The 576,716-nt window shown below is 36.7% G+C and overlaps 2 protein-coding genes, 1 long non-coding RNA gene and 1 pseudogene across 12 annotated transcripts; 1 reads left to right on the forward strand and 3 right to left on the reverse strand.

Moving 5' to 3' along the window:
- Positions 1–24,780: 24,780 nt before the first annotated feature.
- FMN2 (formin 2) lies at positions 24,781–395,381 on the forward strand. 8 transcript variants are annotated; one of them, XM_049112360.1, is made up of 19 exons: positions 24,826–26,655; positions 65,605–65,771; positions 84,472–84,516; positions 123,832–123,979; positions 132,016–132,071; positions 148,533–150,172; positions 151,803–151,947; positions 194,278–194,365; positions 223,969–224,030; positions 258,497–258,588; positions 258,744–258,873; positions 259,916–260,062; positions 263,306–263,365; positions 263,518–263,638; positions 295,928–296,020; positions 318,844–318,895; positions 364,182–364,331; positions 391,980–392,061; positions 393,835–395,381. In XM_049112360.1, exons 1-19 carry the CDS (start codon positions 25,056–25,058, stop codon positions 393,859–393,861), a joined length of 4,905 nt encoding a protein of 1,634 aa, XP_048968317.1. In that variant the 5' UTR covers positions 24,826–25,055; the 3' UTR covers positions 393,862–395,381. The 8 variants fall into 8 exon arrangements, 6 of the variants coding, with proteins under 6 accessions (XP_048968319.1, XP_048968320.1, XP_048968318.1 ...); XM_049112364.1 differs by having other exon boundaries at positions 24,827–26,655; positions 148,533–148,726; XM_025430503.3 differs by lacking the exon at positions 84,472–84,516 and having other exon boundaries at positions 24,827–26,655.
- Positions 295,992–313,920, reverse strand: LOC125755422 (uncharacterized). Its single transcript, XR_007411943.1, has 4 exons — positions 313,769–313,920; positions 302,030–302,134; positions 301,622–301,766; positions 295,992–301,455 (listed from the first exon to the last, which is right to left on the reverse strand). It is a non-coding gene; the product is annotated as an uncharacterized LOC125755422 (long non-coding RNA).
- A 20,997-nt stretch (positions 395,382–416,378) lies between the features above and the next one.
- On the reverse strand, positions 416,379–529,010 carry GREM2 (gremlin 2, DAN family BMP antagonist). Of its 3 annotated transcripts, XM_025430508.3 has the most exons (3): positions 528,321–528,459; positions 527,741–527,909; positions 416,379–419,304 (listed from the first exon to the last, which is right to left on the reverse strand). In XM_025430508.3, the coding sequence occupies exons 2-3, from the start codon at positions 527,746–527,748 to the stop codon at positions 418,797–418,799; spliced, it is 516 nt and encodes a 171-aa protein (XP_025286293.1). In that variant the 5' UTR covers positions 527,749–527,909; positions 528,321–528,459; the 3' UTR covers positions 416,379–418,796. The 3 variants fall into 3 exon arrangements, with proteins under 3 accessions (XP_025286293.1, XP_035575282.1, XP_025286294.1); XM_035719389.2 differs by lacking the exons at positions 527,741–527,909; positions 528,321–528,459 and adding an exon at positions 528,797–529,010; XM_025430509.3 differs by lacking the exon at positions 527,741–527,909.
- Positions 529,011–573,681: 44,671 nt separating this feature from the next.
- On the reverse strand, positions 573,682–573,812 carry LOC112649010 (U4 spliceosomal RNA; annotated as a pseudogene).
- Between the last annotated feature and the right edge of the window lie 2,904 nt (positions 573,813–576,716).

Genomic DNA, 576,716 nt, shown 5'->3' on the forward strand with positions numbered 1-576,716 from the left:
CCTGTGTGACTATCATAAATAAATTAAAAAAAAAAAAATTAAAAAAAAAGTTTAAAAAGGAAAAAATAAATAAATAAATAAAACCACTGTTTTCTTGTTGAGTTTCAGTTTGGATGATCTTCAATGTATGTGAGTGTTAAATCTCTCTACTATTATCGTATAGTATTAGCATCTATTAGTTCCTACACAGTTATTAATTGTGTTATGTATTTGGATGCTTCCATGTTGGGGGCATAAATATTTACAAACGTTATATATTCCTGTTGGATAGTCCCCTTTATTATTATATAGGTTCCTTCTTTGTCTCTTGTTATAGTGTTTGTTTTAAAGTCTATTTTTTTCCAAAATAAGTATACCCTTTCTTTTGACATCCATATGCATAACAGATGTCTCTCCATTCACTGACCTTTAGTCTGTAGATGTCTTAAGGTCTAAAATGAGTCTCTCATAGGCAGCATATACATGGGTCTTATTTTTTTAATCTGTTCTGTCACCTATAGATTTGGATTTGAGTATTTAGTCCATTTACATTCAAACTAATTATTGATAGATATGTATTTATTGCCATTTTATTACTTGTTTTGTTATTGTTCCTGAAGCTTTTCTCAGATTCTTCCTTGTCTTTCTCTTTTTCATGTTTTGCTGATTTTCCTTAGTAACATATTTAGCTGACTTTCTCTTTATTTTTTGCATGTTAATTATTGCTTAGTAACATATTTAGCTTACTTTCTCTTTATTCTTTGCATGTTATACCATTAGGATTGTATATACCCTCTTCTACATATAGCAGTATTTTATTTTATTTTTTTATTTTTATTTTTTTAGCAGTATTTTATTAAGTTGATAATCTTTTGAGTTTGATTCCATTCTTTTCTCCTCTTCTCTCCATGTTTTAGGTATATGTATATGTATCCTTTTGTGTGTGTGTGAATTCCTTCACCGATGTTTAGAGAAATACTCTCCCCCCAACCCCTGTTTTTGCGTTTTTTGTGTGTCTTATCTTCATACTTTCACATTTGGTCTCTCTTTTCCACTCAAAAAAGTCCCCTTTAATATTTCTTGCAGGGTAGGTTTAGTGATCATGAACTCCTTTAGTTTTTGTTGGAATGGAAAACTCTTAATGTCTCCTTCTATTTTGAATGATAGCCTTGCTGGATAGAGTTCTTGGCTTCAAATGTTTCCCATTCAGCAGTTTGAATATATCATGCCACTCCCTTCTGATCTGCCAAGTTTCTTTTAAAAAGTATCCTACTAGCCTGGTAGGTTTTCCCTTCTAAGTTAAGGGCTTCTTTTGTCTTGGAGATTTTAACAAGATCTTTAAAAAAACTAGTCAACAACCTGACATATAATAGTGAAACTATAAAATTTCAGAGATAAAGAGAAAATCCTAAATAGCTCGAGACAAGAGATTCCTAACTTATATGTGGAGACATATCAGATTAACAGCAGACCTATCAACAGAGAACTGGCAGGCCAGAAAAGGCTGGCATGATATATTCAGAGTACTAAACAAGAAAACATGCAGCCAAGAATACTTTATCCAGAAAGGCTGTCATTCAGAATAAAAGTGGAGATAAAGAGTTTCCAGGATAGAAAGAAACTGAAAGAATATGTGACCACCAAACCAACTCTGCAGGAAATATTTGGGGGAACCCTATAAGTGAAGAGGAGGCCCCAAAAAAATCTGCAGAAATGGAGACTGTATAGGTAACACTATGAGACTAAATTCATATCTTTCAATAGTTACTCTGAATGTGAATGGGCTAAATGATCCAGTCAAAAGACACAGGGTATCAGACTGGATAAAAAAGCAAGACCCATCTATATGCAGTCTACAAGAGACTCATTTTAGAAATAAGGACACCTTCAGACTGAAAATGAGGGGTATGGAGAACCATTTACCATGCAAATAGGCCTCAAAAGAAAGCTGGGGTAGCAATCCTCATATCAGATAAATTAGATTTTATTATTATTATTTAAAGATTTTATTTATTTATTCATTTGAGGCACACACACAGAGAGAGAGACATAGACAGAGGGAGAAGCAGGGTCCATGCAGGGAGTCTGGTGTGGGACTCAATCCCAGGACTCCAGGATCATGCCCTGAACCAAAGGCAGACACTTAACGGCTGAGCCACCAAGGCATCCCTAAATTAGATTTTAAACCAAACACTGTGATAAGAGATGAAGAGGGACGCTATATCATACTTAAAGGGTCTTTCCAACAAAAAGGCATAACAATTGTGAATATTTATACCCCTAATGTGGGAGCAGGCAATTTTCTCAACCAATTAATAACCAAAGTAAACAGCTACATAGATAATAGTACATTAAAAGTGGGAGACTTCAACACTCCACTCTCAACAAGAGACATATATTCTAAGCAGAAGATCACCAAAGAAGCAAGGGCTTTGTGGGATGTCTGGGTGGCTCAGCCGTTAAGCGTCTGCCTTTGGTTCAGGGCATGATCCTAGGTCTGGGATCAAGTCCCACGACAGACTCCTGCATTGAGCCTGCTTCTCCCTCTGCCTATATCTCTGCCTCTCTCTCTCTCTCTCTCTCTCATGAATAAATAAGTGAAATCTTAAAAAAAAAAAAAGAAACAAAGGCTTCGAATGACACACTGAACCAAATGGATTTCACAGATATATACAGAACATTCCATACTAATGCAACAGAATACACATTCTTCTCAAGTGCATATGCAACTCTCTCCAGAATAGACCACATACTGGGTCGCAAATCAGGTCTCAACCAATACCAAAACATTGGGATTATTCCCTGCATATTTTCAGACCACAGTGCTTTGAAACTAGAATTCAATCACAAGAAGAAATTTGGATGGAACTCAAACACTTGGAGGTTAAAGAGCATCCTACTAAAGATCAATGGGTCAATCAGGAAATTAGAGAAGGATTAAAAAGATTCATAGAAACTAAAGAAAATGAACGCACAACTGTTCAAAATCTTTGGGGGATCCCTGGGTGGCGCAGCAGGGATCCCTGGGTGGCGCAGCAGTTTAGAGCCTGCCTTTGGCCCAGGGTGCGATCCTGGAGACCGGGGATCGAATCCCACATCGGGCTCCCGGTGCATGGAGCCTGCTTCTCCCTCTGTCTGTGTCTCTGCCCCTCTCTCTCTCTCACTGTGTGCCTATCATTAATAAGTAAAGTAAAATAAAAAAAATTAAAAAAAATATCTTTGGGATACAGCAAAGGTGGACCAAGAGGGAAACACATCTCAATACAAGCCTCTCTTGAAAAATTGCAAAAAAATCTCAAATATACAAGCTAACTTTACACATAAAGGAGCTGGAGAAAAAACAGTAAGTAAAGCCTAAACCAAGCAGGAGAAGAGAAATAATGAAGATTAGAGCAGGGGTGCCTGGGTGGCTAGGTGGTTGAGCATCTGCCTTCCACTCAGGGCATGATCCTGGAGTTCTGGGATTGAGTACCACATTGGGCTCCCACAGGGAGCCTTCTTCTCCTCTGCCTGTGTCTCTGCCTCTCTCTGTGTGTCTCTCATGAATAAGTAAATAAATAAATATTAAAAAAAAAGATTAGAGCAGAACTCAATGAAATAGAGACCAGAAGTACTGTAGAACAGATCAGTAAAATCAGAAGCTACTTCTGTGAAAGAATTAATGAGATAGATAAACCACTAGCCAAACATGTTAAAGAAAAGAGACAAGATTCAAATTAATAAAATCATGAATGAAAGAGGAGAGATCACAACCAGTACCAAGGAAATACAAACAATTTTAAGAATGTATTATGAGCAACCATACGGCAAAAAATTAGGCAATCTGGAAGAAATGGATGCATTCCTTGAAGCCTACAAACTACCAAAACTGAAACAGGAATACATAGAAAACCTGAACAGACCATAACCAGTGAGGAAATTGAAGTAGTCATAAAAACCTCCTAAGAAACAAAAGTCCAGGGCCAGATGGCTTCCCAGTGGAATTCTACCAAACATTTAAAGAAGAAACAATACCATTTATACTAAAGATATTTCAAAGAATAGAAATGGAAGGAATACTTCTAAACTCATTCTATGAGGTCAGCATTGCAGTGGTCCCAAAACCAGACAAAGACTCCACTAAAAAGGAAAATTACAGACCAATATCTCTGATGAACACAGATGCAAAAATTTTCACCAGATCCTAGCCAATAAAATCCAACAATACATTAAGAGGATTATTCATCACAACCAAGTGGGATTTATCCCTGGGATGCAAGGGTGGTTCAACATTTGTAAAACAATCAACGTGATAGATCACATCAATAAAAGAAGAGACAGGAACCATATGATCTTCTCAATAGATGCAGAGAAAGCATTGACAAAATACAGCATCCATTCTTGATTAAAAATCTTCTAAGTGTGGGGATAGAAGGAACATTCTACATATCTTAAAAGCCATTTATGAAAAGCCCACAGTGAATATGATTCTCAATGGGGAAAAATGGAGAGCCTTTCCCCTAAGATCAGGAACATGACAGGTGTCTACTCTCACCACTGTTATTCAACATAGTAATAGAATAGGCCTAGCCTCAGCAATCAGACAACAAAAGAAATAAAGGCATTCGAATTGGCAAAGAAGAAGTCAAACTCTCTCTCTTCTCAGATGACATGATACTGTATATACAAGACCCAGAAGAGGGGGACCTGGGTGGTACACTGGTTGAGTGTTTGCCTTTGGCTCATGTCATGATCCTGGGTTCCAGGGATTGAGTCCTGCATCGGGCTCCCCAGAGGGAGCCTGCTTCTCCCTCTGCCTATGTTTCTCATGAATGAATAAACAAAATCTTGAAAAAAAAGGAAGAAGAAGAAGACCCAAAAGAATCCACTCCCAAATTGCTAGAACTCATACAGGAATTTAACAACATGGCAGGATACGGAATCAATGCAAAAAAATTTGTATTTCTATACACTAACAATGAGATTGAAGAAAGAGAAATTAAGGAATCAATGCCATTTACAATTATGCCCAAAACCATAAGATACCGAGGAATAATCCTAACCAAGGAGGTAAAGGATCTATACTCTAAAAACTACAGAACACTTATGAAAGACATTGTGGAAGACATAAAAAGATGGAAAAACATTCCACACACATGGATTGGAAGAATAAATATTGTGAAAATGTCTACGCTACCCAGGGCAATCTACACATTCAATACAATGCCTATCAAAATACCATCAACGTTTTTCACAGAACTGGAACAAATAATCCTAAGATTTGTATGGAACCAGAAAAGATCCCAAATAGCCAGAAGAATGTGGAAAAAGAAAACCAAAGCTGGGGGGATCACAATGCCTGACTTCAAGCTACACTATAAAGCTGTGATTATCAAGACAGTATGGTACTGTCACAAAAACAGACACATAGATCATTGGCACAGAATAGAGAATCCAGAAATGGACCCTCAACTCTATGGTCAACCCATCTTTGACAAAGCAGGAAAGAATCTCCAGTGAAAACTGACAGTCTCTTCAATAAATGGTGTCAGGAAAATTGAACAGCCACACGCAGATAACTGAAATTGGACCATTTTCTTACCATACACAAAGATAAATTCAAAACGGTTGAAAGTTCTAAATGTGAGACAAGAATCCATCAAAATCCTAGAGGAGAACACAGGCAACAACCTTTTTGATCCTGTCCACAGCTACTTCTTGCAAGACACATCTATGAGGGTAAGGGAAACAAAAGCAAAAATGAACTATTGGGACTTCATCAAGATAAAAAGCTTCTGCACACCAAAGGAAACAGTCAACAAAACTAAAAGACAACCGACAGAATGGGAGAAGATATTTGCAAATGATATACCATCACATAAAGGGCTAGTATCCAAGATGTATAAAGAACTTATCAAACTCAACACCCAAGAAACAAACAATCCAGTCATGAAATAGGCAGAAGACATGAATGGATATTTCTCCAAAGAAAAGATACACATGGCCTACAGGCACACGAAAAAATGCTCCTTGTCACTTGCCATCAGGAAAATACAAATCAAAACCACCATGAGATACCACCTTACAACAGTGAGAATGGCTAAAATTAACAACACAGGAAACAACAAATGTGGGAGAGGATGTGGAGAAAGGGGAACCCTCTGGCACTGTTGGTGGGAATGCAAGCTGGTACAGCCACTCTGGAAAACAGTGTGGAGGTTCCTCAAGACGTTAAAAATAGAGCTACCTATGACCCAGCAATTGCACTCCCGGGTATTTACCCCAAAGATACAGATGTAGTGAAATGATGGGACACTTGCACCCCAATGTTTATAGCAGCAATGTCCACAATAGCCAAACTGTGGAAGGAGCCATGATGTCTTTCAATAGATGAATGGAGAAAGAAGATGTGGTATATATACACAATGGAATAGTATTCAGCTATCAGAAAGGATTTATACTTACCATTTCCATCGATGTGGATGGAACTGGAGGTTATTATGGTGAGTGAAATAAGATAGTTATCATACGGTTTTAGGTATATGTGGAGTATAAGAAATAGTGAAAGTGCCCATCAGAGAAAGGAGGGAAACTGAGTGGGGAACAATTAGAGGGGAAGACAAACCATGAGAGACTCCTAACTCTGGGAAACAAAGGGTTGTAGAAGGGGAGGTGGGTGGGGTAATGGGGTAACTGGGTGATAGGATTAAGGAGGGCACATGATGTAATGAGCACTGGGTGTTGTACCATACGTTGGAAAATTGAATTTAAATAAATTATAAAAAAAGATTTTGTGTTTATCACTAAAATTTGCAAGTTTCATTACAGTCTGTCTTGGTGTGGCTCTCCTCTTGTTGATTTTGATGGGAGTTCTTTGTGTCTTTGGGATTTGGAGATCTATTTCCTTCCCTAGATCTGAAAATTTTTTTTTAAAGATTTTATTTACTTATTCATGAGAGACACACAGAGAGAGACAGAGCTATAGGCAGAGGAAGAAGCAGGCTCCCTGCAGGGAGCAGGATTCAGGACTCAAACCTAGGACCTGGGGATAATGACCTGAGCCAAAGGCAGATGCTTAACCACTGAGCCACCCAGGTGCCCCCTTTCCTATCATTTTTTATGTAGCCTCCTCTGGATATTTAACTGTGGACAGTTTGTTCTGTTAGTCTTTGGGTCATTTTCTGGGTTAGTTGCACTGATGTCAGTGTTATCTAGGTGTATATGGGATGAGATGAACCTATGATCCTCCTAGTCCACTATCTTCTCCAGAAGTCTCTCTTTACAGGTTTAAGTTCTATGTATACATTTTTTTTGTTTTTTGTTTTGTTTTGTTTTGCATCCAAAAGTCCAATTGTTCCAGTAGCGTTTGTTGAAAAGATTCTCTTTTCTCCATTGAATTACCTTTGTTTGTTGTCAAAGATCGATTGCCTGTATTTATGTGGATCTATTTCTGGGGTCTCTTTTCTTTCTTTCTTTCTTTCTTTCTTTCTTTCTTTCTTTCTTTCTTTCTTTCTTCTTTCTTTCTTTTTTAAAGATTTTATTTATTTATTCATTAGAGAAAGAGAGAAAGAGAGAGAGAGGCACAGAAACAGGCAGAGGGAGAAAGCAGGCTCCATGCAGGGAGCCTGATGTGGGACTCGATCCCGGGTCTCTAGGATCACACCCCAGGCCGAAGGTGGTGCTAAACTGCTAAGCCACCCGGGCTGTCCTGGGCTCTCTTTTCTGTTGTATTTTTCTATCTGTCTATTTTTTTTCCTTAAGTTTTTATTTATTTATTCATGAGAGACACAGAAAGAGACGCAGAGACACACGCAGAGGAGCAGGCTCCATGCAAGGAGCTTGATGTGGGACTTGATCTGAATCCCGGGAATCGGGGATCACTTCCTGAGTCAAAGGCAGATGTCCAATCACTGAGCCACCCAGGCTTCCCTATTCTTTTAGCAATACCACATTGTCTTTTTTTTTTTTTTTTTTAAGATGTATTCATTTATTTATTCATGAGAGACATAGAGAGAGAGAAGCAGAGATACAGGTAGAGGGAAACGTAGGCTCCCTGCAGAAGCCTGATGCCGGACTTCATCCTGGAACTCCAGGATCAGATCCTGAGCCAAAGGCGTCTGCATGTAAGGAGCACCTGGGTGGCTGAATGGTTGAGCGTCTGCCTTTGGCTGAGCCACCCAGGCGTCCCAATACCACACTGTCTTAATTACTGTGATTTATTTTTTATTTTTTAAAAGATTTTATTTATTTATTCATGATAGACATAGGGAGAGAGAGAGAGGCAGAGACACAGGCAGGGGGAGAAGCAGGCTCCATGCAGAAGCCCGACGCAGGACTCAATCCCGGGACTCCAGGATCGCGCCCTGGGCCAAAGGCAGGCGCTAAACCGCTGAGCCACCCAGGGATTCCCAATTACTGTGATTTATAATACATTTTTTGCCTTTCATACAAACTTTAGAGTTAATTTGTCAATATCCACAAAATACATTGCTGGGATTTTGATTAGGACTGCTGAATCTATAGATCTGATTAGGAAGAATTGACACCTTAATAATATTGGGTCTTTCAATTAATGAAAAGAGTACCTACTTATATAAATCTCAATTTAAATACATTAAATAATGAAATGAGTTTATTTACTCACATAACTGAAAATTTCCAAAATAATATAGCCTTCAGGAATAATTTCATGCAATGCTCATGTTATTACCCTAGGACACACACTTGCCCTGCAGAGGCTATATTGTCCTTAGTGGGCTTTCCTCATGGTGCTAAATTGACCTCTAGTATTCCAGGCCGTTTATCCATCTACCACCCTACCCAGAGCCTTTGTGCATGAAATTCTATATCCATGATTTGAACTACCAGAGGTTATATGCACATTATTTTTTTAATATTTTATTTATTCATTCATGAGAGACACAGAGAGAGGGGCAGAGGGGGAAGCAGGTTCCTGTGAGGAACCTGATGCAGGAATTGATCCTAGGACTCCAGGATCACGACTTGAGCCAAAAGCAGACGCTCAACCATTCAGCCACCCAGGTGCTCCTTATACGCACATTTTTAAAAAAAAAAGATTTCACTTATTTATTGAGACACAGAGAGAGAGAGAGAGAGAGAGAGGCAGAGGGAGAAGCAGGCTCCATGCAGGAAACCCGACGTGGGACTTGATCCCAAGTCTCCAGGATCACACCGCAGGTTGCAGGAGGCACTAAACCGCTGCGCCATCAGGGCTGCCCTACACGCACAGTCTTGAAATAGTATTTCTGTATTAAGTCACACATACTAGCTATGGGGTAAGGGTGGGTGGCATCAGCTTCCCACCCATGGATTTCTAAATGGAAACTGGGTACTCTTCTATGATGCTAGAGAAGCAATCATATATACAGCTATAGAATGAAACTGAAGTGGTAGTGATCAGATCGTTTCGTGTAACGTAAAGTAATGGATGGATTTTACACAAGAATGTAAAGTGATTAGATTTATATGTTAGAATTTTTTCTGTGGTCCACTTGGAATGAATTGAAGTTTATATGCCTTGAGGTAGATTACTTAGGAAGCTGTGACAGTGGTCCTGAGAGAGAAGCTAAAGTTTTTGAGATTGTGTGGCTGTGGCAAGGAGGAGAGCAGATTTGAATACATACAATTTTAAGAACACTCCAGAAAAAGCACTTAGAATCACTTTCTGATTTCTCTGACAACCTCATTGATGAGGGAAAAAGTAATATTAGGGCATGTGGGTCAGGGTGGGGTAAGTTGGTGAATTATTTGGGAATGTTGGATGTGGAATATCTTTGAGTCAACCTAAGGAAATATGAAATAGGGAGTTGGGGATGTATTATAGTTAGACTGAGGGCAGAGAAAAACTGGTTATCACCATATATGGGGAGATTAAAACCAAAGACAGCAGGATTCAAGCAGACTACATTTTTAATAAAGAATTGGAAGCAAGCAAGGGAAACAAGCAAAAATGAACTATTGAGACTTCCTCAAAATAGAAAGCTTGTGCACAGTGAAGGAAATAATCAATGAAACTAAAAAGTAACTGACAGGGATCCCTGGGTGGCGCAGCAGTTTGGCGCCTGCCTTTGGCCCAGGGCGTGATCCTGGAGACCCGGGATCGAATCCCACATCGGGCTCCCGGTGCATGGAGCCTGCTTCTCCCTCTGACTATGTCTCTGCCTCTCTCTCTTTCTCTCTCTGTGACTATCATAAATAAATAAAAATTTAAAAAAAAAAAAAAAAAAAAAGTAACTGACAGAATGAGAGAAGATATTTGCAAATGACATATCCAATAAGGGTTAGTATACAAAAGCTATAAAGAACTTACCAATCTTAACACCCCCAAAACAAATAATCCAGTTAAGAAATGACAGAAGTGAAATAAGTCAATCAAGAGAAAGAAAAATATCATATGATTTCATTCATATGTGGAATTTAATAAAATAGATAGACATAGAGGAAAAGAAGGAAAAAGGAAATAAGATAAAAACAGATAGGGAGGCAGGGATGCGTGGGTGGCTCAGCGGTTAAGCATCTGGCTTCGGCTCAGGGCATGATCCTGGAGTCCCGGGATCAAGTCCCACATCAGGCTCCCAGCATGGAGCCTGCTTCTCCCTCTGTCTATGGCTCTGCCTCTCTCTCTCTGTGTCTCTCATGAATAAATAAATAAAATCTTAAAAAAAAAAAAAGATAGGGAGGCAAACCATAACAGACTCTTAACTATAGGACAAATCTGAGGGTTGCTGGAAGGGGGAAGGGTGAGAGGATGGGATAATTGGGTGACAGGCATTAAGGAGGGCACTTGATGTAATGAACACTGGGTGTTATATGCAACTGATGAATCACTAAACCCCACCCCTGAAATGAATAATACATTATATGTTAAATAAGTTTAATATAAGTAAATAAATAAGAAATGAGCAGAAGACATGAATAGACACTTTTCCAGAAAAGACATCCAGATGGCTAACAGATACATGAAAATATGCTCAACATCATGCATCATCAGGGAAATACAAATCAAAACCACAATGAGATACCACCTCGCATCTGTCACAATGGCTAAAGTTAACAACTCAGGAAACAGCAGATGTTGGCAATGATGTGGAGAAAGGGGAACCATTTTACAGTGTTTATGGGAATGCAAACTGGTGCTGTCACTCTGGAGACCTGTATGGAGGTTCCTCAAAAAGATAAAAATAGAACTACCCTAGAACCCAGCAATTGCACTTCTAGGTATTTACCCGAAGGATACAAACATAGTGATTCAAAAGGGTGCATGCATCCTAATGTTGATAGCAGCAATATCCACAATAGCCAACACCTGGAAAGATCCCAGATGTCCATTGACAGATGAATGGATGAAGAAGAGATGGGATATATACACAATGGAATATTAGTCATCAAAAATGAAATCTTTCCATTTGCAATGATGTGGGTGAAACTAGAAGACATTATGCTAAGTGAAATAAGTCAGTCAAAGACAAATACCATATGATTTCACTCACATGTGGAATTTAAGAAGCAAAACAGATGAACATAGGGGAGGGGAAAGAAAAATAACGTAAGATAACAGATAACAGAGAGAAGCAAACCATAAGAGATCTTAAATGTAGAGGACAAATTGAGGCTGGCTGGAGAGTAGGTAGGTGGTGGGATGGGCTAAATGGTGATGGGCATTAAGAAGGCTCATTTGGGATGAGCACTGGGTGTTACGTGTGATGAATCATCAAATTCTACTCCTGAAACCACTACTATACTATATGTTAACTAACATATCTATCTATCTATCTATCTATCTATCTATCTATCTATCTATCTATCTATCTATTTATTTTTAAGATTTAAAAAGAATTTATTTATTCATGAGAGACACAGAAGGAGAAGCAGGCTCCCCGCAAGGAGCCCGATGTGGGACTCAATCCCAGATCCCGGGATCACGCCCTGAGCTGAAGGCAGATGCTCATCCACTGAGCCACCCAGGTGTCCCAACTAACATATTTAAATTAAAAAATAGAAAGCAACAAGGACAAAATTCGAAGCTAACTTTAAAGCCTATGTATTATTTATTCTTTAAGTTAATTGTTAAATAAACTAGTTATGGCTCTTATTTAGTGTGGCTAATGTAGTATCAATCAATCTTTATAATAATTTTAATGTTCTAAATTGAAGAACCATTTTATGTGTGATTCTATACAGATGTCTGAAGCAGCTGTGCTCCAAATTAATAGTTGCAATCCAGATTCTGCTACCCAGCACAGGAAGACTAGATGAGTAACACCTTTTCCTAATAGTCTATTAATAAGGCTTGTCTCTGTATTTATAAAAGTAAAATTTTCTAATGAGTAAGGCCTGAAGGCTTACTTTTAAATTCTCCTGAGAGTAATCCATGAAACATGGAGATTCACTTTTTTAAACACCGCATTAGTTTTCTAATGCTGCTATAACAAATTACCACAAATCTTAGTGGCCTAAAATAATGGCAATGTATTAACATATAATACTGGAAGTCGGCAGTTCTAAAATCAATGTGTCAGCAGGAATGTTCCTTCTGGAGGCTCTAGGAAAGAATTCGTGTCCTTGCCTTTGCCAGCTTCTAGAGGCCATTTGCATTCCTTGGCGTGGGCCCTTTCCTCATATGACTTTGGCTGATGCTTCTGTCTTCATATCTCTTCCCCTGATGCTGACTCTCCTGTTCCCCTCTTTCCTTATATAAACACTTGTGATTGCATTGGGCCCTCCAGGATAATCCAGGATAATCTGCTCATCTCAAGGACATCTATCAGTTTTTTTTTTTTCATCTATCAGTTTAATTCCTTTTACAGCCATAATTCCTCCTCTCCATGCAACATATTTACACATTCTGGGAATTATAATGTACATCTTTGGGGGCCATCATGCTGCCTACCATAGTGAGTCTATGTAACCATGACAGACCTTGTGACTCTTCTTTCCTGGCCTGAGTGGGTTGGATCAGGATAGATGCTCCTCATTGGTGGAACAGACTTTAGTTGTGATGAGTCAAACATTGCTTAGTACTTGAACTGTAGGATTATATGGATCCTGGCCTTGCTCAGTCATTTTAGGTCACATACATGCTGTATAGTAAACAGAAAAGACAGGAAATTGTAGATACATGGAGAGCAATAGAGGCAAGAAAGTCCAGGAAGACAGATAAAGTAGCTGTGTGATGACTTTTAAGTCTCTGTATATGGTTCAGTGTTCTTCGTTTCAAGTTCTTTGAAGTCCATGCAAATGCCTATCATGTCCTTGAAAGAAAATCTTCTTACCTGGACTGTGAGTGAATATTGTTTCCTTGCAGCTAAGCTACAAGTTCCCTAATTGAAGTTGTTTATACCTATATGAAGCAATAATAATTAATCATTATTGAATATTAATTTGAGGATTGGAAAAAAAACTTGGGCTTGAATTTAGTGTTCCATACTCCTATTCTTTCCCTTCTATGATTAACATCTCAAATCAATGAAGAAAGGAGTTAAAAGATTGATTCAAAAGAGTTTCCTTGCTGGAGATCCAGGTATTTGATGGTCTCTGTCACTCCCACTAGTGACTAATAGATTTTCAGCCCATCTTGCAGTATAGCACTTTAAAATATGTTTTATTCTCTTTTGCTCTTTTATCACTAAAAGGAAACATTACAGTATTTGGGGATTGGCAATATCAAATTCATAATGTGTATGCCAGCTGACCTGTTACTATCAATAATACATGACAAACCAAACTAGAGTTCTCTTCTTTACTAAGCTTATCTAGTGAGAGCCATTCCTTAGCAGCCCCAACCCTTATGATTTGGAACATTCATCTCTGGAACTCACTTGTAATTCCTTTTGGATCTGAGACGTGAGTCAAATTTGGGCACTCAGGCCAACACTGCAGAGCAATAGAACCTAAGCCATTTCTTGTCAGGAAATCATTGCCTCTAAGCTGAGGCCCAAAGTGAAAACCATTCACTTTTTATTTTTTAATTTATTCTTACTTTTTAAAATATTTTATTTATTTATTCATGAGAGACACAAAGCGAAAGGCAGAAACACAGGCAGAGAGAGAAGCAGGCTCCTTATGGGGAACCTGATGCGGGCCTTGATCTTAGGGCCTCTGAGCCAAAGGCAGATGCTCAACCATTGAACCACCCAGATGCTCCCATTACTTTTTTTTTTCATCATTCACTTTTTAAATTAGTTTTTTATTAATGGTTTTGTGGAGGTATAATTTACATATGATAAATTCACCTGTTTTAATTCCATGACATCTTAGTGTATTTACAGAAATGTATAACTATCACCATGATATATTTTGAGTGTTTCTACCCTATCCTCAAATGAAACCCATGCCCATTTATAATCAGTACCCATTCCTGCATCAGCTCCAGGCAACCACTTGTGTATTATCTTTCTCTATAGAATTGCCTTTTCTGGACATTTCTTATAAAAGATGTGGCCATTTTTCTCTCTGGCTTTTTCACTTAGTGTAACATATTCATCCCTTGTGTAATGCTTTTGAGGTTCATCCATATGCTAACATGATCAGTACTTCCTAACTTATTATTGCTAAACAGTATTCCATTGTTATGAATATACCACATTTTGTTTATCTGTTTTCTAAAATATTAATTTTTACTCTTAGATCATGAAAATGTATTCTAGCTCAGAAAATGTACTCACAAATCTGCCAGATGTAGTCAGATCTAGGGTACCAGGGCAGATTCATATCTTTCATTATAGTTGGGAATTCTTGAGTCAATGTTCTTTCCCTTGAAGAGGACTCAAAGTTCAGCTCAGTCTGAATCTTCTGGTTGGGAGGCCTGAGTAACTGGCTCCAGGTTCATTTTCTATGGACTACATCTCCACAGCTGTGGTAGATAAAATCTAGCATTTAGAGGCAGGAAAGCTCTAGACCAACAGAAAAACACTCACCCCTTGGCACACATCTGAGAGTAGCATAAGTATAGGATCTTTGTTGGCAGGAAAGCAATAGTTCAGAACACCTAATAGAATTTGAGAACATCCAGCTCCTCATGCCTGGCAGGCTTTCTCATCCTTGGTGAATTAAAAATTTTGCCTTTTTGTATTTCTAGGATTTCTCAGCTGTAAGAGGTCTGGAAATTTGGGGATTACATAACTGGCTCTTATTTCCTTTGTTCAACATTTATTGAGCACCTATTATGTGCTTGGCCATTTGTATACATGGTCAATTAAATCCTTGTAATAATCTTATAAAGTAGCTACTCTTATATTTATTTTATAATTAGAGAAATCAAACCTCAGAGAGATTATTTGCCCCAAATACCCAGGCCAAATGGTAATCAAGATTTGAACCCACTTGATCTAAGGCCAATTCTTCCTATACAATAACAAGCTGCTTTAACCAGGGAGCTTTAAAAAAAGGAGGTGGAATTTAATTTATTGTGGTCAAATGGCGATAAAGTAGGAGATAGTTAAAACAGGTCTTTCCCAGTGATTTTAAGGAGAGAAAAATGACATAGGCTTGATAACTATCAGAATCATGGAGGGAAGGTGGGATCAGGGGAGGAGATGCTCACCTGTTCAGTTTGAAAGTGCTCCTAAGGTGATTCTATTAATCATGGTTCCCCCAGTCCATATCATTGCTTGGTTCATACTCTAGTTACATAAATAATTGTAAGGATCAGATAGTTCTTAAAAGATAGATAATTAATACTTCATTCTGTTATGATGAAAATAGGTGATAAGCAGAAATACAAAATATTAAGAGACTTCCCAGGAACTTAGATGCTGTGAAAGTAAGGTCATAGATTCTGAGGCATAGAACTAAACTACTTGTTTGTTTTTTTAAAGATTTTAATTTATTCATTAAAGACACACAGAGAGAGGCAGAGATATAGGCAGGGGGAGAAGCAGGCTCCCTGTGGGGACCCCGATGTGGAACTTGATCCCTGGACTCTGGGGTCACGACCTGAGCCAAAAGCAGATGCTCAACCGCTGAGCCACCCAGGCGTCCCAATTACTTGGTTTTTAAACCTTGATTCACACTTTTTCCTCTGCCCAAATACTTTTCTTACACATTTTGCTTGTTTGAAACCTTCTCAACCTCTATTTCTCATCATGAATGCCAGCCCTTGCAGAAGACTTCCCTAAGGTGAAGTATAAATAAACCCACTTTAAAGTAGGTTAGTCTCATTCTTAGAGCACCTGTTTTTAATGTCTTTGTAATGATCATAGTTTGTAATTACATAGTATGTTGACTTGTTTAAGGTTTGTCTTACTTCATCCTTTATGCTGTAAATTCCTGGAGGATAGGGAACAAGACTGTTTTAATCACCACTACAGAACCATCTGCTAGTGTAGTGCTTGAAGGATCTCAGTGAAAAAAACTTGTGACTATATGAGGCAATGGATGTTACCTAAACTTATTGTGGTAATCAATTTGCAATATATGTTGTATACAAACTTTTATGTATTGTATGTCAATTATACCTCAAGAAAACTGGGATTAATTTAATATAAGTTAATAAAAATAAATTAACAATATAATCAATATATATGTAAAATAATTAATATATTTACATTATAACTTTTTAACATAATTTTAATAGTAAAATTAATAATGTAAATTAATATAAAAAGTAATTTATATTAATTAAAACAAAACACTATCAGTAATAAACAAGTCAGGCTTCAAAAATGCTTTTGAAGCCTACTTTCAAGCTCCTTAAATATGTTTTTTTAAAATATTTTACTTGGGCAGCTCCAGTGGCTCAGCGGTTTACTGCTGCCTTCAGCCCAGTGTGTGATCCTGGAGACCCGGGACTGAGTCCCATGTCAGGCTCCCTGCATGGAGCCTGCTTCTGTCTCTGCCTCTCTCTCTCTCTCTCTCTGTATCTCTCATGAATAAATAAATAAAAATCTTTTTAAAAACTTTATTTATTTATTTATTTGAGAGAGAATGTGAGTAGGTGGGGAGAGGGAGAGAGAATCTGAAGCAGACTCCACACTGATGGTGGAACCGGACATGGGGCTCTATCCCATGACCAAGCTGAAACCAAGAGTCCAGAGCTCAACTGACAGAACCATTCAGGTGCCCCAAGCTCCTTCAATATTAAAGGGAATCGACACTGTGGGAGTTAACCTTTCTTGTAGACCAGAAGGCTGCTGGGTACACATACTTCCAGTTGCACTCAGCCCACTTCAATCTGGCAGCTGAAATTGATCCACCTGGAAGCTTTCTAAAGTCATCATTGCCTGAGGCCCATAGAACTATTGTCTTGATGGAGACAAGTTAGCAAGCTTTGCACCTTTCTCTCTAGGCACAGTAGATCTGACAACTCAAGAAAATCCAGAGAGGACCTTCTAAATTTTAAAATAGGGATGCCTGGGTAGCTCAGCAGTTGAGCGTCTGCCTTCAGCTCAGGGCATGATCCCAGAATCCAGGATCAAGCCCCACATTGGGCTCCCTGTGAGGAGCCTGCTTCTCCCTCTGCCTATGTCTCTGCCTCTCTCTGTATCTCTCATGAAGAAATAAATAAATAAAAATTTAGAAATAAACTTCTCAACTGCTTAACAGCTGTTTTAATTTTTGTTGTCATTTTTTAGATTTTGCATGTGCATATATCTTAAATGAAGTCCCAGTAGCTTTAGTAAGGGCAGAGGAAGAAATGCCTAGAAAATATTTTCCTAAAAAAAAAAAAAAAAAAAAGAAAATATTTTCCTTGGGTAGAAAGCATCTGGAAGACTAGATGAGCACTAAAGTGCCAAATAGCTCTAGCAGTCTTAAATACAATGCCACAAGCAAGGAAAGGCAGACTTCAAAACAGTTTTCTTTTCTTGCCAATCTCTGAGGAAGTATTTATTTATTTTTTAAAGATTTTATTTATTTATTCATGAGAGACACGGAGAGAGAGGCAGGCTCCATGCAGGGAACCTGATGCAGGACTTGATCCCAGGACTCCAGGATCACACCCTGGGCCAAAGGCAGGCACTCAACTGCTGAGCCACCCAGGTGTCCCTCTGAGGGAGTATTTAAAGTGTAGTAGTAGAGAGGTACCTGGGTGGCTCAGCTGATTGAGCGTCAGACTCTTGACTTCAGCTCAGGTCACGACCTCAAGGCCTGGGATTAAGCCCCCTCTTGGGGTCTGCACTATGTGGGGAGTCTGAGGATTCTTCTCCCAGTGCCCCTCTCCCCACCCCTGCTCCTCCGCACACTCTCTAAAATAAATAAATCTTAAAAAAGTGTAGTAGTAGACACTATTAAATTAATTCCCAGTAAGTATTACAATCATTTTGTCCTGAAATTCTGATGATAGCCATTTCTAATCTGTTACCAGAACCTAGTTATATTTTTGATAGTAAAATTTTCCTATTTCCCAGCGAACACCTTGAAATCACATTTGTACAGCTGAAGCACCAACACAGGTGAGTGAAATAAAATCTCCCACCAGCCTTTTCCTGCTTTTCTGAGGAAAATTAATCTGAAGCAAAGCTCCACACTGAAACCACTGTGTTGTGTGGCAAAACAAAACAAAAACCAGCAACCAGCTGTTTTCTAGTGAGGTATAAATTATTTGTGGGTAATTCTCAGGAAAGATCTTCAGTGAGAGATGTGAGTTTCAAACTTCTTTTGGATTATTTGTGATCAGAACAAGTTTCTCTTAATTTCTGTGTGAAAATGCAAAGGTTTAAGGTATTTGTTTCATAAAGAGCAGGCAAGCCATGCCCCTAAACTGAAACATTTATTTTCTTAAAAAAAAATTATTTATTTGAGAGAGAGAGAGCTATCAAGAGAGAGCACATAGTTGGAGGGAGGAGCAGAGGAAGAGGGAGAAGCAGACCCCCTGCTGAGCAGGAAGGAGTGTGGGACTCAATCTTGGGTTCATGACCTGAGCTGAAGGTAGTAGTTTAACCAACTGAGCCACCTGGGTATTTATTTTCTCCTCTTCACCTTTTTTGTCTTTTTCCATTGTTAAAAAGAAAACCACAGGCTCAAAATGGAATCATTTATGTTAAGGCTCCATGTTAGCGAAACAAGACTTAATACTGAACTTAACTGAGGCTTCAGCTTCCTCCAAAATGTGACCTTTAACCAGGTGAGCTGAAATTTCCTGATTAGCACTTGGAGGTAATTCATTGATAGACCGCTTTCTTTTTCTTTAGGAGGGTGACCTTGACTAAAACACCACATTCTTTGCTAAAAATTTCTTTTTTTTCTGTTCCTTTTCTTCCATTGCCAAGTTTTCCTTTTCTGCAGCTTGATGGAGTTCCTTTCTATTTGCTTCATGAGTTGCTATCCAATTCATGAATTGCTGAATAAAGCCAATTTAATCTTTAAATTTAATTCAAAGAATTTCATTTAATATCATATTGTGGTGATTAGGTTGGCTCTTAAATTTGAAGAGAAAATGCTGACACTTAGAATTCAATGTGAAAGCACCTTTAAAAAATATAAATTGTGAATATCTTAGGGAGCAGTATTGTTTAAACCAATGTTAAGATCATCTTCTGGGATATGCATAGACAAACTAATGTCTCTTAGGACAAACACATATGTATGCATGCTTTTTGTGGTGTTTTGGTTTAATGAAAATCCATGTTTAGCCTAATTTTTGTGGACAGCCCTTATTTTAGTAGTAAAGGCAGAGAAAAGATTAGCAAAACCAGAGTGCTCTGTGGAATATAGTTTTCTCTCTTCTGTGTATATACCAGAATCTCTCTTTTAAATTTTTTTAAAGTAAGGCTCGAGGCTCAGTGTGGTGCTCGAACTTACAACCCTGAGATCAAGAGTCATATATGCTCTACTGACTGAGTCAGCTAGAATCTCTTCCCATGCCTGTTTCATGGATTTTTTTTATTGTAATGGTAGCAAGCTCTGTCAAGAGCGAGGACTTAGCCCAATTACATTTCTATTAAAATGAATGGTTGATAAAAGGTTTATAATTTTTCCCCAAAATACGTTAAATAAGAAATGTTATGCTTACATATGAGAACATACAATGTTCTACTACCTACATGTCATTTTAAGTCTATCAAAATACATAATACTATTTTAAAAATCAATAGCACAGTTTGGATTAGTGTTTGCAGATTCTAAAAGTTGCTCAAAAAGCTCTGAAAAATCTAAGGCTAAGGCTGCACTGTCCAAAAAGAATGACCTTTTGCCATAGATGGCTATTAATCAATTAAAATGTGACTAGTCTGAATTGAGATGTTGCCATTAATAAAATTCACACTGGATCTCAAAGACTTAGTGTGGAAAAAAGAATGTAATGTATCTCCCTAATAATTTTCATTGATTTCTTATAGAAATATTTGGGATATTCTGGGTTAAATAAAATGTATTCTTCAAATTATTTTATTTCGTTTAGGCTTTTTAATATGGCTACTAGAATATTTATGTTCCCAACGAGCTTACATTACATTTTTATTGGAGAGCAGTGTTCTCCAGGCCAAGGATTAGCTGTTTCAATCTTAATTTCATATTGGATCTGTCTTTAGAATGCTTTTTGTTGCTTCTTGCTACTGAACATGGTACATTATGGCGTTACAGTAGGCTTTCTATAGGTAATTCTGAATAGTTGCTGATTACTCACTTGAGAGTCCCCGGATGGTCCCTTTCAGGTAGAAAGGCCAACTTCACTTACAAAGGGTACATCTGGAGAATCAATATCAGGACTCTTTAGCTTTGTAGGAGATTCCTTGTGACATAAGAACAAAATAATGTTTTTCTTCCTTCCTTTGTTTCTCAGTTACAAATAATCCAAAATCTTTTTGTCTAATCTATGTTGAAAGCTAAAGTGTACTCACCTATCTAGGAGGGAAGTTTATGTTTCGCTTGTAGCAGTGAGAAATGTGATTTATAATTCATTACCTTTAACTCTTTTCTAAAATAGAAAGAAATTTGTAGTGTATTCTGTATTGCTTAGGGAAAGTAACGTTTTGACTTTTTCTCAGTTTTGTAAGCACTTAATTTCCAAGAACTGCATGGGTGATAACATGAAAGAGGATGGTAAAAATGGAAAGCTACCTAATTCTTATGTGTAATCCACATAATAATTTCTGTAAAAGAGCTCTCAGGATTCTGTACTGAAATTATCTGGTAAGATTAAGAGCTTTTTATAATGTTAGCAGGTACGTGAACAATTGGAATATTTATACAGATATTTCATAGAATATGAATGTTTCAGAGAAGAATTAATTCTCCATTTAAGATATAGGTACTATAGACACAGTGGTTAAAATCTTATTTGTCCTGTTAGGTTCTGCTTTCAAGTTTCTTATTTGGCTTGATTAGCTGAGAAATAATTTTCAAAAAATTTTCATTCCTTTTCTCATTCATTAAACATTTATTGACTCAGCTCTGGTAAGGGGCTTCATGATAAAGCAGGTGCTCAATCGCAGCATTATTGACATTTTGGGCTGGATCATTCTTGGTTGAAGGGAGGGGGCTGTCCTGTGCATTGTGTTTAGCAGCATCATTTCTGCCAGCAGCATCCATTATGACAACCCAGAATATCTCCAGAGAAGGCCAAATATTCCCTGGGGGAGCAAAACATCTCCCCAGTTGAGAATCATTGATGAAATCAAGAAAGAACAGATGGGATTTGGAGTGGAGGTAGGAGAAAGATGAGGGAAATGACATTTGGGATCGAAGAGATGAGTGGATTTAAGAGATAGAAGGAAGAAGAATAGAGATGTCTCTGTGATTGGTAAATTGTGTGGAATTAAGGAAAGGCAGGAGTTAGCAACAAGTTGGATTTGTGCAACTGGAAAAATTGTGGTGCATTTCCCGAACAAAAAAATAAAGGAGGATGAAATATGCAAGAAAGAGGAGTCCCATTTCAGATATGGTGGGTTTGAGTGGGGGCATGACAATGGAACTATTGTCTAGGAAGTGGGTCCAGGAGTCTGTATATAGGAGTAAAGTCAGGACTGAGAGGTGGATTGAGGAGGCCAAGTCTCAGTAGGTAATACCTGGACAGAGTTATCTTTCAAGATAAGGTCATTTACCTGCTGGAGAGAAGGGCAAGTTGGATATTATCATCCAATCTGATTGTTTTGATAGAGATTCTCAAACATTCCACCAAGATGAAGTGGAGAGAAAACTAAAAACACATGTATGAAAACATTTTAGTATTGAGAGATACTGAATTGAGAGAGTGATGGAGGAGTGGGAGAGCTGAATGAAGAGAGAAAAATGACATATAATTCAGACAGATAGGTAAAAGTGAAGAAAGGAGAGTTTGCTTATTCATTTGTTGTTTATTGAGTGCTATTAACCATTATATGAGGGGGGATCCCTGGGTGGCGCAGCAGTTTGGCGCCTGCCTTTGGCCCAGCGTGCCATTCTGGAGACCCGGGATCGAGTCCCACATCAGGCTCCTGGTGCATGGAGCCTGCTTGTGTCTCTGCCTCTCTCTCTCTCTCTCTCTCTCTCTCTCTGTGACTATCATAAATAAATAAATTTAAAAAAATACTTAAAAAAACAAAACAAAACAAAAAAAAAACCATTATATGATTTTATGGGACACCTAGGTAGCTCAGCCGTTGAGCATCTGCCTTAGGCTCAAGGCGTGATCCTGCCATCCCAGGATCGATTCCCACATTGGGCTCCCTGCAGGGAGCCTGCTTCTCCCTCTGCCTCTGTCTCTGCCTCTCTCTCTCAGTCTCTCTGTCTCCCATAAATAAATAAATTATTTAAAAAACCCATTATATGATTTTAATTTAAGAGAAGCTGGGAAATTCACACATTCTTACAACCCACTTTCTTATACCACATTTTAGTGTAAAAAATTTCAAACATACAGGGGATCCCTGGGTGGCTCAGCAGTTTAGCGCCCTTTGACCCAGGACCTGACCCTGGAGACCCGGGATGGAGTCCCACGTCGGGCTCCCGGTGCATGGAGCCTGCTTCTCCCTCTACCTGTGTCTCTGCCTCTCTCTCTCTGTGTAACTATCATAAATAAATAAATAAATAAATAAATAAATAAATAAATAAATAAATAAATAAACAAACAAACAAACAAATAAAGGATGTGAAAGCATCAGCAGTCTTCACTCTCCTTTTCTTCTCTCCTGTCCTCCCTCCTCCTTACCTTCTTCTCTCCCCCCACCCCCTTTTTAAATCTCTGGAACTTAAATATATCACAGAAGTAAACAGTAAACAAAAAAACAAAACCCCCCAAAGACCTCCAAATAGTTCAGAGTCAAAGATCTATTATTAAAGAAAAAGCAAAAATAAAAATCCATACTACCTCAGTGTTCAAAGAGGCAGAAAATTATAATGGTCTTAGGCAAATTGTTCCCTCTGAGGAGCCTACATTCTAGAAGAGAGCAGTCTTGTGAAAGAGGGGAAACAAAGGCTTTTCAAACACTCCAGAACTGTTAAGAGACAGGGTTGTTACTCTGCTAGAGTTATTAAAGTTGACTTCTCCAAACCATTTACTCAAAAAAGACACCTAAAATGACTGGCTGGCTGACTTTAAATTATCTATATTTAAGAACATAATTTGAAAAAGGCTGGTAATTATTGTTGCATAATACTTTTACATTGGAAGGTTTGTAGGACTTTTTTTTTTAAAGATAAAAATACTTTAGGAGAGAGGTTTAAAGTGCAGTGCACAACATGCAAAAGAACATTTGCTTGCTGCATTTAAATTGCATCATATAATATGTAGTGTCTTTTCCTCCTTTGGGCTTATTTAAAAATACATGTTGGATAGCTACTCCAATATATTTTCAAAGTGTTTAACAATGAATTTGCAACTCAAATACTTGTAACATCATTGATTAATGCTGCTTTAATCTCTTGGAACTTCTTTATTTACCAGTGATGTTTAAACTTTTTTTTTTTTAATATGGGTAACTAAATTTACTAAGTAACAGTGACAAGATTTACAATGAAGGATATTTTCCTATTAATACAGGAGCCAGAATGTTAAGAAACTCTGTTATAGTAAACTGTTATACACTTTTATAATAAGGCAAGGACAAAATTTGCCTTGAAGGGTTTGCTTGGGAAGCAGTGATTTACACCATAACATCTGATTTCATGTGTTTGTGCCAAGGGTGTTTCCTTTTTTGTCTTTTTCCTTTTTATATGCAACAACAATAGAAGCATGTTTAATATTGATGAGTTTGACCTCCTGGGTATTATAGTATATGTACCCTTTTGGAATACAAATGCTATTTGATTTATATGGTAAATACGTAGAATTTTGGAGATTAGCATTTTAATCAACTCTAATCTCTTAGGATTTTTTTTTTTTATTCCCTCACCTTGCCATTTTGTCAAGAAAAGTTTGAAAAATGAACTTTTGATATGGCTAATGTTCTCTCACGCAGATAGATGCTAGGTCTGCATCAAACATAAAGTAGCACTGTATGTAGTAATCTTTCCTAAACCATATGCACAAGCAGATTGAGTGTTGAAGATCAGTTATTAAAGAAAAGAATAATCCATTCATTCAACAAATATTTCTTGAAGGGCCACGCTTCTGCACGCACGTTGAGGGGAGGGTGGGTAGTGCATGTGGCCGCGATATCACAGCACCTCTAAAACTGGAATGTAGCTTGTTTTTCCCCCATTTAAAATTCTCTTTTTTTGTGTGTAACTTTCTTCACTGCAGCTCCCAGAGCTTTGGAGTTCCTCGTGCATCTTCCAGCTGACGAACTTTTTCCACGGGGACAATGCATTCGATTAGCACGGTGGAGATGAAAGTCCCCGAGCTGGAGCAAACATTTTTCGCGCCCCGCTTGGGTGAGGAGCCCAGCGAGGGCGGAGGGGCTGGCGGCGGCCATTGGGGGGCCAGGCCCGGGCCGTGTTCTGCGCAGCCATTGGCTGGCTCTGAGCACCGCACTGAGCATGTTCGAGCCCCACTAGCTCCCGGCGGCAGCGGCAGCCACGGCAGGCGCGGGGGCAGGCGCGCATTGTGCGAAGAGGCGGCAGATGCGAGCAGGGCCGGCCCCGCGCGCGTTGGCCTCCTCGCGCCGCGGCTCGCCTGGCCGCCTCGCTGGCCCCAGTGCCTCCACCTCTGCGGGCTGGGGGCCAAGCAGCGCTGGCATGGCCTGAGTGCTGGAGGCGCCTCGGCTCAGCGGTGGGATTACAACATGGGGAACCAGGATGGCAAGCTGAAGAGGAGCGCAGGTGATGCCTTGCACGAAGGCGGAAGCAGCGCAGAGGATGCTGTTGGGCCCAGAGACCTGGAAGCCACAAAGAAGGGGAGCGGGGGCAAGAAGGCGCTGGGCAAGCACGGCAAGGGGGGAGGGGGCGGCGGCGGCGGGGAGTCAGGCAAGAAGAAGGGCAAGTCGGAATCCAGAGCCTCCGTGTTTTCCAACCTGCGGATCAGAAAGAACCTATCCAAGGGGAAAGGCACTGGAGGCTCCCGCGAGGATGTGCTGGACTCCCAGGCCCTGCAGACTGGGGAGCTGGACAGCGCTCATTCCCTGGTCACCAAGACCCCAGACCTCAGCCTCTCCGCGGACGAGACGGGCCTGTCGGACACCGAGTGTGCTGATCCTTTCGAGGTAACCCGCCCAAGTGGCCATGGACCCACTGATGCTGGGGTTGGGGGCAGGGTGGTCTTGGAGGATTTGGAAACAGCCGTGGGGGTGCAGGATGGACAAAGGACCAGTTCAGGCTCGGACACAGACATCTATAGCTTTCATTCGGCCACGGAGCAAGAGGATTTGCTCTCAGACATCCAGCAGGCGATCCGCCAGCAGCAGCAGCAGCAGCAGCAGCAGCAGCAGCAGCAGCAGCAGCAGCTGCTGCTCCAGGGCCCCGAGGAGCCTGCAGCACCTCCCACAACCGCCTCCCCCCAGCCCGGGGCCTTCTTGGGCCTGGACCAGTACCTGCTGGGGTCCAGCCGCGCAGCCGGGGAGGCCCCTTGCAGTCCTGACACGGAGCAGGCTCCGTCTGCGCTCTCTGACCTGCCTGGTAGCCTAGTCACGGAGCCCCAGGTGCCCGAGCAGCCGCCGCCCCCCGGCAGTCCCGGAGCCGTGGCGGTGCCTGGCCTGCCGGTGGGCCAGCCCGGAGCCGCAGACTCGCCCTCCTCCACCGCCTTCCAGTTCCCGGAGTCCTCAGCAGGGGAGCAATCGGCCGGAGCCCCGGGCCCAGGGGCTGGGGACACCGACGAGGAAGGCGAGGAGGATGCGTTTGAGGATGCCCCTCGAGGCTCGCCAGGGGAGGCCTGGGGCCTGGCGGTGGGAGAGGATCCCCCGAGGCTGGGGGCAGAGCCCGAGGGGGAGCGCAGCGGGCCTAGCGCCCTGGCGGCTGCCTCCCTCCCCAGCAGCCCCGCGCCCAGCGCCCGCTGCTTCAAGCCCTACCCGCTCATCACTCCCTGCTACATCAAGACCACCACCCGGCAGCTCAGCTCGCCCAACCACTCCCCCTCGCAGTCCCCCAGTCAGAGCCCCAGGATCAAGAGGCGGCTGGAGTCCTCCCTGAGCCGCGGGCCCAGAGCTGCCCTGGTGTCGGCCGCCGCTCCAGCCAAGAAGCACCGGGCTGACGGCGGCCTCGCCTGTGGCCTCAGCCGCTCCGCGGACTGGACCGAGGAGCTGGGCAGCCGCGCGCCCCCGGCGGGGGGCTCCGCGCACCTGCTGGAAAGCGGGGCGGCCTCGGAGGGAGGCGGTGCGGCGCCCCCCGTGCAGGCAGCCAAGGTGTCTGGGGCACAGGCGGCAGCGGATGGCTTCCAGAACGTGTTCACAGGTGAGTGTGCCCTGCGCTGGGTCGCCTGCCAATCAGAGCCTTCCCCTGTCACCTGCTGTCCTCACTCTGAGAAGCCTGGGCCAGCTGGTTGCATGTCCTGCCTTCTTAGGGCAATCCTAAAGTCCTGCACGCCAGTTCAGTAAAATTCATTTCTTTTTCTTTTCTCTACTTTTTTTTTCTATCTTTTCTTTTACACAATCTTCAAGAGAACAACTTTGTTGTGTCTCTTAAGTCATCTCAAGAAAGGGCTCCTCTGTCCGTTTCTCCAAAACATGTGGTGTTCTCTATGTCCAGGGTGTCACCAAGTAGATTAACTTCTTTTTTTTTTTTTGGCATAGTTAGCTAAACCATCATCCTCTGTCCGTCCTTATCCCCACAGCACTAAAAAGCACAAAATTGTTAATGATTCTTTGACAAGAGTCAGTATTGGAGAAATAAATAATTTATTCCAGTACTGTCCTCAGCAATGAGGCGATCTCTCATTGCTCTAATATATATGTGTATGTGTATGTATGTAATATGCAGTTTCTATTTTGCAGCAATCGCTGAGACTACTCAGTGAAGTGAAGGGGGCACTCCTGTTTGCTGATGCAACCAAATCTGATACATGCTATTAGAAAGTTAATACATAATGAAATAGAATATTAGGGATAATTTTCATTTGGTTTTATGTCCAATCAAAACAAGATATAGGTGGGAGATAGTAACGGTGAGAAAACCAAAGGAACATGTAATCCAACTAGTACCTCTTTTTAGCTTTTGTTATAGATTCTGATGGGCACCATAAAAGCCTAGCTAAGGAATCCCTACTTACTGTGGTAAATAGCAAGTAGTATAATGAGTTTCTCCATTTTTATAGGCTTAAATGTCCCAAGGCCTTACCTGAAGTACCCACTGGTAGAGTGACAGTTTGTTTCATGTTCTCTTCTACTCTTAATTATTATTATTATTATTAAAAATTTTATTTATTTATTTATGAGAGACACAGAAAGAGAGAGACAGAGGCAGAGACATAGGCAGAGGGATAAGCAGGCTCCTTGCAGGGAGCCCGAAGCCGGGACTCGATCCCGAATCCCGGGATCAGGACCTGAGCCATCCAAGCATCCCTCTACTCTTAATTATTTTTTTTTTTTTTTTTTTTTTTTTTAAATTTTTTTTTAATTTTTATTTATTTATGATAGTCACAGAGAGAGAGAGACAGAGACACAGGCAGAGGGAGAAGCAGGCTCCATGCACCGGGAGCCCGATGTGGGATTCGATCCCGGGTCCCCAGGATCACGCCCTGGGCCAAAGGCAGGCGCCAAACCGCTGCGCCACCCAGGGATCCCTACTCTTAATTATTAAAGGAAATATTCACTATAAGAATTTAAGGAGTAGGAAACAGTGAAAGTTTATGCAATTACTGGTAGGTTTGTGATAAGTATTTGAATGATTAAACATTTCAAATGTAATTTGAAAAGCTTAACAGCTTCTGTTACTTTAATAAATGGGTTATCTATAAAACATTCTTCTTTTTTAAAAGATTTTATTTATTTATTCATGAGAGAGACACAGGGAGAGAGAGAAGCAGGTTCTCCACAGAGATCTGGATGCGGGACTCTATCCCAGGACCCTGGGATCACAACCTGAGCTGAAGGCAGGCACTCAACCAGTGAGCCAGCCAGGCGTCCCCACATTTTAATTTTCACCTATGGGTTACCTTTTACTTTACATTTATAGATTCTTATACTTAAGAGTAACCTTCTTTCATTCATTTATTTATTGCTCCTTTTCACTCTCTCTCTCTCTTTTTTTTTTTTTTTTTTACTTATCTCTTCCCTTTATTGTATAGGTTAAATGAAAAGTAATGTTTACTGTCTAATTAATACCTTTTACATAAATTGTAAAAAAAATAAAAAAAACCCTCCAAATCTCTAGAAGACCATTTTTGAAGGATGAAGATAGGAAAGTTCTTGAGTTAATTTTGTGAATTTAATGTTGGTGAGAAATCATGTGTTTCCTCTTTAGTTAAGTAATCATTCATTTACAAATATATATATGTATATATATATTTTAAAGATTTATTCATTTGACGGAGAGAGAGTGCAGGAGGGGTTTCAGGTAGGGACAGAGGGGGAGAACCTCATGTAGACTCCCTGCTGAGTGCAGAGCTGGACTTGGAGCTGGATCCCAGGACTCTGAGATCATGACCTGACTGAAACCAAGAGTCAGACACTCAACCCATTGAGACACCTGGGCGCTGCTATAAATATATATATATTTTAAAGATTTTCTTTATTTATTCATTTATGAGAGACAGAGAGAGAGAGAGAGACAGAGAGGCAGAGACACAGGAAGAGGGAGAAGCAGGCTCCATGCAGGGAGCCCGATGTGGGACTCGATCCCAGGTCTCCAGGATCATGCCTTGGGCCAAAGGCAGTGCTAAACCACTGAGCCACCCGGGCTGCCCTAAATACATGTTTTTAAATGAAAATATCACCATGATTTAGATGATTATTTCTTAATATTAATGGTTGCTCTTCCTAATAGCATTAGAGTTTGGATATATATTCATTTATTTAATTTAACAAATATATATATGTATATACATAGATATACCCACATACATTCTGGATAATATGTTAGTGGCAGGACATATAAAGTTCATTAAATCATGGTTCTGCCTCTCCAGGGCTTTCTGAGTACACTAGAGCAATAGAGACATGCCGCGCAGTCTTCTGGGACATCAAGGGTAAAGGGACTGATTTCCTTTGCAGGGGTCAGGGAAGAGGACTTCATAAGAAGATTGATCAGAGTCCTGAAGATCATAGGCCGTATTTAGGTTGAACATTTGTTTTCCTTTAGAGAAAAACAAAACTCTCGCTACTTGGATTGTATTTTAATTTGCTGAGTATTTCCTAATTTGAAATTTTAGACTCTTAAAGGAGTCCTGTTCAGTAAGTATCTGTGTTCTGTTGCCCTCTCCAGGGAGATTTTTACTGTGCTGGGCAAAAGTGCAGAGTTAGTTCTTTTAATATGGACCTCACCGATTTTGTTTTCGATGGTTGAATATAGCTGCTCAGTGATCCATAGATATTTGTGTAGCTATTTCCATATATTTATCTCAGCCACTTACTTTCTTAAAAAAAAAAATTGACAAGTTTAACCCAGTCTTGAAACTGGTGGGGAAATGCAGGTAGGTAAAGAGATGAAATAACTTTCTCAAGGTCACACTGTGATTCATTCTGAGGCAGAGCCAGAAATAGAAGCTGAGTCTACTGATTTAAGTCTGAATGTCCTTGCTTATTACTCATTTTTGAATGTTGGGTACTGTAAGACAACATAAAGTAAAAACTGTTTACAAAAAATATAGAATTTAAATCTTGACTACAAGATTTTCTAGTTTGTCTGTTTTTAATAAGGTCAATCCCTTTAATTGCCGAACATCTGGGCTTCCTTGGGCTGAAAGTAGAGTGATTGTTGGTCAGACTGAACCAGATTCTCTCCAAGCAGCTCTCAGGGAAACTGTTCTTGTGGTGGTAGAGTGAATCCAGATTGACACATGCTGCCTGTTTTCTTGTCATCTGGCATCACATTTGCTTCTTTACCATCCTCTACAATTTAATGGGTGTCTTGGATATTACTGAAGGCCTGGGAAACAGTGGCATTCTCCTTAGGGAAATTGGGGTTTTTTGGCCTTTTTTTTTTTTTTTTTTTTTTGCACGTCTTTGGATCTATTAATTGCCAGCTGCCTTTGAAGCAGGTGATCATTATATCTATAAGATTCCATAAACGTCTTTTATTTTTAAACCATAGAATGAGGGTTGTCAACTCTACAGAAAGGAACAGATGTTTTTCTCTTTTTACTGTCTTCCAAACGTAGGGAGAAAATTCAGGCAGATAGAGATCTTCGTGGCACATGTTTTTATTTGTTTGGTAGATATAACAACATTTAATGATGACAGAGACCAAAACTTTATCTTGTTTTGTTGATGATGTTTTAGGGCATTGCATTGAAATATTTCCAAAGTTAATTTGTTTGACATACATCTTTTTCAGTGTTGAGTAGAAAAAAGGCTTCTGAAATTTGAGAGGTTCCTTTGCACAGTAAATCTAGCAGAAGCTTGTTAATAGATTTTTGCAGTTAAAGTTTAGACATGTAAAATGTTAAATTTGTGATGCTAAATCACTTTTGATGGGAATCTTTCCAAAATCAGTTATGTGCTTATCTGTCTTTTTAAACACATGGAATCAAAGTTTAATCTGTTTTAAATGGCTTAATGTCCTCTTCAGACAGGTCATTGTTACATGCTGTGAAAACATTGGGGATGCCCTCCACCGCTGTTGAGGTATGCAGGGTGCTGGCTCCAGTCTGCTGTTTCCTGACTTTGTTTCTTGACTCTTTGCACCTTTGTTTGCACCTTTGTTTCTTGACTCTTTCCTTTCTGTCAGCTATTCATTCATAGAGCTGTCTTTGTCTCTTCTCCACCCCCCATAATTCTAATTTGATTTTTCTGATCAATTTGTTATTGGTTGGCAAATCCTTTCATTATGATGTAAGGTTATATTTATTGCACTTCTACTAAATGCCACTGTGTGGTGCATTATATAATTATCTGTAATCCTTAGAACAGTCTTGAAGTATAGCTATTTATTTCCATTTTCCCAGTGAGCTAAACAAGGTTCTGACAAGTGAAGTAACTTGCCTAAGGACTTTAAGCCAGTAAAAACCTCCTCTAGGATATGTACTTAGATAAGCAAATCTGTTGTTCATGTGTATAAAATAAAATCGAGGTTATCATTGAGCTTTTAAATGACTAGCTAATTAGTAAATGGGTTGCACATTAGCATTTGGATTGTATGACTCTCATTTTGGCTTTTCTAAAGGTTATCTTGATTTTTATATCCATAGAGAGGGGCCCACTATAGGAGTACAGTACAGGTTTTCTTATATAGCTTGTTAAATTATTAAACTTCTGAATTTGTTAAGGCCAGTTGCTGTCTTATTTCTAGCATCTGACAGAGTATCGATGTCCTTCATGTCCAATACATGAAGTCAGAATCATGTCTGATGTGTATATATAATGCATCTGTCTTACTATATAACAGGAGAGGGGATTGATTATATGAATACTGTCCTTTTTCCTTTATCTTGATTTACTGGGTTCCACATATCAGAATAGATTTTGGTAACAAAAGCTGGGACTGGAAGCACTGTTCTTAAATCATTTTAGTTTGGTCTGAAATATCCTTTCCTCATGATGTTTTTTTAAGACTGTGGTTTGGATTGAAGTCAAGCACCCCAGTGGTGAATTTTCATGACTACTTTATGAGCTGAGGACTGGCCTACTTTTAAGTGCATTTAAGTATGTGGATGTAAGCCATGTGTATTTGAAATTCGACAGGTGCTTTTAGAGCTGTGTTTCCTTCTGATTCTATTAAAAAGGCTCTGAATATATATACAGTCAGGTGATGGTACAGCAATTATTCAACTATTATTCTAGATTAGTTTGTATCTTAGCTTTTTTAAGTGACTCTCAAGTAATTTTTTCTTACATATATGAAGGTAGAGGAGTAATTTCAAAATGATAATGTTAAGATTAAATGAAATAGTATATATGAAGCCACCACAACTCTTCCTGGTATGTAGGAGGCCCACAATTGATGCTATTTGCTTTCCTCTCTTAGTTTATTGTATTAATAAACTTCATTGCTCAAAATGGTCCAAAACCAAATTGGTTAAAACAAAACAAAACAACTCTGGAATTGTATACAGAAGTTTGATTAATATACCTAATCACTATTTTCCCCCCAATCATTTATGCATCATTTTTTTTTCTTTTAGCATTTTCTATGATTGTTGGTTTCCTTCAGGGTTTGGATAAGGAAAGCATATGATGGAGGTGTGGCTGTGTGATTAGGTGCAGGTGCTAATTTTTAAAGGAGGGTTGGGGAAGAGGAGGTAGCAGGCAGACATCCTCAGTATTTATGTTCTGCATAGCATCTGGCTGCAATGCCTGACTTTGCAGCCTTAACCTCCCACAGTTTCCTTCGTAAGCACTCAGCTTTAGACAAGTTAATCTGCTTACCCTCCTATGAATGTGCATTACATTTTCCTGACTTGGGCCTTTATCTTGAAGTTTTTACCCTCTTGGACCATACTATTTTCTCTCTTGATTTAGCATCTGAAAGGGCTAATTAAATTTCCATTTTCATTTTTTAATGTCTTTACCGATGACCTCTAACTGGTGTCATTTACTTCAGTATCTCTACACTTACTGTCTGCATCATATTATGTATACTTCTTGGGTTTAGGGATTCCTTGTCTTTTTTCTTACCTGTTTCTGCTCTTCCTTCCTCCTCGTATACTCATCTGATTCTGTCCATCATTTAATCTTCTATCAATACATCCACCAATATCTTTTTTGTGCTGCTGTGTGCCAGTGAATGTGATGGACACTTAGCATAAATGGACTCCATTTATACTGTGGGATAAAGAGGTCTTCATGTGGGGCCGCCCCGGTGGCTCAGCGGTTTAGCGCCACCTTCAGCCCAGGGCCTGATCCTGGAGACCCGGGACCGAGTCCCATGTCGGACTCTCGGTATGGAGCCTGCTTCTCCCTCCGCCTGTGTCTCTGCCTCTCTGTGTATTTCATGAATTAATAAATATCTTTTTTTTAAAAGACTTATTTATTTATGATAGACATAGAGAGAGAGAGGCAGAGACACAGGCGGAGGGAGAAGCAGGCTCCACACCGGGAGCCCGACGTGGGACTCGATCCCGAGACTCCAGGATCGCGCCCTGGGCCGAAGGCAGTCGCCAAACTGCTGAGCCACCCAGGGGTCCCCTGAATTAATAAAAATCTTAAAGAAAAAGAGGTCTTCATGAATAATTCTTTGCCACTTTAATGAAAATTTTTACTTATTTTTTAAACACTTTATTTATTTATAGTGAGCGCGAGTAGGGGGAGGAACAGAGGGAGAGGGAATCTCAAATGTATTCTCCCCTGAACGTGAAGCCAGATGCAGGCCTTCATTTCATGACCTGAGCTGAAATCGAGTCTGATGCTCAGCCAACTGAGCCACCCAGGCAGTCCTGCCATTTTTTAAAAAACAGGCAAGTTGGGTATCTAGGCTTCTTATTGGTAACTTCCTATTGAATTCAGGCTGGAAAATTATTAACATTTTTGATTAGTTGAAATTAATTATTTTCATTGAGTTGTGATTGAATCTGATGAAAGTAGAATGATATTTTGATAGAACTTGTTTTGAGAGAACATCTATTCCCAAATTTGTTGGTTGATTTTAAAATAGCAATGGTAATGCAGTAATTGAGCTTCCAATTATAAATTTTATTGGTAATGAAAGAAGGAAATAGAGAAACTTTTATTACTGTATTTATTCCTGCTTATGCATTATAAGTAATAACCTGATGTTAATGAAATTTAGCATTAAGGGACCATTAGGAAGAAACAAATAAGTACTGCCTGTAGCTTGATAGTTATTGGATAGAATTTAGTTACTGAAAACTTTCCCAGGCTTTTTTATATTAGAAATATAAATATATGACAAATATGACTTCTAATCAATTTGAAATGCTATTTAGTAAAGCAAGGTGTTATCACATCGGTGTTATATGAGCAAATAATGACAGTTATTGGATGCTGTAAGAGGACTCTAACCTTGCTGGAGAATTGTTACTCTTTGACACCTGTTCCTCTGCGGATGAGAGAGAGGGAAACATGTATGTCTTCCTCTTTTCCAAGAATGTCTTGGGAGATGTTGATTGGATAGGAAAATAGCTATGACTCTTCTGTGATCTGGTCAGTTCCTGCATATCCTGGACCCACTTGAAGCTGTATTTTCTGTTATACCAGAGCCATCATGGCCTGAATATTGTCCTTTGATTTTCAGGGGGAAGGGGATGATTTTTTGAAAAAAATTAACCCTATATTGATGTTTTTTTTACATATTTAATTTATTTATTCATGAAAGGCACAGAGAGAAAAAGGCAAAGACATAGGTAGAGGGAGAAGCAGGCTCCCCTTGGGGAGCCCCATGGGGGACTTGATCCCTGGACACCGAAGGTAGATGCTTAACCACTGAGCTACCCAGTGTCCCCTGTATTGGTGTTTTAAAATGGTGCTTAAACACTACTCAGTTACATCTCTTTTTTATACTTCAAGCAGAAGAGTTCTTTGTTGTAATATAGTGTAATATATGTATGGAAATCAATTTTGTGTCATTTAATTTGTTGCTTTGCATACACAGGAAGGGAAAATGATGTTTATCAGTAAGTTCCTAGCACTGCTAATGGCAGTAGTGCGGGCTGAGAAGTCTTTCAATCTGCCTCCCTTTTAAAGTATCTCAATGATTTCCTGGAAGACCTGAGGCAATAATTTCTTACCTCTTCTTGGTACCCTGGTTTCCTAGGTACAAAAATGAAAGATTCTTCGTCCAGTCCTCCAACTTTGAGTTCTATAGATGTGACAGTTCAGCAATTACCTTTTCTCTTAATGGCGATACTCTGCATGTTTAATTTTTCTTTATTGTTAGAGCTGAAGAAAATCCCTGTGCTGAGGGATCCATTTATACTGTGGGATAAAGATACTTTGGATATTGGTAGTAAGTGATGGTGAGAGCAATGATGTTTTGATCTTGCTAGTTATGACCAATTGTTGATTGATACTACAGGAGATTTGGATTGGTTGGACTGCCATTACCTAATGCATATTGAGGATCTGGTGTTTTTGGACACTCCTGGTAGTGACTATGTGTGGTGAGTGGTTGACATGTTTTATGAAAAGGAAAATTGTGTTGTACAATGTATGATGCCAGTAGTATAATGAGTAGAAGTATATGGAATCTTTCTAATATTGACACCAAACATATTGAGAAAGTCCTTTTTGTACTTATTGTCTACAATATAAGTCATCTCCTATTTTTGGATGGATAATTGGCTTTGCATTTTTCTTTTAGTTTAAACTGCTCAAGAAAAATAGTACTATTAATTCTCTTATTTCATTGTACTTTCACATTCATTTGACCCCTGAACAACACAGGGATTAGGGGTGCCAACCCCCACCCCTGCAGTCAAAAATCCATGTATAATTTTTGACTCCCCCAGAACCTAAATACTAATAGCCTACTGTTGACCATATGACTTACCAATAACAGTCTACTAAAACATATTTTGTATGTTATATGTATTATTTACTACATTTCTTATAATATGGTAAGCTAGGAAAAAGAAAATGTTATTAAAAAAAATGATAAGGAAGTTGAGGCACCTGAGTGGCTCAGTGTGTTGAGCATTTGCCTTAAACTCAGGTCATGATCTTGGTGTCCTGGGATTGAGCCCCATATTGGCTCCCTGCTTCTCCTTCCCTCCTTCTCTCCTTCTGCCCCTCCCCACCCTGCTCCTGTGTGCATGCTCTCTCAAATAAATAAATAAAATCTTAAAAAAAATAAGGAAATTAAAATACATTTACAGTACTGTATTCTATTTGTATATAAAAAAATCCACCCATGCAGTTCAAACGATTGCTGCTCAAGATTCAACTACATTGGTTTTTGTATGTTTTCAAGTTTCCCTTCTGTCCTATATGCTTACTCAAAATTTTTGTTAATCCATGATGTTCCATGTAGAATTTTTCATTGACTTAAACTTTCTTAGAGACTGAGGCTAAAAGGTATTGAGAACTCCTAGGATTTTTACTTTTGTTTTGTTTGTTTGGTTTTATTGTCCTTAAAAAAGTACAGCTTGTTTAAGCCCATTAAGAAGCAAATAGACTAGAAGAGAACTATTTCAGCATCACAAATGAATTCATTTGAATACTCTGTGGAAAGTTATGTAAACAATGATTCTCTTCATTATTAACATATAAGTCTTATCTTTCAAAAGATGAATGAAAACAATGGGATAACTATAGAGATAATCTTTTGGAGATCACTGGCCCTTCCTCTTTCACTCCACCCTCTTTTATTTTTTATTTATTTATTTATTTATTTATTTCCCACCCTCTTTTAAATCTGTAGACTAATACTTTCCCTTTGGAGACATAAGGTATGTAAATTCTTTATGGGAGGTGTTATGTTTTGCAGCTACCCAAGATGTTCTGCAAGACAATTATATCTTACTGTCCTTATAGTGCTATTTTGGTTAAATGGCTTTAAGAGTGTTAAATGTTTGGATAGTATCCTGGTAGTTTATTTCAGGATATAGGGTTTGATCTGTCTCTTCTAATTTTAGAAAAATCCAACATTGTGTTGACGCTGTTGGATCTAGCATATAAGGTTGTATAAGAACTGCAGTGATTTCTGTAGCGAGACAGTTGTCTGGGCCAAACATGTGATATAAGTGAAAAAGTCATCCTTTAACAGATGACTTTTATCTCTGATTTGGATTATTTCTGTAAGGAGGCTTATTTGATTCTAACTTCACAGATCATTTTCAGTACCATCTGCCTTGTAAAAGCTGGGCATGTAGATTTAGGTAGCTTTAGCCCAACCCCAAGGTTGAGCTACCAGTTTCCTTTGTATGTACCTTCTTGGTTTTATTACCAACCAAAGTTACCAGTCTGTAGCTCCTATCTCTCTCCTGGGTATCAGGCACATCCCACTTAGTATCATGGCTCTGGCTCTTTGATTATTTTCTATAAGGCGGGATGCCTGGGTGGCTCAGTGGTGAGCATCTGCCTTTGGCTCAGGGTGTGATCCTGGGGTCCTGGGATGAGTCCCGCATCAGACTTCTTTTAGGGAGCCTGCTTCTCCCTCTGCCTCTTTCTTATGTCTCTCATGAATAAATAAATAAAAATCTTTAGGAAAAAAATCTCTACAAGGCAAGAGAGTAAACTAATAACAAATATAAAGATGAGCTAAGATGAGGTGGTGATTGCAGTTTAGAAACTTTTCAATGATTCCCTACTGCCCTGAGGCTAAAGTTTAAAATCTTTACTGTATATGTCTTAATATTCTAATGCTCTGTGGTTTTATCCCCTTCTTGTTGCGCAGTGTCTGTCTGTCTCATCCTGTCTTGAATACTTCAGTTCTTCAGATATCTCATGTTCTCTCTAGTAGTTTTAAGTATTAATGACACTGTTTCTGATCTGCAGGATAAAATACATTTATTCGTATCCCTCAGTATATGGCATACCCCATCATTAGTCCATGCAACAAGACTCTTCATTTTGTCTGTTATTTATTCCCTGTATGGAGTTTCCTTCATGATCCAAAAGTACAGCATTCCTATGAAAACTTTTGTAAGCTGAAATGGTATAAAACAAAGAAATAATTACCATTAACTTATATGGGAAAAATTTTGAAGGGTCCCAGACTCAAGAAAAAAAAAAAAACCCTCTCTGAGACTTTTTCTGATATCTTAGGATGCATCTTGCTATTGGCTACACAAAATAAATCAAGGTACAGAACAGATGCCCACAGACACTGGTCAAAGCTCTGGTGGCATGATGCTGACATGCTAAGTGTAGTTCCTGGGGAAGGCACTGGGGTGGGGGGTACCACTCTTGTGTGGGGTGTAAAGATGGCTTGAAAACAAATGCTGAATGCTATTTTTGCTTTTTGCCTTTTTTCAAGAAAGCGAAAGTCCTTTTTGGATTTCTTTTGGTTACTGTAAACAAGTACTAACATGGATCTTTTGCAAAAACAAACTGGTGTTTTGCTACTTTTCAAAAAGCAGGGAATAGCTGTATGTTCATTTCCTCTTCTGTTCTTTCAATGGGCATAGGGAACTGCTTTTGATGTTTGACTGATATCCTTGGAATTGTATGTATTTTTGTAAAGTATGTAATATTTCTGTATATCTTTAGTTTATACAAACACTCTGATTTGGACTTCTTTCTCTTCTTTATTTTTTATTTTTAAAGATTTACTTATTTACTTGAGAGAGAGATTAGGAAGGGGCAGAGGGAGAGAGAGTGTTGACTCCTGGGTGAGCAAGGAGACCCATTACCAGGCTTGACCTCAACTTGAGTCAAAACTAAGAGTCCCTCATTTAACCCACTGCACCACTCAGGTGCCCCTTTGTGTGCTGGGGGAGCCCAGTTATGGGGCTGACAGCAGATGTAACATCCAGCCATGGGATTTCATAATTCTAGCAGTCAGTGGGAGTGTGCTGTAGAACCCAGGACTTTAGATCAGAGAAGAGACAGCCACTTTCTTGGTGGCCTGGTTTTAAATTGTGTCTTGGTGAGTGATGGAGGAACAGGGCTAGCTGAGGACAAAGCACAGCTGATATCTCACAAACAACCCGACTTAGAGTGGGATACGTGTGGCATTCCTCAGGAAGCTTCTAGTCCTCTTAATTTTTTTTTTTTTTAAGATTTTATTTATTCATGAGAGAGAGAGAGAGAGGCAGGCAGAGACACAGGCAGAGGGAGAAGAAGGCTCCATGCAGGGAGCCTGATATGGGACTGGATCCCGGGTCTCCAGGATCAGGCCCTGGGCTGAAGGTGGCCTGAACCACTGAGCCACCGGGGCTGCCCTAGTCCTCTTAATGTTAATGCTTTGCTAGAGGGAAAAACAGTCTTTAACTTGACAATGGCAATGCCTCCAATATCTTGTAGGTTCTCCTTAGCATTTGAAAATCCTTTTGAAATCTTCCTTTTCCTTACTTCCCCCAACTCCCAGGTATATAATCAGCTACTTCTCACAAACTCTAGGCAACAGCACTTCCTGCCCACATGTCCTGTTTTTGTGCTTTATTTATTTATTTTTAAAAGATTTTATTTATTTATTCATGAGAGTTGGAGAGAGAGGCAGAGACACAGGCAGAGGGAGAAGCAGGCTCCATACAGGGAGCCTGGTGTGGAAATCGATCCTGGGTCTCCAGGATCACGTCCTGAGCCAAAGGCAGACACTCAGCTGCTGAGCCACCCAAGTGTCCCCTGTCTCTGTGCTTTAATAAAATCGCCATTTTGCATCAAAGACGTCTCAAGAATTCTTTCTTGGTCAATGGCTCTGGACCTTACCTATATTCCAAAACTTCATCAGTGAGTAGTTCTAAAAAGATTGTAGAATCTTTTCCTTCAACCCTTTCAAGATTCTGTACAGTAAGAAATTCTTCTTACTATTTAAACTATTTGGAGTGGATTCAGTTGTATGTAATCATTGGAATCTTAGCATATACAATCAGTTTTACGTATTATATATATTTATTATATATATTTATATATTTAGGTATTATATATTTCACCCTTTACATTTAAGCTTTCAATTTATCTAGTATCCAGTGTATGATGTGATTAATGTAGGGATTCAGTTTTATTCTTCTCAACATCATCCCCTGTATAGTTTTTACTCAGTGATTTTTCATACTACCTTCATGTGATTCTCGTATATAGGTAAGTTTGTTTCTGAGGTCTATTCCTTTTATGTTTGATTTTCTATCTTCATTCAGTACTATACAGTTCTTTTCTTTTCTTTTTTTTTTTAGATTTTTTTTTTATTTTTTATTTATTTATGATAGTCACACAGAGAGAGAGAGAGAGAGTCAGAGACACAGGCAGAGGGAGAAGCAGGCTCCATGCACCGGGAGCCCGACGTGGGATTCGATCCCGGGTCTCCAGGATCACGCCCTGGGCCAAAGGCAGGCGCTAAACTGCTGCGCCACCCAGGGATCCCTTTTTTTTAGATTTTATTTGTTTATTCATGCAAAGCACAGAAAGAGAGAGACAGAGTGAGAGAGAGAGAGAGAGCCAGAGACATAGGCAGAAGGAGAAGCAGGCTCCATGCAGGGAGCCTGATGTAGGACTCTATCTTAGGACTCCAGGATCACATCCTGAGCTGAAGGCAGATGCTCAACTGCTGAGCCACCCAGGCATCCTTGGTACTATATAGTTCTTAAAGTGTGGCTTTGCAATGTGTATAATTCCTGGAAGTGTCCTCCTTTTTCAAAGTTGATGGACCTGTTGTCTTCCATAAGTGTGGAGTTTCTTAAAAAGTCCTAATGGTGTTTGATTGATATTTTATTAAGTTTATAGTTTAAATTAAGGATTATTGTTGCTTCTGTAATATCACCCATGACTGAAAGGCATCTTCATTTATTTAGATTATTTATGTTCTTTTACTAGAGTTTGGACCTTTTCTCTACAGAGGATTTGTGTTTTCTTTGATGAGCTAGTTTCTGAATGCTTCATATGTTTTATTGTTAAGGGTCGTGGTATCTTACTTTTGTATTATTTCTAGTTTCTATTGGGGATAAAGACATCTTTTCACTGTCTTTCAGTTGTATGGTATGATTTCCCTTATACATATTTTTTAAAATTAAAGGTTAGTAATATCTAAGGTTTAGAGTTAAGATTATTATTATTATTATTTTTAAAGATCTTATTCATTTATTTGTGAGAGACACAAGAGAGGCAGAGACATGGGCAAAGGGAGAAGCAGGCTCTATGCAGGGAGCCCCATGTGGGACTGGATCCCGGGACTCTGGGATCACGCCCTGAGCCAAAGGCAGATGCTCAACCACTGAGCCACCCAGGAGTCCCTATAGTTAAGATTCTTTTTTTTTTTTTTTTAAAGATTTTATTTATTTATTCATGAGAGAGAGAGAAAGAGAGAGAGAGAGGCAGAGACACAGGCAGAAGGAGGAGAAGCAGGCTCCATGTAGGGATCCTGAAGCGGGACTCGATCCTGGGTCTCCAGGATCAGGCCCTGGGCTGAAGGTGGCGCTAAACCGCTGAGCCACCCGGGCCGCCCTATAGTTAAGATTCTTATCCAACTCTGATGTGTGGGTTTTTCCCTCCACAGCACTAAGCAGTTCTTTATGACTCCAGCTAGGTGTTTTATAATTCAACTTAATTTTGACATTATCTACCTGGAGATAGTGTACTACCAGATTGCCCCCTCATCACTTGCCAACCAAAATTCCAGACCTGGGCTTCTGACTGACCAGTTATATGTTCCAACAGCTCTCTCCTTGAGTTCAATTAGTTTGCTAGAGCATCTTACAGAACTCAGAGAAACATTTTACTTACTAGATTACCATAAAAGGATATAACTTTAATATAAAAGTTTATTATAAAAGAATATGACTCAGGAACAGCCAGATGAAAGAGATACATAGGGCAAGGTATGGGGAAGCTGTGGAACTCTCATTTTCTCTTAGCATGCCTTTCTCCCCAAATCTCTATGTGTTCACCAACCAGGAAGTGCTTCTAACACAGTCCTTGAGTTTTTAGGAGGTTTTTAAGGAGGCTTCATTATATAGGTTTGATTGATTAAATCATTGCCTTTGGTGATTGAACTTGGTCTCCAGCTACTCTTCCCTCCTGGAGGTCAAGAATAGAACTAAAAGTTCCAGCCCTCTAATCACAAGGTTTTCCCCCTGGCTAACTGTCCTCATCCTTAGGTGCTTTCCAAATGTCATGTCATTAACATAAATGCAGCTGTGGTTGAAAGGGGTTTGTTGTGAATACCAAGATGCCTTTAGTGCTCTATCACTTAGGAAATTCCAAGAGACTTAGGGGCCAGAAACTGTGTGAAAAACAAATACATATTTCTGTTTATAAATCATAATATCATGAGGCACCTGGGGTGACTGGCTCTTGGTTTTAGCTCAGGTCATGATCTTGATCAAGTTTTGGAATACAAGTGAGGTCCGGAGCCAACGACCAAGAAAGATTCTTGAGATGTCTTTGGTGCAAAATGATGGTTTTATTAAAGCATGGGGACAGGACCCGGGGGCAGGAAGAGCTGCTGCCCCTGGCCCGTGAGGGGTGGCTGATTATATACCTGGGCATTGGGAGAGGTTTGAGGATAGCTGTACTCTAAGGAATTTTGGAAGAAAGGTTTCCAGGACCTTGAGGGGGCTAGCCATTGGTGGGAAAAGGTGCACTTATTACTGTCTAATAAAACCTGAGTCATGAGACCCTTCAGATGTGTATCGGTGGGCCATGTCCTTGGCAGATGATTGCCATCATGCATCTTGGGGGTTTAGAGATAAAGGAAATTTTTTTTAAAAGAATTTTATTTATTTATTCATGAGAGATACAGAGAGAGAGAGGCAGAGACACAGGCAGAGGGAAAAGCAGGCTCCAAGCAGGGAGCCCGATGTGGGACCCGATCCTGGGTCTCTAGGATCACGCCCTGAGCTGAAGACAGGCACCAAACTGCTGAGCCACTCAGGCATCCCAAAGGAAATTTCTAAAGGAATTTTTATATGTTAAAGTAGGCTTACAGGCTCTTGGGGGTTGGGCTAAGATTGCCTTCTGCCCTTAGCAAAGCATTAACATCCAGGCAGTTGAGTCTGTAGAAGGTCGCACTCCCTATTTCAAGAACTTGTCAATGTGCTTTGTCCTCAGCTAGTCCTCTGTACCCTCATCAATCTCAGGGTTATAAGATCTATCCCCACATCAGTCTCCGTACTGGGTGTGGAGCCTGTTTGGGATTCTCTCTCTCCTTTCCCCTCTGCCACTCCTTCACTCCAATTCACACTGGGTCTCTCTCTCAAAAAACAAAAAATCATAGTAGCATAATAGTCATATGGGTTTTAAAAAGCAATATTTTTTTACAGCAAAATGATTGAAATATAATCTTATGTCATGATATGAATTATATATATTCTTTTGAAAATACTGTGGTTGTTATGGCTTTCCTTTTGTCATTGTATGTGATCAGTTTTTGTGTCTGTGCCTCTCTTTGGGGAGTCATAATCCTAAAATCCAGAAACATTACTAACATTTTAATTTAGAAGGTTGTGTTTTACACTCAACATTAATAAAAATCTCTAGTATTTAAAGTGCTTCAAAGGCACCATTTAAACAATTATATAATATTTTACCAATCAGAAAAACACCCACCCGTCAGTGTTCATTACATACTCTTCCTTGGTTTGCCCACTATATATTGGGCTAACTTTTCACACCTTCATTTGGTCTTTGTCCACCTTAATTTAACATCCACCCTTGCGTATCCTTTTCATGCATATCTCAAATTTCTGTTTTAGTTCAATAATGAATTCCAGGCATAAATTTCCTATTGCCTTGAAAGTATGATTGTAAGGATATGGGAGTATATCCAAACTCAACTTCTCTTTCCTCTAAACCCCAAATGCTCCCTTATTTATTGCCTGTCCTGGTACATGGTTAACAGTTCTGGCACAGCTCTTTACCCAGTTTCTTAAGCCAAAATCTGGGAGTTATGCAAATTAGCCAAGTTCCTCACACTTACTCTTTCTTAAATCCAGTCAGTCACTAAATCCTGTTAAAATACATTTCAGAACATCTCTCTTAAAATACTCATCCTATTCTTTGCAGGGGAATGATTAATGCTCTTCTCACAATTATTCAATGGCTCTGCATTGGCTTCAGGGAGAAATTTTAAACTTTCGGTATATATTCAAGCAGAAAGTTGAATGCGTTAAAGGACAGTGAACTAGATTTGCTAGCAGTTGTCCGATTTAACTCAACATAAAGAAGGCTGTCTCTTACAGATTGTCCAGCCTTGGAATGGATGATCTTGAAAGGAGTCATTTCACTGGTCAAGTGAACACTGGAGATGTTCAAGTAGAGACTAAATGGGGATCTATTGGGCTACTCATAACTCTGGAGAGTCTGAACTTGGTAACCACTGATACTCCTCTCCAGAAAAGAGAATGCTGTTTGACTTCTAAAGTAAGAGCAGCAGCTGTGGTCTGTCTTATTCCTTTGATTTGACACTGCTTTAAAAAGATAAAAAACTCTTCAACTAGAGGTAATTTAGAAGTTGCCATTTATTAGGTTCACTTTTATGGATTTAACTTAATAGATTAAAATTAAGTTTTTTTCTTTTAAAGCATTTCTCTCTCACAAGTTTAAATTTTCCCTTTGAGCTTTGATTTGCTTCAGGTACTTTATTTATTTATTTATTTATTTATTTATTTATTTATTTATTTATTTTAAAGGTTTTATTTATTTATGAGAAACACACAGAGAGAGGCAGAGACATAGGCAGAGGGAGAAGCAGGCTTCCCACAGAGAACCTGATGTGGGAATGGATCCTGGGACTCTGGGATCACACCCTGAGCCAAAGGCAGACACTCAACCGCCAAGCTACCCAGGCGTGCCTGCTTTAAAATGTTCCCAGATAAATCCATACTCTAACATAGGTCCTAAAAATGTTTGGTAGTCATTGTTATTTATGTTCTATGATATTCTTTGGCCATTTTTTAAATTAATTTTATGAGATTAAATTTCTTGATCTGTTTTTGTCCAATTTCATCTCTTGATTTTTTTTTTTAATTTTTATTTATTTATGATAGTCATACAGAGAGAGAGAGAGAGAGGCAGAGACACAGGCAGAGGGAGAAGCAGGCTCCATGCACCGGGAGCCCGATGTGGGATTCGATCCTGGGTCTCCAGGATCGCGCCCTGGGACAAAGGCAGGCGCTAAACCGCTGCGCCACCCAGGGATCCCTCATCTCTTGATTAATCAAAGTTGCATAACTCCTTTTTTTTCTTTCTCAGAGAAAAGCCTTGATGGAAGCCAAATATGAACTTCATATACATTTTTAATAGGCTGTTTTGTGACTCTAGTCAGAGGTCTGTAAAAAATTACCAAAGTAATTTCTTTACCTTATTTATTTATTTATTTATTTACTTATTTGTATGTAGTTGACACATAATGTTGCATTAGTCTGAGGTGTAGAACTTAGTCATTTGACAAGTTTATATAAATATTATGCTGTGTTTACAAGTGTAACTAACATCTGTCAATGTACAATGCTGTTATATCATTGATTGCATTTTTCATGCTGTGCCTTTTAGTCCTGTGACTCATTCATTCCATAACTGGAAGCCTGTACCTCCCTCTCCATTCACCCATGTTGGTCAACGTCCTCAGTCCCTCTCTTCTCGCAAACATCACTTTGTGTTCTGAATTTATAGGTCTTATTCCACTTTTTGTTTGTTTATTCCTTTTTTTCTTTTGAGATTTCACTTATCAGTAGAATCATATATTTGTCTTTCTTAATCTGACTTACTTCACTTAGCATAATACCCTTTATGTCCATCGGTATTGTCACAAAATGGCATGATGCCAACCTTTTTATGGCTGTGTAATATTCCTGTGTGTGTGTGTGTATGTTGTGTACACCATATTTTCCCATTTCATTTTTTTTTAAACTTTTATTTATTTATGATAGGCACACAGTGAGAGAGAGAGAGAGGCAGAGACACAGGCAGAGGGAGAAGCAGGCTCCATGCACCGGGAGCCCGACGTGGGATTCGATCCCGGGTCTCCAGGACCGCGCCCTGGGCCAAAGGCAGGCGCCAAACCGCTGCGCCACCCAGGGATCCCATCCCATTTCATTTATTAATGGGTACTTAGGTTGCTTCCATATCTTAGCTAATGTAAATAATATTGCAATAAACATAGAAGTGCATATATCTTTTCAAATTAGTGTTTTCAGTTTGAGTAAATACTTAATAGTGGAATTATTGGATCCTATGTTATTTCTATTTTAACTTTTTGAGGAACCTCCATACTGTTTTTCACAGTGGCTGCCCCAATTTACATTTCCACTGACCATGCAGGAAGACTCTTTTTTCTCCACATCCTTGCCAGCATTCGTTATTTCTTGTCGTGTTGATTTTAGCCATTCTTACTGGTGTGAAGTGATATCTCATTGTAGTTTTTTTTTTAATTTTTATTTATTTATGATAGTCACACACACACACACAGAGAGAGAGAGAGAGGCAGAGACATAGGCAGAGGGAGAAGCAGGCTCCATGCACCGGGAACCCGATGTGGGATTCGATCCCGGGTCTCCAGGATCACGCCCTGGGCCAAAGGCAGGCGCCAAACCGCTGCACCACTCAGGGATCCCCTCATTGTAGTTTTGAGTTGCATTTCCCTGATGATGAGTGATGTTGAGCATATTTCATGTGTCTGTTGGCCATCTGTATGCCTTTAGAAAAATATCTATTCAAGTCCTCTATTTTTAAATCAGATTGTATCTTTTGGCGTTGAGTTGTATAACTTCTTTATATATTTTGGATATTAACCCCTTATTGCATATGTCATTTGCAATATCTTCTCCCATTCTGTAGGTTGTCTCTTACTTTTTTTGGTGGTTTCCTTTGCTATCAAAAAGTTTTTTTTTTTTTTTTTTTTTTAAATTTTGAGGTAATCCCAATAATTTATTTTTGCTTTTGTTTCCCTTGCCCTAGGAAATGTATCTAGAAAAATGTTGCTATGGCTAATGTTTTCTTCTAGGATTTTTATGGATTCAGGTCTCACATTCAGGTCTTTAATCCATCTTGAGTTTATTTTTGTGTATGCTGTTAGAAAGTAGTCTGGTTTCTGGTTTCATTCTTTTAAGTGTAGCTGTCCAGTGTTTGTAGCACCATTTATTGAAAAGACTTTCTCTTCTCTGTTTTGTATTCTTACGTCCTTTATCATAGATTAATTGACCATATAATCATGGGTTTATTTCTGGGGTCTCTATTCTGTTCCATTGATTTCTATGTCTGTTTTTGTGCAGTCCCATACTGTTTTGATTACTACAGCTTTGTTTGTGGTATATCTTGAAATCTGGGACTGTGATAACCCCAGCTTTGTTTTTCTTTCCTGGATTGCCTTGGCAGTTTGAGGTCTTTTGTGGTTCCATAAAAATTTTAGGATTATTTGTTCCTAGTTTTGTGAAAAGTGCTGCTAGTATTTTGTTAAGGATTGCATTAAATCTGTAGATTTCAGGGATGCCTGGGTGGCTCAGTGGTTAAGCATCTGCCTTTGGCTCAGGGTTGATCATGGAGTCCCACATTGGGCTCCCTGCATGGGGCCTGCTTCTCTCTCTGTGTCTCTCATTAATCAATAAATAAAATATATTTTTTTTAATAAATAAAATATTTAAACAAAAATAAATCTGTAGATTGCTTTGTTTAGTAGGAACTCTTTAACAATAATTTTTCAAGCCCACGAGTGTGGGATATCTTTCCATTTGTTTGTGTCATCTTCAAGTTGTTTCATTAGTGTTTTATAGTTTTCAGAGAACAAGTTGTTCACTTTTTTAATTAAGTTGATTCTTAGTTATTTCATTCTTTTTGGTACAATTGTAAATGGGATTGTTTACTTAATTTCTCTTTCTGCTACCTTGTTATTAGTGTATAGAAATAGTATCAATTTCTGGGTATTAATTTTATATCTTGCCACTTTACTGAACTAATTTATTATTTCTAGTAGCTTTTTGATGGAGTCTTTATTTTTTAAGCTTTTAAAAAAGATTTTATTTATTTAAGAAAAAGAGAGAGAGAGAGAGAGAGAATGAGTGGTGGGAGGGGTTGAAGGAGAGGGAGAAAGAGTATCTCCAACAGACTCCATGATAAGCACTGAGCAAATGCAGGGCTTGATCTCATGACTTGAGATCATGACTTGAGCTGAAATCAGGAGCTGGATGCTTAACCAATGAGCCACCGAGGTGCTCCTTAATGGAATCTTTAGAAATTTCTGTGTATAGTATCATATCATTTGCAAATAGTGACAGTTTAAGTTTATCTCTTATTTCTTTTCGTTGTTTGATTGTTGTGGTTAGGACTTGCAGTACTATGTTGAAAAAAAGTGATGAGAGGGGATATCCTTGTCTTGTCCCTGCCTTAGAGGGAAAACTCTCAGTTTTTCACCCTTGAGTATAATGTTAGTTATGGGTTTTTCATAAATGGCCTTTATTATTTTGAGGTATGTTCCTTCCTCTTTTTGTTGAGTTTTTTTTTTTTTTTTTAATCATGAATGGATGTTGTACTTTGTCAGATGCTTTTTCTGCATCAACTGAGGTGATCATATGATTTTTATTTTTTGTTTTGTTGATGTGGTGTATGACATTGATTCCAAAGTCACTTTTTCTTTTTTAAAAGTAGGCACCATGCCTAGTGTGGAGCCTAATGCGGGACTTGAGTTCATGATCCTGAGATCTTAGACATTTAACCAACTGAGCCACCCAGGCACCACCTAAATCTTTTTTTTTTTCCCCAAAGATTTTATTTATTTATTCATGAGAGACAGAGACACAGACATAGGCAGCAGGAGAAGCAGGCTTCTCACAGGGAGCCCGATGTGGGACTTGATCCTGGATCACACCCTGAGCTAAAGGCAGATGCTCAATTGCTGAGCCACCCAGGCATCCCTAAATCTTTTTTTTTAAATTTTTTTATTTATTTTTATTTTTATTTATGATAGTCACACACAGAGAGAGAGAGAGAGGCAGAGACACAGGCAGAGGGAGAAGCAGGCTCCATGCACCGGGGCCGATGTGGGATTCGATCCCGGGTCTCCAGGATTGCGCCCTGGGCCAAAGGCAGGTGCCAAACCGCTGCGCCACCCAGGGATTCCCCTAAGTCTTTTTTTTTGTTTGTTTGTTTATTTATGATAGAGAGAGAGAGAGAGAGAGAGGCAGAGACACAGGCATATGGAGAAGCAGGCTCCATGCACTGGGAGCCCGACGTGGGGTTCAATCCTGGGTCTCCAGGATCGCGCCCTGGGCCAAAGGCAGGCGCCAAACCGCTGCGCCACCCAGGGATCCCCCCCTAAATCTTTTTAATGCTCTGTTGTAGTGTGGCATTTTATTGTAATGATGTCAGATACATTTATTACTACTCTTTTCCATATTGTCAGTGTTAGGTAACAAAATGCAGCAAACGTGAGTCCCCTTTCACCACACAGAGCAGTCAACTTCTTAAAAAAAAAAAAAATGATAAAGGTACATAGAATTGAGGACTCAGAAAACCAGCACATCTGCAGGCCAGTCTGCAAGTGTTTTATAAAGTTTAAATATCAAAATATTTCTTCCTTATCTGGAATTTTGAGCTTGATGATGTGCTCAGAGGAGGGAGTTTCCTGCAAGAGTGGCTAGTCTGTGCTGTCCACAGTTGCAGGGGGTTCTGTTCAGAGGGAGCAGAGAGCTTCATCCTCATCTGTTCACATCCCTTCATGAGCTGAGGTCATCTTCTCTGCAGGTAGGGACTGAAGGGTAGTTATCTTCATGTGTCCTATGATTTATTTTTCCTATGACATGTCCAGCAGTTTGACTACACATATGTCTTCTTGCCTCAAGACAACCCTAGATATTTATACCGAGGAGGGTCTTCTTCTTATTGTAAAAGTTGAAGCATTGGTGTCTGAAACTAGACATGGTAGTTTCTATTTGATCATAATTGGCCTCTCATACCTGTTTTTTTCTTATTTCTCCAGCACAGATCATCAGTACATGGTAATACACAATATGTGATATCTCTGTATTCACCAACATCCTAAACTCAGTTATGTCTAACTAGATTTGCTGTCAACAACAAATTTCCTTTGTCATTTCTATTGATGGTTACTATGGGCTTTCAGGGGAAGTTTATCAGATAAGTCTCAGCTAGAAGATCAGGAAAAAGCTTAGCATAATAAGACTTCTGTTTAATTCTCATTTTGCATAAGATATAGAACCTGGAAGAAACAGAAACTTATACTGACCCCTTTCAAAATATAGCAGTTATATTTTGTTCATAATTATAAATGAGTGATGTTATGGGCCATAAAACAGCATCAGACTCACACTCAGCCCTTTCCCATGTATGGCCCGGGATATATTAGTCAAAGATTTGAGTACACTGTCATAACATATTATTATTATTATTTGTAAGGGACAGGGAGCATGTTTTCATCATGATTATATCTTCTGGTGGACCTAGGACATTCTTTGCAAATGATAGACTCTTCAGTGTTTGGTTATATCTTGTCTTTGCTACTTTCTCTTTTTACTATTTCTGCAAAGGATGTTTAATTAAGATACTGTATTCTAAATAGACTGCATTTAAAGCATTCCTTCATGAGCTTTGGTCATTATAACTGTCTTGTCAACCCCAGCAGGGTGCAGATCATGTGGTCTATTTCTTTTATATTGTAATAGAGAATGTTGGTCAGAAGCTTTTCCCAGAGTTGCTGGCTTACTCAGAAGTAGAAGATCCCTGGAATAAAAATTAGGAGAGCAGAGCATGCATCCAGTTTTGGCACCGTTACCCTCCAGTCTGTAGCCTGATTCTACAACCTTTTCATCCTTTGGTTAGTTGCTTTGAAATCGTGATGGTAAATCCTTGCTTTGCTTCACAAGCTGACAATAGATGTGGAAGTGCCCTTTATATTATATCATTCTGTCTGAACACAGGTTTTCTACTTTTTATAGCATCACTGCTCACTGCCCAAAAGAACTCCAGTGCCAGGGACTCATGATTTTACTTTTTCCTTGTGTTGGAGGATGACTGCATTTGGCCTTGTTTCCATGTTTGTCCAGCTCTGTGAGTTTTGCTTAGCAATGCAAGAAGAGTATTTGAGGATAGTGTGTTATTACAAAGCTGATACCACATGCTAAAGTGAATATCTTTACTAACTAGGGTGGGTAAGTGTATGCAAGAGGAAGTAGACGGGATTAGTGTAGAAATAATTGGAGAACATTAGTGATTAATAGGTTTTCTCTCACTGGGTGAATATTATTTTTAACATTAATTTAACAAATATAGTGAAACAAATAATGCAAGTTAAAAAAACATAAGTTAGGAATTCTAGAAAGCAGAGTCTTAAATATTACCTATGGTGTCATTAAGAGCTACTGAATGTAAGAGAAAAAACAAAAACGGAAATGAAAACTTGATTTTAATCTGTGATCATCCTGCTTATTATCATTCGTTCTAATGCCTTTAGGTTAGAGGTATATTCTTTTTTTTTTTTTTTTTTAATTTTTATTTATTTATGATAGTCACACACAGAGAGAGAGAGAGGCAGAGACACAGGCAGAGGGAGAAGCAGGCTCCATGCCGGGAGCCCGACGTGGGATTCGATCCCGGGTCTCCAGGATCACGCCCTGGGCCAAAGGCAGGCGCCAAACCGCTGCGCCACCCAGGGATCCCTGGAGGTATATTCTTAGGATTACATTGATTAGTTATGATTTCCTTTCTCTAGGTTAATCAAATTTTTATTTATTCTATTTAAGAGTACAGAACCTTTGAAATGAATCTTGATAAAAATAATGATAGGGTCATATTTACTGGACACTGTTAAACTTGTTACAAAAATTATTTCAACTTAGTTCTTTTTTTTTTTTATAAAGATTTTATTTATTTATTCATGAAAGACACACAGAGAGAGGCAGAGATATAGGCAGAGGGAGAAGCAGGCTCCCTGCAGGAAGCACGATGCAGGACCTGATCCCAGGATCCTGGGATCACTACCTGAGCCAAAGGCAGATGCTCAACCACTGAGCCCACCCAGGCGTCCCTCAACTTAGTTCTTATAACAATCCTAAGTGGTAATGAAGAGGATTATTTCTGATTATAGATAAGGAAGCTGAGGCTTCAGAGAAATTAAGTAGCTTGTCTGAGGCCATAGCTTGAATAATGATACCATCACGAAGGGCACCAAGGCAGTTGGTTTCTATAGCTTAAGGTCATGGCTGCTGAACCATACTTCTTTCTCTGGGTCATTTTATGAAGCCTAGAGATAGATTCCATGTATTTGAAGTGGAAAAGAATGGGCAGAAAATAAGAAATGTTCTCTATTCTATATAAAATAAAAGAATTAACCATGGGTGTACTCTTCTAGATTTCTTCGGGTTATATGTTAGATGTGTAATTTGTGTGATGAGTGAGATAAGCTTTTCTTGGATCAAAATAGTGTGACCTTGGGCAAAATATCTAATATCCCTGGTCATGCATTTCTTAATTGATGAAATGACAGGTAAAGGCTGGATTTGAAAGATAGAAAGATTGCTCTTCCCATTGGGTCTTTTATTTGGGTCCAGGGAAGTAGGGGAGAGGAAGAGAGAGCCTGAGAAAATTTGCCTGTCTCCTGCCCATGCACTTAGAGTCATAAATCCACCAGAAATGACTTTTTATGTACCAATGGAGTTTATAGCAATCTGTGCTGTAGAGAATGATTTTATTGGCTTTTAAGAATTTTCTCAAGTTGTAGTGTTACTGCAGCTACAAGGGGGATATTGCCTTGGCTGTGGTCAAACCTAGCTCTTCCTTTACCTGTGGTACCTTTTCGCATTTCCTTGATATAAGTAGCCCAGGACTGCATGTACTCTGAGGGGCCTTCCTGGCTGACCCTGTGGCCTTAGCCATGGGGCTGACCTCCTAGCAGGCAGCACCCCATCAGCCCCTGTCATGCTCACCGCAGTTTTTCATGACTTGTTGATTCAGCAAATAGGTTTTTGGCTAATTGACTTAGAGCTACTCTGCACCTAGAAAGAGCTTGGGAGATATTGTTGATTAAATAATGAATGAAAATCTGAAGTGAAATGAACACTTAGGAAAGTTATGCTTATGCATATTCTAGGACCAATTATTTTCAGTTTTTGGTGTAGCCAACTTGTCTCAGTCTAGTATAGGTGCTTTGACCAAGGAATGATGTAAGGTGACTAGGAGTGATGGGACACCTTTGTGTGGTAGGGTTTAGAAGAGGGTACCAGAGCGAACCTGGGGCCTCCGTGTCCATGTCCTAGCCAGCCAGTTTGTACAATTAAGAAGTAAGGTTAAATTCATAAGGTTTTATGTTGGCTCAGTCTCTCCCTAGTTTGGATTCAAGGCATTCCTGTAGTAGGTGAGTGTGTCCCAGTTAAATCCCCATTTATCAGCTGTGAGAAGAAAAACAGAAGTTCATGTCTCTGTTCCTTCCATCCTGGTCAAATTACATTCATAGTCAGAAAGGGAGCTCAGTACTGTCCAGCTAGAGTGCAGGTCCTAGAAGTAAAAACTTATGATGTTCCTTTCCTACCACAATCATTTGACCCTTTAATAAATTGAATTCATGTCTCTTGTTTTTGTAGAATAAGGGGGACACCTTGTTTAGCTTTGCAATCTTAAGAGTCTCATGTTCTGACTGAGCCAGTCAGGTGCTATCTATCTATCTATCTATCTATCTATCTATCTATCTATCTATCTAGCCTTGCAATCATTAATGTTTTTAATGGCATGATTTAAGGTATTTGTTGTGAAAATTTGATTGTACATACACGTAGAGGTATGATGAGCCCCATGTACTCATCACCCAGCTTCAATAATTATCAACGCTGTAATAGTTTTATCTGCCTCTCCCAAATACACAGTTTCTTATGGAATTATGAGAGGATCATGAGGATCATGTTAACTTCAAGTACTTCAGTATGCATCTCAAAAAAGGACTTTTTAATATGCTGCAATGCCATTATTATATTGAATGCAAATCAAATTTATTGTTCAATATTATCTGGTAACTAGTCCATTTTCGGAGACCTCTGATACCTTAGATTAGAAGTTAGGTCCAATCTGACGTACGATTCAATCTTCTTCTCTTTTTCTCCCAGGGATTAGGGATAGCACATGTGCTAGATGTACAGTGCTATATGCTTTCTAAACCCATATCCAGGAGTCTTACTGTATCTGCCTATGTCAGTTGTATTGAAGCTGTGAATGATTTGTGGGTCTGTTGGTGGCAGCCTGATTCCTTCTTTGCATATTTTTCAGTTGGCTTCTTCTCTAATGGGTTTCCTATCCATTGGCTATTCATTAAGTGAATCATTAAGGATTGCAAAAGGGCGATTTTTAATTTTGTCACTTTTTTTGTTCCTTTTGGCTAGAACTTTTCTGTGTTGAAACTTTTCTTTATTCACTAGGTGTATTACCCTGAAATCAGTTTATACTGGAAATGTTTCTGGTATTTCCCATTAATTCTCTATTATCAGTGATGTTTGTGACCTAGTATTCTCCAGTGATACCTATTTTTTATTTTTCTTCTTCCTTTTCAATATGTTTAAATTAATTGAGTTACTATATTTTCTATAATAGCATGATTTTTTTTAAAGATTTTATTTATTTGATAGAGAGTGAAAAAGAATGAGCAGGGAAAGTGGGAGAGAAAAAAGGAGATGCAGACTCCCCACTGAGCAGGGAGCCAGATGTGGGGCTCTGTCCCAGGTTGCTGGGATCATGACCTGAGCCAAAGGCAGACACTTAACTGGCTGAGCTATCCAGGTACCCCTAATTGTGTGATTTCAATGGCTACATGTATAGCCATTTATATAAAGCCATCTTTATTACCCGATATTTTGTTGTTACACATTCTAATTTCTTTTAATTTTTTACTATTAATAATTTATTATTGCAGCAGGAACTGTGCTGAGCACTTGATTTGTAGTATGTCATTTAATCTTTGCGGTACCCCTGTGACACATCACTCTTTGGATATATCTGAATATTTATGTAGGATTGATTTTACAAAGTTGAATTTGTGGGTCAAGGGTTGAGATTTTTCAGATCATGGACACATCACAAAATTGCCCCTTAAAGTCTTCCTGTTAATTCTGTTGGTCCCTTCTGGATTTCAGCTTACCTTGAATCCAGGTAGGAGAAAAAAGAAATGACAAACTCATTGCCCATTTGGTGGTCCTTAGAATTCTAATTTTTTTCTCCCAGTCCTCCTACTATTACCATATAGTTCAGGATCTCACTTAGCTTCCCTGTGCATACTGTCCATGTATGATGTCACTCTGCCACACTCAGTTGATGCAGTGAGAAATCTTCCTGGTTTCATGTGGAAGATAGACTGGGCGAGATTATATGAAATAATAAACGAAGACTAGAGAATAAGCATAGAATGATCTAGGAAGCACTCACTCATACATTGACATGTTGAGTTGAGAAAGCAGTAAAGGGGACTTGAGAGACAGTGGCCAGTGAGTTAGAGAAAATACAGTGTGATATCAGAGGTGATAGGAGAGTATTCTAAGGAGTACGAGTGAATCAACAATGGAAATTTTTTTTTTAAAGTTTTATTTTATTTTATTTTTTTAAATTTTTATTTATTTATGATAGTCACAGAGAGAGAGAGAGAGGCAGAGACACAGGCAGAGGGAGAAGCAGGCTCCATGCACCGGGAGCCTGACATGGGATTCGATCCCGGGTCTCCAGGATCACGCCCTGGGCCAAAGGCAGGCGCCAAACTGCTGCGCCACCCAGGGATCCCAACAATGGAAATTTTTGAGAGATTAAGAAATTGAGTAAGATGAAGACAGATGTCATTGGTACAGTGTTGATTATCAGTTTCTATTGCATTGCAAATTAGACTGACAAATTAGACTGCTCAATGTGAGAGGCTAGAAGTAACAAGCGTAGGTAATTCTGGTCAGTAGTTTTTTTTTTTTTTTTTCTTTAAAGATTTTATTTATTCATGGGAGACACACACACAGAGAGAGAGAGAGAGAGAGAGAGAGAGAGAGAGATAGAGACACAGGCAGAGGGAGAAGCAGGCTCCATGCAGGAAGCCTGATGTGGGATCCAGGTCATGCCCTGGGCTGAAGGCAGGTGCTAAATCGCTGAGCCACCCAGGAATCCCTGGTCAGTAGTTTTGATGCAAAAGAAAATCAAGAAATGGGACAGTATTTGGGAGTAAAGAGTGATGTGGACTAAGGGAGAGTTTTTTTTTTTTTTTTTTTTTTAATTAAGCATGTTTGTGTGATTCTAGAAATGCCTAGTAAAGAAGGAAATGTTCCTGATTCAGGAAAGAGAAAGAGTAAAGAAGTGAAGTCCTGACCATGCCACAAAGAATTCAACTAGGACAATGAAGGGGAAGATCTTGCTTTTGTTTGGAGCAGGGTCTGCTTCCTCTTTAAGGAAAAAGGGAGAGAAGGCATATTTGCAGTTTGTCTTGCTTTTTTCCATTTTCTCCATACATTATTTGAGAAGATCAGTATATCTCATCATTGAAAAGACTGGATTAAGGGGGAAGAAAATGTATAAAATTGTTTTGGAGACTATATGCTTAGATGAGAATACAGAGCAGTGTTGGGCCTAATTCAGGCTTATAGTCACATGATCTTAAAGTGAAAATAGGCTATGAGTGAGTGTCTTTCCTTCATAGTGTTCAGTTGCTTTGGTGTAGGCAAAGAAAAGGTAGATGTCTAGACTGGAATGAATTGGAGTTTTGGGGTTTTCCCATCCTACAATGGTGGGAGGGAGGGGCAGAGGAGCTGGAGTGTTTGAAGGATGTGATTGCAGTGATCAACATGGAATTTAGGCAGGTGAGGAAGGGAGTGATGGATTGTGTGATGGTGCCAAGGATGACTGACTCAGGATCGCTGTGGATAATGGAACTTCAGAGGGGGTTCTAGAATATAAGCTGAGATGATAGAAGGTAGTGGTCAGGGATTAGATGTTTCTTCCAAATATTTGTTTATAGGTTGATTCATTTATGATCAGAACATTAATTGATCAACTACACTGTGTCAGGTTTTTCTTGAGGTACTGGGTAAAAGATGGTGACCAAACAATGGAGTCTGCTAACATGGAGTTTACCTTCCATGAGGAGGAGACAGACCACAGTCTCACATAAATTTAAAGGCTGAGATCTCTGTAGAATAAAGAGGAATAATGGAAAAAAGAGTGACTAGCACGCTATTGAGTGACTAGTCAGGAAGTTCTCTCAGTGTTGAGACAATTAGGCAGAGGTCTGAATGAGATGAAAAAGTGGGTCATTTAACTATCTTGGGAAGAGTGTTCTAGTACAAAAGACTGAGGTTAGAGTGAACCTGTGTGTTGAGGAGGAGGCCAGTAAGTAATCACCTTCAGGGAGAGCAGGAAGAGGTGACAGGTACGGGGTGGGGGAGGGTGCTCTTTAGTTGTGGTGAGGAGTTGGGTTTTGCTTTAAGGGTGATGTGAAACCATGGAGGGCTGGAGTATAGTTTGAAATTGGTCTTCTGAATGGATTGCTTGTGTGGGGTTGAAACACTGACTGGAGGTGAGGATTCAGGGTCTCAGCTGAGTTATTTCTCTAGGTGTTGGTTTGATCTCCATGGGGATGTCAGAATCACTGATAGAAATAGGGGTGGAAAACATAGTGATTGGTCAGGAAGTGAGGTATTCAGTGAATGGTGGAGAGGCAGTAGGGAATGACAAGGAGTTACTGTATGGCAAAAAGGTGAAGGATGGCAGGTGGTTTAGTCAATGGCAGGAGTTAAAAAGATGCTGATGGTTTCAAAGAAGAATAAATCATTTGACAGTGCTCAGGGGATCAAGGAAGTCACTCACACACTTCCTAACCCTACTAAATGTGGGATTTGACACAAAATGTCTCCATGTGATAGGACTGCTGGAGGAGAACTGACTGAATGACAGCAGGTTACTGTCTGTGTGAGCAGGTGCAGTTTCCTTCAGAGAGGCTGAGGCAGGGATTCTCAAGCTAGGGGACATTTGGCAATGTCTGGAGACACTTTGGTTTTTAAAACTGGAAGTGCAGTGGTTATGCTGTTCGCATCTAGTAACTAATGGCTAGTGATGCTGATAACATCCTATAGTACACAAGACACATGGGATTTTCTGTCCCAAGGTGTCAGTGGAGTTATGGTTGGGAAACCCTGGTTGAAGGATTGAGGGGTATTTGTTCATCGTGGAGCTGAAGTTCCAGGGAGCTATATGTCCCTCTCTTCCCCATTATTCCATAACCCTTTCTGATAATTTTTGGTTTGATATACACATACACATTTACTTGCACACACTCAAATATTCCTATATAGGGGAGCTCCTATCTATCTTATACAATTTCTGTCATACACAGTTTCTAAGCAAGCTACTTAGTTTCCTGGCTGTTTTCAGTCATAAGATGTGTAAGATGGGTATACTGCAACAATAATTAATCATTTGAGAACCGAGGGATGTGGTTTCCTTGTTTTTGGTGCCAGCTAGATACAGGGAAACAAGTTCTATAGAAGAAAAATCCTTTATTTCCTTTCAGAAAATATCATGGGAGACCAAAGAATGTTCTCTAGTGACCTAAAGGAAAGAAGAAAATAAAAAGGCCTCTTTTGCCTTGCTTTGTTATTCTACATATCAGAGGAAGATTTTTAAATGAGTTTTGGTAGATAGACTTTTACAAAATGGTGAAGGAGTAGGAGACCATAATTTTGTCTGGTCTCAGGAATTCAGCTAGATAGTTATCAAATCATTTTGAACACCCATTAACTCAACCAGAGATCTAAGAAAAGAATTGCTGCAATTCTGCAGATAGAAAGCAACCACTTTCTGCAAGAAAGACAAATGGAAAAATTCACTTCAAAAAAGAGAATAAGAGGCAGTATTGACTGCCAGGGACCAAATGAGATGGATATAAGTAAGATGTTGGAACTAGAGTTCAGAATAATGATTGTAAAGATGCCATGGGCTTGAAAAAAACATAGAAGACACTAGAGAATCCCTTTTTAGGTGAAATAAAAGAACTAAAATCTAATTAAGTCAAAATAAAAAAGGCTATTAATGAGATGCAGTAAAAAATGGAGTCTCTAACTGCTAGGGCAGAAGAATTAGTGATCTAGAAGACAAATGATGGAGAATAAAGAAGCTGAGAAAAAGAGAAACAACTACAGGATCACAAAGAGAGAATTTGAGATAAGTGATACCATAAAGTGAAACAATATTAAAATAATTCAGATAGAAGGAGAAGGAAGAATAGAGACTGAAGATATATTAGAGAAAATTACAGCCGAGAACTTCCCTAATCGGGAGAAGGAAACAGGGATTCAAGTCCAAGAAGCACAGAGAACCCCCCTCAAAATCAATAAAAATAGGTCAACACCTCGACATACAATACTGAAGCTTGCAAATCTCAGAGACAAAGAGAAAATCCTGAAAGCAGCTCTGGGACAAGAGGTCTGTAACCTACAAAGGTAGAAATATTAGGCTGGCAGCAGACCTATCCACAGAAACTTGGCAGGCTAGAAAGGACTGGCATGATATATTCAGAATGCTAAATGAGAAAAATATGCAGCCGAGAATACTTTATCCAGAAAGGCTGTCATTCAAAATAGAAGGGGAGATAAAAAGCTTACAGGACAAACAAATTAAAACAATTAGTGAGGGACACCTGGGTGGCTCAGCAGTTGGGTGTCTGCCTTTGGCCCAGGGTGTGATCCCAGGATACTGGATTGAGTCCCACATCAGGCTCCTTGTGGGGAGCCTGCTTCTCCATCTGCCTGTGTCTCTGCCTCTCTCTCTGTGTCTCTCATGAATAAATAAATAAAATCTTAAAAAAAAAAACAATTTGTGATCACTAAAACTGCCCCTGTAAGATATATCAAAATGGATCCTTTAAACAAAGAGAAATCCCCAAAATAATATAGACCAGAAATGATCAGAGGCAATATACAGAAACAGTGACTTTACAGGTAATACAATGGCACTAAATTCATATCTTTCAGTAGTTACTCTGAATGTAAATGGGTTAAATGCCCATTCAAAAGACACAGGGTATCAGATTGGATAAAAAAGCAGGACTGTTGATATGCTCTCTGCAAGAGACTCACTTTAGACCCAAAGACACTTCCAGATAGAAAGTGAGGGGGTGTAAAACCATTTATCATGCTAAATGACATCAAAAGAAAGCTGCAGTTGCACTCCTTATATCAGACAAATTAGATTTAAAACCAAAGACTGTAATAAGAGACAAGAAAGGTCACTATATCATAATTAAAGGATCTATCCAACAAGAAGATCCAACAATTGTAAATATTTATGCCCCTAACATGGGAACAGCCAATTATTTAAACCAATTAATAAAAAATTAAAGTACCACTTTGATAACAATACAATAATAACAGGGGACTTTAACACCCCACCCACTGCAATGGACAGATCATCTAAGCAGAAGATCAACAGGGAAATAAGGGCTTTGAATGACACAGATATATTCAGAACATTCTATCCTAAAGCAACAGAATACACATTCTTCTCGAGTGCACATGGAACATTCTCCTGAATAGACCACATACTGGGTCACAAAGCAGATCCCAACTGGTACCAAATGATTGGGATCATTCCTTGCATATTTTCAGACCACAGTGATTTGAAGCTTGAACTCATTACAAGAGGAAATTTGGAAAGAACTCAAATACATGGAGGTCAAAAAGTATCCTACTAAAGAACGAATGGGTCAGCCAGAAAATCAAAGAAAAATTTAAAAAATTCATGGAAGCAAATGAAAATGAGAACATTGTTCAAAATCATTGGGGTGAAGCAAAGGCAGTCCTAAGAGGGAAGTATATTGAGCAATACTCAAATGCACAATCTAACCTGACACTTAAAGGAGCTAGAGAAAGAAAGAATGGCAAATAAAGCCTAAACATGGCAAGAAAGAGAATGAATAAAGATTAGAGCAGAAATCAATGAAATAGAAATCAAAAGAACAGATCAATGAAAATAGGAGCTTGTTCTTGAAAGAATTAATAAGATTGATAAGCCCCTAACCAGACTTACCAAAAAGAAAAGAGGAAGGACCCAAATAAATAAAATTATGAATGAAAGAGGAGAGATCACAACCAATATGAAGGAAATACAAAAAATTATAAAAACATGTTATAAACAAGTATATGACAACAAATTAGGCAATCTGGAAGAAATGGGTGCATTGCTAGAAACATATAAGCTACCAAAACTGAAACAGAAAGAAATAGAAAACCTGAACAGACCTATAACCAGCAAGAATATTGAAACAGTAATCAAGAATCTCTCAACAAGAGTCCAGGGCCAGATGGCTTCCCAGGGGAATTCCACCAAACATTTAAAGAAGAATTAATGCATATTCTTCTGAAGCTTTTTTCAAAAAATGGAAATGGAAGGGAAACTTCAAACTTGTTCTGTGAGACCAACATTACCTTGATCCTAAAACCAGACGAAGACTCCAGCAGACAGGAGAATTACAGACCAATATCCCTGATGAACATGGATGCAGACATTCTCAATAAGATACTAGCCAATAGGATCCAACAGTACATTGAAAGGATTATTTACCACAACCAAGTGGGATTTATTCCTGGGCCACAAGAGTGCTTCAGCATTCACAGATCAATCAATGTGATACACTACCTTAATAAAAGAAGGGACAAGAACCATATGATCCTCTCAATAGATGCAGAGAATGCATTTGACAAAGTACAGCATTTGTTCTTGATTAAAAGTCTTCACAGTGTAAGGATAGAGGGAACATACCTCAGCATCATAAAAGCCATCTATGAAAAGCCTGCAGTGATATATTCTCAATGGGGAAAAACTGAGAGAGGAAGGTCAGGAACATGACAGGGATGTCCACTCTCACCGTTCAACATAGTATTAGAAGTCCTAGCCTCAGCAGTCAGACAACAAAATGAAATAAAAGGCATCTGAATTGGCAAAGAAAAATCAAACTCTCAGTCTTTGCAGATGACATGATATTCCATGTGGAAAACCCAAAAGACTACCTCCAAATTGGTAGAACTCATACAGGTATTCAGCAGTGGCAGGATATAAAAGTCAAGGCAGGGATGCCCAGGTGGTTCAGCGGTTGAGCGTCATCTGCCTCTGGCCCCGGGCGTGATCCTGGGATCCCGGATCGAGTCCTGCATTGGGCTCCTTGCAGGGAGCCTACTTCTCCCTCGGCCTGTGTCTCTGCCTTTCTGTCTTCTCTGTGTTTCTCATGAATAAATAAAATAAAAAAAAAGTCAATGCACAGAAATCAGTTGCATTTCTACACACTAACCATGAGACTGAAGAAAGGGAAATTAAGAAATCGATTCCATTTACAATTGCATCAAAATCTATATGATACCTAGGAATAAATATAAGCAGAGAGGCAAAAGATCTGTACTCAGAAAACTATAAGACGCTCATGAAAAAAATTGAGGAATTCCTAAAGAAATGGGAAAACATTCCCACACTCACAGATTGGAAGAAAAATATTTTAAAAATATCTATGCTGCCTAGAGCAATTTGCATTCAGTGCAATCCCTATCAAAATGCCATCAACATTTTTCACACAGCTGGAACAAATAATCCTAAAATATGTATGGAACCAGGAAAGACCTCAAATAGTCAAAGGAATGTTGAAAGAGAAAACCAAAGCTGGCGGCATCACAATGCTGGACTTCAAGCTCTATTACAAAGCTAATCATCAAGACAGTATGGTACTGGCACAAAAACTGGCACATAGATCATTGGAACAGAATAGAGAACCCAGAAATGGACCCTCAACTCTATGGTCTACTAATCTTGGACAAAGCAGGAAAGAATGTCTAAGGGGGAAAAAAAGTCTCTTCAACAAATGTTGGGAAAATTGGACAGCCGTATGTGGAAGAATGATACGGGACCATTCTTTACCCCATACACAAAGATAAACTCAAAATGGTTGAAAGACCTAAATGTGAGACAGAAATTCATCAAAATCCTAGAGGAAAACATAGGTAACAACCTCTTTGACCTCGACTATAGCAACTTCTTGCTAGAAAGGTCTCCAAAGGCAAGGGAAACAAAAGCAAAAATGAACTATTGGGACTTTATCAAGATAAAAAGTACAGCAAAGGAAACAGTTGTCAAAGCCAAAAGACAACTGACAGAATGGTAGAAGATATTTGCAAATGTCTTCTCAGATAAAGGGCTAATATCCAAAATCTATAAAGAAGTTATCAAATCCATCATCTAAATAACAAATAATCCAATCAAGAATCAGGCTGAAGACATAAACAGACATTTCTCCAAAGAAGACATACCAATGGCCAGTACACATATGAAAAAGTGCTCAACATCACTTAGCATCAGGGAAATACAAATCAAAACCACAATGAGATACAACCTCACACCAGTGAGAATGGCTAAAATTAACAAGTCAGGAATCAACATGTTGGCGAGGTTTGGGAGAAAGGGCAACCTCTTAAGACTGCTGGTGGGAGTGCAAGATGTTGCGGCCACTCTGGAAAACAGTAGGGAAATTACTCAAAAAGTTGAAAATAGAGTTACCCTATGATCCAGCAATTGCACTACTAGGTGTTTATCCCAGAAATGCAAATGTAGTGATCCAAAATGGCACCTGCAATCCATGTTTACAGCAGCAGTGTCCACAATAGCCAAACTATGGAAAGAGCCCAGATATCCATCAACACATGAATAGATAAAGAAGATGTATACATGCACACACACACACACACACACAAAATGTAATACTGCTCAGCATAAAAAAAAAAGAAATACTGCTATTTGCAATGATTTGGATGGAACTAGCGGGTATTTGCTAGCAAAATAAGTCAATCAGAGAAAGACAATTTTATATTCTCACTCATGTAGAATTTAAGAAACAAAACAATCATAGAGGAAGGGAGGGAAAAATAAAACAAGACAAAATCAGAGAGGGAGTCAAACCATATAATAGACTCTTAGTCATAGGAAATAAACTGAGGGTCACTGGATGAAAGGAGGGTTGGGGGAGATGGGGTCCCTGGGTGATGAACATTAAGGAGGGCATGTGATACAGTGAGCACTGGGTGTTAGTATGAGACTGATGACTCACTGAATTCCTCCTCTGAAACTAATAATATACTATATGTTAATTAATTAATTTAAAGAATAAAATGAAGCGCCAGGAAAATTGTATGACTAGTATCCTGATAGATATTTATACATTTGAAATTTAGTTGTTCTAACTGAAATACAGACTTGGACCTCATTTTGCACAATCACAAGCTTAACATGCTTTTTACATTTTGAAAACTATTCAGAACAAAAATCAAGAAGAATGTGCAACATAGACCTTCCATTACCTTCCAATCCTAAAATATTTACTGTTTGACCCTTTATGGAATGAAAAAGTTTGTTGATCTCTGGTATAGATGTATTTTCTATCTAGTTTTGACCATGATAAGAGTATTTGTCACAGAGTCATAGCATTGTATTTATTTAGAAATCCTAAAACTATTTATTGATACTCCTTATGTGCAAGTGGCTACATTTGCAGGATATATGCTGGTTGTCAGAGAGTTTATTTTAGTACGAGGTGTAGGTTTTTATTTTTTTTAAGCATTTATTTGAGAGAAAGAGAGAGAGCCAGGAGTGAGGGAGGGGCAGAGGACAAGGGAGAAGCAGGCTCCCTGCTGAGCAGAGAGCCTGAGGTGGGGCTGGATCCCTGGATCCTGGGATCATGACCTGAGCTGAAGGCAGATGCTTAACTGACTAAGCCACCCAGGCACCTGCATCATTACAGAAAGTACTAAGAAGGGTTTCAAAAAAGTATGGGAGGGGGTCATTGAAGGATTTTTTGGATAAGTGATTTTAATCTAACTTTGAAGAGTGAATCCACCAATTGGAAGGATGGGCAGGAGCTGGGCAAGAACTGAGAGGCACTTGTGGCCCTGAAACGGATCCTTTCTTATACCAATGACTAATGGAGAATCAGCTAAATCAATTTCTAAAGGATAATAAATTAGAGAGAGAGTAGTATCAGATATGGATTAGGAACTTGCAGTTGTTGTGTTGTCCCAGATGAATCTAAGGTATAGCTAGGTTTGAGAACCATGGCACTAGGTTGATGCAGGCCCTTTGGGGTCCTCTGCCAGTGACCTCTTCTCATGCATCTTTTTTGTCTCTTTGATGGAAATAAAAACTAAAGTTTGCACCTAGTGTAGAGCTATGGTTCTGGGGAGCATGTGAGAAAATTTTGAGTCTGTACGTCTTTCTTCAGGGTGATGTGTTGGCTGGCTAACTCTTTCCTCAGGGGTAAGGGCCTTTGTCTGCCTACTGTCCCCTCATTCCCTGTCCCTCCCCATGGCCATGCCAGAGACTGTGAATGTCAGTTATTGATATTTCTTAGCTCACTTGGTGGTTGCTAACTGCTCCCTCAGAGAGCCATCAGCAGTGTAAACAAAGAGGAAGGAGGGTTACCAATGAAATCCAAAAAGTTGGGCACTCTTCAGGTGGAAAATGTGCAGCCAATCATGTGGCCTCTTTTGGGGCAGGAGATGTTTTGGGAGATGGGAGAGCAAACCAGATGTGACTTTTTCCAAGTGGAATCCCAGGCCTCAGACTGCAGTTCTCTGTGATTGGGAAGCTGCTGTCGGTGCATGTGAGTAGCCTTGGCAACAGTGATGCTCACTTGTGTTTTCTAGGCCTCACTCCTCTGGGATGGTTCTGAGCTAGGTGACCTGCCAGTGTTCCTTCCTAATGACTGTTTCATCTGCAGGGCGAACTCTGTTGGAGAAGTTGTTCAGCCAGCAGGAGAACGGGCCTCCAGAAGAAGCAGAGAAGTTTTGCTCCCGGATTATTGCTATGGGCCTTCTACTTCCTTTCAGTGACTGCTTCAGGGAACCCTGTGATCGAAATGCCCAATCAAGTTCAGCTCCGTTTGATGTAAGTAGGAACATTTACTTCTCTGTCTGTGAGGCAGATTGCAGTAAAAAAAGCAACTGTGAAGTGTGTGCCCAATCACTCTATAATTTAAAAACCAACATGTGATGCAAGCCATTCTCTCCACTCAGCACTAAGCATGTCGGTGTCTACGCTTTCCTTGAATAATCTTAAGTATATTGGCCAAACCTCCTTTTCTTAACAGATGGCCACACTCTTGACAGTTTTCCAGCCTGTTTTAATCAGTGATGATTTTAAAGTGTCTATAATTCAGGACTGCTGACTTTGCTGGTTGTGGACATTACTTCAGAAGCAGTACCATAGGGCTACAGCTTTGTTCCCTGTAGGCCTCTGGTTTCCATGGACACCTAGAACACTATTTCAGTGCGATCATAGCTCATCTGTTATTAACTATTGGTATGAAGCAGCGCTGTCTGCTTCTTCCCTAGCTCCCATTCACCAAGAGAATAGTGATTATTGCAGAGCAGTAATCCAAAAGGCATATAATTCCTAATGAATATCAGCACAGCTGGATTATCATTTTCAAGACAGGTTATTGCTAATCTTTCTCAGGTATGTGGTACATGTGTGATATTGGTAGTTGTGTTGAGTCTGCATCTAAAACCCAGATATAGGGGATCCCTGGGTGGCTCAGCAGTTTAGTGCCTGCCTTCGGCCCAGGGCCTGATCCTGGAGTCCTGGGATTGAGTCCCACGTTGAGCTCCCTGCATGGAGCCTGCTTCTCCCTCTGCCTCTGTCTCTGCCATTCTCTCTCTCTCTCTCTCTCTCTGTATATGCCTCTCATGAATAAGTAAATAAAATCTTAAAAAGAAAATAAAACCCAGATATATAAGAATTCTTCTGTATGATTTTCTCAATAAAAATTGAAGGTCTAGTTGGCTCACTTGTGTGGAGCCCAGTATTTATAAGGCAGAGTAATGGGTTCTCAACCATATGGGTTAGTTGCAGTTGTTCTTTGCTTCTGACTATACCCTTCTTCTGTGCCTTCAGTATATGTACTGTTGACCAATGAATGAGACACTGGTGAATTTTGAAAGACGATGAGTCCCAACTGAGATTAAGGTATAATAGTAAATAATAATATGTCTATGTGTCCTGTATTTCTTCCTCCTCTTCTTCATACATTATGACCTATGTTCTTCCTTGATCTCCCTTCAGTATTAGAATTAATCATAGAAAATATTGTGAGATCTTCTTGATACTTCTTCCTATGTGAAAGAAGTTTCCTCAGTGACTTGTGAAAGTTGCTTAAGATCTTTTTATTTATTTAAGTATTTTAAAATGACATAGCTAATTACTGCTAGGTAGATCTTTCTCTTCTGTGGGAAGAACTGGACAATTTAAATTTTTTCCTTTTTTGTTTTTCCTTGTGTGTGTGTGTGTGTGTGTGTGTGTGTGAGAGAGAGAGATGTATGTGTTATTATAGACACAAGACCTGGGGACTGTGTTGCGCTAAAAGTGTTGTAGAGCTATATTCTAGAAAATATATCAATTTGCAATTTGGAATTAAAATCAATGTGGTATAGACAAAGGAAGACCCTAGGCATGTCTAAAGCTTGCCTTTTTTTTTTTTTTTTAAAGCTTGCCTTTTGATTGAAACTATTCCCAAGTTGATTGCATTTTCTTCTCTTAAAGTTTAGAGGTAAACAGTTTTATCATTCAAAAAATGTGAAATTGAAATAAATGAAAAGAATAGAGTAATTGTATACCTTCTTTTTTTAAAAAATCACTGAACTGGCTGCTTCTTATCTCCCACCTCTTGTGTTAGAGTAGTAACTCCTTCCATCGTTTACTATTTGGAAGACGGGTGTGGCATGAAGAGGGAAAAGCAAACAACAAATAAAATTCCTTAATATGGTAGGAAATAATTTCATCAGAATGAGAAATTTGTTTCCTCCAACTTTATAGGTTTGCATTTTCTCCTTTCTTTACTGGCTCTGTAGTATATCTTTACTCCCTCTGCCAAACTAAACACAAAACAAATATGAAATTAAAGGCCCTGTAGTAAGAAATGTTACTCCATATACTTAAGCAGCAGTTCAGTCACAGAACTGTGCATTTGCTGTACGCGTAGTTAAGGATTTTCTTCAAAACTCAGAAGTAGCATTACAAGGAGTTATGTAGACTGAAGTATTGGTGGAATGGGGAGGAATGCATTTATTTGTATGGAGATAAGTTTCTGATAATTAGTCTCTCTGCTGCTTTCCAGAAAATTGCTGTTGGGAGGATTTCTAACCAGAAATTCTCTTGAGGACAGTTGCCTTTGAGACAGAGCACCATATGGGACTAAACTCATAACTGGCATTCTTCCCACCCCCAACTTTGTTCCCTTCTCAGAGAGCATTTGATCCACTCCCCCTTCTCCTCTCTCCATTTATACACATAACTAAAGTAGCAAAGGGTTTTGATTTAGGGGTCTTACTGATCCAGTTTATCGCTTAGCCTTCTTCATTCAACGCTTTTGATTTTAGTTCCATGTTAGGTCATTCATTTTTGGGGCCTAACATTTTGCTTTAGAAATGCTATAGAAAATATGGAAGGACTTGACATTTTCTCTTCATCTTTTAACTTGGTTGAAGTTTCAAGAACCCTAAAAGGCAAAGAGCTGTGAGTGATAATGTTAATTCATTCACAAATACTAACTACATTCTGTAGGCAGTGTTGCATTAGTGAGGAAGAGAAATGAGATTTTTTTTTTTTTTTTTTGAGAAATAGTTTTCTGTTCTCCTGAGATTTATATCCTTATCACAGTGGGGAGAGACACATAAAAACCAAAAACCAAAACATCAATAACAAATAAGAGCATAGATCATGAATTTCCATCAGATTGTAATAAATGCTATAAAGGAAATAAACCCTAGTAATATGATAGGGTGAATGTAGAGGAGGCCTCACTAAGGATCCATGATGGGAGGTCTGAAGGAAGGTCATTCTATGAAGTTACTTGGCAAATACAAAGGGCCTGGGGAGAGCATAGGCATGACCTAATCAAGGCACAGCTTGAGTGCCTATGTAGCTGAAGTTTCACAGGAGGAGGGCAGAAAGGACCTGGGGCTGGAATATGTAGTCTTGAAAGCCATGGAAAGAAATTTTTTTTTTTTTAAGTAGGAGATTTTGGAAGGTTTTGTGCAGGGAAAGAACATACTTTACATGGATGACTCAGTCTGGTCTTTGGGTAATGGAATAGAAGGGTGGAAGTAGAAGCAGGAACACCAGGTGTGCGATTGTAGTAGTGGAGTGAGGGACAGTGGCAGTAGCTTGAGGTGGGATGCTGATGAGAGTTAGAGAAGAGTTCTTAGGTGTGGGACAGATTCTGGAGGCAGAACTGATGGGACTTCTAGTGAGTTGGGAAGTCAACTACAACCTCTTGGTTTTTGATTTTAAATAGTGGTGTGGCTGGTTGTGACATTTATTGAAATGGAAAGGACAAGTCCATTTTAGGAGGAAAATATTGTAAGGATATACTTTTCTTGAGTAAAATTCTGTTAATTTAGAAAACTAATACTGAGCATATAAGCTGACAAACATAAACTTTTGATTTTTGCTTGTGGAATGATGTTGACTTTATTAGCCAATCAAAATTAGGGCCATGATACTCAAAGACATTTCAGCCATCAGAAGGGTTGGTCGCCCTTTCTTTGCATTGCCATGTCTTCATAACAGAAAGAAAGATTGGACTCCTTTAAGGGCATAATAACATTGTCCATTATCTTTTTCCATTTCCATTACTAATCTGGGGACCCAAAAGCTATCACCTTACTTCGTATTCTCTGGTAGTATGCTCACATTTGCCTCTTGCTTTGTTTGTTTCTTTTCGTTTTATATCTCAGAATTCTAAGCTAGATCATATCTTTTTCTTTTTTTTTTAAAGCTAGATAATTTCTAATAAGAGAAAACACACGCTTAATAAAACTGCTTAGTAGATTGTATTGTTTAGTTGTAACTCAAGGTATTTCTTGTGATGAGGAAAGACTTTTTTCTTTTTGAAGTCTGTTCTAGTCATTTCTCAAGTGTGAGGAAAAATATCTCTCCTGAAAATGTTTACTATAAATCCTAAGAAATAGCAAAACCTTTGTTATTATGACACACAGTTGACCCTTGAACAACATGAAGTTTAGGGTCGCCAACCCCCTACACAGTAAAAAATCCACATATAACTTTTGACTTCTCCCAGATTTAACTACTAATGACCTACTGTTGATTGGAAGCCTTACCAATAGCACCAACAGTCGATTAACACATTTTATATATGTATTGCATATTGTATTCTTACAACAAAGTAAGGTAGAGAAAAGAAAATGTTAAGAAAATCATAAGGAAGGAAAATACATTTACTATACTATAAAAAATCCACATATAAGTGAACCCACATAGTCCAAACCTGAGTTATTCAAGACTCAACTTTAATTTGCATTTTTGGGTCACTGCCCTGCTACCTGTGAATAAGATATGCTAGTCCTCACCCTGTGGCTGACCACAGGCCCATGCTCATTGTCTGTTAGGTGTGAGATGGAGATTATTTTGCAAGAGTAGGTCCAGTTTATGGTCCCTTAAGATTCATTTTCTCTTGAATACTTTTTTTTTTTTAAAGACTTTTATTTACTTATTTGAGAGAGAGAGAGGTAGAGCATGGGTGGGAGGAGGGGCAGAGAGAGAGGGACAAGCAGACTCTCCAATGATCCAGGATCCCGATCTGTGCTCAATCCCAGGACCCTGAGATCATGATCTGAACCGAAGTTGGACACTTAACTGACTGAGCTACACAAGCACCCCTTCTTTTGAATACTTTTATTCATATTGGTTTTTCTGGGTCATATTCATCAGTGGCTGTTGTCCAGCAAATTACAGTTATTTCACATAATTGTTGATTATCCATTAACAAGCTCTTCTAGGGTTTCTTCAGTCATCACTGTGTTAGATATCACAATATCTCTTTATAACATGAAAAATCAAGCCCAAAGATTTTGGCTGGAGTAGATGATTATACCTACTTAATCCTTTAGAACTGATTCATTCTATCTATCTATCTATCTATCTATCTATCTATCTATCTATCTATCTAGATTTATTTCCTGAGAGAGTGAGAAAGGGAGAGCATGGGGGAGGGGAAAGGGGAGAGACAGTCTCAAGCAGACTCTGTGCTGAGTGTAGAGCCACTCGGGGCACTATTATTATTATTTTTTTTGTTTGTTTTTTTCGGGGCACTATTATAACCCCGAGATCACAACCTGTGCAGAGACTCAGGGTGGCCTGCTCAACTGACTGAGCCACCCGGGCACCCCTAGAACTGATTTTAAATGTCTTTCTAGTAGAACATTTTTGGATGCTGGGCTTTTTTGGGGTTGGCAGATTTGCTAATTTTACTAAATATGCAGTGGTCCCTATGCTTACCAGATGGATGGGAGTTTCTTGCTATATATATAAATAGACATAAGTTTAGATGAGTATATTAGCAGGGCCAGAATTAACGAGAAGAAGACATAAAAGTCTAGGCTAAAAGGAATAAAGGAAACCTGATCCTGAACCTGTTGGAAAACTAATTCATTAATCAAAACCAATAGTGGTCTTGACCAGAAAACTAATGGAATGTACTCTGCTCACTGTCACCAGTAGCCAGAATGAAGACTTAAGTGAATAGAAATGAGCATTTGTATTTGAATCCAACTTTTTTCCAGAGTAGGAAGAACACTTGGACGCTATGTAGTGAAGCCCACACGCATCCTTTACTGAGAATCAAAAAGAGCCATGACACATCTTTCAGCTCTAAGAGCACATACACACACACACTCACACGATCATATGATCATACAACACATGTATATATCACTGTTCTACTTTTATTCTTGAAACATTGTTTTTTTTTTTTTTTTAAATTTTATTTATTTATTCATGAGAGACAGAGAAAGAGGCAGAGGCACAGGCAGAGGAAGAAGTAGGCTCCATGCAGGAGCCCGACGTAGGACTAGATCCCGGGTCTCCAGGATCAGGCCCCGGGCTGAAGGTGGTGCTAAACTGCTGAGCTACTCGGGCTATCCCTACTCTTGAAACATTGTGTAGAGTATTAACTCTCAGGAAGTTTTTACCTGTGATATTAAAATTGTACTTAATTTTCCAACCAGCTTTTTAAATTATTTTAGCTGAACATTTCTTTTCCTTGCAGACTTATCTAATCTTAACATAGGAGTCAGTAGTAAATAGATTTCATTTACTGATTCATTTTGTAGGCACATTTTACATCTATTCCATACTCAGGTAATCATTGCCTAAACTCATGAGAAGTGGGGTGACAACAATAGGTTGGAAACTATAATCCTTTCTCTCAGTTTTATTCTAGTTTTTGTTTGTTTAATTTTAAGGACTTAAGGGATGTCTAAGATACTACATTTGCCTCTTAAAAAGCAACTCTGCTCCTCACCTGGCCCCTCCACTCCAGTCCTATCCCAGCCTGGTTCTCCTTATTCTTGTTTTTCTGGTTTTGACTTTGATATTTTTAAGTTTGCTGATTCATTTTGGTTAGCAACATTGCTATTGCCTTTGGGCTGTCACAGATTAGGATTTAGGTATTTCTCAACACTTCCCCTCCCCATTCCTTCAGTATAGTTAATACTCTTCTAACTTCCCTATAATAATTCTCCCTTTAACCTTAACTAATATGCTTCAGGTTATTTTGCTGTTGTCTCATCAATTCAGATAATGTCTGCTGCAGTCCCACCCACCTCATACAATTAGACTGTTGCCTTCCCTTCTACCTAGTTTAAACCTCAACTGTTCTAGCTTAAACCAAGAGCACATTGATCCTAAAGTATATTTTTAAGGTTAAGTTTTAATTTAATTTATTTTTATTTTTAAAAAAGATTTTATTTGTTCATGAAGGAGAGGCAGAGACAAAGGCAGAGGGAGAAGCAGGCTCTTCACAGGGAGCCTAGAGTGGGACTCGATCCCCAGACCCTGGATCACACCCTGAACCAAAGGCAGATGCTCAACCATTGAGCCACCCAGGAGTCCCTTAATTTTTAATTTTAGTTTAAGAGTTGAAAACCTATGGGCACATTACGACTATTGCCCTGCGGAGCCAATATTGTGCTCTAATTTCATTTGTTTCTTAATACCTCAATATCACAGCCCCCAGATCCCTCAAACAGGGATGTTCCTGGGGTTAAGTTCCAATGGATTCTGTTATTTTAAGAAACAATCACTTGCTTAAAAGTGATATTTAGTTCAGTGTAGTTCAGTTTACATTGGATTTATCCCTTTTTTATACAGGGAGCCCTCATCTAGTACAACAAAGTTTTTGATTGCCTTTTATTTTATTTTGGGAGAAGAAACCTATACCTTTCTTTCTTTTTTCCTCTATATTCTCAAATCTTTGAGTTTGTACCTCATTCTTACCATTTAGTGGAGTTCTGTCAATTTTTCTTGAAGACTACTGCTGTTGTCTGAAATATTTGTGTCCAAAATTCATAGATTGGAATCCTTAGGTCCAAAGTGATGTTGTTTGAAGGTGAGGACTTTGGGAGGTTGACTGGATCATGAGGGTGGAGTCCTCATGAATGGGGGATTCCATACAGCTGTCTCTCCTACCATGTCAGGGTATGGTGAGAAGGTACCAGCAATGAACTGACAAGAAGGCTCTCACCAGATAAAGAGATCATGTTGGTTCCTTGATCTTGCACTTCCAAGCTCCAGAACTGTGAGAAATAAATTCTGCTAATAAATTCTGTTTATAAGCCACCCAAACTGTGATATTTTGTTATAGCAGCCTGAATGGACTAAGATACCTACTAGCTTCCTCTTCTAATTTAGATCAGGTTCTTGATATGTAATTATGATTTCTATTTGTTTTTTTTCAGCTCCTCTCTTTTCTCTTGCCCTGCCCCTACTGGGGACAGATAAATGAAAAAAAAAAAAAAAAAAAAGAAAAAAAGAAAAAAAGAAAAAAAGAAAGAAAAGCTTTTATTCTCAACTGATTTATAGCCACTTTAGAAAAATAATATATGCAAAGAAATTATTAGACTATAGTGATTGAAGAGGGTTCTGTAGTCAGACTGTCCTGGATTTGAGTGCTGGATTTCCCACTTACTGTGTTAACTTAGGTAAATGGCTTAGTGTCTCAAAGTTTGTTTCTTCCGTAAAATGAGCAGTGATGTAGTAAATTTCTAAATAAGAAGAAGGTATGAATACAAGTAAAGCATTTTGCACTTTATGGGGCATGCAGTTAGTGTTCAATGTATGTTAACTGTTACCACAAATCATAATCAAATTTGGAGTTTAGTGGAGAAATGTATAGCGGGGGGAGCAAAGGAGAGGATTAATGTGTCTCTTTGGTACCTCAGGAGATAACTTTTGGGATGAGACTCAAGAGTACTTGGAATTGGCTGCGGGGATCAGCCAGATACGGAGAAGTCTATGTGTGAGGTATACAGATGTAGGTGACTACAGTTTGTAATTATTCTGGAGTATAAATTGGGAGAATGATAGGTGGGAGGAGGACAAACATAAAAACAAGGATATTTATGTCACTTTGGAGATATTTTTAGTATATGTGCTGCTGAAGCAAGCGCTCCTTGGGGATATTTGTAAATAATTTTTTAGTAGTTAAGCTATATAAACAGATTGGCATTTATAAAAAAATCATTCTGATGGCAGAGTGGAGAATGAAGAAATGTAAAATTTAGTGTCTGGGTGATCAGTAAAAATGCCTAAACTCAAACAGGCAGTGCAGATGGAAGGATACAGCTATGGAGAATATTTAGAATTTAGAATTGACAGGGCTTGTCATTTGATTAGGTATTGGGAAGTAAAGGAGTAGATGATTTCTTTGGTTTCTGATTGGCACCTCTGGATGGATGATGATACTCCACAAAGAGGCGGAATATTAATAAAGGAATAAGTTTTAGGGAAGATAATAATTCGTGGACATCTAGAATGTGTGGTTATTTGGGACATGATGGTTGGCAATTCCCAGAGGGTGAAGGAGCTGATGTTACTAGCATCAACATTGTTGCTTAAAAGATAAGCAGATGTAGTAAATTAAGACAGAGTGTAATTAAGATTAAAATTCTTAAGGACAGTGAAGAATAGGTGTGTACTGGGAGGGGATTCATGAGAGGCCAGAAGATACTGGGATTTAAGAATTCAGAGGTGAAGCTGTTCTATTGATTCCAAAGTCTAGTCTGTGGAAGGCAATGTGCATTGTCATTGGAATTGAGGCTATGATGGTATTGGTTTGGATTCAGTGTCTCACCGAATTGTGGAGGAGTAGGTATTGAGGTGCAATCACAGGACCAGGCCGTATAGTCCTCCAGGAGTAGAAGTCCCTGTGGAGTTTAGTCAGTTTTTGCATTAAGAGCGAATGATGACACTACTGCTTGATATGGATTTCAAAGATGCAGAGGATTTTGCACAGAATGAACAAGGAATATTCTCTAGATGATTATGGAGGGCTATATTACAAGGCCATGTTTCACTGAACTTTTAGTTCAGTTCTTACTTGCTTGATTTATCACATCAACCTTTTTAATTATCTTCTTGGATCTGCCCATTACTGGTCTCCAGTCTGGTCTCCTTATGCTTTCCTAGGAATTCATTGTTGGAGCCATGTTCCTTTCCAGATGTATATGGCAATGTCTGAAGACATTTATGGTTGCCACAGTGGGGGAGGGCTGCAGCTGGCATCTTCCCTCCTCAACGAGGGATTTCCCAGTACAAAATGCCAATAGTTGAGAAACACTGCAATGTATATCCTGCATAAAGCCCTTAGTGGTTTCTCTATCAGAATGAAGTGCCAGTTCCTTGGACTTCCGTGATTTGCCTCTAGCCTTCACCTCTTCCATGTTTTTCTAGCTCACGACGCACTTCCTTTCTGTTCCTCCAAATTTTGTCTTTTATGATGCTGAAGTGCTATCAGTTTCACAATTGTCTATATGTTCTCTCACCTCTGGAGCTCTGTGAGTACTACTGCTTCTCTTCCCCAACTATTATTATCCAGTTAAGTTCTACTTTTTATTTTTTTAAATAGAATGATGTTCAGAGATCCCTCTGAGATACCTTCTTTAACCATCTAAGTCTGAATTTTCTCTCTTAATAGATGTGTTATAATTTGATGTAATGCCCCAATGCAACTTATTTTATGTAAAGGTGTCCCTTTGATCAGGGCAATGCTTTGTCTCTATGTCTATAGATCTATAGTAAACATAGGCATCAGGTTTCCCCAGAGTGGTTAAGAGCAGGCCCTAGTCCTAGATTGGATTACATCTACTCCACTTAAGAGGTTAGGATATTTACTGAAGGTCGTAGATTATTGTTATTTTTTAAGATTTTATTTATTTATTCAGAGAGAGAGAAAGAGAGAGAGAGAGGGAGAGAGGCAGAGACACAGGCAGAGGGAGAAGCAGGCTCCATGCAAGGAGCCTGATGCAGGACTCAATCCCGGGTCTCTGGGATCACGCCCTGGACTGAAGGCAGCGCTCAACCGCTGAGCCACCCAGGCTGCCCTGACGGTTGTAGATTCAAGTTTTTCATGTGCAATAATGGTGCCTACCTTTGGAGTTACTTTGAATATTAAATAAGATTGATAAAGCATAGCACAATTCCTGGCACATAATCAGTACCCAGTAAATATTACCAATTTTTATTTTTAATCATTCTCTTTCAAGTTCCTATCATAGAACCTGGTATAGCCCTTCAATAAAAATACCTTGATTTCATGAAGAGGGCTGTAAGAAAAGCCTTATGCTTTAATGAATTATCTTGAATGGACAAAAGTTATATATGTATAATAATCCTTTTTTATATATTTTATTTAAATTCAGTTGCCAACATATAACACCCAGTGCTGATCTCACCATGTGCCCTCCTTAATGCTCATCACCCGGTTACCCCACCCCCTACCCGCCTCCACCTCTGCAATCCTTTGTTTGTTTCCTAGAGTTAGGAGTCTCATGGTTTGTCTTCCTCTCTAATTGTTCCCCACTCAGTTTCCCCCCTTTCTCTGATGGACACTTTGACTATTTCTTATATTCCACATATGACTGAAACCATGTGATAACTGCCTTATTTCACTCACCATAATAACCTCCAGTTCCATCCACATCGATGGAAATGGTAAGTATAAATCCTTTCTGATGGCTGAATACTATTCCATTGTGTATATATACCACATCTTCTTTCTCCATTCATCTATTGAAAGACATCATGGCTCCTTCCACAGTTTGGCTATTGTGGACATTGCTGCTATGAACATTGGGGTGCAAGTGTCCCATCATTTCACTACATCTGTATCTTTGGGGTAAATACCCGGGAGTGCAATTGCTGGGTCATAGGTAGCTCTATTTTTAACGTCTTGAGGAACCTCCACACTGTTTTCCAGAGTGGCTGTACCAGCTTGCATTCCCACCAACAGTGCCAGAGGGTTCCCCTTTCTCCACATCCTCTCCCACATTTGTTGTTTCCTGTGTTGTTAATTTTAGCCATTCTCACTGGTGTAAGGTGGTATCTCATGGTGGTTTTGATTTGTATTTTCCTGATGGCAAGTGACAAGGAGCATTTTTCCATGTGCCTGTAGGCCATGTGTATCTTTTCTTTGGAGAAATATCCATTCATGTCTTCTGCCTATTTCATGACTGGATTGTTTGTTTCTTGGGTGTTGAGTTTGATAAGTTCTTTATACATCTTGGATACTAGCCCTTTATGTGATGGTATATCATTTGCAAATATCTTCTCCCATTCTGTCGGTTGTCTTTTAGTTTTGTTGACTGTTTCCTTTGGTGTGCAGAAGCTTTTTATCTTGATGAAGTCCCAATAGTTCATTTTTGCTTTTGTTTCCCTTACCCTCATAGATGTGTCTTGCAAGAAGTAGCTGTGGACAGGATCAAAAAGGTTGTTGCCTGTGTTCTCCTCTAGGATTTTGATGGATTCTTGTCTCACATTTAGAACTTTCAACCGTTTTGAATTTATCTTTGTGTATGGTAAGAAAATGGTCCAATTTCAGTTATCTGCGTGTGGCTGTTCAATTTTCCTGACACCATTTATTGAAGAGACTGTCAGTTTTCACTGGAGATTCTTTCCTGCTTTGTCAAAGATGGGTTGACCATAGAGTTGAGGGTCCATTTCTGGATTCTCTATTCTGTGCCAATGATCTATGTGTCTGTTTTTGTGACAGTACCATACTGTCTTGATAATCACAGCTTTATAGTGTAGCTTGAAGTCAGGCATTGTGATCCCCCCAGCTTTGGTTTTCTTTTTCCACATTCTTCTGGCTATTTGGGATCTTTTCTGGTTCCATACAAATCTTAGGATTATTTGTTCCAGTTCTGTGAAAAACGTTGATGGTATTTTGATAGGGATTGAATGTGTAGATTGCCTTGGGTAGCATAGACATTTTCACAATATTTATTCTTCCAATCCATGTGCGTGGAATGTTTTTTCCATCTTTTTGTGTCTTCCACAATGTCTTTCATAAGTGTTCTGTAGTTTTTAGAGTATAGATCCTTTACCTCCTAGGTATCTTATGGTTTTGGGCATAATTGTAAATGGCATTGATTCCTTAATTTCTCTTTCTTCGGGATCCCTGGGTGGCGCAGCGGTTTAGCGCCTGCCTTTGGCCCAGGGTGTGATCCTGGAGACCCAGAATCGAGTCCCACGTCGGGCTCCCGGTGCGTGGAGCCTGCTTCTCCCTCTCCCTGTGTCTCTGCCTCTCTCTCTCTCTCTGTGACTATCATTAATTTAAAAAAAAAATTTCTCTTTCTTCAATCTCATTGTTAGTGTATAGAAATACAAATTTCTTTGCATTGATTCTGTATCCTACCATGTTGTTAAATTCCTGTATGAGTTCTAGCAATTTGGGGGTGGAGTCTTTTGGGTCTTCTTCTTTTTCCTTTTTTTTTTTTTTTCTTCAAGATTTTGTTTATTCATTCATGAGAGACACAGAGAGAGGAAGAAACATAGGCAGAGGGAGAAGCAGGCTTTCTGTGGGGAGCCCGATTCAGGACTCAATCCCTGGAACCCAGGATCATGACGTGAGCCAAACGCAAACACTCAGCCAGTGAGCCACCCAGGTCCCCTTCTTTTGGGTCTTCTATATACAGTATCATGTCATCTGAGAAGAGGAAGAGTTTGACTTCTTCTTTGCCAATTCGAATGCCTTTTATTTCTTTTGTTGTCTGATTGCTGAGGCTAGGCCTATTCTAGTACTATGTTGAATAACAGTGGTGAGAGTAGACACCTGTCATGTTCCTGATCTTAGGGGAAAGGCTCTCCATTTTTCCCCATTGAAAATCATATTCATTGTCGGGTTTCCATAAATGGCTTTTAAGATATGTAGAATGTTCCTCCTATCCCTACACTTAGAAGGGTTTTAATGAAGAATGGATGCTGTATTTTGTCAAATGCTTTCTCTGTATCTTTGAGAGGATAATATGGTTCTTGTCTCTTCTTTTATTGATGTGATCTATCACGTTGATTGTTTTACAAATGTTGAACCACCCTTGCATCCCAGGGATAAATCCCACTTGGTTGTGATGAATAATCCTCTTAATGTATTTTTGGATATTATTCACTAGTATCTGGTGAGAATGTTTGCATCCATGTTCACAGGGATATTGGTCTATACTTTTCCTTTTTAGTGGTGTCTGTCTGGTTTTGGGATCAAGGTATGCTGACCTCATAGAATGAGTTTGGAACTATTCCTTCCATTTCTATCCTTTGAAGCAGCTTTAGTAGAATAGGTATTGTTTCTTCTTTAAATGTTTGGTAGAATTCTGCTGGGAAGCCATCTGGCCCTGGACTTTTGTTTCTTGGGAGGTTTTTGATGACTGCTTCGTTTTCCTCACTGGTTATGGGTCTGTTCAGATTTTCTATGTCTTCCTGTTTCATTTTTGGTAATTTGTAGATTTCAAGGAATGCATCCATTTCTTCCAGATTGCCTAATTTTTTGGGATATGGTTGCTCATAATACATTTTAAAAATTGTTTTTATATCCTTGGTACTGGTTGTGATCTTTCCTCTTTCATTCATGATTTCATTAATTTGAGTTTTGTCTCTTTTCTTTTTAATAAGTTTGGCTAGGGGTTTATCTATCTTATTAATTTTTTCATAGAACCAATTCCTGGTTTTATTGATGTGTTCTACAGTTCTTCTGGTCTCCATTTCATTGAGTTCTGCTGTAATCTTTATTATTTCTCTTCTCTTGCTTGGTTTAGGCTTTAGTGTTCTTTCTCCATCTCCTTTATGTGTAAATTTAGCTTGTATATTTGAGATATTTGCTTTTTTTTTTTTGAGGGAGGCTTGTATTGAGATGTGTTTCCCTTTTAGGACAACATTTGCTGTAGCCTAAAGATTTTGAACAGCTGTGTCTTCATTTTCTTTAGTTTCCATGAATCTTTTTAATCCTTCTCTAATTTCTTTGTTGACCCGTTCATCTTTAGTAGTATGTTTTTTAACCTTCAAGTATTTGAGTTTCATCCAAATTACTTCTTGTGATTGAATTCTTGTTTCAAAGCAGTGTGGTCTGAAAATATGCAGGGAATAATGCCAATCTTTTGGTATTGGTTGAGACCTGATTTGTGACCCAGTATGTGGTCTCTTCTGGAGGAAGTTCCATGTACACTTGAGAAGAGTGTGTATTCTGTTGCATTAGGATGGGAAGTTCTGTATATATCTGTGAAATCCATTTGGTTCAGTGTGTTATTCAAAGTCCTTGTTTTTTGGTGATCTTCTTAGAAAATCTGTCTATTGCTGAGAGTGGAGTGTTGAAGTCTCCTACTATTAATATATTATTATCTGTATTTGTTTACTTTGGTTATTAATTGATTGAAATAATTGGCTGCTCCCACATTAGGGGCATAAATATTCATAATTGTTAAGTATTCTTGCTGGGTGGACCTTTTGAGTATGATATGGTGTCCCTCTTCATCTCTTATTATAGTGTTTTGCTTAACATCTAATTTTTCTGATATGAGCATTGCTACCCCAGCTTTCCTTTGAAGCCCTTTTTCATGCTAATGTTTCTCCACACCACTCATTTTACATCTGAAGGTTTATTTAGGTCTTAAATGAGTCTCTTGTAGATTGCATATAGATGGGTCTTGCTTTTTTATCCAGTCTGATATCCTATGGTTTTTGAGTGGACCATTTAGCCTATTCATGTTCAGAGTAACTATTCGAAGATATGAATTTATTGTCATACTGTTACCTATACAGCCTGTTTCTGCAGATTTTCTTTGGGCCCCCTCTTCATTTACAGGGTCTCCCTTAGTATTTCTTGCAGAGTTGATTTGGTGGTCACATATTCTTTCAGTTTCTTTCTATCCTGGAAGCTCTTTATCTCTCCTTCTATTCTGAATGACAGCCTTGCTGGATAAAGTATATTTTTTAAAATAAATTTTTAAAAATTTATTTATTCATGATAGAGAGACAGAGACATAGGAGGAGGGAGAAGCAGGCTCCATGCTGAGAGCCCGATGTGGGACTTGATCCCGGGACTCCAGGATTGTGCCCTGGGCCAAAGGCAGGCGTCAAACCGTTGAGCCACCCAGGGATCCCCTGGATAAATATCTTTGCTGCATATTTTTCTTGTTGAGTACCCTTAATATATCATGCCAGTCCTTTCTGGCCTGCCAGGTCTCTGTCGAAAGGTCTGCTGTTAATCTGATATCTCTCCCCATATAAGTTAGCAATCTCTTGTTTTGGGCTGCTTTTAGGATTTTCCTTTTATCTCTGAAATTTGCAAAATTCACTATTATATTTCGAGGTGTTGTTTTTTTTTTCTTTATGTTAGGGAGGTCTTCTCTGTCTCTTGGATATGTATGCCTATTGCCTTTCCAGATTAGGTAAATTCTCAGCTATGATTAGTTTAATCATACTTTCTGGTCTTTCCTCTGTCTGCATGTCCTCTGGAATCCCAATAAGATGAATATTATTCTTTTTCAAACTATCTCTTACTGCCCAAAGTCTCTCTTCATGGGCTTTTAGTCGTTTTTCTCTTCCTCAGCTTTCTTCCTTTCCATCAACTTGTCTTCTATGTCACTCACTCCTTATTCTGCCTCATTAACCCTAGCTGTTAGAACATCCAGTTTAGACTGTATCTTAATTAAAGTATTTGTATTTTGCTCTGATTAGATCTGCATTCTGCAGAAAGAGACTCTCCAGAGTCTTCTATGCTTTTTTCAAGAGCCACCAGTAATTTTTAAATTTTAATCCTGAATTGTATCTCTGACATCTTACTTAAAGCCATATCCATTAGATCTGTGGCAGAGAGTATTACTTCTGGATATTTCTTTTGTCGAGATTCTTCCTTCTAGTTATTTTGTCCTCATAGCTGTATGAGTCAGCAGTGTCAAAAATATCAAGCACAACCGAAGTAAAATACATTCTAGACAATACCAAAGTGTTCAGGGGCCAGAAATAAAAGGGGGAAAAACAGACAATGATAGTGAAAAAGAAAAAATGGAGGGGAGGCAGAGGTGGTGGAGAGAGAATATAGTCTCAGAGGTTGGACCAAGATGGTGATCATCTGGTTCTCAGTGTATTTTGGTGTGTACGTTAGAAGGCTTGTAAATTCTATATTTATGTTAAGAACCAAAACTTACATAGAGAGATGACAACAACAACAACAACACAAAGAAAAACATGAAGAAAAAAGAGGGGGCAGATTGGATAGGAAGATAGAATATAATCTCACAGAGTGGACCAGCATGGTGCACCACTTGGTTCTGAATCTATTTTGGTATATAGTTTAGAAGGTACTAAATTCCAGAAATGTGAAACAAATCAAAACAGAAAATCCAAAATACCCCCAAAACTTAAATGTATCTACAAAAATTAAATTGAATACATTGAAAGGAAGCCAAAAATGAAGAATTTATCTATGACATGTAATTATAAAAAATATGAAAGTCAAAAAGGAAAAACTTAAAAATGAAGTTTTGATAGAATATTGCAGTTAAGACATGAAAACGATAGAATATGGGAAATTTTTACCCTGAAAAATAAATCTTAAGGAAAAAAGTCTCGATTTCTATATACTATTTCCCCTCAGTCCTGGAGGTTTCCAGTACTATTTGATCAGTAGACTTGCTGTTTGCTTGTTTTTCCAGCTGGTCTTCTGGGGGATGGGCCTGTTGCACTGATTTTCAGTTGTCTCGGCCAGGGTGGAGATGCCCTGTCCCTTGCCTGGTGGTCAGGCTCCGTGTAAGCTCTTTGCCCTGTAAGGTCTTTGTTCCTTGGAGGCTGAGCTTCTGCAGGTTGAAAGGAGAAAAAAAAATGGTGGCAGCCAGATCTCCAGCCTCCAAGCCAAGACCTTCCAGCCTGTAGCTACCTGTGGTTTCTTTGTCTGCACTGCCTCAGATCCCTCTGGGGTCAGTCATGGGGGCAAGGACTCATACAATTTGAAAGGTAACAGGTGGTGTGAGAGGTTTCCCAGTCTTTTTTTTTTTTTTTTAAAGATTTTATTTATTCACGAGAGACACACACACACACAGAGAGGCAGAGACACAGGCGAGGGAAAAGCAGGCTCCACGCAGGGAGCCCAATGCGGGACTCGATCCCGGGACTCCAGGATCACACCCTGGGCCAAAGGCAGGTGCTAAACCGCTGAGCCACCCAGGCGTCCCAGGTTTCCTAGTCTTATGTAGTTACGAGCTCTACCTCTCCTGGAGGAAGTGCAGCATAGCTTGCTTCTATCTGCTGCTGGGTGGTGGGTTGGAGAATGTTCACCTGCTCTAGTGCTACCCAGTCTGCCTCTCTTGGAAGATTGCTGCATTCCAGTCCTTTATTGGGACCGGGATGGATGGTGTTTTGCGGTTTATGGCACAGGTTGAGCTTTCCCCTGGGTGCCCCTGTTCTTTCTGTGCCACTGGGAATACTGAGACCTCACTGCCCCTCCTGTGATTCTGCCCTCTTTCTCCACTAAGCATTTTTCAGACAGGGAATACTGTCTCATGAGCAGATTTCTAAAGGACCTGATAGTGCACCTGATAGTGCACCCTAAAGCTGTATTAGTTTCCTGCAGCAGGCTTGCAAAGGCTCCCTCCCCCAGCCATATATCTTCTGATATATCCCCTCCCTTTCTCTTCTCTGGACTCCTACTTTGTAAAAAGCATTCACTTTTCTCCCTGTAGCACCCAGTGATTCTTTCTTTATATCTTAGGTTGAATTCATAGATTTTTCACAATGGTTTGAAATTTATCTGGCTAAATTTGGGAGACCAGATGAAAGGAGGACCCCTGCTCTTCCTCCATCTTGCCTAAAATCTGTATTTAATAATTTTTTTTTTTAGATTCTACTTATTTATTTGAGAGAGAGAGAGAAGCAGAGGGGGAGAAAAAGAGAGAGAGAGAGAGATCATGAACTGGGGGGAGTGGCCCCCAACTGAGCAAGGAGGCCAATGGTGGGATCAATCCCAGCTCCTTGGGGTTATAACCTGAGCTGAAGGCAGACACCCAACCCACTGAACCACACTGGTGCTCCCCTGTTTAATAATCTTTAAACACCTGGAGGGAGAGCAGATAGAGAATGGGATGGAATATGGATTTGCTCAGAAATTAGTTGGCTTGAGAATTGACTCTGTTGGATATCTGCTTCTGGGCTTATTGTCATTCTTCTTTCTTAATCCATTTGCTACTCATGATTTTACTGCTCTAATTACCATATTTTCCCCCCAACCTGCCCTCTCCACTCTTTTTAGATGAAGTCAAATGGAGATGGAGAGAGTAGGAGAACCTATGGAGAGGTAACTACAAACTGTGAAGGGAAGCCAGCATGCCCACTTGGTCCTGTGTTCATGACCACTTCATATTGACTACATGCTGTCTTTTGTTCTGAGAAGTATTATACTCATATCTTGGCAGACAACTTACATATTTGCTGCTTTAGCTCTCAGTGTTTGTGTGTGTGAATGTCTGGCATACTTTACAGATAATGTGGCATGAATGAATGGCTTTCTGTAACACCTCCCCAAAGAATAAGGACCTCTGTTTCACTCCGCATTCCTAAGATAGAGAAGCCAAAAAGGCAGAGATTTGTTTGCTAAACAACATTTCTCCTCTTTCAAAGAACTCTACCACATGGAATAAGTCTGATTTTGATTGGATAATTCAATAAAAAATTGAAGGGACCAGTCAATAAATATAAACAAGGAAAAAATGTGCTTATTATTATTTGTTTTCTCCAAAAGACATTTTTTAAATTTAAATTTATTTTTAGTTATAAAATAGATTTATTTCACAAAGAATATAATAAGCGGGTTTGTATCAAGAAGTTCCTACTTGATTTCTTTCTTTGCAAGCTGTACATTTGTATGGTTTTAAAAAAAATTGCCACACTAACCTTTCTTTACCACGAGATTGATTATGTGTTGTGTTAAATTATGTCTGCCATGTTTGTAGTCATACAATTCAGTGTGAATTAGAGGACTTTACTATATATTTTAAACACTGTTATTTCTCTGGACTCCATTATTTTAAAATGTGTTCTGTTACATTCTTTTTATCCTGACAATGTATAGTGATCTGTCCCTGGTTACTATTCAGTGAATGGTTCTATGACTGGATCCTGTGGTAATCAGTGTCCAAGTTTTACACAGTTGAGTTTAAGCATGTATATTTTAAGATTATTTGAATTTTTTGATCTGATATGTGATTTTAGTAAATTTCTAACACATGTGCTTTTGTTTATTTTGTTTAAGAAGGTAAAACAAGGTTATTTAAGAATAAAAGGGGGTATGAGTTCAAGCCCCACAGTGGGAGTAGAGGTTACTTAAAAAAGTAAAGAGAAATTAAAACAACAACAACAAATACCACGGATTTGGTGGCTTAAACAACAAAAATTGGGGTTCCTGGCTGGTTCAGGCGGTAAAGAGTGGGGCTCTTGATCTCAGGTTTGTGAGTTACAGCTCCACATTGGGTATAAAGAGTACTTTTAAGAAAAAGAAGATAAAACAGGTGAATCCCCCACCCCACCTCCAATTAGGCTGAATTCAAGAGTGTTGTTATAAAAGTGGTAAGGGTAACTAATTGTTTATTCCTTCTCCATAGAATTTTCTGAGTTTAGAGGAAGTACCACCAGTACATTGTAGATTTTAAAGTAGTCTCCAACCATAAAGTTAATTGAAGTTTAGAAAAATCAGTTTCTAAAAATACATTATTGGCAGTCATACTTTCTAAGGCAGTGTCATACTTTCTTCATGATTTGTTTTTTTCTCAGTTGAGAGTATTAAGCTATTAGAGATATCTATTTCGGCTTTTACAACTGGTACTTTTTATCATCTACTTGGCAAACTGTGCTGAGTGACTCAGAATTCATTTTGAATTTGTATGATGGACTTTTATTAAAATGGGCGACCTAGCCCAACTTTTCTGTCATGATTTCTTTTTGTATTCTTTTCCTGGATATGCACTGAATATTAATAAGTTCTGTTGGTTATTAAGTTTGTTTCATGTGATCTTTCTTTTTTTTTTTTTTAAAGATTTTATTTATTTATTCATGAGACACAGAGAGAGAGAGAGAGATAGAGAGAGAGAGAGAGAGAGGCAGAGACACAGGCAGAGGGAGAAGCAGGCTCCCTGTAGGGAGCCCGATATGGGACTCTATCCTGGGACTCCAGGACCACGCCCTGGGCAGAAGGCAGGTGCTAAACTACTGAGCCACCCAGGGATCCTGTGGTGGCTTCTGTGACCTTTCTTATATCAAGAGCCAGGAGAAGTAGAGAATTATGAATCTGTGGCACAATGAAGGTGACGTGTATTGAGAAAACATCACCCACACAGATAGTTAGAGGGTTATTTTTTTTGTTTTTTGGGGTACCTGAAAGAAGAGTTATTCCAAGGCGACCAGATAGAACATATTTTAGGCTTCAGCAAATATTTACAGTCTTTGTCACAACTGCTGTTATATGAAAGCAGCCACAGACAATGTGTAATGAATAATGGCTGTGTTTCCTAATGAAACTATTTTCAAAAATGGGCAATTGGCCAGATTTGGCCTGTAGACAGACTGTGGTTTGCTGACCCCTGGTCTATACTCAGGTAAGATTTTAAAAGTGAATCTGTTGTGTGAATTGATTTTTCTGTCTTTATGTGTGGTTACTGGCCAATTACACAATATTTATTGAATTTTTTCCATGAAAAATGCAGATAGTCTCTTGTATTTATTTGCTTACTGTCAAAAGAATGGAAAGACGTAGCAGCATACTGTTTAATAGGAGGGTGATGGTAGAAGAGTTTTGAGCTTTGAGTGGTCAGTATGACCAGAGCAGAGTCACACCAGGAGACAGGGACGGAGGAGACAACATTAGATGTTGGATGGTATCCAGAGCCATTTATGAAGGCTTCTGAAGGAATGTTTAGAAATTGGAACTCAGGGCGTGGCTCAACGGTTTAGTACTGCCTTCAGCCCAGGGTGTGGTCCTGGAGACCTGGAATCGAGTCCTGCATGGAATGGAGCCTGCTTCTCCCTCTACCTCTGCCTGTGTCTTTGCCTCTCTCTGTCTCTCTCTCTGTCTCTCATGAATAAAAAAAAAGAAAAAAAAAAAGAAATTGGAACTCAATCCTGAAAGCATTGAGGGTTTTAGGTGGAGGAATGTGATATAATCAGATCCATGTTTTAGAAAGAACATTCTGGGTGTTTGTGGAGTATCAACTGAGAGGTGTTAGATGGGTATGGTTTGTAGGCTGGAAGATTCTGAGAAGATGTTGCAATAATCCAGGAGAGGGGAGATAATTGCCTTTGACTATATAAGTAGTAGTGAGGATGAACAAAGGGGAATTCTTTTTTCTTTTAAAGTTTTATTCATTTATCTGAGAGAGAGCATGCACAGGCAGGAGGAAGGTCAGAGGGAGAGGGACAAGCAGACTCCCCACTAAGCTGGGAGCCTGACATGGGGCTCCATCACTGGGCCTTGACATCATGATCTGAGCTGAAGTCAGATGCTTAACCAATTGAGCCACCCAGGCACCCCAATAAAAGTCTGTTCTGATGGTTCTTAGTTTTGAAACTCTAGTAGGCATTTGGAATCACCTGGACGATTTGTTGAAACACTAATTGCTGGGCTCCACCTCTAGAGTTTCTGATTCCATGAGTCTGAGGATGGGGTTGGAGAATCTGCATTTCTAACAAGTTCCCAGTTGATGCTGATATTGCTGGTCTGGGGACCGCACTTTGAGAAGCAAGGGCTGAAATGCTTTAGAAGGTCGAGTAGACAAGCCTTGAGAATTCGGTTGATTGTGTAAAGGGGAGGGAGAGGCAGAAACAAGAAGGATGTGCCCAGATTTCTGGCTTGAGTGAGAGGGAAGAGGGTGATGCTATTTACTAACTATAAAACACAGAGGAAGTGGGTTGGGAGGACAATTTGGGTCTTACTGAATTTGAGGATATCTACTAAAACATGTGCAAAAATAATTAGTTGTTTGTATTTAGGGGTCAGGAGAGGTGAGCCTATGGGGAGAGAGATTGAGGAATCTTTAGTGTGTAGATGATACTCAAAGCCATTATTCATTGAAAAGTGCCTGCAGGTTGAAAAGGGATAGGGGCCTGCTATATATGGATGAACATTTATGCAATGGGCAGTGTTAAAAAGGATGCTGCAGGAAGATAGAGAAGGATCAGTCATAGAGGTAGGACAGAAAAAAAGATTTTGTAATATTAAGTGGTACCAAATGTTGCCAAGAGGTCAAAGTAAGATTAAGACTGAAAAGTAGTTACTGAAGGTACCAAAAGTTAATAACCTTGTAGAGAGGAATTTGAGTTGGATGCTGTGCGTACAATTCAGATTTCAGGAAGCTTAGGTTTGAATAGATCTTGTGTGTAGATCAGAAATGTGTTAGAGTTTCCTGAGATCTTTGAAGTTGGGAGAGAGCTCTCCTTGAGGATGAATCGGCATCCTCCTTTTTTTCTAGGGCTAAGATTCTCAAGGTTCCAGTTAGACTCTATGGAAGATCCTATTGACCATATCAGAAGCATGAAAATAGGGTATCCTTAGAAAGAAAGGATCTGGTGCAAAGCCAAAATATAAATTAGAGACTAGCATTAATAGAACTTTATTGAATCTGAAATTGGCCTCATGTAGTAGTAAATTGACTGTATATCATATCTATATTTACTGTAAGTGGATGAGGAAAAGGACTTCTGAGCAAGCAGAGAACAACAATGCCCCTACGATCACAAGACATAGTGGAGAAAAGTATTTATTTTTAATATTATACTTAGAATACAGCCAATATTTACTACAATGTGAGGTGATTTTCAAAATCAAGATAAATGACAGCAGTAGCTAAGGCAAGGTCTGAGACAAATCTTGTTATTTACCATAGAATGCTATAGCTCTTGACCAAGTACCCTGCAAAAAGGGGGTGCTCATTAGATAGATAATGAGATCAAGCAAGAACTATTAAAGGTCTTTGAGGTGCCATCTCTTGGTGCTTATAATCACTCTTCTTACTATGTGTGAATTATGAAGTTGAAAGACAATGGTCTAAGTATGGTGTTTTCAAAGTAATTTGAAGAAAATGTATATATTAAGGAATTTAATGTCTAGTTTGCTATTCAATAAGAAAAAAAATTTACTCTTAATGTAAATTATAGTAATAGATATTTAAGAGCTTGCCCCTGAATTAGCAGACATCAATCTTGATATTAGTATTGTGCCATTACTGTTGACAACTGCTATAGAGTGCGTCCTTTAAGATGATATCTTGACAAAGTGGTAATTCAGACTCATTTTGGATATAGGCAATGAAGACCTAATGGTGGGTGATGTTTTCTTCTATGTAAGTAAGAAAATGGGAAAGGGAGTGATTATATCCTATGGTGAATGCAAATTAGTGAATCCACATGTCTGTTTGGTTTCCCTAGGCCAAGTGGGGAATAGAGAAGACAGAAGACAGTCAGAAACTGGTGCAAGCCACCTTTGTCTTGTGTCCGGACCACAAAAGTAGCTCCTAATTAGTCTACCTGGTTTCATTCTTGGTACCTCCAGTTCCTTCTCTGCAAAAGAATGATCCTGGTACACTTGCTAGAGATGCTTTACCTTTAGGATAACACCAGAGCTCTTATTCATGGCCTCCAAGGCCCTCCCTTACTTACGTCCTGGCTAGGTCTGCAGCTTCATCTCCACATGTCTGTGCTTCCCAGGGAGCTTCCTAAAATGGTAACTTTGTGGTTCCACTTAGGGAATGTCCAGTCAACTAGGTATGAAGATGGACTCTGGATATAAGGGATTTTGGTCAGCCAGCTTTGGGAGAGCTTTGCTCTAGAAAATGTGTTCCTTCAATGTTAGTTATAGCTTAGATGTGGAAGCTGCTCTTGGCTTTTTGTAAACTCCAAGAAGGGCCTACCTTGAAATCTCCAGGGTTTTAGCTCAGCTGATGAGAGCTGCTGTGCTAGAACTAAGCTTAATGAGGGAACATTTTCCCCAACTGCTTGTTAAGGCTTTGCTTCCCTTTCTGTAATTGAGAAGCTGCTTAGGTGAGAGACAGAGAGAGAGAGACCAAGTTGGTGTCTTAAGTGGTTTATAGGATCTTCAGTAGAACTAATGCCACTTTTGGGATCCCTGGGTGGCGCAGCGGTTTGGCGCCTGCCTTTGGCCCAGGGCGCGATCCTGGAGACCCGGGATCGAATCCCACATCAGGCTCCCGGTGCATGGAGCCTGCTTCTCCCTCTGCCTGTGTCTCTGCCTCTCTCTCTCTCTCTCTCTGTGACTATCATAAATAAATAAATAAAAATTAAAAAAAAAAAAAAAAAGAACTAATGCCACTTTTAATTTCTTACAGGAATGTCCTCTGTTTAACTTTCATTCCTCTTATTAAAAAATACAAAAACAAAAAACACCTTGAGATGTAAAATGCAGATATTCAGACCAGGAAATATAACTCTGAATAAATCCTTATCTTTAACGAATAATATATCAAATTTAATCTTATTCAATATTTACGTGGCCCCAGGCCTAACCCTGGGATTTTTCTTCCTTTTGATTCTTCCTTTATAGATTTATAAGTGTGTTCTTTTGGTTTTTACCTTTGAAGTATTAGAGGTTGTGTAACATTGAGGTTACAGAACATTAAGAATAAACTAATTGCTTATAAATTTATCAAAGTTTCAAATCTGAAAGAAAAATTTTAAAACCTCTTCAACAATTTTGTCTATAGAGTGTGTATTTTAGATTAAGGAACTGTTATGGAATGCATATACAGATACAAATTACATTTATAGATTAATTTATATACATATTTTTATCTCTACCCTTAGCACATATACCATGTATTTCTGATTTGATTTGTAAGCTATTTAATTGTACCACATGTATGGCATAAAATGAACAAGGTACTATTAACGTTACATTATTTCATTTGTTTATTCTGTTAATTTCAAGCATTTCTACTATGGTTATTTATTCTGTTGCAGTGTTGATTTTATTTCCCCATTTGTACTAAAGAGAATTTTATTAGGTTGACATTTCTTCTTGACATGTCTCCAAATTCAGCAAATATAGCAACTGAGGTGTTAAATTTCAGTGAAAAATAGAACTTGTCAGCCTCTTTTTGGAAATTTTTTCTCATTCATGCTCAGGATTCCAGGTATCAAATGTTTAGTTTTGCCCTCTGCTGGTCATTTCAAATTATGGAGAGGGAATTGGAATTCTCAGAATGGTCTTAATTTCCTTCCAAGTTTACAGAGTGGCCAGAAGACATTTTAAAATTCAGCACTGCAAGGTCTATTCACTAGAAAATTAATTATAATAGTCTTGATTTTTAAAATTTAAAAATTTGTTCATTTAGTAACTTTAAAATTGGAGAGAAGTTTCTACTTTTTATATTGCTCAAGAAAATAGCATTTGTGGTTTTCTTCAAGTAAGATGAAAACAAAAATACATGTAGTTAAGGTTACAGTAACATTAGAGAATGTCCAATATTTTAAATGCTGTGAGGCCGCCTCCTGCCCAGCCTTCAGCCCTCCCCCCCCCCTTTTTTTGACCCTTCAAGAAATTTACTTTTTAAAAATAGCCACCTGAGTGGTGATGGTGCAGGGAAACAGTGGTGACAAAGACTATGGTCTCAGGGCCCATGCAGAGGGAGCTCTGCGGGAACCCATTCCCTGCTGGAGGGATACCTAATGTTACAGCAGCCACACAGGGTCAATAGGAGGCTCAGATGGAGGCTCAGGGAAGGAAGAAGTGGAAGGGAAGCTGAGCTGCCCTCTGAAGGGTTGCTGTCACCAGGACCAGAGCCCCCAAGAGAGCTGGGTCACCTCAGGCAAGCAGTGGCTCATCCTCCGCTTCAACCACCCAGACCCCCGGCTCAGCCAGTGGCAACAGAAGCACATCATCCTCATCCTCTGGGGACAGGACCATTGTGTGGAGTTCGGGTGGCGTCCGAGTTGGTCCTCACAATATTTTAAATGCTGATGTTGATAAAGTTAAAGGATTTTTTTTTTTTTTTTTGTACTCTACTGACACAGCACTTACTCATTTAAAGCTCTTGATAAGTCTCTTAAGTTTAGGTTAAAACAGTATACCTTCTTTTTTAGATAGAACAGATTTTTCATTAAGTTCAATTTGCTAAGTGATTATCTCCTTTAGCTAAAGGATTAATTATTGAAATATTCCTTCATTTTTAGGATTTGCACAGAACTTTGTAAAGGAGCTTATATCAAGATTTAAAGGTAATGGGAGTTTATATGTAGGATGAGCTGGAATTCCAAATTTGAGGTCAGCCATCCATCAGGTATAGTCAACACCTAGAATTGATGGAAATCAGTTAGTCTCTTCTGTACTGAACAATAAAGTGAGTATTGATTAAACAGGACTTCATTCGATCCTATGTTCTCTTTAGCTATGACAGAGAAGCTGTATCTGTAAGCATGAAGAAAGTTTCCACGGGGTAAGATTAAACACTACACAATTAAGGCATATATTGCTCAGAACCTTGTTGGATCATGCCTTTAATTAAGGTCACACTGACATTGAATGATTTGAGACTAAAATCCTGCTGAAGAGTACTGAGCTGGTGATGAGAATTGCTTTTGTTTTTAAGTTACTACCAATTCTGTGACCTCACTGGTAAAATGCAGCATAGTTCAGTGACCCCTAATGGCCTTTTAAATAATAATAGTTACCATTTTTTTGTGTGTGTGACCTTACTTTGCTAAGGATTTTCCACAGATCATTTGATCCTTATAACACCCCTGGGAGCTATTATTATGTCCATTTTAGAGAGAAGGAGACTGGACATAGTAATTAGCAGAGATATGGTTCCCATCTACTAGATGATGTTCTGTTGAACTTTAACTGGCTGCTCTTAACTCTCATGCCTATTATGCAGGTCTGTGAGTCTATTTTAGAATAATCATTATAGGCTGTGAATACAAATGTGTTAGCATTTCACAAGTCTGTTTAGAAGCAAAGGAGCAAGTTCTAACAGGAGCCTCTCTTTCACCATAGTTTCAGAAAATAAGTAATAGGTGGTAGAAACAAGAGTAAGGTAATAAGCTCTCTTCCCAATGGAACTGTACATGGATATATTGATAAATTTGCTGCTTCCTAAGCGTCAACTGTTACATCAGTTTAAGGACTTGTTTTTTAAGACATGGTTTGCTCAAAGTCTATTTTGTGTAGTCCTATTTAAGCTCTATAGATCAAGGCATTGCATTTGAAGGTAGCCCTTGTTTTTAAATGGTGATGAGCATTGCTCTAGCCATAATGGCAGTGCATTCTACCAATTATTGAATCATTTTCCCTTTTAAGCATCCTGTAGGTGTTCTTGTCTGTAAGTAGCAGAGCTTATTGCAGATCTTTATCTCACTTCGAGGTTGTTTTCTCTGCTATACATGGTTGGTGACAACTTTTAAGGCTGAGACTTTATTTTAGCTTTTCTTTCTGTGAATAGAGGCTCAACATGCCGCTTTAATACATGTGCTAATTCAGCTTGATATGTGTTTTCCTGGAGCTAATTGTCAAAACTCACCTTCAGCTAACACCTTTTTTTTTTTTTTTTAAGATTTTATTTAGTTATTCATGATAGACAAAGAGAGAGGCGGAAACACAGGCCAAGGGAGGAGAAGCAGGCTCCAAGGAGCCTGATGTGGAACTTGATCCTGGGACTCAGGGATCGCACCCTGAACTGAAGGCAGATGCTCAACCACTGAGCCACCCAGGCATCCCTTCAGCTAACACCTTTTGGAAAGTGTTAGCTCTGCTGTGTGAAGCCTGGATTCTGAGGGAGGGGAGTCCTACAAAATCAGGAATGTTAGTTTTCTACAATACTTCCTTATGGTTAAGAAAGTTCCAGTATTGGCGCCCAGATATTCTCCCTCTCAATTTGAGATTTGTTGCTATTTAATTATAAGACTGGATTGCTACTGAGCGTGAATCTACCTCTCACTGAGCAGAGCTGCATAGTACAAGCAGAGGGACTGATGGGCTTGTGAATAAATGGTTAGCCCCTGCCCTCAGGAGTCTTCCTTTTCCCTCATTGGTGGTTACTACCATGAGCTGTGATACAGTTTACGCATCATCTAATTGAGCTCTGACGCTGTGTCTCCTCCAGGCCCAATCTGAATCTAAGTGTCCTTCTCTGGGCCCTTTTGACACTCTGAGCTCATTTAAAAAAATAAGCTTTTTCCCCCCTCAACAAATTCTTTTTACTTCTTTAACTCAACATTGGTTTTCATTTATCAAACCATAGTTTTTTGAAATCCACTTCTTTTTGGAACTTCTAATCTCATAGTGTCAGGAGGTAGGGTGCACATTTGTGTTTGGTCTAGCTATAGCTTCCTACCATGCTGTCCTCTTTTTGGGGCCTGTTTTCATGTCATTGGGAACCTCAGCACACTGCCTGTGCCTACTTCTGGTGTGAGCTGGAGGGTGAGGCACACATGGAAACTAAAGTTATGCTGGAATACCAATTGAGGAAATTCTGCTTTTGGAACCCTTGATGCTTTACTAAACAGATCTGTGCAGAGAAAAGCTTGCTACTGAGAATTTCACAGATTTTTGATCTTCTGGAGTTTTTACCTTGCTACCCACCACCTGCTCTCTTGTGCAGAGCTGACAGCCAATTACTGGAAAAAGCCACAAAACGGTGGCCATAAAGTCCACCATGTCTTCCAGAAGCCCAATCTGAGCTGCCTGAGGACTCTTGACTGCTCGGCTGACATTTCATTCCCATTTGAAACATGCCTTCTCTTCTCAACAACCATATAGCCCACTGACTCTGAACTGGGACCCTCTAATTTTACTGGGAAGTTTACACTTTTATGTGATCTTTCTCTTCCTCTTATAGGCACTGGCATCTTAGATTCAACATATCTGCTTCCTGAGAGTGGCATTATTCTCACTTTTTCTCCTAGGTGCAAAGCCTTGACTGCCTGTCTGCACTGATGGCACTGTGGCCTCTTGCCTGTGTCCAGTCAAGCTGTGGGAGGGTCTGCCTCTTGAGCCTCAGGGTACTACCACCGCTCTGCTCCAGGCTTCTTGCTAGGATCAGTCCCCCTAACTCTGGTGCCTCTACTCATTCCAACTCATTTTTACAGTGACTGAGTCTGATTTATTTTACTTTAATTTGCAAACATCACTTTGAGCTCCCCAGTCCTACCTAATGTAGACATACCCTGACTACATTCAAGGCCCTCTTCATGCCTTCTCTTGTACTTTCCTTCTCCCCTTGTTGAGCTGGACTTGCTGCCCCTGGCACGCCTCATGATTCTGATTTGCTAACAGCCCCCTTATCCTGAATGCTCTTCAGCCATTATTTTTGGTTTTTAATTTAATTTTAAAATGCTTTTTTAAACCTTTTGGAAAGGTTTTCCTGGTAGCCTCACTGAGAAGGAATCTTACATTATTTTGATTACCATAACACAGGTGTTTTTCCTATGGTACATATTGTTTTTTCTCTGTTTTTTTTTAATTTTTATTTATTTATGAGAGAGAGAGAGAGAGAGAGAGAGAGAGAGGCAGAGACACAGGCAGAGGGAGAAGCAGGTTCCATGCACTGGGAGCCCGACGTGGGATTCGATCCCGGGTCTCCAGGATCGCGCCCTGGGCTAAAGGCAGGCGCCAAACCGCTGCGCCACTCAGGGATCCCTTTTCTCTGTTTTATAGTTTTTTTTGTACTTTTTATAATAGTCTAGCATTTTGGCTGAAGCACTTTGAGTTTAGACACAGTTGGGTTTGAATCCTAGCTTGTTTACTCTGTAGCTGTATCATTTGGGGGCAAGTTATTTACTTGAGCCTCAGTTTCTTCATCTGTAAAATGGGGAAAGTAGAAGGGATTTTGGGGAGCATCAAATTAAATATTGGTCACTTAGGGAAAGTGAAATAGCTTTATAGAACTTATGATTGAATCCCCAGTTGTTTGATTCTTGGCTTTGCCTCATACTTAACCATGTGGCATTGGTCAGCTCACTTGTCCTCTCTGGGCCTCTGTTCCTAGATAATAAATGGGGAGGCTAGTGGCCATATCAGTTGTAATGGTGATAATGCAATGCACGGCACAGAATGAGTGCTCAGTAGGTATCAGAGCCATTTTATATATTGTTGTGTTCATGCCAAGACTTTTTCAGGCAATGTTCATATATCATTTCATTTTATTTTCGTTTTCAAAAAGATCCCTCTCTCCCTGTGAGCTGGTTGTACTACCAATTTATAGGCAGGGTAGAAGCCAGGATTCCATGGCTGTTTCTAGAAAAAGATGGGACTATGATCTATGATTTAAATCCGGAAGTTGCCTGGCTTAAACTTCATGGACTTTTTGTTAGATCATGATAAACTAATATGTAGTCGGTGATTCAGTAAATGCTAATATCCATATCCACTTAAGAACAATACATAGTCCACGTCTTAGGAAATCTTATCGTCTAGTTGGGGGTGGGGAGCAGACAGACAACATGAGAGAGAAAGAGAAGGCAACTTAGAGAAAACACTGCTACGGAATCTACAAAGAGTTGTGGGAATATGGAAGATGATGCCATTAACTCATACCTGGGAAAGGACAGAGGAAGAAGATCCCTACCTTAGAGAGATGATATTTGAATGTCACTTGAAGGTTAAGCAGAAGTTTGCTAGGTGGAAAAGCTGAGTTGTCTTTTGGGAGAAGAACTGAATTCTGTTTGAGGGGCATGGGGCTCTGAAAGATCCTGGCACATTCAGGAAATGGTGAGCATTCTCCAGTGGCAGAAACAAAGGGTGATGGAAAAGGATGGGAGCAGAGAGGAATGGGCCATTGGCCATTCATAGGATGGCTTCACATGCCAGAGCAGCAGCCTGAATTCTATCTCAGAATCATTGGAGATCTGAATGGTTTTAGCAGCAAGAAATGAGCATGTTCATCTTTGCTTTTGATGAAGACTTACTGCATAGTGGGAGGTGAGGTGCGGGGGTGTGGTGGCTGCATATGAGAATTTTGAAATCTTTTAAACTGGGTCTGAGTGGCTGGGATATGGAGAGGCTAATTCTAGAGACACATGTGAGATGGAGTTAATTGGTTTTGCTAACTTACTGGATTTAGGAGGTGCAGGGTTGTCAAAGATCAAGGTTTTTAATTTAGGAGACTTGTAATTTGTCCACATGTGGACTCTTTAGCTATATCATTAAAGAAAAAAAAAGACTGACCATCTGTATACTGGCACAGCAAACCTAATGCCGTCGTCGTTGTCGTCGTCGTCGTCTTCTTCTTCTTTCTTTTTTTCTTCTTTCTCCTTCCTTCCTTCCTTCCTTCCTTCCTTCCTTCCTTCCTTCCTTCCTTCCTTCCTTCCTTCCTCGTCGTCCTCTTCCTGCTGCTGCTGCTGCTGCTGCTTCTTCTTCTTCTTCTTCTTCTTCTTCTTCTTCTTCTTCTTCTTCTTCTTCTTCAAGTGGCTAACACTTGGGATTTTTAAAAAATGTGTATCACTGAAAAGAGTCCCAAGCAGAGGACAACATTCAGCTGGGTTTGAGGCAGATCAAAACCATTTGTCTAAATTCCAAACCAGTGGCTGCTTGTGAAATTTTATTTTAGTATACTTAAATTTTATTGATTACCTGTTCAAAAGCTTTAAATCTCTGCAGAGGGCTTTCTTTTTAATTCATCCATGTTGCTCATGCTGCATTTTCAAAGGAAATGCTAGGGAGAGAATGCTGAGTCAGGAAACTGGTTCCAGTAATGGTGTGGGAAGTAGTAAGAGCAGGTTTGAGTCTGAAATAGAGACACTGAACTTGCTTCAAAGGAGGGATATTTTTTCTCTTTAAAAACACTTCCAACAGCTAGAGTAGAGCACACTAGAGTTGGCAGTCTGGAGATCCTGGTTGGCCCTGGGATCCTAAGAGAAATAATCCACTTTTGTTGTGGGAAGGCTTCATGCAAAATAGAAAACATGTGTCATGACCTATGTCCCAAAAAGATAAAGCAAAATGTTCTGACCAAAATGATGGAATTTAAACATCTTATGAAATAGTATATGTGTCAGATTAATAGATATAATTGTTCTTCATTTGAGTCATAATATATAGGAAAGACATGCAGAAAGAAGAAAAATATAGTCTAGAAACATACAAAAGATTTATTTTGCCACTTGAGAAGGCTTTTTAAAAGTTTTAGGAAGAGTGGCACAGCAGAATTACACAATTTTAAGTTCATTTACTCTTTATCATACTTGCTGAAATCTATAAAATGAAATTAAAAAAAATTCTTTTTGATGATAGCAGGTGTGTAACTACCAACTTTATAAAATGTAGATTTGCCTAACAGCTTACATTGTTTACTGTGACAAATTATTGTTTCCCCTACAGTGCTTTGCTATTAGCAGATGCTTTATAGGATGACCATCTTCTGAAGCTGTAGAAATGTAATTGACATTATAGTATTTTCCAGTGTATCTGGAATAAAGTAGTTGCTCACCATTGATTACTCCTGAGAACTGAAGTATGTGTGTCATAGTGAGAAATGTGTGGGAGTGTGTGGCTTCATTAAAAATGGTACTTTTCCAGTCATCGTTATATTAGTTCAATGCTTTCTTTGAAATCTCAGTTAGAGAAATAATTGCTTTTGTGATGGCTGTGCTCTGCTATGTACTATATGATTTATTTCTACTTTTTCCAGAAGTATTGTAATAAAACAATCTCCTTCATGGCTGCATTATATGAAGGTAAAAGTAGTAAATGATTATAATATTAACTATTATTACTAATTATATTTGGTACTATTTATTGAATATTTACCAGAGATTGAAGCACTGTGATTTGCAAAAATTATAATTTTCTCATTCTACAGAGGGAGTATTGAGGTTCAGGGGGATTAAGTAATTTATTCAAAATTAAGAGTAGAATCCAAGGTTTAAATTAATTTTTTAAAACTCTGAAACTATCCTCCTAATTGCCTACCTCTTCCACTTGTTTTTTATTTCTGTCAGCTGGATAATGCTAGAAGCTGTGTTAAATATTGAATCCAACCATATGCCAAGTTATATTCAGCTTGGATTAAAAATAATATATATATATACATTCTTCTTCAAGGTCTCAGAATAATAAGCTCTGTGTATTCTAGGAAAATTTATATATTTAGCTGGATGTAGGAAAATCTTGCTTTCTTTTTCTGGATTGGCTATGACCTTGGGTAAGTTGACTGACCTTCTTGGGTGATATTCAGAGCATTATTGATGTTAAATAATATATTCTTATCAATGCTACAAGCAAGATTGATTTGACATGTTTCCTTCCTAATGTTTGATGAGGAAAGAGAATTTTAGACTAAGGTAATTTTTTTTTTCTCCCACCCTCATGGTCAACCAACATTTTAGATATGTCAAGTCGAACAGAAATTATTTAAATATAGGTAAAATACTTTTTAATAAAAATCACATAACTGTGTCTCCTTTCCCATGCCCAAATTTGATTCACCTACTAAAAAGATCTCCGCAGGTCCTGCCCAGCTCCTCCTGTCAGTACATTACTGAGCAGGGCACCCATCCCATATCTGTGCCTGATTACTTATTAAGGAACTTTCTTCTGAGCCCCTAATGTATCCTCTGTTGTGACCACATTCTGTTAAAGTCTCTAGTGGAGAAAATGATAGGCTGAATATTGCTAATTTCAATATTTTAATTCAGATGTAATAACTTAAGAATTGAGCTAATTAATAACATGTTTATATGTTTAATATTATTCATTCTTACTCTTGTCCTCATGTGAATACTCCTTATTTCCCACTGTTTTAGTGGTATCTGGTAAAGAAAACTCATGTGATATTTCCTTTCAACTGATATCTTAAGTATTTGGATTAACAGTAGTTATAGTATGACCAATCACATCCTCTATAAAGATAATCAGAAACAGGAGTTACAGTATTTCCAGTTCCTATCTTTAGTTGCTGTGGGAGTAGTTCAAGTGCTGCATAATATTTATACACACTCTTTTATCTGGAGCTAACAAAAAGATTTGAGAAAAGTCATTATAAAAACTGTTTCCCTCTAACTTGACAGCTTTGTTCTGTTTCTTTTAATTCTGTGCTTATATATTATTTGCTTTGTGTTGCTGATGGTAGAATAATCTTGCGTTACAAATTAAGAGACTCATAAGAAACTGAGTTGGCCTATTCAACCAATACAGAGTTATAAAGATTACCTTTTTATGTGGTTTTCTAAATATACCTTATGAAAAATTTTTAAATTTGTCTTCCATCTGATACCCCGGAGCTTAAAGTAAGTTGCAGTTGCTTATTAGAAATGAAAGATATTGTATTAGTGTCTTCTAAATAGCCTCTAGTCGTTTGGAAGATATTCTCCTTTATTCCAGGCTCAGTATTATTTTTCTCTGTTCTTGTTTTAACACCTTTGTCTTCTTTATTGGACAATAACAGCTTCACTTTCAAACCTCAACCAACAATCTCTACTTTTGGTATAGAGTTCAAAATACTACTCCTTACTCTTCTAACAGGCAGATGTTACTTTGTTCTGACTGTGGGAAGTGGAAAACTAGTGAAATAAATTAATAGTATCTTCAAGGTGAAACACACTTTATTCCAAACTCATAGCAAGTCAGAAAGCCCCTGTGCAACATCATTATGGGGTCAGAACAGAGAGTGGGAAGAGAGCCCAGTCCATTGATGGACAACTCTGACTGCCATTTATTTTGGTTCTAGTTAGAAATAATGCATGTTCACTGACAGGGTTTGAAAAATTTTGAAAGCTCAAGAGAAAGTAAAAACATCCATACTTCCAAGATCTTGGGCTTTTACAAATTTTCAAACTTTTATTGAACAATAATTATTTGTATTATGTGTATGTATACCTATGCACAGTTCACATTTAGTATTAAGTTTGCACACACCCCTACCTTTTAAAATAATTTTGTCATTAATAAAACAAGCTTGTTAACAGAACAAAAAAAAACCTGGGGTTGAGGTGGCTTTATTGGTGAATTTCACCAAACCTTAAAAGAAGAAATAATATCAGTCCTACATAAGCACTGTCCAAAAATAGAGACAGGGACACTGTCCTTTTTATTTTGAGGCTAAACTTTCCCCAATACTGGAACTACACAGAGTCATTAGAAAAATGCAGAGAAGTATCCCTGATCAAAACATAACTAGGGCATTCCCTAACAAAATATTTGCACATTTAATCCAATATATATATATATAAAGGAATGTGAGGTTGACTTAACATTTGAAACTCAACAAAGTATAAAGGAGAAAATTACATAATCTCAGTAGATGCAGAGAAAGCATTTTAACAGAATTCAAGCCCATTCATAATAAAAAATCTGGGCAAACTAGGAAGAGAAAGGAAGGGCCTCACCCTGGTAAATAGTATCCTATGAAAAACCTAGAGCTGACAACGAGTTTAATGGTGAAAGACAATATTTTCTCCCAAACAATGGGAACAAGTCAAGGATGCCCACTTTTACCATATCTGTTCAACATTATACTGCAGATTCTAGCCATTGAACTAAGGCAAAAAAGGGAATAGAAGACATAAAGATTAGAGAGGAATAAAACTTTTTTGAAGTGCAGATTACATGATTGTTTATGTAGAAAGTTCTGGTGACAGTACTTTTTCCTTTTTTTTTTGTTTCAAGTTTTTATTTAAATTCCATTTGGTTAATATATAGTGTAATATTAATTTCAGGAGTAGAATTTAGTGATTCATCACTTACCTATAACACTCAATGTTTATCACAAGTGCCCTTCTTTTTTTTTTTTAATTTTATTTATTCATTCATGAAAGACATAGAGAGAGAGGCAGAGACATAGGCAGAGGGAGAAGCAGGCTCCCCGCAGAAGCCCGATGTGAGACTCGATCCTGGTATTCTGGGATCACACCCTGAGCCAAAGGCAGATGCTCAACCGCTTAGCCATGCAGGCGTTCCACAAGTGCCCTTCTTAATACCCATCACCCATTTAGCCCACCCCCCTGCCCATATTCCCTCCAGCAACCCTCAGTTTGTTCTCTATAGTTCAGAGTCTGTTTTATGTCTTCTCTCTCTCCTTTCCCCCCATGTTCATCTGTTTCATTTTTTAAATTCCACATATGTGTGAAGTCATATGGTATTACCTTTCTCTGAATGGCTTATTTCATTTAGCCTAATACACTCTAGCTCCATCTATGTTGTTGCAAATGGCAAAATATTATTTTTTATGGCTGAGTAGTATTCCATTGTATATACCATATCTTTTTATCCCTTCATCAGTTCTGATGACAATACTAAACAACCATTACAACTAATATATGAATTTAAGAAGTTTATTAAGCAAAGACAAACATATGAAAATCAGTCATAGTTCCACGTCTAGCAAAGAACATTTGGACTATAAAGTTGAAGAAATAATACCATTTAAAATTGCGTGATAACTGGAACTTAGATAAAAACTAGGAGGAAGAAAAAAATACCATGAAAAACATAAAATATTTAGAGATAAATTTGATAAAATTTAGGCCAAATCTATATTCTGAAAACTACCTAACATTGCTAAGGTTACTTAAAGAACTAAGTTAAATGGGAGATTTCTCACCATGAATTGGAAGATGCAATATTAAAATCTCACTTTACTCCCAGATTGATCCAGAGATTCAGTATAATCCCAATAAACATTCCAGCAGGCATTTTGTAGACATTGACAATGGATTTTAAAACATATGGTGAGGTGCAAAGGAATTAGAAAAATAAAAAGTTTCAGAAAAGATAAAGTTGGCAGACTGACAAATACTTTCCACATATATGCCAAGGCACTCAATCTTTTTTTTCCTTTTGAGAGAGACAGAGCGCACGTCCATACACACGCGCATGCGCGTACACACATATGAACGCACGTCCATGGTCAAGGATGGACAGAGAAGGAGAGAGAGAATCTTAAGTCGGCTCCACACCCAGTGCAGAGCTGCACACGAGGCTTGATCTTACAATCCTGAGATCATGACCTGAGCTGAAATCAACAGTTGGATGCTTAATTGACAGAAACACCCAGGCACCCCAAGGCAGTTCATTTTTTAAAAAAACTTTTATATTGGGCAATACAGCTTACATATAGAAAAGTACACGAGTGTAGCTCAGTGATTTATCACAAATATATCACCCATCTTACTGTTGCCCAGGTCAAGAAATAAAACATTGATAGCATCTCAGAAAATTCCTCTCATTCCTGTACCTTGCTGCCAAAAGTGATTAATGCTCTGACTTAAATGGTAATCACAACCTACTCTTCGTTATGATTTTACTACACTAGTTTCTTTCTTTCTTTCTTTTTTAAAAGATTTTATTTATTCATAAGAGAGACAGAGAGAGAGTCCGAGACATAAGCAGAGGGAGAAGCAGGCTCCCTGCAGGGAGCTTGATACAGGACTTGATCCCAGGACCCTGGGATCACACCCTGAGCAAGAGGCAGACGCTCAACCACTGATCCACCCAGGTGCCCCACTATACTAGTTTCAGTCCTAAAATACTGTAGTTTAATTTTATATGCTTCTAGGACTTTGAATAAATAGCCAAAAGTATGTGTTTTTCTGTGTCTACTTATTTTGCTCACATTACATTTGCAGTTTGTGCAGAGTTGTAGTTTATTTTCTTTTGCTCCATTGTATGAAGATTTCATATTTTACCTAGCTGTCCTGCTGTTTATGAGCATATCTGTTTTCTATTTTGAGTGATGACAATACTGTTATGGATATTCTTGTACATTTCTGTGGATGAACAGGTACACATTTCTGTTGGGTTATAGGATATGCATATATATTCAGTTTTATGAGATGTGGCTAAATACTTTTCCAAAAATCATTTTACCAATTTACAATCTCAGCAGCAGCATATGAGAATTCCCATACTTTACATTCATGGCAATTTTGGTATTGTCACCCTTTTATTATTGTTTTTGCTACTATTTTGATGACTTTAACCACTTTGATGGATGTGTAATGTTATGGCACTCTGATTTTAATTTACCTTCCTCTGATCATTAATGTGGGTGATAATTTTTTCATACATTTATATGTATATTCTTTGAAGTTTCTTATTCATTTTTTCTATGGGTTGATTATAATTTCTTGGTGACTGTAGCAACTCTTTTCTTATGGATTCAAATCCTTTGTTTTCCTTTATGGTGTCTTTTGGTGATTACTTTAAATGTAGTCCAAATTATTAGCCTTTTCTTTGACAGCTAGTATATCAGATATTCTGTTTAATAAAAGTCTTTGCTTACCGTACAAGCTACAAGATATCCTCCGATATTATCTTTGCAAAATTTTGTTGGTTTTGGCTATTTGGATCTACAATCACCTTAGAATGACATTTTAGGTGTGTAAGGTAAAGACCCTATTTTATTATCTGTCTGTATGGGTGAGAGACTGGTATGTGAATCTCTATTCTGTTCCATTGTGTGTTAAGTCTTGATGTCTAGAATAACAAATCTTTCCACTTTGAGTTTTTTAAAGACTGTTTTAGGTCCCTTTAATATACAATTTAGAAACAGTTTGTCATATCCACCAAAATACACATGTGTACTTGAGATGTTGATTAGAATTGCATTTAACTATCAGTTTAGAGAAAAATGAGATAACCGAGACCTAAATACACAAATGTTATAAATCCATTCATATATATTTAAGTCATTTTTATTTCTTCTCATTGCAGTTTGATAAGTTTCTTCCTAGAGGCCAGGCACATTTATATTCAGTGGCTCCTTAGGGATTTGAGTTTTTAAATGCTACTTTAAAGTACTTTTTTTGGTTAGTTTGTATTTGATGTACAACACTGTGTAAATTTAATGTGTATGGGTTGATTTGATACTTTTGTATTGCAATAAGGTTGCCATGGTAGCATTAGTACCTCTATTTTGTGACGTAGTTATCATTTCTTCTAGTATTGGGGACAATTAAAGTCTAGCCTCTTAGCAATATTTACAATATGGTTTTGTTGTCTGTAATTACTGTACTCTATTAAGTCTCCAGGACTTAATTTTCTGTTTGGAAGTATGTGCCCCTAAACAACATCTTTCTCATTCCCCCCACCCCAACCTCTGATAACCTCCATTTTACTCTCTGCTTTTAAAATTACAATTTTGATCAAATAATTTTCATATATAAGAGGTACCATTTCTCTGTCTGACCTATCTCAGCATAATGATCTCAAGGCCCATCTGTGTTATCGCAAATGGAGTGTCCTTTTTTTTCTCATGGCCAAATAGTATTTCATTATATATTTATACCACATCATCTTTGTCCATTCATTTGTTGGTGGACACTTAGGTTGTTTCCATATCTTGGTTATTGTGAAAAATGCTGCAGTAAACATGGGAGTGGAGATAATCTCTTCAATACCATATTTTTATTTCCTTTGGACATATATCTAGAAGTGGAATTGGTGGATCATATGGCAGTTGTAATTTTCTTTTTTAATTTAAATTTTAGTTAACATACAGTGTAGTATTTGTTTCTGGAGTAGAATTCAGTGATTCATCACTTACATACAACACCTAGTGGTCCTCACAAGTGTCCTCTTCAGTACCCATCACCCATCTAGCCCAACCCCTACCCACCTCCTCCATCAGTCCTCAGTTTGTCTCTATCCTTAAGAGTCTCTTATGGCTTGTTTCACTCCTTCCTTTTTTTCTTTACCTGCTTTCTATATGTTCATCTCTTTTCTTTCTTAAATTCTACGTGAGTGAGATCATATAGTGTTGCCTTTCTCTGACTGACTTATTTCAATTACCATAATGCACTCTAGCTCCATCCATGTCATTACAAATGGCAAGATTTCTTTCTTTTTCATGGTTGAGTAACATTTATCCATTCATCAGTTGATGTATATTTGGGCTCTTTCTATACTTTGGATATTATTGATAATGCTGCTATAAACATTGAGGTGTATGTATCTCCTTGAATTATATTTTTTGTATTCTTTGGGTAGATACCTAGTAGTGTGATCACTGGGTCATTGGGTAGTTCTATTTTTAACTTTCTGAGGAACCTCCAAACTGTTCTCCAGAGTGGCTACACCAGTTTGCATTCCCACCAACAGTGAGAGAGTTCCCTTTTCTCCACATACTTACCAACACCTGTTGGTTCTTGTGTTATTAATTTTAGCCATTCTGATGTGTGTGAGGTGGTATCTCATCATGATTTTGATTTATATTTCCTTAATGATGAGTCATGTTGAACATCTTTTCATGTGTCTATTAGCCATCTGGATGTCTTTGGAAAAATGTCTATTCATGTCTTTTGCCCATTTCTTAACTGTATTATTTATTTTTGGGTGTTGAGTTTGGTAAGTTCTTTATAGATTTTGCATACTAGCCCTTTATCAAATACGTCATTGACAAATCTTCTACCATTTTGTAGGCTGCCTTTTAGTTTTGTTTAGTTCACTGTGAAGAAGCTCCTATCTTGATGAAGTCCCAATAGTTCATTTTTGCTTTTGTTTCCCTTGCCTCCAGGGATGTGTCTAATAAGAAGTTGTTATGGCCAAGGTCAAAGAGGTTGCTGCCTGTGTTCGCCTCTTAGGATTTTGATGGTTTCTTTTCTCATATTTAGGTCTTTCATTGATTTTGAATTTGCTTTTATCTGTGATATAAGAAAGTGGTCAAGTTTCATTCTTCTGCATGTTGTTGTCCAGTTTTCTCAACACCATTTGTTGAAGAGACTTTTTTCCATTGGATATTCTTTCCTGCTTTGTTGCAGATTAGTTGACCATATAGTTGTGGGTCCATTTCTGGGTTCTCTGTTCTGTTTCATTGATCTATATGTCTGTTTTGGGTGCCAGAACCATACTGTCTTGAAGATCACAGGTTTGTAATACAGCTTGAAATCCAGAATCATGATGCCTCCATTTTTGTTTTTCTTTTTCAGAATTGCTTTGACTACTTGGGATCTTTTCTGGTTCCATACAAATTTTAGGATGTTTTAGCTCTGTGAAAAATGATGGCATTATTTTGATAGGGATTGCATTAAATGTGTAGATTGCTTTGGGTAGGATAGACATTTTTAAAATGTTTGTTCATCTAGTCCATGAGATTGGAATGTTTTCCATTTCTTTGTGTCCTCTTCAATTTCTTTCATAAGTGTTCTATAGTTTTCAGAGTACAGATATTCAACCTTATTAGTTAGGTTTATTCCTAGGTATCTTACTGTTTTTGATGCAATTGCAAATGGGATTGATTACTTGATTTCTCTTTCTGCTACTTTGTTTTTGGATATAGACATGCAACCAAATTCTACCAGTTGATTTTATATCCTGCAACTGTGATGAATTCCTGTATTGTCCTAGCAGTTTGTTGGTGAAGTCTTTAGGTTTTCTAGATAGAGTATCATATTGTCTTCAAATAGTGAAAGTTTGATGTCTTCCTTACTGAGTTGGATGCCCTTTACTTATTTTTGTTGTCTGATTGCTGAGGCTAAGACTTTCAGTACCATGTTAAATAGTAATGGTAAGAGTGGCCATCCTGTCTTATTCCTGACCATAAAGGGAAAAGCTTTCAATTTTTCTCATTGAAGAGGAGATTAGCTGTGGGTCTTTGTATATGGCCTTTATGATGTTGAAATGTGTTCCATCTATCCCTATTTTGTTGAAGATTTTTATCAAAGTAGCCTGCTATATTTTGTCAAATATTTTTTCTGCATCTATTGACAGGATCATATCATTCTTATCCTTTCTTTTGTTAATGTGGTATCACACCGATTGATTTGCTAATATTGAACAAACCCTGCTGACTAGGAGTAAATCCCACCTGAATGTAGTGGTAATTCTTTTAATGTACTGTTGAATTTGATATTTTATTGATAATTTTTGCATCCATCTTCATCAGAGATATTGACCTATAATTCTTCTTTTTAGTGGGGTCTTTGTCTTATTTTGGAATCAAGGTAATGCTGGTTTCATAGAATGGGTTTGGGAGTTTCCTTCCATTTCTATTTTTTGGAACAGTTTGATAAGAATATGTATTAATTCTTTAAATGTTTGGTGAATTCTCATGGTAAGCCACCTGGCCCAGGACTTTTGTTTGTTGGGAGAGTTTTGATTACTTATTCAACTTCTTTGCTGATTATGAGTTCAAGTTTTCTATTTCTTTCAGTTTCAGTTTTGGTAGCTTGTAGGTTTCTAGGAATTCATGCATTTATTTCTTCAAGATTGCCCTGTTCATTGGCATATAATTTTTCACAGTATTCTCTTATAATTGTTCATATTTTTGTGGTATTGATTGTGATCTCTCCTCTCATTCATGATTTTACTTATTTGTATTTTTTCTGTTTTCTTTTTGTTAAGTCTGGCTAGGGGTTTATCAGTTTTATTAATTTTTTTCAAGAGCTACCACTTAATTTCATTAATCCATTCTATTGTTTTTGTTTGGTTTCTATATCATTTCTTTCTGTCCTAAGCTTTATTTTTATCCTTCTTTTGGTGGCTTTAAGCTTTACTTACTGTTCCTTTTCTAGCTCCTTTAGGTGTAAGTTTAAGTTGTGTACTTGAGACTTTTCTTACTTCTTGAGGTAGGCCTATATTGTAATATACTTCCCTTTTAGGACTGCCTTTGCTGCATCCCAAAGCTTTTGGACTGTCATGTTTTCATTTTCTTTTTTTTTTTTTTTTAAGATTTTTTTTTTTATTTTTTTTTTTTATTTTTTTATTTTTTATTTATGATAGTCACAGAGAGAGAGAGAGAGGCAGAGACATAGGCAGAGGGAGAAGCAGGCTTCACGCACCGGGAGCCCGACGTGGGATTCGATCCCGGGCCTCCAGGATCGCGCCCCGGGCCAAAGGCAGGCGCTAAACCACTGCGCCACCCAGGGATCCCTTTTTTTAAGATTTTTTAAAAAAATTATTTATTCATGGAAGACAGAGAGAGAGAGAGAGAGGGAGAGAGAGGCAGAGGGAGAAGCAGGCTCCTTGCAAGGAGCCCAACGTGGGACTCGATCCTGGCTCCCCAGGATCATATTCTGGGCTGAAGGCGGTGCTAAACCGCTGAGCCACCCAGGCTGCCCATGTTTTCATTTTCATTTACTTCCATTAAAAGAAAAATTTAAGTTTCTTCTTTAATTACCTGGTTAATCCATTCTTTTCTTAGTAGGATGTTCTTTAACCTCCATATGTTTGTGGTCATTCCATGTTTTTTCTTGTGATTGACTTCAAGTTTCATAGTGTTGTGGTCTGAAAATATGCATGATATGATCTTGATGTTTTTGTACTTGTTGAGGGCTGATTTGTGACCCTGTTCTGTAAAGTGTTCTATCTGCACTCAAAAAGAATGTGTATTCTGCTGCTTTAGGATGAAATGTTCTGAATATATCCGTTAACTCCATCTGGTCCAGTGTGTCATTCAAAGCCCTCATTTCCTTGTTGTTTTTCTGCTTAGATGATCTGTCCATTGCTGTACGGAGGGGGTTAATGGTCCTTACTATTATTGTATTAATATTAATGAGTTTCTTATGCTTGTTATTAATTGATTTATGTATCTGGGTGCTCCCAAGTTGGGGGTATAAATATTTACAATTGTTAGATCTTCTTGATGGATAGACCCCTTAATTAGGATATAATGCCCTCCTTTTTTTTTATGCCCTTCTTCATCTATCATTACAGTCTTTGGTTTGAAACTTAGTTTGTCTGATACAAGTATGGCTACTCTGGCTTTCTTTTTTTAAATTTAATTTTATTTTAAATTTTATTTATTTATTCATTAAAGACACACACACACATACAGAGAGGCAGAGACATAGGCAGAGGGAGAAGCAGGCTCCATGCAGGAAGCCCAATGTGGGACTCGATCCCAGGACCCCGGAATCATGCCCCAAGCCAAAGGCAGATGCTCAACCGCTGAGCCACCCAGGTGTCCCTACTCTGCCTTTCTTTCGACATCCATTAGGATAGATGGTTCTCCATCCCCTCACTTTCAATCTGCAGGTATTTTCTGTCTGAAATGAGTCTCTTATAGGTAGTATATAGTTGGATTTTGTTTTTAAATCCATTCTGATATCTTATGTATTTTTTAGAAAAAAAATTATTCATTCATTCATGAGAGACACACAGAGAGAGGCAGAGACATAGGCAGAGGGAGAAGCAGGCTCCCTCCCTGAGGGGAGCCTGATGCGGGACTCGATCCCAGGGCCTCAGAATCGATCTGAAGCCACCCAGATACCCATACCCTATGTATTTTGATTGGAGCACTTAGTCTATTTATATTCAGAGTGATTATTTAAATATATGAGTTTAGTGTCATTGTGATACCTGTAGAGTTGGTGTTTCTGGTGATGTTCTTTGGTCATTTCTAGTCTTTCTTGCTTTTGGTCTTTTTCCCCACTCAAAGAGTCCCCCTTAAAATTTCTTGCAAGACTGCTTTAGTGATTATGAACTCCTTTAATTTTTGTTTGGGAACCTCTTTATCTCTTCTATTCTGAGCGACAACCTTGTTGATAAAGTATTCTTGACTACATATTTTTCCCTTTCAGTACTTGAATATTTCTTGCCATTCCTTTCTGGCCTGCCAATATCCTGTGGGAATCCTTTTCTGTCTTCCCTTGTTGGTTAAGGAATTTATTTTTTCCATGCTGCTTTCAGCATTATTGCCTTGCCTGTGTATTTCCTGAAGTTGACTATGATATACTTTGGTTTTTATTGAATTTATTGGGTGTTTTCTCTTCTTGGATTTGAATGTCAGTGCTCTTGTCCACATTAGGACAGTTTTCATCTATAATTGCTTGAATAAACCTTTTGTCCCTTTTTCTCTCTCTTCATCTTAAGGGCTCCTATGATATGAATGTTACTACATTTTAATAAGTCGTTGAGTTCCTTATATGTAACTTTGTGGCCTATTACCATTTTTTCCCTCTTCTTTTCAGCTTCGTTATTTTCTATAATTTTATCTTCTATATCACTTATTCATTCCTCTACTTTGTGCATCCTTGTTTTGATGTCCCCCCTTTGGTCTGCATCTTGGTTATGGCATTTTTAATTTCAGCCTGTCTAGATTTTAGTTCTTTTATCTCTTTAGTAAGGGTTTCTCTAACTTCTTTTTTGCTTTTTTCAAGCCCAGGTAGTAGCCATATAATTGTTGTTTTTAATTTTGGTTCCAACATCTTACTTATATCTGCATTGATTAAATACCTGGCTCTGAGTTCTATCTCCTGTTCTTTCTTTGATGAATTCTTCCATCTCATTATTTTGTTCAGAAAAGAAAAGAAGATAGAAAGAAAAAACCCAAACAAAAAGCAAAGGAAAAACAAACAAACAAAGAAACAAAAAACTAGATCCTGAGTGTGTTTTGGTCTGCGTGTTAAAAGAATCTCCATCCCAATATAAATAAAAAATAAGTGAAGGTTAACTATATATAGGTAAACTATATGTATTTTACATATATAAAGATAAAAGTCTAAAAAAATTAATAATGAAAAATAAATTGAAAAAAATTAGAAACTAAATGAAAATAAAATAAAAAAAAGATTAAAAATATAAAGGAAGCTGGATCCTACTTCCCGTAGATCTGAAGCTTTGCAGCACTCTGATTAGTAGACTTGGTGTGAAGGAGTTCTTTGGGCTGGTTTTCTGGCACCGGGGCCTCTTGTGCTGATTCTCAGGTGGACCTGCCCAGGTGGAAATGGGCCTCTAGGATGCCCGGGGGGCGGGGCTTAGCGTAGGGTGCTCTGACCTCCGCTAGGCGGCTCGCTTGCTCCCAGAAGGCTTTCAGCGCTGATGGGGGGGGGGTGGGGATGGCTGCACCTGCTCCCTAACCCTGGCGCTGAAAGCTCATGCCCCTGCCCCTACAGTGAGCCCTCACAGATGAGCAGTCAATCACTTTTGCTGCGGGATTTCTGTCAGAACCCTGCGTTCACTCTGCCTGTGCCCAAGATTTTTATCTCAGATGCAACTGAGTTTCAAAACTCCAAATTTTAGGGACTCCCACAGCATGGAGTTGCACTGTTCCTCTGGGGGAGGGGAGGGTCTCCCCACACTTTTGCAATTTGCTGGCGCGTTCCAGGAAAACGATCTTATTACTGCAGAGCAGTTCACAGTTTCTTGCAACATGGAGCAGAAACATGGCACTAAGACCCGCAGCTTTCAGCTGGCTTCCTTGCTAGTGTGCCTGGGAACAGTGCAGAGTTTGGCGTCCCCCATTCTTGCGACCCAGGGGATCCTCAAGCCACGCTGTTACACCTGGGATTCCACCTGGGCTCACCATCTGAGCACCTTTAAGCTATGCACATTTCCCACGGTAGCAGACTTCTAAAAGTTCAGATTTTGTGGTAGCCTCTGGAAGCAGGCCCCCTCTCCTCCACCATATTCAGTCATCTCTCTCCTGTGTGTGCTCTCTGCACCTCCTACCTTCCAAAAGGTGATTGCTTTTCTCCTTGTAGACTTGCAGTTTTTGTCCTCTCACACCTCTGGTTGGTTTCTTGGTTGTTTGGAATGATTTGCTAACTATCTAGCTGTGTTTGAGGGAGGAGACAAACCTAGGGTCCCCCTACTCCTCCACCATCTTACTCCTCTGGCAGTTGTATTTTCAATATTTAGGGAACCTCTATAGTGAACTCCACAGTGGCTGAACTGGTTTACCAGCAGTGCACTGTGTTTCTCTATATCCTCACCAGCACTTGAGCTTGTCTTCTTGATGGTTACTACTCTTACAGGTGTGAAGTGATACCCCATTGTGGTTTTGATTTGTATTTCCCTGAAGGTTAGTGATATATAGCACCTTGGGATGTACCTATTGGCAATATAGATGTCTTCTTTGGAAAAATGTCTGTTTAGTTCTTCTGCCCATTTTTCAAAATCAGTTTTTTTTTTCTTTTTTGTTACTGAGTTGTATGCATTCTCTATAAACTTTGAGTATTAATGCCTTATCTGATACATAGTTTGCAGATTTTTTCCTCTCATTCTGTAGGTTGCATTTTCATTTTGTTTCTTTTGCTGTGCAGAAGCTTTCTTTCTTTCTTTTTTTTTTTTAAAGATTTTATTTATTTATTCATGAGAGATACACACAGAGAGAGAAGCAGAGACAGAGGCAAAGGGAGAAGCAGGCTCCATGCAGGGAGCCCGATATGGGACTTGATCCCTGGTCTCCAGGATCAAGCCCTGGGCTGAAGGCGACGCTAGACTGCTGAGCCACCAGGCTGCCCTGTGCAGAAGCTTTTAAGTTTGATGTAGTCCCACTTGCTGATTTTTTTTCTTCCGGTGCTTGTGCTTTTAGTGCCATATCCACAAAATCATTGTTAAGACAGATGTTGAGGAGCATCTTCCCCATGTTTTATTCTAAGAGTTTTATGGTTTCAGTTCTTATGTTTACATCTTTGATCCATTTTGAGTTAATTAGTGTTAGAGGTGTAAAATAGGAGTCTAGTTTCATTTTTCTGCATGTGGTTATCCTGTTTCCTCAACACTATTTGTTGAACACTGCCCTTTTCACACTGGGTGTTTCTGCTCCTTTGTCAAATATTAGTTGACTATACATGCAGGGGCTTAATTCTTGGCTCTGTATTCTGTTTCCTTGGTTTGGGCGTCCTTTTTTTTTTTTTTTTTTTAAGATTTATTTCTTTATTTGAGAGAGAGAGAGAGTGTGCGTGGAAGGAGGAAGGAGGGACCAAGGAAGAGAATCTTCAGGCAGACTCCCTACTGAGTCTAGAGCTTGACTCAGGGCTCCATCCCATGACCCATGACAGCATGACCTGAGTTGAAACCAAGAGTTGGGTGCTCAAAGAGCTACCCAGGTGCTCCGGGAATCTATTTTTTATATCAGATTATAAAAGTATGATGTTTAAGCATTTTTAAAAGTTTATTTTATGTTTGTTCATGGAGAAATACAATTGATTTTTTATATTGAGCTTGTATTCAGAACCATGTGATATTTATTTATAATAGTTTATCTGTAATTTATTTGAAATTTTTATACAATCATGTCCTCATAAATAATGGCATTTTTAATTTCTTCTCCAATCTCTTGTCTGTCTTGTTTAACAACTTCTAGACTGAATAGGGATAATTTTGAAATAGAATACAGAGTGATGATAGTGGCATTGTTTTTTCTTTCCCAGATTTAGAAGGAGAAACCTACAAAATTTCAGCATTTAATTACATAACCAAGTTTCTTCTATTCCAGAGAGTTTCTATCAAGGATGGATTTTATCAAATGCTTTTCTGATACTTCTATTGAGAATACCTTTTTCTTTGTTCTGTTCATATGGAATATTACATGAATTTAATTATAAAATACAAGCTTACTTTATTTTCCTGGAATCAACCAACTTACTTGTGATATATCATTCTTTTAATGTTCTGCTGAATTTGGATTGCTAATATTGCGTTTTAGATTTTTTTCATCCATGTTCAGGAACGTATTTGGCCTGTAATTATCCTTTTTTTTAATGTCCTTTTTATATTTCGGTAACTCTGTTATGTTGGTCTAATAAAATAAGTGTATTTTATTAGTGTTCTCTCTTTTTCTAATCTTTGGTGGAATTTGTGTAAGATTAGTGTTGCTTTTTCCCTAAGGGTTTGGGTAGAATTTGTTCATCTAGCAACATGAATGTGCCTAATGAGACATTTAAAAAATTTTAGTTTAGTTTGAGTTATGGGGGACACCCAAGTGGCTCAGTTAGTTAAGCATCTGCCTTGGCTCAGGTCATGATCCTGGGATTGAGCCCCATGTTGGGCTCCCTACTCAGCAGGGAGCTTGCTTCTCTCTCACCCTCTGCTGCTCCCCCTGCTTGTGTTCTCTTGCTCTCTCTTTGTCAAATAAATAAGTAAAAAATCTTTTAAAAAATTTGAGTTCTGGGATTACTCACATTTTCCCATTTCATTTGTCAGTTTGGATAAATTCCTTTTTAAAAGGAGAGATGATTTAATAATTTTATCTAATGTTAAAAAATGTTTAAAGTTATTTTAAATTCTATTTTTTAAATGTCTGTAGGATCCGTATAATGTTTCCATTTTTATTTCTGACATTGCTTAATTGTATCTTTACTTGATTATATTTGTCAGAGGTTTTGAATTTTATTCACTCTTTTAGGGGACTTCCTTTTTTTTTGTTGTGAGTTTTTATTTAAATTCCAGTTAGTTAACATACAGTATAATAAATTGGTTTCAGGTGTACAATTTAGTGATTCAACACTTCCATGCAGTGCTAGTACTCATCACAAGTTCCCTCCTTAATTCTTATCACCTATGTAACCTAATCACTGCATTTCCTCCCCTCTGGTAACCATCAGTTTGTTCTCTATAGTTCCTTGGTTTGCATCTCTCTCTCTCTCTCTCTCTGTCTCTCTCTCTCTCCCTCCCTCTCCCCTCCATCCTCTCATTTTCTCTACCCCATCACTTTATTCATTATTTTGTTTCTTAAATTCACATATGAGTGAAATCCTATGGATTTGTCATTCTCTGACAGATGTATTTCACTTTGCATAACATTCTCTAACTCCATGCATGTCATTGCAAATGGCAAGATTTTATTCTTTTTTATGGCTGAGTAATGTTCCATTGTGTGTGTGTGTGTGTGTGTGTGTGTGTATGTGTATTCTTTATCCATTCATCAGTTGCTGGACACTTGGGCTGTTCCATAGTTTGGCTATTGTAGATAATGCTATTATAAACATTGAGGTGCATGTATCTCTTTGAATTAGTATTTTTGCATTTTTTGGGTAATTATCTATAGTGCCATTGCTGGATCTGTAAGATATTTCTATTTTTAACTTTTTGAGAAACCTCTGTACTGTTTTCCGCAGTGGCCGTACCAGTTTGCATTTCTACCAACAGTGAAAAGGTGTCTTTTTTCTCCACATCCTTGCCAACACCTGTTGTTTCTTGTGTTTCTAGCCACTCAGACAGGTGTGATATAATATCTCACCTGTGGTTTTGATTTGTATTTTTCCTGAGGATCAGTAATGTTGAATATCTTTCCATATGGCCACCAGTATGGCTTTTTTTGAAAAATGTTTATTCATGTCTTTTGCCCATTTTTTCATTGGATTGTTTATTTTCTGGGTGTTGACTTTTATAAGATTTTTCTATATTTTGGATACTAACCCTTTATTAGTATATGTCATTTGCAGATATCTTCTCCTATTCTGTAGGTTGCCCTTTTTTTGGGCTGCTTTCTTCAATGTGCAGAAGCTTTTTATTTTGATGATGTCCCAATAGTTTTTATTTTTGCATTTGTTTTCCTTGTCTCAGGACACATATATAAAAGGAAATTGCTACAGCGGATGTCAAAGAGGTACTGGATGTGTTCTCCTCTGGGATTTTTATGCTTTCTGCTGTCACATCCACTTTGAATTTATTTTTGTGTTTGTGGTAAGAAAGTGGTCCAGTGGGGAACCCCTGGGTGGCTCAGCAGTTTGGCGCCTGCCTTTGGCCCAGAGCGTGATCCTGGAATCCCGGGATGAGTCCCGCATTGGGCTCCCGGCATGGAGCCTGCTTCTCCCTCTGCCTGTCTCTCTCTCTCTCTCTCTCTGTCTATCATAAATAAATAAATAAATCTTAAAAAAAAGAAAGAGGTCAGTTTCATTCTTTTGCATGTTGCTGTACAATATTCCCAAGAAGAGACTGTCTTTTTTCCTGTGGGATATTCTCTCCTGTTTTGTTAAAGATTAATTGAACATATAATTAGGGATTCACTTCTGGATTTTCTGTTCCATTTTTCTAGGTTTCTATTTTTGTGCCAGTGCTATACTGTTTTGATCACTACTGCTGTGTCATATATCTTGATGTCTGAATTTGTGACACCTCTAGCCTTGCTTTTCTTTTTCAAGATTGCTTTGGTTATTCAGGGTCTTTTGTGGTTCCATAGAAATTTTAGGGTTCTAGCTCTGTGAAAAATGCTGGCAGTATTTTGGTTGGGATCGCATTGTGTAGATTGCTTTGGGTAGTACAGACATTTTAACAATATTTGTTCTTCCAGTTGATCACCATGAAATATTTTTCCATAGCTAAGAAAATACCCCCTTTTTATATTACACTGAAACATTTTCAAAGACCTCTGCTCTCCTATAGATTTAGTCTTTATGATGTTACTCTTATTATTCTTTTGTGTATGTTATTTTTATATACCCTTCCAGGTTTATAACTTCTTTTTTATTTTTATTTTTTTAAAGATTTTATTTCTTTATTCATGAGAGGCAGAGACACAGGCAGAGGGAGAAGCAGGTTCCCCACAGGGAGCCTGATGTGGGACTCGCTTCTAGAACCCCAGGATCACACCCTGAGCCAAAGACAGACGCTCAACCGCTGAGCCACCTAGGCATCACTATAACTTCTTTTTTAAATGCCGACCAGGGATGCTTTGAGCAGTCACATTCATATGTTCTCTTTAGAGTTGATTGAGTATACTGTAATGCTAATTGTGTCAAGACTATTGCAGAAATATAATTTGTAAGCATGACTATGATGCAGTGATTTAAAAAAAATCTGTAGTATGTTATTTATTAGAAAGCATGTACACCATGATTACAGCTACATAAATAATTCAGTATAGACAATAGACAATAATATATTCAGTGCATGCTGTCACATGTGGTACTGGTTAGATATTGTTTTTCTTATTCCCCTTACCCCAAAGCAATTCTATAGAGTTGTGCTATTGGTTTTTTTACAATTAAATTGTCAATACAAACCAAAATATTGTGAGTACAATTTTGTCTACTATCATGGATGTACTTTTTATCCAGTCAGATATTTTACAAAAAGTTCAAATGAGCTAAAATAGGCATATGAATGGATCTTTCTTCATTTCTCTAATACAAATTATGTGTTTATTGCTAGCTTATTTCAAAAACTACTTAGAATGATTAGTAAGAAAAGTAAGACATCATAAAATAAAAAAATTAGCTATCAGTATAAAGAAAAAAACAACAACAAAGAATAAAATGGAGCCAGAAATGGGGCTGATAAAAATCATGTATTCTGTTAACTCCAAAACATGAGGCAAATGGGACATATGCTTATTTTAAGTTTTTCAATAGCCAAAACAATAAACAAATTTGGTTAACACAGTGGTCCATAAGATGAAAAAAGTACAAATAAACTCAAGATACCATCCAACTATTGAATATTTAGGTTAGGCTATGAAATTCTAGTTTAGAAATAGTTATCTTCAGAACTCTCTCATAGAAAATATTGTGTGATGGGATGAATATTTTCAGCTGTCTTCTTTTAGTGAACCTAGCAGTCTTTTTTTCTTAGAGGTCACACCCAAGCGCAGTTTAGCTGAAGTAATTCTTGAGGAAAAAGAGTCCTTGGGTGGCTTGAGATAGGTTTTATCTATGCACTCTGTGGGTGAATGGAATATATGTAAAGAAATGGATGAACTGTATACTTTTTTGAATTTTTTTAGTTTTCTCCCGCAAACATAAACATATTATTTATGCAGAATTAGACATCCAATGTTATATTAGTTTTGGGTGCACAGCATAGTGGGGTTAACTAGTAGCCAACTTGTGATTTCAACCATGATTTCAGGGTCCTTGAATTGAGCCCCACATCGGGCTCCATGCTCAGTGGAGAGTCTGCTTGTGGATTCTTTCTCTTTTGCTCTTATTTTGCCCCTCCCCCTACTTTCTTTCTCTTTTTCTCCCCCTTTGAAATAAATAAATAATCTTTGAAACAATTCTATACATTTTACACAATAACTATAATTCCCATCTGTCACTATATGCTATTATAATATTTTTGAATATAATTCCCTTTCCTGTATTTTTTATCTTCCTTTATCTATTTTATAACTGGAAATTTGTACCTCTTGAATCCTCTTCACCTATTTCTCCCATATCTTCTGGTAACTACCAGTTCTCTGTATTTATGAGTCTGTCTTTTTTGTTTTTTCATTTGTTTTTCTTGTTAGATTCCACATATAACTGAAATCATTTAGAATTTGTTTTTCTCTGTTTTATTTCACTTAGGATAATGCCTTTTAATTTGGTCTAGGTCACAAATGACAAGCTCTTGTTCTTTTTCATGCCTGAGTAATAATCCATTGTGTGTGTGTGTGCGTGTGTGTACCCCACACCTTTTCCCATTCGTCTATTGATGGACACTTCAGTTGCTTCTGTATCTTGGCTATTATAAATAATGCTGCAATGAACATGGGGACAGAGGACCTGAATACACATTTTCCCAGAGACATGCAGATGGCCAACAGATATAAGAAATGATTCTCAACATCACTCATCATCCAGGAAATGCAAATCAAAACCACAATGAGATAATACCTCACACCAGTCAGAATGGCTAGTATCGAAAAGACAAGAAATAACAAGTGTTGGTGAGCGTGTGTTGATAAGATTATCCCTGTACACTGTGGTAGGAATGTAAATTGGTGCAACCACTGTTGAAAACAGTATGGAGTTTCCTTAAAAAAGTAAAAATAGTATTACCATATGATCTGGGAATTCCATAATGGGTATTTACCCATTTAAAGTACTGCCATGGGAACATATTCTTGTTTTAATCCAGATAGAAAATTATGATTTGATTTGTCACAAAACAATTTTTATTGCTCTTGACCCTTGTAGTTCATGTGTACATAATAATATCCTGGGTGAAAAGCGGGATATAGAAAAAAAACTCAAACACTAATTTTATTTTATTTTATTATTTTTTCAAACACTAATTTTAAAATATGTATTCACCCTCAGTCAGACTTCTCATTTTTGATAGGGGATTGTACTTCTTAGAATATCTGAGGTACAGTTCTATAACTTGCCACCCAAATATAGATCTATCAGCCTTGATAGACACTTGAGTAGGGGCAGCACTGAGGAGTTTCTGAGGAAGTGAGGAACTCCAGACTAAGACTTATTCCCATATGTGTGGACATCCCATCCCCACTCACTGATGAGTCATAGGAATACCAATGGGATGGCAGTACTTCTCAGAGAGTAGTTTATCTTATTTTATTATTTTATTATATTTATTTTTAAAGATTTTACTTTATGAGAGAGAGAGAGAGAGACAGAGAGGGTGGGGGGCAGAGCACAGAGGGAGAAACAGGCTCCATGCAGGGAGCCCAATGTGGGACACAATCCCGGGACTCCAGGATCATGCCCTGAGCTTAAGGCAGATGCTTAACTGCTGAGCCACCCTGGCATCCCTCAGAGAGTAGTTTAGATTGTGCTTTAACATACAGACTAATGGACCATGAAATTTTCTTGCATAAAGCACTATCAGAAAAATGTTAACATGAGATATTTTAAACTGATAAACAAACCTTACTTTGGGTTGAAAAATCTCAATGAAATACTCTTAGAATGCTTAACTTTGAGTATTATATTTTCCAGTGGGTTCTCTAAAATAAACTATTTATGCGTTATAGCTCTGAGTTATTTTGGGGTTATTATTAAATATCTGCTATAAGTAGCTATTCTTTCTTTTTTGAAGTAGTAAGCTTATGGTCTATTTATGTCATTTTTGGTACGTGATTTTAAATCTTCTGATCTGCCTATGGTAGAAAGCTTATATTTGTTTTCTTTAATAAGAAGAAATGATCCAACTCAACAAAAGTTAAAAGAGACTTCAAGAATTTAAAGCATTGCCATGGGAACATATTCTTGTTTTAACCCAGATAGAAAATTATGATTTGATTTGTCAAAAAACAATTTTTATTGCTCTTGACCCTTGTAGTTCATGTGTATAGAATAATATCCTGTGGGAAAAGTGGGATATAGAATATGGTAGTTGGAGCAAGGGGCTTATAACCCTCCTTGGGAAAATAACAAATATATTTCTGGAATGTTAGAAAGAAATACAACAAAGAAAAAGAAATTCATGGATGGTTGAGGAAAGATCACAGGGCAATCATTACTTGAATTAAGAAGTTAGGAACAATCAGTGCAATTGCCAAGAGAGCTCTGGAGACCAAAGTGTGCTGAACTAGCTTCCTACCATAAAGCAAAGATTTAGTGTTGGTTTTATATCTTGATGTGTACATATGATGACAATTTTGAATTCCTCTGAAAAGGATATTTTATTTTATTTTATTTTTTTTGAAAAGGATTTTTTAAATACAAGAAATGATCTAATCAAAAATAGATTAAAAAATCAAAACAAGTAGTACTCATGATGTATTATTATTATTTTTAAAGATTTTATTTATTTATTTATGAGAGACACACACAGAGAGAGAGAGAGGCAGAGGGAGAAGCAGGCTCCATGCAGGGAGCCCGATGTGGGACTTGATCCTGGGTCTCCAGGATCACACCCTGGGCTGAAGATGGCGCTAAATGGCTGAGCCACCCAGGCTGCATGATGTGTTATTTTTGAATAACAGCATGTCATTATCATAGCTCTTTCCACATAATATTTGCTCCTACTTCATGCTACCCATATAAAAAAAGCCGTATAAAAAAACGGGCAGGTGTTTTTCCTGATTTACTGATAAGAACATCAAGACCTTGTAAAGTTAAGAGGTTTGTCTATGATGCAGCACTGATAATGTCCTAGGAGTTTTGTCTACTCCGTATTTTTCTTTATATTGTATATTTGCCAATAGAATTAGGTAGAACAGATTATTTAATAGCTTTGTTTTACATGTGATGTCCACAAAGTACCTTTTCAGTACCTTGTTAAGTAAATGAAGAAAAATGGGATTACCAGCTACTGTCACTGCTCATATTGATAAGCCATCTCTTCTATTTCTTTTGTATCTGATAATTCTGTTAATTCAGTAGACAGTTAAATGGCTTTTATGTAGTCATCATCACATTATCAAGTGCTAGAGGAGATTTATAGGACCTGTGTACATACTTCACATGCTGAAGGAGTTTTCAGTCAATTTGGGGAAAGATCAGATGTACTCAGAAAAATGTTAAGCCACCATCCTGGATGGCATACCATTACTTCTCAAAATGAAGGATGGCAGGGTGCTGTATTGATGTTCTGATGGAGGAGTGGTCCAGGTGAGGTGGGACTTCAGCTAGACTTTTACTGATAGATTAGATTCTATGAGTGGAGAGAACTGGAAAGGCATTGTAGTAGAGTGAAGCTTGATTTAGGGAACATGGAGAGATAAATTGGGGTGGGGGTGGATGGAATTTAGAAAAATTTAAATGATAGGTTGAAGAGTTGACATCTGTATGTTTTAAAAAGCCACAAAAGAAATTTGTGTTTTGCTTCTTTTCTGCTAGTGGAGCCATGCTATGAAGGAGCAATTTTGAGATTACCATCATAGCATTGTGATACATTACAATCCTGGGGTGTGGCTTCAAAAACTGGAGGACTGACTAAAATTTATTGTTGTTGTTTGTTTATATGAGGCTTATAAAGTGCTTTTAGCATACTTTGTATTTTGGTGAATTGTGAAATCCTAAGCGAAACTGTTTATCCTTTTTTTTTTTTTCTTTTTCTGTTTATCCTCTTGACTATTGTTGCCTTTTTTTATATGGTGCCAAGTCTGAGGCGGAGTGGGTCTGTTATTAAGATGATGAAGCTCTCTAGGCAAGAGTTCCTTTGTCAGGGAATGTACAGCTTGCCACCCGGCTAGGTGCTTGACTACACTTTCCATGAAAGGTTCATGTGTTGCAGACACGAAGGAAGCAGAATTCTGTGTTTAATGGTTGGCAGCAGAAAAGGAGACATTTTTCTAAAGCAGTGACTGGATGCTGCACTGCAGCAGGCCTTGACATTGTCTCTCACCCAAGTCTTACTCTGTTCTCGTAGGGATGAGGATATTCTCTGATTACGGTATATGTTTTGTTTGTTTGTTTTTAATTTGCTCTTCACCTCTATCATACTGTTATTCTCTTTACTTTACTTATGTTGATCAAAAGCTATGGGGAAATATACCTATAAGTAAGGAAAATGTCACAAAGAAACCTAGGGCATACGTCTATTGAGCACATGCATCCTAAAATGGTTAAACATGTTATTCTGAAATCCTAATGAGCAATTTTCCAAGGTGTTTATGGGCCTCAAAGTGACTTCCTTTGTGAGATTTCCACTTTGCTCTCTGGCACTAGGTATAGTTATGAGCCTTCTCTTTCTGTCCAGATTCTGTTGGTCGGCAGCTGGGAAGCACTTTCTTTGCCAGAAGATCCCTGTCCAATTCTTTTATTCTTGGCAGGTTCATTTACTTTTTCATGGTTTCAGTTCCAAACAGTTCCCAGCCTGGACCCAAGATAAGTCGGTTTCCTAGGCTTTTTGTTGTTGAAGGCAAGGAAGCTATTATTGTCCAGTGGTGCCCAAGTACAGCCTGTCCTTTGACTTTGCTACGAGTGTTTAAACAGATTTTAAAGGGACATCACATTCAAATGTCTTAAAGATGCTAGTTCAGGGAGTCCCCTGATTGAATGTCTGGATTTTCTGATAATTCCTTGCAGACCCCTATGGCATCTGTACCACTGAAGAAAGACCGAGTTTTGCTATAGAAAAGCAGTTGAGACAAGTATAGTCATGAAAATGAAATGACTATGTGAAAGGATGTTTATGTTATGAGTCTACATTGGATAGTATGCAGTGTTGTTTTATATGTGTATATACACCCCCAAAATGAATGTATATATATGTGTGTGTGTGTGTATATATATATATGATAGAAATGAAGTTGTAGTGATCAAAGATTTCATTTTTTTCATGATTGATTAAAATAGCTTTACATTGTATTTATTTATTTTTATTTTTTATTTTTAAATATAGCAAGATCAACTTTATACCTGGGCTGCAGTCAGCCAACCCACTCACTCACTGGATTACACAGAAGGACAGTTTCCCAGGCGAGTCCCATCTGTTTGGCCACCATCTAAACCTCGTGATGAAGAACACAGGCCCAAGGATGCTGAAACAGGTGGGACCCCAGGAACAGTGCATGTTCTGAAAGTGCATAACATAAAGTACCTGTGCAGTGCTTACTGGCTAGTGAGTCTGCATTTCTTTTCTAAGTATTTCTTCGATTACAGTCTGCAGCTAACTCAAGTAAAATCACTGGGAGTCTTGTTAAATTGAAAATTTTTATGTTCCACCTTCAAGACTGCTGAGTCAGAATTTTAGGGAATGGGATACTGGAATTACACAGTTATTATTGTGTATACAAAAGTTTGCGAACTACTGCTACAAGTGACCATCTATAGCCACTACCTGAGCTTGAAGCTCTGTATTGTGTGGACTGAGAACTCCAAAGGGAAATTTCTGTCTCTTGCCTTCAAGGATGGTGACTACCTTACTTCTCTACTCTGACTGTCTTCCTTTACTGCTTTCCTTATGCTTTTCTTGATCTTTTTCTTTACCTTCAGAGTGATAGAGATAAAAATTTCATTAAACCTAAATTTTAAATGATCTTTTCAAAACTACAATGTTCAGATGTATTTATTCTTCTTTAAAATTTTTCTTTTTGGTTGTTTTGTATCTTTTGTTAAAGTCTTTTGTGTTATTGGCTGGGAAGATAGCATGAGATTAATATCAGCTTTATATGGAGTCTGAAAGTGGGAAAACACTTTGTGTTTGTTTTAGGAATTAAGAATCATATTTGTGTAAGAATATTTTATGAAATTTGGTTGTTTAATTCCTTTTTTTACATTCTTCAATTTGGAATAATAAAATCCGGATTTCTCAGTGGACTGACTCATAAGTGGAAACTACATGGGAGGGCACCATTACTCTTTAGAAATCTACCCTCACCAAATTTTCCTAAATAGTAGCATGAATGTTAGAATTAAGAATTTTGATTTTTTTTTTAAAGGTTCCTGGATGGCTCGTTTAAGCATCTGACTTGTGATTTTGGCTTAGGTCATGATATCAGGGTCATGAGATTGAGCCCCAAGTTGAGCTCTGAGCTCAGCAGGGAGTGCGCTTGAGATTCTCTCTCTCCCTCTGATCCTGCCCCTGCTCATAGAAAGAAAGTCATTAATCTGGACTTGTAATAAAAGAGTATAACATAAGAGCATGGAGGTTTGTTACCTTGGGCAAATTTCTTAATCCTTGTACTCAATTCCCTTACCTGTAAAATGTCAATAAGAATAGCATCTACTACGTAGCGCTGTTTTGAGGATTATATGAGTTAATGCATGTTAAAGCACAGTTAGCATTTAGGGTGCAATGCCAGGCTTGGTTTAAGTGTTTGCTACTGTTATCATTATTAGCACTATTTGATATCTTTATTAGTTTTCCATGAGTTCCCTTTAAAACCAACAATGGCCCACAGTGTCAAGGATTTTATTCTAGGCCCCTTTCCAAAGTGAATATGGTGTTTACAATCCAGTCTCGGGAGAGATGCATTTATTTACCTTTCTTTCTATTAAAGATCACATGTCCAGCTAAGTCAGAGTTCTTTCTATGGGACTCCACACTCAACCGTGCATGTCCCCTTTTTAATGTCTAATTAAATGCTTTTGAAACCCTGCTTAATGCTCACTCTGTGGACTGTACTCCCAGAAATGAACAACAAATGAGAAAGAGAAAGTAGGAAACATTATTAGTGTTGGGCTCTGAGTTTCTTTTAACACAGAACAGTTGATCAAGGGCCAAGGTATAGAGTTCCTTAATGCCTATGCTTTCCAAGATGAAGGGGTTCTAACATGATAGCACCTGAAAATAAAGCAGTCACATAAAAGCATATTTAGTTTTAAAAAGTTTTAAAATATTGTTCGCGTTAAGTACACTATGTTATTCATGTTAAAAATTACTTCAGCTTCTTGACAGGAAATAGCCAGGTGTAGGTATAGTAGAATTGATTAGTTTCATTGAGAGCTTTCTTTCCTGCTCTCCATGTCTTGTGTTTTACATCATGATTAGTGTGGTATTTTCATTTTTTTCTTCCCTGGTATATCTTTACCCACTTTTTGGAAACATTTATATTCTCCTCTAAAATTTTAAGGCACTTTAAAAAAGTTTGAAATATTTTATATTACTGATTTTGTATGCTGGAGGAGGAGTAAATCGAAAGCTAGTGATAATCTAAATTTTGGTTTGGTAAAAAGTGATAATTGGAATTGATACCAGGAACTTAATAATGTAGTTTTCTTTGTTATTTGATGTAGCTTGCAAAATGCCAGATCAAGTAATTTTTAATATAGTAACTTGTATCCTTTTAAAATATGCATTCTTGAAGAGGATGATGGAGGTAAGTAGAAAATAATATTGTGTAGTGATTTTTTTTCTCCAGTTGATCTGTTGTAAACCTCAACAACTGTATAGCATTCTTTTGTCCAAATGATCTAATGGCACTTTTTAAACCTTTCCTGCTGTGACTTCATAGGGCATTCTCCTTCTGAGGACCATACTACCTTCTCCCTCCTAGTCAGTCAATTGTAAGAGTGAGAATATCAGTAGTATAGCAAAAACCTTGCATAGAATCTACTGCTTTAAAATATATATATATATATGGAGCAAACTTGATAACATAAATATTAGTAGTAATAAACTCTTTGTAGTACACTTAATGACTGATTGCTATACATTGTTGTGTAATGGCACCATGGTTAAAACCAGTATAAAACCAACATGTAGCCCCTTTCAATTTTAGATCAAAGTAAAACAGTTCAGTGACTTTTTTCTTTTTGAAGAAAAAGACTTTCAGTTACATCTTAGAAAAATGAAAACTTGTTAATTTTGGTCTTGCAGCTCTTTTTCATATTGATTACTAATTCACATGTCCAGCTAAGTCAGATTTCTCTTGCATCTGACTTAAATATTTTTATAATTCCTTCTGTAAGAGAGGTTTTTCTCCACCTTTCATATAATGATAAAAAAAAAAAAATCCCAAACGTCCTTTATATGGATTTGAAGTGCAGAGGTCAAGGTGAAGCCTTGGTATCTCTCCCTACCAGTAAGCTGGACAAAAGCTTCAAATTCTTGGGAATCTTTTGCAGTTGGCATTGTTACCACAGAAGAGCCCAAGGTGTGAAAATTGACCTTTTGAAGTCTATAAAATGTCTCCTGGAAGGATAAGTCTAGCTGGACAGGAAATTAGGAAGCAACGTTTTACAAAGTTTGGTGGTAGAAGCATTGATAAGAAGAAAACCTTTCCATTTAGGTTGTTTTCTCTTTATCTTCTCTCCCTTCATTTTCCTTTACTTATACTATGCAACACCCTCCTCAGCTTCTCTGGTTGTTCTTTTTTCTGGAGTCCCATGGCATTTTATTCATATCTGTATCATTCAAATTACATATGCATTATAATTTATCTGTACATATCTGTCTTCCTTGGAGACTCCCAACATTTCAAGGCTTTTGGGCACATAGTATATGTTTATATATTTAAGCCAATAAATTAAGATCTTTTTTGGAAGAAGATCAAAAATAAATATCTACTTAGCACATTAATGCAAGTATTTGAGAGAATTTTGTGTGTGTGCCCATGGATCATTTTCCAGACTCAATACCAAGTTTCAAAAATTATTCACTAGATTCACAGAGATGAAAGAGATAATAACTTTAGTTTATGGAGAATAGGGGCAGGATGTCTAGATGTGTGTAGGGACTTGATCATTCTTTGTTGTCTCTTTGAAACTTCAAGCCTTTTATCTTTCTCTGAAAATGTAAATGGCTGGAGAAGTAATATTTAGGAAAGCAATTTTGGGGCAGAAAATCCTGGAGGAAAATACGTGGAAGGAGAGGTGGTAGAAACATGGCAGAGACTATTTATATTGAAATTCTAAAACTCATGTTTAAATGTTGGCTGAAAGCAGTGTAACCCACCTTTGCTCTAGAAGAGATTTGAGCAGCATATAAATATCTAAGATATACAAAAGGATTACAAAGGAAAATAAATCAAGCTGAAAGGAATTTAGGATAAACAGTAAAATGAAACTGAGGTAAGGTAGCACACAGATGTATTTCAGAAGCACTTGGAATTTTCAAAGGTAGTTGGAAATTTTTCCTCAGATTTTTTTTTTTTTAATTTTCCTCAGATTTAAAGCAGAAAGGGAAATGGGGACAATTCTCTCATCATCCCCTATGTCTATGAGATTAAAAGCAACAGTGTCTCAGAGAAGCACTTTTCTGGGCTTCTATATAAAAAAGAAGTGTTCCTAATAAGAGAGATTCTGTGTGATGTAAGGCAAACAGTATCATCAACTCATTTCCAGGTGTAGTCTGAATGCTTTAACATATATACATTCCATTGAGGTAATACAGAAATTCTATAAGGAACCCAGGAAGAATCTGATAGTGTTCTATTTCTCAGCTTGCCACTTGATTAAGGGATAAAATGTGCTAGAAAATATTGAAAGATTGACCATGTCTCCTATAGGTAATTCTTTCTTTTCTTTTTCTTTCTTTTTTTTTTTCTTTTGTAATTTTGGCCTGCATTTCTTTCTTATATATGCAAGCTAAAGCTTGTGTGTTACAATGACAATGAGGGGTATATCCATACTGTGAGGTAATCAAATAAGCAGAACATAGAGTTGAACTCTTTTAGGAAAATTGCATGTTTAATTCTATCTTCATTTATGGAAGGACATGATATACCAGAATTAAAAACATCTCCCATTCATTAGGTAGCTAACCATAAGTCATACTATTTAAATAACATTTAATAAGTTCTCCCTCAGTTAAATTGACTAGACTTGAATCAAATTGGTGTATGCATCATTAAAGAAACTGTATTTTAATAATTTTATGTAAGTGCGTTTTTACTTAAAATGTAAAACTGGAGACTGCTTAATTCATTTTTAGAAGGCATACTTTATAAGCTTTAAAAAGGTGATTTAGTTTATTTTCCATTCATTGCACAGAGGAATATCCTCATTTTCTTTCTTTCTACAAATATAAAACTCATCCAAGTTTGTTTTGTTTTACAAGTTATAGGCTTATTTTGTGATGATGAAGAGTTCATTTCTGAAACATATTTGGAATTGTGGGGAGCCCAGAATTTTAGATTATCGATTTATTTAGAACACGTAAAGTTTTGTCAGGAACGTTCTTTCTCCTACTGTGCTTCACAGTGATTTTTGTTTTTGTTTTTGTTTTCAAAAACAGTCTAGTTTCTGAATTCTTAAGAAGGGTCAGTGAAGGAGTTGGCAGTTTTAAATGTACCCTTGAGAGAGCTCTCACTGGGTTACTCTTTAATAACAACTATCCTGGGTGATGAATATGTAATGGGGACTGGACTGTCAGTTCCAGAGCTGAGTGGAAAGCAATTCTTGAATGCTTCTGGATGCTGGGAGAGGAAAGGGTTGGTAATAAGTGTCATGGGCATTTGTACCAGAGGTAATTATTCTAAGAATGTTAGAACTAAGTGGATTTCTCAAATTCCCTGGCCCATTGACCCTAGCTTTTAGCAGCTACTCAGAAACCAGTTTACTTATCATTTGCTGCAAACATGCCATTTTCTCTCTACTCACACTACTTTGTGCTGTATCTCATGCTTCTTTTTATTTTCTCCTTCCTATGCCTTGTTTGTTTTTTCTTTAGTTGTCTTCTCCTTAACTTTTTTTTTTCTCTGAGTTCTCTTTCATTTTACCTTTGTTTTGCAGTGCAGTTACTCTGTACATCTTTTTCATCTTAAAATCTTGACACTCTCGATAGAACTCCTATGCTTCAGTTTATGATTTTGAAGAAAGCATTTTCCATAAATTTCTCTTAGATGTTGTAATACACTGATTCAAAGAAATAAGAAGTATAATGGGAGAGAGGGAGTGGGGGAATGAATTAAATTCTGGCACCACTGAATTTTTTGACAGAGGGGAACTGAAAGTTTGGGAGGAGGAGGATTCAGAAAAATGACTGTCTTTCTAGTTCATTATTCTAGTAAACTGTATGCATTCTTTTTTAACATCAGAGCCCAGAAGTTTGCTTTTTTGGGGCGGGTCACCAAGTCTATGGCTATAGGGAAAAAAAAGAAAAAAAGCTAAGAAACACTGTATATATTTCTAATACAAAGAACTGTTGGTGTTCCACCAGGAGATCCTTTGGGTTCTCCCTGAACAATCAAAATAAAAAACAAAAGAAGAAAAGTGTTTTCCATCAATACAAAGCCCCAGGACCTTATGTAGAATCTATTGTGTTTGGGGATTTGGAGGTAACTAGAAACAAAAGTGTTCAAGAGTTCAGATTTGCTCTAATATGAATTGCTGCTTGACTTTGATGTTAGGATCCTTATTCAAAATGAGCTAACTCTGGTGTTAAGTTCAGAGCAGACGTAAAAAAGGAGACTCCCTTTTTAATTACCTCAACGAAATCGAATACTTGTCTGGGAAAATGCTTATGTTTTAATATAAGGCCACTTGTTAATATTTTATGGCCACAGTGACCTCTGTTGGTAAGTGACTACTTCATGCTCTTTTCAAGGATTTTTCTTTTGAAAAATGAACTCTTAGCTGAGGTGCAGGAAGTAGCTAAAGGCAAAGTGGTATCTATATTGCCCCCTTTAAAATCCTTACTCCCATTCTCCCTCCCCCGGAATACCCCTTTCATGATTTGATTATTCTCTTGATCACCCCTTCCATTCACTCCTACAATTACTCAGCAAGTATTTTAAGCACCTACTTTGTGCCAGGCACTATTCTAGATGTCAGAGATATCATGGGGAAAAAAGGACAAAAATCCCTGCCTTACGTTATGGTAGAGTAAGAGAGATAAACATTGGAGGCGATCACATGTAAAATAGGCATCACATATAACATGTGAGGCTCCATGTTACAAAGAAAGTAAGAGACAGGGGATGAGGGGTGATAGCAGTGTGTGGGATTGCCATTTTATTCAAAAGAGTGCAGGAAGTCTGAAACAAAGCCCTAGGGAAGGGGCAAGGCAAGGGGACATGCCAAAAGATATTCCACCTCAGCAGAGACCTTGTGGAGGGAATATGATTGCACGTTTAAGGGTAGTGAGAAGGTCAGGGTAGGGGGAAAGGCAGAGATGGTCAGAGAGGTCAGGGACTATGGACAGATGGAAGAAGGTCAGTGGGCCTGTACAGAGACTGTGCTTTAATCTCTGTGAAATGCACTTTCAATGTAGTTTAACAATGTTACAAAGTTTAAATAGTAGGCATATTTTATTTTTCTATGGCATTGTAACATGTATCAACTAAAATCCTGCTAAATTAGGGATGTCTAAATTATCCTCAAGAGTGACTGCTATTTTTTGTCAGGTGTCTGGTCTGCATGCTAGTTGTGGGTGGGGAGCCATGTGACTGGAGACAAACTCTCATCTCAACTTCCCACCAATTGCTTATATTATAGCCTCTGATTTCTCAGCTATAAATTTGGACAGAGGACACAATGAGTTGGTTTCAGATTATGCTCCATGGAGCACTGGGGATTTCTGAAGGCCCTTTTGTTTTTATTTTTTGTTTTTAAATTTTCATGCAAGTTTCACTTAGAAGAAATTGCTCCTTCACCTAAAAAGTAATCCTGGAATTGGTTATCCCTTAGGTTTTCCAGCATGAATTTGCAGACTCATAGAGTCTCAAAGGCAAATAAAGGAACAAAATCCCTTCAGAACCCCTTATTACTCAATGCCTCTTGGTGGTAGTGAAATTAGAAGGTAATTTGTCAATAGATAAGACAATTAAATTCTGTCTTTAAGATTGATGAGTTGGCTTCTGTCATTGTACAGACTTTGGCTAAGTGAATAATATAGTAAGTGAATGTTTCAGTAGAAACACTCAATTGAAAGTGGCAACTGAGAACAGTAATTATGATTGATGTGTCAAGGGCCTGAGGCTATTCTAATTTTAAAAATAATGACGTGTTAGTCATTAAATGTGTTCTATATACTGAAGAGTAGTTATGTCCTCCTCATAATACAGAAGTATAATTGGAAGATAAATTGGATGTTTTTGGTAGTTCGGGGTAAAGATATATTTTAGTTCATTTTGTTTTCTGTTGAGGAAATGGGAAAATTTCTTCTCTAAGATACTGACTACCTTCTTCTTTTCCAAACCAGAATCTCAGTCTGCTGTTTTGGAAACTCCAAAAAAATGTTCAGATGCTGTTCAGCGGGTAAGAAGATCTTATTAGGATGTTGAATCCTACTCTTTCTTTCTTACTTTCTCTCTTGCTTGTCTTAAAATTGTGACAGATTCTGATTTATTTTTTCATCTGCCAACTAGCTTAGGCCACCCTTATTTCTCTTAAGCCTTTAGGGGAATCTAGTCATGTGGAAGGGAATGTTTTCTTCCATTTAGGCTTTGCAAAGAAAATCAACCTTGAAGTGGAACTGACTACAAGCTTTTTAGAAGCTGCATCATTCTATATCTGGCCAAAGAGTTGGGCCTGACAGCAGCTGACTCCAGGAAACGGTGGCCATTCCAGATGTCACATGGAGATGTGCCTGGCTGAAATAATAGTCACATGGATACGAGTTTTAAAAAAAATTCCAGAGCTTTCCTAAAATCAAATCATTTTCCTAAGTTGCTTTAGTGGATGAAACATTAGTTAGTGTCTGTTTAATTTCCACAGAAATATTTTTTTTCTGTTACTAAAAAAGCCAAATTTTATGTGTTTTTTTTTTTCTTATATCAAAATACTATTAAAGGAAAAAAGACTTGAAGAAAGGAAATGCTTATATGGAATAGTAATTGTGGATAGCAGTTTTTCTTTTGGATACAAAACCATTTTTTAAGAATGTATTTATACTTTCCCCCAACTAATCTTTTGAAAATAACTTAGTATTACAAATTATCAGTAAGAAGAGTCTGTCCTCCAGAGTGGTCTAGTAGGTGACAAGACTTTCTTGTTAGTGTATAACAACATACGAGGCAATTTGGGACATAGTGTTTTTCTCAGTATAACTAACGAATTTGATGGTTTTTTGAGAGCTTTTCCAAGTTAAAAAATGACTTCCCTTTTGAAAAGGAGCAGTCTTGCACCAGACATGAAAAGTTGTGCTCCTCCTAAGGAGAAGTGAGGATGTAACACTGGTCAAGAATTTTATTTTAAAAGTTACTCATGCTTTAAAACAAATATAGCTATAAAGTTATTACAATATTATAAACACCCATGCTATATTTTCATCCCTATGACTGGTTTCTTTTATTACTGGAAGTTTGTACCTCTTAAATCCCCTTCACTTATTTTACCCATCTGAAACTAATATGTCAATTGTACTTCAGTTAAAAAAATAATAATTGGAGTGTCTGGGTGACCCAGTCAGTTAAGCATTTGACTCTTGATTTTAGCTCAGGTCATGATCTCAGGGTGGTAAAATTGAGCCCCACCTCAGGCTCTGTACTGGGTATGGAGCCTGCTTAAGATTCTCTCTCTCCTTCTGTGCCTTCCCACCCCCATGTGCACTCTCTCTCTCTAAATTAAAATAATAATAATAATAGTAATAGCAATCAAAAAATGTAGCCACATTGCCCATTATTGTAAGGTTAAGGACACTCTTAAGGATAGTGTCATAAAACATGTTCTTTTAGCTTTTTGTCAGAGCAGAGAACTATGTGAGGCCAGGGCACTTGGAGAGGGATGGTGTTCTCAGTTAATTAACTGTGTAATGATTAGCCAGTAGTGATTGAGATGAAGAAAGATAAAAAGAGGTAAAGAGAAATAAGTTCAGGAATAATTAAGAAAAATAGTGCCCTCAAAATATCCCCTCATTTTTATAGCCTTTTTTTTTGAGGCATGACTAAGTATATCTAATGTAATATACTAGATTTACATGTTCCTAAATTTACATGTTACTTAATTTTGTGATACATGATAATGCCAAAGAAAGCCTCAACAAAATATAGTCTATACTATCAAAAATGATAAACATGTGCAACTTTGCTCTATGTACCAAGATTCAAGGTATCTATTCATGTATATAAAATTAGAGTGATTTTTCAGGGAGGCTGGGTGGCTCAGTTGGTTGAGCCTCCGGTCATGATCCCAGGATCCTGGATTGACCCCGCATTGGGCTCCCTGCTCAGTGGAGAGCCTGCTTCTTCCTCTCCCTCTGCTACTCCCTCTGCTTGTGCTCTCTCTCTGTCAAATAAATAAATAAAATCTTAAAAAAATTATAGTGATTTTTCTATTTTTCTTGAGCTGTGAACCGTGGTAAAATATATTGTAATAAGCAGAAAACCTGATGGCACTGGGTGATTTACAAATGCTTGATGTTCTAGTTTTGGAACCTCAGCGATGAAATAGATGGATTTAAATTTCACATCTTTCCTTGTTGCCAGTGAACTCTCTAGAAGCCGAAAGTAATTGAGAGGAAAAAATAATTTGGAAGCAATTAAGGTTAAATCCTCAACAATGACATTGCTTACTTTCTTTGTCATCAGTTTACTTATAGATTGGTTCCTTCCTTTGATATGTGTATGTTTCATAAGTGCTGAAACTAAGTGGCCATCAAAGGGATACAGGAAAATTGAATTAATTACCAATCTACTGTGCACATACTCTTTCACTGTATTATTTTATGCAGTTCTTATAATAGTTCTTTAAAATAGCTATTATAATTAATGTTTAACTAATACAGAAAAAGATGTTTATAGTAGTTAACTTATTTACAATCAGAGAATTGAGAAAGGGTTAAGAGCCAGGACTCAAATATAGGTCTGTTTGATTTTATACATGTTTGCTATAGTATGATACAAATTATACTTAAACATGAGCAATTGCCTTATGAATAGTTGCCAAAATCATTAGATTGATAGATGAAAAGTTTATTTTAAAAGTTGTCCCATTATATTTAAACTATATCATTTGTAAGAGGCAGAGGTCAAGATATGTTTCAGAGGCACATAGACTCATTAGTTTACCTATACATTTTTAAGTTTTAGCATGACTTTGGTGTGCTACATCATGCCAATTTTGCTAACCTCAGTGTTTCATGACTCAAAAAACTTACAATTTAGTTTTCATGTGAAGTACCCTGCTTTTTTCTTCTTAGTCACTAGATGGCAGTTCAGTATCTCTCTAAATTACCACTGCTGAAGGCTATGCGAGATTTTAAGCCAGTTTACTCTGTACAAATGATGAATAGAAGAGTTTTTCTGGTCCATCCCAGGCTGCCTGCATTATTCTGTGGTTGTAATGCGAGATCTCTAGGACTGCTTAGTCAGAGGCATGGAGCAGGGTTGGAAAGCACCCTCTTAAGTTTTTCTTCAGATGTGAGTTCAGGCACCTGTTCTCTCAATCTGAGCACACTGGAATTTATTTGAATGAGTTTTGACTTTTACTCTTTCCGTGTAGTTAATAATTCTGAGAGCTCCATATCCCTAGAAAAAACACATGACTCATAAAATCTTTTCTCAACTAAAAGAAGGTAAAGGCTGTGGTATTGTCAGAGAGTCTGATGCTTAAAGCAAATAGAGCTGGCACTTATGCAAGGAGAAAGAACTATAGCTTTCTCCCTGAGGGTTTTATTGATGGCTTTATAGAATTAGAAAGTTTTCAGATAAAACTACATTATTTAGGACCTCATTTATTGATTATTTTCAAGTGCTACACTCTGAAAATCTGCTATGCCTAAAGGATTATTTCAAAAAACAAATAGGACTGTCTTTCAATTCTGTTTTAAAATTTTTCATAATTTGAAATACTATTTAAACAGTAAACTCTTAAATTCTACAACATATAATTATAATGTCTAAAAATGTTTGCCTCTATATTAAAGATTAATATACAATAGCAAAACTGGTTACTACAATTTAAACTTTTTTTTTTTTTTTGCATTTGAAATTATAGTTGACTCTTGAACAACCTGGGTTTGAACTGTGCAAGTTCATTTATATGTGGATTTTGTTCCCATAAATACAGTACTATAAATGTATTTTCCTTATGATTTTCCTAATCCTATTTTCTTTTTTCTAGCTTACTTTATTGTAAGAATGCAGTATATAATGCATATGACATATGAAATATGTGTCAATCAACTGTTTATGTTATCACTAAGTCTTTTAGTCTACAGGTAGTTAAGTTTTGGGGCAGTCAAAAGTAATACAGACATTTTTGGATGTGTGGGTGGTTGGTGCCTCTAACTGTGCTATTCAAGAGTCAACTATACCTATAAAATGAAGCATTTTCCTAAAACTCCTTATACCTTTCTAATGCAAATGGACCAGTTGAAAGGTAAATAGAATAAAACTTGATGTTTAAAAATTCAAGCTTTGGGTAAGAATTGATAATATCAGACAGTTGAAAGTTAAGGCTCTCTACACATTATGGTTTTTATGAATTGTGTATAGCCATGTCTATTACAAGTCTTGGATAATGAAAAGAAATTAAACAATATCAGCACTCTCTTACCCCATATGTTGGATAGTTCATCTGCAAATAAATTCTCAAAGTTCAGCAAAATGCTTATGACTTGAGATAACTGGCAAAATCCTATATCAGTCCAATTTTAACTTTCTTTGAAATTGGCTTAAAAACTCTTCTCAGGGAACACCTGGTTAGCTCAGCGGTTGAGCATCTGCCTTTGGCTCAGGTTGTGATCCCAGGATCCTGGGATGGAGTCCCACATTGGGCTCCCCACAAGGAACCTGCTTCTCCCTCTTCCTATGTCTTTGCCTCTCTCTGTATCTCTTATGAATAAATTAAAAAAAATCTTCAAAACAAAACTCTCTCTTAGGATCCTGCTCTGATCAGTGCTCCTGGATCTCCTCAATGCCTAATTTATCACAAACTCATTTGAGGAATTAAATATTTTTTCCATTGGTTCTCTGTAAAAGTGTTTATTATAGTGCTCTTCATATACAAAACCCACCCAGTACAATTTATTATTAGTTTCAGAAACATCTTTATTTGGGAACAAATCAAGGAAATAGATGTGAGTAATATGAGGTAGCCTAGTTGATGGTGCTTGAGAGTTACTCACATGTGTCTTGGGATAGAAAAATTTAGAGAGTAAAAGAAGTATGGGTCAGATCAAAAGAAATGTGTGGGGTGAATATAATTCTGAAAGGATAATGATGACTTATAAAAATAAGAAGCCACTTGAATTTTGTTGGAATGTATTACACATATCAAAGGGTTGGAAAAAATTGTTTAAGTTCCTTCAAAACTCTAATGATGAATTTCCATGGTTATTATAAACCTACAAAGTGATGATTTATAAGACAAGTAAACAACCAAAATATAAACCATGTTAAGGAAAATAGAGGTTAAAGGAGAGAGGCAGAGAGATGGTTGAAGGGAGAAAACATGAGTCAGTCTAGCCATCCTTGATGTTACCTCAGGCTGAACATTCTTAGGCGTTTGACAAACACATTGACCCAGTGAGTCTGGAGAGGGGCAGGGTAAGAGGTGGTTGGGAAGGGTAGAGATGCAGGACACAGTGGTGGAGGCACTCACATTGAAAATGGGTAATATTTGGGCAAGGTATTTACCATAATATGTTAAGAGGAAGAAAGGATTTTTCTGGAAAATATATTTTCATTTTGTGGAAACCCTCTACTAGCTCAGAGAAAAATTAAGACATTTTAACTACAGAAATAAAGAGAAAAGAGAAAGTGTTCTTAATTTTAAGAATGAAAAGCCATTAGCATCTGAAAAACAGTTAAAATTTGAGATGAGAATGTGAAGAAAGAATTAGATCTTACACTGTTTTCTCTTTACTCTAGGGCAGTAGGGCTGGGAGGTGAAATGACGTTATATCTTTGTTCTGTTGAATGTTAGATGGTATAAACCTCATTTGTGCCAGACAACATTGTTGATGTCCTACAGAGAATGACAAATAGTTCAAGCAACTGACCTGAAAGAATAGCCGAGCCAATAGAAGTTCTTAGCTTGGTTGCTTAACCTTTATTGGACATCTGTTGAAATACTATGCACAAGGTATTTGTGGTAGGTATTGAAGGAAATTCACACAATTGTAAGGTCCCAGGCTCTTTCATATACAGGAAATGATTTGCAAGATATAATGTGATCCTGCTGAGATGTTTAGTATAATAATGTATTGCAGAACTTAAAAAAAAAAGGGGAAATATTATTGAGAAAATGTAATTAAGGACAACTTAGGGAGGCTGAAATTTAGATCAAGTCTTCAAAGTGATCAGTTTTGGACAGATGGAGGGAAGGAGAGTGAATTTCAGGTGAGAAAAGAGAATAAAGGCACAAAGGTGAACGTGAATGTCGCATTTTGGCAAGGGGGCTTGAGGGAGGACACAATAGAATAGTTCGGGTGACCAGGTGACATTAAGAGGTGGCTCAATTTATTCCTCTAGCAACCCAGCTTTGCTTTCCACCTCCTGGGCCTCTGCCTGGGGCCCAGTCTTATCTGGATTGCAGGGATAGTCCCCAACAGGACTCTATACTTCCTCTCTTAATCCCCTCTAATCTTTCCTCCACAATGCCTTGAGTCATCTTTCTAAACTCCAGATTTACTTATGTCTGATATCTGCTAGGACTCATTCAATGACTGCTCCTAGTATTTGAGGGAAAAAAAAAAAAAAAAATCAGGCCCCTGAGCTTGACATACAGGCTTTTCCTTGCCATCCTCCATCTGCAGCCTTACCACCCACTATTTCCTATGTTTGGTTTGTTCTAGCATTAAAAAATACCCTAGTTTTCTGAAAAATAGCCTAGTTTTGAGATCCTTCATATCTGTCTTTTTATATGTTTTTGTGCTAATTCCTGTTTCTTAATCTAAACTCATGTTAAACTTTACTTCCACTTAGAGAAAATCCCTGAGACTTCAGTCTGGAGAGTTCTTTTGGCATCCCTACTCTGGGACTGTCCTTATTTTCTCTGTGCCTCCCGTATCTAACATAGCACTTGACATTTTTTTAGGAGCTCAGAAAATATTGATGAAGGGCTAATTAGTAGGAGACCACACTGACTAGAGCAGAAGGTGCTTATTGGGAGTGATAGAAAATTCGCCTCTATTCATACATGGTAGTTGAGGATGTGGGCTTTGGACCAGTTTCCCTGGGCATAAATACCACTATTCTTTTAGCTGGCAAACCTAAGCATACTATTTTACTCCCTGTGCCTTAGTTTCCTCATCTATAAACTTTTATCTCATACGGGTTTTGTGAGATTTAAATGAATTAATTTAAGTGTATTCATTTAAAAGCATTAATTTAAGTGCTCCTGACAGATAGTAGGCACTCTATGTTAGCTGTTATTTTTGTTATTATCGTTGTTATATCTGATTTTGAAAGTTGTTTTCATAATTTAGTTGATCCTCATTATTCATAGATTCTGTATATGCAGAATACGTTCTGCAATGTTTGTATCCCTAAAATCAATACTCACAGGCTTTCATGTTCATTTGTAGACATACACAAAGCGGTGAACAATTTGAGTTGCCCTACATGCACTTTCCCAGCTGAGGTGGACCAAGGTGATACTCTACCTTCTTGTTTCAGCTTATACTGTAAACAAGTATCCTTTTTGCAATATATTTAGTGCCATATTTTTTGCCTCTGTGCTTTTTGTTCTCACTGTTTATAATGACCCCCTGGGCATTGTGCTTCAGTGATGTCTAGTGTTCCCATGTTTGGGAAGATGTGACGTGCCTCAGGGAGACAATGCATATATTAGATCCGCTTCATTCACACAGGAGTTAATAGTGCTATTGTGTGAGTAAAATGGCTATAAATCCACAATATATATTACACAAGGTGACTTTAAATAGAAACGAAGAGAAAACAAGGTTATGTATTGATCAGTTGATGAAAATGTTGTTGCCAAAGGCTTGTAGGAACCTAACTCTGTATTTTCCCTAGGATCTATGGTTGAGTATTCACTAATTAATTATCCACTTTATAGAGTATAACAACTGTGAATAATGATAACTGACTGTATCTGTGTAATCCTCACAATACCCCATTGCAGTAGGCAGGGTATGTAATAGGGTATCTACTTTTTACAAGCTGTGAAAGACCTTGTGAGCCAAGTAGAGAATTTAAAATGTCTTATGCATAACATATGAGCATAAGAGCCATAAGTTTTTGAGCAAGAAAGTACATGAATTAATGCTTAAGATACAATTATCTGGCAAGAGAATGGAGAATTAATAGGGAAATAGGAGGGAAAATAGAGCCAGAAAAGAGGACCACTTATTAAACTCTCCTTATGTCCCCATAGTCAGGTAAGGAGAATCTGAACTAAGGTGCTGATCTGATAAAAGAGAAGGTAGCAGCCAAAGGTTGAAATAATGGATTTGGCAACCACGTCTAGGGTATACTTTGGTTGTAGTTCTTAAAGTGTGGTCCCTGGACCAGCAGCATTAGCATTTGGGACCTGATTAGAAATGCAAATTCCCAGGCCCTTCTCCAGAACTACCAAATTGGAAACTCTGAGGGTGGGAACTAGGAATTTGTGTTTTAACAAGTCCTCCATGTGATTCTGGTACACAGCATGGGCTAGTGAATTAGAAAAAATAATTGAAAGATATTACTATTCCTAGATAAACTATAAGGCATGGAGTTGATATTTCTTTGGAAATAAATGCATTTTAAATTCAAGGAAAATACAGAGTAATCAAAATGCAATGATAGCTAAATGATCACAATATGGAAAAGAAAGTGAGGAAAACAAGGAAATAATCATATAGAGATGAAGACTAAAGACGTAAAAATTGATGTTCTCGCAGCATTCATGGAAAAGATAGTGGGCTAAAGGACAAAGTCTTGGGAGTTACTGTAGGTTTGGTACCCTGCTCCCCCCAAAAAATAAAAAGGGAACAGAGAAAAAGAAATGGGAAGGAGAGAGCATAAAATTACAGACAAAAGAAGAACAGGAGGGATTATGGGGACAGTAATGTAAGAGGATAGCAAGGTGCAAAGCAGCTCTACCACTCTGGCTAACATATCTAATCCATTGATTTCCTCCAAACTTTGCTTTTTATGAAGTCTTTGATGTTGGGGATTAGTTGGATGTTAAGGAAGGTGGTAAGGAGGTGGAAAACTGAGGTGTACCTTATATCCATAGATCATTAATGAAAATAAAACTATAATAAAATAGTATTTTTTTTTCCTTGCACTATTTGGGACTATATTGCTTTAGAACATGGTTCAGAATGTTGCCACAACTCTAGCTCAAATAACTAGAGAGAAAATTCAGAAGATGTAGGGATACCAAAAAGGCAGGTTCTCTTTGCCATTTCTTTCTCTTTTTTCCTGACCCCCTTTCCTTATCATGTTTATTACTTCTACTTTGGTTATGCACTAGGGATGTTGACTTTCCATTGATCAAATTGTTATCAACTATTGCAATAAGGAGATGTTAAAAGGAATACGGCCAATTATGAGTTCTAACTAATCCCTCCCCCTCACATTTCTCATCTATGCAATGAAGGGATTGGAAGAGATTTGTCATATCCATTCCAGTTTGATGATATTATAATTTCACTAGTTCATCTGTTTCATTGTAAGGATTCCAGAGATACCATTTTAGCTCTCTGTGTGAAGCTCTTTTTTTCCCGTAATATGTTCTGTTTAAAGAAGACCTAGGTAAGTTATTTTCTACTTATCATGTATTCTGATATTCTCTCCTTTCCTGAGATTTCCTTTTCAAACTTGAAATTGATGGTACTTTATTTTTGTCCATAATCTTATCTATTTAAAATCTGGATTTCTTTTCCTGCCTATAATCATGTATAGCATCTGTTGGCTTATTGTAAATCTGGAATGCCATTGGTTTGTTCAAAAACCTTAGAATGTTGTTTAGAATTTAGATCATGACAGAGAATTTATATGCTTCTCTGAAGAGTAGGATTTATATTTTACAGATGTCTAGAGGTATCTTAACTTGCCAGTAACATGGCCTTAGAATTCAGCAGAACTTGAAAATCTGAATATGATAGAAAATAAATTACATATCTCATATTAACATTTACAAAATAAATTATCACAGTGTTAACTTACCAATAGCTGTTTTTGTATTCCAGGCTCTGAAAGTATCTTGCTTACATTATAAACATCATAAAGTTTCAAAGACGAGCAAATTAACTTTTCACCAAAAGCTTTACTTGAGTGTATCTTGGCTTCCTTTTTGACAGTTTTAGCCTTAATGTTACATTAATGTTTCTTTTTCTGGGAATCAGATAATCTTGTAATTGGAAAAAAATTTTGGTGAACATTTTATTTTTTAATGGAAACTTGTATTTTGTGATATGCAAGTGTTCAAACAATTTATAAGAACTAACCATCACCACCCACATATAAGATTATACAGGAATAGAAGAATTTTGGCTGACGTATTGTATATAATTGTTCAGCCAAAGTGGATGGCAGACTTTACTACTTATAGTGATTTAGGGGATTGAAGTAATATTTTAAAATACAAACAATCTCAACATTAGTAATATATAAGGTGTATTATATACTGTTTTTTTTTTTTACATACTGTTTTGAATAACTAAAGTCAACTTGTTATCTTTTCCCCATTTATAGGATGTACCCATTATTTGGATTCTGTGCAAAATTATAGATTACTTATTTTCTATTCTCCTTTTAAAAAATTTGTTTATTTTAATTTTTAATAGTGAGAACCATTAGTGTTGGGTAAACCGTCACATAATTATTGGAAATGCTGTCTTTTTGAAAAGTTTAGAAGTCTAAAGGTAATAGAAAGTAGTGTTTTACCATTGTTAAGTCCTTTGAGGATCTGATAGGCCTCTATCTAGGTATATATCCTAAAGAGATAGAAGATTAAGTACCAGGCACAGGACACAAGGAACAGGCTCTCCACTTGAGGGCCTTCCATGGACCACTGAGTGCCTGGCAGGCTCTCAGAGATTAAATCTGAGCTTTGTGGGTGGGCCCTAAGAGGACTTTTGTTTAAATGGCCAGAGAATAGGCAGTCTTTTTTTTCTTGATAGGAATTATTATTTACCATGTAAATTTCTTTATAAATCTTTGAAAAAAAATGAAAAATATAACCCAAATAGAAGCCAACTCTTACTGATGATAGGCAAAACAGCCTTCACTAAATAGCTGTATAGGAATGTCTCAGCTGATGAAATTGGTACTCTCTGAGAGCCAGCCAGCCCTCCATTGATAACTCTGGATAAGGAAGGTCAGATAAGATTCTTTGAAGACTTCCCGCTGAATTCAAAACCAAAAATCTTACATACATTTGGCTACTCTGTAAGAATAGATGGCTGGCTGGCCTTATTTTATGGGTTAATCAGTTAAAGTTTGAGATGAGCTTAATTGTTTTTTCCTGGAATAGAAAAGGAGGATTGTAACATTGAGTAGGGCTGGGATGTTGAATGTAAAGATAGGGTCATAGAGGGGGAATCTAAATTTTAGCAAATTGGTTTTTTGTTCTCTCTACACTGGAATTAATGTAAGAAGCAGATAGTCTCTCACTCCAACCTTTTTCCATGTCCTCTGTAATAATTATCTCTACAAAGCAATCCTCTATGCAAATATCAGCCTTTTGTCTTTGTGGTCTGTTTATTCTCTATGAATTCTTTGACTTCACCACCTTCCTGGCACCACAAGTTTAGCATCACTATATTTACTGCAAAGTCAGTTTTTGAGTTTCGTTGTCTATTTCCCCTGCCATTTCCTCCTCATTCTAGTTCTTATTGTATCTTACATTTGAAAACCTATAAAGTTTATGGAATGTGTCATTCCCTTATTTTCTCATCTTTTTCTTATCTGAGTGCCCTCAATTATCACTTTTTAAAGAACGTAAGTAAAATAAGTAACAGAACAATATACTCTAATAAATTGACCACTTATAAAATTAGGTCCAACCCCAATTCTATCCCTACTTAACTTAGACCATCTGTTATTATCTACCATGCTTTAGTTTGGGCAGTGTCATTTTATCAATGTTTTTCGATGTTTTAAGCCACATGATACAAATACAATGTAAGGTTAAATTGTTAGTCTTGCAGTAGGTGTAGAATTTCCTGAAGTCAGGGGATGGTGATGGAGAACCTGAATCACATGCAAAGTGATTGATTAATGAGTACCTGACAGAATTAATTTGGTAAGGATAGTAATTAACATATATGTATGAAAATATTATTTTGCTTATCAGAGGATTGTCAGAGGCCACTGGGAAAAAAGGATGAATTTCTCTAATGTTATAATTGATATTATAAAAAAATGACCGTCTTTTCATAAAAATTGTATATCATGGCATTATATACTTTTGCTGGAAAGTTTGTGCTGTAGAAAATTAAACTTGGGTCATTTTAATTCTAACAATTTGTTCATGCTTACCATTAGGAGAAAAAATTGTTTAAGAAATAAGAATATAGTTGTTTTATTTTTTTCATTTTTTAAGGAAGAATCTTTTTTCCACAATTAAAAAAACCACTTTTATATGCATTTATTTTATGCTGAATGGATTTTTAGGCTTTAAGTTTTCGTTTCTTAATTTTCTTCTGGAATCTCTCTCTCTCTCTCTCTCTCTCTCTCTCTCTCTCCTTTTTCCTATGTAATCTCCTCTTCTAGTTTAGAAACTACATTTTTAGTAAGGATCATCTCATTCTGGCAATGGGAGATCATGTATGGGTTAATCTGACTGTGAGCTATATAAATCTGGCAGTATGTGTTCGGGAGCTTTTGTTTACATGGATATGCTCCATGACCAGATAATCATTATCTAAACCCTTAAGTTCAGCATTATTTTCTGCATTTTAGTCACATAAATAAAAATTCAGCAGTCTTTTTGGGCCACTGACCCTGTGTCCAGCCTTAGTGTTTGGCCTGGATATGCTTACCAATAGCACCATTGTGTCTATGGAATGGCGCTTGTTGCTTCTGTAAAGTGACATCTTTCAGATACTTAGTGGCTTTTCCCATATGCGTGCCCTGGGTGATGTTCTTAAAGTGAACATGAAGATTTGAACCTCTTGATTTGCATGATGTTTTTGGATTTTCTGGGTCAAGTGAAAGTGAATCATTTTTAGAGATCACCTTGGGCTGCTTACAGGAAGATCCTTTTTTCCCTTCATATTTTAATCTGAAGTATTAGTAACTAGTTATTATCAATCAGGCTTTATTGACGAACAAGAAACCATACTAAATATATTAAACAGAAGGGTTTACTATATAAAGTTAACTTTTTCAGGAAAGGTTAAAAAATTTGAAAGATCTGTGTCTAGCCTGAAACTTTTCAAAGGGATCATATACAACTGGTATACCAGGGAAGCTAAAATCTTTGAGGCTACTGTTGGAAACTGGAGAGTGGACAGTAGAACACTGTTCTAGAGCAGCTTCCAGTTAGCAGATCTTGATTGCTAAGAACAGTTAAGGACACTGGAGTATGGCTCCTGTCTTATTCCACTTGCTAAATCTCTGGGCAACTGCATCTAATTGGATGAACCTAATTGCAAGGGAGCTATAAATGTACTTTTTCTTCCCACTTCTGCATATAGAAGGAGAAGGAGCTGGAGGTTGGGAGAGTCAATCCACAATAACTGCAAAATTGTCTTGATTCCATTTAAGAAGTCTTTTTCTGGTATAGCATATGTAATGGAATACTCTTCTACCTTTTTCTTGCTGGCTGTATAAGTAATCAGAAAAGCTTAAAAATCTCCGGAATCTTTCTAGTCGCTGGTACTATGACCTTCTATGCTCATGGTCTTTGAGTGCTGTGTTGGACTAGTTGGCTTGTAAATGTGGGAGCATAAATTCATGTAGAAAGAAGTGTAATAGTTGCTATTACAATAGTTGCTAAGCTGTCATGATTTAGGATTAATTCCTCCTCTTACTTGTTGTCCTCCTTCTTGTCTTTTACTTTTATATGCTTTCATTATATTCTTTCCCTAGATGCAGAAAGTTTTCAGCTATGATTTCCTCAAATAAATTTTCTGCCCCCTTTTATCTCTCTTCCTCTAAGACTCCTATAATGTGAATGTTATTATATTTAATGGAGTCACTGAGTTCCCGAAGTCTATTTTTGTGTTCCATAATTATTCTTTCTCTCTTTTGTTCAGCTTCATTATTTTCCATCATTTTATTTTCTATATCACTTATTTATTCCTTTGCCTCTTCTATCCTTGTTTTCATTACATCTAGTCTGTTTGTAATCTTGGTCATTTCACTTTTCATTTATGACTGTTTTTTAACTCTTCTATCTCTGTGGTAAGGGCCTCCTTGAAGTCTTCCATGCTTTTCTCAAGTCCAGTGAGTGAGTATCCTTATGATTGTTGTTTAAAGTCTCCATCAGGCATATTACTTATATGTGTTTCAATTAGATCTCTGGCCATGACCTTATCTTGTTGTTTCGTTTGGGATGAATTCCTTCATCTTGGCATTTTGTTTAAGTCTCTGTCTTCTTCTCTGTGTTAGGAAAGCCTGTTATGTTTCCTGCTCCTGAGAGTAATGGCTTTATGAAGAAGAGGTCATATAGTGCTTTCATTATATTCAAATCTACAATGAAAAAGAGCTGGTCTCGGTAATAACATTTAAGAAATGAGTGCTCAAAAAGGGTATTCTTTATTATAGTTTTTTTTTTTTTTTTTACCATGAACTATTTAGAAAATGACATGATTTCTCAAACTATGCATTGTAATACTTTTGTAGACACCAATGTAGACATCGGTGAAAAGTAGCAACAAAGTACCTATATATATGTATGTATATATATATATATATATATAAAATCTATATTTACAAATAAATAGTCCCTCAAATTTTGCCTGTTTAAAGTAAATTACATTCCTTTATTAGTTGAAAAGTAAATTAGTTTCCTTTTTAGTTTTCTTCCATAGTAAGGGCTATGTGGCATTACATGACAAAGCACTTTGTGGAAAGGCCATGCCTTTGAGGTTACAAGCTCTCTTTAGTTCTCAACAGGCATCATAACTGATCTAAAGGAAGTTAAATGTTGTAATAAAAGATAGAGTTTCCAGGGAAGAAGTTACAGGGATTAGTATTAAGACTACTAAATTAAGGGATGCCTGGGTGGCTCAGTGATTGAGCGTCTGTATTCAGCTCAGGGCATGATCCTGCTCTGGGGCTCGAGTCCCGTATTAGGCTTCTTGTAAGGAGCCTGCTTCTCCCTCTGTCTATCTCTCTGCCTCACTCTCTGTGCCTCTCATGAATGAATGAATGAATGAATGAATGAATAAATAAATAAATAAATAAATAAAAAATAAATAAATAAAATCTTAAAAAACCAAAAGACTACCAAGTTTATACCTTCTTTACTTCCCATGGGAGGGATAGGGAACTAGCTCTGAGGACTTTTTTTTTTTTTTTTAAGAACTATACACATAGCACCAAAAATTCTTCATTTATAGTAAATATTGTACATACATTTATAGAAAGAACATTTCTGTCTTGTCCATCTACAAATTTTCCATTGCAGATGGGTTATTTGTTTTGGATTTAATAAAAGGGAAATAAAAAGCTTATTTTTTATTTTGTGGAGAGTTTTCTTGTATCCAGAGTTTAATCTTGGGCAAGCAGAATATGAGTTTAGTTTTATACTTAACATAATCTTGATATTACCTCTTAATTATTCTTGCATTATTTGTAAAGAGCAGGTCTGAAGTGGCAGGTTCAGGCTCCCATATGGGGAAGGTAATAGATGTGTATGTCTGTGGACTATGGCTCTTTATGGAGACCCCTGTTGGGATCATCTGCGGAAAGCCCTGGGACACTCTGTAGAAACAGCTCTTACTTTGAGAACTCTCCCACATTCTCTTTGCCTTGTATGCGAGCCTTGAATGAGCAAATCCATGTCTGCCTGAGCAGTTGTCCAATGTTGCAGCTTCACATAGCTGGGGTTTGTCTCTTATCTCTTCTACCTTCTCCTATTCCTTTTTTCCTCCTTTTTCTTTACCCCTACCTTATTCTTCTAAATGCATTTTGCTCATCTGTTATTTTTATTTAATTTACCCATAAGGCTTTTCCCCTCCATTGACCCCCAAAGCATTTTCTTTTTCTTAAAGTATTTCTGGTTGATTCTATGCCTTGGGAAAGAAAGACACTGTTTAGAGGTGAGGGTGATCCATACATTGGCACAGTTGTTATCAGGAGTCTTCATAAATTGTGCAGAGTCATAGACATCACGTTCTGAAATGTCTTCGGTAAAAAATTAAAGTTTTAGTAAACATGATGTAAGTGAAATGGTAACATGTGCATATGGATGTCAGAGCTGTTTCAAATAATCTTATTGGAGACTCTTTCAATGACTACCTTTAAAAGGTAGTGATAATTTTTAAAACAGGATTTAAAATGTCTTTAGGGAACATAGTAGTAGCAAGTGTTACTGGGCAGGTATGAGAGGAGGCTGTCTTGGAAATAAATTCGTTTATTACTCAGAATTTTTTCTCCCTGTTGTCAGTGATCCGCTTGTCTTTAGTAATATCATTTAAAGATTGAACAAACAAGAGCCTTTGGACTTTATGGCAGTGTGTGTAAACCACTTTGAAGTCTAAGGGTGAGAAAGAAGGGATACATACAAACACTAATAGTATCTTTCTGTGGAGGGATATTTCTGGAAGTATTACAACAAACAAATATAATTTGCAAGTTTTAAAATTATTATTTTAATATTTTTGATCACATTTTATATTTAACTATATTTAACTTTGTTGCCCCTCAGGAAGATTTTGAGATGAAGTCTGAAGGACAGGCAACTGTAATTCAGCAGCTGGAACAGACCATTGAGGATCTGAGGACCAAAATAGCTGAGCTGGAAAAGCAATATCCTGCCTTGGATATGGAGGTGGCCAGCGGCCGTCATGGGGCTCAGAATGGAATGGCACCCTTAGAAGGTGTCTGTCTTGAAGCTCTCAGGTTAGGAGAAAAGGATGTACGCCATCAAAGGATTTTAGAGGCAAAGTCAATCCAGACGTCCCCGACAGAAGAGGGTGGGATACCAACATTGCCTTCTGTTAATGCACTGCCAGAGTGTCCTCCCCACCCACCTGGGGCCGAAAGTGGAGACTCAGCTGTGCCCTCCTCACCTTCTGGACCTCAGACAAAATTCTGTTCAGAGATTTCTTTGATTGTGTCTCCAAGGCGAATATCAGTACAGCTTGACACACATCAGCCCAGTTTGCCTCCACCACCTCCATCCCTTCCTTGGTCTGACGGTCAAAGACAGGCTGGGTTACAACCTTCCCATCCTTCTCTTCATACTGAATTTGAAACCAGCCATGAACAGTCTGTTTTCTCTTCCTTTGAAAACAGCCATAGCATCCAACCCTCACCACCTCTGCCTTGCACAGAGTCTTCCAGCTCCATGCCTGGAGTGGACATAGTGGCTCCCTCACCTCCCCCTTTCCCTGCTCTGCCCAGTACAGCCATCCCCACACCTCCTCCTCTGCCTGGTAGAGAAATGCTACCACCCCCTCCTCCACCTTTGCCTGGTGAGGGAATACCTCCTCCCCCTCCTCTTCCTGTAGTGGGGATACCTCCTCCCCCTCCTCTGCCAGGTGAAGGAATACCTCCTCCCCCTCCTCTGCCAGGTGAAGGAATACCTCCTCCCCCTCCTTTGCCAGGTGAAGGAATACCTCCTCCCCCTCCTTTGCCAGGTGAAGGAATACCTCCTCCCCCTCCGCTTCCCAGTATGGGAATACCTCCTCCTCCTCCTCTTCCTGTAGTGGGGATACCTCCTCCGCCTCCTCTGCCAGGTGAAGGAATACCTCCTCCCCCTCCGCTTCCCAGTATGGGTATACCTCCTCCTCCACCTCTTCCTGGAGTGGGGATACCTCCTCCCCCCCCTCTTCCTGGAGTGGGGATACCTCCGCCTCCTCCTCTTCCCGGTATGGGAATACCTCCTCCCCCTCCTCTTCCCCATGTGGGAATACCTCCTCCCCCTCCACTTCCCAGTATGGGAATACCTCCTCCCCCACCTCTTCCTGGAGTGGGGATACCTCCTCCCCCTCCCCTTCCTGGAATGGGAATACCTCCTCCTCCTCCTCTTCCCCATGTGGGAATACCTCCTCCCCCTCCTTTGCCAGGTATGGGGATTACACCCCTTCCAGCTCCCCCTCCCACTTCTGGAGCAGGCATTCCCCCACCCCCTCTGCTTCCTGGATCAGGCCCTCCACTCCCCCCTCAAGTTGGAAGTAGCACTTTATCAGCACCAGAAGTATGTGGCTTTCTTCCTCCTCCATTGCCAGCTGGCTTGTTTGGATTAGGGCTGAACCAAGACAGAGGGAGTAGGAAGCAGCCAGTAGAGCCTTGTCGGCCCATGAAGCCTCTGTATTGGACGAGAATTCAACTGCATAGTAAAAGGTAACATGAATTGAAGCTCATCTTTGCACAGTTTGTCAATATGAGGGAACATTTGTCTTTACAACTCTTGGGGAAATTATATTTTAATGACTTTTTTAGTACTGTTCTGAAACTTTTCAGTAGATTTTTACATTAATGTTTAGTGAAGCATCTGTTATTTAGATTTTTAGACTTTTCTCCAGAATTATCAGAGATATAAAACAAATGACATACATGTATCAAAAGGTGTACAGCTATCCATCTGTATATCTGTCTGATCAACCCTGTAAAGATGAAGGGATATATTTTTCTTAGCATACATGCTCTATTGAATAGTTTTAGAACCTCACTCTGACAAATAGCTTATAAATCATAAATCAAATTCTTAAGACAGACTGAGCCTCGAGAATATTTTTTGCAACCTTTTGAAGGCACAGCCTTGTCTTACTATTCCAGTTTTACTTGCAATAGTCTTTATCTTCAAAGATGTGCTATACAAAAATACACAAATCCATATGCCATGTGTGAAATAATTTAGTTTTGAGAATTTCCTGGCATTTCTATAGATAATTGGTGACACAGTGTTAAGTTATAAAATCATACTTGGGAATGATATTTATAAAAGAATATTTCCCAGAAGGTAAGCTTAAGTATGGTATACTTATCCATGCATAGTCTATAGTTGGTTTCCCTGATTCCTAGGACAGTGCTGTGATACTTGGTTGAGGAATGTGCCAGTGGGGGACAAAACATACTCTTTAAACTTCACTGGACTTCCTTGTTACACCTTTTCATGATTCCTTGAATTTTTTTTTTTGTATGATATGGCATGCATTTAGAATAGGATATTTACCAGGCCTCCTCATATGTTATACTAATTTTCTCTTCACTGAATCAGACTAGGGGAGAAGAATCTATATAGTTTGACTACTTCTAACTTCACAGCTTATTTTCTGTATAATTGCCATGTCACTTATATACACTGATGCTTCATTTCAAATCATGCTCCAAACTCGTTTTATCCAGATACATTATATGAAGTTATTTTATTTTGTTGTTCCTTTGCTCTAAAAAATAGACCTACCCTTTTTAGGTGGTATGACATGAATCTGCAGTCACTGTAGAGTGAAGGGAAGTGGTAGGGAGATGGAGGATGCTACCTTGGATCATAAAATAATTTCTTTTTTTTTTAATAATTTCTTTTTTAAACATATGCATAGTCCACAAAGCTGATGAGTCAAGTTGGAATTGTGAGATAGTAAGCATTCCTGCGTTTATAGCTTATACTGAGAGGGGTTTTTCTTCTACATTTTTATACAGGACTTGATAACTAAGAATTCTTAGAAATTATTTTTTTTAGGCAAAGATTTCATTCTGTATTGATGGTATTTTAACTTTATCATCAAGTTGATAAAACAAATGGCAGTGTTAAAAAGAGTATTCTTTTCCTCCTTATTGCTTTCCTCTTGTCCTCCCTTCTCCCTGCCCCCTCCTATTCCCTTCCTTCCATACTTCTTTTCTTCCTACCTCTCATCTTTTTTTCTCTCTTGCCCTTCTTTCCTTCTGTTCTTCATTTTTGTTTATTATACTCACAATGATATCTTATAGTTCAATTTGATAGCTATTTCATTGGTTTTTTGCTTAACTTTAGAGACTCCAGTGCTTCACTTATTTGGGAGAAAATTGAAGAGCCATCCATAGATTGTCATGAATTTGAAGAATTATTTTCTAAAACTGCTGTGAAGGAGAGGAAGAAACCTATTTCTGACACCATTACAAAGACCAAGGCTAAACAAGTGAGTACTTTTGTGCGCTTCCTGATATTGGAAACTGTTTTGGGCATAAATGTGAACTTTGATTAGAATAAAAAAATGAAATTGTTTTCTGAGCTGTGTAACCTCCATACTCCTTATAGATAGTAGAAGTTAGAATTTTGGGACATGTGGATAAATAAGACTGTCCCAAATAGAACAATAAATCATTGTCTCTGCCAAGCGATAATGTCCTGATGATTTTATTTGTAACCTCGTGATACATATTCCCAAAATTTCAGCTATTGCTTGTTTCTAGAATTAGTTGTCTAGAAAGAAACTGTCAGTTGATTGAAATTCATCTGAGAACTAGTATGGATAGAAAGAAAGGTTAAAAGTAGGCAAAGAAATACAAGTAAGTAAGAAGTTCAGGCCTTAGTAATCTATAATGTGTTTGGTATTTTGTGGAATTGGACATTCTTTAGAGTCCAGCTAAACAATCACACTGTACTTGACATATGAAAGAAAGTCTTTTTTTTTTTTTTTGAAAGAAAGTCTTATATCTAGTACCAACATCTCTATTCTGTGATAGATCCTTTGATCTATCTTGTGACACCTGAGTTAGAAAAAGAAAGAATAGTGCATTTGGAGTAAAACATTTCCAAGCAACATTTCCCAACTGATCCACCCAGTGGACTTAATCATGAAATGATATTGTAAATTTCTCAAGGGTGTCATTTTCAGGAAAGTATAGCAACACTCCACTATAATGAGCCCCAGATAGGAGTTACTGCTATTGGTATCCATCGTTTACCCTAAAATGGGGTGTGGCTACATTTCTTAACTTTACTGGGTGAGTGAAAAAGTGTATGGAAGTAAGAGAATGGTGCATGGTCTTAGGGGGCAGTAAGAGAGAGAGAAATGAGACCCAAAGTTCCCATTGTTCTCCTGGACTGTTATCTCCAGATGAGTGGTAGCCAATGGAATTTTTGCCTCTGACCTGAAAGCTGTAGCTAGTAGTGTGACCCAGTTTTTTCCGTTGATACTTATTTCAGAGCAGACAACTCCCAGCATATGGATACTGCCAAATCTAGCCAGGGAAGGATGGATTTGAATGGCACAACTAGACCGCTTGAATGTCTAGTTAAGTGGATTGGCAGGCTCACCCCAGGCATTTCTATTAATCTGAAAATGACGCAAATCTAAACATTACGCAGTTGAATTTTGAGAGTCATTTATTGTAGTAAAGTTGGCCTCTGGTGACCATAGTTCAGGAACTATGATGAAGTATACAGCACCTGGCATATTGTAGGCACTGAATAAAATTTTGTTTAAAAATAAACCAACTAACTGAGGGAGGAGGACCTTATAAATATCAATGACTATGCCTAGTAATTATTAAAAAAACAGAAAATCATTCATCTCATAATAATTAGTATGGTCAAGGTGGCAGTGCTAAGGGGAATAAAGGTAAATGGAAGTCACATTTTCTCTGGCAGAGATAAATATTAAAAAAATATTTTTCACAGTACATTTGCATATAGCACACTTAGTCTGAATCATACTTCTTTTCATGGACTGTCAGAGATGGGAAAATTAGGCAAGGAATCTTGTCAGAGTGACTGTATCAAGGCCAGTGAGGCAGTTAGGATTGTCATTTAATGAGGTGCCTGTGCTGGGCAGATGTGACACAGAATGTCTCTTGTCTAGGGATGAAATGCTCAGAAAGGCAAATGATACCTCCCTCACCTTCCATCATCACTTTTTTCTATTGAGTGAACACAGATAAGGAAGATGCTTCATATGTTGCCAGCAACTATCGGATTTCATGACTTATTTGATATAATATTCAGTTTTAGCTTACTGAAATACAATGTTAAAATCATCAAAACTTGAAATTCAACTAGTTGGCATGAGATGGCCTCTTTGCACATGAACAGTTCATCTGTACTGAACATCATCTGGACACAATCACCTTACTCTGTTATTAGGACATTTCATAAACTGTGGGTAAGAGACTTCACCAATGTCATAGTTAGCACTTATTGACGGTGATGCTACTGTTGACCTTCAACTTCAAACAGGGTTAATGGAATAGTCTCTATCATGACTCCTGATAAGCTTGCTCTGCGTCTCTTTGGCCTGGCTCTTGGTACTGAGCCCTCCACTTCAGATCTGATTTTGGAGGGATAAGGGATAAGATTTGTTTTCTTCTTTCTTTCTTTCTTTCTTTCTTTCTTTCTTTCTTTCTTTCTTTTTTTCTTTCTTTCTTTCTTTCTTTCTTTCTTTCTTTCTTTCTTTCTTTCTTTCTTTGTTGGAGAGAGAAAAATCTGTGAAGTGATATATTGCTGAAGAAACCTAGTTTTATTTAACTTTGTTGTATTTGGAAGAAAAATCTATTCATTCCATCTACTTGAGACATTTAAAATTTTGTTTAAGGAAAATATATTTTCAAGATGCATGCAAATAGTTCCCCTTTTTATGGGAAATGTATACTGATTGTATGTGCAGACATTTTGGTACCTCATGATTCATGTCCGGTGAAATGAATAGCCTTTAATGCTCTGGCATATGTTTATGGAGGTATTTCAAGCAATTCTTCTTATATACAATGGAAGCTAGAAGTTCTGTTTTTCTTTAAATATTTAAAAATAGCCAAATAATTTTTTCTGTGATCTGTCTTCTTGAAAGTAAGACTGTGGTCAAATGCACTGGTATTTAATGAGGTGCCTGTGCTGTTTTTACTCTTTCAGAAGAGACATTTTCAGCTTGATAATAGAAGATTCTTTAGCTGGGCACGTTGCCGTTTGGCATGAGGAGAAAGAAGGTTACTCTTTGGGTATCTAGTAGTAATGATGGATATCTTGTATTTCCAGACCCCTTTTCCTCAAGGAACCTAAAACAAAGCATTTCTTATTGTTTTCATATAGCATATATATTTCTGTGATGACTTCTTAGTTTATTCTTTATTTTAAAGTATTTAAAACATTAGAGGATTAGCTGAGAAGGTATATGTGAGTTTATCAGACTTTGATTTGACATAGTTCTTAACCAAATGAGTGTGATACTTATACATCACAATTAAATGTCAATCTACTAATTTAATAACAATAACTCCATTTCATAAAGAATCAGGAGGAAAATAGGAAAAATAGTTTTTTATGAGGCCTGTTTTAAATGCTGATAGGCATACATACTTGACCATTATTAGGGAATGCTCTAGAACTAATAAACACTTAGCCCAATCTCCTCTCTATTGCTGGGGTAATACAGAAATATTAATGACAATAATGATCTTAAGTTACTTCAGGATCTTCTGTGTTTCACTAAAGGTTAAGTTTAACCTGAGCAGAAAAGTAAAGTAAGAGCTGCCTCACAAAGAAGTTTCTAGTTAATCCTGTGTCAAACGAGGTCATAAACAAGTATATTTTAGTAAACATGGCAGCAGTTGTAGTAGTAGCAACAACAATACTAATAATAGCACGAATTATGACAAGAAACCAGCAAGGCATACTATACTTTACTATGTACCAGTCATTGCTGTTAGCATTCTGCTTATATTGATTGACTCATTTAATCCTCCTTGTCATATGAGGTAGACAGCATTATCACCAGTATAGAGTACAGAAAACTAAGGTGTAAAGGGATTAATGCTTCCAGGCTAGTTTAAACTCTAACCATCTGGCTCCAGAGACTGTGCTCTTGATCATTAAGTAATATGTATGAATGTGAAGTATTTTATGTAACTATGAATATACTATTTTATTTATCTGGAAACCAGAATAGATACTTTTAGAAAATAATTTGAATTTGTTTTGGTTTTTATATATGCTCAATATTTAAATGACTAGTTACACTAACAAAATTGTATATGAAGATACTTTTAAAGCATTTTCCATATTCTAACAGATTTTGACAAATACATAAACTATGATGCCACCAAGCATGACATTTGCCCAGTTAAGTAAAAGTTTATCTGAGAGATGTGAACTTGAGACACAAAAATTTCTGCAAACAGTAAGAATGAGCGTCATTTGCTTGTTTGGCAAGTAAGTACTGGTTGGAGGTCACAGCCACAGTGGTTAAACCTCACCAAATGCCAAATGATGATACCTTTGATTCATTCCATGACACAGAAAGGAGCCATCTCTATAAATATGTCTTAAGTAAATAAAATCTAATCATACTTTAAAAGTCTGTAAAAGAACATGCTACGCACAATGGAAATTTACACACAGAAGTTAACAAGAGTGAATAAGAAGAATCTGTGTTATTTTTAAAGTAAACTGACATTTGTATAGTCATTTAATGTAACACAAATGAATCTCTTTCTGGACTTCTTCTATTTATCAGATTAAAATGCTCTGCCCAGAGAATGGCAGAGCAAAACAAGTCATGATAGTTAAGTATTTGTTGGGATTTAGCCTCTGGAAATATGATTAGAAAAATAGTTAAATCTGCTACTTATTTTAAGGAGAGGTAATAACAGAATTTGTTAGAATTCCCATTTAATACAAATATAAATGTTAAGGAATTAGACATTTGGTATCTTGTTCTATTTTCTTTTTTTTTTTTCTTGTTCTATTTTCCATTGTGTTTGCGAACCTAACCTCTAAAAAGGCTGTTTTTGTGTGTATTATAAAAACCCATTAGCACAATGGAAAAAGAAGTGTTCATTATTCAGATGTTCCTATATAGGGGTGTATAATGTAATGCTTTCAAATGTTCTTACATGAAATAGTAATTGCCATTTTAAGGCTGCTTTCTACCATGTGGAGGCATTGGGAAATTGTATGTACTATACTTCAAATATTGTCTGCTGCTGTAGTATTGGCCTGCATGAAAAGGAAAAAGGGGTATGTATTTTACTCATAAATCTCTATTTATTGCAAATGTTTTACCATCCTCACGGGATATTTTAGTGTAGGCTGGGTGATAATCTGAGTAGTAGAAATCTAGTTTTTTTTAAACTGATGTTAATTTTTCCTATTGTAGCTGACAAGGGTGTGTTTTGGTTGATTTGGATAGTTATATTGGTGATCTAGACTGAAGACCTAAAATAATGTCTGAAACACAAAATATCTTACAATAAGACAATTTAGATTTGTTTTGGGGATACATAATAAACATTTGGTACTTTGTAACTTTTAGCATAACATCTGTTTTTAATAGAATACATTCCTATTGCAAGCCTTAAAATGTATTTACATAGAAAACCACATCAAAATACAAAGCTATAATTAGACAAACATAGGTTTTGTGGAATCTGGATTTGTTTTAGATGTTGAAAGATTTATTATTTTTTGAAGATGCTATTCCCATAACTATTTGTAGAGCATACCCAATCAATTCAAAGAATGCAAAAATAATAATGTCTATTTTTAAGTTTTCTTTCAGCCAAAAAATTGTTTTTATACTTCTAAGTAAATGGCAAAAAAAAAAAAACCACCCCAAAACTACTGGCATAATGAAAAGGAAAAATAATTAGGCTAAAGTTCCTTGACCTTGCTATATTACATATTAGGAAAATTATGTTTGATTAATTATGCATTGAAATCGCACAAAACCTAATCATGATCCTGAAAGTTAATTGTTTTGGACCTTATATTCATATATTATAATGATACTAAGATTCTTTTTTTTTTTTTTTTTGGATACTAAGATTCTTTTGTACTAGATGTATAGGAAAGAGTTGTTGGCATTTAATGACTGAGATGTTCTGTTTATCACAATCCATAGGTATTGAAGAAATGGTTGTTTGGAAAATTCATGTACAATTCATTACCTTATTATCATTATTTATGAACACTGAATGTCATCCTTGCAAAAGTAAGGAAAGATTTTTCATCATTCACAGAGTCTAAATTGTATAATTTGGAGCAGGTGATGGGAGGGTATTTTCTCAGTACTACTAATATTGTGTGGGACAAATACTACAGACAGCCCTGAAAAACCAAAGAAAGGGAGCACCCCGAGGAGAGTAGGGTTTATTCAGTTCAGCAAGGAATACAGTAAAGAAGAGAAGGCTGCCAGGCCAGAGAAGTTTTCTGGAGGGTTGATTTACTACTGTCTCCATGAGACATGGTATGAAGTAATTCAGGTTTAGTGACTTGAATTACTCTTCAACTTTCACACTATATACTAAAATAATAAGTGTTGTGGGTGGTCAGGAGGAGTTTAACAGAGCACACTGGCTGGACTTAGTGTGAGGCTGTGTAGAAGAGACGAGGCTTGAAGTAGGCCTTGAATTTATTGTTTAGATATGTAGAGAGGATTAAGGATGAATTTTGAAAATAGCACCATGTGCAAAAATTTCCTTGAACCTTATTTAAAACCATAGTAAATCAGTCAGTTTTTTTTCTCTTTCTTTTTCTTTTTTTCTTTTACTTTTCCTTTTTCTTTTCTCTTTCTCTTTCTTTTCTTTTTCTTTTTCTTTCTCTTTCTCTTTTTTCTTTTTTCTTTCTCTTTTTCTTTCCTTTTTTTTAGTACTCCTGTGTGTGTGGAAAGCTCCTGTTTGATGGTTTCAGGACTGCAGATAATTTGTTTCCTTAGCTGAGTATGTTTCCTTCTCATCCCAAAGACTGGAAAAAGTCTTTAGACTTGTCTTAGACATAAGAGTGGAATGGAATTTCATAAATTAGACCTGAAGTTGATTTCTGATGTCTTGATATTACATAGTGGAAGGTATGTTTCTTTACCATGGACAGCAACTGTGTGTTAAATTATCCTAGAGTGGAGAATTTATCTGATTTGATTCACATAGTTACAATTATTATAGCTCCTACCTTTTCCCTGTGGAAAGTGATGCAGATGACAATAGTTGGATAGTTCACACTATACTTTACTGTAAGGTAAGCTGAAAAATGATTCCAATTATTTGAGGATACAAGTTTCAGACTTAGAAGAAAATGATGAAGTTTTATCATGTCTCTATATTTTTATTTAAAACTTTTTTGTGGTTTCAACTAAAATGTAGATTTGTTTCTTTTTTCAAAACCCTGTTTATAATGAAGATTTCCATCATTTCTGCTTTTATTTTGTTAAATGTTAATATAAGAATTTTTAAAATTACTTAATTATAATTAGAAACTATCTGAAATATTTAAAAAAATATTTTATTTATTTGAGAGAGAGAGCATGCACAAGCAAGGGCAGGAGCAAAGGGAGAGTGAGAAGCAGGCTCCCTGCTGAACAGGAAGCCCACCTTGGGGTTCAATCCCAGGACCCTGAGATTGTGACCTGGGCTGAAGGCAGATGCTTCATCAACTGAGTCACCCAGGCACTCAAAACTATCTGAAGTATTATTTTACAAAAGAGGTGGGCCTTCTAGATCAGCAGAACAAGGAATTTGGTGGGTTCTTTTATCAGCAAAACTGCAATTAACTGTGAAAAATATAACAAAAATATTCATTTAAGGTCTCTGACAGTTGGCCTAAGGGTATCAAGGAAATAGAGAAATAGTCATTCAAGAAAATCTACCAAGACACAGTGAGAATAATGAATGTCTGAGGTATTTGAGTTCTGACCCACTCTAATACGAGCTACCTTAACTCTGTGTTAGGAGATTTCTATCCCTGGTGTGTATAGCTGAGAACACATAACCTCAGGTTATGGTTACTTTAGGAGAGAAAAGCATTCTTAATTCCCCAGTCCTCTGTTGCAGAAACTCTATTCCAGGCAACCAGGCAACCATGGAAACTAAGGAAAGGGCCCTCCAGGGATCAGACATCTCTGGAATCAGGAAGACTGTGCACTTGTGCTAGGCGGTATACTCTCAGGAGCAGTCAGAGCAAGATATGAGATACCATGAAAGCATTCCTCAAACCTTATACAGATTCATCAGAACTGAGTGCAAAAAGCTTCACCAGCACAAGTTTTAATCACACCTTTGTTGAAACATTGACTGAACATAAGCTACTTTGACCCAAACGCAACTGCTAAGCCAGAGTTAAAAATAAAATTGGTCATTCCTGAAAGTCTGGAAGCTATGTATATGCCCAGGGCTATACTTTGCCTGAAGCAATTAGAGAAAATCCAAGTTGCTATCTTCTTCATGGCTGAATGTGGGGAAAAATTTCATAAACTTGAAACTGTGATAGTCGCCTCCAATGCACGCATCCTACCCCACCCCCCAACATACACACAATGGTTAAGGGTAAACTCTTAAGGAGTGAGAGGAACTTTAGTATAATATTTGGCTCAATAAATGGTACCTAGGTAGTCAGGCTAAAAGATAAAATGATAGAGGAAGAATGTGTGTAGGAACATCAGATCATACACTGTAGTAGATAGATTTCACAGAACTAGTCAGGCCAAAATAAACAAGTAAAAAATAAGTAAGCGGACAACAACAACAACTCCTGGGGCAAGGAAGGAGAAATCAGTATCCAGAGTTGCTAGAGTATATTATCTGAATGTCCAGTTTTCAACAATATGAGAACTACAAAAAATAATAAAGTGTCACCCATATACTGGAGAAAAAAATAGGCAAACAGGTACTAGAAACATTATACAAAGAGGCCCAGATAGGATATTTAACAGACATAGACTTTAAAGCACTCATGCTAAATATCTCCAAAGAATTAAAGGAATCTATTTCTAAGAAGTAAAGGAAGGTATGATGACAATATTTCATGAAATTGAGAATACCATAAAGAGACATTATTAAAAAAATTTTGGAGTTGAGAAGTATAACCAAAATGAAAAAAAAAAAACCCACAACTATGTAATTTAACAAGTGATTTGTGGTAGCAGAAAAAAAGCTAGCCACATTTAAGATAAATCAATAGAGGCTATGAAATCAGAAGTACAGAGTAAAACAAAAGAAAAAAAAAAGACAGAACCTTAGAAAAATGTGAAACACCATCAAGTGACAAATATCAATGAAATGTGAGTATCAGGAAGAGAGGAGAGAGAAAGGTGCAGAAAAAAATTGAAGATGTGTCCAGAAATTTGATGAAAAACATTAATAAATATACCCAAGTTCAGTGAACATCAAGTAGTAAACTCCAAGAGATCAACACCTTGATATCCCTTAGTCAAAATGTTGAAAGCCAAAGACATAGAAAATAATTCCTGAAAGCAGTAAGAGAAAAACAACTCATCACATACAAGGAAACCTCAAAAATAACAGCAGACATATCAGAATGAATGGCATTCCGAAGGATGACTTACAGTGTTGAAAGTGAAAGTGATCAACCCAAAATCTCATGTCTAGCAAGACAATTTTTCCTAAATGAAGGTGAAATAAAGACATTCTCACATAAGCAAATGCAGAGAATTTTTTACTAACAGATTTGCCTTTCAATAAATGCTCAAGGGAGTTCTTCTGATTCAAAGTAAATGACATCAGACAGTAATTTGCAATCATATACACACACACAAAAGCACTAGTATACATAATTTTTATCTACACAAATGATATTATAATTGTATATTTCTTCTCCTTTATTCCCTTGTCTGACTTTAAAAACATCTTCTTAAAACAATATGTATATTGTTGAACCTATGACATACAGAAATGTAATGTGACAGAATAATAACACAAAAGACCAGTGGAAACAAAGCTGTATTGGAGTAAGGAGATGATACAAGGTAAAGTCAAAGCTATAGAATGAAATGAACAATGAAGGGTAAATAAAATTGTTAATATAACAACTGTATGAATATTCCTCTCCTCTCAACTTCTTTAAAAATTGTAAGATTGTATAAACTAGTGATTATAACAACTTGTATCATATATTAAACAAATGCACAGAGAGTATATCTAACAGCAATAGTATAAAAGTGAATGGAGCTATAGACGAATAAAGTTTCTATGTTTTTGGAATTAGATCAGTAAAAATTTGAGGTAGATTCTGATAAATTAAAGATATATTGCAAGCCCTAGAGCAACCACTAAGAAAACTGAAGTATAAGAAAAATCACTAATCTTTTTAATAAAAAAGAAGGTAATGAAGAATGGGGAAATAAAAAAGATGAGGTATATTAAAAACTTAAAAATATACAGATGTAAATCCAACCATATTGATAACATTAAATGTAAATGTATTCCATAATCCATTCAAAAGGTAGATGTCAGATTGCATAAAAAATCAAGTATATTTGTTTTTGTATTACTAGAGCAACATTTCAGATTCAAAGATATAAATAAGTTGAAAGTAAAAAGATAGAACAACTATAAGCAAACGTAAAAAAAGGTGGAGTAGCTATACTGATAGCAGATAAAATAGACTTTAAAAAAATTACTAGAAAAAAAATTACTAGAGATAAAGAAGGGTGTTCCCTTGTAATAAAAGCTAAATCTATGAGGAAGATACAGCAGTTATAAACATATATGCATCTCACAGTACTGTCTCAAAATACATAAAGAACAAACTGACAGAATTAATGGGAGAAATTAGTAACATTTGGAGACTTCAATAGTCTGCTTTTAATGATGGATAGATGGTAAGCAGATCAGCATGCAAGGAGGACAAGACTTGAACAATAGTATACACAAACTAGATCTGACATCTCTAGAAGATACCACCCAGTAGCAGCAGAAAAATGTATTTCTCAAGCATACGTAGAACAGTCTCTGGGACAAACCATATGCAAAGTCCACAGAACAAGCCTTAATAAATTTGAGGAGATTAAAGACTTAATAAATTTTAAACTATAGAAAATGTAGTTTTCTGATCCCAGTGGAATTAGATTAGAAATCAGTAACAAAGAAACTTGAGGGTATTTGCAGATATGTGTAGGTTAAACCTCATGCTCCCAAATAATGTTTCAAAGAAGTCAAGGAAAAATTAGAGAATACTTTGAAATGCACATAAATGAAATCATAACATACTAAAATTTATGGTTTGCAAGTAAAGCAGTGCTCAGAAAAATTTATAGCTGAAAATACCCATCTTAAAAAATCTGATATCAATAATCTAAACTTACATCTTAAGAAACTGAAAAAAGAATAAACCAAATCCAGCAGATAGAAAGAAGGTAGTGATAAACACTAGAGTGGAAATAATGAAATAGAGAATATAAAAACAATAGAGAAAATCAACAAAGTCAGAAGTTGGTTCTGTCAGATTAAGAGTACTGAAAAGCCTTTAGCTAGATTGACCAAAAAAGAAGACAAGATGTGCCTTCTCATCACTTCTGTTTAGCAGTATCAGCACTTCTTTAGTTAAGAAAAAGAAGCAAATGGCATTCAGATTGTGATGAAAGAAATAAAAACTACAGGTGACATCTCTAATATAAAGTATCCAAAGGAATCCACTAAAACCAATGATAGGACAGGAATTCAGTGTGATTACATAAGATACAGAATTAATGAATAAAAACCAATTATGTTTCTAGACATTAGCAATTAACATCGTGAAATGTAGTTAGGAAAACAATTCCCTTTATTTACTCAAAAAAGTAAAATATTTAGTATAAATTTAACAAAAAATATGTAAGACGTATGAAATGAAAACTAGAAAACACTGTTGAAGGAAGATAAGGAAGATCACAATAAATGTACAGCATGCCATGCCCATAGATCTGAAGACTCAACATTGACCTATAGATTCAACAGAATGTCTAGCAATATCCCAAGTTTTCTGTTTTTGTTGTTGTGTCTTTTTTTGCAGGAATTAACAAGCTGATATTGAAAATTTATATGCAAACACAAGGGGCCCAAGGTAATCAAAATAATCTGGAAAAATGACAAAGTTGGAGGACACACACTTTCTGATGTGGAAGTTATTACAAAGATAGCAATTAAAGTGTGGTACTCTCACATGGATAGACATACTGGTCAATGGAATAGAATTAAGAGTCCAGAAATAAATCTTTAGGATTTGATTTTTGACAGTGCTACAAACATTTCAAGGGCAAAGGAAGTATTTTCAACAAATGGTGCTGAGACAACTGAATATTCATACCAAAAAAAAATGAAGTTGAACCTTTATTTCATACCATGAACAAAAATTAATCAAAAAGTATCATAGACTAAATGTAAGAGCTAAAACAAAGAAAAATCAGAAGAAAACATAGGAGTAAGTCCCATAACATTGGGCTAGATAATGGTTTTTTTAGATATGACTCCTAAAGCACATGACAAAAGAAAAAAAATAAATTATACAATGGGATGATGAACAATATTTGTGCTACAAACAGTACTATCAAAATGAACAAGATGACTCACAAATTAGGAGAAAATATTTGAAAACTATATACTTGATGAGTTAATATTCTGGATGTATAATGAACTCTTCCAACTCAACAACAAGAAAACAGACTGGTTAAAAAATGGTCAAAGGATGTGAATAGACATTTCTGCAATTGTACCAGTGGCCAATACATGTATGAAAGGCTACTCAATGTCAATGACATTAGGGAAATGAAAAAATCACAATGTAACACTACTTCATATGTATTAGGATGGCTAAAAGCAAAGAGAAAGACAATAATTGGAATGATAAGGATGTGGGGAAATTAGAACTCATACACTGATGGCAGAAAAATAAAAATAGCGCAACCATTTGGATTTCAGTAAGAATTCAAGTCTTAATCCACTAATTCATATATTTACCATAAAATTCTATTTTTCATAAGAGAAATATTTTTTCTGACAGCTCTAATTACCCATCAAATAGTTATAATATCAGATTATAATTTGGGGAGATAAATTTTCAAGCTCAGAAAACTTGTAAGATGAAACTTTTTCCCCTAAAATATATTGTCAAAAGTGTAAGCTATTTTTAACTTGAAGCACATATAATTTTATTAGGCAAAAAATCCATTAACATCTGACAGAGAAATCGATATATTTTCTCTTTGCTTTTGATGAAGAGGCTAGACACATATGGACTATGATTTTCTCCTTAAGTGTGTAAATCCTGGGAATATAATTAAACCCCTTTAGAAACCCACTGGCCTTTAGTGAATGCTTTGGGACAGAGTCACCAGACTCCCCCAGAGGATAGATTTGCTGTGTTATAAAAGTGACATCTGCTGTTAGCTTAGTATTGACTGTAAACTGGCTTATTGCTTATTTTCATTAGAGCTTTGAATAATTTTTCTTCCTTCAAGTCTTCATATCTGAAATAGAACTAAAAACAGAATTTCAAGACTTCTGTGCTTTTTAACTTATATATGCTGCAGAGGAGTTTTCCATTATTGAAGATGAATTTATGTGAGTAAATTAAAATTAGCCCATACTGCCACTCTTCAGCTCATTCTCTCTCTATTACTCTCTCAGTTTCCCTCTCTCTCTCTCTAATATGCGGTGGTATGTGATGTTTGATGCTGTCCTGTGATCTGGCATCTCTTACCCTTTACACAAATGTAGAGAGCAAAAACCAAAAACTGTTGATTTCCTGATGACATAGTTAATGATGCCTCCACAGAACATGTAGCACTTATTTTGCTGCTGATTATGGTACCATTGTAATATTTGTTTATGTTTAGGCACAAAGCAAAAAATGACTATTTTGGTATTTGTATTGAATTGTTTTATATGAAATTGGGCCAGGATTAAAAGTGAATGAAATGCCTATCCTTTCATAATTGGCAAATTATAACGAGGGTAGGGAATGTGACTTAGAAATATCAAGTTATAGAAACAAACTCTAGACTAAATCATGCTATCTAAAACTAATTGGAAGATAAAATGGAAGTAGTATAAAGAAACTTGAGAGCAAGGAAAAAAAAAAATGAGAGCAAGAAAGAAAAACAAGAAAGACCCGAAGTCAGCTAGGGCTTTGCAGAGCATTAAGGTATTTTTTTCCTCATTTTTTGTTATAGTCATAAAAATTATTGTTTTGAGATGAATGTTAAGCAGGAATGTAGGCAAGGTTTTTCTTTAATTGATCCATATGGCAACCTTTATGTATGGTTTTGTGTATTTCTCCATATGGATTTTAATGTCATTAAAACTTTTTCACAAAACATAAACAGGTCATTCTTTATAGTTCGTAGCTCTAAGTATAGTACGAAATCGTTTTTTTTTTCCTTAAATTTTAGAACTTTTCTATGTAATGTTGATGTTTTTACTAGTGGTCCCTTTACTAAGTTTTGTATACTTTAATCAATTACTGTTACAAGTAAAGCTTTTCGTAATTAGGATGGAATTTCTCCCGCTTTTTTCTAGTGCCAAAAAAATAAAACTAGCATGTTCTTCAAGCATCACTGGAAGCTAGAATTTGAGTTGATATCCACTTGAAATTGCGGGCTTTTAAAATTATCAGCCTTTCTTTTATGGCCTATGTTGGCACAGGGCCTCATAAAAGTTGGCTTTGAGCATGTCCCCATCCTTTGAACTGGCAAGGAAAGACAAAATCACATTTTTAAATGTTGTTTTTATTTTAATTTCATAGTAGTCAACATAAAGTGTTATATTGGTTTCAGGTATACAATATAGTGAATCAGCAATTCCATACATCACTCAGTGCTCATCACAAGTGTATCCCTTAACCTCATCATTTATTTCTCCTCCCCCCACCCCTGTAACCATCAGTTTGTTCTCTATAGGTAAGAGTCTATTTCTCGGTTTTGTCTTTCTCTCTCTATCTTTCCTTTGCTCATTTGTTTCTTGAATCCTACATATGAGTGAAATGATATGGTATTTGTCTTTCTTTGACTTATTTCACTTAGCATTATACTGTCTAGCTCCACCCATGTTGTTGCAAATGGCAAGGATTCATTCTTTTTTATGCCCAACTAATACTTTATTGTATCTTCTATATCCATTTATTCGTTGATGGACACTGGAGCTGCTTTCATACTTTGGCTATTGTAAATAAAGCTGCAACAAACATAGATATGGATGTATCCCTTTGAATTAGCATTCTTATAATTTTTGGGTAAATAGTAGTACAATTACAGGATCCTATTGTAGTTCTATTTTTAATTTTTTGAGGAACTTCCATACTGTTTTCCCCACAGTGGCTATACCAGCTTGCATTCCCACCAACAGTGCAGGAAGGTTCCTTTTCTCCACATCCTCAGCAACACCTGTTGTTTCTTGTGTTTTTTATTTTAACCATTCTGAGAAGTGTGAGGTGATACCTCATTGTACTTTTGATATACATTTCCCTGATTGAAAGTGATATTGAACATCTTTTCATGTATCTGTTGGCCAAGTGGATATTGTCTTTGGAGAAATGTCTGTTCGTGTCTTCAGCCTATTTTTTAAAAAAAGATTTTATTTATTTATGAGAGGGAGAGGGAGAGAGAAAGAGAAAGAGAAAAAACACTAGCAGGGGGAGAGGGACAAGCAGACTCCCTGCTGAGCAGGGAGCCCCATGCAGGGCTAGATCCCAGGACCTCAGGATCATGACCTGAGCTGAAGGTAGATATTTAACTGACTGAGGTGCCCCTCTTCTGCCCATTTTTAAATTGGATTATTTGCTTTTGGGGGGTTGAGTTGTATAAGTTCTTTATATATTTTGGATACTAGCCCTTTATCAAATATGTCATTTACAAATATCTTTTCCCATTCAGTAGATTGCCTTTTCATTTTGTTGATTGTTTACTTCACTCTGCAGAATCCTTTTATTTTGATAGAGTCAGAGTTTTGTTTTTGTTTCCTTTGCCTCAGGAGACATATCTAGAAAAATGTTGCTATAGCAAATGTCAGAAAAATTACTGCTTGTGCTCTCTTCTAGGATTTTTATAGTTCCAGGTCTTTCACCCATTTTGAATTTGTGTATGGTGTAAGAAAGTGGTCCAATTTCATTCTGTTTATGTCTGTCCAGTTTTCCTAACACCATTTCTTGAAGAGACCATCTTTTTTTCCCATTGGATATTCTTTTCAGCTTTGTCAAAGATTAGTTGACTATTGAGTTGAGGGTCCATTTCCGTGTTCTCTATTCTGTTCCATTGATCTATGTGCCTGTTTTTGTGCTAGTACCATACTGTCTTGATAGATTTAATCTCTTGAATTCTGATACTTCCAGTTTTGTTTTTCTTTTTCAAGATTGCTCTATTTTGGGTCTTTCATGGTTCCATATAAATTTCAGGATGGTTTGTTCTAGTTCTGTGAAAAATGCTATTGGTATTGTGATGGGATTTACAAGAACTCTGTAGATTGCTTTGGGTGTCTAGATATTGTAGCATTTTTTTTTTTTTTGGAATCCACAAGCAAGGAATGTCTTTCCATTTCTTTGCATCCTTTTCAATTCTTTCTTCAGTGTTTTATAGTTTTCAGAGTACAGGTCTTTCACCTATTTGGTTAAGTTTATTCCTAGGTATCTTATTACTTTGGATGCAATTGTAAACGGGACTGTTTTCTTGTTTTCTCTTTCTGCTACTGCATTATTACTGTATAGGAATGCAATCAATATTTACTTATTGATTTTGTATTCTGCAACTTAACTGAATTCATTTTATTGGTTCTGGTAGTTTTTTGGTGAGGTCTTTAGAGTTTTCTATATGTAGTGTAATGTCACCTGCAAGCAGTGAAAATTTTACTTCTTCCTTATCAATTGGGATACCTTTTATTTCTTCTTGTTGCCTGATTGCTGTGGCTAGGACTTTTAGTACTATATTGAATAAAAGTGATGAATGGACATCCTTGTCTTGTTCCTGTCCTTAGAGGAAAAGCTCTCAGTTTCTCTGATCAGGTATGATGTTTTCTATGTGCTTGTCATTGATGATCTTTATTATTTTGAGCTATGCTCCCTCTGAACCAATTTTGTTGAGGATTTTTATCATGAATGGATATTTTATTTTGCCAAATGTTTTTCCTGTATGTATTGACATGATCATATGGTTTTAATTCTTTCTCTTATTGATGTGATGTATCACATTGATGTGCAAATATTCAACCACCTGTATATCTGGGAAATAAATCTTACTATTTGTGGTGATTCATTTGTTTAATGTATTGTTGGATTTGGTTTGCTTGTATTTTGTTGAGGATTTTTTGTGCTTATGTTCATTAGTGATATTGGCCTGTAGTTCTCTGTTTTTGTGGTCTCTTTATCTGGTTTTGTGATGAGGGTGGTACTGGTATCATAGAATGAATTTGGAAGTTTTCTTTCCTCTTCTAATTTTTGGAATAGTTTGAGAAGAATAGATATTAATTCTTCTTTAGATATTTCATAAAATCACCTTTAAATTTGTCTAGTCCTGGACTTTGGTTTGTTGGGAGTGTTTTGATTGGTTATTCAATCTCCTTGCTGGTAATCTGTCCAATTTTTTTTTTCTTCCTGCTTCAGTTTTATGTTTCTAGGAATTTATCCATATCTTCCAGGTTATCCAGTTTGTTGGCATATAGTTTTTCCTAATATTCTCTTATAATTGTGTTTCTCTTTTTTTTAAAGATTTTATTTATTTTTTCATGAGAGACAGGAAGGAGGGAGAGAGAGAGCGAGCGAGAGAAAGGCAGAGACATAGGCAGAGGGAGAAGCAGGCTTCATGCAGGGAGCCCTATGTGGGACTGGATCCTGGGACTCCGGGGTCATGCCCTGAGCCAAAGGCAGATGCTCAACTGCTGAGCCACCCAGTGTCTCTATAATTGTGTTTCTTTAGTGTTGGTTGTTATTTATCCTCTCTCATTTGTGATTTCCTTATTTAGATCCTTTCTCTTTTCTTTTTGATAAGCCTGCTAGGAGTTTATCAGTTTCATTTTATATTTTTCAAAGATCCAGGTCCTGGTTTCATTAACCAGTTCTATTATTATTATTATTATTATTATTATTATTAATTTTTAGTTTATATATCATTTATTTTTTCTCTAATCTTTACCATCTTCTTCCTTCTTTTGGTTTTGGGTTTTATTCATTCTTTTTCTAACTCCTTTAAGTATAAGGTTAGGTTGTTTATTTGAGATTTTTCTTCTTGAGGTAAGCCTGTATTACTATAAACTTCACTCCTAGATCTATTTTTACTGCATCCCAAAAGTTTTTGGTCTGTTGTGTTTTCATTTCTTTCCAAATCAAAATCCACTTTTTGATTTATTCTTTGATTTCTTGGTTCACCCATTCATTGTTTCATTGTAGCATGTTATATAACCCCCATGTATTTGTGGTTTTCTAGATTTTGTGTTATGGTTGATTTTTAGTTTCATAGTGTTGTAGTCAGAAAATATTCATGGTATGCCTTCAGTCTTTTTGAATTTGTTGAGACTTGTTTTGTGACATAATATGTGATCTATTCTGGATAATGTTCTGAAAATATCTGATAGTTTCATCTGCCAAATGTGTCATTCAAAGCCACTGTTTCCTTGTTTATTTTCTGTTTGGATCATCTGTCCATTGATATATGTGAGATATTAAAGTCCTCTGCTATAATTGTATTAGTACCTTTTTAAAAGATTTTATTTATTTATTCATGAGAGAGAGAGAGAGAGAGAGAGGCAGAGACATAGGCAGAGGGAGAAGCAGGCTCCCTGCAGGGAGCTCAATAGGACTCATCCCCGGATCCCAGGATCACACCCTGAACTGAAGGCAGATGCTTACCCGCTGAGCCACTCATGTGCCCTTAATTGTATACTATTGATCAGTTCCTTTACATTTCTTATTAACTGTGTATTTCAGTGCCCTATGTTGGATGCATCAGTATTTACAATTGTTATATCTTCTTGTTGGATTGTTCCCTTTGTTATTTTAATGTGTCTTTCTTTGTTTCTTTTTACAGTCTTTGTTTTAAAGTCAATTTTATCCCAATATAAGTATTGCTACTCTAGCTTTCTTTTGACAACTAGTTCCATGATAAATATTTCTCCATCCCCTCACTTTCAATCTGCAGGTGGCTTTAAGTTTGAAATGAGTCTCTTGTAGGCAGCCTACGGATGAGTCCTGTTTTTTTTTTTTTTTTAATCATTCTTATGCCCCATATCTTTTGATTTGTGTATTTAGTCCATTTCAATTTAAAGTAATTATTGATAGGGATGCCTGGGTGGCTCAGCGGCTGAGCATCTGCCTTCAGCTCAGGATGTGATCCTGGAGTCCCAGGATTGAGTCCCACATCGGGCTCCCTGCATAGAGCCTGCTTCTCCCTCTGTCTGTGTCTCTGCCTCTCTCTCTCTCTCTTTGTGTCTCTTAGGAATAAATAAATAAAATCTTTAAAAAAAACAAAGTAATTATTGATATATATATATATTTATTGCTATTTTGTTACTTGTTTTTTGGTTGTTTAGGTAGTTTCTCTCTGATCCTTTCTTCTCTTGCTGTCTTTCGTGGTTTGCTGATTTTCTTTTGTGATACACTTGGGTTCTTACTCTACATTCTTTGCATACCTGTTAGTGGTTTTTGATTGGTGGTTACTATTAGATTTGTATATATAGCCTCTTCTGCATTTAGCATTCTATATGAAGGTGATGGTTGCTTAATATCAACCCATTATTTACTCTTCTCCCACTCAGGTTTTAGGTTTATGGTGTCATGTTTAATATCCTTTTATTTTGTGAATCTCTTGATGATTTTTTAATAGAAATAGTTATTTTTATTGTTTTTGTGTTTCTTCTTTTTACACTTTCATATATGATCTTTTTTTCCACTCAGAGAGTTCCAGTCCCCTTTAATATTTCTTGTGGGACTGGTTTAGTGGTCATGAACTCCTTTGATTTTTATTTGTCTGAGAAACTCTCTTTTTCTATTCTATATGACAACCTTTCTGGGTAAAGTATTCTTGTTTGTGGATTTTTTCCTTTTCAGCAACAAAGTAACATTTTTTTTAAAAGTTAGATTGCAATATTCTGCAGCCAATATCAGACAGACTGCTGGTTTTTTGTAAGCAGAAACTTTCATATTACTGTAATGCTTAGCCTCCTTTTGAATATTGCCACACAAGAAGCAGTTAGAGGACTCATATTCTGATGACAACAATAAAACTCTCATTAGACTCTCTTTTTGCATTCTATATTGTTTCCCCAAAACCGAACAATGCAAAGCAGCCAAGTATAAGACCAAAACAAATTTCCCATTCTATAAAGATTAGAAATATTTCCTCCTTTTTATGCTGAGTATGGGTAAAGCTTGGTGTTATTTCAAAATCTGACCATTACACAGTACACAGGAAGAAAATAACCAAATGACAAAGTGGATTCAGTTTATTCTGTATGTTTTGGTGATATAAAAAATTAAACAGGAAGATAATTAATTTAATTTAAGATATATAGATGGTAGTTACACTAGGGAGCAGAGCATAACATATAAAGGTGTCAAATCACTGTTGTACACCTGAGGCTAATGTAACCTTGTCAACTGTACTTCAATTAAAAAATGCAAATTATGCTATTGGCTAAATTAGAATAGTACATATAACTTGGAGGAAAAACACAGCTTCTGAAGGCATAGACATTTGAGACCTTGAGATGTTGAATCCAAAGTGGTATCCCAGGGGCTTGGAGTAGTTACAGGTAGGACTTGAAATGATTTGATGGTTTGCATTTTTAAACTCACGAAATAGCTAATTGAGAGATTTTCTACTTAAACACTATAAAGTCCCTTATGAGGTGATCCTCGTTGGTTTCATGTTATTCAACAGATGTCTTCAGGAACCAGAAATAATGGTTAGGAATAAGTCTTCTTGTCAAATTTATCAGGTCTTTAGTATCCTTCTGAGTTTCTCCCCTTTAAAATGTCCCCCTGTTCTCCAAAGCATTTCTAGGCACTTCTTACACTCATTTATCTTCATTGGGTGGTTTTCTTCCGGGTAACATGTTTCATGTGTTTCCTCCACTTTTCCAGGAAGTATTACTTATATTCTGTATTAACCGTGAGTATCCTAACATTTATATTACCGAATCTCTTCCATTTGATCATTCTTTTTTTTTTTAAGATTTTATTTATTTATTCATGATAGTCACACAGAGAGAGAGAGAGAGAGAGAGAGAGAGAGAGAGAGAGGGCAGGCAGAGACACAGGCAGAGGGAGAAGCAGGCTCCATGCACGGGAGCCCGACGTGGCATTCGATCCTGGGTCTCCAGGATCACGCCCTGGGCCAAAGGCAGGCGCCAAACCACTGTGCCACCCAGGGATCCCCATTTGATCATTCTTTTACCTAATTTGAATTCATGCAACATGATGGAATTCAAAACCTACTTTAAGAATCTTTTTAAAAATATATTTATAACCTTATTTTTAGCCAGGCCACATCAGCAACTAATGTTTCCAAGAATGAGAATGGATATCTTAATTATACTTAAAATTTCACATGATTATAAGAATCTGTCCTCTTGTATATTTCCTGTTGTGGTAGTATTACTGTTTCATTTATTGCAATCAATAGTGCATGCAAAATTGTAGAAAGGAATTTAACACATGATTCATACCTAATTTGTTGTTTGCTCTCTCTCTCTTTTTTTAAAATCCCACTTAGTAAGTTATGCTTGCCATTCTTGATGTTGCTAATAAGATTTCATGGATTTCATTGCTCTGTGTTAATACCTATACCATTCCTCCTTCATAATAGTCTCCTATACCTTTTTCCCCCCACTAGGCCACCCAGGACTACATTGAGTCTCTCATTGTCATCATTGTCTTTCTTACTCATCTTACTGTGGTCTTGCCCTTTGCTCATATATTTATTTAATCTTATATGTGTTTTCATTTACACCAATATTGTATTTTTAAAATGTAATCTGGTGTAAATTTTTAGTAGTTTATGTATTGTCTATCCGTTTTTTTTTGATTAAACTTTCACAGGCATTTCATAATCTCAAGTTTTTAGAAAAGTACAGTTTTTTGTTTTTTGTTTTTTTTTGTTTTTTGCTTTTGTTGCACTTGCCTGGGGAGACAGATCCAAGAAAATATTGCTCAGACCAATGTCCAAGAGTTTACTGCCAATGTTTTCTTCTAGGAGTTTTTTGGTTTTAGGTCTTACATTTAGGTCTTTAAAACCTTTTGAATTTATTTTTGAATTTGATATAAGAAAGTCATTCAGTTTCATTATTTTGTGTACAATTGTCCAGTTTTCCCAACACCATTTATTGAAGAGACTATTTTTTCCCCATTGTATATTCTTACCTTTTGTATCATAGATTAATTGATCAAATAAATGTGGTTTTATTTCTGGAGTCTTCATTCTATTCCATTGATCTGTGTGTTTTTGTGTCAATACTGCACCATTCTTAACTAGATTTGTAGTGTAGTTTAAAATTAGGGAGTGTTATAACTCTAGTTTTCTTTTTCATTCTTAAGATTGTTTTGGCTATTTAGGGTCTTTGTGGTTCCATACAAATTTTAGGATTATTTGTTCTAGTCCTGTGAAAAATGACATTGGTATTTTGACAGAGATTGCATTGAATTTGTAGATTGCTTTGGGTAGTATGGATGTTTTAACAATATTATTTTTTTCTGTCCATGAGTACAGTATATTTTTCCATTTATTTGTGTTGTCTTTAATTTCTTTCACCAGTTCTTATGGTTTTCAGAGTATAGGTCTTTCTTTCTTTTGATTAAATTTATTCCTAGATATTTATTCTTTTGGATGCAATTATAAATGGGAGTGTTTTCTTAATTTCTTTTTATGAAAATTTATTGTTAGTATATGAAAGTGCAACAGATTTATATACATTAATTTTGCAACAGTAAAGTTTCAGTAAAGATTCTCTAAAGATTCAGTAAAGATTCATTTTTTAGTTTAGATTTTTTTGGAGTCCCTAGAGTTTTCTATATTTAGTATCATGTCATCTGTAAATAGCAACAGTTTTACTTTTTCAATTTGAATACTTTTATTTTTCTTTTTTCTCAGTTGGCTGTGGCTTGGACTTCAAATACTATACTGAAAAATAGTGATAAGAGTTCGTCTGTGTTCTCTTTACGTTCCTTTCTCAAAGCATGTGAAACTCTTTTGCTAGGATTACTTTATTGATTTTTTTTTAACTACACAGGTCATTTTTAGAGAATAACATAATATCTTTATGAAGACTCATGCTAAGGTTCAGAGAAGTTGACATTTGAAAAGATATTACTTATTCTGAAAAACTCAATACAATTATCTTAGAGGGAATAGAACCTAGTTTCCCTTACTAATTCGGGATAAAATGAAAATGTTAAATTCCTCCTTTTTCTATGTTTTTAAACAAAGAATCAGAAGCAAGAGAATGATCTCAAACATTACACATTGATCTCCCTACCTTGACAAGTAAAGTGGGCCATTCCAATTATTTGGGAACTTTGGAAATGGGTTCCTGAGAACTATTGCGATACCTGCTGGTAACAATGTGTGTATTTCATAGTTTCTTTAAAGGGGGGGGGGCGGTGTATGTGAGTCAACCTTTCAGATGGATGAAAGAGATGTGGGTACAATAGAATTGCTACAGTGCATGAATTCACTTTTTCCCTGGATCCTCTTAATTGAAAAGATATTTTTTAATTGCTTGATGGCTGTGATAATTGGTTCCTTTTCATCCATTCCGGTTAGCCTGTCCTTTAGCCCACAGTGTCAGCTGGTTTTCTGTGGGGACAAAGCAAAAAAAATAAAAAAAAAATAAAAAAAATAAAAAAGGGAGAGAGAAAGAAAGAAAGAAAGGCAGAAAAAATTCGAAGAAATTATTGAATTTTTTTTGCATTAACAACCTCCTCAGGTGACACTCATCCCCCCTACCCTCGCCATGATTCTTACCCTGAAAAGAGGAGGAAAAGGTGAGGAGGGCCAAAGAAATTTTACACACTGGGCAGAACTTCTGTCGGAGAAGATATCAAGGGTATAGAGAACTTCCAGAAAAGGGAAAACCCATTGTAGAAGAAAGGGAAAGAGGCCTTGGAAGGGTGAGTGCACTTGAGCATTATATGTGAAGATGCCAATTTGTGTCTCTTTAAGCCCAAATCCAGTCTGGGTTTGCATGTCTGTTTCTTTTCTATCACAGAGACATATGTCACACTTGTCATAATTGTATGTTGCAGAATAATCATATAACTTCTGTTGTTACCAAAAAGGTACATATGTACCAGTCTCTCCACAGATTAGATGTAATTAGAAAATCATGTTGAATCGGATGAGAATAATTCCTGTATTTCCTGTGATCCTGAGAAAACACAAGAGGTTATTTTGCTCTTTACTGGCTAGCTTTCTGACCTTATGTTTTATCATATCAGGCATGTTTTATCGGACCAACTGTAGAAACTTGAATCCTTCTCTTTCCTGCCTTTACTTTAGCTACTATGTTTTTTACTTCAGTTCAAAAATTGAAATGGGAGAAAAAGAAGCCTGAGATATTGTAGTAAATAGAATGATTCTTTAATGTCCTAGGGTGTCTCCATAGCAGTTGAGAAAAAAAGCCTGGATATCATTCTTGCATAATTAAATAGAGGGACTTCTAGGTCAACTTCTCAATCTGAGATGAAATTAAAGAATATTTGTAAAATTGTTGTGATACTTTTTTTTTGTGATACTTCTTTCTTTTTTTAAAGATTTTATTTGTTTATTTGAGAGAGAAAAGAGAGAGAGACAAAGAGAGAGAAAGCACAAGCAAGGGAGAGGGGGCAGAGGAAAAGGGAGAATTGGGGAGTTTGATGCTCCCAGGACCCTGGGATCATGAGCCGAGTGGAAGGCAGATGCTTAACTAAGCTATCCAGACATCCCTTTATTTGCTTTTCTTTTAAGAGATCTTTTTATTTCGATCAGTTACTGATTTGTTAAATATGTAATCTTGCATCAGTGAATCTGAAGATTTTCTTGTGTTCAGGTGGTAGAAGTCACCTGATAACCTCTGAGAATAAGGGTCCACCTCTGTTCTCATCCCTCTCCTCCAATATCCAATTTGGAATGGCAGATAGAATTCCACTCAGAAAGTTTAGTAACTTACTCATTAGTTACTCATGATTACTCATATATCCTTAAAAAAAAAGTGTGATGATATTTTAATACTCTAGGATATTTGTGTCTATTTTTTTAATATTTTTTCTTTATTTATTTATGATAGTCACACAGAGAGAGAGAGAGAGAGAGAGAGAGGCAGAGACATAGGCAGATGGAGAAGCAGGCTCCATGCACCGGGAGCCCGACGTGGGATTCGATCCCGGGTCTCCAGGATCGCGCCCTGGGCCAAAGGCAGGCGCCAAACCTCTGTGTCACCCAGGGATCCCTGTGTCTATTATGTTACATGTGAGGGCTCTCTGTTTCCCCCTTAAGAAACTGTTTTTGGTATAGAATTAACTTGTGTTTATAGTGGGATGGACATAAAAGTGTGGGTTGATGATTCTGTTCAAGCAAATTTAGTTAATGAGTGACCTGTGAAAGTTAGGTGAGGTTCTCTTGAGAGTCACAGCTTCTTTTGCATGGCTTCTGTTCTTTGCATTCACTTAGTTCTGTTGGTAGAAGAACAGTTTCCTTTTAGAGGATTACCTACAAATGGATTTTTCTTCCTCCTCTCTAGCAACATCTATTTTCTTTACACCGGAAGGTTTTAGTTTTGGGGAATTTAGCCTGGCCCTTAACTGTATACTTCAGGCCCCTAACACTGTAAGATAGCTCATGGAATGGGTCCATTACCAGTCTTATAGATGATGTGTTTCCTAATCATTAGACTTTTTGACAAAAGGCCATATGTAAATTAAATTGTTCTTGGAGTTTCAGGAGTTTCATTTTCCTGTTGTTTGCCATCTTGGGCTTAGCCTTTTATGGAAGTGCCTTAGGAAATTCAAAGACATGAAAGAAAGTCTTTACCATGTCTTCTGCAAATTTGGTATTGCCTTTACTAAGAATAGCTATGTATAGGATGCAGGTGATCTTTTAGACAAATTGGACCAATTATGGAAGAGGCTTGCATTTGGAACTTGGGTTCTCAGGTTATATTTCCACCTCTTGCCCTATAAAACAAAACAAAACAAAACAGTAATCTGAAGACTGGGGTAACAATTTTGTTTTCATAAGAGATAATCCATTTATTTGACTACTGATGGTCTCTGTGATGATTCTTGAGCAGATATAGGTATAGTCAGATGAGTTGCGGCCAACTTGGGAAATGTTTGGGGATTTTTATAAGGGTCCCACTGACTGTAGTTTAGGTCAGTCTTGGCTCAGCTAGTGCATTACCTGCTGGTGGCCCTAGCTCATCCCTTTGTACATACTGTGTTATTTGATGATGCATCTGGATCTTTCCCATTATCAGTTTCCTTGCCCAGGGGCATTTTTGTTATATATTTGTTTATTGCTCTGCATTTTCAGTATCTTTCCCTTCTTTGTATTTTTAGAAATAGACTAAAGATTAGTAAAGCCCCTTTTTATCTTGGGATGGAATCACTTCCAGACTGGGATACAGATTAAGTCATTGTGTAGTGACAAAAGGGAATTTCATAAGGGCAGTTAGATAACTAGAGATTCCAGTGACATTAATTCACTCCATGCTTATTTAGTCAATACCAACAGCTCCAAGCACTGATCTTAGCACTTAAGCTTTGCAGGAGGACAAGGAGGTTGCAGATTAAGACTGGGCTTTGAAAGGTCAGAGTTGAGTTATACATTTAGAATTCTGTATACATAGAGAATTCTTTCTATAGAATTCTACAGAATTCTATTCCGTGTATATACTTGAGTCTTTTTGCCTTCTTGCTGCCCTAGACTCAAGAAAACAATGCTGAACTGAGAGAAACAAGCTTGTAATCCCAAATAACATCTGATTCTGATATTGCTTTTATTTGACTTTTGAATGAATCCTTTTAAGAAAAATAATTTGTTTCCTTATTATTTTGATTTGACTTAGTTTGTAGTTTTGATTAATTTAATCTGACTTGTCTTTTCTGAACATATTACACACAGATTCTAGGAGGGAACGATTAGACTGTTGTTCTATGAGAGTGTGACAATTATTTAGTACAGTAAAAGTTTCTTTAAGTGGAATTGTTGAGGGGTACCCTTGTGGCTTGGCAGTTAAGATTCAACTCTTGGTTTCTGTTCAGGTCATGATTTCAGGGTCCTGAGATCTAAGGCCTGCATTGGGCTCTGTGGGGAGTGTGCTTAAGTTTTTATCTCCTTCTGCCCCTCCCGCCTCCACTCCTACCCTCTCTCTAAAATAAATCAATAAATCTTTTTAAATAAATAAATAAATAAATAAATAAATAAATAAATAAATAAAGTAAGGAAGTAAGTAAGTAAGTAAATGGAATGTTTGAAGAAAGGGAATATGTTAACACACAATCCCTCAAAATGGTGCCATCAGAAAGAAGACTATTGGTATGTAAAGGCTTAAAATCACATATTGAAACTTTTATTTTCTAAAAATGAACATCATAAATTAGCTCACTGACAAGTCCATGTTTATCACTCTTTTACTTCCAAACTCTAGGAGGTCTTTGGAAAATCAGCCATTGCTTAGTCAGTATGTCATTTCCAAAAATAAAGATTGTACAATTGCAAGAAAGCTGGACATGTGTTCTTCAACAGGGTAGGATCAAATGCAATTTCACTCTTATATATCTTCACACTGCTAAAAGCACCATAATCATAGATAGAGCCAGAAATCAAGTTTTGTCTCTCTCTGAGGGCAGAAAATAATGTCATTGCCAATGGCAGAAGAATAGGAAGAAAAGCAGCCTGAGTAGGCCACAAACTGAAAAACATTCACCGAAAAATTAAAAGTTTGTTATGTGATTCTACTCAATAAGCTTAAGTTAGGTGGTCATTCATATCCTGAATATTTAACTTCTTCAATATAATACTTTTAATCTAGGGGTCCCTGAGTGGCTTAGTTGGCTAAGTGTCTGCCTTTGGCTTAGGCCATGAACCCAGTGGGACTGAGGCCTGCATACAGCTCCCTGCTCAGCCGGGAGTCTGCTTCTTCCTCTGTCCCTCTTCCTGCTTGTGTTCTTTCAAATCTCTCTTTCTCTCAAATAAATAAATAAAGTCTTTAAAAAAAATAACACTTTTAATTTGAATTTATCTCTGACATGTTGTTGTTACACTACAAAGGAAGGGAACTATTTCAGCTTTTGTTTTTAATATTTTGCCTGAAATTGAGTAATACAGAAAACAGAATATCCAGACAGGGGTTTTGGTTTAAGGTTTGCATTTTAGCTAACAATTTGAAAAATAAATTTATTCCCATGTGTTTTATCTGTCCTTCATTTTATATAATAACACAGGATACTGAGGAAGTTGTGGGAAAAGTGAGGCATGGTGTGTGAAGTGCTTTGTCAGAAAGTGTGCTCTCCGTATAGAAGGTTCCAGGTGGTGCAGAGAGTGGCTCAGAGGGCAGGACCACATCCTGCTCTGTCACTACCTGGGTGTGTGATGAGCTGTAAAACATGGACAGTAGTAGTCACTGCTTCATTAGGTTTTTTCAGCAATTCCAAGAATCAACGGCATAAAGTACTTTATTATTATATGCCAAGTAGTATTGTCTCAATGTAGTTGCCATAAGATAATAATAAATGTGAAAATGGTTTCAATAAGAATTGTTTATTCATTTGGGTTTGTCATTATTTTACCTACATCATATCTTTTATTTGTGATGATTAGCATCACTCATTGATAATAATAAAATATGAAATGAGATGTTGATGTCCATATTCTGTAGAACCATTTGATCCAAATATTTTTAGTAATATTATGCAATATTTAGATGTACTGATGATGTTTTTTTGATGCTTTAATTCTAATCCTAACCTGTAAGAGTTCCCACTGAATTTTAAATGCTAAAAACATAAAGTTAACATTTAAATATCTAAAACCAGATTTTTAGAAGGAATTTTGAAGAGAAAAATGCAATTTAATAGACTTGCATGTTATCAGATAGATGCAACATTGTTTTCTGATCACCAAGATATTTGAAATGAAGGACCAAGTTATATCTTTCATGTATCTATATGACAAAACTGGCTACACTGGCAAAAGGCTATGTCCAAAGAACACAAGAGAAGTTTGTGTATGTGTGGTTTGTTTTTTTGTTTTTAATTCAAGGAGCTTAAACATCTCTGTATGTTTTCTCTGTGTTTAAGAAGTAGAGAGAGATGGGGATTTATGGTAGTTGGTTTTAATTAGAAAAATACTATAAGATCATAGTATTATTTATTTCAATGTTTTATTCCCTGTTACTATATTTATTAAAAGAAATATGAAATTTGGAAATGTAACAAGCATTTTATTAAAATCTAACTTAATATCCTTTTTTCTCATTAATTTAAGTATCATTTTAGATTCTTTTTTTAAAATTATTTTTTATTGGTTTTGTTCTGTTAGCCAAGATCATTCTAAAGACTTCACTGTAATATAAGAAAGGGGAAGTTGAGATAATAAAAATGGAATTCTTTCTTTGTTCTCTCTCTCTCTCTTTTTTTTAAAGAGGTAGTGAAAGGAGTGGAGAGGGGGGAAGGGGCAGAGGGAAAGGGAGTGAATGAGAGAGATTGAGAGAAAGAGAGAGAGAGAGAGAGAGATTGTTAAGGAGGCTCCATGCCCAGCATGTAGCTGGACACTGACATCATGACTTGAGCTGAAATCAAGAATCAGATGCTTAACTGACTGAGCCACCCAGGGGACCCAGGAATTGAATTTCTAATTCTTTTAAATTTTTCCCTTTAACGAAATATCTCATAAAGCCCAAGATTTCCCCTTGTTTTATTGTTAGTGGATTCTCATACAGTGTTTGGTACTCTATGTCAAGGGTGCTGCAAGGGATGTGTGTGTGTGTGTGTGTGTGCGCGCATGCACACATGTGTGCATGTGAGTGGCTGAAGGGGCCTAGAGTAGGGGCAACAAGTGAACTTTGGAGTCAGGCAGAGCTCAGTGGAAATTCCAGCCTATTCCATGTTGTTGTAGATCTTTTGCCAATTTTACATTCTGAACGTTGCTTTCTTCTTTTGTGAATCAATACATAATCGTTATTTTTTTGGCACACGTGATTTGAATATGCTGTCTATGGACCGAACTTTTTAGGATACTTAATTACTTCATTCAGTTTGAATTTATTGAGCACAGGCCTGTGGCTCTGCTCCTCTTCTTTACCTGCCTGCATCTTAGGGTGCAGAAGAGAGGAATCAAACCACTGAGTGGATAAATAAGAGCGATCTTGTAGTCCAGATAGATATGGCTCTCTATTTGAGAGCACCATTCCTGAAACAAGGAATGACACATATTTCTTAGAGTTTATCAAATGAGCTTTATGTAACATACATTTGCTGTATCTAATTATGAGTTTTGTGTCTGACTTGATTTCTGATATAATGATTTATAATGGTCCATGAGTGTACAAAAGATAGCAGAGGAAGATATTGTTATTGAAAAACAATGGAGATCCAGGTGGATAGTAGTTTTTATTTGGTGAGATGGCCCATAGACTTATTGCACTTACTTGAAGTTCACGCTTTCAATTATTTGGGACAACCTGGGATACAGGAGCAGGACACTGGTCTCAGGATCGTGGACTAAATGAGAATAAGAGCAGGAACCAAAAAGATGGTGCCAGAACAGGTTGAAACAGTTAACTCATTTAGTCAAGGAACAGCACCCAGATTATAATAGAACCAGGAAACACAGCTTTTTAAACTGACATCTAAAAATTATATTAACACAACCAAGTGAGGGATGTTGACAGGCAGGGAGAACACACATAGGCTCTTACTGATGACCTTACCAAACTCTACAGCTCTGTCTCCTCCTGAGGTTGACTCAGACTCACAGGCAGCTCTGGAAGAGCAAGTAGCTCCCATCGAAGCTGTAGCTTGACACCTAAGCCAAGATACTCATCCAGGACTAAGTTAAGAAGCAGGTAGTTTTTATCAGAATAGAATGTGATTTTCAAGGTTGACTTCTAGATTCTTAGTCAGTGAAGGATTCAGATATCTCACCAATTAGCAGTCTGTACCTGTTTTGTTTCCCAGATTGTGCTGAAGCTGCCCAAGTACACAGGGTTGTCTGGTGCCAACCAGATAGTCTGGAGATATCACTCCTGGGCATGGTCAGTGTCAATGCCTCCTCTGGTCTGTAGTGCCTTGGAATGCTGTTGGATGCCTGTGAGGCCGACCACCCTGCCCTGAGGCTTAACAGTAATCGGAATAGGAGAAGGTGGTAGTGTAAATAAGACTGCAGTCCTCCTTGCCTGTGTATGTGGACTAAAAAATCCCTGATAACCTCTTGCTCTGCAAAATCCCATACAAACATTCTTTACTTTTGAGTGCAGACTATTTAAGATCTAAGATGTTTGCTTTTTTCTTGAAATAGTATCAGACAGTACAGAGAAGTCTCTTGGTTCCTGATACTCATTGGATCAAATATCTAAAGATGACCATATCTTTCCAAAGTAAAAAAACTGAGTCCATATCAAGGTTATGAGATGACCAACAGTATAAAGAGTTCTTAGAAAAACAGCACTTTGCAAATTTGTGAGGGGGTGGGGATTAGCTAATGTGTGAGTTGTTCTCTCAGTTCTAGAGTTAGCCAAACTTTCTTTAGTTTAGTCCATATAACTTTCTATTATTGCTTGTTTTTTCTTTTGTTGGAATAAGCTCAAGTGGTTTTACAACATTATAAAATATAACTGCTACTTACTGGATTGTTAAATTAATACCAACACCTTGTATTTGCTAGATGTTTTATACTTTAAAACTATTTCATGTTGCATATTTGATTGTCTTAAATTATTGGCATATTGCATGTGGATTATTAACTATATTCCACAGATAGGGAAGTTGAGATCCACTGGATAAAGAACTCGTTCACAGTTACATAGCTGCTAATTTAAGCAAAGACATGAAATGAAATACAGATTTCTTACCTCTACACAATTCAAATTGTTGGGAATTCTGAGACTGGCAATTATGATCTCTCAGCATTTCCTCCTATCCTTAAGCTTTTTAGTTTTTACTGTTTCATATTTCTCATATTCTCTTGTTACTTTCTCATTAGAGTATTCTTGGATGCTTTTTGCATCTGTTGCTCCTTGAGTGCATTGCATACCATTTGATATACTGCCTTGTGCTCTAATATCTGTGTGAGAAACAGCAATTTTTACATTCTATAATTCTGCTTTGGAATTTACCTCTACCTAATCTCTGTAGTTGACTCTTCTTATCTTACCCTACTCAGAAAGGATTTGCCTTATTGGATCTGGCCATTTATCCCTCTAATCTAATATCAGTTTCCAGCAAGGCCCTGCCAAACCATTTCAGAAGAAAGCAGTGCACTCTCCCTGACTGGGAATTAGGAAACAAAACCCTTGCTGTGACTGCATTTAGGCTATGAGCAAGTTATTTGGTTTCTTTCTTTAGTGTGTGATTTCAATAGATTGTAGTAAGAAACTGCAACTTCAAGTTATATGTTTGTTGGATACTTAATGTGTAAGCCTTTGATGCATCAGCTTAATTATGTATGTCGCATGGAATACTAGATAAAATACATACTTTACTAAAAGTTCTGAATTAACAACAAACACCATTGTGGACTGATTAATCATTTAAACATGATTTTAGTTACATAATAAATATAGTTCATATTGGCTTTCTACTATGTCTTAACATGACTGTCAAATTACATAAGTTCTTATTTTTCAGTTCTTTTTTTTAGCTTTCAGTTCTCGACTTGAGTTTAGTTGTGGAATCACACATAAATTAGCAAATATTTGAATACTTTCTTAACTGCATCACCATTAGCTGTGGAGTGTTTAAGAAAATGTATATTCCAGAGCTTTATCCTAGAGAAAAATGACTTTTCAAAGCAGAGAGTAGGATCTTTTGTTTAAGAAGCTACTTAGATCATTCTGATCTATAGCTAAGGGTGAAAACTATTTTTTGAAGGTTATGGGGGTGGAAATGCTTCTGGGGTAAGCTGAGTAGTTTAGACAAAGGTCACTTATTCAGCAGACATGTACTGAATATATGCCTGTGGTATATTCATCTTTGTTGGAGGAACTGAAGCACATGGTAGGATAGCTTCTATCTGGAGGTGCTGGTATTATAGTGAGAATTACCCCAACAAGTACTTTATGGTGTGTATATTATAGAGGAGAATGTACAGTTTGATGACATTAAAGAAGAAGGTCTTAAGTCAGCCCAGATAAGACTTGCATGAGAAATGGGAGGAGGTTCAGAAAAAATCTCTTAGAGGAATGATACTTGAACATCCTTTCTGGAGAGTTGTCTGAGTTTGTCCTTTTGATAGTAGAAAATAGAACAGAAAAATAAGAGGCCACTACATGTCTGTTAAGAGGAGTGGCATGGTGAAAGCAGCCTTTTGTGAGAGCAGGACTGTGGTTCTAGAGGCAGGAAGTTCCCATGCTATGTGAGTAGGGGGAAAGAATTGGTAACAAGGTGGTGGTAGTTGAAGAGAGGAAGGTAAGAAAAGGAAACATCAGTGGATTTTGATGTGTGACTTGTTATGGAAACGAAGAGAAATGGGTCAAAGTTCTCCACCTCGATGTCAGGCTGGTGGTGCTCCTGGGTGAAATACAGGGGTTGTGGAATAGAGATAGGTGAACAGAGGAAGATGAATTCCTCCATCTTTTTGGTCTTATGTGCATTTGCCCCTGTGTCTAATAGAATGCCTATACTTAGTGGATGCCTTAGTTAAAATATTCATTTGGCTGCATCTACTGGAACCTATAAAGGATGGAAAGTTAATCTCCCTCTTTATGGAAATGTCTGGGCAGGTAAGTGTCCAGGGAGGTAGAGTGGCTCAATTCCACCAGGTTGTCCAGGGATTGATTTCTAAGCTCTCTTGTTGCTTCACTGCCCCTAGGATATATTATGGCGGAAGATAGCTTATTTCCATAATTCTGCCTTTAAGCAGGATTCAAGAAGGAAAGAGGAAATAGAAAGCAAAGAGATTCCTTTTTGAGGCTGTGTTGTATTGCTTTCTATATTCTGTTGTCTCTCTTGGTCACATGGCTATATCTAGGTATCAAGTAGGCTGTGAAAAATGTTGTGTTAGCTGGCCAGCCATATAACCACTAAAACTCAGAAGTTCTATTGCTAAATAACCAAGAGGACTTTGTGGTATAAGTTCTTAAACATGGGACCTGCTGCAAAGGTCATTAGTTTTGTTGACTAAGTATGTTAGTATTTGGCCAATTCTGAGTTGAAGGAGAGAGGGCCTACAAGTGGAAGTGCCCAGGAGGAAATTGAAGACATAGACTTGTAGTCAGAACTGTGAGTAATCCATACAGTATAAATATGTGAGGCCTTTCTAAAGACTATAGATGTGCTTGTTAGACTAGAGAGAAAAGCAGTTTAAAAAAAGGCAGCAGAAGGGTCTTGAGGTTCTTGTAGTTTAGGTGGTTGGAAGTGGAGAGAGAATCCAAGGAAATAATTGGAGAAGTAACCCTCTAAAGACACTGCAAAATATTGTTTCCTGAGACAGGAAGAAAAACAAGATGAAATGATATTGTGGAAGGGGTAACAAAATTGAGAAGGACAAAAATAAAAGATGTAGGGGCCAAGGCAAATGTATGAGGGGAGAGAGCTGACTACTGAACAGAACAGAATATTCAGCTAAGATTTCTAGCTTGCCAGCATTAGACTCCATTCAGAGTCTCAGATCAGATGGCCCAGTCTACAGAAGGAATCTGTTCTGTCACAGAAAGACATTGTTTAAAAGATATATAATAAAGTAAAGGTTCTATTGAAAGTATGGAAATATGTCTATGAAACTGTTAGTATGGTTGTGTGTGAGAGCTGATACTATGCTGGATAATTATTTCCTACTATTTCAATGCTGAAATTGACACTTAAAGATTGATTATAATTTCTGTAAACAGTAAAAAAAACACATTATTTTAATTTCTATAAGTAGCTTCATTTAGGTTAGTTGATTATAATCAACAAGTAGTGTGAACCACATTTGATTAATTGGAAAGTTCAAATCCAGTCTAAAATGATTTTCAATATATGATGTTTCAGTTCTCTGTAGTATTGTGTGGTGGAGAGAAGTATCTTCCTAACTAACTCAGGGGCCTCATATTCTGGCATTTGTGTCATGTCATTCCCTCGAAGTATACTTTTGACTTGTTTTGCTTATACTATCTAATAGGGAACAAATCTGACATGTTTTTTTTGTTTGTTTCTCTTTTTGTTTTAACTGACCTGGAAGTGAGACCTGTTTAACAGCCAAGAAAACTTTGACACATGCCATCATTAGCTTCCTTTATTTTTGAACTTAATAGAAAGGAAATCTAGGTACAAGCTAAATGGTTTAGTGATTTGTCTGAATTTGTTAGATCTTATTGATCAGTGCTGCCCAGTAGAAATATAATGCAAGCCACATATACAATTTTCCATTTTTTAGTAGCCACATTAAAAAAATGCATGAAGAAACAGGCAAAATAATTAAAAAAAAAAAACCCAACTCTTTTAAGTCTGCTTATTTCAAGTGCCTTACTAGCTGTATGAACTAGTTCAGTATTGGACAGCACTGCTCTAGAGAATTCATCAGTCATCTTTTGAGAGTCCTACTGCTATCTTTATTTACCCTGAGGTTGTAGGGAAAGGTACGGGGAATTATGAGTAGATTTTGGGTCAGTGTCATCCTTATCATTCTGGCCTTCCTTCCCCAGGCTTAGTCCATTCAAGCTGCTATAACAGAATGTCATAGACTTGGTGGCTAATGAACAACAGATTTATTTTTCACAGTTCTAGAGGTTGAGAAGTCCAAAATGAAGGCACTGGCAGATTCACCATCTGGATTAGAGCCTTCTTCCTAATAGCCATCTTTTTGTTATACCTTCACACGGGAGAAGGGATGAAGGGTCTCTTTGGGGCCTCTTGTTTAGGGCATTAATCCCATTTTTAAGAGTTCCACTCTTAATTACCATCCTGAGGCTCCACATCCTAATACCATCATGTTGGACACAAGGCTTCAACATAGATTTTTGGAAACACAAATATTCAGTCTGTGGCACATCAGTCCTGTCCTTTGCCCAGGTGCTCCCATCTCAAGCTGTCGTAGTGGAGGAGCAGTTTTTAAATCCCTAATCCATTATGTTCTGAAACTTTTGTAAACTACAATATAAATGAATTACCACACAAATGAAATTAGAAAAACCCAAAGAAAGATATACAAATCCAAATTCAACAGATAAAACATCACCCCATCATATTGCTGTAAAATTTCTAGTTCTTGCTCTCAATTTCGTACTGGACAGGTAACACAGAGGACTTGACAGCAGCCTATGATCTACATTTTGAGTAGGCAGCACTTCTTTACATCTGCAGTAATCCTCATATTAACCTGCATATAAAGTATGCCCTCTCTTTTTCAGATCAGGGCACAACTATCAAAGTGACTTAGTAAGATGCCCAAGGATGTGACAGTGATGGAGCTGGAATTTTAAACCAGAGTTGCAGCTAACTCACAAGGAGTCTTGTTAGAATTATGGAAAGGTATCCCTTCCCCTGGGCTGGCTGGCTCCCTGCCCTCACTCTACGTGCATTGTGGAGCATAGCCTGAACAATGTAGGATACGGTCCTGTCAGACTTACTCATGCTCTCCCTGTCTAGCTTTGCCAGGATAGAAGGGTAAGTGAGTGAGCAGTGAGAAGAAGAGGTAAAGGGCAGACTATGTATTGTCTCTGTCATTCTACTGTACATTTTTTAAAGAGTATTTATTTATTTATTTATTCATGAGAGACACAGAAAGAGGCAGAGACATAGGCAGAGGGAGAAGCAGTCTCCCTGCAGGGAACCTAATGTAAGACTGGATCCCTGGACCCTGGGATCATGAGCTGAGCCAAAGGCAGATGCTCAACTGCTGAGCCACCCAGGCGTCCCTCCACTGTACATTTTCATAGAAAGGTGGTTAAAGTTGAGATAAAACAAAACTTTATTTAGTGAAAATGAGTAGTTTTCAGAATTCTAGTTTCAAGTTGTGTTCAACCTTAAGCTTTTGGTGTACCTATTTAATTACTGTATGCTGTCCTGCAACTCCAATTATTAGAAATTTCCATACAGTCAGCCAAGTTATGGGGGTTCAAGGTAACACAGAAACTGTTTAGCAATCTACAGAAATATGTGTGAACACATCCTTGTTATCTTTGTTGCTCTTACCATCATACATCTACTCTTAATTTTCCAGTACTGGCTTAGTTTATAATTTAATGAAGAAATTTTTTAATAGTACAGACAGTGGAAATAGACCAAGGATATATCTCCTTGATATGATAATCATTCATGATACACACTAGTTAATGTTAATTTGAAACACATTTCTAGTTATGCAGTCTAATTATATTAACTATATTAGGGTTGTAAAAGTTTGACTGAGGCCATGTGTATGCTTTTGTTCTCTTTCTATGGCCTAAAATTGCACCTGGTCACAGCCATTGGTCATGTACAATGCCAGGAAGAGAATTAAGGGAGAAGTCATTTGCACATTTCCACCACTGGAAAACTATTTTGAAGTAATAAAAGTCTGGATTTCTTAGGAAATTATCTGGAGGAAGAAGAGATTATTAATTAATTTATTAATTCTCTCATAGACTTAAACTGAGTAATGACAAGTTGGCAGATATTTTATTTTTGAGAAGCCATTTAAAATGCTTCCCTAATTATTTAAACTTTGTATAGCTATTACTGTCCAAGTGAGTACACTTTTTGCTAAGTGTATTCCCAAGACTGTCAAGTGCATTATGCTGAATATTCACTACAGTTTTTTGAAATCAATGGTGCTGTTATTTTTTAAGATGAGGAAACTGAGACTTTAGGATGTTGCTGTAGCTTTTCTAGAAAGCTGTATCCAGACCTAGGAATCAGAATCAGCATTTAAAAAAAGATCCCAAATAATTCATGTGCATAATAAAGTTTGAGAAATAACGCTTTATTTTCCAGAGTCCATGTTCATAATCTCTACATAGTCCTGCCTCCTTGGATAATCTTAAGATAAAAATTTTAGTAAGAACATTAGCTGAATCTAATATGTGAATTTAGATAACTTCAAAATAATCCTTTTTTTTGTTATATGTTCTAATTTTGTAGATCTCAAATTTGTTAATTCTGCATTTTCCATTTTTCAGCTAAGTTTTCTGAGATCATCTTCTAAGAGTCAACTCTCTCCTCTCCATCGCACCTGTGGTCACTGGGATTCTAAGAATGTTCTAGTTTGATAGCTTCAGGTTCTTGTTATCCAAGGTGTTTTTTTAAAGGATAAATAGTGACTATGGTAGTGTTAATCTACAGAATTACAGAGTTGATATTTTTAGACATCTATCCTCTCTTGTGTACGTGCCTTCTAGAATATGATGATAGCTTATTATTTCTACCTTTAATCTTAGGCATTTAAATGTAAAATACAGTTTATAATAAGTTCATTTGAATTATAACAGAAAAAGCAAGTGAACAGTCTATGAGACATTTAAACATTTTTTTTAAATTGAAGTATAGTTGACACATAGTGTTACATTAATTTCAGGTGTACAACATAATGATTCAACATTTTTATATGCTATGCTATGTTGCCGCAATTATAACCACCATCTCTCCTCATACATCACTATTATAGTATCATTGGCTATATTCTCTATGCTATACTTTTAATCCCATGATTTTATTCATTTTCTAATGGGAAGTCTATCTCTCCCACTCTTCCCCCATTTTGCCCATCCTCCTACCTTCTTCCCCTCTGACAACTAATAGTTTGTTCTCTGTGTTTATGTGTCTATTTCTGTTTTTTTTTCGTTGTTGCTATCTGTTTGTTCATGTGTTTTCTTTTTTAGATTCCACATATATATGTGAGATTATATGCCATTTGTCTTGTCTTGTCTGACTTCTTTCACTTAAAATAATAACCTATAGGTCCAATTATGTTGTCAATGGCAATATTTCATTCTTTTTTTATTGCTGAGTAATATTCCAGTGTATTTGGCTTTCTTCCATATCTTGGCTATTGTAAATAATGCTGCAGTAAACATTGGGGTGCATATGTCTTTTCAAATTGGTGTTTACATTTCCTTTGGGTAAATACCCAGTAAAGGAATTACTAGATCATATAGTATTTCTATTTTTAATTTTTTGAGGAACCTCAGTACTGTTTTCCACAGTGGTTGCACCAATTTTCATTCCTACCAATAGTGCACAAGTGTTCCTTTTTCTTCATATCCTCACTTGTTATTTCTTGTATTTTTGATACTAGCTACTCTGACTGATGTGAGATCATATCTCATTATGGTTTTGATTTGCATTTCTTTAATGGTTAGTAATGTTGAGCATCTTTTCATAGGTCTCGGGCATCTGTTATGTCTTCTTTGGAAATATGTCTATTCAAGTTCTCTGCTCATTTCCTAATTGGATTATTGTTATAAATAATAATAGTTATTATTTTTATTAGTGTTGAGTTATATAAGTTCTTTATATATTGTTGGATAGATCTTTTGCCAATATCTTCTTCCATTCAGTAGGTTACCTTTTTTTTTGATATACAAAAGGTACATTTTTACATTTAATGTAATGTTACATTTTGTTGATATACAAAAGCGTTTTATTTTGGTGTAGTTCCAATGATTTATTTTTGCTTTTGTTTCTTTTGCCTGAGGAGACATATCTAGAAAAATGTTACTAAGGCCCATGTCAAAGAGATTACTGCCTATGTTGTTGTTCTAGGAGTTTTATGGTTTCAGATCTCACGTGTAGGTCTTTAATCTACTTTGAGTTTGTTTTTGTGTATAGAATAAGAAAATTGTCTAGTTTCATTCTTTTTCATGTAGCTGTCCACTTTTCCCAGCACCATTTATTAAAAAGCCTGTCCTTTTTCATTGTATATCCTGTCTCCTTTGTTGTATGCTAATTAACCTATATAATTGTGGGTTTATTTCTGGGTTTTCTGTTCTGTTACATTGATCTATATGTCTGTTTTTTTGTGCTATACTTTTTTGATTATTACAACTTTGTAGTATGTCTTGAAATCTGGGATTGTGATACCTCCAGTTTTATTCTTCTTTTTTCAAGATTGCTTTGACTACTCAGTTTCTTTTGTAATTCCATACTAATTTTAGGATTATTTGTTGTAGTTCTGTGAAAAATTCTATTGGTGTTTGATAGAGATTGCATTGAATCTGTAGATTTCTTTGAGTAGTATGGACATTTTAACAATATTAATTCTTCCAATCTATACTCTGAAAACTATAAAAAATTGATGAAAGAAATTGGAGATGACACCAACAAATGGAAAGATATTCTATGCTCATGGACTGGAGGTCTGTATGACCTTTTAAAAGACTTAACATGTAAACATGAGCCACTCAGGTTTAAAGAACAAGGAAGGATATGCAAATATCAGAACTCTTAGATATGGTACTTGGAAATCAGTTTGGAAAGTGGACAGGAAGCAATGAGAATCATCAGTGATCCTAGAGTCACTTAAAAGGCCTTTTGAAGTGCAGATTGAGGAAAATCTAAAGCCCATATTTTCTGGCTAGTCGGTTTGTGATAGGGCCCATTATTTTGCATTTTTAATTAAGTTCCTAGGTGATGATCATGCCTGCTGATCCAGGGAGCACACTTTGAGAGCTACTGCACTAAATTTGGGAGGCTTGTTAGAAATTTTTTATATTGATCTATGTAAGATAAAACATATAAATAGATGCTGATAATAGAATTGAAGAGGAAGAGTGGGTTCTAAAAATATAGAGGAATTATAATTGACAAGACTAATTAACAGGGCAGAATATACAGCTGAAGTAGAGGTAAGAATCTAGATTGATTTCTAGATTTCTAAGTTTAGTAGGTGGATGGAAAATGGTGGTGCCATTATCTCAACATATGGAATAAAAAGAGAAGATGGATAGGTTTTGGAGTGGACCTGATGATGAGTTTGGTTTTAGACATGTCAAATGGAGTTGTGCAGATGCCTGTTAGGAAAGTAGGATACTATAGAGTTGAAGATACAGTTACAAGAATGAATTTATAAGTGCTGGCATGTATATCTATAGAGGAGAAATGATAGGTCATAAAGTGAACAGAATAAGGTGCTGAGAATAGAACTCTGAAGATTGCCAATATTTAAGGTGAAGTCAGAATAATTCACCTTGAAAGGCTTGAGAAAGGCTGCCAGGAGCTGTGAAATAAAGAGTTTCTATAAAGATGTGATTAGCTTGTCACCACTGCAGAAAGGTTAATTGATATATGGATTCAAATACATTTAGTTTTGTCAGTATCATAGATGGGACCCAGATTGTATTTATCTGAATTTAGAAAGTGTTTTTTTTTAGGACAGGATACATGCCTTTTGTTTTTCTGGTATTAAATTTCTATTCACTTCTGAAGAAGATAACACTGTTGATAAAAATACTTGGTGTATGACTGGATTCATATTCAAGTTCTAAGCTAATATTTTATCTGAAATTTAATAAAATGTTTAAAGAGCAAATGAAGAATCATAATTTATATACATATGTGTGTATATATACATATATATTCTTTTGAAGAAGCACTGTCTCTTGTGGGGTATTACTCCTTTCTACAAGAAGCTTGCATAAATGAGTGTGGAGGTTTTTGTGGTTGGTCCTTCTGAAAGTGTTTCGTTTTTTTCTCCACCCTCATCCCTTCTGGGGAACCAGGAATGCTGTTATTTCTATTAAGAATATTGTTTTACTCTGTGACTTTGTGACAGCTGGGCATGATTATTTTATTAGTTTACTGATTGGTCCAAGTTAAACGGAAAAGAAAGACAAGGTCATCAAATGTGATAACTGTTAGGGCAGCTGTCACTTCTGGTAATCTGACCATAACCTTTTTTTCCTTTTCCTCTAGTGTTTTTTTCTAAGCAGACTTATAACAAAACCATGAGAGTAAAATAGAAATTGCTGCCCTTCAAGACCTGGGATAATGGTTTCATAAGCAGGATTTATCAGTGGTGTGTTAGTATCTGGAGAAGATAGTTTAAATGTGTATGTCCAATAGCAGCACGCCTACCTCTGTTTTAGGAAAACTTCTTGTGGGGTATGTGGATTGACTGACTCGTTAGGACTCTCTGGAAAGCCAGATTTGAGATTGAGCAGACATAGCCGTTTGGATTTGCTGCTTGTATTCCTCTATTAATTAGTTGGAAAGTTCCCCACAAAACATGGCCAAATGCAGAATGAGAGGGACTGCCAGTAAAAGAGTGAGTTTTCTGAAGGACCAGAATCAAAGCACGTTTTCTGTTTTGTGCTCAAACAGATCTGATCTAACAGATTCTCTGTGTATAGACTTTACTATTCACTTGTTGAATACTTTTAAAAATTCAGGCTGCAAATTATCGAATGTGTGTTTATTGTTTCACAGAGACCAAACTAATATCCTAAACTATTAGAAATTTTACTCAATGACAGATCAGTCTCTTAAAAGACTGGTAAAGGGCATGCCATTGAGGCTGATGGAGTGAAGATGGTAGATTTTGAAGATGTAAGACATAAAACACAAAAGTTCTTTTTAGATCAGTTTTGAATACGTTAAGTAAAGACCTTAAGTTGTATGTTCTCCATTTAGAATTAAAAAGAACATGTTATCAAGCATATCATTGGAGTTCAAATTGACATTTCCCCCTTTTCCTTTCTTTGAGCAGGTGGTCAAGTTATTAAGCAACAAAAGATCACAAGCAGTTGGAATATTAATGTCTAGCCTTCATTTAGATATGAAAGATATACAACATGGTAAGTATAAAAATAAAAATTCAGGTTTTGAATACCCAAATTTGGGCTGAAGGATGTGCTGTTTGGTGGTAAAGTTATTTTAGAGCTTTTGAGGTTAGTATGTTTCCTATAAGTGTTACCAAACTTTCTATCATGATTGTTTCTGGAGGGGTTACTAGTAATGTGTCTTTTATGTTGTTTCTGTATTTTGCTAAAAGCCTAATTCCCAGTTGACATAGTCTACATTAATAAATACTTAATTTTTAATTCATCAGAAATACTAGTCCCACTGTGCTTTGTAGCTAATTAGATAATATCTGAGGATATTTACATCTGGATGTCCTGCTCAGAGTGACTGATAACAGGAATGATAGTGGAGTATGTCTCAGCCATTGAAAATACCTGAAGATAGTGTACTGGAGAGATAAATATGTTGAGATTTCAATCTCAAGTGTTTGATGAGCTAACATAAATGTTCTAACAGATTGGCTTCAACCAATGTAGGAGTTACATGGATGCTTGTTTTGATTGTTATTATTTTAAGAATGTTTTTATGATTAGAGATGTTGACTAGTAGACTGGATTGCTATGTATAGTAATTAAATGAAAACTCAGAAGTGCTTAAGAGGCTGAATGATCATTTGTTGCAGATGTCTATAAGCATTGGACAAGTAAGGAGGCATTTTCTCTTAGTCTTCCTTTTCCGAGATACGATGAGATGCTGAAAGAATCACAAAAACAAATTTATCGTGTATAGCTTTTTAGGGTAGAAAACTGTTCCTCTTCTTTCAGTTATTTGTTGTGACTATATGTAAACTCCTGGGCTTTTCTATGCATGGAGGGATTGAATTATTTTTTTTTAATAAGCATCAAAGATAGTTTCAAATGATTCTTGCCCACTGATATTGTTGGTGATCCAGACATATGGAAGCAGTAATATCATGGCCTTTGTTATTTCTTTCATGTTGTTGTTTTAATTTATATTTTTAACCAGGCTTATAAAATATTCTCCTATGTTTAGAGCTAGGGTGACTTTAACATTTTCTAAGTGGCTTTAATGTCAATATTTTAAATACTTGAAATCCATCCTCTCATTAACAGGCATTCCTATACTGTATCTTCCTATCACATTTGTGCTGAGAGATATTGTCCAAAGGTGAATAGAGGAATTAAATTTATATTCAGATTGTCCCATAAGCTGCCCCCATAGCCTTAGAATAGATTTAAAGCAGATTGAATTATCCAATGGAATGCCAGTTTACCTATTAAAGAAATGTGGTTTCAAGTATAACACAGACTTTATAAATCATGAAAACATTTAACTGGCTTTCTAGCTTACCCCTGTATGAATGTGGATTCTGTTTGTTAGCCTTAAAATATTGTGTGGAATAATTCATAAATAGCACAAGCCTGGGATGCTTTGTCAATTGATGAGTAACTCTTAATCATAATTTAAGTTTTTATTAAACTGTTTTGATGGTGAGGAGACTTCCTCAAACTGAAGCATTGGGGGTAGTAGTCATAGAACAGGACGCCAAGGCTGGCGCCAAGAAGTACTTGGCGTTTCTAAAGCTGGCAGATGTAGTCCAGTTAAGTCATAGAATGAAATCTGAAAATAATGATATGGTCCTTTCCTTCAGTCAAATATTCAACCCGGGTTGAGTTAATAATGAGAACCTTATGAACAAAGGAGTCCGCCTAACATCTGTGTCTGTGGTAAAGCCAGTGAGAGTTCATTGAAAATTTGCTAGCTTAACATGCAACGCTAACAATAACATGGCATGAACGTCAGTAGTTGAAGGGTCACACAGAATTATGCATAAACTTTATCCTATTAGGATATGAAGTGATTGCTTGAGTCACTTTGAAACCCTGTACACGGTTTTCTAAAAAACAGCCGTCTTAAAATTAAAGTCTGAAGAAGTAAGTAGTGTGCCTTTCAGTGAACAAAGTCCTGTTCTGTCTCAGTATGTTGTCTGGAACCATGATTTACATGTGTGAATCACTTGTGGCCTCTAGAATAAACTTGACTTCTATCAGGATATGCCTCCACTGAGAAATCCACAGAAGCATAAACATCATTGATTTTGGTTGTAGAAGCAGCCACAGAATTTATCTAGACCTCAGTGTCATCTTGTAGAAGAGCAAACAAGACCTTTTTGGTCATCAGGTTTCTTTTTCAAGGTCACAAAGCAGGTTAGTGGAACAGACTAAACTTGGGCTCAGCCCACTTCACTCTCTGGTCCTGTTCTTTTCATTCATATCAGCTGCTCCTTCAAGATTATGCTTTTTCTACAAGCAGCATCAGTATCTTGAAACAAAATCTATGTAACCTTGTATAACAAGAATAGTTTTTTTTTCCTCTTTTTCTCTTTTCCCTTACCAAAACTCTGGAAAAGTTTAGAGTTGAGTTTACTTTGTAATGTTTCTATTTTTAAAGTGCCACATTAGAGTCATCAGTGTAGAAGGTTTGGATGAGAGGTGCCAAAAGTCTAATCGTGGTCTTCCCACCATATCCAGTGAACACCACACCCTGCTCCGGACTCAAAGGTATTTTCTACAATAGCACATGTAGAGTCCTCAGTGTCACACAGAGTCAAAGGGCAGAGAGGGGAGAAAGGATCAGTTTCTTACCTAAGTTTACTAACAATACAAGTGAAGCAGTCCCAAATAATTAACTGTGTGCATGTGCGTGTGCCCATGTGTGCATGTGAAGGTTATGGTGAAGACCTGAGCTGCTCTAATACAGTGTAAATGTGTCTGGTACCTTCTAAACTATCCTGTAAATTATAGCGGTTTTCCAATGGGAATGGTGAGATGGTGGTGTGCCACCTCTAGAAAACAAAACACTCCAATCCTTTATAATAATTTGGAGTCTAGGATGAAGGTGCTTTTCAGAAATGACTTACCTAGTGTGCTAGAGTGTAGGGTCATTGTGGCTTTAGGATCCCCTTAAATTGAGCTCTAAGGATCCCCTGGAGTAATGCCTGAGTTTTTTTTCCCTGGTTTGAGTTCCAGTTTATTGTCACATATGTAGGTCTAGAATCTGTACTTTGGGTGGGCCCTGTGTTTTAATATTTGGCCTTTGGCTGCATCTGGCTGTCAATAGTAAGTTCAGATTTGTTGGGATAGGGCTAAAGCAGTTTCTGAACTGGCTTGTTTTTCTGCATTCTCTCTTGATTAGCATGGTAATTCCTATCTTGCCTGCTTTTTGATGCTTTTAAGGTAATTGATAAACATTTCTTATCCATGATTTTAAATTGCTCTCAATGGGAGGATTAATTCAAATCATCTAGCCTATTATTGTCACTATGAGAGTATCCTGTAGCTCTCTAATCGAGTTGTGTGGAAAGAGAGGAAAGTTTCTGTACAGCATTCCATCCGTATTTCAGAAGTCAGTGTGGTAGTCACAGCTTCAGGCTCATTCTGGTAGAAAATAGTAGCTGCAGAGCAGTTTGAAATTTCATGAGGCTCAGTTTTATGTCCCACAGTCTCAGTACTAGGTAGAATATTGAACTGTGATAATTTTGAGAGTGGAGGGGGTTGCTATGACTAATATAACCTGGGCAGTCAGTGCAAAGTGGAAATTTTGCAGGCACATCAGGAGTAGGGTAACTCTCTCCTATCAGATCAAATGGAGATAAATTTCTGACATGATTCTCCATTATATATTTATGTATTTATAGCTTCCTTTATATCTCATTTATAAAACAACTATTTATTGGCCAGGGAACTAAACAGTTTGAAAAGCCTGCTTTGTAAACCTGAGGTTGTCTAGTGCTCTGTCCTTTTGGTACTTGTGTCCAAAAGGATTGTTCCAGATTGATGCAAACACATCACAGAGGCAGGAAGCTGTTACCCTTACAGTCTGCAGCTGGCAACTAGAAATCTAACTTAGCCAGTAGCTGGACCCAGGACCAGTTAGGGACCAAACCTCCAACAGCATCCTTAAAGATCCAGGCGATAGAACTCCACTAAATTTTCCTGCTCTGTCTGTGAAAATGGGTGGAGCATCCCTAAGAGATTTAGCTAGCCTGTGTGTCTTGTATCTTTTTAGTGTCACCATTAAATACCTACTTGAGCTGTTAGAATTATTAGTTAGCAAGCCTCAGTTACTGATCTAGACTTGAAATAACTATCTCTGAAGTATGGCTTTTCTTACAGAGTGCTGGCCCACCATCTCTGAGGTAGGGATGACTGCCTCTAAGTTGAAGCTTTAACTGGCTCATATACACTATTACATTCCCTCAGTATGCATGTTTTATAATAGATTAAAGATACTGTAGCAAAGGAAACCTAAGATGTATTTAATGATCTCACCCATAGAAATAAGTTTTTTTAACCTTCTAGAATTGTCCAGCCCAAAGTATTAATGGTTCTTGTTCCTTTTTTCCTTTCTTCCTTTTAATGTCTGCCCTATCTAAAGCCACCTGGTATCGTGAGCCCATGGGCAACAAATACTAATATATGTCCTTGTTGAAATTTCTATCCTTTTTCATCATGATTTGTCGAGATCATGTATCTTGACATCAAATATGATAATTTTGTTAACTCCCTGGTCAATAAAATCATGGATATTTTTCTTCTTTGGTCTCTAAGCCTATTAACTGCTTTTTTCAAACACTTTAAATAAAAAAATGCAGGTAGGATACCTTACAAGGACAATGACATTCTTTTAGGTTTAAATCAGAAATTCCAGGGGCACCTGTGTGGTACAATTGGTTAAGTATCTGACTCTTGGTTTCAGCTTAGGTCTTTTTTTTTTTTTTATAGGATTTTATTTATTTATTCATGAAAGACACACACACACACACACACACACACACAGAGGCACAGACACAGACAGAGAGAGAAGCAGGCCCCATACACCCTGGAGTCTGAAGTGGGACTCAATCCCGGGTCTCCAGGATCACACCCTGGGCTGAAGGCAGCGCTAAACCACTGACCTAGCCAGGCTACCCTCAGCTCAGGTCTTGATGTCAGGGTCGTGAGATCAAGCCCTGTATTGCACTCTGCACCCACACAGAATCAACTTGAGATTTTCTCTCCCTGCCCCTCTGCCCTTCCTGCGCTCTCTCTCTCTCTCTCTCAAATAAATAAATAAATCCTTAAATAAAAAATCAGAAATTCCAGTGAAGTCTGTGTGCTAATTTCTGATTCCTTACTGGATCCTGTATCATGTTGATGTTTTTTTGATCTTCTGTCACTGACCTCCCTCAATAGGGCTCAGAGTTATTAGAAGCCTTATCCCAATAACTGTGTAGGAAGATATCTAGTTTTGCAGGTATTTAAAAAGAGAATTACTTTTGACAAACAGGACACATACTCTTTCATAATCAGATCTTTTTATTAGTATCTGTAGAGGTGAAATTAAACATTGTCTTGAGTTTTTACCTCTCCACCCCTTTCTATCATTTGCCAATATAGGCATATCTCAGATATATTGTGGGTTTGGTTCCAGAACAGCAGTAAAGGGAATATCAAAATAAGCTGAGTCAAATGAATGTTTTGGTTTCCAGCGCAAATAAAATCTGTTTACACTACACTATAGTCTATTAAGCACACAGTAGCATTTATTTAAAAAAATCATATATGTACCTTCATTAAAAAATACTTTATGGCTAAAAAATACTAACCATCATCTCAGTTTTCAGTGAGTTTTGATAATTGAGCACAGATCACTGTAATAAGTATAATACTAATGAAAATTGAAGTATTGCAAGAATCACCAAAATATGACACAGTGACATGAAGTGAGCAAATGCTGTTGGAAAAATGGTGGTCATAGACTTGCCTGAAGCCAGTTGCCACAAACATTCAATATGTAAAAAATAACAGCCAAGTCAGTAAAATGAAGGGCAAGAAAATGAGGTAAGCCTGTAGCTGTATAAAGTGGTCCAGAAGGGAGTTAATTTTCATTATACAATGGAGGGAATGAAGGCTTATAGATTAAGCCTGCCTGGGGCTTCACCTTAATAGGACCAGAATTGGTGTCCAGTTCCTTTGGATCCCACTTTGTTGCCCTCCATAGCATTTTAGCTTTTTTTCAGAATGAGGACCTGTGTTTCCTAATAAAATGAGAATATGCAACATATGCAAAAAGAGAACTGGCAAAAAGGCACAATACTTCTGGCCAGCAGTTTTTTTTTTTTTTTTTTTGAGTTACTAAAGCACTAGAAAATATATTTAGCAAATTTCCTTTATTCCTTTGTCATTTCATACAAATTCCCCAGTTTGCATATTGACTCTGTTCCTTAGAGAATGAAATGGATTTTTTTCACAGCTACGAATTAGGGGGAAAAATATTTTAAAGGGAATTATTAATAAAGTTGCTTATTCTTGACTGAACCAAGAAAAGATAAACACATTTATTAGAGAGAAAGCAAGCTGGGCTGAGCTTATCAATGAGCAAAAGCAGGTTGTGATTACTTGTAGAAAGCTTGTGATACATAGGGCATGGGACTTTCCCTGCCTTTTTTTTTTTTTCCAAATTACTGATGGTCAGAGAGTTTAGAGGGAAATATATCCTCGTTAAATCCTTGGGGATGCTTGCTTTCATTTTGTACTCATGCTCTAAGCATAATTCTTTATTCCTTTTGTCTATAGTCCCTGGGTTTCCCCTTTATTTTCAAGTGCAGACTAACGTTGATTAAGAGCCTGATTCCAGAGCCACACTGCTCAGATTTTGTTTTGGACAGAACATTTGTCTCCCCTCAAACACTAATTCATATGTTGAAAGCCCTAATCCCCAGTGTGATTGTGCTGACCACAGGGCCTGTGGGAGATAATCAGGTTTAGATGAGCTCATGAAGGTGGCTCCCATGATAGGATTAACATCCTGTAAGAAAAGGAACAGAGGCCACAGGTTCTGCACACTAGGAAGAGGGTCCTTACCAGTTCCAGCCTCCAGAACTATGAGCACTAAATTCCTGTTTAAACCACCCAGTCTGGGAGATTTGTTAGTGGCACCAGCTGACTAAAACAGACTGGAATCCCAGTTCTGCCTCGGGTTAGCTGAGTAACAACCTGGGCAATTCTCTTCATATCTCTATGGTTCCATTTCCTCATTAGTAGAAAAGACTGTTAAATGAGTTATTTCCTGTAAACACACACATACATTAGTCAATATTCATTCTGTCTTTGCCTTTCTGCATTTCTTAGGAAATGAGTTGTGTTAATAGGCTTTGGAGGTGCTTGAAACTCAGAAGTTGGCTAACCCTAGTGAGGAGAAGAGAACATAAAGGTTATTTATTCCCCCTTCTGTTGTGAAGAGGTCTGCTACAAGCCTTTACCGTGAGGAAACAGGTGGTGGAATGCAGAAGCTGCTCCTGATGGCATTTAAGAGCCAGATGAGAGGAAAGAAGTGGGAGTCTAAGTTCAAGGGGCACATAACTGGGGCAGATTCAATTGTTCTGGAGCTTGGGTTTTCTGTCAATATTACTGAAATAATGAGTTAGTACTGGGCTGTGTCCATCTCTGTTTTCTGGATGGAGATAAATATGAGGATTATTTATATGAGCAGCCCTTTAACATTGAGCCCTGGCACACCTTTGGACTGTACTTTATCTGCAAGGAGAGCAATTTGCTTTTGAAATTTGAAAGGTGGGGGGATCTCCCCTAACTGTGTGGTTTCTTAATCATTGTTGCTGGGCACTGTGAGCTCACCATATTCCACATGTTCTGCTGTTGGCTCTGGGTGGCTTTTGAGGGTAGCTGGGGAAGGGAGTTTAGCATTGTTACTACAATGAATCTTGGTAAGGAGCAAGAGTAGAAGTGGAGGCATGGACAGATGCTTCTGTTTCTTGATTTGAGATATTATTAAACTGACAGTTAAACTGGTTTCTAGGTCTGAGTGTAAAGTATAAAAACACTTGTTTAAAAATCTGGAAATTCCCTTTTGAACTACAGGAACTTATGGTAAGTCTTCCCATGAATTTTGATAGCCTACACACGTAGCAATTTTTTTTACCCTGTTGGGCTGCCACTGAATAGTGTTTTTCTTATGAAATTTTCTACCAAACAAGTTGTAGATTACAAACTCCTGGTCTTTTTCCTGGAGTTTCTGGTTTCATTCTTGGAGACACCAGCTTTTTCACTTGCCTATTAATTACCATAAGAAAGTTTATCCATAATCATTTGTTTATTTTTGTAATATTTTCAAAAATTGGTTTTAGTGTGGGCAATGTTTTTCCCAGTAGGTTTTCCAGTGTCTGGTTTCTTTATGAAACTCACGTTTACAAGGCTCACTTAGAAATTGCTTCATGCCCTTTTTTTTACCTTTATTTTAAGTGTTTTCCTCACATGGGATATGGAGTTTTAAGACCTGTTTATTATATTTATTGAGACATTAAAATCTAGTAAATGCTGTTGGGAGGTTTAGTGAATGGTTTTCATTGAAATGTAAAGTCACTTAGAATTAGAAATTTGAGAAGAAAGTGGGCTCCATCCAGTGAGCTGTGTAACCTTTTCATCAATTGTAGCCTTGTCATGGAGAAAAGTGCATGTGCAATAGGTCCACTTTCATTAAAACCTACTTTTAGAAATTTAATATCAGAATATGTTTTAATTTAAAATATAAATTCATTACCTAGAATTTCTTATAAAAAGAAAGACCTCCTAAATCATTTTAAGTCACACATAGATTATTAAATCAAGGGAAAATGAATTATTAGAAGTCTTTCATTACAGGTTCAGAAAAAAACCTGGGTTGAACTTAGCTTATATTTTTTTTATGACATTATTCCACAGTTGGGCTTTTTGATTATGCTTTTATGGGAAGGAGAAACACAATACTTAAGGCTGTTCTGAAACTGTGAGCTTTGGATATGAATATTCTTTTCCTTCATTGCCCTTAGTATCTGATTGTGTATCAAGTGTTTGGGTGTTTATTTTTGCTGGCCTCCCCCACCTCTCACCCTCTCTCCCCTGTTAGCTCTTTGAGGCCCCAAGACAGCCCACTGCAGCTCAGCTCAGTATATTTTTGCCCCTATAATGCTTTACCTGTTCTTCACAATTATCAAGTGATTGTTAAAGGACTTGTCTAGGACCAAATGGGGCATGTGTAAAAGGTGGAGCTCAAATCTGAGCTCAGAAACTTAGTATCCCGAGTACAAAATTAATCACACCAACTTTGACTCTTGACTCACTGTGTGTTAAAGGTGCACTTATTGCAAAAATATTCCTTTTGCATAATCCTTGAGAGGGGTGGGGATTCAGACTGTTATTTTTTGCAGGGGAGCCTTTTTGATAACTAGAGTCCCGTGTGTATTTTAAAACTGACTTCTTAAAATTCTGTGTGTTTTGACAAGTGCTTTTTCAGCACCCAAAGTGGCCACCCTCAAGATGCTTTCTGGTTTTCTTTATCCTTTGAGATGAAGTAAGAATCTGAGAGTACTAGAGATGAGGAGAGAAAGGAGTGATTGTTACTTTCCACATTTCCCTTAGAAGCCACCTGTGTCCTATTCCTACTAGGTACATTCTAGAAATATCAGAAATATAATCAGCCCTGCGTGCTAAGACATCAGATAAAATGGCTAAAAATGTTACATAATGGCATGTTATCTTTGAGCATGACTACAGTAATGATATTTCATGCTGATGACTATCTTTCCTCTTTCCTCATGGTCAAACATGAATACAATAAGATCTCTACTTCCCCAGTAGCAATTTTCAGCCAAATACCTTTGAATTTGTTGTAAAATTTATTAAACAGTTTCAGTCAATTGTTATTTACATGTAATTAGGAATCCAATAGTACAGAAGGGCTTGCAATGAAAAACCCCAGTTCCCAGTTCTCCATATGGGCTTCGTCACTTCCATGATGGATTGTAAAGGCATATTTTCCCCTTATTTGGGCCACTGTGGAATAATCGCAGCCTCTTTCAAGGAAATGGTGGAATTTAAGAGGAGGATTCTCTATCGTCAATGACAGTATGAAGTCCTTATGAATTAAATTGTTGTGAAGCGAATTCTAAATTGAACGTGATGTTTAAATGTATTTTCTGCAAGTTTTTTTTTTAATTCTAAGATTTGTGATTCTAAGTTTATGATTTCACAATTGCTGATGATCATAATATTAATAGCCAGCATGTAAAGTCATTGCTGTAGGGTTTGCAATAACTCAATGAGGTAGGTAAGTTATTATTTCTATTTTAGGGATGAGAAATTGAGACAAAGAGGCAAAAGAAAGTTAAACAGCAGGTGGTGGGCTGTGATTTAATCACCGGTGGTCTGGTTGCAGAGTCTGCTTTGAAGCCCTGTGCTGTACTTTCTAAGAACTCTCAAATGGTAGTAATTGTATCAGTAACTTAAGCTGGAGAAAATAGTGCATGATTTTTTATCCTCCATGGTTCATAACTACCAAATCAGCAAAGAGGTTACTTAATGGATAGTGGAAGGTTTGTTTTAAAATTCCTTTTATTATCACGTCTTGTCCTGTCTTTTGTCAGTTCTGTGACTTAGGTGATGCTCAGATATGCTTTGCCAGAGAAAGTTGCAGAGTAGAGGTTGTCTCTATGCCCAACTTCTGTGCCAATTAAAGGGATAAGGAGGAAAATGTATTCAAAGGCTATGACCACTTTAGCAACATATTTTCATATAAGTATCAGAGTGTATTAGGGTGACTAATTATATTGTTATAACCATTAGCCCCTATTATAAAGATGTCAGAATTGATATTTAACTTATAGTAGGAAGATCTTGATTCATTCATTTCTATTCTACTATCTTCTTTCCTTTTTTCTTTTTTTCTTCCCATAGTTAATTATTCACTTACTCAGATATTTACTGAGTACTTACTTTGTGCCCAGCTCCATTCCTGGCACTAGGACATTAAAATGAGAACAAAAAAGACTAAACAACAACAATAGCAGCACACGGCTGTGTGGAACTTACATTCCAGAAGGGAAGAAGACTTTTTTAAAGTTTCTAACTCAAATTCACTCCTCCTAGATGGAGGAGAATGGAAATCAAGTATTGAGTTGATCATTGTCCTCAGTTTCCAGAAATAATGTGAGTTTTCACAACACCTTCAGGATTATAGCCTATTTGAATCTACTGTGATGTTGCTTAGAGTATTCTAGATGGGTTAGGAATTAGATGAAGTGGAAAATGAAGAGCAATGAGAGATATATTTATATTGAACATATTCTATATTTTTAGTGGTTCTATCTGGAAAGAGGACATTATATAAGCTTTCTTTATTTTTCCTCATTTGTGCATCAAACTTGATTCACTAAGAAAAAGGATAATTGGAAATTGTTTAAAATCAGATTGTGTTTTTATATTATTTCCACTAAGCAGTTGGTTCTATTAATGATTTCTTTCATAAAGAGGAACATAAACAGGAACAGCTTTCTTGATTTGCTAACACTCATGTGAATATAAATTTGAAATATTTATCTTTAGAGAAAGTATTAGTAGCTAAAATACAAGCAGAAAATTTGATTCTATTTAGTAAACTGTGCGATAACATTGCGAATTTGTCATAATAGCCATTTGGAAGAGAATACAAATTGAATAATTTATGTTATACACATTGATAGTATTTCCTTTGGGAACAAATTTCTTTTAATTCTTACCATTTTTTCTTTTGAAATTCAAAATTTTATTATCAATCTGTTTTAGACCTATTGGCATATATGCTCTTGAACTGCTATATATCAATGTAGTTCAATTATGTCTTTCTTCCTTTAAAAAGTTTTAATTAATCGAGAATGGAAGTGTGTTTCATAAAGGTTATGCCTCAACCAAAAATGTCTTACTTTTTTTTTTAAGATTTTATTTATTTATTCATGAGAGACACAGAGAGAGAGAGAGGCAGAGACACAGACACAAGGAGAAGTAGGTTCTTGCAGCGAGACTGATGTGGGACTAGATCCCTGAACTCCATGATCACACCCTGAGCTGAAAGCAGAACTTAACCACTGAGCCATCCAGGCGTCCCTGTTTTACATTTTTGAAAATCTCTTATAGTCCAGTTTAATAGATAGCCAGAGTCTCATATCTGCTTCTGCTTTTATTCTTTTGTTATATGTTGTTTTGGTTGAAATGTATGAAGAAAATCTGTGTTCACACAGATATGTAGTTGAAAAGAGTGAAGTTATTAGTCTTTCATACTACACCATAACTTAATAAGTAATAATTTCCTAATGGTTAGTTGCAATGTGGAATTTGAAAGCCACATAAATAACTTATAATACATTAAAAAAAAAGATTATGTCTCATTCAACATTAAATACCTGGATCTGCTAACATTACTTTATATAACTGAGTTAAGGCATTTAAATTATTTAGATATTTGGCAGAAAACATAAATTTAAGAATATTGAGTTCATTTAAATGAAACCCAGATATTCATTTAAATCTGAACAGGCTCTGCTATGTTTTGAAGTGTTGGAGATGTTTAGAATAGTTCTAAAACAGCATACTTTGCCTTTTTGAGATAAATTGTATATTTATTTTTAACTAAAATTCACTCATTGGCAGTTTTCTGGGTCCTAATGCCAGTTACAATATGTGTATGTTAATGTTGGTTGCTCAGTGCCCTATTTTAAGTTTAACTTGGAACTGTGCAAACAGACATTTGGGCCTTCTGGCTTCGCTGCCGAACAGTGTAAACTAGCAAGCAGAGCGTCAGTCATCCTTATCTCAGTCATAATCTCTGGAATGAAAGATTCCCATCATCTGTTGCACGTAGCAAAAGGTCTGGGTGTCACAAGGAAATGACATCAGTTTTCTAGCATCTGTGATACCCTCGAGTAGTAATTTCAGAATACTTAGCAAAAGGCTTACATTGTTGAAATATGATGTAGTCTGGGGAGTTAACTTTTAGTCTCAATCTCTAACTCTTTTATTCTGTGCCAGAAAGGAATTTTGCAAGACAGGATGAGTTTTCCTTTATGGTAGCCTGGCTAGTGGGGATGAATACACCTACTCTCCTCTTTACTCAGAAGAGAGGAGAATGGAAGGAGATGTGATATTCGCTGGGAAATCTAAGAATAGGAAATTGCTTCTTCTTGAACAGTGAGGTTCATGATATCAGCTGAGTGTATTTTTAGTGCTTTGGCAAAGTATGTTAGCCAACCAGCAACCATTTCGCCTACACAGATACACTCAGATGGACTTTGTCCACCTTGAAAGTAAGGAACAGACACAAAAACATACAAAAGAATATGTATGGGAATTGTGAAATTTGAAGTCTGTGTTCTGTTTTGTTTTGTTTGAATGGTTGACTTTTTCATGGGATTATATATGTACGGAATAGCTAAGGAAAAGACATTAGCGAATTATTGTGATGGTGGAAAATGGTTCTCCTGGTCAGTTGAAGCAATAGGTATGGGAATGTGGAGAAAGTTTCTAAATATTGATTCAGTTCTTTGGGTGGAATCTTGAAGAAACATATATTATTCATAGAGCACTCTCATTTCTTTTAAAGATTTTATTTATTCATGAGAAACACACAGAGAGAGGCAGAGAAAGAAGCAGGCTCCCTGAGAGGACTCAATCCCAGGACCCTGGGGTCATGCCCTTGAACCAAAGGCAGACGCTCAACCACTGAGCCACCTATGTGCCTCTAGAGTACTCTCATTTTGAACTGTAATTCTTAACTAGTTGTGGGGAAGAGACTGGTAACTTGTATTTTACGATGGAGGAGAACTGTGGTGAACATTCAGGATGCCCAGGGTAGGTTAAACCTCTTCTCCCACCAATGTCTTCCATCTAAAGCTTTTCTAAATGGTGATACCCACCCTCTGTTTTGCACATATTGCTAGTCATCCAAGGAATGTCAGGAAGCTCTGGCCATGATAAAAGTTTTCTTTAGTTAAAAAATTTCTTACAAGCCACGAGAAGAAAAGAATAGATGCATCTTGCTCAATTAAATGAAACATTTTGAGGCATTGTAGTTGCAGAAATGCTGAAGTCACTGAATATTGAAAGTAATGAAGGAAGAAGGGGGAGGAGGAGAAGCAAAACTAATAGTCTCTTTTGTTCAGGCACGATTCTGAGCAGTGGGTGGTCATTACTGAACTCTAGAGAATGGGCGCAGTGGTGACCGAATAGCAGATACAAGGAGGAAAATTGCCCCAAGGGTGGCCTTACCATTCACCAGACAGCCCCTAAAGCTTAATTAAGGCACAAAAGTCTGAGTGGATGAATTAGAACAGAGGCAATTCCATTTTACATTTAAAGAGTTTCTGTTTTCTTAGAAGCGACTTTTATTCATTAAAAGCATATCAGAGAAATCAGAATATTTGGAACTCCTCCCATATTTATCTGATCTCTCATTCTTGGCAATGAAACATTGCACTAATTCTTACACACAAATATATACATCATAAAAGAAGAAAGAGAGACCTTCATTAACTGAACGATGACAAAATAGACTTACACACATAGACTAGTGCATCACATTTTTGTACGTATTAACTACATGTTAAGCTAAGCAAACCACAAAATTATTCTTAGGGGAACAAAAGAATTGTGTGTAGTCTTTAGATTTTTCATATTTTTAAGTTTTTTTTGGCAAACTAGTCACGAGACAGAAGTTGTTAGTCAAAGTCATGTCTGTGGTGCAATGAAAGGAATTACCTTACCATGTCACATCTTGGTATGCAAGCTCGTCATATTCTCAGTCATATATTGTAAGGTCAAAACTATAAGTTCTCTTTGGTTTTTGGTGAATTTTTAATTTTCAGTGACTAAGCTTCTTGGTTCCTTTCCCTATCTCAACATGTCTGCCAGTATATAAATGCTATTATATAATATACTGAGGAAGCTATGTAAGTGCATGTTTGAGTAAATTCTTTTAAAAATTATTTTTCTAAACCACAAATATAATCTTTGTGTTTGTAAATTTGAACTTTCTCTTTAGGGTTTCTTTTGAAGTCAGACATGTTTGTGAAGAATCACACTGAAAAAGTATAAGTATTATCTGTGTGGATGTTATTTTAGCATCAGACATTTTAAATTTCTGATAGATTGTGTATTCCTGGAGCAGTGTATATGCATGCATTCAAAATAAAAATTAATAGTGTTCCCCTTTTACAGCATGTGTTAGAAAACAGTGGCAAAATGTGATCAGAGTTAGGGTCCTATTTTCAGGGAGACTCACTAAGCTCTATTTTACAAGGGCATAAATGTTTACCTAAGCAAGAAGGTGAAGTCCGTTATGCCCAATAAAGGACATTTTGGAGTGCTGGTTTACGGAAAACATTTAACAGACAGTGGATCTTTTACACAAAGTACAGTGCGTTGTTTGAAACTATTTGCTCATCTATACACTATGCTTAAAATAAACACTGTCTGGGAATATGCCAGTCTTTTTTTTTTTTCCCCTACCTTTTAATTCCACACCCTAGATTTTGTCACCTGCCAAAGTCAAATAAATCTTATCTAAACAGTTGAGATAAGCTTTGAGTTGTACCCAGTATGGTCAAATCAACAAACCTCTTCAAAAACAGAAATGAAATACAATAACGCTAGATTAAACAGTCTACAATGGCAATTGTGTTTGCATTTAAAGATTTTATTCCAAAAGGATTACAGTCTTGGTATCCATTTTTCTCCCCGCTGCCTAGACAAGAAGGAGACATACTGAGTTAAACAAAATGCATTTGTTCTCTAACAATTTAACTTGTACGGCTCTTATAAACAAGGCCCATAGGTGTATGAAGCCTACTGACTTAATCACTAACTTATGTCATTATCCTTGTATAAGCAAGTATGCTTGAGAGGTACCAGTGGTGGATTGAGTATCAGATTTATTTTTTCCAGCAGGAAAGTCTTTCTTTATATAGCCTAAGTACAAAATCTATAGAATTCTGGCATTTTATTGTCTGTACCCTAGAACAAATCCCCACCAGATTAAACTTCCTGAAAAGAGAAGATAGTATAAATGGATATGATTTCTAAATTAATAGTCTATTATAAAAATGCAAGTTTCTTCCCTTTTAGGGCATACATCATTTTAATTGCTAATAAAATGTATACTCTTACGAGGGCAGGAAGTATGTCTGTCAGGTTTACCATCATATCCCCAGGGCAGAGAAGACTACCTGGCCTGGAGTTTGAACTCTATGAGTATTTATTCAGTGAAGGAGTAAATGATGTTTTCAAGAAGAGGCTGTTTACTTTGCAAATAAATACAAACATTTCATAATTATTTAATCAGTTGTTGATATTTAAAAGTAAGTTTCTGAAGTGAATACATTTTATCATGGAGTTAAATGGTTCCCTTTCAATGTTACACTATTTAATTGGCAGTTTATTTATGTGTAATCAGTAGTAAACAGATGTTATTATTTCAGTCATTGTCAGATAGTATTGACTTCTGTGCATTTCTTGACCATAGCGTAATTTATACACTGCTTGGTGATTTTTCACTGATCTTTAAGTACATCTTCACCTACTTGAATTTAACCTTTAGCACATCTGAGAATTAGCCCAGCTGGGTATAGAATTGGGATGCTGATGTGCTGCCTTTATTTTTAAGGCCCAAACAATGATATAAAATATATATTTTCATTTTATGAACATGATACATAACATAATTTATGTTGTTTTGTAAGAGCAATTATATCTACAAATGTGTGTATGATATTGAGACATTTAGAGACAACTAAGAACTTTCCATTTTTGAGTGCCTGCTATGACAAGTACTGTGTGCTACACAGTACAGGAATTACTTCTAATCCTGATAATAACCATTTGAGGGAGATATTAACACCATTATTTACCCATTTCACATGTGAATAAACTAAGTCTCCGAGAGCTTACCATGTCTCTCCCAAGAGACATGCACTAGTCTGTGTGAATCTAAAGCATTGAGGTCTAAGGTTTCAAGTAATTTTGGAAAAAAATCCAGGCTTGTGAGTTATTATTTGAGTATATTAAAACTTTTCAACTCAATAAATATGTTAATGCGTAAACCAGGGATTTGAATGGAAGGAGCAATAATAAAACTTAGAAGTCTTATAAATAAAAGGAATGGAGTACCGGTATTTTAATTTGGAATCTTTAAAAGAAAGCTATTGGCATATTTGCCATTAAGTTTATATGGTCTTAAAAAAAAAAGTTTATATGGTCTTTAGATAATCCAGAATTACTTGAAATATTATTGAAGAACTTGTGTGTTTTCCATGTATGTTAAAAATGTGTAGCAACATGTCTTCTGGCAAGTTTCCCACGGTATGCACATGCTGGGTGTATGTTTGACAAGCATGTTTGGTAGTAGGATGTGTAAACACTGCAAATGTAGTGTTTCCTCTTATTATCAAGGGTGAAATTTAGATGAATATGGTACCGAGTATTTTCCTTTCTGAGAAATGTTAGTTTTTTAACTTGTTGGGTATGTTTGGTTAACTAAACCAAGCAAAATCAAACAAAATCTTTAAAATTGCTTCACTGCATCATTAGGAATTTTTTGTTAAATAATATATTTCAACAGTTTTTAAAGTAACTCCCCAGGTGTGTGGATTCTCAGTTGGGGATTAACACATCAGTATTTCCTTATAAAGGATTCTTGATTCCATTGTCGTCAGATTGCACAGTGACATACACTTACCAAAGGTTTCTATGCTTTACTAACACTCAAAAAAAAAAAAAGGAAAGTAATTCTAGGCATTTCTACCTAAATTGTTTTTCCCTCTTTTGTTTTCCTTTTTATATCTTCCTGGCAGGACAAATAAAGCACTTCTAGAAATTCCTGAATCCATAAAAACTGACCATTCGCATCCACCACATTTTGTAGATATGAAGAAGGAAGAGGAGGCTTCTTCCTCTGGAAATATCTTTTACTCTGTATGCCTCAATTTCTTCCTTCATTGTCGTGTGGATGGTTATGCTTATAGTATTATTTGCAGCAGTTATCACTGCCCATGCCAATATTTGGTTTTAGCTTTCTCAGGTGTTGCTGTCTTCATGGATTGATGGGACCAATAACACAGATAGGTGATTGGTAGTGTCTCTTTGTTAAGGTCAAAGATTATGGCTTCTCTCCGAAGATTCAGTAATGACTTTATTTTTCACATTTTAAGCTCTTTTAGTTTTTCACTTTATGTAGAACACTGGCATGCGCTGATGATATCTAAAGCGGGATCCCTGCTATTAGGCTATTTAAAATCTCCTTGGAGGGACAAAGCACCTAAATTCTGTATGAAAGAAGTACTTGAAATTATCAGGTGATTTGTATTTATGTTAAAGGGTTCAAAGAAGAGGTCAGGATGTCATCATGAGCCATGGCTCTTAGGGAATATTTCAGAGATTACTTAGGCTGGGGCCTGAAGTTGCTATTTGTCAAAGATGGTGGTTTGTCACATTGCCCACACTTTTCAGCTTACCCTCCATTTTAGGTAACCACTGGAAACTGTTCTGACCAGTGAGACATAAGTAGAAATTCACTAAGAATTCTTATTTATTTATTTATTTATTTATTTATTTATTTATTTATTTATGATAGTCACAGAGAGAGAAAGAGAGGCAGAGACATAGGCAGAGGGAGAAGCAGGCTCCATGCACCGGGCGCCCAATGTGGGATTCGATCCCGGGTCTCCAGGATCACGCCCTAGGCCAAAGGCAGGCGCCAAACCGCTGTGCCACCCAGGGATCCCAAGAATTCATATTTAATAAGCATTGCATATGTTTTCTTATTGCTTTCCTTTTCCCTCAATTTTTCCTGGAATGTGAAAGTGATGGATGGAGCTATGGCAGCTATTTTTCCACATGAGGAATAAGTAAAAAAGACCATAAAAACTTTTTTGTCCCTAACCTTTTTTTTTTTTACTTTCTGAATCAATGCCAACCTATCTCATTTTTAAGTCATTATTTACTCAGGTGTTCTTTGTATAGCTAAAGACAATTTTTAGTCAGTGCAAATATATTTAGTACTTTTGCCATATTATCAGGTAGCTAATTGTCAAGAATTTATTCATATTTCACATGTCTTTTTACTCTACTATAACTAAATGGTTGACATCACTCCCTACAATAGTCTAAAATGAGCCAAACTATTAAGTTGGGTGGAGGGGGGTGGAGGGAGGGAGGACTAAGTTATAAACAAACATGAAGAATGACATTTTTTTTTCCCTCCACCTAGTCCGCATGTCTTTCATTTTACTTCCTAATACATCAAAGGTTTTGGAATTCAGCTCTTATTTCTCCTTACTCCACCAGGATCTAGATACTCTTTTTTAAAAATCTCCTTCCCTTCCTCAACTGTCCTCAGTTTGCATTAATCACCCTTGCACTTGGAGGAAGCTCCACCTATGTAAGTATTTCTTTTCTTTTTTTTTTTTTTTAAGATTTATTTATTTATTCTTTCATGAGAGACTGAGAGAGAGGCAGAGACACAGGCAGAGGGAGAAGCAGGCTCCATGCAGGGAGCCTGACATGGGACTCGATCCCAGGTCTCCAGGATCACGCCCTGGGCTGAAGGTGGCACTAAATCGCTGAGCCACCTGGGCTGCCCTATGTAAGTTTTTCTCAACATATTATTACTTTTGCAAAAACTAGAGACAACCACAAATTGAGTTGGGTAAGAAGAGGGCAATATTTCTATTAATAAGGAAAGGCTTATAAGAGAAAATAAGGTGATCAAAGTTTCTAGCCTATGGTCTCTCTTCTAGCTTCAGAGTTCCTAAAGTTTTAAGAGCACTTTTGGTGGAGTAGGCAATATCATGAATGAATTTTGTGAATACCGAGATCACTGGGGGTAGGGCTTCTTGCTGTGCTAGAGTATGAGTCAGGTGCTGTATATCTAGCAGAATATGATCAGAAGAGAGTGTGTGGGATCTCTGTGAGGAACTGGCCAAAATTATTTTTTTTCTCCTAAAACTCCTTTATTATTGGGATGTTGGCTTTCTTGAATTGGTTCAATGTTCTTAATGTTTTCTTTTTGATGTACTTTGGGCAATGCTCTCACATTTATTTCCCATTCTTTCTATTGAATTTTTCTACTTATATTACCATGTTTTTATGTGTGAAGAACCATTTTCTTTTTCCAATTTGGAGGGTATTGCAGCAATTCAGGCGATAGTTAAGAGTGTCTGGGAACAGGTTGGTAGCAATGACAGTGATGAAATGAAGTCATATTCTACATGTATTTGGAATGTAGAACCAGGAGGATTCATAATGTATTGGATGTGGAATGTGAGCAAAAGAAAGTAATTAAAGATAGTCCGTCTGCCTATGGAGTCTCCATCATGTAAGACGGGATTGTATGGGCAGTGTGTGTCTACCCCTAGAGTTCCAGGTGAGCTAGCTGAGAAGGCTGTTGGTTCTACAAGCTGGTGGTTCAGGAAGGAGGTTGGAGGCTAGAGAGGAAAATGTTTCAAATCTGCCATGAGACTAGAGGGACATCACGAAGGTTGGAGAGTAGATGGACGTGAAAAGAGGTAAAAGGATCAAGCCCTAGGATCCTTCAATAATAAGAGGTTGGGGAGAGAAGGAGCCAGTTTAAGAGAATGAAGAGTGGGAAGCATTAGGAACAGGAGGAAGAGGAAGAGAGTGGCATCCTGGAAGCCAAATTAAGCATGTGTATCTGGAGGAAGGAATTAGTCACTGCATCAAATGCTGCTGAGGATGGAGTAATGTGCATTTGGATTTCACAGGACTGAAATTACTGGTGATTTAGTAATTCGAGCAAAAGCCTCATGGAGTGGGATTAAGAAGATAAGGGCAGAGAAGAATGTGGGGACAATGGGTATTGGCATACCTTAGGAAACTATGGAGAGTAGTGTTCCTCCCCTGTTTTCTGGTCTCAGTATCTGTGTTAGAGGCATTCTGTAGATGATTTGATCTTTGGCTCTCCTGGCTGAAAAGTGGCAGAGGTAAAAGCTAATGAGAAGCTGTGAACCCTCTTCCACAGCCTTTGACTCTCACTCAGTTCAATGTGTTATTATCTGGCTATGTTATTTGTTGGGCAACCACCCAAGTCTTTTTGTTCTTTCCTCTTGGAGTGGTGAGATGCTCCAGAGACTTCCAGTTTCTAGCCTGAGAGAATAAAGGTCTGTTTGGTAGTTTTCTGGGCCCCATGATTGGGAAGAGAGTTGGCTAGAGGTAGCGGGGGATGCAGGATGGGGAAGAGGTTCTGTCTTCAATAATGCAGTACTGCATGTTGTCCTCATGTTTTCCGTGTAGTCCTCTGGTCTAAAATTGTGCTTGTCGTCCCTCTGCCCAGAGATTTTGTTTTAATTTCTCAAGAAAATGAACCTGACATACTTGGGGAGGACATTTTCAGAATGGAGATATAACCAATGGACAGATGCCACTCACCCAGAGCTCCTTGTTTCTGGCACTCCCCACTTTTACTCTTAGCTGGACAGCTATCTGGTGCTGCCAGTTGCTTGGCCTTCTGAGTTAGTTCTCAATGTTTCCCCGGACAGCTGTAGATTCGCCATTTGCAGGTCTGCTAAATTAGGTACAACTAGTTCCATATTTTACTGCTGTCACCACCTCATCTTTCAATCCTTATGAATTTATATTTAAAAAAAAATCTCTCTACTATGGAATAGAGAGTGGAACTTTAGGGGAGAGCAGAACTGAATACACGTTTTCCCTCTGCCATCCAAGGCAAAGATGCTTCCGTCAGTGTATCTGTATCACCAAATAAAATGAAGCAATTTAAATGCTATTAGGATTTATACCGTCTATTTTTTAAAAAGATTTTATTTATTTATTCATGAGAGACACAGAGAGAGGCAGAGGGAGCAGCAGGCTCTATGCAGGGAGCCCGATGTGGGACTCGATCCCCAAACTGGGATCATGCCCTGGGCCAAAGGCAGGCGCTTAACCACTGAGCCACCCAGGCGTCCCTATACCGTCTATTATTCATTCACTTTCAGAATATTCTTTGAGGATCTTTTCCACTTGATGATTGCATTATTTGTCTCCCCTTCGCACAAGTTCTGCTGTGCACTTACATTGCCATATAATTGTATGCTAATGTCTTTCCATTTCACCAAACTGTGAGCTCCTCTAGACAGAGGAGCTTACATCTCCAGATCTGCAAAATGGTTTACCATGCATTTACAGAAGAGATAATAAATATTTTCAGAGAAAGTGAATAGCAACTATATCCCCCCTCAAAAGGGGAAATTTTTAATTGAAATGTACAGTGAGTTAGAAATTATCTTCACATATGTCCTTTTCCCTGACTTGAAAGTATAATGACAAGTTGTTTGCAATTCCTTAAAGAGATCTTTTAGAAGATTTTGGTTCTCAGTGGCTAGGAGATGATGACAAGCTTGGAACCATTTTTAACCAAGAGATGCTTCTGATCTTTGCTACTTAAGATGAGCTTCTACTTGAACAAAGGTCTTTGCTTTGCTTCTAAGCAATTTGCAGAGCTGACTTCGTCTTAATTTTTCCTGTGGCTTCTGAATTCCAAATTCAGAAGTTAAGATGGTTTCTCTAAGCCCTTACACTCTTTCTTACTATGTCAGTGAGAAGAGGGCATGAACTGTAAATACAGGCTGATTTGCCCATTTTTTCTGTTTAAGCTTCTGCTGACTCTGCTCCCTTCTCATATACCTTATCCAAAATTAGTGTTGATGGTTTCCCTGTGGGTGAGACATGTTTAGTCTCCCATATTACTATGGTACAAGTAAAAATCATTTTTCTTTTTGCTGGGAGTGTTTTCAACCTAGTTTGTCTAAAATCTCTCAATCAAAATACTGATTTGGAGAGATAACAGTATGATATTTTTCATATACGAATGTTAAAGCGGCCATAATAACAAACACAATCAACATTTTCTGAGTATTTGCTACAGGAATGGCAGTGCTTCTGGGTGTTTTACTTGAATAATCTCCTGCAAGAATCCTATAGGGTGGATGCTTTTATTCCATCCATTTTTGTAGATTACAAGCAAATTGAGACATCCTATGTTACACAGATAATAATAATTGGTGGGGCCAGTTTGACTTCAGAGCCCTGTGTGTTCTACTGCCTTCCATCGGTACTTGTCAAATGATATGACGTTACATATTATCTTTGCGTTTTATGTTTTTGCACCAAAAAGTCATCTAGAATGAAGTTAATTGTTTATGAAAGGGCAATCGGGGCAAGCGCATAGAATATTTAGTTTGTCTAGTCAAGTTAAAGGTACTGTTAATTTCCAGGAATTACTAACCTCCCAGCCTATTTCAGCCTGTCAACATCCAGCAAAGATTTTTTCCAAGCCTCCTTTTATGTACTTGTTTTTCTATTATATATATATGGTGAAGTACATAACAATAAATTAGGCATGATCATGTAATTGTATAGGGAAGGATCTGTTAATATTATCTCATGTCTCTGTATGTCTGTATATCATGCCTCAGATAAACTCAATCCCATTGAGACTAGGAGGCTCAGCTGATTTGATAGGCTATGCCTGTATGAGAAGTCAGCTTTCCTGACTAGTGCGTTTCTTCTGTCTGTTAAATCATGATGCCTCTCCCATTTATTCTGTGCCCTTAGAGTCTAATAGAAAAACAAAAACATTGATGAAATTAATACATGGTAGAGAATAATAGAGAGCCACAAGTTGAGATTTGAAATCTAAGGAACAAAGAGCCAGAATTAGCAACCTGGCATGGTGGGCAGCCTCTTAGATGGCCTCCAAAGATCTCTTATTCATGCTCTTGTATGTGGGCTGAGTCTAGAGACTCATAATCAATAGAATATAATGGAGATGATGGAATGTCACTTCTAAGATTAGGTTACAATGAGAAAGTGCTTATCTTTCGTGCCCTGTCTCACTCCCTCTGAAGGAAGCCAGCTGTCTTATTGTGAGCTTTGCTACGGAGAAACATATCAGGCAAGAAACTGAGGCTCAGTTTAAGCCAATAGGCAGTGAGGAGCTGAAGCCTTAACTCTGAGGAACTGAATCCTGCAAACAACCACATGAGCTTGGGAATGGATCTCCCCATAGAGGCTTCATAGAAGATCTCAGCCCCAGCCAATACCATGACTGAAGTCTTATGAGAAACCTTGAGGCAGAGGCACCCAGCTAAGCTGCACCTGGATTTCTGACCCACAGATAATACACTGATAATATGTTTTAAGCCTCTAAGCTTTAGTGTAATTTGCTATGCAGAGATGGATAACTAATATTCTCAGTAATAAACACCATGAGGTTTTCTACTTTTGGGGGTCTCTACCTTCAGTTTAGCAGGTCATGTGGGAGGGAGGGATTAAGGCAGGAAATCATAGCAATTGGAGTCAGTGTTCAGGGCTGATGGAGGGAAGAGGCCATCAAAAGCAGCCTCAGGGCTGTCCTATCCCACTGGGGAGACCCCAGCTTAAGAAAACCCAAATAAACAAGAGTGGAGTCGTCAAACACTAACAGTGTTCCATTGCTTAAAATACTGCATTCAGTGAGAGTGTATCATACTGAATTACACCAATAAAGTGAACTACTTCATCTGGCTACTCAAAATATATGAAACATTTACAATTTGGCTAATAATTAATGTTTTGGGAACTTTTGTGTGAGTTTCTTTTAACATAACCTCTTTTATGCACTTTTTTGATCAGAAGCAGAGGCTGGATTCTCATTATCATGCAGTAATTCAGACAGATATGTTATGTCACACTCTAGTCTGTGAGTGATTTAACATTGTAGTAAGTTAGAATAAGCAACATGTCCCACGTTTCTGGTGTTGAAGAAGGTAGCTATGTGTAAATAGCAAAGACTGAGTATCCAGGGAATGTAATACAGGCTTATGACTATCACCTGTTTGTGTCATTGTGTGTACAATGTCACGTGTCCAACACACCATCATTTCCCATGTTGGATCTAGAATTCTTTTTGTGTAATGTGATATCTTAAAATTAGAAGGAAATAGATTTTTTCTTCTGTTAGCATAGTTCATTTTGATACATTTTTATTATCTTAGGTTAAATTGACTTTTTATATTCTAAAATAGGCTATTTTACTCTTCATTTTCTAACAGCATGGTCTAATGAGAAGGCGTTGGATGTCAGCAAGTGTGTACCAGTGGAGTTCATGAACTAAAGGACTGGTCTTAACTTTTGATTATTGAAAACAAATGTTCAATCCCAAACCTAATTTTAATCTAACACATTCCCAGCCTGTCTCTAGTTCTAACCAATGTGTTCACAGATAATACACATTTTAAAATTAATTACACAAATTATTTCAAGGCTTCTTGAATTATCCTTCTTACTATAAAATTGCTTATTTTCTCCACATGATAAACATATGCTACAGACAAAAGTTATTATCCCACTTGATAAAATCTCAGAGAAGATTAGTGTCTTGATCAACAATACACAGCCTGTTGGTAGAAAAGCCAGAAAGAGTACCATGTTCTACTTATCACATCCTTGGCATTTTATAAAAGTTTAAACTTAAAAATAAAGATGCTATCTACTTTGGTCTGGAGTGACTATTAACACATGATCATTTATAGGTTGTTTAAAGAGAATGGTTAAAACCTCCATATGTTCTAATCCTGGAAAGTCCATGTCCTTTACAAATAAATTAATAATCTTTTATCATGCAAAAAATTTCCTCATGCTAGAATTTCCTCTCAACACTTAGTCTTGCACTCTTCTGCATAAAAACAGGTGCTTCTTGGATAAATTCCGAGTAACAAATTTATATATATTTATGGGAAAGCAATTAAAACTGCTCGGTAGACCCACAGAATGTTGAGGTGGGAAGTGTGATGAGTCCCAGTCAATGATGGCTGCTCCTGAAAGTCCTAGAGCAAAGTGTAGGAAATGAGTATGAAATATTTGCATAATCTGAAGCATAATCACATAAACACCTAGTGGACTGTTAGAGAATAAAGTAATCTGAATTCAAGATTTATCACTAAATATCCTTCCTAATTTGGGATTTGTGTTTTGAAATCTAAGTCTTATGCCTAACAGTTTAAAGGCCAAGTAAAAAGAGTTATGATGAATGGATTACAGTAGCTGTAATGTAAGCCAGACTGTCATTTAGTTGTGGTAGTTCATTGTTCAGGTGAACCCCTTAATATTAATACAGGTGGAGTTTTTCTTTTTGGTTTATGAGGGCACAAAACAGAAGGAGGAGAAGAAAGGAACTTGTTTAACCTGAAGTTAGATAATAAAGTTTATTAGAGCCAGAACAGTTGAACTTTTGTGAAAACTTGAAGAGAGAAATATAACTAACCAACCACGTGCTAGATTATTTTTTTTAAGATTTTATTTATTTATTTATTTATTTATTTATTTATTTATTTATTTATTTGAGATACACAGAAAGAGGCAGAGACACAGGCAGAGGGAAAAGCAGACTCCTCGCAGGGACTCCGGTGTGGCACTTGATCCCAGGACTAGGATCATGCCCTGAGCCACAGGCCGATGCTCAACTTCTGAGCCACCCAGGAGCCCCCCATGCTAGATTTTTTTTTTTAAATTTTTTTTTTATTTATTTATGATAGTCACAGAGAGAGAGAGAGAGGCGCAGAGACACAGGCAGAGGGAGAAGCAGGCTCCATGCACCGGGAGCCCGATGTGGGATTCGATCCCGGGTCTCCAGGATCGCGCCCTGGGCCAAAGGCAGGCGCCAAACCGCTGCGCCACCCAGGGATCCCGCTAGATTTTTTTTTTACTTATTCCTGCCTTTGGTCCCCAAGAAACCCAAAATCATCCTAATATTTTCTACTATTTCCTTTTCCCCTCACCCCTGTCCCCCTTAAAGACACTAAAGATTGTCAAATTAACTGACAATTGAAGTAATGCAGCACTAAAGAAAAATTTAAACCCAGTAAGTTCATTTCTATGTCCTGGGTTCTTTCTACATCAGTAAACCATCCTATAAAGATAGAATTCCTTTTTGGGGGAAAAGATGAACTATCACCTTGTTATAATCTCAAAAAAAGATGTTTTCCTCTCAAAGAAGGCTGAAATTTTGTACATGGAATCAGGGAATTTGTGAGGTGCTTTTTCTTTGAATCTTTTGCCACCTTAAAAAATGTATGTGTATTTCTATTTACAAAAATTCCTTAGCATTGCCATACCTGGAAATCCTAATTGGAGTGGTCTCTGAACATCTGGTTGTCTGCAGCCTTTTGAGGCTGAGAAATTGAGAACATCCACATCAAATAGCTCCAGTTTCAGGTCATTGTTTCTCAAGTAACAATTAACCTGTGTAGTACGTTGCCCGAATGATAAGAACACTTTACATATTATTGAGTACATGAGTGAGTGCATTGTTTTATTTCCTTGATTTTAGAATTTTATCAGTTAAAAATATACAGATTTTAAGGAAGGGAGCACTAGAAGGCACCACTAAATAGTAAGATATGAATTTTAGTCTGAGTTTTGATTTCTGAAATGTTAAAATGTGCTTTTTAAATTGAATGAATATAGCACTTCAGTAACCTTAACCTTTCCCCCATTACTTCTTTTGCCTTTATTGCCCATCTTAACGTCCTGTCATTCCATTCATTCATCTGCCTGTATCTAATCATCTCTAATTTTCAGCTACTGAAACATGACTATATTGTTCTCTCAAAATTGCAATTCCCATCAAATTGCGTTAGCATCTTTCAAGTGTAAAGCTAACTAGGAGAAAATTGTGAGGAAAAATAGTAACAGTATTTCTTTCCATGGTGATTTCCTTGTGGATGACTAAAAGTGAACTTTTATGGATTAGGAACTTTGGAGGACTTAAAGCCATACACCTATGGTTAGGACCACATTCCATTTATTAAGATATTCTTCAGGATCTGACATCGTGTGAGATAAATAGGTGAGAAACCTCAGTATATATGTAAAAAAAGCTTCATGTGTGGGAGCTTGTAGGAATAGCATGTTTTAAGAGGATGGTTAAAGTCGGAGGACCATTGTAACTTTTATAAAGAATTTTGACATAAGTATGAATGATTTTATTGTGTCATTTTACCTTGTTCCAAGAATGAAATCTTACACTAAGTTGACTACTGGCATTTCCTTCATTGTTTTCCCATCAACCTTTTGCTGTATCATCAGAGGAATGTAGAAATACTGGATTATTATCTAATGAATTCCAAAGTCAGAGATCTTTGGATTTAGTGTAAGATTTTCTTTAAGGGCTAGCTCGACAATGCACAAATCCAAAGGGATAATTCCACACATGAATTTGCTGTCTTTTGAGTTTAATTCATTTTGTTACATTATAGCCATATTACCACCAGTGAAAATTTTTTATTAGTCCCTTTTAATTAATTTCTGAAATATAATCAAAGTTAGTTTGGTCATGTTTTTACTACTTTGAGTTATTAAATAGATTGTGATATGTTTACCTTATGTGGTCTAAGGAATGAGTAGATTTGTCTGAAAATCTTAATCAAATTCTTAGATTGATATTTGAGACATAATTTTTTGGAAATGGAGATAGTGGAATATTATTAGGGTGGAAGTATCATATTCTACTTACTACGATCTTTGTCGGTGAATCTGGGCTCTGTTCCCAGCTCCAAATAGAAATGCTAAATTATCTTGGTTAGATTTCTGATCCATCATATGCTTCAATTTCCCACTTGTCTTTTTAAATTCTTTCTTGGTATTTTGCCAGAGTCAACTAGAAAATGTCTCATGTACTTTAGGTTTTAAGAGAGAAGACGGTATAAAACGCCTCAATTATCAGAATAAATCTAACTAATTTGTGATGATCCACTTTGTGATTTTTCTCCCAGAAATCTTTAATCCCATAGGAGCTTCATTGGCTACTTGGCACATATCTGATCAGGGCAAATTCATGTCATTTCCAGCAAATATATATGTAGGTAATGCAGAATGCTTTTGATTAATCTGTGCCCAAACTGCATTATAAAGCATACTGACTCCAAAATCCAACATGCTCTCAGGCCAAAAGAAATGTATTTAAGAACATATTCCCAGTTTTTAAAAAATTTTTTTTTAATTTTTTATATTTCCCAGTTTTTGATTATCTAGTCCTCTTCTTATATAAATGTGGGTAGTTTGTACTTTAAGAATTGATTTTGGGGGTGCCTGGGTGGCTCAGTCAGTTGAACGTCCAACTCTTGATCTCGACTCAGGTCTTGATCTCACAGTCATGATTGGAGCCCCACATTGAGTTCCACGCTGGGCATGTAGCCTACTTAAAAAAAAGTGAGCTTTTAAGGTTGTATCTGTGTTAATCTCAATATCATAATCAATGAATTCTCCCTTGATTATAACAATTTAAAAAATTATAACAAAATGCATCTTTCGTTTTTATATGAAGTCCTTCAGTTTAGTGATTAATTTCACCTTTGTCATAAGTCTAAGAATTGGAGATGTGAGTGCTTACCTCACAAAATCGGGTATTGCAGTAACAGGACTGATTTGCCTGTTTCTCTAGTATTAAGCAAATTTTTCAAATTCATGCATTTGGGCCTTGAAAGACAGACTCACAGTTTATCTTTGACTTTAGACTGGGTCATATTCATGAGATTTTGCATTTAAGGAATAAGTGAAAGTTTTAAGACCCCTGCACCCATTGAAATTCTCTGGGCACAGTATTGGTAGTGGGGTAAGTGTGTAAATTTAAGTTAGAACATTATTCTGGAGATGGTCACTGTTATTCAAGATGGTCAAACATCTTTTCACAGCTGGCTTATGGCAATTTATATTCTTTTGTGTTTTTTCCTTTTTTTCTACAGCTGTTGTGAACTTGGACAATTCTGTGGTTGATCTGGAGACCCTTCAAGCTCTCTATGAGAATGTGAGTAATAGAAGGAATTTTATGTGTGAGTATATAATACATACACAATACTTGCCAATATGCACATCTAGACTCATTGCCTTAATGTCCTTTAAGAAAAATTGATCTGGGTGTACTGAATTTACTTAAGTCTAAGTTTATTAAGATATGGTCTAGGCAACCTACTGGACAAATGTGCAGTCTCATAATTTCAAAGATTGTGGTTCAAAGCTTGCAGCATATGAAGTCATTCACATTCCCTCTTTTGAAATATAATAGTCAATGCTTAATGTAGGGGTTAATTTGAGCTAAGCATTGTTCTGTGCACTAACTCCACATCAAAACTCTAGGTAGGATTTACTATTATCTCCATTTTCCAAACTTTAGGAATTTTGTGGAAGTTTAGGCATAGCAAGGTCAGATGACTTGCTCAAAATCATACAGCAAATGTAGCATAGCTGGGGTTTAATTCATTCTGGCTCCATTGTTCTAAACTGCATAGTTTGCTTCACCAAGTGGCTGAACATTCAAGCTTTCTTCTTGTAGCACTTTTTCTTAAGTTAGGCAGGAAAATGTATAAGTAACGGAGAAGTATGACTGTAGCATGATGTAGTCTGTGCCTTTGGAAAGTGCGATCTGTGTGGTGATATATAAAATGGTTTTAGATGACACATAGCATTAAATAACATTGATTCACTTAGTAAAAAAGTGATTATCTTATTGGGGCTGTAAAGATGCTTCTGGATTATATTTAGGAGAAAGTCTCATCGTGGCTATATTTTGTACTTGGTATCTTTGGGCTCTCTCTCTCTTTTTTCATTTTGTTTCTGCTCTTGACGCTAATGCACCTGGTCTGTAAGCCTCTGTTCTCTTTAGGGGCATGGCCTTAGTTGGTCCTTGACTTTTCAGCCCCAAGTTAAAGACTTCCTGGCTCTGGAAGACACACATGGTCAATAAGGATGCAGACTTTCTTCCCTGACTACTCCCTTGGGAACAGTGTATTGCAACGGCTTGTCCACTCTTGAGCTTGGTACTTTTTAAACTTATGCATATGTGGTCTCCCCTGTGAAATTTAGACCTCTGTAGGAGAAAATATTTCTAATGGTATATCACATAGAATCTCTTGGTCAAGTGTAGAGTTGGTACCTGGTCAGCACAGCGAACGTAGCAGTTAGATGGAGTCATTCAGAAACCTTGAGAGGGCAGATTTGAATAGTTGATTATAGAGTTGCCACTACATGATGGAAAGCTGTAAAAAATAGATCATGTTTTTAGTATATTAGTATCCTAGTGAAGTGGGTATTTAAAACATATCTATTCAGAGGTATAGAGAGTTTTCATTTCTCTTGAATCTTTGATACTAACCCTCCCCCAACCAGGAGAGCCATATGGAAGAAATGAGGAAATACCAGGGAAAGGAATTTCTTCAACAAATCATAATGATATATGATGTTGGTATATGTGTAACTGCTTCTTATACATACATTACATATACATATATACAAGTGGTTAGTTATATACATAATTTATGTGTGTGTATATGCATGTGTTGTGTATATTATATGAGGATAGATGAATGTCTTAACTTGGTATATCCATGTGCACAAGTATACATAGAAAGAATACATAAATTGGGCACAAGTATATTTATGAGGGAAGTTTAATTTGCAGTGATTCAAAGTATTTTATTTGGAAGTTTTTAGCCTTTAAGAGCAAGTTAATTTCATGAAATATAAATTTCTGATTGAACAAACTACATAGCTCCCCAGAATTTGTGTGTCTAATTTCTCATCATCATACTTTGTGAAAGTCCATTGAGTGTTAGCTGGAACTGGTTGAATTTGTGGCTTTCTTTTTATTGTTGTTGTCAAACAGTGGTTCAGGCTTTCGTTGTGTCAAGGAAACAATAGTGAGGATGGTTCACAGTAATATTAGTTCAGGTAGGAATAGTCTAGATTTCTTTGATAGCTATCTATGGTAGAAGAACTTAAAGAATCCATTATGAATAATAGATAATTGTATATAACATATACAAATAGAACTCATTTTAGTGCCTGGTTAACTTCCATTAAAGTACAAGCCCAAAGAGGGAGAAATATTTGTTTTATCCATTGACAATATCTCCAGCATCTAGAGGTAAGGAATATTGGGCACATAGGAAGTATTTAGTAAATGTTAAATAAATATTTATATGAGTTAATGAGTGAAATCTACTGATAGGGTTTATTTCAAAACCTCTTTTGGGCTATCATGTAGTTTTAAGATCCAGTTTGTCTGTTCAAACTGTTTGATACCCACTAGAAATAAGGATCTATATTGAATATCTATTTGTGCTATTTTTATTTCTTTAGTAACTTAAGAGGATTTAGTGTCCAAAATAATTAATGATTCTTTTCTAGGGATAAATGCTGAGAAAAAAATTTGTGCATTTTTGAGTAATATGCAACAGTTGTCGATAAAGTCTTCCTCATTTAGCAAATGAATATGCCTATAACAAAGCAAGGATCTCTTAAATTAAATAATCGAAATACATATTCCCAGCTCCAGCAAAGATGCATTTATTCAAATTCCTTCTTTTCAGTTGCTTAGTTAAGTCCCTTATATGTATGAATTAATTTAATCCTCTAAGTGGCCTTGCCTATGATTTCTGAAGAAGAAATACTATTGTTATCTAACCCTTTTAGGAAAAATGAGACAGAGAGAAGTTCTCACAATTCCAAGCTGGATTGACACCTGGTCACTTCCCCTCAGGAATGTGCTCTAAGCACAGAATTTCCTGGCTCATGGTGATAACTGAATAGAGCCTTCAGGGGGCCTGAGATAGCACTTTGTGGTGAAAATGAACACGAGATAAAAAGTCATAAGAACTCTGTTCAGGTCCTAGCACCACAATTAAATAGATATATACCATTGTTTTTTTTTTAATTTTTATTTATTTATGATAGTCACACACAGAGAGAGAGAGAGGCAGAGACAAAGGCAGAGGGAGAAGCAGGCTCCATGCACCGGGAGCCCGAAGTGGGATTCGATCCCGGGTCTCCAGGATCGCGCCCTGGGCCAAAGGCAGGCGCTAAACTGCTGCGCCACCCAGGGATCCCGATATATGCCATTATTTTCAGTTTCCAGATTCTCATTTCTAAATGGGGTTCCTAATAATTCATAATAATATCACCTTTTTCATCACTATCAAATAGATGTAGAAAGACTTTTCTAGATTACTCAATACTTTTATACTTTAATTTTTTTAATAAAAATAGGTGTGGGTATAGAACTATGTCAAATTGCAGATGATTTCATCTAGGATTGGCAAGATTGAGGGTAACAAAGTTTGTGTGCCACGTAAATTAATGCAAAATTGGACCTTTCCCTCAAGGGTCTCAAGATTTTGCCAAGTGAAGCAGATTAACACTACATGTTTACAAGCAACATGAGTTAATAGAGAATACTTTTTAAGTTATAAAACTCACAATGATACTACTTTACTCACAATCCTTTTATAATTTGCTTTACCTTTTGAAACAATCTCAAAGATAAAATAAAGTTGCAGGTGTGGCACAAAGATAGATATATCATAGCTATAAATTATATATATATAGTGCCATTTGCAAATAAATTGCCAACATTAGGCTCTATTTTCTCTGAATACTTGGGTGCATACTATCTACAAATAACAAACCTTTAACCATAATGCAACCATCAACATTAGGAAATTAACGTTGATATATTACTATCATGTAATCTTCGGAACCCAGTCAAATTTTGCCAGTTGTTCCAATCGTGTCCTTTATATTTTGGACATCTTTCAAATACTGTTGTGCTTCCTGTTGTCCTTTCTTTGGGAACTTGCCTCTTTTGTGCTTTATATTAATTATCATTATGTGTGTATATATCATATCTTTCAGCTGAACTATAAATTCCTTATTAGGAGGATTTGTATATTTCACATTTAACATAATGGTTGGCATATAATATAATAATTACTAATTAATTAAGGAATGACCTGTTTTTGTTCTCGATATAGTTTTATAATGGAGGTGCATACTGTTTATATCACTATATTTCAAATGCTGTATTTTTTTGAAAGATCAGTATAAATGTGATGATCTCAGAAATATATTTTCAAAGATTCAGAGTTACTGTGTAAATAAAGTTAACCATTACTATACCAGAAATTTCATTATATTATGTGTGGTTTTCCAAAAAGCAGTTTGAATTAAAATAGCAACATTCTTTTGTAGGGTAAACAGCATGTTTGTTTCATTTATGTTCTAATTTTGGAGATTATTGCCTCAAGAGTCCCTTGTTGCTAGCAAAATCTTGCCTTTTCTTAGATTACCTTGAACCTTTTGAGTGTCCAGGGGATTGTCAGGCAGCTTGGGCTTTCTTTTTCAATTGACACTAAATAACACATACTTCAGTGAACCCAGATGAACCCAAGACCATAGAACCAGTTATAGTTTATTTTTTGTGCACAGTGCAAATAATTTTTTCCATGTTTTTTAGTTGCTGTCTGTATATTTACACGTGACTGATAAAAATAAGGTAGCATGCTGTATGAATGCACATTTCTGGCGTACCTTAGTGGGAGTCCTACTTCCCACTTCCCAAACTTTACAGCAGTATCATAGCTAGATTAAAATACACCATAGTTTCATTTAGTGTGACGATATGAACATACTTTTAGTACTCTTTCCCTCCTCTACTCCAAATCACACAAACGCATACCCAGAAGAAGTTATAATTCTAGCTACATGAAACTATCCTAAGGTGACAGATTCTTCCTATTTTTATCTACAGTGTATCAGATAGGGCAGCAACCTATGTAACTATAATAGAAGTTTTATATCTTCTCTATGCTATTTACTGGTGTGGAATGAATGAGTGAATGAGCTCTTTGAAACAGCAGCTCAGCATAGTAAAATTTTCAAGCTATTTATCACTGCAATTCCTTTCCCTTTCACACTTCTAATTCCTTTCCCTTTCACACTTCCAGCTTCCTAACTCACATATATATGGAGATTAAGCCATCTCATTCATATACACCAGTTTTTCTTCATTGGCCATTACCATTTTCTCTTTTTCTAAAACAAATTCTATAAATACCTTTGTGTCTTCTTATGTTCCAACCAGTGAGATGTTCTCATTCTGTACTCATTTCTTCTCCCAGCTCTCCTTTGTCAAAGCATGCTCAGATGTCACTCAAATTTAAAAGGAAAATAAAGAAGTAGCTTACTCTCTTTGCTTAATTATTTATCTCATTAAAAATATTTACAGAATGCTAACTAAATGTCAGACACTATGCTACAACCAATGCTCAGTAGTAGTAGCTTCTGAGGTTTGTCTCCTCCAGATTTCATAAATGATGCCTTCCTCTGGTTCATGTACACACACACTCAGAAAGAGAGAGAAGGAGAGTTAGAGGAGTCCAACTACAAATGGGCTCTGAACACATGTAATCGGTAGGGAAAGCATCTCTGAGGAAGGGATGTTGAGAGTGAAAATAGGAGTCACCCAAGAAGGAAATGAAAATGTTCTAAGCAGAGAGCACAGTGTGTGCCAAGATTAGGAAGCATGAAAGGAGTTAGCACACTGGGGAGAAGAAAGTATGTTTGAGTAAATAGCTCTGGAAGGAACGGGCAGAAAGATGTGGAAGCAGACAGTGGCTAGGTTTAGCTAGGGATTTTAGGGCATTTTAAGAGAATTGTGAAATTTAAAAATTTTCCCTTTAATTCTGTCAATTTTTACATCCTATATTTGGAGGCTTTCTGATTAGACCCATACACATTTAGATGTATTTTTGGGTTAAATGTCGCATTTATCATTATGAAATTATTTCCTCTGGTAATACCTACCTGGTTTTGAAATTTATTTTAACTAGTACTTAAATAGCCATTCTACCATTCTTATACTTACTGTTTACATGGATTTTCTTGTTCTATCCATGTACTTCCAACTTACCTGTGTCTTTTTTAAAAAAGATTGTTTATTTATTTATGAGATCCAGGATAGCCCTACAATTTTGCATTCCAACTAACAGTATACGATGAATGTTCCAATTTCTCCACATACTCATCAACACTTATTGTTCTTGTGTTTTTTGGTTGTTTGTTTTTGTTTTTTGATAATAGCCATCCTAACAGGGGTGAGATAATATCTGATTGTAGTTTTGATTTGCATTCTTCTGAAGACTGGATATTGTACATCTTTTAATATACCTCTTGGCTGTTTGTATGTCTCATTGGGAAAAATGTCTGTTAAAGCCTTTAGCCTACCTTTTTTTTTTTTTTTTTTTTTAAAGAGAGAGAGAGAGATAGAGTCAGAGAGAGAGTCAGAGTGCAAGCAGGGGGAGAGGGAGAATCTTAAGCAGAGATCATATGTGAGCCAGAATCAAGAGTCAGACACTTAACCAACTGAGCCACATAGGTGTCCCTAACCTATTTTTTAATCATGTTATTAGGAGTTTTTTTTTTTTTTGCTATGGAGTTATTGGAGTTTCTTATATATGTTGAAAATTAATCCTATAAAATTTATATGATTTGCAAATATTGTAATCCCACTTGTCTGTTTTTGCTTTTGTTGTCTGTGCTTTTGGTGTCATATCCACAATATCCTTGCTAAGACCAATGTGATGAATCTTTTCCCTATGTGGTCTAGGAGTTTTATAGTTTCCAGTTAAGTCTGTGGTTCATTTTGAGTGATTTTTGTGTATGGTATAAGAGTCCAGTTCCATTCTTTTGCTTGCGGATATCCTATTTTCCAACACTACTTGCTGAAAAGGCTGTTTTTCTCTGTTATGTATTCTTGGCACCCTGGTTGAAGATTATATTGAATTGATTGTATATCTATAAATTTATTTCTGTGCTCTCTGTCCTGTTCTATTGCTCAATATATCTGTCTTTTTGCCTGTATCATACTGTTTTAATTACTGTAGTTTTGTAATATAATTTAAAATTAGGAAGTTTGATGCCTCTAGATTGGTTCATCTTATTCAAGATTGTTTTATCTGTTGGGGGCTTTTTGTTGTTACAAATGAATTTTAGATTTATTTTTCCTACTTTTGTTCAAAACAAAACAATCCAGTTGAGATTTTGCACTGAATTTGTAAATGGCTTTGGGCAGTTTTAACATCTCAATAATATTTAGTCTTCTAACTCATGAGCATAAAATATCTATTTATTTGTGTCCTAATTACTTTCTTTCATCAATGTTTTGCAGTTTTCAGTGTACAAGTCTTTCACTTCCTTAATTAAATTTATGGTTAAATATTTTATTCTTTTTAATGTTTTTACAGATAGGATTGTTTTCTTAATTTCCTTTTCAGATAGTTCATCATTAGTTTATAAAAACACAACTGATGTTTTTCCATGTTGATTTTGTGTCCTTTAAATGTTTGGTTGATGGGGTACCTGGGTGGCTCAGTCTGTTAAGCATCCCAGTCTTGATTTCAACTGAGATCATGATCTCAGGGTTGTGAGATTGAGCCTTATGTTGGGCTTTTATTTGTTGAGAGTTTTTTGATTACTGATTCATTCTCCTTAGTTATTATGTTCAGGCTTTCTTTTTCTTTTTGATTCAGTCATAGTAGGTTGTATATTCCTAGAAACTTACTCACTTCCACTTTGTTGGCTTACAATTTTCATTGTTGTCTCATGACCCTTTTTATTTTTGTGGTATCAGTTGTGTTTTTGTTTACATTTCTGGCTGTATTTATTTGAGTCTTCCCTTTTTTTCTTGGCTACTCTAGCTAAAGGTTTGTTAATTTGGTTATCTTTTAAAAATATCTCTTAGTTTCACTGATTTTTTTTTCTATTTCTGTATTCTATTTTATTTCTGCTCTATTTTTATTATTTCTTTTTTTTTAAATTTTTATTTATTTATGATAGTCACAGAGAGAGAGAGAGAGAGGCAGAGACACAGGCAGAGGGAGAAGCAGGCTCCATGCACTGGGAGCCCGATGTGGGATTCAATCCCGGGTCTCCAGGATTACGCCCTGGGCCAAAGGCAGGCGCCAAACCGCTGTGCCACCCAGGGATCCCTTCTTTTTTTCTTCTAATTCTGGATATAGTTTATTCTTTTGTAGTTAGTTCTTTGAAATGCAAAATTATGTTGTTTATTTCTTCTTTTTAAATATGGGTGTTTATTGCTATAAACTTTCCCCTCAGTACTATTTTTGCTGCATTCCATAAGTTTTGATATGATGTATTTTCATTTTCATTTGTCTCAAGATATTTCCTGACTTCTCTTTTGATTTCTTATTTGAACCATTGGTTGTTTAAATATGTCTTGTTTAATTTGCACCTATTTGTGAATTTTATAGTTTTCTTTCTGATACTGATTTCTACTTTCATTCCACTGTGATCAGAAAAGATACTTGGTATTAATTCAGTATTCCTAGATTTCTAAACATTTGTTTTATGAACTCTAACATGTTTTCTGTCCTTGAGAATGTTCAATGTGTGCTAGAGATGCATGTATATTCCATTTTGTTGGATTAAAATTTTTGTACATGTTTGTTTGGTCCATTTGGTCTATGGTGTTAACATATCCAGTGTTCCTTTGTTGATTTTCTGTCTGCTTATCTATTCACCATTGAAAGTGGGATGTTGAAGTTCCCTACTAATAATTGTTTGCTGTTTATTGCTCTCTTCAGATCTGTCAGTATTTGCTTTATATTTTTATATGTGTAGATGCTGGGTCTGTATATATTTATAATGTTGTATCTTCATAACTGGCCCTTTTTTCTATATAATGACCTTTGTTGGCTCTTATAAATAGTTTTTTACTTAAAGTCTATTTTTTTTCTGATGTAAGTATAACCTCTTTTGCTGATTACTATTTGCATGGAATATCTTTTTCCATCACTTAACATTCAGCCTATGTGTCCTAAATCTAAAGGTAAGTCTTGTAGATAGCATATAGTTGCATCTTATTTTTTAAACCATTCAGCTACTCTCTTTGATTGATGAGTTTAATCTATTTACATTTGAGGTGATTATAAGTAGCAAAGTATTTGTTACCATTTTGGCAATTGTTTTCTGTTTGTCTTTTAGATCTTTCACCCATCTTTGCTCTTTCTGTCTTCTTTTGTGTTTTGTTGTTGTTTTTTGTTTTTCTGTTTCTTATTCACATGCTATGATTCCTTTGTCTTTGTGGTTACATGGGGTTATATAAAATATCTTATAATTAATTTATTTGATTTTATACTGATAATAATTTACCTCTACTTGCATGGAAAACCTAACTTCTATTACTCTGCCTCCCACATTTTGTTATTGATTTCACAATGTACGTATATTCCTATTGTGTATTTATTAATTTATTAATTTTTTAATACATTTGTCTTTCAACTTTTATACCTAGATTGAGTGATTTTTTCACCTCCAGTTTAGTAATACAGATTATCTACATGTTTACCTTTAGTAATGAATTTTATACTTTCATATGTGATATGTTGTTATTTAGTGTCTTTTCATTTGCAGTTAAAGAACTCTCTTTAGCATTTCTTGTAAGATATTTTTACTGATGCTAAACTCCCTTAGTTTTTGTTTTTCTGGGGATGTTTTAATATCTTTTATTTTTGAAAGGCAGTTTTGTTGAGTACAGTAATTTTTTTTTCTCTTAGTGCTTTGGCAATTTTTTTTCTCTTAGTGCTTTGAATATATATCATCTCAGTGCCTCTTCTTTTACCATGTGTCTGCTCAAAAATCTACTGATTGCCTTATGGGGATCTTCTTGTTTGTGACAAGTCACGTTTTTCTCACAGTTTTCAAAATTCTCTTTGATTTTTGAGACTTTGATTATAATGTGTCTTGAAATAAGCCCCTTTGTATTGATCTTGTGGAAGATCCTTTGAGCCTCATGAAACTGGCTGTCAATATCTGTTCTAAGATTTTGGAAATTTTCAGTCATTTCTTTATTTTTTTTAAAGATTTATTTATTTATTTATGATAGACATAGAGAGAGAGAGAGAGAGAGAGAGAGAGGCAAAGACATAGGAGGAGGGAGAGGCAGGCTCCATGCCGAAAGCCTGACGCGGGACTCGATCCGAGGACTCCAGGGATTGCGCCCTGGGCCAAAGGCAGGTGCTAAACTGCTGAGCCACCCAGGGATCCCCAGTCATTTCTTTAAATCAGCTTTCCACCCTTTCTTTTCCTTGTCTAACTACTGGCACTACCATAATGTATATATCAATCTGCTTAAAGTGTCTCATAAGTACCTCAAATTATCCTCATTCTTTTTCATTCTTTTTTTTTCCCTTTTTGCTTCTTTCTCCTAGTGGATTAATTCCAATGTTTTTGAGTTTACTGATACTTTCTTCTACTTGGTCTAGTATGATTGAATCCCATTTTTTAATTTTTCAGTTCAGTTATTGGATTCTTCGGCTCTATGATTTGTATTTGTCCTTTTAATTACTTTCTGTCTCTGTTGAAATTCTCACTTTGTTCATATATTGCTCTCCTGACCTCAATGATCATCTTTAAGATAGTCATTTTCAATTCTTTATTAGGTAAATCCTCTATAACTATTTCATTAGAGTTATTTTCTTGACGTTTATTTTGTTCTTTTATCTAGAACTTATTTCTCTATTTATTCACTTTCCTTGACTCCCTGAGTTGATGTTTGTGCATTAGACAAAACAGCCTGGCTTTGTACAGAAGACCCTTACCAGTCACCTATTCAAAGATTCTGAGTACCTCTTAAACCTTTATGCTAGTCCAAATTACTATCTTTGTTTGTAGAGGCCTCTAGGTATCTAGAATATGCTACAACCCATTAGTTCTCTGAGACAGGTTAGATGGAGGCTGGTGTTTTGAGAAGCTGCTAAAAATTTGGGATGCTATATGTATGGTCCAACTCCTTTACTCCTTAGAAAATACTGGGAGGTAGAATTTATTGCCTGTTTATTCTGTGCTGAACCAGGGGAAGTAGCTGTGGCAAGGGCCTGCATGCTTTTCAAACTGCTATTTGTTTTGTAAACTCCCCATGAGACTAGTGAATGCTGCTGTCAGAGACAGATGAATTAGGAGTCAATCTCTTTGGTAATAACCAGAAAAGTTGTAATTCTAGATGACTAGTCCAACTCCCTTACTTCTTAGAGAGAAGCTGGGAGCTGGAGTTTGCTGCCCATTCATTGTGCAGTAGGCCTAAAGGAAGGTCTATGGCAAGTGACCTATGAAACTGTTGCTCTGTTCTCTATCTCTGTCTCTGTCTCTGTCTCTGTTTCTCTCACTCTCACACAGGTAACAGTGATTGCTGGGGTCTGTCAGTTCTCAGGGACAAATGAGTTAGAAGCTAGACCCATGGGTAGTAACCAGAAATATGGATTACTTTCTGTATATCCCAAAATACTTACTCTTGGAGAAGGTGAATGATGGAGGTTGTCTCCCAACTGTATGACACTGTGCCAGTGGTGCAGATTACGACAAGAGTGCATCTCAGCTTTTCCTATTAGTTTCACTATGGCTAGCTTCATACTTGCCCAGAGTGCAGGAGCCTCTCATCTAGCTTCTATATTTCTCACAAAGTGAAATGATAAATGTGTTGTGTTGAATCTGTGTGTTATGTGGGAAAAAAGAGTTCACAGCCTCTCATTCCAGCATCTTGCTACCATTATTTCTTCTTCCTTTGTTCTTGAAGATCAGATTTCCCTCCAATATAATTTCCTTTCAGTCTGAAGAAGTGTGTTTAATATTCTTTAAGTACAGATCTTTCCATAGTGAGTTCTCCTTATTTTACTTTATCTTAGAATGTCTTTATTTACTTAATTTCTGGATGACATTTTCATTGGATATAGAAATATGAGTTGACAATTTCTTTCTTTGTGCATATTAAGCATATTCTGTTTACCTCTGGACTTCACTGTTTCTTGTGGTAACATTAAGATATATTTGGGCATTGTTTTCTTTGTTTATATTGTGATTGAGTTTGATGAACATCTATTTGTTTTTTATCACATTTGAAAAATATTCAACCTTCCATCATTCAACTCTCAAATACTCTGTATTGCATCTCGCAATCCTCTCCTTTTGAGTTTCCAGTGACATATATTTTAGACCTTTTGATATTTTCATAATGGTCCCTACAGCTGTGTTCATTTGTTTTCCTCTGTCATCTTTATTTCATACAATAACAAAGTTTCATTTTCAATATTGTAATTTTCTTCTTTAAAATTTTCATTTGGCTACTTTTTTAATAAATAAAGTTCTATTTTTGTGATTATTTTTGACAGTCCTTTTTGTGCATTTTTAATATATATTTTTTTAACATCATGGAGCATAGTTATAACAGTTGATTTAAAATCTTTGTCTGGGGGCACCTGGGTGGCTTGGTGGTTCAGTGATTGAGTGTCTTCCTTTAGCTCAGGGTGTGATTCTGGGGTCCTGGGATTGAGTCCCGCATCGGGTTCCCCACAGGGAATCTGCTTCTCTCTCTGCCTATGTCTCTGCCTCTCTCTGTGTCTCTAATGAATAAATAAATAAAATCTTAAAAAAAACTAAAAATAAATAAAATCTTTGTCTGATCATTTGAACATATGAGTCATTGGTGTTGACATCTGCAGGTTTTGTTTTGTTTTTTTACTTTTTTCAGGTGGTCACATTTTCCTAAGTTTTCATACATAGGATAATTTTGTATTGTATCTTGAACAACATAGTGTACTTTTTATATGTATAATCATACTCAATTCTTTCTGAACAAAGCATTTAAGTGAATTTAGTACTATACAGTTTGAGTTTTTTGAAAAAGAAACATTCAGTTTTGGAAGCGTGTATTCCCCAGTATTGTGTTTTTTAAAATAAATTCAGTGAAACACTCTTCTTCTTCTAGGTTGTAATGAAAAATGTGTTGCATAATCAAATAAGTTGAGGGAACTGTTAACTTAAAGTTAAAAATAAAATTGTCCAGTCATAATATATGCTTAATTAAATGATAATCTTCAGATGGGGAGGCATTTTTAATTGAATCCTTCATTCAATCAAATTTGTTTTGTTTTGTTTCGTTTTTCTTTCAAGACCTTCAACCAAATTATTAACATAGTGAGAACAATTTAACATTTTGTAGTTTGGGAAATGTTACCATAACACAGTTGAAGTAAACTCAGACCTTCAGAATTATGTCTATTATGTAATTCCAAAGAAGTATCTATTATATAATTATAACTTAATATTATTACTATCCTACTTACTAAAAATCATTGAATATGTAGCCCTTTTATGTGTTTTTTCCATTTACAGTTCTTACTGTAAGAATCATTGCATGAAAATGTCATTTTAGAATTTTAGGATGTTTATAATAATTGGATATAAATAGTAATTATAAAAAGTCAGTATAATTATTTTAAAGACCTCAAATGTAGGGTTTTTTTAGAATAGATGCATGTATAAAGTTTAAACTTTTTTTGTGTTATGGAGAAAAAAAAATCAATTTGAGGAAAATGGAAATTGCTCAGGCTGGTAGGTACAATTTAAAATATTATTTAAAGATGACATTTTAAATAGGAATTGCAGGAGATGAGGAAGAAAAGCTGTGTGGATGTCCTGGAGATGGTATCCACTTAAGGTGTTAGCAAGTCTGATTTATTCAAAGAACAGCAGGAAGGCCCAAGTGAAATGGTGCCAGGGAGGGAAGTATAGTCAGAGATAATCAAAGATGTATTGAGGGGGACCAGCTTCTCTAGGGCCATATAGGCCTTTGTAACATTTTGACTTTTACTCTATGCAAAATAGGAATTTAATACACAGAGAGTTTTAATCAGAGGATTGCATTTTAGAAGGAAACTTTTGACTACTGAAGAATAGATTATGGGGAGCCAAGATAAAATGTCAGAGACTGTTAGTGTTAGGAGATAAGAGATGATAATGACCTGGACCATAGTAGAAGTAGTGGAACTGGTGAGGAGTGGTCAGATTCTAGAAATAGTTTGAAGAATAAGTCAATAGAATTTGCTGATGATTTAGATACAGACTATGAGAAAGAAGAATTGAGGGTGATCTCAAGAACTTTGGCCCAGGCAGTAGAAACAATAGAGTGCAATTAACTGTTATGTGGAAGCTCTTTGGTTAAGGATAGGGAAATAAGAATTTTGTATTGATCCTGTTAGGTTTGAGTTGTCAATTAATTCATACAAATACATTATGTCGATTGGATATCATGTCTAGTAGTCTCAAGCCAGAAAATAGATGTGGGATGGTCTATTAGTCTGGGTCCAGTCAAGGAACAGAAACCATGGCATAATATATATGGAAATTTAATATAATGAATGATTAGCCTGTGATAGGAGAGCACAAGGATGTAAAGGTAACTCTAAGTGGTACCCTAGGATTGAGGGAATGTACCCAAGGAAGGATAGACTTGAAAGGGGAGCTTTCTCACTAAGGCTGGGCTGCAGATTTCCCTGGAGAAGGTATGGTTGTAGCCCACTGGTTTGTCTGGGTCATAGCTGGTTCCCAGTCTCTGAGTGAGCAGGAAACAAACTTCTGGGTGGCAGGTAAGCCACAGCTGGTGAGCAGACATGCAGGAGAAGTCAGTATGCTGCACAGGGCATGAAGCCCAGAGTGTATATTACCTGTGTTGAGAGAGCCCAGGAGAGAAATTTCAGTTCATAGGTAAGTCATGGCTGGTACCAGTGCATAGTGTGCATGGTGTTCACATCAGGCACAAAGAGGTCACCAGGCTTAGGCTGCATGATGTTCTGTATGTTGTGCTGCTGCAATTTGGGCAGAGGCCCCTTAGGGGTCCTTAGACACTCATACTGCTGATTACCTGTGCAGCAGGAGGAAGAAAAGGCAAACACCTATATACTAGAATCAGAAAGAGGAACTCCCTTCCTCCTGCAGTGTCTCTCCAGAGCTTCCTACCAGTAAAGGTTAACATGTGTTCACCGTAAAGGAGGAAATTCTAAGAGCTCCATCCATTATCTCAGAGTGGGTTCTCTGTGGTAAATTGAAGGCTCAGAGGCAATAACTGGCAAGGATGGTAAAGAGGGTTGAGACATGGGGAGGTTTGCTTTTATTTGGTGACTCGTCACTGCATATACATGAGCCTTGCTCATATGAAGGTATCTCCAGAAGGAAAAAGTGATATGTTCATGCTAATACTTGGCTTGAGTTCTCCTTGGAAATCTTTCAGAGTTTATTGTGTTAATAACTTCAATTATTCGTTTCAGATCCAAAAGAGTATCTGAAAGTTATCCTGGTAGAGTTTTAATTTTGCTTTAACAGTTTCATAGTGGTATTTGAGGGGACATTTAAATTTTATGTATAAAAAATAAATTAATGTTTAAACTCATTTTTGTTGTTAAATATGAGCAATAATCATACTTACCATTCCACTACTTATTCTTAAGGATAAAAAACATAGCTAACCTGAATCCTTTCCCATAAATACATGCTTTCTTTTTGCCAGATGCTTAAATGTCATCGGACTGTTTTAAAGTAGTTCTATTTGATCTCTGTGAAACAGATGGAAGTATTTGTTATACAAACCTTATTTAGAATGTAATCTTTTTTTCTCCCCTCATTGCATATGTTTGGCAGTCAGCTTTCTCTTCTAGATGTGAATGAATTTTGGGCAGTCTCCAAATCTAAACACACCCTAATTTCAAAAACCACAATCCTCAGGGCCCAATTCCTGTTTACTGAGGAATTAAAACCTAGTAAAACCACATAGTTACTAAATACAGTACATCCTACTAGGATTTTTAAAACAAAAATCTATACAGTTTATTTAGGGTTAGTGACTATCATTGAATTCAGAGAGTAAAGTCCCTTCATAAATAGCATATAATAATTATAGTTGGCTAAAAATACCTATCGTTCCCAATTCTTAATATGTGCCCAAGTGAGTTTGTGAGTAGGTGGGAAGTGATGGACTGTGGAAAGGGAATGGAGGAATAGTTGAAGTGGAGCCTTATTTTTTCTTTAGGGTTTTGAGTGATTAACATGAAGCCAAAAATGTGTCTGTAAAAATGTCCATGTGTAACTATCAATTGAATTTTTTCAGATAATGGTTCATTTTTTCCTTTATTTCATGTTCAAGAAATGAAACTGTTAAATATTCAAACCAAACCAAACCCTGAAGTGAATCCTATTAGAAGTTCAGCTGAAAAAAATATATAAAAAATATAGGAAGAGAAAAATATCCCATACCCCTTTGTAATTAAACAGCTCTAATCCAATTAGAAGGAGAAAAAAAAAAGCAAGTAGGGTAGAAAGAATTAGAGGTTTAACTTTACACTTCTCAGGATTGGATTTCACAGGCAGGCTTTATAGTTTAGTAATCTTTACTTAGGGTAGTAGTTGACATACCATAAACTTTAATCTGAAAGAAGAATATAGCACATGTCACATGATATAGCATCCTCAAAAGTGTATACCGTATTACATTAATGAAAATGAATTGGATTAACCATCTGTGTTCCCATAACTTCCTAGAGGTATTTAACTGATTCATGTTTTAAGAAACATTTAATCATTAGTTTCTTCAAACACGTGAGAAGAGTATTGGCTTTCTTCACATAGCTTTTTTAAAACTATACTCATATTTCATTGTTTTATTGAGTTGGTTCATGGAATTCCTGCAAGTATGCTCATTTTCAACTAAAAATGTGCTTACGGTGAATTTCAGAATTAAAAAAGAAAAGCTTTAGATCTTGAATCACTTACAGATTGACTTTGTAGACTTAATAAAAACCAGAAAATACATTTCTTTTTTGTTCATCTAAGATGTGATAATGTCTGCCAAATCATAATGTTATTGACTAACTTTATGATAGCTCTGCCCCTTTTGAACAAATAACTATCTCCAGTGAATTTGTTGGAAAATGAGAGTTAACATGATTAACACTACTGCATTGGAAAAAAAACAGCATGAGATTGTTCATATACATTTTCACTTTAATATGAGATTTTAATTTGATTGATTATTTTAATATATTGACTTACTGGAGAACACTTAATATTTTCATGTTCACTATTGGCTTGTAGAGTTTATGGATATTTATTATTTGCAGGTAAGTTCTCTGAGACATCTCTTCTACTACACCTTCTTACACAAATACCCAGCTATCTGGCCTATCCGTTTTTCACATCCTCCTGGACCCTCTACTAGAACAGAATGGACAAAACAATTCTCTCAGATAGCAAATTTCTACTACCATCTCACCCTACTGAACGTTTTTGAATCTTCAAGTCTTAGTCCTTCCTTCCTTAAGCATTCTTCCCTGTCACAAATCCTCCTCTTATAGTTTTGTAGCAACATATACCTCCTCTGTAGAGCACATGGCCTAGATATTCCACACCCATATATTGATTATCCTTACTCTCATGTTCTCTAATTTCATGAAATATCTATGTCTGTTTTCCCCCCTAGTATTTTGTATTGCTTTGGCACCCAGTAAGTGCTACAAAAAAATTATTTTTTTATAAATAAATGCAAATGCAAACTATAATACTAGCCTTGATAAGTTTTCTTATTTAGACTATAGTTGAATAACATGGGTTTAATTGCATGGTCCACTTCTGCATATAGTTTTTTTCAATAAATACATTGGAAAATGTTTTGGAGACTTGCAACAATTTGAAAAACCTTGCAGCTGAACTGTGTTGCGTAGAAATTCTGAAAAAATTAAGAAAAAGTGAGATAAAAAATACAGAATACACAGTACATATAACATATAAAATATGCACAAATTAACTTTATGTTGGGGGTAAGGCTTCCAGTCAACAGTAGGCTATTAGTAATTAGTTTTGGGGGAGTTAAAGGTGAATTTTTGACTTAATAGGATGTTAGCCCCCAAGGCCCTTGTTGTTCAAGGGTCAATTCTATCTTTAAAAATATTAATATTTTGATCATTAATGATGTCATGTATATCAAGGAATAAACAGTAACTATGATCAGATATTCCACAATGTTAATTCGAGGATGAGTTTTAACTTTTACATAGGAAACACTTCTGCTTTTTTGTCAGTTGTGACAGATAGCCAAATATCTAATGGTGTGTTACAGAATCTGCTACCCCAAGTAAGATATAGTTGTTGAGTGCCTCACACATTTCCCTAGTGCTAAACTATTTTCGCATCAAGATTATTGTCTTTCTTGTATGCCAATGAGGGAGAAGTGAGAATTTTAGCACTTCTTCCTGTTTCTGACCTCCTTTATTCCCCCCCCACATACCCACTCATCTTGTTTTTAATTATTAGACTCACTGCAGAAACTAGTCCCTTGAAATTTACCATGTTACTTAATGTGCAGCATTTGCCTTCCAAATTAACAGTATTAGCAATTACACTTTCCCTTTTGAATCTCTTTCCTAGGGGAGCTGCCTATAGAAGGATGAGTCCTCCTGAATGCACAACTGCTAGACTATGCCATTAATTCTCCATCCTACCCATCCACTGCTTCCTTATTCTAACAAATATTTATAATGTTTCTTTTACCAACCTGAAAATAAATTGATGGATAATACAATCTATCTACATATATAACAAATCATCTCATGTATGCCCTATAATATAAAATAGAAGTAACAAAGTAATCCACAGTATTATATGATCCATTTAATTAGGTAAGTGCTTGAAAATGATTGAACCAAAAGATATTATGAAGTAAAAAGATATTTGTCCTTTTATTTATAATAGTTTAATTATAGCAACTAAAAATAGCTTTATTACAACTTACAGGATTTTATAAAATGGTAGATACTTGGTAAAGTTGAAGTGTGTTTTTTTCTGAGATATGCCTGGTTGCTGCCTTTTTGGAAAATTCCATATATAATAATGTGTACATTATGGTCTTGAATATTTAAATATTTAAAATATTATATATAAAATAATATTTATTAATACCTCGAAAAATATTTCATGCTTACATGTTTTGTTTTCCAATTTATGCTTTTGTATATGATCTAGAAAATACACTTACCTATTACCTGCCTAATACCTATTACCTGCCTCTGCAAGAAGAGCATCGTTTTGGGGGGAGATAAAATATGCATAAAAACATGGCTATCATATAAGAATTCAAGTGCTATCATATGTGATGAAATAATAGTTTAACATAAAATGTAATATGCTTTAAGTCTCTACCCCTAAAAAGGGGGCAGACCATAAAGGCTGTGCTATCTTGTGGAAAGGAGATGTGGCCCCCAAATGTAGCTAAGAGCACAAACAAAGCTTAAGTGGAAAAAATGAAGGATTGTTGTATTACGTATGCCATATTTCATACTTCCCTGAAAAGTTCTGAGTCAGCTACTGACCTATTACAAATCACAAGCCTGTCTTCAATAGGTACTAACCTTAAACTACAGGATATTCCAGTTTTCTACTACTTGCAAAGAGAAGAAGAGAGAAGAAAAAGGTTATGCTATTACTGCTGTCCTAAATTCCTTATAAAAGTAGATAGAGAGAGGCACCTAGGTGGTTCAGTCAATTGAGCGTCTGCTTTTGGCTCATGGTCCTGGGATCAAGCCCTGCATTGGGCTCTCTGCTCAGCAGAAAGCCTGCTTCTCACCCTTTCTCCCCTGCTTGTGCATGCACTCTCTCTCATGCAAATAAATAAAAAAATATTTTTTTAAAAAAGTAGATGGAGAATAAATCCTTAATAAATTTTAAAAAATGGAAGAATGGCTTGTATGTTGGCTTAACACTAGCTTTAATTCCTGCTATGTTTTCTTGTGTTTTAGTTCTAAGTGTAAATCTTGTTTGATAATAGAAGCACTTGTTTGCTTCTCCTTTTATCCCAACTTCTTTTGATCCCTCAGGAGGTCTCCCCTCAGAACATGAATTGTATATCCTTATGTGTGGTGTCAAATTGTTTATAAGCACCCTGTCTATCCACCAGCTTTTTATATGAATCCTATTCTACTGTGATCTTTCTCTTGTTTCTCTCCTTGAGAACATTAACAACCCTCTTAGCTTGGAAGGGCAGAGAAAGTATTTTTTGCAGATCCACCCAGTCTCTTCTGACACACATATACTAAACATTTCCCAGTATTTTTTTCATGATGGCTAGCAGGCATTAGAAAGATGGTGGAGGCACTTGGATGACTCAGTGGTTGTGCATCTGCCTTTGGCTCAGGTCATGATCCTGGGGTCCTGGAATCAAGTTCCACATTAGGCTCCCTGCAGGGAGCTTGCTTTTCCCTCTGCCTGTCTCTGCCTCTCTCTGTGTGTCTCATGAATAAATAAGTAAAATCTTAAAAAGAAAAATAAAAATGGCGCAGTTGGCTAGCAGCATGATATACTTTTCCAACCTAATGCCATAAATGTTCACTATACCTTCTTAAATCCCTGTATTCTACTAATATTACAGGAATGTACTTATGAGTAGGAATCTTACTTACAGTTTATGTAGAAGACTTTTTAGTTTGGCTTGTGTATGGTCATATAAAATAGAAAGCTTTCAGTGGTGGCAAAAAATTTATTGTTTTAAGTACCTGCTAAGAACCATGGTTAATACTAAAGTTGGGTCGTGACTTGAAATTATATGACAGGTATAATATTTGATGGCTTTGACATATCAGCTTGAGAGCATCATTAGCCTTCCCTCCTTGTTGCCCATGATTGCAACAACTAAAATTTAAGTGGGCAATAAATTTATTAAGGGAGTAAGTAGTTAACTCTTTTAATAAAACTCTTATCATATTTCCCTTCAATAAACTTATTTAGGAAGTTGAATGATTCCAGATGGCATTTCTTGTGTATTTGGCTCAGAATTTCTTGTTTACTAGCATATTTGCCAATATATGGTTAAGTGTTCAAGGTTTCCAGGTCTCTGAAGAGCTGTTCAGCCCTTAGACATACAACTTTAGTTTGCTATGTGTATATGGCAACCATTTTGCAAATTGCCCTCAGCCCTTGGTATTTAAAGATATCCCAGTTGTTTATTGTACCTAAGGAAGAAAGATCTGTGGGACTATAATTCGTGTCTGTTGACTATAGAAAGTATATCTCTTAAAAAGCTAGTGTTCATGATTAGAGGAAGTATGAGCCAACAAATAAGTATACAGACCACCCATAAACTCTTGAGTATGTAATGTGCAAAAGTATATTTTAAGTGGTCATTTAATAATGCAGAAGCATTTCCCCTTACAATTCCTGAGAAGTCCTCAGTCTGTTCCATAATGTCCATAACATACAGATTTTTAAAACTGAAATAAAATGAGAAAACCTAACCATCAGGTGGAGGATTGTCAGATCAGATGGTTGAATGCTATAGCCTCTAACAATTATTAGAGGCTAATATGGTAAGTGGTGGACTACAATACTATAGAAAGAGCAGGGTAGTTGATAAATAGGTAACAATTATTTACTGTCAAGGGAGCTAGAATAATCGTCATAGTGAGGCTATAGTGTTCTGGGTTGTTCTTAAATGTTGGATGATAATATACTCAAGAGAAGAGATGAGAGATGTTCTCAGCAGATGGGGCAATTTGATCAAAGGCTTACATGTGGAAAAGTATAATGTATTTGGGGTAAGGAATGTGTTGCTGGAAAGTTGTACAATAGGGGAATTAGAGTTGGAGTTGGGGCAGGTGTTGAAACTGACAGGTGTGGATGTGGTCAGATGGCTCTGGGGTGGGAGTGAGATTGGGGAGGGAGAAAATTATTTCTGAGTCTTCAGGGCTGAACTAAATAGGAAGTGTTGCCTAACTGGGTGTGGGAGGGGAAGGATTGGAACTAGGCTTTCTTCTTGGGTGTTTGGAGAGGATGGTCATAAGCAAGATTAGGGTCCTAAAAAGATGAACAGATTTGGGAACATAAAGGAACAGTTCCTCAGTGGGTCATGTTGAGTTTTTAACTTTTCATTTTGAAATAATAATCAGGGATCCCTGGGTGGCTCAGCGGTTTAGCATCTGCCTTCGGCCCAGGGCATGATCCTAGAGACCTGGGATTGAGTCTCACATCAGTCTCCCTGCATGGGGCCTGCTTCTCTCTCTACCTGTGTCTCTGCCTCTCTCTCTCTCTCTCTCTCTCTCTCTCTCTGTGTGTCTCTCATGAGTAAATAAATAAAGATCTTTTTTAAAAAAAGAAATAATAATAATTTCAAAGGACATAGCGAAAAATACATACAAGCCCCATTAGCTTTCACCTAGTTTTCCCCAATATACCATCTTAAAATCATAGTATAGTGTTAAAAACTGGAAATTAATTTTGATATGGTCCATAGACATTTCTTTAGATTTCACTAGTTTCATATGCACTTCTATATGTGTGTGTGCACGTGTGCGCACACATGTATGTGGACATACTCCTATGCAGTCTTATCACATGTTGATTCATGTAACCATCACTATAATTAGGATGTAGAATTGTTCCACTTCTACAAAGTTTCTTGATGCTATCCCTTTATAATTATGCTATCTAACTTCCCTTTTCCCATTCCTAACCTTTAGCAGTCATTAATCTTTTTTCCATTTCTTCAGTTTTGTCATTTTGTGAATGCTATATAAGTGGAATCATATGGTACATAACCTTTTCAAATTAGCTTTTTTCACTCATTATAATTCCCTTAGATCTGTCCACGTCTTGAGTGTATCAAAAGCTCATTTCTTTCCATTGTTGAGTAGTATTCCATGGTATGGACATACCAATATGTTTCCTTCATTGAAGGCCATTGAGATTGTTTTAAGTTTTTATCTATTACAGATAAAAGTGTTGTGAACATTCATATAGATTAAATTCTTTTGTGTGGAGATTTAAGTTTCTTTTCTTTGCAATAAATGCCCAGGAATGCAATACAGTTTTGCATGTTAAGTGTATGTTTAGTTTTTATAAAACTATTAAACTATTTTACAGAATGGCTATTCTGTTTTATATTCTCAGCAGCAATATATCAAAGATCAGTTTTGCTGCACCCTCTCCTGGTATAGTCACTATTTGTTCATTCTAGCTGTTCTCATAGATGTATAGTGGCATTTCATTGCAGTTTTAATTTGTATTTTCCTAATGGAAAACAATGTTGAACATCTTTCATGTGCTTATTTTTCTTCTAGGTATTTTCTTTGGTGAAATATCCGTTTATGTCTTTGACCCATTTTCTAGTTAGATTGTGAGGCTCACTAACACTACCAATAACCACTTAATTCTACCTTATTCCTGTTGGGTCAGGGGTGGAAGTTCAGCTGGCAGCTAGGCCCCCTGGACACCAGGATAGGAGGACATTGGGGGAAGCAGATTGCTGAATAGCATTGCCTCCTACCAAGTAGCTTTACCTCATTGCTGACACATTGGGTGGAAGGGCAGTTCTGTACTTTGCCACACTGATTCAATGAAGGGTCAGTTTTTCCATTTGATTTTTGGCTAGAGTAGGGCTGTATTAAGAGAAAAGTATTCTGTTTTGCTAGATAATGTTTCCTAGAAATAGGTTTTCCTAAAACCTATTTTTTAACCTGTGTCTGCTGGTAGTTCCAGGTTCTGACTTCTTCAATATCCTATCTGAGCTGAATGGTTGGGGAAGAAAACCTAGGGAGCTCACACCATTCTTTGATTTGTGAGGGGGCTGCCCACCCAAACTGCCCTATATTTTTGAAAGCCTTCCTCTGTTTGTGGAATTAGGATTTTTAGTTGCAGAAGGACTTTTAGTGTAATTACTTTATCTTGGCCTTCATGTTGATTTTTTTTTTTTAAAGGATCTAGGATCCTTCAGTAGGTAGCTTGGGGCTCAGTAGAGTTTTCTGAAGAAATGTAGGTCAATAGATGTTAGATGAGCCACTCTTTGTTTGGATCTTGGCTCCTGTATTTACTAGTTAAGACTTTAAAAAAGACTCCACTTTCTCATCATAAAAATGAGGATGATGTTGCTTACCTATTAGGGCACTGTAAGGATTATATTAGATTATGCATGTAAAACAGTTGCAGGATTTGCCTGACAAATACTGAGTACTCAATAATATCAGCTCTTGTTTTATCTGCAGAGAAATCTGGCTTTGAGAAGATCGTTGTTGAGTTTAGTGAGAGTGATTTGAATGAGAATTAAAGCTAGATTTCCAGGATTCAAAAAGCAAACAAAATATGAGGACAGAAGTCCGTATGCCTTCAGGATACTGTGTTGGAAAAGTAGAGGAGGCAGTAGAGGGTTGTGGAGGGATTCAGGAATGTGGTTGGTTAAGGGAGAAGTAAGTTTGAGATTTAGATAGAAAAAAAGAGAGGATTATTTCAAATAAATTTGAACATGAACAAAAGACTGAGGGGAAGGGGTTAGTAAACTGAGGGAGAAACGAACATGTAAATTATAGAAATGGTAAGGATGCTGATGATGCTGGACTAACCGCACAGGTATAAAGAAAAGACAAATTTATTCCTTGGAAATTGAGCTCACTCTTCCCTCCAACATCATCCAATATAGACCAGTTTCCTGGGTGTTATCATTGATGTCACCAAATATCTTGACCTCTACTTCTCCAAAAATAGTCATTGGAAGTGTGACCTCCCCATTTCAGTTCCTAGTAGTCTTTGTTTTTATTGCAGAAAGGAAAGACACAGAAGAAAAACTGAGACTGAATGAGGAGATAGGATAATAGGAAGAAATGAGGGAATTTGGAAGAATTTATATATTTAAGAACTCCATTCATTTATTATTATTTCATCAGATAATTATAAAGTGTCTACTGCAGGCGTGTGCCGTCTTATGGTGATAAACAAAAAATAGATATTATCTTTGTGTTTATGGAGCTTTCTTTCTAATATGGAGTTAGACTCAAATATTCATTTACAATTGTCATAAGTGTTATGAAGGAAATTGCATTTCTACAGTGAGAATGAGGTAATGGGAAGATTCATTGTTGATGGGGAGCTTAAGAAAGGCCTCCCCAAAGAAGAGAGTTCAGAACTGAAACAAGGAGAAGGTGGATATTGTGGAAGATGAGAAGCATGGGGAATGTATTTGGCACAGGGAGAAGCTAGTATGAAAGAGGAATTGTGATCTGTTTGAGGAATGAAGGGAAGCCATGGAGAATAGAATGTATGTAGCATGTGGATATATGGCATGAGATGGAATGCAGAGGGAGGTGGGGTGGGGGGGTAATGAACCATGTGGGCTCTGTAGGCACCTTAAAGTCTGTGGTATTATTCTAAGAATAACAGCCATTAAAGAGTTTAAAGTAGACTATACATATTCTACTTAACAACTTTAAAAAAATTGGGTGCTGTGTAGGACATCTGTTAGAGCCAGGGATGATTATGGAGAGACCAGGCATGGTATCAAAGTGGGTGTTGAAAGGTGGCAGCAGTCTAGACAAAGGTGATAACATTGGAAATGAAGACAGGTCTTGGTGATTCATAGGACGTAGAAGTAAATTACAGACATCCAGCATGATGCCCAGCTTTCTGATTGGTGACTAGTTTTCCAGTTTACTGGAATCAGAATGACTGAGTGTTTGGGGAAAGTATACATGAGTTTATTTTTAGACTTTTTTTTTGTCCGTGATGTTTCTTAAGTATCCAGGTTAAAATGCGGACAAAGTAATTGCATGTCTGGATATAAAGGGAAAACATGGGCTAAATACAGTTGTTATATAGTATTCAGATAGTGGATGCAATTCTGGCAGTGGAGACTGACAAGGTCCTGCAGAGTGGTAGGAGGATATCTAGGAAAAGATGTAATGTAATCAAAGGGAACAATATTGGAGGTAAAAATCACCTAGTAAACATCAGGGATGATGATGTTAAAGAAAAAGATAAAGATTTAAAGATTGACTTTAGCTTTATTGTGAATATTGAAAGAAACTGGACAAAGGAACTGCTAAAATTTGGCTAGGGACAATGTTTCCATGTTCTATCCCTAGAACACTGCTTCTTTGGGAGTGTTACTGTCATTTTCTCCTCTGTCTGGCTGTCTCTGGCATGCATGCATTTTTGGTATCAGTTAAGTATGAGGATTGCTCTTGAAATAGTCTTTTCAGTAATATAACTTCTACGAGTATTTAGCATGTGAGTCTTAAAAATGGATATATAATTCCTAATGAATTTCAGGAATCTAAGTTTGTATTCTTTGGAACACTGTTTGAGAAACATTTGCTTAGCACCATTAATAAACTAATGCAGTGGAAATGCTTACCGTGGAAATGTATACCAACTGATTTCAGTGTTCTTCCCTCCCTCTCTACCCCTTGCTCCCCATTCCCTTCCTCTCTAGAAGTAATGCTTCTTCCCAGGAGTTGGAATAGCAGGATTCAGTTTAAGGGGGTGTATGGGCCAAGGGTAGTGGAAGTCAAAATAAATGGTGAAATCAGTGTTGACAGCCTGGAATCTGGGTCCATTTTGGCCAGCGGTTAGATAAAGAGTTCTACAGGGTTTTAAATGTGATGGATCTTTGGTAACTGTTGAAAACATCCAGTTTAGTAGCAACTGAGGTCCACTTCATTCATAGGCAAACACACTGAATCCTGGTACAAATCTGCAGGTGATTGGGGAAGGTGCAGGAAGGGCTAACATTAAAGAAAGAGACTGAAATGATTTAATCATTGAAGTGAGTGGGACAGGGAAAAGGAAAGTTTGTAATTTGAATATATGGAGCTTAGAAATTCCTTTATTTTATTAATTGATGTTTAAGTTTGTGATGTTGTTGCCCAGGTCTTTGACCATAACGAAAAATGAACTTGGGATACCTAGGTGGCTCAGTGGTTGAGTGTCTGCCTTGGGCTCAGCTTGTAATCCCAGGGTCCTGGGATCAAGTCTTGCATCAGGCTCCCTGCAGGGAGCTTGCCTCTCCCTCTGCCTATGTCTCTGCCTTTCTCTCTGTGTCTCTCGTGAATAAATAAATAAAATCTTAAAAAAAGAAGAAGAAAAATGAACTTATTTCAACAAATCACTGTTGGTGTGGTAGTGAGAACATTAGCATCCTCTTCATATATGGGGAGTCATATATAGTTTTAAAAAGCAGTGGAAGATCACTATAGAAGGGTTAAACAAGTAAGAGTGATATTATGAGCTACTTGGTACGTTATGTTTTAGCATTTTGCTTGAATCTGAAGGCTAAGATATATATCTTTTTATCCCCAGTACCTGGTGTAATGCTGGTAAATGCTGGGCCTTTAAATGAATGGATGAATGAATCCCTAAAAGTCATTTGTTTTAAAGTTTGATCTTGATGATTACCTACTAGTGGACCAGAGAACACTTGATACTAAATTTACTGTGAAGGCCAAACAGAGCCAAAAGTATCCAGATGACCTCTGGTTCTAGTACCAATTTATAACCACTAGCTTGACATAAATTGTGTGGTAGCTATTAAGAACAATAATATGGGGGCATTAGCAGATAAAAAATAACTGACTTTTGCTTGATCTCTCATGCTTTGCAAGGAGCAAGCCAAGATGATGGGCAAGAAACACTGATCATGGTATATTAATGAATAGCAGAATCTTGCTGAATTGGTTAACATTGCTTAAACCTATTATGATTTAGTCCTGCTTATTGTACCTTTAGACACATAAGTATTTTTGCATAAGATGAGTGATGGGGCACGAGAGTTGTGTTGAATGTATAGATGAGTGAATTCATATGTACTTCTGCTGGGCATAGCTTTCTTATTACTTTTATTTACTTATGTTGTACTAGCATTTGAAATGACTCACTCTGTCTCACACATTCACATTATCAATTTTGGAGTTCAAATGACCTCATAGCTGCCCTCATTATACTCTTAGGATGATGATAAGCAGTTGGAATTATCTGCATATCATTATGTCCTCAATACTTCTTAGATTGTTCTGTCATTATGCCTCCTCTTTTTCCTGTCTGCTCTCCATGACTTGGAGGCCTTTTTCTGTCATATTCAATTACTGATACAATTTTTCAGTGTTTAAAAAAATATCACTGACTGCTTACCACATACCATAAGCTCTACTGGTTACTAGGACAATAAAGATACGTGAGATGTGATCTTTCTTAAGGAGCTCCAATCAATAGAAGGTGTAGACATATATTTATATCACCATTAAGATGCTGTGATAAGCATAGCATAAAACAAACCAACTATTGGTTCTCTGTTATCATTTTGGAAAGAAAATAATTATAGTGGAGATCAAGGTGGTTGAGGCAGGCTTTCCAGAGGAGGTCATTCATAAACCAAGCCAAGAGCAGCAAGCCAAAGTGAATGCTACATATTCAGGTAGAAGATCTGGTGTGATAGAGTCATCAGGTCCTGTGTCTTCAGCGGTGACTGCGAATACAAGAAGCAGAGAAATTTTAGAGGCAAATCAATGAGATTAGTTCTCCATCTATTTAGGGTCAACATATTCTTCAAACTCAGGTCTTACCTCTTTTTTCTGAAGCTCTACCCTAGCCACGCTTACCCTAGCCCGAAGTATTTGCTCCATAGTATTACAAATTTATGATCTCAAGCTATAAAATCTTAGAATAGTTGATTATATGTAGAAAAAATAACAAGTGTGTTGTTGTGCTTGAGTCCAAGATAATCAATTTCATAAGTACAGAATAGGAGAGGCAGAATAGAGTCTATAAACATGAAAAATAATGCAAAGGTTTTAGACCACTGATAACTTAAAGAATATGGGGCTTCTCCAAATATTGTCCTTAATTTTAGGCTACACTAACAGCAGCAGTATTTCTGGAATGATGTAGTTGAGAAGCAGACTGTACGATGGGAGAGTTATATGACACTGTTGTGTGTGCCTCATTTGTAAGCCATCAGAAAACTACTCAAACAGCAACTGTAATTATAATAGGCTCACATTCATACCATAGGAAATGTAAAGAACCAAAATACTTAGAAGACAAAAGAGGAAAAATTTAGCTTTCCCAAATATTTGAAAGGAATTTTCAGTTGTTTAGAGTGAGAATGAGTTTTTGTCACTGGAGGTGTTTGAGTATGGTGAATGTTGAAGATAATATAATCATCATTTGGATAAGAAGATTTTACCAGATGTCAGTTTCCAAACTCTGCTCTGTGGGTGCCCAGGGACTCTACTTTTTTTCCCAAAGGGGTCTGCAAGATAAGAATGATTTTCGTAATAACACTAAGATATTACTTGCTTTTCTGGTAGTGTAAGTGTTTGTACTGATGGCTCAAAGGCAGTGAAAGGTAAACATTCTGGCACCTCTGCCAGTATCAAGGCAGTAGAACCACACATTTACACGTCATTATAATTCTTCATTGCCATGCAATTGGCAGGGGCGTAAAAAGATGACTTAGTTTAAGAGTGTCCTTAATGAACAGCGAAAATTATTATATTTATTAAAATTCAACTCTTGAGTATGTCTTTTTAATGCTCTGTGTGATAAAATGGGAAGTACACACAAAGTGTTTCTGTTACATGCTACAGTACAACAGATAGTTTGATAAAAACCACTTGTGATTTAAGGTAGCCCCTTGTCACTGGACACCATTTCTATTTGAAAATCTGATTGGCAAACTGGGATTATTAGTAAGTTGGGGTTTGGTAGATATTTTCTTCAAAATGTACAAAGTAAGTGGTCACTTCAAGGAAAACAATTGATGATTGTTGCCAACCATAAAATTCAAGATCTGAAGTAAACAATAGAATTTTGGAAATTTTATGTTTGCTACCATAAGCTTGATAGCTTCATTATATTTAAAGACTTTTTAAAAATAAGATGAATACTGATTTTTTAAAAATTGATTTAATTTTTTTATTTTTAAAGATTTATTTTTTATTAGAGAGAGAAAAAAAATGAGTGGGGGAGGAGCAGAGGGAGAGGGAAAGAGAATCCTCAAGCAGACTCCCTGCTGAGTGTGAAGTGGGACTTGGGACTCCATCCTAGAACTCTGAGATTATGATCTGAGCTGAAATCAAGAGTTGTTTACTTAACCTACTGAGCCACCCAGGCGCCCCCAAAATTGATTTTATTTTTAATGCCATAAAGTTACATATGCCAGTATTTGGAAGAAGAATGCAGTTTATGGGTCATGGATATGAGACAAAGCAAGCACCAGATTCCAGTTCCCTCAGCCCTGACTGTGAAATTCAGTGTTTCTTGGCTGCCTCCATAAGGGAGGCTGAGGGAAGCTAAAACTCAATGCCTCTTGAGTAGCACATCTTGCAGGAATTTGGAAAGAGGATGCTTACCACAGATTGGTGAAGACTGGACCAAACCAGTCTGTGCCAAGATGCACCCCAGCACTGACCTTTCCCCAACTTTTCTCTTCAATATAATACTAAAAATTATGCCCAGGGATGGAGATCTTACATGTTTATTAGATATGTGATGCAGTGAAGAAGTATAATCTTTAAGTGCACAGGAGCTAATAAGTCCCTGCCTCTACATGCTTAGATGTCACCCTTTTGCCACCTAACTTTTTTTTAAGTTCTTTTTTTTCCATTTTTTTTTGAAGTTTAATTTGCCAACATATAGTATAACACCCAATGCTCATCCCATCAAGTGCCCTCCTCAGTGCCTGTTACCCAGTTACTCCAACCTCCTGCCCACCTTCCCTTCCGCAACCCTTTGTTCATTTCCCAGAGTTAGGAGTCTCTCATGGTTTGTCTCCCTCTCTATTTTTTCCCACTCAGTTCCCCTCCTTTCCCTTATGATCCCTTTCACTATTTCTTATATTCCCCGTATGAGTGAAACCACATGATGATTGTCCTTCTCCAATTGACTTACTTCATTCAGCATAATACCCTCCAGTTCCATCCACATGGAAGCAAATGGTGGGTATTCATCCTTTCTGCTTGCTGAGTAATATATGCACCATGTCGTCTTTATCCATTCATCTGTCAAAGAACATCATGGCTCCTTACTCAGTTTGGCTATTGTAGACATTGCTGCTGTGAACATTAGGGTGCAGGTGTCCCAGAGTTTCACTATATCTGTATCTTGGGGTAAATACTCAGTATTGCAATAGCTGGGTCGTAGGGTAGCTCTATTTTTAACTTTTTGAGGAACCTCCATACTGTTTTCCAGAGTGACTGTACCAGTTTGCATTCCCACCAACAGTGCAAGAGGGTTCCCCTTTCTCTACATCCTCTCCAACATTTGCTGTTTCCTGTCTTGTTAATTTTCACCATTCTAACCGGTGTGAGGTGGTATCTCATTGTGGTTTTGATTTGGATTTCTCTGATGGCAAATGATGCAGAGTATTTTCTCATGTACTTGTTGGCCATGTCTTTGTCTTCTTTGGTGAAATTTCTCTTCATGTCTTCTGCCCATTTCATGATTGGATTTTTTGTTTCTTGGTGTTGAGTTTAAAAAGTTCTTTATAGATCTTGGATACTAGCCCTTTATCTGATATGTCATTTGCAAATATCTTCTCCCATTCTGTAGGTTGTCTTTTAGTTTTGTTGACTGTTTCTGTTGCTGTGCAGAAGCTTTTTATCCTGATTAAGTCCCAATAGTTCATTTTTACTTTTGTTTCCTTTGCCTTTATTGATGTGTATCTTGCAAGAAGTTACTGTGCCACCTAACTCTTAAAAAAAAAAAAAAAAAAAAAAAAACCACCTCTCCCTGACCTCTCCTCCAGAAGTCAGCTTGTGGACATTCTTCTTTTGTGCTCTCTCCTTTGTGCTCCAGCATGAGCCCCAATAAAGCCTTGCCTGAAACTCTGGTTTGGCCTCTTATCAATTCTATTGTTTAGAGAGTCCAGGGACCCAATGTGGTATGGCATAGAGTGGCATTTAGTTCCCTTTATCATCCATAAAGCAGCACTGTCAACCCAGGGTAGCTTGCTTTCTAGAGTCATCAGAAATGGCTTAGTAGAGCATAAGTATAAAGGACTTTGCAATTAGTAATTTATGTGTACTAAATAATTTAGAGAATAACTCTATAGTATTGCCAGAAAGTCACTATGTTCTCAAGACATTGGGGAGCTTTTTCCTTCTCTTGTGTATTTAATTATTATTAAGATTTACTTAGCCATCTTCATTTGTCTTGTTGCTGTCTCTTGAGGTGTGTGTGTGTGTGTGTGTGTGTGTGTGTGTGTGTGTGTGTATCTAAGCCCTAGGGAAATTTACTGAGTCGGTGGAGTCAGCTTCTAGTCCTTGACCTTCTTGTACCAGCACTCAACTAGGTTGAGTCTATGTCAAAGTATCTAAAGTTCAAAAAACAAAAATAAAGCCAACAAATTTGATTACTTTATCAGATTGTAAGAAGGTGGATTTCCAATCCACCCCCCACCCTAACCCCGCCCCTGATGTTTGAGTATTGAATGTGCTTGGGCTTGAAGATAGCAGACTAATTTTCTGCTTTGGTAGAACTTATTTCTTTTAAAAGAATGAGAGAAAAAAAAAAAGAATGAGAGATTATAGGGACTAGAAGCCTTTATAAGGTATAATTTGGTGTGGACCTATAGTTCTTAAAACAACCCTTGCTTTATCTTTATTTTTAATTTAATATTCTTTTAGGATATCACTCTGTTCACTCATTTGCCAAAAGATGAGCATGGTCATTATTCTTTTTTTTTTTTTTTTTTTTAAGATTTTACTTATTTATTCATGAGAGACACAGAGAGGTAGAGACACAGGCAGAGGGAGAAGCAAGCTCCATGCAGGGAGCCCAATGTGGGACTGGATCCCAGGACTCCAAGATCACACTCTGAGCTGAAGGCAGATGCTCAACCACTGAGCCACCCAGGCATCCTCAAGCATGGTTATTATTAAAGGTCATCTTGTTACTTGTTTTCAAGTGGTATAATGATAGTATCCGTCGAGCTGACTTCTGGATGGTAACTATGATAAATAAATGAGGTGGTATTTACCCCCCTAAAATTCTGGGGCAAGGCCATAATAAACTGAAGGAAAAAAGTAAGATTATTATGCAATTTAAATTCTAGGAACAGGTTCTAAAACTTTCAAGTAGCTTGGGATATTTGCATTAAACATATTCCTTTTATACCTTTGGATCTTTTGTTGTATTATTTCAGATAGAAAATTTATTTTCAAATTCAAATCCTCAGAAGATTTCCTGATCTGCTATCTAATCCCCTGTCAAAAGAAGCTTCATTTGGGGTACCTAGCTGATTCTGTTGGTAAATGTGTTACTATTGATCTTGGGATCATGAGTTTGAGCCCCACATTGGACATAGAGCTTACTTAAAAGCAAATAAATAAAATTTAAAAATGAGCAGCTTTCGGGTCATCTGAGGCCTCTATTAGTTAACTGTCTGCCTTTGCCTTGGATCACCATCTCAGGTGATCCTGATCAGGGTCCTGGGATCTAGCCCTGCATGGGGAATCCCTGCTCAGCCAGGAGTCTACTTCTCCCTCTCCTCTACTCTCCACTTGTGCTCTCTCTCTGGCTCTATGTCTCAAATAAATAAAGTCTTTAAAAAAAATGAGCAGTTTTTTTTAAAGCTTCTTGTGAGAAACTAGTCTTTGCCAGTTAATCCTATTACCTGAAAACTTGTATTTCAAAACAATAAGAAACAGAACATAGCTGTTTTTCAGATAAAATCTTTAGTTTCTATAAATCTATCACATTCTATTCTATACAGTAGTCCTTGGCTAAACTGCTTAATATTTAAACAAAAAAATAATGTGAAGGGAATTTAAGTTCTCATGATTAGACTCAAATTCAAAGTATGGTAGTCTGGGGCGCCTGGGTGGCTCAGTGGTTGAGCGTCCGCCTTTGGCGTGATCCTAGAGTCCTGGGATTGAGTCCTGTATCGGGCTTGCTGCAGGCAGCCTGCTTCTCCCTCTGCCTGTGTCTCTGCCTCTTTCTCTGTATGTCTCATGAATAAATGAATAAAATCTTTAAAAAAAGAAAAAAGTATGGTAGTCTACTGACATTTCTTAATGCATAGGAATATTCTATTTAGCTATTTTGGAACATCTCCATGAGTTCTAAACTAAAGACAAGACTACAAATAAAAAGCATCCAAGTTTTTCATAAAGAAGAATAGATTTGTGTTTTTCAATGTCTATAAACTCTTCTATCGTATATTGAAAATTCAGGAAAAACTCCCTACAAAGAAATTTAGTAGGAAGGATAAAAGGAGATACTTTGGGAGAAGAGAAGCCTGAAGCCATTTTTGTGTCAAAAAGAAAACTCAGCAGAAGAATAAAACCCTTTTATTTTTGTCCCAGCACTTAATAATTCTATTGTATTTTTCCCTTAAAAAAAGCCATAAACAATGATTGTAATAGTAAATAAGTACTTTTTTTCCCTTTAAATTTCTTATAACATTAGGTTCACATTACTTCCAAATTTAACTTGGTTGATTTCTGAATAAGACATACCACTTTAAAATGAAGTTCTTGTATTCTAGAGAGTATTACAAACAGCCAAGAAACAAGAGAGGAAAACTGTATTGTTTTAAAGCATACTTGAATAAATAAATGCTTTGCAGATCACTAATAGCCAATAACATTATTTGGAAGGTTTAGAGGTGATCTGGTTTGCATTTAAACATATTTACACTTTAAAATGCCTTCATGAATTAAGTCAAGCTTTACGGCAAACAGATGCTAAGAAATATGAAAATATATAGAAGTTTTCTATATTAAAATTACCATAATCTAAGAGATTAATTTCACCAGATTTTGAATCACTGCTTGGCATTATTTTTTCCAGAGAGCACAGTCAGATGAACTTGAAAAAATCGAGAAGCATGGCCGGTCCTCCAAAGACAAGGAAAATGCCAAGTCTCTGGACAAACCTGAACAGTAAGCACACCTTGAAAGCTTGTGAGGGTGGCCAGGCTATGGACAGCCTGTTTCCATATGGAAAATATAGTGTCTTCATAATTGTTCTGATAGGAGAATAGACATCTGTTTATATGAATTATATTTTTCCTCTTAACTTGGCTTTATTTCCTTAGGTTCCTTTATGAACTGTCACTAATCCCCAACTTTTCAGAGCGAGTCTTTTGTATCCTGTTCCAGTCCACATTTTCAGAAAGTATTTGCTCAATTCGTCGTAAACTGGAATTGCTACAGAAATTGTGTGAGGTGGGTTCTGGTCTGTAGAATGCTGACAGTTGAGTTCTGATGTTGAATTGTGTTCAGTCGTGTTCATATTTTAAAAACTTTTTTTATTGTATTCTCTAAGTATGCATAAATTTTCAGGAGAGCAGTTCCACAGAAGAGAAGGTACCACAATGGCTTCCAGATCAAAGCAAATGATGATTGGTGCACACTGTCACAGGGTGCTATCGCTGGAGTATGCTGGTTGGGCTCCTACCTCCAGGGATTTCTGTTCCCTCTGCTTTTGCCAAAATGGTCTGATCCTGTCCTACCTCAGACTCCAGATTCGATGTGATTTGAAGGCATTTCATTTACTTTCCTTCAGTTTTGGAAGGGGCCTTCAACAAACTGTTAATGATTCTATCCAAATAGTTTAGGAACAGCTGTATGACTCAACAGCAGATAAATATTCTTCCAAAAATAAAGAATAAATGCTTGGCAGAAATTACCAATATTACCATTTAAAACAATTTGTCAAAAATCAATTGTACCATTCGTTCTCGTTGTGGTAAATCATTTTGAAAACTAGTAAGATGTTATTAAAGACACATTTTCAGAGGAAAGAAGACATGCAAATTGCAGCTGAGCTTTGTGTTTTGGAAGAAGTGAGTGTGAACTTTTCAGGGATAAATCTAAATTTGGAATTAATCTTTATAGCCGTGTTTTGGTTTCCCACAGCTTGTGCCAAAAGTTTCTATTGCTCCAGAGTTAGGTACAATTAGGGTGATGGCAATGACATTATTTTGTAGTAGTTCTCCTATTACAACCTTATTTGTTTTCTGTGCAATTATATCATAGAAATAGCCTAGAATGGTATCTCTCAGTTTACAAATGTATATCTGAATGTTGTAGGTGGCAACTTCTTAAAATTAACTTTGGAAACACTGCTCTTAAAATACCCTAAAAATAAGCACTGATACATTTTGATTGTCACCCAAAATTATTAGTGTAATATCTGCCACTGATTTAAGATAATTCAGAGAAAACTTTGTCTGAGAGAGAAAATGCTCTTTATGCTGTTTTGCAGACATTAAAAAATGGTCCAGGGGTTATGCAGATTCTGGGTTTGGTTCTTGCTTTTGGCAACTACATGAATGGTGGAAACAAGACTCGAGGACAGGCGGATGGCTTTGGATTAGACATTCTTCCGAAGCTGAAAGATGTCAAAAGCAGTGTAAGTATTTTGTATGAATGAATGTAGGCAATTTGAGGATTAGATGTTTTGTTTAGTAATAAGTTTGACTCTAAACCTGTTGCAATAAATGTTTCTTTATGTTCCGAATTCTTTATCTTCTGAGTCAGATAAAAGTATATGGCCATCAAAAGTTTATGGTTTTGTGAATAATAATACTTTCTAAAATGAGTAATTGTGAATCCTATGACTAATGAATAATTGAGTAGAGAACTTTTAAATAGAATGAAAAATAATGATTTTTATCATTACCATGTCTGCTAATATTTATCGCTTTGGACTCTGAGGACTACTTTTCATAAATTAGACATTCTTCTTCTCTTCTATGTTAAATAATGGAGGCGAACAGGCTTGTGCTTTTAAAACAAAGCAAAGATGGGTGAAAATAGATTGTAAATAAAATGTAAAAGATGATCCTGCTTTTCTACATATCATTCTCCCCTTTATACTGATATGTGTGAGAATGTCTAAGCCTTTTTGCAGGACTAATTAATTTTTGATCTGCTTCTATACTTGTATTTGTTTAAAATTAACATCTCAGATTATGAGAGTGTCAGTAAAAATAGAAGATTAAGGAAACAACTATGATGTTTAGAGTTAATGTCTGAGACTGTAAACTTAGAAAATAGTAGAATTCTGTTTCTCTGATAGAAGAATCTCCACACAGAACTGTTTGATAAAGGAAATTAGGGTCATGTTTTTAAAATAGTAAATTTAAGTAAACAACTGACTCATAGAAATGGAAATACTAGAATTGTTTTTCCTAGATAATGAATATAGTTCACCCTTGAATGATGCAGAGGCACTGACCTCCTGCTCAGTTGAAGATCCACACATAACTTTTGACTCTCCCAAAGCTTAACTACCAATAGCCTACTGTTGTTGATGAGAAGTCTTACGATAACGTTACTTGACACCTATTTCTTGTTACATGTAATGTATACAGTATTCTTACAATAGAGTAAGCTAGGGAAAAGAAAATGTTATTAACAAGATCAAAAGGAAGAGAAAATATATTCCCAGTACTGTACTGTATTTGTTGAAAAAACCTATGTGTAAGAGGACTCACACAATTCAAACTCATGTTATTCAAGGGTCAACTATAATCTCTCACATAAGAAAGACATACTTCTTTTTGTTTTTTTCTATTGGCCCACAAATAATTTGCTCATTCATTCATACTTCTACTCATACATCCATTTACCATTCTTTCATTGAGTTCTGTGATATGCAACACACTGCTCTTCCAAAATTCAATAAAGCTATCATCCTGTTTTGCAACACCAGCAGCATATAATTTTCGTGATTTTTAAAATTCAGATCCTATCATATTTGTATGTCACAAGTTTTCACAGGAACCTCCAATTTGTCAACCTAATAAATCATATTTATCCAAAAGCAAAAGCTCTCTTTGAAGCACTTGAATGTGGCTCATAGTTCTTCTTCTTCAAAGCACTATGAATGTGGTTCATAGTAAGAATGATGGCTGGTTTGAAACAAGTAACATTTGCAAATAACACTGGAATATAAATATCATCAACACAATATTTAACTTACAAAAGTGGATCTGAAATAGATTCTGTAATCATAATTATATATGAATAACGGATTATTTGTTTTTTATTGTTTGATATATCTTATTCAATCCCCCAATAAGTTAAATTTTATTAATTTAAATAACTAAGGAGAAATCTAGATAAAATTACATAAAAAATCAAGAAGCAAGATTTTATTTTATAATTTCACTTGCAGTCTCACAATATATAAAGTCTTCCTGATTTGGTTCTTTCTCTATAAAACAAATATAACTATATCTACTTCTTAGTAGTATTTGTAGGCCTACATGGACAGAGCTGTTATTTAGATGACTTAGAATTTTCACTCAGCATGCGTATCAGCACACATTTAATAAATGCTTTGTTAATTGATTCATATACTGTTAACCATTGCATTGATATATGTTAGGAAAGAGAAAGGTAAGTTGCTTAAATTATTTACAAGCAAAGTCTCTTTCTAATAAATACACTGCTTTTATTATTATAATATATTACTGCATAATATATTATTATTATAAATTACTATGAGGGAAGTCTCTAAAAGGTGAATTCATATCAAATTAAATTATAAAAGGATATTGCTTTTTATAAATAGAGGGAAAATGATGTTTAGGCTGAACACTTTAGGAGATGTAGTTTGTGTCATAAGGTTTTTAAAAATATATATATATATATATATATATTTGTCTTCCCACATTCAAATTATCTAGCAGTAATTTCAAGTGATGCAAAAAAGAGAAATAATTAAAACTTAATACCTCTAAGTATGCCAGAAAAAGAGTGAAAAACTATTCCTTGAAAACTATTAGAATAGAAACAATTCTACATGTTTTTCTATAGTAGTAAATACATTGCATTATTTATAGTAGTGAGGATATTAATTTCTCAATCTCAGTTGCTGACTAGCAATTTATAATACGCATATTTGCATTTTTAAAACTCCTGCTTAGGGGCACCTGGGTGGCTTAGTGATTGAGTGTCTATGTCTGGCTCAAGTCGTGATCCTGGGGTCCTGGGATCGAATTCCACATCAGGCTCCCTGCGGGAAGCTTGCTTCTCCCTCTGCTTATGTCTCTACCTCCCTCTGTGTGTCTCTTATGAATAAGTAAATTTTTAAAATTTTAGAAAAAGTAAAGTTCCTGCTTTTTAAAAAATTTTTAAAAAAATTTTTATTATTATTTTTTTTAAGTTCCTGCTTACTTAAAATAATACTTAACTTTATTTTCCTAATCTATATACTAATAAGCCTTTGTCAAACTTACTGTTGGAGTGATACCTGCTGGTCCAGAAATGGTATAGAAATGCTGGCAATATTTAGTCATTTCAGCTAAAATAATAGTTATACCTTTTAATAATAAAACATGACAGTTAATGAACTAATTTTCTGACTGAGGAGGGTAAAAACAGGAAAGTATTCACAGCTGAGACTCCACCCTTGAACAGCTGTGCTTCCACTTGGAGCTTAGATTAGAACATTGGGAAAAACAAGATCTTCTGTGCCATTAAACTCCTTAGATGCAGTGGCTGAAGTACTTTGAAACATGGACTTTCCCATTTTATTCTAAATGTTTCCATTTATATATTGATTTACTGGTATTTATTTTATTTGACATTGTATATTTAATATTTCAAAAAATATATTTTTACTTACTTTGGTCTTTCTGCCTAGGACAATAGCAGAAGCCTTTTATCATATATTGTTTCCTATTATCTTCGAAATTTTGATGAGGTAAGACATTTTTTACATATAGTTGATTTTGTTATTCTTTGTTGTTGAGTGATTGGCAGTGTTTGTTGTTGTTTCACCATTAGCATTGTTGTGTTATTCTTATTTATATTGATGCTGATTTGTTTTAAAATTATGTGTTTCTTGCTAATTAGGATGCTGGAAAAGAACAGTGTGTTTTTCCACTGCCAGAACCCCAGGACCTTTTTCAGGCCTCACAGATGAAGTTTGAAGATTTTCAAAAAGATCTCAGAAAACTCAAGAAGGACTTGAAAGGTAACTCATAATCTTAAAGAATCATGTTTTGTACTACTTATGTTTTTTTAATGAGAAAAACACAGACTTTTCAGTATTTTTCAAGAACGTAAATCTTTAATAGCTTTGTAAAACTACAGTTTTTTTTAGTGTGGCAAAAGAAAAATGACCTCATTCATTTGTTGTTTAAAAGTTATATGTATTAGACATTTAGCTATTGAGTAGTATATTGGTTATTTGAATAGCAATCCTTTTCATCAGAAGCAAATTTGATCATCTTGTTTTCACTTTAAGCCAAGCATTTGTACATTTATCATGTTATTGTTAAAAGAGAAATAGTTCCTCCTATACTCCCTTGGTATTCTTTGCACAAGATGTTGTGGCTTATGAACTTTCCTGGGAACAAAAAAATATTCTTCTTTCACATATTTGGTAACATTTTATTTTTAGTAGAGAAACCTTGTATCAAATCATTTTGAACTGAGTCTGGAATTTTTCAGGTTTCTAAATTAAAAGTAAATTTAAAGGGCACCTGGGTAACTCAGTCGGTTAAGAGTCCAACTCTTGACTTCATCTCAGATCATAATCTCAAGGTTGTGAGATCAAGTCCCAGGTCAGGCTCTGCACTCAGCAGGGAGCCTGCTTGAGATTCTCTCTCTGCCTCTGCCCCTTTACCTATCTCTTTCCCTTTCTCTCTCTCTTAAAAAAAAAGTAACATTTAAAGTAAAAGCTCTCCAAATTGGAAAGGAAGAAGAAAAACTCACTATTTGCAAAGGATAATATTTTGTATATAGAAAACCTTAGGAAAAAAGAAAAAAGAAAAGAAAACTTTAGAGACTGCACCAGAAACTATTAGAACCAATAAGTTAAGTTTCAGGGTACAAAATCAATAAACAAAAATCTATTGCATTTTTATACACCAACAACAGACTGTTCAAAAGAGAAATTAAGGATTTGATCTCATTTACAATTTCATCAAAAAAAAAAATACCTAGGAATAAATTTAACCAAGGAAAGACAAGATGTGTACAGTAGAACCTATAAGACATTGGTGAAAGAAATTGAAAAATGTACAGATAAATGGAAAGCTATTCCATACTTATTGTTTGGAAGACTTAATTTTGTTAAAAATGTCTGTATTACCCAAAGCAATCTACAGATTCCATGCAGTGCCTTTTGAAATTTAAATGCCATTTTTCACAGAATTAGAACAAATCCTAAATTTTGTATAGGAACCACAAAAGATCCCAAATAGCCAAAGGAATTTTGAGAAAGATGAATAAAACTGGAGATATTACACTCCCTGACTTCAAGCTATATTACAAAGCTATAGTAATTAGAAGAGTATAATATTGGCATAAAAACAGACACATTGGTCAACTGAATAGAATAGAAAGCCCAGAAATAAGCCCATACATATACAGTCCATTTAGGACAAAAGAGGCAAGAATATACACTGAGGAAAGTATGGTCTCTTCAATAAATGGAGTTTGGGAGAACTGGACATCTAAATGCAAAAAAATGAAACTGGACAGTATCTTATATCATATTCAAAAATTCACTCAAAATAGGCTAAAGACCTGAATGTAAGACCAGAAACCATAAAACTTGTAGAAGAAAATATCAAGCTCCTTGGTATCAGTCTTCGTGATATTTTTTTGGATCTAACTCCAAAGGCAGTGGCAACAGAAGCCAAATAAACAAATGGGACTATATCAAACTAAAAAGCTTCTGCACAGCAAAGGAAACTGTTAACAATAGGACAAATCAACTTACTGAATGGGAGAGAAGATATTTGCAAATGATAAATCCAATAAGGGGTTAGCCACGAAAATATATAAAGAACTCCTACAACTTAAAAACAAAAACACAAACATTCCAATTAAAAAATGGGCAGAGGATCTGAATAGACATTTTTCCAAAGAAGACATACCAATGGCCAAGAGGCACATGAAAAGATACTCAGCATCACTAATTATCAGGGAAATGCCAATTAAAACTATAATGAGCTATCATTTCACACCTATTGGAATGGCTATTATCAAAAGGACAAGAAACCGCAAATGTTGGCAAGGATGTAGAGAAACAGGAATCTGCTCACTCCGTTGGTGGGATTATGAATTGGTGCAGCTACTGTGAAAAACAGTATGGAGGTTTCCAAAAATTAAAAAATAGAACTGTCATCAAATCCAGCAGTGTTACTTCTGGATATTTATCTGAAGAAAATGAAAACACTAATTTGCAAAGCTATATGCAGCCCTCTTGTTCATTGCAGCATTATTTACTATGGCCAAGATATGGAAGCAACAGAAGAGTCCATCAAGAAATGTATTGATAAAGATGTTTTATTTATGTGTGTATGTATATAGTGTGTGTACATGCACACAGGAGTATTACTCAGCCATAAAGAAGGATGAAATCTTATTTGCAACAACATGAATGGACCTTGAGTGTGTTTTGTTCAGTGAAATAAGTCTCACAGAAAAAGACAAATACTATATGATTTAACTTATGTGTAGAATCTAAAAAACAAAGTAGGAAAACAAAACAAAGCTCATAGATACAAAAAACAAATTGGTAGTTGCTAGAGGGGAGGGGTTTGGATGGTGGGCAAAATGAGTGAAGGGGATCATGAGGTACAAATTTCCAATTATGACATAAATATGTCATGGGGGTGTAACATAAAGTATAGTGAATTTAGTTAGTAATACTGTATTACAAATTTGAAAAATGGTTAGAAAGGAAATCTTACGAATTCCTATCCCAGTTAGGGTGCCTGGGTGGCACAGTGGGTTAAGTGCTTGGCTCTTAGTTTTGACTCAGGTTGGAATTTCAGAGTCATGAGATCAAGCTCTGTGTTAGCCTCTGGACTCTGTGTGGAGTCTGTTTAGGATCTATCTTCCTCTGCCCTTCCCCGCCTCTCTCTCTCTCTCTCTCTCTCTCTCTCTCCCTCTCCCTCTCTCTGTCTCTATCTAATAAATAAATCTTGAAAGAACTCACATCACAATGAAAAAAATTAACTATATGTGGGACTGATGTTAACTAGACTTATTGTGGTGTTCATTTCACAATGTACAGAAATGTTGAGTCATTATATTGTACACCTAAAACTAAAATAATCTTGTATGTCAATTATACTTTAGTGATAATTTTTAAGATAAAGAGAGTTATAGTGAAAAAAGGTAACATTTCCAGGGAGTCAAATAGTTTATAATTTTTTTTAGTTTTATATGTAAAATCTCTTTATTCCCTTTATGATCATGAGGGTTCTTGTTGCAGAATTGAGAGTGCCTCTGCTGTTTGTTTCAGCTCACTCTTGCTAAGTGTGTTAAGCACAGACAGGGAATAAATAGATTTATGTGAGATTTTCTTTTCTTTTTTTTTTTTTTAAATGTGAGATTTTCATTTGAGGTTGTATTACTAGATGAGAAGTGACTTGGTTACCTCTTTCCATAAATCAAATATGATATCACTTTTTAAGAGATTGAATCCTAGTTTTGAAATAGTCATCCAAAGATTTTGATCTGTAAGGAAATTTATGAAGTTGTTAAATTCTTATCACAGATGCTTATATAAACTTAAATCAACAGAGCAACATTATATAGTTTGCTTATATTTTCTAAACACTCTACAACATTTATTTATAGCCCTGATGCATGTTAGGCATTTGCTTGTGCTACGCATAAGAAAAGTTATAATCATCACTGCCAAGGAGGGGTGAAATTCTGTCCTGTAGATGTTCTCACTTAGAACCTCAAATATGGGTGCTCATTAACTGAGCCCAAGAATGACTGCCTTGTAAACAACCCAACATTTCATGTATAGTATTGTATTATACTTCAAAATTTGCCAGGTATCTTGGTTTCCTTAAGAAATTCTGTATTCTCTCTCTCTCTCCTCTCTCTCTGTCTCTTTAATGTGATGCTACGGGGAATTTCTGGAATATCTGCAAAATACTTTTCACTTTGATTAACAATTTGGTCTTGCAGAGAATTCTGTAGTTTGCAGGTGATTTAACAAATGATAGGAATGGTAATCTTATTACCAGGGGATTCCTGTTTGCTTTGGATTCCTGTACATCACTTTGGAATGTTACCACATTTGTTTTTTATCTACATAGTTTTTTACTATAGTTATTAAATATACATATAGCCCTGAAAATGCCACGTTCTCACAAGTCTCTTTGAGCTAAAACAAAGAAATTAGCATATACCAGATAGTGGTTTTGAAAAGGACAAATTACCAGTGCCACTGAGTACTGTTTCCTCTTGCACATCTGTCTTGTGATAAACTACACAGATTAAGCATTGAGGGGACATCTTGGCAATTTTTAGTACCTCAGAGGGGTGAGAAGGTGATGATTTTAAGCCCTACCATTTATACTTTTTGTTGGGATATGACTAATTTCTCTAAAAAGCCTCTTCCCTAAACTAGGACCGATAGCATTTGCTCACCCAGTATATTTCCTCATTTGTGTGTGATTGTTAAAATTTGCTGCTCTAGAAATGGAACATTTCATGACCAAATGAAGATAAGAACTGCTGGGATAAGATAAATTTAAAGGTAATTCACAGTCTTCTCTGAAAGAAGGGTTGGCAAGCAGTTCTCTAATTTATTTGACCACAGAGTACATTTTTCAGAGTATCTGGTAGTTTCTCTAGTTGGTGGAACACATTTTAAGAAATGCAAGCCTGGTACCATGTTAGTAACAGAAGCATGGCATTTGCCTCAGAGGAGCTCACAGTGAAAGTGGGGAAATGAAACTATAGTTTAAGAACTAATGTAATTATGTATTACTATTCTTGTAAAATGATATTAGCTTGAAGAACTCTTTACAAGGCTGTCAGACTCTGAGGCATCCATTAAATACTGACAAAAATCATAATTTAATCATACCTATTATGTTTTGCTTTTCTAGAATTTGAGTTTTTCCATTTAAAAAAACATTTCGTGATACAAAGAAGGAAATCTTATGAGCTGAAATTTAAATTCAATTTCTAGGAAAGTTTTAGCATATGAATACAGCATTTTATATCAACAAAGCATAAAACAAAATTGCCTTGTGTCCCTTTTGGAATGCGATGGGTATAAATAGATATATACATTAATTTTACTGAATAGGAGTCAAATGGGAGAATATTGGGTTGTATTATTTTTGATATAATTTAAAGTAATGTCTACTTTGATAAATAGCCTATTAAAAATGACTCCTCCTAAGTGATCAAATTAGATAATTCATTTAGGAAGAGTCAAATAGCCTGTTCAGTTTTTTTTTTTTTTTTTTTTGCAGAAGCAAGTTGTTTCAAGATGGTTTAGAAAATGAGAGATGATGTGTATAGGGAATTTATCCCACTACTTCCCACATTGTAAATGTCCAATAAATATTGGCTACTCATAATAAAGAAAAAATAAATGGTGTGATTAGTTTGATAAAAAATAAACTATAACCATTAAATTACTTGTCTTCTGCCTCTATCACTTCTTTTTTTTCTGCTTACAGATGTCATTTTTATTTCTAAGGAAATACTGGGAATGATGTGTTATGGCTTAGGCATTTTAATAAAACAACTGAATCTCGTCTTAGCATTTGATAAGAACATCCACTAAGTTTAGTTTCTATACTTGTTTCCCAAGATTTCCACAGCTCCTCAGGGTGCTCCCCTGGCTTTCTTAGCTCAGTGACATGTAGTTTGTTAAGCAACCTGATCTGCTTTTGATCCTTCTGGCTGTCAGCAGCTTTTCTTGATGCAGTCCTGCCAAATGACGACTTCTATTCCAGTGCCTTTCTCAGCTAGAAATTGTAGCACTTGCCACATGACTTAAATCAACTCAACATGTACGGGGCATTGGGTAATTAAATTACCGGAACTGGGCAAGAATGTTCTCATGCAAATTATTTCTGTATCCTCCACTCCTACCCCTGCCTTCAATAATCAACTTGAAAATGTTTGAAATTCATAAACTATATCTTCAAATTGAAGTCATGTCTGTGCTCAGAGATATACAGGAAAATTCAGCCTTCAAAATTGCTAACATAGACATATTTGTGCATAGCAATTTTATTTACAGTTGTAAATTTCTAATGATTTTTGTTTGACAGATAAATGATATAAACTCCATTCAAATGTAACCAATAGCTTTTTAAGAAGCAACATTTTATTATGATTATAAATATCAGTTCAGCATAGGAACATCAAACAACACTGAGAAATGTAGAGAAAATATGTTTATCTGTGATTCTACAGTGCAGTGATAAATAATATTAGTATTTGATATATTTTTATCTAGTATGAGTGTTTATTTCACACGTAAGCACAAATTATACCATTGGAGCCATGACACATATAAATTTTGTCTATTGTACTTTCTGCTTTATAGTTGGGTAAATTAACATTTACATTCTGTTTTTCTGGTTTTCTTCTGTGTTCACAAATTTTTCAGTATTCTCTCTCTGATTCCTCTAATGCATTTTGGAAGCTATAGATAATTTCTATTAATTTGTGGGCTGATCATAAATGTTTAACATATTTTCTTTATATAATGTCTAATATGCTATAAATTTATTTAGTGTATCTTCCCAAATAAGATGGAAGTTTTAGAACATTCTAACTAATAAAGTCTCATCTTTCTTCTAGGATTTTTTTCAGGCTTCTAATCCCAACATTTTTCTTCTGAAAATTACTAGTGTTTTATAATCATTACTTAATAACATTTATCGGTATTAAATCTATGCTGCCATTATTGCATTCCATTTTTCTCCTTCTCATTTGATTGTTCTCTCATTGAAGGTTGGTACATTTGAAATTTAGTCCAAAAGATGATTGAAAAGAAATCCTTATTTTTAGTTATTATTTTGTTGGATAGATAATTCTAGATTGACTTGTTTTTATCAGTATTTTGAAGATATCTTTTTTCTTCTGTCATCTGATAAGACTGTATTAAATGTAATTGTCATTCTATTATAGATAATCTATCCTCTCTTTGGATGACTTTTATAATTTTCTTTTTTTTAATAATAAATTTATTTTTTATTGGTGTTCAATTTGCCAACATACAGAATAACAGAATAACACCCAGTGCTCATCCCATCAAGTGCCCCCCTCAGTGCCCGTCACCCATTCACCCCTCCCCTTCCACCACCCCTAGTTCGTTTCCCAGAGTTAGGAGTCTCTCATGTTCTGTCTCCCTTTCTGATATTTCCCACTCATCTTCTCTCCTTTCCCCTTTATTCCCTTTCACTATTTTTTATATTCCCCAAATGAATGAGACCATATAATGTTTGTCCTTCTCTGATTGACTTATTTCACTCAGCATAATACCCTCCAGTTCCATCCACGTTGAAGCAAATGGTGGGTATTTGTCATTTCTAATGGCTGAGTAATATTCCATTGTATACATGAACCACATCTTCTTTATTCATTCATCTTTCGATGGACACCGAGGCTCCTTCCACAGTTTGGCTATTGTGGCCATTGCTGCTAGAAACATCGGGGTGCAGGTGTCCTGGCGTTTCATTGCATTTGTATCTTTGGGGTAAATCCCCAACAGTGCAATTGCTGGGTCATAGGGCAGGTCTATTTTTAACTCTTTGAGGAACCTCCACACAGTTTTCCAGAGTGGCTGCACCAGTTCACATTCCCACCAACAGTGTAAGAGGGTTCCCTTTTCTCCGCATCCTCTCCAACATTTGTGGTTTCCTGCCTTGTTAATTTTCCCCATTCTCACTGGTGTGAGGTGGTATCTCATTGTGGTTTTGATTTGTATTTCCCTGATAATTTTCTTATTATCCCTATTCATCTTTGGCTTTGCTTTAAGTGCACAATATTCATTCATTCATTCATTCATTCATTCATTCATTGTCTTGCTCTGTACTTAGTGAGAACTTTCAGCTTAAAGACTGATATTTTCCTTAATGTCTTCAGAATTCTCAATGGTTATCTGTTAGTGTTCATCACTTTTCTCTCTTTACCTGATGCTGTTTTTAGATGTACATTGGAGATACTTAGCTTACCTCTCTGTCTCCTAACTTCTCTTTCATCTTTTAAAAATCCACCCCCACCTTTTTTGCTATAATCCTCAATGTTGTCTTCTAGCTCTTTGTCTCTCTTTGACTTTGTCCAATTTGATGTTTGTGTTAACAATGCAACTAATCATGATAATATTTTTGTTTGCAATATTTCTTTTTTTAAAGAAAAAAATGTTAAATATATTTTTTAAAGAAAAATATTTTTTCTTTTTATTTATTTATTCATGAGAGACACAGAGAGAAAGGCAGAGTCACAGGCAGAGGGAGAACCAGGCTCCATGCAGGGAGCCTGATGTGGGACTCGATCCCGGGACTCTAGGATCATGCCCTTAGCCAAAGGCAGGCGCTAAACCACTGAACCACCCAGGCATCCCTGTTTGCAATATTTCTAATGTGATTTTTATCACATCCCTTTTTAAATTTAAAGTAATTTCTTGTTCTTATTTTAGATATTATCTTTCCTTTATCTCTTTGATATTTATAAAACCATATTGAAGACCTTTTTGGATTTTCTTTTGTTTCACCTGAAACGAATTAATATTTCATTTATTAATAGTTACAAGCTATCTTTCTATTCATTAGTTTCATTTTGGTGTTGCAATGTTGATTTAAATCAAGTGTCAGAAATTCACAGCCTATCTGTTAATTGAGCCCTCTTTCTGTAAATAAAGTTCAGTTGGTACATAGGCATAGGCACACAGTTATGTCTGTATTGTTTAGGATTGCCTTTGTATTGCAAGTTGTGGATTTGACAGAAACTGTCAGTCTGCCTGTCTTTTGTTCTTTCCCTTCTCCTGACCCCCGCAATCCTTAACTGTCTCATTTTTTTTTTCAATTGCTTTGACACGGCCTGTTTTTGGCCTGTAGGCCAGAACCAAAGCCTCTATTAGTATGCCCACGTATATGTATGTATACTTGCATATTAGGCTTATTACAGATTCAGTATCAAGATAGTGAATGACTTAGCTGAGGTCTTACCTGAAGGCTGTGTCTGCCTGTGCATCCTGCTCCAGTCACACAGCTGCATGTAGTCAATAGCTGTTTTCATCCTCCTTTCATGATTTGGAGAGCTCAGTCACAGCTCTGTTTTCTAGTAGTGAGACTGGTTCCATTTCTGGCTATGTGAACTCTTCCTTCACTAGTCTCTTTGTAAGCCAAGATCTTTACCTTCTCTACATGCATACTACAGTGACCTCTCACTTTAGGTCTGTTTATTAACTTGGGCTACTCTAATATTTCTGGTCTAAGGAGATATTACAGTTTTTAAAGCATACTGTGTTGTTTGGTTTTCTCTTTTTATGTTTTCATTTATTGCTATGTGTTTTCAGCAGAAGGAAGGCTCAGCCTATGAATTCATCATTCCATTTGACTGGACATCTGTATTCACTTTTATAACTTACATGTTTTTTCCCACTAAAAATTATAACATGAGCATTTTCCCATGCCATTTAATACAATTCAAAAACCATTTCAGATGATTTCATAATAATCCTTCTTATGATTGTGCCATAATTTAGTGAGTAATTTGATTCTTGTAAGAAAGAAATTAGACTTTTCCCAGTTTTCCCTACTCTTAAGAAATATGTTGAACATCTTTATTCATAATGTTTTTACTATATCTCTGATTATTTCCTTAATAGACTCTTAGAGGGGATCCCTGAGTGGCTCAACAGTTTGGCACTTGCCTTTGGCCCAGGGTGTCACCCTTGGAGTTCCGGGATTGGGTCCCACATCAGGCTTCCTGCGTGGAGCCTGCTTCACCCTCTGCCTGTGTCTCTACCTCTCTCTCTGTATCTCTCATGAATAAATAAATAAAATCTTTAAAAAAAATAGACTCTTATAATTACGAGATCAGAAGCAATGAACTTTTTTTTTTCAGATTCTTGATAATTTATTAGGTTTAGATTGTTAGGAATCTTAGAGATATTATAGTCCAACACCTTAATTATCATTCAACACATGTTTATTAAATTATTAGAATGTACAAATAAAAAATAGACCTTTCCTTCATAGTTCATCAATTAATAAGAGGCCAATGATTATATGGATAACTACTTTGTAGTATAACAAATATTTTTTAGTTATATAAATAAGATACTATAGAAACACAGAAAAGGTAATGATTAAATATAATTGAGAAATTATATTTAAATCAGACTTTGAATCAGTAAAATTTTCTCCAGGAGAAAGAAAAAATTTCAACAATGGCAAAGAGCATGAGCAAGTCACTGGTCTTGCAACTATTTTGGCTTTGATTATCTATTGACCCATGAGGCCAGAGTTTTCTTAATTTATATCAGGTTTACATCTGATGGATAAAAATATTCATACCTGAGTTGGCTCATTGAAGAAGAATTCATAAGTAGTGTCAGAATTGTGCATATATATGGTTTGATAAGGCTGCTCAGCCAGTAATTTTGAGTTGCTTTTCGAGGTAGATTGCTTGCCTACTCAGTGTCCGTGTTTTACATGCATTAACTCCATTTAATTCCTATGATGTTGATATTATCATTAATCCTCTCCTCAGTGATAAGGTAGCTACAAATTAGAGATGTTAAATACCCTACAAAGGAGGCTCTATTTGAACCAGGGGAACCCAATCCAGAGCTTTATGTCAACACTAGTATAGCTCCCTGTTATTGGAATTGAACCCTTCAGTGAGGATTTGACATTGACTGTGCTTAGCTTTTAGCAGATGCCTGACTTGATCTGGACTCAGTAAGTAAGTGAGTGAACCAATAAAGGAAAGAAATGGATGGTAAAATCTGATAAAACTAGAGTATAGAGTGCTCAGGAATGTGCAATTAGAGGATGTCAAGGCATCCTTGGGAAGGATCTTGAGGACTGACTGAGGAGTTTGGACTTGATTCTGCAATTGTTGCTTAGACATGGAAATGTTTTGAGGCAAGGATGCAACAAACATATTTAGACATGCATCTTTGAAAGCCCATCATGAGGATTGTGTGAATGATGGTTTACAGGGGAGATTGGAAGCAGAAGACGTAACTAGTCATAGATGTTGAGGGCATAATATAAATTCCTTGTGGGGCAGCCCGGGTGGCTCAGCGGTTTAGCACCACCTTTGGCCCAGGGTATGATCCTGGAGACCCGGGATGGAGTCCCACGTTGGGCTCCCTGCATGGAGCCTGCATCTCCCTCTGCTTGTGTCTCAGTCTCTCTCTCTCTCTCTCTCTCTGTCTCTCTCTCTCTTTGTGTCTCTCATGAATAAATAAAATCTTAAAAAAAAAAAAGAAAAGATAAGTTCCTTGTGGTAAGAATGAAGAGGAGAAAAGGTTATAGGAGTTTTCCAAGATACACTGGAATAAGATTCTGTAATTGTACTGATCTATACAAGGTAAAGAAAAGAGAGGTACACGATTTTTTAAATTTTAGCTTGTATACCTGGATTGATAAAAAACTATTACAGAAGGGAAGACAGGAGGAGTAAATAGAGATGGAAAGTAGTCTCTGACTTATTTTAGACATGTTAAAGTTCTTCAGAACTTGAGGAAATTATGTCAAGAATGAAGTAAAAAAAAATACACAAGGAGCATGAAAAGCCCACAATCCTGCTGTGACTTGGCTAAGATAAGAGCTCCAAGCTGAGTCAGGATCAAAGACCCCCACACACACATTTTGGTTCAACACACCTTACCCACTTATAGTGAGTTCTATAGCCCATTTCCTATTACATCTAGAATTGTTATTCTACTAAAAGTCAAGAGCACCCTTATTATAAGGATGATATGATTTTAAAATGAGTCTATTAAGGTATTCTAATTTTAATTAGAAATAGGTGAGAACTTGAATCTTTGAAATTATAGTGTACTTTAGCATGGCATATGAAAGAGTTGAAGGGATACTAATAGAATTACACAGTAGTTATTGAGCTCTGCTTTCTTTTTTTTCATTTTTAAAAATTTTAAGTTCAGTTTGCCAACATATAGTTTAACACCCAGTGCTCATCTCATCATGTGTTCTCCTTAGTGCCATCACCCAGTTACCCCATTCCCCCCAACCTCTCCTTCTGCAACCCTTTGTTTGTTTCCCAGAGTTAGGAGTCTCTCATGTTTTGTGTTCCTCTCTAATTTTTCCCTTCATAGTTTTCCCCCTTCCCTTATGGTCTGTTTTCTCTTTTTATATAGCATTTCTATATGACCTTGTCTTCTGTTATGTGTGTCTCATGTAATGTGAAATTTTTACAACTAATCTATCATTTTCATTATTCTTATATTCTCATCTGAAATATTAGAGCTGTATTTTTACTGTATGTAATTTTATTGTTGGAATTTAGTATGTATCAAGCATGTCTATAAAGTACTGAGCTTGGTCTTTTTAAGTCAACAAAGTTTATCCAAATAGGTGTTCTCAGCTGTACTCAGAACTGGCATTTTTTGAGCACCTTTTAATGAAGATGCTTTGTTCCATTCCTAGAGTGAAAAGATGAATATGAAATTGGTTGTTATACTTTAAGAATGTATTATGTAATCAAGAAGCCTAACACTGGCATGTAATTATACCGTCGTATCATAATCATGTTAACAAATTGGTATAGAGAGCAGAGTGGAAGGTAAGCCTGGTGCTACCTAATTGGTTAGGGTAGGCTTGAGTTAGCAATTGCTGTTAAATGGAATCATGACAATAATTTACAGGTGAAAAATTTATGGAGGGAGATTTGAGGCAAATCACTGAGTTCCATTGCATAAGATGAGTATGTTCTTGGAATTGTGAACAATCCTTTGTGACTCAAATACAGGCTTAGTGCAAGGAAGGAGAAAGTGATAAAACCACAGAGATATGCAGCAACTAGATCACAAAAGCCAACACAGGCATACTGGGCAGGAGGACTGGAAATGGATAAGGAGCATGTATGTACCTGGAATAGATGGGAAGGAGAATGAAGAAGAGCAGAGAAGCATTTTGGGCAGTGGAAAAGTCTAAAAGCCTCTGTATTCTGAGAACGCAGTGAGCATGACGTGAGAAAGTTTTCTGATCATATAGAGTATACAAGTTTATGTGTTTTATAAGTTTACATTTTATCCCAAATGCAATATCCAGCCCCTTAAAGATTCTACTTACGGAATTAGAGTGATATGACTTATGTCATGAAAACATTGCTCTGAAAGGCATAGAACTGGGGAGACCAGTTAAAAGGGGCTCAAATGATGATAGTGGTTTTTACCCAATTTTGTATAGAGAAGATGGAGAGAACCTAACAGATCTTTCTAATTGTTAGGGGCAGTGAGGATGGTGTAAAGTATTACTCTATAATCTTCTAGTCAACACTATGCAGGTTACCATAATGTTTTGCTGTTTGAGATGTTTACATTCCTTTACGAAAGTTTTGTTTTCATTTTTTTCTTTACAAAAGTTTTGAAAGAAACTTTTCATTTTTGATATTTTTTTCCAAAGTTAGTAAGCTTCAAATATCTTTCTCTTCTCACCCTGTCTTTTCTCCCCCATATTCATACCCATATGCACTCAATTCAGATAAACATTTTTCAAGATCCTTGGACTTTTCATACTGTAAATCTCTTGAATCTCCATTACTTTCTGTGGTAATTCTGCTAGTGGAAGGGAGAGTTGATGAAAAGAAAATCAGGTCATCAGTCATTCAATTTGAAGATTTGATGCCATTTATCCATATTAGAAGAAACTAGTAAAATTATACTTCCTCATTTTCACTAATCACTTGCTTTTCTAACCTGGCTGTGGTTCTTGAGAAAAACACAGATAATTAAAGGTGATTAGTTCTCTGACACTTTGAGTTAAGATATATTTAATTTTATAAATTACCCATGATTGTGTTACAAAATGTACTCTACAAAAATGTTTTTCTTTTTGTACAACAGCCAACTTAGATTAATTCAAAGACGTAAAATGCATGTTTGCACAGGGACCCCATAAAAGCAAATCATCACTTGATAATTTGGAAGCAAAGTCTTCCCATATGTAGTATGTGGTCACTATTGGATTAAAGTCATTTATAACAGTCTGCATGCGAATGTTACATCCTCTATGACTGAGGTTCTCCAGTTATTTCTTTTTTCATTAACATTAGCAAACTCCTATTCCTCCTTCTGTACTCAGCTATAATGATTTCTCTTCAGGAAGCTGTCTGGTTGGACTTGCCCTATAGGAGAACATTGATAAAGGTATACTGGTAGATGGAGATTTGCAGGTGCATGACAGCTTGTTAAACATGAAAGTGTAAGTGTCATGAACTTTTTAAATCACACCTAGCATTTCATTTCACGATATAGATTAGTATCCTTTTCAAAAATATAAAAAGTCAGAGAATGTGAAATTGGCAAAGATATGGATAGATTAGTGAGAAGTCTTATTACACTGATAATGGCAATAGAAATTGATGTCCTTTGTTTTGAAAACTTGAAGGTAATGATTGGCTGTGGGCCCCAGGGTGGGATGTAGGGAGCACATGGGACTTTTCCAAAGTATTGAGTAAGCTTTATTTCTTTTTTAAATTGTTTATTTAAATTCAGTTTAGTTAACATACGGTGTATTATTAGTTTTAGTGGTAGAATTTGGTGATTCATCAGTTACAAGTTCTGTTAAGTTGGAAACTGGATAAATGTTAAGTACATGCTAAATATGCTCCTCTATAGTATGACATTTTTAATAATTTTATTTAAGAGGAAATAAAAATAGGCAACCACCCAGGAATAGACTTTTAGAGTTGAAATTCAGTCATCTGGGCCCCACTAATTTAAAATGTCTGATTACTCAGCTTTTTTTTATTCTTTATGAAGAAATTATATAGCCTAGCAAATTCAAAAGTAAACATAATAAGAACATATGAAATTTAATTAAAAGTACAAGCTATGTTGTTGTTTTTTTTTTTAAAGAATTTATTATGAGACACAGAGAGAGAGGCATAGACACAGGCAGAGGGAGAAGCAGGCCCCATGCAGGGAGCCCGATGTGGGACTCGATCCTAGGACTTGAGGATCACGCCCTGGGCCCAAGGCAGGTGCTCAACCGCTGAGCCACCCAGGCATCCCCACAAGCTATGTTTTAAATGACTTTAAATATATGTTTGTAGGTGAATGGTACTAATAATATATAACATTTTGGGTAGAATATTAATCTGAAAAACTGGTGCATCTTCTGGTGAACATTTCAAAAAAACATTATGTACAAGCAAGTAATAAAAATTAGATTAAATACTAGTGCCAGCCAGAAAGCTGCTAAATACTTAGAAAAAGATAGCTCATTCATTTTGATTTACTGTTGTACTAGTTCTGAGTGATGTCAGAAAAGCAGAACCACACTTATTATTTTAATAGAATTAATATAGAGAATTAGGTTAGCACATGTTAGGACAGAAAAATCAAAAAGGGAATGCTCAGATAAGTAGTGGAGCAGCTCTCATTCCTATGGCAAGGGGAACCAAGTGAAGAAAGAACTAAGTTATCAAAGAACCTAGAAATTCTAGGCAAGTGCTCTGTGGGGCTGGACCCTAGACCTCTGTGGAGAGAGTACAGCCTGGGCAAAGAGTACCTGAGCAGGTTGGATGGGGACTCTGCAGAGCTGAATTGAAGAAGACAGGATATGAAAGATCCTTCAGAAGAGAAATCAGGGAGTGGTTCTAGCAGAGCTGGGACAAAGGAGTTTGGAGAGAAGGGGCTCCACACAGCTGGATTTGGGGAACCTAGAGGAAGAGTTTCTGCCTGGCTGACTGGTACTTTCAAGGGGTGCAATGGTGCTGGATTGAGGCCAAGGAAACAAGCCAGGACCTGGAACTGATATTGGCGGCGGAGGAGGGTCTGGGGGCTGTGCTGAAGGGAGCAGCAAATCCCCATCAGCTGCACTCCTCTCACTCTCTTTCCCCTTGGGGAAACCTGTGAGAAAGCCTGCTAGCAGAGGAGAGAGGTAGTTTGCTGAGACCCAGTGTCCCAGACCTCAGTATGGATGTGTAGTTTGGGAGCTAAGAGACTGTTTACTTATTTTATTATTTAATTTATCTATTTAAATTATTCTAAGGTGGCCTTACATGTTTCTGCTATGGCTCTGAAAGCTAAAAATAAGTCAAAGAGGTTTATAGTTTTTGGAAATGCTTAAACCATCCTGTTTTCTTCTCTAGTCAACATTTCTTTTGCTGTCTTCCCTCTTTATTTAGTTCTTTCTTTGCTGCATTGTAGACAATCTCACAGGTGATTATATCCATTTCCAAAACTCAGAGAAGAAAAAATCAGAATAGAAGATGGATAGATAATTCTAACCAATGTCTAGTACAATAGAAAAATGGTATGCCTATTCGAGTAACACATTACAGTTAATGGTACCCTATGTGTACCAAAAGAGTTTGGTTCTGGCAGTTTTGACTTGTTAACTGAGTTATCCCCATGATTTGTGTGTCATTTTTCACAGATCTCTGCCACCTTTCTGGGCTATGTGTGTTCTTTACTTCTGCATCACAAGGTGTCTTCTTTATATGTGTGTCTTTTGAAACTCATGGCTTCTGATAAACCCTATAATTTATCAACAATGCCTAAAGTTCTTGTGCTGTATTTGAAGAGTTGAAACTTCATAGAAGTTTCTAATTAATTTTCTAATTAATGGAAGTAAAAACAGAATAATAGATTAACATGTACTGAAGCTCTCCCACAGGTGCTGTGCACCTCATATACATTAACCCTTGCATTAAATTGCTGGAGGTGAAGGTTGCCAGCTCCATGTTGCAAATGAGATAACTGAGGTGAACTAGATTCAGGAACTTGTCTGAGGTCTCAGATAATGAATAGTGAAAAAACAATTTGAATCTAGTTCCCAATCTTGGGTGAATATCCTGGTGTGCTACTTCTCTAGTTTATAAAAGTGCTTCCCATTTCTTCATCTACATTAATAGAATATTAAAGGATATCTAGAGATACTGGTCATAAATCCAGAAGATTGGATCCTAAGTGTAATTTCCAAAAAAATTCTCTCTTAACCACTGGGGAATGTTAGAGATGATCACAACTGCATTGATAAATTTCTTTGAATTCTTACAGTAGTTTCAAATACTTGAGTCAGAGTTACTACCCTCTCTCTGTTTTGTTTTGGAGATATGTTTAGTAGACTTTACTACTTTCCCAAACTTAAAACCTACAAATCCCCTAATCTTTAACTTCATCCTATTTCTTTCTAACACTTACTGTTCCTTTGAATGAGAGACTAGCTGGTGCATCATTAAGTATTTTGATAACTCACTCTACATTTCAAATGCTTCATAATTTTCTCAGCATTTCTTATTGTTCTCTCCTCCTGCATATATATTTCTCTTCTATGGTTCTTTCCATACCTCCTCCTCCTTTCATTCTATGATTTTAGGAAACTCAAAGGAACAAGACAAGACATTTAAGCCCCAAGACTTTGCTTTAAATATCTTTTGCTAACTTTAGGGATCCCTGGGTGGCGCAGCGGTTTAGCGCCTGCCTTTGGCCCAGGGCGCGATCCTGGGGACTCGGGATCGAATCCCACGTCGGGCTCCCGGTGCATGGAGCCTGCTTCTCCCTCTGCCTGTGTCTCTGCCTCTCTCTCTCTCTGTGTACCTATCATAAATAAATAAAATAAAATTTAAAAAAAAAGATGGCTTTTAAAAAAAAATATATCTTTTGCTAACTTTATGTTTGTAGGTCCAAACTAGAAAGCATTTCCATTTGGAGGTGGTCTGTCTTGAATTTTGATTTCTTAGGCACTGGACAAAATTTTGGTTTATATCTTGAAAACACGCCAGTTAAGAGTTTTACTCGTTGGGTACAATATGCTTCATCTTTAATTATTTTTAAAATTATAAACTACTGTTATACCTCAATGGAGCCCACTAACAAGACACCATTCCAGTAACAAATAACAGCCCTAATTGGGATCTGTTTGAGTTGATGGATGCCACCCGCTGCAGCTTGACTGCATGGGACATTTACTAAACTCTTCTATCTCATTGAACACCTGCCATGTCAGTTACTCCAATTCCAGCACCAGTGCACATCAGAACTGGAAAATATTGGCAACCATAGTGACAGTACTACTCCAGAACTCTCAAGGAGACTGAGATTTCTAGGCCAGTCATAGATGCCTGCAGTTATACCTCAAGTCATCATCTAATAACGAGTATGGTGGGGCAGTCAATATGCAACCACGTACCTGGCCAGTATTATCAAGATATTGTTATTTCCTTCTGTGAAAGTCATTTATACCCTCAATAAACATTATCACCTAGTCCTATGGTTTTACTGTATCTTTAGAAAATGTCAGAGGCTTTGCATTAAGCTCACATATGCAGAATATTAGGTACATTGTATAATACTTCAGTTTTGTGTAAATCACTTTTATACTCAAGACATTGTAATGTTTATAGTATTGTTTAATGTTAAAGAATTCATTTGCAGGGCATCTGGTGGTTCAGTGTGGTGGGTGTCTGCCTTCAGCTCTGGTCATGATCTCAGGGTCCTGAGATCAAGTCTCTGAGTCATTTGGTCTGGCTCTCTGTTCAACAGGGAACCTGCTCCTCCTTCTCCCTTTTCCCACCCCCTGGCTCATGTTCACATGCTCTCTCTCTCTCAAATAAATACATTTTTTTAAAGCAAAAAATTTAGAAAAAAGAACTAATTTGACAGATCCTAAATATTTGAGCAACTTGCTAATTCTTGAAAATATTATGGTTAAGGATATACATATTTGAAGAATTCTAGAACCATATGTCAAATATTATAAGCAGGTTAGTTTGTGGTAAGGGTACTCTTATTATTTTATTGTAAGATGCTACATCTGTCATCTTAAATATGGTTTAAAACTATGAAGTAATAACCTTTTACAACCATCTTAGGGAAGTTGAATATCTTTACTTATTTGGAAGAGTAGAGTTTGTAGTCATCTTTAAAAATCTGCCTGGTAACCATTACCAGTGTGTTTGCTGTCACCCTGAAGTGCCAGTCAAACCATCAGCTAAAGAGACACTTGTATCTGCAGCTGTAGATCCTTTAACACTCTTAAATCGAAGCCAGATGTAAAAGAAAACCAAGCTTCACACTATTTTTGAGGCATACCTTAACTGTTCTTAACATTCTAAAGAAGTTCTATGGAAGCCCCCTAACACCAGGTCCTTTGGAGTCTCAAAAGTCTAAGTTAGACAAATTGGGGCATGTTGTCATTCTTTGTTGTTTGTTTACAACTTTTTATTTGATATAAGTCAAATGTATAGAAAACATGCAACCTAGTACATGGAATTCTCGTCTATTCTTTCCCTAGACTATCAGTTGTTTATTTTTTGTCCCACTTGCTCTATCATTCCTGTCCTCCTGTCCCCCATATATAGACATGGATGTATGCATGCTTATGAAGACAGATGTGGGTGTACATAATTTTATTTTTCTGAATCATACATCAGCAAGTCAGAGATATAATGCTTCTTTACCCCTGAAGACTTTAGTGTATATATGCTAAGTATTTGGGCATCCTTTTATGTATGCACAGTATAATGACAAATTCAGTAAATTTAACACTGATAAATACTATTATGATAATAATCCAAAGACCATATTCAGAAGTATTCTTTATAGCTATTTTGCCAATCCCTAGATCACACATTGCGTTTAATTTTTATATCTCCATAGGCTTATTTAATTTAGAGCAGTTTCTTAGTCTTTATCTTTCTTGACCCTACCATATTTAAAAAACTACTTATTTTGTAGGCATCTCCTCCATTGGATTTGTCTGCAGAAGTGGTATGTGTTCCTTATGCAGGTCCATGATACCAGCTTGTCTCATTACTGCTAATGCTGATGCATCATTTTGGCCACTCTTGTCACTTTGCTTAGGTGGTATCTGCCAGTCCTCCACTATGAAGTTATATAGGATTTTTTGTTTGTTTTTAATAATTAGTAAGTAATTCGTGAGGTGACTCTTTGAGAGTATGTAAATATTTTATTTCTCAGCACCTTTTACCCAGGAATTCTAGTGTCTATTAGGGTTTCTAGCCCATTATTCCATCTTTAAAAGCTTGCCATTCTTTTGAATGCATTTCTTTCAACAGATTTTGGCATTTTTTGATTCCATTTTACGTTAATTTAATCTTTAAAATTTGTGAGAGATTAGTCAGTATGAACTGAGGAGATGTTAAAGGAAAACTTGGTATGCTTGTTCCCATGAAGTCTCAGTGTTATCTTCAGAATTCCTGCAAATTTCTATAGTTTGCTTCATGTTCTGTGAAACATTCTGAGCTAGTACTAATGTTCATTCTCAGAAATCAAAAATTGCCCCTATGAAATATGATATAATGTGGAAAAGGAGAGATGCTAGAAATAGTCAAGTTTATTTTTTTAGTAGAAAATAGTCTTTAGTAATGTCATTATGTCATCATTTATCATATTGTTGTATTCCAAAAGACATTTGATTTTAAAAGATTAAGTTTGATTTATGTATGGTTTTATGGAAATTTATCACTGAATATAAAAATTCCCTAAGACCTTTCCTTTGGCTGGTTTGTGGATGGTTCAGAAATTTAGAAGAGATACAATGATCTGGAAATAAACAGATCATTCTTTACTACATAAATGCCTTCTTTTCACTTTTTTTTCATACTATAAGTGATGCATGATCTATTCTAATGGAAGAAATATGTATCTTATGTATTTAACCTCTAAAGGAAATACTGTGGCAAATGTATTGTTTTAAAAGGGAACATCATGTTTCCTTCTGAAGTTAAATAAGAGCAGATCTCCACCTTTAGGAAGTGTTGTGATTCATCATGTTGATACCTTTTTCTGTTTGCATTGTTGACCTTGTTAAAAAAATAAATATTCAGGCAATGGGATAATATATATATTTATATTTATATGTATAAATACATATATTTTTCAAGATTTTTTTTATTCATGAGAGACTCAGAGAGAGACAGAGACATAGGCAGAGGGAGGAGCAAGCCCCCCGTGGGGATCCTGATGTGGGACTTGATCCTAGGACCCTGGGGATCATGACCTGAGCCAACCTGATGCCCAACCCCTGAGCCACCCAGGTGTCCTGGGAAAGTATATTTTAGAACATCAAACCTCATCCAAATAAATATAAAAACAATAGTCATTTTGGAAAAATCACAACAGAAATATTGCATCATTTCTTTTAGTCCTTAGAGAGTGAAGTGGGTCTGTGTTTTATGTAGGATATTGTTATAATATCCTTTTTAAAATTATGTGTGCACATGCATACATTAGCATTGGGTAGATGCAAGACTGCTAAAAGATCTATCACTATAGGTCATCGCTATTCTATAGTCTTGAGAGTCGTTTCATCAGTATTTGCAATATTACATACATCTGTTATCACTCCTCACCCAAACAGACTCTGAATGTCTTAGTGGAGACCAGTTATTTTAGCATTCTTAACCAATCTTTTTTTTTTTTCCTTCCAGACTGTGGAGAGTAAAGTAGATGGAGTGATATTTTAAAGTTGAAATGAAAGTAGACAGAATTGTTTTCAAATATATGAAAGGCTATCTTAGTTACTTCCTTTGATCCTGTGACAAACATCTATTTAACGGTGTCTTTTCTGTTGAGTTACACATAGACTCTTCAAAATCCTTTTGAAAAACATGCTTCAAGTGCCCCCTATTATACAACCAGAATTGATATTTGAAATAAAACTTGCTATCCTAAAATTATACTCATTCTGTGTTGTACCAGTGGACAAGACCTAAGGTCAATATGTGAAGCTAAAGGCAGAGAATTCAGTTCTATATAAAGGAATGTCTCCAGATAGGAACTGAAACAGTGGAAGGGCTACCATTAAAAGTAGTGAGCCCCGCGTCACTAGAAATATTTACGTACAGGCTCAGAATAACTGTATGGTCTATAATTGTCATGACTTTATTGCTTGCAAATGTTAAGACACTTCTGTTTCATTCAGTACATGGAAGGTTGAGTCAACACCAGTGTCTCCCCCCAAAGCGTATGGAGTACAAACTTGTGGAAAGTCTTGTTTTATAAAATGATGTTATTTTCACAGATACCAAATATATCAATTGATTTTGAATTATTTCAATTTGACTTTGAATCCCCTTATTAACAGAGTGAATCCATTTAAATGATCTAAATGACCACTGTGTTATTGCTTATGATAATAAAGCATTAAGTTTTCTTGTTTCCCAAGGCCAAATGTGAAAAGCAAATGTATTGCCAACGATGTACACTCACAATTTGTCATGTGTTTATATGTGTATAAATATATATACAACTCATTTTCAGTTGTCCCTATGGAAATATCATACTCATATTCTGAAGCATGGCCTTCTCTGCTTCTTTAGATTTAGAAATAGAAATAATGGTCCAATTCCTTGTTGTGTATTAGTAATTGTGGTGTATGGTGGTGGTAATAGTGTCACAGGAATTATAGCAAACATATTACTCTTACAAAGCATGAAGCAGATATTATCTCTCATATTACAGATGAAGAACTGAGGAACAGAAAAGACTACTTTTTTGAAAATCATAGCTATTATGTCTTACTGTTTTGTAACCTGTAGATTATATTTGTCCATGGAAGTATATCATATTTGAAAACAGTGACTTGTATATGTGAATTGACAAAAAAAAAAAGATAATTCCTCTTATAGGAATGATTATTTAAGGAGCAAAACTATATGTATTGTGCTTTCATCATTTCAATTTAAAACAGTGTTCACTTCCAAAACCCCTCAGTTTGAAGAGGACACCTGTGAAACACCTGTTAAAAAGTATACTTACACAATCGTTCAGTTCAGTTTAGCTTTGTTTTGAGGTATAAACTGACGAGCTCAGCATGACCTTAATATATTGCACTGGCAATACTGCTAAGTCTACCATGTCCAAACTAAGGTACTGTGGGATTTGTGTGTGTGTGGTGTCTCTGTCCTCTTTCATTATATTTACATGCTAAAGGACTACTTTGACATTAATTTGCAGACATTTAATTCTTAGGGATCAGATTCTTCTGAAATCCATCTTTAGGACAGATACACAAATTTTATACTTAACACACAGCTGAATCTATGGATGCATTGTTGGCAAGACTAGGATATTTTGAATATTATTCAGAAGTTTTAAAGGATTTGTGTTCATTTATTCATCATTCTTCCCATTGCCCACAGCACACCTCTGCTGGGCAGGTTTTCTGGGACTTTTCTGCTCATAGGCCAAGATGTTAACTTTCCTGGTCTATTTCTGGGTTCTTTGATTCACTACTTCCCATTCCTTCCTCAGTTTGCTACAGTGTGTCTTTTTCTCTAGCACTACCGAAACTGTTGTCACAGTTTGCCAACTTGCATTTGACTTGCTATCACTAGCCTGTTGGCTTCATTAGTCCTACTTACTGTTGATTCTCCTTATAGTATCTGACAATTCCTTCTACATTTTGTTTCTGCAGGGCCTTCTCTTTCTCTGCTTCTTCATAAAAGTTGATATACCTCAGGTATGCTGCTTTGGCTCAGTCTTCTCACTGAAGCCTTTCCCAAGTGATCTTATTCAGTGTTTCTATTGTCACTCTGATCTGCAGAGTTATACACCCAAGCACTTGGTGGAAAACTACTCATGGATGTTCCACTGGCATCTTAAAATGCAGCAAGTTCAAGACGAATTCATTTTCTTTCCTTCTACAAGCTATTTTTCCTCTTGCATTCTCTCTCCACAAAGCACCTGCACTGCAAACCCAGATGACATCCTTCATTCCTCCCCTCAGTCTTACTTCACACTTCTGTGTGCATTAGAATCATTGTATGGACTTTTTCTGAGCCTTATCCTGGAGTTTACTTTTCTCCAAGTATCTCCCAGGAGATGGGAGCATTGGCAGGCAGATTCTGAAAAGGCCCTCCAGTTGACTTTCAGGTTTGTCTCTTCAAGAAGGGATGGCTTATGTACAAACTAGTCAGTTACCAAGCTTTGCTGTTTTCCCCTAAATATTCCTTCTGTGTCTGCATATGATTTTGCTTTTGTCATTGCACATACTCTTGAGATATAGTGAAGCCAGATAGTGTCTTTTTGCTGCTTCTATTTTTATTTTGTGGTTTGGATTTTGTTTTATTTTTTGTTTGTCACTTTTTGTTTTGCATGTTTGGTTTTTTGGGGGGTTTCTAGGCTTTCAAGTAATGACATGGAGAGGTTGGATTTTACTGAAGCAGTATGACTGTCCACCGCCGTCACCAGCTCCCTGAGTGTTGAGACACATTTTTTTGATGGTGCATATTTAGCAGGTGAGATTTGAGTCTAAAACCACAGTTGAGACTGTGGTATCCACTATACAGCTTAGATACTGAGTGGCTCACCTAGGGCCACTTCTGCAGTTTTGTTCTGGGAGCTGTTCCTGAAGACCAAATGCAGAGCCAATTTCTCTGTTCTTGCAAATATTTATAAGTATCATTGGCTGCATTGATCTGCTTTAGGTAGCTAAAATGACTTCTGTTTCCAGAAATTGAATCCAAAATAATAATCTGAACCAGGTGTACATGGGAAACAATTTGGTGTTAGAAGAAAATATGTCTGATTACTCAAGTTTGTTTCTTTTCTTATGTGTCTGTTATGTGGCTTCATTCAAAGTTGCTGAAGCAGGTTTATAAATTCCAATGACCTACTGGAACTCATAGAAGAGCAATGACTCTAAACTGATTAACATTGATTGAACTTGGAGACTTGTAAAAGTTATAGCTGGAATATTTCACTTCCCTAAAAAAGTAACTAAACTGCTCATGAACATGATTCATTTTAGAGAGTGATATGTAATGTTCTTGTTTTAAAATGAAAGTGATAAGATGGTGTTTGCCGAGACCCCAAACATGCCAGTCTGTGGATGGCATTGATGTTTTAGAACCCATATTGCAGTGAAAATGTCTAAGACATTTTTGTTCTTCCAGTCCCCTAGCTAGATTTTTTCTTTGCATTTGGAAACCTAATTTATGCTTTCCAGTATTAGCTCTTTAACCCAATACAAAATCATTTGGGATTAGGAACTTCTTTAAATCAAACAAAAAGCCAGCTGATTGGAATTATTGAGTTATACCAACATCCCTTAACAATTGTTTTAAAATTTAGATTTGACTATAATACAGATTTTCCAGGAACACTGTCATTGTTATGTTTTTAGTAATGTTTCTAAATGACCAAGTTTGTAAGATTATAGCAGTTGGCATTTTTTTTTTTTTAGGTTTACATAGTCACCTACCAATTTTGAAGATGATAAGTGATAGCTAGGATGATACGTTATGTACCTTGATGCACTACAGTTAAGAGAGGAATGGGGTTCAGTCTTACAAACAAATTTCCTTATTCCTGGGACCCCTGGGTGGCCCAGTTGGTTAAGTGACCAACTCTTGATTTTGGCTCAGGTCATGATTTCAGGGTCATGGAATTGAGCCCTGTGTTGAGCTCTATTCTCAATGTGGAGAGCTTGAGATTGTCTCCCTCTCCCTCTGTCTCTCTCCCCCATTCCATCTCTTTCTCTCTCTCTCAAATAAATATATAAATCTTAAAAGAAGAAATTTCCTTATTCCATAGCACATTAAATATATTCATATGTATTATTGAATATATTAGATGTATAAAAGATTTATGTCTATATAGGAGTATATATAAACTCTACAGCTTGATATTTTATTTTTATACTTCTCCAACAGCCTCTTCCTTCTTAATACAGTGAATAAGTAAAACAACAACCATGTACAAATAATTGTATAGGTTGTGTATCACATTGAAGAACTTTGGAAATTTGGATTGGGTTTTTGTACATTTTGCATAAGACTTATGTGAAGTTACAAATGATCCACAACTGAAGGCTTAATATCCAGATTAAGGAAAGTCATAATTATTGACATAGTTGAATGTGAGAAAAGCACAATGTGCTTTTTTCCTTTAGCTTTTCCTTATATTGCAGACACTAGGCACAAAGAAGTAAATAGACAATTCTTGACTTCAGGAATGAAAAATAAAAGTAAGTCAAGGACAAAGATGCATAAACAAATAAATGCAATGAGATAATATCATTAACAGCAATATGGTTTTTTGGGAGTTTTCAATGGCTCAATGCTTTAGCACTGAAGTGCCACATCTTCATCATCCCAATTTTTAGTTTAGGCTCAGATAACTTAAGGAACCACCTCAAGATCACATAGCTACTAGTAGAACTAGGCTTGGGTCCACATCTCTTATTCTAAGATTTGCTTTTATCTTATATCATTTACGCATGTTGTACAGAGCAGAGAGATAGAACGTTCAGGGGGAGATTGACTCTCTTGGCTTGGGGTGAAAATTGAAACTTGGGATGGATAAGTAGAAGTACATTGGTTCTGAGGGGTAAGAGTATATCAGATGAGTGAATAGTATACATAAGGTGTGAAGAAATTTGAATAGGCATGACATTTTGAAAATTAAGAAAAAGTTCATTGTGCCAGGAGGGTCTAGTTCATTTATCCATTCATTCCACAGATAATTGTTGGATGCCTATTGCCTACCAAGGAATGTTAATGAGTAAATGAAGAATGGTAGGAGATCAAGGTCTTCATCTGTCTTTAAAGAGGGTAGAATTTGTCTGTAACTCACTAAAGACCTGAACTATCTATGGTGGACTTTATTTTTTTTTTTTTTTACCGATTTTTAAAATTACATAAATAATTATATGAATATATCTGGAGCATTTTATTACTATTGTTTTTTCGAGAGGGTGTAGCGGGATAAGGGAGAGAGGGACTCTCAAGCTGACTCCACATCCAGCACAGAGCTCCACATGGGGCTCAGTCTCACGACCCTGAGGTCATGACCCGAGCCTAAATCAAGAGTCAAATACTTAACTGTCAGAGCCACTCAGGTGCCCTATATCCAGAGTATTGTATGTATGTATGTATCTATGTATTTATTTATTTATTTATTTATTTATTTATAAAAGACTTTATTTATTCATTCATGAGAGATACAAAGAGAAAGGCAGAGACTTAGGCAGAAGGAGAAGCAGACTTCCTGAGGGTAGCTGATGGGGGACTTGATTCCAGCACCGCCTGATCATGACCTAAGCCAAAAGCAGATGTTCAACCACTGAGCCACTGAGGCACTCTTTCTGGAGTATTTATTTATTTATTTATTTATTTTCCTGTAGTATTTCAAAGCAAACTCCAGATATATCATTCCATAGGAGAATGTATCATAAAGAGAGATTTCTGCTTAATATGTAGTTGAAAATTCCAGTAATTAAAACAACTCAGTAAGGAAGAAGCTGCCTGGTAGGGAAATGAATGGACATCACTGAGATATATTACAAGCATTTTTTGTTGCCTTCTAGAAAGAAGACTGAAAATGAGATGAGGTTGTTAGTAAATGACCCAAAAGAACTTCTAAAACTAAAATTCTACCTTGTTCTTACTGTGTACATGAAAATCTATAAGTGAGGTAAAAAGAAGAAATAGAAAAAATAGTTTTTGTTTAATTTATGTTAAAAATATTAAGTTTGTATGAATGGGCCAAGGACAGTTGTGAAAATAAGAGAAAATTAAAATAGAACTTTCCCTTAGTTTTTTTTACATTTTAAGTATTTATTATAAATTCTGTTGTTTCAAAGTTACTGAGTACAAATGAATACTTAGAGAAATTTTGGCACATTTTAGAAGACTTTCCTATGGACTGTCTTTGATCTAACTCTGCTTTCCTAAGTAGTGAAATCCTTTGTAAGTCACCAGATCCATCAGATGAACTTCTGCAAGTTCCTAGTGTTAGGGTTTTACAGCTCACTATGCTTCTAGACATAGTGTAGTATCATGAAAACAAAGCCAGTTACTACTTTCATTTTCTAGTAAAAAGTAGCAGATGAAACAATTGCAACTAATTGTCAAAACATTAATCTTTCTTGCCTAAAGCTTTTAAGTTTTGAAACTTAGACCAAGTGGAAAACTAGATCCTTTTTTGTTTTTATTTTTTATGTTGGCCTAATCTATTAGATACTAGGCTATTAGTTTTTACTTTTCTTGTTGGAATTGGAAAACAGTTCATTAAAGACTGTGTATTTTCAAAAAAGGCAAGCCCTCTGAGGACAAGGATTTTTGTCATGGCAGCTTTGTCCCAGGTTGCATCATGTGAGAGTAGGTTGGTTAGCAATTACAAGCTACTGAAGACCATTCAGAACAGCTCTTCATGTGATTTTTCCAAAAATGATTCATTGCATGATGGGAAGGGCTGATAAATTTCTACCTCATTCCTTTTAAATAATGTACACTGTTACTTTTAGAAGATACCTAAAGTACGACACTAAATATGTCTTTTGTATCCATGTAGAGATATTACAGAACATGGAATTTCTGTTACATGGGGCTGTCATAAGTGAACATTACAGAGGAAGCTGAATGCATGTCTTCTCCTCAGACTCATCCTCTTTACCACATTTCTGACAAGTAGCCCACTATTTTCTGAAGAGTACCAGTGATGAAATGCTCATCTCCTCATATGGCTGGTTACTTCACTGTGGGATTGTCCTAAACATTAGCCATGTTTTTACTTAGAACCAAAATCTTTCTGTTCTCTAATTTTTGCTTGTTTAACTCCTTCCTTCCTTGGCATCAACATGAAAATTTACACACTTTTGTCCCTGAGACCACATTTTAAGAGCAGCTATGATATTTCTTCTCAGACTTCTCCAAGCTAAAGCTCATTCAGTGCATGCTGAACTAGAATATAAACCCTCTATCTCCATCTACTAGTTTCCAATATCTAGAATGTTCTTTCTTCAGCAGGAGCTATTTATCCAGCCATTAACCCATCCAACAACAATTTGTTGCTTGTATCAGGTACTAGGAATACAGATGAGAATTAGATTTCCTCTATGTAGCTCTGTCTTGTGGAATAGAATAGATACAATCACAAATAAGATTAAAACAGTGTGGTAGCTGATGTCCTTTGACAGATGAATGGATAAAGATCTGATATATATATGTGTGTATATATATATATATATATATATATATATATATATATACACACATACACACACACACACACACACAATGGAATAATAGCTAGCAGAAAGGACAAATACTTACCAATTGCTTTGACATGGATGGAACTGGAGAGTGTTATGCTGAGTGAAATAAGTCAATCAGAGAAGGACAATCATCAGATGGTTTCACTCATCTGTGGAATATAAGAAATAGTGAAAGGGATTATAAGGGAAAGGAGGGAAATTGAGTGGGGAAAAATTAGAGAGGAAGACAAACCTTGAAAGACTCCTAACTCTGGAAAACAAACAAAGGGTTGTGGAAAGGGAGGTGGGTGGGGAGATGGGGTTACTGGGTGATGGGCACTAAGGAAGGTGCTTGATGGGATGAGCACTGGGTGTTATACTATATGTTGGCAAATTGAATTTAAATAAAATTTTTTTTTTAAAAAGTGTGGTAGCTGATACAGAGTCCCACCTTCTCAACTTATGAACTGTGTAAACTTGGATAGTCTCTGTATTTTATTTTTCTCTGACATAAAGCAAGCATATTACTAATCTATTTCAAAGGGTTTTTTGATAATGAAGAACATATGCAAAGTGTGTAGCAGTCCTTGACATATAGAAAGTACCCAACAAAGACTTTAATTCTGTATGCACAAGATGCTGTGGGGTCACAGAGGAAAGACACCCAGTCCTAGCTGAAGACAGGAGATAAGAAATGGAGGAAAGCAGGGGTTGTAGGAAACTGAGGAAATACGTTTTAGGGGCAACTACATTGAGGTTAAGTCATGAAGTAATATTGAGAATGGGTGAGATGAAGGAGAGAAGATAAAGGAGGTAAAGTAGCGAAGCATTCCAAGTAGAGGAACCAAGGTTATGGAGACTCAATATGTATTGAGTCTGCAAAAAACATCAGGAGTAGAGGTGGATAAGTAGAAAGTTGGGCAAGGCCTAGACTTTGAAAAGTGCTCTACTTTGTATTATAGCATTTTATTTTTTTAAAAGATTTTATGTATTTGAGAGAGAGCATGCGCCTGCGTGTGCGCATGAGTAGGGGTGAGCGGGAGAGGGAGAAGCCGACTCCCTGCTGAGCAGGGAGCATTATATGGGTGCTCCATCCCAGGAACTAAGGATCATGATCTGAGCCGAAGGTAGATGTTTAACAACTGAGCCACCCAGGTGCCCCATATACTGTAGGGTTTTAAGTCATCCCTTTACTCTGGGTATGGTTGTGAGGATTGAGGTCATTGAACAGTTTTAGGGAATTGGTCAGGTTTCTTATGGATGACTTTTATTATTTAATTTAATTTAATTTAATTTAATTTAATTTTTGTTTATTGCTGAAGTATAATTGACAAACAGTAAGTGTTACATTAGTTTCAGGTGTACAGTATAATGGTTCAACAATTCTATACATTACTCAGTGTTCATTATTATATGTGTAATTACTGTCTGTCACCACACAAAGTTATTACAATATTATTGACTATATTCCCTATGCTGTATGCTATATCCCCGTGTCTTATTTATTTTATAACTGGAAGATTATATCTCTTAATCCCCTTCACCTATTTCACCTATCACCCCACCCACCTTTCCTTTGGCAACCATCACTTTGTATTTAAGAGTCTGTTTTTGTTCATTTGTTCATTTGTTTTTTTAATTCCACATATAAGTAAATTCATATGGCATTTATCTTTCTCTATATTATTTCACTTAACATAATACCATCTAGACCCATCCATGTTGTCACAAATGGCAAGATTTCATTCTTTGTATGGCTGAGTAATATTCCAATATTCCACACACACCACATCTTCTTTATGCATTCTTCTTCTGCTAGGAGGAGAGTTGATCTATGTAGGACTGGTGGTGGAATTAAGTTATGAGGCTTTCCTAGTAGCCCAGTGAAGAATGATGAAAGCATTTGAACCAGCATAAGGCAGTAATGGAGAGAATAGGTAGATTTCAGAAGCATTTAGGAGGTAAACAAACAGGATATTAGGATAAGGAGAGGAAGTCCAGGGTAACCCTCCTGCTTTGGTGTGAGTTACTTAGGTCAGATCATGGTGCCACCAATAGAAGAATAAATAAGGAAGTAGCAAGTCTAGAGAAGGCTGTGATGAATTCTAAATGAAAATATTGATATGTGAGAAAGTTTAATGTATGAGTCTGAAGATACAGGTATTGGACTGAATGTGGATTGGCTAGTCACAACTTGTGAGAGCCTGTTCTGGCAGAGTGAGGAGTGCTGGGGAATGTGGGCAGAGAGAACCCTGCATATGTCTAACTGGTCTTAAGTCTTACTAGGCCTACTTGTTCTTCACATTTGATGGGAATAATGAGTGCTAACAGTACAGTTCCCCTATATTCTCCTGCTTAGACAAGCTAATAACCTGGAAGGAAAAGAAAACTATATTTAATAAGAGAAAAACATATTTTAAAGAGTGGAATTTCAAAGTTGCCTTGAGGAATTAATTGACAACCTCACCTTAAGAATTGTAGTGAGAAGTATGTTTTCCTGATTCAGACATTTATCTGCCCTAAGTTTTGTCTTTCACGTATGTGCTTTTTAAATTTTGATTTCTTTTTGCCAGTATCACCATAATGGCAGGAGTTTCCTCAGAAATTTTCTTAGAAGTACTTCCTAATTAACCCTTGTGGGATCTGCAGCCCACTAAGGCATTTATGATGGCATGGACATAGAAAATAAGCTCTCGAGTCAGGCCAGGATTTCATTTATGGGTCTGGTACTTATTATCTGTGGATGCATCAGCAAATAAGTACCCTCTGAGCCATTATTTCCTCACCAATAGAATGGAATAATGTCCACTCTTACTAACTTCTTCTTAAGGTTAGGTTAAAAGTATCTGCCATCCAATAGATGTTCTGTAATTATTGATTTCTATACTAACATTAGCAGTTATCATTTGTTGTTATTTGTGGGAAATACTGACGTATTGCTTTACTGTCTGCCAAGTACTACTTGAACACTTTGTATCTATTAACTGATATGATCCTCGTGACAGTCCTGAGAAGTAAACATTAGTGATGTACTCATTCTACAGATGAGACTGAAGCTTAGAACTTAAGGGACTTTCTAAATTTGCACAGTTTGGTAGTGACCAAACTTGGATTATAGATTCTTAAGAACTTTTTATAGTCCCCCAAAGTGAAGACTTGATCATAGACTTCTTATGTCAGTATTTGGATGTTTCCAAAATATGTAGAACATATATCAATTAATGTGGTTAACAGGGATTTTTAACAGTAGCTAATATGTTTTAAAAATTGTTTTAATACTCCATTAATACTGTGACATTTTAAACAATGTCTTTCTCTGATTTCAGCCTGTGAAGTTGAGGCGGGGAAAGTATACCAGGTATCCTCAAAAGAACACATCCAGCCTTTCAAAGAAAACATGGAACAGTTTATTATTCAAGGTAAATTCTAAAGAGACATGTTGCATTTCCCTTTTTTTCCCCCCGCAGAATGGTAGGTAGAAAGCATTTTTAAAAATATGCATTGGTTTAAAGCAGATTATTTTGACATCACAGAAAAACAAATTATGTTTAATCAAGAGTCATACAGGTGTGAGTAGCAATTTGGTAAACATTCTACTATGGATAATTATCATTATTGTTTTTTAATGACAGTAAATGTACTAGGTTAAAATAGCACCTTTTTATAAAGATATTAAAATTTTTATGCTTTTTGTGATAGAAAATTAGACATTCTTCTGAATTTTAACTATGTTTATGACTTCAGTTCAACTTTGTATTTATTTAGTTTGTCCAAACATTGAGCCAAAAAACAAAGTATATTTATGTTTTCCAGATCTTAAAACATTACATTCTATTTTTTGTAGGATGTATAAATACCTCTAGATATTTAACACCTTTTTTCTAGAAAACTTAAATACTTAATAAATATCTTATTGACTCTTCCTGTTACATAAGCAAGGATGAATAATTTCAGAAAATATATTTAAAAATTGTAGGACAGAATATCTATTAAAAAAGTCTTGTTTGGGATGCCTGGGTGGCTCAGTGGTTGAGCATCTGCCCTCGGCTCAGTTCCTGATCCTGGAGTCCTGGGATCAAGTCCCACATCAGGCTCCCATAGGGAGCCTGCTTCTCCCTCTGCCTATGTCTCTGCCTCTCTGTGTGTGTCTCTCATGAATAAATAAAATCTTCAAAAAAATAAAAATAAAAACATCTTGCCATTTTAAACATACAATTACATCAAAGCATTTATTACTCAAAACATTTCTGCTTTGGAATGTTACATCTCCTCTGAAGATCAGATTTGTGTCATGCCATGCTCTCAAAAGTTCTTGTTGTCAGGAATTTTCCTAGAGGCAGACATGGCTTCAGACTGAGGCCAAGTAATACTCTGAAGATTGGCTCCATCCTGTGTTTATTAGGTTATGGTTTTTATAGGTTGTTCAAGTGTCATTAATGATAATTTACAATGAATGAGTCGTATTGGAATTTGATTAAACATTAAACACACAAAAAACCATTAAACAGCTTATTTTAAAGATGGGAAAATGCTATTTAATCACAAGACAATCATGAAGATTGAAACAAAACTTTGGTCAGATTCATAAATCAAAGGAATTGTTATTTCTAAATTATCAGGTCCTCATGACTTAGAGTGGAAAATCTACTTAGTAATTCCTAAATAGTCCTTGGGATAAAATCAGAGTCCTGTAGTTGGTTATATATTAGAGGACACTATAAGCTCACTACAGTCTTAATGGTGAATAAAAATGAGTTTTGCTCTCTTCATTCAGTGAGGTTTTAGGATCAAGAACATGCAGTTTTAGAGGACTATATAGGTAAAGGAAGAGATAATCTTTTTGCTTATGTGATAAAGGAGTCCTTAATTCATTAACTCAGTAAAGAAAGAATGAATCTTTCTTCATAGTTCTTCTTCCAGTACTTTCTGTGACCTTTTTATGTTTGTCCGATTCAAGTGTTCTATGATTACATGTTCATTGAAGAAAAATTTGAATACCTCCTATGTGCTTAGCCATTCTTTTGGCTCCTGAGTTATAGCAATGAATAAGAAAATATACATTATCCAGAAGACAGACAATGACAATAGCACATTCTTTGGAACATTTTATGTAGATCAAATATGTCAAAATGTAGAAGAAAAGAGTCCAGCTTTAAACATGAGTACTTACGAGCCTATATTCAATGATTTCAATCTATAAACAATAGATTTCAAAATGTTTCTCTTAAGATAAAGATATTAGAATATATCCAATTTATTTTTTGGTCCCATGTGCCCTCTAGTTATCAGTACATATTCTGCAATTAGGTTTATACTCTGAAAAATGAATTCCACCTTAGTACAAATAATATATGCCAAATCTTTGCTTAATATTAGGCTTTCCTCAATAATAAATAGTATTCTTACATTAACCTCTGTGTTCAGATTACCTTACATAGGTAATATTAATGTTTTATATATCCCATCAAAGTCTTTTTAAATGTGCCACATTTCAAAATCTAAAATCTCTCTTCAGCAATTAGGAGACTATGCCCAATACTGGCCAAACATTTTTATTGCATTAGCTGCCACAACATTATAGAAACATCTCTTATCCTCATAATTCAGTTATTGTGTGACCTATGGACACAGAGTAACAGTCTTTGGATTTCATCTAGCCCTACGATCCAGTGATTCATCCAATTTTTTACTCCCTGCCTTCCCAGTTTTCCTCAAGCCAAGATTTTTATGGTCTCTGCTTAAATATTTCTTCCTTGGGAATGTCCTCACCCCTGTTCTAAAAGAGGCAGATTTAGAGAATTGAGTCCTGCCTCTACAAGGCATGTATTGTTTGTAATGGTGCCAGCTATGTATGATCTTTGGGAGAATTGATATCAATCATATCAATTAATGATATTAACACTAATAAATAAGTGTTTGAATTATTTATTGAATTATGTCCTGAACTCCACCCAGCATCATTTCTCCATAACACTTAATGTTTTCTACAGTTGTATTATTTATTTGCCTCTCAACAATGTAAGCTCCATTAAGAAAGCATCCTTGTTTTGCTCCCAGTTATGCTTATACCTAGAACAGTGCCTGGCATGTTGTACACCCTGTCCTGCTCACCTGACAAAACCCAACAGCCCTCATTAAACCCATCTCTTTGCACCAGGGTAGCTCAACGTTTTTTTGTTTTTGTTTTTGTTTTTGTTTAATGTGGGAGTGGTCTGAACACCAACTGGTATCATGTAGAAGTCATGACCACAGACCTACTGTTAGAACTCATATCTTTTTTTTTTAATTTATTTTTTATTGGTGTTCAATTTACTAACATACAGAATAACCCCCAGTGCCCGTCACCCATTCACTCCCACCCCCCCGCCTTCCTCCCCTTCTACCACCCCTAGTTCGTTTCCCAGAGTTAGCAGTCTTTACGTTCTGTCTCCCTTTCTGATATTTCCCACACATTTCTTCTCCCTTCCCTTATATTCCCTTTCACTATTATTTAAATTCCCCAAATGAATGAGACCATATAATGTTTGTCCTTCTCCGACTGACTTACTTCACTCAGCATAATACCCTCCAGTTCCATCCACGTTGAAGCAAATGGTGGGTATTTGTCGTTTCTAATGGCTGAGTAATATTCCATTGTATACATAAACCACATCTTCTTTATCCACTCATCTTTCGTTGGACACCGAGGCTCCTTCCACAGTTTGGCTATCGTGGCCATTGCTGCTATAAACATTGGGGTGCAGGTGTCCCGGCGTTTCATTGCATTTGTATCTTTGGGGTAAATCCCCAATAGTGCAATTCCTGGGTCGTAGGGCAGGTCTATTTTTAACTCTTTGAGGAACCTCCACACAGTTTTCCAGAGTGGCTGCACCAGTTCACATTTCTATTCAGCACTTCTATAAGATTGTCCTTGCAAATTTGATTTTCTCAATTTCTGAGATTTGTTCTTCTATTTTCCTCTCAAACCTCCACAGGCTTTCTCTTCTGCTTCCTCATGACTCTAATGATAACCTCATTTTATCCTGGGATGAGAAAACAGATGCTGTTATACAGAAGCTCCCACACCTCCCCACCACACGTTTACAAATTTGGCTGAGGGATTTGGGCTTCATCCTGAATCCTTGGGGACCAGACGTTTAAAGGCTTAGAAAGTTTACACTGGCAGCAAGTAGGATGGACTCAATGGAGATAGATCAGACTTGGAGGCAGGAGTTGTAAAATTGGTATGAAACATTGTTAGAGAAATGAGGTGGCCTTGTTCTAAGGACATAGTGTTAGTACTGAGGAGAGGACATATTTAAGAAGTAATAATAACATAGAAGAAAAAGTACTTGGTGACCGAAGAAACTTAGAGGTGATGTATAGGTGTCTAGATTTCGGGTTTCTGTGGCTGGGGATTGGTGGTGTTAATCACTAGGATAGAGAATGTAAATATAGGAAAAGATCTGAATAGATAGCATGACCATAAGTGGATAACATGACCATAGAGCAGGTGGATATATGCCTTAGACATGGCAAAGAGTACAAATGGAGGACTGGGCATTGTAAGCCAGGTGATTGTTGAGAAAAGAAAAATAGACTCAGGGATAGAATTCTTAAGGAGGATACATTTATAGGATGAACAGAGGAAGCCATGACAGGTGTTAGTGGTGAGTTTAGGTAGAAAGAAAAATAAGAGGCTGTTGTGATGGAAGCCAGAATTAGGAAGAGTTTCAGAAAGGAGGGAGTGATAATAGTAGTTACTGGATGGAACATTTTTCTTGGATCGATAGAGACAGAAACCAGTTTTCTGAGCATTTAACATTTAAGAGAAGTGAGGATATAGAAGGGCACAATTCTGCAACAATTTTAAAAGTTACTGTAGGATATTATAATGTGCATAACTGTTAGACAACTGTTGTTACTATAATTTAGCTTATTTCTGATTTATGCCAACATATGTGATGATTTTATTTTTTTGGATGTATTATGATGAAAACTAATTAGTAATCACCTGACTCTTATTGAGCCTTTATCTACCATTTTTGTTAAATTTTCTTTTGTGCTTCTTCTTTTTTAAATAGAAAACGAGAGAAGAAGTAAATGAGACAACTAGGGAATCTCATGCTAAGCTAATATTTCTTTCAGAACTCAGCACTCTCCTTCATTTTAATTTTTCCTCTTTCTATTTGAATCCAAGTTGTATTATGGACAAAGTATGCACATGAAAACCATACTTCGGAGCTAAAAGTAACTTAGATCTAGTGGATTGTCTTTATAGGTGTCTGAGTATGGTAAGATTGCCAGTAAAGAAATACCATCCTAATTCTATGCTGTTAGCCTCCACAGCCTTTTTACTCCTATGATATATTTTGATAAGTGTATATTTTAAAACTCAGCCCAACTGTGTTTTTAAGTGAATGGCAAATTTTGTAAAAAGGTAGTCCCCCGCTATTAAATGAAGTCAAGTCCTTATTGTGATTTTATAAATCAGAAATGGCTAATGATATTTTTATTAGCCTAGTTCTCTATATCCCCACCCCCTCCCTTCCCAAACATTTTTTCCTTAAATGAAGCAAAGTAAATTATAGCTGAACTAGAGGAATAGAACCAAAGTGAAGATGCATATATCTGTAATCACATGCTTATCATTACAAGGGTATTGAAACCTCAACTTTCAATATACAATCTTTAGTATTGGCAATTCTACGATTGAGAATGAAGGGATTGGGAAGGCAGTAGCGCTAATCATGCCAAAGACTTAGATGAGAAGTCTGACAGAAGTATCTTCAACTGGAAACAGTGCCCATGGCATCCAATAAGCAGTACTCCATATTCAGCATGAGCATGTTTGGTCGTGTTTTAATTTCTTTTTCTGAAAATATAATGAGAACACTTTTTAGTGATGACAAAAAAGGTGTATCTAATTTTTGAAAGTCTTTCATTGACCATTTAAAATAAAAAAAGAAATAATTGTCATTTAAGCACTCATCTTTTTAACTTATTATTCATATAACAACAATAGTATTGAGCATTCATACCAATTTGTTGTAGTAAAGAATTAACTGAAGTCGTTTTGTATTCCACATGATTTTAATTTCATAATTCTTCAGAACAGTCTTAAGTAGCCACTGTTATCCTCATTTTCCAATAAGAAAATGAATGCTCAGAGGGCTCGATACTTGACTAAAATCGTGAAAAGAGATGGCAAAGTCATGTTAGAACTGAGACTTTCCATAAGAAGCTTTAGCTATATTTTATTTTAATTTAAACACTATCATTCAGGACTCCAGGAGGTAGTGGATAAGTCAGTTGTGTAATATCAGGTGGTAGAAACCATAATGCAGAAAAAAATCACATGTAATTAATAATTAATTAAACCCATAAGTCATAATCAGAAAGTGCAGACACTTCTATATTCATGCAATATGCATGCTGACACTTTGTACCAGATAGACAAAGCTCTTTCCCCTGGTATATTGATAAATGATGATTCCATTGTACTGCTCTTGTCACTCTTAACACAGAAGAAGCATAAATTTGAAGTGATTCTTCTGAAAAGAAGAGTAGTCTATATTACTACTTCTCTCTGAGGGTTAGATTTCCACCAGCCGCAGTCATTCATTCTGTGTCGTGGATGAGAAATGATCAAAGAGCCTCTGAGGAGTGGTGGGAATTGATTCCATATGCGATTTGCTAACAACTACCTCCTGCATATTTCTACTTAGATGCTCCCACTGATGCCTCATACTAAACATCTCCATAATATGTTCCATGCTGTATCCTCTGCATTCAGTATATAACAGATTCCAAATAAATGTTTATTTCATAGATAAATGAATGAAGGGATGACTTTATCAATTCAGTCAAGCCTCTCAGGTCCTCTGCCCTTCCTGTATTCCTTGTTGTTGTGATAGAACCCCCATCTGGTTGTCCATAACAGGGACTTTGGCCTCATTGTCCTTTTTTTAGTGGATGATTACAAGAAATAATTTTTAATAATGCATGAGTTTATTATAAAATTCAGGTATATAATGAAATGTAAATCATCTTACTATTACTTTCCTCTATTTGGACAATGTTGTGTTTCAGTTCTATCCTTCCAGAGGTAATTTGTGCATATACATATACATATACATATACATATACATATACATTTGTATTTATATATATTTTACCAGTGGTTAAATCCTACTTGTTGTTTTTGTCCCTTGGTTTTTCATTTTTATTACAAAATATTTTATCTTTATGTGTATTTTATATTTATATATAATAGACATAGCATAAATATACATGGATGCATGCAAGTTATAATTTTGTATGTTTTATGTTCATTTTTTATATAACACAAAACAACTATATCTTATTATTCATTATTTGCTATTAAGTATGTTTTATAAAGTTGCCACAATACTGAATTAATTAACACTGAACCATTACTCATAGGAGCAAATACAAGGTTCAGTTTCTTTCAGGATCTGGTTACATTGGTCTCATTTTCATCAATCAGTCAACATACAATATTGTTTTTTATGTGTGTTCATGTTTTTTTATTAAATAGGGTTTATTTTTCTCAAGTTTATGTGTGCTTATGTTTGAAGACACCTCGTTTAATATACATTGTTGATTCATAGTACCTTGCCAACAACCAGCAGCATCATAATTGTACCGGAACCAAGCATATCTAACACATGTACTTTCTCTGTAAGACACGTCACAGACTTTTGTGTGCTTAGGAGCGAGCACTAGACAGCACTATAGCACTGTATTGATGGCCATTTTGAAAAGATAAATTACCAAAAAAAAAAAAGAAAAAAGACACCAAAATGCAAGAAAAGTCACAATATAGACTAAGAAAAAGACATTAGTTTGTTTCCCAGAGTTAGGAGTCTCTTATGTTCTGTCTCCCTTTCTGATATTTCCCACAAACTAGGGGTGGCTAGAAAGGGAGGTGGGCGGGCAGGTGGGGGTGACTGGGTGATTGGCACTGAGAGGGGCACTTGATGGGATGAGCACTGGGTATTATTCTATATGTTGGCAAATTGAACACCAATAAAAAATAAATTAAAAAAAAAGAAAAAAAGACATTAGGGTATTTGAATCATCGGGCTCCTAGACAAAGCTTAAAAAAAGTTTTAAATGTTTTAAAAAGTGATTAGTTCCGATCTACACTTGTATCAGCTGAGTTCTAGTTGTATCAAATACTTGTCAGCATGTGGGCCTTAGATACAACAAGTCTATTATTTAAAATGATATTCAACAGAGGTTTTAATTTGCATTTGATTTTTTTATGAGAGGTTAGTATATTTTCATGTCTTTATAGTTGCTTTGTCTTCTATGAACTACCTTTTGAGTCTTTTGACTGTTTTTCTGTAAATTATTTCTCTGTCTTTTTCTTATTGAATTATTAGGAACTCTTTATGTATTTAGGATATTAAAATGTTGCAAGTATGCATATCTCCCACTTTGGAGATTCCCTTTCCACTCTTCTTGTGCTGACAATTGATGAACAGAAGTTCTTCATTTCTGTATAGTGATATTTATCAACCTCCCTCTTGATGAGATACAATTTTTATCTTATTTAAGAAATCTTTCCATGTTACAGGGTCATAAAGATATTGTCCTATATTATCCTGTAAAAATATCATAGTTTTACTTTCAAACTTAATCCTTAACCTATCTGATTTTTATGTATGTGTATAATTGATTTTAATGCATGGTCTATAAAAGTCAAATTGATTTATTTTACATAGATAATGTTTTAGTCATTGAGTACCATGTAATGAATAAGCCATTCCTTCTCTTCTAAAATGCAGTGCTATTGTGTCATGTACAAATTTTATGTATATGTGTATGTTGTTTTTCTGGGTTTTCTCTGTATGATTGCATTGGCCTATTTCCAGTATTGATCTACATAATGTAACCTATTACTATCTTTTTTTCTGTAGCCTTCTAAGAATACTTGAAATTTGATTAGATTTCCATTTTCTTTAAGAGCGTTATGCCTCTTATTGTTAACTTATTCCATGTAATTTTAGAATCAAGTTGTCAAGTTCCACCAAAAATAAAATTCTGTTAGGATTTTGAAACCATTAGGCTATACATCAGCTTGGAGAGAACTGACATCTTATGAATTGAAACTATGAATATGAGGAAGACTAGCATCCATTTATGCCTCCTTTAAAGTTGGTATAAAAAGTTGTACAATTTTCCTTAAAGGCCTTTACATCACTTTTTTATAGTATATTCCTAAAGATCTTATTTTTTACTATAATACATTTTGTGAATTGCATGTCCTATTAGTCTCTGAAGATATTTAAAATTCAAATAACTATTGTATAAAGCTGTTACATCCTAGAAACTTGGTGAACTCTGTTATTAATATAGTAATTTGTGAACTTTAAAAAGTTTTCTCATAGAGATCACTATAAATATTGTCCATTTTATTTCTTAGTTTCTTTTTTTCTGGCTGTGTTGTACTGGCTGGTACCTTCAGTATAATATGGACAGGAAGCATGGAAATGTCCTATTGCAAAGAGGTATGGTTAGAGGAATGGAACTTTGTAAATACATTACCACTGATTGATGGTTTTCTTCTCACTCAACATTTCTCCTCCACTATGTTGCAGATTATATTCTGTACCTTTATTCTTTTAATGCATACCTTTGATATTTCAATAGGATTCTTTAACAAAATCTAAGGTTTAGGGATCCCTGGGTGGCGCAGCGGTTTGGCGCCTGCCTTTGGCCCAGGGCGCCATCCTGGAGATCCAGGATCGAATCCCACATCAGGCTCCCGGTGCATGGAGCCTGCTTCTCCCTCTGCCTATGTCTCTGCCTCTCTCTCTCTCTCTCTCTGTGACTATCATAAATAAAAAAAAAATAAAAAAAAAATTAAAAAAAATCTAAGGTTTAAAATATTAAAAGTCCCTAGAATGCTTCAACTATAACCTCATCCATTTATCTTAAATGCCATTCTTTTCCAATGTTTCAGTATCATCTTCTGTTTTGTATAAATAATACTTTTTTGCTCACCATACCCTCATACTATGCCTTCCTTCACAACACTGTCTTTTTTGCTCACCTTACCCTCATACTGTGCCTTCCTTCTAAGATGATTTTTCTTCTCTTTGAAGAACATTCTTTAAAAGTTAGTTTGGTTTGAGATTCTGGATTGTAGACTCCTTTTTTTGTCTGTCTTGAAATATACATCACGTTATTTTTGAGAGATAGGTCTGCTAATTATAAAATTCTGGGAGGAAAATAGTTCCTTTCAGGTCTGGGTGCCTTAGACTCTTCTATCATTGGGTTAGCAACTCTGCTTTGTCCAATTTTTGTGAATTTGTTTCTAATCTAAGTTTTCTCTCAGGCTCTTTCATATTTTCGATTTCTCTTTATGTTTGTTTTGGCTAATCATCAGGGGGCACTACCAACTGAGAACTATTTTAAAATACATTCTTCCCTTGCATTTTAGGATCACATATTGTGGATTGAGGCCCAATGCAGAGTGATTGCCCATTTGGGATTATGGCTTCTCATGTGGGAGGTTTTCCCCTCCCACAGATCCACGGGGAAATGGACACATTTTCTCAGTGTGTACTTTACTGAGGTATAATGATTTTCAGTTTCCTCTTCACTGAGGGAGGGAGTGTCTCTTTGGACACTTTTGAGAATTCTAGTCCTATGCAAAGTGTCCCTCCATGGCCTTTCAAACTACAGCTCTAAGTTGCTGGATTTAGTGATGTCCCTAAGTCAGTGCCCTTTTACACCCCTTTGGAGTCTTGCTTCTGTTTGTTTTTATGGCCTCAGAGAATTTTCCTTATTTTCCAGCCAACTCAGCCATGCATTCAAGTGTTTTTTTTTTTTTTTTTCCTCATGCATTCAAGTTTATTTTCATCCAGTATCTTTGTGGGCTTTGTTATAAAACTTTGATATCTGGTCCTTAGTATGGTTGAAAATAGAGGTCTATCTTGGATTTTTTTCAATTAAAATATCTTTGAGATGATTTTGTATCAGTACATGCTTCTTAATGACTTTATGGTATTTCATTATAAAAATGCATCATTTACTTCCTCATTTTTTTTTTTTACTTACAAATCTTCTTTCCTACAGCATTGATTTCAAAAGAGAAAAATTATAGAGGATAAACATGCACATTTCTCATATTGTATATGTGTACAGGATATTCCTAAATATTAAAAGCAATTTTGGCCTTATTCCCTATGCCTCTGTTTCCTATTGTTCTTCCCAAACTTGCTTCTCTTGTCTGCACATGACTGAATCCTGTATATTTTCTCAAACATATCAGCTTCTCTCAAGCCCCATTGCATTCACCATATCCTAGCTCAAAATATTTCTTGTTTCTATAATGCTAGCCCCCTCCTAAAAGGTCACATTTTTCCTTGTTATCTTCATTCTGTTGTAGCACAATCACCAATGAACCTCGTAATAACATATTCTCTTCTGGAAAAGATTGAATTATGTTCAGTACCATGATTATTAATATATATAAATGATCATTATAATTTAGATCTATTTAAATTATATCTAATATATTTTAAAATATGTCAAATATCTTACCCATATTTAAAATATATTCCTTATTTGCCCTCCATATTACATAATAAACTATTAACTGCATATTTTTTTATAATTTAACCTCAACTTTCTTTCCATAGGTCCTGGGTGCTTGGAAAGGATCCACTATGAGAATCCTGACCAGATTGTTATGTTCTTATAGCAGAAACCCAAGTACATTCCTTAACGGATGATATGGCACTTTCTAGATTTTTTGAAGAAAACTCAGCTAGAAATGGAACTGATGACTATTACTTTTAAAATCATAAACATTTTTTGTTAAAGCATTTCTGGTGTAGTAAAACCAAAGAATCCTTTTCTGTAATTACTTAGGAAATAGCAACATGTTGATGCAGAGGGAAATACTCATAAATTTAACCATTTCGAATTATAAAGATTTTTCACTAATATTTAAAAATCTGTCAGTCTATTAGTTTTCTGCTTGACAGGTTTTTTTGGAGGTTACTTGGGCAACAGGACTATTAGCGACATTAGAATTAAGGAAGTATGTCCATATAGGATGTCTCTGATTATCTGTGTCTACTCTGAAGATGTCTACACTTATGAGGCATAGATCCATGGCACATAGGAGTGCTCAGGTATGATGACCCCTCTCTCCACTGTAAAGGAATAAAATTTTTGTGAGATACTCATAAAGCATATTAATCTAAGAGAGAAGTCATCTGACCCAGATGGCAAATGATATCCTCTCATGTGCCACATCTAATAAGTTGATGAATGGCTTCTTGGAGTCTTGTTTGGAGGATAATTCTTAGGTTTTTAACTGGATTCTTGAATTTTAAAGAGTAGCTTGAGTAATTAGCTTTGTTCTGATTAGTGCTTGTGTAATGCACCTTTATCTATTTTTTAATTTTAACCTAAGTGTATATTAATATTTTAAGTGGGATTCATTGAGATTGTATATAGTTAAAATTTTTCTAGCCAATTTGAAAATCCTTGCTTTTGAATCAAATATTTGAATCACATACATTTACTATAACAGTCAAAATAGTTGCTTCATTCACTCTCTCTTAAATTTGTCTTTTGTCTGTCACACTATTTTCCTTTTTTTTTTTTTTAAAGATTTTATTCATTTATTCATGAGAGACACAGGGAGAGAGAGGTAGGCATACAGGCAGAGGGAGAAGCAGGCTCCATGGAAGGAGCCCGATGTGGGACTCGATCCCGGGGTTCCAGGATCACGCCCTGAGTGGAAGGCAGGTGCTCAACCCCTGAGCCACCCAGGCATCCCTATTTTCCTTTTTATCTCTTTTCCTGCCTTCTTATGGATTAGTTGAGTATTTTATTTGTATACTTGGCTTATTAGCTTCATCTTTTTGTTTTCTCTTTTTAGGGGTTTTTCTAGGATTTACATTGTACTTCTTTAATTTATCACAGTCTACCTTCAAATAATTTTATTCAATTTCAAATATAATCTAAGAGCTTTATGACAGTATATTCCCATTCTCCCTCCTATTGTGTTGTTGCCACATTTTTACTTTCATATGAATCATAACTAAAGTAATATATTGTTTGTACTTTTGCTTTTAACAATCACTTGTCTTTTAAAGAAATGTATAAATGAGAAAATGTCTTTTATATGCTTCCACATATTTAGCACTTCTAGTTCATTTCTTATGTAGGTCTGCCATTGCCAAACCTTTTAGCATTCGATTGCTTACAATGTTTTATATATTTGTTTTTTTCTTCATTTTTGGTAGGTCTTTTCACTGGATGTAGAATTGTCAATTGACAGATTTGTTGTTTTGTTATGTTTTTTCTTATCACACATCAGGATATTTTTCTCTTGTGTTCTGTTTGTATAATTTCTGATGAGAAATATGTATTAGTTTCCTATTATTGCTATTTTAAAAATTACCACAACTTTGTTCACTTAAAACAACACAGATTTATTATCTTACAGCTCTGGAGATCAGAAATCCAAATGGATATTGTTGAGCTAAAATTATGATGTCAGCAGGGCTTTGTTCCTTCTGGAGACTCTAAGGCAGAATCCATTTCCTTGACTTTTTCAGATTCTAGAGGTTCCCGCATTCCTTGACTCTGGGTTTTCTTGCATCTTCAAAGTCAGCAATGGCTGATAAAATTTTACTTATGCTGTATCACTTTGACACTGACTTTCTTGCCTTTTTCTTTCACTTTTATAAGGACTTTGTGTTTACTTTGGGCCAATCTAGATAATACAAAATGACTTTTCATTTCAACATCAGCTGATTAGCAACATTAATCCCATCTGCAACCTCAGTTCCCCTTTGACATGTTACATAACATTCACAGATTCTGGGGATTAAGACATAAACATTTTTGGAAAGCCATTATTCTGCCTCCCACAAAGTCTTTGGCAATTTTTATTTTTTGTTCCTTGATATGAAGTATTTCCTCCCACTTGTGGCTATTTTAAAATCTTGTGTTTATTGCTGATTTTTTTAAGATTTGGATTATAATGTGCATTTTTGTGTATATTTATATATATTTTTTATTGTTTGGAATTAATTGACCCGTGGGATCTGACAGTTTTTATCAGATTTGAAAAATCTTTGACCAATGTTCTTTTATCTACTTTTCTGCCCTGGCTCTCTCCTTTTCTTTCACTATTCCAATTTCGTCTATGCTGGACTGTCAACTATTGTCCCAAGGTCTTCAAGTCTTGCTTAGTATTTTCAGTCTTTTCTTCTGTATGCTTCAGGTGGAATAGATCCTATTGTTATGTCTTGAAGTTAATTCTTCTTTGCTTCTGAAATATCTAGCTTTATGTTATTTTCATTTTTAAGTGAATTTCATCTTTTAAAAATATTTTATTTATTTATTCTTGAGAGAGAGACAGAGACCAAGAGAGGCAGAGACACAGGCAGAGGGAGAAGCAGGCTCCATGTAGGGAGCCTGATGTGGGACTCAATCCCGGGACTCCAGGATTACGCCCTGGGCTGAAGGCAGGTGCTAAACCACTGAGCTACCCGGGCTGCCCATGAATTTCATTTTTAATTCAAGTCAGTTTTTCATTTCAGATACTGTCTTTGTTTCATCTCTATAAGTTCCAATTGGTTCTTTCTTTTGTATCACCCATTGTTATATGCTGCACATTTGTGTCACCCAGAGTTCATATGTTGAAACCTCACCGTGTTGGTATTAGGAGGTGAGGTTTTGAGAGGTGCTTAGGTTATGAGGATGGAGTCCTCATAGATGGGACTAATGCCCTTGTAGGAAAAGACATGAGAGAGCATGCCTCTCTGTTCTGTGGTATGTGAGAATGCAACAAGAAGTTGCCTGTCTCAAACCAATAAGAAAACTCTCACTGGAACCCTATTGTACAGGCACTCTGATCTCAGACTTTGGGCCTCCAGAACTTTGACAAATGAATGTTGTTTAAGCTAGCAAGTCTGGTATTTTGTTACAGCAGTCTGAACAGTCTGAGACATCCATATTTCTGCTATGTTTATGTTTTTCTTTAATATTTGAGCATAGTTATAATGACTGCTTGAATTTTAATGCTTTTATTTGTTACTTCATCTCTTGTTATTCCTGGTTCTTTTTCTATTGATTTGTTTATCTTCTGATTGTTGATTACATTTCCTGATATTTGATTGGTCTAGTAATTTTTTTATTAAATCTAAGGCAGTGTTATTGTTGACTGTGTGGATTTTGTGTATTACTCTAAAGAATATTTGGATTTACTTGTGTAGATAATTTAAATTACTTATTTCTCAGTTTTGATTCTTTAAGTCAGGTTTATGAACTTTTCTGCAGCTAGTTTATTTTTTGCAGCAGTGATAATTCAGTCCTAATAAGGTGCCTCCACAATCCCCACCCCACATCCCCTGCTGGGGTCTCCAGTAGCTATCCTGTCTCAGGTGGTCAACAACAGCTGTCCATTCCCAATTTGAAACATCTCTTGGCTCCCTGTATGAGCTCTGAGAAATATTCAGCTTATAGCTCCTTGATTCTTTGCTTTGACTAACCAAGTCTTTGCTTTACTCTATATATGTGCCACCTAATACTCCGCAAAAATTCAAAGAGACCTCAGTACAAATTTCTGGCCTTCTTTTCTGCAAGGCCCTTTCTTCTCTGGCTTTCTGCCCCATAACTTTCAGCTACTTGACTCCCCCAAATCCTATCTGTATTTCCTCAACTCAGCAAGACTGACTGGCTTATTTGGGTTCCCTTTCCAGCCCCACAGTCTGGAAATTGCCTTTAGACAGAAATCCAGGAAGATTTTAGGACTCAACTAGTTGGTTTATTACCTTCTTCCAGAAAGGAGAGCCTTATGCTGCCAGTTGTCTAGTATATGAGAACTGTTGTTTCATATATTTTATACAGTTTTCTGGTTAATTACAGAAATAGGTAAGTTTAGTTTTTGTTAATAAAATCCAGAAGTGAAAATCTCTTTCCATTGGTTTAAAGTGAACAAAGTTCAGTCTCCTTTGCCTCATTTGTTATGCTATCACACCATAAGAGGCAGAATCTGTCTCTGTTCCACAGCTTTTTGGCCAACTATTTTCCATTATGTTTCCTGTCTTGTCTACATTATATCCTTTCTTCTTGAAATCCTGTACTCTGTAGCACTTATGTCTGTTCATTTTTTCCTGCTGTTTGTTGTTTAAATGTCCTCTGTAATCTCTACTTTTTTCGTTTGACTGATGCTTGTCCACCATTATAGTCCTGGCTCAACATTTTGCCTTTCTCTTTTCCTTATTAACATCTCTCCCAATAGGTAAATGTTTCACTTAATTGTTCTTATGACTGACTTGGCAGTATGGCTCTGGGGTCAGACTGTGTGAGTTTGAATCCTATATCTTTCTCTTAATATTTCTGGATTTCTGATATGTTGGGCAAGTAGTTTATTTTTATTTATTTTTATTTTTTATTTTTTTGGGGGGGCAAGTAATTTAACAGCTAATTTTCTTCTTGTAAAATGGGAATGATTATAGTGCCTTTCTTATAGGTTTTATTATTGTGGATTATTATATATAAAGAATTAGAATGGTAATGCCATCAGCTGTATCTGTATTCTCATTGAGCTTCCTCTGTAATGCTTATTTGCATGATGATTTGTCCCTCTCCTCAAACATTTTCTTGAAAAGAAAGATGCTGTAATAGTTATCCACACATTAGCCCCTAACAAAGTATCCAAAACATACTGGATGCTCAAAGTTTGGTTGAAATATTGTAACATTAAATCATGTGGCTTTTGTTTCTAAGATTGCAGCACCCTAACCTTTCTACTGTAATTGTTGCATTGTGTGGGTGAGTAAAGTTGAGAGGAAGAGAAAATACATCAGGAAAGATTTTCAGATTTTTAGTTTAAGCAGTTTTGCATTTTGATATTTTGAATTTACAAATTAGAATTAATTAATACTGCATTTAATATGGAAAGCTCAGTCTTAAAGCATGCATTTACATAGTTTTGGTTAAAGACTCAGAAATTTTTGTGTTATTTGAAGGGTGCTAATTTAAGTTAAGGTTAGAATTAGTAAGAGGGTGTTCTTAATTCATCTTCAGTGAGGTAGCTGTTACTTGATAAAAAAAGAACAGGATTTGCTACAGATCTTTTGCTTATGCTAAGATTAGTGAAAGTTTATGAGAGATTTACTTAGAATATAGGTAGAATAATATGTAGACTTTGTGATTTTATTTTAAAAATTATGTGGTGTAAACAATATTTCATTTAGAAATCAATAGCTATTTTATAATGTATTGTTCACAGAATGTGAAACTCATGCATGCACATTACGTTTTCCCATGTCGTTTTCACTTTAGGTTTAAAATAAAGATTTAGAAAGGAATTTCACTGAGGACCACTTCAATAACTACATCAGCCTGGGTGATAATAGCACATAGCTTTCTTGTATTTTAGGTTTGGCCAGAAGCCACATATATCAAACTTTTAAAGTATGCATCATTTACTATAGTATGTACGTTTCTTGAATTTTTATAGCAAGTACCTATTCATTATGTTTACAGATACCTATATTCCTAGGGACACAAATCGTATATATTTTTATGCACAAAATAGGAGTAACCCTCAATATTGACTCAAAGTTGGCTGTGGACTATTGCAAAGGCCAAGTTGTAATTTTATACTCTAGATATTGTTTTTCTTCCTCCCAGGAATATCCTACAACATTTGTTTTATTGTCCTAAGAACATTTGCAGCATCAAGGAAGGAATGCATTGAGAGTTAGGTATTTCTTTTGCTGTCTAAGGAAAGAAATTCTGATATTCATTTACTCTCTGACATATATAAACTGCCTAAATTTACTTGACTTTCAGTTCATTGTCTGAACTGACAGTGTCTCAAACTGTCCAGAAGCAGTGTCTCAAAAATCTCAAAACCAAAGCAATATATCTGCAATTAAATGACAACTTTAAATGACTCAGAAGAAAGGCACTGCATGTCTAAAAAATAACCCATACTGGCTGCACTTAAAAGCAACTGAAATGCACATTCATAGCTAATTATAAACAAAAACTAGTTAACACTTTAAATAAAAGGAAAAATAGCAAAAAAGATTTAGAGCCTAGACAAGCAGATGAAAGGGTTCTAAGTTGCCTTCCATCTGATATTACTCAAATGCAACTCTGTCTCCAATTACCTGGGAATATGTGGTATTCCCTCATGAAAGCTCCAGATCAGAAAGGGCGTCCATTCCGTGCCTCTGCTTACTCACAGTCATTTGGAACCAGTTCAGCAGAAATATTTAACATTGCAAAAGAGTCTGGAGCCAGACAAGCGACTACAGACGCTAATCACTGGGTCAAAATAGTAACTTAGTAGGACAACAACTGCCAGAAAATATTTGTGGAAGCAGAGATTTTAGGGAGGAAGTATTTGTGCTGTTGGAGAAGCTATCACTGAATGCCAAAGTGCTGAAACAGAGTCATTAAAACACTTTTTAACCACTTGCAGGTTTGGGGACATAGCAATGTCCATGCCAATGGCCTCTTTGCTAGATTTGGATTTGAAGGGTAATCTTATGCCCTAGCCCTAAAATAAATAAAGAGGGGAGGGGAAACTAACCAAATAAATAAATAAAGGCTGCCTGCTAGAAAGTTCAGTGTTTATTTTATTATATGATTTTAACCACAAGCTTCCTCTGCCTCAAATTGCCACTTACTAGTTTTTGAGATTTGGGGAGCAGAGGGAAACCAGCACTATAACAATTAGAATATTTTCATTAATATCTAAGACCCTATTTGCCCCTGAAGTGCACCATTTGTTTGATCCACTTCTGTAAGGTCCATTTATTTCTACACTTTTAGATTTTAGGTCTGTTAATGTGAATTATGAATATTCTCTGGCGATTATTTCTCAGTAGAAACCACCAATTATTTGCACTACATTGCACTTTTCTTCCCTCCAGTACCAGTATAGGATTAATTGCTTTATTCCAACATTTCATTTCTCTTCTCCGTACTTCAGACTCTGTTTTCAGGATATCGAGTCTCAGAACATTTTCTTGGCAGTGGAACTTAGATGAGGATGGTTGCCCATAGTATGTATATGGAGTAAAAAAAAAAATGTTTGCTTTAGAGGAACACTACAGCCTTTGAAAATATCATCTTATCTTTTGAATTTATGTAGTTTCTCCCTAAATTTACAAAAGGTATTGTCTTATTCCATACAGCAATTTCATTTACTGCTGTTCTTCAAAAAAGGTACTGAGAAACTGTTAGCCTCTGCTTGCACTATAAGGATATAAGGATTGGGAGTTCTCCATTATAGGCCTATGACAACCCCAACACACACCAAATTAAGTAGAAGTAAAAAACAAAGATATTAAATACAGAGTTACTCCTTGATTTTTGTAAAAGTTTTTGAGTCTCCTGTGATACTTCTTGGTCCATAACTTCTTTATATTGTTATAAGGAGGCACGCTTATCTTAACAATATATGTCTCATTCTGAATCTGGGTTCTATCTGTAGAAGCATAAGAAGAAGATATTTGGTGCTCCTACAATGGAGAAGTATTTGCATATCCCAATCCTTTTTTATAGTCAAGGTAATGTGGAGAGGAAAAGAAAGAAAAATTATTACCTATGGAGCAGGTGATTTATACATTATTTAATTAGGCAACTCAATGTAAAAGAAATTGTTACCCAGTTTTAATGATAAAGAAAAGTTATTAAATCAAACGTGATTACTAAGGTTATTAAAGTCTCACATAATTTAGTGGCTGATCTAGAACTCATGTATTGGTCTGTCTGACTCTGAATATCATGCTCTAATTCCAAACAGAGCCCGATGGGATCTGAAAACAAGAGTTTGAGTGGTGAGAACCTTGTCAAGGAAGTGTGGCTTTTTCATAAATGATACAAGAGAGGTAGTTCCCAGAGATTGAGACCAAGGAGGCCCTTGGTGTCGGTTAGGGGTCACAGCAATTCCAGTTTCCTGCGCAGCTGGGTGCAGGGAGCCTTGGGTGATTGGATAACATGACCATCACTCCAAACCAAGCTTCAGACATGTTGGTCTATTTTAAATGCTTTTAAAAATGTTTCTATAGTTATCATTATCATGAACAACCTAGAAGGCCACCATCCTCATTTGATAGGTCAAAAAAGAAATGAGTTATATGCTTTAAAGAATGGGAAAATTAATCTTACTTTAAATAGAAAAGTGGAACCATTTCAATCTCTCATCTATCAAATTTACATATTTTGTTATAAAAGTTTATTGACAGTAGGTTATAAATATATAGGAAAGGGCTACTAAAAGTAAATTGGCATTCAGAACTAGTCACAAAGCCCTCTGTGTCATTAGAAATGACCTGAAAACAATATTTATATTTTTGAAAAAGTAGGTCAGGAATAAAAGAATTAGAAATAAAATATTAACCTGGTTTATAGAAAATAATCTTATTGCTATGTCACCTTTAGCTTTTACTTAAAAAGATGTATATATAACACAGATGGCCACAACCTCTCAGAAGCTTTTACTCAGACTTAAAAACACAGTCTAAGATTTTGTCACTGCATGTGACTAGCTTGAGTACTCCCTAAATGAATGGCTGTGTTATTCTTATTTTGTTTCTAAAATATACCTTAATTTTCACTAACTTAATTACATTTTATTTTACTTTGGTAGATTTCATCCTCATTAACTAAAGAAACTGAATCCTGCATTTGTCACTAAGTTAACATAAGTGTTTAAAAGAATCATGACAACAAAATATTGATGGAGTGTTTATACAAGCAGCATGTTTGAAAGTGGTATCTCAGTGTTCCTAAAAACGGAATTGCACCCCAACTTTTCCAAAAATTTTTGTTTCTAAGATTGCCATACAAAGGAAAATCTAATTCATTGAATTGTTGACTCTATATCAACAGTTGAAATGTGTACTCTGATGTACTTTCTTTGATCTCTCATTTGACTGTTTATCAAAGCTGATTAAACTCTGGATACACAAATCCTCTTAGTTTCAAAATCATGTAAAAATAATGGATAATAGAGCATTTTAAAGTATTCTCTGCTATTCCAATTTGGTTTTATGATTGTAATATGGCTATTAGGTTGGGGAAGAGAGTCTGTTTTTATGTTTAGTTCCCTTGGTAAGATCCAGTCTTTTGCCACATTGGGTTAGAGTGTTTTTTTCAGCCAAACTTGCTCATGCAGTGAGGCAAGAGCTGTTTTAGTACACATCAAAAGGAATCATTACGAACATATGAAACTCAGTTCATTCCACTCACCACAATTTAGGGGCTTACACTTTTTGAAAAGCTGTGTGTGCTTTCTTTATCTGTATATAAGTTGAGACATAATAGAATAGCAGTTGATGTATTCAATTATAGATAGTTACATATTATATCACTTCATGAATTTCAAGAGCTTAACGTCCAACATTTTCAAAGAACATATATTTAGTCCCTGCTTATTATTGGAGGCACTATGCTAAATATTTTATATATGTTAACAGATTAATCTATTTGCCTAAGATTACATAGCTAATGTTAGTGGAAGAATCAGGAATAGAACATAGATCTCTAGTATCTTATTCTAACACGTTTTAAATTTCATAAATCATTTATTTGATTCTTCTAACATAATCCAGAAATTTTTCTTCCAATCTCAGTCTTAATCTCTGTATTTAAAAAAAAGGGGATAAATATACACATGAGGGTGATTAGAAGAATGTCCTTCCTGAAAATGACATGCATTATGGTGCTATGTTGTTTCCCCTTATACACTTTATATGGCTCTAGAATTGCTTCTTGAAGTAAACCATTATTAAGCTAGGCAGCCCAGAGCAGATTTTATAAGATGATATGCTCATGTTAGAACCTTTTCAAAGTAAAATCATGGAACACTTATTCTGTTTTTTAATATGGTTAACAACTGACTTGTAAGTTCACGTAAACAACTAAAGTACAAAAATGAAAAGAGGGAAACAATGCTCTCTGCTGCCAGCTCAGATGATCCCTAGTTAAATTCGACAATCCTGGCCAAGAGTGGCAGTGTGACCCTCGATTATGGCTTTGCAGATACTGTACAGACCTTTGAACAAACATTATTTTGAGGTTATAAAACATTAACCGGCCCAAGGGGGACTATTGTGTTTTAAGTAGTGATAGAGACACTTTGACAATTCTCAAATGACCATGGGTTTGATTTCATGCAGTTCTGATTTTTATAATCAACTTTCCCTATTCCACTTTCTCTTCATTTCTCCAAATGGTCACAAGTGTGACCCAAAAGAGAGTGATTATAAACAGGCAACTTCTTCTAGCAGTTCTAGGTTTTCTTTGAGTTTTTTTAACGTTTTGTTCTGTCGCTCAGTGATTTTCAGAGTGTGTGACAAACTATTAGTGAAGCATGAAATCAATTTAGTGGGTCACAACTACACTTTGAAATCTAATAGAATGGACTAAAAATATTTGAGAGTATTGCATGAACTAAGTGCATTTGTGGAACTTTTGTGTCAGGTGTGTGTGCATGTTAGAGTGATACATAAATTCCTAGAATGCTTGCTGGTCAAAAAAAGTAAAAGTCACTGCCACACCTATTTTGTGTGATGGAGTTCCTATGTTATTTTAAATAACTTCAAATAGTTATATAATTGCTTTCTCAAATGTGATCTATTGGTTTATGTCAGGCTACCATTTATTTTTAGACAAAAATGATAGCAAATAAATGAGGATACTACTGCCTCCCTACTTTCAATTAGTAGAAAATGTTAGTATCTTGTACCTCTGTAGAAATAGTCTTTGGATCTGTTCACTTGTGATCTGGTGCAGAGAACACTGGTCAAGGTCACATACCATTTCTATTTAGTTTCTTGACTTAGTTGCTGTACCTTTGCTTGGGAGAATTATTTTTAACTAATTATTAGCATTTATATCCTTGACAAACACATTTAATGTGGATATGAATTTAACTACTGTTTTGTTTTCTCAAGGTAATACGACTGACTTAAAGAAATTAGAGAAAAAGGAATTAGAATTTTAAATTTGTAATTCATTATATATCTTATGTGTGTTAATACATATTTTTAACATAATGAAAATTAAATATAATCTATTTAACCATATTTATGTATATATTTAAAACAAACCCTGGAATCCATTAGAATTAATTAATGAATAAAAGTATATTTCATATTATTTGGATCATATTTTGCTTAAGATAGTATAATTATTATGTATCTCATTTCTTTTTCTTTTCTTGCATTTTCAGCTAAAATCGATCAAGAGGCAGAGGAAAACTCACTGACAGAAACTCATAAATGGTGAGAAATTACTTTAATATAAAAATTTATTCTCAGAAGAGGTTTATAAAGTACTTATTAGTATGTTGTATCTGAAAGAACCAATTATTAGCTCAGTTTTTATTTTCAAGCATAAAAGAAAAAGAAAATAATAGTTTACTTTAATATTATATTGAATTTCTGAATCTTATTTTTATGACTCTGAATGATGTATACATCTGTTAAGTACCAAATTATTGTGAATGCTTTAGTACCATCTCTTTTGGATGAGATTTAGGACTGTGGAAGTACAAGAGAAGGGAAGATAGCAGAAACCCATTTCAAGAAAGAAGGGTGAAGAGTTTGGTTATGGAAAACTATTGAGTTTCCACATTTAAGAGTGGAGTTTAAGTTGGAAGCCTGGCGCTTCCCTTGCATAGACTTTTACTTTCAGAATGGAGATTTGGCAATCATGAGTGAGTGTGCATAGAAAAGTATCTCACAAATCTCTTGGCTTCTCTGCCTCAATTTTCTCCTTTTCTCCTTTCTTTCTATATTAGTCAGTATTCTCCAGAAAACAGAACCAGTAGGGTGTGTGTGTGTGTGCGTGTGTGTGTGTGTGTGTGTGTGTGTTTACAGAGAGACTGAGAGAGATTAAGTAATTGGCCCCATAGCAGGTTGGAAATTCCTGAAAGGAGTTAATATTACAGTCTCGAGTCTGAGAGTATTCTGGAGACAGGATTCCAGAATTTTTTCCTATTAAGATAACCATGGTCTTTTTTTCCCTAAGACCCTCAGCTGATTGGATGAGGCCCATCCACTTTGAGGGTAACCTGCTTTTCTAAAAGTCTACTGATTTAAATATTAATCACATCTTAAAAATATTTTCACAACATATAGATTGGTTTTTGACCCAAAACTGGTTACCATACTTAGCCAAGTTGACACATAACAAATTAACCATCATATTCTATAAAGAAATCTGACAACTCCTGAAGGAAAATTTTGATTAAAGAAGTTCTTTACCATTACTTTATTAGGCAAGATCCTGTATATTCTGTGAACAGATATCACATTTTTAATTGTTGTTTATTTAATATGACATATTGTGCTAGACAAATTAATGAAGAGAATTCAACAGTTTCCTTTTTTTAAAAAAATTCTTTTTACTTAAATTCAATTAGCCAACACATAATGCATCAATTATTTCAGATGTAGAGGTCAGTAATTCAGTTGCATATAACACCCAGTGCTCATCACATCATTGTGCCCTCCTTAATGCTCATCACCCAGTTACCCCATCTCCCCACCTCCCTCCTCTCTAGCAACCCTCAGTTTCTTTCCCACAGTTAAGGGTCTCTCATGGTTTGTCTCCTTCTGATTTCTTCCCATTCCATTTTCCCTCTCTTCCCCTATGATCCTCTGTATTGCCTCTCATATTCCTCCTATACGTGAAACCGTATGATAATTGTCCTTCTCTGATTGACTTATTTCACTTAGCATAATACCATCCAGTTCCATCCATGTTGATGTAAATGGTAAAATTTCTTCTTTCTTATGGTTGAGTAATGTTCCATTGTGTATCACATCTTCTGTATTCAATTATCTGTCGATGAACATCTAAGCTCTTTCCATAGTTTGGCTATTGTGGACACTGCTGCTATAAACATTGGGGTGCAGGTACCCTTTTGGATTACTACATTTGTATTTTTGGGGTAAATACCTAGTAGTGCCATTGCTGGGTCAAAGGGTAGCTCTATTTTTAATTTCTTGAGGAACTCCATACTGTTTCCCAGAGTGGCTGCACCAGCTTGCATTTCTACTAACAGTGTATGAGGATTCCCATTTCTCCACATCCTTGCCAACATTCGTTGTTTCCTGCCTTGTTAATTTTAGCCATTCTGACTGATGTGAGGTTGTATCTCATTGTGGTTTTGATTTGCATTTCCCTGATGGCAAGTGATGTGGAGCATTTTTTCAGGTGTCTGTTGGGGAATTGGCCAATTTCAATGAAAAGCAAAAACAGGTGAAAACAACAACAGCTTCCAGGGAAGATGGCAGAGTAGGATGCCCTATGCTCACCTGGTCCTATGGATACAACAATATAGTAGCCACCTCAGTGTAAATAGCCTAGAAAATTATCCAAAGACAGAACAGAATCTCTATAGATAAATGTAGAGAAGAGGCCACATTGAAGAGAATAGGAAGGGTGGAAACACAGTTGGGAGCTAGAGGGACCTATAGGACGATCCACAGGAGGGAGGGACACTGCCGGCACCAACATGGAAAGAGAAGAGAAACAGAGTCTCACACCAAAGATCCCACACAGGAAAGATGAATCCCTGTAAGATTTGGCTTTGAAAACCAGAGGGGTCAAATTTTGAGACATCTTAAAATCTGCAGGGCTTAAAACCTGGAACATTAAGAGTCAGCAGGGCAAACAGAGAGGAAACTGAATCTTCCATCCTTAAAGAGATAGCAAAACATCCCTATTGAGGTACAGCATAGAGGCAGCAGTTTAGAAAACACCTGCGGTATATAGGAGGGAGATTTGTTTACCAATATCAGAGCATATGCTGGAGGGGCAGAGATCTTTGGGAGATTTCTTTAGGAACAAAGTACCTGACAGGCACCATTTCACTCTTCCACCCCATAGCCTCAACACATGGCACTTCTGGGAGCCAGCATTCCATGATGCTCACTATCTAATGTGATAAGAGCATGCCCAGCCCAGGCATTCTCCTGTGGACATGCTGGGTCAGCTCCAGGTGTCCTTCCACAGTAGACCCATGCAAATCCTGATAACACTGAGCATCCTGCTCCCACCTACTTTTGTGGATACCCCCCTTCCAACCCTGCGTGCTTCAGTCCCCAGGAGCTGCAGGTCACCTCCCACCTAGGTGGACCTTTCTGGCACCACACACCCTGCTTTCACTGTGTCCTAAAGTTCAGTGCACTGAAAATCTGACAGACACCTGGTAAGACTGAAGCCCAAAGTGGCTCCAGATATTAGCACTACGGGGGCCAAAAAGTAAAGCAGCCAATAACAAACATAAAGGAAGTAATTGATGGTAGTACAATAGTAGTAGGGGACATTACATCCACTTACAGCAATGGACAAATCAAACAGAAAATCAGTGAGGAAACAGTAGTAGCTTTGAATGACAAACTGGACCAGATGGGTCTAACGGATATATTCAGAACATTCCATTCTAAAACAGCAGAATCCACATTCTTTTCAAGTGTACATGGAACATTCTCCAGAATAGATCACATATTAGCCCACAAAACAAGTCTCGACAAATTCAAAAACATCGAGGTCATACCATACATATTTTCTGACCACAGTGCTATGAAAGTAGAAATCAACCACAAGAAAAATTCTGGAAAAACCACAAATACATGGAGGTTAAATAATATGTTACTAAACAATGAATGCGTCAATCAGGAAATAAAAGAAGAAATAAAAAAAGTACATGATAACAAATGAAAATGAAAATACAGCAATCCAATACCTTTGGGATGTAGCAAAAGCTTTTCAAAGGGGGAAGTTTACAGCAACACAGTGCTACCTGAGAAAGCAAGAAAAATCTCAGACTTTTAGTCAGACTCATCATCAAAAGAGAGAGGTAGGAAAAAGATTCAAAACAACAAAATAAGAAATGAAAGGGAAGTAATCATTGACACTACAGAAATACAAAGGGTTATAAGAGAATATTAAGAAAAATTATATCCCAATGAATTGGACAACCTAGAAGAAATGGATAAATGCCTAGAAATATAGAACATACCAAAACTGAACCAGGAAGAAATAGAAAATTTGAACAGACTGATTACCAGCTGTAAAATTGAGTCAGGAATCAAATAATTCCCAACCAACAAAAGTCCAGGACCACATGGCTTCACAGGCAAATTCTGTTGAACATTTAAAGAAGTGTTAATACCTATTCTTCTCAAATTATTCCAAAAATTGAAAAGGAAGGAAAGTTTCCAAATTTACTCTTTGAGGCCAGCATTACCCTGATAGCAGAATCACATAAAGACATTATAGAAAAAGAGAACTATAGGCCCATATCTCTGATGAACATAGGTGCAAAAATCCTCAACAAAATTTCAACAAACTGCATCCAATATGTTTAAAAATCACTCACAATCAAGTTGGATTTATTGCTGGGGTACAAGAGTCATTCAATGTTCACAAATCAATCAAAATGATACATTGTATCAACAAGAGAAAGCATATGATCTTTTTAATAGGCCCAGATATAACATTTGACAAAGTAAAATATCCATTTATAATAAAACTTCAAGAAAGTAGTTTTAGAGGGAACATACTTCAACATAGTAAAGGCCATTAATGAAAGACCCACAGGAAACATCATACTCAATGGTGAAAACTGAGGGCTTTCCCCCTAAGAACAAGAATGAGAACAAGACAAGGATGCCCACTCTTACTCAACATAGTACTGGAAGTTCTAGCCACAGAAATAAGTCAAGAAAAATTAATAAAAGTGATCTAAATCAATAAGGAAAAAGTAAGGCATTCACTATTTGCGGTGACTGTTACTGTATGTGGAAACCTGCAACACTCCACCAAAAAACTACTAAAACTGATAAATAAGGGCAACTCCGGTGGCTCAGCGGTTTAGCACCGCCCTCAGCCCAGGGTGTGATCCTGGGGACCGGGGATCAAGTCCCACATCAGGCTTCCTGCATGGAGCCTGCTCCCTCTGCCTCTCTCTTCTCTCTCTCTCTCTCTCTCTCTATTAAATAAATAGAATATTTTTTAAAAATAATAATAAAACTGATAAATAAGTTCCATAAACTTACAGGACACAAACCAATGTACAGAAATCCATCTCATTTCTATACACTAATAATGAAGCAGCAGAAAGAGAAATTAACAGTCCCTTTTACAATTGCACCAAAAGTGATAAAATAACTAGGAATAAACTTAACCAAGGAGGTGAAATTCTATTCTCTGAAAATTATGAAGCATTGATGAAAGAAATTGCAGACAAGAGAAACAAATGGAAAGATATTCCATGCTCATGGATTGGAAGAACAAATATTGTTAAAATATCTGTACTCCTCAGAGCAATCTACAGATTTACTGAAATGCCTATCAAAATACCAACAGAATTTTTCATAGAATGAAAACAAATAATAATAAAATTTGTATGGAATACCAAAAGTCCCTAAATAGCCAAAGCAGTCTTGAAAAAGAACACAACTGGAGATATCACAGTCCCAGATTTCAAAATACACTAAAAGAATGTAGTAATCATAGTAGTATGGTGCTGGCACAAAAATAGACACATAGATCAATGGAACAGAAAAGAGAGCCCAGAAATAAAACCCACAATTATATGGTTAATTAATCTTTGACAAAGTTGAGATTGTATAATGAGAAAAAGTCAATCTCTTCAGCAAATAGGTGCTTGGAAACCTGGAAAGCTACATGGAAGAGAATGGAACTGGAGCACTTTCTTACACCATACACAAAAATAAGCTCAAAATGGATTGTGAACCTCAGTATGAGACCTGAAAGCATAAAAATCCTAGAAGAGAACACAAGCAGTAATTTTTCTGACATTAGCCGAAGCAACATTTTTCCAGATAAGTCTCCTGAGGCGAGGGAATCAAAAGCAAAAATGGACTGTTGAGAATAAACCAAATTATTTTAAGATTTGTGTGGAATCAGAAAAGACCCCAAATAGCCAGGGGAATTTTAAAAAAGAAAACCATATCCGGGGGCATCACAATGCCAGATTTCAGGTTGTTCTACAAAGCTGTGGTAATCAAGACAGTGTGGTACTGGCACAGAAACAGACACATAGATCAATGGAACAGAATAGAGAACCCAGAAGTGGACCCTGAACTTTATGGTCAACTAATATTCGATAAAGGAGGAAAGACTATCCATTGGAAGAAAGACAGTCTCTTCAATAAATGGTGCTGGGAAAATTGGACATCCACATGCAGAAGAATGAAACTAGACCACTCTCTTGCACCATACACAAAGATAAACTCAAAATGGATGAAAGATCTAAATGTGAGACAAGATTCCATCAAAATCCTAGAGGAGAACACAGGCAACACCCTTTTTGAACTCGGCCACAGTAACATCTTGCAAGATACATCCACGAAGGCAAAAGAAACAAAAGCAAAAATGAACTATTGGGACTTCATCAAGATAAGAAGCTTTTGCACAGCAAAGGATACAGTCAACAAAACTCAAAGACAACCTACAGAATGGGAGAAGATATTTGCAAATGACATATCAGATAAAGGGCTAGTTTCCAAGATCTATAAAGCACTTATTAAACTCAACAGCAAAGAAACCAACAATCCAATCATGAAATGGGCAAAAGACATGAACAGAAATCTCACAGAGGAAGACACAGACATGGCCAACAAGCACATGAGAAAATGCTCTGCATCACTTGCCATCAGGGAAATACAAATCAAAACCACAATGAGATACCACCTCACGCCAGTGAGAATGGGGCAAATTAACAAGGCAGGAAACCACAAATGTTGGAGAGGATGCGGAGAAAAGGGAACCCTCTTACACTGTTGGTGGGAATGTGAACTGGTGCAGCCACTCTGGAAAACTGTGTGGAGGTTCCTCAAAGAGTTAAAAATATACCCGCCCTATGACCCAGCAATTGCACTGTTGGGATTTACCCCAAAGATACAGATGCAATGAAATGCTGGGACACCTGCACCCCGATGTTTCTAGCAGCAATGGCCACAATAGCCAAACTGTGGAAGGAGCCTCGGTGTCCATCGAAAGATGAGTGGATAAAGAAGATGTGGTTTATGTATACAATGGAATATTACTCAGCCATTAGAAATGACAAATACCCACCATTTGCTTCAATGTGGATGGAACTGGAGGGTATTATGCTGAATGAAATGAGTCAATCAGAGAAGGAAAAACATTATATGGTCTCATTCATTTGAGGAATATAAATAATAGTGAAAGGGAATATAAGGGAAGGGAGAAGAAATGTGTGGGAAATATCAGAAAGGGAGACAGAACGTAAAGACTGCTAACTCTGGGAAACGAATTAGGGGTGGTAGAAGGGGAGGAGGGCGGGGGGTGGGAGTGAATGGGTGACGGGCACTGGGGGTTATTCTGTATGTTGGTAAATTGAACACCAATAAAAAATAAATTAAAAAAAAAGAATAAACCAAAATAAAAACTTTTACACAGTAAAGATTCAATAAGACTGAAAGCCAGCCTAATGAATGGGAGAAGATATTTGCAAATGACCTATCCAATAAAGAGTGTCAAAATATATAAAGAATTGATACAACTCAACACACACACACACACACACACCTAATTAAAAAGCAGAAGACCTCAACATGCATTTCTCCAATTAAATATCCAGATGACCAATAGACAAGTGAAAAGATGCTCAACATCGCTCATCATCAAGGAAATGCAAATCCAAACCAGCATGATATATCACTTTATAATTGTCACAGTGGCCAAAATAAAAAACAAATAAAAATACTGGAATAAGAAGCGTTGGTGGAGACACTGAGAAAAAGGAACCCTCATGCACTGTTGGTAGGATGCTACTAGTGTAACTTTTATAGAGGTTAATCAAAAAAATAAAAATGGAATTATCATATGATCGAATAATTCCACTACTGTGCAATTACCAGAGAATATGAAAATACTAATTTGTAAAGATATATGTACCCCTATATTTATTGCAGCATTATTTACAAGATCTACATTATGAAAATAGCCTACATGTCCAATTGCTAGATGAATGGATAAAGAAGATGTGCTATATATACAGTGAAATACTACTCAACCATAAGAATGAGATCTTAACATTTGCAACAAGGTGGATATATCTAGAGATAATAATGCATAGTGAAATGTCAGTCAAAGGAAGACAAATACTGTATGATTTTACTCATATGTAGAATTATGCAACAAAACAAATAAAAAAGAGACTAGTCAAAAAACATACTCTGAACTATAAAAAAAAACTGATGGTTTCCAGAGGGGAGACGGGTCAGTGGATGGGTGAAACAGGTGAGGAGGATTAACAGAACACTTACCAAAATGAGCCCTGAGTTTGGCATTTCTGAATCACTATATTGTCCACTTGACTAATACAACATTGTACATCAACTATACCAGAATAAGAAGAAAAATGTCCTTACATTGTAACAGAATTTTCAGTTAGTTGCATGAAAGAAAAACAGCCTAATGGCCAACTGTTAGGAAAAAGCCATTTTTTTTTTATAATTAAACAATTATGAAATTCAAAAATAAAAATAAAAGGATGCTCAGGTGGCTGAGTCCATTAAGTGTCCAACTCTTGTTTTAGATTCAGGTCATTATCTCATGGGTCATGGGAGTGAGTCCCTGTGTTGGACTCCACTCACTGGGGTATCTACTTGAGGATTCTCTCCCTGTGCCCCTCCCCTTGCTCCCCTCTCTCTATTCCAAATAAATACATGAATCTTTAAAAAAATAAAAATAGCATTTCTCAAAGAAATAAATCTTTGTTCCATGTTTGTAGCAATCTCACATGACCAGGTCAGCAATCAGTAGTAATTCTATTCAGGAAGGCCCCGGCCTCATGGCCTTGTAGTCCAAATCATGCCTTTCACGTGTTAGCTCTGTGATTTTGGGCCAATACTTTAATAGTACCTACTTCTGTAGGTGAGAATTGAGTTAGCTAATATTTGCCAGATGCTTAGTTTTTAGTAAATGATCAGTAGATGTTAATTGCTATATTATATTCACATTATCTTAATTAGAGATAAGAAAAATTTTGTGGTAGTAATAGAAACCACAGACAGATTTCAGACTCAGTCCTTGTATTTATTTGTTTGGTTTATGTTCTTTACTGTCTCCACTGGATCAGACATTGGGCAGCCTCATATGGTTATAGAACATAGATTTTGGTATCACTTCTGTGTATCTGCACTTACCCCAAAGTGCTGGTGCTGTGGCTTCAAGGATTTATCATAACTTTTGAATCTTTGTCCTTATCTGTGAAATAAGAGAAACAATACCTAGATTGTAAATATATATATATATATAATAAAAATTGTAATATATATATATAATATAAATATATATATAGAACTCCTTTGTCATATAGATTTTACTAAAATACTTGAAAATAAGATAAAATACTTGAGCTTAGGAGACTGACTTCCAGAATGAACTCCCATCCCAAAAAATGAACAGTTAACTGGAGAAAATAATCTAAAACAATCATTTAACAGCTCGAGAAAATGTTCATCCAGCAAATGGAGAATCATTCATTTAAGACAATCTACTAAATCTTGTCAAGAACAGTGCGAGTCTGTGGCATTTAAGCCACAACCCATTCTTTTCAAGGTTTGATCTTATGGAAACTGCTCTCAGAACTCTAATCCAAGCAGGTAGTCTGTCCTAGGTACCAGTCTATTATTTCACCCTAGGATCAGCAGACTGCCAACATTGCTCATCCTGCTAGCTGCAGCGTACTGTAGAAGTTCTATTCTAGATGAATGATGTAGAGAGGAGGGGCTCCTTTCCTTAACCCAGCCCCCATCTGCAAGGTGTAAGCTCTCTCCCTAGGGTGGCAAATGAAGAATATTGGGCCCCCAATTTTTTGCTCCAGCTGCCTGTTAGGATGAGGGTTCTGTATACACCAAGAAGTGCAAGCCAAGATGAGTAGGGGCTACCCATCTCAGCTCCTGCTTGTAGAACAGAAGTCTCACTTTAGGACAAGTGGGCCACTTTCTCATCTCCAGCTTTAGCTCTTGTGCAGAGACACAGAGGTCCTGCCCAGAGATCTGCAGCTCTATCTGAGAAGACTGACTGTATTTGGGACAGAGGAGAATTCCATGGCTAAATGTTTGTTGAAACAATGGAGGTCTTAGTGTAAAGTAATTAAGAGGCCACTCACAGCTCCTGGATACAAGGAGCAACAAGCAAAATGATTTAACAGACAGAATCAGGAAGGAGATAGGATCATCCTGGGATTGCAGTCCACCCGAGGGTGGGGAAGGCTGTGTGTAAGTTTCCCAGGTGGCACTTCCTCATGAGCCATCAGACGAGGGTGTAGAGCTGACTTGAGAACATTCTCCAGGATGTATTCAGACCCATCAGCAAATGATAGAAGCCTCTCAGGCGCTAGGGGCTTCAGTGTAACCTCTGACCAGTCCTTTGCTGATGATAGCTCTTCTGAGCCAGGGGCAGGTTTTAGGAAGCTAAGCTTAAAATAAAATCACACACATGCCTGGCAGTCTGGAATATACGAGACTCTGTGGAATTCATGGCTTCTCCTAGAACTGTATGAAAGCAGTCAAAAGCGCTTCTTCCTGACATGCTAAGGGGGTTTCACTCAGCCAGGTTGGCTGCCTCCTCTCCTGCAGCTGAGGGAATGGTGAGTTCGACTGAAATTCTCAAGTCTTGGGTCTCCTTCCCAGCTATGAGGCCTTGGCCATCTGGTTAGCCTCCCCCCTTCTCATTCCTAGCTCCAAGGGCTCTCTCTACCAGTATAAACTTCTTGGGAACACAAGGCCTCAGGCTTTTACAGTTTCTTTGTACTTGTGTTTCTTTGTGAAGAAATCCCTCTACCTAGGCTATCCCCCACTCCCACCCCCCCCAAAAAAACCCTAAATTTAAAATGAAATGCCAACTCTATATTTTGTTTGATCTCTTTGAGTTGCCTAGGCAAGGCTCTGAAGGAGAGGAGAGCCAGGAATATGTATTTGAGCAGAGAGCTTCTCAGTCTCCCATTCTTCCTTTATTTTCTGTTTATTACAGGTTATTATTATGTTCTATGTGTCATATTATTAAGCCAGCTGCAATCCATTTTGGAGGTAAGATGGTATATAAACACACTAATTCTACTTGGTCTGCATGTCTAAGTACCAACAAAGCTGAACTTTTTCATTTTCCTGACCTTGAGGCAGTGAATATACAGTAAAGCTTGGTTGTATGAATATATTGGAAGCATCTTCATCAGAGGAATTTCTTTGTGAGGTGCTGTTTTTATTTCTGCGATGCTATTACAACATAAGACATTTTTTTTTTCATAAGACATTTTAGTTTTACTTTGTACCCTATCACAGGAGGCCCTGTGACAATCAGTGACAAATGTATATGCTTTTATTTTTAGAACTAGTTGAGAATCATTTAGAAATAATTGTGATAACTGAGTTGGGCTCTAAGTGTCCTGAAGATCATATTGTGATAGAACTTTTCTGTTTCTCAAAGTTTTTGAGGCAATTTAGCATTCCACACACTCACTGCAGTTACTATGAAAGAAGGCAAACCAGTGTGGTGGACAGGGTCCTGACAGTTCTACCTTACAATTGCAGTTGGAAAAACCACCAGTGCCTGGACCTCAGCTTCCTTGTTTGTAAAAGGTATATAACCCAATTCTTCCTTCTGTGTTCTAGGGCTGTAGGAACAGAATACCTTGCTTGTTCTTTGCAATATACAAAGTTTCCTCAAGTTCCCTCAAGTGAGGCCAGTAAGAGGCTTTTACTAGAAAAGTGTATTCATGAGAATGGTTCGTGAACTAGGCAAACTGAATCAGCATGCTTTGAAAGGAATTGTATACTAATTCATCTTTATATTTGAGTACTTACAAAGAAAAAAAGAAGTCTGGGCTCTTAGTTTAATGTTTAAGTGAACTTTTATCAAGATACTAATTAGAATTTTTTCTATAATGGAATATTATGGGGTTTTTAGGTCATTTTATAATTTCCTTAATAAATAAAAATATTCAAAAGAAACAATGGTTCGTAAATTTTTTAAAGCAAATCAGACTTTTTTTCATGTGCCATTTGTTAACATAGTTTTATATGCTAATTTTTTTGTTTACTCACACATTTTTGCTATGAATCTGAGAAGTAGGACTGTGTTCCTATTTCACATAACAAAAATGTATGGCTTTTGAATAAATAGTTTGAACTCTTCAATTCTCTCAGAAAGTAAAACAACTGAGTAGATGATTCTTGAACATTACCCAAAACCCAAATACAAATGGATGAACACTCTCATCTTCAGATGATTTCACTGGGCAAGCCAAACTATCGTATTGTATTACAAGATGGGTTTCAGCAGAATCTTGTTGAGATTGGCTGCATACATACTGTATGTGTTTATTTCAGCTTCTGCTTTTATTTTATTTTTAATTAACATAAGCGCTCTCTTCAATTGTGGAAAAATATTACCAGACCAAATATGTTGTTTTTATTTTCCCACAGAATTACTCAGTGTCTGTCTCAGCTCACAAGCAGAGAATGTAGAGATTCTGGATTTGTCTAATAAGTGGCCATTCCTTTAAATCTCTACTTAAAGAATAATGAGAGTGGGAGTTATAAGATTGGTTTCTAATACTCAGAGATCCTTTTTTTGTAAATTGTGACTAGCTTGAATTTTTTCTTAGAATTTTTACTATTATGTTCCACTGGTAAAATACATATTTTATGGTGAAACTGGCTTTTGAAATAGAAAAAGAGCAGATTTTAGAAACAATTTGTTTCAGCTACCAGTTCCTGTAGTTTCACTAAATTTATTATTCTGGCATCAATAAAGCAGATACAAATGATCAAAAATAAAATTTGGATTATAACTATTATGTTAGATAGTTTACCTTTGTCAGTTAATTTATATGGAGTTCCAGATAAAGTAAAAAAAAGGTGAGAAAGATATAATTAACTTGTGACACCTTATGTGGATAATAGTAAACAAAGTAACTTGTTTGTAGCACTTCTTTATTTTAAAAGGAAATATTTTATTTTTTAAGAAAGTATGTGATTTTTTTTACAAATGAAAAAATTTGATTCAAATATGTTTATATTTTTCAACAGGACATATATCCTACTGAAATTTTTATGTAAAGTTCTGTTTTTAAAATGTATTTCAGAATGAAAGTCCCCAATGCTATCCCAGGAGCTAAAGACAGGAAAAAGAGTAGAATGTAACTAATCTTCTAATCATAAGTGAGATAACAGTAAATTTAACTAGAAAAGCAATGATTATAATCATACTTCAGAACTAATAAATTAATGTGCTTCAGTTTGGCATTTTGATGTGATGAAGAATGACTGTATAATTTTAACATACACTTAATGTACCTCATACTACTAATATTTTTTTATTTTTAAATTGAATATACTAGTTCCCCTCTCTCCTCCATTTAATATAAATAATAACAAAGGCAATTGGAAACAACCAGTAATAAAAGCTGAGAAATAGTAGGGGAAGAAAGCACATTTGTGAAAGAATTTTCAATCACATGTTTAAAAAAATAAATACTATTTCTGCGTGTAATATTGCTTGAGTGGTATTTTACCAAAGCCAAGATTGCATAACGAATGAGTTGAAATGGAAAATTAATCTTTCGTGCAAAATAGAGACAAAATAAAGGAAAGAAAGAAAAGGAATGTTGGTTCCAATCTTTTCATATAGTATGTAACTGTTCATTTGTCATGGGAGAGAAAATATTTAATCAGTCCTGAAATGATGCACACATACTTTATCATGTTTAGTGACTTTTAGAGTGTCAGTTTGTAAAGTGTTTATCCAAGGAATGGACTTCTGGCACATGGATAAAATGAAAAGTGAAATGTTTAGTTCATAATAGGCATATTTTCCAGAATCTTTCTGAGTAACTATCCGGAGATGAATAGAAAGACTACAGGTCTGTGTTTATCTGGCTTATGCTGGCAGACCAGGCAGGCTCCAGCCTGGTATTAAAACTGAAGTGACATGGAATGTCTTTGCAAAACCCCCAAACAATTACATCATTCTCTTAACAATATTGATAAAGTAAAACAAAGTTGGAGTTTGTTATTTCCAATTTGGATTTCTAGTTAACTACTTCAAATCCTGCTAGAACGTTTAGCAGTTGGAGGCTCATAGGAGGAAGGCTTCCTAGACTCAGTGTTAGACTCCATTTTCCATACCTTTAATTCAGGCGAGGTTGTAAAGTTTAGATGTGGCACTTTTCTTTGTACAAAGGGATTTTCTCTGTGGCTGCATTATTTAAATTTTTATAAAATCCATTGATTTTCAATAATGTGGGTGCCTATGACATCTGGTGCAGATTTGCTGGCTTTTGTCACTTATAGAAAGTTATTCCTGTTAGTCTCTCCTGAGCATTTTTGTTAGCTTTTGTGTATTCTGAATAGGAGGACTTCAGGACCTTCTCTCTCAGAGTTTGGTATGTTTCCTTTCAATTTTGGTTGATAATTGTAAAGGGCAAAGAATGCATCACAGAATTACTACCCTTTTGCAAAGTTTTGTTTTCTTTTTTTTTTTTAAATAATAAATTTATTTTTTATTGGTGTTCAATTTGCCAACATACAGAATAACACCCAATGCTCATCCTGTCAAGTGCCCCCCCTCAGTGCCCGTCACCCATTCACTCCCACCCCCCGCCCTCCTCCCCTTCCAACACCACTAGTTAGTTTCCCAGAGTTAGGAGTCTTTCTGTTCTGTCTCACTTACTGATATTTCCTACCCATTTCTTCTCCCTTCCCTTCTATTCCCTTTCACTATTATTTATATTCCCCAAATGAATGAGACCCTATAATGTTTTTCCTTCTCTGATTGACTCATTTCATTCAGCATAATACCCTCCAGTTCCATCCACGTTGAAGCAAATGGTGGGTATTCGTCACTTCTAATGGCTGAGTAATAGTCCATTGTATACATAAACCACATCTTCTTTATCCACTCATCTTTCGATGGACACCGAGGCTCCTTCCACAGTTTGGCTATTGTGGACATTGCTGCTAGAAACATCGGGGTGCAGGTGTCCCGGCGTTTCATTGCATCTGTATCTTTGGGGTAAGTCCCCAACAGTGCAATTGCTGGGTCGTAGGGTGGGTCTATTTTTAACTCTTTGAGGAACCTCCACACAGTTCTCTAGAGTGGCTGCACCAGTTCACATTCCCACCAACAGTGTAAGAGGGTTCCCTTTTCTCCGCATCCTCTCCAACATTTGTGGTTTCCTGCCTTGTTAATTTGCCCCATTCTCACTGGCGTGAGGTGGTATCTCATTGTGGTTTTGATTTGTATTTCCCTGATGGCAAGTGATGCAGAGCATTTTCTCATATGCATGTTGGCCATGTCTGTGTCTTCCTCTGTGAGATTTCTGTTCATGTCTTTTGCCCATTTCATGATTGGATTGTTTGTTTCTTTGCTGTTGAGTTTAATAAGTGCTTTATAGATCTTAGAAACTAGCCCTTTATCTGATACGTCATTTGCAAATATCTTCTCCCATTCTGTAGGTTGTCTTTTAGTTTTGTTGACTGTATCCTTTGCTGTGCAAAAGCTTCTTATCTTGATGAAGTCCCAATAGTTCAAAATAGAAACTCACCCTATTGTGCAGAGTTGGGAAGATCTTCTCCATTCCAATATTCAAAAATCTATTTGGCCTTGTGTCGACTAAAGTCTTTCCAGAAGCTACATTCTCCAACTTGATAAAAGTTAAAACTCCTAAACTCCTAAAGAAGTTTAAAGGAGAATAATGAAATCGCCATATTATCATTGGGGAAGCTGATGGTTATGTTCTTAGGAGGGGGGGTAGAGAGGGTGAAGATAATGCAAGAAAGACAGATTAGGCTATTTTGACCACTGTTCTGTATTTTAGAAAATAGAAAGTAGAAATAGTAGGGGTTAATTTAAGCTAGCAGGTATATTTAACTGTAGTATCATGACTCCATTAGGGTTGTATGGTTTTAGAAACTATGCTTTTAGGACGGTAGATTCCAGAAAAACAGTTGAACAAAAATAATCTAAAATCATTTACAGAGGGAGAAAAATATTTTTTAAAACAAGATATATTTATTCATGAGAGACACACACACACAGAGAGGGAAATACAAGCAGAGGGAGAAGCAGCAGGCTCTTTGCAGGAGCCCCATGTGGGACTTGATCCCGAATCCTGGGATCATGACCCAAGCTGAAGGCAGATGCTCAAGTGCTGAGCCACCCAGGTATGCCAGAAAAAGATTTTTTATGGGTAAATGAAATTAAGAGAAAATGAAACTGTTCTAGGTGACTTTATCTATATACATATTTCATAAGGCAAATTACAAATCTGCTTTAAAAATAGTTATTAGAAGACTCATTTGGTTATACATTACAGAGAACTACCTTAAATTAAGTCACACCTCCAAAGAGATTCCCAGAGTCCTCTGGAGTCCAAGTAAAGGTAAGCAGCCTCGGAGGGGTGGTGAAAGGAGAAGAAGCAGGTGAAAGTACAGGGTCCCCACCCCTGGCCAGGTGGATAGTGGAGTATTCAACAAATCCAGGTTTACCTTTTTGTTTCAAAGTTGTTTAATGTGGGGAATATTATTGAAACTTTCTGTACCTCTGTTTCCGTATTTCTAAAATGAGAATAGTAGAACAGTGCCTTGCACAGAATAAGCATAATAAAATTACTTGATATTATTGTTACTTTACAATGTTTATCATATTGACCTACCAATAAAAGCTCACATTTGAATTTTCTCTGTTGTGATTATTGCAAATTCTCAAAAGATGAATCTGATTGACTCCTAGACAGGTGACATGGGCTGCCCTAACATGGGCTATGGGTGAGGCAAGTTTTCTAAAGTTAATAACTTGCAATATATGAAAATGAAGGTTGAAAAGAGATAATTTTGTAAATGATGAATGAGCTTTTATAAATTGATTTTGTGTCTGTGTGAGAGAACTTCTACTTCATAAGGCACTTAAATCATCTCATTTTTTATTGCCTTTATCAGATATGGATAAACTTAAGTAAAAATAGTATTACCGATTTTTTTGAGGGGTGCCTGTGTGGGTCAGTCAGTTAAGTGTCTGCCTTCAGCTCAGATCATGATCCCAGATTGATCCTGGGATTGAGCCCTGCATTGGGAAATCCCTGCTCAGCGGGGAGTATGCATATTCTTCTCCCTCTACTGCTCTGCCTACTTGTGCTTGTTCTCTCTCTCTCTCTCTCTAATAAATAAATAAAATCTTAAAAAGAAAAAGAATTTTTGCAACTGGTTTATTCATCATCTGTTCTGAATGGCAACATAGTTATAGACTGAGGCCAATAAAAATTATAGCTGCATTAACCTTGCAGATTTTTAATCAGAAGTGGAGGAGGGACATAGTGTATATATTCTGAAGTTATATGTCTGCAGAAAATGTCAAGGAGGAAGATAACAACTACTTTCAGGTCTGTGGCAGGCTAATTAGTATTTCAGATCTTGGTTTTTCTTCATTTGTTGTGAGAAGTCAATGTGATCATATAAATATTGTATTTAGCACAGTAGCTAAACATGTAGTATGTGTAAAATAAACACAGCTTTTTCCCAAGGAGTATGCAGCTTTCTACTTTTCAAATAGCAATTTCTTTTAATGGTCCACAGTTTTCCACAGCTCCTCTACTTCCTCCCCCAAATAGCATCAACCCATCTGGGTGAGACCACAAGGTCACACTCCTAATTCTGGTCACACAGTCTCCTAAACAGAAACATTAGCATATTTGCAATGAAAATATATTTTAATCCCTCTGGTAATACTGTGGTGTGGAAATTTGCATCTATACCAGTTTTGAAAGAGTAAGATTATTATTGGCACATAAAACCCAAGATTAGCATAAATAGATGTAGATTTTACATTCTACTTCCAGAAAGTTGCCAAACCTTATTGTATATTATTTAACCCACTAAAACGGTTCCCAAAGTGACTGGGGATTATTTTTAGATGTTATGAAAATATAACCTTACAAAATAATTCATCAAGTTTTTGTTTGTTTGTAGTCTTTACATAGAAATAATATCATGAGTATTTTGAGGAAAAATTCCCGAATTAATAAAAATCCTTTGATTTGAAGGTATTGAAATCAAGTTAAAAATAAAAAGAGAACATGTGACATGGTTTTCAAGATAGATCTAAAAAAAGTAAGAGAAACTAGGCCAGAAGACTCTTGACTTTGAGTTACTCACAGTCAAGAATCCACCAGGAGGAGAGTATAGGATGGAAAAGGCAATACAAGATCAGAAAATAAGTTTAATAAATAGAGAAAGGGAGAGAAAAGCAGAAGTTGGAGATAGTTAAAGACATTGCAACAATTACTGTATTTTTTCTTTTCTTTTCTTTCTTTCTTTTCTTATATGAGGGTGTTTGAGTAACTAGAAGTGTCATAGACCATGTTATTTTTTACAGCCTGAAATGTAGAGTTAACCCTTTTAAAGTTGATTTTCATTTCACGTATTCAATGATAGCTGAAAACGAGGCTGCATATTGGTAAGAGAGGTAGTTAGTTATTTAAAGAACTTAAAATATAAGCTCATTAAAAATAAGAACCAGAGAAATCATTGTTTCTAACATTTCAATTGTAAGTCACCTATCTGGTATAACCAAAAGAAAAAAGGTACCTTTGTACCTCCAAATCTGCCCTTAAAACTGAGCTGCTTTTGTTTCTGAAGGTTCTCAGAATCCTCCAGTTATGTCTCTGGAGAAACAGGATCTTGTAGTTTGACATACATACTTTTAAAATCTGTGTTAAAGACCTTTTAATTTCTATTCTTATTTACAAACATATAATGGAGGTTTCATTTTTTTTTTCAAAACTCATGCAACTTATCTCTCTTTCTTCCCTTTAGTTGCATCCCATTTGTTCCTGGTTAGATAGGAATAAATTAAGATAATATTCCAAACCTCTCAACTTTATTTGAAATATGTATTTTTATCAACTCTGCTATTTTAAGTGGCTAACCCATGTTCTCAGATGTAGGCTTACAGCATTTCAACCTCATTTTAAAAGCAACCTCTACAGTTTGGGTATGCATTTGCATAGGACATTTTACATTTTCATAATGGTAAAAGGCATTTCATACACAGTGCCTACAGAAAATGTGAGATTCTGTTTTAATGGATTATAGGATTTAAGTTCCTAATGTAAATCCTTGGAGGTAGGGGTTAGCATCCCTTCCCTGTCCTCCCAGATCACGTGTGCACACAGTTATTCAGCATTGAAATAATTGTATAAACTCCATAAATTATCTTGCATTGCAGTATTTTAATGGAAATGCCAAATAATAAGGAAGGCATGTAAGAGGTTAAATAGTGATAAATGTCTTTATTGGTTTGCTAAATCTGCAGTTGGTAAATATTATATTGATTTAAGACAATGGCATTTCCCCTCCATAATCTAATACGTAGTTCAAGGTCAAAATGTACTAGCAGTATGAGGAAATGCATACCTCAGTAATTTTTATATTTTTTAAAGCAGTAACTAGCTACTCTAGTACTATTTTGACAAAAAATTTAAAAATCTAATTTTAAAGAAAACTAAATGTCAGGATCCAGAACTTGATAGTTTATATCAAGTATAATGTTTAGCATATGATAACAGAATAAATTTAGCTAATTATAAGATTTAAAGGACATTGAGTGAAGGGTGAGATATCCTGCTTCCCCACTAGTAGTTGATAATTTAGAAAAAAAAAAAGAGAGACAGCTATATAGCTAGCTAATATTAAAAAAAAAGATAAAAGTTAGAAAGGTACCAGCATTTTAAAAATAATTATTTCTTAATTCCATTCTAGAAAAGACATTTAGGTTACAGCTTAGAAGCAAAACACTACTGTTAAAGTTTTCTGTTTGCAGTTTTTCACTGGATAAATAAATCTAGCAATCTAAAAAATTGACAATGATAGAGCAGCAAAATGAAGACGTTTTGAAATGATGAAGCAAGGTCCTAGAATTCAGAAGGGAAGTTAACCTTAGGATAATGAGGTTCTGCGGGAAGTAGATACAGATTTCTGAATTTCTGCCTCAGGTCATCAAACAGAAAAATTGCAAAAGAATTAAGGAAATAAACATTAAAATTGAAACATTAACAAGAAGAAAATATTGGGAAATACTTATAGGGTTTAGAATTGAGAGGTTTGTAAGCATCATACTCTCAGAATATCAATGTTTATTTCTATTTTTGTTACTTATTTCTAAGTGAATCATTGTTGGTTGGTGTTCTACTAAGTAACAAATTGCAGAGGATACATAGTAGTCAAGTTAGTTTAGAAAAGTATTGCCAGCTATTGTTACCCTTGTATTTTTTCAAGCATATACTTCCTCTCTAGTTCATTCCATTTTTTGTTAATTTTATCTCTCAGTTTTAAGTGTAGACATATTTGAAAAAATTCAATTATTCGCACAAGGCTTATAACAAAAAGCAGCAGCTTCCTGCCTTGCCCTCCCCTCTTCCCTCTACATTTCCCTATGCTGTTTCCTCTGATATTTTCTGCCATAATTCTCAATCATATCCTACTGGTATGTCATTATTTATTAACTTAGCCATTATCTACTATTTTACAATAATAAGCTTTTAGTTCACTCTTATCCCCATCTTATTTCTTTATTCTTCTAACCTTCATGCAATTTTTAGTTAAGTGTTTTAGTGTTTGCTTAATATCACTATTTCAATATTATTCACTGGTCTATCAGATTGTGTGATATGGTTGTTTCTTTCTTAAATGATTTTTTTTCACTTGAAGTTTAGAATTATTTTTTTTTTCATTTGCTTAGTTTCCTCTGAGTTCATTCTTAGTTCTCACTTAACCATATGTCCAAAAGGCTTTCCCTATACTATTTTCCATGTGGTCAGACAGATCTAATAAACTATGATATTTATTTTTATTTTCCTCTTGAAGGTCTGCATCCTCTTGATTCGATCTGCATGGATTTCTTTGAGCTTTTTGCTCGGATATCATCCTGAGACTGTTGCCAGCTACTCTCCTTTGTTGGGCATCTCTTTCTCAGATTTTGTGTTTTTCTTCTTCTTGGGCACCCCCCTCCCCTTTTTTTGAAGAGGGAGTACATTCTAGAGTATATACTTCTTAGGAAAGTTATCTGCAAGATGATGTTTTCAGACACACAATATCTCAAAAAATGTATTCTTCCCTCACTCTTAATTGATAGTTTGTTAGACATAGAGTCCTAACTTGAAAATCATTTTTTCTTAGAAACCCAAAGGCATCATTTCTTTGTCTTCTACTTTTCAGAAGTCTTAAAATATTCTTATCGGCAGGCAGTCCCTTTGTAAAGTTTGTCCTACAGCATTTCTCACAGGAACACTTAGGTTTCAACTCTGTTGTGGTGTAGAAGTGTATACTTCTTAGGCCCTCATGGTTGCCTTTTTTACTCTTCTGGAAAGTTGGTGAGTTTTTTCTGTTTTTTTGTTTTGTTTTGTTTTGTTTTTGTTTTTGTTTTGTCTCATGTGCTATTCTGGGGTTGCTCTTGGAATGATCCTCACATTTCTGATGTAGAGGACTAAGATGGTGTTTCTAAACTGAGGTAGTGATAGGATAAAGCTTTAGGTGTGTATGAATCAACCAGGTAGAAATGATAACTATTTGGTTCAGTATTTGAGTCTGAGGCTCAGGAATGTAGCCTGGGTAATATCACTATCACAATCTGATAGTGAAGTGATTGCACTTTGTATATCATCAGTATAACCCAACAGAAGCAGAAACCATGGAAGTGCATGAGACTACCCAAGGAGATGATGTCCCCATATGATCAGGGCCACAAAAAAAAAAAAAAAAAAAGACCAAACCACACATACACAAAAATCACATCCAAGGTGCTACTAGAGAAGGAGCACATATTAGAGAAAGAGGTCACTTCAAAGCAGTGAGAAGAAAAAAGAGGAGAGGTATTAGAGGTATTAGAGGTCTTAGTAAATCAAAGGTGGCAGGAAAGCCCAACAACAACTATGATCCACAGTTAAAAACAAAGTATCTGTTTGTTTTAGTGATGGCAAAACAATTTGTACCCTTATCAAAAATAGTTTTGAGTCTTGACCCAGTTTAAGTAATTGGGTCAGCAGCTGTATTGCAGTAGGCTAAAGAGAATAAGGAAGTGAAAACTGAGGGTAGACCACTTTTATCAGAAGTTTGCAAAAGGACAGAAGGAGAGACTGGATGGAATATATATATATATATGTATATATATATTTATATATATATATACATATATATTTTTTTTCAAATAACTTTTGATTGCTACACCTGAAGATGTAGATATAGCTCCGTAACTGGAGAGATAATCCACATTTTAGGATAGACAATTGTTACAATAGCCACAACACAGAAGAAAGCTATGATCTAATTGCTCTTGGGTGTGAGGGAGTTAGAATTATGGAAGAAGTTGAGTAACTATGAGTGAGGTGTGGCTCATCTGATGAAACAGTGGTTGGGAAGGGCACTGGAGGACAAAAAACAAGGAGATCCCTTCTTGACTCCCTGAATTTGAGAGGGTTTTGAGACAGAAATGTAAGGATTCCACCAAACATTATGGGTGACATGGGATCGTCTAGTGAAAGCTGTACTTTTATTAAGGAAAAAAAGAAAGCAACTAAATATATTGGAGAAAGAAAGTGTGGCTATAAATATATCTCCCCACTCCCAAACAAGCAGGAAGCAGAGCACTTGAGAATAGAGCTAGTAGAGCCAGTCAGTGATTGGTGTTACAGACTCTGATCCATGGGATGTAGGTACAAGAAGAAGAAAGGGAGTCGAGGTTGGAGGGGCTTGTACCTAGAAAAACAAGCTTGTCTGTCAGTGAGGAAAGGTAGACTGGAGGTTCATAATAGTAGCACAAGAACTGAGTGCTTTCTTGACTAAATTATTTTAATGGTGAGTGTTAATAAGTTGACTGTGGTGCATTGATTTGTCGGGGAATATGGTAGCACATCCACTGTGACATGACCTCCTGGATTTGTTGGGCTTAAGATGGGTCTAGGAATGGCCAATAGAAGTAGATCCTGACTGGCATTCTTGGGAGAAGAAGGGCTCGTTTCCTCTGAATCAGAAAGAATGGGAAAACAAATAAATAAATAGGGGGTTTATCTTCAAGCTCAATACACTAGAAGGGTGTCAGAGTTACCCAGTGGCTTATGTTACCTTACAATGCTGTCTCCTTGATGGCACTCTTTCTTTTTTCTCATATGTTCAGAAATCATAGGAGATAGGCCCTGTAACAGATGGTCTAGAAATGGGATATTTCTTTATGTTTCAAACTGCATTAGTGTCTTCAAAAATGTCAGGAGGCCAAATAATCTGATTAGCTTGCAGATACTTCTGTGGTAGGGCTTGTTTTCCACCTCAACAACTGCCATGAGGCTCCTTGCTCACTCTCATAAGAAAAGGTATTCCACTCAGTATGACAAGCTATGCAGTTTTCCACATGCCACAAATATCTTACAAATATTGTTGAGCTAGTAATGCAGAGATTTATCTGAGCAGCAAAAGTACATTTTTTAAATGCCAGATATTGTTTGATTATTATTATTTTCTTTCTCCAGACTCAGATTCTGAATTTACTTCCGTGGAATTTGGGTTTCCATGGATCTGGTTGTGATTAATTGCTACTGCCTGTGAAGGGAGCTTTCTAACATGTCTAATTCCTATTGTCACAGAAATGAAGGTTGTATCTTCTCTACCTGAGACCAAGGATGGGAGGGCTTGGGGACCTGAACCCACCACTTCACACACTGTTCTTATGAGAAAAGGATAGGGGAATTACTAATGCCCATTTTACAGATGAGGAAACAGAGAGAATTTTATTCCTGTTAAATTATTTCCCCTGTATCAAGGAGAGAAGTAGCACAAAGCCAAGAATGGAATTCAGGCCACTCTAAAAGTTGTTAAATGTTAAATGTTGAAAGTAGTCTGTTATGAAGTTGCAGCGTTATGACATTTTAAAGCCAAAATGAACTAGTGTTTGTGAGCATTTTTGCTACTATTTAATTCTGCCAAATAATAGCCTGTAACTCATTTCTTATCATGTTCCTGCCTTGCTGACAGAAATGTAAAGATAAAACTAGCAATATATTTTAAAACACTTTGTGAATTACAGGGCTCCTCGGTAGTACATTCAGTTAAGTGTCCAACTTTTAGTTTCAGCTTGAGTTGTGACCTCGGTTATGAGATTGAGCCCTGCATCAGGCTCTGTGCTCAGGGTGGAGTCTGCTTAAGACTATCTCTCCCTCTGCCCCTCACCCCCCAAAATAAATAGGTAAAATCTCTTTAAAAAACTACTTTGTGAATTGTATGGTGAAATATAAATATGAGATATTTGAACTGATATTACTTTATTTACAAGTATATGGGCTGTTATTGCCTTTAATTATGTCAGTGAGAGTTCAGACATAAATAGTATTTGTGATGCTCATATAAGTCTATTATTTTGACTTGTGTTAGGAAGGCCTTGCATCTAAAAGTGGAACCCCTGCATAGTAGTATACTTTTAAGACTGATGAGAAATCTGTTATATTTCTAAAGAGTGTGGTTGTCTATATGTCTATTCTATATGTCTCTTCTGAAAATTACATCTAAATACAAATGTCTGGAATTAAAACCGTCATCTTCATTCTGAGAATTAGCATTGATGTGGCATAATAAGATTTTTGTACTGTTGGCCATGAAATACCCTGTTCTGAAGAAATAGCTGGGGAAAAAATTTAATACTGAAGTTTCCACCTGAGCTGGGAAATCTCTCTTCTGTGTATAATGATTCCTATAGTATCGGTTCTATACAGTATCTCCACTGTATGTGTGAAGTCAAAACAGTGAATGTATTAGATGCCTTAGCTTCAATGTGAAGAATTATGTGTAAAGACACCTAGAAAACAGGGATGATAAGCCTTTCATGAGAAGTAGGCTTGAAGTTTGCAGTGCAATGCAGTCCATACTTATTCAGTGATTAATACAGGTAAGGACTGTGATAACTGCCATAAGAACTTTGAAGTTTAAGGTACGTGCCTGTTTTCAAAACACCACTATGAGATTGTCAAATGCAAGAAATGTTTCCCCAAAACACTCTTGTTTCAGGGGCACCTGGATTCTTGGTCTCGTTTAGGTCATGATCTCAGGGTCATGAGACCAAGCCCTGCAAGGGCCTCCCTCAGCGTGGAGTCTGCTTAGAATTCTCTCTCCCTCTTCCTCTGTCCCAGTGCTCTCTCTTGTATCTCAATCAATCAATCAAATCTTTGAAAACAAAACAAAACAGATCACTCTTATTGCACAGTTTATCCAGACTCCTTAAACTTCTGTTCTCTCTCTTTGCTGTTCTGCTTGCCCTAATAATTTTACCCACTCCTAATTTCATAGAGTAAATCCCCCAGGCCAGAATTCTTTCCTCTTTCTGTTATACAACTGTCTTCTTTTCTTCTTAGAAGTGTCTTTTCCCATCAGACAGTTCCTCTGGATCCTTCTGCTTGATTTCACCTTCTCCCTTACAGCCATTCATGCCCCTATTTCATTATTATCATGAAATAGCTGCTTAAAAACAAAGAAACAAAAAGTGGTCTCTTGCCTCAATATCTTTCTGTCACCATCCACCATCTCATTGTATCTGTATTTAGGTTCCTAACTAATATTTCTTCCTGCCTTCTTTTACAATTTCATGACCAGTCCTTTAGGAAAGTTGTCTATTTTACCATTCTGGCAAAATAACCAGATATTTTAGTTTATTATCTCCTTTCCTGCCCCTTTGGAGGAGGAGTTCTTTCTATTTCACACATTTCTACCCTTTAATTATCCCATCTTTCTACAATTTATGGCCATTGTTGTTGTTTTTTGGACTTGTCAGTTGAATGAATAATTCATTTATTTTAAATTTTCCTGTTTTTAAACCATACATTTACAGCTATAACTTTGCCTTTAAGTTCTACTTTACATCCTATTAGAAATAAAATATATTTTTGGAAATATATATAGAAATATAAAAATATATTTAGAAATAAAATATATGTCATTGCTGTTAAGTTATAAGTTGTTTGTCATTTCATCTTCAGGTAATGAGTTTTTTTGTGTACATTCATTGTGTTTGTTTCAAGTGTATGGGTTTCATTTGTTTTTTTTTGTTTTTTTTTTTTTTTGCGGTCATTTTCCTATTGATTTTCAGTCAATTGCATTGCAGTCAAAATCGAGTCAGTATGATGCTCTTTAAAAATCCATTAAGACTTCCTTTTTAAACTAGTGTACATACTCATATTTAGTAAATACTCATATTTCCTTGTGCACAGTGAGTTGTGTGTGTGAATCTATAATTTATCAATTTTCTGATGCACACTTTTTTCACACTTTGTATCTCTGAAACTGAGAATACATCTTACAGTTGGCTGCATTTTATGATTGATGTGGGCCTGTCAACTTCTTCCAGAGGGCTTCGAATTTGTTTTCACCAGTCAACTGAGGGTATTGTCAACCCCAAACCACTTTAAATTAAATTCTTGGCTTTTGTCTGAGATTATTTGTTTTATGAGACCTGGTAGTGTGAGTTCACAAGAAAACTTGCATAATTTCTGTCTGGCTTATGATTCAGATTGTCAATGAAGTTGTTTTTTGTTTGTTTGTTTGATTGGTTTGGGTTTCATCTCTTTACCTAGTGCCTGAGTTGAGACAGTAAGTTTCCTTACTGTGCCTTTCTGCAGTGGGGCTTTTAGAAAGAAGCTTTTGGTATCTTGTTATGAGCCTTTGATAAGAGCTCTTTGGTGTCTTGATTCATGATGCATGGAAGTAGTAGAGAGGGATTCTTCTATAAAGATTCCTCATATTGGTTTATTTTTCTTTATTAATGGTACTTAAAATAATGTTAGTTTTTTCAAATCCATAGTATATTAAATTAGTGAAATCTAACATTTTAAAAATAGAAATTGATTATAGTTATTAAATCTACATCATTAGTAATTTTTAGAAGACTCCATTATAATCTCCCATTATAATTGTGACTTTTTCAGTTTTATCTTTTAATTCCATGTTTTTAAACTATATATTTTGAAACTATGTGATTTTTATTATCTTGGTGGAATGTTTGGGGTTTTTTTAAATCATCACACAATGTCCCTCTTTATTGCCACTAATGTTATTTGTCTTACATTTTATATTGCTTAATATTAGAATCTCTTTACCAGCTTTCTTTTAATATTCCCTTGGTATAAATTTTTTCATCTTTATTTTTATTTTTCTGGGGGTATTTTGGTCTAGACATGTCTTTGTAAACATGTATCTGAGATTTTATTTAAATAGCCATTCTGAATGACATTCTTCAATAGGTAATTTAAATGATTTTACATGTGTTATGATTGTTGATATATTTTGATTTATTACTACCAACTTAGTATATGCTTAAGTGTTTGGGGTTTTTGGTTTTTTTTTTTTTTTCCTTTTCTTTTTTTCCTTCCCTCTACTAGAAGGAAAAGTTGTCTTTATTCTACCTTTTGACCCTTTGCTGGATTAAAATTTGTTGATTTTATTTCTAGTATCTTGGTAGTTACCTTTAAAATATAGGCTTTCTAGCAGATAATGAAGTCTTTAATTTTCTCTCTACTCCCAAACAATTCAAAGAATAGTTTGTTCTCCTACCTTAGTTTTAGTCACCAGTTTTTAGACACAAAAAAATGAACATTTAAGAATTTATTTTTAAATTTATTGAACAAATAACTGTATTTAATGACTCTTTTTACAACTGTTTCCACTCTTCTGGATTAAACTTGTTTTCTTTCTGAAGAACTTTCTTTAGTAGTTCTTTCAGTGAAGGTCTTATTAGGACTTCGTCTCAGGAGTTATAAAGAAGTGTATTTTTAAATTTCCAAAATGTAAGAGATTTTAAAAGTTGTCTCTTTTTTCTGCTTTTTAATTATATAAAGGTTACTTAAAAGAACACTATCTGTATGAGATTAATTCTTTGAATTTTTTGAGACATGCTTTATGGCCCAGAAGAAGATCAATTATGTACAAATATACCAGCTGAGTCTGAATACAATGTTTCAGAGTTAAGCATAATGTTCTCTATTTGCTTACTGTTTTAAACTGACTCAAAAATTGTTCAAATATGCAGTATCTTTACTGTTTTTTTTTTTTCCTGCTTCTGTCTGTCAATTACTGAGAATGGATAGTGAAGACATGGTAGATATGTCACTTTCTTCTTACAGTTTGCCATGTTTGCTCTGTGTATTATTTTGCACATGTTTTTGTTTTGTACATACAGATTTAAAGTTGCTTTTTATCATCCTGATAAATTAAATCTTGTTTTTAATGCTGCCTTTTTTTCTGGTAATGTTTTTTGTCTAAATTTCTATTTTGTCTAACATCAATATAAATATACCTCAACTTTTTTTCAGTTAATATTTATTTGTTATGGCACTGCCACAATTTACTTTCGACCTTCCTATATCCTTATGGATTTAAAAAAAACAATTTACAGATTATTCCTAGTGCTCTAGTATGGTCATCCCAATTGTATGCTCAGTGAGACTGTGTGATTGAACTTTATACTTTAGCCAGGATTCTGTTATTACCTGGCCATGTGAACCCCTGCGTTAGTAGAAATGGCCATGGTGAAGCTGTGGGTGTCTGCGCAGACCCTGTGTCTCATAGTCCTCAAAATGTCTGCATATTTCCCTTTATCTAGTGTGCAGTCACCTGAGTGATGGCTGCCGATTCCTTTGGACAAGGACTGAGGGAATCACTACAGTATATACTTACATGCTGTTTTTCAGGGTTGTTTCTGAAAACAGGAACAACTTCTCCTCCTTTATCCTCCTGTTTCTCTATTCTTGCCCTTGTCTTTGTTGTAGATTTAAGCAGTGCCCTATTTTTTCCCTTAGGGTACATGATCTGTTAACCATCTCCATCTTCCTTGCAGGTCAAGCTTCCATATCTGCCCCTTACCTTGCCTTTTACTAAGGTAATCACAATCCCCAGGCTTCTGGCCATAGAGCCTCACCATTTGGCCCCTGTTAACCTCAGGGGTCTATCCACTCCATGGATATGAATGAGTTCAAGCTATAACCCTCTCCTCCTGTCTCTCCAGACCTACAAAGAAGAGCACCATCTGCACTATTCAGTGATGCTGGTGCTCCTGTTACTAGTGCCTTGTCCTTCCATAAAAAAAAAATCCTTTGCTCAGTTTTCTAGACCATGCAATATATACAGGTATGCTTATTGCTCTCAATGTCTTTATTCCTTCTTCTGCCTTTTGCCTGGGGAACTCACCATTTTTGCTTTCCTCTGCATTGGCCATCACTTATTCTAGGACTATAAGAGCCACTACCTGACTCCTGCCATGGCATGACTCCTAATTCTTACAGCTCCTTGGGTGTATAATCTCTTTTTTCTTTTCTCAAGTCTAGCACTTCCCTAGCTGGGTTATGCTGGGATTTTACCTTAATTTTTACCTTAATTATTATCCTAGCAGCTAAGAGAAGAGGCAAGGCAGCTTCTGAGGGCACCAATTTTTTTTTTTTTTTTTTTTTTTTGCTTTTCGTAGTGTCTTCTAGCACAGGGAGGGACTAGGGAAGAGTGGGCTACCTCTTCAAACATTGAAGAGTTTCAAGGATCTCCATCCCTTGTTTCAGGATCCAATTTTTCCCAGCCAGGGCTCAACATTAGCTTAGCAGACTTACTTTTTTCTGAGCATTGAAGTATCTCTGGAGCTCCGCAACTCTAATTCTTCAATCTTCTTCTTACTCAGCTGTGTCTATCATTTCCTTGCAGGAGATAGGTGCCCCTTTCCCAGCTACCCAGGAAGCCCTCTGGCAGTCCTTTTTTTTTTTTTAAGATTTTATTTATTCATGAGAGACACACAGAGAGAAAGAGAGGCAGAGACACAGCAGAGGGAGAAGCAGGCTCCATGCAGGGAGCCCGATGCGGGACTTGATCCTGGGACTCCAGGATTACACCCTGGGCCAAAGGCAGGTGCTAAACCATTGAGCCACCCAGGGATCCCCTCTGGCAGTCTTTAATTGCTTATTAACACCCTGCCTCTCTCCTTATCCCTCTTCAGGGTGTCTATCCAACTTAGCAGTAGTTAGCTAACTCTACTGTCTGTATGGCCTTGTTCTCCCCTTATAATCAACAGCTTGAATCATCACACCTGTGACGACATTCCCAGACCAGGACATTTTTTTCAGCTGAGGTGATATCTTTGCAGTTCATGGCCATCACTGTATTGGGATCTGTCTGTACCCCACATACCACTCAGGACAATGGTGTGGTGAGTGAGCCTATTCTAGAACCCCACTTCACTGCTTGTGTTCTCAGGACACTTACAGCCTTACTTATTTTATTTTAGGTTCTTCAAGAAACAAGTGCTAAGACTGGCTTTATTGGGAATACTAGGAAGGGGGCCAGAGAAAGCTGGGACAGCTATTAGGCCTGGATGCAGATCCAACCCCTGTGGAGGAGAGGGAAGGAAGGAAACATGGATCAGAAAAATCTTAGGCGGGATCCCTGGGTGGCGCAGCGGTTTAGCGCCTGCCTTTGGCCCAGGGCGCGATCCTGGAGACTCGGGATCGAATCCCACATCGGGCTCCTGGTGCATGGAGCCTGCTTCTCTCTCTGCCTCTCCCTCTCTCTCTCTCTCTCTCTCTCTCTCTCTGTGTGTGTGTGATGACTATCATAAATAAATAAAATTAAAAAAAAAAAAAAAGAAAAATCTTAGGCTGCAGTGCTAGTTACAAGAAAGTTTTGGCAAAGCCAAAGGAAGTTCTGGAGCCAGAGTTGCCCTTTAGAGGAGTCTTTTGTCCACTGGGATTACACCTAAATCCGTATCTCTCCCATGTCCACTCACTAGCTGGGAAGCACTACTGGACTTCTGTGCAAGTAAAATGATTGCCTTCAGAGCATGCATCTGAGGGACCTTGGTCATTTTTGTTTTCCACACTTGGAAACCTGGGAGATCTGAAAAATGTATACTCATGGCAGCCATAGAAAGAATACATTTTATTTCTCTTACTTTTAATGATTACCTTTAAATTAACAAATATTATTAATTTATTTAATATTGTTCCTGCTTTCCAAAATAACATACAATCTTCAAATTGTTTAACTTTTCTTACCCTCATTCCACAAGTTGCTGATCAATTATTTTAGATCTTTGTGTGTGTGTGTGTATGTGTGTCTATTTAATGTTATACCTTTGTATTCCATTTTGGATTCTATAGTAAAACATATATATGTATATATAATATATATTACGTATATATTTATTTACTTTCAAGGTTTAACTGGTCAGTGCTGATAGTAATGGAAACAAAAGGAAAGCAATTGAGTTTTATCTATTGACCTATATCCTTCAATCTTGCTATATTTGTTTATTAATTTTGTGAAGTTATTTTGTAAGTTCATTGGCATTTTGTACATAGACCTACTCATCTGCCAATAAAGATAGTTTTATGTCTTACTTTCCTATGTGTATACATTTTATTTCCTTTTCTCATCTTATTGTATTAGTTAGGACTTCCAGCATAATGTGAAATAGGAGTAATAGAGTGGATGCCCTTAATTTATTCCCAGTCTTAGGAAGGCATTCAGTAAAAAAAAAAAAAAAAAAAAAAAAAGGAAGGCATTCAGTCTTCTCATCTTAAGCATAATGTTAGCGGTAGTATTTTGAAGATGTTCCTTATAAATGTGAGGAAGTTCTCTTTTCCTAGTTTGCCAAGATTTTTATTACGAATGCTGTTAGATATTTGTCAAATGTTTTCTCTACATCAATTTATATGATTTTTTTTTTGGTTTGTTAATGTGATAGTCTACACAATTCAATTAGAATCTTGAACTCACTTGCATAACTGGAATAAATCTCACTGGGTCATGGTGTATAATTCCTTTTATTCTTGTTGAACTCTATTTTATAATATTTATTGAGGATTTTTGCATCTGTGTTCAAGAGAGATACTGGCTTATAGTTTTTGTCTCTTGTTATGCCTGCAGCTTGTTTTGGTATTAAAGTAATGTTGGCTCATAGAATGAGTTAGGAATTGATTCTACATTTTGGAAGATTTCAGAGAATTGCTATCATTTTTTTCTTTAAAGATTTGATAGAATTCACCAGTGAAATCACCAAGTCCTGGTGGTTCCTTTTTAAGAAGGCTATTAAATATTGATTTAATTTCTTTAATAGATATATATGCCTTTAGATGATCTATTTTTCCTTATGAGTGTTTTGGTAGTTTGTGTCTTTCAAACTATTGATTCATTTTATCTAAGTTATCAAATTTGTAGAATTGTTCATAATATTCCTTTAAATGCCCATAGGATTGGTAGTGATAACTTTTCTTTCATTATTTTTATAATACTAATTTGTACCTTTTCTTTTTTCCTTAGTCCAGCTAGAAGTTAATCAATTTCATTGATTTTTAAAAGAGAAAAGGGATGGGGAATAACATCTTTTGGATTTATTTTCTGTATTCTTACTTTCAATTTCATTGATTTATGCTCTAATTTTATTTCTTTTCTTTTGCTTGCTTTAGGCTTAAATTACACTTTCTACTCTAGTTTTCTAAGGTGGAATCTTGTGTTTTTGAGCTTAAAACTTTCTTCTTTTCTAATATGAACGTGGGAGGCTATAAATTTTCATCTAAATTCTATGTTAATTGCCTCTCCAAAATTTTTATATGCTGTATTTTCAGTTCAAAATCTTTTCTAATTTCCCTTGAAATGACCTCTTTATAAATTATTTAGAAATAATCTGAAGATTTCCCTATTATTCTCTTGTTGACTTCTAATTTAATTCCAATGTGGTCAGAGGACATACGTATGATTTCCATCCCTGTTTCTCTTTTTTTTACCCCAAATAATTATGAAACAACATAAGACCTTTATATAAATTAAAACTGATATCATTATTCAGTATCCTAAGGACAGGAGGCCAATGCCAGTGTGGTATGACCACCCTTACTCATTCCTCCATATTCATCTATGCAGTTTTATCTCCCTTCTCTCAGAAGAAACTTTGCAGGAGCTCCTGCCAAGAGAATTTCTCTCACTTTCATGGTTCTGATGTTCATTTCTTAGCTTTGACAAATGTATTGTGATTATATAGGAAATTAATACTGGAAGAGGCTGGTTGAAGCTATATGTGGACTCTGTATATTTTCAACTTTTCTACAAATATAAAATCAATCCAAAGTAAGGTGATGACATAGGTAATCCAAAGCTTCCATAATTGAGATTCATGAAGGGAAAATGGAAATAATGTATTTTATTCCATTTGCATAGGTCACTGTTAGGAGTAAAAAAGATGCTCTGTTAATAACTTCTTATTTTTGAATTCAAGTAAACAAGATAGTAATGGTCCCATTTTAAGGACATGAGGATGAAAATTGCTAAAAGTCATAGGTTTTTCTTGCGGAACCCTGAGAGAAGAAATATGGAAGGGTAGCCTATGAAGCCAGATTTCCAAATGTGTGAGGACACAGAAGCATTAAGTCATATAGCAATAATACATAAATTATGGTGTCTCTCAATGAGTCTACATGACTATGAGGATTTTTCCTTTTTTTTTTTTTTTTGATTTTTCCATTTTTTAATGGAAAAATCTATATTTGCTTTCAGGATCAGAAAAAAAACTTATGATAATAAGAGAGTTATTAAATGCTGGAAATAGGAAAAAATGGAGTTGATACCTTCCTAAAAGAAATGGTTGTAGATAGGATAAAAGCCATGTAGGTAAAGAACTTAGTCTTGATTGAGAGGTGCCAAAAGTCCCCCTGCCTTTAGAAATAAAAATGCAATGATATATATAGAAAAAAAATTAGAGTGATGATTTTACTAATTATGTAGATTAGCAAAGTGAGGTTGCCATGGAAGAGAATTCAGGACATCGTAAAGAATAGAAATAATTTAGTAACAAATTTAGAGTATATATATGTATAAGCTGCAGGAGATGGAAAAAGAACTGCCTTCACATTGTTGACCATAGTTACTGTCCGGTTCCTAGTTTTAGAGACTTTTAGTTGCTTGGTGTTGGGCATCTCTGTGACTTACATTGTCCTCTTAGGGCCAATCAGTGCCTGAAAATGTGTCATATACATTTTTAAGCTTCTCTTCCATGTTTTATATAAACTGATACTTGTTCTTGTGTTGAACTACATTTTTCTAAGAGCAGTTGGTTGCTTTGAGAACACAATTACCCTGAAGGTGGAAATACCATAGTTCTTCATTTTAAGAGAAAAGAAATACCAGTTTGTCTTCTTACCATTCTGAATTCCTCTGACTTTCCATTGCCTGAAGCAAAATCATTGGCATGAGAGTATTCTGTGTGCTTTTTAGAAGGGATGGAAGACCCCTCAAAGGCCTTTTAATGATGAACGAAGGGGATTTATTCTTCCTTATTGGGGTAATAAAATTTGTTACACTTCATGTAAGTTCCTATGGGGGTGGAGGAAGGACGTGGAAGTGAGGAGGATGATTTGGATTCCAAAAACTGCAGTTACTTGTGAAAGGTTTTAACTGAAAATAGATCTTTCTCTTGAGATTTTAGTTTGTTCTGGAGAATAATGTTACAAAATCCAACATTGCACAATAAAAAGGCAAAAGCAAGAGAAGATTTATGATGATGATCCTTGGCAGTTCATTTAAACTGGTATGCTCTCTTGGCCTCATTTTTAATACTGAGATGCTTTATGTTCTTGGGTCTGCCTATATGAACTAAATTAAGTCATAAATGTGCAACTCTTATTCTGTGTATAAACTGTCATTTAGCATATGACCTTTTTGCTATACTCCAAATGGACAATGGCATAGAGAGAAGGAAGGGATAGTCGCAGAGGCAACAAAAAGGAAAGCCCCTCCCCACCCCGGGCCCACTCAAATGGGGCCAGGATTAAATTGCTGACTCACTGAAAGGCCACTCTGATCATAGAATGTGCATAAGAAATGACCTCATCAGACCCCTTCACTTCCACCCACGAGTACAAACATAGCGGTGTCTCAAAATAGCCTGAACTGCCACGTTGGCAGTTGAGCCAGGGAGGGAGGACTTTGGTCCTAAAGCTTGTTGGCATTAGCATTAGAGAGAGGGGAAATTAATAAATGACCTGTTCCTGTCTGCACAGAGCTTGGAGAAGCAACAGAACATAAGAACAACTCAGATGTAAATTGTGGTATTAGCTTTACTGATAACTCCAGCTATATTTGTAGTAGGAAGAAGGGGAAGTTGGATTAAATGGATTTATTACTTTCAGCAGGCCTCTTTGCTTAGCTGGGGACTGTGCTATGTCTGTTAACGAGGTGCCAGGAAAATTGGTGCCTGTGTGGATGCCTGTGTTTGTGCATGTGCACACACACATAAATGAAATATATGTCATGGAATATGAGCCAGTCACATGAAATAGACTCAAGAGTGGTACCTGGGTGGCTCAGTGGTTGAGCGTTTGTCTTCAGCTTAGGTCGTGGTCCCGGGGTCCTGAGATCGAGTTCCACATCAGGCCCCTGAGAGGGGAGCCTGCTTTTCCCTCTACCTATGTCTCTGCCTCTCTTGTGTATCTCTCATGAATAAATAAATAAAATCTTTAGAAAAAAGAAATAGACCCAAGAATAAAGGATGAAATCCCTTACTGTTCATCTCTTACATGGTGCCAGGGTAAAAGGATATTTTTCTCTCTACATAAATGAAGTGAGAGGAATTCTTTCAACAGGAGTTACTGTGAACTTTTTCCTAAACAGAATGAGATAAACTGCGCAGATGAGTAGGGAAGAATGGGTAATGTGGTCACCCCACTGGGCACTGGCCTATTGTCTTGGGAGACTGACACAATGATATTAGTTTTAATTTGTAAATTAGCCCTGTATTGTCTCATAATTATGTGAGGTATCAGAAAGAAAGCAATCATTCTCCTTAACTTATCTGTACAAGCAACAGGTACCAAATCTTTTTATACTCTGTGAACATACCAAAAAGTCTGAAGAAGTGGTGGCTAGTGATAATAGAACCATCACTTATAGATCTTACTATACTCCTGGCAACTCCGTGAAGCATATTGCCTGCTTGATCTCATTAATCCTTATAAGGATCTCTATAGGCAGGAAGCACTGCCATATTCACATTACAAATGGGGGGACAGCTTACAGGAGAGTTCATTAAGTCAGCAAAGGTCCACTTTGGGTAGAGCCAGAACTAAATCTTGGTTCTTCTGATTCAAAACCCATGTTTTTTTATGTCAAGCTATACAAGGCCTAACATTTTTTTCTACTACTAAGTTTCTAAAGATCAGAGTTTTTTTTCCCCAGAACTATCTATGCCAGTCATTCAGTGGAGAATCATTCTCTAAGCAAATATTTGCTGAACAACTTCTATGTGCCAGGTATTGTTCAGATGTTAGGGATAAAGCAGTGAACATAAACATCCCTCATAGAGGATGAATTCTGAGAGATAAACATCCCTCATAGAGGATGAATTCTGGAGGAGGACAACCAACAGTGAACAAGTAGACAAATTATCCCCTATTTCTGATGGCAGTGAGTGCCTTAGAGAAAAATAAAGCAGGGATATTAGATAAGTCCAGTGTTGCAATTTTTCTTTGGCTTTTCATGTAGGATCTCACATGAGGAGGTAAGTTTTGAGCAAAGATCTCAAAGAGGTGAGAGGCAGCCATGTGGAGTTTGGGTGAAGAGCATTGCAAGCAGATGCAAAAATGCAAAATTGGAATGTCATGGCCTGTGAGTCTAGATGAATGGGAGCAAGAAGCCAGTGGGTAAACACCATGTGGTATTATTATGTTAACTGGAGTGGAAAGTGTCTTTGACATCGATAAAGATACTGATGACTCTGAAAATCAACCTTTTCTTTTCTTTTCTTTTTTAGATTTTTAGAGAGAGAGAGAGAGAGAGATCATGAACAGAGTTAGGTGCCACCAAAATTGTTAGGCTTAAAGGCAAGGTTTTATATAGTGCTTGACTGGGGATAAGCTCTGCTCATAGATGGGAAATAACTGATAGCAAGAACAGACAATATATTATTTTTAAATATTTTGTTTGCAAAGAACATGCTTCTCCATATAGATCATAACCTGTGGCTAGAAAATGCTATTTTAGGATAATTACTAGCACCTCTTTTGTAATAAAAACCAAGTTTTGAGTCATTCTTTATGCACACAGTTCCCAGACAGAGAACTGCTTTAAAAACAGATGAGGAGTTTAAAAGAATATAATTCTCATTTTGTGGTATGGCCCCTTTTCAAATAAGGAAATCAAAGTGGTCTGTTTTGATTATCTGTGGAACATAACTCATAGTCAAAAACGCTACCCACTAGAGGTCTTTCAAGCAATGTTCTAACCTTTTAAAAATATTTCTAGAATGCCATCTTGAAAGGTGCTTATAATAGCCTTTCTTTGTATTAGCCTTTTGTATATGTATTTGCAATTCAAAAAAATTCTTCATTATGGAAAAGTGAAGACATGTTCTAAGTTAAAGAATGTACAGTGATCCACCATGTAGCCATCACCCAACTGCAACAATTACCAATGTGGTTTCATCTATACCCCTACCAACTTGGCCCTCCCATGGTATTTCTGAAGCAAATCCTCAACAGATCTAATTTCATCCATGTCTATTTTAGTATGTATCTCTGAAAGATCACTTTTAAAGAACATAACAACTGGGACACCTGGGTGCTCAGTGGTTGAGCATCTGTCTTTGGCTTAGGTCGTGACCCCGGGGTCCTGGGATCAAGTCCCACATCGGGCTCCCCACAGGGAGCCTGCTTCTCCCTCTGCCATGTCTTTACCTCTCTGTGTGTGTCTCTTATGAATAAATAAATAAAAATCTTTTAAAAAAGAGATAACCTAACCACTTTTAATCCCTAAATATAATAAGAACCCCTAATGTTACAAAACACCCACTTTCAAAAATCTAATCAGTTCATATATATTATAAATGTTTTTAATTCGTTACAGTTTGTTTGAAACAGGATATAAAGAAATTCCAATCTTTATAGTTAGATTATATCTTTTAAGTCTTTTAATAGTTTCCTCTTCAATACTTCTTTTCCCCTTGAAATTTATTTATTGAGGAAACTAGATCATTTTTTCTTGTCTTGGTTCTAGCTTTTGTAACAAAATACCATATATTGGGTGGCTTAAATAATAAGCATATATTTCTCACAGGTCTGGAGGTTGGAATGTCCAAGATCAAGGTGCCAGCAGATTTAGTGTCCTGTGAGGGTCCTCTTCCTGGCTTGCAGCCCAGCTGTCTTCTACTTGTTTCTTCACATGGCAGAGACTGACATTCAGGGAATAGCTCTGGTTTCTTCTTCTCATAAAAGTACTAATCTCATCATTGGGGGGCTCTATGCTCAATACCTCATATAAACCTAATTATCTCCAAAAGGTCCTATCTCCAAATACCATCACACTGAGGATTAGGTTGTCAGCATGTGAAAATTTTGGACACAAACATTCAGTCCATACCAGTCGTATGGTGTTTCTCTAATGTCTGGATTTTCCTGATTTTATCCTATTAATGCAGGTAAACATGATCCTCTGTCCTGTATTTCTTGAAGATTAGTAAACAGCTCTAGATGCTTAGTCAGTTTCCGATTTGAATATATTGACAATTATTTTGTAAATTGTGGTATGTTACCAAGTGGAAGTATATCATATTTGGTTGTCTTTTTTTGTGATATTACTAGCCTTTGACAATCAATGTATAGATGGATTAATTTATAAGGAATTGTAAAATGGTGACAATTTTATCATTTTTCTCAGTTATAGAAGAAAAAAACATTCTCTCATTTGGCATAGAGCTATTCAGTGATTTGGTTCATATGGGAAATGAATGTTCTTTTTTCCTTAGTTTTCCAGTTTTCAGAATAATGAGATGGTTATCTAGCATCTTCCAACATTAGGTAAATATATTTTTTAAAGTTTTAAGCATTATGATGAGTTCATTGAATGAAATATATTTTTAGAGATTTCAGTTCTTTACACTTATTATTCTTACTAATACAAAATATCCCATCTTTAAGTTCACTTCTGAGTTATTTTTGATAGGACCTTCCTTACTATCTTCTTTGATAGTACATTCCAGATTCATTTTGTACCTTTTTTCCCCCGTCCTGGATTGAGCTATTTCTTGAAGCAGCACTGGGTTCATTATTTAGAATGGTCGTTGGAGATCACAAACCTGGGTTGTAGGTTTATTGGTATTGTAATTAGTACTGTAACTAGACTTGTTAGTAAACAGAGCTAGAATTAAAGTACATTGTTAGTTCATACCAGCACTTCCAGTTCGAATTCAGGACAGAGTTCTTAACTGTAAGATTCGACATCCTGCATCCTTTCCCATGTTGAGAAACCTGAGCTGCCCATCCTTACATCAGAGTCTCTTCTGTCGTCTTGACTTCCTGAATCTCATTTTCAAGTAGATTCTTCAATAATTGGGTGTTAGAACAATATTTCTTCAATTTGTTCATACTAAAAACAGTCCTCTGCCCTTTACACTCAAAAGTCAAGTTTGGTTGGATATAAAACAATTTGGTTCACTCTTTCTTTAGTATCTTAAATATATTATTCCACTGTCTTCTGACATTGGATATATGCTAAATATATGATGATAGTAAGGTTTGTTCTTTTTGGTTTTTTTTTGTAAGGAACTTGGGTTTTTTGCATGATGACCAAAGCAGGTTTTTTTCTAATTTTTTAAAATACAGTAGTTTTACTAGAATATGTCTCAGTGTTGATTATTGACATGCCCTTTTAACATGTAGTTTTAAATATTTTTTATTTCTTTCAAAATAATTTTCTTGAATTCTATTTTTAAATATGTGTTCTATTCCATTGCTTTGGTTATCTTTTGTAGGGCCTTCTAGAATACATCTGTGGGAATGTCTTGGCTTCTATATTTGTAACTTTCTCTTTTCTTTCTTCATTTCTCTTTGATTTAAAGTTTTTTATTTCATTTTATCTTCTATTTCTACTATAAATGATGCCCTTTTTTATTAACTCTTTGGTTTCTAGTTTAGTGTTCATATGTGAAATATTTTATTTTATTTATTTTTTATTTTTTTATGTGAAATGTTTTAAATCCATGGTTCTTTCCTAAATCCTATCACCTCATTTTTGAGTTTTTCTACTTTAAATTGTGTTTTTTTATAGCCTCTATTATTTTATTAATTTCTTTTAGCTTGTCTTTAAATTATTAACCAACAGTTTTCATCTGTTTAAAGGTCTGTTTCTGGCAGGTTCTCAATTGGTCTATAGAGCCATTATTTTATCCCTGGTTTCTTTTTTCTCTTAATAACTATTAAACATAGGACTTAATCACAATCTCCTTTCAGTTCCTTTTTCACTCTCCTCTCTTTTTTTTTTGTTTTTTTTTTTTAATTTCTTTCATTCTTTCTTTGTTCATCAAGGCATAATGTATATAATAAAACAAGTTCGATGAGTAGCTACCATCCAAACATGATTCAGAACAGCTCTGTTGCCTCAATCTGTTTACTCCACACCCCTCTGAAGAGACAATCATTATTTTGACTTCTATCAACATAGATAAATTTTGTATATATTCGAACTTCATATAAATGGAATCATATGCATAATTTTGAGAATGATATTAGCTATAGGCTTTTCACAGATGTCATTTATCTAATTGTGTACTATCCCTATCTTATGAAGAATTTATCCTTTTTATAATAATTAATGTTGAATTTTTCCAATTTTTGTTCTCCATTTATTGAAATAATGTGACTTCTTTGCTCATGTGACAGGTTACATTGATGGCTTTTCAGATGTTAAAACAATTTTGTATTGGGATAAACTCCAGTTGTACATGACATAGTATGCAGTTTTGAAATTGCTCCATTCAATTTTTTAATATTTTATGAATGATTTTCTACCTATGTTCACAAGGGATATCGGTCTATAAACCTTCCCTTTTTCCTTTCATTTGTTTTCAGTTTTTGATATCAACATCAGAGTAACTATGGCCTCATAAAATAAATTGAGAATGTGCTCTCTGTTTTCTGAAAGAGTCAGTGTTAAAGTGGCATTATGTCTTTATTAAATGTTTGTAAATGTACCTGTGAAACAATTTGGACTATAAGTATTTGGGAAGGGGTATTTTTTATTAACAAGTTTATAAAAAATAATTTATTATTTATTTAAATAACTATTAAAGTTTATTAAAGTTATTGGTAAAGGGTTATCAATTTTATTAAACTTTTCAGTAAGCCAGCTTATGATCTTGCTAATTTTCTGTAAGGTTTGTTTTCCATTTCTTTGTTTTGTGCTCTTTGTATTATTTCCATTCTTCTGCTTAGTCAAGTTCAATTTGTTCCTTTTTAGTTTCTTGAGTTAGATGCCCACATTATTCATTTTATACCTCTATTTTTCTAATTATAAGTATTTTAAAGTTATAAATTTTTAAGTATTTTATCTGCTCATACATATTTTGATATTTTATGTTTTCAATTTTAGTTCATTTGTAGCTTTACTGCTCTAAGCTTTCCCTTTTGTTTCGTTTTTTTTTTTTTTTTTAGCTTTCCCTTTTGTTACTTGTGCACAATGGTAAAAAAGAAAAAAAGTGACCTCATACTGCCTGCAAATTTTGCCCTCTAATATATCTGCATTTTCAACTTCCTTTGTCCTTTTGCTATCCTGCACAATTTGAATCTACTTCCAGCATTTTCTATCAATGCAGAGTTTTGCCATAAGAGGGAGTATCTCTTGGTTGGTACTTAGACTTGATATATTCCAGACTGTTGCCAGCCCTTTCAGAACTTACTGTAGATAGATCTTTTCTCCTCTTCCATGCATTAAAGTGTATAAAACCCCTTCCCATTTCAGCTACAGTTCTCAGATGTCCCTTAAACAATTTTCAGGAGTGCCTGTTTGTGATTCAGGAATTCTTCTGCTTTTAGGGAAGTCCCCCTGTCACTTTCTTCTGCCTCTTTCTATACAGACAATGTTACTAGTTGGGTTTTGTGTTATCAATGGTTTGTCTCCCCTGTTTGCATTTTGAGGTATGTGGTGATATTGAACACAGTGTCTTTGCAGATATTTTTCTATTAGCTTTGATTTTTAATATTTCAGGTGCTCTTTCCGTTTTTATGTGGAGATTCAGAGAAATTTCAAAACAATTCTGCTGGAACTCTTTTCAGAGCTCTATGGCGAGCTCAGTTGTATTACAGAGCAGTATATTTATACTGTTTTGTGTTTGTGGTGAAAGAAGCATAGTACTGATCTCTTCTAGAAAGAGCTTTTTAAGAATCCTGATTATAGGGTTCTTGATTGTTTGGTGACCTCTGGAGTTGTCTCTTACTATTATTGCTCCATTTTCTTTGTGTTATAACTACAGTTCCTTACTGGCTCCTAGTGTGTCATGGTCATTTCAAGAAAGTCTCACAGAACAGCCAGTAGTGAGGAAGGCTCCAAATAAAATGCCTGCCCTCTTTTGTGTTCTTATGTTGCTGTGTGGTAGATGGGACCCTCCTGGATTCAGATTTAGAAAAAAAGGATAATTCAGAAAGAATGGAACCTATCTTTTCTACCCATTATCCAAGTGGGTATCTTTCATGTCATATAAGTTTGAATTAGCTGAATTGCCACCTAATACTGCACAGGATTATGTAACCAAAAATGCCTCTAGTATGCAAATTGCCTTGATAACTTGTAGAAATTATTGCCTATAATTTATTTGGTTATTTTTGAAAAGTGCTTCTGCTTTATTCTAGGGAGTGGGGTGGTTGAACACAGTTGAGATAGCATTTGGGATCCTCAGATAATGTTTTACTCTTCGTGTCATACTTAGTTGATAAGTTCTTTCACTGTGGCCACTTCCAAAAAAATGACTACATATATATTGTCACTGACAATCATACTCAGCAGTCATGCATTGACTTCAATTCAATTGTAGGATGCTAATGTGTCTCACAAATTCATTAAGTTTTGCACAAAGAGCACTCAGTAGAAAATGCTTGATTTTATAAAGTTAATACATATATTGCTATTTTAGTTTATAATACGCAAGTACTTTTCATTTAATCTTTATGATAACCTTGAAAAGCAAACATATCATTCACTTTAGAGAAGAAACTGAAAAACTCAAAAGTTGCTTTAAGACAAAGCTATGTAGGCAATATATGACAAAGCCAAAGGGAAAGTATTCAATAATTAGAATAATTACTACCAGTGTCAGAAACCTCTATGCATGCCAGTAATTAAAAAATATCTCTAGGGAACATGATCACGTGAGTATTTTTAAATAAATCAACTTCAATTGAATTAGTTACAGTATAGAGATAATTTTTAGTAAATATATATTTGTATTTCTTAATATACAATATAGAATATGCAGTATATGTAATGGGAAATAATATGCAGTACAAAATAAATTTGTCTCGTGTTAGAACAATTTGAAAATTAGGGGATCCCTGGGTGGCGCAGTGGTTTAGCGCCTGCCTTTGGCCCAGGGCGCGATCCTGGAGACCCGGGATCGAATCCCACGTCAGGCTCCCGGTGCATGGAGCCTGCTTCTCCCTCTGCCTGTATCTCTGCCTCTCTCTCTCTCTGTGACTATCATAAATAAATAAAAAAAAAAAAAAAAAAGAAAATTAGTTTTTCGGAATTCAATTGTTTATTATAGTCACTACTTTATAGATGAAAAAGCTGAGTCAGAATGATGTGAAATGGTTTGTCCATGTAGCTAATCAGAGTCAAGATTCAATACCCTGTGTCTTCTCATTCTAAGTCCTATATTCCCTCTTTTATACCCTGCTGCCTCATAATAGAACTTTCAAAATGGTTTAAGTGGCTGAACAGATGAACCAACTCTTAAATTTAGACATGTCTGCTCAAACAAATTGGCTTGGTCTGTAATAATCAATTTATGAAGTATAAATACCAAGAAATAATGGGAAAGAATAAAGGATTTGAGACCTAATTTCTGCCATTCAGGTCATAAATAGTCTTTAGGCACATAAGGAGAATGACCTGTTTTCTTAGGATGGAAGTATGTGTATACTTTATCAGTTTTAGTAAAATATGACCCAGATATGTCTTAGACTATTCATGCTCCCTGCCATCTACTCTCCTGGCAGTCCTCACCCCATCAACACATTCTGCGGACACATTCTGATGTCATTACGACAGCTCAGGGCAGCCAGATTCTCACATACCATATCCACTTCACAGCCTGACTCTCAGGACTGACTGACTTTACTGCGTCAATTTTCCTGCTAGGCTAACTAGGGAGAAATACGTAATTCCCAGGAGCTACACATTTGATCAAATATGTGATGCCATCTCTCCCTAGAATCTAAAAACTGGTGTCCTGGGGAATCTTGATGTTCAGAGACTACCATGAGGCAAGCTTATAAACAGAACAGACTAGCCCATTGGTCATAGTCAAGGTGTCTGTGAATTCTTGATTTTGTGTGTGATGCTCAGTCTCCTTTACCTTCTGAGCAGATTCACCCTACACGTCTCATTTTATTAATGCTCATCTTAATTAGACATTTTTCATATATTTTTCAGGATAAGGATTTGAAATCAGCTATATGACAAATTGAATATATACACAAATGTGTGTTAATGTATGTATGTATATACACATATTTTTAATCAAGCAATGCAATATGGCAAAATCAAATTGCCTTAGAAATTTTTACTTCATAGTAAATCAAACTTGAGCTTTGTGTGACAGCAAAAGTGCTGGCCCTCTGCCAGGGTAGGAAAAAAGGGAAGGAGGGGCAAAGACTATTGGACTGTCATTCCTTTTTTGCAGCAACTCTGGCCATACACTGACCAGCTGCCCAGGTGTCTCACTATGACATTACCGGTTTTATTGGCCTAAGTCCTTTCCAGGCCATTTTTTATGGGAATGGAAGACTTTTTGTTGAGTCATAAAGCTACCATTTACCAATTGTATGTTCTTTGTGAAGTAGGCCTTTTGAAACTCTTTGGAGCCTCATGTAGTTGTAGTATGAAGCAGCACCTTTTAAAGACTGGCACTATCTGTCTATTGTCACAGTGCTGGCTGCCATATTGGTATATTGGTATCCATTCAATGATATTTCCATGATCTGATGAGAGACTTCTTTACCATTTCTTGGGACTCGCTTTTTTTTTTTCTTCAGCAATGTAGGAAGCCGAAGTACATGTAAGCAATGTAAAATACATGTAGAATACATATTAGTTTGGGGACAAGTGGCTGATATTTTACTTCTTTAGAGTGTAGAAAAAAAGTATAGACCCATTACTTACAACATGTCCCAAGTTGACTACAAGTTTATTTCTGAAATATGTCAGGCACTTAGTGATTCACTTTGAAAATGGAATTGAATCAAGGATAGTTATCAGTATGTGAATGATTCTTATCAGCTGCTAATATCTGTATCCAAAACTCTAACATGAAACCGTAAGAGACTACTGTTCATGCTTGAAGAGTCTGAGTCTTCTTAGTAACAATAACTGCATGAATGAAATCAGCATTTGGATGAAGAAAGAATATCCCATATTGGAAAATAATCATAGCTTTTATGCTTGTGTGTGTGTGCTTTGACAGCTTTTTGGAGACTACAGCCTATTTCTTCATGAAACCAAAAATTGGAGAGAAGGAGGTGTCCCCAAATGTTTTCTTCAGTATCTGGCATGAATTCAGCTCTGACTTTAAAGACTTTTGGAAGAAAGAGAACAAACTCATTCTACAAGAAAGGTAGGTTTTTTTCATTTCACAATGGCATTTTAAAACTGGTATTTTATTAAGTGTGACACCATCGGGGTTGCCAACTTTTATAGCCTGAATGAAAAATTAGATAGCCCTCAACCTGGGATATCAAGTCAAACAGGGTGCTAAGAACTGGCAAAATTTGGAGTTTGAATAAGAAAGGTTGGCATAGAAGCTATGATGCTACAGAGAATAGCTGGGGAGATGGTTTGCCAGGACCACCGTCTGGTAGAACAACTTCTGTGATGAGGAAACCACACAAAAGTAGACCATGTAAGTGGAGTGGAACAACCCTGCTGAGATGATAAACCTACTCACCTCAAAAGATCAGTAGCAGAGACTGTATGAAGGTAAGATGAATCATTTTTTGTTTTATTTTGTTTTTGCTCAATTCATAAGATATTGTCCAAATTTCACCATTTGTATTAAGATTTCTGCCAGATGTCACCAAGAAACAGATGATCAATATTTTTTAAAAGAACTTCCAGGATTCTTGTAGAATTACACCACATTTCCTAAAGTAAATTTTTCAGGATTGAAAGAAAATTTTTTTCTCTTAAATATATGAAATAAAGTCTCTGTCACTGATTATGAAATTCCATAGAGACGTATTAAATATTAATTCAGGAGGAAAGCTAGCCCTCCCAGGACAGCAGCCCCAAATAGTTGGGTCTACCAGGAGAATGAAAATGAAACACGATCAGCACTGTAAGCCAAACCCTAATACTGAACCAATTAGTGTACTTTCCAACATCCCTACACTAACAATGACTTTGCTTTAGATCTTTAGAAAACTTAACATTCTAAGGGACTTTGTTCATCATACCACAAAATTCCACAATTTCTGCTTGTTGTCTTCCTTACATACAAACTGTGATTATCCACCTAACTGTGATTATCCATTATCATTGTAAGTACATCCTTAAATAAGATGAAATTTGCTGGCATGTATTGAGTGCACAAACTGCTATGAGCGCTAACTCATATAATTAATTACTTAGATTCCATAGAGTTATCATAGAAGAAACTTTACCTCAGTGACTAGTAGACGGAAAAAGAGAGTGGTCTGAACAGAAGGGAAAATAAGCATCCACTCTAAAGATAATGAGAGTATTCTACTTAAAACTGGTTCATTAGGGGTTAACCTAAAAGACACAATTTTAGTCAAAAGTCCATGCAGGTAAGATAGGAGAGATAACTGCTGAAATATAAGCACATTAAATTGTCATTCATGTCCTCAAATTTAGCTATATATTATCTTTGTGAGGGTTTTTTGTTTGTTTGTTGTTTTTGTTGTTTTGTTTTGTTTTGTTTTGTTTTTGTTTTTGTTTGTTTGTTTTTGTTTTTACCGAGCAAGGGCTGTCAGTTTGGAAAATTGTAAAGAGGAATCTTTTTTTTTTACTGCAGCCCAGGACCTACAATATCCCTTCATGTCCCTCACTGGTTCCCATTGGCCTCCTTGCATCTCTAATCTCAGTTTATTCCCCCGGAAAAGGGCCAACAGCTCAGTCACATCAATGTACAAATCTGATAGATAAGTATTCCTTTTTCTTTTTTTTTTTTTTTAAAGATATTTATTTATTTATTTATTTATTGGAGAAAGGGAGATAGAGAGAGAACATGAGCAGGGGGAGAAGCATAGGGAAGAAGGACAAGTAGACTCTGCGCTGAGTGCAGAGCCTGGCATAGGGCTCAATCTCATGACCTGAGATCATGACCTGCACTGAAATCAAGAAGTTGGATGCTCAGCTGACTGAGCCACCCAGGTGCCCCCGACAGATGAGTATTTCACCATGTACACCTATTTGCTTGTGGCTGGGGCTAGAGAATGAGAGTGGAAGTAAGGAGAGGTCAGCATCCACAAGATAAGACTGGTAGAGCTGTAGTTTTGGAGTAACTATTCTGCTAGCACATCAGGGAAGTAAGTAAATCATAGCAAAAGGCTGGCATATTCCTATGGTGGCACCTCTGGAGATCCTAGGGCAAGAAGGTAGGTAGACACTCTCATTGTAGTTTGCCTTTACTCTGTACATGAGTACATGAGTTGGTGAGATGCCATCTCAGGGGAGTTGTTGAAACTGACTAATTCAGTTACACAACTCTCCATTGATACCCAGTCTCATCTAGCCTGTGCTCCATGAGGTAGAGTTGTGTCTCTAGGTAACACATTGATACCAATCCACTGTTCCATGATATTTTATGCATTTAACATAACCAAAACTAGCTTTTCTTTACCGAGTATCTCATAAAATCAAACAGATGCTTCCTATGCTTGTCATGTCCCAAGACTATGCTGTGGCTTTTTTGACCCAACCCTTGGTTGATTTTGCTTTTTGATGCAAACTTTGGTGACTTTGCTCACCCCTTGGTGGCAGTGTTGTGATTTGGCAGATTACAAGTGCTCTTCACTGTAGACTTCTCATCATTCACTATCATTTGCTTTATTTAAGAGCTAAGGAGGACTATGTGGCAGGTGAGCCAGTGCTTCTTTGCCCTTTAACTTCTGAAATATATTATACCTCCTGGCAAATAGCTGCTTTGATAAGCAAGACCATTGGTCTGACTCATTTGTAGAGAAACTTTGTCCCTTTCCTTTAATATAGGACCAGTGACACAATTTCCAGGAAACAGTGCTAAATGAAAACATTGGGCCCCTTGTTCAAAAATTAATAAACAATTTCAAAACAGGAAGTACAGAGCTCTTCCAAAAGTGTGCAAACAACAACCGTGAAGCCAGCTTTGCCCTAGTGTAAGCTTTGTATCATATTTTCTGTAGGTAAATGGAAGGATATTTTAGGAATGCTTCATACCCTCAGACATGAATTGGAAATGGGATGTGGTCAGTTAAGGGTCTTACACTTCTGGTACAGTCTGTATTGATCTGAGTAGAGCTTCACATAGCACTAACTTCAAGCACTTAAAATGGGATGTTGTTCTGCAACCTGATTGTTCCCTCCTCTGTACCCTGTACTTATTATCTGCATATTTTGTCTAGTCAGTTTTATACTATGATAATGCCTAATGATGTGTCTGTTTTTATTTTATACCATAACCATTTTGATATTTGCATTTTAGTCTTTATTTCCCAATGAGATGTTTCACATCTTCATTTCTGATGTAGCTCTCACTGTCATTAAGTCATAGTGCCTTTCCACTCTTCCTATCTCCATAAATATTTGCTGATTTGACTAGTTACATCATTGTATTTGACACAGACACAGGAATAAGAACTTAGGTTATGAAGTAATGAACATGCTTTTCTACATAGCTTAAGCTTATCATTGTAAGTAATAAAAAGAATACCATTCCAAATACCTTAGGCAAAAGGAAAGGCATTGTTTAGATAGTCAAACCACAGAAGGGCAGGGATGGAACTTGTGTGTGGATTGCCTGAATACAGAAATTCTAACTGCAGTCTGTGGGAATTGGTCAGATGTGTCCATGCCTATCTCTCATGATCTGTCTTAATAAATGTTCTCTTTCATCCTGCTTCCTCTTCTTCTCCCTCTCTCTCTTTCTCTCACACTAATTCTCATGTTCTCACTCTCTCCCCCTCTCATCTCCCTACCATCACTCTCCTTTGTGGTTTATCCTAGTTTCCAAGCCAGGCTATTCCTTTAAGGGTGGCCCCATGGCCACTGGTCACAGCCATGACTCACATTCTCACAGCCCAGTAGGAGAGAGCATTCTCCACAATCTAGAAAAATTCCAAAGAAGAACTCCAGATGAGTTGTGCCCAGTTCTGGATCAGGCACTGTGGCCAGAGATTTGGAGTACTATTGTTCAGCAATTCACAAACCCTGATGTACAGCCAGAGAGGAGGGCTGCCATGATTGACATTCTCCTTCATCGCAGTCACTGGAGTTAGTTAGGTAGGGAAGAGCAATGTCTAAAAAAAGTAAATAATATTATTATTACCCAAATTTATTAAGCCTTTAAAAATAACCTGTGTAATTAGCAGAATGTCTTAGCATGGTAGAAAGAAACCTGAATGGTTTCATGCTATAGTTGAATGTTTACTTTCCCCTGTTCCTTGATCTAATTTGGAATTCACAGATTGATTATCTTTAAAGTTGTAAATCCTGTAAGAATATTTCTTATCCTATAATTTCTGTTTGGTTCTGATTATAGAGTGGTAGTAACTTTGTGTTTTCTGGCTTTGTCCTGATGATTCCTATGACTGAGTAAATGTATTTCTTGAATTGGTGAATTTCTACACACCATGAAAGGTCTTAAAAAGGTCTGCTTTCTTTCTAATTGATGTGGTTTGGAAAACATGAGGATTTTTATGTTAGTTCTTCCACTTACCCGCCTAGTCATAGAAACCCATAGTGTCCTAAACTGCAAAATAGAAATAGTAAAATCTCTCTTGAGGCATTATTGTGTACACTAAGTGAGATAATATAATTAGGGTATACAACACAGTATCTACATGCCAAATGCTCAATCGTTCTTCCTCTATCATTTAATATAAATGATTTCCTGATCATGACTACCTACAAATGTAACATATTGTTAAAGCATGTTAAGAATGTATTCAGTGGATACAAGGCATTTTTGTAATTCAGTTACTTTTTGGTTAGGTAAAATGTTTTGATTCTTAGTCCAAGGGAAAACTTGTTCAAGAATGTTCACACAGTCCACCCCTCCATTATTTACATCATACTATGCAAAAGAATTCCTGTTGTAATGCTTTTAGACAAGTGACCCATTGGTTTTGTCATGAGTCAGAAAAAGTGTTTTTTTCATATGCTTGGAACTAGGCACATACAATTGTTAATAAGAAACCCTTCTCTAAAAAGAAATCTAGACTTGTTATCACCGAACAGCCCAAAACATATGAAAAAATCATTTCAAAAAACGAACTCAACTATATCCAGAAGGTGAGATAAACCAACCTTTTTTACTCTGCTAAACATCTCTCCAAAAGGCTCACAGAGCACAGTGTTAATATGGCAGGAAATGGGCAGTTCTTATCTCTTTTATTTTCAGGTAGGCAGTAGCATTAGTATCACCTAGCTGCCAATGAGGCCCTACGGAGCTTGAACAATAAGAGTTTTATTAATTAGAGGAAAGAAGTATGGATTGATTGGGAATACTTGTGCTTTTTGACCTTAATGGGATGTGGTTCTTGGAGAAGATAGTGGGGCCCAAAAACAACTCCACTTCTCACTGTTTTGTTCTGTTGTAAGTGGCCTTTAGTTTTTTGGCAGTCTTTGGCTATGTAAAATTATTTGTAATTATTCTCACATTCCATATGGAGTTTTTACTATGCACAAGAGACACTCCGTGCAATTGGTGACAGACCTGTCTTTGTTGAGCTAACAACCTAGCCGGGTATGGTGTTATATGCAGTGGGAGAAACTGCGGGCAGGAGTTAATTCTGTCCAGAGGATTTATGACAAGGAGACTGGAGTTGGACTAGGATTTTCACAGGCAATCCAGTGTGGTAAGGGCATTGTAGGCAAGATAATGTGGCTCTGGCAACTGTACCTCAAACCCCATAGTGTGCAGTATAGCCTCTCAAAATTTTGTTTAGTGGGCTTAAGACATTTTAATTTAATAAATCAGTTGTGACATTAGGAAGGGTTATGTTTAAAGTATTGTCTAACTTAATTTACAGGTTTATTTTATTTTGAGACAGGTAGTCTTTGATAACCCAGGAGAAAGGATAACTACTCCTCTAATTTGTGCAAGCACGTGGTAATCAGGTCTGGTTTCTGCCCAGCTTAAATCTGCAATTAGAGGGAAAGGATTTCAATGCTTGGCTTTAGAAGGTTATGCATTAAATTGGAGAGCACCTCATGCCATGTTAACGTTCCAGCTTCCATAATTTATATTTAAGTGAGCTGTATGTTCAGATTTAAGTAGGACATTATTAGTGTAGAAGGAAGTGACCGTTATAAACGATTGAAAATAAATCTGAAGAATTGAGGTAAGGGAGGAAGGTTTATTGTTATGTAATAACGTATTTGCTGAATACCTAGATGAAATTGCCTCTTGGACTGCATTGTTGCATTGCAGCATTAAATGAATTTATCCAACCATTTACCCCTTTAATTGAGCCACCAATGTCTAGAAAAACAACACAAAGAAATTCTCTTCCTACTTCTGTCTTTTTATAGCAGAAACTTTGGCACAAGAGCTGGCAAACAAGATAGAATCATGGCTAATGGGACCTGAGAAAGTGTAGGAAATGTGATCTGAAGGAGTAACTAATATGCATTAAGACATAATAGACGATTCACTTATTTATTAATTTATTCAAAGGTACTTTTGTCCTACTGTGTGATGGCCAAATTTTCTGGCTATATGGTTCTTACCCTTTAGTTAGAGAAGCAGACAATTTAAAAAACCCACAATTTTAAATTATAGGTTCAAATTAGTGCTATGAGAAAAATAATGAGCCATTTTTGCAAAGCAAAAAGCAGAAGAGGTTCATTTAGAAAGTGTGGTCAGAGGAGGCCTTTCTGAAGAAGCAACATTTATGCTGACACTTGAAGAATTTGTGAGAGCGGCTATGTTAAGGGGCAACACAGTATATGAGCCTGCCAGGCAGAGATGTAGGAGTTCAAGATAATATGACAAAAAAGATCGGGTGGACTCCAAGAAAGATGAAGGTGATGAGATGAATTAATGAAATAGGCCTTGTGGATCATGGTAAGAGATTGACTTCTATTATGAATGCAATAGAAAAATCATCAAAAGGGTTCTTAGAAAGGGAATAACCTGATGTGATTCATGTAATGAAAAGATTATTAATTCAAATGTATAATAAATTGGACAGTGGTATTGAGAAACAAGTTAGGAAATTAGTATAGTAGGCCAGGTGAAAGATGTGATGTTGTGGACCAGGGGGAAGGTGACAGAAAGGAGAGGAAATGGGTGTGTTGGATATATACTTTGGAGGTATACCTATACAAACTTGCTATTTGCAGATTACAGCCTCTACTAGTTATAGAGGGTCAGAAAATTCTAAGTGTCAGCTCAGATACTGACAAGCTCATGTTAGCCAGGATGTTTGAGATCAAGAATGCAAACTTTCCCTTTCTCTTCTAAAATGATTTTCAAAGGCAAGGTTAGGGAAAGATGTGAAACCTCAGATATTAGGAAATTCACTTTCCAAAACTTAGTTCTCCAAGAATGATGTAAAATCATAAGGTGAACGTAGGATGGAAAAGATCTTTGCATTTCTTCTTGATCTTGCCATGTTCCAAGACATGTTTTTTAAATCTTAGAAAATCCTTTCTCAAAAGCTTCATGTTCAAAAATGGAAGAAACTCACCCTCAGAATCTCTGGTTCCAGCTCCCCATCAAATAATCAGAACTAAGAGCCAAGAAAGTAGCCTGTCCAAAGATATTTTTGCTTTGAAAAGGATTTTAACATTGAGGTACCTTCCAGTAAATTTGTAGAGACTTGTAAAGTTATCTGAGCAATTATTAATTTCTCTTCAGCGTTTGCTAAAAATAGTTTTTGACGTCTTAGCAAAGTTTGTAGTAAAACCGTTTTGGATCAAAATATACTTTATGGAGGAGATATTTCAAATTACCCATTAAAAATAACATCATGTAGCTTATATGGGCTGAAAACAATTTCTATATAAGCTGTTCCTTTACAAGCAAGATGGTATTTTTAAGGGGTCACTTTAAGTTTTGTTAGGATATTCTTAAACAATGTCATGATTATAATCTGCTAGAGGAGGAGATCTAGATCTGCTAGATTTGTATAACGTCAAATTAACAAAATCTTAAATTTGTGTAGGCTTCTGCTAGAGCCTGAATTTTTAAGATAGTGACAAATTTTAGAAGCCAGAGGCTCCCCACAATTCATTCTCACTATAATGCTCTCCATACGGACTCTGACCTTTTTAAGCAAGGGAATTCCACCTGCTTTGCTTCAGGATTCCACTCTCAAGACACTACTCCTCTTCCCATTAGTGATAGTGAAGCTTTAGAGAAATGAGAAATGCTTCTTAAAAGTTTGGGATTCTAAGGTAAATAATGGATAGTCATAGACTAGTCATGAGAGGTAAAGATGGAAGAGATTGTCTTCACAATGTTTTAGGTATTGGTCTCTACAACAGATTTGAAGTTGATGGCAAAGTTTAGACCAAGACATGTCGGCAGTTATTATATTTGACAAATAGCAATTAACTTACTTGGTTTTGCTGCTGAAGTCTGGTTGATTTAGAAGCAACTGTGAGAGGGCATCAAACTCAATTTTAAAAGAAATCATTTGTGAAAGCATGTGCTGAGTGTATATGTATGTGTAGTGGAGAGGGGACAGGGTATGTGTGGAAGGACACCAAAATGGAGATCAGTACTGAAGAAATTTTAGAGTGTGTATTTTAATATAGGGCACATAAAAGAAATAAGGTAATATTTGTATGTCTTTGTGGAGAGGAAATGGAGAATGGTCTTAAGCAAGTAGAATGGCTAATAAACATATGAAAAGATGCTCTGTATCATCATCCTTCATGGAAATGTAAATCAAAACCCCAAAGAGACACATGCTCATTATGATGGCTATACAAAAAAAAAAAAAAAAAAAGCAGGCAATAGCAAGTGTTGGGGAAGATGAGGAGAACTTGTGAAACTCTCACACTGCTGGTGGGAATGTGGCAATGGTTCAACCACTTTGGAAAACGGTTAGGCATCCCCTAAGAAAATTAAACCTGGAGTTACTGTGGGACCCAGGAACTTCTTCCTAGGTTTATACCAAAGAGAAGTAAAAGCGTACATCCACCCAAACGCTTGTACACATGTGATCATGGCAGCATCATTCATAATATCCAAAAGATGGAAACTACTCAAATGTCCATCAACTGATGAGTGGATAAATAAAATGTGAATATTACAATGGAATATTATTTGGCAATAAAAAGAAATGGAGCACTGATACATATGCTGTGCCATGAATGAGCCTTGAAAATAAGAAGACAGTCACAAAAGGCTATATATAGTATGATTTGATTTATATGAAATGTCCAGAATTGTCAAATATATAGGGTCTGAAAGTAGATTAGTTGTGTCAGGGGTTGAGGGAGAGGAGAGGGATCGTTAGTGAAGTTTCTTTGGAATATATGGGATGTTCTAGAATTAGATGGCTGCACAACCCTGTGAATATACTAAAAGAAACATTGAATGTCCACTTTAAATGGGTAAATTTTACAGGATGTTAATAACTCAATAAGCCTTTATTTTTTAAGTAAATAGATCTCTCACATCAGAGCTCTAAACATAAACACAGACCACATAAGTCTTTTAACTACTAACATGAACATTAGCTAAATCAAAAATAGAGAGATAAATCTGTTGGCAAAATCTGTAAAAAAAAAGAAAAAGAAAAAGAAAAGTAAAATTGTATAGCTCAGTTCAAAATCAGAAAGGCCCCCATCAATTTAGATGATTAATAATTTATAATAACTTGACTCTAGTGATGAAATGAACTAGTGCTTTTTCTATGTAAATCCATTTCAGGAAATCACAAGTCATGTTAAAAATACACACAATGTAATAGATATTGTGTGTGTTTACGTATGTGTGTATTTTGAAATTATTCATCTACTGCAAATAAACATTTTTTTCAAATCTTATCTCCATGGGAGGGGATTGTCAAGTTTTCCTAACTTATATTTCTGATGAAGTGATAAATATCTACAAAAATAGTGGATATAATAAATGGTTAAAATAAATGAAAAGAAAAGGGAAAGAAATTGGTCTGTGTTTGCTATGGGGTAAAGCCTTATGTCTTTCACTTCTGTCTTGTTAACCCTTCCTTCACCCTCTTGCTGTAATGTCTCCAGCCCTTTCCTGGTCTTTTCAGTGTTCATTCAGGACCCTACTGCACAGGCCTTCTGGCCAATGTGCTGCTCAAGGTTTTTGCTTCTGCTTGTCATAAACAGTTGGGTTAGCAATGTGAATCATGGGCAGCTGCTAGGTCATGAGTGGAATTTTGACCCATGGAAAGAAGACATTTCTTTAAGGCAGACAATAATAAGGACAGACCATTGATGTGGTGCACCTTAGCCAATGGGCACTCAGTGAAAACCAACCCTGTTGATGCCGAAGAACTAGCTGTGGAATTATAATGTGGTCTTGGATATTGCCATTTCCAGTCAATTCAAGTGTCTATCAATTGAACAACTGTCATGGCAAATTGGTATCACATAAGCTTGGATTCTTTGGTTTATATAGAAAGCTGTTGTTTACCATTTGCTCCTCCTTAAAAGGACCTTCAGATCAATGTTTTCATCATCATCATCATCATTTTTATTATTTTATGCATATCATAGTTTCACTTCTAATTCTAGTGCTCTTAAAGTTTTAGGAGCTATGGTTTTGTAATTTTTAAGACTAATAATGTAACAGAACTATAAAATGAAAATTGCATCATACCTAAATATAATTCCTAAAATGGTAATTTTTTTGCAGTTTAGGTTTTCTAATTATAATATTATCAATATATAAATACATGGAGAGTTTGTCTGCTTATTCCTTTCGAATGTTGTGTTACATGAAACCTGTGAGCATTTATTTTATTTTATCTCATTTCATTGCATTCCATTGGGATTTATTTTGCTTTTGTCTCCTGAATAGACACTGTAAAAAAATACTTAGGATCCTTGATGCCTTGGATGTCTTTCTAAGTTTGAAAACTGTATTTAATCAATTTCATCTGTCATTTTATCTTATTGAATAATGTTAAACATTCTCTAAATAATCCATCAGCTTTGTCTCCATCCTCTTCCACACACCTATGGACATGTTCCACCTCCAATTGATTATAAAGGTTGCCCTTCCTTTAGGAATAACAGACTGGCACCCATGTGTCGCACTCTATATCTAGATGAAAGAAAGTGTTCCTGGCCAACATGTCTCCACAGCTCATTGATCTCTCTCTGGAGAAAGGCTGGTATGTGTCCTTACAGATTCCTTCTTTGAGTGATTTAAAACTTGATGCTGAGCTATATAAAGTCCTGTTTGGATAGCTGTGCCTTACAGAATGAGGGTCATGCCACTTTTGCATTTACAGAAAGGGCACACAATCCTCTCCTATATGAGCTGCATCTCCTATTGCATTGTATGGAATTAAGTGATGGTTACACTTGGCAAAGTAAAAACTAAGGCTCAGAGGAGAATCAAAGTATCTGGTGCACAGTCAGGAAGTAAACCTGCCATGTCCTTTGGAGGCAGATTCAAGCTCTCTGGCTTTTTATAAGGAAATAGTAATTTTCAGAAAGTAGCAATCTCAGAGGACAGAATTCTGGGTGTGTTGGTGGAGGCCATAGCTGTCTGCGGCGAGCAGAGTGAACCCAGAGCCAAGAGGTCACGACTATCTCTTCCTGGGCTTCTTAATGTTGTTCTGTCTTGGCATGCTTCTATACAGGAAGTAGGAGATGAGATAATAGGAGAGTGCCCTGGAAGGAAAGGTGGCAGTGAGGTTAGAGAGGGCTCGATCCCCTGACTTCCATTAACCTAAGATGACCCTCATCTCTACCAAATTAGAACTGAGGCAGTGGTGGGGCACCTGGGTGCCTCAGTGGTTGAGCATCTGCCTTTGACTTAGGTCATGATCCCAGAGTCCTAGGATCGAGTTCCACATAGGCTCGCCATAGGGAGCCTGCTTCTCCCTCTGCCTATGTCTCTGCCTGTCTCTCTATCTCTCATGAATAAATAAATAAAATCTTTTAAAAAAATTTAAAGAACTGGGGCAGTAGAAGTTTCTTTGATTTAGTATTCCATCAGGGTAATCTTGTGTCATAGTCATGTGTAGCAAAAGCCAGTAATAAGACATAAGTTCAGCTTTTTGATTTTTTTAAAAAATATCTTTTGAATTTTTTAAAGATTTATTTATTTTATACATATAAATAGAGGGCATGAGCACAAGCATGTGATGGGGGAGGGGCAGGGGAGAGAAACTGGCTCCCCACTGAGTGTAGAGCCCAACCCAGAGCTGTCTTATGTCCTGAGATCATAACCTGAGCTAAAATCAAGAGTTGGATGCCTAACTGACTGAGCCACCCAGGTGTCCCCAGCTATTCTATCTTTTTTAATAAACAGAATAATCTATCATCATAATAATGAATTAGTGCTTTATTCCATATATTTAAGTCCTATTAACATTCTTCTATTGTTTTATAATATGGGCATCTAAGGTGGGCTGCATTTACCATCACTTTGAAAAATGATAAAACTTAAAATTATGCCATATTACATTCATACTTTTTTAAAAGTATATTTAATACTCATGTCTTTTAGGCTTTGTAATATTATGGTTTATAATAAGAAATATGTATTTGATCTTCAGCTGAATTTTTGGCACAGAATTCCTAAAACATTTGGGATTTCCTAAGTGATGAGAGTTATAAAGATGTCTTCTGTTATATTATGGGGTGGCTTTTAGAAAGCCCTTGGGTCACCTAAGGATGACCAGGGAACCAAACTTGTGATGAGAGGGTTGAAACTTTCTGTCTTATCCCCTGACCTCTGGAAAAAGAAGAAGGACTGAATCAATCACCAATGGCCAATGATTTAATTAATCATGCCTATGTAATAAGGCTTCCATAAAATCCCAAAAGGACCCACACATCTTGCTCTATGCCTCTTTTCCACTGGGCTCTTCTGAATTCAAACCTTTTATAATCAACTGGTGATCTAGTAAGTAAAATATTTCTTTGAGTTCTATGAGCTGTTTTAACCAATTAATTGAACCCAAAGAGGGGGTTATTCTAACCTTTCATCTCTAGCCTGTGATTCAGAAGTACAATGACAACCTGGACTTGCCATTGGCGTCTGAAGGGTGGTGGAGCAGTCTTGTGAGGCTGAGCCCTCAACCTGTGGGATCTAAAGCTATCTCTAGGTCAGAATTGAATAAATTGCTTGGTAGTATGAGAAAAACCCACAGGTCAGAATTAGTATCCTTATCAGAGACCTTCATTTAGAATTTAAAATATCCAAAAGTAGGAGTTTGCCTGTGAGAATCTCTAGACTTTAATATCTAAACTTGAATTTGTCATATAGTATATGGAGATCAGCCTCTAAAATTTGTCAGGTGAGGAAAAGGGAAGGAGTAGCAGTACTAACTCTTTAAAATATTCTAATTATCATTATACATTTAGGTAATACATATATTGCAAGGATAAAACATCAGAAATGAAAGCATATTCATAGTTTTTCTTAACTTTCTTTAAAAAAATTAACCTCTTTGGTTCAAAGGGGTGAACATTGGCCTAGGGGTGAACATTTTGATAAAATTCCATTTGGCCACATTAAAGTTTTCCAAATGTATGGGGGAGGTAAATGAGATGAAGAATAGTTAAAAAAGTGTATTTCAGCAGGTAAGAGAATTTCAGATGCTCACAGATAACTTAAAAGCTTTCATTTTGAAAGTCCTAGATGTAATCAATGTATTCTTAAATTCATGTGTTGTTTTTAGAGCAGAAATACTCTTAATTCTGTATTGAGTTTGTACATGGGTTTATTTTTTATGGTCTCTATTAATTTTTTAAAATATTTTAGAGCATGAACTAGAAGCTAGAGAATGTTGATGGACTAATTAGATAAAAAAGTCAAAAGGCAATTGTTTTTTTTTTTTTTTTTTTTAAATTTTTATTTATTTATGATAGTCACAGAGAGAGAGAGAGAGAGAGAGAGAGAGGCAGAGACATAGGCAGAGGGAGAAGCAGGCTCCATGCACCGGGAGCCCGACGTGGGATTCGATCCTGGGTTTTCAGGATCGCGCCCTGGGCCAAAGGCAGGCGCTAAACCGCTGCGCCACCCAGGGATCCCTGTTTTTTAATATCATAGATAAATGACTAGATGGCTGAACAGGTGGATGGGCTGTGGATCGAGAGTTATTGGAAATTGCACATAAAACCATTCAGGAAAAAAATAGAAATCCAAATAAGTAAAAATGATGTTATTATGAAGAAAGCTTAAATTGACTTCTATTTTTTTAAAAGCTTTCTACTTCATCTATCATTAATAAAGAAAAAGAACTCACAGCATACTTTACCAGTAGTTATGGTCTATTACTGTGTCCCTAACATTCACATGAGATTCAAGGACCATGCACAACCACTTAGCTTAAGAGAGACAAGAATGGGACCATCAGAGAGCTAGTGGATCATAGTAAAAAGGAAAAAAATGTGCTGACTTCAATAAAATATATATTTCAGCATTTGCAGGTAGTTACTAAAATCAAATTTCCTAGTAATGCTGATCAAAGAAAAATTAAGAATTAAGTGTTCACATCCAAATTCTCAATTATTAGTGTCCATTTCCTATTTTCCACCTGAGGGTATAGCGAATTCCCTAACAGGGATAATAGAGTTCACAAACACTGAGAACAAGTATTATTACAGATTTGGCTTTATTCATAGTTTTATAGTTCAGAGCCATAATTCCTTGTCTACAATTTGGAGATCCAAAACACCTCTGTCATCAAACATTTTTTCATAAGTTTTTGGCAAACTCAATTTATGTGAGACTCTTTATGAACTTTTTATTCATCCCACTTACTATGAATGTTCATATGTCTACTACAGAAATGGTAACATGTTTGATTACTTCATGCTATGTCAGACCCATTTGGTAGTGTTATGTACCATCTTTCTGTCTGAAATTAGAAGGTTCTGAATTCTGTAATCCAACTGGCCCCAGAGGTTTGGGGTAAAGGATCACAGAATGAAGAGTTATCTGGCTGACTGAGCACTGTATTCACTAGTCCTAATTCTACTCCTTCTCAAACACACAAATCCAATCCTTTGTCCATGTAATGGGTCTTCACATTTAAGGTTAGCTATGAAAATACTATCAAGTTCTCCATCACCATGATAGAACATTTGTGGTTCTTTCCATTGTTCTAGAATCTCATCCATTCATCCATTCATGGATGGAGCTTCCTGCCCAGCCTGGGCCACATCATCTGTTATTCCTGCTGTGCCCTTACTGGCATTATGTCTTACACAACCAATTATACTTCTTAACACTCCCAGTATCAGCAAGGCCATACCCTTCACCTTTCTTGCTCTAGGAGAAATTTCCTAGCAAGGCTATTTAAAAATCAGTGTTCTCCAGCCTAAGGTAGCTTCTCTAAGGAATGGAGATTCTGAGATAAATCCTGGGAAACATGAGGGGGATGAGAAGTCAAGAATGCTTTTATGCAACTTTTAATTGTCCTTTATAATTGTTCCCTGCGGTGCCTTCTACTTTCTTCCAACTCTGAACACCATTTCTGCATTCTTCACTGTGAACTTATGACTTGTTCGCATGTTTTACTGAGGTCATTCAACAAGAATTTATTAAGTGGTTACTATATGCCAGGCACTGGAGCTGTAAACAAAACCAAATCCTGGCCTTCTGAATCTAAATTAACATACCCTAGGAGGACTGATGCAGACTTTGACAAAAAAATAAAGTAGGGTGAAGGAAAAAGCGAGTTGTAGGAGGTGGTGGTCTGACTATAAACAGAGACTTGAGGGTTGTGAGGGAATAAACTAGTGGATACTTGGAGACCAAACATTTCAGACAGAGAGAACAGCAAGTACAAAGCCTGAGGAAGGAGCATATTTAGGGAGGAGGCTGAAGTTGCTGGAACAGAGTGAGCAAGGAGGGAGAAGTAGAAAGTGGGTATGGAAAGGGTGTGCCTGCCAGGCAGGGTGCAGAAGGGGCTTAATTAAGGAGGAGGAGCTTAAAAGAAGAACCATGTGAAATGCTGCTAGTATTCACATGAAGGAGGTGAGGACCAAGAAGTGACCTTGGAATTGGAACTGGAATTGATGGCATCCACAAGAATAGTCTATCCAGTGGCTGGGTACAGATGTCTGATGAGAAGAGAGCAGAAAAGTGGAGACAGTGAGCACAGGAACTTGTGCGTAGAAAGGGTCACAGAGAAAAGAAGTCCAGCTGGAGAGGAAGGTGAATTAGGGTTTTTTGTTTTTTGATGATGATGGGATAAACAGCATATTTTTAGCCGGATAGGAATAATCCAGGAGAGGAACTATTATGACCCTTATTCTCCCTTAATATGTGTGTTTCCTTGATCCCATTCCTGCCTTGTATCTCCCACATCTTCCCCTTAATTAAGCCGTACTTCCTCTTGCATAATCCTAAAGCATCATGATATAAATAGCTTTCTGGTACTCTTTTATGAGTTTTACAGGGAGGAAATGTGATAAACTCTCTATAAACTAATTTCCATGTCTAATAGCCCTTGAATTCCTCCCCACGACAACAAAAAAAAGGTCTTTAAAAAATAGGATCCAAGTTATTCATACATGTCATCTTTTGCTAGAGAAGTGTCAAAACAAAAGCCATGGTGTATGTACCAGCAGCTTGAGTTTATATCTCACTAGCTATAATCAAAAATGTTTCTGAACCATATGCAAAAAAAATCACTGACATTAAGAAAATAACATGTGGAAAGAGTAAAACGATGTTTGCATGAAAAATGTCAAATGTAGTAAACACCATTATTCTCCTGCAATAAAAGATTAATTTTGCTGTCACATGTGATTTTGTTATAGTTTTGATCATCATGTATGACAGAAATTTGTTTTATTTGTTATCATAAATTTGTAGAACCAGGGATTGTTATTAGACCTTTTTTTTTTTTTAGGAAATCTAAAAATCTTCAATATGTATAGAAAGAACATGGTCATTCTGTTGGGACTCAGATAAAGGGCACATCAGCTGAGCTACTTTTGTAAATTCCATGTAAATCCACATCTAATATAGAATTAAAATAGTCTCTATTGCAAGATCCATGAGAAAAACAAACCTTTTTTAATAAACCAGAGATTTGGGCAGCCTGGGTGGCTCAGCGGTTTAGTGCTGCCTTCAGCTCAGGTCGTGATCCTGGCATCTCAGGATCGAGTCCCGTGTCAGGCTCCCCGCGTGGAGCCTGTTTCTCCCTCTGCCTGTGTCTCTGCCTCTCTCTCTCTCATGAGTAAATAAATAAAATCTTTAATAAATAAATAAATAAACCAGAGATTTTGAATTACTGATGAAAAATATGTGATGAGGAGTTTAAAAGTCCTAGCATGTGTATGAACACAAATATTCCTATTTTCAATGACTGCTGAAAGCTTATTGTCTAAGCATCTCAAAAAGTTCTAAATAGTACCTTCCAGATTTCTCAGCTTTTTCTGATGCCATGTTTAATTCCTGTGGAAGAACATGATAAAAAAAAAAGGATACTCTTGGTTTGACAGAGTTTAGTTCAGGTTCTTTATTTACACAGTTGGAATGTGAACCTTGCTGTTGATTCCGTGAAGCAACTATATTTTCCTTCTTCAGTAGCACAGAATGTCAGCCTTTCCAGCACTTGCCACCTACTCCTGTTTAGTTCAGAGCATTGCAATGTGCTGCAATTAAGGAAATATGCTGACTATCCTGGATTTTTCAGACTTTTATGTCTGTATCAGATTAGGTCACCAATAAGCACCTGAACATACTTGAAGAGTGTGTTGACTTCCCTGTCTTCAGAAATGTCTTTACTGAGTTAATAGTTTAAAATATATATTGAAGATTTGTGTAAAAAAAGCCTCTTCCTTCTGTATTTTTTAGGTTAGTACTGATTGCAATTCACATGCTTATTCAGAGAACTACATCAAAAATAATCTTCTAGAAATTAGAATCAAGAAAATGTGGTAGTAGCTTTGTTTTCTCCAGTCTTACACACTTTCCTTTTTCAAAGATGAACACTATAGCCTGTTGTGTTTCCACTGCTACTTTTCCTTGAGTAAAGTTCAAAATTTGTGCAATTATAGTACTTCTCCCCAGTATGTAATAAAATACATGTACCCATTTTTCTCAATAGTTTCTCTTCTCAAAACTCACGTTGAACTGCAACACTTTATATGTTCAGAGTTGTAAAAGATTCAGTCTTTAAGCATCAAATGCTTCTAAATATATAAATGATAAATATAAATTAATATAGCAAGTGGAAATATATAGGTATATGATAAATACATACATAGAAATAAATAGAAGATATCAATAGTTATGTATTTCATCTTACCTATGGATTTGGGTAGTAAAAGGCAAAGTTCAGTGGTTAAAACCAAACTGTGAAGGTTGATTTTCTTAGTTTGACTGGATTTGAACCACAGCCCTGCCACAAATTGGTATATGGCCCCAAGCAAGTAATTTGACCATTTTAGGTTTCAGTTTCCTCATTGTAGAAGTTGGGAAACAATAGTATCTACTCCATGGGATTATTATTCTCCTCTATTTAAAGGAGATAACATCTGTAAAACCCTTTTAGCCTAGTGCCAGGCATATAAGGAGTCCTTAGTAAGTGTTAGATGTTACTGTGATGAGCCAGATGCTGTGCTGGGCATGAGATATGAAAAGGAAAGACATTGCATTCTTTGACTTCAAGGAGCTTATATCATAGTGTCTTTTAAGACACTTACTCTGTGGAAGCTTTCTAAAAGGAAAGAGAAGTAAAATAGGAAGTAAAATGAACATTATCTACCCTAGTTTACTTCCCATTATGGGAATACCATTTTTTTTACAGTACTAATAGGTAGACATTAAGCCCATGATTTTGTACCCTTTCTAGTGGGAATGATATGGAAAGAGTGCAGACTCTGAAGTTGACCAAGTTATTCATTCCATTATCATGTGACCTCAAGAACCTCACTGAGTCCCAGGCTCCTCCTTTTCAGAAGAGCATAATGGCATCTCTCATGCTTGGTTGCCAGATGGTTGGATGAAGTGGTACACATGAACCACTCACTCACTCACACACTGTGTCTGGTACACCACTGGCTTACTGTAAATGTTCACTTTCTTCAAATAAAAAATCATCAACTTTTGGACATCTGTGATTGCTAAGACAGTTTATTAAAACAGTCTCTGTATAAATTTTACTAGTTAATTGTGCTTGATCCTCTTCAATGGGTTGCTTTGTAAAACAGGAACATAATCATATGTAATGACACCCTGTTATCTTTTTTTTAGTATATTTGACCATCATAAATTCATCTAAGTATCCAACTCCCTATCATTTCTCTTTCTAGTCTGCAGACATCCCATTAGAGATTCTTTAAATGCTTTGTTGAAAAGAAGATTTATTACATCTATGTCATTTATCTTTTGCTACTAACCTAAGGGCTAATAAGAGTTAGTAACATAATTTCATGTGGAATCCTTAAAGGCTCCTAATGATTCATATAATGTATATAAACTTAGTTTTTCTTTAAGATGGGAGAAAATGAATATGATATACTAAACTCTTTCATAAATTTTATGTACATTCGTTTAACTACACTGTTATTTATGGATGGAATTATAATAGTAAATCAGTAAACTCAAAGGTCAGGTCAAATAGAACTCTGCATAGCTTACTCAAAATGTGAATTGGACATCCAGACTCATTGCTGCGGAGTTCACTGGAAGAGGAAGGCAGAAACAAGAGATTTAAATCAAAGTCCTAGTTATTTGTCAAAATTTATCCCTGTGATTTTTTTTAGCTTACTTTTAATTTCCCTGTTCATCATCATTTATTCATTTAGTCAGTTACTTTTCAAACATCTAGTGAATACTTACCTGTATCAGCTTTATTATTATCCATGGGAATGTAAAAATGAATGTACATGATCCCTAATCTACAGGACTTACTATTCAGCAAAGCAAAAGACAGATATATGAATAGCTGTAAGTCTTTAAGCCTTCCTAGACGGTCAGATATACTTTCTATAGGAAGACTTTTTTGAGCTTAACTTGAAGGAGCCATGGAAGGAGGAGAAAAAAATGGGTAGACCCAGAGGAACAGTTTTAGCAAAGACCTCCCATTGGAGTGGGGAGTGTTTCTGCATGGTTGGAACCAAAGGAACATTGTAGAGACTAAGGAGAAATTAGGTTAGTTGCAAATGGCCTTGAATACCATTACTAAGAAACTTAAACTATTTTCTTGGCAAATGAATAAGTGGCTCAGATGATTCCCATGTTTTGGACATTTGTAAAGGATGGATTAGACCAGTGTGAATGCCATTCAAGCAGTGGTCTAGACATAAGGAGAAGCTTGAAAAACAATCAGGTACAGTGGAATTTAGCTTGGGACAGATTTAAAAATCATTACTAAGGAATCATTAGTAACAGAACTTGTTAACCATTTGCATATATATGGAGGGCTGGTGAGGAGGGAGAGAAAGGATTCAGAGGATGAATGGTTATGGATGGTTATATTCTTAACCAAGGAGGACCATGTAAGGGAGGAAAGAAAAATGTCCACTGGTATCTGGAGCTCAGGGGAAAGATCAGAACTAGAGGTATGGATCTGAAAGTCTTCATTACAGTTGGAATTATAAAGTAGAGATTGCCTATAGATACCACAGAGTCAAGATTAGACCCTGGGTAAGGGAGAGAAGTTTAACAAATAAGCACCAAAAGAGATTGAGGAAGCATGTCCAAAAAAATACTTGGAAAACTCAGAAAGTCTTCAAGGACAAAGAATAAGAGAATTTTAAAATTAGGGACTAGTTAACCACTTCAGAGTGATTATCGTGGTGGAGGAGGTAAGAACTAGAAAGTGCTAGTGGGCTTGCCAGTTAGGAAAGGATTGACAACTTTTATTCCACAGAAGGGCTAATATGAATGACGATTTGTGTTTGTTGGGGAGAGGGGTGTTTTGTTTGCTTTGAAATGAGAGCATAGTGGCAGACATCGATGGCCATCTTTTGTTATCTATTACCATTCCAAAACTATAGGAAAGTTTTTTTTCTGAGGTAGCTCATCCATGTTCTACATTTTTAGAATCTTAGACAGTCACCAAAGAGATTTAGACCATAGGGATCGATTTGATTGGTTGAATATGTTTTCTTCTGAATAAATGGTGCATCTCTTTTTACCCACATATACCTCTAGGAAACACTGATGAACCTCATTCTGCTTATTGGCTTTATGTATATATTTGCAGTTTTTAAAACATAAACAGAGAACGTGTATTTTGTCATGGAATCCTAGATTTTACACCATGTATATTTCTCAAAATTCAGCTACTGTCATTGATAGAAGTGGCCTGCATGCACCATGTCTTACCGTGATATGAGTACAGTACCATGTGTGAGGCATCTGTGCCAACCCCTTCTTCAGCTCATACTGAGCTGTTCTCTTGTTACATCAAAGAAACTGAAAGGTATTCTTAAAGCTTGGTTTTCTTGAGTCAAGGGCAATTTTGTGTTCATTCTGATTGTTCTCCATAATTGTTTGAGGTAACAAGTATAATGTTCTCTCTGAAAAGTCTGAGATTGTCAATAATAACATTCAGAAATTCATATATGCCTGAAAAAACTGAAGTTCTTTTTACTTGAGGATAACGATAAGTGGCATTTCTGGTTGATTGTTCCCATTATATTGTCAGGGGCTTTGTGGTACTTTTGTGTGTGTATTTTAGATCATTAGTTATACAGGAGAGAAGATAGACAGGAGTAACCTCCCCCAGATCTACCTTTAATTCCAGAAGGCATCTAATACCTATTTCTGTCTTTTACCTGGAGGGAGAGAGACCCACAACTTTAAAGCTGGCACTCCTAACCAGCCTTTGTCTAAAGGCTGCCTGCCTTCTCTGTGTGTATATATGTGTGTCTTTTCCCCCCGTTCTCTTAAAAAAATTGTAAATTTGTTGGCAGACATGATGGTGTTGTATTTCAGTGAAGTACATTGTGAATTGGTAATAATGATAATTATGTCTACTCTTAGCTTATTAATCTGTGTATCAAGACCTCCAACATGTGACATCCCAGCGCCAGGCTGTGCTTAAATCTCTTGCAGGCTGTAGGCTCCAGTAAGGAATCAGGCTACTCCCAGCAAGTCTCATTGGAGCCAGCAGGAAATGAATCCGTCTGCCACAGATACTTATTTAGACCAAATTATTAATGTTTAGTGGCAGAAAAGTGACTCCCTTTCTCCTTCGATTGAATGATGAGAGCGTATCTGTTTTCTTGATAAGATTGTGGCCAGCCTGGCTTTTGCTCTAGAAGGTAGATAAAAATTATTCTGCCTGCAGGCCTCAGGGATGTCTGGTTTCTTTTCTCTGTTTCTCTGCCAGAGTGTATCTCCCTTATTCATCTCACAAACTGTCTTTAAACTTAATCACACTGAACTTTTTGTATATGTTTGCCTGACAATAAATGGGTCTGGGGATGGGGGGAAACGTGCAGAAAAAAATACATCTTTATTAGGAGAGAAATAAGAAACCACTCTCTCTGTTTAGAATAACCCTTAGGTCAAATGTGTCCGGTTATATTAAGGACAAAATTTGAGAAACTTTTCATTTGTTTTTAAAAATACCCAAATAAAAATAATAATTGGAATGCAAATTAGTTTCAGGAAATTCTGTAATTAAAAAGTATTTTTTTTCATTCTACCATCTACCTCTGCCTTGTCTCTAATATAGACTTTAAAAACATTTTCATTGTCCTGGGCAAATTTTCTATGCTTCATAACTTCTGAGTTCATAATTCTTTAAAAGCAAATGAAGATGTTACAACTTAGGGTATTTGCATAGAAGGAATAAAAGAATCCTATGGATGTATTAATATGTATTTTTCTTTTTTACGTTATATTTACAACTTTATTTTTTTAGAAAATAAATTTAATGTAAAGTTTTTTAAGTAAGCTTAAATTTAAGCTTTAGTACTTAAAGATGTTTTGTTTTTCTCAGTCGGTTTGCCCTGGACTGAGAAAACAGTTTCAACTGAGGGATAATCTCAGAGTCCTGTTCCTCACCAAATGCTTCCCTCCCTATCCTGTAGGTGGTTCTCTGATGCATCACAAAATCTGTCATTATCAATTAATGATGTCACACTTCTTTACCTTGATAAGCTTGAATTTCAGATTTTACCTTGATTCCAGCATTACTTTCCATCTTTGTGGACAACCCACTGAGTAAGCAGGTTGGGTGGTACAATATGGTGACATGGTCCTAAAATCTTATACTCCTAGACATTTAGAGCAGTAAAGCCCTGCCTATCTGTAAGTCAGAATTCTGGCCTCCCCAGCCTTCCAGACACAGTTGGGAACTCTGAAGTATGTGGGAGGTATGCGGCGTAAGGGAGAAGCCCCTGTGGCAGCTGGAAGTACTGCCTCCAGGTCCAGGAACTCTATTCGTTTAGCTAGAATTGAACTCAGTCTTACTGCTCTAATTTGAAGCCTATTTAAATTAGCTCTGTTATCTGGTTTTCCTGTCTAGAGAAGATAGAAGTTATTAGAAGAAGATAAAGTCTCTACTCAAGGCAGGCATACTGGCACCAGCAAGATGAGAGCACAACTTGCTGTGTTAGCCAGAAACACAAACCTTAACAAGTGGACACAAAGCAAAGCCAAGTCAGTGTTAAATCCATGCAGGGGCAAGCCACGATGTATGTATGTATCTTAGGAGGCCGTGAGCATAGCCCTGTATCAGCACATTACAGCAGTGACGAAGGCTGGGACAAGCATGGGCCATCAGGTATGAGGTAAATCGTTCTAGTTATTAAAGAGAAAAGTTTTATTTTTTTCAGAAAAACTTTATTCAAAATTGGTTATACAGAGTTGGCCCTTAAGTGGACCAAGTTTCTATTTTCTGGGAATCACGCAGTGATTCCTGTCACTCTTCCCAATTGTTGTCTGAATGAAACCTTTCTTGTGACAAAAATTGTTTTGTTCAAATTAGTCTCCTACTCTGTTTGCCGAACCTGATTCCATATATGTCTTCTGGTTATTTCCTATAATTAAATTCTCCCTTAAAAATAAAGAATGCCTCGTTTTCTGATTACATTTGGTCTTCCATGTAAGGGATAAGTACACATGTTTGATATTTATTCAGCATAGTTTTGTTTTGGAAGTTCTGTAGTCAATAGAAGCTATGACGGTGAAATATTAACATAAACATCAAATTTTATAGCCATTATATACTGCTCAGTATCCTTTTCCTTCTCTTCTAAAAGGTAATGCTATATTTCCTTTTATTTTATTTTATTTTATTTTTTTGGTAATGCTGTATTTCTTGTTTTCTAATCCCTGCTTTTTTGTGTTGTTGTTTTTCCAAGACCACTAAAAATGATGAATGAAGAATTTTCATTATCATATGGTTTGTTTTTTGCTCATGTTTTCTTTCTGTAATCTAGATTGCTGATTGGAAGTTGCAACTGTTAAGTAAGCCTATCAAAGATGTCATCTGAAATTTTTTACTTCCCTTTTTAGTTCTCTGAGAGGGTGAAATCGTGATTTATAAATGCCCTGGCAGTCTCCTTTGTGTGAAGGCAGCCAGATTCAAAAGAACATGTCTTCATGAATCAAGCATTAGAGCTTTGTCTGCATACCATCCATAGCCCTCACCCTAAATGGAGTTTAAACTCAAGTGCCGACGACATTTGGAAGCCAAGGACTTTCTTCTTCCACCTAGCCTTTGTTTCCTCTCTCTCCTTTCTCTCTTTATAAAGTATCATTCGTCTTTTTACTCCCCACCTCCTTTCCAAGCAGGACGTGGTGGCCATTTTTACTTCTTGTTTGAAATGTTATCACCACCATGCTTTTTCACTTAAGGCCTAGTGATGTCTAGTTATGAGATATACATCTTTTTCCTACTCAGTTTAAGAAATTTTCAGTGTGATTGAATGAGGGGTGAGGCAGGAGGGAAGGAGGATGGAACATGTACAAGTAGTTACTCAATAGGCCTAACTTGGACGAGCCAGCTGACGAGCCCGCCACGCTCGCCCAGATGGAGAGCGAGCAGGAGACACTCATATGGACAGCTGCCTCGGCCCCCTCCTTCCCGGCTTCTCCCTCGTTATGCTTCTTATTTCTGCCAACTCTGGCAGCGTATCTCACCTCCAGGGACACATTCTTTTTTCCTGCCTAAAGTGTGGAAAAAATTTCTTGTTGTCAGAGTTTTGTTGAAATAAAATTGGCATTTGTAAGAAGCCACATTTGCTGGGAAGCTTAGGAGGGGCACTAGCACAAAGTGCTGAAGTGAGCAAGATCTCAGGGTGTGGGCTGGGACCCGGTGTGCACTGGAAGGAGAGAGGGGTGAGGAAACACAGTGGTCGGGGCTCAGTGCAGCTGCCCAGTCCAGGCTTCAGGGGAATACCTCGGGGCCGGGGCAAGCAGTGTGGCCTACAGGCTGTCTTCATCATGTCCTCTAGTTAGGAACTACTTAGAAACATACCCCTCTCCCCAACCCACCCCCCACCGGGGACTGCACCAGAGTAAAACAGATCCAGAAAATTGCATTTTAACACATGCTCCATGCTTGTGCTTCCAAATCCAAAGAACAGCTCCTTGAGGTTCTGGCGCTTAGTTTCTCAGCTCCTCACATCATTTATTTGTGCCTGTCTTGAGGTGCCTAGGATGCAGTGACTGACTCACCTCAGCCATGGGCATCAGAACCCGGAGCATAAAGCCAGCCAGCTCTCTAGCACTGGCCTCTAGGGTAATGGAGATCCTATGGCAGCACAGGCCAGAAGTGTGTATGTTCTGCTATACTCCTTGTCTTACTTGGCCTTTGCACGTATCATCCTGTATTATTCTTCATCCTCTGTCCCATTTCCCCTTCCAAGGAAAGTATGAGCAGTTAAGATTTCTCTTTGAAGCAAGGCTCAGCTGTCAACCTGCTCCAGAAAGATTTTCACAACCTCTACCCTCCTGGGACACAGCTGGACCTCTCCAAACCTAGGTGGTGCTTAATGCACATTTCATATTTACTTGCTTGTGTGTGTAGCTCTCTTATTAGACATTGAATGTAATTGTCCTTATAAAACAGCCGAGCCCAGTGCCTGACCTGGAGTTACTGCTCCATAAATGATCGAAGGAGTAAGCTAGATCTTGTGAGGGTTCCTTGACGCACATTCTCTTTTGCTTTTGTCATCTCTACTGTAAGGAATGGCTGAATTTCTTTTTGCGTAAAAAATTAAATCTGTTTGTATTAGATTTGTCTCCCTGTGATCCTTAGAAAAAATGTGTTTTAAAAACAAAATAAATATGATGGTGAGAAAATTAAGATGCTTTGGTGATCTAAATACTTGTAAAGTATATTTTTTTAAATAAATGTTATAAAATACTTTAGAGTTCCAAGTAAAGTTAAGAGGGGATCTACTGGATTTTGGCTAAGTGCTTAAAAAAAAGGTTTTTTAATTCCCTGTCCAAATATTTCAACTTAAATTTACTGGTAGCTATTCCAGAGGAAGATGGTAACTCTGCAATCCTTTGTTTGTTGTAAAGAAAATGTCTTTGTCTTCAAATGTTTGGAGGAAGGATTAAAGGCAATTTATGGCTTGGGTAGAAAGTAATAAAAGTAGTAACAATGAAGTGTCTTCTAAATTGTCATCATTTTCTGGAATTACTAACAATATCAACTCAGCAGGCATTTTATGTCCAGAAGGAATTACTTTCATTTGTTATGTTTTAATGTAAACTCTAGTATCAGTCTTATAGCTGCTGTGCTGGATCATTTGCTTCATTCCACTGTTTCAAAACAGGATTCATTCAGTTGTAGGGCAGAGGAATTCTTGACCATAGGGCTTAAAAAAATATATTTATAGTTCATTTCTTTCAGGAAATAAGCTTCAAGATCTATATAAAAAGTCTTTTATTAAGATAAGTCATGGCCTTTTTAGTTTCTCTAGGAATACTCCATTTTTAATTCCCAAGGGAAATTGTAATAATAAATAAATTAACCTGGCAGGTTATTTTCCTTTTTATGGCACCCCTTTTTACTAATATAATCCTAGTTTACAGATTCCTTACCATTTGTTTAATTAAAACAATCACATATACTTTATAGCATTTTACAAATTATAAATTACTTTTTAAATAAAAATTTTGTGATCTTTGCAACAATTCTGTGTAGTAATAATAATAGTGCCTTTATATATTATTAAGCCCTTTTAGTATTTCAGGGAATACAAGAGTTGGTGGTATCAGGACATTACCCAAAATCAAATAGCAGATCTAGAATGTAATGGAGAACTTACCTCCAAATAACATCTCTTAACTGTTCCTCTGGTAAATTCAATGCTGTTTTCTTTGGGATGTGTTTTTAAAAAGAAATGTCAAAACATTATTATTGCACACACTCTATTTTCTGTTTTCAAATAAATGATTGGTTGTTGCTTAATGAAGCTCAATTTTTTAAAACCTGCCTAGGGATTTACTGCTGATGACTTTTATGCATGGGTAAGTATGATGTGGAAAGTGAATCTGAAATAATTTTAAATAAGCATATGAGTTTTTCGATAATACTGTTTAATTATTTTAATGTTTCAGATTTATGTAATGGTTGCCGATCCTGTTTAATGGAGCCACTCTCAGTACCCTCACCTGAAAATGAGCGCTATTTCCTTTAATATACATGAGACTCCTTTAATATAAGATGAAATGTAGATAATTAAATTTTTTAATGTGTTTGTATAACATTCTTTTTGACATCCTTTGATTCCAAGGTGAGAACCCCTGAATGAGTTAGTCTCTAGCTCTAATATTCAGTGTTTTTGAATTACATGTTAATAATGTTCCTGTGTATACGTTATTATTTTCTCCAATAATTCAAATTCTGAATGAGTTGATAACTTGCTCACCTACCATAAGGTGGCTTGCAGTGATCTGTATAGGTCTTTGTTTAAATACATGTGTCTTCTCTCCACCCAGGGTAAAAGAAGCCGAAGAGGTGTGTAGACAGAAAAAGGGAAAATCACTTTATAAAATAAAACCAAGACATGACTCTGGAATTGTAAGTATTTAACTCTTCTCTTTTTAACTTGTGATTTGCTTTGACTTTTAAACACTGTCTTCACAATATATACAAACTCACATAATAATGTTTTAATTGTTTTTCTCCTAAGTGTGAATGAAATGCTCTGACTGAAGGATCTCCTTTTCTTTATGCCTTTAATCAGGCCTAAAAGGCTAGGAGAATCTCAGTATCTAGTACCTGAAGCTTAAGAATAAAGACAAATCTACTAAGGGAATGCGATACCTGGATATGTGTGTGTTGGCAGGGGGTTGGGGGCAGTTTCTCACTTTCTCCATTACATAAGCATCACCAGCACAGGGCTGCATTTGAATCCAGAGTGGCTGTTATTGGGTTAGCACCAATGGGATCTAAAACATGATGGAAAATGCCAAGTGTGGTATTGTCCTTTGCTCAGACCAGGGAGCTCAGACCTGGCTTGAACCCATCAGTGGCTCTAGAGAATTGGCTGTTTGACAGCTGTCAGCCAGTAGACTGAGTTTAACAAACTAATCTAAGATTCCTCCTTGCCCACTTCTTTAAAATGCCATATCGTGCACCCTAGAAGCCAAGGCTTGGTAAAAATAATGAGTTTTCCCTTGTGACACTGTCAATATTGTTTTGAATGTTTTGAGAGTTTATCACGATACCACAAGAATAAGTAAATGATGCTGTTTTAAAAGTTGGGTTGGGCTTTAAAAGAGGAACATTTTGAATCAGATTAGTCTAATTGTGGTGTAAATGGTAAAGATATCAAAATACCCAGATTGAAATTTGAGTAAACTGTGATTAAACCCTATTTATGTTAGGGTTTTAGGAACCCTAAATGTTAGGAAGTATATCCTCATTTAAAAGATATTTTTCCTTTAGTTTCTCTACATCATAGTCTTCTCTAATAGTAAGTATTATATTATGATTTAGTTTATTTTCTTTTTGATTAAAGTACAACCTTAGGATGCATTGAATGAGGAGGAATAATTATTAATTAACCTCAATCAGGCCATTATAAGGATAGAAAAGAATTAAATCATTAACCATGAAATGAAGCAGCCAGTTCAATTTTCATATTTTTGTATTTATGCATAGAATTGAGAATGAGAAAGATGAGTTGCCATGTTTTCATGTTGGTTAGAAGCTAAATTTTTAAAGGTTTTTTTTTTTTTTTTTTTCCTAAAAAACATTTGGTGATTTGGCTGGTGAAAAATCTTTTTTTTTTCTTTTAAGATTTTATTTATTTATTTAAGAGAGAGAGAGCACAAGTAGAGAGGATAAGAAGCAGGGAGCCTGATGTAGGGTTTGATCCCAGGACCCTGGAATCATGACTGTGCCAAAGGGAGACACTTAATTGATTGAGCCACCCAGACCACCTTTGACTGGTGAAAATTGTTAAAGATAAAACAGATTTTACTTATATCTTTTTCCTTTATGGGTTGGTGGATCTTTTTTTTTTAAAAAAAAAAAAAAGATTTTATTTATTTATGCATGAGAGACAGAGAGAGAGAGAGAGAGGCAGAGACACAGGCAGAGGGAGAAGCAGGCTCCATGCAGGAAGCCCGACATGGGACTTGATCCCGGGTCTCCAGGATCCCACCCTGGGCTGAAGTCGGCGCTAAACCGCTGAGCTACCAGGGCTGCCCAGTTGGTGGATCTTTAACCTCTTCCCAGAGAATTTGATCCAAATGAAAAGATCTTGTTTGGGCTATTCTAAACTCCGTACATTTTTTAAAGTTCTTCTTACTAACTATAACTCTTATCTGGTGCATTTATTTTCAGAAAGCAAAGATAAGCATGAAAACCTGAACAATGAAAAGCAGAATGAATATGAGTCACTGCAACCACTTCCACAAAATTCAGCTGACCTGAGGGCGGGAAGGAAACTACATCATTTTGTTCATTTTTCCTCTTGACCTCTTGCATAATCTTTGTGTTTTCTAGACAGTTCACTGATTGTTGAATTTTACTGTACATTCATAAAAATGCAAAATCAGTAGACCAGTGGAGAATTTGACACCTTTTCTTTTTTGTAAAGTTTATGGTATTATATTGATAGACCAAAACAGCATGTACAAGAGGCAATATTTGCATTAATGCTGAACATGCTAAATGTTAACCTAAAATTTACTTTTGTGAGAATATTCCTTATCCCAGCAAAACACTTTACTTTCTACTGACAACCAGTACTCCATGTCACTGCATTTAGATTTATGGTTAAAATGTTATTTCTAGTGAATTGTTTGTATCAGTTTCATGTCTACATATAAATTTTCTATTTTAAAATTTAAGTACCATTTATATATCATGATCAAGGCTTTCCCAACTCTTGGGTTGCTCTCCATAACTATATATTTGTGAAAGAAGATTATCATTTTTTACTCAAGTCAGATAATGAATAGAAGAAATATAGCAAAAGGAAAACCCATTCCTATAAATCATCTAATATAGGCAGGAATTAGAGTTTTAAGTTTAATGAGGGCTTTTATCAGCCCTGTGTTCTTTGAGACTCTACATAAAGCTTATCTTCAGCTAAAGTAAGTTAAACTAAAGGTGTGCCTCTCTAACTTTACTATTGGCCTTCACAAATAAAACATGACTCAATATTTTGAAGGAATTGAAATAAATGATGCTCATAAAATTGCCAAACATAACTAATTGTTGGCCAAAAAAGGGAAAAAAGTAACTTTTTGGATGGATTGGCATCTGTTAATTAAACATACCTGCCTGACTATTTTTACATGATTGGATTATCTTTATATGTTATAGCAGGTGACTAAAAGCTGTAAAATGAGTATGTAATGATTTGTTATCTGAAGGAGCATAGGAAAGGACTTTATTTTATTTCACGTTGAGGGGTAAAAAAGTAAATCTCCCACTCTTTGTGAGAGTATGTTAAAGTCATCTCATGATGCATTGTGATGGTTTTGTCTAATATTAATAGATGGGGTTCCGTAAGATTCTTTTTAATGATATTTGTTGGCACTTATGGTCATTGATAAAAGGGGAGAATTTCTTGCTATTGGAAACCAATTATGGAAAGGAACTTAAAGAAAATGTTCTGAATCATAACTCTGTTTGCATTTATGTGAAATATGGTCTCTTACCTTTTAGTTTGTAGTTTAAGTGCAAAGAAAGAGTAGTGGATTTTGTTTGTTTTGTAGTCTTCCTGTCTCCTTCAGTCCCTCCAATGTGTATATTACCATTCTTCACTGAAATAATAGGGCATTTAACAAAGATCGCTATGTGCAATACTGTATTTAGTGTTTCTATTTCGATTTTTCTAGGATGTTAATTTATATGAAAATAAAATGAATAATAAAATTAGAGTTCTGTGCCTGTTGTGTGTGTATTGCCTAAGGATACTTGCAAAATGTAGTCACCATATTTAACACTGGAGGAAAATAAGTTAGACTCTTTGAAGTTTTTTTTTAAGTTCTTATTTCAAGTATAACAGTTGTTAGTAGTTGAGTATTTGAAAAAAATTGAAATGCTTCTTATTCAATCTTAAGGAAGAAGTACTTCCCACTTATGAGCAGAAATATATTAATATTTGAGAAATCCTTTTTCCAAAAGTTAAAAGTTAGATGCCAAAAATTCATTGGATATAGATTAAGTGGTGAAGGGCTATTGGGGAAAAAGGGGAAAATTATGGTGCAGATGTGATGTACATAGAAGAGGAAATAGAAGAAAACTAAGCACTCTGCTAATGGAGAAGCATGAAAAGAGTTTTCTTACTTCATAAGGTAAGCTTTGTATGTAGGTCTGATCATTTTTCAATATAAACTCTTTTATCAGCTGTACATTGGCTTATCTACTGTGTCAAGAAGGCCTGGTGCTATTAATGTCTCAAAGATCTTCAGCAAGCTGGGAGGAGGGGAAGAGTATAAAGCAACAATTATGTTCACTGTAATGTCTAATTCAGAGAGCACAAAAAGCTGAGGTGCCTGGCTGGCTCAGTTGGTAGAGCATGCGACCCTTGATCTCAGGATCATAAGTTCAAGCCCCATGTTGGTAGTGGAGTCTACTTTTAAAAAATGATGAACAAGAGCACAAAAAGCTAAATCTAGAGGGATGAGTGGGTATTAGGCAAGTGAAGGGAGGAGAAGAGAAATCTGCAAATGGAAAGATAGTGCTCAAAGGCATAGAAAGCATCATTTCTTTTAGGAGTTGTACCTAATTCAAATTAGAGGGAGGGAGCAGAGCATAAAATTCAAGAAAGAATGGCAAAAGATGTTGCTAGAGACAGGAAAAACATTTATAGTAAAACAAATTTTATAGTAGAATTTTATGACAACTTGGGGTCAAGAGGATCTTAGAGTTATCTATGCCCTTGCTACTCATAGTAGGGCAGTGAATCAGCAGCATTGACATCACCTGAGAGCTTGTTTGAAACACAGTCTTAAAAGTTTTCCTAATGGAAAAAAAAAAAAGTTTTCCTAATGGTTGGTAAGGAGGGGATGATGATGCACTTCTGAGAGAGGTAGCAAGCTGAGAAAAAAAAGCATGGAAAACAGGTGCAAAATAGTCTGCCACACCTGTAGTAGAATTAGTTCTACACCAAGAATAAGAAGAAACTGTATGGAAAAAAAAAAAGGAAAAAAGTATGTAGTACATTGTGGAACTAATAAGTTATTTGAAAGTGGTAACATGAACTGGTTTTGATATAATAAGCACTATTCTGGTACCAGTGTTGAGAAATATAAGTCCAGAGGCCAGAACAACTTTAAAGAAACTATTGCAACTCAAAGGAAGAAATAGGACTTGATAAAAGTAGTAGAGATAGAAACTTGGTGCTGAAGAAAAGATATGTTAAGGAGATAAAATATATATGAGAACTTCTTAAAACTTTATATGTGAAAAACAGGAAAGCATATTGAACTTAAGATGACAGTCTGGTTTCTTGACTGGGTTATTTGGCAAACTATATAGCTTTGTGCATCAACAAAGGTGATAGGAGGAGATGCTTCAGTCCAGTTTCTTCAAAAATGTCAGTGCCTCAGAGATACCTCTGATAAGCCTAACAAGAAAAGCAACTCTCAAGTCTTTATCTCCTTAAATCTGCTTCATTTTCTTCAGAACACCTGATATTAAGGAGTTATATAGTTATTCATATATAGTCTGTCACCCACTCAAGTTTAAATCCAGAAAGACAGAGACTTTTTTCCTTTAGGACTAAATCTGTAACATTAAAAGCACTATGTGGCACTCAGTAAAAATGTATTGATTTAATAAATAAATAGAGGAAGAGAAGGGAAAAGTTCAGATCTGAAAGGGAATGAAGAATCCATAATGTGTGCTGGACATGCAGTAATATTTCTAGTAGCTGGAAAATATTGATGAACTCATGAGGGAGGTTTAATCCTGGAGAATTTCAGGTAAGAGCCATCTATATTTGGGTGATAAGTTGAAATCAGGTAGATTGTTAAAATTGTCTTGGAAACCTAGAACAAATTTTTTTAAAAAATCACTGAGATGAGGTTGAAACCAGTGTTTAAAAGAAAAACAGAAATAGGTCATAAGAGGAACCTCAGGAAGATTAACCAGGGAATTAAAAGCAGAGAACCACAAGGTAGTATTGCAGAAGCCAAAGTAAACAACACGTCAAAAAGAAACACTTTCCATGGTCACCATCCTTTTGCCCTTCAAACATACAACCATTGTAAATAACAAATGTAATAAAAAATATATAATGGATTGACTTATTCAACATTTTGTTTAAAACTGCTTTAGAGAAGCAGTGTAGAAAAGAGATTTAAAAAACCAACAAAACACATGGGTTCTGGAGTTCTACTCCTGGTATGACTGTGTAAGCTTCTAAGATGCCAATCCTCCCCCAGACAGTAACTGGAACCTCTGAACAAATTATAAAAGCAATCACTCGGAGGCCCTGGATAGTGAACAAAGGAGGTAGGTTCTGGGGCACAGAGAAGATGGAACCTTAAGACAAGGGCCTAAGAGAAGGCGTCAGTAATAGTACTGCACTCAGCGGCTAAAAACTCCCAAACAGGCAGTCTTTTTGGCCAGATGACATCATCTTTAAAGTCCTGGGAGTAGGGGGTGGGGAGAGGCCCTGTCGACCAGAATTCTTTTTTTTTTTTTAAGATTTTATTTATTTATTCATGAGAGTCACAGAGAGAGAGAGAGAGGCAGAGACACAGGCAGAGGGAGAAGCAGGCTCCATGCAGGGAGCCTGATGCGGGACTCGATCCCAGGATCATGCCCTGGGCCGAAGGCAGGCACTAAACCGCTGAGCCACCCAGGGATCCCCAGTAGTTTTCTTATAAATTCAAGTATCTTTACTTTACCTTCAGTGGTGAAGTCTGTTTTCATGGGAAATAGAATTCTGGAGGGATCCCTCTCTCTCTTGACTCTCATGAATAAATAAAATCTTAAAAAAAAAAAAAACCTACTATTTGTTACAAGTAGAACTGTACTACAAGAACACTGAAATAAGTTTAAGTTGAGGGAAAATGATACCAAAAGAAAATGTGCATCTTTAAGAAGGAACAAGCATTGGAAATAATAAATGCCTAGGAAAATATGAGACTAGTCCTTTTGCTTTTATTTTAAATACGGCTTAAAGCAAAAAATACATAACATTTTGTTGAAGAGTTTATAACGTATTTAATATAGTGCATAAGGCAATTTCAAAGGATGTCAAGGATGAGGGAATAAATTGCAAAATTTCTGTATTTCACATGGACTGGTAAAATATTAATTCCAGGGATGCCAGAGTGGTTCAGTGGTTGAGCATCTCCCTTTGGCTCAGATCGTGATCCTGGGGTCCTGGGATGGAGCTCCACATCCAGCTCCCTGCAGGGAGCCTGCTTCTCCCCTCTGCCTGTCTCTGCCTCTCACGAATAGATAAATGGAATCTTAAAAAAAAAATCAGTTCCAAATAGACTGAAAAGGTAAGGATATACACTCTCAGAATGTATAGTGTAACCTTTAGTGCAGCCACTAAAATGTAAGGGAAAGAAGTATAGCTAAAGAGCCGACAGGTACATTGAAATGGAATTCAAAATATACTTGAATACTTGGGGACAAAAAGGATTGGAGACAACAGAATTAGAAAGGACAGGACAAACAGTAAGATTATATCCTTAAATGCAATCTTATTAATAGTTATTTTATGTGTAAATGGCAGAGATAATCACTCTTATTTTTTTCTGAAAGACAACATTATGCTGCCTACAAAAACACAAATTAGAAAGATACAAATAGATGTAGTCATAAATATGTATGCATTGATAACAGCTTTAGAATAAATGAAGTAAAAATTGACAGAATTAGGGAAGAAACAACTCCATTATCCTAGTTGGAGGTTTTAATACTCCTTTCCCACCAACTAGTAGAACTAGACAACTGATGGAACAGGAGAAGGGGTTGTAAACCGGGAAGGAGGAAGGAAGAGAAGGAGGGAGTGTAGGTGAATGAGAGCAGAATCTCTATAGGGTACTGTGAGCTAATCAAGCCCCACTTATGGAGGGAAACCAAACTAGACTTACCACCAGAGATGTGGGACTAGAGTGAGAGTCAATAAATAACTATCAGTGAGAGTCAATAAAAAGTAATTATGGTGGATGCCACACAGTATGGCAAAGAAAGCAGCAAGTCATAACAGGAGCAAACTCCTAACAGGAGCAAACTGTCCTAACAGGAGAAAGCCACACAGAGCAAACTGGGCCGGCTAACTTGGCCCATGTCTACACCTGCAATATCTCCAATTATCACTGCTACACAGGAGACAAGTGTCCCCCACCAAAATTTGTTCTGAATGGGGAATGGATGGAAATGACAGAAAATGACTAGATATAGAGAGCTAAGGGAGAAAGAGCATGAATACCCCCTCAAGACAAGTCTGAAAATACACTTCCCAAACCACTTAAAGAAAATTGTCAATAAGAAAGAAGAAATCAATTCAATAAGTGAAAACAAATTCACTTTCAAAAGTGCAAACAATAGGGTAAAATTTACATGAGTTAATAACCATGTTTAGCACTTGCAAATAATTTGAAATATATAATCATTGAAATAGAAATACATATGTAAGCCAATAATTCTAGATGGACTCAAGAGATCATTAGTAATTTGGAAGACAGTACCAAGGAATTCACTGAGAACCTACCACAGAGAGAGAAGACATTTTTAAATGTATAAGAGGAGTTAGAAACCAGATAGACTGAGAAACCAATCATAGAAGCATCCCATAAGGAGAAATGAAAGGAAGTGGTGATGAGCAGCCAGGTGATGGCTTGAGGAATGGCTGAGAATTCAGAGAATCAAAGAAAGACATGAATTCTCTGCTTGAAAATGTGTAACAAATTCCAGGCAGGATAAATACTGATAAATTTGCACCTAGAAATATCAAAGTGAATCTCCAGCCACATAAAGACAAAATTTCAAGGCCCCCAGAAAAAAATACACATCACATACAATGGAATGATAATTATACTGGAAGCAGATTTGTCTTCAGCAACAATAAATATTAACAAAGGGTAATACTGCCTTCAAATATTGTAATGAAAATAACAAATCAAGATCATTATACCCAGTTTAAGTATCATTCATATGGAAGAGGAGATATTTTCAGACATATGAAAACCTTCCTGAAAGATCTGCTCGAGGGCACACTTTAGCGAGGACAAAAGATAAAGTTAAGAGTTGGGATGTAAGAAATGACAAAAAGTATAGAAATCAGTGAAATAGATCAACTCTAAATTGTAAACAGTGACTATAACGAAAGTGTTTGTAAAGGAGACTAGAATTTTAAGTAATAAGATAAATAGGAGAAATTAAGGCTATAATTCAAGTGTGCCTAGTCTCCTCATTCATATTACTCAGAAAATATTCATAAGTGGCTAATATGTGCCAGAAACTGTTGTTGGCTTTGGGAGTAATGGACTAACAGTGAAAGTTCCTATCTTCATGGAACTTATATTTTAGGTGAGGATCCAAAAAACAAAACAAAACAAAATCATGAAAAATAATGTCAAGTGCTATGATAATTTAGTTGGATCATAATTTTTTTTCCAAATCAGAATACCCTTGAGGGTGCAGAGAGGTACTCTTATGCCAGGAAGATGCCACAAACTAACCCATCCCATACAAACTGTGGCCACCCTGTGTGTACGTGCTATGTAAGCTTTAAGTGCTATGATGAAAAAAAGGCAGAGGATAGAAACACTGAATATGTTTATACTTTGTGTCAAAAATATGAAATTAAATATAAATGAAAAATTTAGGGTATTCTTTAAAATAATGGAAATAACTAAAAACAAAGAGGGAATTAAACTATCCATTCAACTAAAGTCCAGAAAGGCAAGAAAAATCAAAACAAAACAAACTATGGTAAGAAAAGAGTGACTAGATGCTAGGTATGAGGACTAGGGAAGAAAAGAAATTGTCAGGACCATGCTCTGGAATCCTACACAACCCTTCCTTGCAACCCTGGAATCCTATGCAATCCTTCCTTCCTCGTGTTACATCCATCTGTCATGATCACTTTCACTTCCCAGCCAATCAGCGAACTCAGACTTTGAGAGGCTGTTATTTTTTAATTTTTGTTTTCCACGAAATGCATCTTGTGTATTATATAATCAAAAGCAATAGGAAGAGTTTTAAGTCTTAAAATGGTGTGATAAAGGGAATATTTACCCTTTCTCTTCTCAGAAATCATCCCAAAGCAATAAGGAGCAAAAACACAAACTTCATCTTTGATTAAAATTAGAGGTATTGAAAACCCAAACCACAAATTACATGGAAGATCTTCCAAATGTGTGGGTATGGAAGGAGGCAGAGAAGGGATGCTCATGGAGGCAGATCTCAGAAAAAGCCAGGAAAGTCTTCTCCAAGATGAGGTCTTAGGTGCCACCTCAGAATGCTGTTTGCCAAATGGACCTCGGTAGACCAGTTGGTATAAGAAGCTTCCCTATATAAGGTTTATTTATTTTATTTTATTTTATTTTATTTTATTTTATTTTATTTTATTTTATTTTATTTATTTATTTATTTGTTTTTTATTTTATTTTATTTATTTTTAAAGATTTTATTTATTTATTCATGAGAGACACAGAGAGAGAAAGGCAGAGACACAGGCAAAGGGAGAAGCAGGCTCCATGCAGGGAGCCCCACGTGGGACTCGATCCCGGGTCTCCAGGATCAGGCCCTGGGCTGAAGGTGGCGCTAAACCGCTGAGCCACCCGGGCTGCCCCAGGTTTATTTTTTTTAAAAGCAAGGAGAAGACCTAAATGACCAATGAGGCAGACAAGTCAGATTTGTAGTAAGATGTCTACCAATACAACAAGGGGGAGAAAATTACTCTGAATTGGAGTACTAAGTGCAAGAATAAGTCATCCTCTCCATATTACTTCATCATGAAATATTTGCTAGCTTGAAACACAGCCCAATCCTCTCCCCAACATACATCTCCCGCCAATAGCTGGCGAGCTTAACCCCGTTAAAAATTATTTGAAAAATAGACCAACATATTTATAAGTAGTACTACAAAAATAAAGAGTAAAATACTAGCAAACACAAGAATGACCACAAAGAAGTGGGGTTTATTTCTGGAGTACTGGGACGATCATATGTGTATCACATTGTATGTTATTATGTATGTATTTTAAAATAATATTTAATGTATACAAACGATGTTCAGTTGGAAGATATAATTGGGAAAATCTCCCACTTAAATAGCGACCAAAAAGGGTGTATAGCATGGAATGAATTTAATAAATAATACATGAGGGCAGCCTGGGGTGGCTCAGCAGTTTAGTACGGCCTTCAGCCCAGGGCCTGATCCTGGAGACCTAGGATCGAGTCCCACGTCTGCTCCCCGCAGGGAGCCTGCTTCTCCCTGTGCCTGTGTCTCTGCCCTCTCTCTCTGTGCCTCTCATGAATAAATAAGTAAAATCTTTCAAAAACTAAAAATAAATAAAAATAAATAAATAATATGTGAGATCTATATGAAGATAACTGAGAGACACATGAAAAATAAAAAGGTGTATGATCAGCAATATCAGTCCACCCTAAATGAATCTTTAAATTTAATGAAATCCAAATAATCAACAGAATATTTTGAGGTGTGAAGACAGCAAGAAATGAAGAAGCTGATTTTAAATTTTATACGTTAAAATAAACAAGAACTGTCATGAACGTTTTTTTGGGGGGTGGGGAGAACAGTAGAAGGAGGAACTGGCCCAACTATGTATTAAAATATTAGAAAGTGACAATAAGTATTTGTAACAGCAAAATAGTGGAAATTCTAAATAAAGAGGTAATACACAGGCTTTAAAAAGGCAAGAATGTAGGGCATTTTATGTACTGTTTTAAAGATGTACAACATTTTGTTAGAGAAAAGAATCCATGAAAAAATTATATCTTTGTCATTTTGGTGTGGAAAAAAAAAAACCAAGAAGCAAAACTGTATAGTGCACTCCACTTTATGTAAAAATGGGGGCAATGTGATTACTGAATCCAGAAACTAACTTATATAGATGATCTCTGGAGGCAGTGACGATAAACTGCTAATATGAGCTGGTTCTAGAGAAGGGACACTGGTGGGCTGTGGAATAGGTGAGAGAAAGACCTCTTCACTGTTATTTCCTTTGGATCTTTTGGATTTTGTATAATTTTGAAAAACAAGTCAATACAGAAATATTTTATAATTTTGGGAATGTGTCTCATTTCAATTATCAAATGAAACACCTATATGGTCAATTCCATTGAATCGAGACAATATGCTTTGGGTAATTTATGATGCTTGCACATCACTATAGCAACTCAATCAGATATTGTTCACGGGGAAGATCTGGAAAATTCTCACACTATGGAGACTTGTAAGGGTGGGAAGCCAAACTTACTCATCTGTTATAGAATGAAGAAAGGAAAAAAAAATCTCAGGGTGGTCTGTAGGCCACTGGACACATTTTCTCCTATGGTGGTCTGACTGTTACAGTAACACTGGGCTTTTTATTTCACAATGGCCCATTTTGGTAATTCTCATGAAAAACCCCATTCATTTCAATTTTGGAGTTACTTCATACAGCCCTCATTGACTTTATGTAAATGTTTCTAATTTATAACTATAATCCTATCATATAAGGTAAATTTTCCAGAGATTAACATCACTTTCTAATCCATGCAGTGGATCCCAGGGCCAACTCACTCCTTACAGGCTAATGAATGAGATTTTCCTGTTGGTTTTAGGCTTTTGGATTCAGAAACTGGCAATATGTTTAATCCATGTTATAATAAGCCATATTACAATAGAATTCAATTAATCTAAATTGGGCTCCATAACACTGGTTATTTCATATCCATGTAGTTCACTTGGTAAACGCTATCTGTAACTTGTCAGTATACTCTTAGAGAACTTATTTCTTTTGTCAAGCAAAGGGTGAGAATTAAGAATTTTAATATTTAGTTTACAGAATTCCAGGATAAATCTAGAAATAGACCCTATCAATAGAGTGCCTTCCAACACATGGAAAAACAAACATGCGGTGCTTATGGGAACACAAGTTGTATATTGTTTGGCTCCTCAAATAAAACAAAAATTAGAAAAAAATATACACCACCACAAAACAAAAACAGAAAGCAAAAAACTACAAGATGTAAATATTTGGATAACTCTCAAACCTTTTTTGCTGAACTTTCAAACATAAAATTTAAAGTTTCTAGCCTTGATTAGACACCCAATTCATAATTTGGTATCCAATACCTATTCCCCAGACATTAGAAATTGCATCATTCTCATGGCTATGTCTTGTTAGATGAAGAATGTCCTGGCAGCAGAATTTTATGGCTAGAGGTAGTGGTTAAGGACTCTATGTGTGCCAGGTTTTTAAACGTGCTTCTTTCCTTCAGGATTGGAGTTGGGATTGGGACTCAAGCCAACAGCGCTTCATCAGGAAGGAGTGGCACTGCCCAAATAGCAGAGAGATACACAGAACAAGGGAAAGGGGGAAAGGTAGGAGCATTATGTGAGACAAGAGTGGCATAGTGAAATGGGAGTAAGGCCTCATTTTTTACATTAAGTAGTAAGCCGACATTTCCTGAAGAATGTCACTCATGTCCTTTATTCCTATTCTTTTTAAGTACAGTTGACCCTTGAGCAACATAGGGTTAGGGGTATCAACCTTGTACGGGTCAAAAATCCACTTCTAACTTAACTTTTGACTCCCCCCAAACTTAGCTTTTAATAGCCTGCTGTGCTGGCTCTTATCAATAACAAACAGTTGATTAACACATACTTTTATTTTTAAAATATTTTATTTATTTATTCATGAAAGACACAGAGAGAGAGGCAGGGACTTAGGCAGAGGGAGAAGCAGGCTCCATGCAGGAAGCCTGATGTGGGACTCGATCCCAGAACCCTGGGATCATGCCCTCAGTCAAAGGTAGACACTCAACTGCTGAGCCACCTAGGCGTCCCTTACACACATTTTTAAACTTGATTTAATTTAAGTATGCTTAACCTACAGTGTTATATTAGTTTCAGGTGTACAATATTGTGATTCAACAATTCTATGCATCACCTAGTGCTCATTCATTAACCAAGTGCACTCCTTAATCCCCATCACCTGTTTCACCCATCCTCCCACCAACCTCCCCCTGCCCCGGTGACTATTAGTTCTCTATAGTTAAGAGCCTGTTTCTTGGTTTGCCTCTCTCTCTCTCTCTCTCTCTCTCTCTTCTTTGCTCATTTGTTTTGTTTCTTAAATCCCACATATGAGTGAAAATGGTATGGTATTTGTCTTTCTCTAATTGACTTATCTTGCTTAGCATTATACTCTAGCTCCATCCATGTCATTGCAAATGGCAAGATTTCATTCTCTTTTATGAGTGAATAATATTCCATTATTGGAATTTGTAATTTTGGGGGTAAATACACAGTAATGTGATTACTGGATCATAGGGTAGTTCTATTTTTAACTTCTTGAGGAACCTCCATACTTTTTTCCACAGTAGCTGCACCAGTTTTCATTCCCACCAATGGTGTAAGAGGGTTCCTTTTGTTCCATATCCTCCCTGATGCTTGTTTCTTGTGCTTCTCATTTAAGCCATTCTGACAGGTATGAGGTGATAGTCTCATTGTAGTTTTGACTTGTATTTCCCTGATGAACAGTGATGTTGAGCTTTTCTCATGTGTCTTGGCCATTTGCATGTCTTCTTTGGAGAAATGTCTGTTCATGTCTTCTGCCCATTTTAATTGGATTATTCTTTTTGGGGGTTGTTGAATTGTGTAAGTTCTTTATCTATTTTGGATACTAACCCTGTATAAGAAATATCATTCTGCAAATATCTCCTCCCATTCAATAGGTTGATTTTTGGGTTTTTTTGATGTTATTTTGCTGTGCAGATTCTTTTTTGTTTTGATGTAGTTCCAATCATTTATTTTTGTTTTTATTTCCCTTGCTCAGGAAACATATTAGAAAAGTGTTGCTCATGGCCAATGTCAGAGAAATTACTGTCTAAGCTTTATTCTAGGATTTTTATGTTTCCAGGATTTACATTTGGGTCTTCAATCCATTTTGAATTTATTTTTGTGTATGGCATAAGGAAGTGACCCAGTTTCATCTTTTGCATGTGGCTGTCCAGTTTTCCCAACACCAATTGTTGAAGAGACTTCCTTTTTTCCCATTGGATATTCTTTCCTGTTTTGTCAGAGATTAATTGACCATATAATTGCAGGTTTATTTCCAGATTCTCTATTCTGTTCCATTGATCTATGTGTCTATTTTTGTGCCAGTACCATACTCTCTTGATTACTATAGCTTTGTAATATAACTTGAAACCTGGCATTGTGATACCTCCAGCTTTGTTTTTCTTTTTCAAAATCACTTTGGCTATTCTGGGTTTCTTGTCATTCTGTATAAATTTCAAGATGGTTTTTTCTAGTTCTGTGAAAAATGCTGTCAGTATTTTGATAGTATTTGACTGCATTCAATCTGTAAATTGCTTTGGGTAGTATAGACATTTTAACAATAATTGTTCTTCCAATCCATGAGCATGGAATGTATTTCCATTTCTTTGCATTGTCTTCAGTTTCTTTCATCAATGTTTCATAGTTCTCAGAGTACAAGTCTTTTACCTCTTTGAATAAGTTTATTTCTAAGTATCTTATTATTGGGGTATAATTGTACATGGGATTGATTTTTTAATGTCTCTTTCTTCTGTTTCATTATTAACGTGTAGATGTGCAACAGATTTCTGCACATTGATTTTCTATCCTGTGACTGTACTGAATTCATTTATCAGTTCTAGCAGTTTTTCTGGCGGAGTCTTTAGAGTTTTTAATGTATAGTATCATGTCCCCTGAAAATGGTGAAAGTTTTACTACTTCCTTACCAATTTGGATGCCTTTTATTTCTTTTTGTTGTTTGATTGCTATGGCTAGGACTTTCAGTACTATGTTGAATAAAAGTGGTGAGAGTGCATATCCTTGTCTTGTTCCTGACCATAGGGAAAGTTTTCAGATTTTCCATGTTGAGTTTGATACTTGCTGTGGGTTTCCAATATATTGCCTTTATTATGTTGAAGCATGTTCCCTCACAACTTACTTTGTTGAGGGCTTTTATCATGAATGGGTTGTTGTACTTTGACAAATGCTTTTTGTATGTCTATTGAAATGATCATATGATTTTAGCCTTTCTCAGTTGTCTAATTTGTTGGCATGTAGTTTTTCATAATATTCTTACAATTGTTTGTATTTCTGTGATGTTGATTGTTATTTCTCCTCTTTCATTTGTGATTTTGTTTATTTGAGTCCTTGTTCTCTCTTTCTCTTCTCTTTTATTGATGATTCTGGCTAGAAATTGATCAATTTTGTTGATCTTTTTAAATAACCAGATCCTAGTTTCATTGATTTTTTCTACTGGTTTTTGTTGTTGTTGTTTTTAGTTTGTATTTCATTTATTTCTGCTCTAAGTTTTATTATTTCCTTCCTTCTGCTGATTTGGGGTTTTATTTGCTGTTCTTTTTCCTACCTCCTTTAGGTGTAAGGTTAGGTTGTTTAACTAACAACATTAGTTAAACAAGATATTTCTTGTTTTTTGAGGTAGGCCTATATTGCTATAAACTTCCCTCTTAAAACTGCTTTTGCTGCATCCCAAAGGTTTCAGACCATTGTGTTTTCATTTTCATTTGTTTCCATGTGCTTTTTATTTTTTTCTCTTTTTTTCTATGTACTTTTTAAAATTTCTTCTTTGGTTTCTTGATTGACCCATTCATTGTTTAGTAGCATGTTATTTAACCTTCATGTATTTGTGGTCTTTCCAGATTTTGTCTTGTGGTTGATTTCTAGTTTCATAGTGTTCTGGTCAGAAAAGATGCATGTATGACTTCAATATATTTTTGAGTTTTGGGGCTTGTTTTGTGGGCTAGGATGTGATCTATTCTGGAGAATGTTCCATATGCACTTGAAAAGAATAAATATTCTAATGTTTTAGGATGGAATGTTCTAAATGTATCTGTTAAATCCATCTGCCCAGTGTGTCACTCAAAGCCACTGTTTCCTTGTTGGTTTTCTGTTTGGATAATGTGTCCATCAATGTAAGTGGGGTGTTAAAGTCCCCTATGGTTATTGTATTACTATTGATTAGTTCCTTTATGTTTGTTATTAACTGTTTTATGTGTTTGGGTGCTTCCATGTTGGGTGCATGTATATTTACAATTGTTATATCTTCTTGGTGGATTGTCTTCTTTATGATTATATAGTATCCTTCTTTGTCTCTTTTTACAGACTTTGTTTTAAAGTCTGATGTAAGTCTTGCTACTCTGGCTTTCTTTTGACATCCATTTGCATGATAAATGTTTCTCCATCACCTCACTTTGAATCTGCAGTTGTCTTTAAATCTAAAATAGTTTCTTGTAGGCAACATATAGATGAGTCTTGTTTTTTTCATCTGTCACAGCTTATAGCCTTACAAAGTTTCTTTTGTATATAAGTGTCTTCTTTTGCAGCATTTAAAATTCTTTCCTTGTCACTACTTTTTTTTTCAATTTCAATTACCTGGGGTGGACCTCCTTGGATTGAATTTGTTGAATTTGTTTCCATCCCCAGAAATCAGGAATTTTTCAGCTATTTCTTTAGGTACCTTTTCTGTCTCTCTTCTCATTCTCAGATCCTTATGATGCAAATGTTATTATGTTTGATGGAGGCACTGAGCTCTCTAAGTCAGTCTCATTATGTAGTATTTGTTTCTCACCTCTTCAGCTTGACCATTACTTTCTCTTCCAGGTCACTGATACATTCCTATAGCCTACTATGTATTCAATCTATATTTTTTATTTCATTCACTGAATTCTTCATCTCCGATATGTTATTTTTTAAAATCTCTTTGTCAAGGATATCACTGATATCCTCCACCCTTTTCTGAAATCCAGTGTATATCTTTATAAACATTACTTTAAATTCTCTATCAGGCATATTACTCATTTCTGTTTTGCTTAGATTTCGTATTGTGATTTTGTCTTGTTCTTTCACCTGGGACATGTTTCTCTGTCTCCTCATTTTGTCTACCTCTCTGTGTCTGTTTCTCTGTGTTAGGAAAGTCCGCTACATCTTCTGCTTTTAAAAGTAGTGGCTTTATGAAGAGGAGGTTCTGTAGTGCCCTGCAGGGTAGTATCCTCTGTTTACTAGAACATGGCACTTCAGGGGAGTCTCCTATGTGTGTTGCTTGCGTCATGCTATTGTGTCTGGGTAGCTTTGCCTTTCAGTCCAGATGTTTGCACTGACTCTCTGCCTATTGTGGGCTGTGCTTGCTCTCTGTGATGTTAGCGAGACCCAGGAAGACTGGCTCTAAGGGGGCATAATCACAGAAGGGCCTGGGGGTGAGGCAGCGGTATTAGAAAAAAATTTTAAAGTTTTTATTTAAATTCTGGTTAGTTAACATACAATGTAATATTAGTTTCAGGTATATAGTATAGTGATTCAACACTTCCATACCACACCTGGTGCTCATTACAAGTACACTTCTTAATCTCCATCACCTATTTCACCCATTGCTCCACCAATCTGCCCCCTGGTAACCATCAAGTATTAGAAAATTTGCACTAAACTGCTAGTCCTAGGCCATATCCTCCACAGCCTGGTGGCCATGAGTGATGGTGACGGTGGCTAGGGGTGCACAGTGTCTTTGTGGGGGGCAGCTGGGCAGGATGCACCTGGGTGGCACCACCAAATTTGCACTGAATCCCAGGCTGGATCACCTGAAACACAATGGCTGTAGGGGTATGATGTGTGGAGGCACTGGCTGGGCAGAGTGTATGCACACATTAATAAAATTTGTGTTGAGGGCTGAGGGCTGGCAGGCTTGGAGTAGACAGTCTTCAGGAGAATTCATGGGCAGGATATACTGCAATCCATCAGGTAGCAAGTGCTGTGCTCCTGCACCACCTCCGGCAGATGCCTCTGTGTTTATGCTAGGGGGCAGGGGAAGAAAATGGAAACTGCCAGTTCCTTTTTTCCTTGGAGAAGTCCCCCAACATGCTCCAAAATCTGTAAAAAGTTATCTCCCTCCGATTGTGCAAACTGTCACTTCTATGTTGTCTCTCCAAGGGCTGTTGTCTCTTTAAGGGCAGGGACCAGGCTATCTCAAGCCCTTCAGGCTTGCCCAGTGCTGAGTCAGCTGACTTTAAAGTTCCAGGCTCCAAGAATCGCTGGTTATACAAACTCTGGAATTCAGCCCCTCTGGATTTCAAGGCCAGACGTTATAGGGTTTTGTTTTTCCTGTGTGGTCTCCCTGGTGCTTTCCCCTGTCTGCGCCCACAGTGCCCTCCTCCTGCGGGCAGCTGCAGACCACCCTTTCTGTCCTTTCTAACCTCTCAGATACAGCTTCATCTCTACATTTATTGTGGGGTGTGTTATGCTAGCTTCAGATAGCTTTCTGGTTTATTTACTTGGAAGTGAATGTTATCCAGTTGTAAACGTGGAATGAGGTGAGCTTAGGGTCCTCCTACTCTGCCGTCTTCCCAAGGTAGTCAACACATATTTTTTAACGTCATATACATTATATACTGTTTTATCACAATAAAGTAAGCTAGAGAAAAGAAAATGTTATCAAGTAAATCATGAGAAAGAGAAAACACATTTTGCAGTACTCTCCTGTATTTATTGAAAAAAAGTCCATGTATAAGTGGGCCTGCACAGTTCAAACCTGTGTTGTTTTCAAGGGTCATTGGTATTCCCAAAGGTAACTTTGTCCTCTATTCTCTCATTCTCTCTCTTCCTTTCTCCCTCTCTTTTGGACATCTCAACTGTGTTCATGAATTTAGTCACTTTTTTTGCTTCTAGCTTGTCATTTGATTCCAGTCCTGTTTCTTCAAATGGGACAGTTTTATTTAGATTACTTCACTATCACTGCAGACTTAAAAATCTACAAAAACCCATGTTATCACTTCACTTATATTGGGTTACTCATCTTTTACATTAATATACTTCACCTTGGTCATCAGATTCTGCAAATATTTCATATATTTGTCTCTTCCTTTCAGATTCGATTCTGAATCTGACCCTGTCTGGCCCTAATCTTCCATCTAAGCTCTTATAAGAGCCACTGAGTTGGCCTGTCTGGATATGGATTCTGCTGCCTCCAGTCATCTTGCATATTGTGACCAGAATGATCCTCAATCAAAATTGTCAACAATTTTCTGTTTCCTATAAAATCAAGTGGAACCTCCTTTGCTTCTCTTTCAAGGTCATCCACAAATTCTTTACTCTATGTTTCCCCTTCCTCCCACAATCAACTTCCCTGCCCATCCTTGTCAACCACATGTGAAGGTGGCTATTATGAGATCCACTCAGATACCCTCTTCAGGCCTGATGCTCCCATCCCATCTCACCCCACCTTCTGACCCCAATGAATTAACTGCTAATAGCTCAAAGCGAGGTCCCTTACTAAGAGTTGTCCTTAGTTAAAGAGCACACATACTCCCTCCAGGGGATGCCCTGAAGCCGGTGACTGGCTGATGTGGGATCCAAACCCCTGTCTTCTTTGCTACCATTTGGAACAACTCTAAGCACCATCCTAACACTACATTTCTGCATAGGATCAAATGAAGCCTCAATTACAATCAAATTGATCTTTCTGCCACACAATCCTATTTCCCCACTCCCTTACAGGTCTATGTTCTGAAATTACTCCCCAATAAGCCTTCTGCACAAAACAATTTATCTCAGAGTTTGAGAAACCAATCTAAGATAGGCAGTTCCAGGAGTGGTCTAGGATGTGTACTCTAAAACAGGATTTGGAGATGAATCACTTGTCAGTTGCCAAAGGTGGCCTCTGGCATGCTATAGCATGCACTGTTAATATTTTTCCCAGGGATAAACTGAGATAGGTTGTTGGTGGGGGGACTCCTATCTGGTGCAATACTTCTGATGCTTAAGAATTATAAGGTACACCAAAAAAATTATAAGGTACAGCGTGACTGTGGAATTGGGTAACAACTTCAAGCGGCATTGATTTATTGAAGAAATTTAAAAAAAGACTTGGGGTGATTGATGACCAGTTCATTCAGAATATGAGAGCAATATGGTCTTTGGCAGAATTTAGTTAAGCCCTAGTATCCTGCAGCCAGGCAGACTCAATTGTAGAAGTAGTGCTATTTCAGAAAAGTTTGGATTCTTAGCTCCAGCAAAATTTTTGTGCATCCTAATAAGGAAGGATTGAAATCCTAAAACTGGGATGGGAATATCTTGATAAATGTGGTCAAGAATCTCAAACTCCCCACTTCCTCTAAACCTGTTGGCCTGCTGTTAGGCACCCATCCCTCTTGGGATGTGCTGGGTTAGCTAAGGGATGAGCGTAGTAAAGTCACTGCAGGAGCCAGGTATGTAGGTATGGGGTTGTGTCCTGAGGGTCTTGGATCAAGGAAAGGGAGCAGAGAATTAAGCTAGATATCGCTATGGGAGCACACTCCCATGAGTCAGGACTTAACACTGTGGCAACTATCCCAGGGATGGTATTAAGGTATGATTCCTAGAGTATCACAAAAACTGATCCATACATACTCAATTATATAAAAATGTAAGAGCTTCCGTGATGGATGGTGGAGGAAAGCATCCACAAGCTCAGAGAAGTGAGCATGGAAAAGCATCTGGTATAAAACACTAAAAAACCCACCAGCCAATGACAATCCCAGGAAAACCTACATTCACCAAAGCGATGTTGCCTATGCTTGTTTCAGGAGCAGCAGCAGTATGGAGAAGCTCAGTCATGCCTGTTGTCTTAACCCCAGGGCTAACAGTAGGAAGAGATGCTATTAAAAAACTAGGCTCCCCGATGAATCTGAGAATAACAAGATTTCAAAATAATATGTCAGGTGTCAGTGCTTAACTTTCAGGAGTATTGTGAGCATAATTGTTCCAAAGAGTTATGGCATTGAAGTGGCATCCAGAGAGTCCCAACTTGGAGCTGATTAATAGAACATGGTGTTCCCAGCTATGAGATAGATGGACTGCCAACAAGGGGATTGCTTAATTTATGTAGTCAAAAGAAATCAATGATGGATTATCAGAGACAGAGGGCAGTATCTCAGTAAAAATCACAATTTCAGGCAGCCCGGGTGGCTCAGCGGTTTAGTGCCACCTTCAGCCTAGGGCGTGATCCTGGAGACCCAGGATCGAGTCCCACATCGGGCTCCCTGCATGGAGCCTGCTTCTTCCTCTGCCTGTGTCTCTGCCTCTCTCTCTCTCTCTCTCTTTCTCTCTCTATGAATAAATAAATAAATAATCTTTAAAAAGATCACAATTTCTTGTTCAGTTTCCAGATCAGACTGGAACCCACTAGCTGAGGGATGGGTTAATTCTTTAGAAGTCAGGACCCTTTAATAACAGATATATTCATTTATTATTCCCCTGGTACTTAACCAGCAAAAAGTTAGGACTAGTTACTCAGGTAAATGTGCTATGTGGAAAAAGAGGAATACTCAGATCTTTTGAGGCTTATTGAACATTGGTTTAGAATTTACACAAATACCTAGAGACCCAATAAACAAACATGGCTCCATATATAAGTGCCATCAGATTACTAGCCCAAATTTGGTTCTCAGAGAGTCCACTGGTCTATTGACCAATCTGGTGATCCTTCCCCTAATCTTCAATGCATAATTGAACGGTAGTTTGAAGAACCTTTGCAATGATTCCTTGACTTCCTGAGTAAGAGCTATTGTGGGGAGGGGCAAGTTGAAGTTTCTGAGGCTTCCTATTCCAGCAAAAAGAGTAAATAAAAAACAATGCTGAATTTCAAAGGGGATGGAGGAAACTAATGAAACTTTCAAAGACTTGAATATTGTGGTTACTCCTATCATACTCTATGTATTTCATCAGGCCAGCTCCTGCAAAAATCAAATAGAACATGACAGGTGATAGGACGGTAGCTCCAGTTGCAGCTACTGTGCTCAAGTATTTTTTGTTTGTATATTTTTGGTTTTGTCTTGCTAGACTAGGTTACAACAGCCCCCAGCACTTAATCTGACAAATGTGTTTCTAGCCACACCTATCAAGAAGAAGTGGATGCCATTGACATTAATTACCATGGGATAAACAAGGGCTTATGGTCTTGCCCTCACGTCTATGCTAGTTTCTTCCACCCTTTATCAAGATGTAGTCTAAAATAACCTGGATTTTATGGACATTCTGTACAATGTCACATTGATTGACCATATGATTGGCATCATGTAATCAGACCAGATGAGGAATATGGAGCAAGTATGTTGGAAGTCTTGGCTTATACATAATATATACACCAAACTCTAAGGGTTATATACTATAAAATTTAGAGAATAGGTAGTAAATCTTACAGAGATTCATAAGACGTCCGATTCCAGACGAAATGGAGTAGACACATTTTGCCTATTCCTCTACTAAAGACCTGGAATATTTATATATATATATATATATATATATATGTATATATAGATATATATATATATAATCTCAACATAATAAGGCTCTAAAAGTTGGGGGAGGGGCGCCTGGGTGGCTCAGCAGTTGAGTGTTTGCCTTTGACTCAGGGCATGATGCCAGCGTCTGGGGTTCAAGTCCCACATCCGGCTCCCTGTGAGGAGCCTGCTTCTCCCTCTGCCTATGTTCTGTCTCTCTGTGTGTGAGTCTTTCATGAATAAACAAATAAAATCTTTAAAAAAAAAAGTTGGGGGAAAAAGGCAAATCAGGTAGGAACCTCAGGATCTAAGGAATGACAATACAATGATTTTCTTGACTGCCCACACCCACCCCACCTTCCCATCATGTATCCCAGACTGAGTAGAGCCCAGAAATGCCAATGGATACAACCATCACCACCACAACAAAAACTACTTGGTTTCCCATTTTTCCCTTTTGGTAAATGGCCTGCTGGATTTGAGAAGTAGTGGCAGTGGAATTGGGTGAAGAGAGTGGCAAAGGTGGGTGGAGGTTAAGAAGGATCCAAATGATAACCTAAAGATCAATGCATTTAACTGTATTACTTATGATTTGGTCTTATTGGTTATCTCTTATGTAGAGCTAATCATCAGTGGTGATAGGACAATTATCAAATGAGTTTTATGGAAATACATTCTAAGTTATTCACTTAATAGCAAAAATTCATTTTCATTGACTTTATAACTTAAAAATCTATTAGCCAGCTTCAGAAACAAGTGAATTGAAATATCTTAGCCTCATTTAAGTGGAATATTCTGTCCCCATTTAATAAATTAAGATAAATTATTTATTATTAAGTTAAATTTAATTACTTTGAAGTCCATAGAGTAAATCAACCATATGCAATTTTATTATAGTGCTTATTTTTTATTAGTAATTGAATTACTTGAATGGGATATAAGTCAATTAGTTGAAAAATAGAGACACTGTGAAACTAAGAGTAGTTAAATTAAGAAATGTTGAAACGTGAAAAGTGAATGTGAAAATGGACGACACTCAAGACAAGTTCTGGCTTGTTGAAGAGCCCTGGCCAGTACAAGGAAAAGATGAAGTTCTATTTGCAGCAGTTTCTCAACACTTCCTCATTCAGTATTTCTTATTCAAAGGGTACAATGAAAAGAGCTTAAGAATTCTGTCCTCAGCTGCTGAGCAATCTGTGAGAGGCTTGGAAACTCCCCAAGACCAGGATTGAGAGCTATCCCCATCACCTCTGGTCCTTGAATGCCTGATTCTGATTCTCTTTGAAGATGCCAGGCCCCAAAGGAGGTTGCATGATGTGGGCTAAGGACTGAACTCACCATGACTGGACAGAAGCACTTTGAACACACAATGCTCCCTCATGGCCCACTGAAACAAATTCTTAATTCAATTTTTATGGCACATCACACCAGGATCACATATAATCCTAGAGTATCTTTATTTGTTCTATAATTTAATAGTACACCTATAAAATAATTACATTATACTTATAGCTTTTCTTCATTTATAAACAGACAAAAAACAATTAAATACAATTTGAGCCATTATAAGGTAAACTTTGTACATATAAGAACCCCCAGAAGGAGCTTCACACTGCAGCATATCATATTGCTTCCATTGCTACACCCATAATTGGGTTCAAAGAGAGTGTGCTCATGTTTGTATTCTGTGGTTCATAGCTTAATCCTTCCTCTGTCTGCTTGGGTTCTGTGTTAATAAAATGACAGGGTTGGCTTTGCAGTCAGCCAGAGACTCCCATTCACTCCTACCCTACTTTGAGTCCATTGGCCTCCCGTACAGTCCTGTGGACCTCCTTCCTTCACTGCTTTTCTGCTGTGTGTTCTGCACGGAGTCTGACTCGAGGCTTCCCGATAAAGGCAAAAATTAATTCTGAACTTGGACACAGTCTCCACTCTTTCTCTCCATTCCAAGATTCCAGGCTTCAGGGATTTCTGTTGAGTTCTGCCTCCTGATTTAGGGCTATATATACCCATTTCCAAAACCCATACCCCCTTTTACAACAGCACATTCTGCTCAAGTCTCACGGAGTTACAGAAGAGACAGAAATGAAGCCTGCAGTGGGGAGGCAGGAAATGGATTCAGGGACATGCCACCCTTTGCTCTCCTGACCCCCCCCCCCCCATCACTGTCTACTGTCAGGAAGCCTCAGTTCCCCAAGCAGCTTATAAAGGGTCTCACACACCTGGAAATGGGCTGAGTGCCCTTGGCAGCAGCGCTTAACACCCAGTGCTCAGGAATTACGAATGAAAGGTTTTCAAAATGCTCTGATTCCCACCAATGGCATCTCATTCACATTTATCAGATTCCATAAACATTATTCACAGGGAAGCCTCTGTGGGCAATTTACCAAAGGGACTCAAAGTAAGTATAATTTTGCAAGAAAATAAATTATGTCAGCTTTCTGATACCAAGAGACCACAACATGAAAAACTCAATGAGTTCATTATAAAAATGAAAGGTAAGTTGATGTGTGATCCTTTTTTTTTTTTAAAGTCCATTCTTTGAAAAGGAAGCTGCTGTAGGACAGCTTAACTAGATTTATATTCTATGTATTTTATCTTTTACTTCCTCCTACACCACAAAGTGACCTGACTCCTCATATATTTAAATATTTCTTTCTTACCAGGAAATGTTTTTTTTTTGTTTTTTTGTTTAGTGTCATGGCAGTCAAACCGTATCCCTTCTCACACCACATTTGCATATTAAATATCATAGGGCTTTTCAGTTCCCTGGTAACGACCTCCCAGTGAGTCCCCTCCCTACACCCATCCATCCCAACCCACTTCCTACATTGTGCTGCAATGCTTTAGTACCTTCAGTGAAATAGTCATTGTAAAATCGCAATGTAAAATCACCTGCCGTCTCCCTGCCCAATCTAAGAATAGGTGCATGACAGTGAACTGCTGACCAGGCATTATTTCTGAGTGAGACCCCTTGTGAGCCTTACTCAGAAGGGTGCTGCAAAGCCAGAGTCCAAACTCGTGAAACAATACATGGATAGGTCTATAGTGCTTTTTAACAGCTCTTTACAATACAGGTCAATTACAAAACCAGCGTTAATATGGAGACCTTTGTGTGTAATAATATTCTAATCGCAGCGATAATAGCATGCACACCAGAGTTCATCAGAGTCCACGGATGGGGGTGGGGGTGGGGGTGGGGGTGGGGGTGGGGGGGAGTGCGGAAGAAGAGGCGGTGGTGGCTGGGGGTGGGGAAGTGTGGCCTGCTGTGAGCAAGGTCCCCAAGGAAGCCCATTTCATGATCCCAGCGGCTCAAGTCGTCTTCTCGGGTGTCGGGTTTGTTAAGAGAACCTCCCTGTGCGCGGACGTTGTCCGGGGCGCCCCGCAGCGGCGCGAGGGCCGCCCCCCTTCCACCAGGGCACCTCCCAGCCGCAGGGCCCGGGCCCAGCGGAAGAGCAGCGAGGGCCGCGCCCTTCACTTCTCGGCAGAGGGGCGCTGGAGTGTGGGGTGAGGCCGGGGAAAGACTCGCTTTTCCACACGGTGGAAACATCAGTGCCGGCTTGGCAGGGCGGCCCCGGGAAGGTCCTCGCCGACGGCTGGCTGCGGGCTGGGGGGTCTCCAGCCGCGTCCCTCGGGTCCGGGGCGCACAGGAGGGCCCGCGGTCGGCCGGGGACGCTTGGGCGCAGCTCCATGGGCGGCGCGCGTGTGCCCGGGGCGGCCGTGGGCCCCCGGAGACGCGCTGGCCGCGGAGGGGGCCGGCGGGCGGCGCGTGCGAGGGCTCGGAGGACGGGGACCACGGCGGCGGCGCCCCAGGGCCGGGCGCGCGGGGCGCCGAGTCCCGCCGCAGGTGCTCACTGCTTGTCCGAGTCGCTTAGGTTCACGGACATGCACCGACACTGCTTCACCTTCTGGATCTTTTTGAGTCGGAAGGGAGGGTCCAGGCCGGGGCATTCGAGCTCCACGAGGACGGAGGTCACGCGCTGGGGCTTGCAGAAGGCGCACGACTGGAAGGACTCCTCCTCCTTGCGGACGTGGCGCGGGATGTAGAAGGAGTTGCACTGGCCGTAGCAGAAGCGGTTGAGGATGGTGCGGCTGCGGCAGCCCTCCTCGCTCACCGTCTGCCGCAGCGGCTGCGTCTTGCACCAGTCACTCTTGAGGTACTTGCGCTCGGTGACCACCAGGGCCTCCTGGCTGGAGGCCAGCACCTCCTTGATCTGGTGCTGCCATCTCTCCGAGTGGTTGCTGCTGCCGTCCTTGTAGGGCGACGGGATGGCGCCCGCCGGCCGGTTCTTCCGGGCCTCCGCCACCTTCACCAGCACGGCCACGAGGCACAGGGACAGGGAGAGCTTCCAGAACATCCTGCAACGACAGAAGAGTCAGAAGGGGTGGCTGGGGCAGGGGCAGGTGCAGGCGCAGGCGCGTGGCAGGCGCCCCCGGGGTCCTCCGGAGGAGCTGCGGGCAGGTGGGCCAGGCTGCAGGAGAGCCCCAGGCGGCGGCTCCCACGACGTCCCGGGGCCAGGCGGGGCCGGAGGGGGGTAAATATGAATACGGTTAGAACACGAACGCATGTTCAACAACTAAAGAAGAATTACGGTTCGGGATCCCCGGGTGGCTCAGTGGCTTGGCGCCCGCCTTCGGCGCAGGGCCTGATCCCGGAGACCCGGGATCGAGTCCCCCGTCGGGCTCCCTGCATTGGAGCCTGCTTCTCCCTCTGCCTGTGTCTCTGCCTCTCTCTCTGTGTCTATCATGAATAAATAAATAGAATCGTTTAAAAAATAAAAATAAAAAAAGAAGAATTACGGAGCAAAGGTTGCCAGAAAAAAATAGCCCAAGACCGTTTGCTGAAGTGCCAAGAATAGTTAATAAATTTCACTGCATTTTCATTTCATAGGTGCAGGGCTGTCCTATACTCGTTACATGTATACCTTATTTCATCCTCAAAACAGCTTTAAGTTGGAGGTTATTATACCTACTTTACGGTGAAGGAAACGGAGGCACACAGGCATTAGTGATTTGCCCCAGGTTGCACCACCACTAAGAAATGTCCAGGAGCCAGGCATCTGCCTTCCGGGGCCACCAAAAGTACCACTCGATGTGGATCTGATCGGGAATGTTGGCAAAAGGCAAAGGAAAAGCGAACATGGTCACATGTTTCTTCAAAATGAGTACTGAGGGACCCCTGGGTGGCTCAGCGGTTGAGTGTCTGCCTTTGGCTCAGGTCCTGATCCTGGGGTCCTGGGATCGAGTCCCACATCCGGCTCCCTGCTTGGAGCCTGCTTCTCCTTCTGCCTGTCTCTGCCTCTCTCCATCTCTCATGAATAAATAAATGAAATCTTAAAAAAAAAAAAAATCAGTACTGAACTGAGGAGTGGACACAGACCAGGAAAACTAATGTGTACACCTCTGTTAATTGTTAGGAATGAAAAATTGCATCTAACATCTGCACAAAGATAGTCAAGTTAATTCAGGCTAGTCACGAATTAGATTCTTGTAGTGGAAACCACTTCCCAGTTGTGAATTAAGAAATTTCCAAGGCTGTCTTTAAACCACCTTAGACAATGCAGTGGTAACCCACATGAATAGATTATTTCTTCTGTCTGTGTAGTAGGGCTTGTGACACAAGGGTGCAGGGGTGGAAGTGAGGGAGAAACTGACTTTGAACCATGTCATGTAGGAAGCAAGGCAAGTCTGACTGAAAGATGGACTTCTTTGAAGTTTAATTCACAGTTTCCATTTCCATTGTTATATTTCTGTTAATACCCTTAAGGGACAACAATACCCCTCAGTAGGGATGATCCTTATGTCCGGACAACTGTAGCTCCTTCATTATCCTTGTCATCCTCACCATCACATTCACACTTATTCATTGCCTCTCTGTAGAGTTGCAGATATTTTACCACCTGTAGAACTGCATAAGACTCTCATTCCTTTAATGTGTACCCCCAAAATGGCATGTAGAAATTAAATATATATATATACACATATGTATAAAACATTATATAGTTCTATAATGCATATTAATTACATTATCACAGGCATAAACATAATGACTAAAATTTAATATTAGATATATTAATCCCCTGAACTATAATCAGTGTCTTACATATATTTTTGCTAATAATAACAGTTAATATTTGTGTTCAATCCAATCCTTCTTACAGTTTCCTTTCATGTGTAAACATCAAAATTCTATGAAATAGGTATCATTATTTCTCCTGTTTCATGGATTAGGAAGCTGAGGCATGGAGGGGCTTCACAACTTACCAAGATCATATGCGAAGCATGTGATATATTTGAATCCTGGCTCCATGCACCCTGGCTCCAGGTGAGTATAGTTTTCTTGTTGTTAAAAATATTTGTGTTAAGGGGCACCTGGGTGGCTCAGTAGGTGAGGCGTCTGCCTTTGGCTCAGGTCATGATCCTAGGCTCCTGGGATAGAGCCCCGCATTAGGCTCCCTGCTCAGTGGAGAGGCTGCTTCTTCCTCTGCCCTTGCCCATGCTCTTTTTCTCACTCACTCTCTCTCAAACAAATAAAAAAATCTTCATTTTTTTAAAGACATTTATTTATTTATTCAAGAGAGACACACAGAGAGAGACAGAGACACAGGCAGAGGGAGAAGCAGGCTCCCTCCAGATAGCCTGATGCAGTACTTGATCCTAGAACCCTGGGATCAGGACGTGAGCCAAAGGCAGATGCTCAACCACTGAGCCACCCAGGTGCTCCCAATAAATAAAATCTTTAAAAAAGTTATGTTAAAATATCTATGCTAAAATATTTCTGTATGTCATTCTTATTGGTCTAAATGTAAACTACAAGAGACTTACAAATCACATAGCTGAGAATTCCTTCATTTATCGAGTTTGTTAAGTATTTATTCTGAAACAAACTCTGTGGTAAGCCTTGTGAATTCCAGTACCATCCTCAGAGACAAAGAGAAAAGTTCTTCCAGTGTCAGATGAGCCCTGACAAGATCTGCTCTCCCCATTCTCATCTCATGGGCCTCCTCAACTACACTTTCCTACTTGCTCACTCTGTTCCAGCAACCTGACAATATTTCTGTTTCCAGAATGTAGGTGGCATTTTTCTGCTCTAGGGACTTATGTTTGCCTTTCCCTCAGATATCTACATGGTCTTCTACCACAGTCTTCAAGTCTTTGCTCAGTTTTTGCCTCCTTAGGCCTTAACGGGTAACTTCGCCACAGAGCTGGCAGTCATTGCCTCCTTTGTCCCTGCTTTATTTTTCTCCGTGGCCCTTAGCATCTTATGAGATAGTATTGAATAATCTTACTGATTTTTGCATTGTCTGACTTCCCCAACTGGAACATAAGGTCTGAGAAGGACCACCTGTTTATCCGTTATTGCATGTCCTGCACTCAGAACAGTGCCTGGTACATAGTAGGTACTCAATAAGTATGTGTTGAAGGAAATTCGAATACCAGGCATTTTGGTGCTGTCAATGAACTTATAATTCAGAAGTTAGAGAAAGGCATGGAGATGACAGTGTCATAGCTCTAAAGGAGTGATGGCATAGGTTCTCGCGGCAGTGATCCTGGGACCAAGAACATCTGAATCACTGGGATGCTTTAGAATGTAGATTCCTTAGCTCCACCCCCAAAACATTCTGAATCAGTAGAGTTGAGGTGGAGTTTGAGTTCCGTATTTTAAAGAACTGCTTTGGGTGAATTCCATGGGCCAGTGCCCCAGGGGTAGTGGGAACACAAGGAAAGAGCAGCAGTTCCTCCTGGACAGGGAACCGGAGAGGCCCAGGAAATGACAGCTAAACTCCAACAGGATTCTTTCAGGCAGTGACCCCGCCTGGAGTGCAGAGTTAGGTAAATGTAATGACAAGAGGCAAAGGAAGTGAAAACATTGAGAGCAGAGAGGGGAAAAGCGGACAGATTTTCTCTTTTTTTCTTTCTTTCTCTTTCTTTCTTTCTTCTTTCTTTCTTTCTTTCTTTCTTTCTTTCTCTTTCTTTCTTTCTTTCTTCTTTCTTCTTCTTTTTTTTTTGTAATGATTTTTAAAGCAATACAATTACTGAAATTTTGAGGCCGAATTTTTAAAGAACTTTCCTCATGCCTCCTTAGTTCCACACATGAACTGTCATATGGAAATGGCCACACTTCCAGCAGATTCATGGCAAGCATTGAGTATTGGACTCATTCAACTTACACAGCTTTTTATATTTGCAGAATGATTTGTGATCTCAGTAGTCTCTTAAAAAGAAAGTATGTTGGTTCCATTTTAATAATTTCCAAAATTATTAACAATCTGAGTAAATACAACCAAAAGTTTCTAAGTCCCAGCCAGGAAAGATTTACAGAGTCAGCCTGGTCTTCAACCCCTAGTTCCAGGAATAGCTTCACATGCATCTTTGATGGGCCCAAAAATGCATGCTTTCACTCAACAGGTCCTAGCTGTTGTCAGGGAGAACAGAACTAAAACATGTTCCGATCAATTTAGGGCAAAAACTCTTAGAGTCACAGTATTAGATGTGATGATTAACAACATGCATTCTTCGAACGCTTTGAAACATTTTCAAAACATCTGGCGATCACCCTTCGAAGTTATGCTTCACAAGAACCTACGAAGGAAAGCAAACCTCCCATTTTCAAGACCAGGAAAAGAGGCTGAAGATAGTGAAGTGACAGACCAACCCCCGCTCTTCTCTTTCCTTCCTTCCAACTCGTTTCTTTACTCCTTCGCTCGTAGCAACAGGAAGATTGCCAAGGATCTGGAACTTCAATGTCAGGACAGGTAAGTAGGAAAAGAGGTATTTTGCTGCAGTGACTGTATCCTTTTCGCACAAGGGCACTAAAGCAACCGAGCCAGTTTTTGCTCACGGTATATCCTCCACTGGCACTGGGGTGTGTGGGGTTCCTCAGGGGAGAGAACACACATGTCCCTTTCTTCAGTTCACTAACTATTTCACACACAGTTGCACACACATGTCAGTGGCCCCACCAGGACCTGAATTTAGCACTCAGGGTCCTGCTTTGCCTTGAATCACTTTGCTACTCAGAGAAATGGTTTGCATACAATTAACGTCTCAGAAATGTTGCCATAACCACTGGTACCACAGCACGAACATCCTTCATTTTATCCTCACATCTTGTGTTTGTCTTGTCTCAGAAGAAACTTGTAAATAAGTCTTTTTGGTTTTATTAACCATCCTTGTGGGCTGACAATGTTGTAAATTTGCAAGGGGTGCCAGGCCCGTAAATGCTGATATGCTAAGCAGTCTGGGTTGGTCAAAGTGGGTTGTGGAGAGAGAGAGGAAGCAAAAGCACTTTCCTGTAATGCCCTGAGGCCTGGCCTTTCTTGGTGTCAGAACCGAGGGCGGCACAGGCCAGGATAGTATCTAGGCAGCTAAGGAATAACTGGCCCCTTCCGTCAGCCTATTCTAGATGTCAAGGGGTTCCACAATTGGAGCTTGAGCACTGATGCTTCCTCATTTCTAGGAAAGGCTGTGGCAGTGCTGAATCCTCCCTGCCAAAAGGTGTAAGTGACCAACGGCCAAGTATTCAGCTCAGCTGATTAACTTACTCCCTGAGTGACCTTGTTGAGTTTTAGAGGTCAGGTCAAGGCAGTACAGGGCTGTGCATGAATGGTGAATGGGATGAGGCTCAAACATTTTCTGTGACTTAAGTAAGAATTCTAGACATCCTTGGCAGGTTGAAGGGAAGCAGCCAAGGCTGAATGTGGGCAGGCACATCTCAGATGAACTTGCTCTCACGGCCCAAGTGGAAACAAAAATCTAAATCCAACAGCAAACTCCAAATAAAACCCTCGACACTGTGAGAATTCAAAGATTATTTTTGTGAGTTTTATTACTAGAACCTCAACAGCCAAAGGTACTTCATCTGTGACATGGATTCTTAGTTTGGGAGGCTGTGGGGGAGCTCTCCAACTAGAGGTAGGCGCTCCTTGGCTCTGGGATCATTCTCTTAGCCCCAAATCAAGTGTCTGCTGAAGCTACTTACTTTCAGCAGCTGGAACCTGCAGCACCCTGTGGCCCATGGGCCGAACCCCAACCTGTGGTCTGTTTCTGTAGATACGGTGATACTGAACGCAGCCATGGCTATTCAGCTACATTTTCTTTATGGCTGCTTTTGTGTTACAAAGACAGACTAGTGGGGACAGAGACACAGCTCACTAAGTTAAAAATATTTAATCTGGTCTTTCACAGAGAAATTTTGCCAAATCCTGTTCCTAATTTTTCCTCTCTAATTTGGTCACTGTTTTCCCTTTACCTTTGTGCTCTTTTGCTAGAAAAGTGAGTTTGAATTTTAAAATTCCTAACTATGAGACATTTCAAACATAGAGCAAGCTAGAACATATAATAAACCCTGTCCGCCCACCACCAAGATGAAAACAATATTAATATTTCCTATCTTTATTTTGCAATCTCTTTCAATTTGGAAAGAAATAAAGCAATATAGGAAAAGGTAAAGTTTTGTTCTCCTATCCTTCTACTCTGACGGAGATAACCAGCATCCTGAAGTTGGTGTCATTCCTGTAGTGCTTTTCCATGTTTACTGGTTTACATATTTTGCATATGAGGGCATGTTTGTGTGCACACATTTGACCCTCACATATGTATAATGCTACACCTTTAAGCGACTTTTATTTTATTTTATTTTTTGAGCAACTTTTAAATTCAACAATAGGTGTTTGAGATTTTACACATGGATATGTTTTTAGAAGAAGTCTGTTCATCTCCACTGCTAAATCCTAAAGCACAATTTATATATTCACCTTACTGAGTGACAGCGAAGTTGCTTCTACTTTGTCACTGTTAATCAGCACTTTGTACTGAACAGTTCTCTGTTTATTTACACCTATCTGTTAGAGTTATACTAAAGGACACACTGAGAAGTGGAAATGCTGGGTCACAGGATATGTACAACTTGAGTGTGACTAAGTTTTGCGCAGTTACTTTCCAAGTACTTGTACCAGTATTCTCTCCCCTGAGTAATATGTGAGTCCCTGCTGCTGCACACACTTGCTAACACTTGGTGTTACCAGATTTATTATGTTTTGCCTATCTGAAAAATTTGAAATGGCATCACATTGTTATTTTAATTTGCATCCTTCTGATTACAAGGGAGTTGATCACCAAGCTCAAATACTGAAAGGGAGTAATAGCAACTTCTTATAAGTAAATTGTCATACTTGTTATAAGTATAACTTATACTATAAGTATATTTTAACTTTTCTAGTTAAAATATTAGTAAAGGAAAAACAAAAAGTACTAACTATAAATCTTCTGAACTATCATGAGAAGAATAGGAAGTGGCTTGCAATTTCAAAGCAGAATGATCAGGGCATCCCATATGACTCAGAACTTTGAAATCCAAATGGATTCATTTACTTTTCCAAGTGACATTGCCTGAGTGGAACATTGACTATCATTTTGTTCCAGGAGAAGTTTAATTTCATCTGGAAAAATTACATTATGTTTTGAAAAAAGGTTTTCGACCAAAGAAGAAATGATACTATCATTACTTGCTTTGACTTCTGGATAGCAAGTGTATCATTTAGGAATTTGCAATCAGAGTTCTTAATCTTTGAAACAATTGTTGGGATAAACTCAATCTAGGATGTGTAACGCCGAGGCAAGATGGCAGCAAAGCATTAAGTTAAATAAGAAAATGGATGGGAAAGTTCTCTGAATGCTGTAAGATTATACACACATGGTTGCTTTTCTCAAGAGCAGAGCCACTTGGGAATGGGAGTGAGAACATGGTTTCTGGGACTGGAGCTGCCCATCTCGTGACACTGTGTGACTCACTACTGAGCTTCCCTGGGTTCTCCTCTGTAAAATGATGTTAATGGCACTTCCCACCCCCTTTCCAGGTTGCTGTTATGAGGAAGGTGGCACTGAGATCTAGTCATAGTCCGAGTCCTCTCTGAGTGAAAAGAGTTACGAGTTTTATTTGAAAGGAAGGAAGAAATTATGAGCGATCCATTAAGGATTTTGTAGCCAGTGATATTGTTCTTGCAGCCATTAGGCAGAACTTTTATTATTATTAATTATTATCATTATTATTATTATTATTATTTTCAGATGAAGATTTTAGGCTGTGGCTCGGGGGGCCAGTCATACTTCAATGATTCTGTCCTACTCAACCTCTTTTCTCATGTCTTCCTAGGACAGCCTTGTGTGTTCAGGGTGAGCTTCTAAAACAAAAGGCTTCCAGTTCTCTGACAGCAGGGTGTAGATTTTTCTGTCTATGTATACATAAAAATTAGAAGGGCCTGTCTAAAATGCGTGAGTAAAATCAGAAGCATCCTGCCCATGCACCCCACCAACACACTCTACCCCACGCTACTTTATTTCACTTGTGTGACAGTGCATAGCAATGGGACATTGCATGTGGTAAAGCCTGATAAAGCTGTGTATGTCCTTTCACTTCCTCTGGAATTCATGACAAAAGTATTTTTATTATTTTTCTTTAATCTTTTGATATCTTTTACTGATTTTTCTTTCTCTGGCTTCCTTTTAGAGGTTAGTGTTCCCCAAGGATTTTTCCATAACCCTGTTTTCTCCTTCTCCACATTCCTACTTAGAATTTCATTTGCATCAAGACTTCAGCCACCGGCTGCTAACTGCTCCTGACTCTCAGACTCTATACCCAACTGCCTGGCAAACATTCCCTATAGGCACCCCAAATTTTATATGTTCCAAATCTCATCCTATTTTCTCACTCAGCTCCTCTTCTGAAAGTAACTATCTCAGTGAAGAGCACAACGTTTATTCTTTCTCCCCAGGTCAGAGAGCTGAGAGTGAGGGCAGGCCCTATTTGATTTACTACCTGAGAGCCAACGTCCTCATTCTTCTTGCTAACAGGAGCACAACATTGGTTAGGTACTGGTGTCCAGGTTCTTCATGGGCACGTCTACATACCATGGAGTACAGAGTTGATAGGTTCAAGTCAGGGACTAAAAGATGTAAGAAATAGCCCCCTGAGAAAGATTTTTACTCTCTGATAAAAAGAGATGCCAGAAGAAGTTATTGTTCTGGTCTGGGTTTGTTTGTACAAGGATCTGGTGATTGAGGCTACAGCAGCCACCAGGAAGGTACAGCAGGGGATGAAAGTCAAACCTTTATAATATAAAGCACAAAATGGAAAGCTGCTGGATTCTTGATTATATTGGTAAGCCATTGAATTAGCCAACCTTATAACTGCATTATCTCTGGACTTCAATGATGTCAGTTAAAAAACCCTTCAATATTTAAATCACTTTTATTTGGGTATGGAGAATATCCAAACTTATTTTCTCACATATTAAATCCATTAAAAAGACCTTATTGCCTTTCTTGCCTCACTGTCAAACTCCACTGTTATATTTGGGTCCTCATCACCTGAATATTACACCAGGCTCCTCACTCGCCTCCCTGCCTCCAGATTCACACTCACATCCACCTTCTAGGCTCTTATCCGAGTGAACATCCTAGCATGCAGAGCAGTCTATCTTATCCCTTTCAGTCTTCCCTTTTCAGATTTCCCATCACAAACAAGTTCAGTCTTTGGCACAGTGGGTAAACCTGTGATCTTTTCCCCTCTAGTCTCATCATGTTATCCCCTCACAATATCACATTACACTTGAAACACACAAAACTATGTGTCCTACCACATGCAAGGTTATTTTCCACCTGCAAACATTTGCAGTTATTTCTTTTGCCTGAAATACTGTTTCTCTGACAACTGGTGGGTATTTAAGTTTCAATTCAAATTCCACTTCCTTTGCGACGGCATCTGTGCTTCCTGTGTTCTTCATTTCTGCCATAATCATACCTGCCTCATCACAATGAACAGGCCACTGTGTGGCTATTGGCTGCACATTTCCCTCACTGGATTGCACGTTATTGGAAGACATGATATTTATTTATTTATTCTTTTAGAAGATGTGATATTTAATCTTTGTTTCCATAGTGACTTGTGGTCAGTCTACAGAATAGTTTTAAATACTTATGAATGAATGAAAGAGTGAATGATTACATGGGTTCTAGCTACACCAGTATAAATGTGAATGTTTTTATTTTTAAAAACTATAAAGAAGAACTTGAGACTGGATTAACTTTTCAGTAGCAATTATACTTTTATGCAAGTCTTTAATCATAATGATTTAATATATATCAAGTTATCAAAATCAGATGTCAACCTAACTATTAAAGTGGAGTAATTTTTTTTTTTTTACAACCTAATAGACTGGTGCCTATGATTCAGTAGTAATATTTTTGCAGGTCCTACTGTCCTTCTATTTCAAACTGTTGTCCACCTCTCTTTGTTCTTTCTGCCGCTGACCTAGTGTTCTTGTCATCTGTCATCTTCCAACTGGTATTTGGTACAGTCATGGGGGTTAAAGAAAGTCTTTCCAAGGGGTAGCAAGGATGGTTTTAGTGAAAGCAACGTTAATATCCTCAGCCTCCATTTCTTCCTTCTAAGAGATCTGCCGAAGAAGTTGTCTTTATGCTAAAGTTGTCTGCAACAGGCCAGACAAGTTCTCCCTCCTTGCCTCTAACAGTATCCCTTCCTCCACTTGATAAAAGGAAGGGACAGGCTGTCATCCACATGTACTTCTACTGTGGCTGTCTTGCCTGGAGTATAAGAAAGGTTCCAGGGATCCCTGGGTGGCGCAGCGGTTTGGCGCCTGCCTTTGGCCCAGGGCGTGATCCTGGAGACCCGGATCGAATCCCACATCAGGCTCCCGGTGCATGGAGCCTGCTTCTCCCTCTGCCTGTGTCTCTGCCTCTCTCTCTCTCTCTCTGTGTGACTATCATAAATAAAATAAAAATTAAAAAAAAAAAAAAGAAAGGTTCCAGAGCATCAAATGAAAGGACAATTTTAAATATTAGAACTCTCACTAAAAAGGTAAAAGTCACCTTAATAAATTCTTTTTCATGTCAGATTGTTCCCAATAATTTGCTTTAAATCTACACTGAAGAGGCACTTGGGTAGCTCAGTTGGTTAAATGTCTGCATTCAGCTCAGGTCATGTGCCCAGGGTCCTGGGATTAAGCCCCACATTGGGCTCCCAGCTCAGCAAGGAGCCTCTTCTCCCTCTCCCCCATGCTCCTGCTCTCTCTTGATGTCTCTCTCTCTCTGTCAAACAAGTAAATAAAATTTTTTTAAAATCTTAAACCAACATTGAAGGAAGATTTAAATTGTCAGGTGATATATATCACCCAAAATAATTTTTTGATGATGAGCATTATGTGATTACTTACATGCAAGTAAGTCTGAAAAGTTTTAAGAAATTGAGACATTGCTATTAGGAAACACATTTCTGTTACAGCCTATTTTTGTGAACATATTTACTTAGTATATATTATATATAAAATATAATCATACACATACCCACACATACAGTATATGGTAGAGACTTTCTGCCGAATCTTGTTTCTTTCTGGCAATAACTACTATTTATTCATGAAAATATAAACAACAACAGTAAATCTCCATGTATGAAGCATCTTTTAAAGAGAGGTAAATAATTAAAATTTACCTTTTTTGCATTTAATAATCAGTTCTTAAATTTGTGATTTTTCTTTATTTATTTTAGAGAGAACATGGGAGCATGTGCATGCAAGTGTGGAGGGAAGGGCAGGGAGAGGAGGAAAGAGAAGGAGACTGACTAATCACTTAGGTGCCCTTTCTTCTCTCGATCTTAACTTTAGAGGTTTTGGATTTGAAAATCTTTTTTTTTTAAGTATTTATTTATTTATTTATTTATTTATTTATTTTATTTTATTTTAAAGAGAGAGCGCACCTGCACATGTTGAGGGGTGGGTAGAGGGGGAGGAGTAAGTAGAGGGAGAGAATCTCAAAAAATTTAAATCGACAAGCTTTTTTTTAATTAAGAATATAAGAAGGGATAGGGCATCTGACTGGCACAGTTTGTTAAAGGTCAGACTCTCGGTTATGCCTCAGGTCTTGAGCTCAGAGTGGTAAGATTGAGCCCCACCCTGGGCTCTGAGTTCAGCCTGGCATCTGCTTGAGATTCTCTCCCTTTCCTTCCCCTCTTCCCCACTGCCCTCCCCTCTCCCTCTCCCACTCTCTCAAAAATAAACAAACAAATAAATAAAATCTTTAAAAAGAAAAAAGCCTTTCAAACCCAAAACCTGTCATCATAGGATAAATCTATGGGGAGAACTAGAGAGAAATATGAATTCAAGGAAAAAATAATGTCAAATTTCCTTACAGGAAGTGCATCTACAACTATTTTTTTAAATGTATAATAATAGGCATAAAATATAGCTATTGTATTTAGCTATTATGGTATTTAGATTCCTTTGGAGACATTAAAAAGAGTATTTTAACCATCATCATTTTAAAACATCAGTGTTGCAATATTCTTTAAATGATATTTGCTGCAATTTATATGTCAGTGAAAGAGTTTGTGAGAGGTTATATAGATTTAGAACTAAAAATGTTTATAGACTAGTACACTAAGTATATTATTATATTACTATTTCTAACCGTGAAAATTGTGTTAACAATACCAGGCAAGAATAATAATTCATCCTCGAATTCTCTGATACATAAAAAGTTTATGTCCCCAAGTAAATGTTATGAAGAAAGCTCTGACTTTGTTTCTGTCCTAGTCATGGACTCATGTCTCCCAAATTCTGCAACCTCTCTTTTCTGACAGGTTTTCAAAACACTGTTGGCTAATGGGTCCATAGAGGCCTGGAAAGTCCCATATTAAGTAATTTAATTAAAACAAGAAGTCTGGTTTGGTTGGTATTAAGTCTTAGGCACCCTGCCTTTTTCATGTTAGCTCCTATTGACAACTGATGCTGAATTCAGACAAATTAAAGGGTAAATTCAAGGCTCTTGACCAAAAAAAACAAACACAATCAGAGACAACCAGGAGACTTATGCCAATGGACATGGAGTCATGGAAAAAGTAAAAAAAAATTTAAAAAAGAAAGTATCACAAATGTACTTAAAATGAATACTAATATCCAGTGACCAAACCTGTCTCTATACACCTAAAACAGGCAGTACTTATACTGTAAGCATTAATTGGTTTATTCATTCATTCCACCATAGAAGGTGTTCTATGCACCTTCTTAGGTGATGGGATACAAAGATGAATAAGACATCGATTTCATGTCAGGAACAAGATAAATGAACAAAAAGTTGCATTAACTGTCAAGTAGGAGACTAGTTAGTTGTTGGAGTAATCCATGGAGGAAACAATGTGGGATGTAACTAAGGGGCAATTGGAATAGAACAGAAGGAAACATTTTAGATACTTGAGCTTTAACATGTTGAAAGTAATTGAATGGCTATGAGATGAGGGACATTGGAAAACCTGGGTATCTGCCTCAGACAACAGGAAGCTGGGGACCAGGCTAGCTCTCCATGACCAAGAACATGAGAGGAAGAGCTGGCTGGTGGGGTCAGGGAAGTCTCCAAGCACAGGAAAGCTGTCTAGTCCAAGATGGGCTTCACAGGGTTGATTTGAAGGGATGTCATTATGCGGGGATGATTAGATCACTCATGGGTTGAGCAAGAGGAGAAGTGGGTGGTAGGTGGAACTCTGGGATCATAAGCTCTTCCAGGAACTGAGGAAAAGGAAACCTACAAAGGAGGCCAAGGGAAGGCAGGGATAGCCAGGCTGTGAGAAGTCAGATGAGGGAACACTGACACGTGATCATGTAATCACTGGATCGATGGTCCACCAGTTTTGGGCTGGGGAGTTTTAGAGACATAGTGGGGTGAGAGCAAGATTGTAGAGGAGAGAAGGTGAAGATAATATGTAATGGATTCTGATTTTCGTACTTTGAAATGTTGTTGGTAAACTGTAATCATCTAGCCTTCCAAATATTTAACAACTTACTCTAAGTGAAGTCAAAGGACCAATTGGAAAGGACAGAAAGTACTTTCTGAACCACAACCTCAGAAACCCAAGCAATATCACCCTGGAAAGCTGAGCAAAATGAAGCAAGTGCCAACCTGATGCCTGGGCTTGAAGTTCCCAATACTCTTTCTGAGATTGCCCTGGATTTTCAAATAATTATCTTCCTCCAAACACCTAAGCTTCTAGTCCTCTTCAATGGAAAACTCCATCAATGTAGAGATCAAGTCTTTTTTGTTCACTACCATATCTCTGAAACTTAGCCCAGGTCCCAGCATATTGAAATGACCAATTGGGGCAGGCCAGGTGGCTCAGCAGTTTAGCACCGCCTTCGGCCCAGGGCGTCATACTGGAGACCTGGGATCGAATCCCGCATCAGGCTCCCTCCATGGAGCCTGCTTCTCCCTCTGCCTGTGTCTCTGCCTCTCTCTCCCTCTCTCTGTGTGTCTCTCATGAATAAATAAATAAAATTTTTTAAAAAAGAAAAAAAGAAAAATGACCAATAAATATTTATTGAATAAATGAACAAAGATCTAATATTTTAGAGAATTATTTAAATCTAAATTATGTCATAATTGCTCATATTCAAACAGCCAGAATACAACTGATATTTGAGAAAAAGAAAACCTGAAAGATTAGGAATCAGTCCTTTGCCTTTTATTTGGGAAATAAAGTAACTATAGTGTACCATTCATGCAGCAAATATTTACTAAGTGCACATGTGCTCATGATATGTTTGGTGTCCATTCTGCTTTTTATAACTCTGTTTAGATCTTTCCTTGGATCAGCCTAATTATAAATAATATAAATAAAAAGGGCCTTTACTGAACTTTTGAAGTAATTCTAGGGAATGTTTCTTGTTAACATCAAATAGAGCCAGTTATACCTTAAGCCAAGCTTATCAAATATTTTCTAGTATATTGTTTCCAAACACAAGGATTGGCACATTTTTCTTTAGAGAAAGTTCTATAACAATATCTACTATTTGCATTCAATACAAATTCAATATAGGACTCTTTTTCTTTAATAAGTGGTCCTCAGACTTCATTATAAATGAGACACATGTGGGGACTTGTTCAAAATGCAGATCCCAGGACCACATACTTCAGGAGTTCTGATTCCCAAGATTTGGGCTAGAACCTGAGAAATGGCATTTATAATAATCATTCCATATTCTAAAAAACACAGCCTAAATTACTTGTCTAAAATAAAATTATCTGGGCTCTGGTCCAGTGCCCAGGGCAAACTTCATTAATTATATCCTCATTAATAAGGACCAGAGACTAATCCAGTGGTACATAGCAATCAGTGTTAAAGTTAATTGAAATTTAGATCTAACATCTCTTCTTTCTGTGAGCAATTTCCCCATGTTTAGAGTAGAGGACTTCTTTCATGGTTTGTGACAGGAAGATGTGAGGGAGATGATTTGCAATTAATTGTGATGTATGTTTCCACTTAGGATGTCTTTCTTCTCAAGCCTGTGTGCTGCAGCTTCTGCAGCTCCACAGATCTCAATGTTGAGAGAAATCCCTGCGTGGGGCCCAGGGGAGAGGATCTGCACAGGAACCTGGCCACTGCGACTCAGGTGTAGTGGAGGCTGGCAGTCACATACACTCAGGCCTGCACAAAGATCAACTTGTCTGATTCTCATGACCTGCCTCCCCTTCTCTCCTTCCACTTTCCCATGAGTCTGGGGCTCTTTCAGGCAACACATATAGAGTGGGAGCTTAAAGAGATAAAGAGAAACCATAGCAGTAACTATGGTGAAAGGGGCCACATAAATCTGTATATTAATATGAAGAAAATCATAGGTATTTGGTAGAGGCACTGGATATGGTAGTGTTGGGTGATGAGGGAGAGTGATCCCTCAGAGCTGCAGTCAGTATATGAGGGGCTGCCATGTGGGAGACACAGTTAAGCCTCGCCTGGCTACTCCAGATCAGGCGAAGGCCAACAAGCAGGTAGAGCAGAGCCAAATATTCTTACTGAATGTGTACATTTTTTAAAAGATAAAAACTATCACTCTATAAAAAGTGAATGTTGTCCAGAATACATAAATCCATAGAGACAGAGCACAGATTGGTAATTTCCAGAGGCTGGAGTGGAGTGGGAAATGAAGAACTATTGATTAATGGGCACAAGATTTCTTTTTGGGGTAGTGAAAATGTTTTGAAACTAGATTGAGCTTATGGTTGCACAAGTTTGTGAATACTAGAATGTCATTGAATTGTGCACTTTATTTTTTTTTAAGATTTTATTTATTTATTCACGAGACACAAACACACACAGAGAGAGAGAGGCAGAGACATCGGGAGACGGAGGAGAAGCAGGCTCCAGGCAGGGAGCCTGATGTGGGACTCGATCTTGGGACTCCAGGATCACGCCCTGAGCCAAAGGCAGACGCTCAACTGCTGAGCCATCCAGGCATCCCAAAATGGTGCACTTTAAAATGGCTAATTTTATGGTATGTGAATTTTGTCTTAATTTAAAATACAACAGAGAAATTGATATAAAAATTATTTTTTGAACAAAATTCTGTGTCCAGTTAAAATCTAAATCAGTAAAAATCAACCATTTTTCTCAAAAATAATTTCACTTGGTTGCAGAAATTGTTTGCTATTTGTAGAAAATTTGGAGAATTTGGGAAACATTAAGGAGAAATATAAATAAATTCAATGACTATATAATCTTCTAACACATATGTGTTTTCAATGTACTTTATTATTCTTCCATTTAGGTGGTGTCCAACTTTTCAACTTTTAAAGTAATACTGCTATAAATACCTATGTATGTGAATTTTGGAATATCACATTAACATAGTTCTCCAGAAATAACATTACTTTATCACAAAGAGATCTTTGGATTCTAAGATTTAATGGGTTTGAGTATTTGTTTAGGAAGTCAAGTGTCTTTGGTAGCTGCTGCAGGTCCTAATGAGAATGAACATGGAAACAGTTCAGAACTCCTTCCAAAGAACCTACAGAAGAGACAGGGCTACTCCAGAGCAGAAGCTATTCTGCTACTTCTGAGCAGAAGCAGAAGAATGACCTTTGATTTGTTGTCTATTTACTCAGTTTACCATGTCACGTGATTGAAAGTGTAATAGAAAATACTGAAATTCTAATATAAGGGAATAGTGAGAGGCAAACATTATTTGGGGAAGGTTGTCTTTAAATAAATACAGGAGAAGAATTTGCTGGTGAAGAGTAAAGGAAACATGTAAATATCAGTATGAAACATCTATATGTGTGTTTAATAAATATCTAGTAATAAAAGGAGCCTTGACATCAAATGAGACAAGATCCTTATATATTAAAATACATATAAAATACAAAAAATGACTTATCTGGATAACTCAATAACAGGTTAGTAGACTAATTATTGAAGTTATGAATAAAATTTCCCCCTATTTTCTTTCTATTAGGGCCTTTTTCTTCTTTTCACAATTAATTATGGATAAATTTTGATCTTAGAGTGTGATTCCCTGATTAATAACATCTATATCACCTGGGAATGTTTTAGAACTTGCCCTTCACCTCCACCCTCCAGATCTACTGAATCAGAAACTTTGGAGAGGAGATGGGATGTTTTAGGGGTCCAACAATCATTTTAACAAGGCTTGCTGATGATTCTGGTTTGTGTACATGAGCTTTCTGTTACAAAACTTACAGGCAGAGGGCTGTAATAATAAGAATTTTTAATAATTGGATGCAATTACTTTGCTCCTTGCTACCTGCAGTACATTTCTTACTTCCCTGACACATTGATTTAAAAAAGCAATACAAGCTCTGTAAAAAAAAAAAAAAAAATGTGTTAATTGTTCCTTATAAAGTTTTCATCTAAAATACTTAGTAAAATACTCACTAAAATCTTCTTCTAAAATTCATAGCTCATTTGTTGTTTCATAACTCCACTTTTCTTGGAAGTTACATTTTAGTGAGGGTGCACAGGTCATAAACCAGTAAGTAATAAAAAACTAAGATATTTTCAGGTAGCTGGAGGTGCTATGAAGAACCAAAAAAAAACCCCAAAAAACAAATTGATGGGAGGAAAAAAATGATTTGTTTGTGGTGTCATTAGATTGAGCGGTTAGTTAGGGAAAGCCTCTCTGAGGAGGACATACTACCTGAGACCTCAATACCAAGAAGGACCGACACTCTTCTTTCTGGAAAGAAGCAAGAGCTAGCACAGGAATGACTGGGTCCTTGCAAGAGAAAGACCAGTGTGGCTAGTGATTAGTGAGCTGGGGAGCATATCAAGATATGGGGAAGAGGCAGGTGGGGACCAGATCATACATGGTCTTATGGACTAAAATGAATGTTTGGACTTTATTGTATGTTTGATAAGAAGCCAGCACAGAGTTTAAAGTAGCAAAGTAATATAATCTAATTTCATGTCTTAAAAGCCTTAGCACTCTTACTGCTCTGTGAAAAAAGAATATATTGATGAGAAAGCAAGTGGAAGACCATAAAGGAAGCTATTGGGATAATTGAAATAACAAAGAATGGTGATGGAGAAAAGGAGAGGGAAATGACTTTGAGACATATTTCAAGGATAAAAACAACATGACATATATCTGGTTAGATTTGAAATGAAGTAAATTTTTTTTTGAAATAAGAAAGACTAAGGGAAAAGCAATTTTAGGACATAAATCAAGGATTTGATTTTTTGCCATGTGAGATGTCTATTAGATACCCAAGTGGAAAGGATCAGTTAAGTTGTTAATATGAGTCTAAAGGTAACAGTGGGGGAAAGATGGTGTTTAAAGCCAGGGACACAGATGAGTATGCATATTTAGGCAGATATTAGAGAAGAGTGAGTGCCTGAAACAGCTCTGGGGCCCTCCTACCTTAAAAAGTTACACAGAGAAGGAGGAAGAGGAAAGAAGATTGAAACAAAGCATCCAGAGGTGAATAAAGTAAAAGGGGAGTGAATATCACATAAGCCAAGAGAAGATGTTTCAAGAAGGAAGAGTTAACTCTTTGGAATGCTACTGAGATCAAGTAGGTGAAATTTCAGAAAAAAACCTCACCCATGAATTTGTCAAGATGGAGGCCACTGTCAAATGAACAAGAGAAATTTCAATGGAGATGCTTTAAAAGGAAGCCACATTCAGTAGGGATAAAGAGAAAATGAGAGACAAGAAAGTAGAAACAGTGACTAAAGGAATTTTGCTATACATGAGCCACACAGGAAGGAGATGGTGGCTGGAATGGAGAGGGGTCAGGTTGTGAGGTTACGGCACGATTATGGATTATTTCAGTGTACGTGATGTGCAGTGGTGCCATTAAGCTTATTCTTCACTGAAACAACAACAAATGACTCCAACAAATCCTATAAATCCTCAACATATGTCATACTCTTATAAGGCCAATCAATTGAATTTTAACTTTTTCTCCACTCACAGTTTTATTAAATGGTTTTTATTAAACGGACCTATTTAGTCCAATGTGTTTTTGCCTCACTTTCCCCTCTCCATAATTTAAAGTATTAATTTCTGTTACTCCCCCACTTTGATGAGGTCAAAAGACATTAGAATAAGATAATATCTCAAAAGTACTTTAAGTCTCTTGGAGGTACTCTATATCAGTAAGGCTTTTATTATTTTTCCTCATTTACTCATTTCCTTTCTCTCTCTGGGAGGGCACTTTTGAGATTATACGAGGTTGGGATTTATGAGTTAAACAACACAAATACTTAACACAAGTACTAGCACTTAAAGAAAAAGGGATAGGGGTCATTGCATAATATTGTAAATTTTGGGACTAACAATTTTGTTTTGTGGGTTTTCTTCCTGAGGCTGTGTTCCAGAGAGGGCAATAAAGGGTAAAACTCATTAGTGCATCATTATCTTTTGTCTGAAGGAAACAATGTGTGGTTTCTGGGCAGCCCACTTGGTGTTTGCATTGGTCCTGGATGTATTTCAAACCAACTATATTGTTTGAACAATTCTCCCTCTTAAACATGAAAAAGACCACCACTAAACCACAGAGTTGATGCTAAATTACTAGGTGATGACTCTTCTGGCTCCTAAAGGTTTCTAGATCTCAGTCACTGAAATCATGGATCTTTCTTCTAATGAGAAAGATCTAAGCCTCTATGGTAGACCTCCCATGCAGTCTCCCCACTCCTGCCCCCAGTGTGCTCCATGGACTTCTGAGAAGTTTGGTTTAGAATCAAGGTCATTGAGTTTTCTCCAATCCTGACTCTTAATAGTAATTCTTTGGAAACTGCATAATATTTCCAGGTCAAATCTGCAAATTCACAATTATCAGCAACTGTATAATCAATAAATATATTCGATAATGAAAATCCATTCTGTTTTCTCTTTATCAAAATGAGGCATTAAATAGATAGCAGTGATTTTATTTTTATTCTGTTGTTCCCTAATTTTACTTATCTTCCTTAGGGATTTCATTAGACTTTATTTCTATTTCTGTTTTCTTTTTAAAGAGTGATATCAAAACAGCTGAAAAGATACATCTGAGGTTATCTGGGAAGAAATAATGTTCATAGGGATTTCCATCGAATATAGTACCATATACTATGTCTTCAAAATATTTATTATGGACTTATTTGATGTATTGATTGATCAATCATTTTGTTTTGCTTATTGTTTGGTTTGTTTCTTATAATCATATGTCTAGATTTAAACAATAGCAATAAAAACAAATGCCTATCTCCTAGTTTATATTATTTCTAAATTATGCAAAAGTTTCAAGGGTTTAATGTCAGAGACCTAGAAAACTATAGAAACAGAAGAGAATCATCGTATAGTAACTTGAGCCTCAAATCTGTGCTTGAATTGTGGGTTTTATTTTTGTTCTTATGAAGATTAGTGTCCAGTATGATCCAGTGATGCAACATACATGGTATATATGGAAAGATGATGGTTAAGCTGTGATTGGTGTTGTCCTCTAGTCAGACTGCCTGGCTTGCAACCCCATATCCAACACTGTTCACTGGCAAAAACTCAAGCATGTTTTGAACTCTCCTTGTATCATGGTTTCCTCATCAATAACCAGATAAGAAAACTGAAACTCCATCATTATTAAGGGCTGAGATTCAAATTTATGTCTTACAAAATGTTCCTTGCTTTTTCCAAATATATCCCAATTACTCAAAAATGAAAATTCCCTTTACCTTTTTATAGTTTAACAATGTGCCTTTATAATTACATTATTTATATGTCCAAAGAAAACCATAAAATATTTAAAAATGGAAACACTCTAGCATGCCATTTTGAAATTCTTAGTAAATTTTGTACAAGGAGCCCCATATTTTTTATTTTCTCTGGGTATTCACAGTTAGAGACACAGAATGCAGGGGCCATCTGCTTCTCTCCTGGATGTCCTGTATTTCTGAAGGAACTGATTATTCCAGCATATTTATCATCTGTTGCTGCCCATTCTTGTGTCCTTGGTTAATACTGCATAACAACTCTTCTTTAAGATAAGTTCTTTTATTTCTCTTTAATTATGAATTTGTTGAAAAAAAATTTTTAAATCAGAAATATTACATTATAGCTAAGAACATCCATAGTGCCAGGAGAAAATAGGAGTCCTGTGACATACACCCACTATGTAAACCCTCACCTTTCAAAAATCCAAATCCTATGTGGCATTGCTCAAAGATATTTTAGAGATGCTAAGACAGTGGAGGTGGTACTTTATGAAGCAGGAGGTTTTGTCATCAGTGTTATTTCGCTCACTTTCACAGTCTTAAGAACAAAATACCATTATCCTGCAAGTCATGCCTATTCAACTCCTTTCATGTATGCCAAAGAGTTGGTCTTCTCATAACTAAAGATATCAGTTTTTTCCAATTAATTTAGGCTGTAACTGACCTGCTTATGCTTTTCCAAGGAATATATATTTTTGGAATGCAATGGAGCAGAGAGATGCTGGTGCAGAAGTGAAAACTGTAGTTTTGAAATATTATCATCTATCCAATTCTGCCATCAGTTAGAGGGACAGGGCTAATTCACTCTTATTTTAAAAAATCAATAATTTCCTTGCTAAATATACTTGCTCTTACTCTAAAGGATGGGCAACAATTCTGAACAGAAAATAGGTCCTCCTTAGTCTATATTATGTGGAGAGAAATGTATTCTTGCCATTGGCACTTTTTAACTATTAATTCTTCCAATGCCTGAAGGTCAAAGTGGACTATTGAAGCCTAACAGTTTCTGGATTTGTTGTCTAGATGAATTCATAAGAAAAGCTACCTCCATTGGAAAATTGTGTTTTTTAATATATTTTTTAAAAGATTTTACTTATTTATTCATGAGAGACACACATAGAAAGAGGCAGAGACACAGGCAGAGGGAGAAGCAGGCTCCATGCAGGGAGCCTGACATGGGACTCGATCCTGGGTCTCCAGGATTGCACCCTGGGCTGAAGGCAGCGCTAAGCCGCTGAGCTACCAGGGCTGCTTAAAAATTATGTTTTGACCAAAAAAGTATATATCATTCAGAAACATCCACCTCACAAAAAAGAAACATCCTTCTGTGGAGCAACATGTTTCACTCTGATCCTACCCCAAAAGAAGCTTTGAGTAAAAAAACCTGCATGGATGGTTTGGCACTACTGGACAATAATTGGAAAAGAAAACCTCTCAAAGTACAGATTGTCTTTATGTAAGGACAGCATGTTTTTATTTCTTGATTAATTTATTTCTTGAAAGAATGTCAGTTAATTCTAAAGACCAGTGTTCTTGTGGGTTTTCAGAGTGTATTAAATTGCTGTTGTTGATGATGTTTTTGCTTTTTCAAGTTTCCTGAGTTTTGGGGAGGAAGAAAGCTGATTGTCAGCTTCAAGCGGTAACAGTCTTGGTGGAAACCAATTTTAGAAAATTATTCATTTTAAACGTGTTAGGCTAAAAGCTCCTAAGTACATGTAAGACTCTTGCAATAGATTCTTTTAAAAAGCAGGTATTTTTGGAAATTTAAGGATTACCCCTTAAGTTTTCCAAATGTACATTTCCCATATTAGTTTATGTGAAAAACAGAAGTTAGTGATGTGTATGAGATCGTTTGCTCATACACTCAATGTTCTTAGGTTGGGGGTATAATTGTAATTGGTATTTTTTTTTCTCTCCCTGCCCATAGTAATAGCTTTTTGCTAGTGTCGCTGTTTGGAGTGATTCTTCTATCATGACTCTCTTCTTTTTTTCTTTTCTTTTCTTTCTTAGTTATTATCTTTACTTCCTCACTTTTTTTTCCTGGTAATAGGACCTAGCTTTTATGACCACCATTTCCAAAAATAAAACTGCTTTATTCTCACTGGTAAACCAACCAATCATACTAAATTTCTATATTTCTAGATCAAGATAAGCTGGATATTAGCATATATGGTATTCACTTAACACCTGTTTATAAAAAACTCTGAAGCCATATTTGTATTGATAGAGATTAAGTGTTCTTTCTTCCTTTACCTTTTTATTTCTCTTAGTTTCCTGATTTTAATCCTTAGTATTTGTCTAATACGTTCTGGGCACAGAAAGATACACTTCTTGCTTGATAATATAATCAATATTTTTCCATTTTCTGCAAAATAATGTAAGATAAAATGAAAAAGACTTAAAAATGCTGTATGAAAAGGCAGTCACTTATAAAAGCCAGCTCAAATTCATCTACTTTGGAAAACATTTTTTGTTTATATCCCAAGCTCATGTTTCTCCCTCTCTCCTTTTATTGGGAGGGGGTAACTCATCACTATTTTTGCATTTTCCTTATGTTCAGTTTCTCTAATTTGTTCTTAAAGTCTTTGAATGTAGGTGTCATGTCTTAAAATTGGAATGGGCCCTAGTGGTCTTCCTGTCCATTTTTTATACACAGGAATCCAAGCTGTAGAATACACACCTTGCTCTTGACTGTTTTCACAGAACAGTGACTGCTGGGGGAGACTCTGGGACTGAGTAGAATGTAGACTCTGCTTGCAGATAGGCTGCTTTGCGGGACAGCTATGAAACAGATGTTTCATAGAGTGTTTTTTTCCATATAGATTATAAATTTGTTGAGAGCAGGAATTATTTATCTTTTTAAAGTTTTTAAAGTTTTTTTTTTTTATAGAATTTGTATTAGTGGGGATCCCTGGGTGGCGCAGCGGTTTGGCGCCTGCCTTTGGCCCAGGGCGCGATCCTGGAGACCCGGGATCGAATCCCACATCGGGCTCCCTGCATGGAGCCTGCTTCTCCCTCTGCCTGTGTCTCTGCCTCTCTCTCTCTCTCTGTGACTATCATAAATAAATTAAAAAAAAAAAAAAAAGAATTTGTATTAGTGGACCAAAAAAAGTTTTGTTTGTTTGTTTTTTAAAGCCAGTTTGAACCAACAATCTGGTTCAACATCCTGTCTTTCATATTTTTTTGGAAAATAGAAAAAGTAGACTAAAGTACCAAAATAACTCCTAATATAACTATAGTTTGGGTAAACTTTGTTTTTTGATCCCACTGAATTCTTTGAATCCCTTACTCTCTTCTGGTTTCTCTGCTCTGAGTTACAAAGGCTTTGTATTTTTTCTGATTCTGTCTTCTGAGTGATGGTAGCAGCTTATGAATGTCATTAGTATGCTCTTGCTTATGGTTTCTTATTTTTTAAAAAAGATTTTATTTATTTACTTATGAGAGACACAGAGAGAGACAGAGGGAGAAGCAGGCTCCCTGCATGGAGCCTGATGCAAGACTCTATCCCAGGACCTTGGGGTGACGACCTGAACCGAAGGCAGTCACTCAGCCACTGAGCCACCCAGGTGCCCCAGTTTCTTATTTTTATGTATCTTAAATATGAAACAGGAAAAGACAGTAAGTATCTCAAAGGAAGTACAAATAGCTGGACATTAATGACATGTTAGGATATTATCTATTCACAACGGAAAGCCTTCTTCATTCTCTCATATTGTGCTTAAAATGTCCAATTCTTTCTACCCTTAAGGCCATATCTATATACATATACATATAAAATATATTCAACTTGGTTTTATATATTGTATACATGTGTGTATATATATACTGCATACATATATATGTACATATATTGTAAACATTCTACACATATATACACAATGTATACAATATATGTATATATGTGTCATATATGAATATATGCATATATATTCATATATATATGCATATATGCAATATAGGTCATATATACACACATATATCCTGCACATATACATATTGCATATATATATGTGTATATATATATATATAGATAGATAGCAATTCAACCAAGTTTTCTTACAATTTGAAGTAGAGAATTGGAATTTTTAAAAAGATTTTTCAAAATTTATTTTAGAGAGAGACAGCATCCCAAATGGGAGGAGTAGAAGGAGAGGGAGATCGAGAATCTCAAGCAGATTGCTTGCTTGAGCTGAGAGTTTGACACAGGGCTCAATTTGAAGACCCTGAGATCATGACCTGCGCTGAAATGTAAAGTCAGACACTTGAGCAACTGCACCACCCAGGTGCCTCTGGAATTATTTTAATTGAAGTTTGGAATACAATAAATATTATATTAGTTTCAGGCATACAACAGAGTGATTCAACAATTATATATATTATGAGATGCTCATCACAATAAATGTAGTCACCATCTGTCACCATACAAAGGTATTTACAGTATTATTAACTATGCTGTACTTTCTATCCCCACAACTTATTTTATAACTTGAAGTTTGTATCTCTTAATCCTCTTCTGAACAAATAAATAAACAAAACTAGAAATAGACTCATAAAAACAGAGAAGAAACTGATAAACCAGCAATATTTACTACACCTTGTATTGTTCATATAAGCGTATTTGTGTGTGTGTGATATGTTTTTAGGTATAATTTTAATAATAATTGAAATAATTAATAATAATTGAAATGTCACAGAAAATCCTGAGGCTGGGAGAGAAAGATTGAGAAAGTGTTGAAATTAAAGTAAAAAGTAAATATACAACCTAGAATTGTGGAACACTTTCATCAAGGAAAGCCATGAATAAAACTCTGGGCAGGCTCCTGCCTTGATCACAATGAATTTGGCTTCCAACACATTCAAGGCTCTATAGAATGCTTTACCCTGATAAAGCAGCTTTGGAACAGTGGTAATTAAATAGGAGGGTAGACATTTAATGGTAAATACAATTTTACTACCTTTTTGTCAACTTTTAGTGATGATGTGGAGCAAGAATGACTAATAATGATTTATAGTAGATTTATGAAATGATTCCAGAGAAATTTTTGGAGGTCCTTTGACCTCTAAAGGTACTGTTGTCAGGAGTTCTACTCAAAAGGCACCTCTGCCCTATCAGTTCTCTTCTAAAAGAGTGTTTGTCCTGCCCCTGAGAAAACATTGACTTACACCTTTGTAACTTCTAGTAATTTAGGTTATAGTTTTCTCTGGTGTTTGCTAAGACCAAAGCCTGTTTGGTCAGATACAATACACTGTAACTTCATTCTCCTATTTTACTCTATTGTTTGAAGTACCTTTCCAGGAGAGAACATTCCATCAGTTGTTGAAAGAATCAATATATATGTCCTTGAACTTTACAAAAGGACAAGAGGCCACAAGTGAAAAATACCAAATAAGTAGAATCAAAGATTTTTCTTCACACTCCTTACAGTTTTTTTTTTTTTGAAGATTCAACATGACTTTTTAAAAAAAAAGATTTTATTTATTTATTTGAGAGAGAGAGAGAGCAGGAGAAGCCGGCTCCACACCCAGCAGGGAGCCTGATGTAGGACTCAATCCCAGGACCCTGGGCCATGAACCCAGTGGAAGGCAGATGCTCAACAAACTGAGCCACCCAGGCACCCAAAAGTGACTTTTTTTTTTTTTAATAAAAAGCAGTACTATTTATTTACTTTTAAATAGTATATATACATGCAAGTACATGAGTCACCAATTGCAAAATGGAAACAATGGAAACAATGGAAAAGTTTCTGTCCATCTCTGCCCCTTAGCCTAATAGTCATGTAATATAATCAGTTTCTAATCATTATTAGTTTCTAATCATTATTCCAGAGTAGGGTTTCCCCTTCTTGGCACTATTGACATTTTAGACTGGATAGTTCTTTGCTAGGGGAGGCTATCCTATATTTGTAAGATGTTTAGCAGTATCCTTGGCTTCCCTCACTGGATACCAGTAGCAGCCATTATCTACCTCCCAGACTTGACACCAAAAATGTCCCCCAAGTAGTCTCAAATGTTCTTTGGGGAATCATTTAACAATATACATAGAAAAAAATCTCCATAATAGTAACTCTTCATAAAGAGAGTTCTCACTATTTGGGGAAGTCACATCAAAATTCATTAAATATATTATGAGAATTTATTTAACTAGCAACTTATTGATAGTCCTTTAGATTTTTTTTCTGTATTATTTGCAGTTATATGCAGGGTGGCAGTGAAAAATCTCACACGTGGGTTTTTGCAATATATATGTATTTTCCACCTTTAATATAAATTCCTAGAAGTAAATTGCTGGATCAAAGGTTATGTGAGTTTGTAATTTTGATAGGTATTTCTAAACAGCCTCTTTCAGGGTCCATATAACTTTATATTCTTAGTAATAAGGTATTTTTGCCAACATAGTGTGTTATTAACATTTAGACTCTTGCCAATCTTATAGTTTAAAATGGTGTTTCATTGTTCTTTTAGTTGTCATTTCCACATTGAGAGACGTTAAGTAGCTTTTCATTTATTTAAGATCTATTTATATATCCCTTTTTATGAAATGTCTGTCATATCCTTTGCTCATTTTAATTGATTTTTAAAAATTCTTTACATACAATGCCTTCATCTATGATATGTGTTATATATATATATTTTTAAAGATTTATTTATTTATTCATGAGAGACACAGAAAGAGAGAAAGGCAGAGACATAGGTAGAGGGAGAAGCAGGCACCCCACAGGGAGCCCGATGTGGGACTCGATCCCGGACCACGGGATCATGCCCTGAGCCAAAGGCAGACACTCAACTACTGAGCCACCCAGGCATCCCTTTAATTATATATTTTTTTATCCAGTTTATTGTTCTTTGATTGGCTTATGGGACAGAATATGGGGTTTGAAAAGATACTCAGATACACACAGGATATTTAGAAAGTGTTTATGTTGGTATTTTGACTAAATGAGGAATACAATACATGGTGTTGGGACAACTGAAAAGTCATCTGTGAAATATAAAGTTGAATCAATGGCTCACATTACACCAGTATAAATTCCCATAGATCAAAGATTTAACTGAAAGGGTAAAGTATCAGAAGAAGACATACAAGTATTTTTTTTCAATAATCAAGATACAGAGAAGGTGTTCCCAAATATCACAAAACAAAAAGAAAAAAATACTAGGCTGAAATGTTTACTTTTTGATGACCTTTCTTTTGTATCCTTTTTTCCTACCATAATTTTCTGAACTAGTTCCAAGACCAAAACAGACATATCAGCAGGGCCTCAGCCCCTTTAGCAAAAGCTGAAAGTGACCTCCTGATAATGATGTTGAAGCCACAGGTATTAACAGCCAGACCAGGAGCAGCTCAGAGTTGCAGAGAACCCAGGGGCATTTGAACCAGGCACACCTGGTTTTCACCTTGTGTTTCAGCTGCTAAGAGACTCTATATAACCTTGGGTAGTTCACACAACTGCTCTGAGGCTTAGTTTTCTTCACTTCCTCATAACCTCAGCTTCAGTAAATGTGATAAAGCCTGTGAAGCACCTCGAGGGTGGAGGTGCTAAATGACTGGTGCTTACTCCCCTACTCTTTCTTCTCCCTGTAACATCAGATTCTGTACAGGCTTCCTTCTATTCCCCACATCATCTCCAATTACACACTTATTGGGCAGGAGATGTCATGATTTCTCAGCTCAAGCTTGCTTAGCTTTACCCTGGTGCTGAGTCTCCATTTTTGGACAATGCTATAGGTAGGACTATGTTTCTTTGTCTTCTCTCTGAAGTCCTTCCTTTGAAAAGCTGAGCAACAAACTCCCCATGTGTTTCTTAAGGCTCTCTTGGCTCTCAGCTTGGGGCTACAAAGGACTTTTTGAGAGTGAAGGTAAGGACCCTGCCTTTGAAACCTGTAATCCTCCTGTATTCATTTTCTATTGCTCTCATAGCAAATTACCACACATTGAGTGGCTTAAATCAACATAGATTTATTACCCTATGCTTCTGTAGAAGTCTGACATGGGCCTCAGTGGACTGAAATAGAGGACTCTACAGGGCTGTGTTCCTTTCTGGAGGCTCCAGGAGGGAATTCACTTCCTTGCTTTCCAGGTTCCAGAGGCTGCCCACATTCATTATTGGCTCATGTTTCCCTTTCTCCAACTTAAAAGGCAGCAAGGTTGCATCTCTTTGACCACTGTTTTGTACTCATATCTCCTCCCTCTGACCACAACGAGAAAAAGTTCTCCTCTAAGGACCCTTTTGTTTATATTAGGTCCACCTAGATTGTCCAGCATAATCTCCCCATCTCAAGATCATTAATCTAATTACCACTGCAAAGCCCTTTTTTTCATGTGAGGTAACATATTCATATTTTCCAGAGATTAGGATGTATGCATCTTTGGGAGGACATTATTTGGTCTACTATACCTATATAATGATTCCAGGATCTGAGGAGTGGGTAAATCATCCCTGAGCATTAGGGGTCACATTTTATAATTGTGTCATGATAAATACATTGCCTCAGTGGTTTGAGGTGATAATTTTGTCAAAATTAAGGCTCTTTGTATACCTAGTACATGAGTTTAATATGCTGGGTTCTGTAGAAATCAAAGCAACTCAATCTCTTCTCTGCCTTTATCACTATTTCCAGTAAGCATTTAAACCCGTGTTCTCCCTGGCTTGCTTGGCCATCCAGGCAAGCAGTCCAAAGGGCCCTGGGTGCAGCTGCTCTGGCTATCATCAGTGCCATGGCCTGGATCAGGTTACTTTGGCCTTCTTCTCTAACTTGGCTCTCTCCCAAGAAGTACTTTCATTTAAATATTCTATTACTGATCTACCAGGCACTTTCTGACCCCTGTCTATCTTTGAGACAATTCCAAACCTCCCTGCTTATGTGAACATGTCTTTAAGAGCATCTACTGGGCAGATGCACATTGTTCTTCTACTGCTTCAAAAACATCCAGTATCTATTGTAAGTCTCCCAATATTGACACACAGCAGAAAAAGTGAATGTTGCCAGGTTAAAATTGCATTTCTAAACTGCTTTTCTGGGCAGATGAAGAGATGGCCTAAGAGCAGAGCACTGGATAGAGAGAAACTTGAGCCCTTAGGATGGGGTCAGTTATCTTGTTACCTTTGAACTCTGTTAGCTGATGTTCCACTAGCTAAGCAGTACTTACTAACAGCGATCTTCAAAGTCCAGACTAGCGAGATGGTGAGATGGTTTGAGAACTCAAGGAAGGGAAACAGAAAAGGAGCCCGTGAACAGGAAACAGGAGTTAAGTCTACTTCAGGGAGAGGGTACCTCTTCAATGTCACTCATTTGTATCCATGGCATGTTGATTAATTTTGTTCTAAGTCTGTTGGCATGTTTTCTACTTGTCTCAGGATCTCAGATATGAAATGGCATTGATTTTTATTAAAGAAAGGGAAATTTAATCCTGATAGGTTTAATAAGATGCACAGTTGTTTATCTTCATGTATCATTCACTATTTGTAACTTGAAACCATTTATAGGTCTCACCGAGAGTCTTTAAAATAATCCTACCTAAAGATAATCACAGCAATTTTATATCATTAAAGAAGATTAGAATTAATTTTAGTGTGTTTGCTGTTGGATCCACTTCTTAGGTATACTCAGATTATACAGAAAACACCTTGTTTATGACAATCAATAGAACGAGGAAGAAAATAAAAATATTTTATAATGCCATTTCTGCTGTGGACAGGAGAAAGTGTTTTGAATATGCATGTTGGTGGTTTTGCACAAGCAAGGGAGAAAAGAGAGGAAGGTGTCTCTAGACTGTCATTTAGTTAGCGCTTACCGTAAGCAGGAATAAATGTTTATAACCTCTCCTTCTTACCACAGGCACCCACATGTGATACTGTTTTCCTAACCTCACAGATACACAAACTAAGGCTTTAATTAATTACTTGTCTAAGATCACACAGCCACTGAGATGTGGAGACAAACGTTAAATCCCAAAGTGTCTGAATTCTAAGTCTTTGCTTATTTTATCATGCAATATATAAAGTTACTGAGGGGCCCCTAGGTGGCTCAGTTGGTTGAGTGTCTGCCTTTGGCTCAGGTCATGATCCTGGGTTCCTGGGATTGAGCCCCATGTGAGGGGCCCTGCCTGCTTCTCCTTCTTCTCTCCCTGCTTGTGCTCTCTCTTGCTCTCTCTCTCTCTCTCAAATAAATAAATAAGATCTTAAAAAAAATAAAGTTACTGAAATCATCCATGGGCTTGTTCTGCTTTCTTACCAGAGGAATATGAAATTATAGAAAGAAAATAGGGTTAATGCAGAAATGCCCCCCCAAATTTTTCAGATAGATACAGAAAATTTAGGTATAACAAAAAAGGAATAGCTAATCCTTGATGCTATGTGCCAGGAACTGAACACACATCTCATTTAGTCCTTATAGGGGCCTCTAGAAGAACAGTAAGCTCGCTCCTTAACCCACTGTTGTATCAGGAAACCAAGGCTTCTAGAAGTTTGAACTCTATTTATTTGAATATCAAATTTTACTCAGAGGGATACAATTGCCTTTTTTTTTTTTTTTTTTTTACAATTGCCTTTTAAGTAATGAGATTTCCTATGGAATTTTGAAATTTCTGAGATTGGACCTACTAGGTGCATCTAGGAAAGTAGATGCTCAATAATATTTGCTACATTAGTACATTCTAAGTCCCAAATGATCATGGTTTCCAGTGGTCACTTCTTTATTCATCTGTCCCTAAGCCCTAAAATTTCAGAAACATCACTGGCCACAGGGAGAAAGTTGTACATGGATTCAAATGGAGTATTTTAGGAATGGTAAGAATAATTTTCTTTGAATAAACCTAAGACCCACAAAACATGACATCAGATAATTAAATAAATTAAGTAATTAGTACCAAGCCCATTCTTCATATGTTCAGTGAATTTCCTTAGGTAAGTCTAACTTGAAAACATGTCTCACTGGGCCCATCTGTGCATGTCTAAGTGTTCTGGCTCCTCAGTTCCAACATTACCCAGGGCCTTGCCAGGGAAATGATAAACAGCCTGCCTGCTGGAGTTTTATGACTTTCTAGCCTTAGAACAGACCTTTATATGCAAGTAGAGCTTTAGATTTAGCATCAAGTTTTGCCAAAGCCACATCAAGGAGAATCATTTAACTTGAATTGTTTTCCATCTCTGACTGCTGCATCCCAGTGAAAGGGCTCTTGGGGCTTTCTTAAAGGGAGCATTTGATGAATCCCTATATCAGCAGCTAAAGTTGCCCTAAGGTTAAACAGGGTCAAACTGTTTGAATTCAGTTTCCTTTATTATTTGACCACTTATCATGACATGAAACTCTTTAATTCAGTAGGTATGTGAGGGTGTTGGGGAAAAAAAATTTTCTGCCAGACTTTCTGGTGAAGTGGTGGGGAGGTGGTCAAATGCATGGGTTCTTACAAAGTTGTATCCCAGACAGAGATGGCATGGTGATTTATATTGTGCCTTTTTGATTGACTAAACCATTGGATAGACTTCTCTTTTTAAAAATTGCCAGTGACTATGGTTTTTCTTACAAAGTTTGTTAATGATCACATATTTACATCAAAGAATTTAGAAAATGACAACAAGGCATGGAAAGTCAGAACCAGAATGAACATCATAAAATGACAGCTCATTTAACAAAACAGCAAATCCTCCCATATTGCTGATCTCATAGCCCAGGACTAAAAAACAGTCTCATCTTGAAATGACTTCCCAGCAGACTAAGGCATGTGGGCTTCTGCCCTACAGCAAGCTAGTGTAAATAATCTACTTGACACATCTATTATGCAAAATAATTAGTAATAAAAGTGTTGGATGAATAGAAAACAAAACATAATAAAACAAAAAACCCAGAAACAATTTAAATCTGCTCACAATTCTGTTTTATTCACTAAATTCCAGGATTATGAAAAGTCCCGTAAATTTATTTAATGACTCAGAAGAGTGGTAGTAGTAGAATCAGTAGACTAGTTGTATAAATTTCTCTAAGCTAGAAAGTAGAAGCTTTGGGATTTACCTCTCAAATGATGCTAGTGTACTATTAATCCCACTTAGGTTGGGCTTTCCCAGGTTGATCTGCAGTCTATAAGACACTGAAAATATTGTTGCTGCTTACATAAAAACAATGTATCCAATAAGCAAAGAGCCATCCCTTACATTTACTACCCAAGAACTTTTCCAAGGTAATCTTAGGGCACAGGTTATCCCTAAATGCTAGTTAATGTTTCAATTCCAAGATTCTGGTTTTAGATACTAACCCACCATTTGACAATCTTATTGGGCCCCAAATTTCTCAAGAAAAGGGAGTTGCTCAATGTTTCCTAAAACACGATTCTCAGAATGCTAGTTCCACGGAATAATCAAATTCTGTGACCAAATAAATTATGATGATTAGGGTTAATATGACTATAGAGCCTCCTTTTCTGAAAGAGTTAAATGTGACTAATGGTGGTGATATGTGAGTCACTAAAAAAGAGTTATACTGTGCAGGATTTCCTGACTTCTTGGACAATGGAAACTTCGGAGAAGTATCTCACTGGACTAGTGTTACAAGCAAGGGACATACGTTGTGACCGTCCAGACAAGACGATTTCTAGGAGTTTTTCCTGCTCTAAATTCTCCGATAATCTTTGGTTCACAGGAAAAAACAAGCTATTCTCCAGATACTTCCTATACACTTAGCTTTCAACATTCCTTTCTAAAATATATGACTCCTTTATGATTGTAAGGATCAAAAGGATCACATGTGGCTTCCATGAAAACAAAGGTATTTTGAAATTTTGTGCATAAGACATATATGGTTCATGGGGAACTTAACACAGTTTTAAATAATGTTATCATTGCTAACCATTCTGACATGCAACAATCCCAAATGAAATCACTCTTTTAAATAATGAAAAGATCAATGTATACCAGGCAATGCAATAATAAGTTCTATGGACAGTAGCTTCTACCAAAAGGCACAGAGAGTCTTTCCGCAGTGGATATGTAAAAAGAACTCCAAATTGAATGCTGTTCTTTCTGTCATATTTTTCCTTACAAAAATTGGGCCTCACATTTTGAGAGAATTGTTCATTTTGTCTAGCAACCAAATACTTGTGAACAATAGTACAAAGTGAACCAATAAACTGAATGGAAAAAACACAGTGCTTTATAGAGCTAACTTCTGCTGTTTTAAAGAAATTTCAGAGCAAAAGTAGACAATCTTGGAAACTTCAAAATGCAGACAGATATCTAGAAGCCTGCTATTAAGGGCTTTATTTTATTCTATTAAGTTTTCAATCAGATTTGTTGACAAATAATTGGGATGACTGCATTTATTACTAAGAAGTTTGTGGGATTAGGAAACTCCTTTAACCAAGGACAACTCATTTAGAAGCTCCCGATTAGATTTCTGCAAGAGGAAGAAATATTTCCAGCTGTTTAGCATTTTTTTTCTCTTTCTGGCACAAAATGATACTTTTCTTACATGTTCTCTCAATCTCCATTTATAGAGATTCTCTTTCTTTACCCTACCCTTCTGGAATACCTCAAACAAATTGACGATATAATTAAAAATTTGATTTTTCTGGGAGATAACTTCATAGGGGAAGGCAACATAGTTAAAGCTAGACAGAAGTGGTGAGATTAAACATATCGGATCTGCATGCCAGCCCTGGGGAATGTGTCCATCTCAACTCACGGTTTATAGTCACTGCAGTTTTAATCAGATTTGTATGTAATAGTATTTCATAATTTTCCACAGAGTTCTTTTTCCTTTCTTCAGAAAAGTAAAACCTCCCAAACAAAGGAAATAAAGAAACAGAATAATATAGTTGGTGTGTGGTTATGTGGTGAGACCAGTCACTTCTCCACCCATTTGGCATCTTCCTTCTCCCTGACATGGACTCAAGGGTCTCAAGGTGAAAAACAAAACAAAACAACAACAACAACAACAACAAAAAAAAAAAAAAAAAACACACACAAAAGAGTCTCAAGGTTTTCTCATTGTTCTTCAATTCTAATAGCCACATAAATTTCATCAATCCAACCAACTGGGGATAATAGGCATTGGTATATGCTTTGGTTCTAGTCCTGGATCTTTACTAACTAGCCTCTAATAAGCTATATGATCTATTAGATCTTAATCTTCTTAGCCCTTATTATAGAAAATGAGGGTTTTGAACTAAATGATCTTTATTGTCCCTTCCATTCCAAGTATCTATGTCTTGAACTTAATGGCAGCTTTCCATAATTAACCAAAGATATACAGTTTATTTTTATTCTTAAAACAAATTTTAATTAAAAGATAAGTTAGACAGTGCAATTTAAAGCAACCTGCCAGATACAAGGTAGTAAAAATGGCAAGTGACATTTACTAAGAGCCATTGTATGTCAGGTACTGTAATAACCATATCATAGAAGTTATTATGAATTAATCCTTGCCAGAACCTCATCACTATTATTTTACAGATAAGGAATAATGTTTTGAGAAGTACCTATCTAAATATGGATAGCCAAGGTGGAATTCTTTTTTTTTTTTAAAGATTTTTATTTATTTATTCATGAGAGACACACAGAAAGAGAGACACAGAGACACAGGCAGAGGGAGAAAAGGGCTCCATGCAGGGAGCTCAATGTGGGGCTTGACCCCAGGACCCCAGGATCACGCCCTGGGCTGAAGGCAGGCACTAAACCACTGAGCCACCCAGGAATCCCCTCCAAGGTGGAATTCAAACCCATTTTCTTTATCCTCCAAATTTATGCTCAGAACCAATGCAGCTGCTGCCCCTAGCATTCCGCTTTGAAGTGTACATTGATTCCTTCATACTTTTCAAGTTGTTTAACTTTTCTAAACCTTATTTGTATTGGTCCATTCATTCATTCAACCAGCAGCAATCAAGTGCTTATGTACCATAGGTACTATGATTGATATTATGATACAGAAGTGACTATGCCATTAAACCTACCTACGAAGAACTCATAGTTTTATTAAGGAGTTGAGCAAGATGGCACTTACAATATATTAATGTCATAGGTACTATGAGATATATGAGACAGGTGTGCATGGCACATGGAGAAAGGGACATGGGAGTAGAGATCAGGGAAATAAAAATCAGTTCCTCGGAGAATAAGAAGTGGAAAAATACTTGAATTGACACTTTAAGAACCAGTATAAATGTGCTAGCTGAAAAAGGAAAGGGAGAGGCATTCCAGCGAAAAGAACAGATGAGTTCAGAGGTTTGTGAGGGCATCACATTTTCTGAGAACTGAGAATAGGTCTTTATTAATGAGGTACAGTGTGCATGATAAATACTGGGAGATTAATCTGAGAAATTCTACAACTGAGAAGACCTCGGTATCTCATGTTAAAGGTATGGAACTCTATCCTGAAGACATTAGGGAGTCCCTCTAGAATTTGAAACATGATATATTTATGTAATAGGGAAGTCCTTTTGGAAGCAGTGAAGAAGCATGAGTGGGATGGAGTGTGCTGTTGGCCTTGCTTTGGAGTAGGAAGAAGAGATGGAATCTACTGCAGGATGTGCAGCCCCCTCCCAAAAATCAGAGGAATCAACTATTGGAATATAGAGAAGCAGCTGAATTTTAATGATGTTTGGAGGTAGGCAAGCAGGATAGAAAGGATTTTGGTGGTGGAACAGATATTGGAAGTAGAAGAGAAGATACTATTGACTGTCACCAAAGTTTCTGGTTTAGCTTAACAAAATGGATGGTAGCTGGCTCTATTTTAAGAAACTAGTCATTAGAAGGAGGAAAGACCTAAAGAGACCTAAGTTCAGTCTAGAGCATGACATTCTTGAGTTGTCTGTGAAGTTTCATTCAGGTAGATAAATGTTCCTATTGCAAGTCAAGACATGGTGTTACCCTTAGGTAATATGTATTTGAGAGAAGGAGAGTTTTGTAAACAAATAACAGTGTCAAATATGTATTGGGCAGAGATATCAGTTAAAAATAATTACAATAGCAATAATACTAACAAAACTATAAGGAGTATAATTTTAATTACTATGTGGAGGAATTGAGTAATATATACTTTATATTAATGCATACATTACCCCGATAATGATCTAAATATAAACACCTGGATATGAATGCTTTTTATAGAGATGATAAATAAAAATGAGATTGTGTAACTTATCCACAATTATGCTGTTAGTGAAAGTAAGTGTAAGAGCTGATATTCAAATTCAGGTTTGTCTAGGTCTCCAAAAACCAGTATTCTATTTGTATATTTGTTTGTTTCTTAGCCACAACACTTCTTTGAGTTCATAAAGAGGGAAAATTATAAAAAGGAGAGAGCAAAAAAGATCAAAGTTCCAAGAATGACAGTTCTAAAGAACAGATGTGAAAAAGACGGATTTGTACAGGAGATTTTGGGTAAAAAGATAGAAGGCAAAACTCAGCCAGGGGTTTCATGTAAACCAAGGGAAAGATACTATCAGGAAGTAGGGAGTGATCTACCATTAGCTGTGGCCAGGAGGAGTAAGATAAGGACTCAAGTGAGTCCTTTGAATTGGGAATATGTAGGATGTGAGTGACCTTTGTCAGAGCAATTTTGCTGGCAGGTGTCACAGATACCAAATTACACATGGTTGAAGACTGACAAAGACATGAGAAATTGGCACCACAGTACAGACTATTCTCATTTTAAAGGTAAAATTGTTATATAACATTATATAAGTTTCAGGTGTATAGTATCATCATTCAGTAATTTCTATGCACTACAGGGTGATAACCATTAAAATCTTCACATAAAGTTGATCCCTTCACCCATTCCCCACCCCGTTCCCTCTGTTAATCACCAATCTATTCTCTGTATCCATGAATTTGTTTTTTTGTTTTGTTTGTTTTTTAGATACCATGTATGAGTAAAATTACACAGTTTTTGTCTTTCTTCTTCTGACTTATTTCACTTAGCATAATACCTTCAAGGTACCATCCATGTTGCAAATAACATGATTTCATACTTTTTATGGGTGAGTAGTATTACATTGTATGTACATTGTAAATAATACTACAATAAATATAGGAAGGCATATATCTTTTTGAATTAGCATTTTTGTATTCTTTGGATATACACCCAGAAGTGAAATAGCTAGGTCATATGGTAGTTTTATTTTTAATTTTTTTGAGGAGTCTTCATACTATTTTTCATAGTGCCCTAACCAATTTACATCCTCACCAACAGTGTGCAGTTTTTCCTTTTCTCCACTTCCTCTGCAATAGTTGTTATTTCTTATGTTTTGACAACAGGGATGGAATGATATCTCATTATGGTTTTGATTTGCATTTCCATAATTGGTCATATTAGCATTTTTTCATGTGCCTGTTGGCCATCTGTATGTCTTTGGAAAAATGGCTGCCTATTCAGATCTTTTTCCCATTTTTTAAAAAGATTTTTTCTTTATTCATGAGAGCGAGTGAGCAAGTATGAGTAGTGGTAAGGACAGAAGGAGAGAGAGAAGCAGACTCCCTGCTGAGCAGAGAGCCCATCATGGGGTTCAATCTCAGGACCCTGAATTAAGGCAGACGTTTCACTGACTGAGCCACCAAAGTGCCCCCATTGCCCATTTTAAATTGTTTTTATTGTTCTTGAGTTATATGAATTGTTCATAAATTTTCCTTATCAGATATAAAAAATTAAAAAACACTTTTCCCATTCAATAGGTGTCCTTTTTGTTGTAGTGATGGTTTCTTTCACTGTGCAGTTTCACAGTTTGATATAACCCTCTTTGTTTATTTTTGCTTCTGTTACCCTTGCCTTTGGAGTCAGATCCATAAAAATATTGTCAAGATTGATGTCCAGGTGCTTACAATCTATATTTTCTTCTAGGAATTTTATGGTTTCAGGTTTTACATTCTAGTCTTTAATTCATTTTGAGTTAATTTTTGTGTATAGTATAAAATAGTGGTCTAGTTTCATTGCTTGGCATGTGGCTGTCCACTTTCACTGGCATATTTATCGAGAGACTGTCCTTTGTATGTTTTTGGTTACTTTGTCATAAATTAATTCTCCATATATGTGAAGGTTTAACTCTGCCTCTCATTTTTATTCCATTGATATGTGTCTATTTTATGCCAGTGCCTTACTGTTTTGATTACTATAGCTTTGTAGTATAGTTTGAAACCAGGGAGCATGATACTTCCACCTCTATTACTCCTTCTCAAGATTGTTTTAGCTATTAAGGATCTTTTGTGCTTCCATATGAATTTTAGAATTTTTTGCTAGTTCTGTGAAAAATGTTATTAGACTTTTGATAGGGATTTCATTAAATCTACATTTCTTTGGTAGTATGGACATTTTAATAATAATAATTCTTCCAATCCCTGTGCATCGAATATCTTTCCATTTATTTGTGTCTTCTTAAATTCCTTTAATGTCATAATTTTCAGTGTACAGAACTTTCCCTCTTTGATGAAATTTATTCCTAGGTATTTTGTTCTTTTGATGCAATTTTAAATAAGACTGCCCCCCCCTAAAAAATACTGTTCCCTTAATTTATCTTTCTGATAATTCATTAGTGTATAGAAATGTCACAGATTTCTGTATGTTAATTTTGCATGAAGCTACTTTGCTGAATTCATTTTTTAGTTCTAACAGGCTTTTGGTGGAGTCTTTTGGGTTTTATATATATGGTACATGTCATCTGCAAATAGTGGCAGTTTCACTTATTTCTTTCTGATGGGGTTGCACTTTATTTCTTTTTCTTGCCTAAATGCTTTGGTTAGGATTTCTAATACTATGTTGAATAAAAGAGGTCAAAGTGGACATGTTTATCTTATTCCTGATCTTAGAGAGTATGATGTTATCTGAGGGTTTGTTACATATATCTTTTATTATGTTTAGGAACACTCCCTCTATAACCACTTTGTTCAGAGCTTTTATCATAAATGGATGTTGAATTTTATTCAAATGCTTTTTCTGTGTCTGCTGAGATGATCATTAATGTGATTTTTACCCTTCATTTTGTTAATGAGTATCACATTGAATGATTTGTGGATGTTTAACCATCCTTGAATCCCTAGAATAAATCCCACTTGATCTTGGTATATGATCCTTTTAACGTATTGTGGAATTCAGTTTGCTAATATTTTGCTGAGGATTTTTACATCAATGTTCATCAGTGATACCGGCTGTAATTTTCTTTGCCTGTTTTAGTATCAAGGTAATGCTGATCTCATAAAATGAGTTTGCAAGTATTCTTTCATCTTCAATTTTTTTTCATCTTCAATTTTTTGAAGGAGTTTGAGGATAGGTATTAAATCTTTGTATGTTTTGTAGAATTCACCAGTGAAGCTTCTGGCCCTTTGTTTGTTGGGAGGTTGGTCTCTAATTACTGATTCAATCTCCTTATTAGTAATTGGTCTATTCAGATTTTCTATTCATGATTCAATCTAAGAATATTTTATGTTTCTTTTTTTAAAGAATTTATTATTCATGAGACACAGAGAGAGAGAGAGAGAGGCAGAGGCAGAGACAAAGACAGAGGCAGAGGCAGAGGCAGAGGCAGAGGGAGAAGCAGGCTCCATGCAGGAAGCCCCATGTGGGACTTGATCCTGAGACTCCAGGATCATGCCCTGAGCTGAATGAAGGCAAATAGTCAACCACTGAGCCACCCAGGCATCCCATATTTTATGTTTCTAGGAATTTAACTATTTCTTCTAGGTTATCCAATTTTTTGGTATACAACTGTTCATAGTAGTCTCTTATGATCTTTTGTATTTCTGTGGTGTCAGTTGTCATTTTTATTTCATTTCCAAGATTTTGTTCACTATACTCCTCTTTTTACTTGGTTAGTCTAGCTAAAGGTTTATCAAGCTTGTTTATCTCTTACAAAGAATTAACTCTTAGTGTCATCGATCTTTTCTATTGTTTTTCAGTGTCCATTGCATTCATCTCCACTCCTATTTTCATTATTTTCTTCCTTCTACTAACTTTGAGCTTTATTTATTCTTTTTACTAGCTTTGTTAGGTATAAAATTAGATTGTTAATTTGAGATTTTTCTTGATTTCTGAGGTAGGTCTGCTACTGTTTTCTGAGGCAGAACTGCTTTTTCTGCATCCCAAATATTTTGACATGTCATATTTCCGTTTTCATTTATCTCCAGGAGTTCTTAAATTTCTTCTTTGATTTCTTCCATGACCCATTGGTTGTTCAGTAGCATTTTGTTTAATCTCCATATTTTTGTCATTTTCCAATTGCATCTTGTAATTTATTTCTAGTTTCCTACTATTGTGGTCGAGAAGATGCTTGATATGATTTCAGTCATTCTGAATTTTTTGAGACTCGTTTTATGGCCTAACAAGTGATCTACCCTACAGGATATTTCATGTGCACTTGAGAAGAATGTGTATTCTATGGCTTTTGGATGGAATGTTTTGTATAAATCCTATTAAGTCCATTGGCTATAATGTGTCAATTAATGCTGATGTTTCCTTATTAATTTTCTGGTTGATGATTTATCCATTGATATAAATGGGGTATTAAAGTCCCATACTAGTATTGTATTGCTGTCAATTTCTTCCTTTAGGTCTATTAATCTTTGCTTTATATATTTTGGTGCTCTTATGTTAGGTGCAAATATGTTTATAAATGTTATAACTTCTTGTTGGATTAACTCCTTTGTTATTATGTAATACCCTTCTTTGACTTTTATTAGTCTTGATTATTTAAAAAAAATTTCAATTAGTTTTTGTTTTAAAGTATATTTTATCTGAGTACATCTTCCCCAACTTTCTTTTCATTTCCATTTGCATGGGATTATCTTGTCCATCCTTTTACTCTCAGTCTGTGTGCTTACCTGTGAAGTGAGTCTCTTGTAGGCAATATGTAGATGGGTCTTGTTTTTTCATCCATTCATCCATTCTATGTCTTTTGATTGGGCAGGTTAGTCTATTTACAGTTCAACTAACTATTGGTTTGTATGTACTTACCTCCATTTTGTTAATTCCTTTATGATTGTTTTCATAGTTCCTCTCTGTTCCTTTTGTCTCTTTCTCTCTTTCCTGTGGTTTACTGGCTTTCTTTAGTCATATGTTAGATTCCTTTCCCATTTTCTTTTGTGTATTTAGTGTAAGTTTTTGCTTTGTGATCACCATGAGGTTTGCATATAACTTCCTATGTGTATAACTGAGTTGATAGAAAGTTAAATTTGAACATATTCCAAAATTGATACTTTTCCTCTCCTTCAAAATGTTTTGCTTTTTAAAATTTTTTATATTTTTTATTTCAAGTATAATTAACATACAATATTACATTAGTTTCAGGAGTACAATATAATGATTCAGTAAATCTGTATACTTGCCAGTGTTCATTAGCATAAGTGTACTCTTAACCCCCTTTATCTATTTCATCCATTCCCCCTTGACACACACCTCCCTTCTAGCCACCATGTTTGTTCTGTTTTGAAATTCCAAACCTCAGCCTGGGTGTTTGTGTTGTTGTTTGTCCCTTTTAGTCTTTGTTTCTTAAATCTCACCAAGAACCCTCCTGCACTATTGGTGGAAATGCAAATTTGTGGAAGCACTGTGGATATGGAGGTTCTTCAAAAAATTAATCAGGGGGGATCCCTGGGTGGCGCAGCCGTTTGGTGCCTGCCTTTGGCCCAGGGCACTATCCTGGAGACCCGGGATCGATTCCCACGTCGGGCTCCTGGTGCATGGAGCCTGCTTCTCCCTCTGCCTGTGTCCCTGCCTCTCTCTCTCTCTCTCTCTCACTGTGTGCCTATCATAAATAAATAAAAAAATTTAAAAAAAAAAGAAAAAAAATTAATCAGAATTACCATCTGATCCAGTAATTCCACTACTCAGTATTTATTCAAGAAAATAAAATCATTAATTCAAAAAGATATATGCACCTCTGTGTTTATGGCAGCATTCTTTATAATAGCCAAGATATGGAAGCAACCTGTGTCCAGACAGATGAATGCATGTTTTGCATTTTCAATGTCATATTTTACATCATATTTTATTTATCTTTCAATTAATTATTATAGTTTTAGTTAATTTTACTAACAATTTTACTATGAAGGTTAAGGTAGTTGCTTTGAAAGTGATTGATCCACTACCTTTATTATATATTTACCATTTCCAGTGAGAATTTTACTTTTGTACGTTTTCTGTTATTAATTATTATTAATTCTTTTCAGTTTAGAGAGGTCCTTTCAACATTTCTTATAAGGGAATTTAGTGTTCATGACTGCTTTAGCTTTTACTTATCTAAAAAGCTTTTAATCCCTCCTTCAGTTATGAATGATAATCTTACTGGTTAGAAAATTCTTGATTGAAGGTTTTTTCTTTCAGCACTTTACATATATTATGCCATTCTTTTTTGGCTTGCAAAGAAAGAATTTTGCTGAGAAATCTGCTGATACCCATGTGGAGCTTTTCTTGTATGTATTATGTTGTATTTCTCTCACTGATTTTAAGATTCTCTCTTTATTTTTACCTTTTTAATTACTATGTGTCTCAATGTGGCTCTTTTTGGGTTCATTTTATTTTGGACTCTTGCTTCCTGGATCTCTATGTCAGTTTCCTTCCTAAGATTAGGGAATTTTTCAGCCATTATTTCTTCAAATAAGTTTTCTGGCTTTTTCTCTTTCTGGAGCCCCTAAAATGCAAATGTTATTCCACTTGATGTTGTCTCAGAGAGTCTTCTAACATTTCATTTTTAGAAGTCTTTTTTCCTTTTGTTGCTGTGAGTTCTGTCATGTGAGTTCTATTACTTTGTTTTCCAAGTCACTAATTTGATCTTCAGCTTTATCCAGTCTGCTGTTGAACCCTCTACTGTATTTTTCAGTTCAGTTGTTGTATTCTTCAGTTCTTTAATTTCAGTTTGAATCCTTCTTATATTTTCTGTCTCATTTATCTATCCATCCATCCATCCATCCATCCATCATCCTCTCCCGTGTTTTATGAGTATCTCTATGACCATTGCTTTGAACTCTATCATAGATTGCTTATTCCAATTTCCTTAATGTCTTCTTTTCTGATTATTTGTTTTGTTCTTTTGTTTGGAATGTATCCCTCTATCTCCTTACTTTGGCTGACTCTGTTTTATGCACATCAACTACCTCTCTCAGTTTTGAAGGAGGGGGTCTTTGTAGGAAATTTCATGTAGAAGTGAAGACACAATTCCCTCTAACTACTAGAGCTAGTGCTCAAGGATCACCCCTGTGTGGGCTGCACATATGCATTTGCTGTCTTGGTGGCCACATCCATGGTGCAAGAAGAGTGGCTGGGGTTGGTGCCTTGTCTGGCTGCCAGTATAGGCTAGTCTTTCAAGAAAAATGATTAAGAAGGGAAGGCAAGAGTGGCTACATTGAGACACAGGTTATGCTTCTATCATAGCAAGTTTATTGTAGTGGTGACAATGTAACATTTTTCACTAGGCTTATGAGTAAAGAGTAGCTATAATAAGACTTCTCAATATTAGAAACCATTAGGGAATAATACATTTTAGATCACTTCCCAAAATAACAATCAATATATTTCCTATAATTTGACTTCTAGGGCCTTAAAGTAAATTGCTTGAAGAAACTGGACCTTAAAGATTACAGATGGCAAATGTTTGTAATATATCCATATTCAAGTAGAGATCAAAGAAATACAACCACCAAAAGAATTGTGGACTTATAATGACAACTGGGCGTTGACTAAAAGTTCTCCTTAAAAGTGCTATCTTAAAGATTATAACTCAGACTTTTAAGAAACTAAGGTGATTGGCAGTGGAAGGAATCACATGTGAAATTCCTTAAATGAAAACTTATTGACTTAAAAAAAAACAAAAACAAAAACAAAAAGAAGAGATGGCTAAAGATCAGACCTCAATTAGAATGGTTACAAGAAAGGCAGTGCCAGAGAGGTAATTTATTATTTATCCATGTATTTACTTGGCTAGATTAGAAGTACATGTATTTTTAAAGCTGAAAAGTAAAGAGTAGCAGGCAGTATGAGGTTTAAATCATAATAGTCATAGTCAAATCATCTAGTAAGAGACTATCATGAATCCTGAAGCAAGGTCTATAATAAAATGAGAAGGAAGGGGCATTCAGTAAAGTGCACAGGTAGATGTGCTGACCTTGTCTTGAATTGATCAATGGGTAATTAGCCTTTGACTCCAGAGAAAATACTTAATGATAGAAGAGTAAATTGGTACATTGGTATGAGGAAGGGTGAGAAATTGATGCTTGTGCATGAGTAATTGAATTTTCTCCAGCCAGGGGAGGCTATGGCAATTTTTCCTAGTATGAAATATTGAAAATATGGGTTTCAAGTACAAGTATAAGAGAAAATTCCAGCTGGGGTTGTATATCTGGAAGCCATGTGTAGTTGTGTGCATAAGAAGAAGATCTTCCAGTACTAATGTGAGGTTTAAAAGAGGTAAACCGTTGACTCTTGGAGACAAGCAGAGGGTAAAATCCCTTCAAAAGAGATGGAGAAGTTTGGAAGGAGTAGCACTCAGAATCTGAGAAAGGCAACAGTAGCAAAGAGCTGAGTGCTGAACAAAGTGTACTGCCACAGCATGTTAGAGAAAATATGATGGAAATGACCAGTTAATTCCTAACAAAGTAGATAACTTAGTTAAAGCATTTTTGGTTGTGTTATGGGAGAGAAAATAAATACATTTTTTTCCTATAAACTAGACAGACTTTAGAAATTACAGCCTTCTTTCCTCCCTCCCTCCTTTTCTTTTCCTTCCTTTTTTCCTTTTCTTCTTTGCTCCTTTTTTAGAGTTAAATTTCATTTTATTTTATGATTTTGTTTATTTATTAGAGAGAGAGAGAGAGAGCACCAGCAGGGGGAGAGGCAGAGAGACAAGTGGAATCCCCACTGGGCAGGGACTCCATCCCAGGACCCTAAGATCATGTCCCGAGTCAAAGGCAGATGCTCAACTGACTGAGCCACCAAAGTGCTCCTGGAGTTAAATTTTAAATGAAAGCTATTTGAATATATTTTAAATTGAGAGCAAAACATAAAGTGGGAAAATAGAGGAAAAAGAGATACCGGACAAGACTAGATACTGCATTCTCTAAAATGGGAACTAAGGATAAAGAATGGTGAGTTTTGCGGGGAAGTAAGTTCTAAGGATGAGAAGATTCCTGTCTGGTGGCCTCTCCATTCTCTGAAGATGTCTACTAAGAGAACATAGCTGTGGACATGGGATGAAGCTTAAGAAGATTGATAAATGAAGGAAACAGCACTGCAGGGCAGGAAGAAGGGAGCTAATGCCGAAGGAAACAATGGAAAGAGTTCAGTAACCTCTACAAAAAGTGAAGGTGTATTATTCTATTATAAAAATGGAAAAGCATTAACAATATAGATTCTGCAAAATATCCATGATTTGTGGAATAACTTCTATAATGTTCTGTAGAACTTTGGGTCAGACATTAAGCTGTGAAATGACTGACAGACTCCACTTCCTCCAATAAAAAGATTAAGTTCCGCTTTATTAAAATTAAAGAAACATTAAATCTCAATAGATTTCATATACTTAAAACAACAGAATTTAAAACTAATAGAAGTCAATAAATAGAGGAAAAAGTTGAAGTAGGATTGTCTAGAAAGTAAAATTTCTTGGTTACACTGACCTTAAATTTAGTTATTCTTACCTGTAAACTAACTTAAAATGTTTGGGAGTTCAGGCTTAGCGTGTCCCCAGATGCCAAGGTCTGTGGCTCTGTCTTGAATCTCTTGATAAAAAGAGATTTTTTTATCCTCTTGAGAATGCTTTTTCTTAGCTCTTTCTTGATTTATTATTCCATTAACAATGTCAGTGCATTAAAGTAGAACTAGGGGGATACCTGGGTGGCTCAGCAGTTTAGCACCTGCCTTGGGCTCAGGGCGTGATCCTGGAGTCTCAGGATCAAGTCCCGCATCAGGCTCCCTGCATGGAGCCTGTTTCTCCCTCTGCCTGTGACTCTGCGTCTCTCTCTCTGTGACTCTCATGAATAAATAAATAAAATCTTAAAAAAAAAATAACAAAATAAAGTAGAACTAATATAAGGTAACTTCCTTAGCTTCACTAACCTGGGGAAACAAGAGTATGGAATCATTGAATTATTCTTCCATCCACATCTGTATTAAGGGCCCACAAAGACTTTTTAGAACAGGGTTTGGTAGCTAGCATATACTCAATTAATATTACCTATTTATAAAATATTATATTCAATGAAATACTATGTGTATGTGTCTCTCTCAAAATGAATCTGAAACTTGGCATACTGGCTAAGAATGCTTTGAAACATCTCTCAAATGAACAATTTTTAGATATTACATTTTAGAAATGAAATAACAGTATCAGATAATTGGCAGCAAAGTCATTTTCCCAAGTACTGATGCCAAGCACATGGCAGACATCCATTATGGGTTGATGTAGATCAAAAGGGGCTGAGACACCATCTCATGCTTATAGAATTTCAGAATTAAAGACATTTGGAAGGGAAAAGTTAGCATCATTTGCCATGTGAAAGCCAAGCCATGTGCACTGAGCTGCTTTTCCTCACTAGCCAGGCCCCAGTCATTTCATTCTTATTTACCACCCTCTTTGGATTTCTTATAATAGCCAATGCATACAGAATTGGTCAAAACTAAATGCTTCACTCCAGTTACAACAAAGCCTGACTTAGGGTCTTCCTGTTGGTGACAAGTTTCTGTATTTGCCTGACAAGCCAGAACTTTTCCCCCTCTCCAGATGAGTATGCATGAGTGAACCATCTAAAAGTACTTAGAAAAAAGCAAAATATGTGTTTACTCCTTCTAGAGAAGGGAGGAGACAAACATCTCTCTCCTTTCCTGGACCCTCACCAAGGCCCAATTTTTTTCTATAAGATCTTACCACATTCTCTGTTCACTGAGAATAAAAGGCTCTTTAACAAAATAAATTTATGAATCAATACACAGTTTTAAAATATACTTGAGCACTTCCAGGACATTGAAAGACCTCTTGAAATAATGTATTCATACTCCCTGGAACACATAATCCATATACACACGGTGAAGAAATGACTTGGAGCTAACAGTAGGCTGTAGAGGGTAGAAGGAGGAAAACGGCAATTGACTTGTCATGTTAAACTCTGTATAACACGGATGAAGTGGAGATTTTAAACTGCAATGTTATTGTAAATTTTCCAGTAATCTAGATTTCTGAATTGCAAATACTGGAAACCAGTTCTGCCTTCCTGCTTCACACTGACAGCGACACATTGCTTGCCCACATCAGAGATCTTGTGGCTTTTGATTCATTCTGTTGTTGATGCCTCCTCTTTTGTTTTCTCAAAATGTAAATATTTGTTCTGTCTGCATCCTAATTGCTAGTCTTGGTGTCTTATTGTGTATGAGGGCTGTGGTAACTCAGATGCCTCAGGATCCCTTGCTATGTGCTGGGATTTCATGTCTTATGACATTAGCTTGGCATAGCTGTCAGCTACCCTGTTCCATGCCCCTGACTAAACTGCAGTTATGTCTCTAATTGAAAGCCAAAATTATTTTATTCCTCTCTACAGAGAGGAAACCCAGAACTATTATTCTGTACACACACCAAACCACAGGAGCCTGGGTGAGGGTCTGTAATGACAGGGCCTCCTACACAGCACATTTGCAAGCTTTCTACTAATTACCTTAATTTTCTTTGTCTAGACTAACTTATTGCATTGAAGAGCTCCTTTTCTAAAGGGATGGGGGTGGGGGTAAAAGGGACATCGTTAGTCCTTCAATTCCTGCCAAATAAAGAGGAGAGAAAAACATGAATAGAACCAAGAAAACAAATAAAACAGAACGAGAAGATTAGCCCTTGAGTGGGCTGTTTCCTAGAGCACACACTGGTTTAAAATTGATCTGGGAGGTTATGATCTAGTAAGACCAGAATCTCTACCCTTAACAGCAGAAAACACATTAAGCAATATATAAACCCAGAGAAGAAAGGTGTTTCATAAGAAAAGACAATAAGTAAATAGGAAAATGACACTCATCAGTCTATTCCCTACATCATCAGCAATAATGAAAATTCTTCTGTTTTGTTCTGTTTTCATGACATTTTCCAAGTTTGTCTTTTCAGATTGAAAGAAAATGGGTTTGTGTGGAATAACCTGGCTTCTCTTTGGCTCATGCTTGTGGTGAACACTAAGAGAAATGTAATATTTCAGCTATTAGCCATTTTGAAAATTTTTTCCTTGGATAAAGGGGTTGGATCAGCTTGAATAATAGCAGGCTGCATTTTCACATCTTAAGAGTTATAGATGAAAGCAAATGTTGATATTTACAGACTGTATGGCTCTAAGCTAGGGAGAGGAACACCAAAGGTGCTCATAGATTGCAACGGTGGATTGAAAGACCAAAGGGCAAGGCTGGTCCCTCCTGGGCTCAGCTGCCCTTTTGGTTGCCAGCAGTCCAAGGCCATGGGAACACTGGTCCTGGCTGCAAGCCCTAGAGGCTCTGTTCCTGTGGGACACTCTCTTTAACCAAATTCTCAAGCCCCTGCTGGTTAACTCACTTCCCACCTCTCTTCTGTTGGGAACATTACATTTATTTCCATTTGCATATTCAAAAACTTATTGGTTTCCTAGGATATGATGATGGGTTTCATTTTACTACTATCTTGTGTTTCAATTATATTTCCCTTGATTGATCTAGTTTTGAGTTTGGTTAAATTAACTGTCAGTGGGCCCAAAATTTAAAGTGTTATTTTTTTGCCTCTTCATACATTGTGCATAATAAAGATATTTTTCCTGGATTAAATATTGGGTTTCTGTTTCTAAATCTGAGTGAACTATTGAGGCAAAGATTGTGAAGGTACCAAAATGTGTCTTCTGTCACTGGCCGCAGGTAATTGTAAATAATCTGGCCTGGGTAGGTACACACTTGGAAATGAGCAGTGCTGCTGCTATCTTCATCACTCATTTATCCATGGCATTGCTCTGAGCCCTGTTTCTGAGAGAGATAATTATATATTGATTAGATCAGTGGTTTTCACCCAGGCCTGACTTTGCTCCCCAGGGGATATCTGTCAATGTCTGGAGTCATTTCTGGTTGTCACTACTGGAGAATGGAGTGTTACTGGAATCTAGAGGGTAGAGGCCAGGGTTAATGCTAAACATCCTTCAGTGCTCAGGACAGTCTTCCACAAGGAAGAATTATCTTGTCCCTGATGTCAATAACATCAAGACTGAGAAATAATGAATTAGATTGACAATTTGCTACTTTATCACATCTCTACAGATGTGATGAAATTCAGAGCTATCTCTATTCACTTTATGGCAACTGACTCAGCATTTTACTTTCTTAGGAGGTGATACATTTTCCTTACAATGCTGGGTAACTCCTTGGATTTTTCACTTGGTTTTTAAAGGAACTGGAATCATATGAAGCTTTGGCAGAAGAAGATTAAAACCAAGCAAATCTGACATAACACTTTGCTTATGCTTCTGACTTCGGACAAAAGGTGTCATAATTTTTTGTGCTTAGTAGATTTGTCTCTAGACTTTTTCCTAGTAAATTGAAATTCTTCAAAATTATTCACCACCTCTGAGAAAGAAAAATCTCCTTCTACCTATACAAATTCTATAAAATCCCACACAAAATTCACCTTCTTTTTGAAGCCTTCTACTTTACTTCCTACCCATTCTCAAGATCTCATTAAAACATTAATTCCTCTGTGAAGTATCCCTAAATGTTGTAGGCTGAATTTTCTGGGTCACTATATTTTGATTATTTGTCTAATTTTATCTCCTGCATCAGATTGTGAATTACCTCAGGTTGGGGTCAAGCTTGCTTCATGTTAGGATGACTCTACAGCCCAGCAGAGTAAACAAAGTGCTCTGTAAAATGTGTCAGATGAATCCAGAAATTATCACAAATATTTCATGCCAGTTTTAGAAACAAAGTACATCTTTAAAAAATATTTGACATGGGGACGCCTGGGTGGCTCAGCAGTTGAGCGTCTGCCTTTGGCTTAGGGTGTGATCCTGGAGTCCTGGGATCAAGTTCCACATCGGGCTCCCTGCATGGAGCCTGCTTCTCCCTCTGCCTATGTCTCTGCCTCTCTCTATGTGTCTCTCATGAATAAATAAATAAAATCTTTAAAAAAATAAAAAAAAATATTTGACATGAACATAAAATATGTCATTAAGTTAACTTGCTATAACACGAAACTTACCTTGACATTGATCTTTCATAGGAATAACTAATTACATTTCAAAAGGGCTTGATATATAGGCCTAGCACTATTTCTGAAATTTGATATGTTGAGAGAAATACCATATATAATATGAGACTACTATAATACTTTTAAGAAATGTACATTATATGCTTTCTTATGGAAGCAAGAGTAAAACTAAGGTGGCTCATATATTCAAAAAGCTCCAACTATGACTTGAAAACTCTTTATATTATTTATGGTTATCTGTTTTCTATTATTATAAGAAAAATGATTCCACTCCTGCTTTTTATGCATTTTCAAATTCACCTATATCCCTTCAAACAACTCTTTTACTTCATTTTATGATCTTTGTAGTTTGAAATATGTGTCTTTGGTATCCTCAGTGCTATAGAGATTCCCTCTTTCTATCTCAACTGCCAGTGTTGTTTTATGTGTAATTTGTGTACATGTTGTAAAGAACTAAACTATCAGACCTCTCTGGATCTTCTCATTTGCCCAGCCCATGAAAAATTATACAATTCTCAAAGTTTAAAACTTAACATAATCACACCAGTTCATTTAATAAAGATAAAATTAGATTGAATATTATATATTACTAAAATATAATATATTCAGAACATGAATGTTTTCATAAAACTAAACAAAAAGCCTTGGTGGTTATTTAACTAACAAAGTTACTTATTCATTAGCTAGATAAATGTTTAAAACAAAACTAATTAATTAACAACTCCCAACTTCTCCCTAATTTCTTCATAGTCGCTCCAATTTCTCTAGAAAGAATATGTCACTTCATCATTTGCCCACTTTATATATGTCTCACAAGACCTCATTGCCAGATCTAAAAGGTAGGGACATGTACATATGTCTTTACAAGATTGTAGCTCCTTAAGGGGAAGGTTATCACACTTATCTCACCCTCCCACAGTATCTATGATGGATATAGCATATAATTCACTAAATTCAGTGGAGGTATGCACTACAGAGAAGCTTGTAAATAAAACTCCTTGCATCTGTGCTTCAAAAGTATGTTTCCTTTTCAGAGATTTGTAAATGTACTGTGATGTGTTGATACTGTCCATGGTATTCTTTTGGGAATGGGAGGAAAAAATAAAATGTTTATTTCATTGAAAGAAGTAGTTGTGAACTCATAAATATTAATCACCTGCCTTGTCTGCTTGATGTTTTTAGTACCATTTTAGATGTCAGGAGCATAAAAAAAGTTATTTGTTCTTTGTAGTCTTATAAAATAGGAAGGTAGACTGCATACGTACATGTGAAAAAAAATGCATAGTGATATAGGGTATCATGTAGAAATTGCTGATGGAAGGAAAGAATAGTGTCGTCAGAATTCAGATGAGAAAGAAGACACTGAACACGGAGATACCTGTTGATGGCCTAATGGGGAAGGTGGAAATTGACCTGATGTTAAAAAGAAGAAAGGGATTTAAAGGAGAGGGGATGATGAAAGGTATTCTTGTCAAGAAATACCTTAGAAGCTGTAATGTATATGGCATGGTTACCACGGAGAGATGGGAGAGGAGTATTTTGATGTGAAAGGTTAGGCACATCACCACGGGCAAGGGAAACAAAAGCAAACATGAACTATTGGGACTTCATCAAGATAAAAAGCTTCTATACAGTGAAGGAAACAATCAACAAAACTAAAAGGCAGCCTACAGAATGGAGAAGACATTTGCAAATGACATATCTGATAAAGGGTTAGTATCCAAAATCTATAAAGAATTTATCAAACTAAATACCCCCAAGATAAATAACCCAGTTAAGAAATGGGCAGAAGACATGAATAGATATTTTTCCAAAGAAGACATCCAGATGGCTAACAGACACATAAAAATATGATTAACATCACTTTTCATCAGGGAAATACAAATCAAAACCACGATGAGATACCACCTCACATCTCTCAGAATGGCTAAAATTAAAAACACAGGAAACATCAGATATTGGTGAGGATACAGAGAAAGGGGAACCCTCTTACACTGTTGGTGGGAATGCAAACTGGTGCAGCCACTCTAGAAAGCAGTATGGAGTTTCCTCAAAAAGTTAAAAATAGAACTATCCTTAACCCAGCAATTATAGGTATTTATCCAAAAGATACAACAATAGAGATTTGAAGGGGTATAGGCACCCTGATGTTTACACTAGCATTATCAACAATAGCCAGACTATGGAAAGAGCCCTACTGTCCGTAGACTGATAAATGGATAAAGAAGATGTGGTATATGTCCACACAATGGAATATTATTCAACCATCAAAAATAATGAAATCTTGCCATTTGTAATGATATGGCTGAAGCTAGACTGTATTATGCTAAATTAAATAAGTCAATTAGAGAATGACAAATACCATATGATTTCACTCTTATGTGGAATTTAGGAAATAAAACAGATGAACATTTGGTAAGGGGAGAAAAGAGAGAGGGACACAAATCATAAGACTCTTAGTGATAGGGGCACCTGGGTGGCTCAGTCAGTTAAGTGTCTGGCTTTGGCTTGGGTTATGATCCCAGGGTTCTGAGATCAAGCCCCACATCAGGCTCCCTGCTCAGTGGGAAGTCTGCTTCTCCCTATCCCTCTGCCTGCCTTTTCCTCTCCCTCTTCCTGCCACTCCCCTACTTGTGCTTGTGCTCTCTCTTTCTGTCAAATAAATAAAATGTTTTGTTTTGTTTTTTAAAGACTTAATGGTAGAGAACAGTTTATATTGGGAGGTGGGTGGGGGATAGGCTAATTGGTGACAGGTGTTAAGGCAGGCACTCATTATGATGAGCACTGGGTGTTATATGTAAGTGATGAATCCCTAAAGTCCACTTCTGAAACCAATATTATACTATATGTTAACTAGAATTTAAAAATTTAGAGGAAAAAATAAAAGAAAGTTAAGAAGGGGTTTCTGAGCAGAGTGGAGCATTCAGACTAAGAATGTCAGATGTGACGTAAAGGAAGTTAGACTGATCTTGGTAACTAAAAACCCTTTAATAGATGAACTTTTATAGAGTAGTGAGTACATGGAGAGGTGTTTTCAGAGGATTGATATGGCACTTAAAGGAAAATTCTGAGAACAGAAGTATTTGGGAAAAAATTATCATCATTTACTTATATAATAAGTAATTATTTAATATAATTTTAAAAACCACCAAGAAGTCAGGCTCCAGCACAGTAAACACTAACTGACCAACTATTGAGTAAGTGATTAAAGAGATGTGAGAATCACAAATATATTATCTGATAGGAGAAAGAGGAGGGAATGTTAAGTTACTGTAAAGGAAGACAATAGGATTTGTTGATAAATACTTGCTTTTTTAAAAAGGGAAGAGCATTATATATGAATTTTTACTTATGTTTGTGTAAAAAACACGACACAATTTCCTGCTTTCTCCAGCAATGCTCAGAAGATTGAATGAATGTGGGTGTGATTCAGGATGGGGCGCAGCATAACCAAATGCCATGATGAGATGTGGTGTGGGAGTTTGGGGAGTAAGAGGAAATGGAAGAAGGCCAAATATAGCATTAACTCAAAAGCTAGAAAGGATTGCTTTCTATTAAAAATGAAAGAAGGAAAATAGAACTCTATTTAATAGCATCAACACCTAGTCTCTAATCTTTAATTTTCTTGCTTTACAATGGCATTTTCTTTTCCATATTTACATTGTAGACTGATATTTTGGGTCAGTCTGAGAATATTTTAATGATACTTTTGTTATATGCTAATTAAAAGGGTTTTCATTTTATATTGCAATATATTGAATGATGGAAATCAAATACCATGCTGGCATATGCAATAAATGAATATTTTCAAACATTCCCAGACTATATTCTTTAAATTAGGTCTTTCATATATTTGGACATATTACAATTACTATGGAAAGACCATGAAGATCAATTAGAATGGAAACTTAGAATTTAAAAGAAATGCTGATTTTGAAAAAAATTCTTCCATGGCCAAAAGAACCTACTAAAAGTGTTCTATAATCAGCTAAATATTACAGAATGTTCCTTAATTTGATTTATTCTGTTGTATTCTGAAATTGAGCTGGTTTCTCATCTTCCCCATGCTTTCAGTGGAGCTGATCCAAGCACAGAGTCTTCTTTAGTATTGGAAGAGACTGCATTTGGATCTCATCCACAGGATTCAAAGTTAGATGAAACATTGGTTCTTGGGAATGAAATGACTGTGAATCTTAATTCTCTGACATCTGAAAAAAATCTAGTTGATTTCTGTTGAGATCTGAGCTCAGTGAGGAATACATATTTTGAGTTACTGGGGTCTGATTGTCATGAAACATTTTTTAAATGCGCGATTGAATGAGGTGCAAAGTATAAATACAAATAAGAATGAAAAAAAACACCTAGAAATAAGATCTGTTTCTTTTCTTTCTTCTTCCCTCCTTGAATGCTGAATTAAGATTAGTGAGGCTATTGAAGACACATACTTGTTGAATTAATGGAAACAGGAGGAAGAATCATTTAGATCATGGCTTCTTAGAGCCAGAAGGGATCATACAGATTATGCCACCATTTCTTATGAATTTTGTAGCTCAGGAAAACTGTGACTACAAAAATAACATGATGTGTTTAGGTTTACACACCTATTTAGTGTGTAATACTATAAATAATCCAGGACCATACACCAGAACTTTTGGTTTAGTTAGCACTTTCCATTGCACCATGCTGCCTCTTGTAAATTTCTCTTAACTCAACTAATTCATTAACACATCATAACCATCCAAAGTCCGTAGTTTACCATAACATTCACTCTTGGTGTTGTAAATTATCACAAATATATAATGATGTATCTCTATTACTATATTATACAGAGTATTTTCAGTACCCTAAAGATCCTCTATGCTCTGCCTATTTATACCCTTACTCCCACCCCTCATTAGCAACCACTGATCTTTTTATTGTCTTCATGGTTTTGTGTTTTTCAGAATGTCCTATCATTGGAAACCTATAGTATGTAGCCTTTTTAGTTTGGCTTTTGTCATTTCATAATGTGCATTAAGATTCCTCCATGCCTTATAATGGCCTGATAGCTCATTTCTTCTCAGTGCTGAATAATACATAATGCATAATAATAAATCTATTATCTAGATGTACCACAATTTATTATCCATTCACCTGTTGAAGGACATCTTGATTGCTTCCAAGTTTTGGCAATTATGAATAAAGGCACTATAAACATCCTTGTGCAGGTTTTTATGTGTATATAACTTTGGGAAATGTTCCTTTGGGCAAATACCAAGTGTGATTGCTGATTAATAAGGTAGGTTAAGTTTTATAAGAAACTGCTAAGCTGTGCCATTTTGCATTTGCACCAACAATGAATGAGAGTTCATGTTGTTCCACATCCTTGCCAACACTTAGTATCATCAGTGTTCTGGGTTTTGGCCATTCTAATAGTTGTGTGGTATCTCATTATTGTTTTCATTTGCATTTCCTTGATGGCATATGATGTGGAGGAGCATCTTTTTTTTTCCTTTTTTTTTTTTAAGATTTTATTTATTTATTCATCAGGGACACAGAGAGAGACAGAGACACAGGCAGAGGGAGAAGCAGGTTCCATGCAGGGAGCCCAATGTGAGCATGGATCCCAGGATCCCAGGATCATGCCCTGAGCCAAAGGCAGCCACTCAACCACTGAGCCACCCAGGTGTTCTGGAGTATCTTTTCATATGCTTATTTGTCATTTGTATATCTTACTGGCAGTGGCCTTTATTTTTTTATGTATTTCCCTATGCAGAAAGGCAGTTTTTTGGTGGAGCATAAAGAGTCCCAGGACAGCCATCAGTAGATTTGATCTTGTCAGAGATTTGCTATGTACAAGCTGTGTGATGCAAGATCCAGCCTTCCTGAACATCATATTCATTGGCTGTAAATGCAGAATGATGAAGTTCTTCTCAACTATTTTGATGTAGGGATGAATCTTTTAAGATGTCATATTTGAAAGTTCTTGAAAAATCCATGTGTAAACTAATATAGCATTAACTAAAACATTCTTTCCTAATATTAAGCTCTTCTCTTACGTAGTGTTCCATGGCTATTAAGAGTAGTTGGTAACCACATTTTATATATTTGAAAAATCTTAAGCTCATTTTAAGCATTTCTCCTCTATCATTTGCATTTCTTGCCTAAGTACTTGGAAAATATCTTCCAAGAAAGAAATTCAGTGGTATTTTTTCAAGATACTTTATATGGGAAATCATATATGGCAACCTGATTTCAGCATTCTGAAATGCCAAAGAATATTAGAAGTCTATGGGAAATCACAGAGGCTTTGAAGTGTCTGTATCCTGACCACTGAGTCAAAGAGACCCCTAAATCAAAATCTTATCATTTGTGACAATGTGGATTGACCTTGAGGGCATTGTGCTAAGTGGTATAAATCAGACAGAGAAGGACAAATACTATATGATGTTGCTTATGTGTGGAATCTAAAAAGACCAAACTCATAGAAGCAGAGATCAGATTTGTGGTTGCCAGAGGTGAAGGTAGAAGAGGTGGAAGGGTAATGGGATGGAGGAATTTGGTAAGATGGGCAAAGGCACAAATTTCTAGTTATAAGATAATTAAGTTCTGGGGAGAAAATTTGCAAAATGATGACTATAATAATAATGTGTATTTGAAGGTTTCTAAGAGAGTAGATCTTAAAAGTTCTTATCACAAGGAAAAATGATTGTAATTAGATGTAATGAATATTAACTAAACTTATTGTGGCAATTATTTTACAATATATGTACATAAAATTATGATATACACCTTAAGCTTATACAATGTAAAAGTAAAGGTACTTTCCATCTTGACCATGATATGGCTCAAAGGAGAATCTAGCCTGAGTGTGGAGGGCTGAATTATTTTTCATTTCTCTTGCAGTTGGGATGTGTACAGCTTTTAGGACCACAGGACAAATGACACATGCAATTTTTATTGTCATTTCCCTATTGCCTAGTAGTTAAATTACATGACTTTCTTTTCATGTCTTTGCTAGGGCTCTTAACCTACCTGCCAACCTGTCAGATGGGTAAGACTCTAAATTCAACATGCAATATGAACACTGACACAATCTGACAGGATTCCACATTTAATTAGGCACAAGTTTCCAATTAGGAATCATAAACGAGTTCACACACTTTAAACAGTTAACACTTCGTGTTTAATCTGGTATGAGGTCTCAGCCTTGCCACCATTTATTTACACAATGAATATTTTTTAGACCAATTGAAATGAAATGTATATGGAGAAGTATAAAGAAATGCTGTGCATATGCCTATAAATAATCTAAAGCAGAATTCATATTCCTCAATGGATAACATCTGAATTCTTAATCTTTACAGAGTTTGGTTTTCTTAATTCCCCTCCTAAATTTCCATGGAAAATACTCCACAGATTTATGAGAATGTGAATCTGCTTTAGAATACACTGACCTAGAAGAAAAAAGTGAACAAGAAAAACAAATTCTGTGTATGAGTGGATGAACTCTTATCCAAGAGTGAAAAATCAGCCCTGTTGCTTGAATCATCAGCTCCAGACTTGGATGTTAAATGCAGTAATGTCTTCTTTTTTGCATCATTTCTTTCTTTTTGATCCTGGAAGAAAGCAGTGACCTATGATCTATCACTTTCCAGGTTTTTTGGACTAGTCTCTAGGTCAACACCTCTTCCTCAAATACCACTTATGACCCCAGAAGGAAGCCTATGTTCTTTGCAATTAGCTAGGAATAGCTTCTAGAGCAAGTTTAAAAATTCATTTATTCCAATTCAAATTAAAGGAGGAAAACAAAAATATGTTCACTTGATTTTCACTTTGCAAATGAGGAAGGTAGATAATTTTTTTTTAAGATTTTATTTATTTATTCATGAGAGAAACAGAGAGAGACAGAGAGAGAGAGAGAGAGAGAGAGGCAGAGACACAGGCAGAGGGAGAAGTAGGCTCCCTGCCAGGAGACTGATGTGGGACTTGATCCCAGATGCCCGGGTCACACCCTGGGCCAAAGGCAAACGCTCAACTGTTGAGCCACCCAGGCATCCCAGGTAGAGAATTAAAAAAAAAAAATTTCCTCTAACCTGAGTCTTCAAAGACACTTGACACAGAGTTAAAGAGTTAGAAGTAAATGCGTAAATATGGGGACAATATAAAGAAAAATTAAGGAAGCTGTCTTTTAGGTGTTTACTGTTTTTCTCTTTGAAGTCATTATCTAAAAATCCTCCATTCCAAAAAGCAGAACTTACTGAACACCTAGAGTTGCACTCTGCAGAATCCTTCTCGGAGCTTAAACCTTTGAAAACAGAAACAAATCAACTCATGAACACCTATCTCATTCTGTTATAATCTTTCCTTCCCTTTACCAAATAAAAATGTGGTAACACATTTAGATTTTTAAAAAACAATTCCTTGACAATTAAAAACAAAAACAAACATGAGAATTTAGTGACTCTGGAAGAGCAATGGGGAAGATATAAAAGACTGAATGGATTAATAAAAGAATGGATGATCATACTCAAAACATATTTATTGATCATTGTCTATATTCCACGCACTAAAACTACTAAAAAGAGCAAAGCACACAGTGGATTCATGACACACAGTCTGTCGAGGATTAATAATGCCAGGATAGGCAAAGCATTTCTCTGCCTTGACTAGCCCATGGAAATTAAAGATAAGAGCCTCCTTCTCCAGTCACATAAGCAATTCTCTTCCACTGTGCACCTAATTTGAAGTTCATCTCATGCCTCTTGTTATAATGATTTATAAACATGTTTTAACCCTTCTCCATTTGATTTTTCTTTCAATTGATTTTAGGTTCTTTTTAGAGTAGAAACTGGATCTTATTTGCCTGTGTATCTCTTCAATAACTATCAAAATGTATTACAAATAACTCCATAGGATATTCTTAAAATTTTACTGTTTTTGTTTCTGGCTCAGAAGAATAATCAAGAACAAATAGAAGGAAAAAATAAAAATAAAAAAAGAACAAATAGAAGGTAGAAATGGTTTTTTTCTTAATCTTTATTTTATCGTTTTTTAAAAAAATGATGATACTTAAATTCTACTCTTTCAGCAAATCTCCATTATATAATAGCGTTATCAACTGTAATCACCATGGTGTATATTCAATCTTCAGATCTTATGTATCTTATCACAAAAAGCTTGTACCTTTTCACTAATCTCTTTCCATTTCCCCCACTTTCCAGCCCCTGGCAACTACCATTTTACTCTTTCTATGTGTTCGATTTTTTTTTTAATACTATGCATTATTTGTCTTTGCCTGGCTTATTTCACTTAGCATTACACCCTCCAGGTTCATCTAGGTTGTTGCAAATAGCAGCATTTCCTTCTTTTAAAGGCTGAATAATATTCTGCTCTGTATACATACATACACCATATTTTCTTTATCCATTCATCTGTTGACCAGCACTTAGGCTGAGATGATCATGTGATTTTTATCCTTCATTTTGTTAATGTGGTATATCATATATATTGATTTGTGTATGGTGAACCATCCTTGCATCCCAGGAGTAAAACCCATTTGATCATGGTGTATGATCCATTTAATGTATAGCTACATTTGGTTTGCTAATGTTTAGTTGAGATTTTTTTGTATATATGTCCATTAGGGATATTAGCCTATAATTTCTAGAAAAAGTATATTTTAAATTTGGACACTTTCAGCAGCTAAACTTAACGTTCATATTTTAGAAATTCCTAGTTAATTTCAAAGGAAAAGTTAGGACTATAGATAATCACTGAATAAGCTGAAAATTTTCATGCTCTACAATTTTCAGATATTACATAATTCCTGAGTTGTACTAATTTAGATCTGACAGTTTTTTTGGTATAATCCTAAGAATTTTCAGACTTCAGCCCACGAATACTGACAGAAAAACTGGTAAACACACAAATGTTGCATTAGTTCAGAGTATTGAAATTTATTCCAGAATGGGTACAGCAACATAGGGAACAGTGTGATAATTTTTTTTTATAGAGCCTGCATTACTTAGTTGCAGTAGTCACAGCTCCTAACCACAGCTGAACTATCCAATAAGCATCAGTTTCTATGAGTAACTATTGACAAGGACAGACACATTTGCATAGGCAGAGCACCAGTGATTATTAAATTGTCATAAAAATTTCAGTTTTACGTTGTCACAGAAAACAGAATTGGGATTTAAGTTTCACAGTTTGTACCCTGGAATTCACATATTATTCACAGTTTTATCTCATTCCCATAATTACAGCATATTTTCCATTTTGGAATTTGAACTGGCATATCTTGTCCCCTTCCTTTTATTTCCTGCCATTAGTTATGCTAATGCTAAGAATCAATCATAATTTAAGAATTATGACCACATAATTGGGAGACCATATTTGCCATTTTTAATAATGCAGAATTAGAGCAGATGGAACTGTATTTAAGTACTGGCTTCACTGCTTTGGTTCTTCATCTATAATGGGTTGTTAGAAGGACTGAATACAGTTAATACGTACAAAGCATGCCACACAGGCCTGGCACAAAGTGCAAGCAATAGAAATAGCTAAAATTATTGTCAATGTGAAAATAAGTATGTGTTGGGTTCTAAAGGGTTGTAAATAATTTAAATATTTTTTAAAAATAAAAATGATTAGGACCCAGATAAATCAGAAATGAAAGATGTAAGATGAAACTGTAACAGTGTTCAGTGGCCCTTCTAGTATCTCTGAGGATGGAAAAGAAAGCTGTACATACACTAAAATTGAGTGTATACATCAGGGAATGTTGATGTCACCCACATTTTGGACGTGGATGATATATTTAGGAGAAATTTATCAGCAGATCAAGAGATAAGTGTAAAATGGACCTTCAGTGATTTGAGTTTAAGATATTTGTACTGGGAAGATATTCAAAGTATGTTATTCATTAACTATTCACCCCAGCTATCCTTGGAGAATAGTATGATATGAAACAGATGCAAAAACTACAGTTAATTCATAATTCCCACAGAGTAGATAGATTTTAATTGCAAGGATATTTTAGTCACCTTTGATTTAATAGCCCTTGGTTTTTCTTTTCTCTGTCACATTGATTTTTCTAAAGTGGGACAAAAAAATGAGCTTTGTGGTATCTCCTTACAGTTTATAAGAGTTTCTAGTAGAGTATATCCTAAAAGTGTTTAATCAACAAATACTTGTTGCAAATGATGAGGGATTATTTTAGTCATCATTTATTAACAAATTCCATTTTTTTTCTGTCATTGGATTCTAATATGTGTAAAAGGCTTTATATAATATATTCATTTAAGTCATGTTTGATGTTTGAAAATTGAATAAATCTTTGGTTATTGTTATAAATCAGATCAAATTAAATAACATTTTAGATTTTTCTTATTCTTTGCAAGTGCTAGAATATGAAATCTCTGACAATTTCTGGAAATTTTGCCAAACAATAAGCCAAAAAAATTAAAGTGGGTCTTTATTTAAAGATAAGTTGAACATATACAAAAACTGCCACTGCCTCTCAAAAAGCTTTTTAAATAACCAGATATTAAGGGAGGAAGGTATTAGGTTAAAAAAAGCGATTTAAATCAAAATGGATATAAATCCAAATAGAACAGACAATGGCAACAAAATTTTGGAGGCTGCAAGAATGGGGGTGGGCATTTCTTTAAAAGCAATAAGCCAGCATTTCTTTAAAAGGCATTCAAAGAGTAACTGGGTACACCAGGAATCTCACAGGTAGGGGTGAATCGGGGGGCGGCTAAAATCAAGGAAGTTGGTTTAAGGTCTGTTTGCAACAGAATCAAACTTCAGCATCTCTACTGCTCTATGTAGAAGATCATCATGCCCCACAGTGTGATGTATATTTATTTTCTACATATACACATGTGCATACATACATTCATTCTTTGGAGAACTCAAAGCAGAAGGTCTCTGGACTATAGGGCACAACTTGAAAGTGAGGACACTTGCTAAAAAGAGGGTGACTGAGTGAATGTTGGAATAGGAAGTCCCCAGACATCTTCCCAACTCAGCAACCAGAACTCTGGCAGCCACGTTTATACTTCCCAGCCAGGATAGGAAGAGCTTTGCTGGGACATCTGTTAACACAACGTGAGATAAAAAAGGCCTAATGATACTGCCTTTGGGGTCTCCCCAAATAAAGAACGAAAGTAGGTCACTCGGTACATTTTATTATTTGTAAGTCTATTCGGCAGTACTGTACTGCCAATCAGTTTTTTAGTGCTTTAATTTTAAATTTGCACCACAAACTGCCAGGATGTCTGGCAAGCATCTGAGGAAAGCCTTCAGCATTAAAGAAAGCCTCAAATAAGCCAACCAATGAGCAGAAACAATCAGAGTAAAGAAAATTATTCGGGGAGAAGAAATCTCAAAATCCTCAAGTAAGACAACTATTGCACCCTTGGAAAAAAAGACACCTCCAAGAAAGGACTCCACAAAATAAAAAAGAGCTCTTGAAACTTAGGGAATTCTAAAACAAAATAATTTATAGTAATAATAAATATACTGTAGCAAAAAAATGAAAAAAAAAACAATAAAAGTGAGTAAAGTTGAGGAAATCTTTACAAATGAAAAACAAAACGAAACAAAAGATGGAAAACAAGAGAGAGATGATAAAAAAAAAAATCAAAAGACCAGTCCAAGAAGATTTATCAAAATAAAAGGAATTTCAGGAGTTAGAAAGGAAGAAATTATCAAGAAAATAATCGAAGAAAATGTTCAGACACAGAAGGATCCACCAGTATCTAGCATAATGAATGAAGGCTACATCCCCAAAGTACATTGTTAAGAATTTTCAAAAGTGGGACAAGGTGAAAATTCCAAATTCTTTCAGAAAGGAAAACAAACAAAAAACAAGAACAGTTTTTATACAAATAACCAAGGATGAAAATAGCATTGGATTTCTCAACAGCTGTACCAAAAGCAGAGGAAAACAAAACAAGAGTTTTTAAATTCTGAAACAAAATGATTTTTCAAGTTGCAGTTCTCTTCCAAGTTAATAAACCTATTTTTATTTATTCATGAATAATTTATTAATACATGTATTTTCAGACATGCACATTCTAGGAAACTTAATCTTCCATGTACTTTTTTTGGTGAAGTAATCAGAGTGCTGTATCACACAGGAGAAAAATAAGAAAGAGAAAGACATGGGATCAGAAACAGGGCAGTATTGGGTCAGCTGTGCTGATGAGAGAGATCTCAAAGGTGACTACCATGAAGCCACTAACTTCCAGACTGGAGCCAGAGAGCGCTTTCAGACAGTACCTTAGGAAGATGAACATCAGAGAACAGCTAATGTGATTAAAATATCAACAGGAGATTATGCAACTACAGAAAGTTTGTGGCTGGAGAAGAAAGAATATGAAAATTAAAAAAAATTAATGCAGGAAAGGGAAATTAATAATAGTGCACTACATAACTCCACTATGAATTGTGTGTGCATATTTGTAATGGTATAAGAAGTTAAAATTTTATCCAATCAAAATTTTAGTACTAGGAGGATGGGGCTTGAGGAGTGTGTGTGTGTGTGTGTGTGTGTGTGTGTGTGTGTGTGTGTGTTTGGGAGGTGGTAGTGATGGATTTGGGGGCATAAGGTGACAGAGAGCTCAATCCTCATCTTCCACAGTGGGGAGCCAGTACACCCTGCTAACAGCTAAAAAAATTAAGATCTCAAAATATAAGTATGTTATATTGAGAAATAGAGGTAAATTCCAGATTAGCTGGAAACTTTGGAATTAATTGCCTTTTGGAAGCTGAAAATTTGGGAATGGGCTAGCAGCTGAGAGATTTTTGATTTCTTTATTAAGCTTTGTAGAAAAGTTTGCCTCCCAACAATGAAAATGTGACTTTGAGGAAATAAAAAATAAACTCAAAAAGAAAAAGCCTAAAAAGCATATATAGCATTCAAATTAAATAAATAAAACATTAATTGTGGAAAGGAAATACATAATATATAAAAACAGACTGAGGAAGTTTGTCAAATCCTGAAGTATAATTGCAACTCTGATAATTAGTGAACTACATTAATTTCTTTTTCTTTTTTTTTTACAGTGATTTCTATTAAATTTTGAAAGGGTAAGGGAGCAACCAATAAGTAGAAAAAGTCTTCCCCGGACATTCCACAATTGGCTAGACCAACAATTCTTGAGCTTGGTTTCTGAACTTTACTCTTAAAAAATTATTGAGAATCACGAAGAGCTTTAGTTTCTGGGTTATATCTATCATATGAATCAGATTAGAAATTAAAGCTTAGAAAAATTTAAATATTAATTTATTAATTCATTTACAAATAGTGATAATAAATTCACTATATGTTTTGTGAAAAGTAACTACATTTTTTAAATAGAAAGAAGAATAGCATTCTTTTACATCTTTTGCAAATCTCTTTAATATCTTGCTTAACAGAAAACAGCTGGATTTTCTTATCTTCTTCTGCATTCAAGCTGTTGTGTTGTTTTAGTTGAAGTATATGAAGAAAATCTGGCCTTAGAAAGATATGTAATTATGTAGCCTTTCTAGATAATTATTGTGAATGTTCTTTGGTAGTACACCAAAACCTGACATGAAATTGTTTCTTAAGGGTTAGTTGAAATGTGGAATTTAAAATGATATGAATGAACTTCTTGAACTCTGCTACATTAAAACTCATTGGTCTGCCATTCACTTCAAATGGATCTTTTATTCAAACATGATTTTATCAACATCATGCACTGGCTTACTGAAATACAAAGATCCTGAAAATACGAAAGAAATCAGCCTTTATATCACTGCCAATTTCATTAAAAGTCTTTGACAAGCTGTCAAGCTACTGGTGGCAGATAAAATTTTCCAAAATTCTAATATTTGCTTGAAAGCTCAGATTTTTTCATTGGCAATAAATACTATTACTTTCTTTGAAGTCACAGACTCCTTTTGTTAAATTTTGTTAAATTTTCCCAGCTATACACGTAGAAGTAGTCCTGGTTTTTCTGATACTGGTGTTTAATGGTATTCAGAGGTGTTCAACTCAAACAATCACATAAGTGCTTTACCTTGAAACAGTTGTGTTGTTTCATCATGCAGCAGGAATGTTTCTTGTGTGCTTCTCATTTGCCTCATACAGTATTAAAAAGACATCTACTCAAGGGTTGAAATTTAATAAAATTAGGAATTTTTACCACTGTGTTGAGAATGTCCTTAGGTAAAATTGGCAATTTTTCCCCCTGTGATTGCATGGCTGAATATGACTACAGTACAGTTTGGAGACACTGCCCTGGTGCTAAGACATCAGAAGTTTTAGCCACCACTGCTTTCGCACCATCAGTGCCAATGTCAACACAGTTAAAAAGACCAATAATGTCTTAGTATTATTGTGACCTTTTGGACTGCCAGAAACCATCTCAGGGACTCCTTCTGGGCTAAATCATAAGCTCCTGAAGAGTGGTAATTAATTCTTTCTTACTCTTCTTTGTTTCTATAATAGGTGGTCAAAAAGTATAATGAATGAAGATAGGTAAATGAAACGTTTATGTGGAAAAATAGTGGGTAAATTAATGGGGGAACATGACAAGAGGTGGATCCTCAAAAAAACAAATTAAAACTTCTTTATGTTATTTCTGTGTTTACTATTCTCTTTAAAATTTGGCTTTCATTATCCTCCACCCTTCTACTGCTTCTCAACTTTACTATATTGGCCTACAAAACAAACCAGTGTACCACCAAGCCTTGCATTCAAGACTTCCCCATCCAGTTAAAATCAATGTCTTTTCCTATAGCCTCTTCTCCTTGATCCCTAGTTAATCACTTGGCTTCTTTCAAATCGCTGATGGTCCAGCCCCCCATAGGTAATAACCTTTCGTGATTTTCCAACTTCTCTGTTTTCCCTTGTCTTTCATATCTGGTTAAAATCCAAACATTTTAATGATGTATATGTCCAGGTGACCTGACCCTACTGACATATGCCATCCCTGGGCAACGATTTAAGTTAGATTTAGGTCACATAACTTAAAGTTTTATAAGTAGGTCACCAATTGCTTGCTAATTCATTCAAGTGTATTAATCATACCTCCCTGGGTATCAAGTTCCTGGAGTGTGGAAATCATCTCTTTCAAGATCAGACCAAGAAGGAAGGAGACGGGTTCCATGAGTGGCTTGTGTACCAATAATTACTATATAACCTGTCATCATTTATTTTTCTTGCAGACTCCATAGTATTGAATATGGTACAGGCTTACTGTAGGTCTTCAGTAAACACTTCTATCTTAATTGAATGCAGAAAGTAAGGGCTGCTATTTGGGAGAAAGATTACCCACAAGGGAGTTAAAAGACTTGAAGGATTGTATGTGGTATGTTTGAACAGAGCAAAGCCAAGTAAAGTTTGTAGATTCCATATTCCAATTGATTTTCATTACATTTTATTTGTCCACCATAATAGGCCCAAGTAAGAGTTGACATGGAGAATGCAGTTAAAAAGAAAAAGGCCTTTTTGTTCCATAAGCAAATTCACATTAAATAGTCTTTCAATAAAACAATAAATTAAAAAAAAAACAATAAATTAAAATTTTCTCAAAATCAATCATTTTTATGTCCTGATACAAGTTTTTTTTACTGAAAAAATTCCTTGAGACACTTGCTGAAAACTGAGATTTTTGTCATTAATCACACAAAATAATGCTGCACTTGATAAAAAAAAGGAAAAACTGCCATAGGAGCTGTGAAATGGAAATACTAATTGTATATTTATTATGTGTCAGATACTTGGATATCATTTAGTCTTCCCACCAAGTCTTCAAAATAGGTAGTATTATCCTCATTTGGAGAAAAGATCACCACTATTTAGAAGGATTAAGAAACTTGACGAAAGTCACAAAATATTTAAGTTGTGGGTTCAGTGTTGGGAAGTGTTGTTTGAACCCAAAAGTCCTGTTCTTTCTTCTCTACCCAATAAAAGGATCTCTTGTTTTAATAAGATGTCAAATAACCTAACGAAAAATTGACTAAATATACTACATGCTACTCTGTAAATATTAAATGCAATCCTAAGCTGCTTCTTGCTAATTGAAAGATTCCCTACAGAAAGAAAAAAAAAAAAAAAAAAACTTCTTTGGATGAGGTGTGCATTTAGGGGCCGGTGGTTGTTTAGAGGGAGGTGACGCAATTGACTGCTTGTTGCTGACTCAGATGTGCAGAGAAATGGTAAACATAAACAGATGGTCTCAAAGCCCCATTCCTTTTGTGAACTATATGACCCCAGCTCACCAAATCTACAGTTGTGGCACTGGATGCCCTTTCACTACAGTCATTTTACCTTGTCAGTCTAATGAAATGACTGAAACTGAAAAATGACAGACCTGCTATAACCTTTAGAAGCGGCCCTGCTTCTGAGACACAGACATTTTGTGCTCCGAGGGATTACGATTCCTACACTAACAGGTGGTGTCAGAAAGCAGAACCTAATCCTCCAGGGGCTGCCTTGGTGTTCAGTTTCGCCTTTCACTGTAGGTGTAATCCATGCCATTAGTTTAATATTTCTCTGTGGGAAAGACACCAAGAGACAGGATCCTGGAGAATGTCCCGGGATTTCCAATATCTCTAGAGGAAATTATTTATATCTGATGTAGGGCTTTCCCTTTAGAATTCCCTATACAGACATTTGTAGGACTACAGAGTTTGTAGTGTGTATGTGTGTGCATGTGCAGAAACATATTTGCTTTGAATTTAACATCTCTTTACACACCCACTGCATATGCCAAAAAGTATGAAGTCTTGTGACTGAAGAACACAATGCTCCTCGGGCTAAACTCAGGGAGGATGGACTTCTGTCTGTTTGTTGCTGCACATTAAAGGGAAAGAAGCAAGTTAGCAAAAATGGCTGTATGAATACATTCTGTAATATAATGGCAGAACAAATTGATTTAGACAAGAACAAAATAGCTGAGGATGGAAAAAAATGTTTTGTGCCCAGCTATTAATCCAAGTATGGGATAGGGTTGCTACCTTTTGTCTGAGTTTCCCAGGACGTTAGTCAAGAGGATGCATGTGAAACTTAGTCTCTATAGCAACTGCTAGTATGACCAGGTCAACCTGGAATCACACATCATTTTGCAAATGTCTGTGTTGGCAGGACCACATATCTGGATGACCTTGCCTAGCCCACCTTCCCAATCCTTACACACTTACTTCCTTTAACCTGCCTTCTACTTTATGTTCCTGGCTAAATAAGAGATAGAAGCAAACTTGTTTCCAATGGCTTTCAAACTTTCAGTGCTTAGGGATATATTAAAGGCAAGATCCATATGAGTACCCAATGTTGAGCTTTCTAAAATTACTTTGGAGAGAGGTGGAGGTGTGACAGTTTTAAGTCCTATTACTGGTCTGTACTTCTGCCATATCCCTTATGCTTCTTTTTCTGAGTTGGATCTAGGATAAAGCTAATGAAGTATAAACTGAGGGTCCCTTAGAGCCTAGCAATATTTTCACATGATCATATGGTTTTGTAACATTTGCAAAAGCAAGGTTGATTAATACTGAATATCTTTCCATTTCAACCTCTCCTTCCACTTTCCCTTGTGTCAGTAATACTGGCATGGCCATGCGCATATTTCGCATTTTTCATCTCTACTAAAAGAAGCAGAGTTAGATATACATTCATTTTGGGTTTGTTAGGATGTATTTATGTGGTTTACAGTCACTACTGTATAGGATGAATGAACTTCCAGTAATGGATGACTTTTAGGAATAGTGCATTGACTTCCTTTTTGTCAGAGTTCTATATTTGTAATGTTAGATTTTATTCCTCGAAGAAGTTCCTCAAATTAAGTTTTAAGCCCCACCACACTTGGATCTTTCCCTGACTTTATTTTAGATGTGTCTTGGTGTTTGCTTTATGTTAATGTTTTATCCTACATGGATAGAGGATTCCCTGTTGTTAAATGTATAACTGCGGGATCCTTATTACATGTTATAAAATTAGTTCAGAACAATGTTCTATTTAGGAGTTATGCATAGCCTCTATATCTTCTAATTCCATACTGTATTTACTTATGAAATGACAGTGTCAAATTGCAATATAAATCACTAAAATTGAATGCACCTTCTATTACCCAAATTGGCTATATTATTTTTTCATTATATTTTATAAATTTACATGAGGAAGCTTGAGATATGAAAAACATTTTACAGATGGTTCTGTGGGCTATGTTTTTACCTATTCAATAAGTGTCAACAACTAAAAGCAATGTTTTAGGGAGTACATACCTATTATTTATGTGTTGGGTTCAGTTACTTCAAATAAGTATACTAAGAAGTTATTCCTATTTATTGTTTCCTCCATAAACTTGATGTCACTAAATTATTTTACATTTTAGGAAATAGTCATCCTTAACTCTGAACACTCAAGTAAGAGTTTTTATTTGTAGTAGTTTGCATCAAAGCCACAGATGGACACTAAATCATTTAATCTTTGAGATTTGCGTTTTTCTTTGAAACCAGGGAACATTTTTTTCCTTTTATAATTCAGCATCAGATTTTAAATTATTAGTTAAAGATTCTGAGAAATATAAATTACATCTTTCAAAAGAAAATGCAGATTAGTTTTATAACAGGTTACAAATTAAATTGAGGACCTCTGTTTCTGGCCAAGTTAGAAAAGAGGATACCGAATTTATGCTCCTGCCTGAAATAACCAAATTCCAAAACCAAAACCAAATCAAACTAAAGCAGACAAAATATTTGAAACTGTGGTTTTCAAGACAATGAACCCAAGGAAACAAAGGACACCTATCCTTGAGAGATGGAAAATAAGTAAAGTGAACCTTATGATTGTCCCAGCTTACTGCTTTGAGATTGTTTCTGGATTGTATTGCAGGGAGATGGGACACAGATAAAGCCCAATGGATCTCCTGAGTTGAGGAGATAAAGCTGCAAGTCTGGGGAGATCATGGCACCTAGAGTTATCATAACATGAGAGTAGAGAGTGGCACAGAGAAAAAACTTCAGATATCTTTAGTGGGTCCTCTTCTAGCAGCTGAGTACTGATCAGATAATTCATGTAAAGAAACTACCCAGGGCCAGGAAAAGAATTATCCAAATGTACTAAAGATCCAAGAAGATCAAACTGCTTCCATGTAGCTGAACTGTTCTCCAAACAAAACCCAAGATTATTTAAAGCACTATAAAATTATCTAGTGCCCAACAGGTAAAATTCATAATGTCTGGCATCCAATCCAAGATTATCAGGAATGCAAAGAATTAGAAAATATAAACCACAATAAAGAGAAAAAGCAATCAATTGAAACCAACTAAGAATGGACACAAATGATAAAATCAGCAGAGAAATACATTTAAATGTCATTATAGCTATATTCCATATGTTTAGAGAGTTGAGACATGAAATAAAATACCCAAATCAGCTTCTAGAAATGGAAGCTACAATATCTGAGATTAGAAATACCCTGGAAAAATACACCGGATAGGAATTAATGAAAGATTATATATTGCAAAATAAAAGATTAATGAATTTGAGGATATAGCAATAGAAACTATTGTCGACATTTGAACGACACAGGGATTACAGGTGCTGACCCCTTCGACTGTACTTTTATGCTAGGAACAAACACTTGGAAATTGAAATTAAAAAGTTATATCATAATAATAACAAAGATATGAAATATTTAAGAATAAAACTAACACAAGCCACACAAATATGTCTGAAAACTACAGAACATTGCTGACATAAATTAAAGAAGACTGAAGTAAATGGAGAGTCATCTTGTTTATGGGTTGATACACTCAATGTTGCTAGGATGACAATTATCCTTAAGTGGATCAACTGATTCGATTCAATTTCAATAAAAATTAAAAATCCAAGCAGGCTATTTATTTACTTTGTAGATACTATCAAGCTGAGTCTAAAGTTCATATGAAAATGAAAAGAAGGGGTGCCTGGGTGGCTCAGTTGGTTAAGTGTCAACCTTTGGCTCAGGTCATGATCCCAGACTGCTGGGATCAAACCCCACATCAGGCTCTCTGCTCAGTGGGGAACCTGCTTCTCTCTCTTCCTCTGCTATTTCCCCTGCTTGTGCTCTCTGGCATTCTTTCTTTGTCAAATAAATACACAAATCTTATAAAAAAAAAAAAAGAAAGAAAATGAAAAGAGTAGCCAAAACAATTTTTATTTTTATTTTTTAAAGATTTTATTTATTTATTCATGAAAGACACACACACACACACACACACACACACACACACACAGACACAGGCAGAGGGAGAAACAGGTCCCAAGCAGGAAGCCTGACGTGGAACTCGATCCAGGGTCTCCAGGATCACGCCCTGGGATGAAGGCAGGCGCTAAACCGCTGAGCCACCCAGGGATTCCCCAAAGCAATTTTTAAAAAGAGCAATGTTGGTATGTGAACACTTTTTGGATTTCAAAACTTCTTAGGAATTTACTGTAATGGAGATAGTGCATCATTAGCATCAAGATAGACAAATTAATCAAAGAAAAATAATAGGTTGTCCAGAAATAGATCCACACATGATTTCTGACAAGCATGTACAGCAATTCACTAGAGAAAGGATAGATTATTCAGCAAATGGTGCTGGAACAACCAAATATTCACATATGAAAAAGGAACTTTGATCTACATTTTGTGCTATCTATATGCAAGAATTTTCTTGTGGTAGATATGAATGTAAACTCCTTGAACAAAACAGAATAAAATCTTTGTGACCTTAGACTAGGCAAAGATTTCTTTGATATGACACCCAAAGTACAATGTATTTTAAAAATTGATAAATTGGATATTATTATCAAAATTAAAAATGTCTGCTCTTTTAAAATAAACTGCTAAAGAGGTTATTTAAAGAATGAAAAGGGGGGTGCCTGCGTGGCTCAGTCAGTTAAGCGTCCTTTGGCTCAGTTCAGGATCCTGGGGTCCTGGATGGAGCCACGTGTCTGGCTTCCTGCTCAGCGGGGAGCCTGCTTCTCCCTCTCCCTCTGCCAATTCCCCTGCTTGTGCTCCCTCACTTTCTCAAATAAATAAAATCTAAAAAGAAGAATAAAGAGTGAAAGATAAGACATAGAATTGGAGGCAATATATAGAGAGCAGATTTCAGAATAAGGGACTCATATCTAGACTGACTATATCCTGAAGTCTCCAGATTCATTAGTAAGAAAATCACCCAATATGTGAACATAAGATTTGAATCACCACTTCATTAATGCACATGTAAAGATGCTTAACATCACCAGTCATTAGGGAAATGCAAATTCATAATGATATGAATCATATAATAATGATACTACTGCATAACTATTAAAGTGTTAAAAAGGGTGACCATATCAAGTGTTAGCAACTCTAAGTATTTTGCTATTGGTGCAAATGTAAAATGGTACAGCCACTTTAGCAAACAGATTGGCAGTTAAAAAAGTTAAAACTGTGCCTACCATTTGATATAGTCATTCCATCCTAGGCTTTAACCAAGTGAAAACAAAGTATTATTATATCTAGATTTGCATAAGAATGTTTGCAGTAGCTGTATTTGTAATAATTCAAATGCCCATCATCAAGTGAATGGATGAACAAATTGTGGTAGAGCCATACAATGGACTCAGAGAAAAAGGATCAAACTATTGATACACACAGCAACACGGGTGAGTATCAATAATCACCTGAGTTAAAGAAGCCAGACATACTTACTCCATTTACACAAGACTCTAGAAAATGCACTGGATGGTGGAAGGATTCAGAAGAGGTTCAAGGAAACTTCTGAGGGTGTTGCATATGCTCACTGTTTTGATATAGGCCAAATCATACATTTTAACTAAGCATAGTTTATTGTAAGAAAATCATACCTTCCTAAAGCTTTTTAAAAATGCAATTGAAAATGTGTGTCAATTCTGTATTGGCTATCATTTGCCTCCCACTGTCTTCCTGATGGTCACATGGACTTCTGATTCATTATGTTCTTACAATTTGATTGGAAATCTCTTGCATTCTTCTGGTGCTTCTACTTGCAGAGGTATAGATGGGGGTGCTTATTTGATTTTCATAGGTATTGAAATGCCTTTGCTGGAAAGCTTGGTGTTTTTAGGTCCCTGATACTGTCTTTTAAAAACCAAATTAATTAGGATATGAAAAAGTTTAAGAAGTTGAAGAAACTCTAGTAAAGGACAAATATGCCTCAGAAGGCCTGAGACCCTAACTGTCCACGAATAGCAATACTCTCCTGTTGGAATTGTGCTCTACCCTGAGGTCTTCTGAGTGTCTTCTGGGAGAAGTTAATACAGTACTCACAGTTCTGTTTTGTAGTTTCCCTTCATTATTTACTACCATCAATGAAGTCATTCTGAAAATGACTATGCCAGGTAACCTAAGAAATCATGTATTTGGAGGTCAGGTCCCACATTCTTTTTTTTTTTTTTCTACATTCTTTTTGAGTGAGTACCTTAGTAAAATGTACATAGATGTAATCATTTGCATGCAATACAATATACAATTCCTTGCTCTCTTTTGATATTAATCATCACTGTTCTGAGCTTAGTGTTCCATACCCTATGGGCATGAAATTTATGAAGGCTGACTTATGATTTAGGCGGGAAACAGTGCATGCAGGAGAGTCCTGGCTTATCCAGGTTAAACCTCTGCATATTAACAATTTCAATCATATAATATTTCAACATTTGGAACACTCTAAAATTGTTGTCATTGATTTTTATATAGAACCAGTATGTCTGTAAGAGAAACATTCATGTGTATATATTTTTCTACTTCGTGTGAAAGAAAATTCCTGATTCTATTCCATGATATTCTAACTATATTCTACTTATTCCTTATGAGAGAGCAGAATTAACTAGTGGAAGGAACACTGGCAAAGGAATTCCATAAATCTAGATTGTATTCTAAAAAATGTGTGGCCTTAAAGAAGTTTTATCACCTATAGAATGAGAGCTGTTTGAATTAACTGATTTCCAAGACCCTACCCAGTGTTAAATATCTGATTAGGACAGATCTTTAGAGAAGGATGCAGGTCAATTTCTTATCTGGCATGTATTGTAGTCCCTGCCCTGCAATGAACTTTTCAGGGGTGCCACATGGGCATTCAAGTTCCACTACCAATTACTTCTTAGTTTTCAAACTAAGGAATTTGAATGATTGATTTTGTTTGAGCACTGAGGAGATAATAAAGCCAAATGCAAGTGTTGGGTTCATCATCAATTTCCTAGTCCCTGAGACATTCTGACTGCCAGGACCAGTCACCTACGTCAGCATCACCACTCAGAATTGGCTGATTCCAGAAGCGAGTCTAATTACACCCACAAGGCCCCATGAGGATTTTGGCACCTTTTGATCCAAGATGTAATTAATGCTGAACTAATGATAAATAAGCTTATTCTTTCCTTTCTCTTGTCATCTCTACTTTAAATTATAGCTAGAATATTCCAATAGATTTACTAGGAATTTTTTTTTTAATTTTACATTAAAAAAGGTATATTTGTGTTCTGGTGTAGTCAGATAAATCTTTTATTTCAAGTAGTAGCTAATGAGGAAATTGAGTTTGTTTCACCAATGTGTTCCCATCACTTTAACTGTCTATAAAATTTTTTTTTAAATTTTACATTAAAAAAGGTATATTTGTGTTCTGGTGTAGTCAGATAAATCTTTTATTTCAAGTAGTAGCTAATGAGGAAATTGAGTTTGTTTCACCAATGTGTTCCCATCACTTTAACTGTCTATAAAATGATTAGTGTGAATCTGTAGCACTAGAATAATAATGGAAGTAGTTTGCTCTACATGGATAAGACATAGATTGACTTTTCTAAGCCTTACTTTCCTGCATTCTTTGCAATTAGATACACCACTGGTAACTCAAATTTTCTTAAAGAGTCAAGTCTTCTCCAGCAGCTGACAAGTGACATCCCTATGTCACCAAAGGAGAGACATTGCCAATATCTAGTTTAGTTTATCCCCTGCTGGACTTTATCTTTGACTAATGATTATAGAGAGTTAAAAGTCAGTTTTCTTACAGTTGCGAGGTAATCTCCCATAATTCTTATTTTGTTTTTCTTGGAGGATTGGTTGTATAGGAAATCATCAATTCAAAAATGTTGACTGACTAACCTAAATATTTCAGTCAAGCAGTCAAATAAGGTGACTGTTTAAATTGGATAATCATTGAATTAAGCATTTGTTTTACCCAAGTGTCTAGACTGGCAGCACACAATGAGGTATATGGAGGGAAATGCTCTGAAAAAGGATTTTTGTTGTATTAACATGGCCGACACTAATTCTCAATTTGTCTTACTGGAAAGATAAAATGATGTTCCTTTTAACTGAATCAGAGAATTTAATCTTATATTAAAATTAATCACTGGTCTTTGGAAGCAAATCTATCAAAATAGTGCTAATCTGTGGACAACGTAGGGACCAAGGTGAGGCAAGTAAGGTAATTCCCTGAAATCAAAATTGAAGTAGGAGCAAAAACCCCAGTAATTAAGATAAATAACACTTTAAGAGAATGCCAAACAAACACCAAATTCATGAAAAAAATCCATGATGAATAAAAACATCAAAATTTTAATAAAGATAAGATCAATATTATTTGGATTTTTTCCCCTTCGGTTTGAACTTAGTATATATAACCACACAGTATCATTGCTGACATCATCTGTATTTAAAATTTTGATATTTTGTTCATGGAATTTTTGCACTAATTTTGATTCTTTAAAATATTGCATTAAAATATTATTTATTTTGATTACTGAGGCTTTCGGAACACTTTTAAATATTTTACCAGAGGTGTTCTCATCTTGCCCTTGTCCAGCCTTGGCTTTCTACTTCGATGCCCAAGATGAGAAATTGAAATTCCAAAGTCACATAGTAAGTGGTGGAGTCTGGATTCAACATCAGTCCTCATCAGGCCCTCTATTCAAGACTGCGCTTTTATACTTCCCAAAGCCACTGTGCAGTCTAATAGCTCTGGAGGAACCAATTTTGTTTCTTTTCAGACTGGGATGGTAAATTCAGAGGTAACAATCTCAGAGATGAGATTAGGTTTGACAGGGATCCAGGAATGAGTTAAGGGTCACTTAAATGAGAGGAATATTTATTTATTTTTTGTTGTTGGACAGGATTCAATCCTAAAAAGTAAAAAAGGGAACTGATAATGAAAAAAGGTATCATCTAAGGAGTAAATTCTCAGAGAAGGTTTGTAGAGCCTAATGATGAAATAAGAACTTCTCTAAGATAGTACTAGTGCTTTTCTTACTCACCCATATATTTATGTGATGCAGTCAAGAGCTCTGGACACAGAGGTTAGCCCTTGGAAGAGGAAGGGGTGCTTTTCCTCTGAGGTAGGACAGAAGGTGTCAATGGATAAAAATAAGGGAAAATGTTTACTTGCAGAAGAGAAGAGGAATATCAGGTAGAACTAATAAAGTGAAAGTTGCTCCTGACAGCCAGCTTAGAAATCAGTGAAGTAGGATGCTGGAACTATTGGTGGGCAGATAGGGGCAGGAAGAATGTGGAAGGAGAGGGCAAAGATAAGTGGACAGTTTTGGAAGACTCTTTGTGGTAAGTGTAGTAAGTGTTTTTCTAATTTTTTCACAAAAAGTAAGACCACGAGATCATGTTCCAGTGGGAACAAATCTGAGATTACATGGTGAAAAAGAATATGAACCTAAGATTTACTTAAGCGAAACTTAGTTTTCAATGACTTTTATTGGAAATTTCCTAAAGAGTAACTCTTCTCATATTTAGTATGCTGTTACATTTATATTATTAATATGTTGTTCATTCCAAAAACTATCCTAGCAGGATTGTTCATTTTTTAAAAGAAACACAGAAGGAGAATGAAAAACAACATCAGACTTTGGGTGATATGTGCTATGCTAGGAAAAAAAGAGGGAAGAGCAAAATCACTTCTGTAAAATCATTGAGCATTTATCAGTGACAAACTCCAAGATAAAAAGGCTATTTGCCTAAACTAAGAAGAAAAATTAATCAAATGTGTCCTATGGAAATAACTTTTTAAAAAACATTTCTTGCAACCTCTCCTCAAGGCAAACAGCCACACACCTTGTAGAAATGAATTCTCTGGAGAAAACAGACAAGAAAGAAAGAAACAAAACCTATGAGCTCAGTGATGTACACCAGTGAATTCACCAAGGTAGCATGAAAGCTTAACTAGAAATTTAAATTCATAGATAACCCACTTTAATTTACTGGGGCCAGCAACAGAATTGGCTGTGTTCTCTCTGCACCTTGGTTTGGCCCCTCCACCCCCTTCCTCCCAAATGTAGTCTTTAACAAATCCTGTAAATGGATCTGCCTTCCCTTTTTGGACTGAGCTTCCTGCTTTCATCTAGGGAATGTAATGCAGCCTTTGTGACAGCTGGTCACGTTACTACCATCACCCCTCCATATTTCCTGTTCAGATTTCTGGGAAGCCACAAACTCTGGAGAATCATAGCTTTGGTTTGGTTTGGTTTGGTTACAAAACTTTTTTTTTTTTTTTTTTTTTTTTAAGAAACTGTGAAACCACACAAGTAGTCCACAGTCCCAAAGGCTGCCAAGCATCCCTGGTTGACCTAGTTAGTACTGTAGTGGAAATGGGGGAGGAGTGAAAGTCAACACAACTTTAATTAAAATATTCAGAAGACTTTCAAACATTTTAAACTAAACTCTTTGAAGTAGAAACAATTAAATATTTGGACATGATGGAGGATGTATCGGACATTATAACAATTTTTTTCTTTACATTTCAGATATCCCAATTGGGACTAAATTAAACTCAATGAATTAAGATTTATTAAACTCTACTAGTTCTTTTTACATTTGTTTGCAGTATTTTATTTTTTAAAACAACCATGTAATCAATATTTCAGGAAACAATACATAAGAATTTACCTGGCAAGATTTTTTATTCTGTTTCTGATATATATATTTTTAGTAATATGCCACATGGTTTTCCTTGCTGTTTCAGTACTTATAAGCAAATCAATAGATGCATATTTGAAATATTTACACAAAATTTCCAAATGAATTATTCTGTCTCTATTTAAAGAAGGCACCAACATTAGTTTTTGGTTTATAGTGGATCTTTTTTATTTTCCTTTCAGAGTCATGCAAAACCAGGATCTTCTTTAACTGAGCTCTAAAAACATTCCTGGCACTGTCAATATCAAAATAAATAGAAGTTCCATTCTTGAAAACTAACATGGAATTGAGTCGGCTATAAAAGTGATGTTGTCGCAACTTATTTCAACAAAGAGAAGTTCTAAAATTAAAAACATGTTTTTTCTGTCATGTGTCATACAAGAAAAAAATGGATATAGGGGAAATCTTAGCGTGTTCCTAATTTAGATTCATCTTCTTTACTATAAACATAACTTTCTCCAACAACGACACATAAATATGTTGTGCTACTCTTGAGTATTGAAGGAATTTCTTTTTTAAATTTTGGTTCCCACCATTTGAACACTGCATTCAAAAATAAAGTTTATATATATGAGTGATGATGAGAGATGGGTCTACTATTTATATGGTTGTTTCTTGAATAGGGTTTTGGTCCTAACTTGAAAACCAGAGCATCATGAAACATTTCTTTGAAAAATTATAGTTTGGGATGTTAGTCTTAATGCCAAGTTTGTAGATATTTTGATTATTTCACAAACTATTAAATTATATAGTTAACAATATTAGCAATTTCTAAATAATAAACTTATGGCTACCTACGTGTATATTCTATATATTTTGTAATTTTAGCTATGAGATTCACAGAAATTCACAATGAAAATGATTCAGGCACAGACTAAATCTTTTTGAGCAAATTTACATTTTCAGAATAACTGAGCTAAGTAAACAACTTATTTTCTAGAAACAAAATATCCAAGAATTCAAGGTCATCATTTCTTGAGAGCAAGTCATGGATCTCTGTATACATGTGGCATTAAGTTCAAAGAGCAGGAAGTTGAAGGCATGTGGTTTGGTTGAAGGCTGTAGGGTGTTGGCTTATTCTTTTCTTTATGGCTTCTTCAGCCCATGACCTTTGGCAAGGTGACTCTCTTTCTCTTAGTTTGCTCATCTAAACAATGGGTATGAAAAACTTGCTTCTACACTGTTTAGCCTTATAGAGGCTTTCCGAACAATGCTTCTGATTAGTATGTTGTATTTCCCAGTCAACTGTCTTGTTTTTTTTCCAACCTGCCCCTACCCAGGTTCTGAGACCTCAATTTCACTGATAGTAAAATAAATGATATTGGTATTCTTAACAGATGCTATGCCATAAATTCTTATGGGCTTCAGTCAAATGCATGGCAAGCTTTACAGCTGCTTATGAGGATTAATAAGATTAACATCTATGAAGGGATCTTGGGAGGAGACAGCAGGTTAAAATGATCACACAAGTAACCCACGTGCCAGACTTAACAGAGGCACATTGTATCTCATTGTTTTCCAAATTGTGATCTACTAACCACTTTTATTAGAATTACTTGTGAGTTTACTTAAAATGCAGATTATAAGACTTTCCGGTAGACACTAATAAATCAGAAGTCCTAGGGCAGAGGTTGGGAATCTACATTCTTAAACAATCTCAAGATTGAGGTGGGGGAGGTGAATCTTATCTGAGAATTTTATATCTCAGACTTTCTTTACACAATAGGACATGGAGAACAAGCTTGAGCTGTATGTCAGAGCTGAAATCAGGGTGATTACTGTCATTCATTGTTACTGTTCTCAGCTTCTTCCTTTCCCTAGTTAGATAGCTAGTTTATAGTTCGCATTAGATACCTGACTGAAATCACTTGTAGGGGATAGTAGGCAATTGATTATTGGGGTGATGCTATCCACAATATAATAAATAACATATATTGAGTTCCATAAAGGGGACTGGGATTGAAAGGGAAAAATCTTCATACTCAGGTAGGAATCTATCTGGTATTTGGCACTTTTGAGACAAGAAGATTCTTCTCCCTCCTCTTCGGACACTCATTGTCAGGGCATTCCTCGAAAACCTTTGGGGAAGGGAGATGAATTTTCCAGGCACAGCTGCCAGATTCCACATGGCAATTACATTCATACCCAATTCCCTCTGCTACTACTATCTGTGGAGAAACTTAGAGATCTGTAGAGAAATCTAGAAGGTTGTGGGACAACAATGGAAGACCACAAATCAACTCTGCATTAGGAGCCTGACTAGCCCAGAATTGATTAATTTATTTTTAGATTTGTTGATTCATTCAACAAATATTTGAGGACAGATGTGCACTGAAGGAGCACAGACCCAGGGTGAGAAGACTCAGAGTGACACTAAGCAAAGCACTTTCTAAGTCTTACTCTCCGATTCTTCATGTATTATAAAAGAATCATGATTACGTCTATCTAACAGGATAGGTGTGAGAATGAAGTGATATTTGGGGTGAAGCCACTTTATAAACTCTACGGCCTGCACAATTTGTTATGACAAATACTCACCATTTGCTTCGACGTGGATGGAACTGGAGGGTATTATGCTGAGTTGAAATAAGTCAATCGGAGAAGGACAAACATTATATGGTCTCATCCATTTGGGGAATATAAATAATAGTGAAAGGGAATAGAGGGGAAGGGAGAAGAAATGGGTAGGAAATATCAGAAAGGGAGACAGAACATGGAAGACTCCTAACTCTGGGAAACGAACTAGGGGTGGTGGAAGGGGAGGAGGGCGGGGGGTGGGGGTGATTGGGTGGCTGGCACTGAGGGGTGCACTTGACGGGATGAGCATTGGGTGTTATTCTGTATGTTGGCAAATTGAACACCAATAAAAAATAAATTTATTATTAAAAAAATAATAATGGCAGTGTCATAGGGGGCTGACATCTACATGAGCAGCTATAGTGTGAATGTCATGTGAATGATGAAATACTAAAGGAGCTGTGATGGATTTTGTCTGGGATCACCAGCAAAGTTTTGTTGCAGCGCATGTTAGCATATCATTTGGGCTCCGAAGTGCGGTTAGGATCTCAAATGACAAAGTAGAAGGGCATTTTTGGGAAAGGGAAGGACATGAGGAATAATGTAGACCTTAAAGAATGGAAGATGTGCTTGGGAAATGATACCAAGGTAGAGATACCCAAGTCCATCTCTACCTTGGGACCATACACTTAAATGTGGCAGTATGGAGAGCAGCTATAAAAGTAGAGTAGCTAGAGTCAATCATACATGCTTGTTGCCCTTCATGAGACTTAAAGAAATCTAACGCCAGTGTGCCTCTAAAAATAGAGAGTTCTCTCCAAGATGCTGAAATCAGGGCAACTTTAAAACAGTATAAAAAGTTCATGTCAAGGATCCCTGGGTGGCGCAGCGGTTTGGCGCCTGCCTTTGGCCCAGGGCGCGACCCTGGAGACCCGGGATCGAATCCCACATCGGGCTCCCGGTGCATGGAGCCTGCTTCTCCCTCTGCCTATGTCTCTGCCTCTCTCTCTCTGTGTGTGTGACTATCATAAATAAATAAAAATTAAAAAAAAAAGTTCATGTCAGTGCTAAAATATTTCACAGTAATATGTATACAAGGATGAAGCATGAATAAATAAATTAGGCTTTTGTTAAATGTCTATTCTTAGCTTATTAAAATAAAAATGGCTTGAATTTTCACAAGCTTTCTCTTCATACCAATGATCAACTAATATTTTCGCTTGCTGGCATCTTTAGTTAAGATATAAGGTCTTGTCTAAATAATTGATAACTCTCTTTGACAAAAGGTATATGGGGACACTTGTTTTAACTAGTAAATTACTACTACATACATCATCCTCTATGCAAAATTTAGTTGTAACATATTCAAGATAGTGTTTGTATTATATAAACATTGACTTTTAAAAACGCGAAATAATGAAGAGAATAGCCTGCTAGTAAAAAGCATGAAATCTGGGATGAGACAGCTTGGGTTTGTAACCCAGCTCTGAGATTCAGTAGCCCTCTGATCTCAGGTTAGTTACCGAACCTCTCTATGTCAGTCACTATATGCAAAGTACAGGTACTGTTAGCCACTGTAAAGACTAGGAGGACCTGATATGTAGTAAATTCTGAATAGATTGTAGCTAATATTATTGTCCAAATATTTTAAATCAAGTTGACTCTTATCTAAAGTTTTAAAGAGGGTTTTATAGCCTCATAATGATGTTAATGAAAATATATTAAATAGCTTCTAAAATTTATTTGTAAAAATAATTGTACTTAATTTATATTTTATTTACAAAATAAAAGTAACGTTTTATAATAAATAATGCAATAAATAACACATATAATGTATTGTTTACAATTTATATACTTGTAAACAATATAGATAGTATGAACATAGTGAATTATAATAATAATACAAAAATATAAAAATAATATAAAAATAAATAATATAAATATAAGTAAATATTACACTAGTTATATAATTATAATAATATTATAAAATAATACACATGTAATAGATAATTTATAATTTATTAAAAAAGATTATTTTTCTCAAGTGTATTGCTTTAGAATTCAAGAAGCATTTTTTGGCATGAAATATTCTTTAGATAACGAATTAAACTTAGAATTGAGCTTTCCTATGCCTGTCAATTTACATATATAAATAGCTGTTTACTGAGTAAGGGTTTTGACTTTGAATTTTCAACACAAAGATTTCTGCCTTTAAGTTTTAAAAAGATATTAATTACAAAATTATTTTGATGGTTCTCCAAAACATTTATAATAATTTACGTAAACTCTTCAGTAGATATCTATTTGGAGCATGCAAGGAGATTCTGTAACAAAGTGGTCCTCAAACTTTAGAATCATCAGAAGGCTCGTTGAAGGACAGATTGCTGAGCTTCATCCCCAGATTTCTGATTCAGGAGGTCTGGATAGGGGCTGAGAATCTGCCTTTCTAATAAGTTTTCAGGTGATTCTGATGATGCTGGTCAGAGAACCACACTTTGAAAACCACTGCTATATTTCATGATGAGAATTTAAAACGTTGGATTTCTTAATAAATCTGTTAATTATTTTATGTATTTTTCTCTTCTTTGAACCAAGGATGAAATATTTGTGTGTATGCTTTTCTTTTGTCTTCCTTTTTTATTTTCTTAGATTTTTTTTCTTTGAGTACAGTTGACACACAAAGTCACATTAGTTTTAGGTGTACAACATAGTGATTCAACTTCTCTATATATTATGGTCTTGTATTCCAAAGGGTAAGTAAAATCTAGGAAAATCTGTTTCTCAGAAAACTATTTCTGGATTCCACAACTGACTTTAGATATACTCTACTAAGACCTCTTATATTTTATTTCCTCTCCTCATCATACTTCATTTTAATGATGATGACAATCTTCCTTTATGAGATTTTAGGATTTTGTTTTGCCTGGTAAGTCCTAAGAGAAAAGTTGCTTTGTATCTACCTGCACATTGTCTTGTAATTTATTACACTGAACCACCATTTAAAAGAACAATTTCTGGAATGTGACACTTTGGAAATAATCCTTAATTGCAGAAAATGTTGCTTATCCAGCATAGTATGCATTAATCACATGGAGGAAACAGGGCAAAAAAGAATGAGAATGTGTGCGGCAGTAAATATCAGAAACATCCAACCATAAAAAAAAAAATGCAGACATTATTTAGGAAAAATAAAGAGATGTGACAAGTAGGTAATGAAAAATTGCCAATTTTCCTGTTTCAGCAAACATTGCTACTAGGAGCTCCCCTGCATGTGCTGACACCAAATATACCTGATATCGGTGCCTTTTTTTAAGGCAAATGCTCCATTCAAACAGCAGAGCTTAAATTGCCTTCCATAATTTTGCTCTAACAGCCAAATATGCTCTACCTCAATTCAAATTTCTTAATCACCTTCATCCTACTTTCTTCCTTGATCCTGTTCATGTCCATTTGATTCTGCATCACATCTAGTTTTGAAGCTGAATCTTCTAGAGACATCATTATCCCCTTCCTCTCCTGGTTCTTGAACAAGAGTGAGTGAGGAGTTCTGCAGGGTTTGCCATTACTGCCATCTTGTTTCTCCATGCCCTCCCATTTTGTAGTTCCATTTCCATTTGAAAAAAAGAGGATGGTTTGGTATATCTTCATTTCATCTTAAAATGAAGCTGTAGGCTCCAGTCCATCTATTACCTACAAGACCTTTATCTGCAACTTTAGGTTCCTTAAAAATTTAGGGGTCACTGTATGTGCTTGATTTCATAAGATGATAGTGAGAATCAACTTAGGCAATCTAGGTAGAGGCTCTTTGTATACTATGTAAGCATAACTTACATGTCATGGCCAAGACTAGGGGTGAAGGAAGTGAGTTGCCTAGGGTGCAAAGTTTAAGGAGGCACTCACTCTCAGGGTTGTGCCAAAGCAGGCTGCCTTCAATTTTCCATCTTTAACTGATGTCACAGGCAACTGAGCTGTGACCAAAGGGTTAAAATCAGTGTATGACTGGCATTATATAGATTAAATAGCTATTCTTTCTCCCAGGGCAGATGTACTTAACAGAAACAGCAGTTTGGGGATTAAAGAAAAAGAAATAAAGTTCCTAGCTGGTGAAAGACCCTTCAAAAATTTGCAATGGATTCATGGCAACCTACCCTACCCAGGAATAAGGATGGTCCTGGGTTTCAAGAGCACTGACTTAACAGTGCTAGCAGGCAGGAAGCTTGTACATTTTTCTTTTTTTTAGCTTGTACATTTAAAAAGAATTTGCATCGACTGCACTCCTTCTCAGAGCAATCGTTCCACTTGGGTCCTCAAAGTAAAGAATTTAGAAGGATTTCACTATATTTAATTCAGAACCCACATTAAAAACAAAGAAACAAAACCCACGCGTAATTAGAGCAGGAAGCCCTCTCTCTGTCTTATCCTAGAAACTGTTATGCTTCACAAACAGATTGAAGGAAAATTTCTCCCTGCCTCAACATAACATTAAGACAAAGATTACTACACAGTGACAAAGCTAAATCATCTCGGGAGGATAGAGTTCCTTGCTCACTAATGATTATCATCTGCCAAGAACTAGCATGCTATTAATACTTGCGAAGTTCTCTGGACTAGAAATCCATTACTAGCAAAAGTACATGTCCATTTTTATTCTAGGTAATTAATCTAATTTGACTTTCTCCTGATTGCTGCTTAGCAGAAAATGGATGCCGACTCCCTTCTCTGTAAAGAACAAGTAGATCTTAAAGCATAGTTCTCTCTCTTTATCATACCCTCTGTTCAATGAGTTCTCCAAGTGCCCAAACTAGTCTAGAACTATGATTATTAGTAGAAAAGATACCCAGTACCCAATGGCTGCTATGTAAAGAGGAGGTGGGCCTGGGAAAAAAAACTCATGAACCAGGCTCCCAACCCCAAAGGAAAACGATATGTAAACCCCACAGATTCATGGTGATTCTCCAGAGAATATAGAGTTGGGATCCATCAACCCTCAACCTTCAAATGTTGCTTCCTTCAAAGAGGAACTCACTATATTTGTCTCACTATAAATAAGATGGCCCTTAAAAAAAAAAAAAAAAAGATGGCCCTTAAAGAAGGAAGTTCAAAAGTGTTGATTTCAGTGCTTTATTCAATCTCTAAAGATGCCTCAGGCAAAGAAATACGTGTTTGAGAATGCTTTCCATTCCAGTCAGCCCATTCTTCTACTGAAACTGAATTTAAACTGGAAAAATCAGAGAATGCAGAAAAGTGAGGAAAAGACTTAATAGACATCAGTTACCAAAGCAATCAGTGGAGAATTCTGGAAATATATGTGGCATATATTATAGATATTTCTGGATTACATTGGTTTTACCCTGTAGTCTGATTATTTGATCATCCTCTGGTCTGATTACTTTTTTCTATTCTGAAGTTAAGTTGTTCTAAGCAGTACATGTCTATTAAAGAAAAATGAGAAGGTAGAGATAAGTGGAAAATGAAATCACTGAGAAACCTACCTGAAGGGGGTTAAAATGTACACTCTGTATGTAAATATTTCCTTCCAGACTTTCATGCATACTTCTATATACATGCTTATGTTAGAAATTTTTTAACTTGTGTTTTCACGTTCATAAGCATGTTTCCATGTAAATAAATAAGCTTTATTTTTTTTAAAAAAATTTATTTATTTATTCATGAGAGACACAGAGAGAGAGAGACAGAGACATAGGCAGAGGGAGAAGCAGGCTCTCTGCAGGGAGCCCGATGTGGGACTCCATCCCAGGACCCTGGGATCACTACCTGAGTCGAATGCAGATGCTCAACCACTGAGCCACCCACGTGTCCCCATAAATAAACTTTAATGCCTTATTCTTATCCACTGCATCATGTTGCACTGTGTAGATGTAGTGTGATTTATGGATGTTAAGTTTTGATTAGATTGAAATAAACTATAATGAGTGGCATCTTTACTAGTCCAGATAGACTGCAAAATGGTTTTTTCTTCTTTTAAAATTTTGAAAAAATATCCTGTTTATGCTATGTATAGTCTTTACCCTGAGCCCACTCATGTGGTGTAATCTCTAATCTTTGACCTGACATGCAGGCATGTTAGAATAAAGGCTGTCAGAATCCCACTGTATTCCCGGTCTCCTCCCACTTCTATGCATTCCAGCCTGGTTCTCGGGGTAGCACCCTCCTCTTTGATGGTTGACTGTTGTCAACCTGCCACCCTGAGCCCACTGTGCCTGCATGCTTACTGCAAGGTAGCTGGCAGTGCCTGGGAATCCATGTTCTTCCTGGGTCAATCCTCAACCAATGACTGACAAGTGTAGGGGTATTAATATCTCAACTCTTTCGCTTTTAGGCAAAGATTAACCTGAGGCTGTATTTTGCACTTTTTTTTTTTTTTTTTTTTTGGTGTTGTTCCACTGGATTGAGTACCATTTGCTCACTGTGGTTGCTGGTTTAAAATGCAGTCTTTATTGACTGCCTTGCCTTCTCTGGTCACTTCTGTCCCTGTCCTGTGTTCCTTGCACTTCCCAATACACTGCTTGCACTTGAATCCTTGGCTCAGTGTCTGCGTCTGGGATTACCCAAACTAAGACACCTGTTACGGTCTCTTCACCAGCAGGATTCTGAAGGCATGGCCTCTGTGTTGTTGCAGAGGTAATGTAGGAATTCATCCAGTCATCAAACAGAAACACTTTTCTTACTTCACATCAGTATAACATTTGTTGCATTCACAGAAAAGCAGAGCACTTAACACCATGTTGATTTTGCATATGGAAATACTGTAGACTCTGAGCTGAAGCAAATATTGTACAAGGTCATGCAGCTAGTTAGAAGAAGAACCAACACCAGATCTGGTTTCTTACTAAAAAACTGTATCTTTATTAAGTAGCAGTTATGTGTCAAAAGTGAGATTGACTTGGGACAAATATGAATTACTTTTAGGAAGCCTAAACCTTGAACTATGGTCTATTCGGAGTATTTTAAAAGCATACTTATTTGCTTAATAACTATGTTTCATTCGGGATTCTAATCTCTACTTTTTGTCCTCTTTATGTCATTTCTGTGGCACCTCTTTCACTTCTTTTGTCACCTAAGGGTGAACTGTGTCTACCAGGCACTCTATGGGCTCATAAACTCACAAGTGCCATTTAGCTGAACCTTAGTAAGCTGGACTCATGGGGAAGAGTGATGTGCATAAATAGTTGTAGCTAAAGGCAGTGTGTGGTAAGCACTCTAAGAGAGGTGGAAAGTCCTTTGGGAGGACAGAGGAAGGAAAGATAAATTCTGGCAGAGGGAGCAGGGAAGGCTTGATGGAACAGGTGGCCTTTAAGCTGGATCTGGAAGGATGGGTAGGATTTCAACAGGTGGATGTCAAGGTAGGGAGGGGTGAGGAGAAAGGAGCAGCATGAGCAAAGGAAAATGCAATATGTTTTCAGGGAATGTTGAGTGGAGTGGGGTAATGGGCTCACAGAGCACATCATCAGAGATGGAAGAGACATGTTTAACATTATATGGTGAAGAACTCTCCCCTCAATGTCTGGGAGTTACCATTTTATTTGGTGAACAGCAGATCTGTTAGCAGGGAAGTGTCATAATTAAATCTATATTTCAAGAGTATTTGCCTGAAAATGCCGTTTTTTTATTAGATACTATCAATTGTTATACTCAGTCATCCTTTTATTGTAGAATCAATTTCACATAGAATAATATAGAGTCCTTTACCACGACTCTGATACTGTATAGCATCTAGCCTTTGCCTGTTCTTCCACCTTAAATTGTGCCACTGACATTTGCACACTAAGTTCTGAGCACATTTGCTTCTAGAAGTTCCTAGAAAACACCCACTTCTGGTCGGCCCTGGCCCAGGGATTCTGCACTGCTTCTTTTTCCAGCTTCCATATAATTGGCTTCCCCACTTTCTTTGCAATATAATTGACATACAACATTGTATAAATGTAAGACATACATGATAATTGTTTGACTTATGAATATTGCAAAATGGTTACTACAATAAACTTAATGAGCATCTATCATCTCATGTGGACACAATAAAAAGAGAAAGAAAAGAAAGAACTATTTTTATCCTTGTGATGAGAACTCTTAGAATTTGCTCTCTCTTCACAGTTTTCCTATATATCATGCATCAGTGTTAGCTATAGTCACCATGCTATATGTTACATCCCCAGTACTTACCTGTCTTGTACCTGGAAGTTTATACCTTCTGACTCTCTTCTTCCAATTCCCCACTGGCTTCTTTTTAACTGACATTTTCTTAAAGAAAATCTCCTTGTCTACCCTATCTAAAACAACATTCATGCTATTTTCTAAATAGAAACTAACAAAATTATTATTTATTTGTTTGTTTCATTCTCTGCCACTGTAATTGGCTCATGTGGGCATGGATCATACAGTAATGGTCTTCAGGGTATCTCCAGAGCTCAGCAGAGTGACTAACACATAAAGAAGCTACAAAAATGTTGAATAAATAAATTGAATGAAGTAGGATTAATATTGCTAGAAAACTGGAAAGATGTTTTATTGCTTAGAGATATATCTAAATAAAGTGTTCAGCCCCTGATTATGGAGGTTTGTACCAAGGATTCTGGAACATACTGGTTCAATTGTGCAGAATATCTTATAGTCATGGCCTTCCTTATTCATGTTAGTTGATGCATCGTTTCTAGGTGGAATTTCCTTTCAGTACATTTGTTCCTTCTTCCCCACATTTCCCACCTCCAACATTTTCTGGCCATTATTTCAGCTAAGTGCTAGGCTTGGTAATTTTCCTAATGATCTGGAAATGGATTGCTCTTTTGCAGATGGCCATGGATTGAGTTGCCCAAGACCCGGTCATAAGTCATGACTTGCTGAAAAGAAAGGGAGTTTTTTGAAGTGGAAGGGGCCTTTGGAGGTCATCCAGCAGCTTTTGAAACAGCTCCAGCAGCCAAACTAGTAGGCCCAGTACCTTCCCTGGCAATCTGGTTTCCTGATTTACTACGAGGTATGGAGCTGTTTATGATGCTTTTGATAGAAAATAAATGACTCTTAATTCTACCGTAGGATGAAGTTCATATTTGAAATATTTGAATAGGTTTTTCAGACCATGGCTCTACAATTGGCTATAAAATTTTACAGTCTTGTTTCAAGGATATAAAAATCTGTGATTGGAGCCTCTACTCCAGGCTACAACTGGAAGAATTATAAAAGCTAAGGCTACAGCTGAGAGACACTCCTTCCTGGTTTTGGAATAAATAATTCATCAAACTAAAGAAGCAATGTATAAAGGTAGGTAGACTGATGTGAGACTAATTCTAAAATTAAATTTAACCTGGAAGGTGAATAAAAGGATACTAGTTAACGTCCTATGATTTCTAGAATGAAATGCAATCAGAACTATAAGACATGATTTGTTCCTAAACTGAGGTCATGTGGAAAGAGATTATTAGTTTTAAAATTATTTTAATTGTGCCAATGGACACAATGGGATACCACCCAAATACTGGCTTTTTGGATATTTGAAAGGAAGCTCTACCTTTATCGTGTGGGACTTCTTCCTTTTCAAACATATGATTTCTTTCCATAGTTCCCCAAACAATATAATTCATTCCCACCACTTCAATGTTAGGATAACCCAAAGAACATATTTACATGAATTGTCCAGTGTTATGCATAAGGTCAGCATCCATGGTTCTAAGTGGAAGTTAAAAGTTTGTATTTCCTAGAGCTGGACTATTAAAGTGGCTCCTCATATACCTAAACATCATTTATTTGACATCTTTAAACAGAGTCAAGAACTGGAAACCAAGTCAAAATGATCTCTGAATAACAAAAACAGGTGGCACAAAATTCATGCACAGAATCTTCCACATTTCTTTAGAAGACCATCCTTCACCTTCTACTATCTTTCCCACAAGCTGTGTACTTTTATTTCATACTTAACTTTAATAAGCTCTGTTATTCAGTTTGCTGTTGCTAATAAAGCAAATTCGCCACACGTAAGAGTAAGGAATAAGAAACCACAGCATTGGGGCACCTGGGTGGGTCAGTTGGTTAAGTGTCCAACTCTTGGTTTCAGCTCAGGTCATGATCTCAGTGTCCTGGGATCAAGTCCTGAGCCCTGTGTGGTGCTCTGCACTCAGTGGGGAGTCTGCTTCCTCCCTCTCCATCCCTCTGCCCCTCTCCTGGCATGTGCACACACTCTCACTCTCAAATAAATAAATAAATCTTTAAAAAATGAAACCACAGCATTGGAGGGAGGAAAAAGCATACATAGTGTTCTTATGTGATTCAGCACACAGCATACAGATGAGAATGTCTCAGCCTCATAAAGATGACATGACTTAACTATAAAGCATTTGGAACAGTACCTGGCACAGAGCAAGCACTCTATAGATGCTTATTAAATTAATATAAATAAATGTGCTTCTTAATAAAAAACGAGTGCCTAGAGAACAAGTGATGTTCTCTAGGATGACAATGATTTTTATAAAGGAGAGCTTCATCACCTTTCATACATCATCTTTAAGAGTGCAGGAAAATAAACATCACTTTTTGAAAATATTTCCATCAGAAAAAAATATTTAAACTCAAAAATAGAAGTTAAAATGGTATATTTTAGTTATTTTCAAACTCTAGGTGGAACTCCATTTGATGTCATCTGACAAATAGGGTTTCTTGAAGTCTTTGTTCTTGATTTATTCCCTGATTTAATGTTTATCAAATTCTGAAATGTGACAGAAACTACTTTCTAGAAACAACATTATATTTGAAGTCAATTTGTCATGTGAAAGGAAGAGCTCAGGACAGAGTTTGGACCAAGGTTCTGCGTCCAGCTCTGATCTTAGTGGTGATCTTGATCCTAAAGCACAACTCTGCCTCCAATCATAAGCTTATGTGCCTCCAAAATGTTATTAGCTTTGGACCGTCTCTTGCTCTCCACTGCAGAGACAAGTAATTTGAAGGCACGGGTTTTGTCACTGCCCTTTACATCCTGGTGCTATAGGGGAGAAATTTGCTCCCCTGGCCCTTTGCCTAGAATGTCTCCATCCCACTCCTCTGCTCCCTGATGAAATTCTAGGTTTCTTTAAGCCCCTTCTCAAATGCTACCACCTTTTGACACTTCCCCTCCTCTCCTGTTCCACATGCACCACAGGAAAGGGTGGGAGGCTTCTTTGTGCTCCACCATCACTCAGCTCCTAACACCACTGTGACGTGTGTCTTAGTATCCACCACAGGGAAGCAGCAAAGCATGGTGGCCATGAGCTCAGGCCTAGAACCTGCATGCATTGAGGATTGAACACTGTTTCCACCAGCTGTATGTTGCCAGACCTTGGACATGTCCTCCTTGCTGAGTCTCAGTACCCCAGTTTGAAAACCCAGCATAAATACACTACTTAGTTCATAGGATTGAATGAGGATTACATGAGGTAATGAACAAAAATCAATCAGCAGAGTGTGTGTCGTGTGGACAGTTCTCAGTGAATGTTGGTGTTAGCACTGTTGCTTTTACTAACATAAGTCATGTATGTGTCATTTTTTTTTTTACTAGACTGTGAGCATCATCAGTGGATCCTTAATAGTAGCCACCCCGCCTTGGCACACACAAGGTTCTTAGTGCTTGTCAATGAATATATGTGATTGCTTTCAGTGTCATATGTGATTTTCCAGGACTCTGTTCTCCTAAAGGGCTTACACTACCCTAAAGGTCAGACCACTCTTCTTCCATGACCTCATTTGCTATGCAGTGGCCTGCCTTCTGCCTGCATAATTATTAATGAAAATAATAATTAATGAAATTAATTCATAATTATTAATGAAATAATTATTAACCAAACACTCTGAAAAGTGTTTGGTTTAGACAATAAATTTTATGGTCTCTGTAGTATTGAGAGGTGCTTCATCAGTTTTATTCTCAGAACTTAAGTTCCTTTCTGTGCAAAATGAATGCTACTGTTGACATTATGAGGAGTGGTCAATCATTTGCTGTATGGGGTTGAAGTCCTCCTACAGAGAAAATGTTCAATAAATAGCTGATAAAAGAACAAATGAATGAAAATTGGGTTATTCTTTGTTTTCCTTTTTTTTCTTTTGAAAAATAAAACAGGGTAGAATATTGGGTATGAGCCTAGGAAGATAGGAATATTGGACCAAGAAGTTCTTTCTGCCATTTAGAATTAGAAGTGGGATAACCCTACATGGGTAGAACTTTAGAGAACTTTTTTTTTTTTTCACTCTTTTTTTTTTTTTTTTTATTGGTGTTCAATTTACTAACATACAGAATAACCCCCAGTGCCCGTCACCCGTTCACTCTATAAATCCAAAACAAGATATAAGGGCGAGACCCAAGAAAAACCCAAGCTAAGGGTATACATGCTCTTTGGCCTTATGTCTACTTGTGAATACTATTTTCAGGGAATGCTGCAGTGAAATTTAAAGAAAAAACTTAGAGCTTTCTGTTTGCATGTTTGTTTGCTTAATACTAGGCAGTGTGGTTCACTGACCTAGCCCTTAGAAAAATGGTGAAGCAGTTGCTTTCTTCATGAATCCTCAGGCTCCTTTTCTTACTCATTTTGCTCTCTCAGTGTTGTGCTCTCTCAGTGTTGTGCCCTCCCTGCGTACCCTTTTTCCTTTGTTCCCCTCTCCCTGTGCACCTGTTTACTGGCCTTGGCAACCCAGAGTTCTTTGGTCAATCTTCAAATACCCCAGGAGTGTTTTTCTTTCTAAGTCATTTTCCAAATTATGGAAAGGAAGGTGTTATTTCCTATTAAGGAAATTTCAGGCACCAGAAAACCCACTGGGAAGAAAAGCAATCTGAGGATGAGGATAGCGTCCTGGAACACGTCTGGAGGCAGCATATTGAGTAGATGGAAAGCATGGGCTTTGGAGTCAGGCCGAGTTGGGTCTGAATTCTGGCTCCTTGCTATTGGCAGTGTGGCTTTGGGTCTTCATTTGTATGAAAGGAATAATAATAAGACTTGACTCTAAGGTTGCTTTGAAAATTAATATGATTGTCTCTGTAAAACACCTAATAGTATGCATAGGTTGTAGTCTTGTATGAGGATTATGAGTTAGGGATTTGGAGGTAGATAGATAGAGGGCCTAACTTTTGCTCAGGGGGAAATAACTTGACTCTCAGATTTCTGGAGAGATAGCAGTGCTTTTTTCAGGACTGTTATTAAGGCTTACATGCATGTAAAAAGACTGACTCCAATTCTTGAAATATAGTAAGTTCTAAATGAGGTGTGGCCTACTACATACATATAATAACAGTTAAAATTATATTAATCTACTATGGTTGAGCTCAATGAAGTAGAGATTATTCTTGTTGTCATTATTAGTGAATCATTGGAATTTCTGAATTCCTTTGGGAGACAGGTATCTTCCTTGTTTAAACATGAGATAGAATCCTGAGTCTAATCAATCATTTTATATGATAATATTTCCTATGTAAGGGAAACTTAGTGTTTGAAATCCATTATATTTTTCCAGAGTGAAGCAAAGGAAATGCAAAACAAGATAAATCACTTGATCTTTTCTGTCCCCCATTACTACTTACCATAGTCATTTGTGTGCACCCAACCCACATAACAAGGTGACTGAATTTATTTTTAATGTCATCTTGGGCTGTGGAGAACAGTCTAGAGCACTCCAGGTAAGCCTCTGTTATGAAACAGGATTCCACTTCAGCTGCCTCTAGTCACGTAGATGTACCCAAACTTATGCTCTGACAGAAAAACAAACATTTGGTTATCTCCTTGTGCATACTTGGGGAAGAGGGGAAAAAAAAGAAAAAAGAAAAGGATCTGACCTTTTGATATTCACTTTCTCCATCCTGCGTCTGGCCAGTGCACAAGTAAATAAAGGCTGGGAACTACAAGCCCACTGTGCCATTCTTCGTCATGAACTAAAATTCAGCCAACACCAGATATGAAACCAGAAACAAGCAGCATTACTACTCTACTGAGGCACATTGCCTTCTTCAGATCATGTTTTTCCAAAGAGCTACACCTGAATGTGACTTGCTGGGCTTCCAATAATCCTTTTTTTATGATTGTGGTTACGATCTTTTCGGAAAAAGCCAGGAATGAGACCACTGTCTCTGGTGTGCAGCAAAATTCAGAAGCCAGAGCATTCAGAGTGTGGTGCAGAAGGAGCCTACTGAGCCACGGGCAGGCGAACCAGCAGGACATTTTAGATGTCACAAACCGTTTGCATTTACTAGTAGTTCAAGGAACTAGGAAAAAGTTGCACAGCAGATCTATTGTACTGTTACAGGGACAAATAAAACAGAACACAACACAACCAAACCAAAACAAAACAAAAACGAAACTGTGAAACAGATGATGTGTGGGAGTAGTAAACTGCCCAGCATAATAGACACACAGTCTCCTCCAGGATGGTATGTGCTTCACAGTCTCTACAAAACACAACTAGTGATTCACATTGCCGTTTTGCCCTGTTCCCACTTCACGTGGCTCAGAGGTAGCCCTTCCTATTGAATGTGGCTATTATCTGTTTAGTGTTTGTCTCTCCCGGTGGACTGGGAACTGTTGGAGGGCAGGACCGTATCTTAGTCCTTGTTTTATATTCCTAGTGCCTGGCACACTGAAAACAATAATGTCTGCTGATTGTATATAAATCATAACCCTGACAAAACAGGGCTAAAGTTCTAAACTGATAGGCAGTTTGTTAACATACATTATCCGTGACAGTTTTTTTATATATATATTTAAACAGTTACAGGTCCTTACTTTCAAATTCATATACACCAAGTTATTCGTTTTCTCATGTATCCCCAACACACTTTAATGTACCTACCTACCCTATAGGCCAGCTACTGAGGGGGTTTACACAGATGGAAAAAATCTTTTCCTCTCCTTTAATGAGATTATTGAATCTGTGTCACGAGCCACAGCCTATATATTCAGAAGCCGCCCTAATAAATAGTTTGGGGTTTATTTGATAGTCTTGGCTGTCACTTGAAACAGAAAATCAGTTCAACACCACAGCAGTTAATATTGACTAAATGCCTCCAAACCTCAATTGGCCAATGTTTTAATCATATGGAGACAATCTGAATTTTACTGCCATCAAGAAACAACAGGAATATCTAATGCAGGAATTAGGAATGCATATCAATTTTCACAGTGCAGTTTAGTAATTATGAGAGTACACTTTCTTGTTGTCATTAAAGGGGCTTTCTGGTAGCCAAACTATTGTTCTGGTGTGTGGTGAGTCTAAAGACTCCACTGGCCTCTCTGCCTTTGATCTTTTGAGTTTCTGAAGTTGTGGGATTTTGCATGCTACACTGATAATCTGGGAAAATGTACAATCACTATAAAAGGAAATTTTCCTATTAGTCCAAGAATAATCGTTTATAGCAAAACCACCTGACAGAAACATGTGGGTGCATATCACCCTTATGAAGACCAAAGATATTTTTACAACTGAGGATTATTTTCTTCCCTTTGTACAAATCCATATGGTGCCTATTCAGACATCAGTCATCACCAGTGCCGTCTCATTCAACCCCAAGAATAGAGTTCACAATTTTTGCTCCAAATTTGGATAAAAAGAAGTTTTATGAAGAGTTAGTTGTTTCATCTTCCACGGCCCAATTACTTGAGATCAATGGCATATAGACTCAGCTGGGGTAGAGCAGCAATCATGAATGAAAGTCATAGGGTGTGGCTTTCCTGTCTTGGGTACAGCCTGCTTGATCCATGCCCTACATCCTACTGCTTTCTCTCCTGGAGTAAAGCATCCTCCTGACTGTATAAGGGATAGTACTTCTCCCACAGTGAACAGTCTATCTCTTGTTGACCCTCATTACCATATGTAGGGACTGCTGCACCTCATACATTCATTCATAAAAAGGAAAGGAGGGAGGTGCCACTGTTTACTGTGGTGACCTGTCCTAGGTGTATGTCTGGTTCTGTGCATGCTTGGTTCCAGAAATAAAAGGAAAGAGGAGGGAGACAGACCACTGTGCCAACATAACCTGGCTAAAGAAGATCATAATATTTTCCTCCTGAGAATGACCTTCCTCTGACAAAAAGAGTGGGAAAATTCTGGGTGGACTCTGACACCACTTCTCTTCTTTGGCTGCATTTGTTGGTTAAAGTAATTCTAAATGTGACCAAGTAAACCTGTCTGGCTAGGCCATTTGAACTAGAGAAGACACTAATTGTTGGGGATGTGGAAAAACCTGACTACGTATATAACAATAATAAATCCATCCACCCCCCCAAACAGAGGGAAGGGAAAGTCATTGTTATTACTTCAGTAAGCCGGAATCTGTCATGACACTTGGTGACCTGGGAAGGAGAACGCAAGTACTAGGAGAACATCTCCTAATACTTTATTCCATTTTCCATTTGTTCGCCGCTTGGTTTGAAGGCATTGTTGGACTTCTAAAACTGATTGTAACTATTTCAATGAACCTCAGCCTTGGGGAGTTCAAGCTCTGGAATTATCTACTATTGCAGAGAGCAGGAGAAAAGTTCATTCAAATTAAACAACAACAGACTACACTGCATTTATACAAAATCCTTCTACTGTCCCCAAAGCAAAATGATTTCTCCCCCACTCTGGCGCACACCCTGTAGGCTGCACCTTGGACCTTTGTGAAATCTCCTACAGCACTCTGTGTACTGTTGATTTAGGCTTAGCTTAATGGTAGAGGTCCACTGGGGAGCATGGTGTAGTAGAAAGAGGAATAGATGGAAGAACCTGGGAACTACTTCTAGTTCTACAAAATAAGTAGTTAGCAGTCTTACAGGGCACACAACTTTCTGGGCTATCAGTTCTTATGTGTAAGATGATAAGATTTAATAAATTGTTTCTTTGTATCTCTAAAACTCAATGAGTTAGAAGACATTAATACATAACACAGGTCATAAGGTAGAGAAAACAGAAAGAAAATAATGCAAAGTGGCACACAGTGTGATTTGCCCCAGCCTTATTGGAGCATCAAAAATTCTTCATTGGAAGTAACATCTCACTCCTCCAATGCCCTTGTCACTTTGTCTCCATCTTTGTCAATTTTATCCAGTTCTTACCTGACGTTCTCATAACTGACATATAGATCTTGTCTTCTCCATTAGCCGTAAGCTCCTTGAAAATATGATCCATCTATTCTACTATCTATAAATCTCTGGATCTATAAATATTTGTCAGAAGAATCAATGGTTCTGGTGGGAGTGTTTAATGCTTCTAGATAATTATTATATTTAAAAGATAAAATTAAGTCTCAAATGATTTATTTATCTCAGTTCATAAAACTGGATTTGAACCCCAGTTCTCAAGTATTCACAGTAATGTGCTGTTCTTTTATTAAAATTCACAGACGCTTATTCTGAAGACCTTTGTTTCTCCGCCCTCCTCCCCCTCTGCCAATCCACTAATATCAAAAGCCTGGTAAATAAATAAACAAATAATAACAAGACCTGCATTTTTTTGTGCCTGGGCTGAAAGCATTATTTTATAAAATTCTTAATACTATGCACATTTAGATGAGGATCACTGCTTCTGAGTAGTAGTGCCACTCAGATAGGAATGGAGCCAGGATTATCTGACTCCAAAGTTCATGCCTTAAACAAGTAGTGCACACTTCCTTTGTGTTTGATTATCTACCCAACACAGCCTACCTAGACTCTTATTTCTGTGAGTGTCTAGTATGAACCCTACATCACTGTGATGCAACAGAGCCAAAATTATTGAAGAAAAAGGCAATGTTTTAGAGCTTTGTTGTGGTGAAGAGGCAATGAATTTTATTTGGAGTTCGTAAGCTATTCGATTACTTAGCCACTTAATGGCTGTGCGAAGTTAGGAAATTTACTGAAGCTTAATAAACTTCAGTTCTTTGTTGGTAAAATGTGGACAAGAGCACGTACCACAAGAAGTTTTTATAAAAACTCAACGACATAGTGTGTTCAAATACCTAAAAATGCATAGTGTGTGCTCGATAAGTCCTTTCTCATCCTCTCCCAACTCTGCCTTCCAGTGTAAGCACTGCCTTCCCAAATTCCTAACAATGAAAGAATGAACTATACATTGGCAGGAACGTCTTGGCATCCTCTATTAAGGAGAACTTCTCTCCTCTTCAGCTTAAATAAAGTGCTTTACCTCACTAGAGGTTACCAGAGCCCATCAAGGCCCTAGCCATCCTGAAAGGTATTTGCTATCAACACTTTCATTGAGTTGAGTAGAAGAGAAGTTGCTCATTTTGCCATGAACAAAATTCTTCCCTGATGTTTTTATTTCGGTACTCAGTAGTCCAGAACTATGTTCTTCATGAGCCCATACCATAATGATACTTTTATTGAGTAAAATCAGAAGTATTCTTTCTCATATTTTCTTCCTTAATTTATTTTTAAAATATAGGGCCACTGGTTCTGCAACAACAGTGACCTCTACAGGGGCATTCATTGATTCATTTGCCAAACATGAACTATCTTGGACTAGAGACATCAAGATGAAAATGCATGACCCCTTAAATATCTCACAGTACCTCAGGGGAGAGAAGAAATGAAAAGACAATTACAATGCAGCCTAGAGCTATCTATGCCTAGGAACCTCACGTGGTGACCCACGTGGTGAGTCTCTGAGTCTTTATAAAGGGTACTAGCCAGACCTGATCAGCAACTATGGCTCTCAGCCATCCAATTCACAAGTACTTACTGATATTTGAGTCTACGCTAGAAACAAACACAAAGATATGTGGCATGATATATGCCTTTGAAGGACTCTTCTTTCCTTACAGAAGCCAGTTGGCTCAAACCCTTGAAAATTTAAATTGAGGAAAGCAATGGACTTTTCTTTGCCTCTTGTACTCAACCACGTAGCCTCAGTGTTAGGTGGTAGCATCAAGGTCCCACTCCATATCAGATGTATCACTCCCCTCAACTGAACCCAACCTCCGCACCACCTCTTGCCAGCACGAGCTTCCTTGGCTCACAGTGTGGCCCATTCCATTTGGGGCAACTTAAGGTGAGAAACCATTTGCCATCTAATAAGCCAAATTTACCATCCTATAGAGTATGGTGTTCTACATTTTTTTTCCCATGGACTGCCTTTGAGTCTAGTGAATTTCCTTAGGATAATGTTCCTAAGTTCAGAAATGTATACTTTTTTTTAAGATGTAAAGAATGAGCAGGGAGGGGCTGAGAGAGAAGAATAAAGAGAATATTAAGCAGGCTCCACGCTCAGTGCAGTCTGACATGAGCTCTGGGATCATAACCTGAGCCGAAATCAAGAGTCAGATGTTTAACCAACTGAACCACCCAGGCACTCTCAGAAATATATACTCTAAATAGGAAACTATGCATGTATGTGTGTGTGTATATATGTATGTGTGTATATGTGTATAAGTATACAAATATGTATGTATATCAATATGTTTTAAAAACAAAAGACACAGATTTATGTGGTCTTCTTTACAACATGTCTAGAAATAGGTATAACTATCATAATTTTGAAGTAGTGCTATGTGTAAGTGATATTTTGAAACATCTGTATCAACTCTAATATGATATGAAAATAGCCCTGATTTCTATTGGTGACAAGGCGACAGTTCTACTAATACTACTGTGGTGTGTTACTCACATTCATAACTAAAGGGGATGGGAAATTTCAGTTACAGGGTAGCAGAACCAAAGATGTAATTTTTTCCCACCCAAATTCATAGACTTCCTTGAATTGTCACAAACTACCTCAAGGTAAAGAATTCTTTCACAGAGATTCTTAAAAATTTGCTTTTTGCAACCACACACAGCAAATCAGTCTTAACTCTCCTGCTTCTCCTGAATTAAGCCATCCAATTAAAAAACTGACTTTGTTTCCAGAATCTTTGGTAATCTTTGGTAACACTTTCTCTGCATTGAGCTAGAGTTTGTTAATTTCCAAATTAAAGCACAAAACCCAGAGAGTAAGCAAACATTCCAGTATGTTATGACCAGCCCACATAACCCCAGAGGAATGAAGGATAAACTTGAAGGAACACCTTGGCACCCTCTCATGATGAAGTTGTCTCTTGGGGAGAAAAATGTGTCAAAATGGCTGATTAACTATTTTACAGTCAAAGTAGTAAGTTGTTTAAAAAGAGGATTGACTTTTAGTGACAGTTTGATTTTCTTACTGAAATGATCATTTTAAACACAAGTATGTAACACAAGGGATTAGTAACACAAAACTAAAAGAAAAAAAAAAGGTTTTTTTTTCCCCAAGATGAATGACTGAGTTTGTCATTTGTTTAGCTTATGCTGGATGTGTGTATTTAAAGCTTTTTGAAGACTGCGCCTTCCAGCAGATAAGCAGGAGTCTCTGATCCTAGCTGTAAATTAGATGTAGCTGGAGCTCAATAGTGGTACGATTAATTAAGCACCAATTCTGTGCTGGGAAGCAAAAAGATGAATAAGAAATGGCCTCCGTCCTCAAGGGAATTTAAAATTTAGTAACAGACATAGACATATGACAAAAATAATTATACAAGGAAGACTAAAACCACACTATATTGGAGGGGGAGGAATATCCAAAATGATATAAAGAAAAGAGTTGTGCTATTATAATCAGTAGACTTAAACTGTCAAATGGTTTTGTTGACAAGACAAAATAATACTATAGATTCTCAAAGCATTCCATATTATCATACTCAGCAAACACCACTATAATTGCTAGGGTATTCCCTGTCTTTCCCACTTATTTGAGCTCTTCGTGATTATCCCCTAGAATCTTGCACAGCACCTTGCACATGGTATCTTCTCCATACCTACTATAAATAAGTGAATGAAGGTGCAACATACAATGGGAGAGGTGGAGGAGGGAGTGGAAACCCAGTTCGACAATTTGCTTGGCTGTGTTAATTTTTGAAAGCTCTTGAGCTCTCTAAGCCTTGGTTATCTCACCTGTAAAATGGGAATAATAGTAAGAATCCTAGGCTCTTGTTAAAGATTTAGATGATACCTATTAAATATTTAACAAATGGTCATCCCTCAAGGAATGTCAGCTGTTGTCCCAGAAGGAAACACGCAGAACTGATGTTTAGGGCTGGAATCAAATACAATGATCCACTTCCGCTTTTTCTTTTGAAAGAGTAAACTCAAGAGACTGTAGGCTCTACCTCTTCCTAAGGCCACGTGTCCAGTATGAAAAACAGGAACAGGTGCAAACCTTGTCTCCTGACTTTCCTAGCTTAATAACTTTTATGAATAACTAGATAACCCTTTTCTAGGTCAAAGGGGTCTTAATACCTTTTGGGCCTCTGAAACACAGTGATACTATTGTCAGCAATTGTCTGTTTTCTCCAAAGTTTACATTCTCTGAATTCACAGAAGTGAGATATCTTAAGTACTTTTTCCATATTATTTGTCAAGTTAAAGTCTTGGAGATATATATATATATATATATATATATATATATATATATATATATTTGAAGCTACACATTTCTGTATTGCTCCATATATTTAACGAAGAACAGTGAAGAGTGCTCTCTGAAGGCCAGAGGATATGGCCCTAAGACATAAATATATCCTCAGCAAAGAGGTTAAAATGGACACCAATCTATGTTCTCTTTCAAGTAGTAGGCTTGAGGGTATTTTTCATCTGTTTATACTCATTTTTCATCTCCTCAAATGAAACACTCCTATGCCAATAGACTTAAATCAAGCAATAGTCAATCAAGACTATTTCCATATACACAATTGTAATCACTTAGTAACCAGTTGGTACTATATAGGAAGATGTTTGCTTGTTGTGTTTACATGTGTGAGTAACTGGTTTATCTAGGGATTAAATGCAACAATGCATGTAAAGGATCATGCTAGAGATAATAACCAGACTATTTTATTACTATTTCTGTTGTTTCTACTATACAAAGAAGCAGCTCAGTAGCTATCTGTTGAATGAATGCTTGCATAAATGGTTATGTTCTTAGCTATCAAATGTTATAACCAATTGCCTTAATTAATAAAACTTGCAAGAGATAAATCCTTGGGGTGGTGGTAAAGATTAAATTACATATTATGCAGGAATGTATCTAGTATAATCTGGTATGTGTTCAGCATTGATGTTAGATCAATGTTAGATCAATCTTATTTTGAAAATGATCAATAAGGGGAAAATTAAAGATAGCTTGAAAATTTGATGAAATTTAGATTCCTAGAAAAAGCAGTTGGCAATGAAATCTCATTATACAGCTGCTGGGTTTTTATTAACTGTAAGTAAAATATCAACACATCTATCAACTTTCCCAAAACACTGCTACTACAATTAGAAAATATAATGCATTATCCAGAGTATGTATTGTAATTGCATAAAAGCAGAGTGAGGTGGCAAGTTTCCCATAGGTGATAAGATTAGCTTCCTCCAGCTTTTAGAGTCACAGCTGTAGAACCAGGTGGAATAATTTTTAATGCAGATGGTATTTGTACTAGACAAAGTCAACTCAGCTTAGCATTTCACATGAGTTAGTCAAGTGTTCCCTTGCTCACCGTGTTCTCTTTTTCCACCCCCCTCCCGCTGTTTAAATAAATTACAGGAGAGGAGAATTTTAGCTTGGAACTGCTACTAATCCATAACATGAAAGTCATGTTTGTGAATATTCCTGCTCCTGGCACCATATCCTTTAAAAGCTCTCTTTGGGGACAAGTTTTTCATTAAGTCATGTATTTCCTTTGTCTCTAATTCCCTTGCATTCATAATTCAGAGATGTTTTCTTAGTGTAACATACTCTCAGGTATGTCTTCTCCTGAGGGTTACTATATCTGCGAGCATACTATGATCTTACTTACCCTGCTTTGCCTCTCAAACAGGTAAGTGCCTTCAAAGAGATTTACCCTTTAGCCATGGGATTCCTTTATTACAAAGTAATCTAGAAAAAAGAGATGGAATCCAGAGTTTCTCTGACTGAAAGGAGATGGGATGTGACATCAAAAACTGAGAAGCAGCAGTGGACCTTCTCAGCCTCTAGGATTTATCTCTCCTTCCCTTGTTGCTGATACCTCACTATTACAACATTGTGTTTGGTTCCCCCTTCATCCAAGCTTCTGCACTATTGGGGCACCGTGTAATTCCATACAGTACTTGGGTGTGTTAGAGGTTAACATGGTTGAGAATGGGGGAGACACAGTGTGACCTCCCTTTCTTCCCAGACACCAGGAAATCTTTACTTTGTCCTTGAAAAAACTTTTTGCTTTGATTCAAGGACACCATACCTCCCAGCAGAACACAGTGGCACTAGAAAGAAGCAGTGTCCTGCGCACAGGCCGAGCCCCTGATGGGCAGTCCCAGGATTCCCTACCCTTTCCTGACACAGAGGTCACAGCTTCCCTCAACCTTGCCTGCCCACCCCCACCCCAGTGTCCCTTCTCCCTCCTCTGCTCTCAGGAAGAACCGCAGCTTTTCACCAAGAAAACTTTTTTCTGGGCCTCCCAGACTTTGTTTTAAAGCCCCCTCTGAGCTGTATCCCCTAGCCTTCATATTTAGCAGCAAGTTGTATGGCATTTGACCCAAAGATGGTGAAGAGACAAAGGTGTTCCTAAAGCTAAAATCACCAACCTAGCTAAATTAAGATGAAGCATACAGGAATTATCACTGCCAGCCACAGGTTGCCCACTTTGAGTGATTATTTCTCTCTTCTATGCACATTTATAGTTTGGCCCCAGAATATGGCTGATCATGAAAGTAACAACAGTGCGAGGCTTATTAGCCATGAATTTTTAAAAAGCCAGACTAGGTGTAGTAGGGACTAGTCTGACCATCTCTGAGATTCTAAGAGATAGATGCATAATTCTTGTTATTCTACCACATATCTTAGACTCTGAAAAAAACACTTAAAAAAGCTATTCCAGCTCTTCTGTTTTGAAACCAAATTTGCTAGGATTCTAGAGACACACTTGACTATCACTGTACAAAATGTATTCTTGTGGCCCTGAACCTACCTTTGAGACATGTTTAAAACAAAGGCTAGGTTTATGGATAAAGTAGCTCATAAGAATTTCCCCCTGGGGCAGCCTGGGTGGCTCAGCGGTTTAGCGCGCCTTCAGCCCAGGGCGTGATCCTGGAGACCAGGGATCGAGTCCCACGTCTGGCTCTAGTGCGTGGAGCCTGCTTCTCCTTCTGCCTGTGTCTCTGTCTCTCTCTGTCTCTCATAAATAAATAAAATCTTAAAAAAAAAAAAAAAAGAATTTCCCCTTGGAGCACCAACTCAAGAAACCCTATTCTCTCTCTTCTCTTTTTCTCTGTATTCTACTTCCCTTTCTCTCATCCATCTCCTAGCAGAGTAAAGATAAAGATCACTTGAATAACTTCAAAGAATGAAGCTAATTCAAAGAAAGAGAAGTTGAGTTCTCTCTTAAATATGCTGCTTTTCTTATTTTGCCAGGCGGCACCAATTCTGGAAGCAAAAGTAGAAAAAAGTCTTCTGAATGGTGTATCCCCCTTCTTTTTTTTTAAAAAAGATTTTATTTATTTATTCATGAGAGACACACACAGAGAGAGAAACAGAGACATAGGCAGAGGGAGAAGCAGGCTCCACGCGGGGAGCCCGTTGTGGGACTCGATCCCCAGGACTCCAGCATCACGCCCTGAGCTGGAAGGCAGCCGCTTAACCGCTGAGCCACCCAGGCATTCCAGTATATCCCTTATTAAGTAAGGCTCTAGACTCTACTTTTCAAAGGGAAGAAGGTATATACAGTTAGGCAGACTGGTTTAGCTATTCTGGAGATTGGAGTCTCCCCCTGGTCAAGAGAAGACATCACTTTTCACAGTTTGCATGCTGCCCTCTCCTGGCCTATGTGTCTGGGAATGTTACCAGCACGTCAAATGTATTTATTTTCATCCCACACCTGGGTGCAAGGTGTGTGTGTATACATGAGAATTTGTTTAAAATATTTAGGAAATCTCACTAAGAGTTTATATTTGAAGCTTGTTTGAGGAAACAAACTCACTATTCCCCTTACTCTTGGATTCATATTTATACCATCTCCCCTCATACCTTAGTGCCTTGACCCTCTCCCTATTCATCCTCTTACTCCCACGTGGCTCTGGGACTCTACACTGCAAATCAGTGTTCCACATAAGCTGGGTCTTATAGATGAGCTGGCCAATCACAGACATATTCCCAATTAGAAGGTGTGGCCATGGGAAATATCTGTATTTAGCTTAGTGGTTTGAAGACCAAACTTTAGCCTGACTTGTGATCAAAATTAATTCTACACATTATTAGGTCAGCATGTCTGATTTTTATAAGAGGGAACTCTGTGGTAGGAACAGAAACAGCTAAGCAAACACAGAAGTAGACGGCACCAGAGGCCAAGTCCATAATTGTATACCTTCCCCTTCAAAACAATTTGTCTTATTTGCTGGTTCTTTGTGTAACTTGTTTTTAAACCCAACACTTGGCACGTTTGGTTGCAATAATTCATCACTTTCTCCTAAATACTTAAAGGACCCTGATACTGAGAAAATGCTTGCAACCTCGCATGATTGCTGTAGCAACGCTGGCGTAATGTGGCTGGTCTAATCTGTTGTGTGCCTGTGCCTCTGCAGACTCTAAGTGTTTGTCCTTGACCTAGGCCGGCCAGCCCTTTTCATATCAATAAGAACTCGGTGCCCAGACTGGGAACCTAATTCCATTCCTTTGCTTTAGAGGAAGAGATCTAAGGAAGAGGTGTTTACTTTAAAGAGATTTAAAGGCATGTATCTTGTTTAAATTTTACCAAACTTATAACTGGCGGGTATCTAAAGCTCTAGCTGGCTATACTAAAATGCACAGGGAATGAACTTTTCATTACTTCTCTCAGTGAAGAATGATAGCACAAAACAATGAGTAATCAAAGCATTGTTTACATTTATCTTCCAAACACCATCAGCGTCTCTTAGTCCAGATAAAGTGTGTTTATATATTCAGCCTCACATTTACTTTGTCACTACCGACATGCCCCAAATTGCTTTAGAGTTTGAATGGCAAGGGGAAAATGAGTCTCAATTTATTTCAGTTATTATATTTGTAGATTAAAAAATGTTTATAGTAATGCAAAACTGCCCTTTTAACTGGAAGTAGAATTTCGTTGGGTCAGTTAAATAGTATTTATTTAAATAGGTAAATTCTTGACAACTAGTTTCCTTTGTGATGTAAAAAGAGAAAAATATCATCTATAAAATCAGAATGTTCTCTCCTAAATAAAACATTCACTTGCCATGTGTATTCCTTGACATGATTTCAAAAATACCTGCTAAATCATTCAAACTCGGCACTGGACAAAAATATGAGCAGTTTTCATGACTCCATGGTAGAGCTAAGCATGCAGTTTCCTTAATGACAAAAGAACATGTTAATTTGATAAAAACCAGGTCAGTGTAAATTCCCCATTGAGATATGTAAAGCAAATACCTTTCTTATAACTTCCTTATCTACCTTGGGCAGGCACATGTCTTGGATAAGGAGTGCCCTAAAAAACAGGCATGACAGAGTGGGGAACTGATTTTGAATTACCAATGGATGGTTTGAATATGTTCCACCAAGAATCCACTGGGAAAAGTGCTAATAAGGTAACATATTCTATTGGTCCTGCACCTGCTGTAGTGCCATTCTCCTGTGGAACTAGAGTCCCAATCTGTGTCTGTTCTGAACTGCAGGAAAAGCTCTTTATCCAGGGATTCAGAGCAGCTATATAGTAGTTATTTGAGGATCGCCCAAAGCAAGACTAATCTTTTAACTCAGCCTTCATTCAATCCCCACTGGCTTTTCCAAGGCAAAGACTGAACCCATTAAGCAATGTTAATTTAATCACAAGTAATCAACGGGGGGAAAAAAAGTTATATAATCATCTTCAAAATTTGAAATCAAACCCTGTAAAATCCCAAGACACAGAATTCTTTTTTTTTTTTTTACAAAATTCATGTCTCAAAATAAAATGAATAAAGAAAGGAAAAGAAATGGCCAGATGCCTACCGATTTTAGTACCAAATTAAATCAAACCAAAAATGGGCATTTCCTTACAAGTATCACATTTATGACACAATTCCAATTCATGACTCTTTAATGCAATAATACATGAGGTCTTGGAACTCATCCTGCCTGAGGGTGCAGAACAGAATTGCATATTCAACTGGTAAGACAATGTAGAGATAAATCAGGTACACAAGAAGAGCCACTGACCATTCCATTGAGAAATCTTTCTCCTTCCTCTCTTTATCTTGGACCACAGCGAAGCAATACAGTGCTATTTCAACTCATGAGTTTAGTCCACGTTGGCCACAGGCTTTAGAGATGAAAACCACGCTCAAGTCCTCTCTGGTTCCCGACTCCTTCAAGGGAGGGTATTAACCTGATGGGGAGGTGGGAACGTTCAACGCCTGCTTTCTAACCATCAGATGCTGTTTGAGTTGCTACAGGTCACAACTGTAACGGGGAGGGGGGGGTGGGGGGGTCACCAAGATACACAAGTGGGCAGCATGACAACATGCAGATACTGATGTGGTTTTAAAGAAAGAGATGACGGTCAAGTTGGAAGGTCTTTGCTTTACACCCACAGAGAATTCAATAGGTGGACAGACCCTGCAGCCCCCAGACACACGGTAACGGCTTTGATCATCTAGGGGGCATCGGGAGAGACCCTCGGTGCTTTCTACTCCGGCCAGCGCGGGGGGAACAACGATGTCAATTACTTTCAAGTGCCTTGCGAAGGTAGAAATCAGAAACCGTGTCTGCGCCGCGCTCGTGGTGACAAGCTGCGTACCTGCAATGACGTGATGGAAGCCGCCTCCTCGCGTCCCGCTCCTCCGCGCTCTACAGTCCCCTGCGCGCGGTGCGCCGGCTCTCGCTCTGCCGCCTTCGGGGGCCCGCGGCCGGGGCGGCGCGGACGCGCATGCGGAGGCGCGCGGGCCGGGGCCGGGGCCGGGGCGGGGGCCGGGGCGGGGGCCGGGGCCGGGGCCGGGGCCGGGGGCCGGGCTGGGGCTGGGGCTGGGGCTGGGGGCGGCGGGGCGCCGGCTCCGCGGCGCGCGCTGGGCTGCGGCTCGCAGATGTGCACCGGCCCGGGGCTCAGCTCTGACTCCGCGCGGCGCTGCACCGGGATATTATCGCAGTCTGGGATTCCTATTGGCTCTGCACGCCAAACAAATCACACCAGCCACCCCCCACCCCCCTTCTCGGTTTCACTCAGCGCTTGTTTCTCATCTAACCCACAAACATTGCAGCCACACACACTTCACTCACTTGCAATGTTTCTCTTTTTCTCCTTCCAGTCTGGATTTACAACCCTGTGGTCAGCTGTTAACATTTTTTTTAGCAGGCTTCCAATCCAAACCTTCTTGTTTATGCAGAGAAATTCTCCATCCCTAAACCCGCAAAAACCACTCATTCCCCTCAGATCTTCTTCCTCCTTTTGTTGATGGGTTTGCAATGTGAAGAATGTACAAAGCCTGTGTGTGATGCGTCCGTGTGTGTGTGTGTGTGTGTGTGTGTGTGCGCGCACACACACACATACACACGCGCGCACACACTAGGCTCCTTTTGTTTTGAATAACTGAGGCCAAAGAAATTAAAGGCAAGCTGAGCCTAATAACCTAAGTGAGAGCTCAACTAATAAAATCTTGAATGAATTCAGTGGAAAACACTCATTGCTTGAGTTTGTTTTCTGTTCCAAATAGCGCTTTGGTCATTATCCCTATTTTTGTTTATTGAATGCAGAGGTTTCTAATGCAAATCAGACTTTACAGCATCCAGCGAACATGAACAATGACGCCAGACCAATTCTTGTGCTGCGTGGGCTCCGTGTGTTATATCAGAAGGCTCCAGTGACGCCTGCATGCTGCTGCTGCTGCTGCTTTTTTTATTTTATTTTTTATTTTTTTAAATTTTTTGGTCTTCTCTCTACTGATGGTCTCAAGACAGACACTCTCTTAGTGTGATTCACTGGTCAAAGAAGGCTGGTGACACTCTACTGATAAAGTTTCCTGCATTAAAATGTTCAATCTGTGTATATCAAGAGTGATAAACCTTCAGTTAGAGAATGAGCCCAAGAAAAATTTTCTGAGATCTGACAAACTTGGCTGGGAAAATTAAGAATAAAATAAAACTTCACTGTGTTTTCTAACACAGACCCTCCCTTAGTTTCCCCCCCACCAAATCATTTTCACTTGTGCCTGTTAAAATTTTAATGACAGTTAAATTTAATGACAAGAAGCATTGCTTCCGAAGTCACTGAGCTCTGTTTTGATTTTTGACTTGAAATTTCCCCCAGTGTTACGGGATTTTGTGTACTATTTTGGTATTTGATGATCTGGTTTCAGCCCTGTTCACAACACATTTTGTTGCGAAGTCACAGGAAATAAAAATTAGTTTTTGAAATTTATTATCACCAAACCAACTACCTGCTTGCTTTTCTTACTTGGACATGTTCCAAGAAGGCTTATTTTCAGAGTAGGCTAACCTGAAACCAGCTGAATTTGACAAAAGAAATATAAAACAAAACCACATTTGGCCACACTGGTTTCTGCCAACAACAGTCCAACTTCAAATGGCATCTCCTTATTACTTTTACAATTCTAATCTATTCCCTTCCTTTAGGTAAACAGTTTAAAAAAAAATAACACTGACATAAATCTTTGAATGTGTGAAGTGTATTTCCTTTAAAGGTCTCAGCAGTTGTAGAAAGAAGGGAGTCATAGGTAAGACTTTCCAGATTTTCCAGGTGGAGAAACAGAGTCAGAGAATGATAAAGTGACTTGCCTTAGGTTATGAAGGTAGACAGCAAACAGAGCTGGGAGATTGGATGACTGCATTTCTTCTTATCTTTTTGAGATTACCATTCTATACAAATTATTCAGCTCAAAGGAAAGTGAAGTGTTAATGCAGCAGATTTGGATTCCTGTGTGCCTTTGCACAAACAAGCTAACAATTCATGAAATCATCTGACCAACTTGGTAAATAGTTATTTTACACATAATTCTGGGACAGATCATGATACGTTCTGATAAATCGCCAATAATTTGTAATTTCTAAGAGTTGCCTTCAAAAAAGAAAGAAGTGATTGATAACAACAAGCAGGATGTTATGTTTTCTGCTTGTTATTTGAGGGGAACATCATCACTCTTTATATTCCTGGAAAGACAGTGCAAATAAAATACCGGATAACAACCTCACAGATGAATCTTAAACTTTATTTTAGGTCTTAATCCAAGTCTTTCCTTAAACTGGATGGTTAAGGATGTACCTCTTATACCCAGTCATGTGATTACGAGAAAATAAATTATTAGTATTTGTTTTTCTACATGTTATTCTTTTTATCATTTTGCTACTTTTATTTTTTTTTTAAAGATTTTATTTATTTATTCAGGAGACGCACAGAGAGAGAGAGAGAGAGAGGCAGAGACACAGGCAGAGGGAGAAGCGGGCTTCATGCCGGGACCCCGATGCGAGACTCCATCCCGGGATTCGGGGATCACGCCCTGGGCCGAAGTCAGGCGTTAAACCACAGAGCCACCCTGGGATCCCCATTTTGCTACTTTTAAAGATTATTTCCAAAGACATTTCTCAAATGCTGCAATTCAGTTAGCTCTTTATAAACGACGTAGGTGGCGGTAATAAGAAAAACTCTGCATCTCAGAAGGCACCGCAGTAGACTGCCGAGCAGAGTAACGGCAGGACGATCCTATTTCATTTTCCACTCATTCAGCCACATCACGATCATGCTGTTTAGCTCACAGTGGCACTTTTTACAGGAGACATTTGCAAGTTAGCATGTATCCAGAGGAGTCCATAAGATAGTGATTCCAGATATTGTAATTTATAGGAGATGATGAAAAGAATTGGGCAGTTTGTGTTGGAGACGGGACTTGAGGTGGACATAACAATTTGCAAATCATACATGTGAAAAAGGAGGCACATTTATCATCCGTATGTACTTCAAATGTATTATCAATTTCACAATTTTTTTTTACCTGAATCTTTTAACCACTCTCTAAGGAATACAGAGTTGATGGTATTAGCCTGATTTTATAGATAAAGTCTGTGTAGGAAAGTATAGTAAAGTATCATGATTTAGTTATGGCTATGCCACTAGAGGATGGGAAAACTGGAAATGCATTCCAAGCCCGGTGCTCTTCTGGGGAGAAGTTAAAGGAGGTGAACGAAATTCAGAATAGGGTAGGACTTCTCATAATTAGAGCATGTAAGCAATTGCAAGGATTTCCTGGCAAACTGATGATTTCCCAGTGACTGAAGTGGTCAAGAAAGGGCTCACAGTCATCTAAAGAGATTACTAAAGCATTACTGAAAAGGTCAAACTACATGATCCAGGGTTTATTTCAGTTTGACAGCATCTTTGACTCTATTATGGACCTTTAAAATATTATAAAAGAACTAATGATTTCACTGAATGATCTTCATGACATGTTATTAAGTTTAAAAGGGTTATGATTATAAGTATATTTATGGACTAAAGATGATTATAGATGGCCTTTTAATCTTTTACACATGTGATGAATGTAAATCATTTGTAATAGAAAAAAACTCTTAAAAACAATATAAAAGAATAAAAGAGGTTACAATTTTTTCTCTACTATTTAAAGATATGAGATTTCCACATACTGGTATACTGAAGACTGATTGAGTTTTTAGTAAGGATAAGCATCATACTCTTGATGTTTTCTATACCTCCTTATCATTTTCTTTCCAACTTGTAGTAGATGCCTTTTTAATGTTAATTTTCTTTCTTGATTATCTCATATTCATCTTAGTAGCTTTCTTCTAACCTATCAATTTATTGATAAATCTGTAAGTGCTTGTTTAGTCCTTTTATAGTTATAATCATTTTCCTTAGGTTATCATAACAGTTTAAATTTAAAATTATTCAAATGAGTTTGATATATGAGATTTTTAATTCTTCAAATTAAATATATATTCTTCCATCAAATTAAAATCTTCATCTTATACAAAGGCAGAAACTCTGTTTATTAACATTGCATACATACACCAAAATCTCTAAATGAGTTAATATTTAGGATTCACTGATATATATGAAGCTATAGGTTTACTACCCACACATTTCTGCTGTTTACATGTATGGAATAGCACGTATCTCTCTTGTGTCACAATATTCCTGCCCCAAATGATTAAGAGTGATTTATAAGATTTATAAGAGTTTTATAGCAAAAAATATAGCCCTTACTGGGTTGCAGAATAAACTGCTTGGGCATGAGAGTGCCATCTGTCATGTTTGTGTCACCCCAATGGAGCAGACAGCACAACCCACAGAGGAGCTTGGGAAATTAACAGGAAAGGGAGTGACCATATATTCAGCTCAAGCCCTATATTTTCCCTTAAGACCCAGGGAGCAGGTGGCTGTGGGTTTCTTTGATTCATTAATTCATGCTTATTAGATGTCAGCAAGCCTCTGCACTGTACTCTTAGTTCTGAGATATGAATGGAAGGAGGAGAAAAGGGCAGCATCAGAGTGAAGGGATGATAGAGCCACCTTTGACCTCAATGTGCTTATGACACAGCAAACACAGGAGATGGCTAGAATAAGATTTAGTAATGACAAGTGTAGTTGAGATAATGGCCAGGACAGTCTCAATTACTGTGCCTGCTACCCCACAGCTCATTGCCCAACCACACAGCCCAGCTAAGGAAGCACTCCCAGATAGTTCCATACGTGAATACAGATGCCTCATACTCATGTCCCTGTGGCTATAGTTATCATACGAGACAAGGCTCAAAGGCAGCCAATCTGCCATCTATGCAGAGATAATAGTGGTTAGCTGTCAATCAAATTTCCTCTTTTGGGGATCTTGAACTAAGGCCATCTACATAGCATTCTGCCTATGTATCTATCTATCTATCTATCTGTCTATCCATCCACCTAGCTATATCTATCCATCCATAGTTGGCAATTGATAGCAATAATATTATATAAAAGGGTCTGAAAATCAGAGAAAAGAGAATATAAAACTTACAAGTATGCTAAAAATGATCATTTGTGAAGTTTTGACTAAGAATGCAGCACTAAGAATGCAAGACAAGAGAAGGTCCAGTTGTTCAGTCTTTCTTTAGCTTCCATAGGAGGTCCAGTTGTTCAATCTTTCTTAGCTACCTATATGTTTCTGTATGCATTCTTAGACTAAATCCCCCAATGCTTGAGGTAAGTTTTGTGAATTTCTCCTCCTAGGAAAGAAGACTACAAGAAGAAAAGAGCCCAGTGAAGTATGGAGGCAGCTCTCATAATCTGAAAAGTTAGGAAAATAACCTCAGGCTAAGTTTTAGATGATGATTGCACTATCATTTGGTGTGTGGACTTTGATGTCAACACAGGGTTTAGGTGCTGAAACACTTGCTGTCTGGGATTTCTGCTTTTCTTCTTGGGTTTTGATTTTTTCATATATAGAATAGGGTTAAAAATACCTATAATGCAGAATTCTAGGAAGATTATAAAGTAGATTCTGCTTCAGAGAGATTATGCAATGCCTGGTCCAGAGAAAATACTTAGTAAGATAAAGAATCCAAGCTCACAAAGCAGGCATTTCATATGCTGTGGTAGCAGAAGATGTTGAAGTTCATTAATCAGCATTTGAATGTGGAGGGGAGAATCTATGCAATTCAAAATGAACTGGGGGGAGGGTGTCCTCTCTAGGATTGGCTTTAACACCCACAGTGTAGTCTACTGATTCAATTTTTAAAAATAATCTCAAGTCATTCTGAGCTATGCCTTATGGGAAGAGACTAAGCTGCCTATTTCCATTTTAGAACAGATTAAGGTAGTGTGATTATATGATGAGTCTCTCTACACTGCTTAAGGGTAAGGACTATGGCTCATTTGATTTTTTTTATATCCAGCCCCTACCACTGTGCCTGGTACATAGCTGCACTCAGTAAAAGTTAGTTGAATGACTTATTTTATAATTACTTTTGTGAGAAAATTTACTGATTGATGAGTTAGCTTGTTAATGGAAATATGACTTTATGTGGATTATAAACTGACTCATAATGTAATTCTAAAGAAAGAGAATTTTATTTTATTCAATAGAAATACTGTTTGAATTAAGTGGTTAATGGTGGTTGATTGTGTTATTGTTCAAGATATTCATTTCCCCACCTTGCAGGACTCATCCCTAAGAGGGATTATATATGCCCTCTCTTCTGACTGTGGCTTGGCAATTTGGCTTGCTCTGGTCACAATTTACACGTGTACTTCTCAAACATAGCTTTTAGAGGCATGCATGGTTACCAGTTCCCCACTTGCTCTTGTTTTGTTCCAGGAGACCAGCAAGGTCCTTGGGTCTCTGAATCAGGATGGCATGAACATAGCCAATTTGAGACAGATATGAGGATGAGAGGTAAACCTCAGTTGTCATAAACCACGTGATTTTGTGGTCACTTGGTGACTGTAACCTAATATAGTCTCAGCTGACTGACACATACATTTTAAGTCATTTTTCAGATACCAGAATTCTTTTGCATAGATAAGATCCAGTATGCTTATTAGTAGATAAGTGTCCACTTTTCTCACTCACACTAGATATTATGCTAATGTGAACACTATGTAATGAAATTCCCATAAAAGAGCAAACAAAAAATGTATCAGATTTGGCACCTAATTCTCCATTCTGTGTTCAATCTTTCTTCATCCCAGTGCCATATATACTTTTTGAATAAAAGGCTCATGTGTACACAGGAATCACTTGGTGACTGTTGCTGAAGCTCATTTTCTGACACGTGGTCACAAAGACCGTGATGCTCTGGAACAGTGGAAAGAGCCCATGCTGTAATGAACATCCAGACTAACAGGCCCTCTGAATGTGTCTTGACCAATCCTTTCCTTCTTCAGTACCCTCTCAGAAAGACAATAGCAAAGGGGGAGCTCTCATTCTTACCAGCCTTAATGACTTATCACTTTACAGAAATCAGTTTCCACATCTGCAGAATGGGAATAGTAAGACTTACCGCCCAACATTGTGTAAAAATTACCCATTATATAAGCAAAGTTTTGAGCAATGACACATAGAGTTATACCTCTGTGGTTTTCCATGCACTTTCTTCTTTCTGAAGTAGTTTTCCACCTTGAAAATTCATGCCATTCCTTCTAGTCTCAGCCTGATGCCGCCTTGTCCTTCACCTTCCTGTTTGTAGTAGGTCAGGCATTCCCTTCCTTCTAAAATTCCCATTATAGGAAGTCTCTCTTTGTCTTGTTATTCTTAGTGAACATAGTCTATGCCCCTACTTTACTGCAAACTGCCCAGACAGATTAGCTTCACAATTAAAGAGAACGAATCCTGGACTCAGACAGCTCAGGTTCAAGCCCTACCTCCATCAGCATCTCTCACTCGACCTCTCTCTGACTCAGTTTCCCCATCTATGAAAGATGGGTATCGATAACCCTTCCCCATAGAGGTATCCAGCAGAGTTCTTGGTAGTAGACATACTAATCAGCTTTGTTAAATGAATAAAAGGCTGCTTGTGCCATTGTGGTAAGAAACACTTCTCCTCCTCTTCTTCTGGTATATTCTATTTAATAGACATGTTGCCTAACTGCTGCATAACATTCATTGATTACATATCAGAGCAATTTCTGGAGGGTCGGATGGAATTTAATACTCCAGAGACATTTTCTCTAGTTGTGCTTACAATAGTAAGAAGCATTAATTTTTAATTAGTTTCTCTTAAGAATGACAATATACAGTACTATTATTTCTTAAACTCTGGTCCAAGCTATTTACAAAGTAGATTGATCAGGTCTCCTCTCTCCAGTCCAGAGCCAGAATTAAAATAAAACAGTCCTCGCTGCGGCTCCTGTTCTCCCCCACACACATTCCTGCTGTCTGAAAGGAGCCGAAGCAAACGTTCCTGATATATTTGGAAGGGAACAAAAGTTAGTACAGAACAGCATTTGACCTCTGTCTTGTATTAATGTGAATCTTAGGCTGCCCTGCGTGAACTTCCGAAAGTGACATATCTCCCTGCGGGATCAGTGACAGGGAGACAGCTGGCCAGCCTCAGAACGAGCTTGGCCCCATAAGGACTGCAGGGCTGTCCTGTTAGAAAAGCAAGGGTGAGAGGCTCCTTCCCAGCTGGTGCCTTGGTAGAGACTTTCTCATCAAAAGTAGTCACAGAGCCAGGGTCGAGGAGTCACAGATCTATGGGGACTGGGTAACAATACGCTTACGTCCTGTTAATCTTGAGAATTCAGAAATTCATGAATATTGAAGAAATGCATGTGGTCACCCCCTAAGAAAATATCGATTAAACTTCTGTACCCAAGTGTCAGCATATTAGGAGTTAATAAAGTGAACTAAATTGATTGGTAACATTGATCTCTAGCTCAGACAATAGAATCAGATCTTAGGAGGGTAAAGAAATCAAAACCAATAGACACACCCCATGTCTTTGCAAATAGGTCTGCAGGCAGAGTCAATTTTTTTTGTTTCACATTATCAAGAAGATTCTTTAATTTAATATCTATGTATGTGTGTATTGGCAGTCACCTGTAGACAGGACGCAAGACAGGATTGAGCTTAGTGTGAGACCCCAGGGCATTCATATAAATCACATAACAAACCCCAGTGCCTTGGCCCTCTACTCTCTTCTTGAATTGCACTACTGAATAACTTCTTACCACATCTTCACTGGAATTGGGGTAAATTTAGAGAAAGATCTAACATTTTTTAAGGGTCTATTGATCATTATGCACTTTCAGTGGGTTAACTAATTTTTTAAAAGATTTATTTATTTACTTATTTGAAAGAGAGAGAGAAAGAGCAGGGGGCGGGGCAGGGAGGAGGGAGAGAGAGAGACTTTCAAGCAGACTCCCCACTGAGTGTGGAGCCAGATGTGGGGCTCCATCCCAGGACCCTGAGATCATGACTGAGCCAAAACCAAGAGTCAGGAACTTAACCTACTGAGCCACCCAGGGGCCCCAGGGTTAACTCATTTAAACTTAACTATAATACTTTAATTTAGGTATCATTTTTCTCATTTTACAGGTAAAGAAACAAGCGGCTTCCCCAACCGGAAAGCTGAGGATCTAGAATATGAATTTGAATCCTCCATACTCCACAACTTATGCTTTCTGTCTTGCAATAAAGATCTTCCCATAAAAAAGTAATGCATTCTTATTGTAAAGCTCTTTATAGTATAGAAGTGCACAGTTAAAAGAAAGCATATCAGTCATAATTCCACCATTTTTTAGTATTGTTTTCTGACTATTCATTTTTTGCTCAATTGAGATCACACTATATATATATATATATATATATATATATATATATATAACACTTCCATATTGCTTTTCTATTTGATATTATATCTGAGCATTTCAAATCTAAAACAAGATTATTTATACATCATTTTGTGGTTGTATAATATTCTAGATTATGGATACATTAAGCCAAACCTTTTTATTGGACATTTAAATTATTTCCAGAGATTCACTATTATAAATAAATTTGTAAAAATTATATTATGTAGGTGCACCTGGGTGGCTCAGTCAGTCAAGTGTCTGTGTTCAGCTCAGGTCATAACCTCAGGGTCCTGGGATGGAGCTCCATGTTGGGCTTCCTGCTCAGCAGGCAGTCTGCTTCTCCTTCTCCCTCTGCTCCTCCCCTTGCTTGTTCTCTCTCTCTCTCTCTCTCTCTCTCTCATAAATAAACAAAATCTTGAAAAAATTTTATTGTGTAAAAGTATCTGTACATTCTGGGTTATTTTAAAAGATACCTTCTGAAAGATGGTTCTGGGTTTTTGTACATTCAGCTTTCAAGTAACTCTAATTATCTCAAGGTGACATCCTACTACATGCTACATTTGGAATTCCATGCACTAACTGACTAATATTTCAAGCTCTTCAGTTCTGGAAATATCTTCCTTAATGTAATATTTATTTGTGCACTTATTTATTGGCATTCAACACCCCTTAGGGAGGATTCCAGACAGAGCTAAACTTAATGCGAACCTAAAGGGATTCATATAAATCACATTCTGAGTACCTTTGTCCTCTATAATCCTGAATGGTTCACCACTCTGCATCTTCTCTGCCCAGAAAAGAGATTTCAGTTATTTTCCAGATTCCAGTGCATTTCTTTGTGAACTTTCATTTGTCTCTTTGACACCAAATGTTTGTCAATCATTTTAATATTTTATAGTATTTATCCCACTTATTTTATAAAAATTAATAAAAACTGATATGGGAGGTAGAAAATGGAAATTATGTATAGCCAAAGTGGCAAATTTTTATCCTCATTTGACCCTTACTATCCTTCAGTCATTGGCTATGTGTTCAGTAATGAAAACAAAGTTAAGAAACATATAAAATGTTGGAAATACATGTAAAAGATAGTGCCTAAAATGTGAGGTGAAATTAAGGATATTAGAATGTTTTTAGCAATTCGATCATTGAAACTTCTTAAAACTATTTCTTAGTATGTGGCCTATGGATAGCCTGCATCGGAATAACCTGGGGTACTTTCAAGAATGTAAATTCCTCTGCTTCCACCAGGAATAAGGGTGGGAACTAGAAATGGTATTTCAATAAATTCCTCAGAAGACTCTTAGCCACGTTAAAATTTGAAAACAACTGCCCTTAAAACTTATTTTTCCACTGGTCCGCTTTCCCATGTTTGGCATTTGAGTGGTTTTTCAGAAACATGATAAATTCAAGGAATGTCTATAGTACATAATACTGTTAAAGGCTAGTCATACACGTACCTAAAATTGCTGGAAAACCTTCTACATTCAGCTGTTCTATAATACATGAAACTGCTAGTTTCTTATTAGTGGTCATTCATTTTTTCTCATTTGTTCAAGTTGGGATTTATTGTTTGTTGTTTCCTGTTTTTAATGACAGGACAATGAAATGTGTGTGTTTTAAATTATTAGTGCATGTCAACCAATTTATTTGCTTACAGTTGCCTCTTGCCATTCATTCTTGCCATCCAGGAGCCAGTAGAGCATGGTGACCAAATGTGAGCCTGGGTTCGGATGCACTGTCAGACACTCACCAAGGGGAAGGCCTTGGGCAAGTTTCCCAAATTCGGTTGTTATTTTCATCTGTACTGTAGGAGCCAGTGTTTATGATAGCCATGTACATTTGCTTCTGTAAACTGTTTATTTGTATACGTTCTATTCCTTTAACTTTTAAGATCTTAGTATGTATTTTTCTGAATTTATGAAGTAGCCCTTTATACAGTGATGGTATTAACCCTTTGTCATGATTATCATAAATTTTTCCACAGTGTATTGTTTCCCTATGCATCTACCCATGCTAGTTTAGAAATACAGCATACAAGTTTTAAAGTGTGTGTTGTCAATTTATCAACATATTTATTCTTTTTTTTTTCATTATTTGGCAATATTTGAAATCTATTTCCGATTCAGGGATGAAGCCAATTTTTGCCTATATTTTCTTTTGTTTATATTTGCATTGTAAAATTTAATAGTTTAATAAGAGTAATTTATTAACATAGGTTAATTTTAAGAAATATTAAATAAATTCAATTTAATTTAGGTGAAATGTATTTTATTACGTAGTGTGAGGTGACATTGTTGGTGAATAACTAATGCTCCTAGTTTATATCAGACTAGATTTTTGTATGTATGTTAGATTATATGTGTTTTACATATAGATTGTATTTTATATAAATGATTTCCCCACTTCTCTGTTTCAGTCAGTCCTAAACTAACAAAATAATGGTCCTGATCCTATTGGCTATGGGCATTTTCACAGTAACACAGATACCAATCAACGTTGGTTTGTTTTTCTCCTGATTTTAATGATAATGAATGAAACTTCTACTGTTTCTCCATTATGAAAAGTGGGTGATTGGTACATATAAAAATTTCTCATAAATATTGTAATATTTGTTATTATATGTATAAATATACATAATATTTATATTATATGTTATTTTATATGTTATAAAAGTATTTTATATCTTATTTTATATTTGTTAATTATGATAGGGAAACATTCTTCTGCAGTAAGAGAATATTTTGAAAATGTAGCTAGTGTGCACTCCTCCTTATGCTCAATTTTTATAGCAATCCATACTTTGGGGTAAGGTTGAGGAGAAAAAGAATTTATTCAATGCTCAGCTTTTGAGTGTCAAAACAGGTCTGTCTTCCACACCAGAACATTTTTTATTGTGAAAGGAGGAACGATTAAGTATGCTGGGACAAGAGGCTAGGTCTGGATTGTCCCCAGAAACACTGAGAGACTCATAGTTACTCCAACCACAAATGATAGAGTTGGAATAATACATGCAAATGTAAGAGGATGAAAAAATCCTCAGAACTGGTGAAAGGACAATATGAAGAAGTTCAATGGATGTTAGGAATTATTCAGTGTCCCTTGGAAGAGATTCTAAGCGGATATCCCAATTCCCTTCCAGCGATAAATCCCCTGAAGGTAGAGGGAACCTACGAAGTCCTAGTTATTCTTATCCTGCAGTGTGACATAGCTTAGGTTAAGTTTAGGCACAGATGGTTCAAGCAGGATCATAGGACCATGCCCAAACAGAGTGGCATGGGGAGCAGCCAAAAGAGTGAAACAGGTACATGGAGAGCCAGGAAACCTGGTAAAGCCCCTCACTGGGGACAAGGAGGATGAAAGAGCAGATGTTGGTGTGAACAGACATTTGGAGTGAGCAGGGAATAACTAGTTTCAGGAAATGACAAGGAAAGGGTAAAGGCTGAGGACCGTGGAGCAAGGATGTGTGTGACAAGATCATACTCTATATTTGGAAGATAATTTTGATAGAGTTATAGAGGATATATAAAGGGAGAGATATAGATGGTATCTCCAAATTTACAGTTACCAATACTGGAAATCCTCCAGCCATTTTTGTTTTTGTCTCTCCCTCAGCCAAGCCTCCTGGATAGCTGATGACCAAGTCCTACCGTGATCTTGAATCTTCTTGCTCTAGTTCAGCTCCTTTTTATATCTTTCATGCACTTGTGAAATGACTTTTTTCTTCCTGCCACTCCTCTTCCCCATTTCACTGGTTCTTAATCTTCTGGTAAGCCATGGATCCATTTGACAGTCTATTAAAATGCATAGACCTGCACTGCCCAATACAGGAGCCACTAGCTGCATGTGGCTATAGAACACTTGAATGATAAAAAAATAAATAAAAAATAAAAAAAAAATAAAAGAAAAAGAACACTTGAATGATGGCTAGTCCACATTAAGATGTGCTTTAAATGTAAGGTACATACCTGGTTTCAAAGACTTCATATCAAAAAAGGATGTGAAATAAATCATAATTAATTTTTATTGATTATATGTTGAAATGATAATATTTTGGATATATTGGTTAAACAAACTTTAGCTTAAAATTAATTTTACATGTTCCTTTATTTTTATGTGACTGCTAGAAAATTAAAATTACATGTGTGGCTCACATTACATTTTACTGGGCAGTCTCAGTCAGTATAGACATTTTCTTTAGAAAAATGCACATAATGACATACACAGTTTAAATTCATATTTAATTGTTCTCCTCCATAACCCTATTTAGGATTGGTAGAATCCAGGTAGAAAACCATACATCCAGTATATTCTCTGAATGCTCTCTAATGGAGCTTTAAAAATATATATATATAAAAATACCATGGCTATGGCTTAAAATATTGAATGGATCTCTCATTGCTTACAAGCTGAGGTATGAATTTCTGTAATATTATACCCAGGTCTTCTTAATATTACTTAATTTACTTTCCAGTTCTTTTTCCTGACATATCCTGACCACACACACATCCTATCCTTCAGCTTTCCAAAAATTTGACTTTCTCCCAAACAGGTATGCACATAGCTTTTGCCCTTTCCTCAGCTGAAGTATTCTTTCCTTCCTAGTTTTCCCATCTAAATCCTCCCCATTCAACAAGGCCCCATTCAAGTATCATTTCCTCTGTTAATCCTTTTCTGTCATCAAAGTTTGAGTTAGTTGCTGCTATAGAGTTAGTCGATCCCATTGCAATGTACTCACATCACTATTATGTCAATTTACTTCATGTTGCAGTTGTATATACACATAAATGACAGTATTACACATACATGTATATATCTGTAAGAGCACTTTGAGCCCACATGATGGAAATGAGTAGTGATGGGATTACTGGAAATGACCAGAAGCTGGAAAGAATGGGACCGAGGTAGACATAGAGCAGAGAAAGCTAGCGAAGTACTGAGTTCAATTGGCTTGCAAGTGACAGCAGGGTATATTATGAAGAGATTCCAGTAGTCACAAAACATTTGGCTCCAGAGTTTGGGTAACACTTGAAAATATCTTCTTAAAAGATGTATACAAAGCTATGGGAGAAGATATGATCAAGGGAGAGTATATGTGGAGAAAAAAAAAGAGAGAGAGAGAGAGAATAAAGGCCAGAACCCTGGATGATAACACTTAAGGGTTGGAAGGAAGAAGTGATCCCAACAAATGAGATAAAGACAAAGAAATCAGAGATGGAGAAAGAGACTGGGAGAATGTTTTTTGTTTTTTGTTTTTGTTTTTGTTTTTTTTTTTCAGAAGAAAAATGGAAGAAAATAATATGTTCACAAAACTGGGAAAGAAGAAGTACCAAGATCATGAGGGAGTCTTGCATGTTAAGTGCCACAGAAATCAAGTGTGATGAGAAAAGAGAAGAATCTGCTGGATTCTATGTGAGTGAATAAGACTGCATTGAGAAAATAAACTGGGTATTTCAAGCAGAAATGGGGTTATTATATGGAGTTAGGTGTTGTGAAGCTGTTGAGAGAGAAGGAATAGTGAAAATCAGGGGTTTATGACTAGTTTCAAACTGACATGTTCCTCGTGGAAATCCAGTGGTCAGCACAGTTCTGTTCCTTTTCTGCTGTTCTGTTCCCCTCCACCCAGGGAGCTGGCCCTAAAACTGATTGCACCACACTTGTCCATTTCAGCAGGAAGAGAGCATCGGCACCACCTCAGTTTTCTGAATCTTATAAGAATGCATTTCATTGGCTGAACCTAATCATACCTGGAACTCTACCTGCAACGGAGTCTGGAAATTGTAGTTTTATCCTTTTATCACTTTTGATGCTGAGGGGAGGAATGTACGTGGGGGAGAAATGGATACCAAATGCTAACTAACCTTATTCAGCAATTTGGGATGCAGAGGTACCTTTTTCTCTTGTACGAACAGTTTTAGTAAAGTGGTAAGATCTAAAAGCAAGTTGAATAGGTAAGAAATGAAGAGTAAGAAGGAAAAGTGGCGATAGAAGTAAATTGTCCTTTTGAAATAGTTACACTATTTTCTGGCAGGTTCTAAAAAAACTGTTATTGGTTAGGAGCATAGCCTATGGACTTAAATCCCAGCTGTTATTACTCACTAGTTTCGAAATTCTAAGCAAGTGCCACAAGCTCTTTAGTTACCCATTTTCTCATTTGTATAATTACAGTAATAGTAATACTTGCAGGATTCACTGTTAGGGTGGAATTATTTAATCCCTGGTGAATGTTCACAACAGCACTGGGCACACAGAAAAATACAGAGGCTCTGCTAGTCTTAGCTGGGGTCCATGGCCTTTTGAGTAGGCCTTCATGGCCACTGTAACACCAACATCATAATTTGTATCAAGTGTTACATTAAGTTGCTAGGGCTACTATAACAAAGTATACAGAATGGGTGGCTTAGCCAACAGAACTTTATTTTCTCAGACTTCTGGAGGCTGGAAGTCCAGAATGAAAGTATCAGCAGGGTAGGTTTCTCCTAAGGCCTCTCTCCTTGGCATATAAAAAATTCTTGTGTCTTCAAATAGTTTTTCCTCTGTGTGTCTCCGAGTCCTAATCTCCTCTTATAAGGTGGCCAGTAAAATTGGATTAGGGTCCACCCTAATGACCTCATTTTAACTTTAACTCTTAAAAGATCCTATCTTAAATATAGTTATATTCTGGGGTACTTAGGGTTAGGACTTCAAAATATGAATTTTGGAGGGACACAATTTAGCCCATAATAGATGCATCTAACTGAAAAAAGATATTTTATACTTCAGGGAGGCAAATTTGGAAGTATATTAAAGGACTAAGACAAAATTTTTCATCAGAGAAAGAACTCAAAAAGTTATGAATTTGTTTGCTTGAATTCACAGAGCTGATAAGTGGAGACGAATTCTGGCAAGTTCTAACGCAATGTTCTTATGTATTTGACCCTCCTCTGTTCCTCAGCACCTCTTTTTTATGTCATCTAGGTCTGGATGCTTCTTTATAGATAATAACAATTCTTATAGTTTCTGGCATTTGGATATTGGATTGAATAGTGCTCTTATTTCAGTAGGATGGAGAGGTAGAGAATTAAGTGGTTTTACAATAGAAATTGTATAAAAGGCAAAACCACAAAAGAATGAGTCTGTCCCAAGAAGACTTGCTACTGTGTGGTTGTGTGAAGTCTCTACCAACTCCTTGTAAAACCTGATACTGGAATACTTTAGCTCAGGCCCCATGGCAGCTATTATGGCAGTCTATGTCACATGTGTCTGACTGATGTGGTGAGTGTAGCCATATGTGGCTTATTAATAAACTCTTTTTGCCTTGCAGATTGCCTAGAAGATGCCAGATTTTCCCAACTACTCTACTTACTGGACTCTCCATCATCAAGTCTCAAGTAGCCATAAACACAGCTATCTCTGCTCTACCCTTTAATGACTGGGCATTCTAATAGTGTAATGTACTCTCTCTGAACAGGTGATCTATTCCAGTCAAGGATTAAATTAAACATTACCTAACTTCTTTCATCATTATTTCCTGTGAGGCAGTAGACTTTGGAGGTTAAGGAAATACACCTGAATTTGATCTTAGCTTGGTCAGTCCTTTAATGGCTTTGTAACTTGGTGCAGATCACCTAATCTTCCTAACCCTATTTTTCTTACATGTAAAGAGGTAATAGTAGTAGTGTCCTTCCCTTAAAGGTTATTGTGAGGATTAAGTAAGAAAATGCAGGTAACACAAATTGTATAGTTTACGGTATATAATATATATTCAATAAATATTAACTATTACTAATATATAATTGGCTATATAATATATAAGTAATGGATTATGATTAATAAGTCTTAGAGGAGGATAAAAGTGGATATGGGAAAATAGATGAGAAATAAGTTTTTAGCTTATATTAAGAAACTGCTTGTTTGGGTATTAAGTTTCTAATTTAATATGTCATATAAAATTCTTTTTCAAAGATCTCATCTCTCATAGCTGAGTTCATTCTCATTATATGAATGTGTTTGCTATTTATTTCCTATTTTTACCATTTGGTTTTTATTGTTAAAATGCAATTCTGTGATATAAAAAGTACAGAGAATAATATAATGAATAAGCACGTACCTACAACCCAACATGACTTCACACATTACAAAGCACAGTTGAAGCCTACTGCAAATTTTTATACACAACTCCTTAAACCTTTCTTTTTCTCTCTAGATCTTCAATCTAAAATCCTGCCATCTTTATTCCACCTTAAAAAGGGAAAATCTTCCTCCAAATGATAATTCTATTTGATTGCTTGTGAAGGAAGGACAGAAATATTTATAACTGGGTCCCAGACTCTGAAAATTTTGTTTTACTAGTGAGCATTGTCCTATTTGTTAGCTTACAGAGAAAACTTCTTCCACCATATTTTTCTCATCCACTGTGTTCAGAGTAATGATTTTTAAATCCTATGCCCTGACTCATCAGTGAGTCATGAAATCAAGTTAGTGGGTTGTGACCAGCATGATTAATGAAATGGTACAACGTAGGAGAAAAGAGAAATGAGGAGAAAAGTTTGAAATGCACATAATAAGGATAAATTTTCTTACGTGAATTTTGTTTCAGATTTGTATGTGATTATGATTTATATAGGTATACACGGTTGCAATGTGAATTTTGTTTATGTGTTACAAATATAATTCAGAAAACTATATTTCTTTCTATGAATTCTGCTTTAAAATATCCTGAAAATGCCCAATAGGGAAGACTTGAAAGCTCTAGCAGACCTGCTATCTAGTCTTTAGCATATGTGTGAGGAGTTAGCTATGCAATGATAGCACAATATTAAGGCAGTGCTTCAAGACCAAGGCTTCTACCTGGAAACGTGTAGCAGGAAATGTGCATTTTCAGCCCTCTGTCTCCCATGTGAACCAGTCACCTTCTGGGGCTCTCCATAGGAGTACATCCTCCGTCCTGAACACCAACACCTCTGAGAGCCAACCTGGAATCTTACTCTCCTCCCTGTGTTCTCCATCCTTCTCACTACCCAGTGATTCAAAAAAATATGTATGAAGTAGGCTTTTCACTAAATGTTTGCATTTCATGGGGACCTGGGATTTATATTGGTCAGATAAGGTAAGACATGCAGACACAGAAATGACTGTTATGAAAAAAAGAAGTGCTTTATACTCACAAATTCCAGAAATGGGAAGCACAGCATGCCATACAGCACCACATGGGGAAGCGTCAAGGTTAGTTGGAGGCAGAGAAAGTTAAGAGAAGAACATGGGACTTTATTGTGGAGGACATGAAGTTTATGTGAAGAAATGTGTAAAACAAGCCAATAAATTAGGATTAGCTACTTTGAATTATTTCAGTGGGCTTGGGGCCTTAGTTGTCCTTAGTTGTCTGATTCCTGGCCCTGGGGTGATTAGAGCAGGTGAATAGAAGTAGCCTAGAGTGTGAGAGTCTATGAAGTAGGTGGTTGGGTATATGGGCTCTGGATTGTTGGTGTGCACATGAAAGGCATACTCAAAGGTGAACTGTTTGCTATCTCTAGGAATTGGCTGGTTCTGGGAAGGTTAGTCCCTCCAGAATTGGCAGGCCCAAAGATGTCAAAGCACCAAAAATACAAAAAATAGACAGATGTGATTAATGATTAATACAGTTTGAGAAATGGGGATAGCCTATCTGAGTAATAAAATTATTTGTAGTAGTTGTGATGTGAGGCGTAAAGTAGAATGTATGTCTATAATTTTATCTTCTCTCTCTTTCTCTTTCTCTTTCTCTCCCCTATTTATATGCCTAGTTTGGTGCTTAGTATATAGTACCCACTCAAAAGTGTTCATTTTTTTCCTTTGTATTTAAATATAATAATAATTTTGAGTTAGTATATAAACTAGTTTCTCTGTGAGAGTAGATTCATTAGAACATAACTTTTCATCAAACCAAGAGTTATAGTAAATGAATGTATCTACACATATGGAATATTACTTTTTTTGGCATAAGGCAAGGGAAGTATGGTACTAGTGGTTTATATTTGTTAAGATTGCCAGGTAAAATATAGAATGCCCAGTTAAACATGAGTTTCAGATAAACAACAAAAATGTTTAGTATAAGTATGTCTCAAATATTGCATGAAATATACTTAGCCTAAAGAGATATATCGTTGCTTTCCTAAAATTCAGTTTAGCTGGGTATCCTATACTTTCTTTTATTCCCTTAGGCTGAGCCTAATATCTTAATGTGGTAGACAGAATTCTAAAACTGGTCCCCAAGACTCCATACCATAATCTCTGGAAGTTATGAACACAAATAACTTCCACTCCCATGATTATATTGTGATGTATACAGTTCTATAGAACCTAACTGATTTTAAGATGGAAAGGTTTTCCAGTGGGCCTGATCTAAGCAAATAAGCCTTTATAAGCAGAAAGCTTTCCCTTGCTGACATCAGAAGAGGAGGACAGAAAAAGAGGGCAGAAGAAGGAATCCGAGAGATTCAAAGTGTGAGGACTCCACACTCCATGATTGACTTTGAAGATGGAAGAGGACCATGTGATGATGAGTGTGGGTAGCTTAGAGGACTATGGATGAGAAGGTTGCAAGGACTTGAATTCTGTCCAAATGTGAATGAGTTTGGCAATGGAATTTTTTCCTAGAGTCTCCAGATAAGAATGTAGCCCAGCCAACACCTCAATTTTGGCTTTGTGACATCCTGTACCTCACACCGAGGTGAGCTGATTTGGATGTTGGATCTACAGAATGCTGAGCTTATGTAATAGGTATTTAGCATCTATGTTTATGCAGCAGGATAAAATGAACACACCTAGCATTTATATGCATTTGCTTTCAAACACTCCACATACATTTTTAAAGAGAATATTTATTTTGCGAGATACTGGGAGCAAGCACGAGGAGGGGCAGAAGGAGACGAAGAGAGAGAATCTTTTTTTAAAAATAAATTTACTTTTTATTGGTGTTCAATTTGCCAACATACAGAATAACACCCAGTGCTCATCCCGTCAAGTGCCCCCCCTCAGTGCCCATCAGCCAGTCACCCTCACCCCCCGCCCACCTCCCCTTCCACCACCCCTAGTTCTTTTCCCAGAGTTAGGAGTCTCTCATGTTCTGTCTCCCTTTCTGATATTTCCCACTCATTTTTTCTCCTTTCCCTTTTATTCCCTTTCACTATTTTTTATATTCCCCAAATGAATGAGACCATATAATGTTTGTCCTTCTCTGATTGACTTATTAAGAGAGAGAATCTTAAGCAGACTCCCCACTGACCATGGAGCCTGTCATGGGGCTCAATCTCATGACCCTGAGATCATGACCTGGGAGCTGAAATCAAGAGTCAGAGTCTTAAGCAAGTGAGTCATCCAGACACCCCTCTTCACATACATTTTTAAACTTGGTTTTCAAATGTAAGAGAGACACAGGATGAGTTTTATTGCAAATTTTCAGATATATCCATTGGCATTCAGAAAAATTAGATGACTTGCTTAAGGTCCTTTGGCCTTGCAGCTACAAATAGAAATCAGGTTGTCAGGAAGTATTTTTGTTTTTTGGTTTTGTTTTTTTAAACAACTATTATAATAAAATACCTGGAAAAACCTAGATTGTTTGTTTTTTACTTTCCTTATCTCTTCCTTAATTTTCCAGATATGAAAGCCATCCTTTTGGGAAAGGTTTCCCTAGTTTGGTATCAAGGAAGTGTTTTTAAAAGAAATGAGCTTTAACAGGGGATCAAAAACTAAAGAAGGAGTCAGTTTGGAGGCCTAATGTAGAAGAGACAGAGAAGAGTAAGGGTCTATGAACAAGATACCAAGAGAGTATTTCCAAAATCATTCTGTCACTTTGGTTGTAGAGATAATCCAAGACTTTGTGTGTGTTCTACAGACTCCTATCCAAGCATTACGTTCAAAAGACGCCTGCTCCTTCACTGCATACCTGAGCATGGCTGAGGAATATAGGATAGGGAGGCAGCCAGCTGTGGCTCATACTCTGACCCTTGAGGCTTTGAGAACATAATCCATGTTTTCACAGAAGACTGGCAGCATGGAGCCCTGCCTGTTCTGGCCTAAGACTTAAACTGCCCAGACATGGTGAGCCCTGAGCTATACCAGGTGTTTATCACAAGGCCTAACCTAAGTAGCTCCTCAGAAGGAGATTCACACCATTTTCTTCACCTCAGCTTCCTCTGATTCTTTTTTTTTTTTTTTAAAGATTCTATTTATTTATTCATGAGAGACACAGAGAGAGAGGCACAGACACAGGCAGAGGGAGAAGCAGGCCCCAAGCAGGGAGCCCGATGTGGGACTCGATCCCTGGTCTCCAGGATCACACCCTGGGCTGAAGGCAGCACTAAACCGCTGAGCCACCTGGGCTGCCCAACTCCCTCTGATTCTACAAGCAAATTTCCTCTCATTTCCATGATCAGAGGGTAAATACCCCCTTTTCCTTTGACCCAGGAGTTAAGATTATAAGCCCTTGAGGCAGATCAACTGGGATTCAAGTCTTGGATCTAGAATAAATTCTCTGTGATTTTCAGCAGGTACTTAACTTCTCCAAGCCTCAATTTCCACATTTATAAAATTGGAGTAATAATAATCAAACTCATAGGGTTTGGTAAGAATTAAATAATGCATAAATGAGGTTAGCATTATGCTTAACATGTGTTATACTTTTTAAATAATTGCTACCCACTGACATTATTATTAATTATTATTATTATTATTCTATAATTAACTGTTCATTTATGTTTGTTTCCTTTCAGGTTATGAGCAAGTTTAGAGAACAGAGGCCATATATCATTTCTGTTAATTTCCCTAAGCATCTACCATGATGTCCGGCACATATCAGGTCCTCAATAAATGCTTGATGAATGAATGGATTGATGAATCAGCAACTGCTTTGAAGTATCCCTGCAGGAAGATGTGTTTGGCTACTTTTTTTAAAAAATGGAAAGTATGCAGTGGATTTGGGGTAAAGCCAGAGTTTTTTCCTTACCAGGTCTGGGACAACACATTGTCAGCATCCCCATGAACTTGGAAAAAGAGAATTGGATGGTACGCCTTCCAGATATATCGCATTAAGTAGCAGAGGGCCAGCTAAGCCTCAGTCTTATGCTCATGTACTTTTTAATTGACCAGCCATGGCAAGTCCCCTATCCAATGACTTGCCTTCTCTCTGCTTACAGTTTGTTTCCCTAAATTTATCTCTAACATCAAGGCAAGAAAACTGTTCCCAAACTCATGGCCATTTGGACATGCCAGCATGGTTTTAGTTCATATTTTGCCTGAGGTGTTAGAGCCATGTAAATGCACTTGAAAAACAAGAAAGCCAAAATGATTCCCAAAGGATTTCAGAAGTTGTTTTTGAAAGCACATTTTAAAAACTTCCAAATGGATGTGTCTGGAGTAAGAAAAGCCTGCAAACATGTATGTCCTTCTTCAAAGTTAAAGTTTCTCTAACTCAATTTCATACTTACGGGCTTGTTGTTTCTAAGTGTGGTAAAATGCACTAAACTATAGGCGTACTATCACATACATCTCTATATTTAAGTGCAGTTTTCCATCTAAAAAGTTTCCACATTTTTCCTTTGGGAATAATGCAATTTTCCTAAATCCACATGTACTCCTTATGAGGTGACCAACTTACATCATTATTATTCTTTTATTTTTTAAAGATTTTATTTGCCTATTAGTAAGAGACACAGTGAGAGAGGCAGAGACACAGGCAGAGGGAGAGGCAAGCTCCCTGCAGAGAGCCCAATGTAGGGCTTGATCCCAGGTTCCTGGGATCACAACCTGAGCCAAAGGCAGACACTCAACCACTAAGCCACCCAGGTGACCCTACATTATTATTCTTATGTGTGTGAGAGGTAGAAAGGTAGTGTTTATGCTTGAATATTCAAAAGATTTTATTGATTTTTCTTTCTCATTTCTAGAAAGTGGTCATCTTTCATAAGATATGTTCATACTGGAAAGATTCATTTGGTTCCTGAAAAACTAATCACATAAGCCTATGGGGTATTTGTTCAACAAATATTTATTGAACACTCTGTGAATAGGATTCTGATAAGAATTCTGGAAAATGCATAATGATACAACAAAGCTCTGACTGAATGAGTCCAGTTATGTACAATGATCCAAAATGCAAGCAAAGCAGATATGACACAGCTTATGGAGTTAAACAGAGTGATTATTTCTGGTTCTAATGAGCTGGAAAGGCTTTGGAGGAGGTGAAATTTGAACTCAGTCTTGACCTATGAGGAGGATTTTGGTCAGTGGAATAGAAGAAATATGCTAGAAGAACATTCCCAGAAGGTAGTTCAACAAGGAACAAAGACAGAGCTGGCAAACAAGGATGGCTCCAGGATGCATGTGGGCCTATTTATCCACAACAGAACTTTTATATTGGGAAGAAATAGAAGGAATATTTGCAAAGTGGACAAGAGTTACTAGAAAGGTCAAGTATGGCAGTTGTATCAGGATTCATAAATTTGTAAGTAACTAAATACAAAATAAATTAATGACTCAGAACTCTTCAGGAAAATAAACAACCAAAAAACTCCAGGCTTCAGGAAAATAACATGTTGGAAAAACCCTACAGCACTTCAAAGAATCAAGAGAAGACTACAGGAACCAGAAGAAGGAGTACAACCAGCCTTCAGTGGCTCCAGAACTCCAAATCCTCCAATGATTTGTTTCATTTTCTTCCCTTTGTTTAGTTGTCTTCTCTTCTGTTATGCAAGTCTTTGCAGAATAGAGTTTAAAACGACTGCTACCTGCAGCCCCAGCTACCCATTCCTCTATTCCTGTGCTATTAGAGACAAAGCTGCTTCCTTTCCAGTTCTAAATCAGGAAACAAAGTGACTAGGCTCTACTTTACTTGGCTTCAGTCACATGGTTACCCTAGTCTAATCACATAACAAAGGGAATGGGCATTATGATTGGCCAGGCCTGTGTCACGTGCCGACCCTATCATCTTATGATAAATGAGCAAGCTTTCTGGACAAACAAGAGTAGTAATAGCCACAATGTATTGCACCAGGCTAAGAGCTTTTGTCTTTTTAAATCAATTCACTCATTCATATATTCATTTCTTTTATTTTCATCACATAGATAATGGAGAATCATTAAAGGTGTTTTATCTAGTAAATACGCCAAACAAAGCATAGATTGTAGTGATCTCTAGGATAGACAGGAGTGAAAAAGAGATGGCTATGTGATTATCATACAAAAAGTGATGAAACCAGAACCAGGATAGGATCACGTGAATGAGGAGGAAGGAAGTGACAAATTGGATAATGAAGAAGTAGATCATCATGGAAGAGATAAGAAGACTATGATTAAAAATATGAAGAATATAGGAGTAAAAAATGTACTAGAGTAAGGTCAATTAAGGCAGTGTTAATTGAAATTGGAAAGTCAGAATGAAAATTAGATTGGATGAGAAAATAATATTCCATAATAATAGTATTCTGGAAATAATGGGTTTGAAGTGACAGTGAATCATCTAGGTAATATTTCTTGCAGGGAGTTCCAAAATGCTCAGGAGCAAGTTGAGCTGAGGATTCACAGTGGGATCATCTGAACAAAGATTCAGTTTGAAGTCATGGGAGGAGACCAGAATTCCATGAGAAAAGATATAGAAAGAGAAGAACCAAGAAAGAATACAAGATGATGGGGCAGGAGGAAGAGATCTTTAACCAAAAATTATCCTTATTATGAATTGAATTGTGTTCCTCTAAAAAGATATTTTGAAGTCCTAACCCTGGGTATCTGTGAATACAACTTTACTTGGAACTGAGGCCTTTGCAGTTGAAATCAAGTTAAGATGAGGTTGTGAGCATGGACTTTTAATCCAATATGAGTGATATTCTTATAGGAAAGGGGAAATTTGGAAACAGACATAGACACAAAGGGAATATAGCTATGTGAATACAGAGATAGAGACTGGAGTTCTTATTCCCCAAGCCCAGGAGTGCCTGGGACCACTAGACTCTGGAAGACATGAGGAAAGATCTTTCCTGAGAGGCTTCTGAGGAAGCATAACTCTGCTAACATCTTGATTTTGGAAGTTGTGAAAAAGGGCACACAGATCCTATTATTGAGAGTTTGGGATCCTTCAGGTTTAGGAGTTTTCATCTACTCTGAATAGGAATAATCTGTGCTCCAGATTCTTCTATAACTGAGCATTAGGGAGATTCAGAAGGAAGTTTTAGGCTGGTAGGAAACATCTTGCAACTGTTATGTATGCTCAGGCAATAAACTATAAATGAAAGGAAAGACCTAATTGTGGAGAATCACCTGGTCTCCCATTTCTAAAGTTGTGGACTCTACTGGATAGTATCGCAGGCAAAATTGGGGGATGGAAGACATCTGAAATAAAGGGCCCAGTATTTGGGCCTTTGCAAGATACATATTTATTAAATTTTGCTAATATTTTAAAATTTCCTTTGGGCCCATGAGTTCTCTGTGTTTGAAACTAGGGAATTAATGTAATCAACTGAACTATCCACGGAAAGTTTAGTCCATATTTTTGTGAGAAGCTTGAACTAAGAAAATCTGCCAGCCATATAACGAACTAGTCCTCTGACATAAGGACCACACATATTTTCACTGTGCTTTCTGTGTTTGTGAAATGATCCAATAGTTTTTTTATCAGTGAAGTTTCAATGAATTGCTTAAGATTACTGGAGACTTTCCCTGACCTCTAAAATGTGATCTGTGTACTAAGTTGTTTTAGGGTCTAAAATATTATGTAGTAAGGAATGTATAATGTTTTATAACAAATCCTTTAAAAATATGCCTGTAAATATCTAGTGCACTAATACAAAGGCAGTAAACGTTATTCCTGGTAGCCAGACTATCCATCCTGGCTCCCATGCCAGAAACAGACTCAGTTCTGCTTGGCTCACCAAGCTGAAATTCACCACCCTCAGGGTGACCATGATTACGAGTTTCACTTGAGATGAGGCCAATATCATGGTCAAATCAGAATGTTTCCTCCCAAATACATGCATTTCCTTTAGGGATGAAGAGATGTTTCTAGAACTCAAGCCCTGGGAAACACTTTGAAGTGTTTTTTGTTCAGTTTTTGCTCAAGTACATTGCCTGATAGAGAAGTGAAAGCTTTCTCCAGAATTCCCTGCAGAAAGGAACTTTTTGGCTACAGTTTGGAATGAAAAGTGTTCTTCTCATTTAGGAAATTTCAGCTAAAGTGCAACTAACAAAATATATCAGCTTTGTGTTTTGGGGCAAGTCACTTCACTGTGCTCCAGGCAAACTTCTCATCTGTAAAGGAAACACTGGGTTATTTCTGAGCAGGTTGATCATACAATTTACTTTCTATTGTGAATTATACCAGCACCAGGAATGAACTGGAGCTATCCTGGGGAGACTAGAATATATAGCCATTCCTCTCTAAGGAGTTTTGAAGCTCTGTAACTGTATGGCGCTTAGGCTTACTGCACCCAAATCCAATCACTGGGTTGGTCTTTATGTTTTAACATCCTTCGGGGCAGGATATGTCTCTTCTGCTTTGGAGAATAGTTTGACTTGGTGGAAGTGTTCATCTGTTTCTTAGGTACAGCAGATGTAAATGTTTGGACTTGGGTTGGTGTTCCTAGGTTCCTTTAGACTCTAGTACCTCCTCCAATGATAAATATATGATTGTAAGAATCATGGTTATTATCACCAGAAGTAAAAGATAATGACGTATGCATAGTGTCTTCACTGCAATGATTTTTAACATCACTCTCAGAACATCAAACTATTAGAACTGGCTTATGGTTACCTGGATCCTAGGTAATAGGAATAAAACATTCCCTTTGGGGGCCTGGGTATCAATCCATGTGGAAGAAGAATATGCCTGGAGTTGGGTTTTGCATAGATAAGACATAAGAGAGCTGATTACTCTCCAGCACCAACCCAAGTCCAAACATTAATTCATCCAGCATATATCTAATGATTATAATTACGTATAGGATATTGTATATGAGCCTCAGCTTTTAATCTGGGAAATACAGTACAATAATTGATGGAATAGAAATCTCAATGAAACATTTAAAGACCACGTACTTTGTGAGGTGGTTCTTATTTCTGTCCTTAATATACTTTTCCAGTCTACATTATTTAAATTACATCAGCTTATTAAAATGCAGGGGCTTAGTTAATCTTCTTGTCATCTAATTCTATTATACTTTTCATCCCAGAGGAGGTATCTTGGATTGGGAATGAATTTCTTGTTAGTGGCATTGAATTGATATCCAAGTAGTTATATTAACGTGACATCGTATGTACACAAATTCCCTCTTGCTGGAAAGAATCTCAGTTTCATCCATGTTTTTTTCTCTCTTCTCATTTCTTTCATTTTTATTTTCCTTCTCTGTTCTTTTACACAGACACTTAGTCACATATATGGTGCTTCTGTGACACATATTCATCCTTGCCTTATTCACTCTTTCACATGCTCACTGTCCTGGGCACATGCACATCCCTATCACTCATTCTGTTGAAGCCTCTTACACACTGAGTTTCTCACTCTTAAATACACATGATCTCAAGTTTGTAATTTCCTACAGATGCTCTCTGTCCCTGGAGACACATTCACTTTCCTTTGAGCACACAGCCTTTCTCCAACAGCCTTGCTCTCATATGCACACACCCACATCTGCAGGCACTCATGCTTTTGCCTGTGACCCCTCCCACACCTCAGGCTTCTCACTGGTGATCAGCATAGGGATAGGAGACAGGAAGGGTGGAGGAGATACTAGTAAGTCATCTGCCCTCCACCCACATTTTCTTTAATTTTTTTCTTCCTTTCTGGTAAGCAGAGAGAAAACTTGTTGGTAGTATGGTATGGTTCTTTCCAAGCATAGTTGTGGTGCCAAGGATGAATGTAGTAAGAAGGCATTCAAGAAACCCTCAGAGTGATGTCATCAAAGGGGACAAGAAAGCATTTCACTGTTCCCAAAAAAAAAAAAACCTGTCTCGTTAAGCAGCTATCCTTCTAAGAATTGTTACCACTGGGAGTATTTCATTAAACTAAGGCATTGTGTCTCTACCAAAAATATTAGAATTCTAGGAGAGAGAACACATGAAATAATTAGAAGCTATTATTGAAGATTTATATATATCAGGGATTGGCAAACCTTTTGTATAGTAAAGGCCAGATAGTAAATATGTCTTTGGCTTTTAAGCTACATCAATTCAACTGTACCATCATAGAGTGAAGGCAGCTATAGATAATACATCAGTATATGTGTGTGGCTGTGTTCCAATAAAACTTTATTTATAAACATGGGCAGTGGACTGGTTCCTAGTTGGTAGAATCTTGATCTATATAAGCAATACCATGCTTACCTATATATTTTTATTTTTTCCTCCTCCTCCCTCTCCCTCCCTACTTTTCTCACCATTTAATTTGAAAATGGCTGGATGAAATTTTCAGGAAATTTGGCAGATTTGTTTAGAATGATCAGATGTAACAGATTAGCTTTGTACTTCGTGAAAAATTCTTTCCGATGGCTCTAGAGTCATGCTAAAAATATAAGAAATCGTTTTCTAAATGAGTGACTATATCACACAATAAGAACAGATAAATAAATAAACAATTGTTTCAAGTATAAGCCCCAACTAGATTTTTATCAGAATCAGGCTGCTGCTTCTTATGTAGGCAACACTCTGTAGGATGCTGCTCATGTGCAAGAGGACAATATACCATGGGAATGAGCCCTAGGACAGAGAAGCTGAGACAACGGAAGGAGGAGGACTCTGCTAGTGGGTATGTCTAGAAAGGTTACATCCTCACAGGGGAAGTTGGGAAGGAGAGTGACATGAGTTACACGGGCCATCAGGCTGGCATTGCAAAGAAAAGGTGCAGCAAAAGCCAGGTTGAGGAGCACCTAAGGTATTAATTGACTCCAGTAATTTGTATTCCAGTTAAGGCTTTAGTTTTCTTCTCCTTTAGTAAAATTTCATCCGAAAATATCTTGTTTTTGAGCCAACTAACTAGAAAGTAGTTGCAGATTTGCATAGTGCACTTTTTATTAGTTTCCTTTTGCTCTTGAAATGCTATTTAAATTTGGCAACCATTTCTGAATAACAGAATACAGTGAAGATATGTGCATATTAACATGCTTACATGGTGTATTGTTAAATGAAAGAGAAAAGCAGATTCTAGGGAAGTCCTCATAGAAAAATCTCACATTTTGTGTGTATGTGCTTATTATATACATAAACACATACACACATACATACATACACTCTTGTCTAGAAAAAGGTTCATACAAATATGTACAAATTTTCAACAGATTATTTCTGGGAAGCATGGTACTACTCAGGTACTATACTTTCTCCTTATCCATTTCTGTCTCTTTCTCTTCCTCTACATAAGTAAATATTAGATTTATAATTCCAAAGGACAATGAGGATATTTTCAGTTGGAATACTTTGAAATATTTGAATAGTCTAGAAAAATCATGACTTAATTCTAGAAGGAGGGGTTATTCATATGTTGAGACTGGGTAGGCTTAAGCCTTTCTCTTAACTAGCTTGTCAGGTTTCTTGGCTCTTTCCATGTGGGTTGTTGGAGTAAAGTTTCTTCCAATTATGATCCAAGAATGTATTTCTATCAAATGAATGGATAACTTTGTCCTTGCAATTAACATTTTCTATGGGTCAACAGCTGACCCACATTAAAGAAAAAACAAAATTTTGAAAGCCATATTCTTTGCAGTTTGGGGCAAATTAACTCTCTGAAACTCTATTTCCTTATTTCTACAAGAGAATTAGTAACACACACCTTACAAGTGTGTGAGGATTAAGAAACACCTAGCAGAGTCTGATCTACAATCACTGCTTTAAAAAAAAAATGTGAACTTCTTTCTCTTTCTCACATTTTCTTTCTCCCCCAGCACTAGATTTCTCAAATGAGAAGAGGAAGAACTAGGTTTTGCTGCCATCTTTAATAAGTGCATTAAATTCCAAACTATTTGCTTTCTCTTTCATTCTCAGAGAAGGCAAATTCCCAGATGGCAAGAAAATACTGGAGGAAGAAATAAATGGCGGTCCCATTTGTGTTTTGAATGGCCAATATAATTTCATTGTAAAATGAAACTCTAGAAATGTTTGAAATAATCCAATTACTCTTGATAATATTTTTTAAAAAATGTGATTCAGGCAGGTTTTATTTTAAGTCAGAGATTTGGCTTAACTGATCATGATAGCATTTCTTCTTATTTTCCCCAGATCCTCACTGAATCACTAATCCTTTGCTCTGCCTCTACCCAAAAGAACACCAAAATTTATGTAACATCCATTTCTTCCTACTAATGGAAGACTGTCATTCAAATGTGTGTATATATCCTGATTTTCAGTGTTCTACACATCATTGCCTCATGGTGTCAACTGGTATGTTATGCCTCCCTACCAGGAATGTTGAGGTTTTAATTTTAGATAAGAGCATTAATACTGATTATGTGATTTTTTTTCATGAAAAGAGGAAATAGTGCCAGCTTCAGCATATCCTAGGTTGAACTCACAAATGTTACCTACAATCTCCTTCCCTGCACATACTTTCTCTCATAATGGTATCACATTTTACCACATTATTCAGTTTGAAGGTATCATCCTTTGCTCCACCTTTATTTTTCTTCAGTCATCCTATCCTCCTATCCCCACCACCAATGCCAAATTCAGGCCCCTATCATCTCTTATCTGACAACTATAAGATCAGCTTCCTAAGTAGTATACTTGCTCCCAGTCCTTTTCCCCTCACATCTATCCTCTGCACTTATACCATATCAGTGTTAATTTGATGGTGACACTTTTTCTTTTACAAATATTCCTTGGTCCTCAAGACCTACAGAATAAACTTGGTAGTTTCTGATATGGCATTTAGGACCCTCTGTAATCTGGGGGCAGCCTCCCTCACTAGATACATGGATACACATCTTGCCATTTTCTGCTTCCAATGTTTCATTGCAGCAGCATAAAACAGATTCCAAACTCCTGCATACACCATTCTATTTCGTGAATTCTGTTTTTGGCTCATTTCTTCTTCTTTAAAAATATGTTTTCTTTCCGTATTGGTTAACTTTTATGAGTTCTTTAAGGCATAATTCAAGTATAAAAAGTCTATGAAGCTTTGCCAAACTCTCCTGGATAGGTTAAGTCCCTCTTTTTGTGTGTGCTTTTATGTAACTTCTTCACTGCACTCAACTGAACTAAAGTTATTTGTGTATCTACATTTCAAATGGTTCTATGAGCTCCTAAAGGGCAGACAAATGTCTACAGATACCTAGTGAATAAATGAATTAATTCATAGGCATGTATTAGTTATCTGTTGCTTCATTACCTCAACATTTAGAGGCTTAAAATAATAGACATTTATTATCTCTTATGGTTTCTGAGAATCAGGAATCCAGCAATGACTTAGCTGGATGGGTCTACCTCAGTGTATCTCATGAAATTGCAGTCAAGATGTCAACTGGGGCTGTAGTAAACTGAGGACTTGGGAAGGGCGGGAGCATCCACTTCCAAGCTCAACTCACATGACTGTTGGCAGGACACTTTAGTCAGCCTCCACATGGGCGTCTCCATGTGACATGCTAGCTGGGTTTACCCATATGAGTGATTTGAGAGAGAAAGACAGAGCCCAATCTAAGTGAAGTCACAATGTCTACTATAAGTTAATTTCAGAAGTGCCATAGCATTACTTCACTGTGTTCTATTGTCCAGTAGAACTCACAGACCAACCCTAGTATAATGTGGAAGAAAGCTATTCAAGGGTCTGGATATCAGAAAGCAGGGACCACTGGGTCATCTTGGAGGCTGCCTACAAGAGGCAGCAAATATTTTTCACATTCCTAAAATTCTCCTAAGTAGATATTCTTTCTTTTGCCTGCTTATAGATCATTTCTAAACATAGAAATCATTTAAAGAGTAAATAAAAAAGGATCTGAGTAAAGCCTCTGTAATTTCTGGATACTGTTTATTGTTACCAATAAGAGAAAAGAGAGAAAGGGAGAGAGAGAGATTATTTTGGGAGAGAGACAAATTTCTCTTGATATTATTGATTCAACAGCACTTGATCAAGTTCATTAGTCTGACAACAAGGTTATTTATTATTAGATCCTAAAGGATCGCACTAGATATTTATGCATTTTTCCCTCAATTTATACACATGGGGCATGTAATACAAGAATATTTTGAGTGGATGAACATTTAAGTATTAAGTTTAAGAAATTGGATTGACTGTTATAAGCAGGAGCAGGAAGAGCAGTGGAAATAACAACAAAAATAATCATCCAACTTGATCCCTAAACAGGTGATGCTCAACTGAGAGCAGAAAAGCATTCAATCAAGAATAAGACCAGTGGATGGAGTTTGTAATGTGCTCTGTGAACAACAGCTCAGCTGACAAACACCTTTGGCCCTTTTGTTTCCTTGTTTACAGTGAGTATGCTGATTCACATGTAACTGTACAGCAGAAGGTTGAAATGGTTTTCTAAAGAGAGACATGCTCACTCATAAACAACCATTTTTTTTTAATGAGATGAGATGGCATCCACCCCTTCTCAGAGGTTGCTTCCTTCCTGGCTGGATGCTTAGTTTCCATGCCTCACATTTCTAACATAGGGTAGAGCTCTCCCATCCCAGGAGGGGATGTTATTTTTCATTTAATTGTTTTTCCATATTCCCTACTTGCTTTCCTCCACAGAAGGAGTAACTTACCTGGCTGGAAACTTTGGGGAAAGGGTGAAGCTCTCCATTTCTTTGGCTGTATCTCATGTCGCTGACCACTTATGAACTATTCCTATTATCATTATTGATTTTCTTCAGGCAAAACAAGCGTTGCAGAGGGACCACTAATTATTTAGCAGTCTGTTGTGACTAAGGGAGTTAACGAAATTTGTGACAAGCAGGAGTTGGAAGTCCATTTTGTCATTGGGCCCAAGCCACTTCCTCTGAACCAGTTTAACCAGCAATAAAGCTGTTAAGCTGAAACTTCTCGGATTTCCCTATCTCTCTTTCTGCTGGTTCTGACATGCTAGAGAAGTCCAGGTTCAATTAGATTTCCCACTTATGTACTCTCATTTACACCCTAATTTTTTCATGGCACTCTTTACACTTGTCATTGTTTTTTAATATCTTTCCCCCTATTTAGACAGATAGACAGACAGACAGTATACCATAGCAGTTAAGAGTATGAGCATGGGGGCAGCCCGGGTGGCTCAGCGGTTTAGCGCTGCCTTCAGCCCAGGTCCTGATCCTGGAGACCCGGGATAGAGTCCCATGTTGGGCTCTCTGCAGGGAGCCTACTTCTCCCTCTGCCTGTGTCTCTGCCATTCTCTTGCGTTCTCTCTCTCTCCCTCTCTCTCTCTGTGTGTCTCCATGAATGAATGAATGAATGAATGAATGAATAAATAAATCTTTAAAAAAAAAGAGTATGAGCATGGGAGTCAGATCTTCTGTGTTTACATTCTAGGTGTACTATTTACTACTTATATGCACTTTGAAAGATTACTTAACCTTAAAAAATAGTTCACAGAAAAACTGAACTGGAAAAACAGAGTTCGCATATACTCCCTCCCCTTCAGCACAGTTTTCGGCTTTGGTGTGCTCCTTTTTTTTTTTTTTTTTTTCAATTGATGATCCAATATTGGTACATTATTATTAACTAAAGTCTTAACAACCTGTTTTGATGTGTTGCATTTTTTTTCTTACAATTGATGATCCAATATTGATATACTATTATTAACTAAAGTCCATAGTTTAGGGCTCATTCTTTGTGTTGTGCAGTTCTCTAGTTTTTATCATCATGGCATGTATCCACCACTACACTATTGTACAGAATAATGTCACTGTCCTAAAAATTCCTGGGCTCATCCTGCCCATCTCTCCGGCTCCTCCACCCCTGCAAGACCAATTAATAAGAAAAATAAGAGATCAGATTTTACCTTTATTTATTCTTTCTTTAATGTTCTCTTTTTAATTATGTAGATCCATGTTTCTGATCTATGTCATGTTCTTTCTCTCTGAAGCTTATTTTAACATTTATTGCAGGACAGATCTACTGACAACACATTTCCTCAATCTTTATTTGTCTAAGTCTTTTTATTTTTTCTCCTGTGTCATTCTTAAAGGGTAGTTTTGCTGGATATAGAATTCTAGATCTTTCTTTCAAGACTTTTATTTTCATTCAATTATCTGCAGTTTGAATATAATATGCTTATGTGTAAATTCTTAGGTATTTCACTTGTTTGGTATTCTCTGAGCTAGCTAAATCTGTGAATTGAGGTTGGTTATTAATTTTAGAAAATTCTCCACCATTATTATTTCAAACATTTTCTCCATTTCTTTCTCTTTTTCTTCTCCTTCTGGCCTTCCCATTATAAGCATGTTGTATCTGTTGTAACTGTCTCATAGTTCTTGGATATTCTCTTGCATTTAAATTTTTTTTAAGATTTATTTATTTGTTTCCTTTAGAGAGAGAGAGAGAGAGAGCACACACATGTGAGTGGGGGGAAGGGGAGAAGGAGAAAGAGAGGGAAAGAATCTCAAGCAGATTCCTCACTAAGCACAGAGCCTGACATGGGGTTCCATCTCACATCCCTGAGCTGAAGTGAAGAGGTGGATGCTTAACCATCTAAGCACCCTTGACTTTTCAAATGTTACATTTCCAGGACTTATGTTTCTTATAAATGGAAGTTTGCAGCTTTTGATCACCTCACCCATTTGCCCACCCCTTACCTGCAATCTCTGGCAACCACCAATCTGTTCTCTGTATCTATTAGTTTGATTTTTTAAAATCCACATATAAATGATATTATGCAGTATTTATCTTTCTTGTCTGACTTATTTCACTTAGCAAAATGCCTTCAAGGTCCATCTATGATGTCGCATATGGCAGAATTTGCTTCCTTTTTATGGCTGAAATAATATTGCATTGCATTTTCTTTGTTCATTCACCTGTTGATGGATACTTGAGTTGTTTATATGTTTCACCTATTAATGCAATTGCTTTATAATAGGTTATTTAAAATCCCATAAATAGAGTTGCTGAATCATTTGGTAGTTGTACTTTCTAATTTGGAGGGGGGGGATCCTCTGAACTGTTTTCCATAGTGGCTGCACCAGTTTACAATTCCACTAACAGTGCACCATGGTTATCTTTTTTCCACATTCTACATATAACACTTATTTATCTTTTTAAAATAATCATTCTAACAGGTGTGAGTGATATCTCATTATAGTTTTGATTTGCATTTCCCTGATGATGAGTGATGTTGGACATCTCATATACCTATGGGCCATTTGTATGCTTCTTGGAAAAATGTCTATTCAGATCTTAAACTTTTAATTAGATTGTTTAATTGTTTCCTTTGAGTTGTATGAGTATATATATGTATATATTATATATAAATATATATAATATGTATAATTAAAAACTTATAGGCTTTATGATTTGTGAATATTTTCTCCTATTCAATAAGTTGCCTTTTCATTTTGTTGATGATTCCCTTTGTTGTATAGAAGCTTTTTTAGTTTGATGTAGTCCTGCCGGAGTTTCATTTTGTTTTGTTTTTGTTGCCTTTGCTTTTGGCATTAAATCCAAAAAAATCATTGCCAAAACTGATATCAAGAAACTTATCTTTATGTTATCTTTTATTCCTCTATTCCTTTCTCTTTTTCTTCTCCTTCTGGTATTCCCATCGTGTGCATATTTTATATTTTGTAATTGCCCTCATACTTCTTGGAAATTCTCTTCTCCCCTCTTTTTTTGTCTTTGCTGTTTTGAAGTTTTGTTGTCATTGGTTTTGTTTTGTTTTGTTCTGTTTTGTTTTGTTTGCCTCTCAACTTTGCAAGTTTGATATATTGATATATTTTTAAGCTCACTGATTCTTTTCTTGGCTATGCCCAGTCTACCAATCAGCCTATGAGGTACATTCCTCATCTCTGTTATAGTTTTTAAAAAATTTTTAGCATGTCCCTCTGATTCTTTCGTAAAGTTCTCATCATTCTACTTACATTACACATTTGTTCTTGTATTTTGTCTACTATTTCTATTAGTGGCCTTCACTTATAATCATACTTATTGAAAATTCCTGTCCTAATTGTTCCAAACTCTGTGCCATATCTGAGTCTGGTTTTGATTTTTGCTTTGTCTCTTCACTCTGGTTTTTTTCTTTGGTTTTTGTTTTTGCTTTTTAGCATGCTTTGTAATTTTTTGTTGAAAGCTGAATGTAATATATCTGGTCAAAGGAATAGAGATAGATAGGCCTTTAGTATGAGGTCTTACATGTTTCTGGCTAAGAGTTAATCTGTGTAGCTCTGGTATCAGAGGCTAAAATTTCTTCTGATATCATTGTTTTTGTCATCCCTGTTGGCCTTTGAGTGTTTCTATAGACTCCTTAAACAGGATCTGAGGCTTGCAGTTATTTTAGCTGTAATCCTCTGGTATTGTACTGGAACTCAAGTGAAGTGATAGGTAAGGTGTGAAGCAGGGAACATATTCTATAGTCCTACAATTAGGTCTCAATCTTTTAGTGCATCCAAGCTAGCTATTTCCTAACTCAGTTGGTTAGAGGAAACTGGAGTTGGATTTTTCCATTTTTCCAGGTTGTTTAGGCTTGTTAAGAGCTCCTGTTAGTTGGGACCTGGCAAAATAGTTTTCCTTGAGGGCAGCCTCTTTTTAAGGAGGACAGAGAATTTTGGTCATATTTCAAAATGCTTACTTTTCCCTTCTGCTAGAAGTAGGAAAGGATTTTTTTCTCAGATTTTCACTATAAGAGCTTGGTAGGGATCCTGGAGGTAAAACTCACAAAAGTGTGGAAGTCACGCAAGACTGCACCCCAGAGTGTTTATTCCTCAAGCTAGTATACACTGAGCATCTAACAACTCACCAATTACAGTTTTAAGTGTTCAAGCTGATACGGAACTCAGCTGTGGAATTTTGCTTCTGGGCTTCTGTTTCTCACAAATTGTGATTTTCTGTGTCTACGTGTTTCTCCAGTTTTCAGGGCAACAGTTTACCTCATTGCCTCGATTATCTGATGAATCTAAGAAGAGTTCTTGAGATTTAACTTGTTCAACTCTTTTTTCCTTGTTAGGAGGACAGGGAAGATGACTTTCAAGCCCCTTACATTTTGGAACAGAAACTGGAACTCCAAATTACTTCATTTTTGTGCTTCACTTTCTTCATTTATACAATGAGTATAGTAATATCTACCTTAAGTATTTATGTGAGGTTTAAATTAGTCAAGTAGAGATTGCAACAGTGCCTGACATATAGTAAATTTTGCAATTAGCATTACTATTAAAGGACACAAGATCAGGAACCAGGTCTGTCTTGTTCATTCTGCTCACCAGTTCCTAGCACAGGGTAGGTCATAAATATTTGTTGACTAAATGGCCTTGAAGACTGACTAAAACTTTGGTAATCTCTAACATATCACATGTTCTCTTTGCCTTCTAGAATCATAAGACTATGCTCACGTCTGTGGTCCTTTTACAACAGATCATAAGCAAATGGGGCCAATGCTATATGTGAGAAGGGAGGGCATTGTAGTTACTTCCCACATCCATTCATTGGAGATGAGGGGCTGACAAGTGACTAAAGAGACTCACTTTATAGTACTATTTTATATTTTTTCATTAATCCAACAGAATGTACAATACAGGTCTGAATCAACTGTCAACCACTGCATAGGATGATGGCTTCCATCACCAACTCTATGTCCCTGGGACAGTTTGAGTCCTTTTACCTTGCTGGGTCCTTTCTACCACCTACAAATGGAATATCACATCCTTCTTACTTGAAAGTCTAGGGAATTATGACCGTGACAGGGAATACATTCAGAATTTCTTATTGGAATGAATTTCACTATGTCCATGTCAGTGAGAGCATTTTATTATGTAGTTAATGGGATAGTCTCAACATTCCAAAATGAAGCAGATATTTTTGGCTTTACTCCATCTAGTGGTTAAAATCAGAAATATTTCAGTTGGGTATTTCCCTTTCTTCCCATTTGTCCTTACTTTTGTTCTAATTTCTTTTAAAATTTATTTTCCCTAATCTAGGTCATTTAGTCTCCTCCAGATCTTCTGCCTTCTATAAATGCAGACTTGTCTGAGATTATAGATCTTTGGTTTTACAATTTTTGGCCTTCTGTTTCCAAGATAGCAGACATGAAATCTTGGGTGGCTCAGTCAGTCAAGCATTCAACTCTTAGTTTCGGCTCAGGTCATGATCTCAGGATCATGAGATTGAGCTCTGTGTAGGACTCTGTGCTCAGTAGGGATCCTCTTCAAATGATTCTCTTCCTTTGCCCCTCTTGTGACTCACACACACTCTCTCTCTAAAATAAGTAAATAATTTTTTTTTAAATGGCAGACATGAAATGAATGGATAAGAACAGCTTATGCTTTTTTTTTTTTTTTTAAAGATAGATTTTGGTCTTGTCAGTTCCTTATAAAACCCCTGTCCATTAAGGCAAGTAGGAAAAGTGGGCTAGAAGAAAAAGAATGAGCATCTATTCAGCATTTTATCCCATTTTCTTAATCATATTATTACTTGTTCTAAAAAATAGTTAAGGTAATTTACAAAGTCTTACAAACTTCAGGAGGATTTCATGCGATAAATAGAGAAAAAGGAAAGAGGCAAGGGCATGACATGGAAGCTCAGACAGAAAGGTAATCATCAGAGACTGATGTATTTAAGATGAGGATCAGAAATTGCTTATAGAGTATCCAGTAGTGACTCCTAACAGGGAATTCTGATTAGTCACTAACTTCATAATTATCGATCAGAGTAAAACAAATCAAGTACTCTGAAGAAGCATAGCATTCTTTTATTTTCTTTTAAGTATTTTATTATTTATTTGAGAGAGAGAGCACCAGCCAGAGGGAGAAGCAGACCCCCCGCTGAGTAGGGTGCTGGACACGTGGCTTGGTCCCAGGATCCTGAGATCATGACCTGAGCTGAAGGCAGACACTTAACTGACTGAGCCACCCAGGCACTCCAGCACAAGCATTCTTAAGAGACTAGAATAGAATATCGGTCCAGATTATCATAAAGACTGTACAGTGTGATATTATGAATCATGCCTCAACAACATTCTTAACATGAGTGCAATCATGCAGGCCACAGGGGCATCTTTCATGACATACCTCACTCATTCTTCTTAGAGGTACTACATGAAAATGAAATTCAGTTCATGTGACTTGACGGGAGGTCAAGGTGACAAGGTTCAGAATTACATCTTGTGGAAGGTCTGCTTCCAAAACCGGTAAATTTTAAAGTAACCAGAGAAATGACTGAGTGTACAGTCTATCTATCCTGAAAGTGTTTTCTCTGCACAGTGGTTCTTGGACGTTGGGTGGCAGTGAGCTGAGATCATTGATGCAGAACCTAATGACTAGTAGCAATATAGTGGTATCTGTATTCCTCTCTTCATCAACACTTCCCTGTGACCACCCCAGTTTAGACCTGCTGCCTCACATCTATTTAATTACCCTGGCTCTTACATTGGTGTCTCTGCCAACAACCTGTCTCATATATTCCCCTAGACTAATCTTTCAAAATTTGCCTCGAATCATACCACTCCCTGTTTATAAGGCTTAAGTGGTTTCCTTATTGCTCAAATACTTAAAATCATAAACCTTATTATTTAAAACCTCTCAAACTCATTACAAACTAAGCTATCACATCTCTCTGCACCAATGTTTGAGTCATCTGTAATTATATGCCACTGTTGAAAGCATTTTTGCATTGCAGTCTTGTTCATAGCCCCTTATACACCTTCAAAATGTCATTTTTTACAATCTAATTTTAAATACTAGCTTCTAGATTCTGCTTTTTCCTTCATCCTCTGCATTCTAATGTAGTTTGCACCTCTTGTGGACCTCATCTTGCTCCAATTTTCCTTTTCGCTTTATTTCAAGAGCCCTTCGCCATGCTCCCTGTGTTTCAGCCACACTGGCTTCCCTTCAATCTCTAGGACCACCATGCTCCTTTCTGTCTTGGAGCCTTTGCCAACGTATTCCTGTCTGATGGGATGCCCAGTCATTGACTTTACATGGTAAAAGTTGTCTCAGTTCTCAAGATACTCCTTCTGTAGGTCTTCCTTAATAAACCTCAAAAAGTGGATGTCCCTCTCTACTCTCCATTTTATCTATATGTTGCATTTTCCAAGATATAATTACTGCTGCATTTATTTGTTTGCCTAGTAATTATCTATTTTCATCCATTGGATTGGAGGGCCTGTAATACAGTTTTGTTCAGTGAATAAGTAACATATATAATGCGTGCTGTAATAGTGAAATATTATAATTATTTGTCTTTATTAAGCATCACAACTCCTCTGTGCCTAGTACAAAACTGAAAATAGAAGATGATTGATAAATAAAGATGTTTGTTGAAATCAGTTGAATGTGTGCTTTATTCTTCATGGTTTGTAAGAGTTTTGAGGGCAACAATGGCACTCTAATATAAAGCTACTTCTCAAAAATGTTACACATTACAGGATTTATTATTTTTTATTGAAATAATGGAGGAAACATTGGATTATGGAAAATGCTTCACTTTTATTTCTTCTAGAAAACCAGTACACTGAAATTATGATACTTTATGATACATTATTACAGTGAGTCATTACACTATCCACATGCAATTAAAGAAACACATTATAATGCATGTACAAATAATAGGCATATTTAATAACACTACATTTTTTGGCAATAACTTTAGGTTATATTATCAGGCCACTCACCCTCATTTTCTTCTAAAAGGACATGTTGCCATTTCTAGTGCTTATTTTTTTGTTTTTTTGTTTTTATTTTTTTATTTCTAGTGCTTATTTTCAGGATTCCATGACTGTTATTATTTTCACTACTTATCTATGTCACACCCACAAAACACCATCAACACAAAAAAAGGGCATTGTTTTGTTATTTTGGTTGTCACAAGGTCCAAATGTAAAACAACATCAGGATTAATTAGTGGATTGGTAAAACGTTGTAGTGGAAAGAGTTTTAGCTTGAGCCTATGTCTGAAGTAGCTTTATGCTGTGGTCTGACAGTGGACAAGCCTGAACCTAAGAAAATAAACTAATTTCTTTTCAACCACAGTTTCTTTCCCCTCTAGTTTAGGCTTGTATACAAAAGGCATCTTGTATATTCCTTGATATACAGTAAGTGTTCTCTAAGTATTATTTTTCTAATAATAAATAAATAGGAAAATTTTAAAATAGGAAAATAAATTCTCATTTCCTAGTTATTTTCCTAATGATCAACAACTAGCCAATTTATGTGGCTCAAAAAAATTTCCACTTTATGTATGTTGATTTCTGGCCTGAAGACATAGTTATTTTCTGGTTTAGAATTTTCCTCAAACTTTATATCTGGCAATACTCTTTAGGGTAATGGCTCCATTTGAAAGGAAATAGAGTATTAGACATACATATAAAGAGCTGTCAACACCTCTGTTTTGTCAAGTGGAATCCATTCTGAGCCCATCCATTGCACATGGAGTAATGGTTTATCTGCAAACTGAAAAATCCACTTCATTTATAAAATAGCTCTTTATGATGTGATCAATTACTCAGAATGGCCTGAAAATGTCAGATGTGTGGTCCCAGCTCCAGTCAAATGAAGTGAGTAATTTTCAGTCACTTGTCCAGTGGTTGAGCCAAGAAGAGAGTAAATATTTATAAGCTTATCCCAGGGTGCTGGCTAACAGAGTGCCTGGACTTCTTCTAGAGCAAATAAACAAGAATCCCCTACAGTATTTAAACTTGTCCACTATTTCTCAGCCAGCTTCTCTCTTGTCTCCTCATAGTGATTATATACCACTCATTTTCAACCACATTTTGATTGTCCTGCTGCTAAGTTATAGCAAGTATTTTAGAAGGGACAAGAGTTGTTTTCCTTTTCTTTTGACCGCATGTTTAGATTGTATGAGCCATTGTGTTTATCCCATTTTTTACTCCTTAGTTTGCTTATTCTATCTCAGTAGGTGACCACAATGTTTGCTTTTGCTCATTAAGCTTTTGAACATCACGCAAAGCATTACAACAGAAAATTATTCTAGCAGTATGCTACATAAACTGATCAAGTAATTTCATCTGAAATCAAATGTCCAGCTTACAAGAGACTTGAAGTTGAGAGACAACCGATTTTATGAGGTTCTGAGAACTTATAAAGAGTTTAATTTCCTGTTTAAGTATTTCATTGATTATGTTAATAAAATTGTATCTGTTGCAAGGATTTTTTAACTGCATGTCATTTTTTTTTAAAAAAGTTTATATGTGAATCTTCATGACAAGTCTTAGAATTTTACAGCTAAGAGTGATCTTAGAATTTATCCATCTATTCCAAACTTCTCATTTTACAAATAAGTCAACTCATGTCCTGGAAGTTTAGTGAGGGACATGCCCCAGGACATAGCCATTGCTAGTGATTTTGTGGTATGTTTTCCTGAGATGAGCCCTCTAGCTTTCCTGATAACATTTTAATTGTTGTTTCATGAGCACTGTGCTATTTCACATAGAAAAAAAAAAAAACCCTGACTTTATCAAATATGTTTTAAGCCCATAAAGATGGTTCTTAATCTTCTTTGGATTATAAACCACTTTGAGAATCTGCTGAAAACTCTGATCAATAGAAAAACTCACATATATAGTAATTCATATCCCATTTCATGAAATCCATAGAATCCTGAAACCTTAATTCAAGATTCATTCATTTATTTATTAACAAAGATCTATCATAATAATGGTGGCCTAATTATATTTCTATATTTGAATCAATTGAGATATTAAGTGCCATTGAAAGTAGTGTGATGGTTATTTATTAAATAATAGCTATTATTGCTAATAACAGTAAAATTAATGCACTTTGCAAAAAAAACTATTTTTGATTCATATGAACACATTGTCAGATATAATGCAACTATTTCTTGTCAATTTCAACTCACAAGTAAACAGGTTTTGTTTGACATAATGGGATGATTTATAGACAATGCAGAATAAAGATTCTCAAGATTCCCTAACATACATCTAAGAAATATAAGAAATAAATGGCATTGTTCCACATTCAGGAATAAAAGAGGAGCTATACACAATAGCAGTGTATGTATCTGATATGCAATGGCCAGATTGCAAGAGGACTTCCTATGGGATGGGAGGCTGGCCTGAATCATTTTATAGTGAGGCTGGTTTGCATCTCTCGAAGATTCATGCTTCAGGTCTCAGCCATGGCACTGTCAGAGCAGCTGTAAGGAAAGACATTCACTCTTATTCACACTTAAAGATGTAAAGAGAGAGCTTAGGCTAAAATGACACTCTGTTAGCAGCTTCTAATCCAGCCTTTCCTAACCAATGCCCCATCAAAATACCAAACAAGACAGAAAAACAAGCATAGGAAAAGATAGGAATCTGGGTGGAATTTTTAAATGCCTAACTTAAGAAAGGCAGATGCCAGTGTTATTCTATCAAACAGAGCAAGACTGCTTGCCTGAAATGAGTCAGAAAACACTTCGTGCTTCTCCAACTGTTTACTATAAACAAACCTAAGTAAGCTGAAAAACTATAAAACTGTATTTTACAAAGGTACTGTTCTTGAAGGCAGTCTGTACTCCCCAGGGACTCTCTAGCTCTTTCCTGCGCCAACTTAGAGGCTAACTCAGGAAATGAAGAGGCAGAAAAAGAGAGGAGGCAGTTATGTGTTATACTGCCTTTGAAGAGAACCCCTCACAAGAAAAGCACAAGATCTTTACACGCAATGAACAAAATGTGGAGGAAAAGGCAGTCTGAAACGCATACTTGCTGAGGACTATGATCATGAAGAACAAAATTTACTCTGAAGTCACCAGGCAGTGAGATAGTAGATCCAGTCTAATGCTAGCTGAGAAAGCCTTCCAGACTTTTGCAATTGATTGCTCAACCCACCTTCTCTCCATCAATAGAAATGTGGATTCAGCCAAAGTCAACATGAGTAGAAAAAACAAAAATAATTTAGGCAGGTTGTTGGGTTTGAAGAAGTGAGGTCTTCTGTCATTCTAGAATGAATTTAAAAAAGTATGAATGTGATGAAAATACTGCAGAACAAGGGAATGGAACCATCAGCATCTTTTAAAAATCTGAATAAAAATAGACTTCTGAATGTGACTTATACCAGGTCCAGAAAAAAATTATTGAAGAATGCTAAATAGTTTGGCAAGAGATAGAAAGGCTGCATGTAACAAAAGCAGAAAATCTTAAGGAGACAGTGATTTGAAATAAACAGATGCTAGGTAAGATTAAAAAGTAGACTAGATAAGAGAAAGGAGGTAAGAAACTAAAGATCTAATACTAGATTATAATTCACAGTGCAGATATCAAGATAGAAATGAGACTCCCAAAAGTCAAATCAGTAACGTTGGAGGACAACCTTTTTCCTTTCTAGGAGGCAGAGAAAAATAAAGTGTATGAAAATGATGAGAAGGAAGATGCTAAGGGATAGAGAACAGGGAGAGAACCTGGGATTTTGCATATTCTGAGGTAAATGCCAAAAAAATTATAAGCAATACTCAAAAATATATTTGAAGAAAATATCTGATCTGATTGAAAATATATGAAGCCTGAATGATGACATTTCTAGGAAAAAATTGTAAGAGAAACAGACTACACAAATTGAAACAAGTTATTTGGAAATAATAATGACAAAATAATGACAAGTACTCAGGTAGAGAGAATAAAAATTTTACTTTGAAGAGTACATACATCAGAGTAACTTCAAACTTTTCCATCCAGTGGAGGGACTTACAGATGTTTCCTTTAAAATGCTGTGATTTAGAATTTCATTACAAACCAAATTGATTTTTACTTGGGAGGATACTAGAAATATGTTTTCAAATATCCTACTAGTATATTCAAAGAATATCTGAAGATGTAAAGAAGTCAAAACAGAAATACATAGTTTAAGAGATTTTGGCAATAATCGCGCCTTGGATAAACCTCATTGGCTACGATACTGCCACTGCACAAAGCTTAGTTTAAGAGATTTTGAAGTGTGTTGAAAACAATTAAGTCTAAATGAGTACTGTATATTTATTGCAAATCAAAGTTATATCACAAGTATTTTTGAAAGAAAATGCCTTATTAAAATAATAATTAAAAAATAATTTGCCATAGTGCCTTCAGGACTATTATGAATAGAATCTGTGGACAGTCTTTGTTGAAAAGACACACAGAAAGAAAACATAAAAAACAAAATGTTAAATGTTAAATCACATGTATTCATGATCTGATATTGAGTGTAAGAAGCAGGGCACTATCTAGATGTACACTATGAACACAACTTCAGTTAAAAATTACATACACACCTATATACCCAAATACTTAAAAGGTGAAATTCCAGATTGTTTTTAGTTTCAGCATAGCTTTATGTATATTTTTCCACAATGAACTTGTATTACTTTTATATCAGGAAAAAAGAAAAAAAACTGTTTAAAGAAATTAATAAGAAAGAATATTAAGGAATTGACTGTGGTAAAAAAAACACCATCTCCAGTCTTGTTTTAGCTTTTCAGTCTCAGACAATAGCAAGAGGACTACCTTATATTTTACATTTTACCCTTTATTGAAGTGTGTTTGAAACACAGGGTGCATTTATTAGTGGTTGATTTCTTAGTTACAAATGTTTAAAAATTCACTTTCAACATATTATTCTCTATTTTATAACACAAAATTTTTAAACCAGTTGACAATTTATTAAACGTGTTTAGTGGTTCCCAACAAACAAACAATAAACAATACTAAGCATGGTTTGTTGCATAAATTTATTTTTTCATTAAGTCCACTGCTTTAGGATTTCTGTGGGCCTCTGTTTTTTGTTTTAAATATCGTGCTTTGGCAAACACATTAGATTCTTTTGAGGAATATTGAGGCTATTGTCAGCAATAATCTTTCTCAGGGATTCCATGATCGGCACACTTCGCCTTCAGATGGAGATTGTTGTGGTATTTGTGGTACCATTCAGTCTTTCCAATTCAAAGAACCTACTAGTGATAATGTGACTTTTTTCCCCACATAAACAGATCCATGCCAATGGCGCATTGTGGTTTCATTGGCTTGTAGGCAGCTCAGTATTTGCACAATTGGATGTTTCAAGATAAGTCAGGCAATTCTCAGACACAATGTAAGCCATGAGAATATACTCATATTTTTGGTTTGCTTTTTTCCAGACCCGTGGGCTAAGGTTGGACTTGCGTTAACTAATCTCTATGCGTGTGGAATAACAATTTTCATACCATTTTAAGAATAACTCTTCTTATCAGATTTAAAAGTTAGCAACACTAAAGATTGTCTTGCTGACTTGTACAACTTTTCTACTTTAAATTGTTTTTTAGAACTAATAAATCTTGTACATTGAACCCAACTTTCTCTAGTTGTCAGGAAAAAAAACTGAGCAATACATTCTGATGTATTGGGGCCCAAGCTGGGACATAGGAGCCTGTCTTCTCAGGCCCCCCCCAATACCTGATGCGGCTCAGGCCGTCCTGGAAGTTGCTTTAAAGGGCTGTGCCATTCCTTCTTTACCCGCCTTCCCCGACCCCCAAATTAAATTGCAGCTGTTTGTGTTGTTTTATATTTTCTATATTTCCTTGGTTCTTGAAAAAGGAATGATAGAAATAAAGTTATTTGCTTAAAAAAAAAAGATTCCTTATATATGGAATCTATACACTAAACTTGTAAGATCACAGAGTAGAAGAATGGTGGTTACCAGGGGCTGGGAGCTAAGGGAATAGAGAAGATTTTGTTTAAAGGGACAAACTTACAACTAATAGATAAATAAGTTCAGGAGTGCTAATGCACAACATAGTGATTATAGTCAACAATATTGTAGTATAAACTTCAAAGTTGCTAAGAGACTAAATCATAACTGTTTTTAATTCAAAAAGAAATGATAAATATGTGACATGATAAAAGTACAAGCCAACATATTGTATACCTTAAACTTATACTCTGTTATATGTCAACTGTATCTCAATTTTTAAAAATCTGTGAAAATAGATCTGTGTTAGTATTTGTATCTTTGGCATCCATGCTTCCAAGGAATAACTAATGCTTTCCATTTGAGTTGAGAGAGAATATTGAACTGTGTGTGGAGTTATCAAGCTTGCATGTACCCTTGGTCCCATTGTCCCACTTTTAAATATTGTAGCATGTTCACAGGAAGCTGATTCTGCTGCAGGTGGAAGAGAAGGAAATAACGGGAAGTCATTATGTATCAGTAAGTATTTTGGTGTTGCCAAAATAATGCTACATAACATACATCCCCACAACCAGTGTCTTAACAATCATAATAACTTATTCTCAAGGATTGCTAATTGGTTAGCGTCACTTTGTTACTTATAGCTGAGCTCATTCATGTGGGGTGACTTGAATTTCTTGATCTAGCTCGGCAGTTCTGTTCTTCGCTGCAGGTCTGTGGGCTGGCCAGGAAGCTCAGCTCCACATGTTTCTCATCCTCCTTGGAGCAACAAGCCAACTGGGCAAGTTCTTCTGATGGCATGGCAGAGGACTGAGAAGGCTTATGGAGCCAAACACATGCATCTAAAGCCTCCGCTTGCATCATTCTTGCTAATATCCTAATAGCCAAAGAAAGTCACAAGACCAAACCCAAGGCCAAGTGGAAAGGAAGTACCCTTCTCCCAAAGTGGTTAAAAGAAGGAGTGGAATATTTTGAACAATAATAATCAAATCTATCACACTGTGGTAGGTAAAAATGCTGGTTGAAAAAACCTGCTTCTGGCCATTGATGAAGTAGCTTCAATTGGACTAAGTTTCTCATTGAGAAGTACTATAAAAGCTGAATAAACTACAAAAACAACTGCTTGAAGACATCAGAAAGTAGCTAAGGCAGCCAGGACTTGAGAGGCCAAAAACCAGA

This window comes from Canis lupus, chromosome 7 (assembly GCF_003254725.2).
Source record: "Canis lupus dingo isolate Sandy chromosome 7, ASM325472v2, whole genome shotgun sequence".
NCBI classification, from domain to species: domain Eukaryota; kingdom Metazoa; phylum Chordata; class Mammalia; order Carnivora; family Canidae; genus Canis; species Canis lupus.

What these genes read in the sequence shown, in the direction of transcription:
- FMN2 (XM_049112360.1), top strand. Translation starts at nt 25,056, where the DNA reads ATGGGGAACCAGGATGGCAAGCTGAAGAGGAGCGCAGGTGATGCCTTG. An exon ending in GCCCAAGGATGCTGAAACAG is followed by an intron (nt 123,980 to 132,015) that starts GTGGGACCCCAG and finishes TTTCCAAACCAG; the next exon opens with AATCTCAGTCTGCTGTTTTG. An exon ending in CAAAGACCAAGGCTAAACAA is followed by an intron (nt 151,948 to 194,277) that starts GTGAGTACTTTT and finishes TTCTTTGAGCAG; the next exon opens with GTGGTCAAGTTATTAAGCAA.